The 450,494-nt window shown below is 44.5% G+C and overlaps 2 protein-coding genes across 7 annotated transcripts; one reads left to right on the forward strand and one right to left on the reverse strand.

The window, feature by feature from the left end:
• Window positions 1–1,193: 1,193 nt before the first annotated feature.
• On the reverse strand, window positions 1,194–65,617 carry FGF1 (fibroblast growth factor 1). 4 transcript variants are annotated; one of them, XM_030573312.1, is made up of 5 exons: window positions 65,397–65,617; window positions 61,505–61,718; window positions 14,772–14,973; window positions 5,810–5,913; window positions 1,194–2,381 (listed from the first exon to the last, which is right to left on the reverse strand). In XM_030573312.1, exons 3-5 carry the CDS (start codon window positions 14,938–14,940, stop codon window positions 2,187–2,189), a joined length of 468 nt encoding a protein of 155 aa, XP_030429172.1. In that variant the 5' UTR covers window positions 14,941–14,973; window positions 61,505–61,718; window positions 65,397–65,617; the 3' UTR covers window positions 1,194–2,186. The 4 variants fall into 4 exon arrangements, 3 of the variants coding, with proteins under 3 accessions (XP_030429172.1, XP_030429173.1, XP_030429171.1); XM_030573313.1 differs by lacking the exon at window positions 65,397–65,617 and adding an exon at window positions 64,956–64,977; XM_030573311.1 differs by lacking the exon at window positions 65,397–65,617 and adding an exon at window positions 61,950–62,033.
• A 37,068-nt stretch (window positions 65,618–102,685) lies between these two features.
• On the forward strand, window positions 102,686–427,182 carry ARHGAP26 (Rho GTPase activating protein 26). Of its 3 annotated transcripts, XM_030573098.1 has the most exons (24): window positions 102,686–102,839; window positions 187,189–187,284; window positions 188,974–189,035; window positions 190,457–190,528; window positions 194,823–194,924; window positions 198,946–199,056; window positions 201,787–201,891; window positions 206,280–206,409; window positions 208,074–208,174; window positions 211,469–211,563; window positions 225,499–225,577; window positions 273,026–273,062; window positions 284,375–284,440; window positions 285,747–285,821; window positions 296,155–296,242; window positions 300,910–300,968; window positions 303,676–303,781; window positions 338,466–338,625; window positions 352,879–353,020; window positions 364,618–364,771; window positions 406,809–406,919; window positions 412,535–412,626; window positions 420,226–420,351; window positions 426,988–427,182. In XM_030573098.1, the coding sequence occupies exons 1-23, from the start codon at window positions 102,686–102,688 to the stop codon at window positions 420,312–420,314; spliced, it is 2,286 nt and encodes a 761-aa protein (XP_030428958.1). In that variant the 3' UTR covers window positions 420,315–420,351; window positions 426,988–427,182. The 3 variants fall into 3 exon arrangements, with proteins under 3 accessions (XP_030428958.1, XP_030428956.1, XP_030428959.1); XM_030573096.1 differs by having other exon boundaries at window positions 420,226–427,182; XM_030573099.1 differs by lacking the exons at window positions 406,809–406,919; window positions 426,988–427,182 and having other exon boundaries at window positions 420,226–420,314.
• The last annotated feature ends 23,312 nt before the right edge of the window (window positions 427,183–450,494 follow it).

Here is a 450,494-nt window from a genome sequence, read left to right on the forward strand (position 1 = left end):
TTTTTTCTTCAACAGCAAACATATAATAATATTTTAACAAAACAAGCATATGAATTTTCAAATTTAGTTAAACATTCAAGATTTTTTAAAATCAGGTTTGTTTTTGTTAAAATGTTTTAACTAAAATAGTTAAATATTTAAAAACAAAAAGCAAAAATTAAATCAACTATGTGAAGTAGGTCGACATGAGAAACTTAAAATATTGGCTTCTGAAGCTAATTCAGTCGTCTTCACCTTCATTTTCCTGTTTGTTCATAATCTGGAAAAGAAAAACAAGCTTTCCTGCTTTTTCAGGTCCCAAACAATTTCTCAATTTGGAATGAATTAGTCCAAAGGAAGAAAATATTCTCGCTATACCAGCAGAAGAAGCTATTGCTGTTTAAAGTGAGATTATAACTTTAACAGTCTCTAAATCCAAGTGCTTAAGTGATTTGCTCCAGTTCACTGGTGTGACTTCCTTTAAACATCAACAAACATCTGTTTCTTGAATGGTTCTTATTCCCGAACTGGGTCTCTTCTGTGGCCTGCTGCCATTATAGGTTTTCCGTTCTAGTGAGAGAATGGTATGGTAGATCTCAAATCAATGAAGGTTACACTCAGACTTCTGGAATATGCTGCTCAAACAGTTTCACTTTTGTTTCTACTGCCTATCCCTCCCTTCTCCCATTTATCTCCAGGCTTCTTCTCCTTGTCCAGATCTATTCCGCCCCTAACAATCTTCTATTCATTGAACTTTTTGAAACTTTGTACTTTTAGAGAGCGGTAAGGAGTTGACTGTGTACACAAATTTGCAGAGGGACAATAGGGTTGAGATCTGTTATTTCTCACTTCTGTATATTTATTTTTATATTTTTGCTGTTAACAAGCATGTTATTTCTGGAGACACCAATCCACAGTTTGAGAATTGCAAAACTAAGCATCTTTGATGGTATCCTCTAGACTGAGCATTGAGTCCCATTGGGTACATAGAAAGATTAATCTAAATAATCTATACAGAAGCCCCTGGAATCCCATAAAATCGGGTCCCTAATCCATGAACTATTGAAACTCATTTACAATTTACTCATTTTATTCTATTTACTCATTTATGTTGTCTCATACTATAGAATTAAAATTTATAATCCCTATTCCATGATGAGATATTTGAGCTATAATGTATCTTAAAACTATCTTTAGATAGGTTTTTTCCTCAAAGTATTTTATCCAAAAATCTGATTTAAATAAACACATTCCATTTTTTTTAAATAATTGATTTTTATCCACCCTGGTATTGTAGTTCCATGACTGCTTCCCTTTCCCCCATGACCTTTCTCTCAGTTTTTCTTGTCAGAATCGTACCCCTCTTTATCCTATCTGCATCCTTCTTGAGATAACATTAACTGGCTTTGACTGCCTATAATTCATATTATTGAACTCTTTATAATGTATACAGAGTCACTTAATAAATAAATACAAATTATATATGAAGGATAGTAATAAGAAATATAGTAATATTAGTAGTGTATGACTGGCTTCGATGTCTAGTTTTCAAGAGTATGGGTCATGGTTAGTTGAGTTGTACATAATTGGGATAGGTGCAGAATTCTTGACTATGCTTTCAGTTGATAAATTGAATACTAATACAGTTAAATTTTTTGAAGTGTATATTAGATACTGTCTAGATTGCATTAAAATACCTATGTATTCTAGGGATGTTTTACTTTTATGGAAATATAAAACATGAACCTGTTCTCTCTAGGTGTGTATTTTCCCCTGGTAATAACTTCTTGATTTAGTGTTCTAGTAAGCCATGCGTTTAGGGCAGTAACATTCCTGTGTGCACCCTTTGAAACAAGAGTTTATACATATTCTCTGGAGACCTTTTGCATTTTTCAGTGCGCACATTTTGCCTCAAATGTGCCTCACACATGCTTTCTGTTGCACAGGTCTGACAATGGAGACTCGTCAACAAGGATGCATTGGAGAGACAACCTGCCCATTGCTCTACAAGTGTTTTCCTCGCCTCCACATTAAACTTGGTTAGTACAAAATTAAATAGCTCTATTTTGTTTTTAAAGCATTTAGATTTAAAATTTCTGGATCTCAAATTAAGCTCTTTGTCACGCTGCCCACTGAAAGAGAGAGAGAATGAATAGTAGTTGGTACTTAAGACTCGGGGTCATTTTATGGCACCCTGGATACTTTTGTTAATCAGCTGACACGGGCAGTGGAAGGAAAAGGATGGCCTTTTGGCCATAGTGAGTCCGCGGTCCCAGTTTGCAGCTTCCATTCTTCTTTAAGCCAATGAACCAGTTCTTATCTGCATGCTTCTTAGACGTGTACGTGTTGTAATGATTTTCTTCCATTCTTTCCAAGAACAAGCATTCCTCACCCGGTAACAGCTGAAAAAGAGTTCCAAGTATCCACTGTGAGAGCGAATGGTATAAGCATGCCCCTAAGTGCAGTGATCTAGACTCAGTTAGACTTGGGGAGTCATAGTTTGCCGTGAGGCTCTAGCCAACCCCACTCCCCCTTTAAGACCATTGGTTTTTGAATCTGACTCCATTCTATTAATACAATGTTCATTTGAAACAGGCACTTTCCTAAAATTGGTGGAAACGTGTGCTGAGTAAGTTTCCTTGGCTTAGCTAACTTCTCTACAGTAACTTGTTCATGGCACCTTGTCATAAACAGATAGCTAAGGGTTAATGTCTCTTTTAACTGTAAAGGGTTAACAAACAGGGACCCAAACACCTGACCAGAGGACCAATCAGGAAACAAGATACTTTCAAATCTCGGTGGAGGGAAGCCTTTGTTTGTGTTTTTTGGGTTTGGCTTTGTTCTCTCTGGACTCTGAGAGTGACCACATGTACCTACAGGCTCTCTAATCTTCTATTCCCATTTTGTGAGTAAAAAGGTAGAAAGGTGGTATAGTCTTTTTATTTCTTTTCCTTTATTTGCAATTGTGTAGTTTGCTGGAAGTATTTTAAATTGTATTTGCTGGGGGAGGCTTCTTTTTAGTTTCTATAAGCTGACAGACCCTGTAACTTTTTACCATCTAAATTGCAGAGATAGACCTTTTACTTTTTTCTTTCTTTTTATTAAAAGTTTTGCTTTTAAGACCTGTCTGATTTTTTCTCCTTGTCTGTACTTAACAGGGAAGGAGGGGGAAGGGTGGAATTCCTTTGTTTTAGATTCACGGAACTTGAATCTGGATTGCGTCTGGGGGAAGGTATCATTCCTCTTTGTGTGGTGATTCAAGGAGTTGAATCACGGTGATCTCTTAGTGTACCCAGGGCGGGAAAGAGCTGGGAGGAAGAAAGGAGGGGGAAGGGAAATGGTTTATTCCCCTTTGTTGTGAGACTCAAGGAAGTTGGGTCTTGGAGTCCCCCGGGAAGGTTTTGGGGGAGACCAGAGTCTATCAGGCGCTTTACTCTAAGTCCTGATTGGTGGCAGCATTACAGGATCTAAGCTGGTAATTAGCTTAGGGGAATTCATGCTAGTACCCATATTTTGGACGCTAAGGCCCAGATTTGGGAATTATACTATGACACACCTGCATTTCAATCCGCAACACTATCTTGTCTGCGATCAGTTCCTTTGTCAAAGAACCCCGCCGCCTCCTGAGCAGCTACACATCCTGGGCCCAATTCATCCATGGTCCAGTTCCATTGAAATCGGTCCAATTTGTCCACTCTTTCTGCAGCTGCCAAGTAGCTAGCTATGGCTGTGGAATTATATCAGTAAGCTGCGTTCATGAGCACTCACCAGCTCTGAGACACTGTGACAGAATGTAGGGGAGTCTTGATCTGCTCCTTTTCCCTCCTGGTCTGGTTCACCCCTCCTTAGGCAACCTGGTGACCCCAAGCTTCCCAGGGATCACTATATTGATGCCGAATGTAGTGCGGATACCTGATTGGCATACCCTACTGCAGCCCAGAACTCCTGAGTTCAAGCCATCCGCTGGCCTCAGCCCCCCAAGTAGCTGGGATTACAGGCGTGTGCCAATGAGCCTGCACTTTGATCACTTAGGGCACATCTACACTTAAGATGCCCTATGTTAGCAGACATGTTTTCAGTGTGGAGCAGGGTGCTGAGATCCTGGGGAGGGCAGCTGGGCTCCCAGCAGGGAGATCCATGCCTGGAGCCTGGTGTAGCCACCCCATTCCCGGAGGGGAGCTGAGGAGCCTGGTGTGGCTGCCCTATTCCTGGAGAGAAGCCCGGGGAGGGCAGCTGGGCTCCAAGCAGGGAGATTTGTGCCCGGAGTCCAATTAGCTGCCATGCTCCCAGTGGGGAGCTGGGATCCTGGGTGGCAGCCCAGATCAGAGTGGGAAGCTGTGACCCCAGGGGGCAGCAGGACTCCCTGTGGGGAGCCCAGGGGTCAGCCTGAGCCGGGAGCCTGGGTGGCAGCCCAGCTTCAAATGGAGACTGGCCAGCAGCCAGGCTGGGGAGCCAGGAGCCGTGAAATTGACAAGAATGACAGCCAATAGATATAAGTAACGCAGTGTCTACAGGGACACAGTCACCGTAACTGCACTGACACAAGCCCTACGCCTCTCCTGGAGGTAGAGTTATGTCTGTGTAGTAGGGCACTTACATCAGTGGGAGCAAGGCTGTAGTGTGTACACTGACATAATGAGTTTGACGTAAGCTGCCATATATCAACCTAACGCTGTAGTGTAGACCAGGCCTTAGAAGCTAATTAGTTCTCCAGGGAAAAACTGATTAGGATTAATGAACTCCATTGGCCATCAGCCCAGGAATGATCAGAGGCACAGGAAGGAAGTGCAAGGGGAGACAAGAGCAAGGGGAGAAGGGAGGAACATGGCTAGCTGTGGCCTAGTTACAGACAGTGCTCAGAGTCGGGAAACCTCTGTTCCTCTCAGGTCCTGTGGAGACAGCCTAAAGCTTGGCAAACACTGTAAATAGGTGGGAGCACAGGGGACCCTGGTGATATTGGTGAAGGGGACTTGAAATAAATCTTCACTGATAGCGCACCTGGAGGACTCTGTGCAGTTTCTGGGGTAAGAAGGTGAGGTGGAGCAGGGCCCCTGTGACAGATGCACATGCTTAACAGAGAAATCAGCAATTGTATGTTATACTAAAATTAGGGTGATCTCAGGTCAGTTGTTAACAGACATCACATGTGGCACTAAGTGTCCTTATTAGGAAAATGACTGGAAAGGCCGAGGTTGGAATGGCTTGGAGACACTGTTGCCTCCTCCCTCATACAGGTGGTCCCTGCAGATCACGGCTGAGGCAAATTGGCAAGCAGGTGGCTGGGACTTGTGCTGCTACCTGTGGTTTACTTAACCCGAGAACAGAAAACTTCACCTCAAATCAATACCTTTTTAGAAGCACTAAATTCACCTAGCAAGGATGTTGAGAAGTTTAAGCTACAACACAATATCTGCATCATAGAATGAAGAGTCTGATGTGATGTGTCCTGAAAAAAGGGAGTTTACAAAACAGGACTGTGGTCAGCCCTGGGGCAAGCAGCTGCAACTTCACTGCAGTCTATGGGCAAGAGAGAAGTTTTGGCCAAGAGTTCCTAATAGAGTCTCTTTCTGAAAACTGGCAGCTGAAAAGACACTATAATGATGCTGCTTCTGCTTCCAACTATGAACTATAATATGTTAAATATTTTGAGGCACTGTTACAAGCTTTTATTTATTTATTCCAAAAATAAATTTGGGTAAAAAGTGGTGATCCAGCTGCAAAAATAACAAACAGACTAAATGTTGCTTGTGGGTTACATTACTCAGAGCTACCAGATTTCTGCCAACCTCAAAATTCTCCATGTCTGGTACCACATCAACCTCATACTTACTGATCCATATAAAAGTCCATTGGTGTCCATAGCCAAAAACTGTCCAGACTCAGTGCTCTTTATATATACTTCACCCACGCTTTCCGCACTTAGCTGCAGCTGAACTGAAAGTAAAAATAAAACAACAAAAATAAATGCCAAAAAAAAAAATGTCACAGATATGGCAATGCTTCTAGGAAGGTTAGCCATGGGAGAGAATTGTACGCTGATCCAAAGTCCCTGTTCATGAGGGTGAGACTGTAAGGGAGACAATAGATTGCTGAAACAGTAATAACCCTTCCTTGGCCGATCCCCTCCCCATGTTTTAGGAACGAAGTGCCAGATTTTATTTTATTTACACCAGAGGAAGACATTTTTTTAAAAAAAGCACTGGATAGGGATTCAGGAGATCTGGGTTCTAGTTCTACCTAACAGACCTGCTCTCTGACTTTGGCGAGTCATATAGTGCTTTCTGCCCCTCAGCTCCCCACCAGTAAAATAGGTATAATGGTAATCTTTTCTCCCATCCTTTGTTCCTTGTCCATTAAGAGTGTTAGCTCTTTGGGGAAAGCACTGTCTCTTACCATGTGCATCTACAGCACGTAGCACAACAGAGCCTTGATCTTGGTTAGAGCTTATTGGGGCTAATGTAACACTAATAGTAATAATCCAATGACCTGGAGTTACTCTGGTTTCATGTACATATAACTGAGAGCAGAGTTCAGCCCCAAGTCTTTTTTTTATTTAAAAGTTTCTTATTCATGTTTTGAGTTCATGTTTATTAATGTCTAAGTGCAGTTATTCTCCCAGCCACAAATGGTATTAAATAAGTAGGAAAGGTCAGTCTCCATCCTAGAAAATATCTCCTTTTGGAGGCAGGTCAAGTGATCATATTTTTATATTACTATAATCTGGGTAGCTGCCCCACCATGATGTAAATAGAGAGAGAGAACAACTGGCTACTGAAGAAAGAGCTGGGTAGTATAATGCAGTGGGTCTCAAATTTTAGCAACCTGAGGAGCCCCATTTTGATTTAAAAATTTTCAGAGACCCTCAGCCCCCTGCTCAGTCCCCACCTCTACTCCACCCCTTCCTCTTCCTTGCCTCCTTCCACCTCCTCCCCTGAGCGCATCCCATCCCCACTCCTCCTGCATGCTGATGAACAGCTGTTCCGCAGTGTGCAGAGGCACTGGGAGGGTGGGGGAGGAGTTGATCAGCAGGGCTGGCAGCCCTGGACATGACTCGTGGAACCTCTGGAGTACCCACAGGGGTCCACATACCCCGGTTTGAGAAACCCTGGTACACTGTATTAAATCTCTGACCTGTCAAACTGCGAATAGGGCACCAGCTGGTGGTGAATTTTGTGACATGGAGAGTTGTCCACTAGGAGCTGGACTGAGACCCTGAATCACTCCAACACAGGCCACCAGGCTTTGACTTTCAGTCACTACCAACCTAGACTGGATTTGAACTGGTGACTTTGAGGGGGGGAAAGCTCTGTGTGTCCCTCTTGTATTGCCTGAGGTGTGCTGGGCCAGCAAGCAGGCCCTTGTGTCTATACCACACTTGATGTCCTCTTACATAAAATTGCATTTTTAAAAAAACTTCCAATTTGAGCTGCATGGACACTTTCCTGCTGCTTATCTTTCTTCTTCGTTTACTCTGATGGTTTAGGCCAGGGGTTCCCAACGCGGTGCCCGCGGGTGCCATGGCTCCCACAGGGGCATCTAAATGTGCCCGCGTCCTGGCTGGCAGATGCTCGACCGCCACCACGGTCCTTCATCTGGCGCCCACCAGATGAAAAGGTTGGGGACCACTGGTCTAGGCAAAAATTATTAAAAACCCAATGCTCATTTCTTTCAAAAATATATTTCCACCAGGGAGGGGATCCAATAGGTAATAATCTTTAGGGAGAATTTTTAAACTCTTTCCGTTCAGATAGAAGACTTCAATGCTACTGTGATGGGAAGCTAGGCAGAAATATTGTAGCCAGGTCTAGTGTGAATAATTGAAACATCACTTTAAAACAGGCAAATAACTATTGTGTTCATCATGTGAAGAGTCTTACAAAATCAGGATCATGAAGCATCATATTTCTAGGCCTCCAGTCAGTTTTCTTCTGCCCTGGAAAGACTCATTATCAAATAGTGTCCGTGACCTGGGGGAATCCAGTGCCACTGGGGGACAAGTTTGAAATTTTTAGCTGATTCCTTCCTTATTTTATTTTAGTCTCATTTTGGCAAGATAAAAAGTTATATCGTCTCTTGAAATGACAGAAGCCCTTGTCCCTGTGAAACCTTTGCTGCTATGGCTCAGATCCTTTAATCAGGCACTTACTGTTCAGTAAATAATGTTTGATTAGCAAATTGGATGGGAGCAGATTTGCTGTCATTTGTGACTCCTTTGTTTGTTCTGTTCAAATTGGGATCTTGGATTCAGCACATCCCTGAACTGGAACACCACCAGTCTGCTTATGTTCTGCTCAGTGCTGCATTCCCAGAACCGGGTAAAGGGAGTAAACTAGAAAGGAGAGAGGGAAACAAGAAGAGAGGCTGCTACATAATTAAAATAGTCATGCAAGAGTGAGAGAGAGCATCCACCCACAATGAAGAAGCAAAGTCCTCTCTGACTGGCTGTAAAATGTCTAGGCTGGTAGCAGGCAGCGATGTGGCTGAATGGGAAAAAAAAGAGAGAAGTAGTTTGGGAAGGAAAAGTGGGCAAGAGCCCATACACGAATTCCTCACAACCCTCCCTACTGGAACTAGGTAAAATAGAGAATAATTAAGAATCGGCCCCAAACCTATGTCCATTTTTGGAATTGAGTATGAACTTCACGTTTAAGAGTCCAAAATGTTCTGTGAAGTTTTCTTTCTTTGTCTGATTTCCAGAATCAAAATTGCCTGAATATTGCAAGAAAGATGCTACTGGTGGGATTACTAATTAGAACTGGATGCAGGGAGGGAGATGTGCCAGAAAGATTGTTCTCCGCAGATCTCCTAGCCAAGTTTGCACTCAGATAAGCATCCAAAGTTTTGGATAGTTGAGCAAACTGTCCCCAAATTCCAAATCTTTTATGATTTATGCATGAGCGAGCATTTGCAAATACAAACGCACACTCCATTAGCTCTATCGGCAGGAAAACCTTGATAAATTACAGATCTCTTCCCCTTTGCTTTTTTGTGACCAGAGGCTCGTTGTTTTCAGTGTGACATTGGTGATGACCTTATTGCTGCTTAGTAGAGTGAATTATTTTGCTGGTAGCATAACACTCAAGAGAAATAAGTCCATTCACTTCAGTGGGTTCTTGGCTGCTTCCTGTCAGTCAATGCTTTTTACCAGCCATATGAATAACATCCAAAGGCGAGAGCCTGGCCAGGTGAGGTCACCAACCTGCCTACGCATTGAGGGTGTGTTTTATTGGGCAAATTCTCATCCCACTTAAGTATGTATAAAATACAGAGGCATGGAATCTGCTTAGCACATAACTTTCAGTGCACAGAAATGTTCTCTGTACCCAGGGTTATTCCATTGGCATGTATCCCTTTAAGGAGTTTCCTCTATAAATATTTTTCATCAGGATGTCCAAGTTTAGTAGCTCACTGACACTCCGTTCCTTTCTGGCAAAGGTTTGCAAACCTACATCCTTCAACAAGCAGCACTGGCAACATGCAAAGGGGAGTAAGCAGCCAGGCATGAGTGAACCATGGTGGAGAACTCGCCACGTTAGCTGGCCATTTTCTTCTAGCGCAACCTGCTCTGATTCCTTGCTGGAGGAAGGGATCAAAGGAAAGGATACACAGTCTTGGTGCCTGGAGCTGGCAAAGGTCTGGAAAGGTACCAGATTTCCCAGAACTATTCCTGATTTTGGGGTGACTGAGTCTGGCACTCAAAAGTCACCGCTATATGGTGGCCTCTAGGTAATTAGTTGATTGCCACATGCTAGTTCGTAGTGGGTAAATATCCGTTTAGCAAAATCATCACTGCTGCTGGAATGTGTTGACGCTCTTGTTGGCAGTTTCAGCAGAGAGACTAAAGGCTGAATAAGCCTAGAGGATGAACTGCTTCTCACCTGGAAAAGTAGTTCCCCAGCTCAGGGCCGAGGCATGCTGGGGGAAGCCTGCACTGCTGCTGACCATGCCCTACCTGTTCTACAGCTTTTAACACTGCCATCTGAGCTAAAATGAGGATCGTAAAAATACGTAAAACAAAGTGGAAAGGCAACACTGGTCACTAGTAGCACCATCCACCTCCCCGGTCCTGTCTGAGTTAGTGTCCTGCTGAGGCCCCAGGCCTCCCAGCGTTTCTGATTGACAGGGTTCGCAAGCATAGAGTAATTCACTCAATTTATGAAAATTTGGTTGAAATTTGTTTGTCCAGATCCAGGTATTTCCCGCCCTCCCCAGCCCTGTGTGTCTAAGTTTAAAATGGGTTCAGTTGGGTGAACTGGCTTGGGTCTGCAGTCTTCACCTGAAGACACAAGTGTTCAGAAATGACTGGCTGAGTCCCAAAATAAACCAGCACTTAGGCTGTGATTGCTCGTAGGAGAGCATAAGCTTATGTTCCTACACATATGCCTATGAAGACTTGTGAGGTCAGTTTATTTGGCCACTGGGCCCAGAACCTCTTTGTGTCTTCGTTGGTTTAGATCAGACACTTACTATTAAAGGAATATATAGAAGTTTATAGGCTTAAAAATGTATATTCCTAGGCAAATGGCATGACTTGATGTTTGCTGTGAGACTCAAACCTTGCTGTGTGTGTGCGGGTGCACAGCGGCTGCAATGCCACCCAAATATAATTCCAGCTACAGTATCTCAGTGCCAAAATGACAGAGAAGTCTGTTTCAGTGCATGCAGCACTTTGACTTGTGCATATTGTGAGCATGAACCTGCCTTCCACAGAATGCCCCACGTTTGTTTTCCCACCTCCTCTTCTGAGCAGGGTTTGAGAAAGGTTTATTCTAGGTTAGAGACTTCCTGTCCCTTGCTATGTTTACTCAAAGTGAGGTCATCCTCCTTCAATCTGCTGTGAGGCTGTTTGTGTGCGTGCGTGTGTGTGTGCGTGTGTAAATGGCATTTATAATTAAAACTCTGCCAGAAACTAGCTTTCACTAAAAAAATAAAGCACAAAGTTTTTATTTCAAGTGCTTTTCTTAGAATTTGTAAAGCACAGCTGGCTTCTCCCAACACTACTCTTCAGCCAGATACAGCTGCAGTGTGTAGTCCAGCTATATTCCAGTAAATATTCAGTAGCAGAGTTTACACATGCAACAGAAAAGGTTCCTGCTTTGAAATCAGTGCATTGAGACAATGTGTTCTGATGAAGAAAAGCATAGCCTTACAATTCATAAACCCCGGACCACCTTAAGACAGAGGTTTGCTGTACTTATTCCTTTTCCCATCCCTTCCTCCATCTCCCATCCAGTTCCTGCGTGGCATTTATTTTAAAAAACCCTCCCAAGCATTTTGAAAGTGAAATAACCCAAATACCTTAGAACTTTCAAACAGATTCCTTGGAATTTAAGTCCATCTCTTTTCCCTGGCACAGCTATTTTCTGTAGTACATCGAAATGCTCTTTAACAGAACCAGTCATTCTGCAGAGCTCCAGATTAGTTCAGCAATGAGCTGTTAAGGACTATGGGCTGAGAAATCCCATGGAGTTTTGTGACCAAATCCTCAACCCACTCCCCCTTCCAATGTGGTTGCTTTGCAATCTCAGTTAATGCAAAGCAACCAGAAAGCTCCCTTAAGGTAGCAACTAGGGATTATTCTGTTGTAAGAAAACCTCAGGTGGCATAAAGCTGCATAAGCAGCTCTACACCATCTACTCACTCTTCCTGGCAGAGGTGGCATGTCAGGATTGCTTTGCACCCCAACAATCTCCAGATGGTGGTATGGTCCCAAAAGAATTGCTACTGCCAGCAGAACCCGGAGCAGACGTCAGGTCCCCAGTTTGAGGAAGCAGTAATGTAGCTGAAAGGAGAGAGGTGGTTCTTCTTGGGTCCTAGATCAAGCACAGCTTTGTCAGATCCATGGATCTGGCCTTGGGGTCTTGCTCATCCAAAATAGGCTGGGTTCCTTATAGATGTAAGGGAAAGTATCCCTATTGACTAATATGGTCAGCTACTGAAAAAGCCAAACATCCATCCCTTCTAGCCAAAGAAGTATAGAATTTGGTTTTTCATATAACACGTGGTATCCCATAGCACTTTACAAAGCAATAATGGTAGTACAATATATGATTTGAACATGGAAGAAGTGAAACATGAGAATTTAAAGCATGAACAATACTGCCTTACAGTTGTACGAAAGTTTTCATCCTGAGGAACTCCAAAATGCACTTAAAAAATGTTTAGCCCTCTGAAACGCAGCCACGCCAGGGGGGAAAGGTAGCAGCAGCCAGTGCTAGCAGTGTAGGGAGAGAATATTCCTAGCCAAGAGTGCTGGGAAGCTCCTACTCTTACTTACTAATCTTTGTATGAGATCATTAATTCCCTACACAGAGGCAGTAGCACTTTGGGTTTGTTTTGGGTTTTTTTAAAGGTCTCTTGTCCTAGACCAACACACTGTAAAGTGCATAGTTATCTGCCTCATTAGCAAAGTAGCATGGAGACTCAGGAGTTGAGCACTTGCAATGGGAAGAGGTTGGGAAAGAGAAATTTATTTGGCAAGATGGGTGGAAACTAGAGAAGTCACATGGCGTACATGTTGTATGTGATTCATAAAGAAAATAGTAATTTTATAGAGGCTTGGAAGTGTCCAAATATCCATGGCCAAGGCATATGTGAGCCCAGAACTGTTTGCCAATGTGAAGGGAATCAGATCAATGTCAAGAATGCATTAAAAGCCCCTGTTTAACCCTTGCTAGGTGTGACTGAACATGCAAAGCAGTTGTAATCTTTGCATGGATGGGTGTATTGTTAAAATAGTTCTGTGATTCTTTTCCCAGTAAAGAAATGATAGCACCAAAAAACTGCAAAATTTCTTTCTTTTTTTTTTAAAGAACTGTGGCTAAAAAATAAGTCTGCTTTAAATCATCAAAAAAGCATCCAGAAAAAAGTTTCTGTAATAATCATTTATTGCGCCTTCATGCTAAAGGATCTCACAACAATTTACAAACTTCAAGTCCTATTTAATCGGTAGCCAGTGATTCCTTCATCTACAACTGGAAAGAATCTGCCATTTGGGTGAAATGTACTAGCTGTATAACAGTGCACAGCAATGCTATGTAGTAGTTAAGAACTGGAAGCAAAGAATAGTTCTGAATCTAGTTGAAACAGCAGGGGAACTTGGATATGTAGATTGTAATTACCCAAATAAGGGTACTCCTGCTAATGTGTTACGGGATCTTTCAAAACCTGTAGGAAGGCCCACTCCGAGCAGCACCACATCCCCTAAAACCATGCTGTGATGTTGCTTCATTACAGACTGGAGCTGGCCTGATGAGAAACTGTATCCGAACAAACTGAAACTTTGGAGAACTTCAGCTTTGAACAGTGCCACTCAGGCCCATCTCTAGTAGTGACTTGGGGGAGAAGGAGGATTCTTGCTGAATCAACTCCAGGACGAGCTATTTGTGAGCCAACTAAAAGAGATTGTCATCCCACTGGGATGTTCTTCTAGGGCAGGTTCAAATATATGAAAATGCTCCTTATGTCTGAAGATGCATTTATACATTGGAATATGGAAATTGTAAGGCAAACAGTGACTTCTCTGTGAGATGTTTATCTCTGCTCTGGCTAGCTTGGCCCGGAACAGGCCCCCTTCTGACTCATCTGTTGGAGATGTCTGTGGACTGCAGTGATTCTGATTCCTGTCTTGACCCTAGTAACATGCTGGTTATGGGGAGGAGAGAGAATCCAGCCACAGATGGGGACCCTGATAACTAGAGCCCTGCGTGGATACAAAATTTGGATCCACATCCATCTGCAAACATGGTCTTTAGATATCCACCTCCACAGATATCCACAGAGTTGCAGGCCTCTACTGATAATTGGTTAAGTCTCTCTCTTAATATTTTGCTACATCAGTTGGTAGTCACAACAGTGCTGTGTGTCCTTTATGCCACAGGAGCACAAATAAGCACATAAAACACACAACCAACTCAGCATAGAATTAATCATCCTTGTTTTGAGAAAATGAGTGCAATCTGAGTACATTTTTAAAATGATAAATCATAGCGTAACTTTCTTGAGCTGAGTCTTTCCACTGTTAAACCTGCACATTCCTCAGGAATGTACTGCACTTTGCTACATAAGGGAAAAGAAAAGTTAACCAAGGGCAAGAGCAAATCCTGTGCAAAGCATTCCGATAGAATACATGACACATGCCTAGGAATCTGGGCCTTAACACTTACTCCAGAGCATGACTTAACCTGCAAAAAAGGCACAGCTGTAACATCATAACAACACTACTACCATGCTGAATCTTCTAGACTGAGATAAATGCAGATACCATGTTTGACTGCTTAGTTTGCAGTGTAATATGTGGACATCCTCCTAAACCCCTTTCTTCTAGTTGCCAATTAACTGTGTAAACTGGTAACTGAATTTCAGTCTCTCCTGCTGTGGCCAATCTTTCATTATTTCATTATTTCATTATTTCATTATTCTTTTAATGACTAATTTTATATTTACTATTTTCACAAATGTGAGGCCCTGTACATCTGGTATCTCTGTAGAGAGTGTGTGTGTGTGTGTGTGTGTGTGTGTGTGTGTGTGTGTGTGTGTGTGTGTGTGTGTGTGTGTGTGTGTGTGTGTGGTAGGCCTTGTTTCACATACTGAACCTCTGGATAGTTTATTGCCATGGCGGGAGAGAGAACCTAGCAAAGAGCATAAATCCTCTACCTATCCCTTCTTGGCTGGAAAAGCAGCTGATGTGTAATGCCAGCCTCCCAGAGAAAAAGGGGCAGTACGGTAAAGGCAGCACTAGTCACATAAGCCAAGTAAGAGCTGTGTCCTGAACACATTTCTGATTTGCTTACTGTGTTGGTCGCTTCGGTCCCTTGTCCCATCTACTTTGCCATCTGGAAGAATCCTCAAGAAGTAACCTCCGTTGCTGCAGTACAGGAGTTTGGGCTTCCTGTAGTTCCCCAGTGGAAGATTGAATTTTTCAGTCAGGGCGGTGAATGTTGTTATTTCTCCTTCGGCCATCTCTGCGCCTTTCCCAGTGGCACGGCTTCAAGACTGTAAGAAATTCAACAGGCTTATAGCAGCAATGGCAGCGAAGTGTGCAGCACATTTCTTGCACTCACACTTTTAAAGCAGCAGGGGAAGGATCCTAGACACACCTAGAGGAGTCACTGACAATTGTTTTACCACAGCGTCTGCAGGTGATTCGCACAATGGATGAGGCAGTGACATACTACAAAAGGTGCGGCTCCATTAAATGTTGATAGTTTGCTGCTGGCTGCAGCCAGGATCATAGGGACTCGTTTCTTTTTAAAGTTATAGTTCTTGTCTCTCGACATGTGTACTAAAAGTAAATGTTATAAAACTGTTTATAAAAACATGCAATGTCCAATTGAAACTCACAAGAGGCGGGAAGCTCAGAGTTAATGACTCTCACTCTGCCCCTAAGCTATTCTGACCAGGTTTTGCAACACATATTGTGTACTACATAGTATGTACTGCTTCAGACTGCCGCAATAACACAGCACACATAGGGTTAACAGAACGGGGTACCTCAAGAGATCACTAATGGGAGTTGAAGCATTTTCACTTCTTGAGCACCAGTTTGGAGATAGCTCAGGTAGGCAGGGCCAGAAGATATACCTGCTTGGTGATCCACAGTATGTAATATGAGGTGATTGGGTCAGTCTGGTGTTCACTGGACAAGTGACTCCATCACATTATCATAGCAGTAGGCACCCTTGGTATCAAGGCTCAGCAAAAATGTTGCAGACTGAGGGCCAAGTTCTCAGCTGGTGTAAATAGGTGCAGCTTTACCCCAGCTCAGGATCTGGCACTCAGTGGGTCTGGAGAGAAAGAACTACCCTCTAATCTGTAACAGTAGCTTTTCCCAGTGAGGATGAGGGGTCCTGGAAGGCCTATGCAGAGCACTTGCCCTGCCATTCCCAGTGCTGTACCTGTTCTGTGGATAGAGGACTTTGGTCATCAAGGCTGACAACTTGGCACCTTTTCATAAGCAGTTCTGACTAAAAACATCTGGGATGCATGTGTTCAAGGGTTATGCTCTGTAATGCATGTCCGAAGAAACACTCATAGAAAAGAGCTTAAAGACATACAAATGTGCGACATTCAAACATCAGTGTCTCACATTCTTTTTGTTCTAAAGGTACCTGGCACGATGCACTGACCTCCATTTTAGCCAAATTTAATGTTCAAAAACAAAGGCATTTGAACCACACAAGAATCAGATACCACAACGCTCTTTACAGTGGAGATGCTGACAAGACCCATAATTCTGCGAGCCAGGGCTTTAGATTAGCTGCATTTATAGTGAGGCACAGGCTCCTCTGGCTCTAGGGTGACCACATGTCCCAATTTTATAGGGACAGTCCTGATATTTGGGGCTTTTAAAAAATATGGGCTCCTATTACCTCCCACCCCCTGTCCTGATTTTTCACACTTGCTATCTGGTCACCCTATCTGGCTCTAATTTTCCCAGTATTAAATTCTTCCAGAGAACACAACAAACGCAGCAGCAGCTTGATTTGCAGACACAAATATGTTAGTCTTAGTGATGGGCCAACTTCAAAGGGTTCTCTGGATTGATTTAGGTAAGAACCCAATAGTTTAAATGTTATTCCAAGCTTATCCATACTTATCTGAACTTTTCTGGTCTAGAAAATGATTTTGAAATCTCAGACAGCCAATGTCTTATGTACCACGTTCTAGATATTAATTGCTTACAGACAAGTGGATTGATAGACACAAAGAAGACAGCATATAACGTAGAGCAAACATACATATAACGTAGAGGGTTTATTGTTATTGTTTTCTCATAACTATATTATAAACCTCATCTGTTTAGCTTTGATCCTGCTGCTAATGCATTACAGACGAGATAAAGCTATGCTGTATCTAATAGTGTACATGTCATTGTCTCATGACACTTATAGCCTGACCTGAGAGAAGCTAAGCACCTGGAACTCCCACTAAATTAAAAATAAATTGCAGGTGCAAATCTGAGTACTTGACCTCTGAATGCCTGACTGTAGGTTGCAAGTACTCAGATTTGCAGATAGAACTGAATTACATCACATTTACAAAAGGGAGACCGCTACCACAGAAAAAATAATTTTTTGACCCAATATTTGGTACCCAAAAAGTTGGAGTGGGGGAGGTGATTTTTGTAGAAAAACATGACAAATTGTCCAAAAAAGGACATTTCTTGTGGAAATTTCTGTTTGGATGAAAAAGCCTTGTTTAATCGAAAAAATGTCTTGAACAAAACATTTCAACCAGCTCTGCTAGACACACTAATTTCAGGCCTTTTTTCATTTTCTTTCTTTCTCAAATGTGGCCTTTTGTGGTCTTTGTTAGGTAAAAAAAGTTTCCCCAGGACAGGAAAACACTGGAATAAAAAAGAGGACAAGACTGATAAGTTCAGTGTTCTCCAAGGCTGAAATTCTTTCTGGCGATCATCAGTTCACAGCATTGTCTCTCCCTTCATGAAATTTTCCTCAGGTAGTAAATCACTAGCACTCAAAAAAACCTAAATGTAATACAGAGCCTCAGCAGCATATTATTTTAAATCTTTCCCTGTTCCTCCAGGATAGATTTGAACTTGTTTTATAAGGTACATTATCTGGAACAAAGCCTGGGGAACATTCCTTTGTCAGACAAATATTTCCAAAACCACATTGCAGGCTGTTTGGTTCTCCCTAGTTTTGAAACCACCCATAGGTCCAGTTCTGCCATATGTTACAGAGGTGCATACCCCGTTAAGCCTCATGGGGAGTTGTCTGGATAATACTGTGAAGTGTGCCCTTTTTGTCAAACTGTATTCTCCCAAAAGTGTGTTTTAACTTTGAACCCATCCGTATTGCCAAAACTACTCCTTTGTATATCTCCAAAGAAAGATGACTGATGTGTGTAACTGCCTCTTGTTGATTTAATTGTTTTTTTTAATGAATGAGAGCACCGGCATACTCGGAAATGGCATATTTGGACTTATAGTGATTTGGAAGCAGAGCTTCACAGGTGCCAGTTTCAGCAGAGATGATTCCTGGTTCATGTTTTTTGTAGCAGCTGTGCTGTATGAACACATGGTGGGATTCTCTGAAGTGCTATCATTCTTTCTGGAATTTGCCACCTTGAAGATGATATGTCAGTTACCCGCTGCAAAATCCTACCTCAGCGCCTCATCGTGGTGCAGCGGTGACGTTGGCTGTCTGACAACTGTGGTAGTGGGGCATATGCCCTGGTAGGTCTAACCATGCTACAAAGGTATTGGATTATCCAATCCAAGGAGGGGGATTGCTCTCTCAGAGGAAAGAGCGTTTTTCCTTCGCCTTAGAGGTTGAGGGCCAGCTAAGCTTGAGGAGGTACATATGCCTGCCCGCCTAGCCAGCGGGATGACTTAAAGTTAACGGCTAAAACAACACGAGTAAATGGGTCTTAGTGTGTCATTAAACCATTCTTTGGTGGTGGAGTGGAAATTGAGTGACAAGAGGTTGCTAAAAATATCAGGTGCTAGGACAATGTGGAAAAGGACAATCCTCGCTGTGTGTACTTACAATTGTAGGTCGCTGGCGAGGGAGGAAACGTTAAACCATCTGATGGAGGAGAAGAAAAGGACAGAAAAGACCACCTGGTCGGCCTCCAAGAAGATGGAAAGATGACATTGTTAAACGTTTCGGACCAACGTGGAGAAGAAAGGCAAGAATGCGAGAAGAATGGCGGATGTGTTGTGATCGGCACAGTATTAACGACAGCTGGAGACTGATCGATCCAGGTGATATCTATAACATGGGATAGCACTGGATGCTTGTCCAGCCCCATGCATTGGCTTCATTAAAGAAGCACTAAGACAGTTAAGCACAAGCCCAGCTTTTCTTGGTAGTGCTCTGAGGCTAACTGACTGGTATCTAAGAGCCTGAGAACATAAGAATGGCCATACTGGGTCAGACCAATGGTCCATCTAGCCCAGTATCCTGTCTTCCTGTAGAGATTCTCCCCTGTCTTCATCTCTCAGTTTCTGGCCATCAGAGGTTTAGGGTCACCCTGAGGATGGGGTTGCATCCCTGATCATCACATTGTATGAAAAAGTACATGCTCTGCTTTGTATTAAACCTGCTGTCTATTAATTTATTGGTTTTTGTAATCTGGGAAAGGATAAATAACACTTTTTTCCCATGCCATTCATGATTTTAAAGACACCTATCATTCCCCTCCCACACCCCATAGTCTCTTTTCTATGCTGAACAGCCCTAATTTCCATGTGTAGAAGCCATTCTATACCTTTGATCATCCTTGTTGCCATTCTCAGAACCTTTTCCAGTTCCACTATAACATTTAAGTCTTTATTAACACAATAGTCAGGCAGCTGAAATTAGAGGTTTCCCACACCGCTCCCAAACTCCTCTTTCGCCCTTTCTCTATTGATAAAACTAAAGTATACCAACTCTCTCTCAGGCTTTCTCTGAACAAAATCAATCATTCCAAATTATGTATAGGGCTTTAATGCTGTCTGTCATTTTTTTTTACTGGGAAGGAATCTAAGACCAGTAAAATCATTTCACTTATTAGAACTGAAGCTGGTCTTGAACCCGTGTTCCAGGGTAAAAGGAACTCAGGAGTCTGCAAAGTTTACAACAGATTTCTAGAATTAAGAAACGAACATCCCAAGGCCAGAAGTTCAAAACAGGATCCCAGAAAACTGTTGCAGTAGCCAAAATAAGTGAGTTATTGACTACTGTGTTCCCCTTATGTACTTGATTGTTTGGAGATCCAAGTGCATCTATGGATAGTTTTAACAGAGTGGCTGGCTTGGAATTGTTTCTTTAATTTCATGTTATTCCTTTAAGGATTTACTCTATTTTACTCTGTTCTTGCTTGCCAGCTGCCTTTGACTCCACAAGAAAAGTTGAATGAATACTATTTTCCACTCTCATTGTCTCTCTTTTCTAGCCACTAATGCTGTTCTCATACTTTTATGACCATGTAGTTGGTATTCTACACACAGTACCACTCATGGCCCTACTATTATACATTTGGCAAGAATATGTTAGGTTTTATGGGAATGAAAGAGTGAGAGTGGACTCAAACCAAAGACAACATAAAAGGCCTTATTTTGCTGGGTAAAGGCCTAACCTCTTAATGATTAAATAGCTTGGAGTGGAATAGAAAACTGTATCCAAGATGCTAAGCTCAGAGACATCTCTCTCCTGCAGTTACTTGGTGCCCCACAGGGAGGATAAAATGGTCCAAAAGGAAAAGATTCTATAAGGAGGAGGTGCACAATTGCTGACACATCTATGCCAGGAGTAATTCTGAATCTGAATATTTAGGCACTTCTAATTAATTTAGGCTGGTGTCTATATGCCAGATCTACTATTTGTAGTTATCCTCCTCTCTTCCCTCTCTAGATTTGATTTCCCTTCTAGTTTTTTGTGGACTCCATGTGCTACAATTAAGTGAAAGTAAGTAACTTACTTATGGATGTGGTGGATTCGCCTTCTCTTGAAGCCCATACATGAAGATTGGATGTCTATCTAAAAGAGATGCTCTAGCTCAATGAGAAGTTATATTCTTGAGGCAGAAATCAGTTGGTGACATTCCCATGGCCTGTGTTAAGCAGGAGGTCAGACAAGATTATCATCACAGTCCCTTCCAGCCTTAAAACTCCCGAGTCTGTGAATACATGTAAAGAAGTCAGTGGCTAGCTTGACTGGGTATCATGTAGAGTGGTTTAGAAGATGAGAGTGTAAAAACCTTCAGGGCTGAAAGTGAACTGCATAGCTCTATCTGGCTGGTCTTGGCCAGGTGTGACGTTCAAACACCATCATAAAGGCCAGTGAATTAACTTAACCATCAGGAGAGCAGAATCTTAACTACACCACCTCGCTTCCCCACTGAGATCTGAGAGGCTTGATTTATGAGACAGTTGGACATCTGGTTTCTTCTGCATTTCACTAATCTCTGGTCACAAGTACAATGTAAATCTGCAGAGCTGAGGATGGGATGGGATGTGGTTGCTCTACAACCTCATTGTGCACAAGAAGCCCAGTGCCCTCTGTTTTTTGGCATGTCACCAGCAAAGAAATGGGATTTTAGCATCTTTACAGCCCTTGTTTTGGGATTGCAAAGGACGACACTAATACTTTAAGAATTAGAAGTTACCTTGGGAGAATGGGGGGGATGCTTTTAAAGGAAGGTTGAACCTGTGGTTTGTGAATGTCAGCTGTAACCATGTCCTTTTAAAATTTTAGCACATGGAGCTAAATAGCATGCAAGCCCCTTTAGGTAATGTATACAGTTGGGGCTGGGATCCAAACACCCAAGAACTTTTCAAAAGTTTGGATTTCATTCAAAACTTTACCACCAGCCATTCCCTCTGCATTGGGCCAAGCCAGCAGTTTTGATGTGATCCCTTCAAAGTTGGAGCTGAATCTTACAGCTCAGGCCCATCTCTAGTAATATGTAACCTACTAATCCTTTGGATTAGTTACAAAATAGCAGACAGAATATGGGGTTTATGGAAAACAAGTGATGTCCTTTCTTTTCATTTCCCACCTTCGTATGCATTTCCTATTTCAAAATTAGTACAGAGTTCACTGGACAAAAAGTATTGCTTTCTTAGCTGTTTACAAAGATAGCATTGGAGATGTGACTAGAGGAATTGGCGGGGTCAGGGGATTGATAATGGAATAAAAGATCCTTTTACCTCTAGATTAGTGGGTCAAATCCAGACTAAACCAGTTGTGGCTTAAATTGGTCTAGTGGATAGAATGCTGGGCTGGATACAGGAGACCTGGGTTCTATTTCCTACTCTGCCGTTGGCCTGCTGTGTGGCAGTGGACAAGTCACTTTGCCACAATATATGTCTCAGTTTCCCCATCTGTAAAACCTCCTTTGTGAAGTACTGATGAAAAGTGCTATCCAAGAACTAGATATTAATTTCTACTCTGATGGCTGCTTGGTGGTCTATGTGAAGTACATTAGTGGCCTCTGTCTGGTTCAGACTGAACAAGTGCCCACAACAGTAAATCTCCACTGGTTAAGTGGACCAGGGCAGATTTGGTGGGGCAGCATGGGGAAGTTTGCACCACTACTGGTGCCTGTATCATTGTTAAACTTTGTCTTTTCGTTTCGCAACAACCTCTTTCTGTCTCTCTCTAACAGCTTCCTTCAACTGCCTTTTCTCCTCTGATTTCTCCTGACTCACCCAACCTAGCAAACCTTCCTCAACAGCCCCACTTTTCTAGATCTGCTTGAGAAGATTTGCATAGTAATTTCAAGCACAGCACAGTGAACCAGTTCCTTAGTCACAAATGACTGTGGCAACTGCAGCTCCCTAGGTTGGCTCTGTCTGCACTGAAGAGTCAACGAGAACTGGAGCCTTCTAGAATGATTGGCCTGTGGCTCCTACATTGAGTCTCTCTTCTGCAGGCCTCTGTTGACGCTAAAGGGTTACAATCTCAAAGTGAGCCTAGGTTTAAAATTTTCTTAAATAGAAACACTGGGTTACATGCACAAAACCATGTCCCATTGACCATGTCTTAAAGACAGATTTGTGTTTGAATCAAATGCACTAAACTAGTACTTGGCAATAGATACTTTCCTTTATAAAGGGAATAAAAAATGTTCTAGAGAGTCTAAAATAAACAGATCTACAATATGAGTTTGGAAACATCAGTGAAAAAAGTGTAATTGATAATCACTTGTCATTTACATTGAAGATTATCATTTAGAGCTAGAAAGATCTTAACTGGATAGGGGCCACATTCTGTTACAGCAGTGTAAATTTGGAATAAATGGTAACAGAAATTGACCATTGGTCTTCAGTACCTATAGAATGCTAGTAATGTATGAAAAGCAGAATTTTAACAAGTCTTTTAAGAAATGGGCATACCTGTCTCATCACAGGTTCAGTGATTACTTATCAACTCAGTAACCTGCTAAAATTTATTCTAGCTATGTGGTGTGTATGCAATATTGTATACTAATATTGGGGCCTATTCCTTTGTAAAGTTTACATGCAACTAACTTTTTGGTAAACAGACTTATTATAGAACTATGTTTAAAAAATCTATTAGCGCCACATGTTGCAGTGCTCACAGAAAATTTTGCATTAAAAAAATCAGAAGAGAAGAATCCAGTAACTCCCTTTTCATAAATAAATGTACCATCTTCACTGTGTCACTGCCTGTGAAATTGGAGTTTGCACCTGTATTTTAGATTTGCTTGAAGAGAAGGATTGATTATATTCATAATTTTGGTCCTGTTGGGAAACAAATGTTGGTACTATTGAGGGTTACTAGATGGTGATGTTACCAATAGTCTAACCTTCTGTTTAACTGAATGTATAGTCAGTCAGATCATGAGGGATGCTGTGTTGCCAGTTGTGAGACAGTTCTGTTTATAAGCTGCTGTGTACAATAGTAAAGTTTGTTCCCTGATGGTGCCAAACTGCTGATTACAGGATACATTCACACATGCAAACAAAACCATTGACTGGTCTCAGAAACATTACAACCCCCTCATAGAAATAATAAATTCTCTTTATCTGAAGGCAACCTGACTCCTGCTGCGGCAGAAGAGATGCTGCCTGATTTCCTGACCTGCTGAACTGCAGTATTAGAGTTAATACTCGACATGCTGCTCTGTGATCCAATATTCAGCTAAGAGAGTCTCTTTGTTTTCTGACCAGTCTCTTTATAAGTACTTGAAATTCCTGTTGACATTAATTGGACTTGTGTGCATAGGGCAAGGAGAATAGCCTCATAACTCTTCTGTTCATAGCAGCAGCCTGTTAATAAAAATTCCATTGTCCCCAGTGAAAAAGAGATAATCTAAAATCAGCCTTTGTTTTTTAGGCTACTTCTCTGTGGAGGGCTAACAACAACATTTATCAGGGCCTAGTCCAAAGCTCATTGAAGTCAATGGAAAGACTCTTACTGATTTCAGTGAACTTTGAATCAGACCCTGAGAGAATTGCTGCTACTCTTATTAAAACAGATAAGGTGCAGAATGTTTACAGTGATGTGCCAAAACCCCTGTGACATTACTACCTTGTCTAGCATGATCAAATCATATGTTTACCTAGTACTCCTACCCCAGCCCCACTTTTCACCCCAGGCAGAGGGATTAACCAGGAACTTCCTAGGATGTTTATCTATCACTCAAGAATGGAAAGCAGTTACAACAGGTAAAATATTTTAATAGTATTTAGGGCTCTGGCTCCAGTCCATTCATTGTCTGTCCTGATAGACTCCTGAAATGCTGTTTGCTTACTAATGTGGAATTGAATGTCACCTCTGCAATGGGAAATTGGTCATGGTGAGAAAAAAGATCCAAGGAGTCGGAATATGCTGGAAAAAATTCCCCCCACTAGTTAGAAATTTTCTGCATCACAAATTTTAGGAATCCTTTCTGTAGGTTGTTTCTCATCTAGGAAAAATAATGACAATGCTACATACAGGAAGGACTCGATTTTATCAAGGAGTTTCCAGGTTCATTAGTTGCTTTATACTACTCCAATATTATACGGCAGTCAACATCCATGCATCTGACGAAATGGGTATTCACCCACAAAAGCTCATGCTCCAAAACATCTGTTAGTCTATAAGGTGCACAGGATTCTTTGCTACCCCTAAATGTGTCTCTTGCGTTCTTGCATGGAATTTTCTTTAATCAGAGCATTAAACATTCTGGGCCATATCCCACCTTTTGGTGTACCTTTGCATTAAAAAGACAACCTCTGAGTGTCTTTTTAAGATTCAACATAACAAAACAATGCAAATTCATCTATCCCCACACTCTTGAGAATTCGTATTTTTTGCGAGATTGGAATTAAGAGTATGATCAGCCCTCTTGGTCACCAACAATGCCCAGCAACTTTTGAGTCAACAATAATTAAATGGGAGGGCAGTAAAGCCTTCCTATTTAGAAACCTACTGTAGAAACCAAAAAGCTGCTCTCCTTATTCTTTTAAAATCAGATTTCTAGGGCTGCTGCATAGGCAGTGAGGCAATTCTCTCCCCCCAGTGCTTATATTTTCTTTGAACAATTGCTTTTCCTCTCATGTTTGTATGGGAAATATAAACCTGAACACAGGCAGGTTATTTCTCAGCCTCTCCTTTGGTGTGTTTGCTGTAACCCACATTACTAACAAAATTACTCAGTGTCTAAGGTAGCAGGAAGATGAGACCTTTAGTAAACAAACTAAATCAGTGTTTATTTAATTTAGCTTTTGTTTAGTTTGTTGCTACCTTGGTTTTGCTTGTCCTTTGAAAACTTTTCAAAGCTGCCTGAAATGGTGACATCTGGTGGCAATTCTTATCATTGTCAGCTATTTCCTTCCTTGTCCGGAAGCATTAGTCAAGCTCTAATTATTCTTATTATTATTCACTAGATCCTTGCCCCAGAGAAAGTCCCTTACCGCTGCTCAAAGGGGATTGACCTATGGGAATTGCCTCATGGTGTGGAGGCGTTCCTGGGACATGAGGGGGAAAAGCCAAATCAGACTGCGTTCAAGGGTGCATCTACACACTGAGTGGTAGCCCACAGCAGCAAGTCTCCGGGCCCCTGTCGATGGACTCAGGCTCACACTACGGTGCTAAAAATAGCTGTGTAGATATTGTGGCTTGGGCTTGAAGTTGGGCTCTGGAGCCCATCCCCCTTCCTGGGCTGCAGAGCATGAACTGCAGCCCAAGCCACAGAGCATGCAGAGCTATTTTTAGCACCATGGTACATCACTCTATGTGTAGGTGGGTCAGCAGAATGGTTATCATAGAATATCAGGGTTGGAAGGGACCTCAGGAGGTCATCTAGTCCAACCCCCTGCTCAAAGCAGGACCTATCCCCAACTAGCCCCCTTAAGGATTGAACTCACAACCCTGGTTTAGCAGGCCAATGTTCAAACCACTGAGCTATCCCTCCACTGCTCCAGCTAGTGTTTACTCAAGTCATCTTAACTTGTGCCAGGGGCTGGTTCTGCCCCCAGCTTGCTCCAGGATTGGGTGAAGCAGGAAGGTGACTTTGAGCCTTCTTTGGGATAATTGAGGATTGAGCTCTTTATTATTACTTAAATATTTATTTTACTGTAGCATCCAGAGGTGCCAACCCCGATTGGGGCTCCATTTTGCTGGGTGCTGTGGATAAACAGAGATAGTCCCTGCTGCCAAAAACTTACGCCCACATTTTTTAGAGGTGGTTAGATGTTGCCCCATCCAGCACCGCAACACCTAAGGGTACATCTACCCTACCCGCCGGATCGGTGGGTAGCGATTGATCTATCAGGGATCAATTTATCATGTGTAGTGTAGACATAAATCAATCCCAGATTGCTCTCCCATCAACTGCTGAACTCCAGCTTGGTGAGAGGTGGAAGCAAAGTTGACGGGGAGCCACAGGACGCCGTGAGGATGTGAAGTAAGTAATTTTAATTTGATATAAGATACCTCGACTTCAGCTACGCTAGTCTCGTAGCTGAAGTTGCGTATCTTAGATTGATTTCTCTCCCCCCCCAGCCCCAGTGTAGACCAGGCCTAAGTCTCACTGAAAGTCAGTGAGTTAGTTGGGCCTGGTCTACATTTGAAACTTACATCTGTATAGCTATGTGTCTTAGGCTTTGTCTACCTTATGCACCTTTTAGCGACACTGCTCTGCTGCTACAGCCGTGCTGCATCTGACGAAGTGGGTATTCACCCACGAAAGCTCATGCTCCAAAACATCTGTTAGTCTATAAGGTGCCACAGGATTTTTTGCTGCTTTTACAGATCCAGACTAACACAGCTACCCCTCTAATGTAGCTGCTGTTCGTCATCAGGAGAGAGCTGTCCCACCGACAAAAAACTTCCACCCCCAACGAACGGCAGCAGCTTTGTTATCAGGAGAGTGCTCTGCTGACAAAGCACTGTTACACACTGGTGCTTTTTGTCAGTAAAACTTTTGTTGTTCGGGGGGGGGGGGGTTAACACCCCTGAATGACAAAAGTTTTGCCAAAGAAGTTTCAATATAGACAAAGCCTTAGAGATGTGGATTTTTTCACACCCTAAGAGATGTAGCTATACTGATCTAATTCCCAGTGTAGACAGCACTAGGTTGATGGAAGAATTCTTCCGTTGACCTAGCTATCGGCTCTTGAGGAAGTGGATTACAGTACCTATGCCAGCAGGAACACTGTAGTGTTTTAAGTGAAGTCATACTCTTGTTCCATTCAGCATTGGAATGCCTAGTGCCTAAATACCTTTTGAAAATCTGGTCCTTCCAGTCTGAAATTATGGTCAGACTATATATTAAGGTTTTATTTATTAAAGGATTAATAAATGATTAATAGATGTTGTGAGCATATTCTAGCCATGAGCAGCATGAGTTAGAGATCGTTACAAGTACATCAGCAGAAGGCATTACAGATTGTTTACAACCATGATTTATAGTAATCTATTGACCTGTTGCAATCTAACAATCTATAACAATTGATTAACCATTTAATAAAACATGCATCAATCATTTATTAAGCCTTTATATCTTAATAAAAAGTGTGACTGAAATTATGTTAATTTTTGCAAGTAATCTCTGAGGTTACTCCTTCCCCCCAAAACTCTGTAAATTGAACATCATAATTCTCATGCAACCTTATTAGATTTAGGTGAAACGGGAGGGACTGTAATTGTGACACTGAATTCATTTCTTGATTTCATGTAATTAGTAGCAAGTATCTTCTCCATGAAGAGCACCTAGTGACAGAGGCCCAGATGTGTCACACTAAAGACAGATAAAGAGCAAGGCCAATGGATGCTAACCCACAGTGGCCAAATACTGTTGGGGTTGAGCAGCCCAAAGTAGATTTCTTGGCAAGCCCCCACCTAGTGCATTTACAAATGCCCATAATCATGAAGGCCGAGTGGCTCAGCAGAGGAGGTGGGACCCTACCAGACATTAAATAGGAGAGTCAGCAGAGCAGGAAACCCAGAATAGTTGTGAGGGCTAAGGCAGCATCTTCCGTATGCACTTGCATTGTTGGAAAACATGTTCTTGTCTAGAGAGCTCCTAGTGCTACCTGGATTCTATAAGATGCTATCAGTGTACTGTGAAAATCTAAGACATCTGCCTATGCTGTTTCCCCAACACCACTTTTCCCTCTTTCCTGCACCCAGCACAGCAAAAGAACAACTGTGAATCTGGCCCTGAGTGTGCAAGTGTGGAATTGCAGGGGTTAAGGGTTAACCACCATTTCAGTGGAGAGGTCCATGGGAATGATGTTGTATGGAGAGCTCCAGCAATTTAAAAACTGCATTTCAAAGGCACGTGTGCTTGCTTGGCCCCCTCTCTCCTACCTCCCTACAACATACACACACTCACCCCTTCACTGTGATTATTGTCCTAAAAACAATTCCAGCTCCAGAACTTTACTCCACTGTGGAAGGATGAACATTGCCGGGGGGGCTTTTTCCATGTAGCTTGTTTGGGTTCAAACTAAAAAACCAGACACACAGACACACACACACATCCCCCAGTAACTCTAGCTGCCTAAGCAAATCCCACTGTTTCATGTGAGGGCTTTAACTGCTGACTCCCAACGCAAACCAGATATCTGGGGCCTATTGTGTGGAAAGAACACACTGGACACAGCAGAGCATAAGCTGTGCTTTGCCAGTCAAGAATGTAGTTGAAGATACATTGAACCTACAGCCTTAAAGGGGACACCTCTATGCCTTGGGGTATGGTTTCATCATCCCTCACAGTCCTTCCAAGGAGCACTTGGTGGCTGCCTCCCTGCCCCCCTTTCTCCAAGAAGAAAGAAGAAAAAGTTTTTTAAAAACAACAATTAACAGTGTTTATTGAACAAAAAATAGTCTGTCCTATTTGGCAAGATGCTGAATGCCCTGAGATGTGCCTAGCACTTTGCAGGGAATGTCCCTTTTGTAGTAACTAAAGACTGGCCTGAACAATTGGATGGTCAGAAGTGTTGAGATCCAGGGTTCTGGCTTTGAGTCTACCTATTAATTGAGGTGCCTGATTACCATATGGACTTCAGAGAGAATGGGGACTGTCAGTTGCCAGCTAGGGAGGCAGTGCCTTGGTTGCCCATGGACATTGTCTCCTGCAATCTTAAAGCAGTTGGCCTTGGTTAGTGCTATTGTCACTGTTATTGTAACAGAGGGCACGTCTACACTATGGGTTTATTCCGATTTTACATAAACCGGTTTTGTAAAACAGATTGTATAAAGTCTAGTGCACGCAGCCACACTAAGCACATTAATTCGGTGGTGTGCGTCCATGGTCCGAGGCTAGCGTCGATTTCTGGAGCATTGCACTGTGGGTAGCTATTCTGTAGCTGTCCCATAGTTCCCGCAGTCTCCCCCGCCCCTTGGAATTCTGGGTTGAGATTCCAGTGCCTGATGGGGCAAAAATCATTGTCGCGGGTGGTTCTGGGTAAATGTCGTCACTCATTCCTTCCTCCGGGAAAACAACGGCAGACAATCATTTCGCGCCCTTTTTCCCTGGATTGCCCTGGCAGATGCCATAGCACGGCAACCATGGAGCCAGTTCAGCTTTTTTTTTTTACTGTCACCGTATGTGTACTGGATGCCACTGACAGAGGCGTTACTGCAGCGCTACACAGCAGCATTCGTTTGCTTTTGCATGATAGCAGAGATGGTTATCAGTCATTCTGTACCGTCTGCTGCCACTGTAAATTGGTAGTAAGATGATGGTTATCTGTCGTTCTGTACTGTCTGATGCCATCATGGGTGCCCCTGGATGAGGTCGGCCGGGGGTGCAACGGCAAAACTGGGAATGACTCCCTGAGTCAATCCCTCCTTTATGGTTTCTAAAAATAGATCAGTCCTGCCTAGAATATGGGGCAAGTGTACTAGAGAACCAGTGTATCAGACAGCACAGCTGCTCCGTGTCAGATCCTGCAAAAATGATGAGCTGCATGTCATTCACATGGGGTACCCCTGCAACAACCCCACTCATTGCTTCCCTCCTCCCCCAACCTTCCTGGGCTACCATGGCAGTGCCCCCCCCATTTGTGTCATGAAGTTATAAAGAATGCAGGAATAAGAAACAGTGACTTGTTAGTGAGATAAAATAAGGGGGAGGCAGCCTTCTGCTGCTATGACAGTCCAGGCAGGACATTAAGCGGTGCGGGGGAGAGGATCCCAGCATCCCGCTGCTATGATAGTCCAGGCAGTACAGAATCTTTTCTTTACACAGGAAAGGGAGGGGGCTGATGGAGCTCAGCCCCCAGTTGCTATGATGAGGACAGTTACCAGCCGTTCTGTACCATCTACTGGGAATGACCAGGAATCATTCCTATTTTTACCCAGGTGCCCCTGGCCAGCCTCACCTGAGGCCAGCCAGGAGCACTCACGGGCTGATGGTGACGACAGATAGCAGTCATATTGTACTGTCTGCCACCGGGAAGGGGAGAGAAGCAGATACTGCTCGTCACTGCTGCAGCATCGCGTCTACTAGCAGCATTCAGTAGACATAGGGTGACATTGAAAAAAGTCAAGAAACGATTTCTTTCCCTTTTCTTTCACGTGGTAGGGGGAGACAGTAAATTGACGAGCTATACCCTGAACCACGCCGGACAATGTGTTTGAACCTACAGGCACTGGGAGCTCAGCCAAGAATGCAAATAGTTTTCGGAGACTGCTGTGGACTGTAGGATAGCTGGAGTCCTCAGTACTCCCTCCCTCCCTCCATGAGCGTCCATTTGATTCTTCGGCTTTCTGTTATGCTTGTCACGCAGCACTGTGTAGCCTGGAGATTTTTTTCAAACGCTTTGGCATTTCGTCTTCTGTAATGGAGCTCTGATAGAACAGATTTGTCTCCCCATACAGCGATCAGATCCAGTATCTCCCGTACGGTCCATGCTGGAGCTCTTTTTGGATTTGGGACTGCATCGCCACCCGTGCTGATCAGAGCTCCACGCTGGGCAAACAGGAAATGTAATTCAAAAGTTCACGGGGCTTTTCCTGTTTACCTGGCCACTGCATCCGAGTTCAGATTGCTGTCCAGAGTGGTCACAGTGGTGCACTGTGGGATACCGCCCGGAGGCCAATACCGTCGATTTGCGGCCACATTAACCCTAATCCAATATGGTAATACCGATTTTAGCACTACTCCTCTCGTTGGGGAGGAGTACAGAAACCGATTTAAAGAACCCTTTATATCGATATAAAGGGCCTCGTAGTGTGGACGGGTGCGCCGTTAAATCGGTTTAACACTGCTAAAATCGGTTTAAATGCGTAGTATAGACCAGGCCAGATAGAACTGAGTGCACGTTGTGGATTCCTTCTCTTTGCAAACCACTAGGAGGTTTACCCTTCCCTTTAGAAGAAAAGGAATACTATATCGTTCCATCACCGACTCATTATCCTGCGTCCCTAGCACTCGCTGTGCATCAGGTTCCACATTGTGAACTACATAAAACAGTAATCTCCACTGTCCTTTCCTTTGAAAGCAAGCTCCATGATCCCTCCCCATGCAGCCCCTAAGCAGAATGAAAGATATTTTCCTACCTGGTGGCAAGCGAGTCAGCAAAGCCAGTGGAGACCCTGACTGAGGAGCATAAAGGGTAATATCTCCTAGCAAAGGAAGTATCTTTCCCAGTTCTGTTTCTGGCACCAGCTGTCTCCTCTGAACAGTTAGACAGGAGGGATTCCTTGTTAGTGTCAGTGAGGCTATTTGGGAATCAAGGGGAAAGCACATCACGCATGAATGCCTTGCTAGCATGTCTGATGAGGTGATACCATACAAATGGCAGCCAGACCTCTCCATGGACAACTGAGAACAGCCCAATTGCTCTTTGTAGCAGTTGTGACTGGAAATTACTAAAGGCCAGTAGTTTGGGTTTACATTATCTTTAGGCTCCGGAAGAAAAATAACTTATGGTTTATTGAGCCGGGGGGAAATAGTGTTGGCTTGCTCTGCCTGTTTTCTGAGTAATCATGCATCCAGCTTTCTGCCTGAAACCCACATCAGTTGATGCTCTAGCCTCTTGGTTTAAAATGGAAAGTGTCATTACTCATTATGGACAACAGAAAACACCAAACTATAGGCAGGGACCTACCACAACAAAATGAATCTTCCCACTTCTGACATACCCCCAACCTACAGCCCTTGGGAACCCAAACAGCATTAAAAGGCTTGAGGTACTATCATCAGTCATCTTGAAATAGAGATTTTTACTCATGTTGTTTACAATAAGCCCTTTAAAGCTTAGAACTGAAATCTCTTTATTCCCTACCAGCATATGTTTTGGTATCATGGGGTTGCTCATGAGTGCTGGGCTATGTACAGTGAGTGGTTTGTTACTGCCCTTGAGCGGTGGGTCATATGTATCAGTTTGTTGTTGCGGAGTAGCTAAGTGGGCTCTGGACAGTGTTGGGTGTTGTAGAGTTGTTGCACACTTAGCTCTCTTGCACCCAGTTTCACCATCTGCAAACCAGAGATGATTCTGATCTATCTCACAGGGATTGGGAGGAAAACATAATGTTTAAAGAGTTTTAAAGCTAAAAAATAACCGCTCTATTATTCCAGGACCCACTCTTGCCTGACAAACACAGTAAGCCATGTTGCTTGGGTACACAGTGTGCATCCCTAATGCACGAGGCAGCTCGTTAAGGATACATAGTTCTGATGGTCTAGTGCAGGGGTGGCCAAGTGGCCAAGTGGACTGACCCGCATACGAGAATCTTCAGAAATTCAAGAGACGGGCATGCCTGCCAGGGCTCAGGGCATTAGCCCCACTCCTGCTGAAGTCCCAAGACACCCCCTTCCCTGCAGGGCTGAAGCTCCTAGCCCCACCACCCTGCTACAGGGCAGAAGCCCTGAGCCCCCCCTGCCCCAGTCGGGTAAATAGAGAATGGGCTGCGGAGGCTTTGCGAGCTGCACTTTAACTGTAAAAGTGCAGCATGAGACTCACAAGCTGCAGTATGGCCACCCCTGGTCTAGTGGATAAAGCATGCACCTGGTAATCTAAAGTCCTATGGTCCAATCCCAGAGCTGACACTGATTTAATGTGTGACCTTCTTAAAAGTCATTGTGCTGTGTGGAGTCATGGGATATTATTTCTGCAGACATGGGAAATGTGCCTCAATGTCAGCACTATGCGGTGCTGGAACTATGGTTATTGGCTCTAGAATGGCATTAATGAATTAATACAAGGAGAACTGTACAAGGACATAACCTTTATGAGGCAGCCTCTGACTTGATAGTACTGCCTGTCTCAAACTATCCTTTATGAGGCAGCCTCTGACTTGATAGTACTGCCTGCCTCAAACTATCCTCAGATGTAGAGCTCCATCTTTAACAGCAGGCAAGTAGATGATTTTTGTTGGTCCCTCATGGGGTCACTCTATTTGCAAAGCACTTTGGGATCCCAGAAGTGGTGGCTCTATAGAGATGCAAAGGCCGTTCTTCTTCCTGACTCCTTCACCTCTAGCAGGTCTCCAGGCAGGAAGGTTAAATGGGACGAAACATTCACAATACTCTCAAATGTCACCATTTTCCCCCTTCCACCCCCACTCCAATTACCTTGCAGGACACAGGGTAAATGTCAGACCACAAAAGCAATACAGCCCAGGTTTGTTTAGTGTGTCTCACTGCAGGTGTGGCTGCTCCCACGTATGTACTTGCAGATCACTTAGCCACTTCCTCCTGTTTGGTCTTTCCAGAAACAGGCAAATAGGAGCTCACAGCTCGTCTCAAGGTCAGGAGGAGGCTTTGAACAGTTGTATTTTAAGGTTCTGTTTATAGACACCTTTCTCCGGGGAGTTTCTCTCCCTTTTCCTCTGTCTTAGTCCCTGTGTATTTGGGGATGAAGATATAAATGCTCAGTTGTCTGTGGTTGAAACTGATACGTTCTGTCCAATACAGTGGAGGTAGAACCTAAATGAAAGAATCCAGTCCAAAGATTTTGCTATTGCTCCTTCGCAAAGGCCCTGATCTGGCATTCCTGGTGGACCCAAAACCCACACTGAAATTTCACCCAGCTACGAACCCCAAATCTCCAAGCAAATCTCAATCAAAATGGCCGAGTTTCACCTGGTTTCCCCATCAAAACTCCATAAAACCACACCTCACTCCTGATGGCAATGCTGAACCATTGGCCAGTCCCAGGTTTGCACAAAAGGTTCTGGAGCCTCAGCAGACCTGACACATTCCAAGTCTTGATTTCATAGTGAACACTGAACATGGGGAGTTTTCATGTGGTGTTGGGTGTAACTGTGAATACTTCCCACAACTGGAGTTCAGAAAAGCATCCAAACTTAGCGCAGGCTGCAAAATCTGGATCTGAGTTTGGATCCAGATTTTAAACAACTCCCCCACCCCATAGTTCAGGAGTGTTGGAATGTAAATTTTTGTTTCTAATCCAAGGTAATCCATATGTCCTAAATTTGTGGTTCACCATCACTAAATATATCATCACTCAACAATCAAGCTTCCCCAAGAGTAATATCAGGTGGAGTTGCTCCAGATAGGACTCCTTTGTTTCTAGGTTGGCTATAAGCTCAATATTGATTTACAACCCTGGAAATCCATAGGGTGTTAACTGTACTAGTGCTGAGAGGTTTGTATAAGGGATTGTGTACCTTGTCGTGTTAAATTCTAGGAAACATCAGCTGGCAGAATTCTGCCCCATATTCTCTTGCTCCCTATCTTATTTCTTTATTTAGTATCTAATAACTGCTGTTTTATTTTGTAGTTGCTTGAACCAACAGTCAGATAAAAACTCTGAAAAAAATAATAATTTCCTATTTGAGCTATGATTCGAGTGCTGAAGAAAATGCCATCCAGTGAGGGACTACAGTATAAGTACCTTCATAGGGCTAATATAGCAAGGTCAGAGTTCCAGAGGTAACTGCACCTCTGGCTCTGTTGTGGCCTCTTTGAGGGCACCCCGCTCAGGTCTGAAGCCTCTAGCTGTCCCCTATCTTAGAGCAGGAAGCTGCCTTCCTCACCCTCTAGACCGGAGATTTAGGCTGCAATTTGTCCTGCAATTCATTATCACCTTAGCAAGTCTGAGTTTCGTTTAACACCTGCTGTCCTGTTCACTCCCAGGGCCAAGGCAAGAATTAACTAGTCACCTGCCAGCCTTCAGAATAGATAATACTGTGCTTTATGAACAGTGCTGCCAGCATTGAGATCAAAAACCATTTGACTGTCTGTAAGGAGGCGCCCTGGCTCCCCGCCGTGCCTGAGAGGGACGAGCCAGAGCAGGTGCCTCAGTGGGCGGAGCCACTGCCGCCTGTCCCTGCCCCCCGGAAGTCAAGGGGTGGGACTGGAAGTATAAAAGCCCGGCTCAAGTGCTTAGTTGGTGGCTGGCTGCCGGAGAGGCCAGACGCTGGAGCCCGAGCTCCTGCCGGGCCCAGCCTACCCTGTGCTCACTACCCGGAGAAGCACTGGCCTGACCTGCCCCGCGCTCACTACCTGGAGGAACGCTGGCCGGACTTGCCTCATACCCGGTACCCGGAGGAACGTCGGCCTGACCTGCCTTGTGCCCGGTATCCCGAGGAGCAGCCTGAGCTTCCCTACGACCGGTATCCCGAGGAGCTGCCTGAGCCTCCCTACGACCGGTACCCGGTGGAGCCCATGGTCTGGGACCCCCCAGGTGACGCTGGCGAGAGACAGGTACCCAGAGAGGGGGAGGTCAGAAGTAGCCTGGGGATAGCCGACCCTGGTTTGGCTCCTGAAGAGCCTGAACCCATGTCTGTGTTTCAGCCAGGATCCCCACTGACAGCAGTGTGCCTTTGCCGCTGCTAGGGCCCTGGGCTGGAACGCAGTGGAGTGGGAGGGCCTGCGTTCCCCCTGCCACCCCCCCAAGGGTGGCAGACTCCCCCTCTCCCTGGCCTGAGGAGGCCTTCTGTGTAGCCTTCTGGGCTGATATACTTTGTTTGCTCAGCCTGCTGAAGGCCTGAGCCTGAACTGCTACTGCCCCGCCCTGCCCAAGGGCCTGGGCTGATATACTGTGTTTGCTCAGCCTGCTGAAGGCCTGAGCCTGAACTGCTACTGCCCCGCCCTGCCCAAGGGCCTGGGCTGATATACTGTGTTTGCTCAGCCTGCTGAAGGCCTGAGCTCGAACTGCTACTGCCCCGCCCTGCCCAAGGGCCTGGGCTGATATACTGTGTTTGCTCAGCCTGCTGAAGGCCTGAGCTCGAACTGCTACTGCCCCGCCCTGCCCAAGGGCCTGGGCTGATATACTTTGTTTACAGACCCTTTATTCCCTCAACGCCTGCTGAGGGGTTAGGCCTACCCAGACTGCTGTGTGTAAGGAGGTGCCCTGGCTCCCCGCCATGCCTGAGAGGGACAAGCCCCGACACCACCGGCTTTACACTGTCCCATAAAACCATGAGATTTTATAAAAAAGAAGATATTGTGTCTTTTCGGTCTGTCTTCTGCCAGAGGGGTGTGTGTGTACCCCCACTGTCCTGATTCAATAAGGTGACTTGTGGTTCTGGCTGCAGGAGCTCTCACCCCTCTATCTACTTGTCTTCTGCCCAGTGAATTAGTTCTGTGTCTCCCAACCCCTAAAACCTGGCAATCCTGCCCCCCAGTTCTCACAGCAGTTCTGCCCCTGCATCAGTTCTGCCTATCTCTTGCCCCCGCATCTGCCCAGTCCCCTTTCGCCCCCATCAGTTCTACCCCCCCCCCCAGACTTGTCCCCCCTACCCATCAGCTCTGTTCCTCCTGGTGTTCTTCACCCCTTCTCCCACTGCTGGGTGGGGGCGGGGAAGTTCTTGGACTGGGAGACCATGACTCCCTCCTGGATCAGGCTGGACACTTTATACAGTATTTCAGTCCTTTGCAAGGCTTCTCCAAAGCAGGTAAAACCAGTCTATGCACTTCCCTCCAGGGAGGAAGAAGGGGTTACTCTTCTCTCTACTTGTCCATTTGCCTGGGGATTTGCATTAGTTCCCTCCCCCTCCCCCAATGATTTTAATTCCTGCTTTTCACTGCCAGCCTCCTGAGCCCATATGTATAACACTTACAAGCTGATAAAAATGGTCTTTAAATAGTCCATGATCCTATTGTTTAATTCTCAAGTTAACAATCCTTGGTCATTCATGCTTATGTGTCATCCTCCCTCCCCCCACAGGCACTGAAAATACGTGTCCTGCTTCCAGAAAGAAATTAACCTCTTTGTATTCAGCAGGTAGCAAGTGAAGAGGGGAAATAGTCACTTATTTTTCATAAAAATAAATCAGAAGTTCCTAGTTCTTCACACCTGGTACTAACAGGCTCTTTAGGCCAGTGGAGAAAGGCATAAAAAGCATCAGTGGCTGGAAGCTAAAGCAAGTCACATTCAAATTAGAAATTAGGCACAATTTTTTAACAGTGAGGGTGAGTGACCATTGGAACAAACTACTAAGGGAAGTGGTGGCTTCTCTATCTCTTCATGTCTTCAGATCAAGACTGGATGCCTTTCTGGAAGAGATGCTTTAGCCAAACAAGTGCTCAAACGCAATGGGCTCAATGCAGGGGCAACTGGGTGAAATTTAATAGCCTGTGATACGCAGGAGTTTGGACTAAATGATTTAATGGTCTCTCCAAGCCTTAAACTCTATTAATCTGTTTTTGGCTCCATATAGAATTAAAATGTAAAGTTTTAAAAATCAAATGTCTTTTTTGTGGTTTGTGCTAACTGATCGTTTCCTTTTTGCATTTCTCTCAGCCAGGGCAATGAAAATAGACTGGTAAATTTCACTTTTGTTTATGGCCAGTTTAAGGTTCTGAAGCCCAAGGCTGTAAAATTTGGGTTGTAAATGCTGTAGCAGGGATTTAAAGCCACACAAACATAGTTTCCACTTGAATATATTACTATTCATGGAGACATTTCTATCAATCTCAGGTTTCACAAGATGGAAATGGAAATTATCCTTTCAAAGGGTGGCACTCACCCCTCTGTAGAAGACTAGCACAAGCCCTAAGCACTACTTAAGCCCTCAAAATACTGCCTAAGTGATATGTGGCCCTTGTGTTGGTCATTTAAACAGGCATGAAAGTCACCCAGTGTGTCTCTAGGTAAAAAATAATGATTGAAATGTAAATACTTTCTGCTGTGCTGATAAAATACAGTCAGTTATGCAGATTCCTGGCTGAATACTAACAGGGAAGGCCTCCAGCTCTGGGGTAGATATGCACTCAGATGTTGGTTTACATTCCTCATCCCAGTTTAGAGAGGGACATAAACTGAACACCAGATTGGGACCCATCAAACCTTGGTGAAAGTTTTGGATCTGACTCTGTTCCTTCTCTGCTCCAGGCATGAATGCGCCAAGGGGATCTGCAGCTCTAATGAGGTACATGCTGTGCCTAGCCTTCATGTGACAGCATTAGCAAAAAAGATCATATAAACCACAGCTGCACGCAAACAGACAGATTCATGCAGTTGCTCTTGCACTGACTCCAAGCAAAACAGTGCCCCATTTGAAACACTGGTGCTATTTTCATTTGTGTAGTCTCAATTTTCTGAGGATGATATTTTTCAAAAGGCTGAATGACCCTTTCTCAATCCTCTAACCAAAATAAAACAAAGCCCCACAAACAGCAAGTAGTAAATGAGCAGTATCCAGTGTTAAACACTTGATGAATTAGTCTTAATACTCAAATATTTTTATACAGAGCCCTACCCCAAAAATGTTTGGGTGCTTTATATTTCAGACCCACCTCTTCAATCCTGATTTAAAGACAGAGAGAGATTCATTTTTCTTAATGTAAATGGAAAGCTGATTCCATAACTATAAACACATAAAGCTCCAAAGTTATATTAAAGAAAAACCAGTACATACACCCTAGACAATGAGTGAGATCGGAAGAAACAGAGCAAGTGAGAAAGGTGCTCTAGTTAGTGCTGTTGCTTATAACCTTGTAGGTGAGAAAAAGCCCTGGGAGGCAATGGGGCCTAGTGACCATAGCAAAGAACTGGATGTCACAATTGTAGCCTTTGCTGTGTGACCTTAGGCATGTGATGCGAATTAACAATGCTGTGCCTTAGAATATGTTATAGAAAGGGGCATAAGAATGCCTGGCTTGACAGGGTTTTGAGAGACTTAGTTAAATGTTCATAACATAGGTTGTGTTCTTCAGGTAATGCACTTATATTTATTTCAATTGATTTTCCATTTAAAATACATTTATCATAGGCTCTCATTTATCTAGGCATAATATTAGAACCAAACATTCATACAAAAATACAAATGTCAAGCCATGTTATTAAACTAAATCCAGTGGCTTCACCTCACAATACAGTCACAATGAAAATAACTACAACAATGGAAGATCAGTCCCTAATCCCCACCCCACTTCCCAAGAGCAGGACAAAAGAGAGAAGTTTTGCAACATGGTCTGGAGGTCAGCCAGTTCAGGCCATTCATGTCCAACTCACACGGGGCAAGTTCTAAAATTCAAGGCCACTCATAGAGGTTGCCCTGCCAGTCTCCTCCCATTAAAGGCAGAGTACTCCAGCACCTCCACCAATCTCACCTGTGGCAGTATAGCAGAGGTAGGGGAGGGTGGTTCTCTTAAACAGGCAGCTCACAAGCCATTTAGGTCTTCATGTAAATGCAAAGTGTTTCTATTACCTACTGTTCTATTGGGAAACTAAACTGTTTGTTAGGAGACTTGCTCTTTCTCCGTGGAGCTCTAAGCAGTATTTATTTATTGCTATGAGCTTTCACTGGCAATCAAGTGAGAGATTTCAAAATAGCATTTGGCAACAGCCTTCACATCCTGGTAAACATAGCTTTTACCTTTAAAATGGTGGCAGTTTTTAGGGCATGAACATCATCTATTCACAGAGCCACGTAGGAATGGAAGAGCTTGATCCAAACCGCATACTGGCACCCCTAGTATTCCTAGCACTTCTGCTCAAGCTGACAGTTTACGGTTGCTTCTGAGAGTCAGTAGTAAAGGGGGGAACCGAAAGGGAAAAACAACAGTGAAAAAGAAATCTCCAGTGTTTTGAAAATCAGGATTTATCTCTTTCCTTCCCCAATTAGTTTTGGACATTAAACACTCCAAACTAAAAACCTAAACAAATATAACCGTACCTACCACTGGGGAAAGATCTGTAAATACACAATCCCACCAGACAGCTTGAAAGTGTAATACAAAATTTAAAAATAACCTAGAAGCAGAGAGGGTTGGCTGATAGAATAAAGTGTGTTTGAAGTAAGAAAAATGTAAGTTAGAATAGGAGAGAACTCCTGATGATGATATTCAGCGATTTTATTGGTGTGGCAATGGTAGCAATTGAATAAAGCCCCAGAAGAGGGCGCTCCTAGCTAAATTTGCAGGCACTGCAGGATAACCGTATCTGAGAAATAAGGCATTAATGGTATAACAATGCTAGTACATAGCTAACTTTTGATAAGGCTCCACCCAGCCCTCCATCCCGTAACAATGTTTAAGGTCCACGTGAAAGCAGGGAGGAAAAGCCACTTCAGTACCAGAGAATTTTCTTCTACTACTAAGATACAGTAGATGTGCTATCAAAAGTGAACATATATTTGTGTGAGCTTTGCTTGTAAAAAGTGCAAATGAGAATGATACACACCCACACTCCATCACTAGGGTTCACAAAGCTCATTGCAAATTGCCACTGAATTAATCATTAGCTACTAAATTCATATTTCTCCAGTATCTGCATCCTTTCTGTTGCTTAAGAGTGTTTTGCGGATGTCTAGCTCAATGCAAACACTTGTGCGCATGCACACTCACTATTCTAGCTACCTATCTGAGTAAAGAGTGTGTTCCAGGAAAATGTTTCCATTTTAGAATTGAATGAGTGCCACAAATTAAGTGTGTCTGTGGAAATTCAGAAATTCTCCAAAGTGACACTCATTGGTGTGTGTTAGGCATGGGCACACTGCTTTTGCTTAATGTTGAATTCTCTCCAGTATCGTGATTCTGAAAGCTGACACAAACTCTAACTGTACTGTGAAAAAAGGAGCAGGGAGGGGAAAGAGCCTAACGAAAAATAGTTAAAGTTGTGTGTAAATATAAGTGCATTACAGTCATAGGTAGGACAAGTTCTTTGCCCTGATGAGCTTACAGTCTGTTTGGGAGAGGAGACTGGTGATATAGAGAAGGAGGGATTTTGCTAACTTTTGTTTTTAATGGAATCCTCTTTTAAAAGACAAACATTGGCCAGTTTTGTCTCCAGCCTGTATGGTATGTGACCCATACTGAGATTGTTCATACCTATGACTAGAGTTAGTCTAATAATTCCTTGAGAATAATTACTTTGGGAAAGTTCACATTTGTTTTATTAGTTGTGAATAGTTTTTTTCCATTATTCAGCCACTTTTACTAATGAGCCCGTTCAAATCCAAGACCTCCTTGCAAACAAATAAGGTACCTATTCGATCCTGTTCTTGGTTTTTCCTTTGTGGGCCTTGAGCAAGTCACTTAATCTGTCTGTGCCTCAGTTTCTCCATCTGTATAATGGGGACAGTGATGCTTAATTCTCTTTAGTAAAGCTTATTGAGTTCTCTAGATGAAATGTGCCAGACAAGTGGTAAATCTAGGAGAAATTGCCTTTTGACTGCCAAATGACAGTCTGCAGTTCTTAATATGCTAGTTCATAGAATCATAGAAGATTAGGATTGGAAGAGACCTCAGGAGGTCATCTACTCCAACCCCTCGCTCAAAGCTAAATCATCCCAGCCACGCCTTTGTCAAGCCAGACCTTAAAAACCTCTAAGGATGGAGATTCCACCACCTCCCTAGGTAACCCATTCCAGTGCTTCACCACCCTCCTTGCAAAATAGTTTTTCCTAATATCCAACCTAGACCTCCCCCACTGCAACTTGAGACCTTTGCTACTTGTTCTGTCATCTGCCACCACTGAGAACAGCCTATCTCCATCCTCTTTGGAATCCCCTATCAGGTAGTTGAAGGCTGCTATCAAATCTCCCCCTCACTCTTCTCTTCTGCAGACTAAATAAGCCTAATTCCCTCATCCTCTCCTCATAAGTCATGTGCCCCAACCCCCTAATAATTTTCATTGCCCTCCACTGGACTCTCTCCAATTTGTCCACATCCTTTCTGTAGTGAGGGCCCCTAAACTGGATGCAATACTGGCCTCACCAGTGCCAAACAGAAGGGAATAATCACTTCTCTTGATCTACTGGCAATGCTCCCACTAATGCAGCCTAATATGCCATTAGCCTTCTTGGCAACAACGGCACACTGTTGACTATAATCCAGCTTCTTGTCCACTGTAATCCACTGTTCATTTATGACAGTTCATTCAGAATGCCCAGTTTTATATATGGATGAAATTCTCCCCTGTGCAGAGGGCCCACAAAAGGCCAATACACCATTTAAGTTCTAAGTAAATCCTCAAAAACAAGGTTTAAGTGAGACTGAAGTGGTGCGTAGACTTATGCTGTACATAGGGCTGAATTTCAGCGACGTATGAATAATGTAAAGTTCTTGCTTAAGACAGGGGTGATTATTTGTGCTGGTATATTGGGATGAGGGATAGGCTGGAATTGAAGGACTTCTATAAAGGGCACGCGTCAGGGTGCTAAACACAACCACAAATGACATTAAGTTACTCAGTTACGCATTTTTACCGAAAGCCCCAATATTTATCAGCAAAACGTCTACCCCAAGCTGTTTCAGGTAGTGGGGTATTTGCAATAAGAGGTGGCTTTCCCAGCCAGTGTTTGGGGGTGCAGATGTGCAGAATGCTAAACAAACCAGTTTGCATTGATCTCCAGAAATGGTCATCACCTTCAGGGGGCTTTCTGGATTGTAAATTGTATCCGACATAGGCAGAAAGCTGGATTCGATCTTTCCTTGAGATATAGACTGGTCTGTTTGGAATGATGTATTAGTTACATGTATGTAGGATGTATGTGGAATGAAGGTCTCCCCTTTCAAGTGTGGGCTATGAACCTATGGGTGAAGAGAATGGACTAATAAGTCAATACTCTCGCCTTCGTTTTCTGAGCCAAGAAAACAAATGGCAGAATGGGGCCAGCATATCATTCAAGGGCTGATTATATGCAAGTGACGGTGAGTTTAGTTGGAAGCCTGCCTTACAAACTGGTGCCTGTCAGGCTCCTGTTCTTTGTCTACCTACCTAATGACTGGGGCCTCAACAACTCTGCATGGGACATATGAGAAACTTAGCTGGTCTCAGCTTAACATTGTGAATCAGCTGGTATATAATATCTTCTAGCCACTAAATTCTAGAATCTGATAACACAGCAACTCAGACCGCTTCCTACTCAGGCATGCATAGGGGTTGCTCAAATGTCTGGTAAACATACAAGGAAATTCTTCTCAGAGCATGCCGGGGATCTGTGGGGCACACTACCCTTGAGCAGAGCAGAGGGTGTAAATTAGTTGAATGCTGTAGCTGTGCTTAAAAGGAGTGGATAGTTTCCTGACCTCTAGGAATTGCAGTTATACTCACTCCTTGCCCTGGTGGGGCGGGGGGGGTAGCCTTCCTCTGAAGCAGCAGGGAACAAAAACTCCTGAAGGAACAGCCTGTGGTTTGGCTCTTAAGATTTTGTGAATATGTCTTGTCAAGATTAAGGGCTAGGTGGTGCTGATACACCCTTTAAGTGAGGATGTGTAGCAGTGCCACCCATCATCAGTGTAGAGAAGGAAATGTGCTTCAGACAAGCCCCACTTATATACTGCTCCCGCCGTGCTCCATGGTGTAGGAGCCTGCTGGTGGCCTTTGCCAACAACAAGTTACTACCCCTCTTCCCACCCCATTCAGTTTAGATGGATAGCCAGCTGTGATGATTCAGTAGCAATGGCCCATGCATGGGGGTCAGAGCCAAGCCCACCTGCTCGGGGAATAGTGGCTTCACAATGTCTGCTTGCCCCTACTCGCCTGGCCCCCAGGTCTAAGGCATGCATGCAAGTAAGTAAGGGGGAATCAGACCTCCCCCTGCTTATAGGCTTGTGAGGCTGATTTGGGCAAGCCCAAGTCTGGTGGAAATGCTAACCAGTGGAGTGTGAATAATACCAAGTCATGTAGTACAGCTGGCCAGATGTAAGTTTGGTCCAAAAACCCTGAAATTTTGTATAGCATCCTTAATACACAACAAACTTGAGAGAAAGAGAGAGCACGTCAATTCTATGCTAAAGAGAAAGGGAAGGATTTATGGTAAAATTTTAAGAGATGAAATGAGTCAGCACTTGGTTGGAGGGAGACATTTCCAGATAGATGGATCAGCACAGGCAGATGAGTGACTCCCACATTCACCAAGTCAAAGGGCGGGGAAGAGAAGACAAAGTGAGGAATAAGTACATGGAGGAGTAGGTGGATGTATGAGGTCAGACAGGAAGGATGTGGAGAGGTCTTGCATAGTTTTGTAAACCATGATGTCAGTTTTGAGATGGCTCAGAGATCTCTAGAAAGGCAGCAATGGTTTCTAGCAGAGAGGGGTATGATAGTTTCACTTCTGTGGCAAGGAAGCAGTTTGGCCACAACATCCTGGTGCACCTACAGTTCAGAGAGTAGTGACTTAGAAGAGGGAGTTGTAATAGTCAAGCCAGGAAGCACTGAAGGTCTGAATAAGGGTTTCAGCAAAAGCAAGATCAGTGTGAGGGTGGATTCTGGCAACGTTAATCTGGAGGTGGAGAGTCAGATTTACTGACCAAGGACATGTGGGAAGAAAAGAGTTCAAGGTCAAGGATGACTCCCAAATTTCTAGCCTCAGAAGGAAAGTATAAGTCTGAATTAAGGAAAGGCAGGGCACAAACTAGACTTTTTATTTTTAAGCAAGAGAACTTCCAAAGTCATTCATGCTCCAGGTCACTAGGCTGTTGCAGACAAATTGCAAATCTTTGGATGGAAGGTTGAGGGAGAAACCAAGTTTAGGAAGATAGTCCAACAGGGCCAAATTCACCTCCAGTGTCACTCCGCTGCCCTCAAAGAAGTGGTGCCAATGCTGGGACCAAAGCCTGCTCATGGTTCTGACAAGACTGTGTTCAGCTAGTACTGTACCACATACCAGTCGTATTAGATTTTCAGCCAGTGCCAATTACCTTTTTTGCTTCTTTTCTAATCTTTGTCATGAGGATTAGCCATTAGACTCCAATTACTCATGTTTAGAATAAGAGCTTATGGCATGTCTGCTGACTGTACTGGCCAGCCATCTCATCACAAACTTCCTTATTCCAAGAGGGTGGAAATGGCAAGTTAAATAAAACAGCCACCTAACCGGCTCAGTGGCAAACAGGCAGGGCAGAGCTATAAACTGCCAATAAAAAATCCCAGCCTCCTCTTGCTCGTTACCCTACACAGCCGAGATAAACAGCTGAACCCAAGCTCTAAGATCTACTGGGTGTTTGTTCGACTGCCTGCCTCTCTTGTCTTGGATGCTTGCTGGATCAGGTCACACAGCAGCATATACCTGAAGCTACAAATTAAAGGTGGTCCTAAATGAAATCTCAGGATCCAAATACTCTCAGTCCTTGGAGAAGGTCAGATCCAAATTTCTGCAGACCAGATCTCTCTCTACTGCAGACTCCACTTTCTCCTTTTTTGGAGTTGATCATTTCTTTCCTTGATTTTGGCTATTCTTGTGTTAATTTCCTCAGCAATATTTTTTTAAGGTTTATGTCTCTTAAAGGGAGCTGTCTGTTTTCTGATGAGACTAATAGTACCCACCTTTATAACTCACTGCTCAAGGGCATGTTATATGTTCTCCTCTATACCTGATCCATAGAGGACATGAGTCTAATACAGTCCCCAGCTACAGAGCCTGACTCTAACTCTGTAAGCCTGACTCTACTTTTTAGCCTGTAGGTCCCTGATTCCCAAGATGACAGCTGTCAGACTTTCACCGGTTTCTCCCTCTCTCTGCCTCCACAATGTGCCTGACCAATTGTGCCAATCCCTCCTGACCCTTATGACAATCATCTTATGCACTGAAGCATGAGATTTCATTACCATGAGCTTAGCCTGGAAAACTCAACATAGTAATTCCCTTGTTTCTTGCTGACTAGCTCTTTTATGTTGTGATGGAGGAGAGAAAACTTGCTGCCGATATTCTGTTCTAAATTGTAGTTATAATGGAGGTCAAGAAGCATAAAGATTGGGATAAGCATCTTGTATGATGTTTAAATTGAAAGGAAGCAATAATGACAATTGCTAGGGTGAATAACTTCAGGTCACTATCTTAAACCCATCCACAGTATCTGACTAAGTTACTCCCAGCAGACACCTAGTTCCACAGATTTGCTGCATAAAGAAGGCTTTTCTTTTACTTCTTCTGCAGTTACCAACCACTAATTTCTTTGAACGGATGCCTCGCTCACACATACAATGAGCAGCCTTGAGTGTTGTGTTGGTCTTGCCATGCAGTGACCCCAGTCACAATTTCTGTTCTCCAGCCTTCATGCTATTCTCCGGTCTGTCTGCTCTTCTTCCCAGCTCTGTCCTATTTCTGCTGAAGGCTCTTTAGGAGGCCTGGAGCAGGCTTGGAATCATCTCACTTACTCTTTACAAAAACGGTTGTGTCAGGAGCCAAGAAAGGCAGAGCACAAATTGAGAGGGAGCGTGGATAACACCACTATACTCAGAGAAGCATCAAGTTTTGTTAAATCTAAATGGAGAAAGCAAACAGGAGGGCAAGGGGGTTTCAAATATTACTTTTTTTTTAAATTAGATAAGACTTAGAAAAGTGTGTTTTGCCACCCTGTTAAACCAAAAGGACACAGGCCAGACTCTCAAACTGGACTGCAAGCTTCTGTTAAGCTGGTACACGGTGATAAAATAATAATACTTAACACTGACTGCGTATAGCTATTTGCATCTTCAAAGGGCTTTATAAATATTAACTAACTATGCCGCACAACACTACTATGAGGTACTGTACCTAATAGTTATCTTCCTTGTTTAATAGACGGAGAAACTGAGGCATCACCAGATAATGCTGGTTACAGAGTTTCACAAGTTGTTTGTCTTAGCATGTGAGCAAGTTTTTTGTCTTGGAAGAAATACTGGTTGTGGTGGTCGTTTCTTGATTATACACGGTTCTGGGTATAGATTGCTGTGTGCATTGCAGGAGAATTTTCTCTCTGCCATGGTTTCTGATTAGTCAGTTTTTGAGGCAGAGTTATTCCCTGGGAACTAGGCATTGCTGCTGGGCTGAGATTCCTGAAATAAGGGATTGCCTGCATGCTGTTCGACATCAGGACTGGTGTATATGTATAAATAAAGCAAATTACACTTAGAATATTCCCCAATTCTCTTCCACTGGGAAGCTGACCTGCACAGCCCTGGCATCTGGCTACCACTGAGAGATGTGACACCTGCATTAGAACAGACATACTGGTGTTGGAACTAGGGTCAACAATCTTAACTAACACTATTGTGAAGTACTCTAACAGGTATCTTCCCCATTTAACAGATGGAGACATTGAGGCAAGGTTAGTGGTCTTGCCCAATGCCACACAGAAAGTCAGTGGCAGAGCTGTGATTGCAGAGGTGTGATTATAGTGCAGAGATTCCTGTCTCCTAGTTCTGTGCTGTTTTTTTTTAAAAAAACACACACATGCACCTCTATGCAGACAGATGTCTACCATGGGTGGATATTCAAGTTTGTATAAAATAAAAATAGCCACAGACTTTCAGCCCAAATTCTAATCTTTACTTAGATGCACTTTCAAAAATTTACTCTTACAAAAATGTCCCCATTAATTAATCACTGAACCCTGGTGCAACATACAGTATGGCTTATAGATCCATTGACTCCAGAGTCATCCCACTGTGCAGCAATGTGCAAGGTCCAGAGAAGTGGACTTCTCTGTCCGTTCTTTGGAAAATATATTCTCAGTTAGGGAAAGGCTAATATGAGTGTTTTTGGGAGCTGGGCTGAGGTGAAAGTCACAGCCAATAAGTAGTTTTCCTGGACTGGGGGTGGGGGGTGGGAAGGTGGTTGCTTTTTGCCTTGTGACATGGTTGGATAATGCCAAGTGTCTCTAGACATCCCTTCTCTAGACAACCAGCTAGCCAAAGGCCCCACCTATCACCATTCTGATAGGTGGATGGCTATGTGGCAGAGCTTGCAGACAGACTGTTTTAGTCTGAGGAATGTGGGGAAAGGAAAACCTTCTGTGTTCCCAGTTTAATTTGCTTATGCTTCTGTCATAAACAGATAGCTAAGGGTTAATGTCTCTTTCACCTGGAAAGGGGTAACAAACAACACCTGACCAGCAGACCAATCAGGAAACAAGACTTTTTCAAATCTGGGTGGAGGGAAGTTTTGGGTGTGAGTCCTTTGTTCTTGGTCTGTTCTCTTTCTTGGCTCTGAGAGTGACCACAGGAATCTCCAGGCTTTCTAATCTTCTGTTTCCAAGTTGTAAGTACAAGAATAGTAAGACAATAGGTTTATATTTTTTTTTTTGTATTTACATGTGTGTAGTTGCTGGAGTGTCTTCTTTTTGGATAAGGCTGTTTATTCATTTTTTTTCCTTTAAGCAATTGACCCTTTATATTGTCACCTTAATACAGAGACTATTTTTAATGTCTTTTTCTTTCTTTTTTATATAAAGCTTTCTTTTTAAGACCTGTTGGAGTTTTTCTTTAGTGGGGATTCCAGGGAATTGAGTCTGCAGCTCACCAGGGGATTGGTGGGAGGAAGAAGTCAGTGGGAAAAATCTCTTTGTGTTAGATTTACTAAGCCTGACTTTGCATACCCTCTGGGTGATGGGGGAGAGAGATTAGATCTCTCAGTACTGGTGTTTCAAGGACTTGAAGCAGGGAATACCCAGGGCGGGAGAATCTGTGAGGAGGTAAGGGGGAAGGGAAGTGGTGCCTTTGTAGTGAGACTCAAGGCATCTGAGTCTTGGGGTCCCCCAGGGAAGGTTTTGGGGAGACCACAGTGAGCTAGGCACTGTATAATTCCTGGCTGGTGGCAGCGATACCAGGTCCAAGCTGGTTACTAAGCTTGGAGGTTTACATGCTAACACCCATATTTTGGACGCTAAGGTCCAGATCTGGGAAGAAATGTTATGACAGCTTCCTTTCAAATAAACTTACAGCTACTTAGGGTTACTGCAAGGTTTGTACAGCTCTCAGATGACGTAAAGTATAATATAAATGCTACATGTTAATAGTGGTCTCTCAGGACTCTGAATTTCTCTCTGTCTCTCAAAGTTAAACACACACAGACCCCATCAGACATCTGTTCTGAGGCTTATCTCTGGTGACGGTGTGTCCTGAGAGACAAAGTTCTGATCCAGAGATGAACGTGGAAGGATAATCTTGCATCTGAGGCTTTTGCCTGGAGCCAGGAGATTGGGGCTCAGTTTCCAGCTCTGCCAGACTTCTTACATGACCTTGGACTAGTCATTTAAACTCTCTCTGCCTTTAGTTCCCCATTTCACCAATGGGATAAGAACACTTCCTTCTCAGCTCTACGGGAGGGGGCGGTCAGGGCTGTGTCATGTCCATGGGGCAATGTTTGGAATGTCACTTCCTGTGCTGTACATGTGCTGTGAAGACTTCAGATTCCAGGGCTGGCCAGTTACAGACACTCATTTCACACCATGTTTGCTTTACTAATATTTTCATTTCTGCTAACATCTGTGAATGAGTTCTAATGCTCATGAAAAAGGAGGATGGAAAGCAATGGCTGGTAGCCAGACTCAGTGCTGACAGGTGCTGTGTAAACTCACACGCAGAGCTCTGCCAATACACCTCAGTTCTGGCCTACAGCGCTTTGTTCTAGTGCAGTCTTGAACTGCTCCAGTAAAAGGCTGTTTTCTCTTCCCACCCATCTTGGAGGTTTAAAACCTGCAGCAAATGTAACTTTTCAGACTTGACACCCCTGATACAGTTTAGATAGCAATGGGCGCTCTAAATAGGACAGTAATCAGGAGAACGTGTTTGACTAAGGTAAGATCACAAAATATAGTGATTATTGTCATGAGGGATTTGCTTGTATCTCACTTAGAATACTTGATATAGACTAAAAGCAGATTACAAACACTCATTCAGAAAGGTTTGGTTACTCTTTGGCACCCAAGTCAATGAATAAAAATATATAATCAAATATAACACTTTATACTCCCACGATCATAAATGTGGACAGGGCCAGTTCCAGGCACCAGCTCAGCAGGCAGGTGCTTGGGGCGGCCGTGGGGAAGAGGTGGCACATCCAGCTTTTCGGCAGCTATTTGGCGGCGAGTCCTTCGGTCCCTCTCAGAGGGAAGGACCTGCCGCCGAAGAATGAAGCGGCAGTAGAGCTGAAGTGCTGCTGATGGCAATCACGGCTTTTCTTTTTTTTTTCCCATTGCTTGGGGCGGCAAAAACCCTGGAGCCGGCCCTGAATGTGCAGATTATCTTTGTTTTATGGATGGGAAAACTGAGACACCAAAAGGTTACATGATGTGTCCAGTGTCACACGGTGAGGAAGTGACAGACCTGGGAACACAACTGTGCTCTCTTCACTCCCAGCCTCCTGTTCTAATGACTGGATTATGATGCCGCAAGCTGATGAATGTTCTTCCCCCAAAATGAGAGTGTGGGCAATGTGTTTACTGTGGCGTACAAGACCCTTGTTCTGCTCGTGATCTGTGGTAGGAGAAATCATCAGAACTGGTGGTTAAATATTGCCTGTGCTAAAGCATGGAATATATTTGTATTTAAATTAATGCACCATGCTGAGTGGGAAATGAAGACTTGGGGAATTCCATTCCTCTGCCCTAAAAGCGGGCTCATTATAAGAGGGAAATACAGTCCTTTCTAAAGAAATTCTTTCAGTCATTTTAGAAGATGTCACTTTGCCTATCTCATGTAGGGATTGACACACTTTTGGCTGAATCCAGGTCTAACTGAACTCAGTGGGGGTTGGATTGGATTCTTCTTACATGCAGTGTGTGAAGTTACACTCCCTATTATGGAAATATGCTTTTGATATGGAGATGGCATAACAGGTATGCTTTATGCAAGATGGGTCTTGTAGGGTCTGATTGGAAAAGTTATAATTTACTGAATGTGATTATCCCATTTGTATGAATGTGTTAGTTCTGTATCTACAGTTAGGAATATTGACTATGTAACAAGAACAACTAGGTGTGTACTTGGGAAACACCCCCCCAGACAGCAGGCCAGCAGCCTTGATGGGCCATTAGGAAGAAACAATCAGACTTTGAAGATACTAATCTCTCTCCTTCCTGAGAGACATCCTGCAATGTAGCTGTGACACTACTAGGTCAGGTGGTCCTGTCACCTCGTACTAAACACCATCTAAGATGGAGGTCAAGACTGGGAACAAGATTCCCACCTTATGTAAATCTTATTTAAGGCTGGGGAGTAAGGCAAACAGGACTCTTCTCCATTGCCTTCCTGCCCAAGAAGAAAGACGGCTGAAAGTACCTGAAAAGACAAAGGAACTGAGTGGTGGGAAAAGCAAGGGCTGAGTCCAGACTAAGACAGGCGTCTAGTCTGTAAAGAGAAATAACTGGAACTCTAAGCTACAGAAACTCTGCAACTTGCCTAAAACAACATTTAGGGTGAGAAATTACTTCTTGAAACCAGTATTGTTAAGATCTTAACTGTAGTATGTGTGTTTTGTTTTATTTGCTTGGTAATCTGCTTTGTTCTGTTTGCTATCCCTTATAATCACTTAAAATTTGCCTTTTATAGTTAATAAACTTGTTGGGTTTTTTTTATTATTAAACCCAGTTTGTGCAATTTCTAACTGAGGGGGCAAAAAGTTGTGCATATCTTCCTCCACATTGAGGGAGGGGCAAATTTATCAGCTTAGGTTGTATAGATTTCTCTACAGCACAAGACAATACTATTTTGGGTGCACTTTCCAGAGAAGAATTGCACTTGAGTGCTGGGCAATTTCCTGGCTGAGTCTTCTCATAGAGAGCTGTTTGCAGACTCTGTGTAATTCTACAGCTGGTGCTTCCCTACCTGTGTGTGTGCTGCCGGAGGCCGGAGAGCCTAATTCAGCAAAACAGGGAGAGGGAGCCCAGGCTAGTGGAGCAGGCAGGCTCAGTGAAATCCCAGTACATCAGGTGGCATCCTAGAAGGGGGGTCCAACCTGTCATACACAGATCCAACCAAACTACTTTTATCCCTTTCTCAAGAAGCCTGTATTATTTGCACATGGAAAAATAGGCAGGAAGAGGCATGAAAAAGCATTTTTAAAGAGACATCATAATCTTCAACTACAAAAACAAATGTACGTAATAAATAAGCCTATCTTTAGAGAAATAATTAAACTCAAAAGTCAACTTTTTAGCTAGGAAGCAATAACTGATCTTTAGTTTAATATCTTAATAACTATAAGCTGTATGTTGGTCCAGTTTCCAGTCTCTTTCCCCTGCTGGCTGGGCATTCTATGCTTGCAGACTGACAGAGGGGTTTCACTGTATGCCCTTTACATCTGTATAGAATCTGATTGAAACAAACTATTCACACCTCTGCTTTTCCGTGATATTTTTAACTTGCATAGTAAAACTCATTGTAGGGCTGCACCCATCCTCCCCTTTGAGCTCTCTGTCCAAACTGGAAGGCATAGTATTACTCACTTTTGTCTGCCTTGTGTGTTCTTGATGCTCCCCCTGACTAATTTTTATTCTTCAGCATGTATATGCCTGCATTTGGCCAAACATGCTAGGATTCCCCAGCCCAACATACTTGAAGATGCTTAATACTTAATAATAATAGTAATATTATACATGAATTGACTGGTTCAAATAAAATAAGACTCATTGGACCAAAGGGAAACCAGCACCCAGCCCTCAAAACGCAAAGCGGTTGGGTTTTTTGCTATTTTTTTTTTTGGAGGTTTGAAACATTTCCAGTAAAATTTAGTAAAGACTATTTTTCTTTTTCTTGAGGCTTCTGTGCTTGTGGGTTTCATACACAATGGAATAAAGAGTCCACATGAGGCTCTTCTTGTTCGTGCTACTTCCAGCCTGACTGCAAGCAGTGGAAATCTGGTCACAAAGCCTATTCTATTGTTTTCTCAGAGGTTAAATGGAACTTTACCTACTGACACCTTGGTAGGATCTGACCCTCCAGCCATTTGGACAATTGGGCTGCACAATCAGGTGCTTACTTACCCCACACCAAACCATAGGAGTTCTGCCCCTCCCTGGTTTAGATTCATACATAGCTTATGTTGGGAAATTTTACTATCTGCAGTGGGTGTAATTTTATGATGCTTGCTTTCCCATGGGATAACATAAATGTACAAATGAGACTAAGCCCTTTGAGAGGGGTTGGTTTCCTTTGTGTTTGTACAGCACACACTGGACCACTGCTGCAAGACAAATAAGTTGTTTAGTAGAGGTGAGTGGCTAATCAAGGTAGAGCAGAGTTGTACTCAGTCCATTGGGGGGGGGGTGCCGTGGGGCAGTCTCTGAAGACAGGAGGTTGCCTTATCAGGGTGGGTGACCTCTTGTACAGGTTCCACTGTACCTCATTACTCTATCTGTACATGCCACATCCAGTGAAACATTTAAAATACACGAGGAGAACCAGCTTCTCAAGTCATATTTCTAGTGCTCTGCATAATCCCCCCGAGACTGTAAACCAGGCCCTAGTTGAAAATTGGCAGTGCAAAATTATTTATTAGGAGTCCGTTTTGGGGTAAAATAAATCACCTCAGATACATTCAAAATGCAGGCTCCTAGAGGAAGTCATGCTATCCCTGTGTCCTTGAAACACAGGCCTCCTAAACAAACCCAGGGTGTTGATCCGATTGCAATAGGGGGGTGAAAGGGCATCTTTCACAACACTCGAACCATTACACCAGAGCTTAAAGATGAATTGAAAGCTTCTCTTTAAAAAAGTGAATTAAGTTCCTTTTTCATTAACAGAATAGATGAGTGGGGTATAACTTGTATGCACAGTCCCTTTTAAAACCTAAACTCTTGAGACTCAGATCCTCCCCTATCCACCGGACCGGCCAAGCCACAACTTCATGGTGTCATGTTTGCCAATAATAGGAGTTGCTGTCACTAACACCTTGTGCAACTCCTCCCTCAGTTTTAGGTGTCAGTGATGACATCAACTGTTGCAGAAGAAACCCAGAACTCTGCATTTAGATCTTTCAGTTTGCCTTAACGAATGGCATGAGCATGGCTCTCCACCTAGTAAAGAGTTACAGGAAACCTTTCAGTGTGAGATGTATTTGCAGTGATATCCCTGAATTTCAATACAGCTGCTGTATGAAGTGTGAACGAATCAAGAGGAGGAAATGGTTTATATAGAACAAATTCATGGGAACATGTGTGTGTTATAGGAATTGATATTATGGTATTATTTCCATTTATCAGGAAACGAGACCATCACGGGAGAGCTGTTTTCTCCTGAGTCTGGCATCACTATAGCATACTATCCCTCTCGAGCGTTTGTGGGTGTTGGAAAGAGCTGGAGGAAAGCCTTCATACCAGATGTGCTAACTGCCCAGAGACACATCTAAAGGAGACAAACCTTAGGTCCTGACCACTTGTGGTAATAACAGGTCTTAGAGCACTTTTCATAAGGGTGGGGGTGTTAGGCTCAGTAGTACCTTGATGAAATTCCAAATTTAGGTAATTTGGGTAATTACATACTAACCCCTGAAGATTCAGCTGGCCAAGAATCTCAGTTGTTTTTGAACTGCTGTATGCTATTCAACCGCTGCATCCTCCCACCACATGGTGACTGCTTTGGGGTCTTTGATGTTATTTTAATATTTTTCTTCTAATCACCACACACAATTACAGAATTCCACAGGAACTCATACTAAAAAAAAAAAAAAAAAAAAGACGTGCCTCTTTCTGGAGGGGGTGGGGGTTGCAAAGCAAGGGAGGCTGCGAGGAAGGATGGAGATTAGAGAGAGGTCTGACCCAAATCAGCCAGTCTGAACACCCACAGATTTTGGGGAAGTAATTATTTGTATTAGGGTGGTACCTAGGGGCCCTATAGTGCTAGGTAGTGAACAAACACATAAGAAGAGAGAGTTTCTGCCACAAAGAGCTGACAATCTTCATTGAGAAGACTGCTAGCTCCTCCCCCCACCCCAAAAAAAAGAAAGATAGTTTCCATTCCAGATCCATTCGGTTGTTGACCCTTCTACCAAGGGACCAATTGTGGTACAGATGCTTATCCACTACGGACTTGACAGAGTCCACCACGTTTGGTAAATGATGAAAGAAAATAACTGTCAGGATAACAACTGCCCTGGAACACGTTCTCTAAAGGTGACCAGCTCCATGTCCCAATAGCACTCCCCTGAGCTATCCAGCAGCCCCAGTACCACCACGTGTTTCATCTACACCATTAACTCTGCTTAGTTCAGCATCCAGTGTGAGGGAGTCTATTGCAGCACAGCAGAACATGACACTTTAGAGGTAGCTCACGTAGCACACACTAATAACCCAGAAGCAGTCGGGTGTGGGTGGGAGGAATGCAGGCATCAGCCAGGGTAGCCCAGCTATGTGATTTCAGCACAAAGCTAGACACAGCATTTGGTTTAACAGGAGAACAGCACAGACTGTGCCATGTGCATTACTGGAAAGGCAATTTTACCCCAGGGCATTCAGTGCCAAACTCAAATAAAGCAGAGACAGCCTGAGTCTGAATGCTGGAGGTTCCAATTAAACACACACTGCTTCACACAGACAAGTAGTATTAGCAATGGTTGACCTAATCCTTTTAAAATGTTGCATTCAGAGGCAAGTTCTGTTTATCCTTCCCAGCTCTTCTCCATGGTCCTGTGACTAGTGCCCTAGTGCTGACTGATTTGCTCTCTCATTATTCTGGGGACACCAGCTTCCCATCATGGGAGTGAAATCATAAATACAAAATATCAAAGGGTAACAGTAGGGCAGCAGTGGGTTTGAATCTCTACAGTACAAGAGGTTGCAATTTCAAGGGCATTCAGATATCATGGTATGGGCACTGGATAAAGACTTGGATAGACCGTTAAAAACACTGCTAATGTTAAAAATACTGATAACATTAACGTAAGGACAGAAAGTGACATATAATGAGGACAGCTGCTCAGGGAGTCAGCTGCTCAGGTGGCCCCAGGGACAGCCACACTGGCCACTGCTGGAGCGGCTCTGCAGCTTGCTGCTTGGGCGGCCCTGCAGCCAGCTGCACTGACAGCAGCTGGAGTGGCCCTGGGGCCAGCCAGGCAGCTCGCCCCGGTGACCACCCAAGCAGTGGCCACTCCGGCAGCCCCCAGCAGTTGGTGCAGCTGGCCCCAGCCCCTACCCAGTAGTGGCCCCCTGGGGTGCACCCAGAGCAGCGGCCACCCCAAGTTTTAGTCATAGGTATTTATAGTATAAGTCATGGACAGGTCACGGGCCATATGTTCTGTCCATGACTTTTACTAAATATATCCATGACTAAGTCGTTGCCATACTGATATTAAATAAAGAAATGGAAGAAGATGGAGCCAGCTGTTTGCTGAACTCTTTCATTTGGGAGGAAGAGCAAGGGCTCAGGAGTGGGAGGCAGGCCAGAGTCCATTTACAGAGGATGGGAGGGAGAATCTATTCCATGGGCAGGGGTGAGGCTGGGAAAAGAAGTCTGTCCAGGAGACTCCAAAGTTATATGTTTGGCTGGAGAGTTTGGTGGATCCAAAGTCGATTTAGGTTTAGTCCACGCCACGTATTCAGGCTATATTCTGAATGGCCGAATCATTTTTATGTGGCTGGAGGAAGAGGAACTTGCCCAGTATTACAGGGAAAACAGTTAAGAATATTGTGCTGCTTTATTACCACCAAGGCTAGGTCTACACTGCGGGCAGAGTCGTCCTAAGATATGCAACTTCAGCTACGTGAATAGCATAGCTGAAGTCGGCTTATCTTAGGTCGATTTACCTGGCCCCCAAGTAGAGTCTTGCCCTTTGAAACCAATTAAAATGTATACCTTTGTTTCCACAGAGATTTCCATAGATTCTGTGTGCTTCTCATAGGCGACCCTTCCAAGGGTTATTAGGCTTCCAGGCTACCCAGGTTGCTCTGATGAAGCACTGATGAAGCACTATTGGCCAAATCATTTTTTTACTTTGTCTCATTGCGCTGCTGCAGCTTGGTCTGGCCTGGCCTTAGGAGTTTGGGAAGGACCAACAAGATCATTTATAGGGGGCCCTGTAGCCCAACTTGAATGGATTTTAGCAACAAAAGAACAGGGGAGGGGGGAATCTTTTTGCCACCATCAGCCCCTTTCTGCTGCAGGAAAAGTAGAGCCCAACTCCTTGGACTGGAGTGCATGCGGCATTCCTAACACCGGGGGGAAAAGTGTTTCAAGGAACATTTCTCCAGCAGCCAAGTCCCCACTTGCAGGTGGGTGTAGTGTGCTTTCTCGTGAAGCTTGTTATTTTCTTTGCCCTTTCCCCTATTTACTTAACTATTGAATCCAGAGCAGCCAGCAACATTCGTCAACAACCTCTGTGTGCCAAATAGCCACCCCATCTCATCACAAAACATACAGACACAGGGTCTTTGCCAGGGAAGTGCGGAGAGAAACTGTCAAACTCACTTACCATAAAGTAATGTCTCCGTTTTCCTTTCTTCCCTCCCCAGCTCTGTCACATTCTATCTGTCTCCATTTTATTTTCCTCACTTCACTCCACTATTTTCATTCTCTTGCTTCGCATCTCCCCTTCCCTTGATGAATAGTATCTCCTCCCTGCTCCGCCTGTCTCTGTCCCAGTTCCACTGTTCTCTTTTGTCCATCCGTGTGATCTCTTCTGTGTTATGCTGTGACTTTGCCCATGTTCTTCTCTTGTTCTCTCTTCACCTCATATTCCATGGAAAAGCCACCCCAGACTCTTACTCACATCCTCCTGCCTCCCTCCCAGAACCCAGGACCTGACATTAGAAAATCCTTCTCAGCGTTAATTATTAAACAGTAATTAATTAATGCTATTAATTGTAGCCAGCCCATGCACAGCTGCACAAGTGACCCTCTCTCAGCCCACACCCACTTTGTAGGAGTTGGCCATAGATCCGGCCCCTGCGCTATCTGGAGTACAGTAGTTGCTGCCTTGTACAATGCCCAAGGGCCCCAGCTGCTCAGAAACGAATGGATGGGGGCAGAGTTCAGGAGTGCCATTTAGGGGAGCTCCTGCCCCACTGTTAGCCCAAGTTTTGTACCACCTGGTGGGAGCCGCTGGCTCCTCTCTCCCTTCCCCTGACTGGCCTATTCTTTGCTCAGCAAACAAGAATGAAGAGGAGTATCTGGCAGAGCCAATAGCAGAGCTGGGAGCCTCTGCAACATTTTTCTTCCTTAAACAAACACAGTGAGGGAGTGGTGGCAGGAAGATCTGAAGATGCTTCCTGCAGATTGCATCATGATCTGCCCCTCACCTTCACAAGCTGACATGTTAAAAAGGCAGGAGCATCCCCGTTACACGGGGCGGCTCAGCTGGGGCTGGGGCGGAGTGCGGGGGTGGGGGGGGGAGGCTGCTGCCTGAGGCACATTCAGGGGATAATTATCCTCACAGCCAGCCCAGCTTTGGAAGTTTCAGGCTGCAAGAGGAGTGCTGCAGAATGGATGACCAGCTGTAATCTTTCCCTGCGGTGAAGAAACAGCATGAACGGCTGCCACCAAAAATATTGTTTAAATTACACTTAAAATGTTCCCAACTTTTTTCCAGCTCTCTAATTTTGTAGTGAATGGCAGTACCCCAGTGTGGCTAGTTATTCTACTATTTAGTCCCACTTGTCTGTGGAAGTCTTTCCTTTGTCTACTGTGGGCTTTGGGTCAGGTCGGGTGCATAGGCTGTGATGCAGAAACATGGATTCCTCTGTGAATGCCTGGATTTCACCAAATCTCCTGAGAGTGGGGTTGCACTTTTCTAGGACCTTTTTCCGAGATTTTTTGAGGAGCTACTGGCCTTGAACTGCTGCTCTTGAAGCAGCTGTCTGCTGTATCTCCTTCTCTTCCAGCTGGTAAACATTCTTATCTCCTGTTGTTCTAATTCTTTAACATTTCAGAGGGTGTGGCAGAGTCTCACAAACCTGAGTGCCATCTGTGAATTTCATTGAGGTGATATTTACTCTCACCAATCCTTACAGTAACACACTAGGAACCTCTTTCCAACGTAATCCTTTGTATTTATCATAACTATTTGTATAAACCCTTCCGTGAACATAAACCCAAGCCAATCTGAACAATTTGTAAGATTTAGCTGCCAACATTTGTTCATTATAGATCCATGCTACTAACATCCATCATTTAATTACACTCTGGATCAGGGATCGGCAACCTTTGGCACACGACTCGCCAGGGTAAGCACCCTAGCAGGCTGGGCAGGTTTGTTTACCTGCTGTGTCCGCAGGTTTGGCCAATTGCAGCTCCCACTGGCCACGGTTCACCCATCCAGGCCAATGGGGACTGCAGGAAGCAGTGGCTAGCACATCCCTCAGCCCGTGCCGCTTCCTGCAGCCCCCATTGGCCTGGAGCGGCGAACCGTGGCCAGTGGGACCCATGATTGGCTGAACCTGTAGATGCGGCAGGTAAACAAACTGGCCTGGCCCGCCAGGGTACCGCGTGCCAAAGGTTGCCGATCCCTGTTCTAGATAGTGATTTTAAAGATTTTAAAGGTATAGCCTGATATGTTGTTTAAAAAAGAAAAAAAAACCAACACATTTCTTTCAATTAATAGGGCTATTTTTGGGATAGTTATTAAGTGACTTTGAGCTAGTAATGCAGTAGAAATCTGGCAATCATCTAAATGTTCATCTTGATTTTTCCCAGCCTATTCTTACAAATCCCGTAATTCACCACCTCATGATGTTCTTCACTTCCGTAGGAAATGTATTAGCTTACGGTGCCAGTTCTTGAGTTGAAACAATCCCTCATCTACACAAACACGGATAGAAGTTGGAAGAATTCCACTTTTCAGATGTGGTTTTCTATTCTACAGTTACAATTAATCCTAAAATATACCTTTAATTGGTGTTTGTGTACATAGTTTTCTTTCTTTATAGAAGAATTAGATACAGTGCTCCTGTCAGCCAATTTCTAAGTTATCAGCAAAAAAAAAAAACTAGAAAAGCCTAAGTAGCCCTTGGAATCATGGTTAAAGTTGCCTTCCCCGCCCCCAAAAAGTCTGAAATGGTGCCCCTGACAGAGTCATTTATTACACCAGCCATAGGGGAAGCCCATGCTGCCCCTATGTAAAGGGGGTGAAAAGAGCCTGTCCCCTTGTGCCCATGAGAGCTCCAGGAAGCATTTTGCCCAGCTGGGGCAGGTGGCTCCAGCCCACTATAGACTCAGCTGTGGTTTTCAAAAGTGCTCATGTGAGTAAGAAGCAGAAGTTAGGGAGACCAGATAGCAATTGTGATAAAACGGGACAGGGTGTGGGGTATAAAAGATGCTTATATAAGAAAAAGTCCCAAAACACAAGACTGTCCCTTTAAAGATGGGACATCTGGTCACCCTAGCACAAGTGCCAGTGATTTTCAAGAGGACTTGTGGTCCTAACTCACAAAGGCACTTTTGAGAATCCCACTCTGTTGCTTCAGCCTGGCCGTTGTTACTGGAGACGATGACTTCCTGGTATGAGCATTAGTGCTGAAACAGGCTGACTCACAGGAACTACTTGTAGTCCTGATGGGATCAATTTCCCTCCTCCTGGGCTGGATAAATTGCCTTCTGTGCCATTTACTGCATGTGTGGCGTGCAGATGAGATCACGGTCCTGTCTATTCTGTGTGGCCTTTAAAGGTCCCAGGATGTTTGTTGTAAGCACTGGGGTGGTTTACTCATCTATACTTGGCCAGAATTCCCCCAGCCCCAGTGCTGTACAGTGTGCTGTCTGCTCCCTCCCTCCAGGGGTGGCTGCATGCTTCCCGGCTGTAGTCAGGCTTTGCGAGGGAATGTGCGCTATAAAAATGTGAAGCATGAGGAGGATTTTGCTAGGGGCCACAGTCTCTGCCACAGGGCCGGTGCAAGGATGTTTCGCGCTCTAGGCAAAACTTCCACTTTGCGCCCTCGCGCCCTCACCCTGAGGCACCCACCCCCCATGGCAGCTCCCCCCCTCCACCCTGAGGCGCCCCCCTTGCAGCAGCTCCCCATCCCCAACCTGAGGCACCACCACCCTGCTCCAGCTCACCCCTGCTCCGCCTCCACCCCGAGCACGCCTAAGCTGATTGGCGCCACAAGCCTGGAAGGCGTGAGAAGTGAAGCAGCCATGGCATGCTCAGGGAGGAGGCGGGGCAGGGATGAGCTGGGGCGGGGAGTTCCCTTGTGTGCCACTCCCCCGTTACTTGCTGCAGGCGACCCTCCCCGCGCTCCCCTGCCCCAGCTCCCTTCGCCTAAATGCCAGCGGCGATCGGGGTGGCCGAAGATCCGGCCACCACGGTCACTGCCAAAGAAAATACCACCTCCCAAATCGGTCTCCTAAATGGTTGACCGGCCCTGCTCTGCCATTGTATAAACTTAGCTGTAGCACTGGAGATTTGCAGATGTCATTATTCCTGAGAGCCTGCAGCACTTACAAGAATCACAACATCATCTACTGCAACCATTCTCCTCCATCTCTCCCCTTCACTCACATCACTATGCATCCTCAATCTGCAGCCTTATGTATGATTCTCACACGGGACGGGCGGTAGCTTACCTGCAGCACAGTGCTCCTGAGAGAGGGGTGGCTGGCAGCTCTGAGACTTGTGTTCGCGTTAGGCAGGAACTGCCGCTGCTGTCTCACTGGAAAGAAGGACTGTCAGCAATGCTGCAGGATTCACCTCCGCTTGACGCCTGTGCAGTTCCACTCTGCTGCTGCTGCAATTCTCCCTCTATGCTGAGGATTTTCCTGTTCCTTTGCTCCTGCAGCTCTGCGGAGAGGTGACAAGCCACAACATGCACATCAGGTTGTTTAAATCATTCCAAAGAGGGTACTATCAGGGAAGCTAGAAAGCTCTGTATGAACTAGAGGCAGCTGGATTATTCTAACTCTTCAGCTGCTTTCAACCTCAGGGCCTTGTGTCTGGCTAGGCGGACGGACACACACACACACACACACCCCACAAGATGACAGAGCTTAAAAATAAATGTGCGACAATCACCTGACAGACAAGAGGACCAGTAAAGAAGCGCAAGCGACCTGTTTGATCTGCATGCAGAGCTGCCAGTAGGCAGCCAGCACTGCAGCAGGACTTAAGTAAATCATATTAAAAAGGTTTTCTTCCGGGCAGATGATTAAATTGAATGGACTACTGGACACAGCCTAACAGGCTTCTGTTTATTTTGAGGCTTCCATTGCCAAGGAAACAGTAGATTGTGGTGAAGTGGGAGTATTTCTTTTATTTCTTCCCAGCTCTTTGCCTCATGCCTTTATGCATTTGGTTCTTTTATTGGCTGTTTAGCAAGGCAAGGTTCTAACGTTTATCAAATTCCAGATTCATTTATCTCCATGCACAAACAGAAACTTTGGAGTGTGTAATGATTCCTCCCTCTTGGGTCCAGAGGAAGGCTGGATGTTGTCGGGGTGGCCTGATTTGTGGTCACGGACCTGCCAACTCCACACTTCCAATCTCCTTCAGAGGACCCAGCACATGGCCCTTCAGCTCATAGCTCCAGCCCCTGGTTGGAGTACCCACCAAACGTCTAGAGTTTAGGTCTCCTGAGTAATTGCACAGTCTTTGTCCCACAGCCTCATGGCTGGGCAAGCAACAATAACCTGTGGCTCCAGCACTCTGGGCAGGGCACAGCAAGCAAACAGTCTATAGCCCTTAGCCTCCTGGCTGGGACAAACAACAACAGTCAGGTGCAGGCCTTCTGGCCTAGGTGAATATGCAGCCAGATCCAGGTGTGGGACAGCGACAGGGATAGGGAGACCCAGGCCCACCCTACTCCACCAGGTACCAGCCTAGGATGCTCACAGTGGCGAATTATCTCACCACGGGTCAATGGGGAAATGTAAGATTACTGCCTCACGTCCTGGCAACTCAACTGGACCAGCGTCTGCTTTCCCTGGGCTACTTCCTATCCGACTCTCCTGGCATCACGCCACCACCGCAAGGCTCTGGCTAACAGTCAGGTGGTGCTTCCTTTGGTATTTCCCCAGGTCCTTCCATCTCCTGGGCTCTGATCTGCTCTGAAGCCGGTCCTGGACCTCACAAAGGGCTCAGCTACCTAGTAGGGACATCTGCCTCCTTCCAAGGTCTGCTCACAACTGAGCTGCAGGGCTCTTCTCTTATACTTCCTGCTCTGTCCCTGCACTTCCTGCAAGGGGGTTGGCCCGAGTTAGCTGCACCCACCACGGGGAGCGAAATGGTTCCTCGCTCTCGGGTCCAGAGGGAGGCCACTCTGCCTCACTGGAATGTCAGGGACTGAAGCAATGTCTGATTGAGAAGCTGCATTGCAAATAGTAGGAACTCCCCAGTTGTGCAGTGTCTAATGTGGGGTTTTCTCTTTCTTTGTTTTCAAGCAGCACAGGTGACAGAGAATGGGAAGGGAGTCTATGCAAGAAGGTGCTGTTGTGATGGAGGCATTCCCGTGATACTACTGGTATAGGTTAGGGATAGGTTGGCCCCGAGAGAGTTGAAGCTTGGCGAAGTATCCAGAAGTTCTGAGGCTTCCCTGTATTTTCTAAAGCTCTTTAGCCTAACAAATTTGGCTGGACGTCCCAAGGAGATAAGCTTCCTCAGGCAAACAATAGCATGTCTGGCCCCAGTGGAAATTCTGTGAAAGGTGCTGTTCTCTATGGCCTCACCTCCCCTAGGAAAATGTGTGTGCTAACATGTTTAAATCCTACTATAGCCAAGGCAAACTGTAGTTTTAACAGGTTAGATGATCAAGGGGTTTTGACCAACTGACACATGTTAAAATTACACCTTGCCTTGTCTACACTAGGATTTCAGTGTGTGTTAGTTACCAACTGTTAGCCAGCACATGGTTAAAATATACCTTTATTTCTTGTGTGATCATGGCCTAAGTATTTGGAAATCCAGTCCTAGCTGGAAATACACTGATGCCTTTCTGTAGACTAACAAAAGTATTAACTAACCTGTTTTAATTAAATGCTGTTTAAAAACGTGTTATCACTGAATGTAGATGGTACAAACCTTCTTTCCCTGCCCTGGCATCTGTTCATCTCTCCAGCTCTCAGTGTCATCTTACAGATGTTATCAGTGGCAGAGCATAGGAAGTTACTCAGGTTAACACAAGAAACCGAGTCATTCGCTTAGGACTGTTGCCAAATCCTGGAGTCCTTTCTTAACTTTTACTCTGTTCTTACCATACCCCTTGACCACAATGGGAGATTTGACTGAGTGAGAACTTCTGGAGCTGCCCCTACAATAATAATGTAGTACAGCACTATTCATCCCAAATTGTTTTGCAGACATTAACTCTGTACACTGTATTCAGGCATAATTTCCTCTACTCTTGAAGTACAGCCACCTCTGGGGTGGAATGTAGCAGCCATTTAACAGCAAACAGCAACAGCATGCACCAGTGCAGGACAGGTGAATATTCACTAGCACAGAGTTCTGAGCACAGTGAGCAGCCTGTGTACTGTCAATCAATGGCAGGCAGTTAGTAAGGTCAGAAATAACTTGTCCTAAGCTATTAGAGAGCTCCTGTTCTATACTGCCTTCTTACTATCAATCTATATTGCAAGGTACATAAAGCATGCCTGTGTTTGCACACATGTATGTGTGCATGTGCATAAAGAATTTACATTTAGCATCACTCCCCTCAGCCTCCTCTATTCCAACACATTGCAAAACCCTCACTGCACTGCAGGACTATTTTACCCTTCCCAACCCTCTTCCTGGGACTAACTCCTGCCCTAGGCATCAGTAATAAACCCTCCTCCTGACATGCTCAGCCATATAGACGCTTCTCTGCACCCCATAAATATTGTACTTTTTTATTGGGCTCTTTGGAAATACGTAAACACTTAACTAAAGAGCCACTTTCTCCCTCCAGGAAGCCGTGGGTGTGATTGCCTGTTCTCTCTTTCTCACACAAACACATGGAGTGTGTGGTTCTGTGGTAGCTTTCTCTTCCCCCCACCCCCAAAACAAAACCAGGAAGAAGCAATAACAGAAACCATTTCACCTAACCTAGGTTTCCTGCAGGGTTGTTTAAAATGACACATCCAGCGTCCCCCCATGTAATAGGGCTTGGCTTCATATTCTCCTTGGGGCTGTAATGGTCAAATTGCTCAGGAAGTGTAATTCAGTCAGCTACAACCTGGAAACAAAAATAAAATGGAGAAATCCCCCTTCTCGAGCCCCCGCTCCCTTAGACATCCTAGTTTTCTGCTGCAGCAGAGCAAATGTGATTCAGGACTTGAAACACGAAGATCAAGAAAAACCCTGATTGTTACAGCCAGCCCAGCCTCTAAGCTTCAGTGAGAGTTCAGTTATCACAAAAACCACAATGCAGATCATCTGAGAGGGGGAAGCAAACATGAGAGCCTCTGAGAAGATTCCCCGCTGTTGTCCCAATGCAGGATGCCCTGTAGGGAATGCCGGAGGGGACTGAGGTCCTGTAACACTCACCTTGGTTCTCAGGCTCAGGCGTTTTCAGGCTGTTTTCTGCTCTGGTCAGCACACACTGCTGAAAAGTAGGAGCAACAGGGCTGGGGCTGTGGGAGGAAGGGAGTTCCTTCCAACAGCTAAGAAAGAGAGTTTCCCTAAAGGAGGCGATGCTGTTGACTTGCCTATGGGGCGGTTAGGTGTTGTGTTGGGACAGGGGGGCCCTTTTCCAGATCGGTCTTCTTCACTGAAGGCCAAGAAAATCCTGAAAGGAGAGAGACACAGAAAAGCTCACAAAAAAAGGGCTCCAAGTGAAAATAGTATCACCACGCTCACTAACAAACCCAGATTGCTGTCGGGTCCCAGTCAAAATCTAGCATCCATTACTGAGCAGGTTGAGGTGGGACCCTGAGGTAGTGAAGCCCCTGGAAGCTCAGGTCTCTATACTGGCACCCATGTAGGACAAACTGAGAAAATAAGGAAAATCATTTGCTTTACTTTTTTCCTCTCTCATGTGATCTTTTTTTTGGACTTGGCACAAAAGCTATTTTGGGGCTGGACATAAGCCCAGGTGAAAGGACATGGATTTCATCCAGTCTGCCTCCCTCATGTGCCTGGAGGGCTCCAGGGAGCTTTGAACAGCTGCCATGATGATGGGCTTAAAAGCTTCTTAGTTAGGTGTGGTGTTCTCACTGATACTTTCCCATTGTCTGGTGTAACATTCTTGCAGCAAAGCCATTTTTCTCCTCGAACAGCTGCGCTGTGGTCAGAGATGTGATGAGTGGAACTGCAATCTGTACATTGCGCTGAATTCACATGGGATTTGCTCTCCCTCCACATGCAGTTTCCCTATTTGCCAGTTCACTATAAACCAGTTTTGCTTTATATTCTCTATGTACTACGCATACTGCAGGGCCTCAGTATGAAGCAGGATTGCTTGAGTTCTTATAAATGATATGACAGGAATGCTATGCAGAAGCCAAAGGCAAATATCTAACAGGCCATTGGGACTAATGGTCAACAACTTGTCAAACACTGGCACCTGCAGTCTAACAAGCTGCACTGCCTCAGTCCATGAGCCTACCTGTTTCCTGCCTGAAATACCAGGGGTAGGAGGCAAAGCTCTTCAGTTACTCAAGAGAGCACGGAGCTGTCAGAGCCCTGTCAGATGTTGGCGGTTTTGAAAGACAGAGTGTGTGTGAAAGACTGCAGTGTTTGTGGAATTGCTTCTCTCTTGATCACGCAGGCCCATTAACAGCTGAACAAGAGGACGGTGAGTTAGGGAGCTGTAGGAAAGCAAATAATGTGAAGAGCGGGTCAGGCCCATGTTCAACATCCCACATTTGAGAAGATTTTAAGGGAATTCAGGCTTTCCTCTTTCTGTTCTGCACACCCCCGCTCTCCCTATCCATCACATTCCTGCTCCCTTTCTCGCTACACACACACATACACGTGCACACACGTGCACACACATACTCACTAGCAGGAATTCCAGAGGAGGAGAAGTCACAGCTTGTCACCTGTACCCCCCATACACACACTCTCTCCCCGACCCCATCCATCACTCATGCACACACATTCCCTGAGGGCAGTGACTGTGGGGAGGAGGGAGCAGAGAGTCCCTATAAGGGGCTCCAGGGACAGTGAGTGGGGTGTTTTTTGGAGGTGCCAAGCAACTGCAGTCCCCATTGACTTTAGTTGAAACTGTGAATCGTCAATGGGGACTGCAGTTGCTTGGCACCTCCAAAGAAACTTCGTCAACAGCTCTGAAAATCAGCCTATAGGTGTCTCATGCAGAGTGCCTGAAACTTGAGAGCCTCGCAGTGGACCCTTTTGAACATTTGGGCCTAAGTGATCCAGCAAGTAATGGACAAAAATGTAAAAGGAACCCAGATATCCCAGTATTGTCCTGCAACCACTGTCCCACTCTATCTCCAGTACAGAATTCAAGATGCAGCTAGCCAACGCCTTATGTAACAACAGGGAAATGCACTTGTCCAGTATAGCATTTAATCTACTTGACTGAACTGTCTGTTTAAAGCCTGCGGTGCTATATAGCAGCTGGGAATGGGGGTAAAATATCAGCACCTCTGTTCAGAAAGTAACCTTTTGCCTGGCTGGGCTTATTATTATTATTATTTATCATTATGATTATTGTATTTGTATTTCATTGTTGCCAACTGAGATCAGAACCCCACTGAACAGTGCACATGTGCAACACCTCTGACTTTTAACTGTAGCAGGGGAATCTATTAAACATTTTTCTAATGTGACCATAATTTCCTAAAACCTCAGTTTAAAACACTTTCAGATCATGTAACCAATAGTGATAATGCCCAATTTCTGAGACAAATTTTGGGCTGACAGATGGGTTATACCTTGTAGTCCAAAGACAGTGTGTAAAATGATAATTTTAAAGCACATATGGAAAAGTTTACCATGTGTTACTGGCTTGATATGAAACGGGCCTTATGATATCAGAGAACAGCTACAAGAATGGCTAAAGGATTAGAAAAAACATGCCTGATAGGGTACGTCTACACAGCAATTAAAGACGTGCAGCTGGCCTGGGTCAGCTACCTTGGGCTTATGGGGCTCAGGCTGTGGGGCTAGAAAATTGCTGTGTAGATATCTGGGCTCAGGCTGGAGTCCCAGCCTCTAGGACCCCACGAGGGGGAGGATACTAGAGCCCGGGCTCCAGACTGAGCCCAAAAGTCTACACAGCTGTTCTGCAGCCCCTCAGCCTAAGCCCTACAAGTCTGAGTCAGCTGGCATGGGCCACCCACAGCTGTGCCGCAGGTCTCTTATCCCTGTGTAGATATACACATATCAAGGAGCTCAATCTATTTAGCTTAACAAAAGGAAAGTTAAGGGGGTGACTTGATTCCAGTTGATAAGTACCTACACAGGGAACAAATATTTGATTATGACCTCTTCCTTCTAGTAGAGAAAGGCATAACATAATCCAATGGCTGGAAGCTGAAACTGGACAAATTCAGCCTGGAAATAAGGTGTAAAGTTTTAACCATGAGGGTAATTAACCATTGGGACAATTTACCAAGCGTCATGGTGGAGTCTCCATCTCTAGCCATTTTTAAATCCAGATTGGATGTTTTTCTCAAAGCTGTTTTCTAGGAATTAATTTGGGGATGTTCTATTGCTCTGTGCTGGGGGGAGAGATAGTTCAGTGGTTTGAGCATTGGCCTACTAAACCTGGGGTTGTGAGTTCAACCCTTGAGGGGGCTGCTTATGGATCTGGGGCAAAAATTGGTTCTGCTAGTGAAAGCAGGGGGCTAGATTCAATGACCTTTCAAAGTCCCTTCCAGATCTAGGAGATTGGTATATCTTCTATTATTATTATAGGTCAGACAACATGATCACACACATCCCTTCTGGCCTTGGAATCTATGGGCTTGTCTACATCAGAAAGTTGCAGCGCTGGTGAGGGAGTTACAGCGCTGCAACTTTGAGAGTGTCCACATCTGCAGGGCATCACCAGCGCTGCAACTCCCTGTTTGCAGCGCTGGCCGTACTCCCGTTTTGTCTCGGGTGTAGAGGATCCAGCGCTGGTGATCCAGCGCTGGTAATGCAATGTAGACACTCACCAGCGCTTTTCTTGACCTCCGTGGAATAAGCAGGTATCCCAGCATACCTGAGGATACCTCTCTGGTAATCAAGAAAACTCCTCTGCCCTGTGCTCACCTGACCCCTCCTTTAAATGCCCCGGGAAATTTCAAAAATCACATTCCTGTTTGCTCAGTCAGGCATGGAGAGCAATTAATCAATCAATCATTCAGCGACCATGCCTCCACGCAACAAACGAGCCCCAGCATGGACCAATGCAGAGCTGCAGGATCTAATTAGTGTGTGGGGAGATGAGGCTGTTCAAACACAGCTGCGCTCTAGAAGGAGAAACTACGATACCTATGGTCAGATATCGCAGTCCATGATGAGAAGGGGCTACGAACGGGACGCCTTGCAATGCAGAGTAAAAATTAAGGAGTTGAGGAGTGCATACTGCAAAGCCCGTGAGGGAAACCGACGCTCAGGAGCAGCCCCCACAACCTGCAGGTTTTACAAGGAGCTGGATGCCATTCTTGGGTGTGACCCCACCGTGAATCCTAGAAGCACGATGGAGAGTTCAGAGCAGGGAGACGTGGGGGATGGTGTAGAGGATGAATACAGTGATACTACTGGCGTTGAGGGGGACACCCCGGAGTCTCAGGACACAGGCAGCCAGGAGCTCTTCTCTAGCCCTGAGGAGACTAGCCAGTCCCAGCAGCTGGAAGCGGACGTTGATGAGGAAGCTGAGGATCGTGCTCGTGGTAAGTAGATTGCAATGCTTTGTGCTAGCAGGATTCTCGTTATGGCTGACTGCATGCATGCCTAAACGAGGAATAGCCTATTGATTTGATCTATGACATCTGTGTAATCTGCCTGAGTAATCTCTTGAAAAGTTGCAGCTAGATCTTGTGCAATGTGCTTTAACAAGTTTATAGGTAGAGCCACCGTGGTCCCTGTCCCGTTCATGCTAACTCGTCCGATCCACTGTGCAGCGAGGGGTGGGGGGACCATGGCCGCACACAGGCGAGCTGCATAGGGGCCAGGGCGGTATCCGCATTCCTGTAGAAGACCCTCCCGCTCTTCCTTGGTAACACGCAGCAGTGATATGTCTGGCATTATGAAAGCCTGTGGATAGTTTAGGGATAATTGAGGGCAGGTACCTAGAAGCACGGCTCCCCAGCGCAAGGCGCTCTGTTTCCTCTGCCCCAATCCACCAAACCCCCCCCCCCGCCCTTCCCAGCACGTAGGCATCCAGACGGAGTGCTTCTTCCCCCCCTTCCAAGCGGGAAACGTGTCCTGCGGGGTGCTTCTTCCTCGCCTATCCCCCCTTCCAAGCTGGAAACCTGCCCTGCTGTGTGCTCTGTCCGTCCACCACCCCCCCTTCCAAGCGGGAAACGTGTCCTGCGGGGTGCTTCTTCCTCGCCTATCCCCCCTTCCAAGCTGGAAACCTGCCCTGCTGTGTGCTCTGTCCGTCCACCACCCCCCCTTCCAAGCGGGAAACGTGTCCTGCGGGGTGCTCTGTCCGTCCACCACCCCCCCTTCCAAGCGGGAAACGTGTCCTGCGGGGTGCTCTGTCCGTCCACCACCCCCCCTTCCAAGCGGGAAACGTGTCCTGCGGGGTGCTTCTTCCTCGCCTATCCCCCCTTCCAAGCTGGAAACCTGCCCTGCTGTGTGCTCTGTCCGTCCACCACCCCCCCTTCCAAGCGGGAAACGTGTCCTGCGGGGTGCTCTGTCCGTCCACCACCCCCCCTTCCAAGCTGGAAACCTGCCCTGCTGTGTGCTCTGTCCGTCCACCACCCCCCCTTCCAAGCGGGAAACGTGTCCTGCGGGGTGCTCTGTCCGTCCACCACCCCCCCTTCCAAGCGGGAAACGTGTCCTGCGGGGTGCTCTGTCCGTCCACCACCCCCCCTTCCAAGCGGGAAACGTGTCCTGCGGGGTGCTTCTTCCTCGCCTATCCCCCCTTCCAAGCTGGAAACCTGCCCTGCTGTGTGCTCTGTCCGTCCACCACCCCCCCTTCCAAGCGGGAAACGTGTCCTGCGGGGTGCTCTGTCCGTCCACCACCCCCCCTTCCAAGCGGGAAACCTGCCCTGCGGGGTGCTTTTTACTCACCCGGCCCCCCTTCCAAGCAGGAACCAAGACATCCCACTAACATGGGAGAATTTTAAGCAAAAGTACTCACCCCACTGCTAGACATGTCAGCTTTCTTGAAGTCTACAGTGTTATGTGAGGTATGTGAGAGGGATGCTACCTACAGTTTACAGTGTCCTTCAAAAGTTGATAATAAACAATGATGCCCTGTGTTTTACATGTCTCTGTCTCTACTTTTTCTAGGCAACTCGAGTAATGCAGCTGTGTCACCAGCCTCACGTAGATTGCAGAATTTGAGGCGCAATCCTAGGAAATCAAAAGAGGAGCTGATCAAGACCGTTCTGAACCACTACAACAGGGAAAGTAGGAAGACTGAGGAGTGGAGAAAAAGTGAACAGGAATGGAGGCAGAGTTTACAGGAATGGAGGCTGACTGAAAGCAGGAGACAGGAATTGTCTGCCAAAAGAATAGCCAGGCAGATGATGAGACTCCTGTCTCGGCAAACCAAGTCTTTTGAGTCTCTTGTAGCCATGCAGACAAATATAAACCGTGATATCCCACAGCCTTCCCAAAGCACTGTTACTTGTCCCCCTGTGTATCCTCAAAATAGCTTTATGCAGCACCCAGTTCCTTATTATCATCAGCTGCCCCCAACACCTATTAGGTCACCTAGTAACCAAGATATGTTTAATTCTTACCCAGTGCACTCCACCCCAATCGTCCTGCAGCAAAGCAACGGTGACTTGCATCAGGCGGTTTCAATTGAGTAAAATAGGAAATATTAAAACATCTGAATGTACGGTGAACTACCCATACCCCCTTTCCTGTTTTTTACTGTATGACAAATAAAAGGATTTGGTTTGTATTTCTTTCCCTATGTTTTATTGGTGATAGAAATGGTTAATTATACACAGCAATGTAAAGCAAAGCACAACACATGCACCAATCATTACTGCTGGCTCTCAGCATCAAATTGCTCCCTTATAGCATCCCTAATCCTTGAAGCCCTTTCCTGGGCCTCCCTGTTAGCCCTGCTCTCTGGCTGAGCAAACTCATTCTCCAAACGTCTAACCTCGGAGGTCCATTCCTCACTGAACCTTTCACCCTTCCCTTCACAAATATTATGGAGGGTGCAGCACGCGCATATAACAGCGGTAATGCTGCTTTCCATCAAATCTAGCTTCCCGAAAAGACTGCGCCAGCGGGCTTTCAAACGGCCAAAAGCACGCTCCACAGTCATTCTACAGCGGCTCAACCTGTAGTTGAACCGTTCCTTGCTCCTGTCAAGCTTCCCCGTGTATGGTTTCATGAGCCATGGCATTAATGGGTAAGCGGGGTCTCCCAGAATCACAATGGGCATTTCCACTTCCCCTACTGTTATCTTGTGATCTGGGAAAAAGGTCCCGGCCCTAAGCCTCCTGAACAGGGCACTGTTCCTAAATATGCGTGCATCGTGCACCTTTCCAGGCCATCCAGAGTAAATGTCAGTGAAATGCCCACGGTGATCCACAAGCGCTTGCAGAACCACAGAGAAGTACCCCTTGCGATTAATGTACACCGATGCCAGGTGGGGTGGAGAGATAATAGGAATATGCGTCCCATCTACTGCCCCTCCACAGTTAGGGAAGCCCATTTCTGCAAAGCCATCTAAAATGTCCTGCACGTTCCCAAGAGTCACGGTTTTTCTTGTCAGTGTTCGATTAATGGCCCTGCAAACTTGCATCAGCACCATTCCAACGGTGGACTTTCCCACTCCGAACTGGTTCGCCACCGATCGGAAACAGTCTGGAGTTGCCAGCTTCCAGATTGCAATAGCCACCCGCTTCTCCACAGAAAGGGCATCTCTAAATCTCGTGTTCATGCGCCGCAGGTTGGGGGCGAGATCATCACAAAGTGCCATGAAAGTGGCTTTCCTCATACGAAAGTTCTGCAGCCACTGCTCGTCATCCCATGACTGCAGGACGATGTGATCCCACCACTCAGTGCTGGTTTCCCGAGCCCAAACGCGCCGCTCCACGGAGCAGAGCATGTCTGTTATTGCCACTAGCACTGTACTGTCTGCATATTGATGCGATTCAGTACCATTGTCCCACTCCTCAATGTCAGTCACACGCACATTTAGCAGCCTAAGGATTAGATCAACAGTAAGGCGAGATGTGCTGGCAATAGTCATTAGTACGGTATTCAGTACCTGAGGATCCATTCTTGAAAGATAATGCAGAAAAACCGCTTTAGAGTCACAATGCTGCCACAGTGCTCCGCATGTGTACCAAAGCAACGCTGGCCGTTGGAACAGGAACAGGAACAGGAAGCAGAAGGACAATCACACTTCCTTCCCCTTCCCACAAGCCCCAGCGCCGCTTTGGGACGAGGTGCCCTGTGGGATAGCCGCCCACAATGCATCACTCCCAACAGCGCTGCAGTGTGGCCACATCTAACAGCACTTGCAGCGCTGCTAGCAGTAGGTGTGGCCACTCTGCAGCGCTGGCCCTATACAGCTGTACTAATACAGCTATAACAACCAGCGCTGTAAAGTTTTAGATGTAGACATGGCCTATAAGATGATCACATTCAGGTCTAAAAGCTTCTATCTGGCTAGTCATAGCTTTTACCACAAGGGAGAGCTCTGTGCACAGCTGCTGCCTCCCAGACAAGTGGAAGCGCTTCCAGAAATAACTAGAATTCAATGACTTCCTTTAAAGGCACATCTGATGTTGATATTTTTCAGTTGAGTTCACACTGGTGAAAGAGCTCCATCTGCTTTTTCAGATTTGCTTTCATCACAGTGCTCAAGAGCCTATTTGCTGCAATAAGAATAGCTGGCACATCTGCAGTGCCCTACAGCTGAGGGCCTTGATGCACTTTGAAAACACTGATTAATGAAACTTCAATACTCCTCTGAAGCCTTAGTCAATGCAACCTCCTTTAGTATCCCTGGTAAGTGTCCTTTTTACAGAGGGGTAAACTGAGGCACAGATTGGTGACTTGAGCTGTCCATGGTCACACAATGATTCAGCTGCAAAGACACCGACCACTATCAGCCTGCAGGAGAAACTGAAAATCCTGTGTCCCCTCCGCTGACACCTGTCCCTATCCCCATGCCCTGGTTTCTTTTTGCTATCTGGGGAAAATGATTGGCATCAAAGAAATGTCATTTTGTATTCTTTTTTAATAATTAGACAAATAATATACTCTTACATCATGTGAATCCAGACAGCTGAGGTTCTTTCTCTTTCTCTTTCTCTCTCTTTTCCCCTATCACATTCAATGTCACTTTCTAGTTGCAGAGATAGCAGCAGTGTTCTTGCAGTATCCACAGCTGTGCTGCCACTCCAAGTCCTGACATTTGAAGACAGCCTGAGAAATTCCCCAGAAGCATGAGGGTAGGTAGGTGTGCACAGGACTCTTTCCTTCTAATTCTCTGCTCTGACCACTAGAGACCCTTCTAGAGGAATCCTCAGACACTTCTGGAAGGTACATAGAATCTTTGATCTTTCACTGTCAAATGCATGGGTCAAATTCTGCTCTCAGTTACACCAATATAAATCTGGAGTAATCCTCATTCACTTCTGGTTTAGAGCAGCTAAAGAGGAGCAGAGTTGGCCCTTCTCTGGGAAGGTATTGAGGATATGTGGGGAGAGTGACAGGAAACAATGATTTTTCTCATTAAGATGACCTAGTTCCTCATGATTTCTAAGCACAGGACTTATTCTACAAACCAGACCAGAGTAATTGTATTTGTCTTTTTTTCATTGTTCTGTGATTAGATTATACATTTTATAATCCATTACATGCTGGCATCTGAACAGGAACTACAGTGTCACTTGTATTAACAGTTAGCAGCTGTCTCTCTCCTTTGCCATATGCATACACTTTAAATCTGGGCCAGAGCATTCACCACAATCACACCAAGGTTACTGAATTATCAGGGAGCCAAATGTCCAGTGTTCCATTGTGACCATTTGCTCACCCAAATTTGTTGACAGGTAATCTTGGCTTGCTTCTACATTGCACAGTGTGAAAGGGCTCAGGAATTTTTAAAGCTTTGTGTTCTATGGAACTAATAGGTTACTGCTCTTTGAATCCTCTAGTGACCCATAGTAATCATCACCTACTGGGTGTTAGGAGATCAATATGAGATGATTCTGCAGTCCTGTTCATAGCAGACAGGTTCCTATAGTTGTCAACAACTGGCACCCTTATTGGCAATCACAGCTGACATGCAAAGTATTGTATGTATATGGTTAGGTTAGAGTTGAGGTGTACTGTGTGCAATGTCATAGACGTTTTTCTGTTTGTACTATATCTGTCCTGCAGGAGGATTTCAAATTGTTAGTCAAGCATCTTTCAGTGGCATAAGTAAAAGAATTGCATATTATAATATACTGCATCTTATTTATTAGAAAGGAGCTAGAATAGGTTAAGAAAGGTGGCGCTCTATGACCTAACAGGTTAGTGCACTTGCCCTCTGATTACGGGAGACTGCAGTTCAATTGCTGATTTAATTCATATATGACAATGTTTTTGTTGCTTTGCATTCTGTATCTGCTGGACATTTGTTAATATCATATAACAGCCATTCTATTGAGCATGATTGTTTATCCGTTGGAGGAAAAACAATTCCAGTTCCAGTTCTGGGTATCACCTTATAGGATTCCTGCTTAACTGAGTATCCTATCAGGAGCTGCCTCTCCTCTTTGTAAACTTACAGAGTGTTGTTGTCATATTAAGAACAGACTTTTGGCCTACAGAACACTGCCTTTGGAGAATGCATTTACACTTCATGTGATATGCCATATTGGCTAGTTTAGAAATTACTGTTTTTCTTCGCTACCTGGCCTCACCTCCTCACTAATTATGTTACAAAGTCATATGATGAGTTAGAGCATAGAAGTAGGCACTCAGCATTAGCAAATTATGAACTAGCACTAAGAAACTTCAAGGAGCAGCACAAATTGGTTTGTTCTCTCTTCAGTCGACAAAAGATAACCATTAACAATTCAAGGTATCAGTACAGGATGATGGGTTAACTAGTAGACTGATCTTCAATGCAAACTTATTTGTCTGAAAGTTTTTAATCAAAAAGATAATTTTTAAAGAAATTAATTTTGTTAGATAACAAGTAAAAACTCACTTCTTACACATTTAGACTGTTGACTATTTTTTTGGCGCAATCTTGGACAATGACAATGAACTGGTTTGGGTTTTTTTGTTTTTGTTTTTTTGTTTTAGCAGGTTTCACTTTCAGGCTCTCATGCACTAGCATGATGTCATGATATTTGGATGCAAATATTGCAGGTGAATGTTTAAATCTAGTGGTTTAGATGGAATTAAAGACATCATAGAAACATTTTTGCTTCTACTGAAATAATCCCCTGCGTGAAAACTGATTACTCATGTCCATATATGTCTCTGTGGTTTTGTGAATGACACCGTTTCAACTTTTGACTTTACTGCCACTCCTGTGTCTTTCAATACAATTCTCCAGAAACTCGGTCTCTCGTTCCTTTGTATCACCTGCTTGTTTCTCTGGAACTTACTTGTTCATTTTCTGGCATTGAAAGGAAGAGTCGCTTTCCTAGTCTGAGGACAGAGGATGAAGAGAGAGAGAGTTTTGTATCTAACCCTCAGCATCTAAGATTCAGTGCAGCCTGAAAGGACTACATCACACAATTGCATTTTCTGACCTGATCCCCAAGAGAAAAACAAAATTGCAGCATTCAGTGTCTGGTGGCTGTTCCAGTGGATACCTCACTGTCCAAAATCTCAAGGAATTCCTTATTTTGTCTTCACTCAACTGAGCTATTTGTGCAAATAGTGTCAGCCAGGCCTGTTCACACAATGCGAAGCTGGTTACAAGCCATTCTTTTGGAACAAAGGCATAAGGCATTTGAACAAAGAAAACTCTGTCTCTTCCCTTCCACTGGCATCCAGGCAGTTAACCCAGAAAATTGCAGCTTGCCTTTGTCTCAGGCATTTTTTAAAGTGCCCTTCTTGGCTTCTGCAAACCTCTCTTCCACAGCAGCAGAATTTCATTATCTCCCCTAGAATGCATCAATTTGTCCAGATTGGCTTTACCACACAGTTCAAGACACCGTGGGCGTTTTGTTTCATTGATGGTGACATCCTGATGATTGCCACAAGAAGAGTGCACCCAGACTGTGGGAGGCTGTGATGGCTATTCACAAGGAACCCAGGTTCTGTTCCCAATAAACTTATATTGGAACAGATTGGGGTCTGATTCTGAGAGGTGCAGAGCAACTGCAACTCCCATTTTGGTCATATAGGGAAGGTGCACAGTACTTAGGAGCAGATCCTGATACAGACAGAGACTGTAAACCCCAGCATGAGATGTTTCATCCTGATCTAAGCAGAGGTTCATGTTAAAGATGAGGGTGGGAGCATTTGAGGTCACAGAATTCCATGAACAAGGTCCACACACGGGATTCAAGGTTTAAGACTCTCACTGGAAAATACCAAGCACATGAGAAAATGTGATCAAATTGCAGGAAAAAAATGGAAAAAAGATGAGAGCTAGAACATTCAAAGATTCCCCTGTGTTACATGTACAAATCAAAGGCCATTGTGGTGCTAACTGTCAAAAGAGTAGCTGGCACCTCCTTCTCCAGCACCTTCTGACTAAGGATGTAAATAGTCCCACAAATGCCATGTATGCCATCAGAATTCAGTTCAAAGAGTTGGTACCTGGAAGAGAGCACAGAAGCTAATGGGTGGGACTTGCAGTGGTCATCCATTTATACATGCGAGTTGTATTTTTAACAGAATTTGTGATGTAATTCAACAATAACCCCCCCAACTATATCTGTGCTTATTTATTATTTGTGTTATCAGGATCTGGTCATGGAGCAGGATCCCATTGTGCTAGGTGTGGTACAAATACTGAACAAAAAGACAATCCTTACTCCAGAGTGCTCACCGTCTAACTCCTGAATCTTCATCTGGTCTTTATCCAAAGCACTGCGGGCACCAGAACTGTACTGTCCAGGTCTGACTTCAGTTGTAACTCTCTTGGCACAAGTATCACATCTTCTGTTATGTGTCAATAGCACCACAGTTGAGCATGGGCAGTATTGAGCATTGAGTAGGGGGCTGGATTAGATGACCTCCTGAGGTCCCTTCCAACCCTGGTATTCTATGGTTCATAATTCTGTGTTTTAACCATTGACACTTCCTATGTAAATAATGATAAATCACAGAACCACAAAACAGAAATGGAAAACACCTATTAAATCCAGATAACCTCCAGGATCAGACAGAATTAGCCATCACAGAGTTGTGATGCTGTTGTAATAAATTAAAATGATGGCATGCCTAAATTGGATCACTATATTTTCACAGGTAAGTAATCCTGATTTATTAATAAATGTTCTCTCTTCAGTGCTTCGCTCCCTGCTTCCTACAAATTAAATTACTGGAGGATTAAATCTCAAAATTTTGAAAATGTTCTTTGTTTTTATTCTTTCAAGTGATCTTTGTATTACATTTTTTACCACATGAGAAATGGAACCACAGAAAAACTCCAATACAACTGTTAGGAACACAGTGAGCAAAAAACAGATGAGGTACACAAAAATGAAAACAATGGAAAAGAATGTAAATTGTACTAACAAACAGCTTTGTAATAAACATAGCTCACGTCAATCCCATCCATTAGTAACAAATGTTTAGTTATATAATAAGTAACATTCTTATTGCAAGAGTCCCAAATTCAGATTATATCTTGCTGTCCAAGTGAACACAAACAGGCTGCCAAATCTGTTTGCATAAATGCCAGAGATCTCAAAAGTTTTGTCACTTGAACTGGAAAAAAAAATAATGGAGGTAAAAGAACACATTTTTTTTACCCTACTAATGGGGCATATGGACGGATGGCTGTTTAATGGTAATAAATGGTCAGTTTTCAGAATGGAGAGAAGTAAATAGAGGTGTCCTCCAGGGGTCTGTTCCGGGACCAGTCCTATTCAACATATTCATAAATGATCTGGAAAAAGGGGTAAACAGTGAGGTGGCAAAATTTGCAGATGATAGAAAATTACTAAAGATAGTTAAGACCCAGGCAGACTGCGAAGAGCTACAAAAGGCTTTCTCAAAATTGGGTGACTGGGCAACAAAATGGCAGATGAAATTTAATGTTGATAAATGCAAAGTAATGCACACTGGAAAGCATAATTCCAGCTATACATATAAAATGATGGGGTCTAAATTAGCTGTTACCACTCAAGAAAGATCTTGGAGTCATTGTGGATAGTTCTCTAAAAACATCCACTCAATGTGCAGCAGCAGTCAAAAGAGCGAACAGAATGCTGGGAATAATTAAGAAAGGGATAGATAATAAGATAGAAAATATCAGGGCTGCCCAGAGGATTCAGGGGACCTGGGGCAAAGTGGGGGAGCGGACATAAAAAAAGGTGCCACCTGCTGCTGCACTTGTATTCACCGGGTGGCACGCCAAGTCGGTGGTGGCAGTGGCGGTGGGTCCTTTACTCGCTCTGAGTCTTGGGCGGCGGTGGCGGGTCCTTCACTCGCTCCGCATCTTCAGCAGCACTGAAAGACCCGCCGCCAAAGTGCCGCTGAAGACCCAGAGCGAGTGAAAGGCCCACCACTGAAGTGCTGCTGAGGACCCGGACTGCCACCGGGTGAGTAGCCAGGGAAGGGATTCTCGGCCAGGGCTCGTGGGGTCCCTGTGGGGCCTGGGGCAAATTGTCCCACTTGCCCCCCCTCCTCCGGGCGGCCCTGGAAAATATCATGTTGCCTCTATATAAATCCATCGTATGCCCACATCTTGAATACTGTGTGCAGATGTGGTTGCCGCATCTCAAAGAAGATATATTGTAATTGGAAAAGGTTCAGAAAAGAGCAACAAAAATTATTAGGGGTATGGAACAACTTCCATATGAGGAGAGATTAATAAGTCTGGGACTTCAGCTTGGAAAAGAGATGGCTAAGGGGAGATATGATTGAGGTCTATAAAATCATGACTGCTGTAGAGAAAATAGATAAGGAAGTGTTGTTTACTACTTCTCATAACACAAGAACTAGGGGTCACCAAATGAAATTAATAGGCAGCAGGTTTAAAACAAATAAAAGGAAGTACCTGTGGAACTTCTTGTCAGAGGATATTGTGAATGCCAACACCATAACAGGGTTAAAAAGAGAACTAGATAAATTCATGGAGGATAGGTCCATCAATGGCTATTAGCCAGGATGGGCAGGAATGGTGTCCCTAGCCTCTTTTTTCCAGAAGCTGTGAATGAGCGACAGGGGATGGATCACTTGATGATTACCTATTCGGTTCATTCCCACAGAGCACCTGGCACTGGCCACTGTCGGAAGACAGGATACTGGGTCAGATCAGTGGTTCTCAAACTAGGGCTGCCGCTTGTTCAGGGAAAGCCCCGTTGGGCTGGGCTGGTTTGTTTACCTGCCATCTCTGCAGGTTTGGCCGCTCATGGCTCCCACCAGTCACGGTTCGCTGCTCCAGGCCAATGGGGACTGGAATAAGGGCGGCCAGCACATCCCTCGGTCCACACCACTTCCTGCAACCCCCATTGACCTGTAGTGGCAAACCGCGGCCAGTGGGAGCCGCGATCAGCTGAACCTGTGGACGCAGCAGATAAACAAACCGGCCCGGCGCACCAGGAGCTTTCCCTGAACAAGCAGTGGCCCTAGTTTGAGAACCACTGGGCTAGAAGGACATTTGGTCTGACCCAGTAGGGCCATGCTTATGTTCTTATGTTTTGTTCTTAAAACTCTTTTCAGAAGAGCAATCCTTTTAGAGGTGGAGATTTGACACTAAATTCTGCGTACCGTTGGAGGAGTTCTAAAGTAATTTGGATTAAAGAATGATACTATCTTTAAGGAAATTAGTCTTTCTGTCTCAGTCTCAGTGAAAATGTCCTTTGCTGTTGCTGTTCTTTTTATTTCTAGAGGCCACTGTGTGTTTCATTGATGGGGGAAAAGGAGCTTTTGGAAGCCACTGACATAATAAAAAAAAGGAGCATGTGGATTTTAATGAGTAAGACGGAGGTGACTGGGGAGCTGCTGGAAGCTAGTCACTTTCCGCAAACTCTTTGAAGATTTATGTGTGCTCAGTTAGGAACACAAACACACAGGCAGAAAACACCTCCTCTAGGTTCTGATCCAGCCATTCTGTCTGCAGAAGATCACAAATGTGGGCTGTGCCTCTGGGAAAATGGAGCTGTCAGCCAGGCAGAGCTCAGGAACCAGCTCCTGACCTCTTTAAAATTCCTCCCTTACTGACTTACAGTAGCCACTCCTGATGTGATGGAGACTGATGCTCAGTGAATCCCCTAACATCATTCCCTGACATGGAGGGAGGTGGTTGCAGGATACTTTGGGCTTGTCTACATCACAAAGTTGCAGCGCTGGTGAGGGGGTTACAGCGCTGCAACTTAGGAGGTGTACACATCTGCAGGGCATCACCAGCGCTGCAACTCCCTGTTTGCAGCGCTGGCCATACTCCCGTTTTGTCTCGGGTGTAGAGGATCCAGCGCTGGTGATCCAGCGCTGGTAATCAAGTGTAGACACTTACCAGCGCTTTTCTTGACCTCCGTGGAATAAGCAGGTATCCCAGCATACCTGAGGAAGCCTCTGGTAATCAAGCAGGTCTCCTTCCCCGGTTTGCTCTCGCGTTCCCCGAACCCCCGAGCAAGCAGGTCTCCTTCCCTGCGGTTTGCAGGGGGGTTCAGGGAACGCGAGAGCAAACCGCGGCGAAGATGGTCTCCTTCCCCGGTTTGCTCTCGCGTTCCCCGAACCCCCGTGCAAGCAGGTCTCCTTCCCTGCGGTTTGCAGGGGGGTTCGGGGAACGCGAGAGCAAACCGCGGCGAAGCTGGTCTCCTTCCCCGGTTTACTCTCACGTTCCCCGAACCCCCGAGCAAGCAGGTCTCCTTCCCTGCGGTTTGCAGGGGGGTTCGGGGAACGCGAGAGCAAACCGCGGCGAAGCTGGTCTCCTTCCCCGGTTTGCTCTCGCGTTCCCCGAACCCCCCCTTGAAGCCGCCCAACAGCGCTGCAGTGTGGCCACATCTAACACCACTTGCAGCGCTGGTTGCTGTAAGTGTGGCCACTCTGCAGCGCTGGCCCTATACAGCTGTACTAATACAGCTGTAACAACTAGCGCTGCAAAATTGTAGATGTAGACATACCCTTTGTGTTTTTTACCTGGGGGTCAGGTTCTTCAGCTGCACAAGTCATTTAATTGTTCGGATGGATGAAAATATTTCTACTATCTGCATCTTACTGCATGCTTGACATGTGTGTCCTTAGCAAATGTTGCCCTAAATGTCAGCATGATATAATGAGTTTGCTATTAAAAGGTTAATGTAAGATGGCAGATCTACTTACTGTACACAGTTCCTGTTGCCTGAATTTGCTGATGTATACTATAGCACACAAGGATATTTTATGGGATAACCTGGAAAGGACAAAATACAAGAAGAATCTTGATGAAAGGGATAGCTATGTGTTCTCGGTATCTCGATAGCTATACACCTCATACACAGCCAAATTTCCTTATTGTTCTTCAAAATGCACAATGAAGTTGCTTGTCAGGCGTGTATGCATGGTACATTTAATAGTTTTATTACTGAAAATCTTGGTTCTTTTGTTTTGTTTCCAATAGATCCATCCCAATAGAATAAAAGCGGGGAAATGAGCTGTTTAGGACCATGTATTACCTTTTGACACTAGCACAACATTCCTGTGGATGTCAAAGAGTTTTCCACACATGGACTTTGAGTACTGTGTGGCCTGTACTGATGTCGGTAACTGTCACAATGTCTGTGATTCTTACATAAGAGAAAAGAGTTTGAAATATTGGCTCTGATCATTAATGAGGAGATCCAGTATTCTGCCTCCAGCAGTAGCAATGCTCCCAAGGAAAGCAAAATACAAAATAAAACCAAGCACACGCATGGCGAAGGTACATAAGGGAATTCCTTTCTGTGTCTCACTAATCCATATCTTCCTCTGCTTTGCTGGGAGTTATCATTAGGATCCTATTTTCCCTGCTGCAAACACGGCAAACTTGCCATCATCCTTAAAATACTTTAAACTCCTTTGATACTGGAATTAGGCTTTTAAAAAATGGCATGGTCTATATTCCATAGGGCAGCTCTCTGGGAGTCAGGAGTCTGGATCCTATTCCAGCCTTTTCCACTGATTTGCTTATTGATTTTGTGCTAGTCCACTTCATTTTGTTTCACCCAAATGAAATCCAACTGTGACTCAATTTCCCCAGCTGTAAAATGGGGTCATAATGCTTACCACCTTTATATAGTGGTGTGAGATCTGCAAAAAGACTCCTACGAGTGCAAAGTTTTATTTTAACGCTTCTCCATTGAGATTTATTCCCCAGCTGGGTCAATAAGATCCTATAGTCAGTATTATCTTCTCCACCCTCTACTTCCCATTGATAGCTATTACACAGTGTTATCCTGGAACTTGTACTGAGTGCAAAGATTAATGTCCAGTTTCCATGAAGATTTCAGATCCTCTGAGCCACCTCTAACAGTGGCCCATATATCTATAGCAGGTACACATCTGACATATTTTGTCCTGTCAACAGGCTACACAGACTTTCCTGTTCTCCTGTTTGCATTGCATTGTTCTCACCAGCTTCCTGTCACAGGTGCACTCATTGAACACCTGTGTATTCCTTCTCTAAGGTGGATAGAGATCCTGCAAACACTAGCTCCATTTCTTTCTTTCTTTAAAAAAAAAATCATGTGTCAGTTTTTCCTTTTTTCACTGTCCTTTGGGTCAGCTACTGTGAGCACAGGCATCTCAGGCCTGGTCTACACTACGCGTTTAAACCGATTTTAGCAGTGTTAAACCGATTTAACGCTGCACCCGTCCACACAACGAGGCCCTTTATATTGATATAAAGGTCTCTTTAAACCGGTTTCTGTAGTCCTCCCCGACGAGAGGAGTAGCTCTGAAATCGGTATTACCATATCTAATTACAGTTAGTGTGGCCGCAAATCGACGGTATTGGCCTCTGGGGGGTATCTCACAGTGCACCATTGTGATTGCTGTGGACAGCAGTCCGAACTCGGATGCAGTGGCCAGGTAAACAGGAAAAGCCCCGCGAACTTTTGAATTTCATTTCCTATTTGCCCAGCGTGGAGCTCTGATCAACACGGGTGGCAATGCAGTCCCAAATCCAAAAAGACCTCCAGCATGGGCCATACGGGAGATACTGAATCTGATTGCTGTATGGGGAGACAAATCTGTTCTACCACAGCTCCGTTACAGAAGACGAAATGAGAAAGCATTTGAAAAAAATCTCCAGACTATGATAGACAGAGGCCACAGCACAGTGCTGTGTGACAAGCGTAGCGGAAAGCCAAAGAATCAAATGGATGCTCATGGAGGGAGGGAGGGGGTACTGAGAACTCCAGCTATCCCACAGTCCCTGCAGTCTCCGAAAAGCATTTGCATTCTTGGCTGAGCTACCAATGCCTGTAGGATCAAACACATTGTCCAGGGTGTTTCAGGGTATATGTTGTCAATTTACCCCCTCCCCCCCGTGAAAGAAAAGGGAAAAAAATAGTTGTTTGACTTTTTTATATGTCACCCTATGTCTACTGCATGCTGCTGGTAGACGCGGTGCTGTGGCAATGAATAGCAGCATCCTCTCCCCTCCTCTCCTCGGTGGCAGATGGTACTGTACAAAAAGACTGATAGCTGTTATCATCCTGTGAGTGCTCCTAGCTGGCCTCAAGTGAGGCCGGCTGGGGGCGTCTGGGTAAAAATAGGAATGACTCCCGGTCATTCCCGGTAGATGGTACAGAACGGCTGGTAACCGTCCTCATCATAGCAACTGGGGGCTGAGTTCCATCAGGCACCCCCCTTTCATGTCTAAAGAAAAGATTCTGTACTGCCTGGACTATCATAGCAGTGGGATGCTGGGCTCCTCTCCCCTGCACCGTTTAATGTCCTGCCTGGACTATCATAGCAGCTGGAGGCTGCCTCCCCCTCATTTTATCTCACTAAAACCTCAGTGTTCCTTATTCCTGCACTCTTCATTACTTCATGACACAAATGGGGGGGACACTGCCACGGTAGCCCAGGAAGGTTGGAGGAGGAGGGACGCAATGGGTGGGGTTGTTGCAGGGGTACCCCCTAGAATGGCATGCAGCTAATAATTTCTGCAGGATCTGACACGGAGTGGCTGTGCTCTCTGGTTCTTGCCCCATATTCTAGTACACTTGCCCCATATTCTAGGCAGGATTGACTCTATTTTTAGATAAACCGTAAAGGAGAGATTGACTAGGGGAGTGATTCCCATTTTTTTGTCTTTGCGCTCCCGGCCAACCTCAGCAAAGGCCGGCCAGGAGCACCCATGACAGCAGCAGACGGTACAGAACGACTGATAACCGTCATCTCATCGCCAATTTACAATGGCACAGCAGATGGTACAGAACGACTGGTAACGGTCTCTGCTACCTTGCACTGACAAATGAATGGTGCTGTGTAGCGCTGCAGTACCGCCTCTGTCAGCGGCATCCAGTACACATACGGTGACAGTGACAAAAGGCAAAACGGGCTCCATGGTTGCCATGCTATGGCGTCTGCCAGGGCAATCCAGGGAAAAAGGGCACGAAATGATTGTCTGCCATTGCTTTCATGGAGGAAGAAATGAGTGACGACATTTACCCAGAATCACCCGCACCATCATGCTTTGGGATCTCAACTCAGAATTCCAAGGGGCGGGGGAGACTGCGGGAACTATGGGATAGCTACGAGATAGCTACCCAGAGTGCAACGCTCCAGAAATCGACGCTAGCCTTGGTACATGGACGCACACTGCCGAATTATTGTGCTTTGTGTGGCCACGTGCACTCGACTTTATACAATCTGTTTTACAAAACCAGTTTATGTAAAATTGGAATAATCCTATAGTGTAGACATACCCTCAGTGGTTTCTGTTTAAAGGCTGCTCCTTCTTTGCCAGGTGTGAGGTTTGACCTCTTGCGCTGATTTGACTTCATACATTGTTCACCCTTGTAGGTGCAGTGTCTCATTGAAAAGCTACCCGTCCTGTTCACGTATGGCCTCTGCACCTGACTAGACACCCTGCAATTTTCCCACTCCCTCACCCTCTCAATGTCAAGCTTTCAGCTTGTCCTCTATTACCGCACAGCAAGAGGCCTGTTGTCAAATGGTTTTATTGGTACAAAGAAGTGAAGCTAAATGCTTCTAATCCTTTCAGGGTATGGAGACAGCTCAGAAGAGGCCATCCCTTTTAGCAGGACAAAACATCTTTTGTTTTAAACAATTGATCCCTTTTTTGTTTGTTAGTTTACTGGAGGAACATGGAAATGGCACCTTTCCTGCTGAACAGCTCATCAGCTTGGTTCTTAGCTTAAGAAGACAAAACTCAAATCCATTTCCTGGCCCATACAAAATGATGGGGTCTAAATTAGCTGTTACTACTCAAGAAAGAGATCTTGGAGTCATTGTGGACATAGGCGCTGACTCCGTGGGTGCGCCAGGGCTGGAGCACCCATGGAGAAAAATTAGGTGGGTGCTCTGCACCCACCATTAGCCAAGCTTCCCTCACCTCCCACCTCACCCCACCTCCTCCTCCCCTGAGCACACCGCGTCCCCGCTCCTCCACTTACCTCACAGCGCTTCCCGCCTGCCCACTGCCAAACAGCTGTTAGCATGCTCTAGGAGGGAGAGGGAAGAGCGGGAACGTGGCACGCTTAGGGGAGGAGGCGGGGAAGAGGCGGGGATTTGGGGAAGGAGTTGGAATGGGGCAGAGAGGGGGTAGAGCTGGGGCAGGGACTTTGAGGAAGGGGTTGGAATGGAGGCAGGGCAAGGTGGGAAGGGGCAGGGAAGGGGCTGGGACTCATAGAAGGAGTGTAGTGGGGCCAGGGCCAGAGGGGGGTCAAGAACCCAAGGGAAAGAGGGGAAGTCAGCAGAGGGGAAGTCAGCACCTATGTTTGTGAATAGTTTTCTGAAAACATCTGCTCAGTGTGCAGTGGCAGTCAAAAAAGCGAACAATGTTAGGAACCATTAGGAAAGGGATAGATAATAAGACCAAAAATATAATGCCACTATATAACTCATGGTATGCCTTTGAATACAGCATGTCGTTCTGATCACCCCATCTCAAAAAAAAATAATAATATAAAATTGGAAAAAGTACAAAGAAGGGCAACACAAATGATAAAGGTTATGGAACAGCTTCCATATGAGGAGAGATTAAGAATACTGGCACAGTGCATCTTGGAAAAGAAACGACTAAGGGGGGATATGACAGAGGTCTATAAAATCATGAATGGGGTGGAGAAAGTGAATTTACTCCTTCACATAACATGTGAAGCGAGGGTCACCCAATGAATTTCAAACCTGATGGGTTTCAAACAAACATAAGGAAGTTCTTCATCACAAAACATACATTCAACCTGTGGAACTCAGGGGATGTTGTGAAGGCCAAAAGTATAATGGGGTCCAAAAAAGAATTATATAAGTTCATCCAGGATAGTGGATGGCTATTAGCCAAGATGGTCAGGGACACACCCCTATGCTCTTGGAGTCTTTAAACCTCTGACTGCTAGAAGCTGGGACTGGACGACAGGTTGGAATAGTCAATAAATTGCCCTGTTCTGTTCACTTCCTCTGAGGCATCTGCCATTGACCACTGTTGGATGACAGGATACTGGACTAGATGGACCCTTTGTCTGACCCAGTATGGCCATTCTTATGTTCTCTCTTCCTGTAATTCACACTGGCTGTAATTCCTCTTGGTCTTTTTTGTTGTCCCTCCAGTGACCCCCACTTCCGAGATGTACCATGGCTCACTTCACAACCAGCTCAGCGGGCACCAAAATTGCTAGGCACAGAAAAATCCAGCCTCCATTTTAGGGAGTCTTGTTCACTTTTCATTTTTGTGTAATGCAGGAAGAAATTGAATAGGCATGTTGGATCTCTGGATTTATTGTGATGAGTGAAAGTGAAGTGGCTTAGCTCTCTGAGCTAAAAAAGGATGCACCAAAACTACTATTGGCCAAGGGAACCAAAGTCAGAGAATGGATTCATGTAGTTTTGGGTTTTCAAATTGTGATTTAGTGCTGAAATTTGGGGCCTATAGTCAAAGCCCAAATAACATGTGCAATTCTTAAGAGGGGAGAAGATAAATTAAGTTGCTGGCTCAAGCCACAGGATTTGGCTCCAGATCCAGTTTCTGAATCTCATCTCAAAGTTCCAAAGTGTTTGGAAATAGGGATATGTTTTTGCCCACTATACAGCATGAGTTTGTCAATCTCTCAGGGCAGAGTCAATGTGTTGTAATGGGGATTTCCACAGGATTTGTAGGCATTGCTAACTTTCTCTGCAGGATTTTTCAGAGAAAGACAATGTGTCTGATGCACTTATGAAAACCAGGAGGAATTCCCTGGAAGCCAATCAAGTTACACTGGTGTAAAACTGGTACAAGTGAGAAGAGAATCAGGCATGAGCTGAGGGATGGATGGAGAGCCATGACTGTTTAAGGAAAGGAAAATCTGGATCAGTGTTCCAAGGCCTATGACAATGAGCAGGGCAAGATGGAGCAGCAAGGTCCATGTTTCTGAGATGATGACTGAGCAGAGCTGGGAGGAACTGAATGTATTTGTGTGTTCTAGGCTCAGTGCTGACATCCATCTTATATGTGGCATCAGGGCTTTTGCATTGTGGACATCTTTGGAAATCTTCCAGGAAGTCCTCCTAGAGTTTAGGTTGGGAACTTCAGGTTCTAATGTCTGGAAACAAATTTTTAAAACAATTTCATGGTGGTTTGTAATTTTTTTCCAGTTGTTATGAGGATATTAGAGAACATTCCTCTCCTCTTAATTGTCTTGTTATAATGTAAAAAATAGAGCCGACCTCATTTTAATCTGGCTGAGGTTTTGAGTTTCTTCTAAAGCCAGCTCAGCATTAGCCTACAATGGACAGTTCTGGGATTGCTCTCCGGAGCCTGATCCAAATGCAAAGTATATATAGTTAAGCACAGAGATTGTCAGGCCTCATTTCTTAAATTTGAATGTCTCAAATTTTTGGTGACTAATTTGACACATCAAAATTAGAGTTGTGAGTGGCGAGCTGCTCTTAAAATCAGTCCCGAAGTGTCTTGAATTGTCTCCCCAAAATTAGTGGATGCTTGAAAATTTAGACATAGTTAACTTATCCAAGATTACAGAATAAGTCAGAATCAGAAGCAAGAACAGAAGCCGTTAGTTCTGAGTCACAATCACAACACCTTTCTTCTGACCACTAGCTACATGCCCTTGCTTACAAAGCATGGAACAGACATTATGTTCCTGAGTCTAAGGTTCTTACACGATAAACATCGAATAGCAAAACTGTGCTGTTACAAAAACATACACTATCTATCTATCAACTAGCTACTGCTCGGTATACCATTGATTATTAGAAGCTGATGCCTTTTAGAGGCTATAGGCCCAAGCATATTTCTTGCGTGTGCAGCCTCAAAAAGCTGAAATAGCCCTTCGGGAAGGAAAGGGCTGCCAAGGAACACAGGGCTGTGTGTCTTCTCCAAGCCATTAAGTTTTTGAAAGCTTTGCACAAGCAGCAGAGAGGCTGGCAATATCAGTTTGCAACCGTATTCATTGCCTAGCATAAGTCTGGTTTTCAAGGCCACAGTTTTAGATGTATCAGATGCCTGGCCACATTAGACAATGATTTCAGAAGCTTCTCTCTGTGGGTTTAATCCATCTTAAGGGTGTCCTTTCCAAGCAAGTTAATTGGGGCATAATACTGTGGTCTCCTGGCATGAGCCTATGTTACAACTTTCCAAGGGAAGTATGCAACAAAACCTTCTTGTCCCATCTTTGCTACAGCCTCAATCACATCGCATATAAGAAAGCTGTAGTCTATACCTGAATGTGTCAGACTGAGGTTATCTGTTACTATTACCCCATGTCCAAAATGAGTGTCAAACAAAACCATCTGTGAGAAGGTGATGAAGATATTTCTATCCCCGGCTCTTCAGCTCTCTACTCAGTCTCCCAGACTCCCACTCCTTTCTCTTTTGTTGTCTCTCGCCAACCCCTTTCTCCCATGTAATGATGTGTTGGTGTTCTTCCATCATTTTAAGACTGAAGTCCCCACAGAGCCACACTAGTCAGCTGACATTCAGTATTTCTGGAGGAGATCAATACAAGTTGTTTAGCTGGTCTTTGGATGACCTTTCTTGTCATCCCTGAGGAAAGTGAGAGCTGCAAGAGATGGACTTGCCCCTTTGGCATATGGCTAATGACAGCTATTGGCTTGAATGAAACTTTGCCTTATCTATAATTACCCATATTGTTTAGGCACTCCTTCCCTGGACATTTCTGAAGGTTTAGTAGTCTCTTATTTCACTCACTGGATCCTCTTCCACTTAGGCTTCCTCCTTCTCTAGAGAATTCCACCAAGGCTGTCCATAGTTTAATTTCACTTTCACATTCAACTGAGAACCCATTTCTCATCCATTCTTCATGCATTTGGCTGTTAATGGAGACAGGTTCCCCAGTGTCTAATACCCCTGAAAGGTCTCCACTTCCTCCTGTGTCAGACCTGCCCAGAGGCTGCTGAGCAGATAATGCTAAGGACAGGGTCTCCATCTTTCCATGTGAAACTGGAGTCACCTTTGCATCTCAACAGCACCTTTTCATACATGATTATTGATCACTCCTTATCCTTCAGGTCATACATGGATCAGAAGGAGATTCCCACTCCTATTGTTAGAGTATTGTGCAATTAGAAACAGTCCACGGATTTAACTCTTTCCTCTGAAGCAGCACTATAGGCCACTGCCAGAGGCAGGATACTGGACTAGCAGAATCATTGGTGTATACAGGTATGGCAGGCTCCTATGACTCCTTGTCCTATGTGACAAGAGGCCATAAGAGCCATATGCGGGGCTATTTGCATGTGGTGGCAAATGTTTCTACATTAAAGGGGTTAAGAAGTTGTATTTAAGAAAGCCCCATTGTTCTGGTTCTTTCTGTTCTAGAAGGTCAGTGTCTGCGATGCAGTAAGGGGCAAGAGAAGTTAAAGGAGGGAAAACTGGGGCGGGGTGGGAATCTTCAAGTTTCTTTCAGGGCCATGAGGGAGTCAGAGCTGTGAAGCTGATTAAGGGACAGACCAGCTCAGCTACTTCACATGTCATACTCCATTAACTGCAGAATGTGCATCTTATGTTGTCCTTCATGTTTCACACAAAACCTAAGCATGACACGCCTCTCCTCTTCTGTCATGCTTTTTTCTATTATTTTTATGAGTCAGCAAAAACCTCCCTTCTGAGGCTTGCGGTGCTGGTGCCATATTGTTTGTGGAGGCAGGTAAAAGGAGAATGGTCCTTTCCTTTTGTTGTTCCGAAATGGTTTATCTGAAGCTGGGTATTTATTAAATAATCCTCATTCAGCTCCACAGAAATCCTATGGAGATGGGAGGTTGGGAGAAGAACTGTCAAAAGCTTCTGGGCAGTAGCACAGCAAGAAGAGTGGCAAGTATTATAACACCAGCAGAAAAATCACTATCCCCCGTGGCATGTGTTACAACCACCACCATCATTAAGTAAGCTTTGAGCCAATGATGGGAAGCTATTATGGGGTGTACCAACCCTGCACTGGCCCAGAAAGGGTTAACCATGCAATTTGAGCCCAGGAGACTATGCCCCCGACCCTTGCTGGGCATGCACCAGTTGGAAGCAGTATATAAAAGGAGGCAACTCAGCTCAGTCTGAGTGGACTGAGGAGGAGAGTGGATGCATGCTTGCTTCCTGTGGAGGCTGAATGCGCTGAATCCATGGCAGGACCCCAGTTGACGAGGGAAATGGAGGGCTTCTAACTCCAGAAGAACTGCAAGATCTGGAAGCAAGGGCAGGAAGTGACCCACCACATTGAGAGGGAAGCCTGAACCTTAAACCAGGACTCCTGGATCCACAGGGCCCTGGGTTGGGCCTTGGTGGGCCTGGGTCTCCTACTCCTTTCTGTGCTGGCCGCTGGGCCTTGCTGCCCAGAGAACAAAGGCAGCCCCATAGACTCTGGCTGCTAGACTTCGCTGCCCAGAGGACAAGGGCAGCTCCATTGGCTGTGGTTGCTACACCTCATGGCCCGAAGGTGAGGAGCCACCATCACCAGAAGGAGATGATCCATCCTTTCCTTCCCCTGATAGCCTGATACCCTGCGACAGAAGCCTTCAGATTTAATACTTTCTTTGCCCAAAAGATGGAATTATATGTGCACAGACATAAACATGTAAGCCGTGAAGTCTCTGTGTGCATAGGCCCAGCTACATTGTATTGTTAAATGTACTTAAGCCTCTGGACATGCTAGATTTCTGAATGAATAACTTCTTACAGTAGCCTTTGCATTTCAGGGCAATTGTACATTGCTTGGGTGGTTATAGCCACCCAACCATTGTCTTCCTGCCTTGTAACACCACCTAAGCCACGTTATAAGCAACCAAATAATAAGGTACCGCTAGTTATGTTTTAGCTCTACATGTGTGTGTTTGTGTAACTTTTATTGTTTGAATGGTACTTTAACATGAATCAAACAGTGACTTGTGCTATTGAGTAATTAAACCTTTGGAATCTTGTGAATAAAGCATCACTTCTTAAATGACTTTTATGTCCAGTCTCTGGGCAAGTCTAGATTAACCATTAACAATGGGCAAATTAACCATTAAAAATGAAAATGAAAAAAATATTTTACCCTTCCACGGTACGTCAGTAGAAAGAGCACGTGGCCCTTTATTAATATTATCATCCCCATTTTACAGATGAAGAAACTGAAGCATACAGACTTTAAATTGTTTGCCCAAAGTCAAAAAAACAGGAGTAGAAGCCAGGTGGAATGCTGATGTCAGTGTGAAAGGTGAAGCACAGCACAGTGGAGGTCTCAGAGGAGGAGAAAGTCAGAGCTTTCCCATGGACTGGTGTGAATCCTGATACCGGGACCTGACTTCAGTTCGTTTTGTGGGGTTGGCGTGCTGTACTAGAGGAAGAAAATCTGGCAGACAGGGGACTGCAGTTGACAAAAGGTTCAGTTTATGGAGCAGAATTTGATGCTGATAATGTGTGCAGTGTTGTAACTGTGTTGGTCCCAGGATATTAGGAGACAAGGTGAGTGAGGTAATATCTCTTATTGGACTAACTTCTGTTGGTGAGAGAGAGAAGATTTTAAGCTACACAAAGCTCTTCCTCAGGTGTAGGCTTGATGATGATAATAAGTCTTAATAAAGTAGTAAGAGTTTATTAAAACGTGGTAGTTGGAGCCCCAAAATGGTATGTTTTAAACCAGCCACTTTCTAGAAATCTTGGCACCAAGAAGGGCAACTAAAGCAAGACAAACACAAAATGTTTGTTTCCTAAAGGCTGTATTAACCCCTTCAGTGCAGCATTAGGCATCAGCTACATGACACAAAACACATGTGCAGTGCTGACTCATGTACCTGGATCACAACCTCTTTTTTCAGAGTTCTGGGTGTGCCAATGAACAACAAGGGGGCTGTGGTTAGCCAGACAGGTGCTAAATGGATTATTTGTCATTCCCTTTTATTAGCATGTACCGCATGCTGTGGACATACTCCACTGCAGCAGAGGTGGGTTCTAATCTTGGTTTCAAAGCACATGGAAAATGAGTTTGCTGTGTCTCAGCCTAGTCCTCAATTATTTTCCAGCTAACCAGGGGGATTGTTTTACAGCATGAACAAACATAGATACCATAGGCCCAGCTGCAAACAGCTACGATTGAGTTAGTAAATCAATTCTATTAAAACTAAATAGCTGCAGATGTCTATTTTGAGTCAGGTGGATCTGGGCCAAGGATTAGAATTTCTGCACTGGCAGCACTCATAATGTGAAAAAAACAAAGTAAACCCAAAAAGCCCTCTCCTTCATCTGAACTCCAAGAAAGCAGAGAGGGGCCAGCAGAGCTGAGCTGTCACCCAAATACAGAAAGACAAGCTAAAGCTAAAGGTCATTAGCAGCGATCTATAGGGAGGCTTAGGTTAGCTGACAGTTATTGTTGCAGCTCCGGTGAAACCAGATAGGTGCTAACCTGAAAAAGGAACATTAAATTGACTTGTAAGGAACAACGAAGTGTTAACAGAAGGGTTTCCTGAGCACAGGGAACTACCTTAACTAATATAGGCAGAGGGTACACCAGAATGCATGTACCATATGAACTACTGTGCAAACTACTAAAAAGCTACGTGCAAAATGTTTGACAGCGAGAAAAAGGTGAATAGCTTTAACTCCCATTAAAGTCAGGGGGAAGTTAAGGGCACTCAGCACTTTGGAAGATCAGGCCTGACATGAGTAGAAGCACAATCCCTCCCCTCTCGAACATAATGCAGTGGGATTTTCCGTGTCATTAGAATGTCTTTTTCTGTTGAGGGACTGGTAGAAGAGGCAAAGAATGGGTGGATTTCTTCTGAACCTCTTTGGCTCAGCGTCTCCCTTACTTCCATCATCCTTCCCTCATTATTATTATTTGTATTACAGTAGCGCCTAGGAGCTGCAGTCATGAACTACGTCCCCACTGTGTTAGGTGCATGACAAACACAGAACAAAAAGGAGACCAACTTTCCCTCCAACTAATGGCTGGATGTGGCTCTCTCTGTGGTCCATTAATGCTGCTTTTGCATCAGCTGGGGGGAGCACTGGAGAGTGGGTGGGAATTAGTCCCAGACCTGGGATAATGTTGAGGGTTTTGTTTATAAATAGGGAATCAGAGCAGCCAAACCTGGTGCAAGGGGTGAAAACTCAAGAGGCCGTATACCTGTCATACAAGGTCTCTGAGCAACAGTAAGCAATCCTGTGCTGTGCTCCATAAACTCTGTTATTTGCTTTTGGAGACTGATTTCAGTTTATTTCATTTGACATCTGCCAGTAAGATGTAAGGAAACTGATATATTATTCCCAGGGTAGCTTGGCTCAGATCCCATGTCTTCACTCATATTCCTGCCATGTTCCCAATTTTTCCAGCCGAGTTTGAAAAAGGCACATGACAGTCAAGCAACTTGTCCAGGGTCACAGAGTAAGTACTTGGCTCATCCCAGGATTGTCCTTTTTCACAGTTCTTCACTGTAACTAAAGGGGAGAATCCCAAAGCACAGCTGTCATGTACTGTAAGTACTGTAAAGTGTTAGATTTGGGCCTAATGGAAAGGGGCAGAGAGCACATTTTAAAAGCAAAGCAGTAATCAGCTATGTGTAAAAAAGTAGTAACAGACAGTGGCCAATCAGTGAAAGAAAGAAAAGAGATGGATGCTGATGACAGCGACAGCAATAGCTGTAGTATTACACCTTGGGCAGGGAAACTACAGATTTGTCCAAGGCACAAACAGTAACTAGGGAAAGTGAGAAGCAACTTGATGTGCAACATATTTCTTCTGCCAGTGGTGACACTGTAGGCTCATTTACAGTATCCCCTGCCACTGCCTTCTTAAAAAAGAAAAAAGTGTCCCCCATCAAAATGAATAAAAGATCTGTGGTATGAGGTATCAGCGGAGTAACCGTGTTAGTCTGTATCCACAAAAACAACGAGGAGTCCAGTGGCACCTTAAAGGCTAATGGATTTATTTGGGCATAAGCTTTCATGGGTAAAACACCCACTTCTTCAGATGCATGGAGGTATGAGGTTCCCATGTTGAGACCCACAGACATATTTATGGCATTTTGATATACCTCTGTACAGTGCTACTGTGCCTGGTGTTGGTGGCACTAGCAGCATTCCTGGAGATAGTCTAGATCCTGAATCCCAAGAATAATTTGTATTCTAGAGACCTGATTCTCACAAGCTCTTCCACCTGGGTTGAACCCTACACCAGTGGAGCACACCATTTGCTTCAATAGTGTAGTTCTGAGCCGACGACTGCCTTCAAGGTGCTCTAAGCTGCCCCTGCCAATCAGCTTATAGGATCAGGGCCTTGACCTGTAAACTGAAATTGATGAAGTGGGTTAGGATGGGGTGATGGAAGAGGAAAAGAAAGAGAAATATGCTGAAAACTCTTCCCCTGATAGAGTAAAAGAGGAATAAGAGGGGAATTGTCCTGGGGGGAGGATGGGAAGCCACATACCCAGTTCCCTAAAAAAGTGACTCCAAGACAAAGCCCATTGCCAAGAGATGTCCCACTTGAATGTGAAAGTAAAAGCTCATCAACATCTAAGGAAAGAAACCTTTTTTACCCTGATGCAGAAGATGTCTCCAAGATTGTTTGCTGTAGCCACAAGGAAAGAGATCTGTGAGGTTTGATAGCATATGTCAAAAGCATACTGCCAGTATGACCTGGTTGCACTGGAGAAAAAAGTGGTGCCTTGAGAGGTGACTGTCCTGACAAATACAGTACATCCCAGCATAGGAGACAACTTCTGCTCCCGCAGGTGGGTGCTCGACTGCCCTCAGCCCCGCTTCGACTCCATCCCTGCCCTGCCCCCATTCCAACCCCTTCCCCAAAGTCCCTGCCCCAACTCCGCCCCCTACCTGCCCCAATTCCAACTCCTTCTCCAAATCCTGTCCCTGTCCCTGCCTCTTCCCCACCTCCTCCCCTAAACGGGCCACGTTCCCATTCCTCCCCCTCCCTCCCAGCACGCTGCCAAACAGCTGTTTGGTGGCATCAAGGCGGGAAGCGCTGTGAGGTAGGCAGAGGAGCGGGGACATGGCATGCTCAGGGGAGGAGGCAGAAGAGGAGGTGGGGCATGTGGGGGGAGCTTGGCTGCCGGTGGGTGGAGAGCACCTACTAATTTTTCCCCATAGGTGCTCCAGCCCCAGAACACCCCTGGAGTCAGCACCTATGCATCCCAGTGATTCCTTTGGAGTTCAGAATCCATAGTCAATGAACAGTTAATTGTGAGACAGACCGCAGACAGCAAAGTACCAGCACAATGATTATCAATGCAATAGCCATTCTCTTTGGCTCATAACAGGGGGTTCATACAGATTCATTGCTGTGGCTTAATATATCATTTGGAGCACATTTTGCAGTATACATAATGATTCATCTGTGCCCAGCTTCATAAAAAAAAATTCCTTGAGAGAGAGAGAGAGACAGTGAGTGCAATATTTGGTCACATAAAAAGCAGAATGTGAACAAATGAACACATCGCTCAGTGGGTGTCATTCCAAGAAATATCTGACTCAGCTCCAGGTTTCTGAAATCTAAATGCCCCTCAGAGCTTCTTGGAGTTTAAAAAGGGTTACAGGGCAGCCAACCCACTATCAAAGCTTCAAGACCAAATTACTGTGTGGTGTTAACTCCTAAAATCTGCCTTCACATCCCTCTCCACAACTGTCTTTTTATGATCATTGACCATGGAGACTACATTGTGAGATCAGAGAATGATAGCTGACTATACAACTGCCATGTTGCCTGCTCTGTCTGAATTTCAGGGTGCAAGACATTCTGAAAAGATATGAGAGCATTCAATATCTTCTGACAGTTGGTAATAATTGTATACATATCCATGTACACACACACACATGCACACATGTGTATACACATATCTGCCCCTTCACCCCCTCATGTCTGTTTGTGTCACTCAGTAATAGCCTGTAAATGCCTTGGAAAAGTGCGTGAGAATACTCACTTGGTCCTAATGAAGGACCTTGAATCCTGCATCCCTTGAAGTCAATGGGAATGCTTTTATTGGCTTCTGTGGGAGCAGGATCAGGACCCAAAACATATCAAATTAATGTGACTTGATGCTATGCTAGATGGAAAGATTGCTGGGACATCACAAACCCATGCAAGTATGCCTAGGAGTACAAGCAGTTGGCAGAGGTCTTGGGAGTGGATTTAGAAGCTTTGGTTTCTTTTTGCTACATGGCAATCTGCTACAGACAATTTGGATGCATGATCCCAACAAAGCTTGTTTGGAAAGCATCAATCGCTATTATTCCTCTCCAGTTCCCACACTCCTAACTCTGCCAACAGACACAGCACTCTGGGAACTCAAATATAATGCGTCTGTTCTGGTGCTCATATCAGAAGTATGCAGGAAAAAAGAAAAGTACAGAACCACTGAGGAAGCATTGTGATTTGAGTGCTAAAAGGAAAGAGTTCCAATCCTGTCACTGGTCACACAGGACGATGGGTTTGCATAGTCTTATTTCTGTCCCCACCATAAAATTAAGCAAAATTACATTTTGCATTGTTTCCTTTACTGTTTGTGGTTGTGTGACATCCTCTGATTTTTGCTTGAAAAGCAGGTTGCATAATGCAATTTGGTAGCGCAACAGGAAGGGAAAATAAATGCTTTCAAAGGCAATAATATTAGACTCTATTCTCTCCCCTGTTCCCCTTCATATTGTATATTTCAGATTTTACATCATTTAAAACCATCTCCCCAAATAGGACAAAACAGGTAAAAATATTAAGTTTATTTACAAAATGCCTCATCTGGCATTTGTTCCCCTAAATGACTCCCAATATCCATCTGATGATAAACACTGGGAAATATTCACTAAGTATACTTGTCCCCAAACTGCCAGTACAAAGCATTTGTACAGAATTCAGCTTTCAGCCCCAGTAACATTTACTGTGAGTGTCCAACTAGTTACAGATTCTCCTGTGTTAGTCATTTGACAAGCATTGGTCTCATCAACATATTAATATTAAACTAAAACAATTACACTGTAATTATACAAAACCAATAAAAAATGCGGGGGCATTTTGGCCCACTGTAGACAAAACCAAACATCAATGGTAGAAGATTTTAAAGTGAGAAATAATAATACTTAGCACTTTATAGTAGTGAAGGAAAGCTATGTAAACATTAGCTAATTAAACTTTACATTATGCCTGAGGTAGGCAAACAATTATTGTTACTCCCAGTTCACTTGAGAGCTGCGGTGTGGTTTACGGACACATGGGAAGGCAGTGGCACAGCCAGAATTAGAAATCCCTCCTTTTCCTGAGCCTGACTGAGCTCTGACAGCAAAAGATTTCAGGCTGACAAGAAAGGGAATTCCAGAACTCATTACTGATTGATGAGAGTGTTCATCTAGTGATTGTCAACAGGACTCACAGCTGATCACAGCCATTGTGATGGTGCACAGGGAGGAAGGCACTTCTCTAGGTAGCTCGGGTCCAAACCATTTGGGTTTATATATATTCACTTATGCACATGCTTATATTTTACGTTGTGGATTATGGACTAGCTAGAAAGTAAATCTCAGTGAAAATGAGAGATGTTTCATTCTGATGTTCGCAAAACTCTGTTTAAAGCTGTATGGTACTGGATTATTTAGTATTTAATATTCACTGTGTTGGTTTCACAGATTTCTTTGAGGAAGCTTTACTCAGGCACCATTCTACTCAGTTGCTCTGGTAGCATAAAAAGTATGTTAGTATCCCTTTAAATGCAGCAGGCTGAAATTGGGATGAATTCAGCCTGAACATGGCTCAGTCATTTGCTGAAAGAAGTAAAAGAGAGAACGCCACAGGGATGCCAACCCACCACCGTTGCTGTTTCCTTTTTTAATACTGATAATTAGCCCCCATGCATCTCATGCTAGTTGAAGCTAAAGGAATTAACAATAGTAATTGCTTTGTGGGTTGGAATTTGTGTCTGGCAGTCTTGAATAGAGAAGTAGGTGAATGGGCAGTGGCAATGCTTGTTCTGAATTCATAGGGTGTCCAGAAGTATACACAGCTACCCATATTGACATGGTTTATCAAATGCAATCATTCAATATTGTCCTATCCAAATTAAACATATTCATCTGAAAATGAAAGTACCTGAATTTATGCAGTATAGTTACACATCCCTGAGCCTACATGCCTAGCTAAGTGCAACACAGTTAGAGGGGATATACTGCACCTACACTTTCAGCCTGGAAAGACAGAGTAGGGCTGCTAGAATGTCATGGTACCTCCATGGAGTCTCTCTGCGCACCCACCCTTCATGGCAAATTGTCTTCAAAGATTAAAGTCTTATTTCTCATCTCCTGCTACTAAATCTGGGGAAATAATCACAAATGCAGATGTGTAATTGGAAAGCAGCAATGCTGAAAGAGACCTAGAGTTGTGAGTGGGGACAGAACATTAGCTATGAGTTTTTATCATGATATGGCAATGCAAAAGGCCAGCGTGGCTTGGATTTAGACATAAGGATCTGCCTGTATGGAGCCCTGGGGCTATGAAGTCTTCTAGGCTGATTTAGAAAAGAACAAAAGACATAAAACAAAACCAAGCCCTTTAACTAGAACCACAAACCTTTTGAGCCTTCTTTATAGAATAAAGAAGTAAAAAAATCACACAAGCTCATTTTTTTCCCTTTGTAGATGAATTTTAATGATTTAAGATTCACAATGCCTCTGGGAAGTACTATCATCTCCATTTGATTGATGGAATAACCAAAGCATAAAATGGTTACACGACTTGCTTCCAGCAACAGCTGACCCACTAAATTACACGTTTTTCTTGAAAATTACACTTACTAAAAAAGTACAACAGTTTACTGCACTCTTGGATCAGAGGCAATGCTAGCCTACTAGAGGCCCTAAGCAGGAATATTTTTTGCTTCCCCCCCTAGTTAAAATTACTGATTGCATTATTTCCACAAACCAAAAAAATATACCAACACTAACACTATATATACTAGTACACTTTTAAAAAGTCACCATTAAATAAGATGAACTCTATTTTGAGGGTAATACTAAATTTGGGCCCCTTTGAGCTGCTTGGAGCCCTGATTGAAGTCTGCTTATGTTTAGTACCACCACTGTCATTATTGTAAGGGATCATGTTTGTGAGAGTCATGTTTAAAAAAACATGAGTATTGTCATCATAGCTGCAGAATCATAACACAAAAATTGTATTTTGTATTACAGAGATAGGCCTGGTATAGTGGTCTGAGCAAATCATTCTCAACTCTGGCTTTCCCAGTACACTGAATCTTCGACACGAGTCACTATTAGGCTACACATTCTTTGGAGAAGGGCTTCTCTGTGTGCATTATACAGCCCCAAGCACATTGCCATCTTTAAATAAATACAAAGAAAAACAGGATTTAATAATTCACAGGCTGTGTATGTTTTAGTACTACTGGGGCTCCATTGTACTAGACATATTAATAGATATTTCATGCCCTGAACTGCTTACAATTAAAGCTAGTGAACATTTATTGTTCAAAACATTTTTTATGGAAAAATGATTTTTTTTATCAGAAGAGAAATTTCTGCTTTTGATGTGTTTTCAACAAATTTTTTCAGGTATTTAAAGAAAAAACATTTTTCTGTTTTCAGCTTAAAATAAACCAAACACACTTTTTGGGCTTGAAGTTTTATTGGCAAAACCTCAAAAACCTTTGAAGAAAAAAATAAACTTACAAAAAATTATTTTCACTGCACTATGTCACAGGAACAAATAGCAACCATCTCAACCAGCACGTCTTACAATATAGATAATCCAGACACACGAAGAGTGGGAAGGGAAATCGAGGCAGAGAGGAGTGAAATGCTTGGCCAAAGGTCACATGGTAGCCCATTAGCAGAGGGTGGGAACAGACCCCAGGTCTCCTGCCTTCTAGTGCCTCATGTAAGCCCATGCAGAGTTGGTGTGTAGAAAGTTTTTGTACAGCACTGACCAGGAAAGTCCTCTTCTCCTGACAGGGAAAGCTTAGAAGTGTCCCCCCACGCCCCATTCCTGCACTGTCCTTGTGGAGTCTCCTCTGGCCCCTCATGAGGTTGTAGCAACAGGTTTCAGAGGAATGTCCTTGAGTAACTCCTGTTCTTGTCCCACCACCTCCCCCATGCCTTCCGCGGCCTCGGCAGCTACAGTATTCCTTTACGAGGCGGTGGGGGTTCCCTCTCCTCCTTCATGAGACTCGACACAGGCCTAGCCACGCCCCCCTCGCCTGTTGTATCATCGCAGGGGCATCCCTCCTCCCTCTCCCCTCCCTGCCCCCAGCAGCTCTCGCGCCGATTGGCTCCGGCTGGCGCAAGAGGAGGCCTCGCGTTCGAACAAAAAAAAAAAAAAAGAAAAAAGATACCCGGACGTTCCAATGGGAAGCGCGTTCGGAAAAATGATACACAACGTTCCAACGGGGAAGGGAAGCGTCCCGATTGGTCCCGGATGCCATCAGGGCTAGCTGGGCTGACCAGCAGCTGCTGCCGAGTGAGGCCGTTGGGCTCCCTGCTTCTCACCCAGCTCGGGGAACTTTAGGTAGCAAGCACCATTGAATGGGCTGGGAGACAGCAGCGGAGGGACCCTTGGGTTTGCAGCGCGTGTGGACGTTCTCGCCATGAGCAATACCCAGGCAGCAGCAATTGCTGCTACTGCAGCACGAGCCCCCTCCTCTTTGCTGCTCCTGTTCCCACCTTTTGGCATCTGAGGCGTATCCCAGTGCAAACCCCGAGCCTCATTAACTCCTCTGACCTGCTTATTATTTTTAATTAATTGATTCCCCTCCCTCCCTCTAAGGTGCCTGGAAATCTGTGACCAATTGAGAGGGGAGGGGTGTTCCCCTGTGGATATAGTTTCGTTTTCTTTTCAAAGGGACTAAGAACATATACTTGTGGGTTTGTTTGTTTTTAACAATATATTTGGTTGCACTGGTGGGAATTCCTTCTCTGGTGAGTTTTTTTAAAAGGATTTGTTGGAGGGGTGTGTAAGGAAACCATGGGACTACCTGCTTTGGAATTTAGTGACTGCTGCTTGGACAGCCCCCAGTTCCGAGAGAGGCTGAAATCTCATGAAGCTGAGCTGGACAAGACCAACAAATTCATCAAGGAGCTGATCAAAGATGGGAAGTCGCTCGTTGCAGCACTCAAGAGTAAGTGACGGCGTGTCAGAACCCTGAAGGGCAGGGAAAGGAATAATGGTGGCTTAAGCCTGACAAGGAATCCCGGATCGCATGTATCTGACCCAGTGCCACCCGGAATACCTGGATGGAATAACGAGGCGGCACTGGCTGACAGATACAAGCATCTGGAAAGGGTATTGAATGTAGAAGCAGGAAGCTGTGGGGGAAAATAGGAGCGGAGTTAAGTATTAATCTTGTATGATCGCTTTCATGCTAATGTCTTATTGTTTTTCAACAGTTGTGTTATAGCTTAGTAACAAATATGTCTATTGGCAGTGTTTGGTTGGGGTGTGGTGCACAGGTGTTGGAGGAAGGTAAGGAACTCCGAATGAGAATGTCTTGGGGGTGTCTTCCAAAATGCAGTCCTGCAGGCGAGCTGCAAATGATCTGGCTTGCACCTTTTGAAATGTAAATAAAGAATGAGTTGGTCTTTAATGACTTTCCCCTTCTCCTTCTGAAAGTCCTAGCATATTTCTACTGGGAAAGGCCACTGTGAAAGCAGCTTCTCAAAAAGGGGACGGGTTATGGTTTTTGCTGGTGGGTTATTTGCCTAGTTATTTAAAAGGGAGCAGCACTCTACCTTTCCTTACAGCTTTACCTCTTAGCAGAGCTGTCTCTTCTATTTGAAATTCTGAACTCAGTTTTTTGTAATAGAGTGGGAGAAGGGATGTGAGGATAATTGTCTCCTCCCCAAAAGATGTTGCCAGTTGAATAATCAGGAAAGTAAACACACAATGATTAATGTCCTTTTTTTGGTTCTAAATTCCCTCCCTCAAGGAGAAAAAATCTGACCCTTGTGGTGATGGAATTGTATAGTCTACTCCTCACCCATAAAGTGCGCTTCAAAATTCCCCTGACTCTACATTTTTAGGCTAAATGCCACTTGGTCATGGTTCATAAATACTGGCAATATTTAACTCACCTCAGTGTGGATGTTGTACTGTATCTGCAACATTGCTCCTCATGACTTTTGTACTTGAAGTGTGACTTACATATATGACTGCAGTAAAAGACAGTTCACTAGATACAGAGCTTCTCTCAAAGCTGATCATCAGTGTTACTTTTGGTTGTCATTGTTTCTGAACTAAAATGGAAGAGCTGTATGCTACTGTGTGTCATTTTCCTGTTTTCTCCTAAAAAGTAGCTAATGGTGTTAAATCGAGCTGTTTTTAGTCCCAGGTCTGTTCTCCCATCAGTTCAGGAGGAATACATTTATGGGCAGTTCTTATTAACGGTAATGCAGACATTCTTAGCAAAGGATTCAGAGTTCCATAGGGCATGAAAACACACAGGGAAACCTGTAATATATCTGTTTGAAAGGCTGACTGATGAGTCTGTTGCCTGCCATAAGGAAAAGTGTTAGCATCTGCTTTTGAATTTTAAATCTACATGAATATTACTTTTTAAAAAATACATCTTGTTATATGGTGAAGTGTGGATTCAGTAATGAAATCCGTCTCTTGAAAGAGACTGGTAACAACACCTGCTGCCTTGCGTTATGCAGTCAGCTGTTCATGCACATGTTTTTGTACAATTACTGATTTATCTCAAACTTGACCTGTCCCAGGACTTAGTCCCATTCCTCCCTCTGCCCCAAAGCAATTTGTGGAAACTGAAGTGGTGATTTTTGTAACAGGGATACAACTTGTAAAATTAGGTTGTAGGTTAAGACTATATACCAGCATTTTTTTTTTAATTTTGTAAGTGGACAGAATCAATATGTGATCCGCAGTTTAACTTTCTCCAGCATTGAAAAACCAAGATGTCCCAGTTACAATATAAATATGGTTGGGATAATGTTTTACATATCCTAGCCCCCCACCCTGCTCTCATCATATATCAAGCTTAGATTTGTTTGTGTAGTAGGGACCTAATGGGTGTAATTGTGTTATTGAATCATGTTACAGCCCGGATTAATATAGGTGTAACATGGTTAGATTTTTATGTACACAGGTAGGAGTAAATCATATTAAATATGGTTTTGGAGGTGCTATATTCTTAATGTAATCTCCCTTATACAGGCTCCTTTTCACTGTAGAGAGGCCTTAAATTATGGATATTTCCTCTGACTAATATCTCTCGTGCTCTGTCTTAAGAACATATTTTCAAAGTATCTTGTAACCTAAATGTACTCCATTTTTTGTTTGTTTTTAAAATTTGATTTTTTATAAACAAAGGGGGATAGGCGGGAGGCGAGAGACTAAACCTTTCTCATCCATCCTCCATGGCTGTGGTTCCTGTAGAACAAATTAATTTGTGACAGCATCATGATGTTGCCATGTTCTCACATCTTGACACTGCAGCATGGTATTTTGTATGCCCCAAGAGTTATTTTGGAATTCTAAAACATGGATGGGGTCAGTCACCCACTAAAAATCAGGACAGGTGACATTCTTATCCAGGGCTCCTGCATACAGGTTTGTCATTGGAAGGTTCCTCATAAATGCTGAGTTGCAGCTGTTGGGTTTTATTTGTGCTCTTTCCCCCTCGGGTCAAATTCTGAGCCTACAGGTGTTTAGTTCCTTTACACTTGTAATCTCACCACAGAAGTTCTGTGTTGCAGGATTTCCCTTTAAAGATCTTTATACTTTGGGTGACGGGCTGTCAAAGAATAAGCATTCACAAATTTGTCCGTATGCAGACCTGAGACTTGATGTATTACAGCAGAATGTTTAATTTTATGGCATCATAAGAGAGCCTTTTCTTGCTGAGTATCAGCATGTTATTTGGGGGTAAACCATCTACAAGCTTTGTGTTCTTGAAGCCAATGTATCTCTTTCCACTGCAGTAGTGGTACATACATTTGAAATTTCTCTGGATTAATCGAAGTATAGTTCTAGTGAATTCCTTTTTAAGGAAAGACTGATCTAGGAATGCTTTCTCTTTTCTTGTCGGGATCAGGCTTTATGACAAATATTTTATACTACACTGAATTAATGAGACTTACATTTCTTTAGTGGCATCTGTATATGTGGGTTTCTTCAAGATGCTTCCTTTGCCCTTGTATGTTCCTAGCTATTAATTCTTGGAATCTGTCACTTTCCATATGTCCAGGACAGCTAGGATGATTCTGGTCCAGCAGCATCAAGGATGAGTTACAACGTTGCCTGGTGATAAAGTTGCAAAGTCTTCCTATGTAAATTGTGGTGGAAGAAAGTGAATTGGTCTCTTTGAAGGAAAGAACCGTTTATGACTTCCTTTTTTTCTAGCTTCATTTCAATAAACATCTTGGATGAAATCCTGGCCCTGAATAAGATGGTGGCAAAAACTTCAAGTGACTTCAGTGGAAAAGTCGAGGGAGTCTTTGCATTGACTTCGCTGGGCCTTGAATCAAGCCCATATAACTTATGGCTGTTAATAGCATCACACTAGCAGGCATATTGTGTGAGAGCGAATGGGTTAGAATGGACTGCTTTGAATTTCTCTTGGCTTGTTACTGCAACAAGCTATTTTACGACAGGGTAGACAAGGGACTTCTCTGCGCAATCCTGTTCTGAACTTGCCTGAGTAATGATCAGCTTGACCTGTTACTGAAGTGAAAACTTTAGGAGTAATAGAACTATCCTATTGTCTTTCTGACTAAAAATCAAATGTGCTGTGTAATAACTGAAATGAACTCTATCGGGTGGGGGGCAGAAGGGCGAAAGGGTGTCACATACTGTATTTTCAGAGGGACGGATTGGATACTTCAATAAGTGTCTTTCTGTCTCTAATTGCTATGATGCAGTCAGTGCTTACGGTACTGTGGTCTGTGGAATTTCTTTTTCTTTGTGCTTGGTGTTCTAGGAAGGTAGATCTGCATTCTGGTCTCTCTTACTCCTGTGCAAATCTGAAGTCATTTGCTTCTCCTATATGTACCTGAGTAGGTGAGATCAGAATTTGGCCTGTAGAGAAATTCATTCTTTGCCCCAAGGTGCTTATAATCTAAATTACAATAGGGACCATGTTCTTCAGCCATAATACGTAGAGGGTATGAACATTGTTGTGGTTCAGTTCTTAAAATAGCTTAATAAACATTCAGTGAAAAGTTTTGGAAGAAATTATTTGTTCGGAGGAATTGAAAGTTAAGTAATCTCATGTGAAAAGAGGGATATAAGGGATGAAAGAGCCGGTTAACACGCATACGGTCTTCCTCTTCTGAAAGCAGCTCATTCTGTGTGGGTATGACTACAGTGCAAAGAAAAACCCACAGCACCAAGTCTGAGAGCCTAGATCAGCAGCACTGTGAGGTTCCAGCTTGGGCTGGAATCGGGGTTCTGATAGCCGGCAAGGGAGGAGGGTCTTGGACACCAGGCTCCAACCTGGGAATGTCTGCACTGCTATTTTTTTAGCCCCGCAGCCAGAGCCCTGTGAACCTGAGTCAAGTGACCTAGGCTCTGAGACTCTCTGCCATGGGTTTTTCTTTGCTGTGTAGATGTACCTTGTGCTTTCTGGAACGAACATACGAGTATAAAGCAGCGTAATCATGTAAAACATGTAGCTCATGTGAACACACATCATATCTGTCTCTGACCATTTTAATTCTCTATTTTCAGGAAATGGAGGTTCCAGCATTGGGATGGGTCCGTTATAAGGTGACCAGATGTCCCGATTTTATAGGGACAGTCCTGATTTTTGGGTGGCCTTCTTATATAGGCTCCTATTAATCCCCCAACCCCTGTCCTGATTTTTCAAATTTGCTGTCTGGTCACCCTAGTCTGTTAATTTATAAGAAATAAACTCAGCTATTATAACTTATTAATTTCAATAGTTTTATTTACAGTTTTCTAGCAAATCTGCAAAAAAAAGTGTTGGTTTGTCAATGTTGCTGATCTGGAGATTGCTAATGGTAAGTAATTTCCTAGATTCTATTTAGAACCCTTTTGTATTGGCTTTTTAATAATAATGTCAAACTCTACTGCCTGCATCAATAAGACTGCAGTGTTTTACACTTACTGTGACACTTAAAGGCAATTTTGTGCCATGTGTACAGAACCTGGAAGAATGGGGTCCTGGTCCATGATTAGAGCTTGTAGGCACTATGGAAAAACCAGTAATTGTGATATGACTTTCTATTCCCAATAGTCTAGGAGAGTTCAAGTCTGAGCACTTACCCCTAAATTGTATTTTTGTCTTTTTAAAAAGTATATATCATTCAGAAAATGGCCCTGATTCTGTGACCCTTTCTCACGAATAATTGCATTAAAGGTAGAATTAAGACTTCTTGCATGAGGAAGTGTCACAGTCAGACCTGTTAGTTGGAGAATGCATGTGGATCCTGTTTGTCTTGAGAATGCTATGCAAATTACAATCCCTTTATGTTAGGTGAATATTTTCGTATTGAGACATCAGTTTAGCTGAGGCAATGACTGTTTTTCTCTCTACGGACCCATTGGGTTGGGAACGTTTAAAAGGAAAAGTCAAGAACAGAAGAAGGTGGTGGTGTTCCTGAGGGAAACATCATTTCCTAGTGACAGAATATTGAGATGTATGAATTTCCCAAAGCACCTTCTATAAAACGCTTTCACTGAAATGCTTCCAAATACAGATCAACGGTTCTGTGGTGCACTTGATTAGTGCACTAAACCTTTTGTCTCTTGAGGCAGGGTGATTCTGAATTGGGTCACAATTAAAAATGCATTTCACACAACCATGGTGCAGGACTAGACTAATCGGAGCTATTGCAGCAGGCTCGCTCACAAAATGTTTTAAAGGGTAGCAGCTCCAGAATGTGTGTTTTCTTTCTTGCTTGAATTCTTCTCTGCTTGTCCCAAACATTGGCTGTCAAAATAGCTCAAAGTAAGTTAGATCCTGCTCTGTTACACTGGTGTAAATCTTCAGTGGAGTTACACTGGTGTGACAGATGACAGAATTTGGCCCTTTAACTTCTTCCTCTTTGTTCTTCAATGTGGAAAGTCCAATGACTTCAGGAAGAACTGGTGCCCAGCACCTTGCAAGGTTGGTCCCACTGAGACCACTCAGTTGTTTTGTCCACAACTCTTCACTAAATCATTGTGGAGGGATCCTGAGGTGTCTGGCAAGAACCATTGGGTTGGCCTGGGGTAGAATTTGCCATAGCCTGTATCTGCCATTGTCTGTAATGAACTTGCCATAGTCTATGACAGTCAGACACTAACATCAATACAGTCAACAAACTCACTCTTTAATTGAAAAGAAAAGTGAAGTAGGAGGATGATTAGGATCTAGCTGTTTTTTTATATCTTAAGGTTGTACATTTCCTTTTGGCTTGTTAAGCACTTGGTTGTAAGGCCTGCAGAAACGTCTCTGCATAACATCAATCATGATGTCTCCCCAAGCCTGCGTGGTAGCACATAATAGTCTAGTCTCCTGTGAGTCTCATTTCTGTTGTTGGGTTTAGTACAGTATGCTGGTGGTGATGGTGGCCAGTAATATACAGGAGGTCAGACTAGATGATCGAGTGGTTCCTTCTGGCCTTAAAACTCTCTGACTCTATGGTGGTTTGGTTTTCTTTTCATTACCTGCTGCTGCAATGAGCATGTGGTGAGCTGTGAAGCAAATTTGGAAGAGAATGGCAACCAAGCCGATCCATTTGGGAAAAATCTACTAACTTGGAAAAGGAGTGGATGTGGGGTTTAAGTACAAGATCTTTTAGTGCAAGTGATGTAGTAATACTAACTATTTAAATTTCTGCTTGACAATATAGTCTTCACAGTCTTTCTTTTGGCTGTTTCATACCTTCTTCGCTTCATTTTAGACACAGGATGTGCGTGAAAGGTTGGCTCTTTTGATGGTGATAAATGACCAGGGTTGGGTATCCATGCAGTGTTTTGTTGTAGTCTCCTAATTTCCCCCTCCTCTCACACCCTCCAGGCAATTACTTCTCACCTGCAGTCCAATGAGGTTAGAAGTGTGGGAGATTTTTTGCCAGCATTGCTTGAACAGTTGTGACTGATCGGCCTGTATGACTGGAAGGGTTAAGCCCCAAGTACAAAGCAGTATATTCCTTGAAAATTTATGTGACTTGTATATAGGCCACAAGGTAGCCCTTGGAAAGAACTATTTTCTACTCCAGGTTTGCTCAGCAAGTCTCATTGTACATTCAGCTGGTTAAAATCAGCAGTGTCAAGCACTGTATCTGTCTGTCTAATCAGGGAAGATGATTTCAATGGGTATAATTAAGTTTTCTCACTTGCCATAAATCCGGATTTCAGAGTGGTAGCCATGTGCGTCCCTCGTTCTTTTTGCATAAATCCAGATTGTTTGTTTTTGTTTTTAAACAAAAATCTCTCTTATGGATTCTGTGATCAGCTTTCCTGGGGTTGCACTATTTTCACCATGTTGTTTAAAAGCACAGAAGGAGTTTTAGTGTTGAATGCATGTGGCTTAAAAATAAAAACTGTAGCTTTTGCTGAAGACTGACCTCATTAAAAGTCCTGCAGTGCTTGGGGCCCATTTCTATAGTGAGGATTTTCTTATATTTTGGCTTTCTTTTTTTAAGTAAGGGAGGATCTGACTCTGTTTCCACTGTCTCCATTTATTTCTTCCTGATACTTTCAGTGGCCTGGTTTTCATCAAAATATGTCCCTCTCTGCGACACTATGCATAAATTATTCAGAAAGTCTTGCAAATGCTAATATTTAAATTGACATTAATGATGAACTGCAAAGAGTAGAAACTGGGGCTCTTATGGAGGTGATGCAGGTTAGCTGACAAAGCTGTGTGGTGGTTGCAGGCATTGGGAATAGCTGATCTCCAACCCCCTTCTTCTCCCCCTTTGTGCCTTCTCTAACTGAGTCTGAAACATGGTGGCTGGGTTAGGAGGCTCAGGTCCTTGTCAGCATCACTTCCCTTGAGCCTGGTATTCCCTTAAATGTTGGTGTTACAATCTTCCATGGGGGGGGGGGGGGCATAGAAAGTGTCTCATTTTGGCTCTAAGACAGTGGCTAATTTATTTTTTATTTTGGTGGAGGGGAAATTGCTGAATTTGTCAGGTTAGATCTAGTTCTCCAGGAAAAAGTGCAGAAACTTTGAGCAGATGTAGCTGAGAAACACGACACTAGAAACAAGGAGATGTGGGTTTTAGTCCTAGCTCTGCCAGAGGCTTCTTGAGAGACCTGGGGCAGGTCAGATCATGTCTGTCTGCCTGCCTTGGTTTTCCTCTGTAAATATGGGGCTACAACCCAAAGGGGCTGAGGCTTGATTCACAAAGGTTTATAAAGCACTTTTTAAGACAGAAGGTGCTACAGTAGTAAGTGCACAATGTTTGAGCCCATATCTCCTGCCGTTACAACACTAAGGTGAGGCAGGAGGATTTGGGGGTGGAATGGGTGTTGGGGAATTACTCAGAACAGTTATTTTTAATTTAATGTATTACACATGGTGGCTGAAGTAGGTAAAAAGCCAGAATCTTAACAGGTACTTGATCTCGGACCATGTGGTTTGTGGCCTGCCACCTGTTCTGTGTGGATTGCACAGCCTCTGCAGCTGGTCAAAGGTGCTGGATACTGCAGTGAGAGGGCCCATATAAGTACCATATAAATACCTGGGTGTATTTTAAAGGTGACGCCTAGCTACTTCCTGGCAGAGCAAATCCATAAAGGAACTGCTCTTCCTTGACCTAACATGGAAAGAAAACAAAACAGAAAACCTCATGGGTGGAGTTGCTAAAGCCTATCTCTCACAGCAAGAGGCAGAGGTCAGTAGTCAATAACAGACGCTAATAACAACGCAATAGTTTTGTTCGGATAGTGTTTCTTCTATGAAGTGTAGTGGTAACCATCTTGGTCCCAGGATGTTCGAGAGACAAGAGGAATCTCTCTCAAGTCCTTCTAAACAGTTGAGTCTTAAAAATCCAGTTACATGGAGAGGTACCGAACAGCCACCGGGAGCCCTCTGATCTTTTGGCTCCCAGCACCATGGAAAATATAAAGAAGTCTCATCTTCTTTACTCCACATATTTCAGGTCAAAAGGGGAAGAATGACTCAGTGTGTGCACAAGTCTGCTCTAGAGCTGCACTTTTATTTAGTTTAGTGAAATTGCAGCAGATTCCCTTGGGTTAGCTAGGGATCTCTACCCAGTAACACCACTACACTTCCACTCCCGCAAGCAGGATAAATTTTTGGACAGCTCAAGCTTCCTGCACGTTTATCTAAGGGGTAGGTGCTATGGCAGCATCCAAGAGACTCTTCTCATACTTTCGTTTTTTGCTCCTTTCTGAATTAGCTGTGTGTTTTCTTCTGGCTCACTTTCTTGTCCACCTGTAGTCTACCAAATTAGGCAAAAACCTGCATAAGTTTGGGGTTAGTCTTGCTGTGGTAGAGCTTACAGCCCAATCTGGGTGTCCTTTTTCCTAGTGCTGAGTGCTATCTCTAGGCCACCATGCTAGCCTGCTCCCTTGATCACTAGCACGTTAAATGTCAGCAGGTAAGTGCTGCTGCAGGGTATATAGTCTGTGTGTGTCCAGAGACTGGTGAGTGAGGCAAGGGCTGTTTTGCAAGCAGCATTCTTATTTGCAGTTAGGCTGTTAGCAGGTGAACTGCTGTGAAATTTTAGTCTTCACCTCTGCGATTGGGCTTGAGTTCCAGGCCTAGCGTCATTTCATCTGGGGGGGGTGTTTTGAGCAGAGTTCTTTGGAGACCGAGGCCTTCTCTACCCTGCTACTTTACAGCATAGGTGTCCCCGTTAGGTTCCCTCCTTCTGACCCTTTGACCTCACTCCTGTCCCTGTTCTTTTATTAGTTGTCCCCCGCACTCAGTGGGTTCTGTGGCCCTGTGGCTCCTTCCCTTAGGCTGGGGGAGGATCCTTTAGCAGTGGGCGGGTGAAGCCCAGACACCCAATAGGTACTTTACAGCACTGCAACTTTCTCGCTCAGGGGTGTGAAAAAATACCCCCCTCCCAAGCAAGTTTCAGTGCTGTATAATGGCAGTGTAGACGGTGTACCAGCGCTGGGAGCCCTATTCCCAGTGCTGATAGCTACTCCTCTCCTGGGGGTGGTGTTTTTTTGTTTTTTTTTTTACAGTGCTGGTGCTGCAACTACACAGCTGGCAGTACTTAAAGTTGCTAGTGAAGACATGCCCTGAGGTCCATGCCCTAAAAGCATCAAGCATAAATCTACATAGTTGGGAACAGCTCTGAACCTGTTGCTGTGGCATAGAGTTAGCCTTGGAATTTTAACTCCTCCTGCCCTGTAGGGTGAATTCTAGTGAATAAAACTGAGTTCTGCCTTCCTGGAAGAAAAGTGAGTTTAATGTTTTCCCTGCTTGAAAAGAGAAAATGAATCTGCTTTCCTCCAGGAGAGGCTGGAAAGCAATGTTAGAACAGCAGGAGGCTTGTTAATTACCAGGTTTAGTGCAGTGCCAAGTGGATAGTAAATTGCTTCACCCTACTTACCTCTGTTTTGCCCATTGTGGGAGCTGTCCCATTTATTTTAACTTTTATCATCATCATCATCATCATCATCATCATCATCATCATCATCATCATCATCATCCCCTCTCTTAGTAGATCTAAACTGGGTTATTCCTCCCTTCCCATTTTCTACTGCTGAAAGAATAGTGGGGTGCTAGAGTGGCTAGTCAGCCGCTGTTGGAGTTTTAGCCTGGGATTTTTCAAAGGTGCCTAAGGGAATAGGTGCCTAAGACCCACTTCTCAGCATACGCGCAATATGCCTCAGGTGGCACGTGACCAGGATTCATCACCAACTTTGGTCGGCTGGTTGGATCATTAGCTTCACCGGCTTGGGCCGGGTACTGACGGGCAGTGTGATTGTGAATGCTGATCCCTGCCCCACGAAGACCCACTGAAACCTAATGGCTGTTGGGCACCTAACCCTGACACTCCTTGAAAATCCCAGACTTAAGCACCATGGGTCGCATTTTCAAAAGTTAGGTCACTGTGGTGCTTTTGGAAACTTAACCTCATGTTGCCTAATCCTGTTCGGAGTGACTCTGAAATGCCAGTGCTGCTTGGAGCCTTGGCCATGCCAGAGCTCCTCCTATTGTTCCCCCAGTGGAGCTGACCCAGTCTCAGTAAGCGCAATGTGGAATTTTAGTGGCACAACTCCTGGTGTAGCCAAGGCCTCGTTCTCTCCTGTAACTAGCAAGCATGGATTCCAAGAGTCAGACAGGCTGTGGTTTGCTCACTGCATGGAAGAAGGTGAGGATGTGTGGTATGGATTTTAACTAGGTTGCAACTTGCATTAGTTAAATTACTTCCAAGGTTCCCACTAGAGAACAGCCCAGTGCAGTCACTCGTACCCACTGATCATTTGCCAGTTTTAGGGGAAGCCAGTCATCGCACTAGGAGGGTGTCTGGGTGCCTCCACTCACCTGCTAACATCCCTTCCCCTTTTTGGGATTGAGGCAAGAGGGGACCTTGACTGCCAGCCAGCACTGCCATCAAGTGCATTTCTCCCTAGAGTGTCAGACACAATGCCCTCATCTCGTAAGGGGTTGCCCACTGTGTTATCTTCTTGGAACTGGAGCCTAACTCTCCAAGTTCTTGCACTGAGCACCTGCCAAAAGTTGCGACAACTAAACAGTCTCATGTAGGTGCAGATGTGTCCTCTGGGAGCGGGGAGAGTTCCAGCCCTCTGGTTGCCTCAAACCCAGCCCCTAGGTTTGCTGTGAGGAAGGTGAAAAAAACCAACCAACCATGGCTGATCTGATGGTATGGGTTGACTGCTGGAAACTAGCAAACAGGAAGTGGTTCTGAGCGCATGGCTCCAAATCTCATGCCAAATCCTGAGAGACTGCAAGCCTACCCTGGAAGTCCTGTTGGACTGAAAATCTTGCAAGACCTGTCCTGTCCTTTTGCTTTCTCCCATCATGGGAGCCACCAGAGCACACCCCTGGCTGGGCTCAGGACCCTCAACTCAGGACTGTGTGAAGACAAGCACTTGGATCTCTTTGACTCCGCAATGGCTCCTGACTGTGGGGAAACATTATCTTCTAGTCCCTATTTGTTTGGGTTGAAACCAATACAGGATATGATGCTGTTTACACTGAATCTTAGCTGTCACCCCCTCATCCAAAGGGAAATGCAAGGGGTTTCCAAAGAGATAAAAAAGTGCCAGCCAGTATGGTTATTTGGCTGGTCCTGCTGAAGTTGTTTTTGCTGGGAAACCAGGTCACAATAATGTTGCTCGTCTTGTCCATACTTTCTTCTCCTTCACTAGGAATTTGTAGGAAACCATACCTTGAGTCCATGCTGGTGCTGAACCAGAGTACAGATCCTTTGTTTCCATTTGTCTTGCTCTTGTTATGGGTCTGGGAGCAGGCATGTACCCTCTAGATAAGATCTGTGATATTGGCATGCCTCTTCCTCCCTCTCGTCTACAACTTCTGGGGCAATAGTGCTCATCACTCTCCAAGCAGGCTTCACTAGAGGTCTGTCTAAAGAAATCCAGTTGCCTTCCAATCTTTAAACAGAGTGCATGCTTTTAATTAGTCTTCTGGCAGGGCACTCTGCTTGAATGCTTGTAAACTTTGGGCTAGCGTGGAACAGACACTCTTTAGCTGAAATCCCCACAGGTATGTGGAGTTGGCTCTTGACCCTGTTGCATGCAAACATGTGCAATTAATTGAAATCAGGACAGCAGCTGTTCTTGCACCATCTGTCCCAATATGAGGTGCGATATTTCTTTCTAGTGGCCTAGAATTGTGGGGACTGAGATTCTCTCACAGGAGAATGAGCCCCTGTTTTGACCACTACTTTGCCTTGTATGTGTCTCCTTTTCTCTTTCAGGCTTTTCAGGAAGTAGGTGTCTTGGGTGTTCATGGATTATCTTCATTCTGCCTGCCCTGTTTGTAACATTCTTGTGGTCCCTTGCCCTGGATCAGCAGGATCTCTGGAGAGTTGGCACTTTGTAGGAAGAGAAGTGTGATTGTGCATATGAAGGGCGTCTGTTCTTATATTTCACTTGACAGAGAAGAAAACTATGCCAAGAATGGGCCATAATGAGATGAGAGAAGAGAGCAGCTAGCCTGACGTGCTCAAATGTGCTGTGCAGGACTCCCTCTGTTGGGGATGACGAACTTGGGACCCGGAAACCTGTGCAGAATCTCTTCTGTAAACTGCATGCAGGATGTTAGGCTCCTGAAGTTCCTGGCCCTGGTGATTAGAAACCATCTGATTGGGTTCTTGAGAGCAGTGACTATTTTAAATGATCTTTGAGGCAGGCATCTTATGATTTTCTCCCTCTTGCCTCCTCCTTATTTTTGGTCTGCTCCTCATCTCCAGGCCAGTTCTGTACAGCTACAGGAGTTAACCAGCTTTCTTCCCCTGCCTAATCTTGGGCTGTTCATTCTCTCTCCTCTCCCCCCACCCCTGCACTCTACTGCTCCAGTTGCAGTTCATTTGTTTTTGTATGCCACCCAAATAGCAGGTGATCCTTCTAGTGTGAGTGACCTCCCAAGGCGATAAGTGGGCAGACATATCTGAACAGAAGGCTGCTTATCTGCTGCTTCAAGCAGACATGACTCTACACCTGAAACAAATCCACTTTCACAACTGTGCTTAGAAGAGGTGAAACCTGTCGTTTTGCGACTCTTTGCTAATGCTTACTTATTGTGTTACATTCTTTTCTCTCCGACTCCGCCCCCCTCAGATCAAATATCACAAGATTGAGGTTCATTTTTAAATTGCTCCTCTCCCACCACCACAGCTATGCTTTTATCCAATCAAAGATGTCCATGACTTTAAAAATAAAATAAATCACCTGCAGGGTTGCAGCATTAATCACAGCTAGTGCATGAGAATCAAAGTGCAACTGGTTCGAAATTACAGTGAAATTTGCTGGTCTCTTTCCATTGTTCAAGTTGAGTAATTTTTTCTGAAGATTTAATAATCAGTTATTAGTCAAGTATTAAGAAAATGTCTCAATGTATAACTTTCAACCGGATGAGTCTCTAGGAATACAGTTTCCTACTATATAGTATTTGTGTAAAATGAAATGTGATGGTCTTTTTTTTCTTTTTGTTGTCCCTTGCCACCTCAATTTATTTTCGTATTCTCCTGCCTCCACGAAATCAGATATAGTGTTGCCTTACTGATAACCCTATAACAGCCCATGATTATTTGACTGACAAAATTAATTATTTTGATAGTTTGTAGTATTTCCCTTCCTTCCCCTTAATTGGTGGTATTATACCTTTTCTAAAGTATTCTGTTGTAAGTGGTTTGGTTAGGAGCAGGGCTACGTTTAAGACATTGCAGCGCTACCTCTGTAGTGCTTCACTGAAGATGCTGTTAGGTCAACACGAAAGCTTCTCCCATTGGGGTAGAGGAGGTAGCTATATCAATGGGAGAAGCTTACCTGTCTATGCCAGGGCTAGGTTGGTATAACTGCATCGGTCAGGGGGGTGGATTTTTCACACCTCTGAACAACATAGTTATACCGATGTAAGTTTATAGCGTAGACTTGGCCTAAGTCAGGAAGGGAAGTGAGAACAGGTGGTTAGTGTTTTGACACTGACCAAGGCTTTCCCTCCAGTTTGTTGGGGTCCTGTGGGGAATGATAACACTGTTGTTGTTTTTCTTGCCCAGGAATGACACTTATCTTATCTTACCTGAAGAAGAGCTCTGTATGGCTTGAAAACTTCTCTCTTACCAGCAAAAGTTGGTCCAATAAAAGATACGACCTCACCTGCCTTGTTTCTCTCACTTATCTATCAGGAATTCTTTCTATCTAAAACCCCCTTCAATTAACCTAGCTTAAAGCAGGGTTCTCTTCCTGAATCTGAGGTAACTGAGATCCATCCAAGAGGAGTCCTTGATTAAGTGACTTTGCTGCTGAATGTCTTTTCAAGGCTAGTTTTCTAGAGTTACACATAATCTCTGATTGTGCTGAGTAGCCCACTGTCCACACACCACTACCAGCAACCAACCCCCCAAACGAAACAGGTTTTCGATCTGGGCATCTCACCATCACCTAAGCCCCCTTTGACCTAAGAAACACTTTTGTTTCCCTAGAGCTAGGAGCATCCTAGTCTATTGAGAGGCTCTAACATGGCACTCCTGAAGTGCAGGACAGTATTATTAATAGCATGCCTGTCAGCTAAGGATTTACAAACACTGAAGGGGGACCATCCATGTGAAAATCACACTTCAGAGTAAAACTTGTTTGCCACATGTTGAAGGTGTTGCCTAAGAGTCCTGTAACTGGAAGTGGTGATAGAGAGAAAAATATCCAAGCCCCTCCCTCTCACTTACATTCTTCTACATTTGACTGCATTTGCAGAGAGCCAGTTTTGCTGTATAACCCACTAATTACTCAACAGTTTGTGAGTTACTCATACCACAATATTTAAAACCACAAATGTTGGCTTGGGGCGTGGGCGGGAAGACTTAAAAGATTTTTTAAAAACTGACTAACTTTCAAATTGTCTCTTCCTTCTAACCTCTCCACGAGAGAGGTAAGCGCTATAACCTCTTCACAGAAGAAGAAACAGAAGCACAGGTTAAGGATCTGACTTTCAAATCACTGCCTCTGTTTTTTCAGGAGCAAACATTGGTGGTTAGATGTCTATACTCCTGACTAGAAGATGTGCTACTGCCACTTGATGTGAGATAAGGGAAGAGAGAGTGTGGTGTGCTTTCCAAAGGGTGAAGAATCCTGTGTTCCATGCTGGGTTACCATGGCCACGTGAATTTGATTCTGTACTTGCTGCACCAGGAAAGAATGTCTGGATGCATCAGTTGAACACAGAGTTTGTAGGCTGTTAGCAGTGATAGGATAATAATGTTACGAAGATGACTCTTGATGCTTTCAATGCAGAACAGATCTTATGTCTTCAGAGTACACTGAACTAGATAATAATGATCTCAGGATGGAATAGCTGGGAAAACTGGTCTGCTGTTGAGGCCTAAACTAATGAGCATATGTGTATGTCCATGTTATTTGTTTAGTGTATATGTGTGTAATGTGGCCCTGGTATCTTACTCAGTTTTTGATAATCTTTATTCCTTCTAACCCTTGAAAGTCTGAAGGAACTGAGTTGAGCACCCTAAGACAGGGTGTGAAAGGGTGTTTACCTACACGGGGGATGAGATGGTTCATGTGGGCCTGAGAGGCCAATTGGTACATTTGGTTGCAGTTGAAGGGTGGGCCAAGCCCAATTAAAGATGAGTCCAATCTGTGGGTGGTACTGGGTGGTCCCTGTAAAGAGGGGAAACCCAGATTAGAAGTGGATTGCAGGGAAAGATCTCTGTCGTCCTTCTCTGGATTGTAGAATGCAGATGAGCTTCAGGAGGGAGTTTGCACCCTGACCCTGATGGAAGATGGCAGAGGTGGGCCCCAGAAAAAGCCAACCTACAGGCAGAAGGCCTGCAGGTAGACTGGAGTTAAGGACCCGAGAAGGGGCAAGATTCCAGGGAAGTAAGCCTTGAGGATCAGCATTCTGTAGAAGGATGGAGAGCTGGGGAGGACTGTGAGTCATCTTGTTACTTCTCCCCCACCCCTGCCTCCTGTATGAGGGACATTTGCTTGCGCTTACCTGGGTGTCAGCTCCCTGACACCACCAGGCTGTTAGCCATCCAAGTACTATCCTCTCGGCTATCCCAGCCTGTACTTTGTACTTTGCCATGCAGGTTAACAATAAGTGCATCTGAGTCCTGGAGTCCCTTTGAAGCATTCCCCTTTAGCGTCCAGCCTCTTCTCTGCTGAAGATTCACAGCAATACAGGTTCTGTGGTCCCCAAGAGAATGGTGTAAATGCCAGCTTATGTAATATAACTCAGGATCAGTTTCTGGCTTAATACCACAGCACTGAGATTGATTTATAGTGAAAATAACAGTAAGTTTATTCTCTAAGATTCAAGAGATCATGGAAGCAGAAGGTTTTTTTATATATTATATGAAATAAAACAAAATTATAACACACTTCCTAGAGACTAAACTTAAGAGGCTAATCTCCTACCTAAAGAAGTTTCTTACAATTGGATTTCAGTTACCCACTCTGGCAGGAAATTCTTTGGGCTATCTACACTGATGTACTGGATTTCCTCCCCAGACCATTTTGTAGACTCCAACCAACTAACCCTCAAACCCTTAAGTACTCTGGGAGGTAGGTGAGTCTTCTCATTTTAGAGAAGTGGAAACTGAAACAGAATGCTGAACAGACTTTCTCAAGCCCATGCAGTGAATCAGTGGCAGAGCCACAATTAGAATTTGGGACCTCCTGACTCCCCACTTGCTGGTCGCTCCTTCATACCACAATATTGACATATTCCAAATGGAGCTGAAGGTGATTGTGATTTTCTACATTCTGTTGGCTGGTCCTGGATTTTTTTGTGTCACTTTTCTTTTGCCTTTGATTTAGAACAAGGATATTGTTTCAAAAACTGATGGCTAGCTTAGCATCCTGCTGCTTCTGAAAGAAAAGGAGATGGGGAAAGTAGAAAGAGACCTTCTCTCTCCATTTCAGCATCTGCAGTGCAAATGCCATAATTTCAAAACCCGCCAAAGTCTTTCTAACAGTTCTTTTAAAAGAAACCCTTGGGGATTACACCATTTCAGTCTCTGAGGGTATAGCTACATTTGGAATTTCAAAGCGCTGCCCCGGCAGCACTGCGAAGTGTGAGTGTAGTCAGAGCGGCAACGCTGGGAGAGAGCTCTCCCAGTGCTGCATGTAAACCACATCCCTTACGGGTGTAGCGTGCAGCGCTGGGAGCCGCGCTCCCAGCGCTGCTGCCCTGATTACACTGACGCTTTACAGCGCTGTATCTTGCAGCGCTCAGGGGGGTGTTTTTTCAAACCCCAGTTGCAGCACTGTAAAGTGTGAGTGTAGCCAAGGCCTGAAGATCTTTAATTGACAGTGAAAATGAGGCAGTAGTGGGATATTGCAAATCTTTCCTGCACTGTTGGCTAACCACAGTAACAGTTCACATTGTTTCTGTCTTTCTTTGTTTCTGAGTTGCCTCCAGTCTCTGTTAGTGAGCTTCCTCTTTGCACTCTACTGATCTGGTGGGGAAATGATGCTGCAATTTTCCTGTCTCAAATCTGATGACCATCAGTGCCAGGAATGGCCATCCTGCAGCAAAAAAACTTCAGGACCAGACTTCAAAGAGAAACTGCTGAGCTTCAGTTCATCTGCAAATTTGACACCATCAGCTCAGGATTGAACAAAGACTGTGAATGGCTTGCCAACTACAGAACCAGTTTCTCCTCTCTTGGTTTTCACACCTCAACTACTAGAACAGGGCCTCATCCTCCCTGATTGAACTGACCTCGTTATCTCTAGCTTGCTTGCTAGCATATATATACCTGCCCCTGGATATTTCCACCACATGCATCTGAAGAAGTGGGTATTCACCCACGAAAGCTCATGCTCCAAAACATCTGTTAGTCTATAAGGTGCCACAGGATTCTTTGCTGCTTTTAGGATGTTTTTGTTTTTCTTCTTCCTTTTTGGAAGACTCTAGGGCAGATTCAGTGCAGAGATTATTCCACAGCGAGGGGGATGTATATGATAATAGCTAACAGAGATTCCATAGCTAGACAATCCTGCCACTGACCCAACAGCAGCAACCATGGAGTGGATTTCTTCCTTCACATGACTCTGTTGCTTACACCATTGCTTATTTTATTCTCTTCTTTTGGAAGTGCAAGCTTTCTTACGCAAGCATAGAATACAAAGGTTGCAGCACATGCTGAGAGTCTTTGTGGAACAAGCACCTTCTATTGTCTTTGTGGAGTACCCACAGAGGTGGAGCTGCAGTTGGGCATGTCTTTGAAGATCAAGGTGACCATGGAAATAACTTGTATTAACGGGGATGAGACGCTCTGCCTGGATAAATACCCACATGCACCGTGTTTCTACTATTCCTGTTGGAGATGCTCTCTTGATCTACTCTAGTATAATCATTTAGGCAGGAGCCTGAGGGAGTTAGATGCTCAGCTTCCAGAAGTGATTCCTTTCCTACATAATTTTCTTTCTATCATTCCATGTGGACTGTTTTCCCCCCTTCTCTGGTTTGCTCAGGTAGCCATCCAGGAAGTAAGACTAGATATAAACTCCCCAAAAGCTTCCCCACTCCCTCTCTGGCAGCCATGGAACCTCTCTACATGCCACGTCCAATGCTGGGAAGTCTTTGCTATTGCAGGTCTGGATCTGTGATTACTGAAATGCCAGACATGCTATTAATGAAGCAAAAAACTTAGCTTGGATTTAAACTGGGATGAATTTTTTTAGTTAAGTGCAAAATTCTGTAATGTGATATTTCTAACCTGCATTTCAATTCCTGTGTTCACTCAAACATTTCACTGTACAGAGAGTGCCAGATCTAGCCTTGTGCCTCTCATTAAAGCCAGTAGGAAACGACTTACTTCTTGTTTGTAGAAGGATCTATGAAGCACTGGAAGTTCATTTTAGTCATTGCACCTTAAATTATTCTAGGGGGAGCCCATTAACAGAACTTGATAGTTATTTCATCTGTAGGAAGCTCTCCACCCACCTCTACTGTGGTCCTTGTGTTCCATTCATCTCCTCCATCCTTCCACAATCCCTCTCTAATCTGTGGCAGAGTGTGCTCCGGATAAGTGCAGATGGGTTTGACCCTGTATGGGAGCCACATGAATTGGGAAGAAAGATCCTTTTGATGTTGGGGATAGTGGTGTGGCTTGCATATTTTAATGGTACTTGGCCTATTCTTCACTCTTTCCTTGGAGGAGTCAGAGAGACGCTAAATATTTGTAATGAACTGGCGTCTGTGTACACTGCTGCCCTCTACTGAATGAAATTTGAGTTGCCCACTTATGACATAGGCTCCAGATTGCTCACAGGTTCTTCCTAAGCTCAAGTGATGTACTTCTGGAGAAGTAGGATCCGAATAGTATCCCTTCTGTTGTGATGAAGTTCTTGTTGACCAGGGGTGTACAGCATAGTAGCAAAAAACTTACTTATTTTACTCTTGCATCTAGTGACAAGTATCTGTCTCTCCTTCCCTTCCTTTCTCTGATTTTAAGGGCACAAATAAATAACCAAGTAGCTTAGTAAAGCATCCTCCAACCCAAGCTCATGTGCAGGTGCGTTATGGGATTCTTTCATGTCCCTCTGAAAAAATCCAGTTGTGATCATTGCAGGACCCAGGATAACGCTGGATGGACCGATGATCTATGTTCCTGTGCCAGGTTCCGTGGCGCTGAGCAGTTTGGGTGGTGGTGCCTCATCACAGACCGCAATCAAAATGTTGGCAGGGAAATCCTATTTCTGCAGCTGTTCTAGAGTCTGCTGAGTGACAGACATGATAAACCTGGATATTCTGGCTCCTCTTCCTGTGATACTCTTTGTCTCTCATTCCAAATGGCTCTTCCTTGCTCCCTATATACTGAAGTTTGTATCTTTCTCTCAGTGCCCTGATGGGACCCTTGACATGGCTCTTCTGTTTCTTTTAGTATGCTGTGGATGGAGGGAGTGTTCATTGTTCAGAGGGGTGGGGAAGTTAATTAAGAGCTGCATTCACTTCTTTCCCCTTCAGTTGAAACCAATAACTTTCAGACATCATTAAATCCTGGGCTTTGAGTGGCTCTCTTCTGGGAGGGGTGATTGTGGAGGGAAGCATACAGCCTAATCAATGGAGTGAGCTTAGCTGTGCTGCAGCAGCAACTCCTTTGTTTAACATGTTTTGATTGGGCTCTATTTACACAGCAGTGTTATGAATGGGCATCTTGCGCAGCACTTCCTTGGAAGGCCTGTGTTGCCAGAGAATCGAGCTGATTGGGGGTGGGGAAAGATGTTCTTTGGAACTCATGCTTGCTGGATCTGGCATGAGTTCAGTTTACCTCTCTCCTATTGGCTTGATAGGGAGCCCAAGCCACTGAGAACTAGTCAAGGTTTGGGGCAGGCCGATTAAAGTTCTTGTCCAATATCCTAAACCTTTGAGTGTCCAGCATCCCCTCTCTTCCTGCCTTCCTGAGACCCCAGTAAGGCATTTTAATATGACTGCATGATTCCTTTTTGCTAATGCTGACGTGTGCCTAGCAGTAGAAGAATGGAGGGTCTAGTATGTTAATGAGAACTCTGATGATCAGGGCCCTAAAAAATGTAATATGCCAGGTTTTGCAGGAGAGAAGGAGGATGAGTAGCCAGGATCACTTCCAGCAGGGATTGTAGCATTTTGTTTGGGCAGAAACATATGCTGTCCCAAAGTTGTTACTAGCTCTGCACACGTACATGAATAATATACAGTTTTGGGGGGTGGGAGGATGGGTATGTGTGTCCGAGAGGTATGAGCAACATGATTCCAACCATGAAAGGTTTCCTCAAGGGTGGATGGATGCATGTATATCCATGCAAGCAAGTACATACTATTTATTAAAAAAACAGTTTTGTTTATGTATTTTGTATATACAGTGGTCACAGGTGAAAACTGCTTACACTGTAGCACTTGGATCCAAGTGCTATTCCTCATAACTTTAAAAAATATATATAAAATTCCTGCTTAGACTGGCAATAGCCTACAAAAAGGCAGATTATCTCTATCTGCTCTGTATGTATCTGCAAGTCACTGTACAGAAGTAACCCTTCAATGTTGCATTGCTCAAGTGTTCTGAGCACTTTGTGTCCATTAATACTTGCCCCTCTCCCCTCCGGAAAGAGACGTGCAGTAAATATTATTTTGGAAATGGAGAATTTGAGATGAAGCAGAAGCCATTTGCCCAGGATTCAGGAGGAGGACACGCTTCTTTTGGATTTTTTTCATTGCTACCTTTTTTTTTGGCCTGTTAATTTTAAAGTATAAGCAGAACAAGTTTCATGTGCAGCATGACAAATAGATTTAGCATGACCTACTGTGGGTGGGAAGGAGGAGGGAATGAGGGGGAACTTGTACTGAAATCTGCACAGCTTGTTCACTTCAGCTCTTCCTTTTTATGTTATGAATCATCCCTCTCTTTATACTGCATGCATGTGAGCTAGCTGTCGCAGTGAGAGCTGCTACCAGCAGAACTGAATCTGGTTGCCTGCTTTCTTGGCTTGTATGCCTTCATTGAACTAGTAAGACAGCGATTGCTGCACTTGTTTTCTGGACTGTTGCATGAAAACGGAGCAGCATGGTCCTGAAGGGTCACTTTTGTGCAGCCAACCCTATGATGAGCAAACACAGCTTTGCCTGGGGCTCAGAAGAACAGAGTTCAATATTCTTCTGTGCCTCAGAATTCCTGCATGACCTGGGGCTAGTGACTTACCCTGCCCTCTACTTTCCCATCTGCAAAATGGGGATAATAGCACTTTCCTGTCTCACAGGGATGTTGTGAAGATAAATACATTAAAGATCGGGAGGTATTGCCACTATGGTAGTACCTAAAATAGGTAAGTTCTTATGTTGTGATATTGTAGCAGGAGAAGGTGCTGTGGTGGGCAGAGAGTGTGGACTGTGGTTTTTATACCAAGCAACAAAACACACACACACACACACACACACACACACACACACACACACACACACACACACACACACACACACACACACACACACACACACACACACACACAAATTCGATCTTAATGCTAAGCTAATTTCTCATTCCAGTTTATGCAGAGTACACAAGCCTCCAAACCATATGGTTTCTGTGCTAAACGGTGGGTGAAACTGTGCTGCATATGGGACCAGGGAATGTGAATGTGAAATATAAGCGATCAGAAAAAGGCCGCAGATGCCGTTTCCTTTGCCTTTAATTGTGATTGAGACACATGGCATTTGTCACAAGTTAATGGCTGTCACGGTTTAGCCAACTAATGCACTAACTCTTTGGTGTGGTCTAGTGGCTTATTTTAATGTTTTTACATTTAAAAAAACAACAACAACAACAACCCCCTCCCCTCAAATCTTTATTTAGGCCTAAAGAAGGAGCATTCCTCTTCCTTCTGTAACCTGTCAAGGCTTTTGAAGAGCCTGTAATGGTCTGGGAGCTGTTTGTGTCCTGAAGCAGCTGCTTATCATACCTCTTGCTGACTTCTGCCCTCTGTTAATTTTAGTACTCTCCACAGAATACCTCTAGCTGAAGGGGGAAATGAACTTTGTGCACCAGCTTCAATGCACACGTGTGGGGAGCAGATAAAGGAACATCCCTCTGGGTTCTTGAATGTGTGACTTTAGCCTGGCCGCTGACAGTGTGCATGTTTTTCAGCTTTCCTCTGCATAAATGTTTCCAGCTTGACAAATTTCTTTCTAAAGCCAGAACGCTTTTGTCTTTGTTGCTGGGACAGCATGAGTGTAAAGAACTGAAGGAAAAAAGTGGACTGTTTTGTCTTTAGCTAGGTGACAAGTAGATTTGTAAAATCTAGAAAATAAAACAAGGGATTTTTAAATTTAATTATATGTGATTTAAAAATAAGTAACAGTAATATTTGAAAATGCACAGTGCTCAGACTGGCCAGCTATGTCATAGATGCTGTCCCTGTGCCAAAGAATTTACAATCTCACTCTTTTGGAGACGCGAAAAAAATTAGAACAACCCATGGAGCAAGAAAGGACAAGAGGAGTTACAGTAACAAGCTCTTCGTTACTCAGTTACAGTGTGTATGGAAGCATTTCAGGACAGTCATTCTGGTGGTGTTTGGTAGCCTGTGGGGTGTCATTATTCTTTTACAGTGGTTTTCAAACTTTTTTTCTGGGGACCCAGTTGAAGAAAATTGTTGATGCCCTCAACCCAATGGAGCTGGGGATTAGGAGCTTGGGGTTTGGGAGGAGCTCAGGGCTGGGTCAGAGAGTTGGGGTGCAGCGGTGATGGCTGTGGAGTGGGGACAGGAATGAGGGGTTCAGGGTGTGGGAGGGGGCTTTGGGCTGGGTCAGAGTTGGGGTGCAGGAGGGGGTCAGGGCTATGGGCTGGGGGTGCAGGCTCTGAGGTGGGTTGGGCATGATGGGTTTGGGGTGCAGGAGAGGCTCTGGTTTGGAGGAGACCTCAGGGCTGGGGCAGGGGATTGGGTTGCAGGAGGGGGTCAGGGCTCTGGGCTGGGGTTGTGGGCTCTGGGCTGGGGATGAGGGGTTTGGGTGCAAGAAGGGGTCCAGGTTTTGGGGGGCTTATGACTGTGGCAGGGGATCGAGGTGTGGGGTTGGGACATGGACTTACCTCCAGTGGCTCTTGGTCAGCGGCACAGCCTGCTGCGCCCTGAAAGCGGCCAGCGGCAGGTCTGGCTCCTAGGTGGAGACGCGCTACTCTCGCTCGCAGGCCCCCTCCTCCCCCCCTTCCTGTTGGCCAGGCTGGTGCTTGGGCCGCGCGTGGAGCCCTGTGGCCCCCTGCCTAGAAGCTGGACCTGCAGCTGGCTGCTTCCAGGGCACAGCGTGATGTCGAATCAGGTAGGCACTTTTAACGTCCCAGTCGGTGATGCTGACCAGAGCGACCCAGTTCCTGACATGCTGCAACCCAGTGCTAAATTGTGACCTGAAGTTTGAAAAACACTGTTTTAGTATATTTCAGTTGTTGCAATCAGCATGTTCATTTCCTTGTGCGGCCTCTTTTATGGCTTCCAGTAAATTATGCTCCCTTATCTTGAAGGAAGTGCAAGAGGAACCTCGGAACATACTTCCTTGACGATCATCAGCCCCTTCTCTAGCTGGTCAAATGAATTCAGGCGTGTCTTTTTAAACCATATCTGTCCTTTGCTGTTTCTAGCAGAAACCCTATCTTCCATGAATGATGCCATCATCAAATATTGGTTGCCTAGCAACAGTTGTTTAAAAAAACTAAGCATTGCAAAACAAGAACATTGCATGGTTTGACCCTCGCTTCCTGCCGCTTCATGGTAATGAGATCTCTGGGCCCATGTGCGGGTGAGAGGGAAGGAGTTAGGAAGACAATCTACAGCTTTATATACGTCCTATAGTACAAAAAACCCCCCAGAGGAACAGGTTTCTCCTTGTGTTTCTGTCACTTGGCAGGAACAGATAGGTTTCCCAGTGGAATAAGTCAGTGTTGCATTCATCCCAGCTGAGAGAACCAGTTTGCTTTAATCTACTGCAATCCTGGCTTATCAGTAGAAAATGTCACTGGTTTTCTACTAGTCTTAATAAGAAGTGCTTGGTCTCCTGCTTGAGTGATGACTGTCTGGGGAGAGCATTTTCTGGTACTGAATGACCAGCTGGGGCAGTTCAGGAACCCAGGTCATGAACTATGAGAAAAGGCTTGACCTAGGGTATGTCTATCTAGGGCAAATAAATATCCACGGCTGACCTGTGTTGGCTGGCCTTGGCTGCGGGGCTCTAAAATAGTGGTGTGGATGTTTTGGGTTCAGGTTGGAGCGCAGGCCCTGGGACCCCAGAGCTCCAGTTTGAGCCCAAATATGTACATGGCTGTTTTACAGCCCGGAAGCCTGAGCCCCATGAGCCTGAGTCAGCTGACACAGGTTGGCTGTGAGTATTTAATTGCGGTATAGACATATTCTTTGAGTTTTTATTATTGATAGACTGTGCGCAGGTAAACGAGTGAATGGTGTTTGTCTTTCCCCAGAAAGGCCAGTACAGTAAACGCATTCAGTCGCAATAACTTCATGCTTTTGACTATTCGCTTAAGTGAGGAGATGACGTGTTTCATCTATGAGTCATCATTCAGAGAAGCCATAAGCCTAAAGTGTATAGAAATAATCTTTGTGTGGATGGTTATTAACCAGCTGCCAAAGAAGACAATGGGACTGTAATTTCTGTGCAGCTTATTTCTTAGCTGTGGGAATTGGTACCATTTGTAGCAGAGACTCTTCTAGGGTCTCTTTGTGGGTGGAGACTCTAAACGACAGAATAATAGACAGTTTCTTCAACTTGTGCAATTGTGATATTTTGAGAGAGCACCAGGGATTCCAGCTGCATTTGGCATGGTCTTTTCTTTTGTTGGATTGCTGGTGATCTTCAGAAGGTCTCTGGGTGTTCTTATGGCTATAATAGTGCAGGGGGATTCTGCTGTTTTTCCTATGATTCTCCACTTCCTCTACTACCGTGAAGGAACTGGTCACCCAGGCCATGTCTCCTGTTTCCTCAAACTATCTATTCCGTGAGAGGAAGAGGAGCTGGGCTGTTACAGAATTTATTTTTGAGGATATTGGAGGTGATACTATTTTTTTTTTTATTTTTTATTTATTTATTTATTTATTTTTTTTTACTCCAAACTTCACTGGGTTACAGGGCTGCTTTCTTATCCTGCTCTGTGGTACATGGATATTTGCTGAATATGCTGCTGCTGTGGAATAGAGTCCAGCTGGAACACTGTAAATATTATCTGCATCAGGAAACCTATAGCTTCCCTGCTGTGGATAGGGAATTTCTGCCCTTTCTGTAACCTCTTCTTGCTGCTTCCTTCCACTTTCCCCAAAGTATCTTCCTGTGCTCCAGAAGGATCCTGGTCTCTGGATCAAATGTGGGCCTTAGCAAAACCTTTAGATCTACTGCCTAGACTTTGTCTGCCAAGTTTTTCCTGGCGAAGACTATGCTGGAGGGGAAGGTTTTCCTAAGGTGCATATAAGGGAGGTATATATTCTGATTCTCCTGATAAGTGAAAAGGCCTGGGTTCAATAGACTTTTACACAGTACACCTCGGGGTGGGGGAAGTCACTTTAGAAAACAAAACAATTCGTTCAAACTCCCACCTAAAATCTTATTCATACCTGAGGTTCCAGGAACTTTGTTTAAAAACCTTGGTCCCGTTAATGGGGGCACCTTTGCCCTCTCAGCAAACACGGCAGTGAGTACCTCACCTGAAACAACTATTTACTTGGGATAAAACATCTGACACTAAATTTCATAAGAGACACTTCACCCCACCCCCCAAAAAGGTGCCATCTGGCAGACTTCAAGTTGGTATTTGATGGCTGGCATGTTGGGGGCCCTGTGAAACTCTTGCTCCAAGCCTTATTTAAAAAAAACCCTAAATCTCTTTCAGAAATTTGGTTCATCCCTCCCTCAGTCAGGTTGCACCATGAGTCATTTGCTGTGGTCCCCTCTGTCAACCAGAGTTCGTTGGGCCAGTCTGCCCTTGGCTTTGAGCTGCTCCAGCCCGTACCTGACAGCACCAGTCAGTGCACGGCCCAAACAGTTGGGTCCAGTAGGATGCTAGAGTAAATACCCAATGGAACCCAAGATTTTGGGCGGACTCACTCCTACAAGGAACCCTGAACAAGATAAAGCCACTGTTAGAGTCCGTGCTTTCAACTTCGTTCACCTACCTAATCTGAGTCCACTGCCTACAAGATTAGAGTGCTTGACTCTCTCTGTGGTGTATCTTTCATGTATCTGTATATTTGTGTATGCTTTTATAGATACCTAATTACATAACAATTGAGCAATATTTCTAAGAACAGAACATAAAGAAACTCCAAATAGTACATCCATGAACATTTTCTGAAATTACACTGTAGCACGTGATAAATATGCAAATTAAATCTGGCAACAGGTGGGAGCGCGCCCTTAATTTTCCCATTTCACTGTAGAGGGAGCCAGAGAGATTTTGTTCTCAGGAAGCTTTGGCAGATACTTATATTTTATGTAGAGTGGACTTTGTACCCAACTAGAATTTAAAATGAGCTCAGATCAATTTCAAAGTAAATCTCTGCCCATTGTCTTTGCTTTGTTTCAGTGGATTCAGTTGTCTTTGGAAAATGCCTACAACAATGACCTTGTGGTGTTTTTGTTTGAATATTTGTTTTTTTTTCTTTTTTTCTTTTTTTTTTTATCAGTTCTATAGCAGGTCAGACACAACTCCTCAATCAGGAAGGAACTTTATCTCTTAGCTAAAACTAGGATTCTTGGAGAAAAGGTTGGAGAGGCTCTTCCTTAGGGATCAATTGTTATAATCACATTCTAGTATGGTGATTTGATCCCTAGGGGAAACTTGACATTTAAGTGAGGCAGGCTGTCAGTTTCCGCTCTTTGTTGGCACCCATATGTAGAGCCCTGTGTAAAAAATGTGTATCCGCATTCAGTCTGATCTGCAAACATTGTCTGCAGAGATCTGCATCCACCGATGGGGATATCTGCAGATTTGCAGGGCTCTAAATAGCTCCCCAGGTCACTGCGCACTGGTGATCAGTGGTAACGGACTAGGGTGGTGGTGGTGGTGGGGTCTTGCCGCACTGGAAGCTGTGGGGAGCCTGGGTCCCTCCACACACTCTGGTGAGTCTGTGCTACAGCTCCAGAACCCTGCGTGGATACAAAATTTGTATCCGCATCCGAGCTGCTATCCGCAAAAACGATCCCCATGTATAAAGTGGATACCTGTGGGTTTGCAGGGTTCTACCCATATGTTATGGTTCAGATACACTGTTTGCCCTTCACAGATCAGTCTCATTGTTCTGTGAATAAACTGCTCACTTCGTTCTCTTGTATCCAGATCCCTGGCCTACAGAGATGGTGTGACAGCATCCAATTCGGTATAAGCTACAGAGTTTACTCAGGACTTGTTGGCTGCTTTCAATACTTACGGAGTTTTGACATTTGGGAGGCACAAATTGTGTGCAAGTGAAAATGTGCTGTGCCTAGCAGCTGGTGAGCGAGCAGACTTGAGAGTAAACTATGCTTGAAAGGAGAAAAAGCTACAGAGTAGTGTAATAGGAGACACAGGTCATTTCTGAAGAAGCTTTTGGTGAAGGAGATCCCACCTTGAAGGATTTAATTAACCTACAACAGTCAAATTGTACTTGCTTTCTTAATGATCATATTGCATGAAATGACATGGCTGTTGTGGAGCCCACTGGTTTGCTTCAGGGAGGAGAGATTCACTGGCTTGGGGCACCTGTGTGCCAGTGTATGTGCCATTTCCAAGTTGCTAACTAGATACCTTGATCGTTCTAGAGCACTTGGTGGGGTAGGGAACATATGCAATTGCAATTTAGTGTGCATCAATACCATGGTCTCACATGCACTAACTTCTGATAATGGGAGTGTGGCTTTTGATTTCTGAAATCTTACTTTTGCACTGCAGGATTCTTGAGGCATCAGGAATACCTCATCCTAAGTATAAGCATAAAAGGAGTCTGTTAAAGACACTTGCATGGCAAATGCAAGTGTGTTTATAAAAGAAATGAAGCTAATGTATTTTTCAAAACAGAGGTGGGCAAACTTTTTGGCCTGAGGGCCACACTGGGGTTATGAAACTGTATGGCGGGCCAGGTAGGGAAGGCTGTGCCTCCCCAAACAGCCTGGCCTCTGCCCCTGACTGCATCCCTGAGAACCTCCAATCGATCTGACCGCCCCCTCCTGGGACCCCACCCCCATGCAACTCCCCTTTCCCTGTCCCCTGACTGCCAGACCCTATCCACACCCCTGCCCCCTGACAGGCCCCCTCAGAACTCCCACGCCTATCCAACCCCCCCTTTCCTGACTCAGCCCTCAGCACCTCCTGCCCCTTATCTTACTCCCTTGCCCTTACCATGCTGCTCAGAGCACCAAGACTGGCACCTGCGCCACCCAGCCAGAGCCAGCTACGCCGCCGTGCAGTCTAGAGCACTAGGTCAGGCCAGCGGCTCTCTCAGCCATGCTGCCTGGCAGGAGCTCGCAGCCCCGCTGCCCAGAGTGCTGGCAGCACAGTGAGCTGAAGCTGTGGGGGAGAGCGGTTAGCAGGGGAGGGGCCGGGGCTAGCATCCCTGGCTGGAAGCTCAGGGGCCGGGCAGGATGGTCCTGTAGGCCAGATGTGGCCTGCGGGCTATAGTTTGGCCGCCTCTGTTCTAGCACATCACTGATGATGTAGTTTCTTCAGCAGCTGGAAACACACGTGTCCAAGAATTAACAGCTTACTTAATACTTCTTTAGTGTCTTCTAGTTACCAGTGCTTAACAAACACTACTTAAAACCATTTTCACTTCTGTGAAGGAGAGGTGAGTTACAGATTAGTAAACTGAGACCCTGAGAAATCATGTAGTGTGCCTAAGATCACTTCTCAGCTATGCCATGTGGGCATTGTGTTAAAAGAACTTTGAGTTCTGATTCCCAGTCATCTATTAATTATGACCATGCTCCCTATCTGGCTTTTAAAAGTTCTCTTGGCTTCTTCCTTTTAAAGGTGTCCTGAGAATGGTGTGACACTGCATCCCATGTTCTTCACAGTGATATGATGATGATATGATTATGGCATAATTATGATATATTTTATGCAATATAAGTCATCTGGGGTGTCATTGGAAAAGTTATGATTTGCTGAATATGATTATCCTATTTGTATGCATGTATCATTTTTGTATCTGAAGTTATTAATATTGACTATGTATCTATATTTCAAATGTAGTTACACCTGGGTAACATCCACTGGACAAGATGCTTTCAGTCTAGATAGCAGGTGGGGAAGAGCCTATTAATGGCCCATTGCACTTAGGAGAAAACAGTAGGCCTTAGGAGAAGCTTATCTCCCACCTGGTGAGCCTTCCTGAGAACAAACATCCTGTAAGCAGTGGCTGCAGTGTTATGACTCTACAAGGACACGTGATCAGATCTCACATCTCTGGACTCCATCTTGGGATGTCAGAATTTTTCCACAGACTGGTCTAGGAACCAAGCTTTGGAACAAAGGATTCTCTCCATATGCAAAAGCTATGTAAGGCTGGGAGTAATGTCATCTGGTGTTCAACACTCCCCACACAAGAAGACTCCTGGAAACACTTCAGGAACAAAGACTGAATTGGGGGAAGTGCTGGACCCAGGCTAAGGGGATTTCTGACCTCTAAATGAAACACCTGGGGATTCCAAGCTGTAAAGTAAATGCAGCTTGCCCCTTAAGAATCTGCAGCCTGCTTGTATCATCTCTTAGGGGAAGAATCTCCTAATTCATATCCAATCTATTTAGTATATTAAGCTTAGTTAGGGTTTTTTTGTTTATTTGCTGGGTAATCTGCTTTGATCTGTTTGCTATCACTTAGTCACTTAAAATCTATCTTTTGTAGTTAATAAACTTGTTTTTGCTTTATCTAAACCAGAGAGTTAGAGTGACGTGTATGGGAGTCATAGCTCTAGGGGCAAAGGATGTTACATATTCCTCTCCACATCAAGGGAGGGGACAAACTTTATGAGCTTATGCTGTATAGTCTCTGTGCAGAGCAAGATGGTATAATTTTGAGTTTATACTCCAGAGGGTGCACGTGCCTGGGGAGCTAGGAGTTGCCTTGGCTGTTGCCTTCCTATGCAGGGACTGGTCAGAGAGTCTGCATGGAACTGCAGTTGGGTAGGGACCTGTATGAATGCTGGTGAAAGTGCTGGCTAGAGGGCTTTGCAGCTTGTCACAGGAGTACAGTGTGAGAGAGAGCTCAGGCTGGTGGATCAGGGGGCTTAGTGGTCTTCCAGTTCTAGGTGGCGCTCTGGGGTGAACCCATCCATCACAAGGGGTTTTTAAAACATGGACTTGTCTTCTCTTGCGGCTCCATTACATATAAAGACGGCCTGATGTTTTTTTCTCGATTTTGTGTTTTATTTTAGATATGTCAGTGTTGTTGGGGCTGTTCTTTCCTGGTTCTGCAGGGAGCACCCCGCTAGAGTGTTGTAGGATGGGGATTGTAAGCTCTGGCCACTTAATTGCAGGAGCTGGTTGTTGAATTTGTAATATTCTTTCTCCAGAGTGTTCATCAGTCATTGAGGTTACGCACGTATTAACAAAACCGAAGCTTTATAGTCTGACTAAATCTTCCTTCTCCTCGCCACTGCTCAGCTTTTGATTCGACAGGGTGTGGTGCTGGTGGTGGGGGAGAAACCTTTCAAGCCACCTTTATGTATTCTAAAGGAGGGGTAGGGATTGAGTTGTCTTTCCCATGCCGGTTGTTTTGGTATGTTACATTTGGTGCTTGGCTAGGAAGGGTTAATGTGAGGCAGTAATGCAAGTCTGGTGGGGAAAAGACCACAACAGGTGAATGTTTGCGGGGGGCGGGTGGGGGTCGATGGAGGGGCGGTAAGGGAGAGGCTACTTTGGCTGCTGCTATAGAGTGTGCCAACTGAGGCTTGTGAGAAAGCTCTCTTCCAAGTGGAAAAAAAGTAAGCTAGTAGACACAGCTGTAGCACCTGCCTGCCCAGACTAAGCATGTAGTGAGCAGGAGGACCCTATAGCATATAGGAGAACAGCAAATGTGTATTGCCCTTCAGCAGAGTCAAAAGAACATTTCCCAAGAACAAATAGTTCTACAGTTGCTGATCTGAAAACACAAAACCGAAAAGGGGTTGGATGAGGGGAATTCTGCTCCCGGACAAATCTCCACCAAACAAAGTGCATCTGGAGCATCTGTAATAACTGCACTTCCTCCTCCCAAAGTGCAATGTCTAAGGTGGCATTGACTAAATTTAAAGGCACTGTTCTAAAGACTTGTTTGACTGGTTTAGGTTCTTTTGGTGGCGTAGAGTTCCTTCAGTAGAAGGAAGTAAGAGAATGGCTTATTGTCTGTTATTATTGGAGTACATCCCAATGACTTCTAGTGCAACTCCTTCTACCCAGCTGAACTAGCCATAAAATAATACTTGAAAGAGCCAGTCTGTATTACAAAGTCCTCTTTGATAAACTGTTATGCCCAAGCAAGGGGCAAATGACTCAATCAACAGGTCAAGCACTATTGTAACTTCATAATACACCCCATGATCATGTTTTATAGGAGGCTCTTTTATACAGTGTTTGGCTTGGTAAAATACTGATGGGTTGAGGGTAGGAAATTAAATAACACCTCTTATTCCATCCCATCCCTCCTTTCCACTCAACCACCCCCTTTTCTCCCGATCTTTTTCTTTCTTTCATAATTGGAATGGAAGAAAAATATGAAAAGAATAATGTTCTTCTCCTTTAAAATGTGCCCATTGGTATCTGAAGTAGTGGAATCATTTATTAAAGTTTACGAAAGTACTTCATGTAGCCTGGATATGGGATCACTATTTCAGGATGTTACTCTTGTTAGTTTCTCTGCTCTCAGTTTTATGTCACCCTATTTTTCACTACAGCAAAGTGTCAAAGTGCTTTGGAGTTTTATTTAAGGTGGTCTAGAGGCACCATTTTAATGAGAAGAAAAAGAGAAATGCTCCATCTTATCTGTAGAAGTTTAGTACAATCTGTGAAAAGTCCAACACTGTCCCAGAGGTGAAATATTACTGGCAAACAGTTCTAGGTGAGCCCCCAAAGGGGAATGACTCTGCTGATGTGTTTTATCACTTCTAAACCTGGCTGGGTGGGAGGAACCTTCAGCATTAAAGGCAGAATTTTATTGGCAATCTAAAACTTACCAGTAATCTGAAATTTTTTTTTTCTTCCTTCCAGCTAGATTTACTGTAAAGACTAACTAATGACCACAGGATTTTTTGTCTGTTGGGCACCTAGATAAATCATCCCCTTTATGTAAATTCCCCTCTGTAGGGGATGTTAATTATCTCTGCTCAAAAATTGCATGCTGCTTTTTTGTGGCATTAAATGAGTTGGGAAGGTTTTAGAATCTTTGCTGCCAAATGGGGTTGGTGTTGCTATCTGTTAGTGCTTGAGTCTCATGCTTTAAGAGATTGGGGGTGGAAGTGGGTTCCAAATCCAGTCCAGTTCAGGAAGGGGGGGACTGAATGCTGCTGTGTAACAGCAGTGGGTGGGGCTGTTTCAGGATCTGGGCTTGCAGATGGCTCATTTGAAAATGCTGGCATTTGGACATCCTGAGAGGGCTGGCTGGGCATTGAGAATACTTCCACACTAATCCCTTTATGGGGAATACTGAATACTGAATACTGGACCTAATTTTCAGGGAGCCATGGTATGTTGGAAAATGTAAAATCTCTGCTTTTCAGTGCTTGGATCTGGCATCACAGATAGGAGATTGAGATGTGAATTCAGCCTTTTTCTGAGGGATGTGGGTAGGTAATGCTGGGGATTTAGGAACGGGACAATACGAACACATGACTGCTCTGATAGCAGTCACCAGAAACATTTGATTGCTGCTGGCATCTCTGTTAATCAGTCCCGAATTGTCAGTTTGGGAGGGCAGCCTGAGCAGTTTACACTGTGATTTCCAGCTTCTGAGATTTGACAGAGACACTTTGTTTGTTTAATCAAAGTAAACGGTTGAGGTCTCTCCTCAGAGTGGGGGATTTCTTCTAATTTGTGGGTGAGAGAGTGAAATCTGATTCTCTTCTGAACTACACTTGACCCTTGTGTGTCTTTGTCTACCTCATAAAAGTGCTGTAAAAACAATAATAAACCAGAAATACTTGGTGAAGGTAGAAAGTTCCCTGATATGATTAGGAAACATCAAAGGACTGTTGGGTTATTGAAGGTGGCTGGTATTTCACACTACCTCAGCAGATAAGGATAACAAAAAACAGTCCTTGTCTTTCAATAGACATATCCTCTTGTAGCATGGTCCTGTAGGATACAGATCACACAGAGCAGCACTTCACTAGACATGATCCCTGTCTTGAAGAGCAGGTTATCCAACTTCAATTACATTCCTCCTCACTTCACAAGGAGATCGCTCTGTTGCCATGGAACAGTTGGTAGTTAGTGTGATCTTCCACTGCTCAGCCCTCCAGTTAGATGACCTCCCAGGGCAATTTGTCATTTCAAGTGTCTTGATTGGAGTCACTAAGGCCATGTCTACATCTAAAATTTCTGCTTGCTCGGGGTTCCGGGAACGAGAGAGCAAACCGGGAAAGGAGACCAGCTTCGCTGCGGTTTGCTCTCGCGTTCCCGGAGCCACCCTGCAAACCGCAGGGAAGGAGACCTGCTTGCTCGGGGTTCCGGGAACGAGAGAGCAAACCGGGAAAGGAGACCAGCTTCGCCGCGGTTTGCTCTCGCGTTCCCGGAGCCACCCAGCAAACCGCAGGGAAGGAGACCTGCTTGCTCGGGGTTCCGGGAACGAGAGAGCAAACCGGGAAAGGAGACCAGCTTCGCCGCGGTTTGCTCTCGCGTTCCCGGAGCCACCCAGCAAACCGCAGGGAAGGAGACCTGCTTGCTCGGGGTTCCAGGAACGAGAGAGCAAACCGGGAAAGGAGACCAGCTTCGCCGCGGTTTGCTCTCGCGTTCCCGGAGCCACCCAGCAAACCGCAGGGAAGGAGACCTGCTTGCTCGGGGTTCCGGGAACGAGAGAGCAAACCGGGAAAGGAGACCAGCTTCGCCGCGGTTTGCTCTCGCGTTCCCGGAGCCACCCTGCAAACCGCAGGGAAGGAGACCTGCTTGCTCGGGGTTCCGGGAACGAGAGAGCAAACCGGGAAAGGAGACCCGCTTCGCCGCGGTTTGCTCTCGCGTTCCCGGAGCCACCCAGCAAACCGCAGGGAAGGAGACCTGCTTGCTCGGGGTTCCGGGAATGAGAGAGCAAACCGGGAAAGGAGACCAGCTTTGCCGCGGTTTGCTCTCGCGTTCCCGGAGCCACCCTGCAAACCGCAGGAAAGGAGACCTGCTTGCTCGGGGTTCCGGGAACGAGAGAGCAAACCGGGAAAGGAGACCAGCTTGATTACCAGAGGCTTCCTCCTTCCACGGAGGTCAAGAAAAGCGCTGGTAAGTGTCTACATTGGATTACCAGCGCTGGATCACCAGCGCTGGATCCTCTACACCCGAGACAAAACGGGAGTACGGCCAGCGCTGCAAACAGGGAGTTGCAGCGCTGGTGATGCCCTGCAGATGTGTACACCTTCAAAGTTGCAGCGCTGTAACTCCCTCACCAGCGCTGCAACTTTCTGATGTAGACAAGCCCTAAACCTCCTAAATCCCACGGTTAAAGCCTGGTTATTGGTGTACTGAGCACACAGTTAATTTCAGGTTTAGTCTCCAGTCTGACTTTAGCATGTGGCATTTTCCATTGTATTAAACCTATAGTATGGGATATTGTGGAGGTGGGCTCTGAGCTCTTGGAATATTTTAGTTGGCTAAAAGACTTTATAACCCTTTAGTTTAATATCATCTATGTAAAAATGACCCAAAACTGATTGCTCTGTGATGCTATTGTGTATGTGCACGTGTGTGTGCAAACACACGCTTGCTTGCTTTCTAATATAATCCACAGCATATGGGAACTCTGGATATAGATCAGTCATATTTGCTAAAAATTGAAAACCTCTGTTCTCCCTCACTTTACCTCTATCCCAGCTCCTTCATTTAGGCTGAATGTCCTGCCCTTGGGACTGGGAACTGCGCTCTCTACTAGCCATGTGCATTATGGAACTGCATGCTTGTATCGATGATGACATTGCTTCTGTTGTACTAAAATATGCTGGAGTACAGCTGTAGAGATGTTGTCCTTCTTCCCCACTCCATTGCCCAGGCTTTCATGATAACAAAGTGTGTATTTCTGGCTTGTATTGTAAAGAAAAGCTCAAGAGGCCCAGAGCTTGTCTACATATACAGCACTGCAGCTTCTCCCGTTGGCATAGTTGATCCACCTTCCTGAGAGGTGGTAGATATGTCGATGGGAGAAGCTGTCCTGTCAACATAGTACTGTCTGTACCTGGAGTTAGGTCGATTATAGCTGTGTCACTCAGGGATGTGGATTTTCCAACCTGCTGAGCAATGTAATTATACCAACATATGTCTATAGCAGCAGTGCCCAGACTTGTTCCGCTGCTTGTGCAGGGAAAGCCCCTGGCGGGCTGGGATGGTTTGTGTAACTGCCGCATCTGCAGTTTTGGCCGATGGCGGATCCCTGTGGCCGCGGTTCGCTGCCCCAGGCCTATGGAAGCCGCTGGAAGCAGCGGCCAGTATGTCCTTCGGCCCGTGCTGCTTCCAGCAGCTCCCATTGGCCTGGGGCAGCGAACCGCGGCCACTGGGAGCTGCGATCGGCCAAACCTGCAGATGCGGCAGTTACACAAACCGTCCCAGCCCGCCAGGGGCTTTCCCTGCACAGGCGGCAGAACAAGTTTGGGAACCACTGGTCTATAGCATAGACCAAGCCTCGCTGGCTGTGTCTACACAGCAACTAGACACTTGTGGCTGGCCTGTGGTAGCAGACTTGGGCTTGGGTTACAGGACTGTTTCATTGCTTTGTATACTTCTGGGCTTGGGCTGTAGCCTGAGGCAGGGACCCTGTAGGCTGGGGGTTCCAGAGCTCAGGCTACAGCATAAGCCCAGAAGTCTACGCAGCAATGAAACAGCCTGAGACCCATGAGCCCGAGTCAGCTGCTACAGGCCAGCTGCAAGTTTTTCTTTCTGTGTACACATACCCAGTGTCTGGCTCACTCTTGCCTTAGTTGCATTTCATATCTGTTTTGGTGGTAGTCATTAGCAAATGGAGTAATGTCTTTCCTCATCTGCTATATTTGGGACAGGGGAAGCATCCTAGAAACACTTTCTGACATCCTAGATGACACGTAATGTACACGTGTGTCTGAACGTGTGTCGATGGGTGGCTTGCCGGGATAACAGAATCCTGAAGATGGAGATGGGCTGGAGGTGAAGTTCGGATAGAGGTTTTCAAGTCTTACAGTTATGACTGATCTGAGCTGTGTGCAAAGGTCCCTGATGCTGTGAATATTGGAGAGCTCCAGAGAGAACTGGGCTGTGTGTAGGGAATGGGGAGATGATAGGGAAATGCATGACAGTGTGAGTTGGCTATTTTGGCTCTGTAGTTGCAGATTCTGGGGGTTGCTGTGTGACTGTGGTTCCATGCATTTCTTGTTGACATTACCTGGATGAGGCAGGGTCAAGCATCAGGGTAGGCGTCAATGGAAATCCGCTCTCTGAATGTAATCCTGACTGTTCCAAAGACTTTTAGCAACATGTGTTGTTTTTGTATGATGCCTGATCACGTTGTCTGTGTCTTTATTCACAGTGCTGCCACTTTGACATCAAACCCGAGAAAGCAATGCTATGGCAGAGCAATGGCTACTGTAAACACTGTTGTTTCACTTATTACCTTGGTCACATAAATACTTTTTAGCTTGCTGCCTCCTGCACCCACAGATACCCAGGTGGTATTCTAAATTGATAGCGGATACATTCCTTTAGTTTATGTACTGTCTTAGGGTATCACAGATGTGGGATGCAAAGGAGCCATGGGTTCTGTTATGAGGGTATAGAGCACTGCACCTTAGGGCTCCCCAGAAGTCTGTTTCATTTAATGTGAAATCCCTGTGCATCAAAACCTATATACATATATGTAATATTTCTAAGAAAGGAAGTAGCCTTCCTGCTAGGCCAGCTATTAACTAACAAACTAATCCAAATGCAGTTATTGTCTGAGTAATCCATGTCTTCGCTTGGCGTCTGCACATGGTGTCTGGTTTGAAGGCTTCAGCTTTAGAAAAACAATTTAAAAAAACAAACCCTATAAGAAACAAAAATGTGACTTGCATGATACTGGAACTGATAAATGTTCTAGAGTAATAATTACCTTTGGCTCCTTGACCTGTACATTGTTTACTAACATGTTATCTGATATTCAGAAGCAGATTTTTTTTTGAATTAACGTCCTTTACATTGATAAACTGACTCAACGAGCGTGTTGTTTAATGAAATGTGATTCTAGTCTGCAGTCAGAGAAGTATTAAGATAATTTTATCTGGATCACTTCTTGTCTTTCTCTTTCAGGACCTTAAAAAAAATCTTCATAGAGCAATTGCATTTTCCAGAGCAGAATATAATTGAGCAAAATCTTTTCACTTACTCTTTTCTACAACCGAACATTTGTGAATAAACAAAGAGAAACCGAAGAACATCTCTGGGTCAACTTCCATGAGTTCTTTTTCTTATTCTCAAACCTTGGAGTCCTCTACTCACAGAACAGAGGTAGCAATGCACAGGGCCGGCTCTAGCCATTTCGCCGCCCCAAGCACAGCGGCACCCCGTGGGGGGCGCTCTGCCGCTCGCCTGTCCCGCGGTTCCGGTAGACCTCCCGCAGGCGTCCGTGCGGAGGGTCCGCTGGTCCCGCGGCTCCGGTGGACATCCCGCAGGCGTGCCGGCGGAAGCTCCACCGGAGCCGTGGGACCAGCGGACCCTCCACAGGCACGCCTGTGGGAGGTCCACCGGAGCCGCCTGCCACCCTCCTGGCAACTGGCAGCGAGTGCCCCCCCCGTGGCATGCTGCCTCAAGCACGCGCCTGACACGCTGGGGCGTGGAGCCGGTCCTGGCAATGCATGCTGCTTCAGTGGGCCTCAACTCTGCCCAGTCAGACTGACCTCTATGTGTGTCAAGATAGCTCAGCTCCCAGGCTGCCACTGTCTTGTACCACTCCGGTGCTATCACCAGGAGTACCACTTTTCAATGGTTTTCTGTAACATGCTTGTTTGTCCGATAGGAGTGAGATTGTGAAAGCAGCAACACAAGTTAGTGACTAAACAGCCAGCAGGTGTTCACTCTCCATTTATTCCTAGCTCAGTCTAGTTTGGAACTAGTATGTGAGAACAGTAACCTTTGTTTCTTCATTCCCTATGTCAACTAGTCCCCCAACTACTTGAGGTTTTACCTTTCACTTATCTGTGTTGCTGTTACAATTCCTTAGTGTCCGTTTTTCTGTATGCTGAATGTATTCCTTCTCCAAGATTTACTAGTGCTGGTAAATCCTCTCAGAATTAAATGAACACCTGCATTGATTCCCAATGCCTGTAGTTTTACTATCTCTGACAAATCCTTTGTATGACTGTACCGTTCATCTCCACAGTGCACAGCCTGCAGTGCGCCGGAGTTTGGCTGCTAGCATACTTCCTACCAGACATCAGCAGTTACTTATTGACAAGATTATAGGTTATAAGGAGCCTTGGGGGAGTTCAGCTTTAAAATGATACCAGGATGTGAACAGAAATAAACACAGGGGGAAATGCCAGATATGGCAGTTGGATGGGGAAGCGAATCAACCTTTTTCTTTTTGCTGGGCAAGTCTTTGCTGTATAAAAAAACATCCTTCATGTTAAGGACCATTATAAGCCAAGCAATCAGAGATGCCCTCCTGAAAGATTGCCCAGATTACAAAATGGCCTATGTCAGGAGACGCAGTTACGACTCAGTTAAATCATTTGGCCCAGACATTTTACCCCCACTCTTTCTGTGTTTCCATTTCTCCATCTGTAAAATAAAAATAATTTTCCATGCCCACAGGGCGGGTTACAACACTTAACAGAAGAGTTCAAAGCACTTCATATATATTATGAGGTGCTGTAGCAGTGCAATAACTTCCCGAATAGTAGAAAAGCTATACAATAATACCTTTCCCTTGCTTTTGGCATCATAAGCCACTGAATAGATTGCCTTTTGGGTTAAGAGACAGTATGATGTAAGTTAAAATCCTCAATGGAGGGGACTACATCCTGGCCTTGCAGAAGACTCTGATTAAGTTGATGTCTTCCATCTCTAATTGCTATTTATCATCATGAAACAAACACTGCCCTGTCATAGCTTCCCACAAACTACTCTCCCTCCTGATAGGAACGGGGATTATTTCCTTCAGAAAGCTTGACAGGGATGCACGTTTTTACAGATGCAGACAGCTGTATATGCTAAATGTTTTCAAGAAATCTGAGGCTCATCCAGTGCGTGGTTTGTGGTTTTCATGTGTGTGATTTTTATATTCTTCTCCTCCTCCTTCTCCTTGGGTCATAAATATAGTCAGAACATTGTAATCTATCCAAATGCAGATCTCTACGCATCTGCTCTGAATTCTTGAATCATTCTGTTTTCTCCCCACTCCATGTGCCTAAATGAAGATGTTGTACAGCTCATCACACACTTCAGTTCCTCTCCATAAATAACCCCTTTTTATACACCAAATGGGTAAGTCCACAGCAGCATCTAGTTCTGGAAGAGTCACTTGTGCTCTTGGAGGTTGTATTGTGAAATTGATTAGCAATGGTATTGTGTGTCCTCTGCTGCCGTTCCCACGATGCTGGGAAGCCCTCATCATTTCAGCAGTCGGACACTGGGGTGCTAGGGCTGTATAAATGCCAGTAGGTTATCGACTTGTAGACAGACTTATGCGAGGGTTTAGCCTCTTGATGGAATGTTCCACTGTATGACACCACCTGGGCTGTTTCCCATCTTCTCTTAGAAACAATGCAGTCCTAAACAAATGGTCAGTATGGCAAACTCCAGGGTGTCTGCGTCCCTGCAGGGTGAGGATTTACTTGTGATGTTGGTGCCAGATCAGTTTCATCTGGCATGGCAGACCTCACATCTGTCTCATTCATGACATAGTGCCCTTGTTCAGTGGATTTATCTGCTACCATCGGTGTGGCTTTTAGACTCGTAAGGCCAGATTCTCGGCTGTTAAATCCGTGTAGTGCCATTGACTTCAATGGAAATATGTAGATTTGCATCAGCTAAGAACCTAACCCTTTTAAGCAATGTGTTTGGACTGTTGGGAGTGTAAATGCATGCCTTCCTTGGAAGCTTGCGAGGAATAGAAACATGGAAGCAAGGGAATTCAAGCATGTGGGGCAAATCCATCCTGATGCACAAGAGCCATGCAAGCTCCTCCATGATGATTAGACCCACATATTGGCTACATGGATATCAGTCAGCAGCTGATATATGGGGAACCCTGCACCCTATGGACACTCAGGACAGGGTTTCTGTTCTAGTTCTATGTAAACTGGTGTCAGGGTGGGGTCATGGGATCTGTGATTTAAACACCTCTTGTGGCCCCAACATCTGGCACAAGTGGCGTGGAAGATGAAGCACCATTTGTGGTGAGCTGTGTTGGCTTCAAGCCATACACTACCTCTCCCCTTCATAAAACCAGGTTTCTGGAGCTCTGCATGCGGGGGAAGTAGATTACACCCAGGGATGTGAGAAGATTCCTCTCAGAGTCTAAATTAGAGCAGTGCCACTTCCACTTTGGGAACAGATGTAGGTGGTCAGTTTTTGCAAGTTCTGGTATCCCTTAAGGTTCTATATCAAGTTTCCATCAAGATGTTAGTCAGTTATGCGCTTAGACATGTACCCCAAAATTCAGAGAAACTTGGAAGTGTTTACACTCTCTTCTAGTGCAATCCTTGATTTTTAAAGATGACAGGAAGTTTTCAGGGAAAGGGAGAACACACAGAGAAGGGGTAGAAAACAGAAGTTTGGTGGGTTCAGATTTGATTTAGACTGGATGGAGACTACCATATGCTTGTCCCACTCAAGTGAGCAGACCCATCTGAAATTCTAATAGCCTCTTTGGAAAGATGTGGATTTGAGACATTGCAACAATGGAGATGACGATGACTGTGCAGTTAAAGCTTTTGTTGTTGCAGCTTGATAGTAGACTATTGGACATCACCCTATGTCAGGTGGACCAATCTTATCCTTTTTTGTAGTGGGGGAAACAGGCAGAGGCAGTCTGTCATAGCCGGGATTAGCACTCAGGAATTGCTACCTCCCAGTTCTGAGCTCCTGCTACTAGAATGACCTTTTCTATGACCTGCCTCTGAATAAACAGGCCAACTATGAAGGCCTGATTGCATGCCTGGAAAAGGAAGATGAAGTGTTAGTTTGCAGTGCCTGAAATTATTTGCAAATTAGGTATTTTCCTTTCCTGAACTGTAGGAGCCAGCATAGGGCTGTGGGAAATACTCAAATCAAACTGGAAACCCACTTGAACTGAGCTGTGGGTTCAAGGTCAGCCTGCCTCTGTCAAACTGTGGCAAGAGGAGTGAGGTTGTTAGTATGGCAAGAGCTGGTAAACCTTCTTTTTCCCCTTCCAAATCTGCCCTTTCACCACCATCCCCCCCCCAGGAATTCCAGTTGGGTTATATTCTGCTTTATCTAAAATCCCTCTGCAGTTATAATTGGATACCTTTTTGTTTTGTCCTCCTGTGTGCTCTTCAGAGGTTGCTGCATTCCACCCTAGGGGGTGTGTGTGTGTGAGTGAGAGAGACACTGATTATGTTAAAATGAAGGTTAAAATATTATAGCTGAATAATTGTTGAAAGCCTGGTTCATTTAGTTACATGTAAAAAAGCTTTCAAAATGCCCCAAACAAATCTTTTGTTATTTCCAAAAATCCTTTCAAATGTGTATGTTTTGGGCCAGCTCCATCTAAAACTTTGCCATTCACTCTTTTCTCCCTGGTGCTTCTGAGAAGGGAACTGATAGAGACATGTTTACAGGGGCCAGCATTCTGAAGTGGGCTCAGTCGCTATGTGATAAGATCTGTGCTGTGTAAACTGCTTTTATGGTTTTTGTTTTTTCTTTTAATAAAAAATGCATATGCAAGTACTAATAAAAGCTGAACAGGAAGGCCAGAGGGCTTTAATGTGAACTGCACTGATTAGATGGAGCAGCCAAAGTCCCACTGGCTTGACGGATGTCAAAGCAGGGTTTCAACCTGGGCCAGCACATCCACAGACCATTCAGCCACTTTCATAAGACCATAAGAACGGCCATACTGGGTCAGACCAAAGATTCAGCTAGCCCAGTATCCTGTCTACCGATAGTGGCCAATGCCAGGTGCCCCAGAGGGAGTGAACCTAACAGGCAATGATCAAGTGATCTCTCTCCTGCCATCCATCTCCACCCTCTGACAAACAGAGACTAGGCAGTTTGAAATGGCAATTCTCTATTTCTCCCATACTGTGGCTCAATATTCAGCCATTCAGGTGGGATCACCAGATGCATCCTAGAGCAGGGGTTCTCAGGACAAATTTTTTTGGTGGCCTCAGAGTGCATCTACCAACTCCTGCTGGTGGCCGCTCTCCTATTTTTCCCTAAAATACTTGATTAGCTTTAGGAAAAACAAACAAATATGCTCACATACACGTCCAAATCATTGTAATTTATTTATTGCTAGCTAGTAAGTCTGTTGTGAAAAGTGATATTAACAACCATACAAGTATCACTTTTCACATCAGACTTACTCAGCCCTGGCAAGCCTGGGGACAAATTAAACCCTGGATAGGGGTTGGGGGAGGCAGCAGAGGGTTATAGGTGACAGGGTGGGTGGCCAGGGGAAGCAGTTGGGGGCTTACAGCTGGAGCTTGAAGCCATGTGGTCAGATCCTGAAGCCCTGGGGATGTGGCCCAGGGATAGAGCCCGAAGCTCTGCAGCAGGAGCCCAGGGCCTGCTGCCATGCAGCCAGAGCCGAGGGCTGGAAATCAAAGCCCTGTGGCCAGAGCCCGCTGCCCCGCCACACCAAGGCTGAAGCCCAAAGCCTGAGCCCCACCACTTCTGGGAAGATGGGGAACTCACCAGCTGCCTGGTCCTCCAGTGTTGTGCCCCAGGTGTCTGCAGGGGGGCCAGGGCCCAACCGCTGCTGGCAGCCCCAGCAACCAAGGTGGTGCATCCAGAAGTAACAGGGAGAGGTTGCTACTTTGCTACTTTACCCCACTACAGCCCAGGAGGCTGGTGGCTACATGCAGCCATGGTGGTTGCATTTGAGAAACGCTGTTCTAGAATCCTCTCTGTTGGTTCCTATGCTGCTTCAAAGGAGGTACAGTGGTTTTGAGGCACTATTGGTGTTTGTAGGAGAACTGGTTAGAACTGACCGAGTAAATCTCTTTCAAGGAAGACTAGTGACAGGAATGGGAGAGAGCTAGAGCATAAATGCCCTGCAGGAGTTCCACAGCCTCGCACCATTTCTCGGCAGAGGTTTAATAGCGGAGTTTTGTCGTGAGAGTTTGTTATTACATCATCAGTGTTACTGGTGCTTTCGCTCCACAACTTGTAAAGTCTCAAATAAAATGAAACTTCTGATTAAAAACAAAAATTGTGTGGTGGTTTGAGAGAAGAGCAATGAAAATCATTAGGCACATGGAAAAAGTCTTTTATGAATAGTAAAGAGAAGGTACATCTGGAGCTTCTGATCTTCCCTGTCTCAAAGCACAAGAACAGGGATGTGCTGCGGACATTAAAAGGTAGAAAATTCAGAACCAATGAAAGGAAATGCTTTTTTCGCCACATGTGTAATTGCCAGAAGATGATATTGAAGCCAAAAACTTGGCAAGATTTAAAAAAGGATTGGACACGTACCTTGATCATACAGCTATTCTGTTATAATACTTAATGTTAACATACATTGGAAGAACTGTTAAACCTCATCCTTCCAGGTTTAGGAAAGCCTCTAAATATGAGGGATTAGGAGGGGATTTAATATATTGGAGGTGTGGGGGGAGGTAGGAGATTATTTTATATACCTTATGTGAATTTACTTGCACCTTTCTGTGAAGCATCTGTGCTGGCCTGTAGATCTGATCCAGTCTGGCAGTTCCTACATTCCTAAATTGCACTTGTCATAGAATATCAGGGTTGGAAGGGACCTCAGGAGATCTAGTCCACCCCCCTGCTCAGAGCAGGACCAATCCCCAAACAGATTTTTGCCTCATATCCCTAAATGGCTCCCTTGGGGATTGAGCTCACAAGCCTGGGTTTAGCAGGCCAATGCTCAGACCACTGAGCTATCTCCCCCCTGAACAAAGGTCAAATGAACAAAGGTCATTTTGTGGTGTACATTAGTCTTGTTTGTTTGTTTTTTGTTCAATAATTTGCAGCAGGTCTCCATCATTAGTGTGAATTAGCAGGTGTCTACTGGGATGATGGTATCCACATTTACAGATGGGGAACCTGAATCATGGAGAAGTTAAGTAACATGCCAAGGGTTGCATGACTAGTCAGTGGCAGGCCCAAAGAATTGAAGTCTAGTTTGCCTGACTCTTAGTTCTCTGATCTAACCTCTAGATATGCTGTGTTCCATTACTAACTGGTCTGGAAGGCTTATAGTATGGTAGTTAGCCCTGGCAAGGGGTCAGGCTGTCTTACCCTTACTTGTTTGAGTAATTGTTATGCAGAACACTCCATTGGTGACTTAGAGTGGGTGTACTTGCACAGCAGTGTGTAGAGCACAGACACTGCATATCCAGCAGGTATAAATAGCCATGTAGACAGTAAGGTACTGCTTGGGTTAGTAGAGTAGAGATAGGCCAGAACCTTAGGATATGTACTCTACATGACTTTCTTCATGCCCAAGTAGTGCCTCTCATCTCTTCACTGACGTTTTTTTAGAAGTGTCGTGTCCTGCTGCCTCGCCATTGCCATCCTCTGCCAGAGCCTTTCACTGTGGTGTATACCCTATGTGCCGCCCTAAGTATACCCAAGGCCTTTAAACTGATACTGTACAGTGCCCAAAAAGTAACTCTCTTCTGAACTTGTATCGGGGTCTTTTCATATGGATTTTGGGTAAAACTTGGTGGCCTGTGTTATACAAGAGTTCAGATTGGATGATCTTTAATAGTCCCTTTTGGCCTTAAAAATCTATGAATCTGTCAAATACTGCTAAAGAAGTTGAAAGGTTATATCCTGGCATCAGACTTTTGTCTTATTCCCCAGGGATGGCATTCAGGTTTCCTATTAATCACAGCTCGATTTACCTCCAGCTTCCATCTGAGAACGCTGCATATGCCCCTCTTCCAAACAAAGAGAATAGTCTTCTGCAGAGAGCAGGACCCTTTTGTTACAAATTTTAATTGTTTATAGACTGAGAAAAGATGAAAGAAATTAAGACTGATTAAGCTTCCACCTTCCTTCCTTCCTTCCTTCCTTTGGAAGTCTATGGGGAAAGGCAGCTGAATCTAGAAGAAACCATCCCCATAACTAAAAAAAAAAAAAAAGAAAAAGAAAAGCACAAAACTTGAAAATTAGTTGCTTTTTTGTTCTCTCTCTCACCCCCACCTAATAATATGAAGACTGAATCTCTTTGATACAGACCCATCACTAACTTAAAGTTCCTCTTTGTTTCCTTTTGTAGCCAGCTCATAATTCACTTTTGCTTGTAGAGGGAAAGTTTTAAAACTGTGGGTAATTTAAGTTGTAGGCCAAGTAAGTTGAACTGTCCTACTTTGGTCTTTTTATGTCTGACAAGAATTGTGTCCCTTGTGAATAGAGACTTACAAGAGAGAACTATCTGAGCCAAAAGGAGAAAATGCTGCTTGCTTGCATTAAAATTAGGTTATTTACTGAGCACTTAATAAAATATAGACCAAATTATCAGAGCTGCGCACACAAAAATGCTTGCTCAATAGCAAATACTGTGACAGACCCAGACCAGTGGGGTACAGGAGTCTGGTAGAGGGCAAATATACTGGTCACTGGATGAGCAGTTTTCTGTTCCCTGAGTGACCAGAGCAGGGGCTGCACTAGAGTAATCAGGAACCTGCTAGAACCAATTAAGGCAGACAGACTGATTAGATCACCTGCAGCCAATCAAGGCAGGCTAATCAGGGCATCTGAGTTTAAAAAGGAGCTCACTCCAGTCAGGTGGGGAGGAGCCAGAAGAGAGGAAGTGCGTGTGAGGAGTTGAGAGCTAGAGGCGTGAGGAGTTGAGAGTGAGAGCCTGTGCTGCTGGAGGACTAAGGAGTACAAGCGTTATCAGACACCAGGAGGAAGGTCCTGTGGTGAGGATAAAGAAAGTGTTTGGAGGAGGCCATGGGGAAGTAGCCCAGGGAGTTGTAGCTGTCGTGCAGCTGTTACAAGAGGCACTATAGACAGCTGCAATCCACAGGGCCCTGGGCTGGAACCCGGAGTAGAGGGCGGGCCCGGGTTCCCCACAAACCTCCCAACTCCTGATCAGACACAGGAGGAGTTGATCCAAACTGTGGGGAAGATCACTGAGGTGAGCAAATCTGCCAATAAGGGCAGGACCCACCAAGGTAGAGGAGGAACTTTGTCACAGTACGTAACTTGTATATGCAGTGAACATAGTTGTATGCATAGCTTAATATTTCTTTCTGTGCAACTGACAGTTGGCTGTTTGCATGCACTGTTACCATGATTTCGTGTGGTGCATGCACATATGTGCACCATTGCAACTACAATCTGAAAATCTGGCCTGTATGCCACTTACATGATTGAAACAAAATAAAACCATAAATTAACCGAAAGTTAATTTCAATAACGCATAAAATGGGCCAGGAGTGACTTTTTTGAGTTTGCTGTGGCATTTACAGCTCTGCATGGAGGAATGAAGACATTAATTCATTTCTGGGTCTGTAAGCTACATGCAGGTGTAACTAAGATGACCAGATGTCCCGATTTTGGGTCTTTTTCTTTTATAGGCTCCTATTACCCCTCCCCCCCCCATCCCTGTCCCAATTTTTCATGCTTGCTGGCTGGTCATCTTAGGTGTAACTGATTGTGCAATGTCACTTGCAAGAAAGGAGTTGCTAACTTTAATTAGCTCTTAATTGCAAATGGCACCTGCTTTGGTTCCCAACAGGTGATTCCTGAATCCAGAGAGAAGGCTTCCTTCCTTCCTCACAGACAGCATCCTTCAGCAGCTAAACTGCTCCTGCTTGTTCTCAGCACTCAGCTTACTGGGGTCTTGTCAGAAAGTGAAGAGAGGGCAAGAGGCAGAATGAAGAGGAATCTTCTGTTCTCCCTCTTCCTGCCCGTTCTGATGGAATTGCTGCCGACTCTTCCTAAGGTCGGAGGAGACAGACTGTAGGAAATAAACATAACGTGTGTGTGGGATGGGGTGAGGAGGGTGGTCTGTTTCAGTTCACATTTCATTCTTATAAACCTCTGTTCTGTGCCTGTCTCCTGTGAAAGCAGCCCTGAGCTTCAGAATGACTCTCAGCTCAATGAAAAATATCTCTCTGGCTTCTGCTTCTCTCATAGGTTTTGAGCATACTGTATTTTAAATGTGGAGTCTGCCGCTGAGCTGCAGCCTCCTCTCTACCCACTGCTGCATGGGAGATTATCTTCTCTGCGAGCATAGGCTCATCAGATAACAAAAAGATATTTATATTCTCTTTATGGAAGCTTTTCACAAGCAATAAAGAATCGGACAATTTTTGAGTTCATTTGTGGCTCTACAGTGCATTTGATCCAAACTACTCACAGGGATTTACAAAAAGTACCAAGGCCTTGCAACAAACTCCTGAAATAAATAACTGGCACTATCAACACTTTGCAGATGGTTAAATGGAAGGTGGTGCACAGAGGAGTCATGGGCCCAAGGAGTCAGAATTGAGAATACAACCCAGAAACCTTGGTTCCCTGCTCTTGCTGCACAAGGAGATCACTCTCCAGGACTTAGCAAGTTTGTTGTTTTTGGGAAGTATAGAATTTTGTCTCTTTAAAATGTCAGGGAAATGAGTCATGTCTTGTGGGTTACTCAATTCTGATCTGCTATTTGAACCCAGTCAATAGTTCTATTCATCCTACAATGGATTTTCTGTCCCTCTGGCAAACATTTTGTCACATTTAATCATCTTTGTGTGTGAAATAAGGCATTTGATGATTCATTGTCCAAAACACAGTACAACATGCTCTGGCTAGAGCAAAAGATTGACTAGGAACCAAGGTAAAGCCTGGTTCTTATTCCAGTTGAGCACTAACTCATCATGCTGTCTTGGGCAGGTCACTTCATTTTTCTTATCAGAGGAGTAGCTGTGTTAGTCTGGATCTGTAAAAACAGCAAAGAATTCTGTGGCACCTTATAGACTAACAGACGTTTTGGAGCATGAGCTTTCGTGGGCAAATGCCCAAGCATTCGACAAAGTGGGTATTCACCCATGAAAGCTCATGCTCCAAAACGTCTGTTAGTCTATAAGGTGCCACAGGACTCTTTGCTGCTTTCATTTTTCTTGTGCTTCAGTCCAGTTAGGAAGCTTTCATTTTCACCACAATTCCTAATTTTTACCCAATATGTCTGAGCTCAGCTTTCGTTAGGAAATAAATTGCAGAATAAAAATTGTATTCTGGGGAAGTGAGGGGGATAAATGAGGGTACATTACCGGTGGGCCAGTCATTGCATCCTAGCAGAGTCTGCTTTGTTTACATGAAATTAAGACGTGTTTTCAGGACACCATACTTAAACAAGAATGTTAAAAAAAGAATGGTTGGATTTTTTTAAATATTAGACAGTGCATCCTTGCTCAAATGCAGGTATTGGACAACGGTTCAGAAAGACTACCTGGGCAGTGATTGCCTCTCCTATTTTCTCTGTGACAGGATGGAGGGTTCTTGGTGAATCTTCTCGGCTTTATGCACCATCCTCGCTTCAGATGAACTGAACTCTTGGGGAAAGAACTCTCATTGTGTTAAATGCTATTCTGCTTTGTGAACACTGATTTCCTTTGTGCTGCTGGAGCTCTTAGGTGAAAATAGAGGGAAATGAACTCCTAACACCAGACAGTGCTTTCAGTGGACTAGCTGGCCTCATTCAGATCTAGGAGCAAGATCTCTTGGTAAAACTGCCAGAATCACACCCACAAACCACTTTAGCCACATAGAAACTTCATAACCAAAACCAATAGGACTGTGGTCTTGATAATGGTCAGATTAAATATAGTCTAATTCTGTAATTTATGGATGTGTGTAATATATGCAGATAGGAATTGGTTACATAGAGATGCCATAGCTGACAGTGAGATGCCACATATGTGATGTCACAGATGGAACTTGGGACATCCTGTTCCAGGGAAACACAGGCCCCTGCCACCTAAACTGAGGGTGGGGGAGAGAGAATCCATTACCTGTAGCATATAAACTCCACCAGAAGCTGACATTCTCTCCTGTGGAGGGGAAGTGATGCACCCAGGCTAGTAAAGTTGTACTGGTACCAGGGACACCAGACTTTCCAAGCTCTTGTTGGCAAAAGTCTCATTTGCTGTAAGCAGATGTCTTCTCTCAGCACAGGGGTATGTGTGACCCACTTATCTTTCTGGTGAGTGCCAGATTTATTTGCAACTTGCCAGCTGGTGGTGCTCTGTATGTGCCCAGCTTGGGTCATGCAATGACTCTCAGGAAGTTTTGTGGCTTTTTTTTTTTTTAACGCATGTTACTACTGCCCTCCCAGGAGATGGTATGGAATCTTAAATCTGCTCATGCATTTGTGATTGTCCCCTTGCACTGTCTGTCCCAGGGTAAGAAAGTGAGCTCACTGTGAGTCTAGGGCATTCCAAACCTTAGAGGACTGGGCCTCAGTACTATAGGTTCAACTTCTATATAGTAGCTCTAGAACCAATACTAACAGGAAAATGGAGAGGATGTGGACTCCTGAGCTTGAGACAGACAGGAGTATATGGCTCCTTATCCAGGGCAGTTTGGGAGCTCTATAGAGTTAATGCTAAGAGTCTCTGTTCATTTCGTGTCTGTTTCTGTAGAAGTTTGTTTAATCTAAATGCAAATTTGTATTGTGTTTTCCTCCTAATTAGCATCAGACTCTTTTTTTTTCTACTTCCTTTGCCCAAGGGCTCATTCTGCAGCTTGTGATGTTCGTGATGTTGTCAGTATGTCTCTATAGGTGGCATCTGGTTGTAGAGGCTCCACTCTATGTAGCAGACAGCGATGCTTGGGTCTCTGTAGGAGCCACTACAAGAGGTGTAAGACCTTGCATCCCTTTTTGACTCTTCACTTAACCTTGTCTGCCTCCCCTCATCTCTTTCCCAGCCCCCTGACCCATTTTGTATTTTGAAGTCTATTAATGTAGGCACCCAAAAGTGTTTCTTCTCGTAAAGCTTGTTGGCCCTATAGAATAAATACCAATATTGGTAGGCCCTGTGTGAACAGAGCCCGAACAATAGCCCTTTTCTCATGGCATTTTCTTGTCCTGGCCTCACTGACCTGCTCCAGTGGCAAGAAGTTGAAAATAAACATTACTGCCACTCCCGCCCCCTTTCCAGTCCCCCTGCCCCAGCTCTGCACTGTAGCCTTGCTGTCATGGTTTGACATTCAGAAGGAAAAATGACATTGACCAATAGCGAGATTTTGATTTACATTTTACTTATACTCTCTCCCTCTGTCTCTGCAGTCTTTATTTGCAACTCCCCGCTATCCAAAACAGGCCAGGTCCTCTTAAAATCATAGAAGATTAGGGTTGGAAGAGACCTCAGGCGGTCATATAGTCCAACCCCCTGCTCAAAGCAGGACCAACCCCAACTAAATTATCTCAGCCAGGGGTTTGTCAAGCCTGACCTTAAAAACCTCTAAGGATGGAGATTCCACCACCTCCCTAGGTAACCCATCCCAGTGGTTCACCACTCTCCTAGTGAAATAGTTTTTCCTAATATCCAACCTAGGCCTCCCCCACTGCACCTTTTGTCCATGATCTTGCAGAATCCCTTAAATGCAGAAAATGCATTTGCGCAGTTGGGGTCAGACTAAGTATATTTGTCTCTATATTAAGAAGGCCTTTTGTCTCGGCAAGAAAGGAATAGATGTATTTCCATCATGCATTTGTAGCTTAGGCCTTCATACTAGCAAAGTATACTAGCTTAACTAGATTGATATATTAATGGTGCAAATCTGTTGTGTAGAGGCACTTAAAGTGGCTTAACTCGTGCTTACTTTGATTTAACTTGGGGTAATAAATTGAAACTAGATTTTTAGAAACCCTTCTAATTTGCACATCACATAACGTCTCACCTGCACAGATTGGTAGGTTCTTCCATTTTGTATGTAAAAGCAGATGCTGTAGTCACAGTGTGTGGTCCTTTGTTGCTCTCTCATTGCTTTTATAAAGTCTATATTACAGAACACATATCATAAGGTGTCCTTCCTAAACAAGACTAAAGTAGATTTGCCAAAATGAACAAAGGACCTGTAGTGCTGTAGCATCTCTGCTATAGTTTTTGTCTGTTTCACTTATTTGCTAATGCACAAAATTCAATCTTCAGTGTGAATAAATGTGATTCTACTGTAAAAGGGAGGTCAATATGTTGAAGAGGTTTCTATAGTAACATTTTGCATCTCTGCCAATTACCTCACATGGCTATTCTGTTTATATTTCCCAGTGAAATATAGCCTTTTAAACTTTACTGTTAAAATGCAATTTCAGACCTTGATCACATCAGATTTTAGGCCTGCATGCATATTTGTGACGCTTTTTTAATTTTTTTAAAAAAGATTTTGCAGCCGATATAAATACATGTATCCAAACCTTTAAAAAATATATTTATACAATCATGTTCTGGCAAAGAACCACCTAGTTCTTACTTCAAATTGTATATTTAATTGACACAGGAGAGACTTTTAAGCAGGCTCATAAAAGGTAGAGTTGGAAAAGACCTGTCAGATTAACCAGTGCAGAATTGGTTTTTCGGCAGTGTGTAACTTCCTTTATATTTACTAATCTCTATCTTAAAATAAAATGTTGGCACAATAAAATACCCATTCTGACTACAAAACCTACCCTCTACAATTCTGTGCTCTTCATGTATGAGGGTCACATCAAATCCTTGATCGAATAGCTCACTGTTTGACCTTTTGAACTCAAACCATTGAACTTGACTTACTGTTCAGCTGAGCTAAAGGTTGTACTAAACCTACATGTCTTTTCAGAATATGCACTGGTGCCTTGTCTAATCTCCCCCAGGCTATAGACAGGCAAACTAAGGCATTACCTGTTCCATGTCTGGGAACTCCTTCTCTTTGCCTTTAAGAGCCTGCTTGTCTCCTCCCATGCCTGCACTACATCTAGGATCTGTCTCTTTGCTTCTTTGCTCTACCAAAGACACAAACCTGGAAGCCCAGTTTCTCTTCTTGTCTCATCTCACCTTGCTTGACTCAGGCCTTGGCTACACTGGCGCTTTACAGCGCTGCAACTTTCTCTCTCAAGGGTGTGAAAAAAACACCCCCGAGCGCTGTAAAGCGCCAGTGTAAACAGTGCCCCAGCGCTGGGAGCGCGGCTCCCAGCGCTGCAAGCAAATCCCCATGGGGAGGTGGAGTACCTGCAGCGCTGGGAGAGCTCTCTCCCAGCGCTGGCGCTGCGACCACACTCACACTTCAACGCCCTGCCGCGGGAGCGCTCCCCCGGCAGCACTTTGGAGTTTTGAGTGTAGCTAAGTCCTCAGAGCAGCTGTGCCTCCCCAGGCACATACCTGCCCAGACAGTTTGCTGAGTAACCTTTCCTCATTCAAGTCCCTCCTCAAGACTGGCTATGTTTTAAACAAACAAACAAAAAACCCCAACAAAAACAATCTGAGTATCCTTGTCCAAAACCCCCTCCCTTCCCCAGTGAAATAAGAAATGATGTGAAGTTACTTTCTCTTCTGGGTTCCCCAGGATGTCCTGTCTTAAGAGGCAGACACAGAAAAAGTTTTAAGCTCTTTGGGGAAGAAAGCTACTTTATTTGTCTTTGACTGCACCATCTACCATGATAAACAGTATTAATGAAGTGCCATGGAGTTCCTTTGAACCTAATACTGGTACATTTATATACATTAATATTAATATTTGGTACATTTTAATGCTAAACCTCCATCTTTACATATGTATATTCCCTATGCAGCCTTTTAAAAACAATTCTGCATGTGCATCTGTGCTGCAGTGAGAGAAATTCCCATCGGAGGTTGTTGGAGACATTTTCTGGGTTTTTTTGGTATTTTTATCAAGATGATGAATGGAAGGCAGCTCTTGGCAACAGAAAATCCTGATGCACTCAGAAGGCCTGGATGAGGAGTTATTAAATACACAATTAGCAACAAATTGTTTGTTTTTATCAAAATATCTTGGGGTTAATCTCTGATCTACGCTCACTCTGACCTGGGTGAGCATGGGTTCATTGAAACAACTAATAACCTCTTAGTTTAGCAGTGCTGGGGAATCCAAAGAAAGGGCTTTGATATATTTTTATATCTCCAAAGCAGATTCTGTGTTTAATGACTGACCCAATTCTTAACATTGATTTTACTGGGGGTGGGTCCAGCCCTGAGAGACCCTTGCCTGTATTATTGCCAGTTAGTGTAGATTCATCTGTGTTTATAAACACTGATTTAGGCACTGGACTATGGATACCAGATTCCCATATGAATTGTTTCATTAGGTCAAAGTTACCCTGACTTCACTCCTGCAAAGCAGAATACTTACGCTCCAGCAGTGAATCTGCTTCGTTTAGCTAAATTCTTCCTTTGGCTTGTCAAACCCACTAAGTCATTCCCAGCTGTGGATTCCTCAGAACTTCTTGTCTTCTCTAGCCTGACTTTCTGTCTTGGATCATAAGCTTCTCTGTGTTGGGACAGCCTTATTCTTTTGAGCACTGCGGAGCTCTGAACACGCTGTCAATGCGTAACTAGTCATTAAATGATAGCTTTGCATGGGGAAGGTCCAGTGCATTGACACACCCCAAACTCCTTTTTTTCCCCCATGCTTTTTCGCCATGAATTGAAATGCCCTTGATGTGAGGTATTAAGGTTATTTGCTGAGTATTCAGTGGCAGTGTATTGGTGATTTTAAAAGCCATAGCACTACTGTAACTTCAAGCTGTTCAATCATCTGATAATAACCGTGTAATCTGACTAGCAGCTACAGGCCATAATCTTCCCTCACTGGTTGAAATTTAAAGGAATTGCTTCCCCTTCCCCTTCCCCTTAGAGAACTAGAATCCTAAAGCTCCAGGCTGGGCTTGGCATTCAGCGAGCGACTTAGGGGAGAGAGAGTGTGTTAAGGTCAGAAGAGTGAGTTACAGAGGTGGGGAAAAAGGCAGGGCTGGGACCTTGGAAGAGACAGAGTGGGGGCAGAACCTCAAGGGTCTGGTTACCAACAGTTAGAAATGTGGCAACCCTGTTACTCAGGCTCAACCACATGGTAGGAAAGAACTGAATAAGTGGCAAAACTCAAAGGAGTGAATGGGGTGCTGTTTACAAATGATGTGCACAGCCATTTGTGACACCCTTCTTAGCTTCGTGGGCTTATCATCTGCCAGCCAGAACTACCCCAATGAGCATTAGCTCAATTGAATGGGCAGCAAGAGGCAGGGGGAGCAGCTCCTTCCTTATACACCTCTACCTCGATATAACACTTCTTCAGGAGCCAAAAGATCTTGCCGCGTTATAGGTGAAACCGCGTTATATCGAACTTGCTTTGATCCCCCTGAGTGCGCAGCTCTGACCCCCCTCCTCCCCCCCAGAGTGCTGCTTTACCACGTTATGTCCGAATTCATGTTATATCAGGTCGCGTTATACCGAGAGAGCGGCAGGGCCGGCTCCAGGGGTTTTGCCACCCCAAGCAGTGCCCCCCCTCCCCCCCCAAAAGCCGTGATCGCGATCTGTGGCAATTCAGCGGGAGGTCCTTCGCTCAATTGCCACTGAATACCTGAATGTACCTCCCCGCTCCACAGTGACCGCCCCAAGCACCTGCTTGCTAAGCTGGTGCCTGGAGCTGGCCCTGGGTAGCTGTGTATGTGTAGTTTAAGGAGGGGTGACAGAAGGGCTTTGCTGAAGCTCAGCATGGAAAATCTGGAACCCCGTAGGGGGCCCAGCTGGGCACAGGCCTGTAGAGGAGAGCGAAGAAAGCTTCTCTTAAAGCACTACTAACCCTGGCAGTTGGGAGTCCAGCTGGAGGAACGGAAGGGAGTGGGGGAAAATCTCCTTCCCAGGAGAGATTATCCCTGGGCCATAAAATGAGATGGAGCAGGATCCAGGAGATAGCAGCTGCTTAGAAAATCTCTGCTAAGACCAGACAAGGTGGTGGGAGGGGGGCTGCATAGAGGGGGAAGGGAGTGTGTGGCAGAGATCAGGTCTAGAAAAGAAGCAGCTGCCAGTTGTCTGTTGATGGATGCTTCTGATGGGCATTTGGATAGCCAGCTTCCACAGGAGAAATTCTCTCAGCCCCTTTTTAAAAAGGCATGTGTTTGGTCACAGAGCTGAGTTAAGCCCAAATGGGACCAAGTTGTACCCAAGCTGTGGGCTCTCCAGTATGTTTTGAGGACACTAGGGTAGATTTCTTCCTACTCCTGAGTCCTCAAGTTTGTACTCAAGTAAGGCAGCTCAGCTCTCCCCAGCAGGGAGTTGGCCCCTGTTGGTCTGCTCACTGCTCTTTTTGGTCCCCCCTCAGATTGTGTGAGAATCCCTCTTTACCAGCGCTTGCCATAAACAACACTTTAGCCTCCGCAGGTTGGGACCTTTTGAGGGTTGCTCATGAGTGCCTCCATTTGGTGGCGAAGATTTCTTTCTGAAAGCGGCCTTGGCTTTGTAATTGTAAAGGAAAGAATTACATGGACTTAACTAGAGAGAAGGGGCTGGGTGAGTAATGCAGATTCTGACCCTCATCTTGACCATAGCCTGTTAAAGCTTGGCTCTATGCTCTATAGCTCAGATGTGCTGCAGTGCCTGATGACGTACCCCTCTGCTCCTTCCCCCTATGAGTCCTGGGAATTAAGTAATGAGGGTTAAAGAAGAGAACGGCAAGAATTACAGTCTCCCTTTCGAGTTGCCAGGTCAAAGAGAACAAAGGGAAGACGTCATGAGAATTTCCAAGTTGCATCTTTGAGCTCAGCAGAGGAAACTGCTGGAAAGTTACAGTGATTATGCAGGGAAGAGGAAAAACTCCTAAGCAGCTATTTTCCATTGCTCCCTCCAGCACCTCTGATCTACTTCTTTGATGCTCAGGATCCTTTCTAGGCCAACCACCTCAGCTATTCACTCTACAGAACTGGCACAAAATTAAGGCCGTTTGCTCAGGCTTGCTTTTCAGACTTTGCATCAGTGGTAAGAGGAAGATGAAGTACGAGTATGCAAGCAAACACCTGAATACCCTTTGGCAATACAATGGCAGCATTGTGATCAACAAACCATCTGTCTTGCTCCTGTCTATAGCTTTCCCCACAAAACCCCATCAGAAGGATTCTGAGGGTATGTCTACATCTACAATTTTGCAGCGCTGGTTGTTACAGCTGTATTAGTACAGCTGTATAGGGCCAGCGCTGCAGAGTGGCCACACTTACAGCAACCAGCGCTGCAAGTGGTGTTAGATGTGGCCACACTGCAGCGCTGTTGGGCGGCTTCAAGAGGGGTTCGGGGAACGCGAGAGCAAACCGCGGAGAAGCAGGTCTCCTTCCCCGGGTTGCTCCAGTGTTCCCCGAACCCCCGTGCAAGCAGGTCTCCTTCCCCGCGGTTTGCTCTCGCATTCCCCGAACCCCCCTGCAAACCGCGGGGAAGGAGACCTGCTTGCACGGGAGTTCGGGGAACGCGAGAGCACACCGCGGGGAAGGAGACCTGCTTGCACGGGGGTTCGGGGAACGTGAGAGCACACCGCGGGGAAGGAGATCTGCTTGCACGGGGGTTCGGGGAACGCGAGAGCAAACCGCGGGGAAGGAGACCTGCTTCCCCGCGGTTTGCTCTCGCGTTCCCCGAACCCCCCTGCAAACCGCGGGGAAGGAGACCCGCTTGGGGGGGGATTCGAAGAACACCGGAGCAAACCGCGGGGAAGGAGACCTGCTTGATTACCAGAGAGGTATCCTCAGGTATGCTGGGATACCTGCTTATTCCACGGAGGTCAAGAAAAGCACTGGTAAGTGTCTACACTTGATTACAAGCGCTGGATCACCAGCGCTGGATCCTCTACACCCGAGACAAAACGGGAGTACGGCCAGCGCTGCAAACAGGGAGTTGCAGCGCTGGTGATGCCCTGCAGATGTGTACACCTCCTAAGTTGCAGCGCTGTAACCCCCTCACCAGCGCTGCAACTTTGTGATGTAGACAAGCCCTGGTACCCTCTTGTAGGACAGTACCATGCACAATAAGACATTAGTGTTTTTATCTAGGAGGGACAGTTCCTCCCACTGCCCCATAGCAAAATGTCACTTGCCTGCTTGCGCGCGCGCTCTCTCTCTCTCTCTCTCTCTCAAATAAATTATCCTTACATTTTAAACTGTTTAAGGCTGTCTTTTTTTGTTCTGTTTGTACAATGTCTCAGACCATTGAATCCTGGTCTGTGTCTGGAGTTCCTACCTCCATATAAATAATATGTTTCAACAGAATAACAGATATGTCCATCCCTTTACCCCCCTTATCAAAGACCTCTGCTTATAGCTTTCCAAATGCAAGCTCTGGAACTCCCCATCCAGTTTCAGATGGGTACAGTATTGTTCACTTTCTGTTTTAAGTGTTATGCTCTTGAGCAGTATTTTGCTTAATTTTAAAAGTGTCTGTCTGTAATTCAGTGGTGAATAGTGTGGCTTGTTTAATTTATAAACAGTGCTCAGGGATCCGTCAGGCCAAGAGGTGCCCTGTAAACCTAAAAATTCTAGAAAGAAGCTATGGTTGGTACCACTTCGAACTTCACTTTTAAGACCAGTGAGTTTAAAATACCCTTCCTCCCAGGGAAAATCCCCTTCTATTCAGATTCTTGCTCAATGAACTGTGCTGTTACGTTAAAACACTTCAGTGACTGCTACTGAAGTCTGAACGGAACAAGAAATATTTCATGCATCAAATCTGATTCCTTTAACTTTAGGTTTGGTTCACACCCATCAGCTTGGGCAGGTGAGGTTGGATGGTACTTATGTAGTGCCTGCTGTTGGTGGTCTCAAAATATTTTGCGAACACAAATGATTTTAGCTTTAGAAACTCCCTTCTCCCATCCCTGCACCCCCCCCAGTGAGGTAGGTAAAAAAAGATCCCTTTCTTGCAATGGGGAAACTGAGGCAAAGTGAAATTAAGCAATTTGTCCATAATCTTACTATGCAGTGGCAGAACTGGGAATAGAACTGAGATCTCTTGTCTTCTAGTTTCAGCATATTTCCATCACAAGACCATAATTCCTAGATGACAACTGCTTACAGTGGAGAATTATGCAGCAGAGTGTTCTCTAGGCCAGCTCTGAGCCTTGGCGTCTCTGGCACAGAGCTACCAATAAAGTCTCTCCTTCCTTGTTTTGGAGCTGGTGGAGATTCAGCTGGCAGGGGTAATGCAGGGGAAATAAAACACCAGTGTAGCAAAATGTTGAAAGCCTGAGTTCATTTTAGCCAATGCCTTTGTTGTAGCGAAGTTGCTAGGGGCCCAGCAGATCTGTCTGTGGAGAGATGAACACACACAGGGTTGAGGGGAGGCAGCAGGACCTATAAGCACCCTCAGCATCTTAGAACCACTGTATCTGCTACTTCCTCTCACTACTGGGCCTGTTCTACTTACCTGTCTGGGGGGGTGTGTGTGTGCTACCTTTCCTTCTTTCTGTTTTGGGTCTCAGATGGCCACTGAATCAGGTAGCTCTTAGGTTACAGAATGGGATTTCCAATTCCTTTCTCTCCTGTGGAACCATTTGCAGCCTTTGCTGGGGGAGAGCTGTACATAATCCACATTTGGTACAGATTATTTGTATTTGGCATGAAGGGGCTGGTTCCAGTATCGTGACTTGTGTTTAAAAATCTAATGGAAAACACTTGTAAAACATTCCAAAACCAGCATGCTAAACGTGAACAATGTCCTTCCCCTTTTTTTCATCCCCTACTTCCTCAGTGTTCTTCAGGGCACAGAGATGTATTTCTATTGAGGATTCCTCAGGTGCTTTTTTTTGCCCTCCAGTTCAGGGCCAAGGAGAAGAGCTCCCTTTCAGGTGTGGTTAATGCTCTCTCTGGCCCTTACAGAGGCTTACTGTGCAGCAGGGCTTGGTAACATGACTATTACAGCGGGGCCCTATCTAGAGCAGCAAGACCGTACCCTGTGATATCACGATCCCCTGAAATAGTAGATGAGCCCTCCACAGGCAAAATTCTTCGTCTGCTCTCCAGCCTTCTGGGAAAATTGTAGTGGAGAGCACGTTGGGGAGCCAAACAGGAGAGACCATTCGATATGGGCCATGATGTGTGCTAAGCAGGGGATCTGCACCATCCCCTTCTGAGAAGTGAACCCCCATGGTCCAACTGCTCACCCCCCTGGACCAGTTCTGATCCCTCAGACGTCTCCCTGGCTTAAACACACCCTGTCCCAGAACTCCAGCCCTGTGGGCACTCAGGCTTACAGTTCACCTCTTCAGGGGCAGCGATAAACATAATTCATCCCAGACACTGCACAGGATTCTGAAATGCCATTGCAATTCACTTAGAGCACGAGAGGGGAAGGGAAGGGGGAGTGGGGATGGATGTTTGAATGTGTGTGCAGCTAGAAAGGTTGTTCTGATGGGATTTGGGGCAGAGGAGTGCCTAATCCCAAGGGAGATAATCCTGAGTGTGTGTGGACAGCAATAAAATGGAGGGGGGGAGAGAGAGGACTGTAATAACTTAAATAATTGGAGGTTTCATTGATTGTGAAAAGGATCCTATGCCGGTACAGTGCATGGTGATGTTATCCAGGCCATTGTGCAGGCTTCAGCCAGCACTGGCTTGTGCTTCAGAGATAGCTGTAAAGAGTTCAGCTTCCCTGCGTTGCCACAGAAAGCCAGCCAGTCTCTGTGGATGTGTTCTGTGTATCCAGTTTCCATTAGCAGTTCCCTGTCCACCATTACGCCTTGTTAATGGCTTAATCCATTGTCCCCCTCAACCCACCCCCATATCAACTCCTTGTCAGAACATGGACCAGTGTAATGACTCAGGAAGCAGGGTTACAGTTGTCTTGCTCTGTGTTTATACAGCACCTAGCACAATGGGGTCCTGGTCTGTGACTGGGGCACCGAAGCATTATGATAATACAAACAATAACTAATAATCTGGAGGAGGACAGGCCATGACTAAGACATGCACCTAGGACTTGGAGACCTGTGTTCAGTCCCCTACTCTGTGGCGGACTTCCTGCGTGTGACCTTGGGCAAGTCACTTAACCTCTTTGTTTCTTGGTTCCCCATCTGTAAAATGGCAATAATAGCACTTCCCTATCTCACAGCGGGGTTGAGAATACATACAGTAAAGATTGTGAGGTCTTCAAATACTGCAGTGAAGGGGCCATATAAGTATCACTGGTAGATAACTTGGACCTAGAATGACTTCATGACATTCTTCTGACACTGTGGTCCAGTTGAGGCTGTGTGATGTCCTCAGAAGAAGCAGTGATTTCTTCTTTTGCAAAGGGAAAAGCCAGTCACCCCATTACACCTTGCTGTCTACATTGGATAGATTTGTCCTTTAATACTAAAGAAGCAGCAGTAACAACCCCAGTGTTCCAGATGTTGCAGTGTTGTGTTGAGTCAGGACTGTAATGTTTTGCTTTATACGGGTTATGGTGGCTACAGGCCTATTACTGGGGGGTCACTGGTAGAACAGAGGTCTTGGGCTGATGAAAATTGGGCCCAGTTTTATTTGCAAGTGTATGATTTTCTGTTGATTGATTCTCATCTCTTTGCCAAGAGATAACTATTAAGACATTCCAAGAAGTACATTGCAGCCTTTCCTATTAGATTTCCCAGCTGCTCTGTTTGTATGTTTTTTGGGTCTTGTATTGAGTCTCTAGGAATGAAAAGGGGAACAGCTGAGTGGGGATTTTAGTGAGGGCTCTGGTAGTGTGTACGAGCTGTTTGCAAGTCTCTAAAGGGTTTTACACAGTCAGATAATCAGCCTTGACAAAGCCAGGAAGGCTTAGACTTGTTAGTTTACAGCAGGCAATAATAAATACTTTGGAGGGTCAAACACTCCATTGTGCATTGGATTCCTCTACTTCCAGCCCCCTTCTCAGAGTCCAGAAACTTTCCTCGCTCCCTGTTTAGCTCCTTCTTTAAGATATACAAATGTAATCCTTTAAAATAAACAAGCTGACATTATGTAACTATATAGGGATCCCTTTCCTTTTTTAAAATGTACCTGTTTATTCCTCCATGGATTTCATTGGTGAAGCATGGCCTGTGGAGGTCAGAGCAGCAGACCAGGAGCTGGGCATTCCAGGTTCCTTTCCCAAATCTCTCATTGGTTCATATGATTGTGTCCCAGCTCACTTAGTTTCTGTATGTCTGTTTTTTCTCCATCTGTAAAATGGGATACTACTGGCCTACCTCACAGGGGTGTTGCAGGGCTTAGTTAATGGGTGTAAAGTGCACTGAAGTGTGTTATGGCTATAAATCTTTTTAATCAGATTAGCCTAGGAAGGTTTCCTTGAAAGCTCTGTCAATACTGTTCCTGTTCAGTGGCTGCCTCTGCATTTGTATAGTTTCTTCCCAATGCCTCAGAGGCAGGAATTATGGTAAATTGGGTAAACCAGTGCTTTTGGAGTTTGATTTGTCCAAGTATTCATCTATCTTAAGCATTTCTATGGCGTCTCTCACCATAGAGTATAGAATGAGTTTGTGGCAGAGAGGATAATAGAACCCAGGACTCCTTGCTCAGTGCTCTAATCACTCACCCATGCTTCTCTTCCCCACCTCCTCCCCTGAGTGCACCACATTCCTGCTTCTCCCTCCCGGAGCTTGCTACAGCTGTTTGGTGGCAGCAAGCGCTGGAAGGTAGGCGGAGGATTGAGGACATGGTGCGCTCAGAGGAGGAGGCGGAGGTGAGGTGGGGCGGGAAGCTTGGCTGCCGGTGGGTGAAGAGCACCCCCTAATTTTTCCCCGTGGGTGCTCCAGCCCAGAGCATCCACGGAGTCGGCAGCTATGCTTCCTCCCATAGGTGATGCCAGCCATATCCCTGCCCTGGCACCTTACCAGCGTTTCCAGCAGCCCTCCCTGCCACTACTGAACATGAGCTGAATGCTGAGGTCAGGTGCACTTCTGCTGGCTAACAAACAGTGCAGTCTCTAGAGGATAGAGATGCTTGCAGATGTCCCTTATGAGCAATGAGAATCTCAGCAGGCTGAGGGATTTGTCTACCCCTGCCCTATAACAAAGGAGGGGTGGGGCACTGGAAAGGAGATCCTCCTTGCTCTGCATTTACTGCATGCCTCTCTTCTGAAAGTCACTGCAAAGATATGGCCTGGGTTCTAATGGAGGGCAGTTGTGGCCCTGCCTGGCTAATGGGTGCCTCTGAAGTGCTCAGCTCAGTGGAAGCTTTCAGAGCTGCTCTGCCCTCTGCCCTGTTGTTCAAGGTCTCCTCGCTGCTACTGGCTTCCGCATCCTTCTTCCATTCTATGTATAAGAGAGGGAAGGCTTAAGGGCTGAGAGGCGTTCAGTTCCCGTTTTCCTCTTGGGTATTACATATAGGTTATTGAGCAACTGCAACTCTTTGTGACAGGAAATATAGAAATACTGTGTGTACGTGTTAGATGCTTTTTTCGTTTAAGTTCCAGGAAGCATTCAAATATACCTACAGGCCTGTAACTGGCCAGTTTGGCATCATTAGCATGCCTTAGTTTCTTTTTAGCAGAAATAATAACAGACTCTTGCAGCGAGTCCTTCCTTCTCCACCACCTCCTCCCACATGTTGGATTTCAAGTGATAATTTTTATTTTTCCTTTTAATCTACACATAGAAGCTGCTTTGCCTGATGCTGTGCCCCTGATTCTGTGATTACAGCCGGGTGCTGAGGCGAAGCTGCTCTTTGGAAGATTTAAAATCTGCCCATGGCGGCTGAGCCTGGGTTTTTTGTAACTAATACAATTTTAAATAACAAGCCGGCTGAAAAGGAAACTTTAGGAGGCTTTTGAGTTCCTAGCTCCTTTAAACTGTCAGCCATAATTTTCTTCTGGCTGACCTGATTTTTGAGAACAACAGTGGCATCTGGTGAAGAGCCAGGCATGTCTCTGCATTGCCAGAGGAGTTGGTTTTTGTCTCCCTATCAACCTGGCCAGAAAAATCTGGGGCATTCTGAATCAGGTGGCTTTAACCAATGTATTTAATCTTGTGCCCAGCATGACTGGACCTGGGCAGGGGGAATTCTGACCCCCCCCCAGTGAAGAATGCCTTGCAGGCTTTAGTGGTGCTGGAAAGCCTCTGGTTCTGCAGCCAAAACCCATTCTCCTGACTTCTCCAATGCCAGGCCAAGAGCTTCACTGCCTGCTGTTTGCAGGGCTTCCACAGAGACTTTCTGATTCCAAGCGCTGTTTGTTTTTACAGTGTATAGTTGCTTATGGCATTGGCTTGGAGCAATCACTCAAAGTGAGTTAGTCTTGGCCCAAGCGATGTATTTCTGGTAATCTGCTAGGGCCCCAGGCTTCACCCCTGGCTTACCATGGAATTTGGGAAGGGTGCTGAGCCCATACAGTTGCCTGTGGAGATGATGCATCCCAAACAGCTCACGTTTCTGAGGCAATTAAAACTTTAAAAACCTTCATTTTGCATTTAATGACACCGTTTTTGAAACTTCCGTTGTTTGTTTCCCAGTTGCATAGCAATGATCCTCCTCCTCCTCACCCCCTACCCACCTCTGTATATAACACAGTCACTTTGCTCTCCCAGCCAGGAACCCTCATCTAAAGCGGCTTTTATTTAATTTTTTAAAGGTTCCACTGGAATCCGTAATCTCAAGAAAATCATCCTCCTTGCCCCTTCCCATCTCAGTTGCTGGGTTACACTTGGCTCATGATTGCATGGGCAGAGAGGACAGGGGAGAAAGAGAAGAAAATTCCAACTTTCCTGAAGGCTTTGTTTTGCTGGTGATGGCCTTGCCATTGGGACAGTCCATTGTTGCTTGGGAGCTGATGTGTTGTGGTGTGGTATGGAGGCACCGCCTAGTTATATGAGTTGATGACCGATTTGGATTTGTTTTCATGCATAGACAATATACATGAACAGATTCTAAGGGGAAAGAATAGTTAGTATCTTTAATCATGCAAAGTAATCATGCTCCATGCTTTTTTAGCTCCTTCGAAAGGGCTCTGCTGATGCAAGTTTTGGGACAGGTCTACACCTAAAATGCTGCAACAGTACCGCTTCAGTGAAGATGGGTGAGCTTCTCCTCTTGATAGTTAATCCACCTCCCTAAGATGCGGTAGCTATGTTGATGGGAGTAGCCCTCCTGTCAACATAGCTCTGTCTAACGAGGGGTTAGGTCGGTATAACTGCATTGCCCAGAGGTGTGGGGGTTTCACAGGTTTTTGGAGCAGCCTTAAGAAGCACAGTGACTAAAATGCCAGCAGGTGCTGGAGCCTTGCCTGTGTTAGGGGTCCCATTGCTGCTACCACCCATCAGGATGAGCAAAGATTAGAAATGTTAGAGAAAATCTAATGTAAACTTAAGACAGGTAATTTGTGGCAGAGCTGGGAGTAGAAGGCAGGCACCTGCTGTGAATCCTGTCTAAACCATGATCGTTCTGCTTGATGGAAGAAAGACAATGACTTGTGTTTACTAGGAACCTCTTAAAATTAACCCTTTCAAATACTTTATAGGCAATTGAGCAGAATAAGAGGCTGCATCTGCAAACAGAGTTCAAGCTCTTGGTTGGACAGCTTGGGCTTTCAACTCTGCCCCTCCTGTGGTTACTTCCATGTTGTGATGGGTTCCCCCAAGGGTATCACCTGGAACTGGGGTACCACCAAGCCTTCTGACCCATCAGCCTGGGCTCCCTCTCATACTGAACTGCTGTGACAAGCTACAAAGCCCTCCAGCCTGCACTTTCACCAGCATTCACACAGGTAGGGACACACCCAGATGCAGTTACAAGCAGGGTCTCTGGCCAGCCCCTGCATGGGAAAGCTACTTCCAGCTCCTCAGGCACATATCCCCTCTGGAGTATAAACCCAAAATTATACCATCTTGTGCTGCACAGGGAACTGTACAGCGTAAATTCATAAAATCTGCCTCCTCCCTCAATGTGGGGAGGAATATGCAGCAGCTTATTGCCCCAGAGTTATGATTCCCGCATACTAGTTTAGATTAAGCAAAAATAAGTTTGTATTAACTTCAAAAGATAGATTTTAAGTGATTATAAGTGATGGCAAGCAGATCAAAGCAGATTACTCAGCAAATAAAAAATGCTAACTAAGATTAATATACTAAATAAATGGGATATGAATAGCAGATTTTCACCCTAAAAGATGATACAAGCAGGCTGCAGGTTCTTAAGGGGCAAGCTGCACTTGCTTTATAGCTTGGAATCCCCAGGTGTTTCATTTCACAGGCTAAAAATCCCTTTAGCCTGGGTCCAGCACTTCTCCTAGTTCAGTCTTTGTTCCTCAGGTGTTTCCAGGAGTCTTCTTATTTTTCAACCAATAGTGATTGCTTATTCCAAACTTAAAAACTAGATTCAAGTATTAAAGTGGGGAAACCCATTTTAGTTCTGCTTTAAATACAAAATGGTGTTTGGATTTGGCACTCCGAGATCCTTACTAGAGCCAGTGCAGAGAAGGCTTGTGCCCTCCAGAGTGCTGCCAGTGTGCCTCAATTCCTGATCCTCAGCAACACGTGTCGTTCTATCCTGGAAGTTTCTTTCTACAGGTTCAACTTACACGGTGTCTTTCTGATCTGACTGGCTGGGGCAGGAAGGAACCACCAAAGCTTGTAAGCTAAGGCAGGTTTTCAAACCCTGTTTCCAGCATGGTGGGAAAAATTTGTCTCTTTCCAAATGTCTCCATACTGCCTGGCATTATTAAAGGGTTCCTAATTAGATTGGAAAGGGGAGAAAAAGCAGCATGGGATGCTTGGTTTATACAGCACCACTTCTTTCCTTGCAGTGAAGCATTGGGGCTGTGCATGCGTTCAGCCTTTCGTGAGAACAGCACTTCTGCTAGTGTCACTTCGCCCTTTTTATGAAGTTTCAACAGGCAAAGTATCTGTGGGACATTTCACTTCCGTGATACTAAATGATTATAATTAGTATTAGCATTACTGCTGTAGCATATACTGATCTTCTCTTCTGTGACCATGGGGCCACACTGAGGTTACTCAATTAGGGCAAACCCCAAAGAATGGGACGGACAATCCCCAAAGCTGGTGGATGTTCCAATACTTAGATTTACCAAGCCAGCACAAAATAGCTTCTACAATATCTTACAACACACAGTTCCCAAAACACAGTTCCCTTCTAGCAACCCAGCCATGGGCTTCCACTCAAACACCCAAATCAAATATGATGAAGATTACTGAAAATCTTATCATATAAGAAAGTTCTGCCAATTCCAAAGGATCGGACATTACCTCCCAAGGTAATGAATATTTCATCTTACCCAAATACATGCATACAGCCAATTCTTATTAACTAAACTAAAATGTATTAAAGAAAAGACAAGATCAGTATACATACAGACATGAGTACAGTTCTGAGATCAGTTTCATAGTAGAGATGGTGAGCACTGGAGTTGCAAAGAGTTCTTAGATTCAGTTCAATGTTTATATACAGGCTGATCCAGATGGGACTGGAGATTCCTGTTTTTCAACTCAAGCTTCCCGTGTATAAAGCATCAGGTGGATCTGAGATGAAAAGGATGAGGACTCAAGAGATCTTTATACAATTCCAGGACTTCTCTTGACAACACAGAGTCCTTAGGCGAACAATAGGCTTTGAAATAGACCTATTTCCTAAGCATCACCGATAATTAGCTGCATAGATTAACATAAGGCAATTGCCTGTTTTCCACCATTCGCAGGTGATTTGCTATACATTTCAAAGAGAGATCAATACAGTGATATCACTATATTTACAATTCATTTAAATGTTAAGATCTCCTTTTGATCTCTGAATTACCAGAATACAGTAGAGACAGGAACTATAAGATTACATTGTCTGCCTCTAACAATATATATGTAAACACACAACATCACAAACATTATGTACCAATATGTCCCTAAAGGTTGAATTTGGGTCATTTATCCTGCATTTACCCTTTCTGGCCACATGTCACACCTTCTCATGCCTAATTTTCATGCTGTATGGCTGTTAAAGCCTTGTGCCCTGTGGTATAAACCAGCTGTCTAACTCTCTTGGAAGAAGGACAAGCAGAAAAGCATTTAGCTGGTAGGGGATAATCTCTTATTGCTCATTCATTAGAATGCAGAGTTTTTAGTTTGCAACTTGGCTTAAAAAGTTCATGCTGTAAATCTGCTCAGACTGCCAGCTTTTCATTAGATCCCCCCCACATATGCTCCAGCTGTCAATGATTCTCTAGGAAAGAGCTTATTTGAACCACACCCCTATGGTCCACGGCCATGGCAGTGCCTGCAGATGCTCCCAATATTTGAAGGAGAGAGGGTGATCGATGGTGGGTTATAACTAGGAGCAAAGGGATGAAATTAGGAAAGAACTGAAAGCCAATAATCAGGAAAACCTTTGCAGTGAAATGTTAGGCTATGAGATAATCTCCCAAGAGAAGAGTGGAAGTTCCATTGATTGAGTCATCTGAAACTGGATTAGACAAAAAGGAGTACTTGTGGCACGTTAGAGAGTAACACATTTATTTGAGCATAAGCTTTCCTGGGCTACAGCCCACTTCATCAGATGCATAGAATGGAACATATAGTAAGGAGATAGATAGATAGATAGATAAAATACACACATACAGAGAACATGAAAAGGTGGGAGTTGCCCTACCAACCCTAAGAAGCTAATGAATTAAGATGAGCAATTATTAGCAGGGAAAAAAAAAACTTTTGTAGTGATAATCAAGATGGCCAATTTCAGACAGTTTAACAAGAAGGTGTGAGGATACTTAACATGGGGAAATAGATTCACTGTGTGTAATGACTCAGCCATTCCCTGTCTCTATTCAAGCCTAAATTGATGGTGTCTATAAAGCAGTGGGATAGTGCAGGATTCTTCCATACATATCTCAGGGATGGGCAGAATGACTTAATTAGGTCTTTCGTTTCCCATCTCTAAATTGCGTTCTAAAGAGGGATACCTGACTGATATGGACTCTTGCTGTGGTTCTTTCTAGAATGTGGCCAGGCCAGAGAGAGCAATGGTGTCCCTGGTTAAAAAGTGGGGCTTTTCATTTATTTTATCAAAGCCATCTCTGGAGGTATGGTGCACAAATGGAGGAGGGTTATGAATGCCTTCCTTATGGATGATCTCTTCATGGCCCTTTGGGTAATTCCAGATTGCTTTGTTGTTGGTGGCAGTGGGGCAGGGGTGGAGGGAGCGTTGGCTTTAACAAGCTTTGAAAAGGGCCCTAGTTCTTAGCTGTAGAGAAATATTTGGGTGTGTGCTGTTTACAGTGCTGATGCAACCTGTATCCTGGCATGGTGGACATGGCAGCCTGGTTTAATACTTTAAAATAATCTGCGTATGTAATCTAGGGACTGGCATGCCCTGTAGATTATTGCGTGGCTAGATTTTACAGTTTCCCTTTCAGGTTGTCAACCAGCATATCTGCTTGGACCTAGACACAGACATTATGGGTCCCTTTAGCACTGTGAGTTAATGATTACCTTGACGACATATTTTGTAATTCGCTTGTAAAGTTGCATGCAAGAAGACTTCTCTAATATAAGCTGTGTTCCTGTACGTGGCCTTCAGGAACAGGAACGTGGTTGAGGTTTGTCTTGTTGGGACAACAAGTAGCTGTCTATAAACCTCCTGTAAGCTTATTGAATGGAGACAATATAATTTATGTCTTGGTTCCTGGTCTTGCGCTCCTTATTGTGGAGGGAAAAGGAGAACTTTTAAAATGCAAGCACGGTAATGGACCACTCCCTGAGGAGTAGATAGGATTAATACCTTCCTAATCACTGGTAAACAGACCCCTGAGGCTCCCCCGCTCTCTCTTCCCCAAGGTCCTGCCCCATCACTCACTTCTCTCCTCTCCTCCCCCCCTTGCTTGCTGCATCTATTTAAGGAGCCTAACTGCAGGTAGGAGGTGGCCCCAGCTGAGCAGGGGCTGGTACAGGTTAATGATCCAGCACCTCTGCCCGCACCACTGTAACTAGATTTTTGGTTTGGGTGCCATTTAGGGTTACCAGGTCCTCTCTTGCAGTGGACTTTCTGGTCAAAAACCAGGCATCTGGCAACCTTACTGGCACCTAGACATGGAAGCCAAAAAACGGACTGTCTGGGTAAAAACCAGCTGGGTGGCAACCTTAGAAGTGGATGAGTACAACCCCGTGATGAGTTTATTTAGGGGCACAAACAATAACTAAACTGGTTGGAATGTTGATTATAAGCAAAGGGAAGTCTGTTCTCCCACTGTTTCATGTGAGGGTTTCTAATTAGCTTCTGTTCGCAATGTGTGGAGCCTTGCGACTTGCCCACTCCTCCTGCTGATAGCCAAGTGAGATTCTGGGCGAATATGGTAGGGGTGGGCTTCTGCGAATATGTGACTCTCTCTAAATTAATTTGTTTCATTGTATTCATGCCCCTGTTGTGTTCATGTTCTTGAACGTTCAAGCCAGTGAATTTCCTGGAAGGAATGTTCATGAAAACAGTGATTTAGCTATCAGCTTTGCATTCATGGACTGCAGATTTCAGATTTGTATTCAAACGTTTGTGTTGGAAACCTAACTGGAGGTGTTCAGTTCCCACAAAGGGAGGGGGGAGTGTGTTTTTTTTATTTACATGGGAAATGCTGTACCTGAATAACATTAATGCGTGGGTTAAAGAAAGACATTTTAAGAGAAGTGCGTTAGCATTTGCTCTGTTTCTACAGGTTTGTACCCTGCTCAGAACAGCATTTTAATGCTTTTTGTGCTACCATCAGAACCACATGCTGCAACCACATGACCTGCGTATGTTTTACCACGGCTCGCAAATGTTCTACCTGTTCTGTGAAACAAATTGGCTGTATGTGTGTGACTTCTTTACCCCTTGTGAGAAAAGAGAATAGATCAACGCCAGAACTGTCACTGGGTACTTTCTGAACATTGTGACTCAAAGGGCCTGATACATCCTGGGTATCAGCTCTGCACCCTCTTCCAGGTAGTTCAGACAAGAGAAACCATTATATATATTAAAAAAAAAAAAAATAAAGTAAACCTGTCTTGTTCCCTTCTTTACCCCAGCCCTTCCTAGATGCGCATGCTATATAGAGTAAAAAGAGGAGACAAATATTGAGATGACAGGGAAACAAAATGGAGAGGATTTTTTTTTTTTAAAGTTACTTCCCAGATTTTCTGTGTGCTTCCCTTCTGGAGCAGAATGAAGGGAGAAAGAATCAGGTTCAGCTGAAGTCATTAGAACTCAAATGAAATTTTACAAGGCTTTGAGAGTCTACTGCTGCGCTAAGTTTTCAGTGTGCTTAGTTGCAGCTGTAGCACCTCACTTGATCTGTTTTTCTCTCTGTTATTGCCTGAAGAATGCTGGGGTGCGAGGAATCTTTTATGTCCAGTTGCTGGCTTTGTGTTTTATCTCTGTAGTGTTTCTGTAAAATGACAGCTTTACAGTCCTGGCTGCTTACGGAATTAAAGGACTGTAAAAGGTCAGAGGCAGTGACTCTCCGCATAGAACAACACTGTGATGAGTTTCGGTATTTCCATTCAGCAGAACTGGGGCAAAAGAAGACCTGACCAGAAAGACCCAACAAAAACTGCTACGTTAGAACTCTCAGGGCACCCATGTAACCACTTCATCAGTAAGAAGATATTTCTATTCTATGCATCCGATGAAGTGGGCTGTAGCCTACGAAAGCTTATGCTCAAATAAATTTGTTAGTTTCTAAGGTGCCACAAGTACTCCTGTTCTTTTTGCTGATACAGACTAACATGGCTGCTACTCTGAAACATGTATCCACTGTTCATGATGAAAGCACCATATAACTCTCTGGGGCCAGGATCGATTTTTTTTCTGTTTGTACTGTGCCTAACATGATGGGGTTCTGGTACGTGACAGGGGCTCCTATTAATAAATAAATAGTAAGAGCAGAAAGCTTAACATATATTAGGAGCAGCTTAGTATAATACCATTGTCTAGAACCAGTTCCGCTCACCTCTCCCAATGTAAATAATTTGCATCCCAAGAGAGCAAGAAATGTGCAGATAGTTTTGAGCCTACAAGAGAGCAGGATCTAGATCTCATTGCAATCTGAGTTAAGAATGTCTGAAGAGGCGACATCGCTGAGGCATCCAAAGGCAGTGGTGTGCCTGCCAGCTCATGACTTGCTGATGAAATCCTTCCCCCAGATCTGGCTCCGAGCTCCTTTCTGACAGATTCGTGCTTGTTCTTTCCCCTCATGTGTTGTAAAACACCTTGAGGTTGGGAGAAGTTGCTGTTGTAACAATAAATCCATTGGCTCTGCAAATGGTCTCTTTGGTCCTTAGCTTTATTTTAGTGTTTTAATAGTCTCAGTTTAGAGCGGTCTCTAGAGGGAATCTCAGATATTTTTTCCTACTCTCTGGCACAGAGAAATTCACTGAAAATGAGCAGGGATTAGACAATTTCATCAGATGGCATGTCAGTTTAACCCTTCAGGTGCCACTCCTTGGTTTCAGTCAAGATGGGAGCTTTTCACACAACCCTATGGCCATATAGGGGCTACTCTCACCATACCCATAGGGTCAGATTCATTTCTGGTGTAATGCCATGCCTTAAGGCAATCAAGGCTCTGATATGCCACTGTAAATCCAGATGAAACCTTACATATAATACACATGGGTATTTCTAATGTTGTGCCATGGGACTCCTGTACTGTAGGTAAACACCGTTCTCCCAAAGCTTATTCTAACAGTATGCAGGCAAAATGTCTTTATTATAATTACATAGCTCCATAGCTGTGCATGGCACATTGGAGAAGAGACAGATTCTCTGCCCTGAAGATCTCACAATTAAGATTAGAACAGCAGATGACCATGGAAGGGGTGTAAAAATAGGTGAGACAGAGGTGAAGACAAGAAGATTGCATGGCCTCTTAAGAAGGTAGTGCTGGTGCCCTGATGGCTAGGTTTCTTTAGATATTGTTCAGTGACTTGATGTGAGTAGAACTATAGTTCATAAGCAACCCTGAAATGGGTTTTGAGCAGGGACTGAGGAGGAGGCATGGTTGATGGAGTCAGGAAGGGAGTTTCAGGCTAGGGAGCACCATGAAAGAAGAAAGATGAGCTTGGGATAGAGTATGAAAGAGGACATCCAGATGAGCAGGTTGTGATGTGTGTGTGTGTGTGTGTGTGTGTTTGTGCGCATGCACATACAGGGTGGGGCGGGCATCAAAGAGTCAAAGGTAGAGTGATGTGACACGAGATCGGAATCTGTGGGTTTGTACTGGCAGCCCTCACTCTTCCCAACACTGGGAATTAATGCGGCACGTGCCTAGCTGTACTACCATGATAGTCTCGAGCATTGTTACCTGTTGCTTGCTGAAATCTGAAGCCCTCTTTCTGTTTATGGGGTCTTTCTGAGTCTCTTGCTCCTGGATATTATGCAGGAGTGATGCACTGCCCAGCTCCGCTAGGGAAATGCTTTGGGGCTGTTGCTGATAGAAGGGGAAATTGCTCCCCAAACAATGAGCAAGGAAGGAGACACCACAGAACTATGACCTAAACTCCACCGATGGGAATGCACCTTCTGGTACATTGGTAGCAAAAACTGGCTAAGAAGCTGTCCCAAGGGAGCTTTCAGATGGGGAGGGCCCTTTCTCTGTTGGACTCAGTCACAGTAACAATGTGGCAAATGCCAGATTGGAATGTCACCTCCCAACCCCGTTCCTCATCTGAAATCTGCTTTGGCAATACTTCTTGATTCCACGAGCTCCCGGGCTGAGGTGCCTCTTGATCGGCATGAGAGGCAGAGCACTGGCCTAGGCTGGCACCTGTCAACATCTACTGGTTCAGTTTTTCATTTAAAGGAGCAGTGTAACTCCTTTTTAGAGCTGGGCATAATCTGGATGTTCTCTCTGGTCACATTTGTGATCTGGAAGTTGAATCTTCGCTCATGTTTGAATGGGACAGTCCCCTTCAAAACTCTGACGAGCAGTCTATATTATAATCTCGTTTATATAAAACTGTTCTCTGTCTGTAGCCAGCCTTTGTGCATAAATTCTGCTGAGCATAGACTTCTCCCCACCCCCCTTTAATGGCAGTGAACCTGAAGAATAAGGTAGAAAGTAATGGGGAAAGAACTGCTTTATAGCATTACCCTCTTAAGACCTATACAGTCTAATGCCAACTTGCCCAGGGGTCTCTGACTGTATGATTCTTTTAAATGGTTAGGTTACGTTAATGTCAGCACCTCCTATCTAGCTTCTCTCCTGGCTTCCTGGCTTCTTTCATATGTTTTGGCAGAACTTTTTGTTTGTAAACCTCCTTCCAGGAAGGTTAACATTCTCCAAAAGGAAAGTGCTACTGTAGTTTTTACCATAAATTTTCAGCCTGTAACCGTATATTGTAATAATGAGCCAATACATCATTTTTAAAAGGGCATTTTATTTGGATTACTAGTTGCCATAGTTACATGGTCAGACCTGCCATGTGTAGTACTTGAGCCTGCTTATTGTCAAGTTAACTTTCCTGGAATGATTATCGTAGCACCACTGTGAAATTACAGTGCAAAAGAACAGGATGTGTTTGGGTGCATCTTAGGTGAAGACTTTACAGTTTGGGAGGATAGTACTGAGAGGGGATGTGATGGAATTATGTAAAGCAATGGATGGTATGGAGAAGGGAAATTAGGAGCTCTTCCTGACCCTCTCTTAGAATACCAAAATGAGACCAGCATGATGAAATGAAAAAGCAACATATGTAAGAGGTAATTAAGAGGGGTGACTTTTTTTATTACACAATTAATAATTTGATCAGTGGAACTCCTTGCCACAAGATATCACTGAGGACAAAATCTTAACATGATATTAAAGAGGGTTAGATGAAAAATAACTCCCACAATTATACTAATTAGGATTACACAAGCTAATCACCAACTGCCAAGACTGATTAGGAAGAAACTTTCCCTGTGGTGTTTCCTCCCCCCCCCCTTCATTTTTTCCTAGTTCCGTTATTGTAACAATGCACGGTGAAGTACAGAGGGAGCAGAAATGGTGGTGGGAGAAGAAGCACGTCTGACTATTCATTCTCTTTTGTTTTTTGTTTTTTCACACTTCTACCAGTGTATGAGACACTGACCAAAACTAAGCAAATGGATTTTGTGGCAGACAATACTGGCAGTTTTACCTCATTCTTGATTTGATTTGTCTTTTTGAAATTTCATTAGACAGGCAGTTGGAAATATAAATGCTTGGGCCACTGAAATATTATTTAAGTGCTATATAACAATGTGGCTGTATTTGAATCTTAGCTTGTTTTGGAAGCATCGTTATTCTGTTATGCATCAGAATTTTGGGGCTGCAGTATTTTATCGATATCTCTTCTATCAAACCCATGTAAAAAGAACCACACAGATTCCTCCCTTGTGAATCCACTGGTGTTCTGTCTTTGTAAAATCTATTTGAGCAGTTGTTAAATATATTCCTTTCATGTTTTATCTGTTATGTCACAGGACACCACCTAGTGGTGGCTGAGAATTTGGGTTAGTATGCGGTTCATAGATAGATCTAGTGCAAAAGCTTTTCCTGCTCTGCTTGTAATGTTTGCCTAATTTCAGGTTTAGTTAAAAATTAAGATCTATCCAGGTTCTCTAAGGCTTGCAAACATTGTGTGAGAGTCAAACTTATGTGGAATTGTCATAAACAGATAGCTAAGGGTTAACGTCTCTTTCACCTGGAAAGAAGTATCTGAAGCACCTGACCAGAGGACCAATCAGGAAACAGGATTTTTTCAACTCTGGGTGGAGGGAAGTTTGTGTGCGAGTCCTTTGTTCTTGGTCTTCGGTCTAACTCTCTCTCGGCTATGAGGGGATTTCTATTTCCTGCTTTCTAATCTTCTGTTTCCAAGTTGTGAGTACAAAAAATCAGATAGAGATTTATATGTTTTTTTTTTTTTTTGTATTTACATGTCTATAGTTGCTGGAGTGCTTTGAATTGTATTCTTTTTTGAATAAGGCCGTTTATTCATATTTCTTTTAAGCAATTGACCCTGTATGTGTCACCTTAATACAGAGAGACCATTTTTATGTATTTTTCTTTCTTTTTATATAAAGCTTTCTTTTTAAGACCCGTTGAAGTTTTTCTTTAGTGGGGAACTCCAGGGAATTGAGTCTGTACTCACCAGGGAATTGGTGGGAGGAAGAAGTCAGGGAGAAATCTGTGTGTGTTAGATTTACTAGCCTGACTTTGCATTCCCTCTGGGTGAGGGGGAAAGAGAGATTAACTCTCGGTACTTCTGTTTTCCAAGGCTGGGAACGGGGAGGGTGGAATCCCTCTGTTTAGATTCACGGAGTTTGCTTCTGTGTATCTCTCCAGGAACACCTGGAGGGGGGAAGGGAAAAGGTTTATTTCCCTTTGTTGTGAGACTCAAGGGATTTGGGTCTTGGGGTCCCCAGGAAAGGTTTTTGTGGGGACCAGAGTGCCCCAAAACACTCTAATTTTTTGGGTGGTGGCAGCTTTACCAGCTCCAAGCTAACCCCCATATTTTGGACGCTAAGGTCCAAATCTGGGACTAGGTTATGATAGGAATTATGTGGCCATGCATGATTTTACCCTCGTCTCTCCCCATACAAGGCAAACCACAGCAGTTTCATCTGAGTGTCCCTGGGATTTTGGGTTTGTTCATGTGCAAAACTCAAAATAAAATTGTATGGGTAGGGCCTTACCAAATTCACGGGCATGGAAAATGCGTTGTGGACCGTGAAACCTGGTGTTTTGTGTGCTTTTACCCTACGCTACATATTTCACAGGGAAGATCAGTTTCTTCAATGCAGGGTCCTGCCCAAAAGAGAGTTACAGGGAGATTGCAAGGTTATTTGTGGGGGGGGGGGAGAAGGGTTGTGGTATTGCCACCCTTACTTCTGCGCTGCCTTCAGAGCTGGGCGGCTGGAGAGCGGCGGCTATTGGCTGGGTGCCCAGCTCTGAAGGCAGCATCCTGCCAGCAGCAGCACAGAAATAACAGTGGCAATACTGTACCATGCCATCCTTACTTCTGTGCTGTTGTCTTCAGAGCTCGGTGGCTAAAGAGTGCTGACTGAGGGCTCAGCTCTGCAGGCAGCAGTGCAGAAGTATGGGTGTCAATACCATACTAGGCCATGTTTACTTTTGCACTGCTGCTGGCATCGGCTCTGCCTTCAGGGTTGGGCTCCCAGCCAGCAGCCACCTCTCTCCAGCTGCCCAGCTCTGAAGGCAGTGCCGCCCCCAGCAGCAGCACAGAAGTAAGGTTAGCAGTACTGCAACTCCCCCTCCCTTACAATGACCTTGTGACCTCCCCAACTCCTTTTTCAGTCAGGACCCTTACGATTACAATACTGTGAAATTTCAGATTTAAATAGCTGAAATCCTGAAATTAACTATTTAAAAAATCCCATGACCATGAAATTGACCAACATGGACCGTGAATTTGGTAGGGCCCTATGCATGAGAGGTGGCTGGGCAAGGGTGGGCAGGGTGTGTGTGTATTTGTGCAGGCTGACAATGATTCAGATACGCCTCTGAGAATTCAAGCTGTCAATTTACATGCAGAGCTAGCTAATAGTTACCAAGATGTGGTGAAGAGCAACCTGGCTCAGTGACACACATTATTTCACACTTTCCTTCTGTGACACTGAGAGACCAAACTCAACTTGGCCTCCAAAAGTTTTGGGGTTTGTCTCCATTTCCTTGGCCAATTTATATAGTAAGTGCTAAGGGAGCCTTGTGTATCTGCCAGAACAGATGAAGCCTTCATGCCTTTTGAGATTTAAAAAATAAAATGAAAAATTGATTTCTCTGTAACTGTCTTTCAGCCACCTATTCTATTACTTTTCATTTCAGGGCCACTACCCTAGCTCAACAATGCATGTTGTTGTTGTTAAGGACACCATAAATTATTACAAGGGAAAGCATTTTAAAATATCGAATCTTTCCTTTCACTGTTTGCTGATTACGTTCTCTATTAACCTTCAACTCTGTGGGTAGAGGCTAGTAAGTTTCACTTTCTGGCTCTTACTTTCACAATGCTGCAATGCTTGGGTTGTAAACAATGCAAGGGAACCTGGACTTTGAGCAAATTGCTTACCTTACATTTAAAAAAAATGATGCTGACAAACACTTCTGTTAATCTTAACTTTCTAAAAAAGTTTAGGTTTAAGAAACCTGTGTTTTGGGAGCCTAAACGTGTCTGCCAATGTTGTTTTAAGTATTGACACCGAAAGGGGAATGGAAAACTCATTTGTCTTTATTTGCATATGATGATTCTTAAATTATTTTTTGTAACAGATGAAATGTGCAAAGTGGTCCCTTCCCTATCCCTCCCTTTCCAGCCCCATCTGCACAGCCCCGTTGGTACATTCAGGTGGTCTCTAATTTAGCTGCCTGGTTTATTCCTTGTGATTTGATCGTGTGGCTTAGCAAGTAGTTGTGAGCAATTTTAATTTATCTCTGTGTGCTGGCAATTATCTCTCTGCTTCCTCTGTCTATTTATAATGCACTGTGGGAGACTGTTGAAGTGTAGCAAAAGACAGGTGTGGTCTTTGAAGGCTGTTACATTGCTCTGAAGCACTTCTGCTTAGCTTATACCACAAAGAATGTTTTAAATGAGCAGCTGAGTGCAGATCTTAAGCCAGCCTCACTATAGTGGTCCACACGTCTGCACCTAAAATAATTCATATAGCTAGTTGGGCCTTCAGAAATTGTTTGATTACGAACGGCAAGCATGTGCAGCTGCTATGTAACGCGTGAATGTATCGACCCCATCAGAATTCAGAAGCACTGTCAGGGATGATCCTGAGCTTTTGAGTCACAGAAATGCCTGAACTCTAATGTTGGCTGTGCTGCAGACCTTGGGCAAGTCCTTTTTAAATGTTGTGCCCCACTTCCCCAGCTATCTAATCTATATTGAGGTTTTCTATAGTGCTGAAGCATTTCCCTGGTAAATTACTTTCCTATAGCAATGTTCCAAGTGTCTTAGGGTATGGAGTTGAGCCAGACCTAGGGTGACCATATATCCCATTTTGGCCGGGACAGTCCCTTTTTTTAAGTCCTGTTCCGGCTATCCTGACTTTTTTTGGCAAAAGTAGGCATTTGTCCTATTTGCTCTTGTCAGCTGGATCATTTGGCAAGAGCAAACGGGACAAATGCTCCCTTTTGTCAAAAAAGTGGGGTGCTGTGTAAAGGAACAGTGTGGAGTGGGGGCGGGGTGGGGGCGGCATGGTTTGAATGACCAGCGACAGTCTTGAGCGGGGGGATGGCAGGGCTTGGGCGAGCGACTGGGGCCAGGGAGGTGAGGGAACTGGGGAGGGCAAGCAGGCCCAAGCGGGGAGAGGGAGAGGGATGGGCAGGCAGGCAGGTGAGTGACTGGAGGGAGGGGCTCAGGCCAGCCCTGGGCAGTATCCCTTTGGGAAATACGATCACCCTAGCTGGACCCTGAGACTGTCCCTCATTTACCAAAATGATCCTCAGATGCCTTTAGTGGGAAGGGGATGATGATGATATCCATGCTAATTCTTAAATGTTTTCCTCCATCCGAGCAGCATAACTTCAGCATTGCCTAGGTTTAGTTTTGAATCAGCTGTTTTTCATCCAGGTGCTGGTTTCCTGTAGACCACATGACATTGTTGTGATATTATTAGGTGCGACGGTTAAAAAAGAGAGAACACAGTGCCTCCAGTGTATGGCTGGCCATGGAGTCTGTGTGTTCTCACCACACACATTTCCATGGAGATGAAATGAAGGTGCACATTGTGCTGTACCCTCTGAAATCTAAGGCTTTGTTTTGAGGGATGGGGAAGAGAAACTTTCAGCCTTCCTGGGTACAATCAGCATATCAATGCATGATATAGCAATGCAAATGCTTTGGAAGGTAGGATTACAATTTAAAATGAATTGGAGAAATGGTCTGAAATAAATAGGGTGCAATTCAATAAGGACAAATGCAAAGTACTCTACTTAGGAAGGAACAATCAGTTGCACACATACAAAATGGGAAATGACTGCCTAGGAAGGAGTACTGCGGAAAGGGATCTGGGGGTCATAGTGGATCACAAGCTAAATAGGAGGCAACAGTGTAACTCTGTTGCAAAAAAAGCAAACCTCGTTCTGGGATGTATTAGCAGGAATATTGTAAGCAAGACGGGAAGTAATTCTTCCGCTCTACTCCTCATTGATTAGGTCTCAACTGGAGTTATTGTGTCCAGTTCTGGGTGCCACATTTCAGAAAAAGATGTGGACAAATTGGGGGGAGTCCAGAGAAGAGCAACAAAAATGTTTAAAGGTCTAGAAAACATGACCTGTGAGGGAAGATTGAAAAAAATGAGTTTGTCTAGTCTGGAGAAGAGAAGACTGAGAGAAGACCATAACAGTTTTCAAGTATATAAAAGGTTGTTGCATGGAGGAGGGAGAAAAATTGTTGTTGTTCACCTCTGAGGCTAGGACAAGAAGCAATGGGATTAAATTGCAGCAAGGGCGGTGTAGGGTTGGACATTAGGAAGAACTTCCTAACTGTCAGGTTGGTTAAGCACTTGAATAAATTGCCTAGGGAGGTGGTGAAATCTTCATCGTTGGAGCTTTTTAAGAGTATGTTGGACAAACACCTGTCAGAGGTGGTTTAGAATAGATAATACTTAGTCCTGTCTTGAGTGCAGGGGACTGGATTAGATGACCTCTTGAGGTCCCTTCCAGTTCTATGCTTCAGTGATTCTAGGTGGTACAGTTTGACCATCACCACGATAGATCTTGTATTGCTACAGCAGAACTAGGGAAAGAACCCAGTTGTCTTGACTCCCAGTTTCTTGTACAAAACACTTCACTTATTTATTTAGGTAGATAGGTCGCCATACCAACGGATGCTGCTGAAATGTGAATCTGATTGACCTTGGTTTATTCTCAGTCATGTTTTACTCTGCTAGTTTGAAATGGACTGAAACGTGTGAGCTGGACTCCCTGTGTGCTTGGCTCATTGCCAGCTCTTTTAGCAGCTTCTCTCCCCTCCTCCTCTCCATGGCAGAATGTGGCATTTGGATCCTGCCCAGAAAGCCACGGGAGTGAATGATGTTGTAGTAAATCTGTTTTGACGGGGGATCTGCAGCACATAATATAGTCAGGATGTCATTAAGCCTATGGTGTGCTTGAAGGGACGAGTACGGAAAAATATGTTGCAAACAAAACCACCAGTCCCGGAGGTCAGCACCGAGCTTGGAAACAGGAAATGGCTCCTTGTGTAATTAACATCAGTTTCTTTCTTTATTATTAGCTACACAAACAGAAGGTTGGCATAGCTCCTGAGTGATCAAGTTAAACTCTGAACCATCACAAGCCCACCAGCCCTGGCGCAGTGGGTGGTGGGGAAGTGAACAAGAGTTTTGTTCCCTTTCTTGTATATTAGATGCTGAAACAGAAGTTTTGTGTTTGGTTTTTTTTTTTGCAAATCGGTCAAAATGCTTTGTGGGCTGGGGGTTTATGTGACCATCCCCACCCCCGATAAACCAATATAGCTGGCTTCAGCGTAATCAGAATTCACCATTCCAAGTATTGAGGTTTTTAATAATGATTTTCAGGAAAAATAACACGTGCACGCACCTGCATACCCCACCTCTGACCCGTTTGCTACATTGGCCTTTCATATTAGCAGCATTGCAGATGACTTAGGTAGGGACTTGTGGGTTGATGACCAGGCTCACCTGGCAGTATGTTAATTGGAGAGGCCTCATTCCAGCACACTATGCTTCCCAAGTCCTGAAGAAAGATTTGAGGTCACACAGCCCATGGTATGTAATGCTGCAGCTGCATCCTTGTGCTCCCTGAATGCTCTGCCCCTCTGCTCTTTTGAGGGCTTTGTATTGTCCAGCAGCAAAACTCTGAGAGTAAAAGAACAAACCACCTTCTCTGCCTTTCCCCAAAGTCCCCTTTTAAAATACCCCCCACCTCCAACAAAACAACTCAAAGAAGATAAAAGGCTGCCTTGTAAAATGCAAACTACTGTGCCGGCACACACCCCCCCCCCCCCCGAAGCCTCCTGCAGTGACCGTGGAATTCCAGGGGGCAGGCTGGATTCCTCCATTGACAAAGTAAATTAGGGGGATTGTGGAGGGGAGAGAAAAGTAATGGGATGCCAGGACTTTTTGCTGAGACAATGCTTAGGGGGCTGGGAAACCAGTTTGACCAGTAAGTGGAGCCTGGGAATGGCGTGACAGCAGCACATAAAGGGATGAAAGGTGTGTGTAGATAATGGAAGCTGTATGTGATGAGGTTAAAAGGCTGCTTTGGCCTTGACACTAAGTATCCTTCAGTGGATAAACCTATTTGAAATCAGGAGGAGGTAGGCACTGATTTCTGAGGTGCATTCTTCTGGTCTTGAGGGGATGCGATCAAGTAACTTAGGTTCAAAAGCATACAGCAAAACTACAACGGCTCATAAGTGGCAGTGCAAAAAACAAAGCAACTACATAAAGAATGAGGCAGTAAAGAGCTGGGTGATTTTTAGTAGCAAGTAAAGAGACTTTTATGCAAAAGACACTTGTCTTGGGAGTATCCTTTTAAAAAATGTAAACGTTTTCTTCCCATGTCCCTTCCTGGCAGCTGAGCCGTGTGCTGGTGGGTAATTGTCCTGATGACCAGAACAGCTTCCAAAAATCCTTTTGCGCTTTGCCCCTCCCCCTCAAAAGAAGCCCAAATAGTTCCTTCTGAGATCTCTGTGAGTCACAAATATGCATTTCCTGAAGTGGAACTGAACAGTGACATTCTGTTGCCTTCTGAAGGTAAAAAGACCGTCACAAAGCAGTGATTGTCCTTCCTTCCATTCATGTCATAACTGGCAGGTTTTGCTGGCTCACTGACCTTTCTTTCTGATGCTGGATCCTTTCCCGAGCCTGGATTACGTGTTCACTTTCCTAGGATGATCATCTTGCTTATTGTGCGTGACAGAATTCTTTTTCCTCTTCAGGTGGCCTGAGCTTGCACACGCTGCAAGGTGTAACTTCACTCTCATTGAAACGTTTGCGGGATAAGGGCCTGGGTGTTCAAGCAGTGGCTTTCCCCTGGTGATGCTAAGAGTGGGGATGGTCCGTTCAGATAACATAAAGACTGACTAACACCTCACCCAAAAACTGAAGATAATTCTCTCTTGAAGTTTGGGGAGAGTCTTCTTTGCTTATTCCTTCCTATTTATACTCACTGGCTGGAAAGGACTGATCACCTCTTTTGCTGCTGTATTGTCTGCCTTAAATGTTTCAGAGGAGAGAGTTTTTTAAAAGCGGTGTTGAGAAAAGTCTTTTTGTTGAGAGAAAGAGAAACTTCACTGAATTCTGTGGAATGGGGTGGAGCTACTGGGGAATAGGAGTGAGGAAATAAAGGGAATTGGCTTATAGTTAGATCCGGTGACTGGTGAAATTTCCAAAGCCTCTACGTGACTCAGGAGAACAGTTCATACCCAAAGCCAGTTGGCATTGTGCTCCTAACACACTTAAGGGCTTTGGAAAATACCACCTTGCATGTGGCAGTCTATGTGGTGACTTAATGAGGTTTGGATCGGGAACAGAAGCTGTGAATTGTAAAGTAATAAACAGGTGTATTAACTTCTTAGGCAGCTCTTTTCAGCCAAAAGAACCACAAGTCATGTGGAGGCGTAGCAAGCTATCTAGTGGAATTGCATCACCCACCACTGAAATGCTGTTGTCGCCTGGGGTGAATTTGGCAGCTGATTAACAGTGCGTGGCAACACTGTGCAACAGTTAATGGCAGAATGTAATTCATTTATCCATTTAGACTTCAGCTGGGCTACCATTCATATTCTTCTGCAGAGTTCTGTGGGATCCTTGAGGATAACAGGTCAGGATATTTGAACTCACGTCTCCTATACTACAGTGCAGGGACATTGGCTTAGCACTGATTCAGAAGGAAGAATGCCATACAACATGTGGGGTGAAATGCTGGTCCCATTGAAGACAATGACAAAACTCCCGCGGACATCAGTGGGGCCAGGATTTCATCCCTGGAGTCTCTCTTGGATGGCAGGGTGTGTGCACCTCAATCAAGTACTTTCGAGGCAAGTAGGTTGAGCCTGGGGAAGATCTGACAGGATCCAGGGCTGAGGTGACATGGCTGACTATTGCATACTTTTTAATACCTCTGATTTTTCATTTTTTCCCCTTCTCTCTTTTCCCCTACTTCTCAACAGATTTGTCTTCAGCAAAGCGGAAGTTTGCAGATTCCCTAAATGAGTTTAAATTCCGATGTATAGGAGATGCAGAAACAGATGATGAAATATGCATAGGTAAGTGGGAAGGCTACATTTGTTAAGGGGATCTCCCTTGATATTTCTGGACCGAGCTAGTCAGAGCACAAGGTGCAGAGACATGTAATAGAAATACATGTGAAGTATTGATGAACCCAGAAGCTCCACTAAACTCCTTCCCAACCTGCAGAAACAATATCTTCCTTTTAATCCAGCCCTTTTGTGAAGCCCAGGGAAACTGGAGTCTTGCAGTTGGCCCTGAAGTTGGCTCTGTCAAGCCAAGGGAAAGAGAGTTCCAGAGTCCAGGGCTTCTCATTGGCAATACCCTGCGACTAGCCCCTTTCTGTCTTAAAGCAGTGCATCTGTGAATCTGGTGGGACAAAGGCATGGCTAAATATAGCAAGTTCCCGATGTAAAAGAGAAGGCTGCAACCTTCTTGCTAAGAAGTGGTGAAAAAAGTACTCCTGGCCACTCCTATCTGGACAAACAGAAGGAGATGAGGATCCAGTCGGACTCCCCAGGTTGTGATCCTGGTGGTAAAACCTGGCCTTTTACTTTAGTGCAAAGGATCAGCTCCTCCTCTAGTTGTTGTTTTTCCCCCAGCCAGCCAACATTAGCTCTCTCCTATCAAGGTTGATCCCTCGGGCTTTTTACACACAAACAGAAGCCTATATAACTAAATTGGGTTTAAGCCTCACCTTTAGAGTGTCCTATTTCAATTGAACATGAGTTGATGATTTGTTTTCTTTTTTGCCAAACCGCAGTCTCACTTAGGCAGTGAGAGGGCTTGTCAGATAAGACAACCAAATGTCCTGGTCATACCTCACATCCTGGGTGAGATGCCCTAGAACCCGTGTGAGACAGACACAGCAGAGGATAAAGAATTGCCCATTGGGTAGTTCACTTTTAAGACCAACACAGCATCTCTTTGTGTGTGGGGCTTGGAGTATAGTTTTGTGACTGCACGTCTTAGCAATCGGGTTTTTTTTTTAATAGTTAACTGTCAATAATCAAGATGAAAAAGAGCTATTGAGTCATCCAGTCCATCTCCCAAGGGTCTGGGGCTGCAGGACTGCGCAATAAACTTGCCAGACAATGGCTCTACATGTCTGGCAGCCTAATTAAGGGCCTGTGGGTTGTTTTTGGGAAGATATACTAGGGAAAAGCCAGTCTGGTATGTATTGTTCCTCCCAACCGTGGTTCTGCACAGGTACACCGGCTTTGCTATCAGTGCTACTTGAAAAGTCCATGGTTCAGAATTTCCTCTTTCTGTCTCTACTGCACTAAAATGTAAGGACAGAAACAAATCTGAATTGATTGGTTTTCCAGGTGACATAAAATACATAAATTTGCAACAAAGTGCAGTGAATTCGAACCTGGAGCAGACTTCTGCATGCAAGGCTGAAAAGTACTACTTCATATCCCCACTAACAATGTAGCTGTGCCACAAGGGAGTTCCATGCATTTGTTCAGAAGAGACCAGCATGCTGCTACTCGTGGATATATTCCAACAAAATTCAAAAACCAGTTCTTTGCTCTTATTAGCAGATCTCAATGAGCAGCCAACTTGCTAATAAAGTAAGGATGCAACCTCGTTATCTAGCCCAACTGCCCAGTATTTCATGTTAAGAATAACTAACTGCTGGAAATCTGTAGTCCAAACTTCTTTAATGTTAGAGACTTTACAGCCCATTTTATATACTGAACCTGCTGGTGTGTCTCTTTCAGCAAAATCCCTGCAAGAATTCGCCACTGTTCTCCGGAATCTCGAAGATGAGCGAATGCGCATGGTATGGACTTTGACGCTTGTGACTTCTGAGTTAAACCTTCTTCTGTTTGATCCTTGGATAAAGGGGAGGGTTGGCGAGGAGTTCAGGGTCACTATGGTGTTGGGAGAGGCCTATCGTCTGCTCATATAGGCTGGAAGGTAAAAAGGGGCTTTAGGTACCTCGGCCTGAGGTCTGTGGTGAATAGAAACTGGTGAGTGCATTGAACTGATTTTGAGATGTGGGCTTGTGGCATGAAATGGGGTGACCCAGAGTCCCTTCACCAGGTCTGGGCAACTTTCAAATGGGTATTAGGTTCTATTTCGGATGCAGTGTGACTCCTCCTGACCTATGTACCAGAGGGAGAAGGGGCTGGCTGCATGACTTCTATGGGGTGGGGTGCAAAACAGTTCTGTAAGTCTCTCTTGTCTGTTTTGGCCACGAGCCACTGTATAGCTAACTAGCCAGGATTACTGGGTTTTATGCTTGAAAGAATGGGAATATTTATTCTTAGGGACTGAGTCTTGGCAGCATGCCAGGCGGCAGCAAGTCACAATGAGTTGTGACTCAATCTAACAGGCCCCACATTGACAGAACACAGGCCAAATTATTCTTTTCAGGCTCTTGGTACATTTTTGCTTTCACTCTGAGTGCAGTGTCTCTGCTGCTGTCAAGTGCAGAAGCTGCTTTAGGCTAAAATACAATGTGCTTCCCTCCTCCCAGCAGTGCGATAACCTGTGGGTTTTCTATTTTTGGGAAGGAAATTGGGTCCTCTCTTGTATCTGCTGGCTGGCTTTATGCTGTAAAGAACGTTAACTACTTTCATTTTCACATTTGGTGTGTTTAAACTGAGTAACACTGGTGCTTGCAAGATGTGCCCTGGTATGCACTGCCACAATGGGGAGCATCCAGGTCGCTCCTGGATTTCTAGACAACGGGAGATGTAGATTGGCTGGAAGTGTGGGCGGGCAGCTTTCTCTAAAAGAATTTGAAGTCACAAGTGTTGCTCAGTGGATGAATTAGGGTTTTGGAGTTTGTGGACTCCGGCTTTGCTACTGACCATATACTTGACTATGAAATGACTTTGCTCCATATGACGGACAAATTACCTCCCCCTCTATGTGCCTCAGTTTATTCATTTGTGAAGCAGGGTGATGACCCTGTTTCTCACAGGGGAATTAATGTTTGCAAAGTGTTTTGAGATCCTCTGATCAAAGACACAGTGGTTCTTCATTTTTTTGTTTTGTTTTTTTAGATGTTGGACGGGTTTAAACCACTTTGCATTGAAATGTGAATTCTGCCTTGTATAAACACATAGGAAGGGAAGGTCACTGCCCTGAAGATCTTAACCCTAAATTGGACAGATACAAAGCGGTTAATAACCAAGCGTGTGTGAGTAGACAATGCTGTAGAAATGATGATAACCTGTGCCTTTATCTCATCAGATTGAGAATGCTGGTGAGGTCCTGATCACTCCACTGGAGAAATTCCGCAAGGAGCAAATTGGTGCTGCTAAGGTAGGTCAGTTGTGCTTTCATGCGCTGTGAATTGACTGGAATATCTGCACATGCTCAGACCTAGAAAGGCCTGAAAAGGATAAAAATATAGTGAAAACTTTCCCTAGTCCCCCCCCCACGCCCCCCCGAAATGAAACTTGATTGAAATGTGCATAATGACGAGCAGCTCAGTTTGAGAGAGCCAGGGAAGTTGTACGTGCAGACCGGTACCATCTACTGGACACAAGGTCGTCACCCATGGGAGGGAAGCACTTCCAAAAGTTTCACACCTTCTATTTAAATTCTTATCTGAACATCTCTGCTGTGGCAGTGGGGCCATTCAAACTTCTGGCCCTAATTATGGTCCTTTGGTATGTCTGACCCTGTCTGAAAGCAGGTGGGATAGGACGAGGATCAAGTGCACACAAAGTTAAGCAAACTTTTTAATTCAAACCTCAAGCAAAGTTTGCATTACTTAGATGAAGTTCTCAACTGATTTTTTTTTCTTCCAGATTGATTCTCCACATCCCATATGTATAATTGGAATGCTTTCAGTTTTGTCCAGGTCTGTTCTCCCATCCCTACTGTGGAACCAGAATATATTCAGTTTTAATTTAGAAGAGCTTTGCTGAATAGAGCAAATCTCAAACAGATGACAACTGAACCAGTCTCTCTCATGGCTGCTACTGAAGCACGAGCCATGGTTTTTGCCTCTTTTCTGTCTTTTCACTGAAATTTAAAATTGCAGCTTCGTCTTTTGTCTGCTGCTCTCCTGTTACTATAACAACCTGTTTCTGCCTGCAGGAAACATAAGCTAATTCATTACCTGTATTCAGTAGCATTTAGGGGCCCCAGCTAGATTAGAGTTCTGTTGTAAAAGTCAAAGTGGCTTGGTCTAGTGTGGCAATTCCTATACTGCGTTAGGGAGAAATCTGTAGCTGAAAAAAGATCCTTCAGAAATGGGCTGTTAGTAGGTACCAGATACTATGGAGAAGGTTGTGCTCTCCCTCAGAGCAGTGCCTTAGCAGAGTGTCAGCTGTGGGTGCAAGGAAAGCAAAATACCTGTGCAGTTCCAGACCTTGTTAATCTCCATAGACCTTTGAAGAATCTGGTTCATTGTGTTGTGATGGGCTGGCAGTTTATGTGCATTGCAGTTTTATGTTGGAGGTAGCAAGTGGAGTATTTATCCCAAAGAGGGAAAGATGAAGGGCTGGAATATTCCACCAAAGTGTGTGTGTTGGCATTTAACCAGAATTGTAAACCCTCCATAACTTCAGAAGTTTCCTCTGGGATCCTCTCAGTACCTAGGGAGGTGGCCAGGACCTTGGGAAACACTCACAGTGCTGAGGGAGGAGATTCTGCTGCCTCCTGTATGGTAGGTGTGAATTCTGGTGCTGATGGCAAGAACAACTGGGATTGCTGGACTTGGTTCCTGACGGTATTTGCATTTAGTCCTTTTTTAGAACTGCGATTGGAGTAGCCCCATGGCACTGCACAGATTTAAAAATATTACATTACCAGACTACTTAGAAAGGGCTCTAGAATTTGATGCCAATTTTTCTTAATCAGTTTCAGATTAGTGTGAGGCTTTTTTCCTTCTCCAGAGGGGAATTGATCCATGTGTGTGAGATGATGATGTCAGCTGGCGGGTATGGCAACAAAATGGCTTTGGCTGGTAGATGTCAATAATATCCATGAGGAGGCACCTGCCTTGGTAGCACTGGTTATTTTACTGTGCTCATAGGAGAGAGCTTTGATTACAGTGCATTCTCTGCTACTGTTCTCACTGGAATTCCCGACCCACGTAGTGAATACATTGTTTGTGTGAAATAACCTGCTGTATTTCCAGGTGCATTTGTGTCACTTCTAACGTTTGAGTTTCGCAGACTTTTTTCAGAATTGCAGATCCCACTAAAACCAGAAGAGAAAAATCCCTTTGCGCCCACTTACATCAGAGATGAATTTGGCTCCTGCTATTGACTGACTTTGTACTTCACTTCTTGGGGACAGTAAAGGAATTTGCAGTTTGTGACTTTCTGCACTGGCTTTGGCATATTTGTGGTTTGGTGTCTAGGTAACCTTTCCCATCAGATGCTGGTGTGGAGGGAGGTGGAGAGTGAATTCTGCCATCCAGATGCCCTCAGAAGGGCTGTGAAGAATGTGTGTTTCTGAGGCTGTTTGAAAGTCCCACATCACCATGGGGAAGGCAGTGGAGGATGTAAATGAACCCTAGAGAATGTTCAGAAGCTCAAATTAAGAGACTTTGAAAGCTTTAATTTCTGAGGTGAGCAGGCCCAAGGTGGTGAAAGGATATTTGGACAGAAATAACAGCTATGCTAGTATCATAGTAAGCTTGCAAAGATGCCCAGAATCAAACCAAAGTGCTGCTTAGCAGAATCCAACAATAAAGGAAACTGAGTGTTATGCAGCCTTGTTTTCTTGGCTGTTTATATTGTCCTATGAGACGCTGTCTTCTGTGCACTCAGCTGCTCTCAGGAATCTGCATCCATGCCCCAGCCTCTCTGTCAAGAGGCCCTTTCTAGTAGCGCAGCTGTTGAAGAATAACTTTGGCAAAAAGCATGTTTTTGCTTTCATCTTCTATTGCCATTTCTTTTGTGGCTTGAGCTTGCCAGACACTGTCCTGTCCTTGGCTGCCCTCCTGGACAAAGCATCTTGGCAGGTCTCAAGTGAGCAAACGAGATCATGAAATCTTGATGACATTTCCCCCTTCAAAATGGTGCTCTTTTGCTCACCCCGGGGTTCACATGTGGATGCAGGCGGCCTATCATTTGGGTCAGCTTCTCTGAAGTGGAGGAATGGGGTTCATGTGCAATGGTGAACGCTTTTGGACTGATCATGTGGCCTGGCTACTGCCCAGGGTTCTGTCACCAAGCATGGCTGGCACACCCCCAGAGGGGTCACTGCTGTTATAAACCAAGTGATTTGCTTGAGTTAAGTGCCTTGTCTATGCAGCTAATTAAAAGCCGGAGCACTTGGGTTTGTGGAGCTTCCCTCCTCCCACTTTTGTCCAGTTTGGCACCAACTGCAGCTTGCCTTCTGTGGGCAAGGACCTCAACTTGCAGTCAGTCTAATGTGGTCTTCAAAAGTCATTTTTTTAAAACTTAGAATACATCAGTCTTCTCAGCTTAGTGCTCTCAGGCTCTCGTGAGCCAGGGTCTAGTGGAGGGGATAAGTATGCTAAGGAAAGCCCTCTGAATGCACCTCTTTGATGCAAAGGCTGCAGTTTCATTCCCAAATATATTATGGAGATGGAGGGAGGAAAGTGGGAGGAGGTGGGTAAAGATTATGTTGAAGTGGCCATTTGAAGCTTCCAGTTCAGAGAATCTAACAGGTAGATCATCATACTGAGGGACACATGCTGGGTTAAGGTGTCACTCTGGTGGGCACAGTGTTGGGCGCAAGGAGTGTGCTAGCTTTCTTGGCAGTTGTGTAACGAATGACCTGCACTCGGTGCTGGAAATGTCTCTGGGTCAACTCTGGGAACTGGTTATTTGATGAGCTTTGGGGTTTGCAAATGGGTAGAAAGTCTCACTTCCTAGGTCACAGATTTAAATCTGACTCTGTTTAGTAGTGGCTGAAATCCATTATATGATGGCTGCTCAGCGGCCAGTTTTGAAACAAAGTAGGGGCCTTCAGTCTATTTCATTGTGGCTTTAGGAAGTGGTTCCATGGCCACAATTAACTTGCACCCTTGTTGACATGACTGAATGCATCAGGTCCTGGGGAAAACTGGCCCAAGGGGAAAAAGTCACCTAGTCAGGAAGCTACTGTCAGGTTCTGTGTATATGTTGTTTTCTTTCTGTATTGTAGCATGGTGAACGCCACTGTTCTTAGTTCTTTAGAAGCACTCCATTATTTCCCCCCCCCCTTAGTTTTCATAGACATTTGTTAATTAAAATTCCTTTGATCTTCCAGTGTTACACTGGAACTATGTTACCTGTTGGAAATTGTTCATTCACATTCAGCTGACCACAGCAAGGCTGCTGGTGTGCTCAGACGACTGCCTATTGTGCTGATCGGTGTTGTCTAATGTTGTTTCCTTGCACTCCCCTACCTGTCATCTCTTGTCTGGCACTTAGAGTGTAAGCTGTTTAGGGCAGGGACAATCTTTGTTCCGTGTTTGAACAGTGCCGAGCCCAATAGGGTCTTGGTCCATGACTTGGACCCCTAGCTGCTGTGGTAACACCAGTAATATCACTGTCTTGGTGTTGGGGCTCCTAAGGAGTCAGTGTCATGTGACTGCTCTTGATGGTTTAATGTGACAGTTGTTTAGTGATGTTTTTTTTTTTTGTAGGATGCCAAGAAGAAGTACGACAAGGAGACGGAGAAGTATTGCGGTGTCTTGGAAAAGCACTTAAACTTGTCTTCTAAGAAGAAAGAATCACAACTTCAAGAGGTGAGAGCAAGCTCTGGTTTTCAACTTCTGGCATTCTCCTGAGTCAGACCCCGTCATGATCTCTATCTACAACTACGAGAACCCACTGCGTGGCTGTAAAATGGATATGTTCATGCTGATAGAGAATGACAGGGGTTTTCTCTCTGTTTTGGTAAAGTGAATCCAGGATGCCACCAAAAAGACAATGACTAGGCAGAGAGAGAGACCGCCTGTGGTTAAAAGCACGGGATATCAGGAGACTAGAGTCTTACTGCTGGGCCTGCTACAGACATCCTGTATCAACTTGGCTAAGTTGCTTCCCTGTTTTGTGTCTCAATTTCCTAGCCCATAAAATGTGCCCATTAATACCTAATAAGCAGGAAAGGTTGTGAGCTTAATTTATTAACGCTTCAAAACTGCATAAAACCCTCTAATTCAGATGGAAGCGATCTAATTATTAACAATTTACTTTGCCATACCCTAAGTAAGGATGCATCTACACTGCAAAACCAACCAAACAACGACATCCAACCCCCACCCTCCCTCAGTGGGGAGCCTCAGAGTCCAGGTCTACAGACTCGGGCTTGCAGGACTCGTGCTATGGCTGTAAAAATAGCTCAGTGAATGTTCTGGCTTGGGCTGGGACTGAGCCTTTCTCTTCCCCCTTTTTCCCCCCCTTCCTCCCACCCTCCCTTCAAGGTAGACATACCCGAAGTCACTCCTGTGAACTTCAGTGATCCCTGAGCTGGCCTAGGGTCTGTTTTTTGATCTGCCCAGGACATTATCCATTGATTGACCTTTGAGAATGACTTCTGGGAAAGAGATCTTGGCTGAAGCTTGTACGTTTTTTGTGGCAGGGACTGTCTTTTTATTCTGTGTTTGTGTAACATCTAGCACAATGAGGTCCTAGTCCATGACTGGAGCTGCTAGGCAATATGATAATACAACTAATAAATAATAATTACTTGCCTTTCTAAAATCAACCGAAACCACTCCCCCCCCCATAAATCCCCATAATTATCCACATTTGTCTCCTGATTCACATAACTGTATAAGCCAGTTGTATGCCCTTATTAATCTGTCCCTGCTGGATAGCACAGATAGTCCGTTGGTTATTTATTACTTATAATACAGCAGTGCCCTCAGGCCTCAGTAGTGGTTGTGGCTTGTTGATTAGGGTCCCATTGTATTAGGCTGCTAAATATGATGATCTTGTTGCTCCTTGATCACCGTTTTACTTTAAGCATTCAAAGTACTACATATTCAGTGCTGTGCAGTACTGGAGTGGGAGGATTCTATTTTAGAAAGGGGAGGGAACACAGTGGCAAAGAACACATTATGCCATTTAAAATAAGTGTTCCTTGAGCATTAAGGTACCTTTCTCCAAGGAAAAGCCTAATAATGTCAGCAGCTACTGTATTGGTATTGTTCCAGTGTAACTGCAGTATCAGGGTAGCAGCACTGAATACCAGTGCCATCTGGTGGAGATTTTTTTATGTTAAACTTTGGTTTGGGGGCCTATTGCCAAGCAGAGAATACTTAGTTAGCATAGACCCAGGCTTTCAGACTTGTTTACATAAAAGTAAGACACCTCATTCCATGATTAGGCACCCAAATATAAGGCCTGATTTTCACAGGTATACAGCACCCACAGCTCCCATTGATTCCAAGAAAGTTCATAGAGAAGGAGTTATGTAAGCTGAGCCTCTCTGAAAGTCATGGCCTTAAATTGGAATGGGGCATCTAACTCTAGGCCTCCAAGTTTGAAAATATTGGCTTTGGTTCTTCATGGCATATAAAAGTGGTACAACTTATGTTCACGGCTTGTAAATTGGGATTCCAGAGAGGGGAAGTCAGCCAGAGGAATGACAGATGCATGCTGGAAAGTATGCAAGTGACGGTAACTTTAGAAGAGGGTGTACTGTACCTTATTGGCACTATATAGCTGCATTGTAGGACCCTGCCCTATTAAGAGACAGTAGTTCATGTGTGGGAAACCCTTCACTTTGTACCAACTTCCTCTTACTGCCGATACATCTGAGTGCGTGAAATATCTACATGTACAATGGTTATAGTAAAGGGAAGGGGGAAAGAACCTGTGCGAATTCTCTGTTGCTCTACTGTTCTGGCTGTTGAATAATTTAAACAGCACAGGAAGTCTGATTTGCCATTTAATTGCTGGCAAGTCCAATATACTGCACCATCAGGGATGGTCTAGACAGTATTTGGTCCTGCCATGAGGGCAGGGGACTGGACTCGATGACCTCTCGAGGTCCCTTCCAGTCCTAGAGTCTATGAGTCTGTTTTCTGATTTTCAGAGCTCTCTTTGCTAAATACCTCGGTATCTGCATTATAGACACACGTGACAAATGTTACAGGTCGGTCATGGTGGAAAAAACCCATTTCACGGTTTTTTTTCACAGATTAATAGGGATAAGTTCATATTAAAAAGGAAGTGATTACCAAAAATGATCTTCAAAAGTAAAAGCAGCCACCTGTTAGGCTCTGTATTGGGCACAGTGTATGGTATGTCCCCCTAGAGTAGATTGCTCTTATCAAATTACCCTGGTGCTGACTTCTCAGCCGTCTTGCTGTGGCCAAGCTCTGTGCAAGGTACTATTAGTCTGGAAAGTTATACCTGTATAATTATGTTGGGTAAAGCTGTGGGTATTTTTAATTGATGTCATTAATCTGATACAACCCCTAGTGTGGACTGAACTAGACCAGTGTAAACAAGGCGATAGAAAACAGCCTTGCACTGAGTGGGGATGGACTAGGTATCTAACAGGCCTTGCTTGCCATTCACTTCTAGAATTCTCCGAAAGCCTGTTTTGTAATTGCGGTAGGGGACACAGCAGAGGCAAAGGAAACAATTGAGTAAATAAAGGGGCTGCAATGTATTTATTTACAAAGTATAAGGATTATTACACTAAAGCAAGAGATAATTAGAATAAGGTCTGGAATCAGGATTCCTAGTTCTGCTACTGGTTTTCTGAGGACCTCGGGCAAGTTATTTAGAGTCTGAATCCCTCCTCACTCCCAGTTTCTAGCACCTACATTTGATTTCAGTGGGAACTGTGGTGCTTAGAAACACATCTGAAAAACAGCCCATAGCCTCTCTGACCTCCAGGTCCTCATCTGTAAATGGGTGCAGTAGTCTTTAACTACTTTGCAATGTAGTGGTTGTGAGATTTTAAGTGCTATGCAATCCTTAAATGAGTTATGACAGAGAAGGGGTACATTTGATTACAAAGTTACTGAGTCATTTTATTTTTATTTGTGTGTCACCATGGTTTGGGAACTGACCATATCCAGCTTTGATCATTGGGAAGAACTGAATCCATAGACACAAAGGAAAAAGAGGTCAACAGGTTTCTAGGAGCAGAGGTCTGAAGGCCACCATAATTCCTCCCCATATTAAAAAAAGGGATGGTGTCTCACATAAGAGTGATGTTGTTCCACCCAGGCACGTACGTGTGTGTCTGGATGCACCATCACGGTGGCTAAGGACTGTCGCTAGCCATGTTCTCCTGGGCTTTGGAGTCAAACCAAACCATCCTCAAAGAACAATGCTCTTTCCTTGTGCTGGTTCGTCAAAGCTAGAGCTCAGTGGCCTTCATGGTGAGGTGCAGGATGTATACTAGGCTATCTGAGTATTTATTTGACTATGGAATATTACTGGAGGGACTCTTATTATCATGGGTTTGCTGGTTGGGGCAGAGAAGCTGGGGAAGCTGCTTTGTACTTCATAGTCTTCATGTATTTATTGCTTTTACTGTATGTTGTCCACCCGGCAGTCATGGACATAAGAACACAAATATAATTAAATACATAATTTTCAGATGAAGAAAGCGTCTTCATGCGAACTAGGTTTGTATGTAATCTCGCTGCCATCTGCTTAGCCATGCTTTGGTATCTGGTACTAAATGTATGTTCTGTATGGACGTGTTCTTACTAGGCCCAGATATCTTGTGATCCTGAAGCTAAATGTTCAGTCAGTAGTTATACTGTATCTCCTCTCTAATTCCCATGGTGCTCACAGGCAGACAGCCAGGTGGACCTGGTTCGACAGCATTTTTATGAAGTCTCCCTTGAGTATGTCTTCAAGGTGCAAGAAGTCCAGGAGAGGAAGATGTTTGAATTTGTGGAACCTGTAAGTAAACATTCAAAATTTCTTAGCCTACTGAATGTTGCTGGCCACTAAATTACTTTACAGTATAGAAGGTCTGTCTGAGGCACTGATAATATGAAACAGTTTCTCTTCTGTTTTGATGCAAGGCCTGATATATCTGCTATTCCAGAGCCATCTGACAAACAGCAACTTCAATAACCCAAGTATGAAGCGTGTGTTCTAGTGAGTGGAACATAAACCAACCACTTCAGGTGGCTGGAACATTAACGCTTAATAACTTATCGAGAGAGAGAGAGAAGAGAAGAATGCAGGGGTGGGGATGGCCCTCTTGGAAATTCCAGGTGAAAATTGTCAACAGGTTCCAGCTGTCAGCTAAGTTTAAGAACAGAACATTAGGTAGCCTGAGCTACTGGTTGTCTGTAGAAACCAGTGGAGACCAGCTGGATTTGCAAGCTAATGGAATAACTCTGCAGAGTCCACACATTTTAATCAGCAAGGTCTCTTCCTTAAGGGGTAGAACTGAGGACAGGTAAGTGAAATAAGTTCTAAGCAGGAAGAAAAAGGGGGTAACTCCCCCAGCTGACTTCAACCCAGACCCTGAACTCTGGTTGTAGAGACAAACCTTTCCATTGTACTTGCAGGAAGGCTTGGGTACCCATTGTGCAAGGGCATAGGCTAGTGGAGATAGAGTTGTTAGCTTCATGTTCACTGGGCACAAAACTCTGATGGGTTCTACAAGAATTTCCACCAGGGTGAAGTCTTACGGACGAGAGGCTCGTTATTAGACAGTGGTCAACTAGCGAATGAAACTTCTGAACCAGGTTTTATCTGTTAAGGGGAAAATAAAAGTCAATAATAACAGTAGCATCTGAGATTAACGGAGTCTTAGAGAGAGAAGAAGAGAAAAATAGGATTAAAGAAATGATACAGGAATAAAAATTAAGCAGAAGAGTCTTACCTTCTGCATGTGCTCAGGTGTTATGCCTGGTGAAGCACCTCTGAGGGATTTGATAAAACCCTGTTTCAGTCCTTTTAAGAGAAGAATAAACCAAATTGAAAAGAGTACGACCTTTGCACCAGCTGCTTATTGCCTGGTTTACCCTGACAAGGCATGGCTTCACTTATCAATAAAGTGATGGGTGAACTATTCAAGGATATGCAGGATTTTTACTAGACAAGCAGAAGACCTAGTTATCAGGAAAGCTCAGCTTGATATTCCACAGGAGTTGTCTAGACAGACTCCTGCTTTGTTCAGTACAATATGGATGTTAGTGAAGCACAGAGGAGTCTTTTGTGAGCACTGGATTTTTGGACATTGGACTTGAAACAGCAGGGTAAATTGAGCATAAAAAAGAAGGGTAGTTTAGTTAGATACTCACCTCTGTGGTCAAAAAGTTCATCGTTTGGGGATCCCAGTGGAACTGGTTCTGGGCAAAACCCAAGATGCTAGTACTTTGGTTCATATATTATCAGCTATCAGTGAATTCCGGAAATCTCATGGAAAGAAGGAATGATGGCCTGCTGGATGCTGAACTGGGTCAGTCCCCAGTTCAGCAATGACTTTCGGCACTTTTTTGTGCCTCTGTTTTCCATCAGTAAAATGGGGCAATACTTATAAACCTCTTCTGGATGTTGAGATAAAATCCACTAATGGTTGTGAGGCACTTGTATGCTGCAGTGACGAAGGCCCTACGTCCCTATAAAACCCTATTTCAGTCCTAGGTAGAAAAGGAAAAAGGTTTTTTTTACATAATACTGAATCACTCACACACCCCCAGTCTGGGATTCAGCCAGAAGTGCAGAGGTTCACAGGAAAGAACAATAAATCACAGCACGTTTTTGAGAACTTCCTCTTTGGTTCAGAGGTTGCTATGTAGGTTGAGGTTGATTTGTAAGCCGAATTGGTTCAACCAGTCCTCATGTTAATCCATTTCCTGAAAGGGAAAATGAGCTGTTTTGAGGCAGAGTTGGGAAATGAAGCCAAATCCCTTATGGATGTAGGACACACAAGTTAATACTATGGAAGTTATTGATTGTAAAGGGGCAATATTAATTAACATTGTTGTATTCAGTGAATGTAGCCTGTGTAAGAGATTCTGAGGAATAGGGAGGAATCTCTCTCTCTCTCTCTCTGATTTTCAGGAATCAGTTTCATAGTATCTTCCCTTTGTTTGTTATAATGGTGTGACAGAGGGAGAGCTGGAGAATGGAGAAATGTGTGCACTGGCTTTCAGGGGGTCATTGCATGCAGTTACTATATTTTGGACTTCAACTGGTGTTAGGGTGGTTTAGACTGCATCTTGCTGTCGTCTTGAATGTTTCTTCACACAGGGTCTTGTACCCCCTGATGGCTTTTGTGCACCTTCCAGCCAGCATCTCCTGTCCCTATCCACTGTTGAAGAGAGAAAATGGAGGTTACACCCCTAGAATTTCCCTCAGTCTCATCTGGGTCTTCACTCTCTTCTTCCCTCATCTCCATTGCTTATTTTTCCCAACCATACAAGAACTCCTAAATGATTCAATTCTGTACGTGCACCTATCTAAGTGTAGAGGGAGATTTTTTTTTCTCCCCAAAGGCACCAAATAGGAAATAAATGTCCAACTTCCACTGACTGTTAACTAATTTACCAGTTCCCATTTATACCTTTAAAAATCTGCCCCTCTAAAACGTTGATCCATTCAATGACATCTTCGGCATCAGTCGATTTGAAAAAGGTGGTAGTCTCTATTGATGAATATGGTTCTTTGCAGCTGCTGGCGTTCCTGCAAGGGCTCTTCACATTCTACCATCATGGCTATGAACTCGCAAAGGACTTCAGCGACTTCAAGACAGAGCTGACAATCAGTATACAGAATGTAAGTGTATGCAAAGGAGACAGTCTGTATGTGACTGTGTGTGACTGTCTTGCACAGAGAATTAACATTTTCCCTATATATAATTAGCTTTCCTGTATACTGCTCAACAGTAGGCTTTTTATAGCATAATTGAAAGCAAATGCTTTCTGTGTGTGTGTGTGTGTGTGTGTGTGTGTGTGTATGACACTACAGTAAATGCATGACCCAAATAACAATTTATTCCCCTGGGCATGGCAAGTGAAGAGAGCCAGACATCCTCAGGAGGACTTTGCAAGCAGACAGCAGTCTTTAAGTGCACCACACGTTTAGGAAGTGTTTCAAAGACTTGTTTGTCTTAAGAATTGCAAACACCCCCCTTCCCGTCCCCCACCCCCTGCTTTTTTTTTTGTCAGTGGCAGACATTGGGATTTCTGTAGCTGAGAGAACTTGCACAGCTCCCTCCCCATAACATCCAACAGGTGGACATATGCCTGTGTTTGGGAGATCAGATGTGCGTTGCTTGCTTGCCTTTTTTATTAGGAATGCTGTTTTTCTCCAGAGGATGCAAATTTGCTGAATTCTCGGAAACAAAGCCATCAGAAAACTCACAAAAAACATCACACACCTCAGTGCTTGTTCTCCCCTCCCACTCGCCCCAAAATTAAAAATACAGCCCTGTGAAACCACTTGATGAGGAACAGCAGTTTGTTTTTGTGTCTTACCTATCGTTGTGCGGTGCTTCCATTTTCAGCAGACACTGCAGTAACTGGGGCCCCTGGTGTTCTGCCACTTACCAGCCTAGGCCTCTGAATGCTAATTTACAAAAATGAATAGAATTCATTCGTATACCTGTCAAACTGAGGTGTGGTGGGTGATCCTTCTAGCACAGCCACAGTGCACAGTATGGTGTGCAAGAGATCAGATTTGATTTCCAGCCTCCTAGTCAGGGTTGGGCACGGGGAGTAGAGGAGACAACAGAGTCCTTCATTAAAACAAAAACCCAGAATTGTGTCAAACTCCTGCCTCCCTGTCTGCCCAAAGTGCCATAGTAACACTGTTGTATTTTAGACCAATTCTGTATAATACTATAGCATGTGTATATATTACACGCACGCAGACACAGTGGTAAAAACCTTAAGATTGCAAAGTTGGGAAATGCCAGAATTCAGATCACCTGTGTCAGTCCTCATTCTCCCCCTATGTCATGTCTGCTCCTCTGGTTCCCGGTTTCCCTCCTGTCCCTGGCTCCTTATCCAATCTACTTGCCCCATATCCCTATGTCTTACTCTTGTTCCTCCTGTGTTCAGTTCAGGCAGCTTCCTCCTCCATGTTGCCTGGGCTGAGCAGAGCATGGACAGGCTACCTGCTCTCTGTTCCAGTGCCCAGACCTGGGCCTGGCACAGTCTACAGAGGCCACAGCTGAAATTACAGGGAAAAACCTGCTCAGCCCCAGTCTAGAGCTTGCACACAGAGGATGGGATCTTTAGGGAATTAAGCTGAAGCTCTGGCAAGTCTCTACTGAGGGTACGTCTACACTACGGGATTATTCCGATTTTACAGAAACTGATTTTGTAAAACAGATTGTATAAAGTAGAGTGCACGCGGCCACATTAAGCACACTAATTGGGCGGTGTCCGTCCATGTACCGAGGCTAGCGTCGATTTCTGGAACGTTGCACTGTGGGTAGCTATCCTGTAGCTATCCCATAGTTCCCACAGTCTCCCCCGCCCAATGGAATTCTAGGTTGAGATCCCAATGCAAAAACAGTGTTGCGGGTGATTTGGGTAAATGTCATCACTCAATCCTTCCTCTGTGAAAGCAACAGCAGGCAATCATTTCGCGCCCTTTTCCCCTGGATTGCCCTGGCAGATGTCATAGCATGGCAACCATGGAGCCTGTTTTGCCTTGTCACTGTCACGTATGTGTACTGGGTGCTGCTGACAGACACAGTACTGCAGTGCTACACAACAGCATTCATTTGCCTTTGCAAGGTAGCAGAGATGGTTACCATCCCTATTGCACCGTCTGCCATTGTAAATTGGCGATGAGATGATGGTTATCAGTCATTTTGCACCATTTGCAATTGGAAATTGGCCATGACGGTTATCAATCATTTTGTACCGTATGCTACTGTCATGGGTGCTCCTGGCTGGCCTCGCTGAGGTTGGCCGGGGGCACATGGACAAAAATGGGAATGACTTCCCAGGTCATTCCCTTCTTTGTTTTTTGTCTAAAAAACAAAGTCATAGTCAGTCCTGCCTAGACTATGGGGCAAGTATACTAGAGAACCAGAGAGCACAGCCGCTCCGGGTCAGAGCCCCAGAGATCCCGCAGAAATGATGAGCTGCATGCCATTCTAGGGGTTGCCCCTGCAACAACCCCACCCATTGCTTCCCTCCTCCCCCAACCCTCCTGGGCTACTATGGCAGTGTCCCCCCATTTGTGTGATGAAGTAATAAAGAATGCAGGAATAAGAAACACTGACTTTTTAGTGAGATAAAATGAGGGGGAGGCAGCCTCCAGCTGCTATGATAGTCCAGGCAGGACAGAATCTTTTCTTTAGACATGAAAGGGCGGGGGGTGGGGGGGGGCTGATGGAGCTCAGCCCCCAGTTGCTATGATGAGGACGGTTACCAACCATTTTGTACCATCTGCCGGGAATGACTGGGAATCATTCCCATTTTTACCCAGGCGCCCCCAGCCAACCTCACCGAGGCCAGCCAGCAGCACTCACAGGCTGATAATGAAGACGGATATCAGTCATTTTGCACCATCTGCCACTGGGAAGGGGATGCTGGTGTTCAGCGCTGCAGCACCCCGTCTACCAGCAGCATGCAGTAGACATAGGGTGACATTGAAAAAAGGCGAGAGAGGATTTTTTCCCCTTTTTCTTTCAGGTGTGGGGGGGGGAAGGGTGTAAATTGACGACATATACCCTGAAACACCCGGGAAAATGTTTTTGACCCTTCAGGGAGCTCAGCCAAGAATGCAAATGCTTTTCGGAAACTGAGGGGACTGTGGGATAGCTGGAGTCCTCAGTCTCCTCTCCCTCCCTCCCATGAGCATCCATTTGCTTCTTTGTCTTTCCGTTACACTTGTCACGCAGCACTGTGCTGAGTCCCTGCTGTGGACTCTGTATCCTAGCCTAGAGATTTTTTCAAATGCTTTGGCATTTCGTCTTCTGTAACGGAGCTCTGATAGAACAGATTTGTCTCCCCATACAGCGGTCAGATCCAGTATCTCTCGTACGGTCCATGCTGGAGCTCTTTTTGGATTTGGGACTGCATCGCCACCCATGCTGATCAGAGCTCCACGCTGGGCAAACAGGAAATGAAATTCAAAAGTTTGCGGGGCTTTTCCTGTCTACCTGGCCAGGGCATCCGAGTTCAGATTGCTTTCCAGAGTGGTCACAGTGGCGCACTGTGGGATAGCACCCGGAGGCCAATACCGTCGAATTGCGGCCACACTAACCCTAATCTGACATGGCAATACCGAATTCAGCGCTACTCCCCTGGTCGGGGAGGAGTACAGAAATCGGTTTAAAGAGCCCTTTATATTGATATTAAGGGCCTTGTTGTGTGGACGGGTGCAGGGTTAATTCGGTTTAACGCTGCTAAATTCAGTTTAAACGCGTAGTGTAGACCAGGCCTGACGTGTAAACTGTTTGTGTTTGTGTGTGTGTGTGTGTTTGTTTTTTTAAAGGCTTATAACTTAGCCAAATCTGAGTGATTTTCCTCAGGAATGGCAAAAGGCACATCGCTGACACAAAAGCGACTCCCCCTCCCAAATTATCGGTCCTTACTCCAAAGGAGAGGGATGCTATAACATTTTAAAAGAAAATGTCAGGTTTTAGCATGGGTAAAATGTACTTTTCCTCTTGCCTTGTTCTCAGAAATGGCCAAATAATTTTTGCTGAAATTTTCCGACAACATTCAGCCTGAGGCAGACACGTGGCATGGAAAATTTGTCAAACTTTAACTGTTGGGCTGAAAGTTACAAGTAACTGAAAACAGGGTATTATAATGGGAATTGTTGAGTAGCCGGCAGCGCTGCCAGCCCCAATCATAACTATTAGCATTAAAAACTGTGAGATGAGGGAACAGAGACCCCAAGTAAGCCAAGCATATGCTTATATCCACTCATATTTGACAAAGTATTTAAATAGAAACTTAAGTCCCGATGAAGTCAATGGGACATAAACATGAGCTTTGGTATTTTGCTGAATAGAGATGGATTTCTGAACCAGGATTGGAGTAGTTGTGAGGGCTCCCACCTAGATTACAGGAGGGCAAAGAAATATACCAGATAAAGTTAGCCACGGTTCCCTGGAGGTCTTTATGTAGCACTGGGCATATTGAAAGCTCTGGGGAAATGTGGATAATGGAAAATATATTTTTCCAAAATTATAGACTAGAAATCGTTTTGAAGGAACCCGGTCGGAGGTTGAGTCCTTGATGAGGAAGATGAAGGAGAATCCCGAGGAGCACAGGAACATCAGCCCTTTCACAATGGAGGGCTATCTCTATGTCCAGGAGAAACGTAAGTGCCGTTGCCTTGAAGTTACTGAGCTGCTCTCTGCTGCCACTCAGAGGAGACTAAAGTGCAGAGTGGGAGCACTGTCTCTGCAAAATATCATGGTCCATGTGAAATGACAAGAGGTGCAGGGGGATTGAAGGAAGAAATAAATCCTGTCAGTTCTTGAGTTGGATTTGAATGACAGGCCTAGGGTAGCCATTTGTACAGCTTTCTGCAGGAGCATCCCCAGTGTCAGCAGGGTGGGCCCACATTCTGCAGTTCTGGGAAATTATTTCCAGCTCCTTCAGCTTTCCCCCACAGTGACTCTGCATTGTGGTGCTGCAGGTATATCCCACAGTGTTCCATGGTTCACGCCTCACGGTTCTCCTTTGACCTGCCTTTGGTTTTTTTACACCCAATGAGGTAGTCCGTTCCTGCTGAGCTGTTAGCTCCTTGGCATACTCTTTTCACAGTCCCTGAAAAATGAATTGTGCACAGTACCAACCAGAATAAGTGGGGGCTATCGCTACAGCACTTTGCTCTGTCTATGTAGCTTTGAAATTCCCCGAGTCTGGCATGTAATTCGAAGCCTGTCTCAGCAAATTGTCTTACCACCCTGGGTGGATAGAAGTAGAGGTCTCGGCGCTAGAGAAGATACTGCATTGAGCAACCCTACCTGGTAGGGGGAGGGACTAGAATCTAGCTACTAGGAGCCTGATCCAAGGGTTAGGAAAGACTCTGAAATGATCTACTGATTCAATTCTACCTTTAATTTCTATGAAGAGGAGGGATGGTCCAGTGGTTAATCTCTAGCACGAGACTAAGGAGACTGGTTCAGTTCTCTGGTCCACTCCCTGTGTGGCCTTGGGCAAGTCATTTGCCCACTCTGTGGCTCAGTTTCCCACGTAAAATAGGGATAACAGCAGTGCCCTACCTCACGGAGGTGTGCGAGAATAAATACATTACAGATTGTGAAGTGCTCTGATGCTATGGTGATGCGGGCAGATAAGTACATAGATAGAACTCCCTGGTTTCCTAATTGGTGATAGCTCAAGCAAAAGTGGGAAAACAGTTAGTAGGGTATCTTCCTTAAGAGTGTGAAACTTGTCTGCAAAAAGGTCTGGAGTCTGTACAGTGGGGTAAAAGAAGAACGAGAACCTCACTAAATGCCCACCTTCACCTGGTAAGGAGAGTGAGTAAATGCTACATTCTGGAAATAATCTGAAATGACATGGAGGCCGATGATCATGAGGAGATCCAGCATAGCAAACTGAGGAGTAATTTGCTCAAGTGAAACTGCTGAAGCCTCTCTGCTTGGTACATTCCAAAACTGGATGGAGCCAAGCTTGGCGAATATACAGGAGTGACTAAAGGTGGACAAAATAAATGCTTACAGGTCTGTTCTATAGTTTTTCTGTAGCTAATTCTCTGATTATATCACAGCATATGAAACTAAAGCTAATTTAGCAAATTACCAGGTCTGTCCATAGGAATCAGCTTGGTCCAATGGATAAAAGTGATAATAGGGATTATCATGCTTTCACTCACTTTTGTAGAGTGCTTTTGAGAACTATAGATGCAAGAGTCTGTATTGTTCGTTTTAGGATGTTTAATTGTGGCTTTGGTAACAACTGCTTTGTAGACCATAGTTAATTGTTAGAAATCTCAAAACTTAAATTCCATTGTAGGTCACTTTGGAACCTCCTGGGTGAAGCATTACTGCACGTATCAGAGGGAATCTAAACGAATCACTATGGTACCATTTGACCAGAAATCTGGAGGAAAAGGGGTGAGTGGAAATACGCCAAGTGCACTCATGCTAGGGTCACCCGAATGGTCATTTTGTGGGGAAGAGCTGGCGTGAGTCTTGCTCTTGGCCCAACAAAGGTTGGATTGGGAATGCCTTGTGTCTGTCAACAACAAGCCCTTGAAACTGCCAACACCTTGACACTGATGGATTTCATTGGTGGGTTCTATCCAGTCTTCTAATTCTCTTCTCTCCTCACTAATCTTCGCTAGAAACTCTTTTTTAACAGAATGACACAGTGAAGTGCTGGCACCTATGTTTTCTCATCTTTTGAGAATGACACCACTACTTTTCCCTGGGAGAGGACTTTTTGTTGGAAAGGCCACTTTTGTCTTTCAATCAGAAGCTTTCCCCATCCAGTGAGTACTCTAAGGAGTTGTTAACATCCACTCTCTCTGACACATCCAGAGCACTAGCTAATTAGTCACTGAGAGGGTGGCTCAAAATATTGATGTGCAGATATTGCAAAGAGAACCTCAGGGTGCTGATTTAAAGAGATGTAGATCACATCTCTGTGGGTACTAACAAACTATGTAAAACCATCATGGTGGGGAAATAACATTGGCAGAGTAAACAATGTAATTCAGTAAAGGAGTAGCAACTCAGTAAGAGCTTGTCTACTTATGAAGCTAGTCAAGAATAAATCCATATGTGCAGACCCTAAAGGCTTGTCTACTTGGGGACACCCAGAAAAGTTAATCCAAATTAATTAAAGAAGAGAATTAAAAGTGGATTAGTTAAACTGCATTAAACCCCTATGTGGACACGCTTAGAAATAAAGTGGCCTAAATTTGTTGTAGTGTAAGAACACAAGAATGTAACAATGGCCATACTTGGTCAGACCAATAGTCCATCTAGCTCAGTATCCTGTCTTCTGACAGTGGCCAGTGCCAGATACATTCTTCACTGTATGAATTTATATTTCTTTAACCAAGCAAAGCACCTACAGAGATCAGTCTCCTTTTTAAGGGTGACCTGACCACAATACTTTAGCTCCCCTACACTTCAGTAAGGGCACAAATCTCCCGAGGCTAATGTATTGGCTGACTGGTATCCATAGCTCTTTATATACACTCCATCCCAGGTAGAATGGACTCTCTTCCATTGCTACCCAGTCTTTAGCATGACTCCTTACTAGGGGATGCTCATTTCACTTAGCTCTTGTCCACACCAGATTATTTTTTTCCTGCTTTAACTGTACCAATATAAAGCACTTTTATACCAGTGTAACTGCATTGCACTAGAGCTTGTACCATAACTGTATCCGTGAAAAACCACACCCCTAACTGACACAGTTATACCAGTATGACTCTGCTGTAACCAATACTGTAATTTTTTAGAGGCCTTGCAAGTCTTCCCATACACTAAGGCATGCCAGGAATCTTTCTGAAGCTGACAACAGCAGCAGGCGGGAGATATGTGACCTCTCTTGATCAGCAGAGGGATCTGTTTGTTGTAGGCTGTGGAGGCTCTGTCTGTCATCGGATTGTTTTCAGCCTCTGGGGGAACCACCTCAGGCTATGGCTGGAGCCAAATACTAATCAGTTTAAAATTTGCTTTCTCTCCAGATGGCATTCTTTGAATACCACTTCCCTGGCATCAGTGGGCAAATCCAGCTAACTTCAGGGAAATTAGTTTAGGATTGGGGCACAAGCTAACTCTGTTGATCCTCTTGGCAGAATCCTTGCAGTTAATGTGGAAAGTTCGTTAGAACAGGCTATTGGTGTCAATGTTATTCTAGTATGCTAATACATTTTCTGGAATGGTTGATGTTAGTGTTGTGATTGTCCAGCACGACTGGTCAGCGAAGCACCAAAAAAATACAGAAAAACACAGAAAGTTTGCAAACTCAAAACTTTTTTTTTCTTTTTTTTTTAAATGAAACCATTGGTGTGTTTTAAAAATTCACCAAGGCATCAAAAGCACACATCAGACAGAATCACTCAACAACTGAGAGCAAAGAATCCTGTCTAAATTCACGTTGCATTAAAGAAACCTGTGCTATGTATGTTGTTGTGACTACTCATACATGTCATGGCAGTGTTACTGTAAAAATGATCTTTATCATGCCCCCACTGCATTTCCTCTTCTGTGCTGATAAATGTGTGCTCATTTTGCATGCATTTTATTCAGTTTTTTTATATAGTTTTAATGTATTATAGCTAGGGCTCTGCGTCTGTCACGGAGGTTGCAGAAGTCACGGGTTCTGGGACTTTCCATGACTTCTTCAGCAGCTGGTGCGGTTGGCCCCGGGGACTGCCTGAGCAAAGGTCCTGGGGTGGCCCCCAGCAGATGGTGCAGCTGGCCTTCCTATCCCCCCAGCAGCACCCTGCCCTTCTACCCCCCCACCCCAGATTTAGTTAGAGGTATTTATAAGTCATGGACAGGTCACGGGCTGTGAATTTTTGTTTATTGCCCGTGCCCTTTCCATGACTTACTAAAAATACCCATGACTAAATCTTAGCCTTAATTCTAGTGTGTTTGTGGCCACCTTACAACACAGGGTCTAATGTCCGTGGACTGCAGGGTACATGGTTATCATTACTCAATAGAACTGAAATGATCATGCTCTATCAGCAGAGATACCTACCATTCAAGCTAAAGGGAAATCTCCTTTAACTAGACGCTGCAGCAGTTCTGATTCCATCCAGCAGAGAGCAGTGGTATACATGTGCTTGTGTGTACACGCACATGCACACCCATTACACTTTGTATAACATCTAATAAAATTAATCTGGAAGATGGATGTTAGAAAAGGAGAATGGTACACTGGCTTCGGCATTTCTTTGCTATTTAATATGCTTTTTGTAGGGTGCTTACCTGTCTCACTCAAAGATGGAAAATGCCATTGAAATGCAGCCACCTGTAGGGTGAAGGATGACATCCATCTTGACAGTACACTGTAAGGGAAAGGAAAGGTGACTTTGCTCAATAAGAGTGGGTCAGGCTCCTCTGTTTCACAAGAGCTGTAGGGTATGTGGGACAGATAAGACCCCTCTTTTTAACAATCTTATAAAAATGTTTTCTGATGGGAACCCACATAGAAAACTGTGGAATTAAATCTAACTACTCCGCAAGGATGGAGAGACAAATCAACTTGGCAAAGATTCAAATACTGTATTTCCAGGGACTGTGGATCTTTCAAACCTTATGCTTAGACCCACAAGCCATCGCCTCTGGGGTTAATACATATTAATCATAATTCTAGGAGGCTGAGCGTGTGTAATATACACAGATCTGTTCTCAACCTAATCTAGAAGTCCTGTATCCTTGTAGGGAGAAGATGAAGCAGTTACACTCAAATCCTGCATACGCCGAAAAACTGACTCAATAGAGAAGAGGTTTTGTTTCGATGTGGAAGCAGTGGATCGGTGAGTGGGACAGTCTTCTTTTCTCACACCAATGGAAGGTGCACAGCCTTAGAGCACACAGACTTTGGTTTACATACTGAAGCCCGGCCAAGGACTCCAGAATATATGGCTGGACCAGCAGCAACATGTGCATTACACACAGACCTCCTTGGGCTCGTTGGAAAATTCTTGTTATGCCTGAGGGCATTCTGTGCCAAAAACTTAAAAATTCGTGCACAATATTTTAAAATTCTGCAAATTGTATTTGTCAAAATAACACTATGTAATCATGCCAATTTCAATTATGTTGGTAATTTATTTCAAAATGCCTGTCAGCAAGTATGTCTGTAACAACACAGACACACACAAAAATTCCCCCAGTAATAGAGAGTTAAAGAACGCCCTATGACAACACAGTTCCTGTTTCTTTTTCTCCCTCCCCCCCCCCCCTCCCAACAACCCGGTTCTTTTTTTTCTCTGCCGCCCCCCTCCCCCAGTGGGGAGGAGGGAAGGAGAGGCACCCTCAACTCCTCCTCCACTAGAGCCAACCTGCAGGCCCCGCAGCCAATACATCCGAACCCTCTCTTCCCCAGAGCGAGGCCTCCCTAGTCCAGATACCTGCACTCCCTCCCCCCCCCGGAGCCCAGCCATGCCCCCACCCCCATTGCCCAGACACATATCCTGCTCCCTCCCCAAAGCCCAGGGATCCAGAGAGAGAAACAGTTTGATGCTCAGTCCCAGGTTTGCATGGAGTTTCGTGCGTGCAGTCCTCTCCTTCGCTCAGGACATGCTGGGAACGGCAGCTGCCAGGAACCTTCTAGCCCCCTCCGCTCCCCTGTGCCGCCAAGTGTCTTCTATGTGCAAGCTGGGTTCTGCTGAGTCCAGTGGCAGCTAGCAGCACTGCAGCCCATTTCTGTGGGGGGAAGGAAATTCTGTGCGCACAACGTTAATTTCTGCAAACTTCTGCATTGCGCAGTGGAGTAGAATTCCCGCTAGAGTATCTTGTGCAATTTTAGCAGTTCGTTTCTCTTAGTCACATGCTCCATGGAAGCTGTTAGTTGCCTCAAGTCCCTCCTCCCTAGCTTTTTTGCAGTAGGGGCTCATTGCAAGATGAAGCACTAATTCAATATAAGGTGCTGTGTTTACTCAAATCTCTCATTTTAATGAATGTCCACTTTTTCAGAGTCTGATGTTAAGAAGCCTTCACAATGGAAAAGAAATTCAGTCTCTGTGTTAGAAAAGTCCATTTACTTGGCACAGACACTGCTCATCCTTCCAGTGTCCTGTGTTTGTCTATAACATGACTTCAGCTTTTGTGCTGGAGAATGACTGCTGCAGATTCACTGTGGGTGGCTGACTGTAGAAATCCCACGCTCACATCCAGTGATGGCTCTTTAAAGTTGCATCTTCTGATTTCTGAAGGAGATGCATGGTGTCAAGAATCAGGGGGTAACTGTGTTAGTCTGTATCCACAAAAACAAAAAGGAATCTGGTGGCACCTTAAAGACTAACAGATTTATTTAGGCATAAGCTTTCGTGGACAAAAAAACCTCACTTCTTCAGATGCATGGAGTGAAAGTTACAGATGCAGGCATTATATAATGACATGTGAAGAGAGGGGAGTAGAGATACTTTCACTCCATGCATCAGAGGAAGTGGGTTTTTTACCCACGAAAGCTTATGCCCAAATAAATCTGTTAGTCTTTATGGTGCCACTGGACTCCTTATTGTTTTTGAAGGAGATGGTTTCTGTAGCCTGATATGATTTATCAGTTGGAAGCTGAAAACTCCTCTTTTTTATGTAAATGAATGTCATAAACAGATAGTTAAGGGTTAATGTCTCTTTTAACTGTAAAGGGTTAACAAACAGGGAACCTGAGACACCTGACCAGAGGACCAATCAGGAAACAAGATACTTTCAAATCTTGGTGGAGGGAAGCCTTTGTTTGTGTTTTTTGTTTTGTTCTCTCTGGTCCTGAAAGGGACTAGACGTGCAACCAGGTTTCTTGCCAATCTCCATGCTACAGTCTCTTATATATTCAGAATAGTGAGTATTAAGTAGAAAAGGCGGTTATAGTCTTATGATTGTTTTCTGTATTTGCAAATGTGTATTTTGCTGGAAGTATTTTAAATTGTATTTTTGCTGGGGGGAGGCTTCTCTCTAGTGTCTATAAGCTGAAAGACCCTGTAACTTTTACCATCTAAATTACAGAGACAACTTTTACTTTCTTTCTTTTTTTATTAAAAGTTTTGCTTTTTTAAGATCTGTTTGATTTTTTCCCCTTGTTGAGGCTCAAGGAAATTGAGTCGGTACTTACCAGGGAATTGGTGGGAGATAGGGAGAGAGAAGGGAGGGGGGAAAAGGTGGAATCCCTTTGTTCTAGATTGACAGAGCTTGAATCTGTCTATCTCTCCAGGATAACCCAGGAAGGGAAAACCTGGGAGGAAGAGGGAAGGGGGAGAAAAAACCTGATTTCTCTGTGTTGTGATTCAAGGAGTTTGAATCACGGTGATCTCCTAGTGTACCCAGGGCGGGAAAGTTCTGGGAGAAAGAAAGGAGGGGGAAGGGAAATGGTTTATTCCCCTTTGTTGTGAGACTCAAGGAATTTGGGTCTTGGGGTCCCCAGGGAAGGTTTTTAGGGGGACCAGAGTGCCCCAAAACACTATATTTTTGGGTGGTGGCAGCTTATCTGATCTAAGCTGGTAATTAAGCTTAGAGGAATTCATGCTGGTACCCCATCGTTTGGACTCTAAGGTTCAGATTGGGGAATTATACTATGACAATGAAGCATGAAAATTCTTGTCTCATAAGCATTATCTAGTAGGGAACAACAAAACCGGATGAGAAGTGATTGGCCTGAGCGACTACTTTTTTTTCTAGGCTGAGTCAATACAGGACTTTTCTCAATCACATCATGTTACTATGTTTGTGCTTGCTGGAGAGGGGAGTCAGACGATCCAAAGAAAGGGATTTTATTGTAGCTTCAGAATCTGCCTTCCTAAAACTTAGGCTGGCAATAGCTTGGTAAGGGTGATGAACTAATTTACTCCGATCATAACTTGCTTGTGTGATGAGCAACAAAATTAAGCTTATAATTCTGAAATGAGTTTAGGCTTTGGAGAAAATTGAGTTGGCGTGATAGCATGGCTGTATGTGCTGAGCTGCCCTGCAAAAGCCCTCTGTGGATGGAAAGGACCCAGGCCAGCAGAGTGCAGGGGAATGTGTATTAGCTGCCTTGTTTTGGCATCTTCATTTGCCAGCTGATTGCTCAGATAGCAATGGAGTAGCATCATTGCCTCCTAGCATCTGTGCCATAAACGTTTCTTGTGCATACTGCCACAACAGATTGCAGTTGTAATGAGCAACCGTTCAAAACAATGCGGTGAACACAAAGTGATATAAAGTGGTGTGATGTTTGACTCTCAATAAATTTAAATTATTAATGTGCTCTCACTTATCATCATTTCTGATGTTCACAGAAGTGAGCTTCTCCTGTACTTAGCCAAACAGCTGGCCTCATTATGTGGAATCTCTCTTGCCCAGTCGGAGTGAGGTTCTCTGGTTTTCCCACCCACATGCATTCAGATTGCATCCAGACGTGTTTATGTATTGGTTGTAGCCAAGAAGTCAGGATTCCAGAATTCTGTTCCTGCTTTGTATGGGCTTGGGCAAATCACTTCACTTATACTTATCTCACTTTACCTGATTGTGCATTGGGGATAATAGAAAGTCTGTCTACTTCCCAGACTTTCTCTGAGGTTTGTTTAGTCAGTGTTTACCAAATGTTTTGAGCCTCTTGGTTAGAAAGTGCTACTTGGGCAAAGTATTCTTTATTACTAGTTTATTTTGTTATGACTTGATGGCTTATGTGTATCTTGCATGAGGGAAGAAAGGGGGAATGGACAAGGAAACATGGCAGTGGATAGGGCACTGCCTTGGGGACTTGGGAGAGCTGGCTGGCTTCAAATCCTGATTCAGCGAGCCCCAGGCTTTCTTGTGTGACCGTGATCAAGTCACTTTATCTCTTGGTGCTGCTTTTGCCGCCAGTAGAATGCGGGGTTGGGGGAGAGGGGAAAGTGGGAGGGAGGGAGAGATGCTTCTCAACCTCCATGGGCTGCAATGAGGATAAAATCCATTAATGATTGAGAGTTGCTCAGATATTAGTGATAACAGCCACAGAAGTGTTTAGACAGAGGGAAATTCATATTCAACCTAAATATTTATATCTCACCATTGAAGTAAAATCTCAGTGCTTCTAAAAATTCTGTTGGTATTAAAATATTACGAGAAAGGTAATGGTATGGCCACAGTTATAGTGATAGGCTAAAATCCCTAATAGGGAGCGCAGAACTGAGCTGCATCTCAGGTCTAACATTCTAGTACACAGTCTCTAGGTGGCAGTCTTGTATTTTCTTCCCATGTTATGTTATAGGGTCATTGTGAAAATAGCAGTGCTGCAAGCATTGCATTTTGGGAAATTGATATAATTTGCAATATATTGTGGAAACACCCATGTTGCAGTGGTGCATGGTATTTTGGAAAATAACCCCTATGAAGATTCCTGTCAATTTTCTGTCCCTTCTCTTTCCAGCAATAAAGGTGGATCCGTACTTTACAAATGAATGTCTGAGCATGATTTGTGGCTGAAAGCTCCTAAATGAGTACTGTTTGCTTTTTCCTGTTTTTTTGGCAAGGAACAAGATTCCTTGCCAAAAGTTCCCAAAGAAGACATAGTGCATACTTGGGGGAGCAAAACAAAAGTCTCAAATATCTCTGTATTGCAAATAATTTTGATTTTTGTCTGTGGGAAGCAAGGGAGGCATATTTTAACATTCTGAACAAAATGTATCTTGAACATTCATAATGCAGTGAGGTCCCCAAATGGCATAATCCTGTTTTTGCTGATCGGCTACAGTGTGCCGTGGGGTAGCACAGCTTGGGTTTGCTAATGCGTATTTGTAAATCAGTTTTATAAACCAGGCTCTAAGCAAGGATAGCATGTATGTCTTAAACGAGTATGAGAAGGAGCATTGCCTTTGGCTGATGCTGGCTTGATAATTGCCCAGGTGTTTGGTGTAATGTGGGTCAGAGCTTTGAGCCAGATGCTGAGCACTTTTAACTCCAATTGACGGGTATTGCAGGTATTCAAGGTTTGGCCCTGTAATTAGCTGAATATTACATTTATCAAGGCAGTAAACATTGCTGAAGTATAGCACCATTCTGCTAGAAAGCCCATTTATTGGTGGCTTGGGAACAGCTGGTGCCTCAGCACTCCTGAAGCACGCAGGCATTCATTATAGCCACATGCTTTCTCATGGGCTGTTTCTTTATGTGCTGTCTAATGGCTGAAACAGCATTAAGTGAGTTGTATTTCTACTGACTGGGTGGCTGTGAGTGTAGTGAGCCTATTTTGGGCATCTGAATTATTCATGCAGGGCTTCTTGGCCTACTTAGGTCATTGATAGTAGCTTCTGAGTGGGGACACTGCTCTTTTTCCCATCTCTAATCCTCCCCGGGGCTTGTCATCTGACTTGCTGTCCCTTTGCCTTTCTGGCTGGTGAGTTTCAGTGAATCTCCTCATGTCACATGCAATACAGTTTGTACTTGTTCCTTTGCTGGTATCACATTTCTAATGACCTTTAAACGAAAGAAATTACTGGGGTTTTCACATTATGGCTAATGCCGAGTAAAGGTAACCTGCTCCCTTCCTTGCCCCTGATGGGCTTTGGGAGATGTACAGCGTACCTCGCCCTGCTGCACAGGAAGAACTACTCCTGAGGGCATCCTGTGCCAAAATATTAAAATTTCTGTGCACAATATTTTAAAATTCTGCAAGTTTTATTTGTCAATAAGTAAATGCAGAGGCTTCAGCATGGTAGTGGGGAGCACAGGCCACTGGCTACATGAAGGTGGGAGATCACCCTGCAGCCCTCCTAGCCCACCCCTGGGACACGGACTCAGCGGTGAGGCTGCACCCGACCCTGACACAGCCCTGCCTCTCTGCGCCAGGTGCACCTGGTGTGGGGCAGGCAGGCTCAACAAGGCAGGATCCAAGTGTGAAGGAGCTCAGTGTGGAGGGATCCAGGTGTGGGGTGAGAGGCTTCTGTGTGGCATAGTCTGGGTGCAGGCAGCTCAGTGGGGGGGTCTAGTGTGGGGGGATCTGGATGCACGGAGGCTCGTTGCGGGGGTTCCAATGGGACTCTGCAGGGACTTCCAGGTTAAGATAGCTGGGGCTCAGAGGAGGGGTCTGGGTGTGGGGGTCTCAGCATGGGAGCCTGGGTGCTGGGGGAGTGGGGGTTGGTGGGGTGGGGGTCTGGGTGCAGCTATTTGGGGGTCGGTGTGGGAGTCTGGATGTAGGGGCTCAGGGCAGTGCGGGAGGATGGGGCTCATCAGGGTGGGGGTTTGAGTGTAGGGAACTCAGTAGGGGTGGTCTGGGTGCAGTGGTGGGGGTCCTGAGGCTATGGGTCTGGGGCTCCAGATGCAAGGGTTGAGGTTCAGCGGGGTGGGGTTTGGATATAGAGTGCTAGAGGGGTTCTAGGTGTATGGGGTGAAGCTTGGTGGTGGTGTCTGGGTATGAGAGGTCCAGATGCACAGGCATTGGGGGATGGAGGAGCTTCTCCCAATACAGTGACATCCCCACCCCCGACAGCTGAGGAGCAATAGGGACAGGAAGCAGGGGAGGATGCTGAACTTCCTGCAGCTGGGAGAGGTTTCTGGGAGTGGATCTGATGCAGCCCCAGCCACTTCTTACAGGGGAAGAGGATGTCCCGTCCTCTCCTGCCTCCAGCCCAGCCTGGACTAGCAGCTGATACTGGCTCTGGGTAAGAGCTGCTGGCTGGGTTGTCCCCAGCCCTGTGGTGATTTACCTCTCTGCCGGCTACTCCGGGTGCCTGAAACTATGTACCTGTGCTGCTAGGGAGTGGTGCGTGACTGCTCGTGCAGCTTCCCTGTCAGAAAGTCATTTTTCTGCAGGGAAGCAAAGAAATATGCAGGAGACATGAATTCTGCACATGCAGTGGCACAGAATTCCACCAGGAGTAAAAGAACATATTGACTGCGTTTAGTAACTACCCTTAAGATTCCTGTTATGTGCTGCGATCATGGGGGAATGTTTCTAGCAAGGCAGTAGATGAGGCCTTTGCTTATGTTGTCAGTGGAGTGACCCTTCAAGGGCTCAGGCACTAAATCCCTCCTCATTTGCAGCTTTTTCTCCCGCTCCCCTCGCATACTTCATTTTGAGGACTTGGCCTGTGTCTGGGCTCTGCTGTTTGACCTAAGGATGGCTCCTGAGACTGACATAGCAGTGTGAGGTATGTCATTCTGCAAACACAAGGTCACTTTGTCACTGCTTAAATCAGAACTTCAAACTCCTTCACCGTGCATTCAGCTCTTAGCTCAGCCTTGCAGATTGTATTTGTAAGCTGTTTTATGTCTCTTATAAAGCAACTTAAATTGTCTTGGCGTGATAAGATGCTACATGAGTCAAAGTTGTTATCTTTTTCTCTTGCTTTCAGTCTTTATTCTTCTGGAAGAAGAAAAGCAACTTTTTTTCCCTCCAGAGACCTTGTGGATTAAACCTTTTTGACTTTTTTGGTATTAACGTTGATTTTCCCTGGATATTTAATCTTTTAAACCTTGCTCATTTAAAACAAAATTTGCTATAAAAATTTGTATCAACTTCAAGGTATGTGTGTGTATGCCTAACATAGTGAAATGAATATACCTGTCCTGGGATACCTTATTGTGAAAGGGAATGCTCACCACCGATGCAGCCTAGTGATCGGGCAGGGTTGTACCAGATTGTCTTCCAAGCTTCTCCATTTCTTACTGTTTCTGTGCCCTGCGTGGTCTGTCCTTCCTGTGACTCTGCCTTCCGGCCTGGTAATTATTCAAGTCTGTTCATTTCAGGACAAGCATAAGGAGTCCTGGAGGCCTCAGGGCACCTCTGTTTGGTTGAGAACCTGTGGCCTGGACCCTTTTATCTTCAGGGTCTTTTCCCTCCCAGATAGGTTCCCCATGTCAGGGCTAAGCCTCTGTAGTTGTCCCTCTTTAGAGCATGATGGGGAGCTCAAGTCCACCCTCTCCACTGGACTCCAGTCCAGAGCCCTATGATAGATAGGCAGCTAAATCCTGCACCCTGAGGTGTTGTTCAGCTGCATCCCTGGATCACTTCCCACCAGCTAAAGATAGTCTCTGTTCTTCAGAGAATCACTGGCCCCTTCTTTGTGGTCTTGGTCAGCTCTCAGGCATCAGGAGAGTCTGTGGTGCTCCTCTGGAGCTCAGAGTGTGGGTCAGCTCATCTTCACTTCCTGCTACTGAGCTACGCTGCTTCCCTTTTCATGTTCCTCCTCGCCCCTGTGCAGGACTTTCAGGCAGGCTGGGGTGGGGCCACCTGGTTGCAGAGCAGCTTGTTAGCCCCTTTCTCTCCAGTGTGGGGTTTGTATTCCCCATCACTCTTATGCTTTAAAATTTCTTTAATCAAGTATTAATAAATTTATATTAATATATTTGTATTCATATATATTTAATTATATTTAGTGAGATCTGCTGTGAGGGAATCTGGACAAGGCTCCTCTCAGTGTCTGAGGCTGAGCACTGAAACTTAACAGCCATTCTTGGAAACTGCTGGCTGTAATGTTCATTTTACATGGTGCTTCACTGACTGAGCCGCCAGCTGGCGTGGACTCCATAGCTGTATGTACTTAGACTGTTGTTTCAATTGCGAGCCCTTCTCGGAAGAGACTGTGTCTTCAGACTTGTTTGTAAAATGCCCAGCATGCTGCTGGCACTGTACAAATAACAACAAGTGAAGTAATGTGCTGGGATCTTTTAAAATGCACCACAACCAGGAAGGCAGTTCTGTATACCACAATATATGTTTCAGCAAATGAATTATGTGGGGAAAAATGCAAATGCATTTGAAATATAAATGGCATTTTCATTGTTTCACAGCCTCTCTCCTCTCCCATATTGTTAAAATGTCTGACTTTGAAGTAAACGCTGAGGGTTTGTTATCTGCTTAGAGGCAGAGCAAACATCTTTTATCACTTCTTATCCCATGCCTGAGAGAATGTGGGGCATGAAAAACCTGTATTGTCCTCATGAGACCTTATTAGGGGTTCCTGAATAACTATAGTTCTAGCTATAGCCGTCCTGATTAACTGTTCCAGAATAAGAGTGCCTTGCTCTGAAGTGGATCCCAAGTTAATTTGGAGCCAGGCATTCTTACTCTGGAACAAGAGTATCTACACACAGTTATTCAGGAATAGCTATTCTGCTGTGAATTCATAGCCCACCATATCCAAATTAACTCTCAAGCGTAACTAGTCCTTAGTTGCTTGGGAGTCAAGCGTTTTATGAACGAACAATTTCAATTCCTTTTTTTTTTTTTTTTTAGTTTCCTTGGGTAAGACTGAAATTAACACATTTTGTTTTTCTCTGTCTCTCACTCACACATCTAGCTGAGAATGCAGCCCTTTTTTGTAGTGATCCTTAACTAGGATGTTAGCATCCCCAGTAGACATTTGCCCTTAACTTAAACTCTTGTTTAGAAAGAGCACATGATGTGATCTCTGCCCAACAAGGGAGAGGTTGGTACCAACCTGTCACAGTTCCTAAAGATGTTTCTAGGAAAAGGTTCATTGTCCGCACTCAGCAAATACAGTTGATGATTATCCACCCACTAGATACTGATTCCACTGTTTCCGTTAAATCCTCTTGTCTACCAGACACAGAGCTTTGTTCCTTGCCTTGACGGTACTGGTGTAGGGTTTAAAACCATGTTTCTTTTCCAAATGGAATGAAGATTAAGTGGTTTCCTCTCCATTTGAAAATAGGTAAACTTCCAAAGCACTAAGCCTGTGAGTACTGACTGATTCACCAAAGGGATTAGCAAAGATAACATACATTCTTTCTGGATTACTTAGCCCTAAACTTGTTGCAAGCCTGAACAACCCTTGTCCTCTCCTGGGTAAACAGAGAACTGCTTTGTGTCTGTAATAGTCCTTGGTGAATTGTCTATTGGCAATTGTGATATTCGGGTGAGTGGATTGCAGGGTTTGAGCTTGGTCCTCTGCTCCTTGTTTATAGGTGCCACAAAAGCTGCAGAAAAAGGATTGGAAGCATCAATCCATCTAAAATGGAATCTCTTATTAATGTTTTACTGGCTAGCAGAGGCTCTGCTCTCGTCAGGTGTCAAATAGACATCATTACAATCATGCAGCTTTCATTCACCTGTTGAATCATCTCTGAGCAGGGCATGTTGGAAACTCAGGTTCTCGCAGCCCTTGCCTGTTACTGGAGATTTAATAGGAAAAGGAGGCATGTTGTGTGCTGAACACTCTCTGACAGCAAGTAGCCTGAATAAAGCCTGTGAAGTCAGTGTGCTTGTTCTTTTTTTTGCCGTACCAGCTGTATTTCGCTGCAGAAAGCAGTGATTCTTCATACTAAATTTTGCTGCAGTTCTGGGGCTGGAGCACTCGCCATGTATACAAACATGAATGTCAGAAGTCCTCCGGTTAAATGATTTTAGTGAGTGACGACACCCAAATATTCCTACAAGGAAAGTTCCGACACACTTTTCCAAATGCATTCAATCTCCTCACTGAGTCTCTTACCATTGTGTGGTTGTATTTTCCCTGCTATCAGGGAAGCTATACATTTCAGTCATGAAAAGTGAGCTGTAATAATAAAGGGACTGAAAATAACTTGTCAGGGGGAAAAAAACCAACCCCTATACGCTATCTCAAACATCAAATTCAGAATGAAACGTGTTCCCCATAACCTGGCTTTATGAAAGCAGCACAGTAGTTACACTCCATCTTTACTTGTTTTGAATCCCAATGAGGCAGCATGTGACTTGGCTTCACTGATGTTCTTTTGGAAACCTCAATGCACTATAGTGGGATATTGATACAAACTTACAAAGTTGACAGTGACTGGGGCCATCTCAGATTTGTTCATAGTTGCTGATTGCAGAAGGATAAACTGGGATTTGTAGGATCAAATTAAAAACCAAATCATTAAATTGTATCCTGTTTAAATAAACCTTCGTGACACACTCCCACAAATCCCTTTGCCCTTCCCTGGTCTTGGCAGCACACTTCATATGTTGCTTCCTCTAATGCAGAATTTCATCCAAGTTCTTGGGCATGCTATATGCTGTCAATCGCATTGAGGATCCTCATGGTTTTTGTGCACAGTGTAAACAAACCATGTTGCAACCCTACAAAGGGAGCAGGTAGTCTTAAAAATAAATGAATTAGTTATTACAAAGGCAGTGCGGTCCAGTGGATAGAGCACTGGACCAAGTATCTGCAGACCTGATTCTGTTCCCAGCCTACCCCCTGTGCAGTGACCCGTTAAGCTAGGCAGAGGCAAACCAAGACAAAAGGGATAATTTAAAATTTTTAGAACGTTATAAGGAAAAGCTTCAAAATTGTACCATGAGCACAAATCATATAGAATATTACCAAACTTACTACTTGTAACAATAGATTATAGCTTACCAACTCATTAACCTTTTGTGAGCTTGTACATGCTGGGAAGTTAGTACCAAATGCATTGTTGTTAACCACAACAAAAGAGATTACTTAACAATATACTGTATCATTTCAGAGAATAATTATTTTTCTCTCTCCTTGGCTGTAAATCTTTGCTTCTGTGTGTCTCTTTGGCTTGAAGTGCTCCCTTAGATTCGATGTTCTTGTGCCTGTACCTCATTTTCACCGAGTTGACCCACAAGCAGGGTTTCTTCACCTAGTGGGCCCTCCCTGGTCCATCGGGCACCTTTGAACAGTATTCCGTCAGTAGCTATTTAAACAGTCATTCTCTCGGTTCATGTATTTTAGGCTTCTTGTTTACCGTTTTCAGGTTCTGTTTCATCTAACACAGCTTTTTGATCAATTCTCTTTTTCACCAAATATATTTCCTTTCAGTTTTTTCCCTTGATACTCTTTCTCTGGTAGATTTGTAGATTTTTACTTCCCTCTGTTTCCCTTCCCTAATAGTGCCTGCTCACATACCCAGGTCGTCTTTTTATTTTATTTTATTTTTTATTTTATTTTATTTTATTTTCTGCTTCCCCTGACCTGAAACCTTTCCTATTTTTCTTATTTCCTCCTCCTTACGTCCCAGTCCTCTACTTTTATTCTTCCATTCTCCTGTTCTTCTGGTAGATTCTGACCCCACTACCTCTCTCAGGCTGCCCTGTCCTGGGTCATCTCTCTCTCCAGGACAGCATTCTGTGCTGTTGTATCACAGCAGCAGCAGGGGCTAGCTAGTACCAGAGTGAGGGTTACTGCATATGCATTGGGCAGACCAGTTCACCTGTCTGTGTTTCCCAGTCTCTAAAATGAGGTCAATGAGCCCCTTGTTTGTAAAGCAATTTCAGATCTGCAGGAAAAAAAAGTGTTACAGAAAAGCTAGCTGTTATTTATAGTGCTTATGTCCCATGATGTAAATTCTGTATAACTTTTGTGAAAGTGGCTTAGAACTGGATCCCAGCTATGGGAGGCATAAGGCTTTGTACACTGACATGCTGTGTTAAGCACTATATCTGAGGTGTTTTCCTTCTTAGGGTTCTTAACGATATTTGCACCATTCAAGCTGCTTATTCTATTGCTTTGAGTGGTGTTTTATCAGTCTCAGCACAGAGCTGTCATCATTCACTACAGCCTTGGGGTATGGTTGTGTCCAGATTAAATGGGGGAAAGAGCTACTGGTAAAGTGGATATGAATAGGGAAAGAAGAGTAAGGAATGAGAAGAGAAAACAAGGCGTGAGGAAAACGGCATTTTGCACTACAGTGAATAGAAAATATGTATATTCCCAATTATAAAGGCAATAAGAGGTCTGAATTTTCTGCTTTTCATGTTGTTCAAAGATTGTATGAACCCAAGTGACAAAAGCTTAACTTGGATTGTACTTAATCCAATACTTGAGTTGCATTTGCAAACAGTGGCAACTGGGGTACAGAATGGAAAAGTTTCTGGATAAATGAGGAATGCCTAGGTAGGCCCTTGTTGATAGTTGTTTACATGAGCTACTGGCAGATCCTGTCTGGTTGCGATGCCAGCAATCTCATCAGGGTTGATATTAAGCAGTGTATAAAATCTTCTTTCACCTCCGCCTCCTCCAGTGTGGGGAGGAGTAACAGTTCTTAAGTGATCAGCATTTCCCTTTGTTCTTTGAGTGTGGTAAAGGGATAAATCTCCATTGAAACCTACTGGTCGACTGTACTGAATAAAATGGGATTTCCATGCTGGAGAGCAGGCAGCAATCCATGAATTTAAGTAATCAACTCATCACAGCCACTGATGTGTGTGTGTGTGTGTGTATATATAATACAAAACAATTTTTTTTAACTTAAGGTATCATCAGTGTGGGTGGATAATAAACTTGGACTATCAGTAGCAATTTGCAGCCATGGCAGCTTGTGGAGGTGTTCATACCTCAGGATTCAGGATGCACGTTTCAGTGAAGCTTCATTCCGGTGAAGCTACTGTTATGTTGTCTGGTGTTTATGCCCAGGTTATTGTGAGCTCTTAATGTCCTTGGATTCATTATTGTAACCTGCTTGCTCCTTGTTTTTTGGATACCGTTGATAAACTCCACAGCCCGTGCTCAGCCCATGTTCTGCTATCAGTTACACCAGTGCAGTACCACTGAAGTCAATAGAGTTGTACCAGGCTACGAGAGAGAAGAATTTGTTGTCAAATGTCCTATTCCAGTATTATACTGATTCTCTGGTAAAACATTGGCAGATGCCTTGAGGCTTAATTCATTTATTTCAAAGACCTTCTGTGCTCCAGACCTGGAATCTTCTTGAACTTTATTCCAAATTTATCTTCTCTTTCTGTCTGGTCCACCTATGAGATTGTTTGTTTGTTTTTTTAAATTCCTTTTTTTTTCTTTTTCTTTTTTTTTTTTACTGCAGTGTGTGTTTCTTCTCCACAGGCCTGGTGTGATCACCATGCAAGCACTTTCTGAAGAGGACCGAAAGCTTTGGATGGAGGCTATGGATGGCCGGGAACCGGTAAGAAGAGACAGTAATGAGTACCTGTTGAGAAGACTCAAAAGGCTCTTTTCATGGCCCGATTGTTTGCTGTGAAGCAGTGTGTCACTCTGAACTTGCCAACCTCCATGAGCACTGTATCCGTGGGGCAGCTCTCTGGTTCTGGCATGAGAATCCTTTAATACTCTGGTTAAATATTTGAGGTAATACTCTATCTCCTCTGCTTCAATGGCTGGAGGGCTCTGTCTACCTTTGCTCCTGTGGAACATAGGCTACACTAGCACAAACATGCTCCTGTGCTGCTGTGTTGTGTTAACAGGAAACCACATCAAAACAATCTAAGGAAGAATATATACAGTGTGTGATTTGCAGAGTTTTCTGTGGCCTCCTGGTCTCAGGGGGCTTTACAGTCTTCTAGTAAGAGTCATAGTGCTACACCCCCTCCTTCAGCAGCCCACATCTTGTGATTTTGTTTACTCCTGCTTTGCCAAAGGAGTACAGCAAATGGGTTTCACAAGTGGTGGAGAAGATGGAGGTTTCCCTTGTATGCCGCTTCTGCTGGTGAATGTGGAGGACTTTTAATATTGAGAATGCATGAGTTTTCTGTTGTAATTTTATTCTAGTGCTCTGTGTTACAGCACAGTAATAAACAGTCAAGGTTAGTTCCTATGTAGTATAAATACCAATTGGTTCTGAGGCCTGAAGCAGAAAATTATTATCTAAGGATTAAAGCAGTGGTTGAGATGAAGCTCGAATTGCATGACTGCAGGTGCTGTTTAAACTCTTGGGCAATATTTTAAGGTTGTGACCCTCACATTTTAGAATGTGCACCATTTAAAAGATGCTATGTTCAAAGCTGATAAAAGGAAGTGTATAATTAGACTGTGGGTCTCCATTGCCACAGGAAGTCACTGAGGCTTAGAGTTTAGCAAGGTTCAGAAAGGAACTGGACGTTTATGTGAATAACAAGAATATCTGGAATTGTTGTCATTAATAGCTATACATTTTGGGAGAGTTTTTGACCTTGTGCTTCAGGGTTTAAGTCAGTCTCTGTCTATTAGAGATCAGGAAGAGACCATATCTGCCCACTGTGAGTCTCTCGTAGCTTCCTTTGAAGCATCTGGTGCTGGCTGCTGTGAAAGACAGGATATTGATTTAGATGGACCTTGGGTCTGATTCATTAGGGCAATGTCTGTATTGGTTGCTTATCTGTTGCTGGAGAAGTGGTGAGTAAGCAAAGGTGAAACATGCCTGTATGCAGTGCACTGGACACCTGTTGTGACAATTTAGGGGGTGGTTGCATAGCAGAGGCTGTTTTTGGTCAGGCCATCTATTTTTGGACTGGTTGCAATGGTTCAAAAAGCCAAAAGGCTTAAGTGTATGTGCCCTGGTTACTATTCAAATATGGCATTTCCTCACTGATTCCTGTAAACTCTTCAAGTCTTGGAGAAACTATGATGTTTGATCAGTTAAACAAATGAAATACTGATTCTTCCCCCCACCACCCCCAGCCCCAGCAATGGAACTCTGACACTAAAATGTAGTTCTGGGCAGTGCTTAATTGTAGCTACAAACTCCTTATTTCCAGGAACAGTCTTCTGAGGAAGGCTTCATGCATAGAGGGAAAGTTGGCAGGCACCAGAAAGAAATGGGGTTAGTGCAGCTGGATGTATGTTATAATGCCAAAAGCCTAGCATATCCCATCACCTTGCTTTTTTCCCTGACTTTTTGGGACACCCCTACATGATAGCCAGTCCTTTCATTCGCTTCTTATCTAGCTGGAAGCAATCATATTAAGAAAGTATTCCTATATAATTCAAATCAAGTTCTCTGGCTCCCATATATGAGCTGTCTTTTCTCTTTTAAATTACGACCCATCTGGTTTCTGCAGTGGCTGCTACAGAAGTGAGATGATAATATTGCTTCCTCCTCCTAACTGCAATAATAAAAATAGCAAAATCAATTAAAAGAGCGATCAAGACATGTACAGGAAAACACATGACATGATCACAAACTGTCCTTCTCTTGTCCTTGTAATCTTCTACTCTCCCAACCCCAGCTTCACTGTACCTTTTTGTTGTGACATGTCAAATATAAGCCTCATGATCCTTCAATATGCAGATCCATTCACCCAGGTTTAGTCCAGTTGGCTGCATCAGGTTTTGCACAGGTGGTAGAGTCAGTCTGTTAGGATTTCAGGATTGGTGCCACAGATTGTAAGCACTTCTGGTCGGTGACTGTGACTCTTACTTGTTTGTAAAGTGCCACAATGGCAAAAGGTGCTATAAAATAATAAATAATACCAAGCAGCCCCGATTTCCTGTTGGTGGCCCTAGTTTTATGTGAACTAGTTCAAAAACAGTCCAGTCCTTCATACTGACCACTGCACATTTATTTTCTTCCTTGTAATGCCCATCTGTTTAGGTGGCTAGCTAGTTTACTACAGTGGTTTTCAAACTACACCTCTACCCCAATATAATCCTGTCCTCAAGAGCCAAAAAATCTTACTGAATTATAGTGGAAACCACGTTATATCGAACTTGCTTTGATCGGCCAAAGCATGCAGCCCCACACCCCCAGAGCACTGCTTTACCGTGTTATATCCAAATTGTGTTACATCGATTCGCGTTATGTCGGGGTAGAGATGTATTTTTTTCTGGGGACCATGTTAAAGAAAATTTTTTGATTCCCGTGACCCAATGGAGCTGGGGATGAGGGATTTGGGGTGCAGGAAGGGGTTTTGGGTTGGGGGGGTCAGGGCTTGGGCAGGGGGTTGGGGTGCGGGAGGGGGTCTGGGCTGGGGATGAGGGGTTTGCGGTGCAGGAAGGGGCTCCGCAGAGGTTATGGGAGGCTCAGAGTTGGGGGTTGAGGTTTGAGAGGGGGTCTGGGCTGGGGGTGCAGTCTCTGGGCTAGGGCCAGGAATGAGGGGTTTGGGGTGCAGGAGAGGGGTCTGGGTTGAGGGAGGTGTCAGGACTGGGGCAGGGGATTGGGGCCTGGGGTTGGGGTGCAGAATTACCTCCGGTGGCTCCCAGTCAGAGGCTTCCCGCCTGTCCCAGCACCACGGGACCACGCTGCATCCTGGAAGTGGCCAACAACAGGTCCGCAGGTCTGACTCCTAGGAGGAGGTGCGCAAGCAGCTTCACGCAATTCCCCCACCCCAGCTCCCACTGGCTGGAAACCGGCCAATGGGAGTGTAGAGCCAATGCTTGGGGTGGGGGCAGCCCGCAGAACCCCTGTGGCCCCCTGGCTAGAAACTGGACCCACTGCTGCCCGCTTCCGGGGCTCAGTATGGTGTCAGAAAAGGTAGGCACTAGCCTGCCTTAGCGGGGCAGCACCGCTCACGGGACTTTTAACGTCCCAGTCGGCAGTGCTGATCAGCGCAAGGTGACACAGCACCGTACATGCTGCGACCCATGGTTTGAAAAACACTGGCTTAGTACATTTACCTCTACAGGTTATCATTTTGGAGATGCAATGACTGATGTATGTTTATAGCACTTTGAACTGGCCATCCATGTACACCACTGGCACCCTCACCTACTGAAGTACCATACAGAATTGCACTCATAAGGCATTAGTGGAGAAAGCACAGTTGATGGATAAGGCATATTCCTTGTCCTTGAACCACCTCGTCCCTGTCTCTAAAGTTACAGGAAATCGGGTTGTAAATTTGTTGCATGTGGTTTTGTCTTATGACACCAGGATGTCAGTTGTTAGGCGTATTTCACAGAGTCTGCTTTGCACAATAAGTAAGTTTAACCCCTAAACTCCCAGAACTATACATTGTGATTTTTTTTTCTTACTTTATTTTACTGGCCTAGAAAAGAAGCTGACCTCACTTGCAGTCTCTTTTCTTGCTTGAAAGGTTCAACATAGGAAAAAATGGATAGTGTTGGATATAACTCCATGAACAAATTTAGAAGCCCAGTGTGTAATGATATTAAAGTGGAAACAGTTGCTTTTTTTTTTAATTGCACTTACTTTAAAACTAAAAACCAATGCAGTGCTACTATTTAACCAGGAATAAATATGGAATCTGAGTTATTAGCTAAGGTATTTTAACAAATTGAAAAGATTTACCATACCTTCAGTGCTAAGAGCAACAGTCAGATAGAGATGACTTTTAGCTTTCAATTAGCTTTCACTGGTGTAATTATTTGTATTAAAAATCACAAGTTTCCTTTGATTTATATCACTCATGGAGGCTAGAAACAAGGGAAGTCTTAGTCTCAACACAGCGTTTAAACTGGCTTTTCATTATTTTTTTTCACCATTAAAATGTACTGGTCTTCTCCTCCCCCAAAGTCAAATATTGAAATGTACATATTGGGGGAGGGGACTTTATAGGAGAGTGAGTGAAGGATAACATTTGTATGTACTCAGAAAGGTGACTGTAGTACGTTGTGGGATTAAAAAGGGCACAAATTAGGCTGTTTGCTTTGTGGCAGAGAACAGAACAAGATAAGCATTTTAGTAAGATTGGGACTTTTCTTGCCAAGTCTGCACTGAGCATGCCAGCCAGAGGAGAGATCATAGAGTCAGTGTTACCTTGTTCCTATTTTCCAAAACACTAGTGATCAGAGCCCTAAAGATCATCTTCACATAAACACCTCCTGAAATGTGCCACAACTTTCCTGAAGCATTTGGAACTTGAGGTGTTAAAAGCTATTTGTCAAGAAAAATTAGTATAGTTGTAGCTGTGCGGTCGCAGGATATTAGAGAGACCAGGTGGATGAGTTAATGTCTGACTTCTGGTGGTGAAAGAGGCAAGCTTTTGAGCCATGCAGAGCTCTTCTTCAGATCTGAGGAAGGTATCCCAGGTGTCACAGCAAAATACCAGGTGGAACATATTGTATAGCATTGTGCTAGGATGCTCAGAGGACCTTTCCCAGAGCTGAAGAAGAGCTCTGCGTGACTTGAAAGCTTGCCTCTCTCACCACCAGAAGTTGGTCCAGTAAAAGATATTACATCACTCAACTTGTCTCTTAAAACAAACCAGCAAAGAAAAGCAGCTTAGTCCCTAAGTCACATCCTGGCTGAGCCGTATTAACTCATTGCACGGTCTTGACCAGTTTATAGCTACAAAATTGTGTTTTTAAAAGGGGAATGTAACATCCTGGAATTCTAGGGGACAAAATATGGTACAGGAGGATCTGAGCAGCTCTGTCTTAGTAGGTAAATGGTAATTGCCCTTCAAAAAAAAAAAAAGGTGTTGGGGGGGAGATACTTTTTATATTGATCATTTCGGGTAGGAGTCACTTCTTGGAACTGGTTGTCATTGCTGTAAATGGAACTGGTTGTCATTGCTGTAAACTGAAACAGGCGATGTCCTTGGTTATGCTGAGGCAATCAGTGCCAGTCCTTGCTTTGTTCTTCCTAGTATAGCATGCTGAAATGAAGTTACAAAAACAGGTCTTTTCTTGGTCCATTTTTTCCCTTTTGTTTTTCTTTCCGCTTAATTCCTTAATATAGTTTGCCAGCTTGGGTGGGCAAGGACAGTGTCTTCATTCTGAGAAGCCCCTAGCACACTTCTAGGCACTCTTTATTAATTAACAAATAATCCATTACGCAATGAATGAAAACTACCCATGAGCTAACGTCAAAAGGTTCACTGGTCCCATTCTGACAACCTTCCAAAAGTTCACTAGGATAACTCGCGGAAAGAATTAATAATAGATGTTAGGGCCAGATTTTCCAAAGGGCAACCTCCCCATTGTATTATCTGCTGTGTTCTGAGCACTTCTGATTACTAAAGGGGCACAGAGCTCTTGTGGAAAATCTGGCCCCATTTGTTAGTGCTAAGAACTTTAGAAAGCTCAGTTGTGGTTAGGGTTGAACTAACAGTGGCTCTCAGTCTATTCCATCCATTCATATCTAACCCATACTGAACTTTTCTTTTGAGCTCCCGGGATTATTAGATTCCCATTTTGGGTTAAATTTTTTTTTTCAAGTTGCTCCAGTGCACCTGACCCTAATAACTACAGCCTGAGATTATGGTGAATCCACTGGCAATAGCCAAATGGCATAAAGAGTTTCAACAGTTCTCAGCATGCCACTCCAATGCATGGATAAATTGCTTTATCTGGGCATGCATGCGAGCCCACATATATATATACAGGGATATGCCTGTGCTGCAATCCAAGGTGTGATTGCGGATCACGTAGACATGCCCTGCTACCTTTAATCTAGCCAGTGTGGCTGAAAGCAGCAGGGAAGGTGTGGTGGCAAAGGCTTCAGCATCAGCTGAACAGCACACCTAGAACTCTGGCTATTTACTCAGGTTCCTTGCCCATTGCAACATCTGTGTTGCTGCATCTTCGCTGCTATTTTTAGCTGCACTAGTTAGATTAAAGCCAGCACAGGTGTGCCTACCTGAGCTGTGGTCACACCTCCAACTGCAGTATAGACCTACCCAGAGCCTCAGTTCTGTAACTGCTGAGCTGCACAGAAAACTTGGAATCTTGTTAGTGAGTGTGTTAGTAAGTGTGTTAGTGAGCCGGTGCCAGATCCTGCAAGGTGCTGACAGCCTTCAAATTTTGTGAAGTCAGTGGAAGCTGAGAGCACTAGGCATCTTAAGGGGACCACATAAGGCTTGATTTTTTTCAGAGATGCTGAGCCACTGCAGCACTACAGAAGCAGACTCATATTTAGCATGTAGCATAATTTTCCCCTGAGCTGCCCTGAAATCTGTTTGACAGAACCCACTACACGTGTATATAAGATCCATTCTGACCTTTCCAAAGTGACTCTGCCTGTGCTATCTGCTCCTCCTTTGGAACCGTTGAAGCCATGCCACTGGTGTCCTCTCCTGACAGCCCTGCTAAACAGCATCTCACTCTGCTAATACAGCTGTTGTTCTGGCCCAAAGAGAAAGCTCTGCTTTTATTGTTCATATCACACACACGCTTATTTACCTGCATGTGTGGTTAGGCTATAGGTGCAGGAGATGGTTAACAATCCTAGGAATGTACGTGGCCTGCCTAGCACCGAACACGGTTCCTTTTGACCTTACTCTTTTCAGAACCAGAAGAGCAAAAGATTCTACAAACCTGTCAGTTTTACATACAGCATGCAACAGGATGCTCTGCTGCTAAGACTACAGCAGCTGGATGTCACCTTGCTCTCTGCTCTCGCAGTGTTTGGAAGGAAAGGCCAGTAGAGGAGGCAGGGGCTGAAACGCTGTGGGAGAGGTTCTCTACCAGAAAAACACAAAATGGAGAGGAAGAAAAGATTTGGGTGTGGTGAATTGCCATGTAGGCTGTTGTCCACTAGATGGCAAGCTGAGACCAACAGGCTCATTGCACTTGGGCCTGGAGGTAAAGGAGAGCTGGGATCTCCAGCAAAGCGACTGGCCTAGTGCCATTCCCTCGTTGTCACTGGCTTATAACTCAGCTGTATAAAAGGTGGGGTGGAAAAAGTGCCCTGCGCCAAAAACCTGGTAATCTAGTGGCCATGCAGGATACCCTAGGGTTAATCGCTGGGATCTCCCTCCCCAAGCCAGAGGTGGCGTGGCATGCTGTGGGAGGCAGTGTGCCCAGCTGTGAGAGGGAAGGGGGAGAGGGAGAGGGGGAGAAAGGGAGAGAGAGACAGTGCCTCACTTCACCCTCCACCAGTCCCAGCCCCTCCAGCTGCTTGCATGTGACACTGTGCTTTTATTTTTTTGGAGTGGACTTATGAGGCGGAGACGTTGAGCAGCAAGGAGTGGTTTTCCCCTCCCTCAGCCCCTTCAGCACGACAGCAGCAGCTGAAGGAGAATCCTGACTTTCTCTCAGAGCACTGTGCCGCACTAGTGTCCTGACTTCCTGAGGGGCAGCAGAGAACCAGAAGCATGCCATGGTGCCAAGTACAGAGTAACTGAGTACACAGCCCTGTCCCTTTTCCTTTTCCCTTCCTCCCCACCCACTTAGTTTTGTTCCTTCTTCCCAACTGGGCTAGTTTCACTGCCCCCCCTCCCCAAAGCCATACCCCTAAACTCTTCATACCTCTTCTGATCTTCCCCCTTCTCTGTTCCAGCTAATCTCATTGCCTCCAAACAGCAACAGTTCAAGTCCAGCTTCTGCAGCACAGATGCCAAAAGTCCCCCTTTCGTCCCTACAAAAAAAAACAACCCTCAAACCTCATCATACGCCTCCTGAGGAAAACATTGTTTTGCGCTCTTCCCTCCTGCTTTCAGGTTAAAGAAGCTGCTGGCATTTTTCAAGCCAGGTAGCATTTTTGAAATAAACCGAATGGAGACGAAAATCCTTTAAACCACAACCCCCGTCCCATTTTCATTATTGATCTATTTTCCCCTCTTCCTCCCTCTTTGTTTCCTTTTCCTCACCCCATTCCCTCTTGCATGTGAACTTGCTCTAGTCTGGGGCAGGGGAAGGGGAAGGGACGTTCAGAGTGCAAAGTTTCCCAGTATTAATAAGCTGCGTTTCAGCCCCATTCCATGGAGCTGTCCATTCGGCTTCTATTCAGAGGCAGCTTAGAGAGCTCAGTGACTGTGGATTCAGTTGTTGAGATTGCATGTTACCATGGTGATCTGCTGTGACCATATTAATAAATCTCAACTGCTCTCTCTGGATTTGTGAAAGAAACAATACAAATACACCCACGTTTCTGCAGTGCCTTTGAAACGAAATCAAGTTTGTACTGTAGAAGGCACAGACATCACTCTTTGGCATGACCTCTTGGTGCAGGATGTTGGGGGTATATGGTGTAGATGTAGCATACTGGAGATGACTCTCTGGTGCTGTATTAGATTAGACTAGGCAGTGCTTTATAAATCCTAGGTCCTTGCCATGTAAGTCTAATGTGTCACATATGACCAGAACCTTACTTCTAGTCCACAAAATGGAGCAGGATGTGTGGAGACTTCAAGTGAATGTAGGGCACTAGAAACAGGATGCTGGCCTGTGAGACAGCTGATGGGAACACAGTGGCTCCCAGGAATGATTTTTATTATTTTTTTTATTTAGAGCTGTGACATTCTGATGTGTATCTGCCTCTGAGACTATGCCTTATAAAAATGCATCATCCTTCCTTGCTAACTTCCCCATTCCCCTTTTGCAATGGTCTGCCAGTTGTAAATATTATCCTACATTTTAAAAAGTGTACCCATTGGAAGGACTGCCAAATCCCACTTTGTGGAAGAAAAGCAGTGTCTGCCTGTTTTAAGGTTTATGGTTTTATTTTTTTAATGTAAATTTTGTTTAGTACTTTTGAATTGTGCCAAATGGACAGCCCTGGAAACTGATTTTCTGTCTCAGATCGCAGAACAAGTACATTAAGAGTACGTCTACACTACACAATTAGGTTGATTTTATAGAAGTCAATTTTTAGAAATAGATTTTATACGGTCGATTGCGTATGTCCCCACTAAATGCATTAAGTTGGTGGAGTGCGTCCTCACTATTGTGGCTAGCATTGACTCACAGAGTGGTGCACTATGGGAAGCTATCCCATAGTTCCTGCAGTCTCCACTGCCCATTGGAATTCTGGGTTAAGCTCCCAGTGCCCGATGAGGCAAAAACATTGTCATGGGTGGTTTTGGGTACATGTCATCAGTCTCTCCTCCCTCTCTCCATGAAAGCAATATCAGAAAATCATTTTGGGCCTTTTTTCCTTGGTTACCCGTGCAGACGCCATAGCATGGCAAGCATGAAGCCTTCTCAGCTCACCGCTGCTGTTGCGAGCATTGTAAACACCGCATGCATTATACTTCAGTATGTGGAGAACCTGGCTAAGAGACGGCAGCACAAGGACGATTGTGTGGAGGACATGGACACAGGCTTTCCTGAAAGCACAGGATGTAGCAATTGGGACATCATGGCAGCAGTGGGGCTAGTTGTTACAGTAGAATGCTGATTCTGGGCCCAGCAAACAAGCAAAGACTGGTGGGACCGCATAGTGTTGCAGGTATGGGATGATTCCCAGTGGTTGCGAAACTTTCGCGTGCGTAAGGCCACTTTCCTGGAACTCTGAGTTGCTTTGCCCCACCCTGAAGCACAGGAACACCAAGATGAGAGCTGCCCTGACAGTTGAGAAGCGAGTGGCGATAGCCCTGTGGAAGCTTGCAATGGCTGATTGCTACCAGTCAGTCGAGAATCAGTTTGGAATGGGCATATCTGCTGTGGGGACTCATGAGAGTCAAGTAGCCAATGCAATCACTGATGATCTGCTATCAAGAGTAGTGACTCTGGGAAATGTGCAGGTCATAGAGGATGGCTTTGCAACAATGGATTTCCCTAACTGTGGTGGGACGATAGATGGAATGCATATCCCTGTCTTGGCACCAGACCACCTTGCCAACCAGTATATAAACCGCAAGGGGTACTTCTCAATGGTACTGCAAGCATCGGTGAAACGTCCCTTGTGATCCGCCAGTATCAATGTGGGATGGCCGGGAAAGGTGCATGATGCTCGCATCTTTAGGAACTCCGGGCTGTTTGAGCAGCTGCCAAAAGGGACTTACTTCCCAGAGCAGAAAATTACTGTTGGGAATGTTGAAATGCCAATAGTTATCCTTGGAGATCAGCCTACCCCTTGCTCCCTTACCTCATGAAGCCATACACATGCAGCCTGGACAGTAGTAAGGAGCAGTTCAACTATAGGCCAAGCAAGAGCAGAATGGTGGTAGAATGTGCCTTTGGATGTTTAAAAGCTCGCTGGCACTGTTTGCTGACTAGGTCATACCTCAGAACAACCAATATTCCCATTGTTATTACTGCTTCCTGTATGCTCCATAATGTCTGTGAGAGTAAGTGGAGGGAGACATTTATGGCCGGGTGGGAGGTTGAGACAAATTGCCTGGTTGCCAATTTTGAACAACCAGACACCAGGGAGATTAGTTTTCAAAGCCTCTCTGATTTGCAGCACGCCTACCTGTGCTCTTCTAGTTTCATGACTGGCCAGGCTATGGTGTGACAGTTGTATGTGTTTCTCCTTGATGCACCTGCCCCCTTTGTTGATTTTAATTCCCTATAAGCCAACTACCCTCCCCCCTTCGATCACAGCTGGCAAAGGAAATAGTTACATATTGTTTTGAAATCATGCATTCTTTCTTTATTAAAAAAAAAAGGGGAGATAACTGATAAGGTATCCTGGATGGGGTAGGTGATGTGGGGGAGGAGGGAAGGTCAAGGCCAAATTGCTTATTGTAGCCACACTACAAATCAAAACTGTTTGAATGACAGCCTTCTGTTGCTTGGGCATCCTCTGGAGTGGAGTGGCTGGGTGCCAGAAGCCTCCCACTTCTGCGTTCTTGGACGTCAAGGTGAGGAGGATATGGAACTTGGGCAGGTGGTTGTACAGTGGATGCAGCAGCAGTCTGTGCTCTTGTTGGCTTTCCTGCAGCTCCACCAGATGCCTGAGCATGTCCGTTTGCTCCCCCATCCTGCCTCTTAATCCTTTCCTGGACTCTGCCACTGAATGCCTCCATGCATTCAGCTGTGCCCTATCAGTGTGAGAGGACTGCATGAGCTCGGAAAACATGTCATCGTGAGTGTGGTTTTTTTCAGCTTCTAATACGCAATAACCTCAGGGGCAGAGATGATAGGGGGAGCATAGACACATTTGCACCTGAGGGAGATAAAAAGGGAGAGTAAAATTTAAGATGATACATTTCTGAGAACAAAAGGGAGACTCTTTCACAGTGAATAAAGCAATTCACAGCAGACATGTGCTTTAGGTACTAGGTTGCATTTTGCCTTTTATATTGAGCGCCTGTCGGTATGGCCCACACACAGCTGAGCAACAGAATTCGGTTTCCAGGCAGCCATGGTAAGCCAAAGAGTACACGGGTTTGACTTCTAACGCTTTCATAACATGTGGAAATGTTTTCAAACTGTAGCACCCTCCTTTCCCACAACAAGCAATGCTGTTGGGTTTTCCATTTAAAAGGAGGGGCTGCAGTTTTTGGGTGGATGTGCAGCACACCCCTCCCTCCACCCCTCCACGTGGCTATTTGGAATGATCCCTTCACCCCTCCCCCCTGCCCCATGGCTGTTCTCAGGGATGATCCCTTTTAGCCAAGCGCAAACAGCCCAGCATGAACGGGGTCCTTTTTACTGTTGCCTTACAAAAATTCCCATTTCAGCCAGGTGACCATGAATGATATCACTCTCCTGAGGCTAACGCAGAAAGATATAGACCGAATGTTGCTTCAGTGCAACCAAAACCCAGGACCATTCGCTGCCATGCTTTGTGCTACAATGATTCCAGATTACTTGCTATTGGCTTGGCATGGTAAAATGTCCTACCATGGAGGACGAAATAAGGCAGCCTTCCCCAGAAACCTTCTGCAAAGACTTTCAGAGTACCTCCAGGAGAGCTTCATGGAGATATTTCTGGAGGATTCCTACTCCATCCCCAGACATGTTAACAGACTTTTCCAGTAGCTGTACTGGCCACGAAGCATCCCAAGTCTTCAGGGAAAATCGGACATTAAACACTAATGCTTTTAAACCCTGTACTGTAGTTACAAATGTGCACTCACCAGAGGTGCCTTCTCCGCCTTCAGGGTCAGGGATCCCGCCTTGGGAGGATATTGGCTCCAGGGTGAGGAAAAGGTCCTGGCTGCCAGGGAGAACGGATTCACTGCTTGCCTGCTGCGTGTTCTCCTCCTCCTCCTCCTCTTCCTCATCCACAAAATCCTCCTCCATGTTGCATGAGACTCCCACTTTGCAGGTGTCCATGGACAGTGGTACAGCAGTGGTAGGGTCCCCTCCTAGAATGGCATGCAGCTGATCATAGAAGCGGCATGTATGGGACTGACCCACAATGACCGTTTGCCTCCTTTGTCTTTTGGTAGGCTTGCCTGAGCTCCTTGACTTTCACGCGGCACTGCCGTGTGTCCCTGTTGTAGCCTCTGTCCATCATACCCTGTGCGATTTTGGCATATATATTAGCATTTCTTCTTTTTGATTGGAGTTCTGCCTGCACAGATTCTTTTCCCCATACAGTAATCAGATTCAGTGTCTCCCGTTCGCTCCATGCTGGAGCTCGTTTGCGATTCTGGGGGGACTGCATGGTCTCCTCTGCTGCTGAGCTTGCCACGCTGTCCAAACAGGAAATGAAATTCAAAAGTTCTTCTTCGAGTGATTGCTCATATCCATTCCAGTTAGGTGTACGCGCCGCGCGTGCACATTCGTCGGAAAACTTTTACCCTAGCAACTCAGTGGGCCGGCAGGTCGCCCCCTAGAGTGGCGCCACCATGGCGCTCCATATATACTCCTGCCGGCCCACCCGCTCCTCAGTTCCTTCTTACCGCCCGTGTCGGTCGTTGGAACAGTGGAGCGCGGCTTAGCTGACCTCCACTTCCCTAGCTACTCGTTTTCTCGTATATAATTATGCAGTTATAACACTTTTATATATATATTTGTATGGTTAGTTTAGTTAGCGGGGTTCAGGAAGTAGCCCCTTCCATGAGCCCAGTGCCGGAGCCATGCATGGCTCACCGGGTTTTAAAAAGGGGCCCGGCTTGCCAGAAGCCGCGGCCGAAGAGAGATCTACATGACTCCTGTTGAAGTGCCTCAGGGAATCACACTTGACAGATAAGTGCCCCATTTGCAAGGCTTTTAAGCCGAGAACAAAAAGGTGCGGGACTTTCACTTGCCCCTCCACCTTGGGCGCGGAGCGATGTTCAAGCGGCGGGCAGAAGCGCCTCCTCGGCACCGGACCCCGCCGGTACCACCAAGGCCTTTCGGCACCGACCGTCGCCGGCACCGATGTCGACTCGGCACCGCTCCCTTCTTCCGAGGTCGAGAGAGTCTACGATTCCTGCTGGTGCCTGGCGGCTCCCCGGCACGCGCCGTGGTTGAGCCCCCTGCTCCCGCTACTTCCGTGCCACCTGCATCGCAGCCAGAGAGCTCGCCTCAGTTGCGTTATCCGGCACCGTCACCTGCAGAGGCACCGATGACTTCGGCTCCGTCGATTCCAGTCCCCCAGGACCAGGGAATCCGCTGCCTGGCAGCTCCCCGGCTCGCGCCGTGGTAGAGCTTGCTGCTCCTGCTGCTTCTGTGCCAGCTGCACCACAGCTAGACAGCTCGTCTAAGATGGCTCGCCCGGCACCGACGACGTCGGCACCGTCGATCCCGGTCCCACGAGGGCCGTAGAATCCGGTGCCTGACGGCTCCCCGGCACGCGCCGTGGTTGAGCGTATTGCTCCTGCTGCTTCCGTGCCAGCGGCACCGCAGCCAGAGAGCTCGTCTACTCGGATCGCCCGGCGCTGACACCTGCTACGACACCGATGACGTCGGCACCGTCGATCCCGGTCCCACACGGGCCGTAGAATCCGGTGCCTGACGGCTCCCCGGCACGCGCCGTGGTTGAGCGTATTGCTCCTGCTGCTTCCGTGCCAGCGGCACCGCAGCCAGAGGGCTCGTCTACGTCGGATCGCCCGGCACCGACACCTGCTGCGGCACCGATGGCGTCGGCACCGTCGATCCCGGTCCCACACGGGCCGTAGAATCCGGTGCCTGACGGCTCCCCGGCACGCGCCGTGTTGAGCGTATTGCTCCTGCTGCTTCCGTGCCAACGGCACCGCAGCCAGAGAGCTCGTCTACGTCGGATCGCCCGGCACCGACACCTGCTGCGGCACCGATGACGTCGGCACCGTCGATCCCGGTCCCGCAAGGGCCGTAGTATCCGGTGCCTGACGGCTCCCCGGCACGCGCCGTGGTCGAGCTAATGCTCCGGCTGCTTCCGTGCCAACGGCACCGCGGTCAGAGAGCTAGTCTAAGTCGGATCGCCCGGCACCGACACCTGCTGCGGCACCGATGACGTCGGCACCGTCGATCCCGGTCCCGCAAGGAGATGTTACCAACGGCGAGGGCTCTCAGTGCCATGACAGAGTCAGTGCTGCCTGACCCGGGCACCGCCAGTACGGGTAATACAGTCTCTTCAAGGGACTGTCCCCTGTCAGTACAGCAGAGCGGCACCGTCCATGATCACGGTCCCGCAGACACTCCAAGTCCTGTCAGCACGCCGGACACCACTGGCAGTCCCGGTACTGTTTTCCTCGGTACTGGTCACACTCGCTGCACCGGTCGGTATCCCGTTCGCCGACCCGCTATCGGCACCGTTCCGACATCTGGCACCGGGGCAGGTACCTTGACTCCTGTAGCTCTTCTCCGAGCCTCGAGATCTCGGTCGACCTCCCGACACCGTTCTGGTTGCGGGTCTGGATCTCGTTCCAGGTACCGATACGCCTCCCGATGCCGGTCCCCCGGTGCCGAGTTGGGCAAGGTCCGAGTGAGTCAGAGACTCGGCCCGTGCCTTCTTTTAGTACCTCCATGGCCATCCGGACACGCATCCGTGTCATCCCATATGCGCAGATTTTATGCTCAGGACCACGATCCTGATATCATGGCCAGCGGGCGCCAGCCCCGAAGCAGAAAGAGCCTTGGCGAATGCAAGGTGTACTCTGCAGGGGCCCTGCGCCTCTGGGTAGCAAAGCAACAAGCCTTGCTTAGCTGCGATAATTATAGCACCTGGGTGGAGGAGTTTCTCCCTCGAACCTCCCACCTAGAGTTCGCTGCCGTCTTGGAGGACGGGGGAAAGAATTTACCCTTTGTTGGTAAAGGCATCTTCGCGGCAGAGACAGCCCCAGACTGCGAAGCCTGCTGGACAATAGGGTCCTAATGCGTCTCAGCGTGTATACGCTTGCGACCAAACGCAGGCCTTTATGGCCCCAGCCGCCATACTCTGTGCCTAGCCAGAGGCAGAACTCTGGAAAACGGCAAGGCCAAGGTGGTCGCAGACAAACGTCAGGCCCCCTAAAAAGCCAGAGTCGAGGTCCCTCGCAATTACCACTGGGACCAAAGACGGACCTTCCAAGGTTCGTCGGAGGGCGGTGTACCAGTCGCAGGACGGGGTCCTGATCCCGCTTTCTCCTGGCATGGCCCCAGTTACTTTTAGATCGCTGGGTCCTGCGCACGATGGAGCATAGGTACCACCTTTAAATTGCTCCAGCCCTGTCCCCCCTTCAGCGGACGAAAGGGGCTAGGGGTTTTACTCCCGTTATGCCCTAGTTCCCCACTCGAACACAGGTCTCAGACCTCCCTGGTCCTGCATGGACTCAACCGGTTTGGGATAAGGTTAAAGTTCTGCATGGTATCCCTGGGAACCATTATTCCATCCTTGCCTCCTGGGGGCTACTATGCCGCCCTGGATAGGAAGGACGCGTACTTTCGCAATGCCATCTTCCCTCCGCACGGGAGATGCCTCCGCTTTATAGCCAGCGGTGAATACTCCCGGTTTACGGCCATAGTCGCCGCCTACCGTAGCTATGTCGGATATGCGTTTTTCCGTATTGGGACGATTCGCTTATCCGAGGAGACTCTGACGCACAACCCACTCAGCCGTGGGCATCGTCACGGTCTTATTCACAGATCAAGGCCTGATGATTACTATAGAGCAATCCACTCTGGTTCCCACGCAGAGGTTGGGCTTCCTAGGGGCTATCTTGGTCTCCTACCTAGCCGGAGCCTGCTTATCGCAACTGCGGTTTTAGGCGATGGCATCAATCATCTGAGGTCTGAAGGCTTTCCCAACGACCTCAGCTCGTTCTTGTCTCAGTCTCCTGGGTCCATGGTTGCCCGCAAGTTTGTAACCAAGCACGCCAAGCTCCGCCTCCGTCCTCTCCAAGTCCGGCCCACCTCGGCGTACCGCTTGGACAGGGAGCCAATGGTCATGGTAGTCACCGTTCCCTCGAACGCCTTAGGCTCCCTAGAGTGGTGGCTAACCCCCTCCTTGGTGTGGACAGGATGCGGTTTCATCCGCCCCAGCCCTCACTGCCCCTGACGGCGGACGCATCATCTCTCTGCTCGAGTGCTCATGGTCACCTCCGAGCTTAAGGCCTTCGGTCTTCTAGGGAGCTGGCATTCCTCATTAATGCCCCAAAAATCAGAGTAGTCCGCCTGGCATGCCAGGGGTTCCAGCGGCAGCTGCGAGGCCGTTGTATCTCGGTGTTTACAGCCAACACAATGGCCAGGTGCTTCATAAGCATTCAGGGGGGACATAGTCCTCCCCCCTTTTTTGTCAGGAGGCCATCCATTTCCGGGTCTTTTGCATGGCCCGCTCGATGGAGCTGGCGACGTCCTTTCTCCCAGGCGTTCGGAACGTCTTATCTCTTTGACTCAGCAGGTCTTTCCTGTCTTACGAGTCATCACTCTGCCCCATGTGAGGCGTCCCGCTTTCCGGAGGTGGAAATGGTTCCTCACACAGACCTGTTCGCTCACCGCGAGTGCAGGAAATGCCAGGTGTTCTGCTCCTTCCAAGGTCTCTCCTCGGAATCGATCTTGGACGCATTCCTGATACCGTGGAACGGCCAACTGCATTATGCCTTCCCGCTGTTCCCACTGGTTCGTTACGTCCTGCTCAAATTCCGCAGGGGCGGAGCGTGCGTCATCATGATCACTCCAGAGTGGTCCAGGCAGCACTGACATACCACGTTGCTCGGCCTGTCAGCCCAGACCTCATCACTCAGGGCAATGACAGGCTTCGTCACTCGGACCTGCAGCCTCTTCGCCTCACGGTGGCTCCTGCGTACCTGAGTTGGGGTGACAGGCAGCCTTCCACCTGGTCAACGTACCGAGCCAGGTGGAAGCGTTTCCTTTACAGCTGCAGTACGCTCGATCTTGCTCCTGCTGAGGTCTCGATCCCCTCTATTTGGCCTGCCTCTGGCCTTCAGCGGCAGGATCTGGCGGTATCAGCGCTGAGGATACTCTCAGCAGCCGTCCCTACCTTCCAGCAGGCTAAGATGGACGTTCAGTGTCCCACGCTCTATGGGTTCGAGGTCCCTCAAGGGCTTGGAGCGCTTGCACCCTCGGGTGCGCCGCCCAGCCCCGCCCTGGGGCCTCAACCTAGTCTTGGCCAGACGGGTCTCTGAGATCAGAGCTCTTACGAAGGTTCCACAAAGACAAGGTGCAGTTGTGACCGCACCCGGCTTTCCTCCCTAAGGTGTTTTGGCCTTTCATGTTACCCACAGCTCAACGCAATGGGCATAACCGTTGCACTCCTTGGGCATCTGTGGAGTGCTCGCATTATGTTGTGCTGACAGAATCATTTCCTAAGGTGCCCCAGCTCTGCCCCGGTAGCGGGCCAAAGGGAGGGCTTGCTTGTTTTCCTCTCAGAGGATCTCATCTTGGGTGATGGCGGACATCCCCACTTGTTCTGATTTGGCTCATATTTCCCCAAGCCACATCACCGTGCATTCTACCAGGGCTCAGGCTTCATCTGCCGCCTTGCTGGCTCGTGTTTCTACCCACGAGACCTGTCACGAAGCTCCATTGGTCCTCGGTCCTTACCTTTGCTTCGCAGTATGCCCTGGTTCAGCAGTCAAGAGAGGCTGTAGCCTCTGGCTCGGCAGTTTTATTCTGCCACATTTCACTCCGACCCCACCGCCTTTGTAAGGCTTGGGATTCACCTAACTGGAATGGATATGAGCAATCACTCGAAGAAGAAAAGACGGTTACTCACCTTTGTAACTGTTGTTCTTCGAGATGTGTTGCTCATATCCATTCCGCACCCGCCCTCCTTCCCCACTGTCGGAGTAGCCGGCAAGAAGGAACTGAGGAGCGGGTGGGCCGGCAGGAGTATATATGGAGCGCCATGGTGGCGCCACTCTAGGGGGCGACCTGCCGGCCCACTGAGTTGCTAGGGTAAAAGTTTTCCGACGAATGTGCACGCGCGGCGCGTACACCTAACTGGAATGGATATGAGCAACACATCTCGAAGAACAACAGTTACAAAGGTGAGTAACCGTCTTTTCCCAGGTCTTTTCCTGTGTACCTGGCTAGTGCACTGGAGTTGAAAATGCTGTCCAGAGCGGTCACATTGGAGCACTCTGGAATAGCTCCTGGAGGCCAATAACGTTGATTTGCGTCCGCACTACCCCAAATTTGACCCAGCAAGGGGTCAAATTTTACTCCTCCCATCCCTGGGGAGGAGTACAGAGGACGATTTAGGTCAATGGAATGGGTTTGCTTGTGTAGATGCATTCATTATAAAATTGACCTAATACGGCTAAATTCGACCTAACCCTGTAGTGTAGACTAGGGCTAAGACAGTGGATGTATGAACTTCCTCAGCCTTACCTGCATGCATCTGGCTCCAAGGTCTTTTCCATGCTAAGATTTATGGAACTCCTGGTTCCCAGCAGATGTAGCCCCATTGATTGTAGTTGCCCAGTGGTACTGATGATATAGTTTTGTTATGAGTACTCGTATAAGAAGACTTAGGTGTGTTAACTTCAGCTAACCCTTCTCTGAGCATCACTATAAAAGACCATTTCATAGTACAACTACACCTTTTCATCCAGGGATCTCAAAAATGTTTTGCCAAACATTAATTATACCTTGTGACACGCCATGTGACTAGATTTCTCTCACCCATCCCCTTTTAACAGATAAGCAAATCACTTAAAATCTTTTAGCCTCAATTTTCCTAAGTTTCTATACAGTGAACCTGCAGCAGACTGGGGAATACATGTGAAGAGTCCTGACTTCTAATCCCTGATTCTGACTTCTAGACCACAGTCCTGTCTGACAGGTGTTCAGTGGTGGTGGAACCGGCCTTTGTATTTCTGCTTTAGAAAAGTAATTTAGTGTTACATCATTTCTGTGTTTGATAGCAAAACAAAGTAGCAAAACTCAACCTTGCATTCCCATCCAATACATAGCCCGCTACCCTCCTCTGCTAAATTTTGCTGCTGGGAATTCTTTTCTGAAATTGTTTTTCATTTTCCTCTTCTAATTGCACAAAATGGTGAAAGAGTAATTTCCCAGTGGAAATTAATGTCTTTGAACTCAATCCAGTGCTTTAAACCTCTACATTCCTATCATTTTGGCTCATTCAGAAAAATAAATTAACTTGAAGAGCTTCAGTCATAACTCCCCAACACACCATGGTGTGGATGGTTGGATACAAACTAAAAATTTCCAATCTCCTCACATTACACCATAGCTAAGTGGAAGTTGTGAATTGGTTTGGTCACTAATTCACCTTATCTTTGCTTTCTGAGAGGTCACTCATCTATTCTATTCTGTTCAGGTTCTTATGCTGTGCTCATCACCATAGTATCTGAGTGCCTTCCAGTAGTGCATTAAAATTCCCTTTGGCTGAGACTAGAGTCAATGATATCTACTGAGGATACAATATTATAGTAACAGCAAATGACCAGGTAGAGGATTTACTTGCTTAGGATTTTGATAATATCAGCAATATTTTACTCCTAGGACAGTGTAAATTTGATCCCAAACTGATCAAAAGTAATTAATTACTAGAGCTGGTCAATATTCTTCATTCAACTTTTATTTTTTCCAATGTTTAGTCAAAACAGAAATTTCCATATTCAATGAAGTTTTTTTGGCTTTGGGCCAAAATGGTTTGGTTTCCATTTTTGTTTTGTTTTTGACAAAAACTTTGAAATGTTGGAGATCAAGACACAAACTTTTTAGTTTTTTCACTGAAATTTTGGGTTTGGTCATTGCTGTCAGGTGGCTGGTTGAGGTCCTCTACTTGGGCCTTGGCTTCATTGGCAACTCATCACATCGTGAAAATTGGTCCCCTTATTTGCTGCCTTGTTTGAGAAGTCAGAGACTGCATTAGTTCATGGAGTCTGAACGGCCATGTTACCCCAAGAGATGGTCTCTCTCCAGGTCAAGAATGAAGTACAGTGAGATGCCTGGGCTGAACCTGATATGTGGATTAATAGAGGATAATCAGTTGCCAAAGCTGTCAATCTAGTACCTTTAGGTACAATTAAATTTGCTCCATATATAGCTAAAAATACTGGGCAAGACTGAAATGCTGCTTTGTGTCTGCAAATGTTGAGACCACCACCATCAGGATTAAAAGCAAAAATATCTTTTAATTGGGCGAAAATTAAGTAAAAGATGTTTTGGTTGTTACTGATAGGTCATTCTTGAGTTACCCTGGGCTCAGAACAGAGCTCTCTTGTTAATGGCCTCATTCTTTTTTAGTATCTACAGCTCTGAACAGTGAAGCAGACATCTTTTGTAGTGGGTTGCTGTGCTTCACGCAACCCTGCAAAGCTCTCTGCTGATCTAAATTTGCCCATGATGTGGTGTGGAGGAAGAATTTACAGGCATTTTCCCCATCTACTTGACAGTACCATTGCTCTTCTGTAACTCCCTACTGGCTTTCCTTTATACCTGAATGCATAGAATAGCTTTTCTGTGAATCAGAAATTCAATTACCGTCTCAATGCAAGTGAGTCTCAGCTCTAGCGCTCTGCTCCAGACCTGTTTTCTTCTGCCCAAACTCAAATCTTGACTTCTATCTGTGAAATCTACTTGTGGATGTCTAACCACCAGCTCAAGCTCAGCATAGCCAAAACAGAGCTCTCTGTCCCTAAGGCCTGTAACCTGGGCTTCATCTTCAGCTTGGACTTCTCTCTAGGTCCTCACATCTAGGCTAGGTCTAAAGCTTGCTAATTCTTTTTGTATCACATCTCTAAGATATTAGAGAGACAAGATGGGTGAGGTGGTATCTTTTATTGGGCCAACGTCTGTTGGTGAGAGAGTCAAGCTTGCCAGCCTGAGAGGATCAGAAATGCCTTTTGACCACAACACCAAGTGCAAGCAGCATCTCAGTTCGGCAGAGATGGGTCAAGTTTCAACAATTCTACTTTGATAGACCAAAAAGATGGAGACCTTGCTCCCAGGTATCCAATTTCCACTTTGCTTGTTGCCTCGACACTTCAGCCTGTTACTGTAGCTCTTTGTTAATATTTTTCTCTGTGTCTTTTGTGTCCTCAAGAGGCCAACCCAAACTTCTAACCCGAATCAAGAATCTCACCATGTTGCACACTGACTATTCTGTGTATCCCCATGTTCTTACCTCTGTTCCCTTCGTCCTTCCTCTCCCCTCATTCTCCTGTCCTTCCTTTAAACCCACTTGTAGTATCTTCACATTTTGATTGCAAGCTCTTAAGGGTCGTATGTAGTCTGTACATCACTTATCACAGTAAGGCCAGTCCTTGACTGGAGCCTCTAGGTGTTGGAAGAATAATAATAAGTCTCTTACAAGTGCTGCTTCAGTTTTTGATAGTTTAATAAATTATATAATTCATTATCTCCAAATTGCTTGTGCTCCATGCACCAAGTTTTTTTTCCCTTGTTTAACAAGACACCCAGGTCCCAGATGAGATCTACTTAAAATCTGAGAGAAACATCTTTTAGAGCCCAGATGTAATTTTTAAAAAAAAATAATTTTAATTCTTCTTTTTGCCAGGAGGTTTGCAGTTTCTGGATGCTCTTGTGTCTGGCCCTTCTGTATCCATAGCTTCTCTGGAATTCTAGGTTGGGATGGTGTCTCTTATCCCTTTTTCATCTGCTGAAAGCTGAGATTTCAGCTTTTCTTTTACATATTTGGCTTTGCCTTTGAACTTGGATTAGTGGAGTGTGCAGCAAAGATCCAGGGCCTGTGTACTCTACAAGGGCTACAGTGGCACAGCTTTGGTGCTGCCACTAATGCCTCTGTCATATAGACACTTGCTTCGGTAACCGAAAGGGTTTTCTGTGATTACAATTAATCTGCTTCCCCAAGAGGTGATATCTAGGTTGGCAGAATTTTTCATACCCCTGAGTGACGTAGCTAGGTCAACCAAAGTTTTAGGTATAGGCCAGTCCTCAGTCACTGTAGTGTGTGGCAGCCCACTTGCTTGGTGGCATGGTTTAGCTGGAACATATTACATCTCTGCTCTGTGATCTGCACTGGCTTTCCATCTGCTTCTGGGTTCATTTCAAGGTTATAGATCTGTTGAGAAATGGTTACCTGAGAGACTGTCTGCTTGTGCCCCATTACAACAGCTGAGGTCCCTCCAAGGCACATTTGCAGACGGAGTCTCTATGTCTTTGTTCTTGAGGATTGAAGGCAGTGCATTTTCAGCATTCACCCAGAGCTCAAGTTGCCCTCTTCTGCCGCGCTCTGCAAAGCCACACAGAGTGATCGCCTCCCCACTTAACTATCTAGCAACCTTCCTCCTTGTTCCTAGTACAGGGTCACAAGCCCCAATACTAACAGCCCCGTGCAGCTCTGGGCAGCCGTGATACTGGGTCCAGCTCTGGCCTGTCCTCCTTGGGCGAGTCCTCCCTGGCACAGTGCTCCTCCTGGCTCCTTGCTGACCTTCAGAACATAGTACAAGTCACATCTTTTGGGTAGAATATTTATATGGCTGGCTGTGAGAGGGAAAGAGCACTATTTCTATTGCCTATTATGAGCAACGGAATGCACTGTGGTTTTATTTCTGCCCTGGACCCAGATACCAACAAGATACGCCCTATAAATATTTCAAGAAAATAACTGTCTCACCTGGCACCAATCTATTCAAATACATTTCCCCTAGGGGAACCGCCTACCTGGCTCACTATATTTTAAATGTGCCTATGTCAAAACCTTTAATGATTTTGTGTGGGCTATCATCTGTTGAAAGCCAGTATCTGCCTCTATTTTCCAGTAGTGCTGAGGCAGTGTAGAGTTGTTGTAAGTTGAGTGATGGAAGCTAGCAAAATCTTTATTACTTAAAGATAAGAAAATGACCTTTTAAAAATGTATTTTACTAGGAAACTTTTGTCTGCAGCTACTGGTTTTTGCTGTTCCTGCTTTATATTATATTTTTCCAGATGGACTAACTGAGGTCCAGACAGGATAAGTGTCTTAACTCCAGGTCATAGAGAGATTCTGTTGCTCACCTTTGATTAGGACCCAGGCACCCACTCCTCTGCTGGATCTATCCCCAAGCTTCTCCAGCTATGAGGTTAGTCTTTCTGGGAAGACACAAATTAGCCAAGAGAAAAATAAGGGTGGGAGAGGATGCATTTTCTTTTCTCCTTATTTCCTGGATTGTTTACACTTAGGACAAATAGCAAAACTGTTTAACTGCAACTTTAGCACCCTCGTGGCCAAGATGGAGTCTACTCTGCAGGCAGCTACGCGCGCGCGTGCCAAGGCCCCACAGGCCCAGTGCTAGCACAGTCTGGAAGGGCAGACACTGAGCAGTGTGTCTGCTCAGGACTCCTGAACTCTGTGTGCAAAGTTCCAATCCAGTGATGAGTCTTGGGTGCTCTTGTTTGTCTTCAGCTCCAGTGAACGTATCCCCAACAACCCCCTCCGGTGCGCTCTTCTGCTGCCTTCTTGAAAGCCACACAGAGCGACTGCCTCCCCACCTAACTAGCTACAACCTCCCTCCTTGTTCCCAGTGCAGAGTCACGAGCCCCAGTACTCACAGACCCACGCAGCTCTGGGCAGCTGTGATACTGGGTCCAGCTCTGGCCTGTCCTCCTCGGGCAATTCCTCCCTGGCACAGTGCTCCTCCCGGCTTCTGTCCTGGGGTGTTTCTGGTCGGCCGCCCTGTCCTTCCCAGGCTTCAGGCTGGTTCTCTGCTGCTGCTCTTTGCGAGGGCCTGCGGGTTCCCCCCCACCCCAGCTCCAGAGAGCCCCCTTGAGTTTCCCTTCTTTTTTCCTCACTCTCCTTCTTCCCCCTAGGAAAAAGATTTAAAGGGGCCTTGCTCTCTAAACCCCAAAGGGGTTACGTATCTATTCACGGACTATATCCAATCAACTGCATAGGAGGCAACTCAGTGGAAGGGTTTTAGCTAAAATATCTATTGTTAATTTAGAGTAGGAGAAGGAAATTAAGGGAGGGCTTCATTGTGTACCCAGCCCATGAAAATAACCACCTCCTTTGTTTCATTTTTTCACTCTTATCAAACAATTTCTCTTTACACAGCCACTTACCTGCCTGATCAGATCCACCATGACCTAAACGTCTCCTTCACGTCTTTCCTCTTAGGCATAGTCTACGTCAAAATTTAGGATGACAGAGGAGTGTGAAAAATTCACATCCCATGAGAGATCTAATTATGCTAACTTAAGGCTGGGTATAGATAGTGCTAGGTTGACTGATTTGCCCCCTTCCATGCTCCAGACAGTCCAGGGTTTACCATTCCTGGCCATGCCATGCCTTAACTTATATATGTGAGCTGTTTTGGGGGGGAATGTTACATTCTAATTTTCAAGTGTCATACTTATGCTGCCGTAGAAATAATTAATAATAGTTTTTTCCCCAATATAGATTAACCCTACTGCCCACTCCCACCCCACCCCCCCAAAAAAAATCTGTCATGGAGAAGAAACTCTGGGTTCATGTCAGGGGGGAATATTCTGTTGCAGATTAGGAGAGGAGCATTCTGTCAATCTGAGGAGATTGACCTGCTCTAAAAACAATGTAGGAGGATAATGTTGAGAGAGTTGAGACCTTGGATGTAGGTTTTTGGTGATCTCCACTGCTCTCTATGCTGGTTAGGGAGTCGCCATGGGTAACTGAGATGGTCTTTTGTAGGCAACAAGCCTTATTACCTTGCACATAATGAGCTGTCCCATTTGGACTTTTGAGGAGCCAACAAACATCCCTTTACTTTCTTAGTGGGAGACTTTCAAAGGCAAAAATGGATGATAGCTGCCCAATTCCTGTTGACTTGGAATGGGAGTTGGGTGCCTAATTGTTGATGATTATTTGTATTACTAAGCACCTATCCAGTCATGGACCAGCACCCTATAGTGCTAACACAGAACAAAAAGAGCCCCAGACAGCTCATGATCAAAGTACCTATCTCATAGAACTGGAAGGGACCGAAAGGTCATTGAGTCCAGTCTCCTGCCTTCACTAGCAGGATCAAGTACTGTCCTTGACAGATTCCCCCCTTGACAGATCTCTAAATGGCCCCCTCAGGCATTGAGCTCACAACCTTGGGTTTAGCAGGCCAATGCTCAAACCACTGAGCTATCCCTCCCCCATGTTCCTAACTACCTTTAACGATTGAGGGTAATTATCACACTTCAACATGTTCTACAGCAGAATGAATGTGAGACATGTTTGCATTGACATTTTTAAATGAAGATGATCTAACATAATTTAAAATTAAGCTAGTTGTTGCTTAGTTTAGTATCCTTGCTCTGGCTGTCTGAAGACAGTGAAAGATAGAGTGGGCGGGTGGGTGAGGGTTTTGGCTGGGCTCGAGGAGAAGTAATGTTTCTCATTGTTTATACATACTAGAAAACCTAGGGAAAGTTGTAAATGAGTAGAGCTTTCGCGTTTTAATTAATCACTTGAATTTTCTACATGTATCTGCATATTCCATTGCTGCTCCATTGAAATTTACTTAAAATGCTGCTCTGTGAATCTTTCACTTTATTAGACGCTTCAAAGATCTGTTTTTCTAAACCAGTTGACCTTTAGCTAAATTATTATGGAGGGAGGCTACTGTATGTCTAACATGGTTTGTACATTGTTGCTTTCCCATGCTTTCAGCTGCCTGCTGCTGGATTTCTCTTTGACATTCAGGCAGGGTAGGTTGACAGCTTGACCCGAGTACATAATGAGTTATATAAGTGAGCCGAGCTAAGCAGTCCAGATGGCTGGCAGGTAGCCCAGCCAACTTCAGCTTTGAATGCACTTGGGAATGCCTGCACTTGTAATAAAACGCAGGCTAATTTTTAATGATAACCATCATTTAGTTTAGCTCTGACACACAGTAGAGCCAGACCTAAACTGAGGATTGAAGCCCCCAGATGTTTCACTTTGGTTATCAAATGCAAACATCACTGTAAAAACGAGAGGTTAAAATCTGTATTTGAAGGAGGGAGAAGAGAGAAGGGAAGATGCATGGACTTTGGCATGCTGGTTCTCTGTTGTACAGTAGGCAGGAGGGAAGGAAGGAAGGAAATAGGGAGTTGCCAGGGATACTAGACCTAATGGCTCAAATGAATGGCCCTCTAGATGTTAACAGCAGGATTATGAAACCTATCAAATCTTGCCCCTTAGAATCAAGGTGCATTCCCTCCTCAAGGGGGTTTGGAATGATGGGGGCTGAAAAGGTTAAAGTTCTCTCTCCTTTAGTTATCCTCCTGGCTCTGATGCCTTGGAAGATTATTTCTAGCCACAACAGAGCAAAATCTGGCTTGTGATGTGAAAACTGGGCCTGCGGACAAGATTGCAGCAGAGCTGAGAAGAGGGAATCTGCCAGGTGTCAAGGCGAGTCGCTATTTTCCACATGTGCCTTTTTCTCTCCGTGCTCTGTTGGCATTCTGCTGGTGGGTGGTGTTCTAAGCTGGCCACCCTACTGTGACAGCTTGCCAAGCTTGACTGTGTGCCTGGTGCAGACAACTCTTTGACTCTGGAACATGGGAGACCAGCACTGAGAGAGGCAGTTTTTGGTTTTGATGATGCTATAGGCAGAGTGGTAACTATTCTCCTTTTGTTGTCTCTTCTGGACATTTAGACTTCTCCATGCAGTCTCAACTCCTCAGATAGCAGCACCATTACAAGGCTTGCAGTTGGACACGTGGTCATTTAGCGTAATTGCAGTTTTGCTTTCTTTGCCTGTTCTGCCTGTCTGTAGTATATACAGTAGTAGCCTTCTCTAGTGGGCATGGCACATCAGTGGGATAAGTCAGGATCTCGGCTCCATGGCAGCTGGAGCAGCCGTTCTGGTGCAGAAGACAATTCAGGGTTATTAAAGTCCTGGAACTTTTCCACAGGAATTTGCTTTTGAGACTAGAGTCCAACAAATGTGTCCATCGCTGCTAATAATAATAATAGCCATTACACAATGTAAAAATCAGACCCGTAAATGTGCCATTGCTTTTGGATGTTTGGTGCTGACAGAGGTGAAAGCAAATGATGTCCAGGAATGGTTAGTGAGCCATACACACTTAGAATCTGCGAGATGATACTGAGGATGTACTAGTCTACAGTCACCAATGTTCTAACCAATTAGAAGCAGCAGTTGTTGTTTGGGGTGCAGCTCTGTGCTGTGCTAGGTACTCTGGAATGGACTGGTGAGGAATATATGCAGTGTGTCCATTGAGGCTGCTTGTTTAGGCTGTCCTCAAAATGAATTGTGCCCAGGATTGATGGGTCTTCTTTTTGGCAGCTATTGTAGGCACATGATCAAAGATTGCGCCTGCAAAAGCTAAGGCCTGGTTTTAAAGTAGGGCCCTGGAAATTCCAAACTTTTCTTTCTAGCGGGCCTTTAAGTTGGCTGATATGGTTTGAAGTATCTTTAAGGTTTTTGTTGCAAAGAGTGGTCCTGCTTTGGGATGGTTGAGTGAAGGCAGAGTGGTGCTCAAATGTGCCGATTAGGCACAGTCCTGTATCAAGGATGTTGTGGAATCACAGAACATTTCCTGGAGTTCCTAGCCATCTAGGGCAGGGGTCAGCAACCTTTCAGCAGTGGTGTGCCGAGTCGTCATTTATGCACTCTGATTTAAGGTTTCGCGTACCAGTAATATATTTTAACCTTTTTAAAAGGTCTCTTTCTATAAGTCTATAACATATAACTAAACTATTGTTGTAGGTAAAGTAAAGAAGGTTTTAAAAATGTTTAAGAAGCTTCATTTAAAATTAAATTAAAATGCAGAGCGTGCCTCCCCCGGGACCGGTGGCCAGAAGCCGGGCAGTGTGAGCGTCACTGAAAATCAGCTCGGCATGCATGCCATAGGTTTCCTACCCCTAATCTAGAGGCTGCACATCTGCAGTTGAAGTCCTCTGTGGGGAATCGCTCTCCTAACCTCTTTTCCTATGTAGCCAGTCAGCTCTGCTGGCCCGTGGATGGGGAAGCAGAGCCATGGCCCTGTCCCTCCTGCTCCCTTTGAGACATTATGATTCTCCCAGAGGAATATGGGGAGCAACCCCTTGTTCTAGAGTTCAGGGCCCAAAATTCTGACTGGCCCTTCACATGGGCTATGCAAGTGGGTGTGGGGAAGGTTGAGGAGAATCTCCTTTCTTTCAGCTGTGTCCACCTACAGGCCACGTCATTGTTTATAAAATTCCCCGCCCACCCTTCAAGGTTGAGAAATGATAAACAAAAGTGGGAAATGTAGAGGTGACTAAAATCTTCCGTTATAGCCAGAGAGCCAGATGAATGTGAAAACTGAATGGTAAATGCCTTGCCTGTAAACCCACGGACAGCTCTCCACTTGGTCTGTCTCAGGAAGCTATGAAAGCACGTAAATCTATTATAAGGACATGTCTACACTATAAACACTACAGCAGTATAGTTGCAGCTGTGCCACAGTAGTGTGGACACTTGATACAGTGACAAAAGGGTTTTTTTCTGTTGCTATAATAAACCCATCCCCTTGAGAAGTAGTAGCTGCGTCAATGGAAGAATTCTTCTGTCAACCTAGTGGTGTCTAGAATTTTGTTCTCTTTAGAATCCTTTTCATATTAACAGTTTTTACAGGCTGGTCTAATATGCTTTTGACAGTTCCAACCTTCTTCCCTGGAGGCCACTAGGGGAAGTTTTTATACATTTGCAGGGGGCGGTACCTTAGCTTAATTGGGCAAGGCAGGATTGGTCTGTTCCTAGAAGTGCCTGGGGTATTGCAAAGTGTCCTCTGAAAGGCTTCCCTTTCCACATTGTAGTTGGAGAGCAAACTATGTCAGTGGAAAACACTCATGGATAATATCCTCTCAGGCTCTGTTTTTGAAGACCTTGTGGGAACTGCTGATCTTTGTTCTGTTTCTGGGTAAATTCCACTACTCTAACCGCCTGCCCTGTAGACAGAATTGGTCAGACTGGTTTCTTTAGGCTTCAGACATCTCATTCTTCCAAGCTTCTCCCACTTGAATCTGCGCCATCAAGGTTTAGCAACCTGTCATTGTCTCTGGCATAGAGGAGGCATGACACAGACTTTAGAGCAGATGGTGGATTTACACCCACTGAGGCATCCAGCGATGCAGTGATTTCATATATAAATTGTACTTAGATTCCCCAAACTGTCACATTCAGATATGAATTTCAGAAGTTCACACCTAATGTAACTTTTCAGTCTTCGTTCCGTAAAGGGCTCAAACACATTCAGGTAAAACTTCAACTTACTCCCTCTGGTCCACCCCTAGCAATCTGCCTACAAATAGCTGACGTGTTAGCTAGACTATCTGTTTTGGGGAAGGTCATGCTTTCTATTTATACACCTCTACCCCGATATAACACGGCTCAGTATAACATGAATTCAGATAGAACGTGGTAAAGCAGTGCTTCAAGGTGGGGGTTGCGCACTCCAATGGATCAAAGCAAGTTCGATATAACGCGGTAAGATTTTTTGGCTCCCGAGGACAGCATTATATCGAGGTAGAGGTGTATATTTATTTTCGCCTGTTCGTCTCCTGAGTTGGAAGTTGAGGAATTCGTTGATAGTTGTTTTGAGGATTTCTGAACGTGACTCACAAGGAAATTGCTCAATGTTGCAGCATTTCCTTCTATTGCTCACTGCATTAAAAACACTAGGCTCCTTGAAAGATGAGAGAATCTGGCAGGGCCTGCCCCCTTGACAGCGTGCTGAAGTCTAAACAGAAAGTCTGGGTAGAAGAATAGGTCTTGACTGCAAGAAAAAATCCTTTATTACAGGGTATTGACTTGATGATTGAATTGGTCTTTTCCTTAGATTGTTGTGTGCCAAGTCCTGGATCTCTTCTAACTTCTGTAGCTGTGTCAAGTGTGCCCACAAAGATGATTTCCCACACACCTTATCTTGAAGTAAAAATGCCTGAGATGCACATATAGGTGTTTACATAAATTACTGTTGTTTTCCATCTCTTGAACATAGTATTCTATTTTCTAGATCTCTCCTCCATTTCAGCACAATCAAGAGTGCCAAAACTTGACCCATTCAAACTTTATCTGATATGTTCTAGGATATGCAGGCAGGCGTCTGACCTTCAAGCCCTAAAGCAACAATGGTGCATATAAAATAGATGTGTAATGTTATACCAAACACATTTAGAGAACTCAGAGTGGAGAGTGCTAGACTTCATAACCCACCAGCGTGAACTATAAAATAAGGAAATAAGCAGTTAAGTCACTGAATGCTTTCTCTTACAAGTTCCTCTTCTCAGCCTCCATTTACTTCTCTTTTTAGCACATGCAGCCCACAAGTTGCCACCTTCATCCTGCACAAATTCCAAGCACTGTTGAATTCCAACCATATTTATTTGGTTGCATGTTCATGTGTTTAGGGTTGAAGTGGTTTTCATAAATTAGATTGTAAGTAGTTCTGTGCTCTGTTCTCAATCAGCATGCGAATGGGGTATGTATCCGATTGCAAATGATGGCTGCAAGATCTGTTTTTCTGCAATGCTTGGAAAGTGCACATGATTTATTTATTTCTAAGTTTGGTATTAACGTTTATGTAGAAATTACAGACCTGAAATGTGCTGGTGTATTTTACATGTATGTGAGAGAAAACGTAGGTGAGGTAATATCATTTATTCGAACAACTTCTGTTGGTGAGAGAGACAAGTTTTCCAGCCACACAGAGCTCCTTTTCAGGTATGGGAAAGGTACAGCTAACGTCACAGCAAAATGTAAGGTGGAACACATTGTTTAGTATAAGTAGCTAGCACATATTGTAAGGGACCATTCAAAGTAATACATATATGGTCAGTGTAGGCTGCCACTGATTGGTCAAACTGAGGGGAGAGGTACAGATCCAGGGAGTGATGGAAGGGAAGTAGTGGAAACTTGCTTTTTTTTTAGCGTGCATATCCTACCAATAAACAGTCTACCTACCTTAACTCAACAATGAAGTATGAGTGTGTGAATTTCCCAGTTTATTAATGTGTGCATATTTAAAGTGTTTCTTCTACAAAAGTTAGCAAAATATTTTACCAAACACATACTATGGAAAATTCAGTTGTTCTTGCAAGAGTCATTGTGTTAAATATTGAATTAATGATTGAATTTAGTCCCCAAATTAAAATGTGAAATAGAGGGATTTTAAGTTTACCTTATGTGCAGTTAACTTTGGAATTGTTATGGTTACATCAGTAATATACAAAAAAAATTTAAAAGATTTATTTGTAAATGAGGCCCAGAAGTTTCACATCTTGGTCCCAAAGTTGTTGTTTAGGCATCTAAATAAAAGTTCTTCTTCGAGTGATTGCTCATATCCATTCCAGTTAGGTGTACGCGCCGCGCGTGCACATTCGTCGGAAAACTTTTACCCTAGCAACTCAGTGGGCCGGCAGGTCGCCCCCTAGAGTGGCGCCACCATGGCGCTCCATATATACTCCTGCCGGCCCACCCGCTCCTCAGTTCCTTCTTACCGCCCGTGTCGGTCGTTGGAACAGTGGAGCGCGGCTTAGCTGACCTCCACTTCCCTAGCTACTCGTTTTCTCGTATATAATTATGCAGTTATAACACTTTTATATATATATTTGTATGGTTAGTTTAGTTAGCGGGGTTCAGGAAGTAGCCCCTTCCATGAGCCCAGTGCCGGAGCCATGCATGGCTCACCGGGTTTTAAAAAGGGGCCCGGCTTGCCAGAAGCCGCGGCCGAAGAGAGATCTACATGACTCCTGTTTGAAGTGCCTCAGGGAATCACACTTGACAGATAAGTGCCCCATTTGCAAGGCTTTTAAGCCGAGAACAAAAAGGTGCGGGACTTTCACTTGCCCCTCCACCTTGGGCGCGGAGCGATGTTCAAGCGGCGGGCAGAAGCGCCTCCTCGGCACCGGACCCCGCCGGTACCACCAAGGCCTTTCGGCACCGACCGTCGCCGGCACCGATGTCGACTCGGCACCGCTCCCTTCTTCCGAGGTCGAGAGAGTCTACGATTCCTGCTGGTGCCTGGCGGCTCCCCGGCACGCGCCGTGGTTGAGCCCCCTGCTCCCGCTACTTCCGTGCCACCTGCATCGCAGCCAGAGAGCTCGCCTCAGTTGCGTTATCCGGCACCGTCACCTGCAGAGGCACCGATGACTTCGGCTCCGTCGATTCCAGTCCCCCAGGACCAGGGAATCCGCTGCCTGGCAGCTCCCCGGCTCGCGCCGTGGTAGAGCTTACTGCTCCTGCTGCTTCTGTGCCAGCTGCACCACAGCTAGACAGCTCGTCTAAGATGGCTCGCCCGGCACCGACGACGTCGGCACCGTCGATCCCGGTCCCACGAGGGCCGTAGAATCCGGTGCCTGACGGCTCCCCGGCACGCGCCGTGGTTGAGCGTATTGCTCCTGCTGCTTCCGTGCCAGCGGCACCGCAGCCAGAGAGCTCGTCTAGTCGGATCGCCCGGCGCTGACACCTGCTACGGCACCGATGACGTCGTCACCGTCGATCCCGGTCCCACAAGGGCCGTAGAATCCGGTGCCTGACGGCTCCCCGGCACGCGCCGTGGTTGAGCGTATTGCTCCTGCTGCTTCCGTGCCAGCGGCACCGCAGCCAGAGGGCTCGTCTACGTCGGATCGCCCGGCACCGACACCTGCTGCGGCACCGATGGCGTCGGCACCGTCGATCCCGGTCCCACACGGGCCGTAGAATCCGGTGCCTGACGGCTCCCCGGCACGCGCCGTGGTTGAGCGTATTGCTCCTGCTGCTTCCGTGCCAGCGGCACCGCAGCCAGAGGGCTCGTCTACGTCGGATCGCCCGGCACCGACACCTGCTGCGGCACCGATGGCGTCGGCACCGTCGATCCCGGTCCCACACGGGCCGTAGAATCCGGTGCCTGACGGCTCCCCGGCACGCGCCGTGGTTGAGCGTATTGCTCCTGCTGCTTCCGTGCCAACGGCACCGCAGCCAGAGAGCTCGTCTACGTCGGATCGCCCGGCACCGACACCTGCTGCGGCACCGATGACGTCGGCACCGTCGATCCCGGTCCCGCAAGGGCCGTAGTATCCGGTGCCTGACGGCTCCCCGGCACGCGCCGTGGTCGAGCTAATGCTCCGGCTGCTTCCGTGCCAACGGCACCGCGGTCAGAGAGCTAGTCTAAGTCGGATCGCCCGGCACCGACACCTGCTGCGGCACCGATGACGTCGGCACCGTCGATCCCGGTCCCGCAAGGGCCGTAGAATCCGGTGCCTGACGGCTCCCAGGCACGCGCCGTGGTTGAGCTCCTGTTCCGGCTGCTTCTATCGGCACCGTCGATTCCAGTCCCACAAGGGCTATCGAATCCGGTGCCCGACGGCTCCCCGGCACGCGCCGTGGTTGAGCGTATTACTCCCGCTGCTTCAGTGCTGACGGCACCGCAGCCAGACAGCTTATCTAACTCGGTTCGCCCGGCACCGGCACCTACCGAAGCTCTGATGACCTCGGTACCGTGGATCCCGGCCCCACGAGGGCCGTCGAATCCGGTGCCTGACAGCTCCCCAGTATGCACTGTGGTTGAGCCTGCTGTTCCCTGCACGCCGGAGATGTTACCAACGGCGAGGGCTCTCAGTGCCATGACAGAGTCAGTGCTGCCTGACCCGGGCACCGCCGGTACGGGTAATACAGTCTCTTCAAGGGACTGTCCCCTGTCAGTACAGCAGAGCGGCACCGTCCATGATCACGGTCCCGCAGACACTCCAAGTCCTGTCGGCACGCCGGACACCACTGGCAGTCCCGGTACTGTTTTCCTCGGTACTGGTCACACTCGCTGCACCGGTCGGTATCCCGTTCGCCGACCCGCTATCGGCACCGTTCCGACATCTGGCACCGGGGCAGGTACCTTGACTCCTGTAGCTCTTCTCCGAGCCTCGAGATCTCGGTCGACCTCCCGACACCGTTCTGGTTGCGGGTCTGGATCTCGTTCCAGGTACCGATACGCCTCCCGATGCCGGTCCCCGGTGCCGAGTTGGGCAAGGTCCGAGTGAGTCAGAGACTCGGCCCGTGCCTTCTTTTAGTACCTCCATGGCCATCCGGACACGCATCCGTGTCATCCCATATGCGCAGATTTTATGCTCAGGACCACGATCCTGATATCATGGCCAGCGGGCGCCAGCCCCGAAGCAGAAAGAGCCTTGGCGAATGCAAGGTGTACTCTGCAGGGGCCCTGCGCCTCTGGGTAGCAAAGCAACAAGCCTTGCTTAGCTGCGATAATTATAGCACCTGGGTGGAGGAGTTTCTCCCTCGAACCTCCCACCTAGAGTTCGCTGCCGTCTTGGAGGACGGGGGAAAGAATTTACCCTTTGTTGGTAAAGGCATCTTCGCGGCAGAGACAGCCCCAGACTGCGAAGCCTGCTGGACAATAGGGTCCTAATGCGTCTCAGCGTGTATACGCTTGCGACCAAACGCAGGCCTTTATGGCCCCAGCCGCCATACTCTGTGCCTAGCCAGAGGCAGAACTCTGGAAAACGGCAAGGCCAAGGTGGTCGCAGACAAACGTCAGGCCCCCTAAAAAGCCAAAGTCGAGGTCCCTCGCAATTACCACTGGGACCAAAGACGGACCTTCCAAGGTTCGCCGGAGGGCGGTGTACCAGTCGCAGGACGGGATCCTGATCCCGCTTTCTCCTGGCATGGCCCCAGTTACTTTTAGATCGCTGGGTCCTGCGCACGATGGAGCATAGGTACCATCTTTAAATTGCTCCAGCCCTGTCCCCCTTCAGCGGACGAAAGGGGCTAGGGGTTTTACTCCCGTTATGCCCTAGTTCCCCACTCGAACACAGGTCTCAGACCTCCCTGGTCCTGCATGGACTCAACCGGTTTGGGATAAGGTTGAAGTTCTGCATGGTATCCCTGGGAACCATTATTCCATCCTTGCCTCCTGGGGGCTACTATGCCGCCCTGGATAGGAAGGACGCGTACTTTCGCAATGCCATTTTCCCTCCGCACGGGAGATGCCTCCGCTTTATAGCCAGCGGTGAATACTCCCGGTTTACGGCCATAGTCGCCGCCTACCGTAGCTATGTCGGATATGCGTTTTTCCGTATTGGGACGATTCGCTTATCCGAGGAGACTCTGACACACAACCCACTCAGCCGTGGGCATCGTCACGGTCTTATTCACAGATCAAGGCCTGATGATTACTATAGAGCAATCCACTCTGGTTCCCACGCAGAGGTTGGGCTTCCTAGGGGCTATCTTGGTCTCCTACCTAGCCGGAGCCTGCTTATCGCAACTGCGGTTTTAGGCGATGGCATCAATCATCTGAGGTCTGAAGGCTTTCCCAACGACCTCAGCTCGTTCTTGTCTCAGTCTCCTGGGTCCATGGTTGCCCGCAAGTTTGTAACCAAACACGCCAAGCTCCGCCTCCGTCCTCTCCAAGTCCGGCCCACCTCGGCGTACCGCTTGGACAGGGAGCCAATGGTCATGGTAGTCACCGTTCTCTCGAACGCCTTAGGCTCCCTAGAGTGGTGGCTAACCCCCTCCTTGGTGTGGACAGGATGCGGTTTCATCCGCCCCAGCCCTCACTGCCCCTGACGGCGGACGCATCATCTCTCTGCTCGAGTGCTCATGGTCACCTCCGAGCTTAAGGCCTTCGGTCTTCTAGGGAGCTGGCATTCCTCATTAATGCCCCAAAAATCAGAGTAGTCCGCCTGGCATGCCAGGGGTTCCAGCGGCAGCTGCGAGGCCGTTGTATCTCGGTGTTTACAGCCAACACAATGGCCAGGTGCTTCATAAGCATTCAGGGGGGACATAGTCCTCCCCCCTTTTTTGTCAGGAGGCCATCCATTTCCGGGTCTTTTGCATGGCCCGCTCGATGGAGCTGGCGACGTCCTTTCTCCCATGCGTTCGGAACGTCTTATCTCTTTGACTCAGCAGGTCTTTCCTGTCTTACGAGTCATCACTCTGCCCCATGTGAGGCGTCCCGCTTTCCGGAAGTGGAAATGGTTCCTCACACAGACCTGTTCGCTCACCGCGAGTGCAGGAAATGCCAGGTGTTCTGCTCCTTCCAAGGTCTCTCCTCGGAATCGATCTTGGACGCATTCCTGATACCGTGGAACGGCCAACTGCATTATGCCTTCCCGCTGTTCCCACTGGTTCGTTACGTCCTGCTCAAATTCCGCAGGGGCGGAGCGTGCGTCATCATGATCACTCCAGAGTGGTCCAGGCAGCACTGACATACCACGTTGCTCGGCCTGTCAGCCCAGACCTCATCACTCAGGGCAATGACAGGCTTCGTCACTCGGACCTGCAGCCTCTTCGCCTCACGGTGGCTCCTGCGTACCTGAGTTGGGGTGACAGGCAGCCTTCCACCTGGTCAACGTACCGAGCCAGGTGGAAGCGTTTCCTTTACAGCTGCAGTACGCTCGATCTTGCTCCTGCCGAGGTCTCGATCCCCTCTATTTGGCCTGCCTCTGGCCTTCAGCGGCAGGATCTGGCGGTATCATCGCTGAGGATACTCTCAGCAGCCGTCCCTACCTTCCAGCAGGCTAAGATGGACGTTCAGTGTCCCACGCTCTATGGGTTCGAGGTCCCTCAAGGGCTTGGAGCGCTTGCACCCTCGGGTGCGCCGCCCAGCCCCGCCCTGGGGCCTCAACCTAGTCTTGGCCAGACGGGTCTCTGAGATCAGAGCTCTTACGAAGGTTCCACAAAGACAAGGTGCAGTTGTGACCGCACCCGGCTTTCCTCCCTAAGGTGTTTTGGCCTTTCATGTTACCCACAGCTCAACGCAATGGGCATAACCGTTGCACTCCTTGGACATCTGTGGAGTGCTCGCATTATGTTGTGCTGACAGAATCATTTCCTAAGGTGCCCCAGCTCTGCCCCGGTAGCGGGCCAAAGGGAGGGCTTGCTTGTTTTCCTCTCAGAGGATCTCATCTTGGGTGATGGCGGACATCCCCACTTGTTCTGATTTGGCTCATATTTCCCCAAGCCACATCACCGTGCATTCTACCAGGGCTCAGGCTTCATCTGCCGCCTTGCTGGCTCGTGTTTCTACCCACGAGACCTGTCGCGAAGCTCCATTGGTCCTCGGTCCTTACCTTTGCTTCGCAGTATGCCCTGGTTCAGCAGTCAAGAGAGGCTGTAGCCTCTGGCTCGGCAGTTTTATTCTGCCACATTTCACTCCGACCCCACCGCCTTTGTAAGGCTTGGGATTCACCTAACTGGAATGGATATGAGCAATCACTCGAAGAAGAAAAGACGGTTACTCACCTTTGTAACTGTTGTTCTTCGAGATGTGTTGCTCATATCCATTCCGCACCCGCCCTCCTTCCCCACTGTCGGAGTAGCCGGCAAGAAGGAACTGAGGAGCGGGTGGGCCGGCAGGAGTATATATGGAGCGCCATGGTGGCGCCACTCTAGGGGGCGACCTGCCGGCCCACTGAGTTGCTAGGGTAAAAGTTTTCCGACGAATGTGCACGCGCGGCGCGTACACCTAACTGGAATGGATATGAGCAACACATCTCGAAGAACAACAGTTACAAAGGTGAGTAACCGTCTTTTACCACATTTTCAGAGGAGCTTAGCCACTGCAGAGTCCATTAAATTGAATGTGAGGATGGTTTGCTCAGCACTTCTGACAGCTTGGGACTCTGATACTAAAATATGGATTTGGGGCCCTAGGTTTAAGGCACCAAAGTTTGAAAATTTTGGCCTAAATATATAATCTTGATAAAGAGGTTTGTTTCCAGAAATCAAGGTAAGAAATATAGCTACAGTACTACAATTAGCTGGATTTTGAATTTCCCTATTAACAATGTACAGTGGTTTTCCACTCTTTTATTTAGTACCAGTTTTGACATTCCTAGTGAAGACTCTCTTGGATCTAGAAATACAGTCAGATGGGAATAATTAGGGAGGATATTATGGCATTGTGACTGCAGTGCTGTATGTTAGTGATTTGCCTGTAGGTTATTCATTAACCTCTGGTTCAAGAGTTATAGCTTCACCAAATAAACCTGTTCCACAAGATGAGATATGGAGCACAGATTCTTAGCCCAAAAGCACATATTTTCTTTGCCAAACTTTGTAGCTTGTGGAAGTGGACAGTAGCGGAAAGTGAGGAGTATAAACAAAGATGGCTAGTAGTTTCTTATTCCTATCTGTGTTTTGATTTGCTTTTATTTTATTTTTCGTGATGTGATTACCTTGAAGAACTATCAGAAAATTAGTTAGGGTATTTTAACAATAGAGAAGGTAACTCAAAAGTATTTTGCAATATGCTTGAATAGTTATACGTATAGTTATTCTGTCCTGTTAACATGCCAATCTATTTATTTCCAGCTAGTATACAGAAGAGAGAGAATCTCAAAAAATTCACTAGGACAGCAGTTGGGTCAATTTCAATATCCATTTCAACACCAGTACATCTAATACATAGCTAGCCAGGTCTAAATCTTTTTGAATTTGGGAATGATATTTGAAATTGGCCCTTGATGTTGGACAGACCCGAGTGTTACCAACTTGAAGGACTTTATCGCAAATCTTATGTTTCGCAGTGTTTTCCCTTAAAGCCCTACTTTGTGAATTCTGTGATTAAAAAAGAAAAGCAAGTTTCTGTCTCTCTTTTTTTGCCAAGAAAAGCTTCAAAATGTGACTCAAGTATAATCTAAAACAAGGATAGGCAAACTTTTTGGTCCAAGGGCCACATTGGGGTTGCAAAACTGTATGGAGGGCTGGGTAGGGAAGGCGGTCCCTCCCCAAACAGCCTGGCCCCTCCCTCATCTGGCCTCTCCCACTTCCAGCTCCCTGACTGCCCCCCTCAGAACTCCTGACCCATCCAACCCCCCCCGTTACTTGTCCCCTGACCACCCCCTCCCCGGATTCCCTGCCCCTAACCGCCCCAGAACCCAACCCCCATCTAACCCCCTCAATTCCCTGTCCCCTGACTGCTCTGACCTCTATACACATCCCTGCCACTTGACAGGCCCTCCGGGACCCCACACCTATCCAAACCCCCTGTTCCCCGTCCCCTGTCCACACCCTTGCCCTCTGACAGGCCCCCCCCGGACTCCCAGGCTTATCCAACCCCCCAGTCCCCTGACTGTCCGCCAGAACCTCTGCCCCATCCAACCTCTCCCTGTCCCCTGACTTCCCCCTAGGATCCTCCAACCCTCCAGCTCCAGCCCCCTTACCATGCTGCTCAGAGCAGCATGTCTGACAGCCATGCCGCCTGGCCAGAGCCAGACACAATGCCGCACTGCTCAACAGGAGCATGCAACTCTGCCACCCAGAGCGCTGCCCGCACAGCAGCGTCGCTGCGGGAGAGGGGGGACAGCAGGGGAAGGGCCAGGGGCTAGCCTCCCCAGCCGGGAGCTCAAGGGGTCCATAGGCCGTAGTTTGCCCACCTCTGATCTAAAAGATTTGTCACCGTTACTGGCCTAGCTGAACCACTGTCCCCTCTGAATGCACCCCGACAGGTTTCTGGCCTCATGCCTTTCACTTTTTGTGGGGTGGAATCATGTGATTCTTCCTCCAATAGACCAGACCCTGAACACTGGATAGATACACTTTGTGTATTGACTATGCTTTTTCTGGGGTTTGGTACCTGTAGTTCTTCCCTTTGGGAATCTGTGACCAATAGTGTGACTAGACATGTCTACTTCTTAAATCAAAGTATTGTTGAATCTTAACAGTAGGAATAAAGCATAACATAAGAGGAAAAAGAATTTTTAAAACCATAAAAGGTCTGCATGCGTTCCTATCTTACCTAGAACCACTCCATCTTTTCGTAGAGACCCCAAGCCAGCCTCACTTCCCTTGTTGCCCCAACCGATGCACTGTCTATGAGGCTTTTTTTCCATAACTCTCTTCAGCACCTGCCCCTTCCCTATATAGAGAGAGAGACTTCTTCTGATCAAAGTTCTCCATTCTCTCAATTCATGAGCATGGACCCCCTTGGCAATCGCCGCTGATGAGCACAGCAGGAAGTCAGAGGTAGACCACAGAGTGAATGGTTTTATATCGTTCCTCGTGTGTGGGTATATAGGTGAGCCATTGCTCTGCTTTCTTTTGCTTTTCCAGCAGCCTGCTGTTAAGCTGAACAAACCTCTTGTGATAGACCCAGGCCACTTGGGAACAGCAGAGTAGTAGAAGCGAGGAGGGATAACTCAGGGGGTTTGAGCATTGACCTGTTAAACCCAGGCTTGTGAGTTCAATCTTGAAGGGGCCACTTAGGGATCTGGGGCAAAATCAGTTCTTGGTCCTGCTAGTGAAGGCAGGGTGCTGGACTCAATGACCTTTCAGGGTTCCTTCCAGTTCTATGAGATAGGTATTTCTCCATTTATTAATTTTATTATTAATTATTCATATGAATTTATTAATTAGGAGGGAGATATACTGGCCACTGGATAAGCAGTTTTCTGTTCCCTGAGTGACCAGAGCAGGGGCTGCTCCAGGCTAATGGGAACATCTGACTCCAGTTAAGCTGCTAAGAGTCAGGTGAGGCTGTTAAGCATCTGATTCTAAGCCCCCTCTGATGCTATAAAAAGGCTCACTCCAGTCAGGCCAGAGGAAGCCAGGGAGCCAGAGGGGAGGAAGTGTGTGCATAAGCAGTTGGGAGCAGAGGACGTGCTACTGGAGGACTGAGGAGTAAAAGCTTTAACAGACATCAGGAGGAAGGTCCTGTAGTGAGGACAAAGAAGGCGTTGGGAGGAGACCATGGGGAAGTAGCCCAGGGAATTGTTGGTGTCGTGTAGCTGTTCCAGAAGGCACTCTAGACAACTGCAGTCCACAGGGCTCTGGGCTGGAACCCGGGGTAGAGGGCGGGCCCAGTTTTCCTGCAAAACCTCCCAACTCCTGATTGAACACAGGAAGATCTCCAAGGCTAGCAAAATCCGCCAATAAGCGCAGGACCCACCAAAGTAGAGGAGGAATTTTATCACACTCTTCATACCATGAACATCCAATAACCTCATCACAGTATGGTATACCTAAATTATTACAGAGCAACCCCACTTCTGCCAAAGGCTCAGACACTGGACAGCAAATAAAAAGAACCCCGAAATTATTATTTTTAAAAAGTGTCATGATTTTTAAGCCAGTCTCGTGATTCTTATGCGTTTCAGTCCTGACTCATGAATTTTGGATGCTTGGGGCTAACAATAATTAAATCCTGCAAACACAAACAGGCACAATAGTTGACCGCCAAGAGATCTGACCATTCAATCTCCAGGTGCACTGATTTAGTCAAACACTTTAATACATGCGGAAGTGCCTTGCTGAGCTAAGACTTCAAATAGCTGCAAGTCCAGTCTATGGCAGTTGTTGCTCACAAGCATCACAGACTGTTGCAACCTTTTAAACTTTAAACTGTCAGATAACCAGTCTCCTAATTGGCAGCTTTAGGCCGAACGGAAGGATGAAACTGGAGGGTGTTTAAAATGGTATTAATCACGTGCTAATAGGCTCAGGAGAAATTAGTATAGCAAGAAAAGCAGTTGTTAAGAGGGTACTAGAAGGTGTACGTTTAAAATAGGACATTTAATTTAATATCCGTGCTGGTGAAATGGAAGGTATTTGTTACACTTGCTTAGACTCCCTTACATTACTACCAAGTGGTCATAGGCCTAACAAAATCTACGCAAGTCTAACTTTCACCACTTATCCAAACATCTCTTAGTTTTGCCCTGGCTGCAATGTAGGTTTGGTCTTCTGGAGAGCTGCCACATATATCTTTTGCGCTTCTGCCCCTGGTTTGCACTTGGCTAGCTTAGGAGCACTGGAGGCAAAACAATCTACATTACCATCTGTGCTGTATTGAACATAACATTTTGGTACTCGAACATTAAAGGCCAAGTTGACATCTGGCTTTAAAAAAAAAAAAAGATATGGTATCTTGCATTAACACAAACCCAAAACATATCTGGTTTGTACTACCACCTAAGTCAACTGGAGTCTTCACGCAAGTATGGTAGATCCATCCAGTAACCAACTTTCACTTACACAGGTAGATTTAATGCCCTGGGCCTGTGTGCAACTGTCCACAGCTTGTTCAAAGACATTCATATAATCATGTCTTTAAAACCTGATCTGGGCAAGAGCAATGGATGCTATGCCAAGACCCCAGAGGGGACCTTTTCTTGTTCATGCCAGCAAAGTTTTGGATGCACTACACTGACGTTTCTGACAGAAGGACAGATGCTAGTCCTTAAAGCACTATAGAACCCGAGGTTTGGACCTTTTAAATAATTCATTAACAGAACTCTCTCCAAACTTAGAAAACTGGCTCTTGTCCTGTAAGCACCTCTCTTCAAAAATATTGGGTCCTTCCAGCAGATGTGCCTGTTGTGCTTGGGAGAAGGCTAAACATTTCACTTAATACTTCGGATGGTGCTGGATTTTTCATATTGAATGTGAACCGAAATGGAATCATGTCTATTCCAAACCCTTTCCCTGGGGAAAAGGACTCTTTTGCTATGGTGAGGTTCAGGGATTTTTAGGAAGAGAAACCTGGGGTTTTGCAACAGTGAAGTGGCCCAAAACTTCTGATTCCAAAATGCTGGAGGAATCTAATCAAACCACAAGGAGTTGCCCTTTAAGCACAATGGCTTTTTGCAGAATTATTTCAAAATGGCAATCAGCAGAAAGCAGGATTGTTAGAGAATTGGGCTAAAGGATTAACACACAGAGAGGAATTTCTTTTCGCAATGAGCAAGATGAAGGATTGGTCGCATGTCATTTTATAGCTGCGTGACAAACTGAAATACAAATGCTCTTTTTTACTCTCTGCAGACACTTTGCTGTTAGTACCGTCAATGTACTATATGGGTATGTGAACCTTGCAGCCGAGATAGACTCATGCTAGTTCAGCTCGAGCCGGTGTGCTAAATATAGCAGTGAGGATGTTGTGGCACCAGCAGAGGCTGAGGCTTAGCCACCCAAGCTCGAACTCACCCTACACCTTGGGTCCGAGTTAGCCTGAGCCCCTGCCAGTGCTGCACTGTTCACTTAGCTACCCAGAGCACAAGAGCTCAAGCCGAGCTCGCTTGAGTCTGGGAGGCACACTCCCAGCTGGAGTGTAGACATACCCAGTGTGTCTCTGAAATCTGCTTCCCTTCTTTTCCCTTTCTTTGCAGAACTAGTTTCAGTCCCAATCACTCTTGTCTTGTAAGACCAAACTTGAAAAAAAAAAAATGATATGCAGGCAAACAAATCTCTCCTCTGTAGCTTGAATTATGTGGGATCCAGTGAGATGTGTGTTTGGACAGCCACGGATATGTGTGAAAACTAGAACTGTTGATGAGGCAGTCAGTTTGATGAAAGGGAATTTATCTCTAGCTTAAAAAAGGCGCCTAAAGAACAGTGTCACATGACATATCTGGGTGGATGTTGTGCACTAACATTGAGTATATTTCTACTCTGAATGGGATTCAAAGGCAAGGTGTAGACCGCTGCTTGACCCCCCCAGTGAATAAGGGGTTAACCTCCAGCTCTGCTTTGTCTTCCCCCTACAGATGCTTGAGAGAGTGGATTCTTTGGGGATGGAGGGAGGGGTGCTTTGGGGAAAGTCAGACACTTCACAATTAGTCTTAGTTTTTCCATTCACTTTCCTGCTTGTCTTCACATATTTTACTTTGTTTGCTGTGCACGTTCTCCCTTGGGGGCAATACATCTGCTTACTGCAGCTGTTTTTTCTGTCAAGTGACCCCCCTAGCGTACATGTTTAGAACAGTTTTTCTCTCACCAAAGGAATTTCTAGTTTTCAAGTATCATGTACTGTAGTTAGTTTGTGGTGCCGCAGAGGGAGAGATTGAGAAGTATATTTGTATGGAAATGTATAGGCAGAATTGCTTGGATCCTAGCACAAAAGTGACAGTGTCCGCAGTCTGGTCCCTCAATTTTATGGTGGTCCATTAATTTATATATCAGTAGAAGTGCAACTGTGATTTCTCAGTAAGGCCCTTATAATGGTGGCAAGGGTTACCAGCAGAAGAATTCTAGGAATGATAACTTGATATTCTTTTGACGTTCCCTAAAGACTCATCAATTTAAGTGGCTTAACTATGTCTAAATAAAAATATTGCAAAAGCACAGTATGACATGAAGACAAATGATTTTTTTTCAGATGGTTATCTGTATTTAATTGCAGCCATTGGTTCAGTACTTAAAGTTTGTGTAGATCAGTTTGCCTTGTCCTGATTCTCTCTCTACTAAGGGTACGTCCAGACTACCCGCCATATCGGCAGGTAGCAATCGATCCCCGAACGCGCTCCCCTTCGACTCCGGAACTCCACCAGTGCGAGTGGCAGTAGCGGAGTCGAGGGGGGAGCCGCGGCCGTCGATCCCGTGCCGTGAGGACAGGAGGTAACTCGGAATAAGATACATTGACTAAAGGGAATACAGTAGCTGAAGTTGTGTATCTTACATCGACTCTCCCCCTGCCCCCAGTGTAGACCAGACCTAAAACTCATCACAGATGTCAGCTGGTGCCCAAGTCAACAAGGAAGCAAGAGCATGTGCCTCTCTATAAGAATGAAAGGGTGCCTTTTTCCTTTGACCTTCTAGCGGGAGAGGGGAGAGAAGACAAGGCAATGATTTAATAGAAATTGGTTTCCTCTGAAAGACTTGTATCCTCCATAGTTATCAGTTTTACTGTTTTGCATACCTACATGCTCACCCACTTGTACGGCCCTTGGCAGGCTGGGCTGCCTTCCTCGCTTTGTTAATTATGTTATGAAGCTCATTCTCCTTGGCTCATTTATTTGAATCAAACCTAGATTAATGACCCATCTCCTGAACAGCTGATTGCATGTGCCCCTAGGAGCCTCTTGCTCATTGATCAGGCATTTGCTGTGTTGAAGGTGTGTTTATTCTAAAGGGGAGCCTCCCAAGAGCTAGAAACCACATGGGAGAGCAATACTTCGTGCAGGTTAGTTTTCTTGTCAGTTGACTTTGACTCCAGCCTCCTTTCTTTTGTTCTTTAAAGGTGTGAACCTTTATTGCTTGTAAAGTTGAAATAATTGCACATGGTGATTTACAGACAAAAGACAAAGGTTGCAGTCCTAGTCCCACTTGAAGTCAGTGCCTGTTTTGCCATTGACTTCAGTGGGGTGATGATTTGACCCGCTGTCACTACTTTCAAGGGATTTGCAGTCCAAGTTAAGACATACTTGTCAAGAAATGGTAGGAAACTGAGCGAAAAGAAAGGGAGAGGAGCTACCAAACAATAAGATTGTATTCTTGCTTTGGTTAATAACACACATTCCTCGTTTCAAATTCTACTGTTACTTTGAAGGAGCGACTAAAGTTTAGTTTACAGGCCTTGTGATTTCTTCAGAGCTCTGGTTCCAGGAGCCTGACTGCAGTGGAGGAACCACATCAGAGCACTGATAGCAAGTAGGCAGCTTCCTGGCCCAAAGACAGCTGTACTGCGTGTGACACCTACCCGCTTAGATGATATATCTGTCGGCAGCAGGGGAGGCCAGGGTAGTTTTTTAAAGGAAATTTTTCATCATGAGATTGGGTTCCCTCTGCATTCTCCCCACCTCCCTCAGATACACAGCCTAGTGCAGGCTATCATGTTGCTGTCAGTATTCTGTCAAGTGGGGTGGAAGGTCCCTGAAAACTTTCCTTCCTTAGCTGTTAAGAACTGGAATGACAGCCTGCTCAGGGATGTGATTGAACCAATTTCTAATGCTTCTTGTCTCCCTTGCGAAGGAGCTTCACGGCTTAGTTCCCACCCAGAAGAAAGCACTACCCACAGCTTGCAGCATTAACTCTAGGACTGAACACACATTTTTTGGTTCTGGTGGTCTCTGCCACACTCAGGGTTGACCATCTGCCTTGTGTGAATGATGAGAAGTGGTGTACTATTGCAGTGGCTCCCAAACTTTTTAGTAAGGCAACCCATCAATTGCTCGCTTTTTTTCTTTTTTGCAACCCATCCGCAGTCCAGAATCACAGGCCAGCGTCCTTCTCCACCACCTTTTGCTTCTTGCCCTGCGGAGGGGGCAGTAGCCATCCATAGCAGCACTCTGTGTCCCAGCACCACAGCCCTCATCCCAGCCTGGTGCAGAGAGGTGGTCTCGGGGTGGTAGTAGAGCAGAGGAGAGGTTAGAGAGTTAGCCTACCCTGCACTCACCCTGTCATGGTGGCACCTGTCCTGGCACTTCACTTGTTGCAACCTGGCATGCAGAGCCGCAGTGCTGCTCAGGTTTGGTCCTGAGTGGGCGCCAGTGCCCCCTGTGCCAGATCACAACACCACTCACTAAATTTGGCCCAGTTGCCCCTCTATCATGGTATGTTAGCTGACTGGGGTGTAGGCTTCCTCCTAACAGACAACAGAGGCAACCAACAGAACTTCAAACATGTTAGACTGCCTCTTGACAGGGATTTTAGCTGCATTAAGGTAACAGGATTTGAAAACGCCCCTTTTGTGCCCATCAGGATGCATCTTTGGTGATGTGAAAGTGACCAGGACTTAATGGTGCCATGTCATGAAAGACGGAATTGTTGAGGAAGGGAAGGTCTTGTGGTTAAAATACTGGACTGGGATCGAGACCTATATGTGTGGCTCTGACAGAGACCTTGTGTGATCTTGGATAGGTTGCCTAATTTCACTATGCCTTGGTTTCCCCCTGTAAACTGGAGATGATAATTCTAGCTTTCTCCTATTTGTGGTCTTATCTATTTGGGTTGTAAACTCTTGTGGGCAGGGACTGTCTCCGACCTTACCTTCGTACAGCATCCAGCACCAAGGAGCTATGATCTTTGCTGGGGCTTCCAGGCATTTCTGTATTGTAAATGATGCAGCATAATTGTTCTAGTAACTATACATGGAATCTTTATGTAACTAAAAGGTTAAAGACTTCCCTTCTGTTTTCCAGGTCTACAACTCGAACAAAGACAATCAAAGTGAAGGCAGTAAGTATATATACATAATTTTTTTTTTAAGAGCAAGATCTTGTTGCTTGGGAAAACTGATGCATAGTGAGAAAGAGGTGCTGCAAATAGGAATTGCCCTGCACGCCATCGCAGCATGCAATCATTGCTGATGTGGCCATGTCTGTTGCTTATATTTGACTGTAATCATGGAACAGCTTGAATGAGACAAAAGGGACTGGGAGGTGAAATTGTAATTCTTGTCTCATCTGCACTGGAGCATGATGCTCAGATTTCCCCATCCATTAAATTGAGATGATGATGATGATCTGCATCAGTTTGTAAAATACTCTGAGGAATTAAGAGTTAGATATATGAGAGTGATTATTATAAAAAGCAAGTATGATTTTGTTTAATATTATTGATATTTATAAATAATAATAAAAAAGCCCACCAATCCTTCCTTTTCTCCAACTCCACCAATGGGACGGCCTAATAGACCAGCCGCCTTTTTACCAAAAGACTGAGTCTGTGTAGTGTAAAAGTTTTATGGAGCAAGCCAGTGCCAACAGATACACTGGGAAGACCCTGTCTAATCAGATCTCTGAAAAAGAGCCTAAAAGATGGATCTTAAAGACTTGTTATGTTCCTTAGCCCAGACAATCAGTGTGTCCTGGACTCAGAAGAGTACTCCCATTGCTCCTAGGAGGAGCTGTTCCACCTTGTCCCACCTCTCACGTCCGATGTCTCAAAACACTTAATTGGACCATTTTCAATAGGTTTGGGCTAGCATAGATATCCTCCAAATTTCAGCTACTCAAAGCTCTTAAATGCACCTAAAGTTACTGGGCACACTGAAGCCAACCCTTTATTTTTAAACAAGTAAATATTTCAATTGTAAGCTCTCTGCAACAGGAACCTGTCTTCACACTTGCCTGGAAGCACCTTTCACTGTGATACTACATAGACACTAAGGGTATGTCTGCACTACCCGCCAGATTGGCAGGCAGTGATCGATCCAGCGGGGGTCGATTTATCACATCTAGTCTAGACGTGATAAATCGATTCCTGAGTGCTGTCCTGTCGACTCCTGTATTCCACTGCCACGAGAGGCGCAGGTGGTGTCAAAAGGGGGGCGGCAGCAGTCAACTCACCGCGGTGAAGACACCATAGTAAGTCGATCTAAGTATGTCAACTCTGTTTCCCTCCCCCCACAGTGTAGACCAGACCTAAGTGAGAGAATGTTTGTAAATGCTTGCTTTCTTGCAGCTGCTCACAGCTCTTGCTCCTCCACTCCCCCACCTCCCTCTTCCTGACATGGATTAAACCCTGGTTATTGGCTTCATGTGGTTTCTATCACTTTTGGTGTGTTTATTATGCTTCCGTGCAAAGCAAAATGACGAACAGCCAGCGCTGACATAGTGCTTTATGTTCACAGAGGGCTGTGCAAAGGAGTAATACTTTGTCTTTATATGACACCTTGCCTCAGAGGAGCTCAAAGTGCTCATATTTCCATTTTACGGCGGGGCAAAATAAGGCACAGATCAGTTGTCAGGGAGAAGAGAACAAAAATCAGTCAGAACCTTAACCTGGACCTGTGACCTCCCGTAAATTGTCAGGTTGCAAAATGATCGCAATTTTAAAACACACTGCACCTTAGAGTTCAGGTCACATGTCCTTGGGAAGCTTTCTGTGGTCACTTGCATTTTCTAATTCTCCATCATTCCTTTTGTTTAAGGCACACTAAGTTTGCAAAGCCTACACTGGCTCTGCAATGCCTAGGTTAGGCTCTCCATACACAATGCCCCAATAAATCTGGGGGGGCCTCTTGAAGGGCAGTCTGAACCCTTTACATGCATTTGGGCCACTTATCGCAGGCAAGTTTATTTACCCAGTCTGTTTCCTTAGCTTCCACTGGTGTCTAAGTCTTTGAACAGATCACTGGCAACTTTATTAAGGGCGCGAGCTAAGGGAGGTCTGCAGCGTAGAGGGCAGGAGGATGAGAGTCCTGTTGCCATTTTTAGTCAGCCGGTAGCTAAGATGAAAGCCCCATGAGATCATAGGCCTTTGTTGATGTGGGATCCCGGCTGGTGTGAAGCTTATAAATAGAATGTTTTCCTCTGCTGAATCTGAGAAGGGTTATACACACTAATGGGGAATTTCAGACTTGCTTCTGGACATCAAGCTCCTTCATCTGATAGGTCTGACATTCAGCTGACTGAGCAGCCTGGGGTAGCATGGCTTCCCTTTCTGTCCTTGCCACCCACTGGTGCTGACAAATAGAAAATGATTTCAGCCCCACTCCCCTGCTCCTCTCCTCACAATTTCCCCCCCCCCATCTCTCCAAGGCAAGATTTACATCCCTGTCAGTTTTGGTTTTTTATAGAGGTGATGAGTGATACAAAATGGTGCAATGACAGGTAATTCGATACCTAGGTGGGATATGCAGTGCTGCTAACTTTGTCTTAGCCTTGCTTCTGAGTGGTACAATTAGTGCAGCTTGCATTGTCTGAGCCAATCTCTAAATTCACTGAGTTGGAGCTGCAATATTATTAGTTGAGAGGAGGCATGTTAACAGCTGGTTCCTTAGGTACACAGTGACAAAGCAAGGTTTTGCGGATTCCTTCGGGGACTATGTAGGTTACAGCTTGAGGCTCTGTGTCTGACCCTGCTGAAAGGAAGAGAGATTAAAACTTGGTCTGGTAGTGCTGTTTGTACTTGAGATGTCTCCCAGAGTGCATTAGTGCAGTAAGAGTATGAGTAAATATGGTACTCTGTATTTGGTTGGCAGTATGGCTAAGGCCTAGCCAGAACTCCATTCTGGCTCTGGTAAGGACTGGTGGCATTGTAGGGACAGTGTACTTTTACTCTCAAGGTGAAGAAGGTGGCTTAGCTGATTCTTTGTTTCTTCTTGGCTTCTGTTCTTGGCCATGGACTTTGTGTAGCTTTGGGAAAGTCACTAGTTACAGCAGTAGTAAGTGCATGTAGGGTATGTCTACACCACAGTTAAACACCCGTGGCTGGCCTGTGTTAGCGGACTTAGGCTAATGGGCTGTTTAATTGCAGTGTAGACTTTGTGGAACCAGCTGGAGCCTGGGCTCTGGGACCCTGCAAGGGGAGAGGGTCCCAGAGCTCAGGCTCCAGCCCCAGCCTGAATGTCTATACCACAGTTAAACAGCATCTTAGCCTGAGCCCCAAGAGCCAGAGTCAGCTGATGTAGACCACCCCCGGGTTTTCAATTGCAGTGTAGACGTACCCGTAGGCCAGGTCCACACTACAGTGTTAAATCGATTTAAACAGCGTTAAATCGATTTAACGCTGTAACCGTCCACACTACAAGGCACTTAAAATTGATTTTAAGGGGTCTTAAAATCGATTTCTGTACTCCAGCTAAACGAAAGGAGTAACCCTAAAATCGATATTACTAAATCGATTTAGGGTTAGTGTGGACGGATATCGAAGTTATTGGTCCTATTCTTTTACTGAGCTACCCAGAGTGCACCGCTCCGGAAATCGATGGTACCCTGGGACCATGGACGCACACCATCGAAGTAATGTGCCCTAGTGTGGACGCGTAAAATCGATTTTATAAAACCTGTTTTATAAAATCGATTTTACTAATATCGATTTAAAGCTGTAGTGTGGACGTAGGCTAAGTGACCCTTCTCATCAAAGTATCTGGATGCTTTTCAAAGTCTAAGCTGAGGCATTCGAGAGGAGATCAAACACCTTGTTTCTCTGTTGCTTGCAGCTTCACTAGTCAACTGAAATCTAGGATTTAATCAGTTGAGAAGGCCTGGGCAAAGGTGCCTGTCTTTCAGTATCTTCTCCTTTGCCATGCCACATCTGCAAAATGAGGAGAATGCTCCTTGCCTACTTCAGACTGCATTTAGTGTTTGTAAAGTACACCAAGATTGTCAGGTGAAAAGTGTATACGTAAAAGTAAAATATTATTAAGTTGATCTGTGCTATTCTTCTTCACGTGCTTGCTCATGTTGATTCCATTCTAGGTGTGTGCGTACCCACGTGCACAGTTGTCGGAAACTTTTGCCTTAGCGATATCAGTAGGGTTGACTGTGGCGCCCCCTTGAGTGCCACGCTCGTGCATAGGTATATTAGGCGCCGCTGACCCTACACCTTCTCAGTTCCTTCTTACTGCCTGTGACGGTCGAAACGCCTTGTCCTGCAGATTGCAAGAGAATTGGTGGTTCTTTACAGCCTTCTTTGTTTCACAAGCCGCCAAACTCTGAACTCTGAGCCCACCTCTGAGGATACTGCTTGTGAGTCACCTAGAATGGAATTGACATGAGCAAGCAATCGAGTAAGAAAAATTGGTTACCTACCTTTCGTAACTGCTGTTCTTTAAGATGTGTTGCTCATGTCCATTCCATTACCCACCCTCCCACCCCTCTGTCGGAGTTGCCAGCAGGAAGGAACTGAGAGAGTGCAGGGGCAGCGGCACCTAATATACCGACACATGAGCACAGCACTCAAGGAGGTGCCACAGTTGACTCTACAGATACCGCTAAGGCAAAAGTCTCCGACAACTGTGTGCATGAGTATGTGCGCACCTAGAATGGAATGGACGTGAGTAACACATCTCGAAGAACAACAGTTACAAAAGGTAGGTAACCAATTTTTTTTCCATATGGTAACACTAAAGCAGCTGCTCATGTGTTCAAACATACAACTGTGGTCTAGTGCCCTTTAAAAAGTGTGTGTGACTTGAACTGTACCTTTGACCAGCTCTGCTCAAATTGATTCCATAGACAGGGAGGACCAGAGACTGGGCCATTGGCAAGGTTATTTGCCATGTGATCCTAGGTATGGAACCTCCCTACAAATTCGTTAACATTGATTCAGTGATTGATTGCTCCTGTGGAGTCTGTGTCTAAGTCCTGACTCACAGAGCCAACAAGACTATGTTATTGCCCTACTTTCAGTGGTCTGAGACCAGTACATCCTGGAAGTCTGCTTCTTGGCTGCTCTCTTAGTTTACGGAGCCATCGGATTTTATAAGTGGCCAGAGGGCCAGCATCCATGAAGCAATTTTATCCTGCGCTGCTTAGGGAGTAAAGGGAGTGACTTGCGAGAGAGGTGATGGGGTGGACGGATGAGTTTCAGTGAACTTCTAACACTAAGTGTATTTTAATGTCTTGGTTAGCAAAAGCCAGAAAACCTGTCCTGTTCTGCTCTGCACTAGTCTCTGAAAACAAATACTCTAGGCCATTTGGCCTTGATACATCAAAGAAGATGAATGAATACATCCTCCTTCTCCAACTCCACTTGCTCCCCTTTCACTTCAGGATCTGGTTCAATATCGTTTTATAAACTCTTCAAAGACTTTATGCTCTCTACAAGCCACCTCGCTCCCTTCACTTATCCCACACTACCTGATCTCTGTCCTTCATCCAGCTTCTGTGAGAATGTGTTCAATGCAAGAGCCTTCTGCTCTGCAGCTCCTCTTCCCTGTCATCTTGGCATCTCATCAATTCTTCAGCTTTTAAATCACAAATGGAAACCTCATTTTTCCTGGTCTCCGTTGCTTGATTTCTCTTCCCTCCATTCGTTTGTTTTGTTCTGCTGTAAAACACAAAGCTGTATAAGGTAGACTGCAAGGGAGTCTGTTTGATCTTGTGTCTCTGGTGTGGTGTGACATTTGTAAGTCTGGATTCAGCGAAATCAACCTGAGGCTGATTTTCACCCTTTCCTTATGCTCAGGGAGTTGCTGTGTCAGCACTGAATGATGGAATTAAGGGATTAAATAGAAATAATGTACATGGCGGTAGGGTAGTTCAAGATGTTGCATAAGACAGGATAAGTTGCTTGTATTTAGTTAGCAAAAAAGCTGGAATAATGGTGATGCTTGTCAAATGTTGATTAAAGTATCTCTATACCAGATTATAGCATGAATACTATCTTGGATTGATACTCTGATCAGTTTTACATTGAAATACTTCTGCAATAGTGTGTGTGTGTGTGCTCGACTCACATCCATCCACTGAAGTGGGGCATAGGGAAAAACTGAGTCAAGCTGCATCCCCTGAAATTTGGTTCCATGTACTGTACCTCTCAACCTGCCACTGCCCAGTTGCAAGATAAGAGGTTCAAAATGAACGAATAATTAGAGCAGAAGCTCGGTTGCTGTTGGTAAATGACAGTTACCTTCATCTTTGCAATTCTACACTTCTAATGGAAATAAACAACAATATGAGCGAGAGAGTATAGGATGGGGATGAGGAGCATCCTTTATTTTAGAAAATTGAGGCATGCTGACCACCATGTATATCCAAGGTAGATGGGAGGGATCACATTCTCTGCTGCCATTAGCCCCCAACTCCTGTCTACAGCTCACTGTGCTAGCTCAAAATGCAACTGACTGATGACTGGTCTACACTACATGGGGGGATCTATCTAAGTTATGCAACTTCAGCTACATGAATAATGTAGCTGAAGTTGACATACTTAGATCTACTTACTGCGGTGTCTTCACTGTGGTGTGTCGACGGGAGGACCAACCCCCACTGGATCGATCGCTGCCCGTCGATCCGGCTGGTAGTTTAGACAAGCCCTAAGTCACATGCACGCATTCTACCACCACTCCCAAGCCATCAGATGTTAGCAAGCAGAATCTAAATGGAAGAATTGACTGCTGACCTGGGGGAAATCTAGCTAAAGCCTCGTGCTGCAGATCGCAGAGCTGCCTAGGGAGAATGGTGTGGGTGTTAAGGATCACGGCATTGTTCCAGATGCAGCTATGATCTGTCATCTCTGAGCTAAGTCAGTGAGTAAACAAGAGAGATAAAAAGAAGCTTCTGTGAGGGAGAGTGGAAATCAAGCTTTTTATGGTGCTCATTAAAAGTCAAGTTAAAGGATAAATAAGGCTGCCTGGATATTTATTTAATTAGATATTTCTGGAGAGCATAAGGCTACGAAGATTGCAAATAAATCCTTGACCTTTCCTGATCCAGAGCTCAACAAGGAGTCTAAAGAGCTGACTCAACGGCTTGGGGAGGCTTATGCTCTGTCATTTTCATCTGGAAGGATTGCTCCTGCTTCCTCACTCTGTCTTGGCAAACACTGTTGAAAGGTCTTGCTATGATCCCTTTAGCGGTAACTCAGTCAGTGCTGAGTGGTGTAGTGGACTTACGATGACTCTCCAGCAGTGGAAACAAATTGTGGGGTGGGGCAGGGGCGAGAGAGAATGCCCGATTGTAACCTGCACATGGAAGGAACTTAACTAAAGCTGCAGGAGAGCAGGGAAAGGTAGCACCTGGAGGGGACAAAGAGAATCCAGGGTAGGCCATACTGACGGCAAAAAACATTCCGAGCTAAATTTTGACCACTAATTTTGGGAGGCCCTTCTGAAAATCAGGCCCCTTTTGCAGTGTTCAGCAACTGAAATCCAAGGCACACCAAATCTCTAGTCGGGTACCCTGGTTTTGTTGGAACTGTTTAACATCAGCAATTTTTTTTTTTTTTTAATAAAGACTGTCAAAGTAGTAGTGGGCCTGCTATATCCAGTTTATTCTATATTGAGTACCCAAGGTTTGTGGAGTAGTGTGGCAGAAGAGGTCTGAAGTGGACTTAATAGCTTTGATCTGTTTTGATTTGGTCTATTGAATACCTAAACTAAAACACAGTACTCCAGAAAGTCTGTTGTCTGTTTCTGGGGAATAGTTGGGCTGTTAAAGGACGCATGAAGCAGTTAGCAAGACCTATAAAACTTCATAGCCATTATGCATGTCCTGTAACGTGAGCATTCTTTAACTTGTGTGTGTGTGTTGGCTCAGCATTTCAGCAGGTTTTCCCAGAAAAATAAATGTAGAGAAGTTGTATTGTCTTTGTTTCTCTTGCCATTCATCATGTAAGTAATGGTATCAGCACAGAACTTTAAAAACAAATGAGCAGATGACTTGGGGTGATGGGTAAAATTGACTAATGAGGGGCTTGCACCTTGCAATCTACGGACAACCAACAAACTGTCCCATGGTTGTGAATCAGCTGTGTGTTTGATGTGCTTTTTGAATTACAAAATGTCGGGGATGGGGTAAAGGCAAAATATTGCACTGCTCATGTTGTGAAGCTGCCATGATTCCTGGACTCTGAAACTTTTCTATTGGACCCTAGAAATAGTACTGTTTTGTGTCTTTGATGTTTTTTGTGTAGGAGGAAATAAAATCAGCTGTTTTATAAATAATACTTTTCTCTGCTCTAGCTTCCTGCATCCAAAGACCATAAATTGCTTTAAAATATTAATGAATTCAGTTTCACAACACTTCTGTGAGGCACTATTGGGAAGTATTCTATTGCCCATTTCACAGATGGGAAAACTGAGGCACAGGGCGATTAAATGACTTGCCCAAAATCTGTGTAGAGTTGGGAATAAATCCCATTTCTCTTGACTTCTCATTGCTGTAAACACTAGATCATGCTTCCTATGTAATGGAACTTTTAGTTGGTACTTAAAGTTCTTCATGCTCTTGAATGCACTTTGAGTGTGCTTTCTGCATATTTCTCAAATCTTTGCAAATAAAAGAAGTAATTTTCCTTGACAAATAGTTGACTGCAGGCAGTGTGCCCCACGTACTGATTGAGAGCTTACTAAGGGATAAATATTCCCTCAGGATCCCCTCAGGTATTTGGGTACAAGTATTAGTAACTTGTTTAAATTAAATTTGAAATACTGCAACAGGAGGAGTTAATTGAGTGTTATATTCCATTACTATGAAATTTTTAGATCTTATTCTCAGGCTCAAGGGTTGGATCCCTTCAGGACATCCTAATTTGCACAGAATAAATATTTCATTAACGCTAATAGAAGAAAGGGCTCTGCTTCCACTGTGCAAATCTGCAAAGTAAGGAAGAAAATATGTTGTATTGTGTGCGGTCCACAAGGGGAAAAAACTTTTTACTTGGGCATTTTACAGTCTGCGACTCAAAAGCATTTCTCTGAATAGTATAATGCCCTTAGGATGCAAGGTGGCTCCTCAGGGGAATGGGTTAGTTTTTGTCTAAGGTTGGAGTCCTGCCTGGGTCAGTCATGACTACAGTTGGCTGTGTCCTCTCCTAGACAGTGAAGGAGAACCAACCAGTCACACTGCAAGATCTCTCCTGCTGATTTATGTCACAGGTTCTCAAACTTTTTTTTTATAGCGTGGGCCATATCTCAGTAGATTGTCTTGTGGAAACATCTCTGCCTCTGTGATTGCTTGAACCTTTCGTCTCCCTAGGTCAACTCACAATGCGTGCTTACCATATTAGGGGAAGTATTATGTAGTGTCTTTAAGGTGATAAGTGTTTTGTCCTCTTTGAGCAACATCTACTTTTATTCTAAATGTAATCTTTCAGCACCATGCGACTTTTTGGATTACTACCAACGGCACAGTGGGCCATGAGTTTGGAAAACATTGCTTTAAAGAGTTTCAAACCCTTCAGCAATTCATACACATACCCCCTGTTCCCTTCTTCCATTGCTAAAGGACTCCATCCCTCCAGTCTCTCTTCACTGGGTAACACTCACTGCTATGTACCTTTGCCTCCCGTTTTACATCCTCCTTCCATTCTCCCTTCATCCCCACTCCTATTTTTCTACTCCAACCTCTTCCAGTTGTTTTCTTCCAGTCTCCCCTTGGTCACTTTTCTTCCTTCTCCAGTTGCTTATTTAGCGCATTTTGTGGGGCATCCATCAAAATGCACCAACCTATCATACAATTAAAAAAAACAAGAAACAAAAACAAGCAGCAAATGTGTCATAAACAGATGGTTAAGGGTTAATGTCTCTTTTACCTGTAAAGGGTTAACTAGCTCAGTAAACCTGGAACACCTGACCAGAGGACCAATCAGGAGACAAGATACTTTCAAACTCGGTGGAGGGAAGCCTTTGTTTGTGCTTTTTGGGTTTTTCTTTGTTCTCCCTGGGTTCTGAGAGGGACCAGGCATGTATACAGACTCTCCAATTTTTTTAAACAGCCTCTTCTGTTCAATTTAGTAAGTACCAGTTAGAAAGGCAGTTCAGTCTTTTGATTGTTTTCTTTATTTGCAAATGTGTATTTTGCTGGAGGGATTGTATCTCTGTTTGCTGCAACTTGTATTTGTGCTGGAGGGAGGATTCTCTCTAGTGTCTAAGCTGAAAGACCCTGTAACATTTTCCATCTTGATTTTACAGAGACAATTTTTACTTTTTTCCTTTCTTTTATTAAAAGCTTTTCTTTTTAAGAACCTGATGGATTTTTTTTTCATTTCTTGTGTAAGACCCAAGGGGAGGGGGTCTGCACTCACCAGGGAATTGGTGGGAGAAAGGAGAGAAGGGGGGAGGAAAAGCCTGATTTCTCTCTGTGTTAGGATCACTGTCTGTCTCTCTCAGGGAGAGTCTGAGAGGGGGAGAGAGAAGGGGGGGAAGGTGAATTTCCTCTCTGTTTTAAGATTCAAGGAGTTGAATCACAGGGATCTCCCAGTGTTACCCAGGGAGGGGAGAATCTGGGAGGAAGAAAGGAGGGGGAATGGTTTATTTCCCTTTTGTTGTGAGACCCAAGGGGTTTTGGGTCTTGGGGTCCCCAGGGAAGGGTTTGGGGGCCAGAAAGTGCCCCAAAACACTATATTTTTGGGTGGTGGCAGCTTTATCATTTCTAAGCTAGTAACTAAGCTTAGAGGGGTTCATACAGGTACCCCATCTTTTGGACGCTAATGTTCAGAGTGGGGAATCATACCTTGACAACGTGAAATTCAGTCCCCCGACATATCTAGGCAGACAGAAGTCTGACACAGGAGGAAACCCTCAAGGTAAAGTCACCCCTCCAGCAACAGCGATCATGTTTCAGCTGGTTGGAGGTTAGGAAGGAAATCACTGATGTAGGAGATGAAGTAGGGGACTTGTGGAATGTTTAGAAACTGGTCATCTGAAATGATGTGGCTTGTGGCAAACGAGAGACTGACAGACCTCCCAGCCAGAAGTGCCATACAGGAGAAGGCATCCTGGTCCTGAGTGAATGCAGTGAACACTCACAAACCTGCATCTCTGCAGGGACCTGGAACTAGAATTAGAGGGTATGCTGCAGGTCAAGATTGAAGTGCACTGGCAAAGCTGTGGGTAGGTCCAGGATTGGAACAGCCATGGGGATTTGAAATGAGATGTATGATCAGTGTCATGTACTTCCCTGCATTGTTCCTGAAGAAAGCTAGTGCGTTAGTCTCTCTCTTTTGTGGACACCAAATTTATCCCCCCAAATTATTTTTTAAAAAGCAATACAGTATCTGTTTTGGTCTCAGAGATGATTCTGCTGGATGAATGGAGTGCTTATGGTGAAATCATCCTCACTGCTAGGTGTTTAATCAATTTTTTTCTTTCCTTTCAGCTGCCCAGTTGGATAATATTGGATTTAGCATTATCAGGAAATGCATAAATGCTGTCGAAACAAGAGGTATAGTAGTTCACCAGATGGTTTTGTTTCTAGGGAAGGTCTTGCATCAGTTTTTAGCACGGTCAGTGCTTACCTTCTCTTTCTGTGCACAGAAATGATTTATTAACCCTCAGAGACTCATGTTTGATATACCTCATTATAGGCTGGCACAGATGCCCTAGCTGGCCATGTCCTTTAGCTTGAATAACTGGAGAACACAGGTGTTAAGCAAATATCAAGAACAGAAGGCTAAACAAAGAAATGTTGGGCTAGATTTTAAAAATTAGGAGCGGAATTTAATTTGAAATCTAATTTTGGGTATAATTTAACGTTCATAAACAAATATGAATTTTATTCTTAATACCCCTGTAAGGTAGAGAAATGTCACCCCCATTTTCAGGTGGGGTAGGCACAGGTAAGAGAAAGTGACTTGCTCACGGTCGCACAGGAAATCTGTGACTGATCCATATTTGAACCCAGGTCTCCCAAGTCCCAGCCCATTGCTCTCCATCCTACCTGTGAGAGAATTCAGAACATTGGGTGTTGTTGGGAACTGAGTATTTGCCAAACTGCAGTGCTGCGGAGGCTCCAATCCTAAAGACATAGAGTATGCGGTGGTTACTAAAGAGCTGCAGACTGATGAAGTTTTGCAACACCCTAAATGAAGATAAATAGTTTGCATAATTGAGATTTTCCTGCTGTCCATGGTACAAACTCTGTTCAGATAACATGCTGGCTGTGATTAAAACCCTGGTTCAAAAAGGGGGCGGCACAAACAAAGCCAACACATTTATTTAGACCTGCAGAGATCAAAATGTCCTCAACTCTCATTCCCTTCAGTAAATCTGGAGGGATTTTTAGCTCCAGTTAGTCAGGTCCTTTATTATTTGTTTCTGTACTACCATAAGCCTCACTCTGGATCAGAATCACATTGTGCTACACACTCTACTGGCATATACAAAGACACAGTCCCTGACCAGCATTTCTTAGCATCAGACTCCTCAACCCAGCCACAAACATGTTGCCGATCAAATGATATTTGTTTCTGGTGCTTCTATGCTTTCCTGTTGTCCACTAGCGTGGCGAACAGGCACCACCATCCTCTGATTCCTGAGCTGATCAGGAGACAACACTTTGTAATAAATACATAAAAACCTAGATGTCAAAACCAAATCTCAACCGTTTCTGTAACAGCCAGGCTGAGAGTGTTGCATGCAGCTGGTGAAAGCTTTAATTACTGCAGCTATTAGCAAAGCCAAGGAAATGAAAGAAATGTTAATAGTTCTTGTAACATTCCCCTAATTAAGTAACCTCTTTATTTTTCCAGGGATCAATGAGCAAGGGCTCTACCGAATTGTTGGAGTAAACTCCAGAGTTCAAAAGCTATTGAGTATCTTAATGGGTAAGTGCCTCAAATCTGCATTAGAGGGAAGCAGCTTATTACCAGCCCTGGTGACTGAGGCTTTTGTCCAGAACCTGGGGTGGGAATTCCACTTTGGGAAATGAATTCTCATTAGCATGTTCTGTGAGAGATCAGGAGAGTGCAGGGATCGGAACACTAGGAATTGTGTAGGGCATTCACTTTAAAGGGGCTTTTATTTCACCTGGTCTGTTGCTTGTGCCTCACTGGTATGCTTTGCAAATCTTAGCAGTCTTCCCAAATGCAGACTATAACCTTCAGAAAAATAGCTGAACGGTATGTTGTTTTTATTCCTATACCTGCCACATGCTCCCTCTCAAGTTTTGTGTCGATTTCATGTTGCTTATGGTTCTAGTTGCTCTCCCTTTAGACCTAATTTTCCTGTCCAGCTATGTTTACTGCTAGCAGCATTATTTTATCCCTGCCTGCCCACCCACCCTTTTCTTGCTATTAACTTTCCCCATAGGAGGTCATAAAAGAACCCTGTTGTCAGTCAGATTTCAACACAGCCATTCTAACAGTTGGTCAGAGTGTGAAGGGAATAGTGTAGATTAACTGGATGGGGATAGCAAGTGTGTGTGTTGGGCTTAGCTGCTCTGGAATTGTGGGGGGCAGTGACTGTTCCATGATTTCATCTGGTTTTTCAATAGACCCCTCTGGAAGAGCTTCTGTATCTGTAGATGAATGTGCTAAAGGGAAAGGCAAAAGGGGCTGACGTTTTTAGGGCTCTGTGTCTGTCTGACCAGCGAGGCTCAACCCAGTGTTTGAGAATGTCCACTTGAGACAGAGTCCTAGTCAGGTCTTCAGACGTCTCTCTCACCTCAGAAAGGTTTTGCCTGTGTGAAGTTCAAGGCTACTGTTCCTCTCTATGTGTATGCTGAACAGCCTGATGATGTGACACCATCTCCTGCCCAGTTTCTACTTTGTTCTAAGCTCCTCTGCATTGCAGTCTGCCTTTTGCTTTCACAATTCCATTGCTCTCACTGTGAAGAATGGAGAGCTACAAATCCTGAGTGTTTTGAACACTGAAGACAAGCACAACTGAATAGTGAGATACAGTACTTCAGAGGTCAGTGCAGCAGACCCAGCTGGGCCCCAAAATCTCACTTAATGTAGCGAGGTGGGGGGCATTGTCTCTCCACTCTGTGCTCCGCCACAAACCTCAGGGGTTGCAAGTCCCTCAATCCCATTCACATCCTATCAGTCAGCAGTCATGGCTGACCCGCATTTACTGCTGCTGTCCCTGCCAGCGTGTGGGAGTGACTCTTTGGAATCAAGGTAGGGACATTCCTCACTTCACTACCCACTGAAAGTCTGCTGTCTCAGGCCATCACCTGTGCCACATACCTCTGTTGCTGGTCCTGTTCATGTGGCAGTAGCTATGTACAACAGGAGCCAAAAAGTTTAAGGTTGATATATCTATGCAAAAGTGCAGCAGAACTTAGAACACATACAGCTGCTCACACAAGAGAGCAGTTCAGTGCTTTTTTTTCATCTGGAATCTGAAATGAAGCCATGACAGGAGGATGTTTCCACATGGGTTTCTGAAGAAGTAACCTGCTGTAAGCTGAAGCGTGTGGTTTTCAGCCCTGTTTCAATCAGATTTACATTTTCATGTATTGCTTTAGCTCTAATGACTCCATAGGGAAAAATAGCCACCCAGAGCGCCAAGGACTCTAGACATGCATGAAAAGAACACTTAAGAAAAGTTGTAAACAGCCAGTTAATGTGGTAGCATTCCAACCCCATCTCATGGTGTTTAGTGCCTGGTAGGCCCAATATGCATTAGTAGATGTCTCTAACTAGTAGATGTCTGTAACTGAATATTTAGTTATTTGTTCAGTGACTTACTGTCACATCCATCACTCATTGGAAAATCTGCTGTCTGTGGGACTACTGTGCGTTCTACCCTTTGGACTGCTGCTCTGTTCACCTTATATCCTCTCTTGGTTTCTCTCCCCCTTCTCAATCTTTGATCCTCCTCTGTTTTTTCCCCTCTGCATTTTCTCCTTGCAGCAATTCCAGTTTCCAACTCTGTGTACTTCATTCCCACCTCTATCTCCAGGCTAGCCACTAAAGTGATCAGTGATTAATTCGTTTAATGTTAACACTGAAATTTCGTAATTGTGCTTTAAAGTTGATAGTCCAGTGAGGCTAACAGGGGACCGAGGCAATCACACCTGCAAGTCATTGTTCCAGGCTCTCTGTGGACTAAGGCAGACACCACTGCATCTGTCACACTCTGTTCATATTTGGAAACCTATCTCTGCAGCCTTAAGGGCTATTGTTTTAGAGAAAGTTTATCATAGATTATGGAGAATCTGAATATGTCCTATGGGCCATGTAACTACATCATCTGGGCTGGATCTATCTCATGGGTCATACGTTTGCCAGCCTGGCTTAAAAAAGCATCAGGTACTGGCCACTGGCAAACATAAACTGCTACTTTGAGTACACCTACCGCACAATCTGATCAGATATGTGAGGACCTCTGGTTTTTTGTTTTGTTTTGGTTTTTAACCAGAATGTATAGTATTAAGAACTATCAAAGCATTTGGAATTATTGTCTGCACAGAGTGGGCTAAATCATGGCCTCGGTTCTGCTCTCTCAAATATATCTGTTCCAGTATAAGGTTCCCTGGCTGTAACAGATGGCTGGATTTGGTCCGTTGTGGGTTCTTTAGTGCTGAGAGGAATCAAAGGTTTTGGCCACCATCCAAAAGCATCTGAGGAAGTATTCACCCACGAGAGCTCATGCTCCAAAACGTCTGTTAGTCTATAAGGTGCCACAGGATTCTTTGCTGCTTTTACAGATCCAGACTAACACGGCTACCCCTCTGATACTTGACATCATCTCCTTAGTAGCTGAAGACACTCTGTCTTTGGCCTCATGCCACACAATGTGGTGATATAGTCAGTATTTGTGTCTTGCCTGCCATGTCTTCATTAGCTGCTGATGTCTGAAGCATAGTAATGAGCCCTAAGCTCGCTGGTGAGCTAGATGATTAGGGGTGTTACCCAAGTAGGTGTTACAAGGTCATTTATTTTAATCCCCGTGAGAGATCTTCAATATTGTTGTTGTCTGGCTGGAAAAGGGCATGTCCTGAACTCCTCCTATTAACAACAGAATCCAAGGGGAGTATCTTTGCTGAGTACCAGCCTCCAGGCAGACACAAGCTTTCTGTAAAGGGACTGCCGAACTGAGCTCTGCTTTTTCTCTCCCTCCTCATTCTCCATCTCCTTCCCCCTGCCTTTTTTAGGACTTAATACATTTAAAGTAAAAGCAACATCCTGCTCAAATGTTGACTGTTCAGATCAAAACCTCATGAGCTAAGGAGCCAGATTTTGCTTACAACTTCAGGTTTCCCTTATATTTAGAAATGAATGTGGTCAGCATTAGTGATTCACTTACAGATTAAATGGCAAGTGGATCAGGTTTCAGAGAGCAGTGATTGGTGTAAGTGGCACACTACTATGGAGGCCTTCAGAGTGACCCTTTTCTACAGAAGGTGCAATGTTGCTCTGTGCTCAGAGCTTGGAGATATTTGCAGATAGCACTTTGCATCTGCAGCAGCTGCATTAGACTCAAATACAGTACCTGCCACACTCTTGCTGTGGGACTTGTGTACCAAAGGCAAATGATTTGTTCCTCAGCTTCCCTGCTGGTGAAATGGCAAATACCTTCCTATCAGGGTTCTTTTGAGGCGTAATTCATCAACATGTGTAAAGTGTTTATATTACTTTAGCCCCTGCCATTAAATATCTCCAAAGTGTTACTTATTTATCAAGCACAGCTCTTTTTGAAGTATTATAGTAAGACATGCCCACAAACGCAGTAGAGTAATAGAACCAGCATGCAAATCTGTTCTTTAGAGGCGCCTTATTAAGACACATGGTGGAGTATAACATATTGAGTGATCCTGCTGATCCTTGCCAGTGTAGTCAGTGGTAAGTGAGATTTCCTATAGCCATTGGCCTTTATGATGAAATATGCTTATGGCTGTTTTTGAAACCATCTTAATGTCACCCAAGTGGTGATTAGAATTAGTACATGATTGTATTTATCATAGAGAAAGTGGTGAGCAATTGAAATAACAGCCGCGGTGACTGGTACTGTTCCCCTCCCCCTTACATCTCCCAGAAATTTACAAAAGACATTCTGCAACACTGGCTGCAGTACTTCTGGGAAAGATGTCATTGGATAGGCTAATCAGCATTTCAGACACCATCTGGAAGAATCAGCCTCTGGGGAGCAGCTGTGCCATTGTATGCAAACATCTAGCTGTATTTCCATCTGAGTGCTTGTTTTTTCCAGGGTTTAATCATTGTCATTTAACTTAACATCAAGCTGAAGGTTTGCGACCCCAGCTAACTTGATTCTCAGTGCCATGGGAGTTGTTTAGTTGAGTGGGCAGGCTCAGGATTGGAGATGATGCCTACAGTCCTCTCAGTCACCAATGCTATTGTCTACAAAAAAAACTCCAGAAACAAAACCCACATCCTGACTTCTGCTGATCATGGAATTTGTTGTTTGGGGCTGCCTTATTTTTCTTCCGATGACCACCACATGATTCTTTAAATCAAAATATCAGTCTCTGTCCATTTGTTAAGCTTATTCATAACAGCTCGGACACAGTGGAAGCTCCATGTTGTGGGATGTTTATGATTAGGCAGGACAAAACCCTAGTAAATGTGCACAGGAAAGGATCTTGCTCTGGCTGGTATGGTGGTGGGGGTGGACAAGTTGACCTCTTCCATGTCTGTTGTGATGAGGGGTTCATAGAAGAAGAAATGTTCATGCTTCTACTTCCCATTATTGTTCACATTCATCTTTGCTGTGTTTGTCTGAACTTACATCTTGCTGAGTCTTCTCTAAGTTGCTGAGTTGCTGATCTAAAAAACCTTTAACTTCTGCACATTGTGACCATATCAAGTTATTTTTAACCAATAAAAATTGTCTCCTTTTAAAAAGCAAGTCAGATGGCAAATCACACTGAAACTGATTAGGAAGGATTGTGTTAGTTTGTGTGATGTCTGTGTGACACACACTTGATTTTTGTCATTAATACAGAATCAATGTTTATCTTTTTCACTACCCCTTTTGATGTTTTTTTTTCTTTAAAATAAACCCATTGCCATTAAGGAACTCTTATTCTATACAAACTTTTAATTGCTTTCAAAATTGCACAGTTTTTACCTATAGTTTTAAAATTCAGGAACATAATATAAATGAGTGCAAAAAAAGTAACCATTGAGTTGAATCCAAGGAACGATAGAGGGTAATCAGCTGCACCCAGCAGCGTGCTATTTGGCTTTAGTAGTCATTATATGCTTCGGAATTCTATGTTTCCTGCAGACTGGCAGTCAAGCACTTTTTCAATTGCATCAAAAGGACCCGCTCCAGTTTTCACTGAGATCTATGGGAAGACTCCCATTGTCAGATCAGGCTCACTTTCTATTCTCCTGCATATCTGGGTTGTTTGCAGTCAGTGTCCCGAACTTGTAATCAAGGCCTAAGGTTTTATTTATCACTCTTCAATTAATATAGGAAAATAATATAGTCAAATTCACCTACCAATAGTTAAGAAATTGAGAATTAAATTAGACAGTAAATGAACTCAGAAATGGAATGTAAGCAAGCACAAAAGGAATGGGAAGTATGTACTTGTGCCTGCAACTTATTATGGCTTTCCCCTTCTCAAACAGTGGAGGAGCCAAGATCTTCACTCATTGTGCAGATTCCATATCTGAGTGTTTACCTGGGTTACCACTAGGGTTGCCAATTAATGCACATGTGATGGTGGTTTTTAGTGGCATTTGGTTTTAATTGTCAGTGACAGTTGTCATCATGATCTCTGGAACATGGACAGTTGTCTGCTAGGAACTGGACTGAAATGCCCTCTCACTTCATATAGGTCACCGAACAGCCAGCTGATGGTAACTGATTCGAGCAGTCGTTTAGCCCTGTAGCACTGCAGGATGTAAAAAATGATTCCTGCCTTTTTCAATGGTTATTTTACTGTAATGGCATTAGGATGTTTCACCAGAGCTTCCGCAGAAACTGATAAAATACTGCCTTAAATATTGTCTGACTGCAAACAGTGACTTCGAAACAGCCCTCGCTTCCTGATCTAGTTGGAGGTTTACAGAGATCAGAGAAGAGGCAGCATGACTCCAGGTTTCTGAGAGCACAACTTCCTCTGCAGTTGTTTCAGATCTTGGGTTTTGGAAGAAAACATCTTGCTGGCCAAAGCCTCATATTCACACTGTGCAGAACAGCTGCATGTGTTTTTGTTTGTTTGTTTGTTTGTTTCTTAAAGGGAATTTTAAAAAGAAATACACAAAGGGAGGGGAGGCCCACGGAGGAGATGAGGAGAAGGAGAGGAGTAAGTAGTGTTTAAAAATAGAAACAGAATGAATGAACAGCCTTCTTCACTCCAGATAGGTGCGCCATATTGAGCTCAAAACCCATTTTGGCCCCCATATGCTGTTGTGGTGTCAAGCCATAAAAGCCCCATAGCCAACCAGAGAATTCCCTTGGCAGAGACATTGTGAAGGCAGCAAAATGAATGCCCTATAAAGGCCAGTGTAGGGAGGTTGCCAGGGTCTGCAGATGGTGGGGGGTTAGGATGGTGCTGTGTACTATAGAGGTTCTCAGCAGATTGGGTTGAGTGCCTAAGTTACTTTGGGGGCCAATTCAGCTCCAGAAGCAGTCCAGGATTAGAAGGGTGCAAAATGACTTTAAGCCACTTACCTCCCCAGCCGCTCAACTCCTTCCACTCAATTGCAAAGTTTATATTGTGCCTCTACAAGGTGCAGGACAGAATCGCTCCCTGTGTTTCTACACTGCCGAGGAGCCAAGAGGGTCTCTACTGATTGCCTCTTATTTGAGCCCTCACGATGCCAAGTGTAGCAGCCTGTCTGGGCCACGCTTCCTCACAGAGCCTGGGAAAGCCTCTCCTGAAATTATCCAGCAGAGGGTGCAGAAGAGCCATTTACAGCTGTTCATTTACCTGTCCCCTGTGTGTGTGTGTGTGTGCGTGCGTGCCAAGCTGCTTCCACACTCTTCCTGGGCCCTGCTGGGGTGGGGGAGCCAAACCTGGCAGTCTCCATGAGTGGGCTGAGCAGGTTGTTAGGCCAGTGGAAACAGAGGCAGTCTCAGTGCTGAGGACCCAGAAGGAAAATAGCATTGCCAAATGTTCCCTGTGTGTTCAGGGCCTGATCTGGTGAGGTCTTAAGCCATGGAATAAGGAGCTGAGAGCACTCATCGGGATCTTGCATGATTGGGCTCTACAACCTCAGTTTCACTGCTGATTAAATTTTTGCTCTCTTTCATTGTGGGAATGCTTAACTGGCCAAACTGTATCAGAACCCTGAAGCAGGCTCTGTTAGTGCTATATGCAGCCAGCCCTAGGAGCTGCCAGTGGGGAAGGAGCATTCTTTTGGCAGGGAGGTAATAGTGGACAGTTGGTCTTTGTGGGCTGGAGGAAGGCAGCCATCCACAGCCTCAGTGGGTTCCCTCTGTGTGTGTCCAGGCAAGTCAGAGGAAGATGTTTTTGTATGTCTCTTTGGCCAGAGGAAAGGGCTGGAGAGTAGCCACTCACCACGGCGTAGCTGGAGAAGCCTTGGGAAAATGAGCACCTTGACATAAAAGGTGAGCAGCTGGTTCACTCTGATCTGGCCACAGTTTGCGCAGCGGTTTTCTTTCCCTCTCCGACTGGAGCAATGGACCATCTCTCCTCCTGTGCTTTCATGGTGGCATGTGAAGGAATGTGTGGATTTGGGACTCTCAAAGTTAAAAACAGCCCAGGAGCAAGCCTGGTGGTTAGTACTTTGCACTGCCAAGCAGGAGATGTTGGCTGCCACTCCTAGCTTAGGCGTCTCACTTTCTGGGCTGCTAAACGTTGAGCCCAGTGACTGCCTGGACGAGCTCCTGAGTCAGAACCAACCCTTCTTGGGCAAAGATGGTGGCTGCAACATCTGGAATTAGAAGGTGAAGGGCAGAGTTAAAGCTGCACAGGGAGAGGCATGCTTGCACGTGTGGAGGCAAGGGTCAGCGTGGGAAAGGAAATTGCTGATATGAGTATGAACACACAGCACTTAGAGGCTGCCAGAAGTGTTTAATTTGTTCCCAGGTAGGCTCTGAGGATCAGAAGAGTCAAACTCCCAGCATACCAGAGAGATCTAGAGGGAGGTGCAGAAATGGGCAGCCCTTTTTGAAAACAAAGATTGCTCGGGAGTCTCTGGACAGGCTGGCCTGGAAATGAAGTACATTAAAATGAATGTGCTTAAGCTCCGAGAAACTTGCCTCATATTGCTATAAAAAGCCTTCTAGCCTGACTGTTGTTTGAATTTTTTTCTTCTTCTCTATAATGTTACATAACATTTGTTTGGTTGGAGGCCTGGCGTAGGAGAAGCCTAAATAGCTGGTTTACTAGATGTGGTTCATGCAATGGCTTGCACATATAAAACTTGCCAATTTCTGCTCACTTAGAGCCAGGCTCTGTCTTCTGTTGTCTTGCTGTTTGAGCCGGCTTGCCCCTAGAACGAAGAGAGCTGAAGTAATATTTGACATCTCTCCAGGGCTTGCTCATGTTGTAGAAGTTCAGCAGTTTTTGTAAATCTCTGCATGTGACTCCAGGGATGGGGAGGGATGAATCAGACATTTAAAAAATCTTCAAGGATGCCAAGGAACAGTCTGCTGAGAAGAGGATGTAGGAAACTAATAGAATGACATCAAGAGGCCAGAAGTGAAAAAACAAACCAAAATATGATTTTTCTAAGCCAATAACCCGCCCACCCTGTGCCACCTTCCCAGACTCATTGCTCTACAACATTTTAAAATAGGATTTGGTATTTCTCCCCTCACCCTGATACAAATAAAGTAAACAATAATACCCTACTTTCTCCATCACCGACATACCTATAGAGAAAACTGACCACGTACAAGCTTCCTTGATGTAGAACTCTGCCAGCAGCGCCCCTGAGGATGTTTGCAGATGTTCCTGCTTTTGCAAGCCAATGGGAACTTTATGGCCTGAGTTCTCCCTCCGCCTTCTAGCAGCAAATGTCAGGCTGGCAAAAGCACTCATCTGGCAACAAGTTTCTGGAGTGGCGAGCTAGGGTCTACCAGGTCAAGTGACGCAGTGGATCATTTGCTGACACGCTGCTGTGCCAATGTCCTGCTATGTAGTGCTGTGTGCAACAACTTTGTTTCCTCCTTTTACTCCAGCTGCAGAACAAAGGAGGTCAAGCGCACGTGTAATTTCCTCAGTAGCCAACAGGGCTAGGGCTAGTGGTGGTTCTGCCCTGGGCAAGCAGGCAAATGTCTGCCTTTCCCAGCCAGCAGTGTCGCCTGCACACAGTTACTGAATGTCCTATTGCCCCTGGTATTTTGTTGCCCTAGGCCAGGGGTTGGCAACCTTTCAGAAGTGCTGTGCCAAGTCTTCATTTATCACTCTGTTTTAAGGTTTCGTGTGCCAGTAATACATTTTAACGTTTTTAGAAGATCTGTTTCTGTAAGTCTATAATATATAACTAAATTATTGTATGTATGTAAAGTAAATAAGGTTTAAAAAATGTTTAAGAAACTTCATTTGAAATTAAATTATAATGCAGAGCCCCCCAGACTGGTGGCCAGGACCTGGACAGTGCGAGTGCCACTGAAAATCAGCTCACATGCTGCAGGTTGCCTACCCCTGCCCTAGGCATTTGCCTGCTTTAATTGTATGATACAGCTGGCCCTGGTTACTAGTGGTGACTGTCCGTTCCCCAGCACTAATTTATACTGCTGTGTGCCCAAATCACTTGCCAGTCATTTAGGCATGCCTTGCTGCCATTGTCCATATATTCTTTTGATGTATTTATTTATACTGCAATTGTGTCCCAAAGTCTAAATTAAACGGCATGTGTCTGTTCTGTCTGCCTCTGTCTGATATTTGTTCTGCTTCCATCACTGCAGTACCTAAGCACAGCAGTGTCTTGAAACCTTTTTTTATCATTGTGCTTGAAACGAAAGAATTGGTCCCATCACCCATGAGTGATGAGCTCCTCTTCTTTTTGCTTTTGAACACGTGCAAGTGAGTCCTAGTGTCCAACCTGTGGTCGCCGTCTTCATCCATATCCATGTAAGTAGGAAGAGCTCTCAAGGCTCAAAGTATTTGCTGGTGTTGGTTATTTGGAGAGACCCATTGAGAAACTGGGCAGTGGGATTTTTCCTTCAGAGCTAACCTCACAGTAGTAACTTTGGAGTGACTACGTTGTTTTAATGTGTTCTCTTTGAGCCACTCATTCTTTTCTTGCCTTTCTTCCCTAGATCCCAAAACAGCCTCTGAAACAGAAACAGACATCTGTGCTGAGTGGGAGATAAAGACTATCACCAGTGCACTGAAAACTTACTTGAGGTAGGGGAGAAATGCCTCCTGTGTTATGTCTCCATAAGTGTGTTCTGTAATGACCTGGGGATAGCCTCACCCACTACCCAAGTTTCTTGACAAGAGAACGAGTTTAAAATAACTAAGGACAAGACTGCTTTTAAAGAATCCACCTTGGCTTTTCCACTGAACCCCATGCGTGCTTAGTCAGGACTTCTGGAGTTTACTGAATACTGTACAAATGCTAATGTGTAGGGTCTATTTTGGTCAATTTCACGGTCATAGGATTTAAAAAATAATAAATTTCATGATTTCAATCTGAAATTTTACCGCGTTGGAACTGTAGGGGTCCTGACCCAAAAAGGATTTGGGGAGAGGGTCACAAGGTTATTGTAGGTGGGATTGTGGTACTGCTACCCTTACTTTTATGCTGCTGCTGCTGATGGCAAGCACTGCCTTCAGAGCTGGGCAGCTGGAGAATGGTGGCTGCAGGCTGGGAGCCCAGCTCCGAAGGCAGAGCCGCTGCCAGCAGCACTGCAGAAGTAAGCATGGCCTCGTATGGTATCACCATCTTTTACTTCTGAGCTGCTGCCTGTCGAGCTGGGCCCTCAGCCAGCAGGCACCACTCTCCAGCCGCGCAGCTCTGAAGGCAGGAGCACAGAAGTAAGAGTGACGTGGTATGGTATTGCCACCCTTACTTCTGCACTGCTGCTGGCAGGGTGCTGCCTTTAGAGCTGGGCGCCTCACCAACAGCCACCACTCTGCGGCCACCCAGCTCTAAAGGTAGTGCAGAAATAAGGGTGGCAATACCACGACCTCCCCCCGCAAATAACCTTGTGACCCCCCGCAACTCTCTTTTGGGTCAGGACCCCCAATCTGATAAACACTGGTCTCCCCTGTGAAATCTGTATAGTATAGGGCAAAAGTACACAAAAGACCAGATTTCACAGTCCATGACATGTTTTTCATGGCCCTACTCATGTGGTACAGCCATAACTTATAAAAGCTTATTCCTACGTATCTCACTGTTAAGTTTGTCTCTTGGTTCAGGCTTTTCCCTGTAAGCGAAGACACAATGCGTTCCAGTATGCTGTTGTCTAGCAAATCTGTTGTCCTGATGGCTTAGTGGCAGAAAGTTCAGTGTTTGTTTTTCCAAAAGGACCATGAAAATTCATAAGGTTTTCTTTGATTCCTAGGACTGTACATGTGGGTACAGTCCAACCACATGAGAACGAATGCCATTGTTACAATTGGGTTATTTTCTATAATTGTATAAGTATGACATGCAACATCATTTACTAAAGAACTTGTTCAGAGAAAACTGATACTGTGGAGAGGAATGTTAGAGCCAACATCACACTATTTCCTTTGGTGCCTCCTTGAAATTAATTTCTTCCTGTTAGTTATTTAGTGCTAAAGATATGCAAGAATTTGTCAGTAATTAATAAACTAGAGACTTCTAATTATGGGCCCCTTCTCATCCTTCATCTTCATTTTTTTAATTGCATTGCATTATGCATTGGCAGGTAATATTAGAGATGGGATGAGCAGTTCACAGACTGCAGTGGTGGTTCCTAATCTAAAAAGAGGGATACCCATTAGTTTGCAAGTAGCAATAGGTATTCGGTTATGCAGAACATGCTTCTACCTGCCATGTCGGTATTTTTAAAGCATAAGAAAATGAAACAAAATCCAACGTGGATGACAAATTAGTTAGGTTGGTCCATCTCAGCCTGGAAGATCACAAAGTCAGCACATGACTTTGCATGAATGGCAATCTTTGCTCCAGAGAGTTTCTGAGGAGAGTTGGCAATTTTTCAAAGGGACACTGTTAAAGGCCCAAAAGCAAGCTATTCTGCTGGGTAGGAAAGATAAAAAATGTGGCAAAAGACCACCTTGGCTTAACCATGAGATCTTGCATGATCTAAAAAAATAAAAAGGAGTCATATAAAAAATGGAAACTAAGACAAATTACAAAGGATGAATATAGGCAAACTGCACAGGAATGCAGGGGCAAGATTAGAAAGGCAAAGGCACAAAATGAGCTCAAACTAGCTATGAGAATAAAGGGAAACAAGAAGACTTTTTATCAATACATTAGAAGCAAGAGGAGGACCAAAGACAGGGTAGGCCCACTGCTCAGTGAGGAGGAAGAAACAGTAACAGGAAACTTGGAAATGACAGAGATGCTTAATGACTTCTTTGTTTCGGTCTTCACTGAGAAGTCTGAAGGAATGCCTAACATAGTGAATGCTAATGGGAAGGGGGTAGGTTTAGAAGAGAAAATAAAAAAGAACAAGTTAAAAATCTCTTAGAAAAGTTAGATGCCTGCAAGTCACCAGGGCCTGATGAAATGCATCCTAGAATACTCAGGGAGCTAACAGAGGAGGTATCTGAGCCTCTAGCTATTATCTTTGGAAAATCATGGGAGACAGGAGAGATTCCAGAAGACTGGAAAAGGGCAAACATAGTGCCCATCTACAAAAAGGGAAATAAATACAACCCAGGAAACTACAGACCCGTTAGTTTAACTTCCGTGCCAGGGAAGATAATGGAGCAAGTAATTAAGGAAATCATCTGCAAACACTTGGAAGGTGGTAAGGTGATAGGGAATAGCCAGCATGGATTTGTAAAGAACAAATCATGTCAAACTAATCTGATAGCATTCTTTGATAGGATAAGAAGTCTTGTGGATAAAGGAGAAGCGGTGGATGTGGTATACTTTGACTTTAGTAAGGCATTTGATACTGTCTTGCATGATATTCTTATTGATAAACTGGGCAAATACAACTTAGATGAGGCTACTATAAGGTGGGTGCATAACTAGCTGGATAAGCGTACTCAGAGAGTAGTTATTAATTGTTCCCAATCCTGCTGGAAAGGTATAACAAGTGGGGTTCCACAGGAGTCAGTTTTGGGACCGGCTCTGTTCAATATCTTCATCAACGACTTAGATATTGGCATAGAAAGTGTGCTTATTAAGTTTGCAGATGATACCAAACTGGGAGGGATTGCAACTGCTTTGGAGGATAGGGTCAAAATTCGAAATGATCTGGACAAATTGGAGAAATGGTCTGAGGTAAACAGGATGAAGTTTAATAAAGACAAATGCAAAGTGCTCCACTTAGGAAGGAACAATCAGTTTCACACATACAGAATGGGAAGAGACTGTCTAGGAAGGAGTATGGCAGAAAGGGATCTAGGGGTTATAGTGGAGCACAAGCTACATGAGTCAACAGTGTGAAGCTATTGCAAAAAAAGCAAAAATAAAATAGTAAGCAACTTGATGTTAAAATGTGTCACAGAAAACAGCACTAAAATTCTAATGATCATCATTTCCATAATGAATTTTCCACATCCACTCATTTTTGTGCCTTGGAAATCTTAACATGTATTTTGAAGGAATGCATTAACAGGTGTGTTGTGAGCAAGACACAAGAAGTCATTCTTCCGCTCTACTCTGCGCTGGTCAGGCCTCAGCTGGAGTATTGTGTCCAGTTCTGGGCACCGCATTTCGAGAAAGGTGTGGAGAAATTGGAGAAGGTCCAGAGAAGAGCAGCAAGAATGATTAAAGGTCTAGAGAATATGAAGGAAGGTTGAAAGAATTGGGTTTGTTTAGTTTGGAAAAGAGAAGACTGAGATGGGACATGATAGCAGTTTTCAGGTATCTAAAAGGGTGTCATCAGGAGGAGGGAGAAAACTTGTTCAACTTAGCCTCTAAGGATAGAACAAGAAGCAATGGGCTGAAACTGCAGCAAGGGAGGTTTACATTGGACATTAGGAAAAAGTTCCTAACTGTCAGGGTGGTTAAACATTGGAATAAACTACCTAGGGAGGCTGTGGAATCTCCATCTCTGGAGGTATTTAAAAATAGATTAGATAAATATCTATCAGGGTTGGTCTAGACAGTATTTGGTCCTGCCATTAGGGCAGGGGACTGGACTCGATGACCTCTTGAGGTCCCTTCCAGTCCTAAAGTCTATGAATCTATGAACGGTTAGCACAGGAATAAGATGAGAGTATGAGACACAGGACTGGAATAGTAGGTCATTTCACAGGTCAGGACAGAAGTGTATAGGCAAATCTGAGAGGAGCCTATGACTTAAATATTAGAGAAGCTGCAGGACAGGATTGCGATCCATTTTAGGATCTGCACAGAGAATTAACACAGCACTACCATGTGCCATTCATAGCTTTAGCCAGTGCTCTTGGTCTCTCGTTTTCATCAGCACCAAAGTTTACACAGGCTTTCCTTCAAAATACATGTTAAGATTTCCAAGGCACAAAAATGAGTAGATGTGGAAAATTCATTATGGAAATGATGATCATTAGAATTTTAGTGCTGTTTTCTGTGACACATTTTAACATCAAGTCGCTTACTATTTTGTTTATATATAATACAAGGTTTTGAGAATTTATAGGGAAGTTTGGCCTGTTATTTCTTTTATATATCTTGGTAATTCTGCAGTGGTAGTTGATTCAATTGAAGAGAGGAAAGGAAGACTAAAATAAAGCCCCCTCTGTATCTTATGTTTTTTCTGATGAGAGGAAACTACTTAGGAAAGTTGGTATTGCTTAGCTGTGTCCTTTATGATTTAAGAATGGGTTTATGGGAACAACAGACTCCAAGCTGCTTTTCAGTGATTCAGTGATTATTTTATTGCTCAATTGTGTACATTTTGCTATTCCTATTCCAGAATGCTCCCTGGACCGCTCATGATGTACCAGTTTCAAAGAAGCTTCATCAAAGCAGCAAGTAAGTTTTTATGCATGTGTGCTTGTGACAACCTTCTAAAGAGAAAAATTCCTTTGCAAACAACCGAATGTAACCCCAATGCCAGTACTCTCCTACTGAACTCCTGATGCAAAACAGACTTTGGTAAATGCTGTAAAACAAAATTGGAATTGAGATGCAAGGTGCATGTTCTTGGGTGTACTGTTTTTTAAAGAGTCTAGGTGCTGGTGGGTGGTATATTGGTATAATTAAAGCAGTACAATTCTAGTGTGGAGGCAGCTATATCAGTATAAAAGTGCTTATCCTGGTATAGCTGATTTCTGCATAGCACCTTTGTATCAGTACAACTGTGCTCCCACTAGGGGTTGTATCACAATAACTACTTCAGTTAAAAAAAATCACACAGTATGAAATCTATGTGTAGATCAGATTTACAGGTGACAGTAGCACTTATTAGGCCATGCTTCTCCAGTAATCTAATTCAATCTGTTCTATCTTCAGTAGTCTCTTTCTAGCATCCTTTCTTCCACTGCTTTTCAATAGTCCTACTGTTTTAACACAGGTTCATAGTTCTGATCAGCTGTTATGTAGCAGTTTGGTTCTAATTGCAGTGGAGATACAGCTCCATGAAATGAATCCCCCACTCATTTAAGCAGAGATAGTGACAAGTGGATGTTAGTCATTGAAGTTTCATTATAGAGCACAGATGCATACCAAATTCCTATCACAGTTATAGGAAGGGTTGGTACTACTGAGATTGCCTGTCACTTCCCATTTTTAGACCCTGTTTTCAGTTGCCTATAATTTTGTCATACTTAACAGTTTGAGCATAAATTTGCCATGAAGTGTGTACCCTCGGGCTGATTTTTTTTTGGAAAATTTCAGCTAAAATGTGTGCTGCATTTCTGAGAACGAGGCAAGGAAAAAAGGTGGTGTTTTTGCCCAATCTAAAAAGTCCTGGTTACCTTTTCTTTCAAAAGCTCTAGTGCCACCATACTTTTTAGGAGGACTTGAAATTTAATAAGAGATGTCAGTGGGTGGCTTTTGTGTCAGGGATGTGACTTTTTGCTGTCCCCATGAAAATCTGCCCACATTTGGCCAAGTTGTAAGCCTTTCAAAAATTGTAGTTTATACATGCTTGGTGGAGACTTCTTAGATTTTAGCCTCTAAATTCCCCAAAGAGTCATCTTCTCTAAGCATGCTCCACCCCCTCACCTCACAGGAGTGTAGCGAAAATAAATTCGCTAATATTTGAAAAACACTCAGAAATGAAGTGATGAGTCTATAAAGAGAAAAGTGTGTGAAGAAATGAGCAATTCTATCTTCGGTACAGAGTGGGAATAGTGCTGATTATACAAGTCCTGGGGCCACACATTGAACAATGAGGAGAAATAAAAAATATTGAATAGCTGCTTATTAAGTGAGCACTGTCCATTCTGTGCGCTATATGAGGCAGGGGCTCTGTTTGGTGTGTAATTATGGATTTAAGTTGCAGACATTGGTAGATATGAAGCTGTTCAGTGCTATTCTGAGGTATTGAATGGTGTTTGGGACCAGGAATCAGAACTCCAGTTCCCTTATTTCAACTCTCTCACTGACTTTGGGCAAATCACTCAAATTCTCCATGTTTCAGCTTTATTTCTGTGAGGTTGGATGTTGCGTTCTAAACTCACGGGCCCATAGTGAGGTTAAGTTAATTGTTTGTAAAGAGTTTAGCATCCTTGAATCTCAAAACAAAAACCAGGTACGTAGCTGCTAATATTGCTAGTCTTTCATGTGGTACATTAAGGTGCTGAACTGACTCCATTTGAACCTGCCCTTTCTAGAAGGGAAAGGGAGGATGAAATATCCAAGGGAGGGCTTTTAACAGGATGGCTTCCGATGACTTTATCACCAAAGGCCTCATGCTATAAATGAAATGCAAATATTAAGATATTTCCACTTTTGTGAATGACAACTGGTCATCCTTATTTCAAAACCTTTCTAGTTATCAGGCTAAAGTTACCCTTATGGAGATTGAATATTTATTATACAAGCACATTGAGGTGCTTTCTCTGTTGAAACTAGCCAAATGGTAGCCACTTGAATTACAATCAGCCTGTTCTCCGGTCACAAGTGCCTTGGCTTTGTTTGGCATTTTGTCAACCTCCATCCTCAGTCATTTAGTTCACCTGCTTTGGTTTGTGTGTCCCTTTTTTTAAAGAAACTTGTTTTCATCATGGGAGACTACCTGGGTAAAAAGAAATAGAGATAGACGTTCCCCGTCATCCCCAGAATAGCCTGTAGCCTGGTGATTACAATGTGGAAGGTCCAGGTTCAAGTCCTTCCTTTCCAGTTTCACACTCTCCTGTGGGAACTGTTCCACTTAGTATAAACAATTTAAGTATTCCCTGCAGGATGGTCTTAAACTGGAGTCACCTGCATCTCAGTTGAGTGCCCAGTCTGTCAGGTGCAACAAATATTTAATTATTTCGCAGAATGGAACAGATCCGACAGGAGGGATTGAGAGACAGAGACTGACTCTGTAGATTGGCTATTGGCCATTCTGATCTCTGAAATCTTGAAGATATTCACGGGATTGGTGAACCATTTACCACCTAGCTGTATTCAAGACACCTACATCTCTGATTGAATCTCTGTCCTGATCTGGGTGGTTTTTTTTTAGGTTTTTTTTTTAAATAAAAATAAGCAGGTAGCAGATCGAATAATATCTTGTTTCCCAATGCAGAGCTGGAGAATCAGGAATCCAGAATCTCAGAGATCCACAACCTTGTTCATCGGCTCCCAGAAAAAAACAGACAGATGCTGCAGATGCTCATGAACCACTTGGCAAAGTAAGTGTATGGCTTTGATATACTTTCTTTTTTCCACCATCTCTAAAAGTTAATAGTCCTAGAAAAATTTCTTGTGTGTTTAGGGTCTTGAGTCAGATCTGACTGCATTACGGTAACTGAAAACCTATGTGTGAAAGAATCATTAATGCAAAGAAGGATATGGAGAAGATGCAGTAGGAAAGAAATCCTAGCTTTCTGACTGCTGTATATGATCACTCAGCATTTGTGGTGCTTCAGTCTACATTACCCACTTCATTGCTGTGTTGTTGTTTTAGATAGAATGCACGTGTTGTGCTAATGGAAATGTACCATTGCTTCCAATGGCAGGTTAATAGATGATGGTTGTACAAGGGTTGCAATGGAGAGGCCATAGTAATGAAGGTTAAAAGCGAATCAAAATCATAAGGAGATCAGAGTTATCACAGTGATAGGGTAGACTACATTGCCACATCAAATATATTGTCCCTAGGCCGCCTGATTCATCATACTGCCAGTGCTTAAGTCACCTTGAAACGTTTTGGGGTAGAGGGTTTGGTAAAGTTTTGATTTCAGTCATAGGGGTGGCCTATAATCTGCCCTCATAATTGCCATAGAGCTCATTGGTTAGTGTTTAAAGAAGTGAAAACACCACCCAGAGTGACTGAGCAGTTCACATGCCAGCTTCACGAATAGGAGATCGTACCTGGCCATTCCTTCACTATGTATACAGGAAAGATTATCAAGGAGTCGAGGAAACATTGGAATGAGTTAAGCGGGCTGTCAATAAAAATTTGGGAAAGCATAAAGCTCTCTGTTTAAAAAAAAAAAAAAAAAAAGCCACCAGATGCTTTCTTGCGACCTTTGTGCCTGTGCTATGGAACCAGAGCACAGCTATTTAAAAAGCAGAAAAGCTGGTTTAGATCGTAGTTTCAAAACCTCAGATGCTTACAGGCTCAAGCCAAAGGAGAGGGAGTTCCAGCTACTCCACCAGCCAAATATGCACAAGGCGTCTCATGACTGCTTCAGTGCTTTGCATTATTTTTTTAGTGGTGGTTGTTTTATTTAAAGGAGAACTCGCTTTTAATCACTGTGGTATTCGGAGGGGGGAGGGAAGGAGCAGGAGAGCACAATGGGCTTTGTGCTGTTTTAGCAGCGCTTTGTTAAGAGAGAGAAGGGATTTAAAAACAAACAAACAAATTATATGAGTGTGGCAGAATTTGTTATTTTTAAGGGTAAAATGCCCTTAGCAGTTTTTCCCATTACGTAGCTGCTCCTAGGGAAAGGCAGGAAGTCACTATAACTAAAGGCTGTTTTGCTGCTTTTTTGTTTGTTTTTTGGAATTGGAATAGTGAGCTAAAAGGGCCTGCAAAGACATTCACTGAATTCCTAGGAGCAGTGCCTGCATGTGCTTGCTAATATTAATAGCTAGCTGTATAGTTTTGCTTATAAATAAGAAGGTATCCATTGTGGTTGGGGTCACCCTGTCAGTAATTCCTGAGACACAGTCAGGTCATAGGCTCTCATCAAATAGCCAGCACTCATTACAGTCCTTCTGTCATCCTCACATATGAAAGTATTTCTTCTCCCGCATTGCTATGTGTGGCGCCTTTGTCTAGTGAAGCATATGTTGCTGTACTAAAAGACATTTTCCCTCTGGCCTGGAGGCACCATCTCTAGGGATAGAGGAGGATAGTTCAGTCCCTTTGGTCTGTTCAATCTGTGACCTCACTGCTGAGGCTGTTGACTAGGGGGACAAGTAGTGCCAGTGGGAACCTTTAGTGAGATAAATGGGTGTGCAATTGATTTTAAGCTTTATCCTTCACTTAGTATCTGCTGAGGATAGCTGAGGCAGATGTGTGTGTGTGTGTGTGCGCGCACCATGGGAAGGGAAGGGGAAGTGTGCATGGTGAGGACTGGAATTTTTTATGGAAAGGGAAATATGGCAGTGTTCTAGGGCTTAGAAGATACAGAGCAGACAGGATTCTTTCAGTGGGTAGAAGAAATCATCCCCTGGATTGTTAATGCAAGTGAATAATTTTCGCTTTGCTAATGCATACACTGCATGATTTGCACACGCAGAGGGCCAATGCCTCTCCCAATTTCTCAGGAAAGATTTAATAGTAGTGTGTGGCAGAGAGGCCTCATGTTACTGAGACTTTTGCTACTTTCACAAAACACACTAAATAGTATCTTTTGCTAGATCATTATAGAGGTCTCTAAATACATGTAAACTGCATTGGTCAAATAAATGAACAGGGTTCCTCTTGAGCTGTATTATCTCTGATGCATATTGTTTGCTTTCTCACTAATTTGCAGTAGAACTCTTAATGTGGACTAGCAGAGTTCTACTATTAATAAAATGGCTAATACAGTTTGACATGGCAATTATTAATTAAAAAATTAAAGATCAGTCTCTCATAAGCATCTCTAAACTCTCTTAGTACGTGTGAAGTACAGCATTACTTAGGAAATGCGAAAACACTTATTTAAGCTAGAGAGGGGTGCTCATACAGCTGGACTCTTAAATGTTGGAGGCTGGAGCTTTGGGTGAGGCAAGTGGTACTTGAGCGTAGAACATGCACAGGCACAGAAACAGACTCTCCAAACCCTGGGCGAAGGTGGGTTTTGCTATTGGGCTATATGACCACTTAAAAGAAAGTAGAAAAGGAAAGATGCAGGAGATGGAAGGGTGGGTGCTGGGGAATGCTCAGAAGAGAGCAAATCATAGACAGGAAACAGGGAGAATGAGAAGGCTTGAAATGAAAAAATTAGGTAGATTTCAGCTGCTAGGTTATCACATTTTACTTTATTCATGTTGCTGCATATATTTTTGTCCCTTTTTCCAGGCAGTTTTATATTCTAATAATTTAAAATATGATGCATGTGCAGTCAGGACTATTTCAACAGCAACCAAACACTGTTTTCTCCTCCCTCTTGTCTTTCAGACCTGGTTTTCTTGGAACATACTATTAGTGTAATCTTTGGTCCATTAATAGTTTAAACCTGTATTTCTCTTTTACAGGTGCACACTCACTGTTTCTGTGATGAATCCAGCTTTGATTTACTGTTACTATAGGAGGATAGTGATGTTTGTCATGATTTACTCAGGAGTATCTCAGTAGAAGGCAGGGAAAACCCATGCTGACTTGAACTGTCCCAAAGTTTGCAGCTGTTCTGGCCTATGTCGGCAGGAATTTACCAACTAGCATTTCAGCAGAGGCAGCTCTAGAAGTTACAGTGACACAGATGACCTGTCAAAGTGCCTGGGGTTTCTGTTTCAAAGCTGGTGTGAAAGCTGAGCAAAGAAGCTTAACTGAAGTCCAAAGCATTTTAATAAGTAAAAGGTTAAAAAATGAGAAAGCTCTTGTGAACACCTTGCTACTGTTTGAGTTACAGAATTCTCTATTGTTTAATCCATCTGTTACATCTCAAACTCTTTCCTCAGAGGGAAAGTACTCTGGATTCCAGGGTTTATGGAGGAATTATGCTAGGCTAAGAGCAGGTGCAGAAAATGAAATAAAAACAGTGTTCAATTAAGAGTATTGCATATTTCAGGAGGATTCTGCCAATCCTTGCACTCTCTTTAGACTTTGGTGGATACTTTTTAACTAATTTTTCCTAATAAAAGTGGTGTAGTACTTTTGTGCTGGCATTTCACATTTTTTTTCTTCACGGCGATTTGGCTGGAAGTTCATTTTTCTTTCGGTTGTATGGAAATGTCTGTTACAAAGTAGGTCACTGCAGTGTTAGAATTGTGCCAGGGCTGAGCCCTGTTAGTCCAGGAAGCAGCCCGGGAATCTCTCATGAGTGACGTGTGTGTTTTCAAGGTAGGGATGGGGATGGGGTGGAGTCCGGATAAATAAAATTGATCTCTTCCCCCCCCCCCAATAGGTTTTTCATTTTGGTGTCTGACACAAGGTTGTAATTTTGATACTGTTACAGTTATCCACTTGGAAGGGCCAAATACTGTTATGCATAGAAACATAAACAAGCACTTACATTACACATTTTTTGAAATCTGTGAACGTTTTAAAACTTTTTTTTTTTTGGCAAAACAGCAGAATGAGATTAAAAACATTTTGTATAAAATCAGCTGGAGTTAAGAAGTCTCCTTGTAGAAAGAAAACTTCTGGGATTTGTCTTCTTTGTGGAGGGAAGAGAGGCAGTGGTTAATTTGCTATCCTCCACTCTAGCAACTCACTTTTTCTTGTAGATTTTTAAGCCTTTTTGTTGCTTAAATCCCTCTTGGGCCCTAACACCTATCCTTACGGTTGGTCTGAGGTTTTTGCCCTAATTTAAACACTTGGATATTGGTATAAATGCATAAACACTAGAGAGTTACACTGATTTAATCAAATGGGTTTTTTTTCTACCAATTTAGTTAAACCAGTGCAAAGCAAAGTGTAGTCAAGCCCTTTGTTGCCAGGTGTCCAAGAAACTGTGCTAATTACACTACGTCTCAATCTTTGGAACCAGATTTCACTCTTTCCTCTCTGCAGGTGTTTAAATAAGTACCGTATATACTCAATCATAAGCTGGTTAATTTGTAAGCTGACTCCCCCACCGCCCCGATGGATATTGGATGGGTTTTTATGACTCATTCATAAGTTGACCCTTTAATTCAAGGGTCAGCAAACTTTGACTCCTGGGCCATCAGGATAAGCTGCTAGTGGGCTGAGGTGGTTTGTTTACCTCGAGCATCCACAGGCACAGAGGTAAACCTAAATAAACAAAGTGTTCCAGTGCACCAGCTGCTTACCCTGATGGGCTGGGACAGCAACTGGTGGGGAAACTTTTTTGGGGGGAGAAGCTAGGGGTCAGGGGAGTAACCCCTGTGACCACCCCTCACATGACCCCACCCCTAGCCCAGGACCCCCACGCTCTCCCCATCCCATCCTTTCCCACCTTATCTGGGGAGGGCCAGGTGAGAATGTCTCTGACCTGGCCGCAGCCTGCTCTGGGGGGCCGGGTTGGGCAGCGCAGCCATAGCCTGCTCCGGGGCATGGGGGGAAGGGCAGCACGGCCATAGCCTGCTCCGGGGGGGGGGGGGAGGGCTGGGCTGAGGGGGAGACCAGCGTGGCCAGAAGTGGAGAGACTCTGGCCCTGCCTCTTCCCTTTTGGCTCTACTGCCTATCCTTGCTCCCTCTGTTATGGGGAGGGGCTCTGTCCCACCTCTCCCTCTCTATACCCCTTCATAAGTTGACTCCCTTCTCTGGTGCTTCCCTTTTTTACTAAAAAAATTCGGCTTATGAACGAGTATATGTGGTAAATGCTTTGGAGAAGCAGAACAGGAAGATTTTGATCCATTTACATTTCAGGAGTTAGAATTTTTAGTCTCATTGCTTTATTTTTATGTTTGAGAATGTTTTGTTGTAGCTGAGAGAACCATGCTCATTAATAGATACTTTGTAGTTCTATAGCACCTTTCATCCAAGGCTCCTGCCGCAATTTTGATCATGTTTCCCCTTGTGACTCATATCACCCATTGATGTTTGTCTTTCTGTCTGCAAACATCTCCTGTCAGTCCGAGGCAACAGACTTGCCATTTTCTCTGGGCTGTGCATCTATTTCCTTTTCTTGTGAAAGATCAAAACAATGAAATGTATCGTGTCCAAAGTGTGTGTACGTGCATTTAGTAGGATTCATTCTCTTTAATCATTCACAGCTGCAGTCTGGCCAATAGAGACTTACCCCCTCTGCTTTTTGCTACCGTAGTGTATTTTTGGTTCTTGTGTTCTAACCAACACAGTAGTGATCACTACCTGTAGCACAGATTGTTCTCAGCTTCTCAGCCTTGGTTTCCGTTGGTTCTGCAAGGCAGCAGCTCTCTGATGTCAGCCAAGAGTGGAGGTTACCCAGCGATTTTTCTACATTACAGCTCTCTAACCTGTACTTGTGGGGCTGTGCTAGAATGAAAGAAGATAGGAGGATGGACTATGAACTGGAAGTGGAATAAAACTAATTCCAAACACTTTTATCAAGGTTTTAAATCATTTTCTTACTAAAGGGCCATTGGCAAGAAAGTCCTCCAGGGCCATGTGCAGAACCAATGGAAACCAAGGCTGAGAAGCTGAGAACAAATATAGCATTTGCTGTATTGTTTGTGTTGCATAGTCATATCTTTGGCCTGGGTAGCATATATATTTTTTTGCACTTAGGGGAAATGGACAACGCTGCAGGCCTGCTTTTGGGCAGACCTAAATATCATGATAGAGGCCATATTCCCCCTTGGTACTGAGTATGGCACTTACCTCTATACTTTCAGCAAGTGACTAGACCAGAGTGGGCAGAATTTTTGGCCTAAGGGCCACATCGGGTTTCAGAAATTATATGGACGGCCAATTAGGGGAGGCTGTGCCTTCCCAAACAGCCAGGCATGGCATAGCCCCCTGCCCCCTATCCGACCTCCCCTGCTTCTCACCCCCTAATGCCCCCCCCGGGACTCCTGCCCCATCCACCCCTCCCTGTCCCCTGATTGCCCACCGACCCTAACTGCCCCCTGCCGCCCCATCCAACCCCTCCTCTCATTTCTGACTCCCTCACCCCCCCGGGACCCCTGCCCCATCCAACCACCCCTTCTCTCTGTCCCCTTACTGCCCTCGGAACTGCTTCCCCTGACTGCCCCCTGCCACGCCATCCAACCCCCACCTCCTTCCTGACTGCCCCCCGGGACCCCTGCTCCCCCCCCGACCCCTATTCACTCCCCCACCCCAACCACCACCCTGAACTCCCCTGCCCTTTATCCAGCCACCCCTTCCCACTCCCTACTCCTTACCATGCTGCCTGGGGCACCAGTAGCTGGCGGCGCTAGAGCTGTGCCGCCCAGAGCACCAGGACAGGCAGCTGTGCTGCCCGGCTGGAGTCAGCCACACCACCGCACAGCATAGAGCACCGGGTCAGGCCGTGGCTCTGCAGCTGTGCTGCCCAAGGAGCATGCTGCCCTGCTACCCAGAACATTGCAACAGTGGCACAGTGAGCTGAGGCTGTGTGGGAGGGGGAACAGCAGGGGGGGCTGGGGACTAGCCTTCCGGGCCAGGAGCTCAGGGGCTGGGCAGGAAAGTCCCGCGGGCTGTGGTTTGCCCATTTCTGGACTAGATCAGTAAATCCTCTCATTGAAGCACCTGTTCAACAAGATGAGCTGTTGCAGAGGTTTTACCATGGAGGCTTTTTTCCCTCAAGGTGCAGCAAGCAATCAGGCTTTTTTCTTCTTGGCCTGGCAGGCTCTGATTTCATCCTCATGGCTGCTGTTTATGCTGCTGATTGGTAACTGTTCATTTGTTGGGTTTATACACTATTTCCGGAAAGCCATTCTTGTCTGGGACAGTCTGGAAATTTCCATTTGTCTCTGGGGCCTTTCGGATGCTTCTCTCATATATTCTCTTCCCAATCTGGTGTACAAAAGAAAATAGCAAACCAAACTCTCTGGACCTTGCATGGAAAAATTAAACAGAGTTCCTCCTTCTATTTCTATTCTTTCTTTCCCACTTCAGTGGGATATTTTAATTTTGCCAGATACTCATATCCTAATCCTTTGGACTGAGACACATTACAGCCCTGGACAGAGATCTGGACCTGCTCAAGTTTGTGATTAACTCCTAGGAGAGATCTCGGGTTATGATCTCCTCGATGCTTACTCCTACTGTGGAATAAGAAGAGAGTCACACCATTAGAAGTACACCTCTACCTCGATATAACACTGTCCTCGGGAGCCAAAAAATCTTACTGCATTATAGGTGAAACCACGTTATATTGAACTTGATTTGATCTGCCAGAGTGTGCAGCCCCGTCCCCCCAGAGCACTGCTTGGAACCGCGTTATATCTGAGTTTGTGTTATATCGGGTGGCCTTATAACAGGGTAGAGGTGTAATCATAGTTCAAACATAGGTTAATATAGCTCATTAGATTGCTTCAGTGTTGTTTGGTTCTGTGCCTATCCTGGCTGATATGAAAGGTAGTCAGCAGGCATATCAGGAACTTCTTTTCACCCTGTCTCCTAATATAAAAACAAGAGATAATGCAGTGAAATTGAAAGGTGACGAATTTAAAACTGATGAGAAATAAATTTTCTCACAATGCATGGTTGGACGGTAGACCTCATTGCCACGGTATAACATTGAAGGGCAAGTAGTTAGCAAGATTAAAAAAGGGCTTGGAATTTTACACCTATAACAATATTCAGCATTCTTATAGTAAATACTTAAAAAAAAGGTTTTGAAGGCATTTAAAAGCTTATACTTCAGAGTTTAAGCAAATCTTAACCACCAGAATTTAGGAAGAGTGTCGCTTTGAGGGCAGTTTATCCCACATCTGCCTACTGCAGGGTTTTTCGCACCTTCCTCTGAAGCATCTAGTGCTGGCCACTGCTGGAGATAAAATACTAGATTGGATGGACCATGAGACTGATCCAGTCTCACAATTCCTGTAGTGCTATGTTGCTTCAGACTCAGCTGAATGCATAGGCTCTTTAAAACAGGTGCCTATTGATTGTTGACAGAAGATCTCAGATTTCTTGGAACACACTGGGGTTCCCACACTGAGCAAGCTTTAATGTTCAGTATTTTTGTGTGAGAAGTTTCATGTAAAAGTTCACAACAATTAAATTTGGGTCAGATTTGCATGATGATCACTGAGCACAGGCAGGCACATCTGCCCTTGGAATGAGATGATAATCTCTTGGTGAAAGCTGCCACACCAACCTTTCTGCCTGCCAGGGCTTTTCCTTTGGGTAGCACTGTACCAGAGTAGTTATGTGTTCATGTCAACTTTTAGTTTGTTCTCCTTCCCCGAGCTCATAATATAACATAATATTCTATAGGGCTTACTAAGTGGAGGTCTTTCAGATAGATTCTTAAATGCTTTAGTCTGTGGGGGTGGGCATTCATGAGTCAATGCACATTTTGCAAGATTTCTATTTGATGTCAATAATCGAAATTTCCCTAATCCACTGTTCTTTACCTGTTGCTATTTTCAACCCCATAGATGGCTGTACTGCAAAAGTACCACACCTGTATGTAATTTGCATTGGAAGGCACAATATAGATATCAATTATTATTTGCTCATTTAGAGCAGTTGCCTCTGTTAATAATCACTGGTCTTAGATGTTATTTCTCCACTCCCTTGCTAGATGAAGGATTTAGTTTAGATTCGACTGTGGCTTTCTTCATGACCGTAACTTGATAAATCAGGATGTTTTAGTACGAGTATCCTTCCATAGAAGCACCAGCATTATTTTCTGTTTAAAGTAGTTTTTGATTGGCACTTTGTTGTCTGTTTTGAGGTCTCATTGAAGCAAATGCATTAGTGCGTGTGAATGTAAATCAAGAGTTCTGAGTGCAAGTCCCAGCTCTGCCACTGACTCGATGTGCCATTGGGCAAGTTGCTTTATCTCTGTGTCTCCGTTTCCCTATCTGTTAAATGGGGATAACATTTACCTCAGAGGGATATTGTGAGGATTCTTAAGTTAGTGTCTGCATAAGGTGTTTAAAAAAACTCTGAGATAAATGGGCAAAATACATGCTAATTGTTACTTCTGCTTCTCTCCTCCCTCTTGGACTTTCCCTGCTGCCCCCCTTTGACCCCCCCCCCCCCAGTTGGGAAGGCTAGGGAAAACAGACATTAGTTACAGAAAAATACTAACTTTATTTTGGATTCTTCTGCAATCTTCTTAAGCCCAAACTCTTTTTAATCTTTATGTGGTTCAGAGTGCTGCAGGGTGACTACACTCTCCTGTTAGGCAGAGAAACCCTACCACCCTCTCTGCTGTCCTGTATGCTGTATCCCCTTTGCTGGATCCATCTGGCTCCAGCTCCTACCCAAACTTGTCCAGCTGGTTTTCAAGACCAGAGTTATTAAATCTGGCACCTTCCACCATCATTAAAACTAATTAAAAATGTAATTAAGTAAAAAATATTGCACACTGGAGCAAAGTATTCCAATTTCACACCAGCTCTGAAATTCCTGGCAAAAGAATGGAGACTTACTATGTAGGGAACGGAGTATTTTTGTATACTGAGTACTCTGTCCGCCAAATCAAGAATATTTTTAAAAGCAAATTCTCCCACAGTTTTCTCCACAGTGAGGCCTTAACCTATATAGCCCTAAAAATACCACAGGCTGAAGTACTACTTGCTAATTCACCACACTGGATGTAAAAAGTTGCTTCCAACAGAGTTCCATAGGCAGGAAGAGAGATGTAGAAAGGAAAAGTTTTATAAAAATAAAACTTACAAAAGTTACACGTCAAGCTCAAAAGCATGTCTCTTTCGCCAACAGAAAAATAAAAAATATTACCTCACTCCATCTAGTCTCTTACCTATTTAAAGGCCTTTTTTAGTTAGAAGATGGATTCTCTCTCTGTCACACATGCACACACACACAGAGTGTGTGCACATGCACATTAAAAGCTCTAAAAGTGACTAGTAATTTTGGGTGCCACACTTTTTCGGTGCCAACTGAAGACCCCTGAAAGAGGCCTGGTTTTCCAGAACCCTAAGCACCCACGCTTTGCAAATGAAGTCTCCTTAAGGTATCACCCTGTGCACTCAAAATCACTATTTACTTTTGAAAGCCCTTGCCTGCATTTGTATTTTATATATGCACATGTGCACCCATACACATAAGGTGTATACTTTCTATATGCAGTTTTGTAACTAAACCAGACCACATCAATTGTTTAGTTCTGCAATTGTTTTTGGCCAGCTCCGATGTGTTCCATTGCTAATTGCTCTCTGGATTCATTCTGGTATATTATCTCCTTGAATCAAGAGAATGAAGCCACTAATCATTTTATTTACTCAGAGAGATAAAGGGTTGTTTTTCCCTTCCTAGGTTTAAAGCCTAAACTATTTCAAACTGACCCCTTGGGGTACTTGCTAATTGGAGACAAGCCCGTTAAGAGTAGTAATAATGCTTTTGATTTTAAAGTTTTGAGTTTATTAGCACTCACAAGAAGTTGCTTGCTTGCTTGCTTACTCTTGAATGGCAAACCTAAAACAGCAGAACCAGTTCTCTGTGACTTGAGTTGTAATAAAGAATGAAGGCAATTGGAAGATGGAGGCCAAGCAGAGAAATCTAGAAGTGTGAAAGCATTGTGTGTGCTAGATAGAATGGATAGGAAAGTAATTGCTTAACTGAAGCTTGCTGTGTATTGTCATGCAGCTTGTCATTCGCAGATTCATATGAGAGGCATGAAATCCTTCAAACATGCTTCTCCTCTTCCATCAGGTTTTGGTTTGTGAGGGTTTTGTTTTGTTTCAAATTAGAAGTAGCAGAGGTTGAGAAGATCATTGTGAATATTAGTTTGGAATCTTAGAGCCACCATGTTGTGTGGCTAATTTAATTATTGTATTCAACTGAAACCACCTGCAGCTGCTGTAAAAAGACACAGAACGTCAAGGCCCATATTTATTCCCCTTGCAGTGCCTCTTGTGGGGAACCATTTCAGTTGCCAGGCTTGTTTAAACTCTCACATATTTTAAACATTAATAGAATTTGCACGTTTTGGTTTCCAACATTTCAGCTCCTTTTGCTTTCTTGGTTTTTCTTTTAGCCCCTCTATGGGATGTTTTACTTCTCAGCTATTTCATTGAGGTTCTAGTTTCTTGTACAGCGCAACTTTCACAGAAATTCAGAGTAATGTTGCTGGCAGTTGTTACATATGGAATACATTCCTGGACCCTATGCAAAAAACTAAGGACCGCACCTTCCCAGAATGCTGTGGTAAACCTTGAGTCTAAAATCAGATTTTGAAGTTGAACAGTCTACTGCTTGGGAGCCAAATGTTGGGATCCTGGCTCATCCCTTACTCAGGCAAACTCTACCTGAAGACGATGCAACTTTGCTTAGGTAAAATGGGGTTCAAGCTGAATTAGGACCTCAGGGTTTGGTGTTTTAGTTAGCAAACAAGGCTCAGAGGAGAAGATTGATAGTGCTGGCAAAACCTAGAAACTCAGAGAGTGGTGATATTTCAAAACCAGGTCAAATTTCAGGGGGGAAGGATAGCTCAATGGTTTGAGTATAGGCCTGCTAAGCCCAGGGTTGTGAGTTCAATCCTTGAGGGGGCCACTTAAGGATCTGGGGCAAAAGTTGGTCCTGCTAGTGAAGGCAGGGGGCTGGGCTCAATGACCTTTCAAGGTTCCTTCCAGTTCTAGGAGATTGGTATATCCTATTTTAAAAAAAAAAAAAGGTCAAACTAGTTGTCACTGAAAGTCATGGCATCTGGTTTTGGTTACTTATGTGAAAATGTTTGGAAGGTATCGATCCAGTTCCTATAGGAAAGTGTCCCCATCAAGTGCATCTATCCCCTGATTGATACTACAGATATTGGCATCCCTGTCTGACTTAGAAGGGCCAAGAATTAAAAAGGGCAATGACTAAATTACCCTCTTGCCCACAAAGAGATGTTTCGTGCAGGTCAGAGTCTGGGATGCATTGGTCCATAAACCTGTGCTGCTGATGTTCTGCAGGTGAGCAATAAAAGAGTTTGGACTGTCAATCCAGCACCTTCAGAATCGCTCCAATTTTTTTAAAATTTTTTAACAAATATTTAATAATACTTGCAAGTGCTAGCTAATAGAGATGGCATACATGGTAATATCTGGAGGCTGTTGGGTAGTCTAATAACTGAACCGGCTTGAATCAGACAATGTTAAAATTCTGCCAGATAATGTGTTTATTTCCCTGTTGCTCTTTGCATTTTAAGACAGATTCTATGTTTTACCTTTAAGATGTTTTCTTCTCTGTGAGTACAAATTACCTAATTTTTTTGTTTTTTTTCACTTCAATAATGCTATATTGAAAGGGATTTGGGAACTTCTGTAACTGGTTTTAGGATTATAACTAAGAGGTAGAACGTAGCTTCTTTCTCATTCCTAAAACTATTCATTTTCATGAAAATAATAATGCCCTGTTTGTGCACTCCTTTTGTATCGTGGCACCTTAAAGGCTTCTATAGATCATGTCAGTACCCACCCTGGATCTCAGTATATCAGTCCAGAATAAGCCTAAAATTCAGAAATTGAAGACCTGATAGTCCATACTCTGGAAGTCAAGAGGGGGCTGCTAGGCAGTCTGTTCTATCACCTTATAGACCCTATTACTAGGAAACTTTTCCTCATAGTCATCCTATGCTTTCCTTTGGTCAGCCCTATCCAATTACTCCTATTCATATCTTCTTCTGTTCCCTCCTTAACATTTGCATCCTTTAGATCCTTGACAGCTTTTATATCTCCCCTCTCTTCAAGCCTTTTTCTAAAATGCACATTTGTTAATTTCAGTTGTTCCAGGACCACACTAGTCAAGGTCTTTGAAACCTGCTGTGGGCTTATCATAGTGGTGTTCAAATGAGTGTGTGTCCAGTAGAGATTAAAGATTTTTGTCAATGCTTTGAGATGCAAATTCCTTATCATGAGAATATGGCTCTTCATCTCTCCATGTTTTTACTTGAGTTGTGTCAAATTGGAATAATTGTTGGTCCGGTCTTGTACTTAGAATCCTATTGTTCGTTTGTCATTTTGCGCAACACTATAGCTATGCCTGGTGCTTTCCAGGCAAATGAAATACACCTATGTCGAACGTTTCTTTGTCTTTGTTATAGCGTTTCCAGTCACTTGGAGAAAATGGAAAACTTGTGAGAATCAATTCAAGGATGCTGTACTCTAAGTCTACTTTGATTTTCTTTCAAAACACTAGAAATATTTAAACTCAAAGGTCCTTTGCTCTAACTGCATGCAGCTGCTAAATGAGATTATTGTACACATTTATTCTCAGGAAACTTTTGATATGAATTTTGATTTGGTAGAGAGTGGATTGAATCTCAAAACAGTCAAGATTAGGCTCCACAGAGGTGATGCTTGGAGACCTCTGACCATGAGTAGGTGGTCACAGGTTCCTCTGAACTGTAAAGTTAAACAAAGTTTTTCTCTAATACATGGGTGGGGACATCAATTATGAGCTTAGAAATCTCGCCCCAACCTCCCTACACATACTTTTTCATTTGGATCATAGAAGAGAAGAGCAGTCATGATAAGCCAAATACTCTATATCTTATTTAGGAATAACATGCAGTCACCTTGCATGAGAGAACCGTCTAAGAGGAGTCAACCCAGCCCTCTCCTACTGGTGACTTGCAATAGTACATTGGAGTCTTGCTTTTATGCTTGTTAGGTCTTCCCTCACCACACTTAGGAAGGAAAATCAGCAGGTACAATGAGGAAAACAAGAAGACATGAATGCTGAGGAGGAATTGCCTTATTTTGCCTAGTATATGTTTGCTCAAGGAGGTAAGAAGTAGGATGAAAAGACTCCTTCCTCACCTCTGACAGTGCTGAAAAACCTGTTGTGGGAGCCTCATATTCTGGAGTTCTTATTTTAAGCATAATTAATTCTTAAGGATATGTCCCCATCTCTTCTCTTCCACATTCTACATTGCTGGCAAAAGCTGTGTCTGCATAGACTGTCTGCTGGTAAGGGCCAGCTGCATGGGTTAAAGCTGCCCGGTTTTTGAAAGCTTGCTACATTTTAAATTCATGAATTAGGAAGTTTAATTGTGAGGCTTTGGGTAGAATGGAGTCATTTTCTGAGTGGATTTTAAGACCACCACCTGTCCCACACCTAAGTAGACTCAGGATGCGTGTTAACTTGAATTTTATTTTGTCTTCCAAGTCAATGGCAAACCTGCCCGCAGACCATTTCAAAGCATGGCTAACTGGTGTTAAAGTGTTTGAAGTTTAGTCCAGAGCATAGGAGAAGCAGAGCCATGAAGACCCTCCTCATTTGAAAACCATTCTGTGCAAATGGCTTTTTTTTTTTTGGCTTGGTGTCTAGCTTATGGCAGCCATAAAACTTTGATAACTCCATGCGGTTTGCTGACAAAACTATATATGCAAGGAATGTGAATAAGCAGCATCAATGCTGATACATTAGCAGTTCTTTCCCTTTCCCCCAGCCACATCCTGTCTTCCATCGGGTGTCTTTTTAAAAACTCAGCTGATAAAATTGTCATCAAAGCCTGACACCAAACAAACTTCATGAATTATTTATAGCCTAACAAATGGCAGTGGATTCAATGCTCCAAGAAGAATCTGGCACAGGGAATCCCTGTGTGATTGTCATTTGCACAGAATCCCTGGCCTAGATTGTGTGAAATAAAGAAGAAACCAAGCTTATTTCTTTCCTTTATTTTGCTGGGGGAGAAGAAGAGGGGTTAAATATGAAATTCTGATGAAGGGAGGGGGATTCCCCTAGTTGATAAAAATGTATTTTAATGATTGGTTTCCTGTAATATGTAAACCAGCAACGTTTTGCTCGAATTTTACAGATAAACTTTTAACCTCCTACAGCATTGCTGTATTCAAAGACTTGTTTTGGGTTTTTTTGCAGAAACAACACACATCTGCAGCCTAGAATAGCTTCTCTCCCCCCTCTGCCCCCCCGTGACAACTGACCTTTCAGTCTCCATACTACTTCTACTCATAGCGGAACTTGTATTTTCTGAAAGAATCCCAGAATTGTCCGCTACAGAGGAATACATTGTAAAGACCTCCGCAGGTTTTGATTGACATTTGTTTTTGTTACAGCACCTTAGTCCCTGAAGCAATTGACTGGGAGAGGTCTTTATTCTGTGGAGCCTAAATGTGCCTTGGGTATGTGTGTGTGGAGGAGGATAGACTAGCTACACTCATGGCCTCTGCGTAGCTGACTCTACTCCTCAAACACTGCCTCCATTGCTGCATTATCTCTAGCAGGCACGGCAGAAAAATCCCCCTTTTGTTTAATGTATTGTCTGAAGACTCTGCTCAGAGTTTTTTGTTTTGTTTTGTTTTAAAAGATGATCATCTTCCTAATGGGAAAAAATGTAAAATTCTAAATTAAATGTACCCCAAAAGGTGTCTGTCCTTCCCACTTCCATTTCTTTGATTGTTTCTTATTTTGTTTCTTGGCCTCCTTTCTGTACAGTTGATTTTCATCTGCTGCCTCCTCTTGGTTTCTGTTTTCCTTGAAAATAAATCTCCTTCTCCCATCATTATTTTCTGAAGGGCAGAACATTAATCTTGTCCCATTTCCCTCTTGTGGTCTCTGTCCTTCCCATATTCTGATGTCTGTGCCCGTTTATCTCCTGGATTTTGTCTCTTCCCCTTTTCCCATCTTTCTGCCTCCTCCTCCTTTCCACACTTTCATTTCCTTCTCTCTCCCCTGCTCACTTTCTCATTTCCATCACTGTTCATGCTTCTCTCTTTCACCCCAGCCCTATGGTTCGCACAGAGAAAGACAGGTCTGGATTGACTTGGTCATTCCATCAAGTAAGGGGAAAAGATCTTGTGACTTAACAGGTACCATCCAGACTGAGTAGCTGTGTCACTCCTCCCCTCTAACCCAGAGTGCCTTTTACAGTGCTTTGCTGCTGTAGTCTCCAGCCTGGACAGCTCTCAAACAGCCTCCAGTATGCAAGTCACTCTCAGCTATGTCCGTGAATGTGTTGCAGCCAGCCAGCTAGCCACTCCTTGGCTCTTACTTGATTGTACTGCAGGGTGATGCCAACATGCTCCAGTCTTAGATTTTCACCCAGGAATGTATGTCCTGTTTTGCCCAGACATCTCCTGGACTGTACAAGTTTATATAAAGTCTGTTATTTCTTTAACATACACACAACTTGCCACTCTAAATGGAAGTGTTTGGGAAACTCCATTTGAACATCCTGGATTAGATAAAACAAATAACAAGTTTATTAACTACAAGCAGAGAGATTTTAAGTGAGTACAAGTAATGAGGCATTAAAATCAGAAATGGTTACAAGAAAATAAAGTTAAAATGCTGATGGTACCTAATTTTAAAAGCTATGTTAGATTCAAGCTAGGTTGCTTACCATGTGCTTTCAGCAGTCTTACTGACCAAATCCTCTAGGTCAGGACCCCTTCAGTCCAGTGCTGCTTCCTTTGTCCTTCAGGTACTGTGAATGCCAATGGGAGGAGGAGGGGTTGAGGTGTTTGCCCTCATTTTTATAGTGTCATTCCCCCTCTTGAACAACATTTCCAGCAGAGATTCAGGAAACAGAGTCTATATGGAAGGATGTTCCCTGCTGCTTTTTCCTCAACTGTTTGAGTGTTCTTTGCTTCTTTTCCTGCTTGATTACTCTATTTACCACTTAAATGCAAATTAAGCAGATCACACTTTTTTTTTTAAGGCAAATCTGTTTGCCAACCTCACTTTGGAATATGTGTTAATAAAACTGTACAGTGGAATTGTATAACTTCACATACAATATTGCTGCACATGTTTTATCAGGACAATAATGACCAGCAAATTATGAGTTTTCAAATGATCTCTGTACAAAGTATTGCACTGTGAGATGTAAACTAGTGTGCAGGGTGTGAACACAGGTGCATTCTGTCACAGGCTTAGAGGAGGTTTTGGAACACATGTGTTGTATTAGACAGGCATAAGTCACCAGGACCAGATGGCATTCACCTAAAGGTTCTGAAGAAACTCCAAATATGAAATTGAAGAACATTATCTGTGGTATGGAATCTATAATTTAAATCAGCCTCTGTACTAGATGACTGGTTGGTAGCTAATGTAACACTGATTAAAAAAAAAATGCAACAGAGGTTATCTTGGTAACTGCAGGCTGGGAATCCTAACTTCAGTACCAGGCAAATTGGTAGAAACTATAGTAAAGAACAGAATTATCAGACATGTAGATGAACATGATTTGTTGGGGAAGAGTCAACATGGCTTTTGTAAAAGGAAATCATGCCTCCCCCATCTCTTAGAACATGTGGACTGGGGATGATCCAGTTGATATAATGTACTCTGATGTTCAGAAAACCTTTGACAAGGTCCTAGACCAAAGGCTCTTAAGCAATGGAGCAAGTTATTGGATAAGAGGGAAGGGCCTCTCATCGATCAGTAACTGCTTAAAAGATAGGAAACAAAGGGTAGGAATAAATGGTCAGTTTTCACAATGGAGAGAAGTAAATAGCGGAGTTCCCCAAAGATCTGTACTGGGACCTGTTCAGTGTAGTCATAAACGATCTGGGAAAGGGGATAAACAATGAGGTGGCAAAATTACTCAAGATAGTTAAGTGAGATCTCACAAAACTGCGTGACTAGGCAACAAAATGGCAGATTAAATTTAGTGTTGATAAATGCAAAGTAATGGACTTTGGAAAATGTAACCCCAACTGTACAAACAAAATGATGGGATCTAAATTAGCTGCTACCACTCAGATATCTGGGATTTGTTGTGAATAGTTTTCTGAAAAATCGGCTCAACGTGCAACAGTAGTCAAAAAAGCTAACGGTGTTAGGAGTCTTAGGAAATAATATAGAAAATATCATAATCGCACTGTACAAAGCCATGGTTCACCCACACCTTGAATACTGTGTGCAGTTCTGATTGCCCCATCTGAAAAAAATATATATTTGAACTAGAAATGGTGCACAGAAAGCCAACAAAAATGATTAGAAGCATAGAACAGCTTCCATATGAGGCGAGATTAAAAAGAATGGGAATGTTCATCTTAGAGAAAAGATGACTAAGGGGGCATAAAATCATGACTAGTGTGGAGAAAGTGAGCATTATTTACCCCTTCACATAACACAAGAACCAGGGGTCACCCAATGAAACTGACAGGCAGCATGTTTAAAACAAACAAAAGGCTGTACTCCTTCACACAACCTACACTCAGCCTGTGGAACTAGTTGCCAGAGGAAGTGAGGCCAAAAGTATAACTGGGTTCAGAAAGGAATTAGATACGTTCACGGAGGATAGATCCATCGATGGCTTTTAGCCAGCATGCTCTGGGTGTCCCTAAACCTCTGACTGCCAGAAGCTGGACGACAGGGGATGGATCACTTAATAATTTCCCTGTTCTGTTCATTCCCTCTGAAGCGTCTGGCACTGCTACTGTCAGAAGACAGGATAGTGGACTAGAGGGACCATTGGTCTAACCCAGTGTGGCTGTTCTTATGTAATGATAGCAGTCTTCACTACTTTCTCCACCATCCATAGCTCCAGGGAGCAGTTAGAGCCCCACTTTGTGGGGTCCATTCCCCCTTCCACACACTTCTTTTTAGTGAAGTGAAAGTAGCAGGCTCTCTCAAGTTACATGGAGTATGGATATCTGGGAATATCTTACTGAATCAATTCCATTCCATGGCAGGGGCCTTGATCATTGATACACCTCAATGTAGCCTGTTCTTTCTCTGAGGGCTATTGGTCTAACTGTAGTTGCTGGGCTTGGTACAGAGGTGGCTGGGTTGTGCTTAGTGGCTGTGATATACAGGAGGTCAGTCTAGATAATCTGATGGTCCCTTCTGGCCCTAAACACTTTGACTTCTATGAGCAGAGTAGTGTCTTTCCTAGTTCAGTTGCTGAGCTGTTCTAAGCTAGGCCCTGAGCTGAGAACAAATGCTCCACTTTGACAAGTAGGTCTTTTGACATTCTTTGGTTTGACTGAGAAGCGATAAAGACCATTGCGGATTTTCTCTGTCCATGCTATTTCAGAATTAGGAGCAGTTCTCCTTCAGGATTATTAGTTGCAGGGTGGGCCAATCCTCCTCATAATGAGCAGAGTTCTTTCTGCAGCCCTTCTCATTCAAATAGCTCATGAGATGCTGAGTGGAGATATCAGACAGATTTCTCCTTAGCCATTGAAAAAAACACCTCCCACCCCAACAACAGTTGACCAGGCTTGCACTCTTCATAACTCTGCATCCCCATTATATACAATGGAATGATTTTCTCATCTAATATCATCTCTCTATGGCTGTAACACTGAAAACCTTAAGCTAAATTAAAGCTTCAGATGCTGCTCACCTCTCAAGTGTTTATTGATACCTTGATACCATGTAGCTGGAGTTGTGAAGTGTAGGTCAACTTACCACAGTAGTGTAGACATAGCCTAATGCAGGCTAGGTCCTACCAATTCTGACACTGTGCTGCACCCCAGAAGTGGCCAGCAGCAGATCCGTCTCCTAGGCAGAGGGGAGAGGGCACGGGTCTCCACATGCTGCCACTGCCCCAAGCACTGGCTCCACACTCCAGAGCTGGGGGTAGGGGGTTGGAGTGCCTGGGGGCAAGAGCTGCACAGAGCTGCTTGTGTGCCTCCGCCTAGGAGCCGGACCTGCTGCTGGCCGCTTCCAGGGCACAGCATGGTCCATGGTGCCAGGACAGGAAGGAAGCCTGCCTTAGCACCCCTACTGCACCACTGACTGGGAGCCACCCAAGGTAAACCTGTGCCCCAATCCCCTACCCCAGCCCAGAGCCCCCCCAGACTTGGAGCCCCCTCCTGCACCCCAAACCACTAAGCCACAGCCCCACTCCAGAGCCTGCAACCCCAACCAGAGCCCTGACCCGCTCCCGCTCCCCAACCCCCTGCCTTGGCCCAGAGCCCCCTCCCACACCCTGAACGCCTCATTCCCAGCCCCACTGTGCAGCCCAAACCCCAACCCTCTGCCCCTCCCACACCCCTCCTCTCCAGCTCTGTTGGGTCGTGCGCATCAATAGTATGCTTCAACTGGGTCACCAGAAATAAAGTTTGAAAACCACTGGTTGAAGGCCACCAAAATGTTTCTTGTTACTAAGGTCCTTTGGTCATTCACTTGTATTAACATACAAGATAATGTGAGAGAATAATTTTTTTCTCATTGCTTCTGAGCTGGCTTTCAGTTGTGAGTTATTATTAATGTCTGACATGAGACAGACTGTGGTTGGGGAGTCCTAGAAGCTTCAGACTGTGTTTAGTCCTGGCTGGAAGATCAGAATGTACTTTTTGAAAGCTCATTTATTGCAAATAATCCCTATCTCTTATGTTTTCTGTCCTTCAGCTAGGTGTCAGCATGTTATTCACCAACTCTGTAGATGTTTTTAACACATACTTGCTCTTCAAATTTTTGCATTTCACAGTTGCGTGTGTAGGTTTTTCTTATTTGAGTGGTGCAATTAAAACACTGATAATTCCATTTTCAATATTCTGTGTACTGTATACAGAAGGTGACTGTTCTGGTGAGAGAGGATTGGGGAGAGCAGGGGTCATAGAATATAATAGCTTTTCATTTTTGTTGTGGCTTGCCATATGCTCCTTGCAAAGAGGGGGAAAACTGCTGCTATGACAACCGGTGTTAGTAGTGTAGTTGACTCTGTGGTTCCTGTAGTATACAGCAGTCTGGAGTGCTGGCAATAATAACTGTAAACATAAGAAGCCATGGGTGGATTCTGTCATTACTATTAGTATTTTTTAAAAAGAGAAAAGATCTTGATCAATGAAGTAACCTGAAGCTGGAAGTAAATAAATGCTGCACTCATGCATCTTCAGCCAAAAGTAATAAAAAGCTAAACAAGAACAATAAGGGATAATATGTTTTATTTTGTTGCAAGATTTTTTCATGCCAACTTTCTTCTCACTGCCTTTCCTGAGCATCTATTAATTTGGTGTTTTACGTTTCAATACTAAAGCAGTGTTTGTAACAGTGAGTGTAATAGTCTTGGGGAGGAAATTCTTCCTGCCAAAATAATAAACACTGTAATAAAAATACTCACTTTATTCTGTGCAGTAATAGTGGGATTACTTATTCCAAACACAACAATAATGCTGTTTTCAGATGTAGTGTTCTGGACTATGACCAGAGTAGTTTTTGTATTTATTTTGTATCACTGCTGGTGAACTTCTCCAGATTTATTGCCCATTTGGTATATACCCTTTGGGAAAACTGGGAATATGAGGTGTCTGCTTAGTGTACAGAAGTGGCCTTCTCTTGGGACAAGAACGTAATGGTAACTCTCAAGGCTCAGTGACTCAGTTATGTACCCACAGTATGATTTATATGCAATTGATATGAAAAGAAGTCAGTTGGGGTGTGTGTGTGGGGAATGAAAATCACCCTCCCTTACTATTTCTTCATGCTGTCTGTTAAACCTGATTAATCTGAGATCTACTGATTGACACTGACGTTCTATCGATGCTAGAGAAATATGGATGTGTTTTTCTGTACTGGTCCAGCTCCAGTATGAAAGCTGTCGTGTAGACGGGATAGACACATTTTTCTTCATGCCTCTGAAAGCAACTGCCACAAGAAAGCAATGGCACATGGAATATTATTATACAGCACCCTCCATAAATCCTAGCATCTCAAAATTCTTTGCAAAGTAATGAGTTAGGTGCTGAGAAACTGAGCAGCTATTATGCCCTCACCGATAGTTTCCACAGAGCTTTGGACAAGGGAAGTTATATTGCATTAAACTGACGGTTCCCCCCTGGACTATCTCCTCAAGTACTAATATAAATCAAATCTCATAATACTCCTATGAGAGAGAAAAGCAGTACTTTGACCTCGGGACCATTACATATCAATACTAGTCTCACAGTGCAGTGCCACAAGGTAAGTGCCAACCTGCAGGTGCAGCCTTAAAGTGAAGATTCTTTTACCCATCTCTGTTGGCTTCCCAGATGGAAATAAAACTATTAGTTGGAATTTTAAATCAGATTCTTGCCTTACCTCTCACTCCCAGCTACTCTGTGCCACCTCCTGCATAGATCACATTGCTGGAACACATGCTGCTTGCTCTGTCCATCCTGGGCTAGTGGAGTGACCCTCTAGGAGTTATCTTTCCAGTTAGTGTAACTTGAGGCAGCCCTGCTCTAAATTATGGTAGGTCCTAAACTACTGTCCATTAGGGTGACCAGAGAGCAAATGTGAAAAATCGGGATGGGGTGGGGGGAGTAATAGGAGCGTATATAAGAAAAAGACCCCAAAATCGGGTCTGTGTCTATAAAATTGGGACATCTGGTCACCCTAGTGCCCATTTCCACCTTGGGCCCTGTACCAAGTTTAGCTTGTCCAGACCTGGGGATCTGGCTCTTAGCTTTTAGAGATAACGACTGACTTGTTTGCTGTCTCTTTGTAAACCTGGATCAGAAGAGAATTGCAGTCCCATATGTGTTTAATTTGAAAATCATACGTTTTTAGTCCAGCATTTACACGTAGTCTGGATGGTATTCACATTGTAATCAAGCTTTCAGTTACTGCATTTTTGAGTTTGTCCATGCATCTCCTTAATGTCATATACAACACTTGTTCCTTGGTAGTGAACCAACATGTCTAGCTGTGGTCGAGTTTGCCTAGGAGGAAAATGGAAATCTTGCTGGAGCAAGTGAAATCTAGCAGAAGTGCACAGTGCAAAATCCATCTCCTCCTCCGTCTCCTTCTCCTTCTCCTTCTCTTCACTGAACAGAGAGATTTGAGGGTGGAGTCAGAAGGAAATGAGGCTTCTTTATGAAATTTTAACTCTCAAGATGCAGTGTCTGGTTGGTTGGTCAGCAAGATGTTCTAGCACCTCTTATTGCGTTCATATGACGGATTTGTTAACCACCTGGCTCTCATAGTCACCTAACCGTTGTAGACAATGGTTAGTTGGCCTAATTCACTAGAGTGTGGTGCTGATGCTGGCATGGGGCCCCAGATATGATGGAAAGTCAGCATGGGTGTTGCAATGGACAGTGACTCTTCCTACCTCCCTTCTGATGTCAGAGGGAAGGGTCTGCAGCTGGTCAGCACAGCCAAAAAAAAAAAAAAAAAAAAGTGGGTGTTACAAGGTAGAGAGAAATAGCAAGGCAGCTGAGGTATGTGCTGAGTTAGCATTTCCTGGATCAGCCTCTGCTGAGGGTCTCCTGTGCTGCCAAATGGAACTAGCAAGTCCAGGAGGGGAGAATGACACCCACTCCGCTGTTTCCTCACTGGTTATTCCTCATTGGAGTGGCCTAGGGTTGGCTGGCACCAAAAGGTACAGTGTACTTGTGAATATGGCCCAGAGCATCAGCTTGGATCTGAGGCAGGCAAACTGCACTTTGAAATTCAGTGGGAGTGGAGTGCCTTACTCCCTTACATACCATTCAAAAATCACAGCCCTCATTGATTTCAACCCTCCACTACCTCTTATCTCCTCTAACTGCAAGAGAATGTTTGCTCCTATTTTTGCTCTGGGAGTTCTGGGCATCCTATCCTCCCATGGTGCTCCCCGTTACCCCCCCCCCAAATCTTGTGCTTTCCCTTAATTTACTATTTAAACCCTAAAGAAGTGATGCATAAGCACATTTAGAGGGCCACCCTTGTCGTCCTTCTTTGGTGCTTCTCCCACTCTCTGGCCTTTCCACCTAACAATGTGAGATCTTCCCTGCTCAACCAGTATTGGATAGAAGGTTACACCACAAGTACATTTCAGTTCAGTGAGACTTTGACGATACAACACATTTTAGAAGTGTTGCCAAAGTGCGTGTAATCAAAAAGAGGCACAAAAGCATCTGGCCTACCTGTAATCTGTGTTGAGTTGGGGCAATCTGCCCAGGATGGGGCTTCACATGGTGTTTGATCTGGTAGGTTTCTATCATCGGTGTCCTTTACTCTATTATATTCCTTCCCACCCCCACCCACCCAGATTAGAAACAGCTTTCCCTCTATTTCCTTGTTTTTCTTGATAGTTGAAGGAAATATCGGTCTCTTACTCCCTCATATTTTGGACACTGGAGGCTTTGTGTGCGTCTGTGTCTGTCTGTCCATGTGACTTGATTTCACATCTGCTGCTCTCAGGGTTGGGACTGTGCTTTGTTCCTTCAGATTTCTAGCTCTAGTTTAACACTGATTCTGCTGTCTAGACTGTGAGATGAGCAAAGGTTCCTAGCAGTGGGGAACTGAGGTGAGTCCAGGCTATTCGTCTCTTCATCGGTTAGAAACGCTGTTATCTCAGGCACAGCTCACTCCCACTAGCCACCCAAAAGGCCCAGGAAATATCCAGAGCCTAAGAAAATAGGATAAAATAGATTAAGACTGAACAATTTTAAAATATTGTGTTTAATCATTTATGCTGTTTGCTTTTTGTTCTTCTCTCAGCTTGGACAGTGAAACTTAACTAGTCATGTTCGCTATTTATTTATAGTCAGTTTCCACTTTATGCTCATTGTGTATGAGAGATCTGGGGCCCTTTCAGAGGGGTGTCTTTTTGTGTAAATGTGCCTTTTGATCACTTAGTCCAAGTGCACAGCTGATAGATTTCGATCCCTGGGAGCACAGAGGCTGTGTTCTATGCCTGTAAATTCTGTTAACTCAGGGCCTAACTGTTGGACTCTTTCAAATGCATATGCACTTGGTTGTGCTCGCTCAGATAAGGAGGGCACTTCCTGAAAGTTTTCTGTTTCTGGCACCCTCAGTTTCTGATGATGCAGGAGGGAAAATTTAATTAAAAAAAACAACAAAAAACTCCTTTCTGTGTCTTGGGGGGGGGGGAAAGGTCACAAAAACATTTCCCTTTCGGTCATTTAAGCTCCTCCTTTGCCTCCTCTGCCAAGTTAGGTTCCAACAAAACCTAAACTACTTCTCGACAGCATCCCTTTACCACTCATTCTTGCCTGCATGATAAGCTCCTGTTCCTAGGAAACGTGCATGGCTGGTGCACAGATATTACATGAAGCCTGTAGACATCATTGCTTGTACCCCTTACTTACAATTTTTAAAAAATGCCTATCATAATAGTTCAAAACATGCTACAGATTGCCCTATGTTGCTGAAGTGTATGTGGCCATTACTGTCGGTGCTCAAGTATTATTTTTTAATAAGGAGTAAGGGAGGGGGGATTTTTTTAGTCATGGTGACATAATGGACTCTGCTTTACAGTTTCCCTCTAGCAGCCCTGCCATAATGCCTTTTCTCTCTTCTCACCACTAATCCATCTTCTTCCTGGTTCTGCATTGTCCTGCACCTGTGCGTGGCACGTTTGTTTGCTCCAGGTTTTGTACACAGATCAAAGGGAGAATGCACCCACAAGTGCTCCTTCTATGACCATTTTCCTCTCTGGTTTCTCCTCAGACTGTAAAAATTTGTTGCCTTTACTGGATGCGGAATATTCTGTGCCTATTTGGCTTTCAAGATAAGCAATCACTGTAATCCCTCTGGGTGTCTGCGAGGTGACACATCTTATTGCTCTTACAAAGCTCAAGATTCTTATTCCCCCCAGGCTCACAGACTTTTGTATTCTGTACAAGGAAGGAGCAAATAAAACGCCAGTCAGTCACTTTTCCCCTCTTCAGTCTCCCCACCCACACACTCCTCATTGACCATAGTCCAATTAAACTCAATAATGTACGGGGATGACTTGAATACACCCCGGAACAGTTCCGAGAACTCATTAGATTTCATTCAGAAAATACCACCAATTTGATATCCGGCAGCAGCCCTCTCTCAATCCATGCGTTTGTCAGAGCCAAATTAAATTGATGGAACTAGGGAGCACATCAGTGTTGCAGGGACAGAACACTGACTGCATATTCCCATTGAGATGAAAATAACAATAAAAGAAAATCCTCAGCCCTTTGTCTGAGACCTGGACCATACTCCCTGTCATACTAAGAAGAGCTTACTCATGAAGGGGACTTGTAAGGAATGAAAGTCTTACTTTGGTTGCATTGTTCCTGCACCTGCTATTACATGTTCTTCACCTATTAAGTTACAGTAACTCCTCACTTAAAGTCGTCCCGGTTAATGTTGTTACATTGCTGGTCAATTAGGGAACATGCTCATTTAAAGTTGTGCAATGCTCCTTTCTAATGTCTAATGTAACCAGAGTGAACCGGCAGCCCCCCTACCAGCTACCCGCTCCCCTAAGTTCCCTGTGCTGCAGCCCCCAGCAGGCTATCAATCGGCAGTTCATCTGTCCCTTCCCCCACTGCCATGTGCTACTCCTGCCCTCTGCCTTGGAGCTGCTCCCAGAGACTCTTGCTTGCTGTGCAGGGTGTTCCCTTCCCCCCTGCTCCTGCACTCCGCTTACCCGTTCTCCATATACACCAGGGAGGGGACATGGAAAGAGACAGAGAGAGCTGGGGCAGCAGCTGCTGTCTCAACTTCCTGATCCACTTAAAAAGACAATGTACTTAAGAGTGGGTCAGCTTACCTAAAGGGGCAGTGTGCATCTCTCTCTCTCCCACACACAAGATGTATGTCTGTCACTGTCTGCTATCCTGTCTCCCCGCTCTCCTGTTCATGCTGCCTTGATGAGAGGCTACATTAACAACAATGTGTTAACCTTTGAGGGCTCAGCCGAGTGCTAGTTCATCATTTAGCAGCAAGGCGTTTCCTGGGAAATATCCCTCCCTCTTCCATCCTCTAACTTCACTACCTCAACCAAGCTTCACAATCATCATAGCTGTGAACAGCATTAATTTGTTTGTTTAAAACGTATACTGTGTGTATATCTATGTAATATATAGTTTTTTGTCTGGTGAAAAAAATTTCCCTGGAACCTAACCCCCCCCCATTTACATTAATTATGAGGAAATTGGATTCACTTAACATTGTTTTGCTTAGTCACATTTTTCGCAAACATTACTACAACGTTACTCGAGGAGTTACTGTATTTTCTTGTGATAAAACCCAAACTGCTGGTGAATCCACACATGCTTCTTCCCCCAAACATGTCATCTGCATGCTGCATGCTTTTTGTCTTTTAATCTTTAAGGTTAATTCGTGCAACCTGTAAACTGCCACAAACACAGCAGCCTGAGCTAGACACCACCTCTGTCTAGGATTACCTCACTTTACTCCTCCTTCTCTGTCACAATCTCGTACTGACTTTTGATACTGAAAAAAGTGTTAGCTACATTGTAGACACCAAGGACATTTTGACCACGAGCAGTACTATGCTTGCTGATAGCACATCGTTGCTGCTAGTAGGTCTGCAACCATTGCACCTAAGCCATTCATAAAGAGTTCTGGACTTTCAGCAGGATTGCCCCAAGTGCCAAAGCAGAAACAGTTTAGACTTCACCAAATATATAAAAGGGAATAAATGCTTCCTTAGAGCTGTTGCTCTCAATCAGGGAAAATACCTGAGGTGATAGCTACAGATGATAGTTGTTTCCCCCGCCGTGCCCCACCCCCCCCAACAGTGGAAAATACTGGTGGGCCCTCCTTTGCACAGCGCTGCAGTATGATAGTCCTTTGAACCATAATTTCCTTTCCTTTGAAATACATCAATTGCCAGCAACTTGGTGAGAATAGGGGAAGTTATCTAGCTTACCAGTGACCTGAGTGACTCAGAAAAATGCATTAAGTTAAGATAACATAATGTACCAGTACAACCAGGTCTGTCAACAATAAATAATACCCTTGTTGCCAGCTCATGACCCTGAATACTTTGGCTAGTACATTTTTCAATGCATTCTACTGTACGCATGACATTAAAATTTAGTGCACTCCACCAGCTGCTCCGGCCTCAGGACATCTGGTCACATGTCAGATCTTAGCAATATTCCTGCAGAGATCAACAAACAGCATAGAATTGGTGTCTCTCTCTGAGTTTTCATCATTCTTTGCTTAACAAAGGTTTCTTTGTAGGTAGAGAAACAAACATGTTTTTGAATTGAATGTCCTTGAAAATAAATGTGTTGAATTTATTGCTTGGGAAGTGGAAGTTTATAAAACTAGAATTAGTTTTTGTGAACTAAAAAATGGAGCAGAAACAACTTGTGAGGTTTGCCAGATCTCAAACTCCACTGCATTTCCCCATCTTTATTTAATACTGATTTCAAGTCAGCATAGCAGATAAATATTTACTGCTCCCGTGTGCTTACTCTGCAGAGAAGCCTGACAAGTCATTACCCTATGTTAAATTACGTCTGGTCATACCATGTGGTATACAGTATCCAGGCAACCCATTCATAATCTAATTTAACACAAAACATGGATTTATTTCCCACCCCTATCCCTCTTCTTCTCTGAAAGTGAATATAGAGCTTATGCAAGGAATTGGGTTGACAGCCCTGGAGAACTAAATCTTCTGTCCAACTGCAGGACATGTGGAGCACAGATATCAACAATTCCACATAATATCCCAACATAATACCACCCTGTCCTGGGAGAACTATCTCTAGATGTGTGGGGGAATTCATTTGTTCTGCCCATTCAGGTTTTTTCCCCCCTTTGTGCTCAGAAAATTTACCCATTAGTTTTCAATTTGGTAGGCCCAGACCACCAGCTCATTTCACAGAACCCACTGAACTTTCATCACATGGCTGAATTTTGGTCACTACTGATGTGGGTTGGAGCAGAATTACTGACCTAGAGGATTAAGGCTCCATTGTCTATTGTCCCTTCACTAAACCATCCAATCTTCACTTCCCCTACTGGTCCTGTAAGATGTACATTAGCAAGTTAACATTCTTTTAAAATTGGAAGCGCAAAAGTCCAGTTGCCAGAAGTCAGTTGGTATCCCAGCATGCATTGAGACACGAATTAATAGGCTGTTTAGAGCATTTCTACACCATCTACCAATTTTTTTCCTCATTATTCATATTTAAAATAACTTACACAAGCATTAGGGATAAAGCATGAATGTGAAAGCACTGAAAGCCTATCCATGTAAATGAATATAAGTATATTTGAATATAAGTACATTTGCTTTCAAAATTTACTGGCCCAGAAAGGAACAAGAGGTTAAAAGAAAAATACAACAAATGCCAGCAGAGACATTAAGGGGTCTGTATGCTCAGGGACAGAGCTAACAATGCTTAAATAAAAGCATTTGTAACCAAGATCAATATTAAATGTACCTTGGGATGAGAATGTACCTGCTTTGGAGGTTATGGTATTATTTTCTAGTACAGAACATGGTGAAGAGGTATAATTTATAGTAAATGAGCATATAAATAAAATATATGGAACTCAAGGATGTAAAAGATGAATCACACATTTGTAGCATAGCTTCCGTAACCTAGAGTTGTAAAGAATTCTCATTTTGTGGAAGAGTACTCATTTTATGGATCAGGACGTCATGTGGTATCCTAATTTATCCAAGAAAGGAACAAAAGCTGCTCAGTTACAAAATTGTAATTCAGACTTTGAGCTTTCAAAGAATCTAATAATGAATAGATTCCTGCAGGCTGTGGTATTGGGATTTTGGTCAATACCACTGCATTTCCACATTTGCAAATGTAGTCAAGTCACTTCAAATAACAGACATTGCAAAGCAAGCCAGTTCTACAGTTAATACTGGAGGATCATATACTTGTGAAGCCATTAATAATTCAGTCTGTAATAATTAACATAACCATGTAAAGTCATCTAGCAGTAATAATGCAATGAGAGAGCAATTTATTACACTGATGTATTACATGATAATGGTAATGAGAAATGAGCAGAGCTTATTTTGTAAGACTGAGTAATATGGCATTTATAAATGCACCAAGTTTTGCTAAACTAAGGGATCATTAAAAATGCTATGAAACATTTCAAGTGCTTTCAAAACTGTTCAGCCTCAAAATAGTTGAGTAATAGCTACTGGACTTGGGTCCAAAATCCAAACAGGAGTACTGTGAACACAGATGTCTGTACATTTATAAACACAACATTACTGGAGCTTAGAAAATTCAGAGAACATAAGAATGACCACACTGGGTCAGACCAATGGTCCATCTGCAATAGTCCAGTATCCTGTCTTCCAACAGTGACCAATTCCAGATATTTCAAAAGCAATGAACAGAACAAGGTAATCTTCAAGTGTTCCATCCTGTGTCATCCCATCCCAGCATCTGGCAGTCAGAGGCCTAGGGACACTGAGAGTATGGGGTTGCCTCCCTGACCATTGTGGCAAAAGCTATTGATGGACCTATCCTCCATGAACTTGCAATTTTTTAAAAATTCAGTTATGGTTAGGGTTAGCATTCATGAAACTCTTGATCTGGGACTGGGTAAAAATAGAATGTGACTTCATTCCTTTTAAAAATCTTGGAAATATTTTGACATCACAATGATTGTGTGTATTCAAGCATGTGTTTTGAAACTGCTTAACATAGTGTATGAGATGCAGCATGCAGTCAGAGGTTTTGCTGAACGGAGGAACAAGGTGTTTGTATGCACAGTTCAAACCTCCCCTTCCCCATTTGTTTGAGCAAGAAAGAATAGCAATGAGGCAAGCTAGTGATATGGACTATGCTCCATGTGTGTGAGGAGATAGCAAAAGAGGGGAGAAAATACCATTCAGTATATGAGAGGGAAGACAGTGGTGTTAAAGGCATCGACAGGAGAGGGAAGATAGAGGAATAAATCGTACTCCATTTGTGGTAGAGGAGATGGCGATAGGGAGAGAGAATAGTATCCACGACAACCCCGTGTGAGATAATGAGGTCTGTAGGAAGCTCATGTCTCTGTCAGTGATGCATTTGGTGTCAAGGGGGCAAGTGGCAGGAGTCCTGTAGTAAAGAGCTGAGTGTGAATTCTGATTGCTTTAGCCATCCATATTGCCCAGTGAGGCATGTGAAAAATTTCTGAGCAGAACTTAATCTTTGTCTCCTTTCTGCATCTCATTCCATAAATGCTGCCTTATTCTCCTTGCTGTACACCGTATTGACTTCTAAAGGGCACAGAGAATGTTGGCTGATTCTCCTTCTAGGTTTACACACTTGTGAATACCTGTGCCTGTATTGCAAAGTACATGATTCTGTCCTACTCATGCCTTGTGGCTGAAATGGGAATAAGAGATAAAGCGAGTATACTGGGATTTCATGGCACTTCCTTGGTTCCAATGTGCCTTTTAAATATAGGAAATAATTTATTTTGGGTGGCGGTTGGAAGGAGATCTCCCTAAAACTGGAAAAGAGGAAAGGGAATAGGGGGAGAGAGAGTGCGCAAATGATCTGCTTATCAAATTGAGCATTGCTGTGTTCAAACTATAAGCATCTTTTATCTCTTATTTCTATGCTTTTGAGTTCTGAGGTAGTGTTGTCTTCCTTTTTTGTGGGTAGAGACTTTTTGTTTTGATTTTGTTCACATTACAACCTGAAACAGATCCACTTTATTTATGAACCATTGTTCTCTTGGGTAGGTCAATCTCCTTTAGTTGGCTTTGGTTAATAAACCCTTGTGGTGGATAGAGTGCCTCCTAGTGGCTGAATCAGTAGCATGTGTTTGTCCTTTTCGACAGTCGGTGCTAGTTGGTAAGGGACACCATATATTACATTGCAGTTTATTATCTCAGTAACCTGAGCTTTTCCAGGATTCAGTCCAAAAGCCTTGGTAATTCACAGCACTATAGTATTTATACTTACAGAGGCAGTTTCTCAGACATACAGAACTGCAATTAAAATATTCATTGCTTCCTGATACTGAGGGAAGTCAAGGGTAACGTTTTCAAAGCCACCTAAATGACTTTTTAATAGGATTTTGCTCCTAAGTCACTTAGATGCCTTTGAAAATGTTACCCTAACTCAAGTGTAGAGCGTTGTCAGAGGCCTCTTGTCTGCCTGGGTGTCCTGGAAAGGTAGAAAATGAACACTGGTTGTCTACTTGAAGAATAGAGTTGGTCACACTCTAATTCACAGCTCTTGTTGTGCAATCTAGAGTTGCTTAGTGCTAGCCATCTTGTCTTGTGGCTTCTTCCTGAGATGAGAGAGCAGGAGAAAAGAGGAAGGATAGTTACATAAAAGCTTAGTTTAAAACTCAGCGATACCCCTGACTGAAGTCTTCAAATTAGGAAGCTCTCAAGAGGGTGATAGAACAGGCCATAAAAAATCATTAAGAAGTGGGGTAATAGGGTAGTAGAATTTTCACATACAAAACCTAATCTGAGGAATTCAAACACGTGATTCAACAGCGTCAGAATTTGTGGGAAATATCAGGTAGAATCATTTTGATCTAGCCTTAACAAAGAGTGTAGGTAAAAGCAATCATAGCCCTGGAGAAAAATGTGTCCGATAACGACAAATGCCAGCTGTGTGTATAAAGCACCTAGCTGACTGTCTACCTATAATTAGAGATTCTAAGGTAATTAATAGCCTTTTTGTATTCCTTCTGGCACTTTCTGAATCATCACTGTGCAACTTTAGCTAATAATCTTCTTTTGTTAGATATAAATATGTTTTTACATTCTTATGCTGACAACACCAGCAGTCAGACAATTGGTTGCTTTATGGACTGGTTGCCTGCTATGTGAATTTGAGCTCCCAATGAATGTTCTGGGAATTACAGTAATCATTGTGATGCTATTATCCATACTTTTCCAGAACGCACATTCCTGGTTACAGTTGTTGTTACTCAGGCTCACGTGGGCATGTGTACGAGTGTACTTCCATGTTGTCTGCATGTACAGAACTGCTTTAAGAGCACAGCTTATGCAATTAAATACACAATTTAATAGAGACAGTAACCATGTAGCGTGGTTATGGCTGTAGGAACAATGGACCAAAGTTTTCAAAAATGGCTGGTGATTTGGGGTGCTTCAGTTTGGGGTGTGAAACTGGAGACACCTTAAGAGGGCTTGATTTTTTTCCGCTAAAATGATGAACACTCAGTAAAAATCAGACCCCTCTATGCTGTCACAAATTGGGCTCTTAAAAAGGGAGGGCTCTAGAATCAGTAGCCATTTCAGGTAATCTTGACCCATGAACTGTTTTTAGGTTGCATTGCCGTAGCCGAGTGGCTTTCTATTTTTTTTAATGTGGCATTTTGTTTATTTATGTGTGCGTACTGTATAAATAACTGGGATCTATATATTCTGTCTAGGTATAGATTTAGGTAATTGGACTAATGGTGCTTCATAAATAATACATCCTAATCACTATAAAAGGAACGGTCTTTTATTCTCTAGTCAGATAAATTTCTAATTAACATGTTACTGGTAAAGTGGTAGCAGGGATGTTGGAACAATTTTTATAGTGGGGGGTGCTGAGAGCCATTGAACCACGCTGGAAACCTTGTATATGACGGGAACCACTGCAAGGCAGGGGGTGCTGCAGCACCCCTAGTTCCAGCACCTCTGAGTGGTAGTGCTGCTCTCCATGGAGCTGCCGAGCCCATTGTGTTACCGGACGGACCCCTGGAGTTTGGTGGAAACGCTGCCCACAGCATGCGGGGCTGGCAGCAAGGACAGTTGTGAGACACCCAGATATGTGGAGTCCTAGTAGGTGTACAAGGAGGAAGGAGCAAGTTGTACAGGAGAAAGCAGTGGTGCTCTGAAAGCTGACATGAGAGGAGAGCTCAAACCAGCATGAGAGGGAGGGAAACAAAGTTTGGGTACCAGTAAATTACCTGAGATGTCTCCATAAGCAACAGTCATTAACAAATATTGGTCTTAATTTGAATCTCAGAGAAATATCCCCATTTAAGCAGGTTCTCCAATTTGGTGGAGAATACTGTGTGTATGCATTTGTTGTGTATCTATATGTACATTCTCCCCCGTCTCTCTGGTGACACCAGCAAAATCTTTACTTTTCAGATTGTTTTGATTGGATTGGAATAGCATTGATCTTGGGTGGAGGCAAAAGCTTCAATGGGGCAGAAGGACTTGAAATGTGGACATTGAAGGTTGCTCATTTAGTTGAGAATAGCACATGTCAAAAGGTCCAACTACTTGTTTTTAGGAGGTTTTGAAACATTTCTGATTCAAACTGTTTTTCTGGGAGTAGGCTGTGGGTTGGAACATTCAGCCATTTAGGATTTAGTATCCAGAAAAGGGTTAAACTATTTGGGTTTTCCTGGCATCAGTCAGTTTACAGAGGCTGAAGTTACACTAGTAATGCTCCATGTAAGTCAGTACTTTTCGATATGGCTGAGCCTGGAAGAAGATCATCTGGAGTTTCAGGAATGTAAACAATTGTAAAATTTGTGCCAAAGATGAAATAGGGATTATTCTGATGTTTCTCTTATCTACTCTTTCCCCTTCCTTACAGTGTTGCTAATAATCACAAACAGAATCTAATGACTGTTGCTAATCTGGGTGTGGTATTTGGACCAACGCTGCTTCGACCACAAGAAGAAACTGTTGCAGCGATTATGGACATCAAGTTTCAGAATATTGTGGTTGAGATTTTAATAGAAAACCATGAAAAGGTAATGTTTTCCCCTTACTTCTGAATTTAAATAAGTTTATAATAAAGAATTTGTCTCCATGACAACCCCAACACAAATTCTTCAATAAACCACCTTCTCTAGATGATCAGTACACAGCATTGCAAGAGACAAGATCACTTCTCTCAGCAAAAGGAAAATTGCAATTATCCAAAACTAATCCAGCTCATAGCTGCCCTTGGTACTTCGTATCCAAGAGGAGTGTGTTTGTACAGCACCTAGCACAATGGGACTCTAGTTCATGACTAGGGCTCCTATTAGCTACACTAATACAAATAATAAATAGTAATATTGGGATTCTGTTCCCTTTTTAGATGCAGAAGCATATTATTTCAAACTGAAATTTCTCATGAGGGAATCGTACTTTCAGTTAAATACTAGGGTGAAATCCTGGCCACACTGAAGTCAGTGGTAAAACTACCTTGGTTGTCAATGGATATGTCTACACAGCAAAGAAAAAACCCACAGCTGGCCTGTGCCAGCCAGCTTGGGCTCACAGGGCTCAAACTGCGGAGCTGGTTCATTGCTGTGTAGACTTCTGGGCTTCGGCTGGAGCCCAAGCTCTGGGCCTCTCCCACCCCACAAGGTCCTGGAGCGTGGTCTCTAGCGCGAGCCCGGAAGTCTACACAGCCAATGAAACAGTTCCACCATCCCAAGTCAGCTGGCACAGGGCAGCTGTGGATTTTTTTTTATTTTTATTATTTATTTATTTATTTATTTGCTGTGCAGACATACCAAATGGGGCTATGATTTTTTGGAGGTAGAAATAACAGCAGGGAGGAAACACAGGAAATGGAATAGTATCTCCAAATTGAGTTTTAGTTGGGCTGAAATCACATAAACAACAATTCTAGTAACTTTTTTCTGGTTATCTTGGCTTGAGCCCATTTCATGGTCCTTTTTTAAAAGTCCCCTTGTGTTATCTTTTAAGTTGGGCAAAGAATTTTGCTAGTTTTGAGAAGTCAAGTGATTAGGACTTTAGTCTGGGAATTGAGAGCTCCTGTTTTCAATTCCCTGCTCTGCTCAGACTTCCTGTGTGACCGTAGGCAAGTCACTTTGCCGCTCTACGGCTCTCGGTTCTCTATCTGTAAAATGGGAATAAGAGTTCTTCCCTGCTTCACAGGGATGTTCTGTGGATAAATACATCAAAAGACTGTGAAATGGCTATCACATAAAGGAGGCTTAAAACAGCCAAAAGCAATTCTAAAACAAGTAAATTTTCAAACGCATTTAACCAAGTGGTTCTCTCTCTGGGTTTTTTTTTGTTTGGTTGGTTTTGGTTTGGGAAGTGCTGCCTAGTCTGCTGGAATGAAGAAAAGAGACCACACTTTCCTGTGCTCTGCCCCAAGCTTTGGTCTGTGGCATATGCCATTTTAGCATGCTTTGACCTTGGCCAGATTGCTTGTAATGTACTTTGAAAGCAAAGCATAGAGCTCTTAGTAGGATTATATGGGTAATTAAAGGAAATCCCTGGAAATGGGGCATCTTTAGACTAAATGGCTAAACTAGTGGGCTAGTCGGAATATCATCGTTTCGTTAACTATCAGTTAATTGTCTGAAAAAGAAAGTTCCTACATTCTAATAAGCCAGAATGCATGATATTGGTGTCCCATCATGTGAGATGCTCAATACCTCCAACTCTCATTGAATAAATTCCTTGTTCCCAATTCAGTGTTCTGGGCACAAAATCTGTGTCTTTCAGATAAGCATCTGTATTGCTTAGTGAGAGGGCCATCACCAATAGCGGGCTCAGAATGTGGATTTACCATTGAGTATTCAACCTGTTTAGTTTAAATTAAACAGATTGCTCTATCACCATGGCTGTTTCTAGGCAGACGCTGCTACAGACCCACGCTAATTTAGTATGACGAGACTGTTTAGAAAGACATCACAGTTTATTCTTTCTCCAAAGCTCTAGCAGAAATGCACGCACGCATCTGACACACCAGCCGTTCACAACATATTACTAAGACAGAGGACCTTCACCTATCTCTCTAAACAGATGCAGGAAGCCAAGGGTGATTGTTAGTGATGTTCCATTAAGTGTGGAAACAATGTGGTTAGAAGGGAATGGGGAAAGCAATGCAACTCTGATTATTCTCAGAGAAATTGCTGTTACGTGGCATGTAAACACCTTTGCATTTATTCAACTCAGGGGAGCTATTTTATTTTCCTTTCCTTTCCTTTTTACTTGGAACTGAATAGAAATAATTGCTTAATTATGAAATCGCCTGACCTGAAGAGCGAGCAGTGTGAACAGCAGGTAAATAACCCTACAGGCCTCTGTATCGCTCAGTAGCATCCGCCACTGGCTCACAGTGCATGGTTCAGCAGTACCTAGCAGAACAAACCCAGCGAATCTTATTATATTTCACACAGTCACCTCTAATTTTTTTTAATATTGCTAATAAGTCAAAAACTGTGTCATATTTTGAGCTATTCCCTGCCCCCTTGCAGGGAAGAGCTTTGACATCTGCGTCACAAGCAGTGGGGGTGATGTTATGAAGCCTTTTTTTCCTGCCCTTTCTTGGTCATGATTTATTAAACCCTCCCATGAATCCCTTAATGAAATTGACTGGTTCTGTCTGAATAAAGTCTCTCACTATGCGAGCTGAATGCTCCATCGGCTGGCACTCTTTATGGAATCGACCACAGATTTCAGATGACTAATTGCATCCTTCTAGACTAGAATTCTAATCTCTGGTTGCCTGTTAAGCTTCCTTTTGTCTCCTAGTGTTCAGGGATGGTGAAATTAGCTTTTTTCCCATCACCTGTTTAAAAACAATTTGTGGCAGCAACACGCCTGTCTGAGACACGAGTCAGTTGTGTCCATCCAGCAGCAACTAATTCTGCTGATGTTTGCCGTCTGTCATGTGGCAAAAAGGATGGTGTTGCTCATAGATCAGCCTGGTCCAATTCACAGTGAGAGGACAGCATTTACAAACTATCCTCCCTATTTGTGGAGCACCCGTCACCATAGTATCTAACGGCTAATGGGCTTTCCTGTCCATTCTTTTGCCTTTCCCCCAACAAAAAGAAAAATCCCTCCTTATCTCAGTCAGAATTCTTGTATTTCCCCTCAGTGGTCCCGCAAAGGCACCCATTCTCAGGCATCCAGCTCCCCAGCCATTGCCTTTCTTGGGTGGAAACCTGCATCTCTCTTCCTTCTGACAATCTCAGCAACTGAAAAGCTCAGCCTTGCTATCTCTTGCTGCTGCCCTTTTACTCTGTTGGGGAGGAAGGAGGACTAAGAAGGCATTTTCTTACTGTTGCTGTGTCACCACCTCCGCTCCCTCTCCTGCACAGTTTTAGGATATGATGGTAACTGGTAACCACATTGAAAGCTATATGAAGGGGTCAGTTCCTCAAGTGGGTGAGAAAGAGGAAAGGGAAGGCAATATCTAAGAATAGTCCTAACTGTCTCTTTGCACAAAACGTTGGCAGATCATGAAGCCGAGCCCAGAAGGCTGATGATTTATTTGCTTTGCTTTTTAAAGCCAGGTTTAATAGGATGGATAACTCCACCGGGCCCTGACTGTTCAGTAACAATTTGAAGCCTCATGTTGCACATCTTTCAGCCGTCAAACTATTTCCATTTGTAGGCTTTAGAATCATAATGTGCAGTGCTGGGAGTTTTTTTGTGGCGGGGGAAGGGTTGTCTGGCAAGTATGCATTTCATTAGTACTATTGATCTTTCACAATGTAATTAGTGACAACTGATCTCTAAAGCTGTCAATGGAATGGCTTGTTTGGGAGAATTTCGAAGTGCTAAGCCTCGAACTGACACTCTTTGGAAAATGAATCGCATTTGTGCCACTAATGCAAGAATGTTGCATTCTACATGAATACGGGTTATTGTCACCATTTAGCATGGATTCACTGTGAATTATCCTCATGGGGAGGAAGATAGTAGTACTGAGGGAGAAACTTTTTAAAATTTAGTATCCTTGTCATGTTGTTTGCTTCTTCAAAGTAGTCACCTTACAGAATATTTCTTAATATTAATTGATGAGAGCGGATAAAAGCCTTCCCAGTGGAGATATGTAGGTGACTAGCACTATACAAGTACATTGCATGTTTACTGCAGTTGCTTTACATTGGGGACTCACATGTGGAGTGATTTAAATGCCTCAGTTTAAATCAGAGGTGCCAAACCTACAGACTGTGGGCCTTATACAGCTCACCAGAGCATTTCATAAGGCCTGCAGCCTGCTTCAACACAGTATACTCATGGCCAATCCATTAGCATTTTGTCGTCACACTTACATCATTTTAGTTTACACAAGTGTGTAAATAGACAATACTGTACACAGAAACAACCTCCTTCAATACATACAAAACAAGCTGAACTTACAATATAAATCAATACAGGTGACTTTAAACCTTATTAAAATATGTAGCATCTGTTTGGCCCACACAAGGTTGTGCTGACGTTTATGCGGCCCTCCTGTGTAATAAGGTTGGGCACCACTGATTTAAATCATCAATTTTAGTCCACTTTTCCTTTTGTACTTCTGTTATTTTCTAAAGAAAGGTGCATTTTCATTGGCTGATGTAACAATTAAAACATATTGATTTACAGTGGTTCTCAATCTGTGGCCTGCTGGCTGCTTGTAGCCCAATCAGTGCATAGCTACAGCCCATGTGACATCCTCAGGGCCATACAGGTAGTATATGTATTGTGTGAATATGGCCCACATAACACATAGAGAGCTGCATATGCATATGCAGTCCACATGATAAATAGATTGAGAACCACTGAACTAGAGTCTTTACAGGAACAAAGTGAGCAAGGTAATATCTTTTATTGGACCAACTTCTGTTGATGAGAGAGACAGCGGGTCCAATAAAAGATATTGCCTCACCCACCTTGTCTCTGCAATATCCTGGGAGTGACATGACTGTAACTATATTGCATAGATTTGGTACATCTTTTTTTGCTACCAAGGCGGACATTCTGTAATATTTACATTTATTTAAGGCAGGATATATCTTAATATTTTCAGATTCTTATTAATTATACATTATATGTTAGGAAATGGTAAATGCTATATTGCTTATTTACTAGATGATTAACTTTTTGCTCATGATTAGTGTCAAACTGCATTAGGATAGTAACTGGGATTTAATAAAACCCACAGAAGTGCATATTATATTTTAAAAAATTTCAAATATACGTAAGTCTCTTGAAAATGAGACAGTCTCTTAAGTTACTTAGGCTGTCCTTCAAACTTTTAAAGCTAGTAGATCTCATCCTCCCTCCCCCTCTCATTTTTATTCATAGTCTGGAAGAGAGAGACAAGTTTTCCTGCTTTTTTCAGCTCCAAACTGATTTCTCGGCTTTGACTGAATTAGTCCAAATGAAGAAAATATTCTTTCTGTGCCTGCAGAAGAGGCTACTGTTGTCAGAAAGCTGGTTTAGCACTTCAACAAACTCTGGTTTCAGGTGCTTAGCAGTTGAGTAGTTTGACTTTCTTTAAAACATCAGCAGCAAACGTGCACTCTTTGAATGGTTCACCTCCAGCCTTGCCATTTGTTATTATTGGCATGATTGATGAGTGATTATTAGATGCCTGTGTCATAGCAGCAGCATATTCTTTGGCAGTTAGGCATCAACGTTACCGCTTTGGGTTGAGTATATAAACATGAAAATGAGGTGGAGCTTCTTTAGTGCCTGCAGTTTAACTTCACTGTTGGATATTTTTCCAACAAATATGTTCCCAAATTTCAGCATCATCATCAATACAGCAGCAATCTTTCTGCAGTTTGTCCAAGGCTATGGAAATAAGTTCCAGTATATTCAGCACATCTTCTATATTTCTCTTTAATCCGATGTTGACTTCTTTGACTGTGATAATTCCATTTGGTTTATCACAATTTTCTTCACCAATTGTTATCAGAATAGGCCATTTCTTAATAAATAGGTCAAAAGAATCAGTCTCTGAATACCATCTTGCATCTAAGGGGACAATTAATTTGGATCCTCCTGTTATCTTTGGTGAAGATGAAGCACAGTGGTTGTTAACGGAAGTATTTTGCAATTTCAGCAACGTTTTCCTTTATTTCTGGAGTTGTACTTAAATCTTTGTCTGAAAGACGCATCAAATGAGCACTGCACACATATGTGATGTTTCAGGTTCTCTTCGTTATCTTCTTTTAGATATCTTCTGATCTTTGCTACATTTGCAGCACTGTGACAAAGCTACATGCTTGAATTTTTGTTCACAGTTTGTTATATCTTTTACTGCTCCTTCTTTTAAGTATCCTGCGATATGGGCATCTCCTGATGTATCAGTTGTTTCTGTCAGATAGACAACCCCATTTTCTGTTGTCACAGAAACACACATTCCTGGATCATTTTGTACATTGGTCCACCCATCAAGACTCAGATTAACAAATTTCACACCAATATTTGTTGCAAACAGTTCAGTTTTCTTCTCAGACACTGTATCTAGCAACCTTCAAGGAGTGTTTACTCTGCTGCTTGGAGTGTAGTCTGGTTGTAATGATTGAACTACGTAATGAACTATTTATTCTGAACAAGATGAAAAAGAGAATTTGTTGCATAAATGATGAACCGAGCAATCTTGTAATCTGTGGAGTCTTGCTGGCATTTGTTGGTCCTGATTACAAACTCATCCATGTTTTTACTGGATAATGAAACATCATGTATGCTGCTAGCCCATGTTTTGGATATTTTTTTTTAATATAGGTAATTTACTGTCTGACGTATGTCTAGTTGCGGCACAGCTGGTGGTACCAGTAGATGATTGAAGTTGTAGATGTTGCAGATGATGGATGTTCATAACCCCTTATATCTAAGATAGACCCTGAATAAAATGGTGTATAAAATAAAAGTCGCACTCAGTCACTATTATGCAGTGCACAGCTTTAAAAAAATGACAGACTCTTGCTGTGGGGGTAGTCACCAGATCTTCATCCCTTGCAGTGGGACCTCTCTCAATGGCCCTTGGCCCCATCACTACATTCCCTCTCTGAGCTGGATCAAAGATGTTTGATCTCATAGACTCATAGACTCTAGGACTGGAAGGGACCTCGAGAGGTCATCGAGTCCAGTCCCCTGCCCTCATGGCAGGACCAAATACTGTCTAGACCATCCCTGATAGACATTTATCTAACCTACTCTTAAATATCTCCAGAGATGGAGATTCCACAACTTCCCTAGGCAATCTATTCCAGTGTTTAACTACCCTGACAGTTAGGAACTTTTTCCTAATGTCCAACCTAAATCTCCCTTGCTGCAGTTTAAGTCCATTGCTTCTTGTTCTACCACTGGAGGCCAAGGTGAACAAGTTTTCTCCCTCCTCCTGATGACACCCTTTTAGATACCTGAAAACTGCTATCAGGTCCCCTCTCAGTCTTCTCTTTTCCAAACTAAACAAACCCAATTCCTTCAGCCTTCCTTCATAGGTCATGTTCTCAAGACCTTTAATCATTCTTGTTGCTCTTCTCTGGACCTTCTCCAATTTCTCCACATCTTTCTTGAAATGTGGTGCCCAGAACTGGACACAATACTCCAATCTGTAACATTCTGCCTGCTGCTGTAGCTTCACAGTTGTTCATACTAGATTAAAGCTAGCTTGGGTATGTCTACACATGCTGATACAATCAAACCTACAGTTGCAGTGTAGATATACTCAAAGAGACACAGTGGCAGAGCTATGATTATAATTTGCAAATCCTGGCAGCTAGTCCCTTGCTTTAGCTGTTAAACTGCTTCTCTGTATGTTAATTGGAGCCTTTATGTGTGAGTAATAAAACACAGGTTTACTGTGTGGAGAATGGATTTTGAGTGAGTGCTACGTTTAAACACTTTTACGTAAGGATTATTCTCAGCTTTGGGAAGTGGAGTCCCCTGTTTGAGTCCAGCAGCAGGAGTGTCTCCACAGTTTCTGTTAAAGACCTGTAGCAATTTCAAAAATGTCAAAGTCAAACATGGAGTAAATTATTTATTTACCTTGTAGTCCTTCATTTCTTCATGGCCTGAAAAGGAGACCGGACACAGACATCAGCACGTTCTTAAATTAAGCTATTTATTGACTCCTCTCTTGTCCATTGTAAGCAACTACTTCTACCTTCAATGCTACATGATTCTCAAAGGGGACATAGATACTGGATTTCAATATCCATGCTACTGTGCCAGATGGTTTCCCCCTCTGTTATCCATTTTATCTCAATAGGCTCAATACCCTTAGAATTTGAAAGAGCAGCCTTAGCTTTTCCAGTCTTCAGAATAGAGGTCTTCAGAGGTAGCTGGCTGTGTCCTCTTGGAGTTTCCCAGGCTTCAGTAGAGCAACCACTGTTGCCTGTTGCCAGCTTGCTGGTGCCGCAAGACATTCCTGTTCCCGTCTCCACAGATTCCTGAGAAACTCTGGATGAATGCCATCGACCTCTGCAGCTTTCTGGCTTTTGGTTTCGCAGCATTGATCTCCTCAACAGAATATGGGGAAGAGAGTGGGGATTCCTCTGGGCATTGTTGAAGGTTTCTGCAGAGTTCCTGCTGCATCTCCTGGCATGTAATCTTGGCAGTGGTCATCTGGTGTTAGAAAGAAGATAAGAAGTAACAGCATTTGCTGTCACTTTTGCTGAGCATTGTGTTACTGGCTGGGATCCCCCAAGTTGCCGCAAAAGAGCCCATGCCTTATGGCTCAAATGCATGAAATCAAGGCTTTAAATGGTCTGTTTCCACTTTTCTACTCACACCGAATTCAAGGACTCAAGCAGCACAGTGGCTTTATCTGGCTTGCCGCTCTTTTCATATTCCCTCAGGAGAGACTTGTATTCTTTTGTCCAGCATGAGGTGAAAGTCTTGTGGTGATCCACACAGGATGCATTTCTTAGTGGTCGATGTTAGGATGTTTGTAAGACGACTGAAGGTATCGGGTTTGAGCCATGGGACCTGAGATTCTGTTTCTGAAGTGTAGGCAGGTTAATCAACCTTGTGGAAATTCCAACGTGGCTTTGACACAGACTGCAGAAGAGGCACTTCCTGGCCATTTGGAGGTTGATTGGGCAATGTTGACTATGACAGAAGTGGCTCAGGATGGTTCTTGTTGTGGCCAGTGGGACACCTGCACTATTATGGGTCACAAAACACAGGTCAGGGCTGTGATCCGTTGTCCACTTCCCAGACCAAAAAGATCCAGATTGCTTCAGATCATAGAGCAGGTGGAGGTTTCAAGGGAGGCCCATTCTGTGGTCTGCTCCCCGGCTGTGTCATTTGAGCGGTATCTCCAGTCTTTGTGATGTCTGTTAAAGTCACCTATGTAGACGGCCGGATGAGGAAGGGAAGATAAGATGGGATCAGGCCACATGATGTTAGGTGGCTTGTATTGTTTACTATAATGATGTCCCTAATTCTAACCATGTTGATCTCTCTTCCTCTGGTCGATGATTCTTCCAAAATTTCCACATCCTCTAATCCATTTCTCATGTATGCTGCTAGCCCATGTTTTGGATAGTTGACAGCAGCTATTTTAGTATAGCCATAGATTTTATGTCTGGCAGCTTTATCTTCTTTCAAGTGTGTTTCTTGGAGGGCCAGAATGTCAATGTGATGGTCTTTGAGGGTCCTCGAGAGGTAATGTGCTTTTTCCCTGGACACCCCTTCTACATTAAATTGGTATATTCGGAGGACTGGCCCAACCATTCTGTTTTGATCCTGGAAAGGGCAGTTTGAGGAAGTATAATCATTGCTATGTTCACCGGCAGGTTGGTAAAATGACATCCAGTGGCCAATTGATGACATTGATATGTTGGTGGATTTGTAAAAACACCAGCACTTAACAGAAGCACCACATGAAGGTTGTCGTCTTGCTCCCACTGTGCTGAGTAAATTAAGCACACAGAACCACATAATCGAGCTGTGATCATTAACAGCAGCTCAACATGCTATTATCCTGCTGTTATCCAGGGCTGCAAATTGTCTATAAAATGACTGTCTTGATCTGTTAAAATATGGGCTTTTGCAGGGCCAGCAACACTTTTAATTTTTGGAGTTGGTACACCACGGAAAATACAAGGAGTGGAGGAGAGAATGGTGTTATAAAAACTTTTAGTTTAATAAAAGAAGCTTATAAAAAGCAGAAAGACAATTGGGGAGGGTATTTTCTGAACCTTGTACGACAGAAATGACCTCAGTGAATGGAGTGTAGACTACAAAAACAGATACATGTCTCTCTGTAAATAAGTATTTAGCAATCTGCAAAGGGTAGATTAGATGGAAAGGAAACAATGATAAAGTTGATATAGCATCTGAAAACGTATAGCCTCTTTTGCGCAAAGTGGTCTCCAGTTCTGCAAAATTGCATCACTGAATTTATGAGCACAAGGCTTAGTGATTATGTGATATCACCCATTGTGCGAACATTAGGATCAATTAAAATTTTTAACTTCAAGGCAAAATTATGGAAGATTATCATGGATGAGATGCTACACTTATAGGTTTAATTAAATTGGTTTATAATGGGTTCCAGCAAAATTAAAACCATGCGGTCTCGGTTGAGCCGTATTTAGTTAGAAGTTACATACATATTTGCTTGAAAGCATGTGACTGGTTTTTCTGTTTTATTTTTTGTTGGAAGTTAATTTTCAACTCTCTGTGAGAAACAATAACACACAATCCAATTAGTAAATAATGGGTTTTTTTTTAATTATTTGTTTGGGGTTTTTATTAGTGCAACTGCCATGCAGAGTGTTTATCAATGGGAGATCTAAATACAAGAGCAAAAGAAAGGAAGTTAAACATTTATTCTGATTAAGGAATTCTTGTATGGGCAAGGCTAGTCATCAGCCCTACCATTTCAGTAGATAAAAATCCCTAATGGAGCAGAGTTGGGGACTAGCATCTTGTAACACATCTCTTGTCTCCTGGGGCAGGTGACCTAGAATACAAGAAAGTGGAGCTTTGGTGGCTCCTACTTCAAGTGTCAGTCTTCCTTTTTGGTACAACAAGTTATAACTGTGGTGGTGTTGTAATTTTTTCTCATTGAATTGAATGGGAGGCTTTAAGAAACCTAGACTGAAAAGCAAATATGTCTGAATCTTAGGTGCAAGACTGGCTATGGGCACCAACAAAGCAAGCACATGCTTGGGGCAGCACAATTCCAGGAGGGGGCATTCTGGCCATTCGTGTGTGTGTGTGTATGTGTGTGTGTGGCTTGGGCAGTTGTGCTCTTGGAGCTTGGGGCAGCCAATTTTTTGCTTGGGGCGGCAAAACACCTAGAGCCGGCCCTGCTTAGGTGGTCCATCCCCTGTACTGGATGAGTTAGTCACAAGGAGAAAGGGATGTGTATCAGATACCCGGGACAGCCATTTGTTGTTGGTCACTCCTAGGGAGCAAGAGTAGCATGTGAAATGGACCAAGCTACTTATGAGAGCAATTGTGGCTTGGCACTCCTTCAGCTGATACATAAAGCAAAACTGTGTGAATGAATGTGTGAGTTAGATATGTAGATCTTGAAAAGGAGCATTTAGGTAGGAATACACGTTCTGTCTTGCAGCATGTCCAGCAACTTACGCTCAAAGGCAGCTTTTTGTTTATCAGGGTCTTCATCGCTGGCCCTGAATATGAAAAGAATGTTTGCAAAGTGAGTAATCACCACTTCCCATTCCATTACACAGTATGTAGCCTAGTACAGTGGTTTTCAAACTTTTTTCCTGGGGACCAAGTTGAAGAAAATTGTTGATGCCCAACGGAGCTGGGGATGAGGGGGTTGGGGTGTGGGAGGGGCTCAGGGCTGGGGCAGGGGTTGGGGTGCGGGAAGGGGTCTGGCTCTGGGCTAGGGATGAGGGGCTTGGAGTTCAGGAGGGGCTCTGGGTTTGGAGGGGCTCAGGGCTGGGAGAGGGAGTTGGGATGTAGGAGGGGGTAAGGGCTCTGGAGTGGGGGTACAGGCTCTGGGGTGGGGCCAGGAATGAAGGGTTTGGGGTACAGAAAGGGGTTACAGGTTTTGGGGGGCTTAGGGCTGGGGCAGGGGATTGGGGCACAGACTTACCGCTGGCGGCTCCCAGTCAGCGGCACAGCCGGGGTACACTGCGGACCAGGCTGTGCCCTGGAAGCAGCCAGCAGCAGGTCCGGCTCCTAGGCGGAGGTGCGCAACTCTTACCTGGAGGCACACACCCCCAATTCCCATTGGCCGACAACCAGCCAGTGGGATTGCATAGCTGGTGCTTGGTGCAGGGGAAGCGCATGGAGCCCCATGGCCCCCTTGTCTAGAAGCTGGACCCGCTGCTGGCCGCTTGCGGGGCACATCACAGTGTCTGAAAAGGTAGGCACTAGCCTGCCTTAGCTGGGCAGCGCTGTCAGTGGGTCTTTTAATGTCCAAGTAGGCAGTGCTGACCAGAGCGACCCAGTGCCTGACATGCTGCTACCCATAGTTTGAAAAACACTGGCCTAGTACGGTGGTTCTCAAACTTTAGCAACCCAGGGCCCCCATTTTGATTTAAAATTTTTCACGGATACCCCCCCTCAGCCCCAGGTCCTGCTCACACTCCACCCCTTCCCCCCAAAGCCACACCTCTTCCCACCCCTGCCTCTCCTCTTGCCCACCCCCGCCCCTGAGCGAACTCGATCCCCACTTCTCCCCCTCCCTCCCAGTGCCTTCTGCACCCCACTAAACAACTGTTCCCCGTCATGCAGGAGGCACTGGGAGGGAGGGGGAGGAGTTGATCAGCAGGGCCCGCAGACCCATGGAAGTACTCTCATGGACCCCAGTTTGACAAACGCTGGCCTAGTATATAGAAACTCTGCTTGAGCAGTATTTACAGATACGAAGTCTAGTTGATGGGCTGTCAGTTGTGTGATGTAGAAGGCTTGATTATTCACACAGGTACGCTGCTGTTGGTTGGTTTCCCCTGGAAAAAGTTGCAGTAGAAAATGGAGATCAGCTTTTTTAAAGAGCCAAATATGTGACATCTTCAGAGTGAAGTGTATAAAACTTCAGCAGGTTGAGTTAAGTTATCAGGCCACCTGAATTTTAATGGACATAAAGTGCAACATTCATCCTGGCAATCGTGTAGCCCAAGTATTAGTATTGGTCAAGACTTAGATTGACTAAGACAGATCTTCAGCAGGGCCTACTTACTGTTGGGTTCACAGTTAATTAGAATAATTTAAATACCACTTCTTAAAGGACCCTAAGTGAAATGTTTACCACTGATGCGCTTTTTGATATGAGATGTGACATTAAAACAGCTGATTACGGCTTCTGTGTTTTTGCATTTATTTTTAAAAATTAGTGTGGAGGGTTTTTTTGTCCCAAAACAATAAAGCAATGAATTTCTGGCAGCTATTTATACTAGTTGGCAGCCAGAATTTTTTAGCTTTTATACAGGGGATTGGATACATCTGAAAGCACTATTATAGTTGTGTCCCGGCTGAGTGTCTTGCATTCATGGAGGAGTGGGAGTGAGGTGTTTTTGAAATAACATTTTCCACAGTCCTAGTGTTGAGCAGCATTACTTCCCAGTGCAACTACTACCTTTGAAGAATTGGGGCCCAAAAGGGCTAGAGCAGAAAATGGCACCAAAGTGTTTGTTTAATGCATTCTTACTAGGCGAGTCCTTGAAAGAGTAGCCTTGAGGAATCCCCAGTGCTGTTTAGACCCTGGGTTAAAGAAAAGAAACAAATAGCTCCCACAATGCTGCTGTTTCAGTTAATCCCATTTAAAAATTCCTTTCCCTTTAGGAAAAAATTGATAACTTAGTTTTCAGACAGCTGTGCATGGGAGTTACAAAGAAATTCACAAGCTGGTTGGCTTCACTAGACCCTGTGAACTGCCCGCCTATGGGGAGCAGCTGCACAGCATACAGATTTAAATATCTAGATATCTATTTATTTTTACTTTCTGTATGTCAACTTTTACAGCCAACTGCTAAGCCTAAGCCAGCCTTCTAAGTGGGAAGGGTTTGAGGCTATAAGATTTACTCATGTTTTACTAATCAGCAAGAAAAGCTTTGGTGAGGAATAGAGGAAAGTGGAGTGCAATGAGGGCGGGGGTGGAATTCAACATGACACTGTCTGTGCCCTGAAAAGGTGACTTGTCAAACAGTTGACTTTCAAAGGCTGTTTCTTTAATTATTGTGACTCTGTGCTAATAGCTGAGTTCCTCTCCATCCCCTGTTTCATAGGAAACTTGACTTTTCTTAAAAAAAAAAAAAAAAAAAAGAGAGAGAGAGAAAAACAAGCCCACCAAACCCCCATCCTTTTATTTATAGATTTTTAACACTGTACCGGAGACGCTACCACCAAACTCGCAGCTGCTGCTACTATCTCATAAGAAGAATACTGATTCAAAGCCTCCTTCCTGCAGTGAAAGACCATTAACACTCTTCCACACGGCACAGGCCAATGAAAACCGTAAGTATGTCAATCCTAGAGGCAGTGAGTTGTGTTACAATGCTGTACAGTTATCTACTCAGAAGGTTTCTTATCATGACTGATAGGGCTCAGTTCTCACACGACAGGATACGATGCTCGCTCATTAACTTCAGCAGGAATGATACTTATCCTATAGTATGACGGCGGCCCCAGGCTTCTAAAACATCATATTAATAGAGAGAGATAAAGCTTATGTAGCCTCCGAGCTCTTACCCCAACGGCTTGAAATTAGGCTGCATAAAAATAGTGTAGAAAGTTGATATCCCTTCCCCATCTCATTTAGTTTTACACTCTCTCGTTCTCATGTTTTCTATAACCTTCCATACTATCCTCTATTGGCTGCTTGGTATATATTAGTTAACTCGGAGAAGAATAACTGCAGCAAGGATCACCACCCAGTTCAGCCTTCAGAGAGATGCTTTTGGACATCAATAGATGTTTTTCCTTTTAAAGAAACAGAAATTTCAACCATCGGGTTTTACATCCCTCCTAGGAATATGTCCCACCTCAGTTTAAAAATCTCCTATACCATCAGTCCATTACTATTACTACTATTTAGTATTTAACTCTTTCATCTAAGGCTCTGAAAGTCCCTGTCCACATGCCAAATGTCCTTCATGTAACTTAGCCTAAGGTCTGCTTCACTGGCACAAATGATCTAATAGGGACAGTTCTGTGATCCCTGGGCAGCAGAACTCAAGATGTTCCAGGTACACCAATCTCCTTGCCTGACATGCCCCCATGAAGAGAAAGAGTAGCATAATTATGTTGGCTTTACACTACATGAGTTTCCTCCTGTGCCAAGGGAATCCTCAAATGCCATATTTGGGTAGCTTTGTGGCTGCTTCACCTTAGTAGTGGTCAAGGATCTGGCCCATAATCCTTAAAGGAATACAGCTGCTAGAAGAATGTTTGTTTTATTTGGAATGAAGCTGTGTGTTTCTGGTTTCTAATGCGTGAGCAGCCATGTTGCTTTGCATTAGCATCCCTAGTTCTAAAGACCCAATGAACAAAATGAAGATGGGTTGAGACCCCTTTTCCCTATTTTTTTTAAGTGTCTGTTAAAAATGTTAGGCTGATAGTCCTCTGTTCACAGAACAGGTTCAGCTCACTCAAAATGTCAGTTTTTTGACTTGGAAGGATCACCAAGTGGTTGGTTCTGCTTCCATGACTCATTCAGACCATGGCAACTCAACTCTCACCTCCATCAGCACAGCTAATGCTGGTAACATCTGTGGATTGTTTTTTAATGTGGTCAACCATCTGTTGGAAAATGGGCTGAGAGCACTGAACAACCTTCCATTTTCTAGTGACCACACTTCAAACAGATGTTGGAAAAAGTGGAGATGGTTCAGAGAAGAGCATCAAGAGTGATTTGAATACTGAGATACTTAAGGAACTCGGTCTATTTAGCTCATCAAAAAGAAGAGGAGATAAGGTGATCATGGTCTATAAGTAATATCTTTAATTGGAGAGGGCTCTTTAATCTAGAGATAAAGGCATAAGAAGAGGTAATGGCTGGAAATTGAAGAGCTAAGCAATTTAAAAATGGAAATGAAATGCAAATTTTTGACATTGAAGTCAGTTTAACCACTGGAAAAACTTAAAAGATGCACTGCATGCATTCGATGAAGTGGGCTGTAGCCCACGAGAGCTTATGCTCAAACAAATTTGTTAGTCTCTAAAGTGCCACAAGTACTCCTGTTCTTTGTAAAGGATGTAGTGAATTTTCTGTAGCACAAAACATTTAAAATCAAAACCAGATGTCTGTCTAAAATATATGCTCTAATTCAGCCACAAACTCTTACGCTTAATTCAGAAGTTACAGGGTGAAGCTCTTTGGCCTATGTTATGCAGATTAGATTATTATAATGGTATCTTCTGGCTTTAAAAATCTATGAATCTGTGAACCTTTGCTTGCTATTGACTTGGGCTGCATTTGAACCAGAAGTAGAGTATGTGGATTTAAAATAAGAGAAACCTGTTTTGGTATCACATTTCATTCTTTACCATTTCCCCCCACTTTATAGATAATGTTCGAGCATCTTGTTCTTTTATTTTGATATAATAAGGCCCTTCTCTCATCATTTGAATGCTGTTTATGGATATCCTGTTATCATAGTACCCTGAGACCAGTTCTCATCCGACAGTCATTGCACTGACTTCTACAAAAGCAGAAAATTACTGGAAGCATGACCAGAAGAAGCTGGAGATTTAGGAAAGACTCAATTGAGCCTTTGTTTGCAATTCTTTATCATAGATTGCAAAGAATTCTAGCTAAAGCAGTGTGAAATCAGGCTTTGTGATGTATTATTTGCTCTTGAACAGAAAAGGCATGAAATGAGACTGGCTGAAGAGTTTAATCTGAAGTGGTTTAAAAAAAAAAAAAAAGAGGGAGACGATTGCAGAAAACACAAGATTCAAACCTCCCTTACGTGTGGGCTGCATTTCAGTGTTTTTTCATTGCCAGAAGGTATTTTATGTGGGAACTTGAAAAGAGAACTTGTGTATGTGATTTATTAATGGAAGCTTTATTATCTGGGGGAGCTGGAACAAAATCTTAGCTGTCTGTTATGGGCGTTCAAGGAGTGCTGCAGACAGAAGGAAAGCCTGCTCAACACAAGTGCATGTTATCATAACCTCTGGGCATGCTATGACTAAGCTACTGTACAGTTCGTTATCCAGCAATCCAGAACTAGAACTTTTTCAGATATAACTCTCCAAGTGCCCTCTGAATCAGACAGGCACTTTGTAAAGTGACTTTTCTGCCTTCTGTATAACAGAAAGGAATTTGTTCTACGCTATTTATTGTTTCATTTTTCTAGATATCTGGCCAATTAAACTGTCACAATGAAGAAACCTTAACTTATACTGTTTAAGTGTTCAAAATAGAGTTTTGGCCTTTTAAAATGGGGGAAAGAATTTAAAAACACCAAAAAACTCTTATCTCCCAACTTCCTCAGATGAAACATCCTCAGCTCCCCTGGCTGGGAATGATTTCAATTGAATACATAGTGGTAGTCCCCTTTGAAATTATCCAGGCAGTTGACACAGTTTTGATAGGTTCAAGAGCCTTATTTTCACAGGTTAGCCTCGGGCAGAGAGTGCATGAAAATAACAAGCTGCTTGATTAAGATGATCTGCTAACTCAGAAATCTAGACTCCTCACTGCCTGCCATCGTATCAGTTCAATTAGGTCCAGGTACAGAATATAATGAAATACAGGCCTTTCCAGATTTACTCCGGGGGGATTTTACATTTAAAAAAATTAAAATACCCTAGATAAAATAATGCTACAATCTGGTGTGACTTTGGCCAGCCTGTTTTTAAATCTTTAAATATGACTAATTTTCCTCTTAATTTATCCTCAGTTCAGTGTTCTCCTAATGTCACCGGAATGGAGCAGTCACACGAATTTCTCACTTCTGTCCTCTCTCCCGTGCATGACCCCTTTCATTACAAAGAGTTCCCTCCCTCCTGCCCTCAGCCAGCCTGACTGAATTTCAGAAACCTCTTGCAATCACATCGTTACATTACCTCTCATAGGGTGTATCTATGCTTTTGAGCTGGGGGTGTGATTCCCTGTTCGAGGAGACATATTCATGTGAGCTGTCATCAAGCTAAAATGCTAAAAATAGTGCAGTCACGGCAGCACAAGTGGCAGGGGGCTACCCCCCTGAGATCGTTTCCCTCGGAGACGTTAGGTAAGTACTCATGGCAGTTACCCACTCTCGCTGCTGCAGCTATGTTCTGTTTTTTTAGTGGGTTCACTCAATGAGAGCTAGCACAAGTATGTCTACTCGAGCTGGAATCACACTCTCAGTTCAACATTTAAACATACCCTTAATGGAAACTAATGGCGCTGAAAACAAAGCCACGGTATAAGCTCCCACTGTACTCATCGCCGTGCACTCTCTTGTCTCATCCATCCTCATTTCCTTCCTGCTATGCTGATATCTATACCAAAGTGATGCTTTAAGTTGTCTATAACTACTGACCAGTCTACTCCTCCATACCCAGACACATCTTTCGTACAATACACATAAGGACATTTACCTATTTCATTAATGACAATAGAATTAGTCTCTATTTAGTGTAGGTGAGAACAGAAAATTGGCTCCTACTTTCCAGAACGGCAAAGAACAGAGGGGATGACAGGTGGATTGAACTACCGGAGGTTTCTCATAATGATAGCCAATGACCCTATGCTCAAACCGCATTGCCAGTGGCTTCTGCAAAAAAGATTGGATGTCAGGATCCCTGTGGCATTTGTCCTTTCCTAGTTGTATTAAATTGGTTAGTTACACCGGCCTGGGAACACAGTGTGGTTTAGTGGAAAGGGCACTGGATTGGGAGTCAGGAAGCCTGGGGTCTATTCCCAGTTCTGTCACAACTGGTTCTGTGACGTTGGGCAAGTCACATCACTTTGCTGTAATTCTTCTGTGATATCCAGGAGATCAGGTGAGATGATCTGATGGTCTCTTCTGGCCTTGACATCTATGAATCTCTCTGTGCCTTTGTTAACCCTTGTCATGGTATAATTCCCCACTCTGAACCTTAGCGTCCAAAAGATGGGGTACCAGCATGAATTCCTCTAAGCTCAATTACCAGCTTAATAGTTGTAGCGCTGCCACCAACCAGGAATTCCAGTGCCTGGTACACTCCGGTCCCCCCCCAAACCTTGCCCAGGGACCCCCAAGACCCAGTCCCTCTGGATCTTAACACAAGGAAAGTAAACCCTTTCCCACACCGTTGCCTCTCCCAGGCTTCCCCTCCCTGGGTTACCTTGGAAGATCACTGTGATTCAAACTCCTTGAATCTTAAAACAGAGAGGAAAATTCACCTTCCCCCCTCCTTCTCTTTCCCCCTCCCAGACTCTCCCTGAGAGAGAAAGTGATCCTAACACAGAGAGAAATGTAACCTTTCTCTCCCCCTTTCCTGCTTTCTCCCCACCAATTCCGTGGTGGATCCAGACCCAGTCCCCTGGGGTCTCACCAGAATGAAAAAAACAATCAGGTTCTTAAACAAGAAAAGCTTTTAATTAAAGAAAGAAAAAACAGTAAAAATTATCTTTGTAAATTTGAGATGGAATATATTACTGGGTCTTTCAGCTGTAGACATTGGGAATACCCTCCCAGCCTAAGTATACAAGTATAAATTAAAATCCTTTCAGCAAAATACAAATTTGAGCTCCTTCCATCCAAATACACATTTGCACATAAAGAAAACAAACATAAGCCTAACTCGCCTTATCTACCTAGTACTTACTATTCTGAGTACATAAGAGCCTGTATCAGAGAGATTGGAGAGAAACCTGGTTGCACGTCTGGTCACTCTCAGAACCCAGAGAGAACAACCACCAAAAACTAACAGCACACACAAGAACTTCCCTCCCTCAGGATTTGAAAGTATCCTGTCCCCTGACTGGTCCTCTGGTCAGGTGACAGCCAGGCTCACTGATCTTGTTAACCCTTTACAGGCAAAAGAGATATGAAGTACTCCTCTTCTATTAACCCTTAACTATCTGTTCATGACAACCCTTTTCACCCTTTCTCTGTCCTGTTTATGTAGACTGTGGACACTTAAATGTAGGGGCTGTTTTTCCTTTGTGTTTGCACTGTGATTAGCACAGGAATCCAAATCACAGGTGAGGCCTCTAGGCACTACATTAATATAGCCCAATAATAACTAATCATACAGCAAAATTGTAAAAAGTGGTTGTATTCCAGAAGTTGCTTTTCTGAAAGGCATAGCATGCAACCATCGCATGGCTAGTTTTCTAATAACTGTACCATTTTTATGATGCTGTATTTACAAGAATGAAACCAGACCCCGTTTTAAACCTACACAATAATCTTTAAAAAGAAAACACGAAGAGGTGCTGTTTGTCCTCCAGGCAAGGGTTCCTCAGCCGTCTATAATGTTTGCTGTCAGCGTGTATAGTGCACCTCTCAGAGGCATAAACATTAAACATTTAAACACATACAGAAATAAATCCAAATTGACCGTGTCACCAGTAAACTGAAAAACTTTCCACCCCACAAAAGATTAAGATTCTGCCCATTCAAGGAATGCTTGAGGAAACATGTGCCGTGCAGTGTACTCTGCAAGTCAACAGATGGTCAGACCAAAGGAGTGTGGAGGAGATCAGGAGAGAATTCAGGAACTGAAGATTCTCTGGTGAACACTCTCTGCCCAGACATACAAAGTTTAGGAATTGTTACCTGGAACATTTCAGGTGATCATAACGCCAGGGTGCAAAGAGAGACAGTCTCTATGGTAGGCAGGATCCAACCCATGGAGGGCTTTTATTGATCAAAATCAAACCTTGACATGAAGCCAATGCAATCTGTGAAGTGCATGTGTAATATGCTTCACTTTTCATTAAGCAGGCAGGTATTTTGCTCTAGCTGAAGCTTCCTGGTAGTTTTCAAGGGTAGTCCCATGTAGAGTAAAATGTATTCCAGTATGAAGCTAATCCAGGCATGGCTAACTGTAGTGACAGCCACATCTAAAAGAAAATGTCAGTCACCTTGCCTAGTGAATTCTTGTGCATTACTGCTTTTAAGACATAGAGTACTAGCTGGTGATTTAATAGCCTCTGTTTGCCAGAAGCTGGGAAGGGGAGAGAGGGGATGGATCACTTGCTGATTATCTGTTCTGTTCATTCCCTCTGGGGCACTTGGCGTTAGCCACTGTCAGAAGACAGGATACTGGGCTAGATGGAAGACGGGATACTGGTCTGACCCAGTATGGCCATTCTTATGTTCTTGATATCAGTCTGAGCTTGTGAACCAAAGTTTCAGTTGAACGAGTAAGCCCGTGAACTGTAAGGACATCAGTCACCAGCTCCATCTCCAGTTGCTTCTTCACCATCACCGTATTCCTATCCAGATGCAGTTTTAGCTCACTATCATCCCAAACCCAAACTTGTCCAGACACTGAGGATATATAGTTACTGCACTAAGTGGATCTGATGAAGAATATTAGAACATTGTAGAGACGTTTTAGGAACAACCACAAAAGGCCCTTAAGGATTGGCGCACTCCGCCCTGGTGCTACTTCTCCCTCTAATTTATCACACTGCCCCCATCTTCTCTACAATGCTTGGGTAATATTTCATTCGTCTTTAAATTCCTGTAAAGTATCCATCTATGCTAGAAAAATAGTATTTGTATTCTAATAACAGCAAGCAATGATGCAGCTGCTGCTAGTGTATACAGGGTGGATTTTATCACTCTGAAATCTGCCTATCGTGACATTGGCATTATACCCACCAGTGCAGCTGCACCATTGCTTGCCTGCTATCTGTTAAGTCTCAGATCCTTAGGAGTCTTGCATTAATGTCATAAGGGCTGCATTCTGTTATGCTCTGTTATGCCAGTGTAAATCCAGAATAGCTCCACCGAAGCCAGCAGGGTAAAATTACTTCTGAAAAACAAAGGCAATATGATTCAACAATTGGAGACAAAAGGAAATGCAGAAGTGAAAACATGGCAATGATGATACTTGAGATATTCTGGTGAAAGGTGCGTCATGTGCACACAGTGCTTTGCCAAAGTATTATCCCCATTTTTTGGATGGGTAAATGTGGACATGGAGAGGTTAAATAACTTGCTGAAGGTCCACATCACAAAATCAGAGCTCAGCATTGTTTGCAGTCTTGGTTACAGGTCAGAATTGAAGTGTGTTCGTAGAACATTACGGTTGGAAGGGACCTCAGGAGGTCATCTAATCCAACCCCGTGCTCAAAGCAGGACCAACCCCAACTAAATCATCCCAGCCAGGGCTTAGTCAAGCTGGGCCTTAAAAACCTCTAAGGATGGAGATTCCACCACCTCCCTAGGTAACTCATTCCAGTGCTTCACCACCCTCCTTGTGAAATAGTTTTTCCTAATATCCAACCTAGACTTCCCCCCACTGCAACGTCAAACCATTGCTCCTTGTTCTGTCATCTGCCACCACTGAGAACAGCTGAGCTCCATCCTCTTTGGAACCCCCCTGTCATGGTATAAATCCCCACTCTGAACCTTAGAGTCCAAAAGATGGGGTACCAGCATGAATTTCTCTAAGCTTAATTACCAGCTTAGAACCTGTAGCGCTGCCACCAACCAGTGCCTGGTACACTCTGGTCCCCCCAAGAGCTTGCCCGGGGACCCCCAAGACCCAGAGCCTCTGGATCTTAACACAAGGAAAGTAAACCCTTTCCCCCACCGTTGCCTCTCCCAGGCTTCCCCTCCCTGGGTTACCCTGGAAGATCACTGTGATTCAAACTCCTTGAATCTTAAACAGAGAGGAAAATGCACTTTCCCCCCTCCTTCTCTCCCTCCCTCCCAGCATCTCCTTGAGAGAGACAGTAATCCTAACACAGAGAGAAATTAGCCTCTCTCTCCCCCTTCCCTCCTTTCTCCCCACCAATTCCCTGGTGAATCCAGACCCCGTCCTCTGGGGTTTCACACCAGAATAAAAAACCAATCAGGTTCTTAAACAGGAAACTTTTAATTAAAGAGAGAAAAACAGTAAAAATTATCTTTGTAAATTAAAAATGGAATAGGTACAGGGTCTTTCAGCTACAGACACTGGGAACACCCTCCCAGCCTAAGTATTCAAATACAAATTAAAATCCTTTCAGCAAAATACAAATTTGAACTCCTTCCATCCAAATATACATTTGCAAATAAAGAAAACAAACATAAGCCTAACTCGCTTTATCTACCTAGTACTCACTATTCTGAACTTATAAGAGTCTGTATCGGAGAGATTGGAGAGAAACCTGGTTGCACGTCTGGTCCCTCTGAGCCCCCAGAGTGAACAGCAACCAAATTCTAACAGCGCACACACAAACTTCTCTCCCTCAAGATTTGAAAGTTTCCTGTCCCCTGATTGGTCCTCTGGTCAGGTGACAGCCAGGCTCACTTGTTAACCCTTTACAGGCAAAAGAGACATGAAGTACTTCTGTTCTATTAACCCTTAACTATCTGTTTATGACACCCCCTTTAGGTAGTTGAAGGCTGCTATCAAATCCCTCCTTACTCTTCTCTTCTGCAGACTAAATAACCCCAGTTCCCTCAGCCTCTCCTCATAAATCACGTGCCCCTTATATATCAGAGGAGTAGCCGTGTTAGTCTGAATCTGTAATCTGGATCTGAGGTTAGTTCATTATCTCTAGCTTGCTTGCATATATATACCTGCCTCTGGAAATTTCCACTACATGCATCTGACGAAGTGGGTATTCACCTACGAAAGCTCATGTTCCAAAACGTCTGTTAGTCTATAAGGTGTCACAGGATTCTTTGGTGCCCCTCATAAATCATGTGCCCCTAATCATTTTCATTGCACTCCACTGGACTCTCTTCAATTTGTCCACATCCCTTCTGTAGTGAGCTGTGTAGAAGATGCCTAACCACATGGTTTGCCCAGCAGGGCTTCTAGTCTCTTTCATGAGTATTAAATTCACTTGCAAAATATTGTTAAACTCAAATTAATCTGAATTTTCTAAAAGTACTTTCTCACACCCAAAGAGAGAGAGAGAGAGAGGAACCCTCAATTCAAACAAATGTAAACCTTGGAGAAATTTAGACCTTGATCTGGGTCCATCTCTTGTGTGCCCGGTTTGCTTGCAAGGCTACACATCTGGCTCTCTCCATACCCAAGCTGGCCTACTCTAGAACACCTTTGGCAATTTTGTGCTTTGAAACGGTGTTCAGATTATTACAACTGCCCCGACTCAGATTTTTGTGTCTCTGGTGGTCCTAATAGTAATTGACCCAAACATGTCACCGCATCCAATTCCATTTATCTTAAATAAAATATACATTTATTTGCACAGGAGGCTAGATTTGCAAAATAACAGGAAATAAACCCATGTGGTTGGACACAGTGACAAAGGTCCCAATCCAGTGTTACAAAGTATAAAAATATTACCTGCAGTATAGATGAACAAAGTGTATGGGTGTCTGAGCTGACAGATTGAGAGAAGCTGTTAATATTCTTGAGTCATAGTTCTAGCATGTGTGTCCAAGGTTTTCTTTTTGCCCTTGTCCATGAACCCTCTGTTAATATAGTCTTCATCCCTTTGAAGTGGTGATGAAGAGGTTACTGAATGCCACGCTCTATTATGGTTGTGGCAACATTGTTTCTAAGTTATTTCACAGTACTGCAGCGGATTTCTTCCTGTTATGTATCCAAGATTAATTTTTAATATTACAGAGGTGTTCCACTCATATTGTTTATGTTGGATTTCTGTTCTGTTCCTTGTTCCGCTGTGTACAAAAATATAGATGCACATTACAAGTTTTTCCTCAGAATCCAGCAGAGAGAGCTGATCGGAAGAGACTGTGAATAAGTGATTCACGTAAATCCGACGAAGTGGGTATTCACCCATGAAAGCTTATTGTCCAATACGTCTATAAGGTGCCACAGGACTCTGTCACTTTTTACAGATCCAGACTAACACGGCTACCCCTCTGATATAAATTCTCATTAGCTTTGTTGATAGCCTTTAGTACAATGCAAATTGAAAAACCCTGCTTTGGAAGATTAACTGTTAAAGAAGTGTTCTCTATGATTTTTAGTCCAGCTGAGAGACACCACCTCTTTTCATGATTGCATTGTCTTCCATGACAGTGAAGCAGCCCAAGCTCTGGGACCCTAGAGCCGGTCTCTAGCCCAAGCCTGAATGTTTATACTGCAATTAAACAACCCCTTAGCATGAGCCCGAGTCAGCTGGCATGGGCCCAACCATGGGTTTTTCATTGCAGGGTAGATATATGTCCTTAGAAACATTTAGGTGCTTCAAAAAGGGATGCTAGTGAGTCAGTGGCACTATTCCCTCTGAATCAGGACAGAATCAGTGCCTCTGTGGTGTAGGATGGTGAGGTGAAAAGTATAGTGTAGTGCTAGAGATGCTCTTTCAGATGAGATGTAAAACAGAGGTGCTGGACCATAGCACTAATTACAGGAATAGATGTTAATACAGCCGGATGGAAAATGGAAAAAAATGTCTTAACGTTTTCTTTGTTTATGTCAACATCTCATTATTGACTATGGAGCTACTTGGGAAATAGCTCTAATTGTTAACCTAGTACCATCTTAGGTGGTAGCATTTTGCCTAACTAAATTTCAGTTGGGTAATCTGTTCTTTACTTTCTATTCTATACCATTGCTTTGCAATGTTTTCACCCTAGACATGGCTGAATTTCAATGATGGGTAAATTGATCGCTGTGTATAATTTTGAATGTTTATTTAAAATGTGCGTAGGGCTTTGGAATTTTTGAGTGTAAGATGATATTAGTGGCCTGAGATAACCAGTGAATGTTTTGCTTACCAAAAATGTCCTTAAGTAAAAAGTATTTGCATAATCAGAATAAGAGGAACTCATGTTTCATATACTTTCAGCTTTAAAGAACAGGATAGGTGAAAAAACTTGTATATACTGTGTGTATTTCCTTGGGATCAACATAAAGATATAAGCTATTAATAGTAACTGTTGTACCTTGCAAAAGTCTGTTCTTTACTTTCTAACAACTTAATAGGTTTTACTTAATGATAGTAATGTATATTTGTTGTTTTTTAGAGGAGACAAGAAACAGTATAATCAACTCCAGCCTGGAATCTGTCATCTCTTCAAATGTCAACAGCTTCCTCCACTCCAACAGCACTCTCCGACCCAGCCTGAACTCAAGTGACCCTGACCTAGAAGTAATTAAACCTAGTCGGCCAAACTCGCTGTAAGTACAGTGATAATTAATATGTCATAGGGTCTCTATCCAATCAACCTACATATCTTCAATCAAGGCACATCTTAGTGTGAGTCAAAGCAATCTGTTGAATATAATTTAACGTTCTGTTTTTTTAATGAGAGCATTGTTACATGCATTGCATTTTTAACTTGGTCTAAATTTTAGAATTAGTTATTTATTTTATATCTGTTGGCTATTTGTGCTCTAATTATTTTGAATGTCTGGGGTGTTTTGATCATTTTCAAGTAGATCGTTGCATTATTGCTTGCACTGTTGTGAAGTATCGAGTGTTAAACTCTGGGAAGCATAGAGGAAAGTAAATAAGTAAATAAAACAATGGAACACAGCATTAATGGAATTGTTTTCTTCCTACTTCATTAAAATCTAAGACTGCTGTAAGTACAGTTGGTCGCCAGCCAAATGTGTGCCCTTGCTTCTGATATTAGTTCCCTCATCAGGAAAGTTTAAGGCAAAAAATAGCAGCTTTTATGACGACTCCCAGGGGATGGCTGAGTTATTGTGATGTCTCCTGAACCAGTCACAGCTGAGTTGTGGCATAGGCTGTTGAGAGGAATTTCCTTCCTTTTCAGGCTTTGCTGTGTCTGTCGATATTTTCCCACAGACCCTCCCCTTCCCACAGATCTGAAGGTCTGAAAAGATCCCAACCAGACTCTGTGGAACTCTTACAAACCCAAGCCAAGTTTAGTGAGTCTCCCAGTTTTTCTGCATTTCTCAATGTACTTCTATATTGCCACTTAATAAATCATGTCAACAGACCTCTCTTTAGAATGACTAAGAAGAATGCTGCACTAGCTAGGGTGCTGTGACAAGAATGGCATTGGCGTCATGCTGTGACCTAATGTCTAAGGAAGAGTTCCTCTTCCCTCACCCGGTCCACTCCTTCCTCACTGTACTCTTCAAAGGGTGCAGATTTTCACTCTGCTGTAAAAGCTTTCTGGTCCCTTGATCGTGAATCATAGAAACATAGGACTGGAAGGGACCTTGATAGGTCATCTAGTCCAGATTAAGCTTTCTACTTTAGCTGTTGTATCTGCTCTTGTGATTAATAAAATCAGAGTTAGTACATTGGGGAAGTGAATGAGTTTGTCAGCAGTGAAGACCTATTATCTGTAGAGTTTTGAAAAAGAAGGCTGTTGTCTGAACTGAGAGTAGTTTTTTGAGCTGAGTGGGAATGTCTCTATATTTGTTATATCATATTGTGTAAAGATTTAGGCCAACGTTTGTAGAATTTGGTATGGGCAAAAAATAGGTCCATACTGCAATTTGTATAATTCCCTGTGTAAATGAAGTGCACACATAATCATGAACATGTTTTTGAAACTCCAATTTCTGGTTTCTGTCAATAGGTTTTACTTCATTGTTTATTCTTGTTGTCATTAGAACATGGATATCATGACTAAGGGATCGGACTAATGAAATAAGGTTTTGACTATCTGGTATTTACACCTTGGATAGGACTTTGTAAACCAATTTGGTCTGCAGGAGCTTGAAGGGTCCCAGTATCACTGATTGTCTGTTCTTGAAGTCTCTACCCTACACAATATGTGATCTGCAGGGATGAAAGGGTATAAGCTAGTGATTGGTTACTTTCACTAAGCAAAGTTTTTCTCCAATACTTTATCCATGAGATTTATAGACTATACACAAAAGACTATAGACAAAACCCTATCTTGGGTTGTAATTGCTAGTAAGTGGGGAATTTTGTTTCCCAGGAATTTTTCTTCCAAGAGATTCTTTGGTTTCCACCTGCTGAATGATGATTTTTGAATACTTTTTGGAACCTCAGGAACCAATGGCATCTGGTGGAAGAGTTCCTTGGAAGGGGGATGGTACTCCAAAAATAAAACCCCTCTAAGTCTCCCAAGGAGATATAGTGTAATGAAGTGGCAACTGGACGTGACAGACTGCAACAACAGCACCAGGATGAAAGCCTGTGCTATTACTGGCTCCCAGAGGAGGGATGTGTTCTGCACGCATAGGACGGGTATGACCCAAATCCCACTTAGGCAAAGCGCAACCTTGATAACCCCACCTTCCTGGAAGTCCAAAACAGCCCTCAGAGGTACATTCCATGTCACCATATGACAAATATCAACACTGAACAGAACTGGGTGCAGGACAGCTCTTGTCAAAGAACTCACTCATTATAGGATCATAATCACCAGCATCACCGAGGCATTTCTGCCACAGAGCGATGAAGGAGCAACCGTCCTGCACTCCAATGGTCCACACCAAACTCAAGGTGTGACACTTATTATTAGACAACTTCTAGCACAGACTTCAACCACCTAGAAACCCATTTCTCCGTGCTTTTACTATGCTTGGCTCCAACATCATCATGAACGTCTGTCTGTCACTGTGGCCTAAGCACCTATGGAAGACCTGCAGAAAAGGATACATTCTATCACCAACTAGCAGCAAAAATCCAATCAACTCCACCACAACACTCTGCTACTGCTCTGCAATTTCAGTCCCGTGAATTGGCTGCGGTTGAACTGGGTATGAAATCGCAATAGGTCCTTTTGGTTCAGGTTCCCCAAATGACACTGCCACCTGGCTTTTGACATGGTGTGTCACCAAGCTTTTGTCTGTTATGGGGTCCAGGTTTAGATTCCTTAACAATCGTTGCTGGACCTGGATTTCAAATAATGGATGTCGTATGAAAGAAATTGACCATATCCTTATCAGAAATCGCTCCATAATGAAATCTTAATGGGTCTTCGGCAGTGCAGACACACCAGCAAACTCAGACCATAGACTAGATGTCACTTAGTTCTCACTGCATCTTCCAACATCTTCAACGCTTTGCAAGCCAGATATCCACCAAAAGTACAATATCTAGCATCTATCCAAGGATCCCGTTGAAGCTGTGACATACACACAGGTTGTTGAGGATCACTTAGAGATCTCCTGGAGTGGCATATATAATGCTATATCGCATGCTGCCACTGAAACAATCTGCTTCAAACCATCACACAAGAAACCTTGGCTTTCTGAATAGGACTTTTATATATTTGTGAAAAAGGCAGAAGCGCACAAGTATGGAGATGTCCAAGAATGTAAACAGCTGAAAGGCATTTTCCGGGTCACGGAAAAACATGATTGAGATTTACACCAACTCCCTGGCCGACAAAGCCGAAGATGGCCTAAAATGCAACAATCTGTGGCCTGCCTACTGAGCCATCATACACCTGGCTGGCAATCATGAACAGCTTTTTAACATCCCCACCATGAAACCAAATGACTCTCCCTGTTCATCAATGAATGATGTCCTGGACAGATGGAAAACACATTATGAAGAAGTGCTGAACCATACACTTGCCAACAACTGTCCTATGTGACCTTGAGGAAGTACAAAATCTCATCCAAAGATTATGGAATAGATGTGCTGCTGGACCTGATGATATTCCACCTATGCTGCACAAAGTTTCCTTGGAACCAGTGAGCATCAGCCTGCATCAGCTGTTCTTAAAAGTATGGGCATCAGGCAAAGTACTAGCAGAATGGAAAGGTGGCATCACAGTGTCCCTGTGCAAGGGCAAAGGATCTCACACTGAGTGTGGCAGCTGCTAGTCAACCCCACTGTTATCTGTCTCTGGAAAGTTTTTTGCTCACATTCTGGTTGGAAGGATGCAGCTTCTCCTTAAGACATAATTGTCACAGCAGTCAGATTTTGCTGTTGGGTGATGGACAACAGACTCTGTCCTTACCCTTCAGCTTCTGCTGAGCAGCACCAAGAATTTAGCCACCCATTTCATGTGGCATATATCGACATCAGAGTGTCTTTTGATTCAGTCCTTTGTCTCTCACTGAAAGGAGTTGGCATTCCAGATGTTCTGCTACATCTGGTGCACAATCTTCACACCAGTACCAGTGCGTGCATCAGTTCATGATTTTTGATGTGTTTCTACACATCTGGTGTGAAGCGGTGATGCATTCTTGCCTCAGCAGTATTCCGTCAAGCTATTGATTAGCTATTAGGATGTGACGCTCCAAATGTCACACTTAGGTTGGTCAAGAAGTGTTCACCAACCAAGATTATGCCAAGAATATGCTGCTTGCTTGTGGAGAAGTCAGAGAATTTCAGCCCTGCCTTTCAAGATATCCAAGATACCACTCGCACTATGGGGTTGAACACCTCATGACAGAAGACCAAGGTCTATCTCCTCAGAGCTGGACCACGAGAACTCCAGTGCTGGGGTGGGGCAACGTGGTCAAATACTGTGACATTTCACACAAAGAGAGTGGAGAGTATGGACGAATTCATCTACTTAGGCTGCAAGCAGAGTTCACACAGTCACAGCAAACTTTAGCTAATAGGTCTCGCTGCCTCTTGCATGAAGTCCAAGTCTTGCTTATAGATGCAGAAACGTCGTTCACTAACAAAGTTTGGGATCTATCAAATCTGGATACTACTTTAATTGCTGTAAGGATCAGAAACCTGGGCTCTCTTACAGGCAGACTTGGAGCAGCTAGAGGCATTCAATTTATGCTGTCAGCACCAAATCCAGAGTATAATGTGGTTTGACTTTGTGCAAAACAGCATAAACTCCCAGAGATCTGGCCTTCCTTCAGTTGCTCATTATATTCAAAAGTGGTATTGCATGCTGTTTGGCCATGTCACCAGGATAGACAAAAGCACCCCAGCGTGTCCTGCTCCCAAACTGTCCCTGGACGCATGAAGAGGTGCATGCCCTAACCCTACCTGCTGCTGCCCAGGGGCCCACCCCAGAGATTCATGGACTTGCAGGATTGAGTGAGATCTGGAAACTCCACTACATAATACCTAGTTCAATTCAGTCAGCTGTAGTCAATCTAGTTGGTGCAACAGTTCTCCGTAGGCTATGTTGATGGTTGATACTAATGCTTACTTCACCGTATGTGCCTGGGGTTTTGTGTGAACATAGTTGACATGGTTCAGTCTACTCTGCACAAACCAATTCTGTTCTCCCAGTTCTTGGTTGTATTCCTGTTTGTTGAAGTATATTAGTTTTGTCTTTAAATATTTGCCTTGAACCTCATTTGCCATCTCATGTAAAAATCATGTTGCTAATTTCTGTTGACAGCACTCTAGTAATTGAATTACCAACCCATTCTCTGCTGTATGCTGATATTTTTACCAGCCAATACTGGCTAATGGTGTTTAATCTTTGCTTTCAGTTGTAGGGAGCAGCTTACTCTTTTGGATGTGTTGGAGGGAACACCATGTACAGAAAGACTCGTTTGCTTGCTTAGCATAGAGAAGGAACATGGATTTTTAAACGTCTCCGTTTTTTTTTTCTGTATACATGATGTTGGTGCTGTATAAAGCAAGCTTGATCATTACTGTTATTTTATTCTGTTTGGGACATGCTTGCTGTTCAATGAAGTATTGTTTATTTTGAGCACGTCCTTTTATAACACAGGGCTTGGCTACGCTCGAAACTTCAAAGCGCTGCCCCGGGAGAGCTGCCGCGGCAGCACTTTGAAGTGTGAGTGTGGTCGCAGTGCCAGCGCTGGAGAGAGCCCTCCCAGCATTGCACGTACTCCACATCCTCTACGGGTGTAGCTTGCAGCACTGGGAGCCGTGCTCCCAGCGCCGTGGCACTGATTACGCTGGTGCTTTACAGCGCTGTATCTGGCAGCGCTCAGGGGGGTGTTTTTTTCACACCCCTGAGCACGAAAGTTGCAGCGCCGTAAAGCGCCAGTGTAGCCAAGGCCACAGTGTTTCAACAAGACTGCCATCCAAGCTGCTTGCATATCTTACTTGTCTCACTGAAGTGTACGTATAGTAGAAAATGTGTTTAGGCTGCTTTAAGGAAAAGATGGTGCTTATCTTGTTTTTACTTTATTATTTTTACTACTGACACATCTAGAGACCCCAGCTGAGATCAGCCCAGTTGTGCTGTACATGTGGTTCACACATGGTAAGGAACAGTCCCTGTTGAGAATGAAATCCCGGACTCCTGCTTTCCAGACTGGTGTCCCAGCCACTGGGCAATGCTACCTCTCCTGATAGAATAGCCACTAAGAAGCCCATACAGCTATTGTGAGATAAACTTGACAGCTTATAATGAGAAGAAACCTTTTAATTTGTGAGCTATTTTTGGCAAGTCTGGAGTGTTTGCCTTTTGCGGATAGCATTCTGTTGATGCATGTCAGAAATCCAGTGTTGATTGTTAATGATGAGAATTATGAGAACAAGAAGGTGTGCTGTTGGTTGCCACTGGGGAATAAATTGAGTAATACTAGCAGAATTCATCCCTCTAGCTACAGAATGATATTGTTTACGAGTTGCACTTTGTTAGTAACAGAATGACTGTCAATGTCAGACATTCAGAACAATGCCAGTATTGCATCATTTGAGATTATTACTGTGTGGTATAGCCAAGTTTGCTCTATAAAACAGTGTTTTGCTTTTTCAACACACTGAATAATTTGGATTTTTGCAGTAAATCCTTGAACAGCTACAGAAACTAAAGTCAATCCACCGTATTTGCTTTAGTAGTGCAAGAGTCACCACATTCCTTAGAATTTACCTAATCCAGAATTGCTGTGTATGTCACAGTGAAAACTTCAAGGAGCCTTCTACTCTACATGCCTTCATGAATCCAGCTAAATTCTGTTTATGCTTATGAGCCCCATCTCTCAGTTCTAACTCATTGATAATTACTTCTTCTCTGCTCCCATCTCTCTTTTTCCACTCCCTGTCATCCCTGTTTTAGGGCTGCCATATTTCAGAGATGGTTAAAGCTACCCTGCCCCTTGGCCAACAGTTCATCAAGTATCTGTCAGAGTGGTGACATGTAACAGTGACGTCAACTGAATCACAAAATGTGCAGTCAAGGACTCTTAACATTCCAAGTGTGGGGAGGAAGGAAGTGACTCTCTCTTCTTTAAAACAAACACACACACACACAAAAACCCCACAGGAATTACTTCGGAGCAAGAAACTCCTTGCACAACAGGTGCAGTCAGAGGATCTAGGAATATATAGTCCCTTCACTTAGAAAAAGTTAATCTTGCTCACAAAGGAGTAGTACTGGCAGTGGCTGAGGTTAATAATTTGATCATTTGATTCAATTTATAGGTTTAAAGAGAGATACTCAAGTAGTTTAGGGCTAAAATTTGGCCTACTTTGATTTTCTAATGCCTAAATATCTCATTTAAAATTCAAAGTCACCAGTCATTTATTAGGAAATTAAAGAAAGAGAGAGATAATAGCCATTGTTAATGAATGGTCCTTCACTGTTTTTGTTCTGTTGATGTGGCACTATCCAGTAGAAGGAATACAAGTTGACCAACCAATCCCTGTTTCTAGAGCTAGTGGGCTAGAGTTAATTGTTTTCATGCCTTAGCTGTGCATTTCCATACTTTCAAATGTTTGGTGGTCTTATACTTCGAATGAATTTGTCCTGGAATTGTGTTGATGTTACTGAAGGAAGCAGACAAAACAAGCTATCCAATGTCGTTTATTTTGTGCCGGACGAGGAACACAAATGAGGATTAGAACTGGATCAGAACAAAAGAGGGCAAAACTGGTACAGGAAAAATTGTAGATCCTAAGTGATTTTAGAAAGAGCAAAAAGTTAAAAAGAAGGAAAAAGTGAAGTCTGCTTCCTCTGGGGCTGCCAGCCCTCTGCTTAGGCTGGGATTGGCTATAACTGCAGCTAAGAAATAGGTGTGAACACACAGCACCTTAGGGCATGGCTACACTTGCAGATGTAGAGCGCTGTGAGTTAAACTCGCCTTGGTAGAGCGCAGTAGGGAAAGCACTGAGGTCTGTCCACACTGACAGCTTCAAGCACACTGACAGCTTCAAGCACATTTGCGGCACTTGCAGTGGCATTGGGAGCGCTGCATTATGGGCAGCTATCCCAGCATGCAAGTGACTGCAACGTGCTTTTCAAATGGGGGTGGGGTGCGGTGGAGTGTGACAGGGAATGTGTTATGTGTACGGGTGGGGAGAGTGTGTTTTTTTTGGGGTGCTGAGAGTGTGTCAGCAGGCTGTCTTGTACGTTCACCCCCCACAAAAAGGTAAATGTTTGCTTTTTCTCAGAGCTGATAAGCAACCAGCTTCTCCAAAACAGAGCTTTGAAAGGGCTTTTCTGCATTCTTGCAGCCGATTTCACAACAATGACAAGAGTGGCTGCTTGAGTTAAGGGGACTATGGGACATTTCTGGAGGCTGATCACAGCGCAGTAACGCAATGCCTCATTCACACTGGCACCGCAGCGCTTCAGCAGGGGCACCACAAACATTATTCCACTTGCCGAGCTGGAGTACCAGCAGCGCTGTAGCTGCGGAGTCAGAGCACTCTACGTGCCTTTGCCAGTGTGGACGGGCAGTGAGCTAGGGTGCCCGAAGCTGCTTTATTGCACTCTAACTCGCAGCCTTAGAACCAGCAGACCAAATCATAACCTTGTTCCAAAAATAGAACCCTCTCTGACACACACTGCCTTCTCCCCACAGACGCAAAATGACAAAATACAACAGCTCTCTCTTCTGTTCTCCCCCTTTAACACATAGGTTTTAAGTCATTTTTTGTTGACATACCTGTGGTCTTCACCAAAGGTTTTAATTACCTGCCAAAACCAAGCAGCCCTTTACGTTTCAGTGGCCAGTTTGCAGCCTTAGAACAAAGGTTTGTGTTTGATTTTAAAAATCAGGCCTTGTTTGTACTTCAAACTTGTATCTATTTTAGTTGCTATCTTGTCTGCTCGTAAAGTCTAATTTAGCTTTATTTTGATGAAAGCTATAAGGTTTCATGGAGAAATATCAGGAAAGTCTGAAGGTCCTTCTTCTGTTCTTCTATCAGTAAGATGCTGGCACTTGTACCAAGCTGTGTGGGGTGACCCTGGACTTTATTTCTGTTGTCCTACAGAGAAATTAGCTTTTTAATTCTTGGCATCCTCTCAGGAGCCCTGGAGACCCACCCTGTTCCCTCCTCTTTGAGCTCCACCATCATTCCCATGCTCTAATCTTCTGGTTGAACAATACCATAATTGCCATCCATCTTCCCTTTATCCCATTCAGGGATTGTGCTTTCAACTACAACAGTTTAGAGAGGTGACAGGCTGTTTAATGAGAAGGGACTCCCCTGTCCCTCACAATCACTAGCTAACTATTGGCCCCACAGAGAGCTGTAGCTAATGAGCACGATAAGACAGCCTCAGCCCATTACAAGCAGTGACAGCTCTGCATGCCTGTTCCAGTTCAGACAGATTACAGCTTACATGGGCCAGTGTCTCACATTTATTTGGGCTGCAGTCTAGCATTACTATAATAGAAGCTAAAGAACTAATAAACCTGATGGTCATTAAACAGCTGTTGGTTTTATATTCTTCATAGGAGCTTTGATTTCTCCATTGTTGCCATTTTCCTTTTCCATATATAATTCCAGCCCTTGCTCTCAATTTTCTGCCTGCACTTTTGCATCTTGTGCTAAATGTGCTGGCAAGTTTGATCTGGGAATGGCTTGCAGTTAAGCTTTAAAAAACTTCAAATCAAATGTTTGCTGGTTAAAAGCCCTGCACGTTATGTTGCCTGGTGACACTGCTGAGTGTTGTAGGAGCTCTCAATTACTGGCTTTCCTTTGTAACACTGCCACATAAACATCACACAGTTTGGCCAGTGTAACAGCTGCTGAATTTGGAAATACACTGCAGCCAGCAGAAATACTCCAACAGCCAAATTCTGGCCATTATAGGAATAGCCCCAATGCAAAGTTTTTTTACTTTCTGCAAAAATAGTGTTAATGTGTGTCCCTATCTCATTCATTCCTCAATCTTCAGGCAAATCACTCCTCAAAACACAAGAGTAATCTGCACGGATGAGTGACGTTTATTGGACCCACTGCTGTTCTTGGGGTGCACCTATGGGCCATGCCCCCTAAGACTGTTCCACAGTGCCCATCAATGGCTTTGATCATGGAGTGGTGGCTCCACAAGTATGAAGGGGAGCCAGATTCTGGAAAAATTCCATCCATTCTCCCTTTTGGCATACAGCTTTCTGCTGTGCAGTATGCACAGCTGTTTCAAAATCAGTAACTGAATACATATGCAGACTTAGAAAAATGCAGATAATTGAGGTTTCTGACAAAAATCTTAAAAATAAGTTCCTCGTGTCTGTACTTGCAAAGACCTGAATTCAGACTCTCCCAACCCACCTGCAAGAACTAAAGCATATCCATTCATCATCTCTCTCTGCCCTGCTTTTGAACTGTCATGTCATTAACTCTTGCAGGGGGAAATATGAAACCTTGAACACAGGCTTTGCAAAGTAAAGTACTCAAATGAGGCATACAACCGCAGTCGTCCTCACTTGTTGTAATCTAAGATTTCATGCCACATTTTTCATGAAAGCTGTTGTGTTAACCCTGATGTGCCTCCAGAATTCTAACTTGGATAATTATATTCTCCCTCACTAATTGCCCCTGCAGTTTTCAATTGGATATGGTTGTTTTCCATTCCCTTCCCTAACCTACTATGCACCATTAAAGGATGGTGTCTGAACAGCTGCGTCCCATTCCAAAGGTGTCAGCTACCTTTCAGTCTTGGGTAAAATGACATCTTGCCACATAGGACTGATCTGAGGCATAGTAAGTTAATGTGTGTAAAGCACTTTGAGATCCTATGATGAAAACAGCTCTATGAACAAATTCTTACTGAGCCAAATATACTGAGGTTCTTATTGTGATGAAACTTCTGTGGAATTCGATGGGAGTTTTGCTGAAGTAAAAAACAGATTATTGATTCCAGAATTTACTTGATTATCTTTTATTTTGTTATGGTAGGTAAAAGGGGGATTGATACTTTAAGGATTGCTTTGAAATGTATTTGTAATTTAAAAAAAACCCTCTATACAAACATTCTGTAAATAATTTGGGATCTTAGCCTTTTTGTGACTTATTTACAAGAGCTTTTCTGGCTCAACTCTAATAGCTATATTTTAGTCCAGCTCCACAATGATTTGAGAGCCCAGGCATAGATCTGATGCCCTGTATTTTCTCATACTTCCAGCAGACACACACTGCTTTCCCCAGCTTTCTGCATTGTGCTAAGGGATTGGAGGTGGCATTAGAAAATTACAGTCGCAACCGCTCTTATGGAGTGCTTTTTATTTGTATCATTGTTATAACTAGTTTCCTTTTAATAAAAAGAAACAGGTTATTTTCAGTTTTTCCTTTCTCTGACCATACAAACTTGCCAATCAGGAAGCTAGGAGAATCCAATTTTTATTACGCAAATGTATTTATTTAGTAGGGTTGGGGTGCTTTTTATGAAAAAAAGTACTCCAAGCAGTAGCTGTACCTCATGAGTCAGCAGGTTTCTGTCTTATGCCAGCAGACTCTCAACAGGGGCTGCAGACAAACTAACGCCAAATGCCTGATGCTACAGAAGCCCCAAGAAGAGAGGGATTTTTCTAAAAGTGCAGGTTTTCTTCATCCTCGCCATGTTAAGGTGACCTTTTAAAAACACAAAAAAGTACCTACTACAGACACACTACAACTGACAAATGGAAGTTACCAAACTAAATTGCTTGCTAGCTCTGCTTGAATGTTAAAACCATAAATATTTGTTTGCATACAGGAAATATTTTTTTGTTTTAAACAGTTGATACAGTGTTTCTGTAATGCACACATTTTAAAAACAAAAACTCTACATGATGAATCCTTATGATGAAGGTATGCAACATAGGTAAACTCCGTGCAGTCTGTTTTCCAGCTACTTCATAGGAAAGGCTAAAATAGAACACTCTGAGATCTTTATTTCTTTTTCTTGTTCCCAAGTTCTTATTCTCATCCTTTCAATCTGTTCAGTCTATGAATGGTATTAGTATATATTTATTGTAGTGCTCAAAAGCCCTGGCTGAGCACAGAGCCCGCTATGCAAGGTGCTGTACAAATATATATTAAGAGTTGGTGCCTGCCCTGAAGTAATTAAAATGGAATTGAAGACAAGTCTCAAGTATGTAATGGAAACAATAGGAGTGAAGTTGAAAGGGAATATGAGGGCAAACAGTAGTGAGATTATGCAGTTACAGTGCCTCTAGCTGGGCCTTGGAACAGTATTTTTGTATGAATGGGTAACTATCTGCAATCCCTGCTGTCTCTCTGCTTAACCTTTATCAGTGGACATCTTCTCGTGGGCTTTACAGTAAAAGTGGATCAAGATCTAGTCTACATGAGTGCATCTGCAGAGCTGAACAATTAATACCAGTGTCTAAAATAAACTATAACCAAGAAATACTGGATGTGACAGACTGGCTGAAGTTTCAGTTTCTCTTCTCCCACTTTTAATTTCTTTGTAAGCAGGACTGTTTTCTTGGGGACTTGTATACTTTTTATCTGGGGAACTGGCTCAGCTAGAAACTGCGTATTTTGCATAGAGTTTTACTTGCTGAAATCCCCAGCTTTGGATTCTTAAGAATATTGAAGTGCAAATAGTGCCCACTGAGCTTCCACATTTTCCCTTTGAAAGGGTTGGCATGTGAAATTCTAGTGTTTTGGATAAACAGCACACAGTTCTAGCTTCTCGGCCTGTCCATACCAGGGAAAGTTCTGATCCCTCTAGTTCTACAGCTCAGTGTATGCCAGCACAGATGCTGGATTTCTCCAACTCACTTGCTCAGATAAGCAGCATGATGAGAATCAGCAGCCAGGATTTTCCCACTCTTTGAGCCCCCCCATCCCACTCCCTCCGCTTCTCCAGTTTAATTCCTGCTTCGCTCAAAGCATGTGCAGGGCGTGTAACTCTGACGCCGACTGCCATTTTGTACTGTGACCAGAGAGGGCTAAAGCACAAAAAAAAGCGCTTTTTAAAAAATCCTTAGCTGTGTCTTTGCAGTAGTGCTTTCCTGCTCCCATTGAGAGAGACCTGCACTACCTCAGCAGAGAAAGGTGGCAGCTAACAAAATTTCTGGGACCTATCCTGGTCATTTGGAAGGTTCTAAATAAAATTACTTATCATAGAGTTCTAATCCTCGCCGTCTTCGACTGACATATACAGGCTTGCTAGGCACATCTGCTGATGCTCTGTCAAGGTACAAGACCCTCTTCCCTTATGTCAAGATAACATTTAGCAGAGCATCCTGATTCAGGCATCTTAAATGTTGTGGCTGTCTTCATGAGAGGGCTCTCACAAGGGCACTGACCATCTCTGATAGGGTGGGGCAGACCTTGCTGTTAGAGAGGCAGGATCCCAGCTGTGGATTTTGAAGGCCTAACTCCTCTCTGTGTGTGTACGGGCTGCAGTAGATTGTAGGGGGAGGGAAAAGGTATCCTTTCCATTGGTATCACTATTCCCAGTTTTTTCTGCTTTCCAATGCCCGTGGGGAACTGTAACCAGCTCCCCCTCAAGACTGTATAACTTGCCACTCAGATTTCCAGTTCTGAACCCTGAAGGTATCCCTAGCCAGGACAATGAGAGCACTCTCTCTGCTTTCCTGTAGTCCTCCATGTTTGGCCTTACACAGTGACAGTACGGTGCTGTGGATCTGTCTTAGGCCTTGGCTACACTGGTGCTTTACAGCGCTGCAACTTTCTCGCTCAGGAGTGTGAAAAAACACACCCCTGAGCGCAGCAAGTTACGGCGCTGGAAAGCGTCAGCGTAAACAGTGCCCCAGCGCTGGGAGCCGCTAATCCCCACGGGGAGGTGGAGTACCTGCAGCGCTGGGAGAGCTCTCTCCCAGCGCTGGCGCCGCGACCATAATCACGCTTCAAAGCACTGCTGCGGGAGTGCTCCCGTGGCAGTGCTTTGGAGTTTTGAGTGTAGCCAAGCCCTCAGTTTTTGCCATATCCTGTCCTCTACCTCCCTCCCTCCCCTTTCATCTAACCAGGACACCTCTCTTCTGAATTTCTGTCCTGATCCCAAACTAGGAAGGGGAAAGCGTGGCACACCTTGGATTTCGGAGCCGTTCTCAGGGTGCATTTCAACAGATGAGGAAGCTGCAGGGGTTTACTGAATCCATGTTGATCCAACCTTTGCGTTCTGATATGAGCACCAGCATTGTGAACTCCCTGACAGCAGCACCACTGAACTGCAGCTTTCCAAGGGGTGATGGCGCAATGTCATCTTTGTGCTAACTTTAGACCAGCTTCTTGTGGGCTACCCTTTTTTGAAGGTGGTGGTGTTCAGGTAATTCCACACTAAACTCGGTAGTCAGCGTTGGAGAAGGACTCCACTCTAAACAGTTGAACTGTCCTGGTGTTTCTCCTCAGAGCATATCAACAATGGGCACATACTTTCCCTTGCTCTCCTGCTATCATGTTGGCATGCAAAGAGCTCAGTTGGAAGAATCAGAACACATGGTCTCTAAGGCTTTCCAGCCATTCAGGATATTTTTTTTAATCTGTGGGATAACCCAGCATGAATCCCCCCTGCCGTTTTGGGACAGCCCCCAGAAGTTATAACAGCTGCTCGTCACTGCTAGTTTAGCTGTAAGCTGTTTGTGGACAGAGACTATCATTTGTACCATGTTAGGCATGTTCAGCAACATGAACTGTTACAACAGACAGATGTCACTTAGGGAGGTGGAGATTTAAACTGTACTGCGCTGTAATTGTGGACGCAGAGCTCCGCAGTCTGCGCTTTGTCAGGTGCTTTGCTGACCACTTTGAGGGTGCTGTGAACATGACCTAGTGCTGTCCATTCAGAGCATCTAGAGTTAGAATTTTCATCATCTCTAGATGTAAGAGCTGGAAAAGACCTATTACCAGTAGGTCATCCAGTTAGTTAGGATTGCTCCCTACAGTATATTTTCCCGTCTAGTTTTAGATCATTGTTCTGCTATTCCTGTAAAAAATCTGCCCAAAGTTGGCCCAGTTGTAAGCCTCTGAAAAATCATGGTTCTCACATGCTCAATTAGGGACTTCTTAGATTTTAGCAACTAAATGACCTGAATATTCTATCTCCTCTGGATATGCTAGAATGTGGGGCTGAGCAGTACTTTCCTTGTCATTGCAGTTCTGGGCTGTTGCGGGCCGTACTGGGTCCCTGAACTAAGAGCAGAGAGACTCTCCTGTGCTCTCAATGACCCCTTTGTTATGAAGGAGAAAGCTCCAGATTCACATGTAGAGGGGACAAGAACGCGACCTGCAGGGAAGCAGGGGGAGTATTGGGGGAAAAAGAGCCTGCTATGGGGTCTAGGAATTGGAATGGGGAGACTGGGATCCAGTAAGCAGGGGGAAGTGATTCAAACTCGATGAGGATCCAGGAGGTAAGGGACCAAAACCGGCTGGGCAAGGAGACTGGGAACAATGAGCTGGGTGATTTAGGGATGGAACTGGGAATGGCTGGGCTCCGAGTCTGAGGTGGAGACTGGGACATGGACAGGGAGTAAAGAGGGCTAGACTAGGACTTGCTGTGCAAGGAGAGTGGGACTTGGATGAGAAAGAAGCCTGAGAAATGGACACTGGGGCTGGCTAGATAAGGAGAAAGGGACAAGGAGCCAGGGTAGGGCTGGGACAGACTGGAGAGGATATAGCAGAAGGGGTCATGTCTGGGGGCAGAAGAGCCTGTGCCCACTAGTTCGCACTCTTCTCCAGAGCCTGGAATGGAGCACAAGATTCCTGAGTCTCACCATTCCCCTTCTGTCCACAAATATCTATGAAATTCACTGACAAAATGTTTCATCTCCCTCTAATGAAGGTCCACATAGATGACGACAACCTACTATTGTGATTATTTTGGTATCACATTTGGCAGAGGTCTTTCAGGTGGATCTCGGTTTCCAAGCCTGCTGATGAACCATTGGAGTGTCAGGATGATGCCATATGATGGAATTTCTGCTTTTTAAAAATCTTAGGGAACTGCACACAAAAAGCTGCATTAAAAGAATATTATAAAACTTGCAAAACCAAGCACCTAAAAGTTAGGAAATGCCAAAATTTATGGTTGCCCGTGCCGGTGGTTATCAACCTTTCCAGACTTCTGTACTCCTTTTGGGAGTCTGATTTGTCTTGCGTACCCACAAGTTTCACCTCACTTAAAAAACTACCTGCTTACAAAATCAGACATAAAAAATGCAAGTGTCGCAGCACAGTATGACTGAACAATTGCTTATTTTCTCATTTGTACCATATAAGTATAAAAGAAATCAATTGGAATATAAATATTGTACTTACATTTCAGTGTATAGTATATAGAGCAGTATAAACAAGTCATTGTATGAAATTTTAGTTTGTATTGACTTACTAGTGCTTTCTGTGTAGCCTGTTGTAAAACTATGCAAATATCTAAATGAGTTGATGTACACCTAGAAGACCTCTTTGTACCCTCAGGGGTACACATACCCCAGGTTGAGAACCACTGGCCTATGCAACCATAATTTAGCCCACTTGTGCATATGCATTATGATACAGTCTTTAGTGAACATGATCATGTATTATGTTTTTCCCCAGGATCCCTACTGCATTCACTGCCTCCTATACACCTGCTCTGGAATGAATCAGGCTTGTTTAGCGAAGGAGACTATTGTCTGTAGTATCCCTACTTTATTTGTTGCAAAGTTAGAAATTGTGCAGTGAATGAGGCAGGGATTATGGGAAGAGGAAGGATGGTCTCATGGTTAAGGCAGTTGAATGCTGCCATGGAAAATTGGTTTCTTTCGCTGCCTCTGCCACAGAGTTCCTATGTGATGCTAGGCAAGTTGCTTAAACCAAACTTTTCATAGGTGCTCGTGAATTGTGTATTCCTCATTCTCTGGCTGCCTGACCCGGAACCCTGATTTCTAAATTGAAGAAATGCTGAGCACTTATAGCTGCAACTGAAACCAGTTGGAGCTGTGCTTTGAATATATAAAGTCCTATATGATGCTAAGTACCCAAAATGAGTGGTCATTTTTTACCTTAATTTATCTGTACTTCAGTTTTACCCATCTGCAAATTGGAGATATCGTGCCCACCCATCCCAATCTTGCAGGGATGTTGTGAAAATAAATAAATTAATATTTGGGGAAACATTCAGATCCTATAGCGATGAGTGTCATGGAAAAATCCATGAGGAAATGAATGATTGTCTTCAGAACAGGGTTTGACTATCATGCAGTAAATAAGGCATGCAGGTGGAGTCACACATGGAACAATGAGGAAAAATCAAAATGTTGAATAACTGCTCAAGGCAGATCTTCTATCAGCGGTCGATTTATCATATCTAGTGTAGACACAATAAAATCGATCCCCAATCACACTCCCCGTTGACTCTGGAACTCCAGTTCGCGACAGGAAGAAGCAGAGTTGACGGGGGAGTGGCGGCAGTCAACTTGCCGCTGTCCTCACAGCCAGGTAAGTCAACCTAAGATACGCCGACTTCAGCTACGCTATTCGTGTAGCTGAAGTTGCATATCTTAGGTCAACCCTCCTGCTAGTGTAGACCTGGGCTCAGTAAGTGAGCGCAGTCCATTCTGTGGACTGAGTGAGCCCTGGGTGCTTTTGAAAAAATAGTATGTGATCATGTAATTAAAGACTGTATCATAATCCATATGCAAATTGAATTAAGGGTGCACAGGCAACCTGAATTCTGATATTTCCTAACTTTTGAGTGTCTGACTTTGTAATCTTAATATTCTTTTAACATGTGTGTGTAAGTAAAATATAATTATAGTTTAGCACCTTTCCACATCACTCAAATGTTTACCACCTGCTTCTACAGTTGGCCACTCTGTTCAAACTAGCCCCAGTACTCACTGCAACTTAAAACCTCTTACCCAGCTAAAGAAGTACCTCTGAATGCTAGAAGAAAAATCACTGTCACTGAAGCATGAAATATGCACCATCGCTCCCACAAACTTAAATAAGAACTTGCCTTTTATTTTCACTTTACAAAGAACCCACATAATAGTGATTTTTTGAAACATTTTTTTACGGGCACCCCTAGGGGCTGAAGTTCCCTGTGTGCTAGTCTTGTGCATCCTGTCTATGTCCATGACCTTCAAACAGAAGAGATCAATTCTGCTCCTTAGATGGTAGCTTAGTATTTCTCCATCAGTAAAGGACAAGGAAGGCAGCTGTAGGGTATTTTTTGTGTGATGTGCCCACCTGTCCGCTATGAAGCGGACCAAGATCCATACAGCTTACACTGTGCAAAACATGGAACAGCCAGCATACGCTAATTACTCTGTCAATCAGTGTAAGGTGGATCAATGCCAGTGGCATAGAAGGAGACAGGCTTCAAACCTGATAGCCAAGCCCCTGAGCCATCCAGTCCCCCTAAAAAGTGCTCTATTTATTATTTAAGGCAGAGTGTAGGCTAAGAAAACCCAGAGGCAGCCTTAACTCCTGTACTTAATGGATCTATGTTACTTTGCCCAAGTAATTCAATAATAATTAGAAGTTGTCCTAGCAACCTCACAGTCAGAGCTCACACAGAAAATGACTGCACTCACTCATTCCTATTAACATCCTCACCCAGGAAAAAACCAATCCAATAAAATGAGCGCGACTTGCCATTTTAGTATAGAGAGGTTGTTTTAATAACCCTTTCTTGCCAGTCTCTCACTGACAGTGGTGTTGGGAAAATCCCCGCCATTGGATACGAGTGCAAAAATCACATTAACTGAGTTTCACAATGAATTGAAGAGTAAGTGGAGATGAGTGAGTACATGTGGAAGCCATTCCAGGTTGGCCTTTCATTATACTAAAGCTTTATCTTCTCTGTTCTGCCCTAAAATAAATGTAGAATAAAACAGATTGGGCTGCCTCCAATCCTGGCTGATGATGCTGGCTACGGCATTAAAACAGTTTCCCAAATTGTCTCCGTTGTAGGGAGATGTCCTAAGAAGACCTTCATATTGCCGTAATATAAGGCCACAGCTTTGTACCATAATAGTTGCAACCCTAGTAAAGGTACAAAGGAGGTTGTCATCTGAGCTCTGTGCTCTGTTTACTTCTTCCCAGTGCTGTCTTGGATACATGCGCCATTCCTGCCATGGCATCATGCATGGCATTAGTTACCCACTGAGCAGTCACTTTTGCTATTTGTGGCACACACTATAATTCAGACCCCTCTTAGATTTCCTGTAAGATATTTAGTAGCTCAGAGTCCCATAAGTAGCAAGTAGGCTACAGCCTTCTATAGGACTCCCCCCTCGCCCTCAGATTCACCCTTGAGGGTTATGTGACCGCTCCTTACTCCCAGATTCACCTCCTTCTCTGCCCTTGGGATTCTGACACATGGGGAAAAATGTAAAAATTGTTCTTCGTCATAACGTGTCTTAATTCGTTGTAATGTCCAAGTATGGTCATTTTTTCGCCTCAGAGGAAGTAGGGAGAAAGGAGGAGCAGATCAAGGGTTAAATAATAGTCATGAGATAGTTTAATTGCGCTAATCCGAAGAAGGGGATACCCTCATGTTCTGTTGGTTGACGTGGCCAGAATAATTCTCCACAAAAGCGTCCCCATTAACAAATCACACAGGCTTTTCTGCTCTGCCCTTCTCCACAATCAAAGATCCCATCACTACAATATTCTCAGAATAGGCTCTGTCAACTGATTGTTCCCTATGGCCGGGACACAGTGGCTGGGAAATAGAAACCATTAGCAATTTAAGAGGATTGAGGAGGAAGGGGAACTGGATTTTAAAATACTGTTACTTTTGTTCTCCCATAACCAACATCACAATGTATTCTGGGAGATGAAGACATACATTGTCTTCCTGCTTTTCATCCTTATTTCTTCTGTGGGGTTAGCAGAATATTTTCTGGCTATCAGTGGAAGGAAGCCAAACCTGCTATATTTCATGAGTATTAATTTGAAAGGAGGAATTATGCCTGGAAGTGAATGTCCTGCAGACGAAATTTCTGCTGTTGCAAGAGATGCATTTTTTGAAGACTGTCTTTCTCCCTTGCAATTCAGTTTCTTCAATGGTGTTATCCTGGTGTGAAGTCATGTACAGGCCTGTGTTGTGAAATTACAGCCTAACTACAAACAAGTGACAGCACCATCACAAATTTACCAAGCAGGTTGATAAGATATTTTTTGGAAGAACATTTAAAAAAAAAAAAAAAGTAACACTTTGCAAATGTAATGCACATAATTATAAGGGAAGAAAAAAAAATAAAAAAGCCCCAACAGGAAATCCAAATAGATTTTTGAATACTGCTAGTTTCACAAAGTTCCTTCCAAAATGCAAGTCACTTTTTCCACTCTGAAAAGTGACTATGTAAAAATGACCCTACCCTATTCAACAGATCTACTTCCTGTGCTTGTTTAGAGTCTGCTCTTCTGTAGCTATAATTGTTAGAGCCAGCATTACCAGGAGAGAAATGAACTCTTTTCTGTGTTCCACATCAACAGAATTGTTGAGGGGCCACATTCTGCCTTTTGTTAGAGATGTCCTCCGACTGTAGGAAATGAAGTTAGAGGGGAATGTAAGTTATAGCCGAATTTGGCCTGCAAAACCATTAGTATTGGTGCTAGAAAACTAGGTGAGGTCCCCCCCCAAACAAACAAACAAAAAAACCAACAACCCTGAAATGTTTGTACACAAATGCAAGGAGTCTTGGCAATAAAATGGAGGAACTGGAACTAGTGGTACAGGAGGTCAAACCAGATATTATAGGAATTAGAAAACATTGTGGGATAGCAGGCGTGACTGGAGTATGGGTGTTGGAGGGTATGCTTGGAGAGAGAGGAATAAAGGTAAAGGTTTAGGGGGGTAGCATCATATATCAATAAAGCAGTAAACAGTAAAAAAACAAAAAGTGATTGTATGGACAAAACAGAATGAGGGTCACAATTGCTTTGGGGAAAGATTGTAAAAAGAGATTTGATTAGGATAGTGTTAAGGCTCTGCTATAGATCCCCAGGGTTGGACTTGGATATGGATAGTAGTTGCTTTAATATTGTTAGAGAAAGAAATGCTGTTGAAAATTGTGTCATAGTGGGAGACTTCAACTTACCGGATAGAGATTGGAGAATAAATGTTATTACTCAGTTTTCTTCATCAAATTATCAGTGAACCAACATGAAATAATGCCATTTTAGATTTGGTTTTAGTAAGTAGTGGGGATATCATAGAAGAGCTGGTAGAAGGAAAAAAGTTTGGCTGATGTGATCACAAGTTAATTCATTTTAATTTAAATGAAAAGATAAATAAAAACCAGGCAGTGAACTAGGGATTTACCAGCTCTTCATCCCTAGCACTGCAAGCCCAAGTCAATTGACCTGGGCTCTGAGACACGGCACCGCAAGTTTCTTTGCAGAGTAGACATACCTGTTAAAATTTTAACCGTGATCTTGATTTCGGCTTTACTCAACCGCTGATGCAGCATACAGTTAAGAAATAGAAGGGATAGCACAAACTGAATGGTAAAGTCATATAAGAAGGTGACCGAAATAATGTCAAAACTTCTTTCTGCTGTTAATGGAAAACACCCTCTTCCATTTGTGGTTTGGGGTCTGAAAGATAGTAGCACAATGCAAACAGGAAGATGATAGCACTGTCATGGGAAAATAAAAGTTAATGTCCTGTTGATGTTTTCATCTTACAAACCAGGATACATGGTCTTCCACAAAAATATACTGTGGGAATAAAATGTAAACCTAGTTGTATGCTAGCAATTCTGTAAAATGGAAGAACAAGTCACCTGTCTCTCTCTGCCTTTTAGCCCAGAAAACAGCCTGTCATGAACTTTATCATATGGGACTGTCTACATACTGGTTTATTGTGACAATGTAGCACATCATTGTGCTATTATATTTCTGTCAGCCCTAGCTAGGTGCTGATTTTAATGCGGTTTGAAAACTTCTGCAGCCCTATCAAAGCAGAGCCTATTGGTACCCACACAATATCAATCCCCTTCAAGCAGAAGCACATCTGCATTATCTGTGTAATATTTTAATAATACTTTGCAGTTGTGCAGCACTTTTATCCAAGAGTCTCAAAGATTTGGACGCATTAGTTAAGTTTCACAAAATCCTTGCGGTATTATATCCATTCTACAGATGGGCAAACTGAGGCAGGGAGGCTTCAGTGATTTGCCAAATTAGCTGCAGAGCTTGGAAGAGAATCCAGTAATCCTTACTCTAAACCCCTTGCCCTAATCAGTGGACTTCAGTCCCTGCTATTCGTTATTTACACTGGAAAAGCAAACACTTCCTTTGCACGCATAATTCTGCAGGAGGGGCTGAAATGAAGACTGCTTGTTGGTATTTAATTTTGCACAAGGAAAGTATACTGCTGCAGCTAAAGTTATTACTTCCATCAGTAATTTTAGATGGATAACCTCACTTTAGAACTATGATGAATATAAATGTTGTCGGGGGAGAGGGGTTCTCATTAGTGTTGCATTTTTCATTATGTACCTTCAGACCTTTAAAATATGAGTGACTGAGGTTAATATTTAACTATTGTAGTTACAAGGTAATACCATGTTTCTGACTTCTCAAAAAGAGAAACCCTTCACAACGGACCACTTCTGCATTGTGCAGGAAATGGGAAAGCAAAGTCATCCAGTGAGTGTTAGAAATTAGAAGATATAGAGCCCGACTACTGAGGCAGTGATATACCAGTAGGGTCATAAAGTCTGCGGAACCTTAGAACTGAATTATAGTTCTGTGAATAGCTGAGTATTGGTTCTGGTTCTTTCACAATATACAGCTGCTAAAGAGTTATAGAGCAAGTACTGTATGTTGCTAACTCAGAGCAGGAACTATTATTGATGCGAAGATACGATCTTGACTTTGAGAACAGTAGTCCACATGAGCCAGTTCTAAGTAGGGGCCTGACCATTTTATTTTACCTAAGGGCTGTTCTACACTAGGGGAGGGGATCGATCTAAGATACGCAACTTCAGCTACGTGAATACCATAGCTGAAGTCGAAGTATCTTAATCAAGTTACCTACCGTCCTCATGGCGCGGGATCAACGTCCGCGGCTCCCCGTCGACTCCGCTACCGCCATTCACATTGGTGGAGTTCCAGAGTCGACAGGAGTGCGTTCGGGGATCGATATATAGCATCTAGATGAGACGCAATATATCGATCTCCGAGAAATCGATTGCTACCCTCCGATACGTCCCGGTAGTGAAGACATAGCCTTAGATTGTTAAATGTCCAGGACAGAACTTGCTTCTTTATATGTTTGTACAGAACGTGGTAGTGTGTGGCCCCAAGTTTCATGGGGATCCTCAGAGCTACCACAGTATAAATAGTTAAGAACAATATCTAATCCTGATTCAGCTTCCCATCTCTCCCTCCCCCACTTGAGTCATTCTCTGTTTACACAATGATCTTTATGTTAATCCCAAAGTAGCTTTATATTCAGGATGCATGGTTCAGACTGACCTGATCTGGTGCTTAAATTGTTGCTGTCCCCCAAATAGTGACTCTGAAAATAGCAACATAAGATTCCATATTTATATTTCTGACCTACAGATCAAAATTGCTCAGTTTAGAAAAGTAAATTGATTTTCTATGTGCTAGTGTCACAGATTTAACATGGGATCTCAGAATCAAGCTGTGTACTCATGCATCATCACCAGTAATACAGCTAGAATTCAATTAACCTTCTGTCAGTGCAAGAGAAGAAATAAGTTCCAGATTGTTCTCATATAATTATAAGGCTGTACAGCAGGGACGGGGAAACCTTTTTTCTATCAGGTGCTCACAGCTCCAGCCTGGCGGAGGAGGGGATGAGTGCAGAGGCTCGGGGCTTCCCCTAGGCTCTGGCATGGGGCCAGAAATGAGGGCTGCAGGAGGTGGCTCAGGGCTGGGGTGGGGGTTTGGGGTGCAGGGGAGGAGTGAGGGCTCTGGCTGGGGATACCGGCTCTGAGGTGGGGCTGGGGATGAGACATATGGGGTGCAAGAGGGGCTTTGGGCTGGAGCAAAGAAGTTTGGAGTGCGGGAGCAGGCTCAGGACTGTTGCAGCAGGCTGGGGTGAAGAGGGAGGTTCGGGGTGCAGCACTTTCCTCAGGCAGCTCCCAGTTGGCGGGGTAATGCAGGCTCCCTGCCTGCCCTGACTTTGCACTGCTCCCAGATGCGGCCACCATGTCTGGCCAATGAGAGCTGCATACCCGGCACTGGGGGCAGGGGCAGCGCATGGAGCTTCCCTGATCGCTCCTGCTCCTAGCGGCCACAGGGACCTGCCAGTTGCTTCCAGGAGCTGCACGGAGCTGACCAGACTTTTAACAGCCTGACAACCCCAGCTTCACCCCACAGTGGGGTGAGCTAGTGGTCGCAGCTCCAGCCCTGTGGAGGGGAGTAGGGCACCGAGGTGCGGGGCTTCCGGCCTATGGCATGGAGACTTGCTGCGGGCCAGCTCACTGTTTCATTTGATCTGGCCCACAGACCATAGGTTCCCTGCTTCTGCAGTATAGGGTTAACAGAATTTAAAAAGTGCTAGCAAAAAAACCAAATAATTTTAGAACCAAATTCTACTCTCCAATATGTGCAAATATCATTTGTACACTCATGTTGGAAGTCCGAATTTATCTCTAGTCACTGAAGTGAGCAGATGTCTCTGAACTGAAATACAGATTGTTGAATAAGTGGGGAGGGGCATGATAAGCCATTACTGGACTTTAACTGGCCACAGGCAAATCAGATGGAAGAACATTGTGGGTCAATTATCAACTTCTCTCATTTGATGAAGGATGTCTCTGAAGGAGATAGGGAACTGCCAGCGGGATCTGTAGAGGGGTGAACATTTTAGATTGAGCCAGAATGAGGCCAAGTAAGTGTCTTTGTGTCCCTCTTTATTTCCCTGCATTCAGCAGCATATGTTGAAAGAATTGCTAAGCCAAACCCACAGAAAATAGAGTAATTTTTAAAGAATCCCATCCCTATTTACCAAGCAACATAACTAAGTACAAAACTGACTTGCTGGTGACTTTGTGCTGAATTCTCCTTCTAAGTATGCCAGTCCAATCCCATTTTAGATGGATGAGTTGGGCTGATTTAACCCTGAGGAGAAATTAGGTTTTTAAAATAAATAAATAAAATCTGTGCATCAGGTCAAAACAATGGGGACCCTTTTTAAGGAGAACACAGCTTTTTTATAGCAAGATCATGTGGGGGGAGGGTTGGTTTTTTTTTTTAATATTGTATATAAACTACAAATCTGTACAGTTAAAAAGAAATGAAAGACACTCTTATAAAGGATAACTAATTTGTTTAGCTGTAAAAAATATTTAGTGGTGGAATCATGGATTAGTCAGTGAATAATAACGGCCGTCTGCGTGTATATTTTAAAATGGGGAATGGAGAATTTATAAGTGTTTAATGGTTTCATTGTCATTTATAAGGATATAAAATCAATAAAGAAATAATGTCAGAGAAAATCCCATTTGTTTATGCACCTGTGCTTTCACGCTTTAGTTTGCTTTTCATTTGCACTGTTAATATGTAAACACTCATCTGCCTTCCTTCTTACAGAAGTACATATTCTCTCTAGATACCTGTGCTCTTCTGCACGTCTTGGGAGATGAATTCTATGAGAAATTTACCCAGGATCTACGAAACTTAATATTCTCTTTGCTCATCGGTAACTGTTTTCATGGATATTTTTGTAACTTAATATTTTTGTTATTTTAAAGTTAAAATGGAGATCTGTTAGTCCATGCCACTGCCAATTCAGGAATGTTCCTTGCAGTATATTCTCCAGAACTTTGTCTAGTCCAGTTTCATATATCAAGTTTCTTGAATATCAAGAAAAATCTGCGAACATTGGTTTCCCAAGGATAGCAGTACTTGATATTCAGCCTAAATTTTCATTTGAAAGGAGACAATAATATCTCTTATTACAGATCATGAAGCCTGGGTATTCTGTAGCTCAGGGTACAGGTATCTCCTGATACCATGCATTTGGGGAAGGAAAAGTCTACAACTCGATGCATTCATTCTAGCTATGTGGATTTTGTGTTAAGTTATGAACATGCATTGTTCCTTCTTACCATTTGAATCACCTTTCTTTATGAAAAGCAAAACTCCCCACTCCCACATACAAATCAAAAGGAGAAGACATTCCTTTTGATCTGTATGTGGGAGTGGGGAGTTTTGCTTTTGATAAAGAGAGGCAGTAGATTCTAAATGTAGGAGTGGATGAACCACAGTGGAAAGGGAAATGTCAGTTTTCATAGAACAAAAAAATGTATTGGCTGTAGAGAACCAATCCTATGTATATTTCAGATCCATTGCTTATAAACAGAGAGCTGAGTGTCAGTGCAGGATTACCTAGAAGAGTAGACAAGGGAAGACCTCATTTGATTGCTTCCTGCGATGCTGTATATGGGTTTCCCAGACAGCAAGACAAAGAATAAAGGCCAGTACACGGAGCCTTTAGACCGTATATGTAAATAAGTACATAGGGGCTGCTTCTTTAGTATGTGTCTAATTCTATTGTGACAGACTCATCTATTTCTGTGTAAAACTTTGTGATTTAGCTGCATTTCATGATTTAGAGCAGAGGTAAAGCAAGGTGGATCTTGGCTTTGGATTCAGAGGGAATAATGATGCTGCATATTTTACAAACAGACCCAGAAATGCCTGAGTTTTCTTACTTAAGGAAAAAGGCTGGATGTGTCCAGTCTCTTGTTTAGATCATTCTAAGTGACACAAGTATTAGAAGTATTCGGTTTTTTTCCAGAAAAGACTATTTTTTATAAGTGTATGTCTCTGTGTGTGTTTCTGTTTATTTTTTTTAAAACCCATTTTAACTCTGGAATCTCAGGTTGTGCCCACAGGTGGCAAATCCCATAAACTCTAATGATCCAAGGGGCTGGCAAACATCTTTAAATCCATTTCCTGAAAAACAGAAGCAGCACACTTAGTAGGTTTTGTAGACATGTAGTTATGAGGCTCAGACAGTGGCAGCAACAGGTTTTTTTTCAATATGTATTTTATATAATCCTATCCTATGCCCTGTTTAAATAATCCTGGAGGTGTTTCGGTTGCTTTTTTATGCTACTGTAAGGTATTTTAAGACGTGAAAAAGAGAGATGCTTTTAGGCCACAAAACCAAGGGTCTTGTTTTGAGAGGGCATTGGGAAATTACAAACCTTCATTTGAGGAGAGAGATATTTAAGGCTCTTTGGTCAAAAGGAAATACCCAGTATCTGGAAAGGATGCCAGTTTTATGCGACAGTGTGTGCAGTGGGTTGCTGCTTGAGTCCACAGAATGAAAAGTCTGGCACATGGGTGGTATATCTGTTTTTCTGCTGTGTGGACTTTTCCCATCCCCTTGATTTTGGCACAAAAACATATTAAAGCTTTAGCATTCTTTCATTTTTAAGGTTCACACTTGATTTAAAATACCCCACACACACTTCTTCTCCCACAGATTAAATTTCAACACTAAGCCAGGTGTTGATAAAGAACGTCCCTCTTTTTGCCAGGCAGAGAGAGAGAGAGAGGTTCTGCAGCTAATTCCATGTGAACTACAAGTCATATGCCAGAAGATTCTCAGAACATCTACCTAGTGAGACCAAGGCTGACATGTCAAGAGTCCCTTTTTGTTAATATAACAGAAGTTCCTTTTCCTTTCACAGTGGGAATAAATGGAGCGTTGACTGTGAACACCTCCCTTCAAACACTACTGCCCATATTAGGCCTGCAGGCCCCCAGCCAATCTGATGCACAGATAATGCCTTCACATTGTTGACAGTTCTCAGTATTTTTGCAATTACTTCCAAGTCTACTTCTGCTGCCTATGACTTTTCACATTTTTGCCTCTCACTAGACATTTCAGTACTATCTACTCAACACAGTACCATACTATTTGTAAGGTCTACTCCAGAAACTTTTCAGGGTGCTCCATGCAAACTAAATTAAACACCATAGAACTTGGCCCTAGCGATGATTAAAAGGAATACCTTAAACTTGACTATACACTTAAAAAGGCGGCTTCCGTGAAAGCCTACGGAAGAAAATATATATACCTCACATGCATTCCTTTCTTAATTCATGTAATTAGGGTGGAGATGACTGCATACCAGAGCCTGCTTCAGAGAGACTGACTGAGGCACAAATTGTCAAAAGACTGGCTAATGGAAATTTTACTTTCAAATAAAATCATGTTGAAAATACACTAAGGGCATTTTGGGGAAACTGATGTAGGACTAGAAAGCAGGGATGCTATAACACAGCCTTCTCTAGGGCAATGTATGGACAACGTATGCTTTTGTCATCCATATGAACGTTTATTTGAATTGGTAAGTGCATGGGTCTTAAACTTACTTTCTCTGCTGGCCAACATTTTCTGTTTTATTTTCCTTTTCCTTTCCTCTATCTCTCTCCTTCTGGCTTTGATTGTACAGGAGCCTCAGATCCCGTCCAGTGCTTGTCTTTATACCACCTGGCAACCATAAAATCTTCACCCCCAGCCCAGCTATATGAATGCATCTCAGTCTTCACCTGCAGCACTTCTGCTTATTCCAGATCTGAGCTTCTCATAAGCAGAGTCTTCCTAAAGTGGCCTTAGTCAGAGTTTGAACGTGAATCTCTAGAAGCAAAAGACTAGTACATTAAACAAATCTACTACCTAAGCATCGCCATCACAAAGAAAGTATTAAAAAATGAGTAGCTCTGTGTGCACGTGTTCATTGGTTCCTCCTTTGCTGTTCAAAACTAATATCTAGCCTAGCCTTCTCCTGGCTTAAGTTCTTTCTTGAGAAGTGTGTGCCTATTTTCTGAAGGAGGTGTCAGTTTCCATCTGTATCACATAGGCACAGAAAATGCTGTAACATGTAAAACCTTCATATTTGCTCACCATTGGCAACTGCCAGTCATGAATGAGCTAAAGAGCTGGCAGATGATTGGGACCATGAACTGGATTCATATTGAGACCACTTTCAAGAAGAGTTCTGTCGCTTTTTCTATTCAGCCCTCTAAAAACCTTCCTCCTCCTCCTCCCATTTTCATGTGCCAGCAGCCTTGTTGTTCAGCTGGATCTGATTTCTCAGTAAAACACTGACAATTTCCCCTAAAGGGGCAGGAGGGAAAATAGAACTGTTCAGTCACAAAGACATCCAGTCTCACTCTGAAAGAAGATCCTTGTGCTTAATTAAGTTCATAAATTAGCTGGTGCTGTAACACCATCACTTTAACATAAAATGCAGGTAATATAATCTCATTGGTTCTTTTTGTCATTGTAATGGATCCTGACCACCAATTAATTTGCCCTTGTATGCTTTCAATTCAGCTGCATTACGGTTGTGAACAAGCTGATGTGCAGACACAGTTGACAAGGGGGTGCTAAGATATGAAATTATCAGTAGCATAAGAACTACTGCCAATTGCTTGATTTTTCTTTTTAATGCTTTGCTCCCTTCCCTGTTGCCTGCTCTTGTATTCGGAGTTCCTTATGCAGCTAATGGCTCTGCAGCTGTACCCACATCAAACACTTGGTGGTGGTGGCAGCAGTGGTGAGTAATGCAAATGCCAGCTATTTTTTATGTGAACTACATGCTTACTGGGAGTCTCACGTGTTCCTGAGAATTGTGCGGACTAGGCCCAGAGAAGGATCTTTATTTTATTTATTTATTTATTTATTTATTTGTAGTTTTCCCATTACTCAAGACCTCCCCCCTACTCCCCCACCCCACCTTTTAGTTTAAAGATGGATGGAAAGGACCTGGTTTTGTGTGTGTGTGTGTGTATTTTCTTATATAAGAAATGAGTGTTCTGAAGGGAGATGGCTGACTGCATATTGAAATGGAAAAAAATTAAAACAAACAAAAAAAAATAAAGTACTTTTCTCTCTTAGCTGCGATTTCTGCCTCTCCCCCACTTTTTAAAAAATAGTTTCAATAGAATGTTTTCCATCCACTTTACATGTTATGATTTGACAGGCTTTTAGTAGAGCAATTCATAACACTTTTAAAGGTTCAATAACCATGAATTTGTTCGGTATACTCTGCAGTAGCATCAGTTTTTTGGTATCAGTATGGATCCTCTCTCTCTCCATCTTTCCCCCAATAAGCATTGGTTGCTAAGGATTTGTGCAGAATGGTTCATGAGAATTCAGAGACAGACGTAGATTCAGAAAATGACAAAAGCCAAGACTGAGCTTAAACTCCTTAAATGAAATGCACAAAGGCATTGGGAATGTTTCAGCCAATATTAATTTGCCCTCTGATACCCACTTCATGAAATAGCCAAGCCAAACAACATTCTGCTGTCACATTGCTCATACTGAGTACATAGGCGTCAGAGATGAAATCTGTAGCAGCCTATCTTGTATTTAGTGTGTTTTGCAACTGGATAAAATATATGTGTATGTATCTATGGCCTTAATTTTGCATTTGATGTGATATGAATCATTTTTCAGGTCTGTTTTCATAGAACTGTGCCTATTTCACATCTTATACGATTATTGCGCAATACCATAGAGCTAACACAACGTGACTGTGGATTGACTGAGAGACTCTAAAGAGGACAGGATTATTTGCAAGTAGAAGTGAAAAAGATAAATACAGTGTTTAGTAGTGTCAAAAATGTAAAGTCATGTTTTTTGTTTGTTTTTTTTTTAAGTCTTAACTGTGGTTAACTAATTGCAGGCGAAAGGAAAGTGAAAATACTACATTTTAATCTTGATACACAGGACAAAGAAATTAGGATGAAATTCCCTCCAGTTCAGTGATATATAGGCTATATTAGGGGCGTAAGCTCTTAACATAGGGCTTGAGTGAGCCTGAGACCATACATGGGCCCCCTGCAGCAATACGAATTCTACCCATAGAGCATTCTTGAAGTATCATAACATGGTAAGAGAGGCTAGATGGTCTGGGGCTTAATTCAAAGACCATTGAAGTTGATGGAAAGGCTCCAGTTAATTTCTGTGGATCAGATTGTTAATGGACTAAGACTTGGAGCCAGAATCTCTGAGTTCTACTCCCAGGTTTGACAACTGCTTGCTGTGTACCTTAATATCTTTGTCTGATTTTCCCCTTCAGTGAAATGGGGCATTCTGATAATTGATTATCACTGATTGGAAAAATATCCCTCTCCCCCCCCCCCCCAAAAATATAGACTGTCCAAAAAAAATCCAAAACACCTCTCTACCAAGGAATACTTTCAATCCAAAATCAAAATAACAGAAAGATTCCGGTGTGCAGCCAGAAAGCTTTTGGTTTTCAAGCTGTTGATGAAAAATCAAAATATACTGTGGAAGGCAGACATATATTGTGAAAAAAAATTAGTTTTGTTGAAAACTCGAATTTTCACTGGAAAATAGTTTTGTTAGAATTGTTACGACCAGCCCTATGTTTCTGTCCCCTGTGTGCACAGGTGTTAATTCGTTGCATGGTGCATGAACTCTTTGCACATGACAAAAAGGAAGCTGGTTGGAGAAGTTCTTAGCCTCCCGCACAGTTGAAATCTAAAATAAATACTTATAGTTTTGTGTTAGGATTTACATCTATGCGAGGAAAATTACTAGGCAAGCAATGAATTTTCTTCTAGAGCATGTTTGTTAAAGGAAAAGCCATTCTGTCTATCTCCAGACAGTACTTTAAAAAATGTAAAAACAACTTTGCTTTCTTCAGGGTGTGGATCTCTTATTGGTAATGGCAGCTTGTGGGATTTAGTTGCTGCTGCCTGACCCATATTGATAGCCCTTCTTTTGCTCATGTTATCTTGGAGGTTAACATTAGATTCTGTGAGGCATATCAGAGGGTGCGTGTGGGGTTAGGGGAGTGTGTCATGTGACATCATTAGTCCAGAGTGACTGAATAGTATGAGAGGCCAGCATGTCTTTGACTTACTGGGCAGTAAATTATTCCTTCCTTCCAAGGCTGTGATCCCCTTCTTTACAGGTGTATTTTTGCCCCCATTGATCATTTGTGCCAAGAAAGGGGAGGCCGGTCCTCTGAAAATTTAGACCTTTCGGGCTGATTCTCCGCTCCTCCAGAGCTCTGTCGGATTAAATGGAAATAAAAGGGCAAGTGGGAGCTGTTTGTGGCTCCCTCAGCCTGAGCTGTGAGACCCCAGTGCAAGTGAGAGCTGCAGAGGAGCAGTTCTGTCTTACACTACTGGCATGATGTCCTTGAGAGACCATATGCAAATAGAGGATCTCATGGAGCTCTCTCCTCCCAGTCGCTATCCTGAGGGTGAAGATGGCTAACACTGGAGAAAGTTTTGCTGCCTCTACCAGTTTTACCCTAGCAGAGTGTCTCTCTACAAAGGAGGAATTCTCCACTGGCCATCTCCAACCATGGTAAGACCATTTCCCACCACTTGTGTGTTGCAAAGGGACCTCAGTGGGCAGAGCATCCAGCCCAGTATGTGCAGAACAATGTGTTTCTCTGAAAAGTTTGGTCACATGAACACGACCATGCTGATGAGTTGAGAGCTTAACTTTAAGAAGGATTTTAGTTTCCTTCATAACCGATGAGGTGATAGTAGAGATTTTGCAAGGACTCCTAGTTGCTGATTGGTTGATTTAACTTTTAAAGTTGCTCTGGAAAACTGAATGAAATAAAATGATAGTGAATTGAGTGTCAAAGCAAATGTGCCATCTAAAAGGAAAGGTGCCCAGAGGGATATACCGGTTTTCCCTACCAGTGAGCAAACTTTTTAATAACTAATGCTTCTTAAACCTTGGAGAGTTACCTTGTGCATTAGAAGAAACCGCTAATGAAAGAAGATGCCAATAAGATGCTGGCCCCTAATTTATGAATCCTTCCCTCTTAAAGTGCAATATGGTTTTCTCCTGGCAAATGCAACCATTCCATTAATAATTAACACCTTTAATGGGGTTTGAAAGTGTTTTGTTCAACACAAAATCTACTAGTTCAATTTTTTTAATCTCACTGAAAGCCTTTTGCGCAGACATGGAGCAGGGACACTAGTTATTCCTGCAGCAGAAAATACAGCTTCAAAGAAAATGGGTAGAATAAGTCAAGATATTTAGGATCTAGGCTAGGTGGTGTGAAGGAAGCAGACACAACTATTAGTCCTGAAATCAGGGGTCTGTTTCTCCTTTCTTCCATCTGAATATCTCCATTGACTTAAGTATAGCATGGTCCAGTTCTACTCTAGTTTAACTGACTGAATAATCAGTCCATCTGGTGGGGGTGAGGTGAGGTTAGAGTGTCCGTAAGGAGTGGTCTGATTTGGGAAGTAAGAGTCTCCTCTGCACTTCTTTTGAGTGTGTGTATGCATATTGCACAGGTATGAAAAAAGGATGGAGGTTTGATGAGTCTGGACCCTGTTTAGTCTTAGTACCATCCTGTAACAGCAATGATTGGTTGGTGAGGTACAGTGTTGTTTAGTGGTGTAGATGATAGATACCTTGTGTCACCACTGCTACTAGATGTAATTGTGAGACAAGAGAACACTTCCTCCCACCTGGTCCTACCCACCATGGAAGAGATCCACACTGAAAAACTATTCCATAAATGCTTATTCATTTGAAGACACACCCTCTAATTAGTCACTTTTCCATCCTGCCTCTCAGCATTTTCACTAATCTACACAGGAAAATGCAAGCAAGCTAGTGATGGCAGCACATTCATTCCAGACTTCCAAGATGACCTGTAAATATTATGAAATGTGATTTTTCTATAGAATGGACCAATAAAAAAATCAAATTTTCTTTCTTTGGTTTAATCAGAGGATGACTCCCATAGTTACAGATATGCAATTGGGAGTAGGATTCGGCCCAGTTTCTCTATCATTCGAGTATACTTGTGCTGCTATGCATTTAGTGCTGATGAAACTCCTCAGCATTCCTAAAGCCTGATTAGCAAAGCAGAGAAACATTTGCAACTTGTATCATATGGGAGTGTGAGAAAATAGGCGAAGCAAAAAATTAAAGGGCAAAATACTGTGAAAGGCATCTCAAAGACTGTGAAGACACAGGGCTGAGCTAGCCATGTTGTAAAAGGGAGGGGAAGATGGACTACACTTATGGAGATATACATATATGTGTAGTAAGGCCTACTGTTGAAGACGCCGTTTTGGTAGGACTTGTTTGGCAGCTGATAACAGAATCCTTGGGCTACTGCAGGGGTCGGCAACCTTTCGGAAGTGGTGTGCCGAGTCTTCATTTATTCACTCTGATTTAAAGTTTCATGTGCCAGTAATACATTTTAATGTTTTTTAGAAGGTCTCTCTCTACAAGTCTATATATTATATAACTAAACTAGTGTTATATTGTAAAATAAACAAGGTTTTCGTAATGTTTAAGAAGCTTCATTTAAAATAAAATTAAAATGTTCATCTTACGCCACTGGCCCGCTCAGCCCGCTGCCGGTCTGGGGTTCTGTTCACCTAGGCTGGCAGTGGACTAAGTGGGGCCTGCGGGTGGCACAGGGCTCAGGGCAGGGGCCTGGGGGAGTTGTTGGGGGTTCAGAGCTCAGGTCAGAGGGCGGGTGTGTGTGTGGGAGGAGGGGTCAGGGCTCAGGGCAGAGGGCTGGGTGACTGCCCCCTCCAAAGCCCCCAACCCCCTCCTGCTCCTCGTCCTGACTACCCCCTCCTGGGACCCCATCCCCTATCTAAGCCTCCCTGCCCCTTGTCTCCTGACTGCCCCCCTAGGACTCTACCCTCTACCTGTCCCCTGACTGCCCCAACCCTTATCCACACCCCCGCACCCAGACAGAACCCCCTGGACTCCCATGCCTATCTAACTGCTCCCCACCCCCTGACAGGACCCCCAGAACTCTGGATCCATACAATGCCTCCCTGCCTGCCCCAACCCCTCTCCACACCCCTACCTCCTGACAGCCCCCCCAGCTCCTTGTCTCCTGACCACCTCCTCCAGAGACCCCACACACACTAACTGTCCCCCAGGACCCTCCTTGCTCCCTATCCCCTGACTGCCCTGACCCTTATCTACCTCCCACTCCCTAACAGACTCTGGGACTCCCATGCCCCATCCAATCCCCTGTGCTCCCTGACTGCCCCCTCTAGAGACCCCCGCCCCTAACCACCTCTCAGGATCCCACCTCCCCCATCCAACCCATCCTACTCCCTGTCCCCTGACTGCCCCCACCCCTTATCCAACCCCCCCCCGCCCCAGACCCCTTACCGTGAGGCTCCCCGCTCATCCGGAGCCATGCTAATGTGCACGCAGCCCTGCTCCGCCCCGCCCCTCAGAGCGCTGTGCGCGGCAGCAGGGCTCCGGATGAGCGGGGAGCTCTTTCCCTCCCCATGAAACCAAACACTGCCCCGCGGGAGTGCACAGCCCCGGCCCCCAGAGCACTGCGCTCGGGGGGAAGGCAGGGGAGGGGCCGGTGGCTTGCTGCACTTGGCCCGGTGCTGCAGCCCAGGAGCGCGGACCCAGCGGCTTACCGTGTCGGCAGGATTTTTAATGGCACACTGGAGTCCAGGCAGGCCCCAGTGTGCCATTAAAAATTGGCTTGCGTACCATCTTTGACACTCGTGCCATAGGTTTCCGATCCCTGGGCTACTGGTTTGTCTACTCTTGACATGTATGGATGCTTTCTTTTTCTGTTGAATAACTCTGCTGCTAGATAATACGTGGGGTAAAACCCCCTAGCGAAGGATTTAGCTTTACCTCTGTTACATTTTAAGGTACCATATGAAGTAAATTTTTTAAAAGCCATTTTTTTGTTCTAACTGAGAAACTCGTGTATCCTGCCTAAATGACTGATACATATAAATGAAAACCAGTAGATCGGGGTAACCAAAGTGCAGCCCACTGAGCAGTGGCAACCTCAGGGATTTTGCAATGCCATTTTTAACATGGAGGTGCAGCCTTAGTAGGCATTGAAATGCAAACAACCTTCCATCCTAATGGATGTGGCGTGTACCTTGATCAAGATGCAGTATTGCATGCTGGAGTCATGGTCTCTATAGGCTAGAGCTCTGTATCGTATCTTAGGGCAGCTGGATTGAGATCCATTTTATTTATTCAGAATAGCTTTGTCCTTTGGAAATTTGCTAATGTGGCTCTTGGTTGACAAAGTTTGAATACCCTTGCATTAGCTAGTTGTGCAACAGCTACCCTCTGGCTGTTGCATTGAGAGAGCCTGAAGCTTAGCAGCTTTATTTTGTAGGAATGGAATGGTTATAACATGGATTTTTTTAGATATATATATAGTCCAGTATTGATAGAGAACACAGCATGGGGCTACTGAGTATATTATAGAACTGATTCATTGATGGGTGATTTCCATTTATTGAAAGGCTGTTCCCAATCACATGTAAGCTATTTTTATGCTGGAAACAATTATTTGAATTTTGAGTTCCCTAGAAAATCATTTGAAAAGCTTCTTCCAGCAGAACTGATGAGGTCCTGTGAGCCAAATGAATAAAATGGTGAAATCTGTCTTCAATCCATGCTAGGGATAATTATTTAGACCCGTAAATGGCTGCAAGGTTTGGGCTGTGTCACGTAAATGTTAGAGAGGCTGGTAGGTAGACTGGCAGGGTATGGGGAGGAAGAGAGAGACAGGATAAGGATGAGGGGTGGGGATTAGAGCCTTTAGATGCAGCAACTGGAAGTGAGATCAAAATATGGAAATAAAACTAGGGCTTTTTACTTGTGTAGGCTGCAATTAAACATGAGGATGGGAATGCTCACTGAAAGTCAATGGGTGCCAAAATCCTTCTTGCTCCTTCGAAAATACCATTACCAATGCATATACTGTTGTTTTGCCGTGGATTTCCACAGTTGCAGTTCACTGTTGCTTTTCGCATTCTTCAAAGTTTTCTCAAGTAGAAGGCATGTAATGAACAAGAAGGAAAGCTCTAAAGCAGTGGAATATTTTGGGCTGCCAAAGGACGGAATTCCCTCTCCTGCAGCTATTTGTGAAAAGTTAATATCCTGGTTTAGAGATTCTAATTTCAGCCACTGTTAGTCAGATTTTTGTTTCCGGTTTTTGATATTTTTGGTTCCTAGTTATTCTTTTTTCTGTTTTATTTCCCATTATGCATCAAACCGGAAGTGCTGCCTGCAACCTACACAAGGGTAAAAAAATAAAAACTTCATGTGGAATGTTACTTTTGCACATACAATTAAAATATACAGTTGAATTCAGACAACAATTGGTATTTTCAAAAGCCCTACTGCCCCCTCTGAGATTTCTGAGAGAGAGAGGAAATCAGTCCAAAAATAACTGCTTTCCAAGATACAAAGAGATCCCAGAATAGTGTGTGTTTATTCAACCACCCTTGCTTGCCAAAGAGACACAGGGAAAGCACAGGCTCTGTGGCTGCATAACTGGAACAGTTGGACAATATTCAAGCAGTATGTTAAAGTAGGTTTTAAAAGGAAAAAATAAATAAAAGCATATTGATAGAGAAGAGGCCATTAACTTGTGTGTTGATCACATAGCTGGTGGGCATGAACATAAGGATGGCACATTCTGCAATCCTAAAACACAATCTCTGTTTCATGAAGAGGTTTCCTATAAAGATTCTTACAAAATTACCTGCAAGACTGAGCAGAGAATAGTTTGATCAACTTGAACCAATCAATGCCAATACAACTCCACTTGAAGAGAGTTGTGTAACTCAATTGAAGTGGGATCATTTTTCCATTTAATATAATGCATATATTCATTACTTATTATTTTCATTAATCGGTTTGATAGGCACTGACAGTGTCTTCTGTGCCATCCAAGACCCACAGTAAAGCCAGTCTCTGGCCCAAATGGCTTACTGTAACAGCTTTCTAGACAAAGGTTAGTTTGAAAGATGTGCTCCTTATTATAAGTTTTTTTTTTTTAAATAAAATAACCAAATAGAAATAACTCTCTTCTGAGAACCTTATTGATTATATTTTATATTGTCATTAGTGCAATGGACTAAATGGCTAATGTGGAAATACATACTGGTGACGCAGCTGTCTTTAAGATTAATGAGAATTACATCGTTTCAAAATGAGTTTAATCTCAGAAACAGTGTATTGGTCCAATACACCATACAGAGGGAAATGCTTTTAATTACACATTCCTAAATACCCCAAGTCCTGCAGTGAACTCTCTTCACTGGGTATTGTAACTACTGAAGACTCACTGGTAGATAAAATGTTTTTCATAGAATATAAGATTTCCTGTAAATTATTCTGAAACTGCAGAATGTCTGGTAGCAAGACAGCCAGGTGAAGTGGTTAGAGGCTGGAAGTCAAGTGTTCTGGTCCCACATTTGCTACTGACTCACCAGAATGAGCCAATTCACTTCTCTAAGCTTCAGTTTACCAATCAGTAGTATGACATCCTCCTTATACAGTGCTTTGAGAGCCTCTCCTGGAAGGTGCTATGTAAATGTAGAGTAATAGTAGAAAGTCTAAAAGCATATGTACCCTGTCCACTATTGTAAAGATGAAATAATGATGTAATTTCCATGGTATTTACCATGTAATGATGTGACGCTATAAGAGACTTTTAATGTTCCGTAACTCCTTAGCATTGCATAGGGTTAGCATGAGGGACAGAACTGATGAACTTCAGCTTCCAAAAGACAAGCTCCTCTTCGTTACACCAAAGGAGGTGGAAGAGCTCAAGTCTCTCATACAGTTGAAAGAAGAACTCATGTATATTTGAATGGATCTCGCATATTCTTTCTATTCAAGGGCAGAAGCATGCCCATACACACATTGAATAAGTCATACTTGCCTGCTACTGTGCTCTACAACTTGACCAGAAGGTATAATGTCATCACAAGATAGCTAGCATCCTATGCCTGCCAGAGAGGGAACAAAAAAGGGTTAATTTTTATGATCTGGGCTAATTGTCTCTTTTGCAGTGCCATCCTTTGTTTAAACGTAGAATATATTCAATATATAATAAATTCAAGAAGAGGTTTTGCTAAAATAGATAAATAAACAAAGGTCTGGAGACAATTTGTCATTTTTATAAAGGAATGACCAATTTTTAGCAAAATATCAAATAAAAACAAATAATTTAAAAAAAAACCTGATATCTATCAGAGAACTATGTTAGGAATTTCTGATAGAAGTCTGTATAAAATCATTCAAGTTTTTTTTCATATAGTATTCCTAAGGAACTTCTAATGTGCTACTGTACTTACTTATTTCTCTCTAAATATGACTTTCTTAAGTAATAAAGGTAAGGAGATTGTTTGCTCCTATTGACTTCAGTGGGACTATTCCTATGAATAAGGCAAGGAAGGGTTTACTCCTGAATGGACATGGACATCAAGTAGTTTAGCTAAAATTTTGACCTCTTTTAAAAGGTGGTAGACAATGTCCTCTTGGTGCCAACTGTAATGATGATTTTTGCCACTTTCTCACCAGAAGGTGGACTGAATCCACCAACTCTTTTAATGCACTTTTCTCTCACCAATGGTAATAACTCCAGCAAGGGACAGATGAGATTTGCATGGAATTGGACACAAGCAAGATGGAGCCATGTTCATTTCAAGTACAAATAAAAGGGGATGCAGGAAACCCTGATTTGTGTCACGTTCTGTCATCATTTAGACTAGCGGGGACTTGAGTGTTGGAGAGACTGTTTTAGAGTGTTGAGGGTTTTAGAATGTAGAGTTAAGAGTGTGAGGAAACCGTAAGAACCTCAGAACATTGACAGAAGATACTGGCTTGTCCATAAACTCAGGTGGGAGGAATGAGGGCTGTACAAGTAGAGGAGGAGCATGATCTGCAGGGAGTAAAATTTTATTTTCAAGCTATTAAAAGAGTAATTCAAGCAAAGGAGAGAAAAGGTGCCAAAAATTACTCAACAGTATCCTTTAACCTATCACCGAAACTGCTGATTTGTTTGTGATAGGAGGTTGGCATTTGAAACATAACCTGAAACTGAATCAGAATATTGTCCATCCTGTTGACTTCTGTCTCTCACTCTAACAAAATATTCCAGAGTTTGGGCCAGTCCTAGTCCTATGATAAGAAACAGAAACCATGAGCTGGAGTCTAGCATAAGGTCATTGTTTTCAGAAGATGTTTCCTTATCTTTATTCTTTTAAAAAAAAACCTTTTTTTTATTGTGATGTTTAAAAAACACAGATGTTGTCCCTAACACGATTCATGTAATAGTGTTAGGAAACCTTGGTTAGAAGGAGCCAGAAGACAGGTTTCATGTGTCCATGCTGTTTCCTAGAATGTGGTATACACATGGCCTGGCATTTGAGAAGGACCTGACTATACTCTTTTCTGTTGTCCAAACCACCTTTCTTAACTGCTCAAAAGGGATTGATTTTCAGCTCCTTTGGGCCATTCTCAAAAGAACAGAACAACATACTAACTCCATCCAGTGGCCCTTGGTATAGCAACCCAAAATAGTGGGAAACTGGCTTAGTAACAACCTCTGAGAATCTCGTAACATAAGAGACAGATCCATTTTGCCATTTTCTCAAACACAAATTTAATCTCTTAAGACTCATCAGCCACGTTATTTTAGCACTGAATCCTCTGCTCCACTTCCCTTTAAGTACTGTGTTTGTCTGCAATACTGGTGGCTGCCCATAGGTCGGTGGCTGCCCATAGGTCAATGGCTGTATGATCTCTAGCTTGCAGTCCCCATTGCATATCAAGGACAAATGGAACTTGATTGCTCACTGGAGACTGAAGCATAAAACCAGTCTTTACAAAGTAACCCACCTTGGTATTTTTATATACTGCTTGTAGAGGGCTGGTAGCATGCTTAGTGTTGTACAAAACATGGATTACAATCTAAATTAGACGGACAATATGGTTCAGACACCAAATGCACCGAAAGGCTAGAAGATTATCAAGACTTCAAGCGGTGCACATTCTTTTAGTGCAGTTGTTGCAATTGTACTTAGATCCCCTGAAAGGCACTGAAACAGCTAAGGAAGTTTTACTCCACTTCTCTATAAGAGGAATTTCACTCTCTCAGAATTTGCTGTAAGGTGGTTCCACGTTATTCTGTGTTACGACACTTATACTTCAAGGAAAAGTACTGAATCAGTGTCTAATAAATTCCAGAGCTAGCTGAGTTGATTACTCTTATACAGAGGAGGAAAAAGAGTGAATTTTAAAACAAGCCAATTAAAAAGGCAATGGAAAGGTTACAGTAGAGGGGGAGAACAATCAAAGCAAGCACTGCAAAAATAATGAGCAGACTCTATTACATGCATATCAACCATTTACATCACTTGCAAACCAGTTGCATCATGATAGATTGGTTGGTTCATGCTGGAGTCCCAACAGAGAATCCTGAGGCTTGCTGATCATTTATAAGTTTGACAGCTATAGACTAGCTGTGTTTAGCTGCCGACTATGAGTAATAGGTCCTCTACCTGCACTGGCAGAAATCCCATTTGATAGGGCATTGATGTTTTCCTCAATAGCCTTTTGCTGATTTCACAAAATAAGTTATACTTAAAACTTTGGTTTTCGTTCATTCTCAGAACAGAGAAAGAGTCCATGTCAGCAAGCTGAGTTAGTCACAGAGAGCATGTGGAATATGTGTTCTGTTGTGGGCTTGTCAATATTGGAGTGAAGGGTCTTTCTTTTTTTATAGTAGGTACCCAAGTTACATGATTTGGGGCATATTTATTGGAGGTTTTTCCTTATTAATTGTCTTCAGACAGATACTAGAATGAAAGAACTTCCCTGCCATTCTTCAGATAATGAACTCTAGGCTTCCAGTGTGTAAGGCCCATTTAGTTAAAAATATAAACAGAAAATTGTTTTCGGGCACTGTGGATTGCAGCCAGGGAATAGCCTTTCATACTTGCACACCACGGCCACCAAAATAAAAAGAGGAATGAAGGCTGGTTACAGACATCATTAATATCCAGAAATATGATCAACAGCCTGGCAACAATGGGGGAAATAAAACAAAGCAGATAAGTAACTGGGGAAAGAAAGCAGCTGTGTGCAGTGAGACGACCTCTGTAACCTGGAATGTAGTCGTTCCATACAACAAAGCAGGAAGCTTGCCAGCAAAAGAATAATAGAGCAGGGATTAATTGCAAGGTCCAGCCCTTTTTGTCTAAAGAAATGCAGATCTGGCCTTGAAACTATTTCCCAAGGTCTCAGTGTTCCATTTTGTAGCTTTGTTTCATGCTGTGAATATTCCCCAGGTGCCTACTCTTGTTGGATGTTGTTGGAATGTCTTTCTCTGTTTTGTTTGTTTGTGATGGTTGTGTGTTGATAAGTTATCTGATTCTGTCTTGCAGCCCTCAGAATCCAAGCCCAACATCACCCCTTTCACCGTCCTGGCCCATGTTCTCTGCGCCATCAAGTCCTATGCCCACCTCCTCTACGTCCAGCGACTCATCCCCCATAAGGTCTGTTGCAGTTTGTTCTGGTTTTCTGTTGCTGCTGCTGCTGCTGCTATTATATTTTTATTTACTTTTTTTTTTTTCCTGTGAGTCTTGTTCAAGTTCTCCCAGTGCAGTCCAGCTTTGGTCTCTAGCTTGTTTTAGTTACCAGCCTTCATTGGTTTTCAGCTGCCTTCATGTAACAAGAGAGGAAACTTCCAAACATCGCATGATCCAAGAGGAATGGTTTGAGATGACCTAACAACAGTTAATTATCTACCAAGTAGATAATTTCCTTTTATCCCAGCAGTGGTGCAGACCACTGGGAGAATTTCTCAGTGATCAGAGCAGGCAACTAGGAATCATGACCCCTAAAGTCTGATTCCCGCTGCTACAGTTGTCTTGTTTTGTGACCTTTGCCAAGTCTCTTAACTTGCCTGAACCTCATTTTACCAATTCTACAACAGGTAAGAAATGCACTAACCTCACAGGACTGTTGCACGGCGTAACTAAGAATTGTTAAATACTATGGGCCTTGATTCCCCCCCCCCCCAGCCCAATCTCCCCTTTTCACACCTGCAATTTGTGGGTGCCAATTACTGAATGAAACTATGTAATATAGACATCTGTCTTATTGTGTCTGCATCTCAGGTAGTTAGATGTCACATGAAATAAATTGATCCTGGAAGTGGGGGACACCCCCTAAAGGAAGGTTTAAAAATCTTACCCTTTGAGGTGGAAGGATATGGTATTATATAATGCTCTACCTAGGTTATTTCTAAAGGGCCTAGCATCATGGTGCCTCTAAGTACAGAAAACTGCTGCATGGTCTCAACTGATAAAATACCCATTTTCCTAGAACATTCTTATTTTGTGACATGCCATCTTGTGTAGCCCTAAGAACTTGAAGTATTCTAACTAGCTGCTGTGATTGGTTTATCTTCCACTGAAGAAACATGCAATGTATAGCAGGAATGTGCCTCTCTTCAACATAAACCTTTGAACTGAATATGTATCGTATTATGGGAGCTGGGGGAATGCAAAGACTATTTACCTTGTAAAAGAAATGAAATTGGGTGCAACATCATTGATATATTTGTGTCCTCTTATGATTGGTATGGAGCTAGAAGCAGTCAGTCTGCCTTATAGATATGTCACCTGTACCACACCCCCTTTTTCCTGTCTACTCTCTCTGTACTAGTTTATTAAAGGTGATTTGGTTAACCAGGCTTCCCAGCTGCTTTGCTGTGCTGGATTGTAGGGTAGCACTTATGCCTTAATATCTAACACTCATTAGTAGGCAGCGCCCAGCCCATCTCTGGCAACTGCACTGCTACAGTATTTAACCCAGAGTTGGCAATAACCATCCTCTGATGATTTTCAGTATGACCTCCAGAAAGCTACCCTGTGAACAGGCCCCTTCTCTTCAAGTGGTTTATAAAAAATGCAATAAAAAGCCATATTAATTCCTTTAAGAACATCCTAAGCGGGAATTATCTTTGCTTTTTCCCCGTCCTTTAATTAGTATTCATTAGTGCATAAATGTTGCAGAGCAGCAGGAAGAGAGATGTCTCTTCCATCTCAGGGACAGAGGCAGAACCTGAGTGCTGCTCCTTATATGAAAAAATTGAAAACTACCTTCACCCACAACTTAGAAATGCCACATTTAACTCCTGTCTATTCAGCAGGTTATTTGTTTTGATGGGAGCCTGCAAAGGCCTAATAGTGGTGTAATATCATCTAAGTAGCCCCTCTTCTGAGAGGACGACTCCCTCGTTCTATAAATTGTACAAGGGCACATTGGGAAAACTCCACTGAGTGCTTTCCTGGCCCTATGCCATGCTTCGAGGCAGAAATTAACAATGAGTGATCAGAAAGATCCAAGCTTTTTATCTCCTTGAAGGGCGCAGCAGCAGAAATGGCACAATCCTGATAGTAGCAACTTGCACTGAGGTGCTGTGAGGACAAAAAAAAGTGGTTGGAGGCCTAAAGGGGTTTATTTCACAAGAATAGCAACAGCTTAAATAATTCAGGGCTGTTGCCAAGAAAATGCCTTTGTTTTAATTCTATGACCTCCACAAAGTTTTGCATGCTGAGTGAGTCCTACATGGCTCCTGAATGGTAGAGATGTAACCCCGTTAGTTTGTTTAACAGTGCCACTCCCCACCCTTGACATCCAATTGGACTGGATAGGAGAACTTGGAAAAGTATCATCTTTGCAGCTGTGCCAAAGTGTGTCATTGAAATTACAAAGCCCCATGAAGCTTTCCCGGTCTGAGGTTTCGTTGTGAATTTGACCAGGTTTACTGAAGAGGCTTGTAAAGCTTCTGGGTGAGTCCATGCCCAATTTGAGCAAATTTGGGCCAACTGATTATTTGAAGTCAGAAGCTGGAGAAAATAGGTTCAACTAAGTTTTGTTTTGAAAAAACTCAAAATCTCAGAATGTTGTGGTGGGAGAGATGATTATGAACTCTCATGAGACAAATAAACTCTACTTCTTACTGCTCTTTATTTGTTGTTTGGGGAAGGAGCCAGGGGTTCTTTGGGTTGTAGTGAGCTTGTTTTGGTTTCCTATTTATATTGAATGAAAATGGTACTAACAGAAAAGGGTCTTTTTTTGATGAACGAGCTCCTGCAAAGGAAAGTGACCTAACTTTTTTTAAATACATTTAACAAGTCCTGGAATTCTACAGTATCTTAGAACCCAAATTTGCTCTCTTCGTCAACCATAGTATGATAGGGTACAGTTATCCCTGGCAACGGACATGGTAAATCCTGAAAAGATGGATTTCTTCTCAAAAGACCATGCACAGAGACAGATAGGATCTGTCATTAGAAATCAACCTTCAGAGAAGATGAGGAACATCAAGCTGTCCTGAATGAAACCTCACACAACGTGGAACTGGGGAAATAGAACTTTTCTCTCAGGGAGAAAGGTGCTCAGGACTTTCCTCCATAATGAGAAAAAGATCTAGAGGAGTCCAGGCTGTGCTAGATCTCAAGATGGAAGATGGAGAGTCTAGCTCCCGCTATCACTGCAATCTCTCCAGGAAACAAGCTTCTTGGTGGCACTATCAGGCTATTTGCATATTCCAGTCAGCCCCTGTTACTGGTTTTCTTTAGTTCACCTATGGAAATTGCCACTATCTCCAGGAAACATTACCCTTAAGTCTGTTCTGTGTTCCCAGAATGTTCTTAAAGGCATTGATCATAATAATAGTCAGGAGTGGTACAATGACTCATATTTATTAGATGATACACATGTCAGGGCTTCATCATAAGGCATCTTGTGGGAAGTGACCTAGAAGACTGCATCAGATTGGCTTACACAGTACACTCTTGTGGACCATGGCACTATGCACCCTGCCTCAGTTTCCCCCCGAGGGAGCTGGAACTATTTTCAACATGTGATGAAACATAATGAAAAGGCAAGTGACGATTATATTTGGAGTGGTTCGGTCTTTCAGTGGCAAAAGCCCAAGAATATGAAGCACCCTCCCTCCACAATCCAGACCCCCAGATCCTGACCACAGAGCGTAGCCTTTCAGGTTGTACTATGTGTACCAAGAACATTGTCAAGGTCAGGGACAGAGCATCAACTTTCCAAAGGGAAGAGCAGTCAGGTTGGGTCTTTGTGGCTTCCATGATCAACTGAGGTAGGAATACACCCTGATCTATTCAGGCAGTGTAAATAAATCCCCTCGGGATTGTGGGTCAGGGTGGGGGGTGCAAGAAGTTCACGTCTAAATGCCAAAGCGATCGAGGCATTTAAAGTAACGCTCATAAAAAAAGCACTGAACTCAGTTTAACAAGGCATTATTGTTGTTTGAATCTACTAATACCAGTTCAGAGTTTTCATACTGCTTTGGAAGCACTTGACTGGCTTGAGAGCCAAAATCTTGACACCTTCTTGACAAGTCTATGCTGCCTCTGGTATCTGTATGAGCAGAGGCACAGCCTAAATATCTTGGACTGTGAGTCTCAGTAAGGAACTGGACAGGTAACAAACATTCCATTTCCAAGGCTGATGTATATAGCCAAACCCACTTTACAAGTGTTCTGCCTTCCAGGACTCCCAATTCAGGCAGGAGGCTTCCATTTTTCTGGTGGGTTTTCCATCTGAGGCAGAGTCAGCATACAGCTTCCTGCATGATTGTCTCACTGAAATGGGAGAGATTTCCAAAACTGCAAAATATGCTACATAAACTATACTCTATTCTTCTGCTTAAAATACAACAATAAATACAACAATAAAGACTGATCGGTCTTGTTTGATCTTAAGACAGAAAAGGAAGGGTGAGCTAACTCTTCCTCACCTGACTAGAAATCTGTGAGATCTCAGTTTATGTTGTGGTCTTCTGATAGAAGCAAGAGCCAGAGACTCCTGCATTCTGTTCCCCACTTTACCAGTGAATTGCTGGTTGGCTTTTGGATGCGAATGCTTTCTGCCTCAGTTTACCCTGGAGGTCCGACTGGTGAAAAGCTTATTTGTTTCCATAGCAATTTATGGATGTGACTCCTGAGAGAGAATTCTTATGCTAAGAGGAAAATTAACACCTTTGAGATGCCATCCTGGTGAAGATTTTTACCTACCTCCTGGATGGCAAAGAAGATGAAATATTGTTAGAGAAAATCAGACCAGTTGTCGGGAAATAAACTTAGGTCACATCAGGCATAGAGATGGAAATAATCTTGAGAAAGCTATCATGGATGGAATGGTGGGAGGTCATCATAGTAGGAACAACCAGTGAGGAGATCAATAGATGGTATGAGGCAGGTCATGGGAAGGTCATCTGCTGAGGTGCAAAGTTAGCCATGAATTAAGAATGCTTCTGAAAATTCTATTATGAGGTCACCAGTATTCAGACCTGAATAAATGGACTTTACATTACATTACAGTTTACCCCACTGCAAAGTGGAGATAATACAGAGGAAGGTTTTGAAATTTAATGTTTGTAAAGGGTTTTGAGACCCTCAGGTGATGGGTTCTGAAAAAGGGCAACAAATTATTAATAGAAGTTACTTATTGTTCTGTTTTGGAAGTGCTCGTCTGTGGGTGCAGAGTCGTTCCCAGGAACTAGAACACTGCAGATACAGCTAGAAATGAACTCTAAAATATTTTTTGGGTAAATGTTAAAAACAAACCACCCTGACTGATTTACAGTGTCAATGAGTGACTACTAATGCTGCCTGCCTGTCTGCCCCAAGTAGGAACTAGGTTTTTAGTTAGACATTTCTCTTCAGTGACTCACAAAATATTCCCAGCTTACTCTGGCCTTATTTAATTCTCCCCTTTAATGGACAGGAAACTCTTCCAGTGACCTCTGATTTAGTGCTGCTCAGTGTGTTGGGCAACTCTGTACATGCCCTGTTCCTCAGTGCTTCAATTTTGCTCACACTGAAATTTCCAATGTGGTGAAATGAGACTCTGGAGGAAGTGATATCTCTGAGAGAGCTTGACTTTATCTGAAGTATTTTGAATTTTTTCTCCCCTGACCTAGGTAATCTTTTCACCTTGAGCCCTTCCTTTTGACATCTTCCTCAAAAATTCCCCCAAGAGGGTGGGGATGGAAATTGTGTTATATTTTTAATAGAGATTTTCTTTTTTGTGTCAAATACATTATCTTTCTCTATTTTCACAGCTCACCATTCCGGAAAGCCAGAGCCTTGTATGCTTGCAAAGCAGAACATGACTCAGAGCTCTCCTTCACAGCAGGCATCATATTCGATAATGGTGAGTCTTCAGTTCCCAAGCATGGACAGTGTAATGTAATACAAAATGCTTCACAGAAGGAGAAGAGAGAGAGAGACTGTTGAAAGCTACAAAGAAGGAGAAAGGTTTTACAGAGATGATGATAAGGAGAGGAAGAGATCTGATTTTCAGAGGTGCTGAAAACCCACAGCTCCTGTTGGCTGGAGTGCTCAGCATCACTGAAAATCAGGTCCACTGGAGCTGATTTTGTATGTGTGGGAGTTAAGGTTGCTTCACACCTCATAGGAAGTGCTCAGGACTCATCAGGACTGAGCCTTTTGAGGGAAAAAGAATTGTTGGGGAAGTACAGGTGGGAAGGAGAAGCCTCAAGAAGGACAACTCTGGAAGTTTATAATCTGCCATCATACAGGTTTCATTATAACAAACTACCACCATTGCCTTTGGTTAGCACCAGATAGTCAACTCATGCATTGAAAATGGAGGGAAATTACAGGATGTGACCATGCTTCATCTTTCAGAGGCATCATCACCTTGTATACATACATGCATGAGAATTAAGTGGAGGAGTTGCAGCGAGCCCCAGGGCTATGTTTAGGAACACAGAATGTGTGCTCTAATCTTTAATAAGTAAAAATTTAATGTAGTGTTTAGCATGGGAGCACCATCCACCCCACTGCAGTGATACACAGGGGTGAAAACAAAGCTAAAGGATCCTCTCTCAATCTGAAAACCAATACTGCTTTTGAGTTGCTTTCTTCTTCTAACCCAGTGCATTCTTGCTAGTTGCTGATAGGCACATCTCTACCCCCGACAGAACGTGACCTGATAGGACACGAATTCGGATATAATGCAGTAAAGCAGCGGGGAGCCTTGGGCCCTTTAAATCCTCATCCAAGCCCCACTGCCAGAGCTCTGGCGGTGATTTAAAGGGCCCGGGGCTCCCCGCAGCGCCTGGAGCCCTGGGCCCTTTAAATCACCGCCAAGGAAACTGGTCCAGTCTGGCACGGTGTACCAGCTCTTGCCGGTACGCTGTACCAGACCAAACCCAATATAATGCGGTCTCACCTACAAGGCGGTGTGATTCTTTTGGCTCCCGAGGACCATGCTGTAGCCGGGGGACAGGAGGTGGCTAGGTTATGTCAGTGGCCAGCAGCAGCCTGGAGGTGTTAGCTGCCTTTCAACATTGTGTGGGCAGGAAGGGACAAGATGCTTCCAGCCAGGGGAGGCTGGGAGAAGAAGAGATGAGCTCTGCAAAGACACAGGCCAGGTCATCCCTTCCCACCCCACTCCCCTGCTGCTGGAAGCAGCTCCTGCCCCTTCCCTCCTGCACAGTGCCGAAAGGCTGCTGCTGTTCACATTCTGGTGTGAACCCTGGCAGAAATCTGGGGAGGAGAGGCATGTGATGCATGCCTCCCCCCACGTGTTGCCTCGGGAATGTGGGGCGCCAGGTACCAGGACATGGGTCTGTTCATGGAGCCTAGCCAGGCATGGAGGGTGGAGAGTGACCGGCAAAGAGGGTCGGGTCGGTTGGTCACCCCTCGTGTGTGAGAGAGGTATACGGGAGTGTGTGTGTCTCACCTCTCCCCGTGTGTGTGTGTGGAGGGGGTGGGGGGTTGGGGGGTGTGTGCCATTCCTCCCAGTGTGAACCCTAAAGCCTTAAAGATATGAAGGTAAATGAAGACTCCAACTATGCAGTATTTCTTTTTAATGGGCTCAGTCAAATTGATGTTAATGTGAACGCTTAATGTTGTAGTTATGTTACTGAAAAATGCAACTTTAAACTAAACAATGTTAAGCAAATCCAATTTCCCCATAAGAATTAATGTAAATAGGGTGGGTTAGGTTTCAGGGAAATGTTTTTCACCAGACAAAAAACTATATATTATATAGATATACACACAATATACATTTTAAACAAACAACTTAATACTGTTTGCAGCTATGATGACTGTGAAGCTTGGTTGAGGTGGTGACGTTAGGGAGTGGAAGAGGGAGGGATATTTCCCAGGAGATGCCTTGCTGCTAAATGATGAACTAGCACTTGGCTGAGCCTCCAAGCGTGAACACGTTGTTTAATGTAGCCTCTCACACAAGGCAGTACAAACACGAGGGAGGGGAGACAGCATAGCAGACAGAGATAGACACAGCCGACAGAGACAGACGCACATCTTGTTTGTGGGAGAGAGGGAGAAATGCACTCTGCCCCTTTAAGTAAGCTGACCCACTCTTACGTGCATTGTCTTTATAAGTGGATCAGGAAGTTGAGACAGCAGCTGCTACCCCAAGCTCTCTCTGACTCTCTCTCCATCTGTGTTCCCTCCCTGCTCTATATGGAGAAGAAGTAAGCGGGGTGCAGGAGCAGGGGGGAGGAGGACACCCTGACATTAGCCCCCCCTCCCTCCCCTGAAAGCAAGCAGGAGTTTCTGGGAACAGCTCCAAGGCAGAGGTAGAGTGACCAGACAGCAAGTGTGAAAAATCAGGAAATGGGGTGGGGAGTAATAGCCTGTATAAGAAAAATACCCCAAAATCGGGACTGTCCCTATGAAGTTGGGACATCTGGTCACCCTAGGCAGAGGGCATGAGGAGCACATGGCAGTGGGGGGAGGGATAGCTGAACTGCCAGCAATTGATAGCCTGCTGGGTCGCTGCAGCACAGGGAACTTAGGGAAACAGGCAGCTGATAGGGGGGCTGCTGGTCCGCTCTGATTCCAAGCCCCCACCAGCTAGCTGCAACAAGCTGCTCTTCCTGCAAGCAGTGGACAAAGCAGGCAGCTGCCAGACGACGTTAGAGGGGAGCATTGCACAATTTTAAATGAGCATGTTCCCTAACTGATCAGGAACATAACAACTTTAACCGGAACGACTTTAAGTGAGGAGTTACTGTACTGCATAGTTCTGATTGATTGCTATTGAACTCACTTGAATACGAGTAATTTTACCAGGTGGCCCGTGTTCAGCATAGGGAAATATGGTCACTCTAGTCGTACTTTGTCTGTGCATGAGTGCACTGTCCCGTGTCTGATGCCGTTTTTGCTCCCCTTTCCACATTTTGGATCTCATAAATAAACCTCCATTATAAGGAAATTCAAGGTATTCAAAGCCCAGATGCAGAAGCAGCAAAAGCTAGTGTCAACTTTCCTGATTCCTGGGCAGCTTTCTAGGTGAATGTGACAGAGACAGATTAGCTTTTGAATATTGTACCAGAGCTGCACTATGACACTGCTGTAATGGTTCCTGCCCCAAATGAAAAGGGGGAAATGAGTGTCTTACTCTGAACTGTAATATTCATATCCTTTTTCTCCTACACATTCCTGGGACTTGGGGTAGGTAGACTGAAATCAGTTCGTTTATGGGAGTTGTTCCTAAAAAGCATAGATTGTCTGTTTCCTCCATCAAGAAAAAGGAGCAAAAATATTATGCATAATGGAATTCTTCAATGTTGTCTTGGATATAGTTGCATTATATGGAAAGGATTTTCTACCACTTCCCAGACTGGCTTGGACTTTATTTTCATGTATGTTGTCACTTTGGAAGCAGCTGCCACATTCTCTTTTTGTCCCCTTCTTGTTAATTAGCACAGTCCCCTCTTTGAGCTTGTGACAGAGGCCAGCAAATAAACAGGTACAAGTTTGATTTAAATATCGGGCGCTTGCTAGATAAAAATTGATGGATTGTTCAAGAAAAACACAGATAATTCCCTAATCACTTAGTGTTTTCCTAATAACTCTAACAGATAAAACACTGGTCACTGGGAAGGAAATTAAATAGACACTGTCTGGTTATTGATGTCCTAGTTTTAGTTATTGTGATAATGAGGTTTTTGGGAAGCCTAATATTAATAGCAATGTTTTCAAATACTCTTTTGAAGGTAGACAGTTTTTTTCTTTGGATTTAACTAGTCTTCTGCAGCACTTGCAGTGCAAGTTTCCCTACATTTCTCAGAACACTGCAGAATCTTTATTGTATTTATCCTCACATGCAGCTGTGAGGTAAGGAACTGTTATTAGCCTTTCTGTGCCTCAGTTATTCCCAAGGTCACACAGGAGGTCTGGTGGAGCATTGACTTGAACCTGGGTTTCATGGTTGTTAGACTAGGGCCCTAACCACTGGACCATCCTGTCTATGGCATATGTGTCAAGATGTACATGGAAAGAATTTTAATAATTCTTACATTTTAATAATCTAAAGCATGGGTTCCCACCCTGAGGCTTGTAAATAGGTATCAGGGGGTTTGCAACCACTGTGTAAATGGGAGGGAGTCCCCAGCTAGACAGAAGGAAAGTCCTGGAGGGAGAGGCGGGGGAGTCTTGTTAGGGAAGAGGTTAAGAACTATTATGTGTCAAGTAGTGACACAGATTAGGAAATGTGGTCAATAGTTTTCATTAAATCTAACGTTCAGATTTGATTTTCTAAAGTTAGGTGCCTGTGTCTAGCCACTTATTTAGGTGCCTAAATAGAGACGTAGGGCCTGTTTTCCATGGCTGCTGAACATTCACAGATCATGTGGTCTACAACAGGAGTTGTGGATACTCAGCATTTATGTAAATTGGCCCTTAGGTGAGTCATTTTAAACGCACATTTAAAAATGTTGGCCATATTTTTAGCGACTGTCCCTTTAAATTAACCTAAAAAACATCTTAATTGCTGCTGCCAGGTGCTGTGATTTGTAAGCTGTAAATATGGAAAAGTTGTGTTCTTTTTGTATTCTCATTTTATACACTAGTGGGGAGAAAATGCTGTTAAGATGCTCTCTAGCATCTACCGTATGTTTGATGCGTTATCATACAGCATCGTGAAAGAAATTAATGGCTCTCTCAGGGATGTTAGTCATTTTTAAAGGAAGAGAAGAGTAGTACCTGGAACCCATGTGATTTTCAATAAAAGCTTTATCCAGAGCCCATTTACTGAGACCTAGAATTTGAAGATTGTGCAAACCCTCGCTGTGGGGAAAGACCGCACACAGGCACACACAGTGGCTGGACCTATTCTGCTCAGTACAACCATTTGCAAGCACAAGCAGTGAGAAGCCCTTATTCACATACAATGTATGCTCCCTCAATCACAATTTCAAAAGTTTCTAAGGAGGGATGGGTGTTTCCTAGGTGCCTGCCAGAGATAGACACATTGCTGAAAAGGGATGCCCTTTGTGACACATGATCAATATAGGAAACCTTGTGCTATGGATAGTAAATCGATATCTAATCAGCTTTAATGGGCATGGTCAATTTTATTCAATCTAAAAATTAGCCTGCAATGGATCCCCTGATGAAGCTGAGCCCTTCTGGGACTCTGGTCAAGTGCATTTCCTTTCCCAAACTAATCACTGTAGCCTCTGACAATATAAAAAAAACAAAATAACACAAAATTGCAAGAAGTCCACCCACCTCTTTAAGTGACAGCATTATATGTCTTAAAGACAAGTAGATGTCTTCACTGTAGGAGAAGGATTCAGTGGCCCATTCAAACCCCAGTTAAACAGTGATGCTGAGTTACCTGGTTTCTTTTCCCTTCTCCTCCTGCATCCCAATAAGTACGTCTCCCTACAAGGTGTCCCCCTAAGTAGTGCAAAATGTAGACCACACGCGGCATTAGTGGGCATGTAGCAGTCTTTATTGGCATCAGGAAGGTCTTTTGGTAATTGGAAAGGTGTCTGGGCTTTCTTTGAAGATTTCGTAAGGGTTTCATGGGTGAACTGAGATTTCAAGCAGGCAGGATAGCTGTGAGTATGTTGTTCAGGGAGAGATTATGAAGGTTATCTGCTACTAGAACAGAACTGAGGGGGAAGTTTTAGAACAGAGTTTGGGTAGGTGGGAGTAAGCAGGAGTTTTTCTTTCTTTTGTGGGGCCCATTTTTTCTTTGGAATTCTCCCCAGAAACCATGTTCAGATAAATCTGAAAGGTTGATTGGCTGTCGTCATCTGATAATTTACCATGTCAGAGCATGGAATATTTTTGTGCTTGTATCAGCTTAACCCTTGTTTATAAAATAAGCATTTTCCCAATAATTTGTTCCAGATCCTAGTGTTATGTGACTGTGAAGATAAAATACTCCAGCATCCTACAGGAACTGCACAGAATGTCTCATTTTATAGAAGTGATACTGCAGTGTTTTGATTCCTTTCTAGAAAATGCTAGTATTTTTGTTTATGGAAGCTGGTGAGGCCCAGACCAGGAAGTGCAGAATCATATGACAGTGTGGCTAACCACATTTTTTGAATTTCAAATAAGTCTTAGCTCAAGGGTTGAGGGTATTTTGAATGCATTGTCATATCAAAACATTCTCTCCCACCACCTCCCCCCCTGCAAAAACTCTCAGCCCCGATCATTACTGGGAAACTTGTTCTTTATCTGGGTGCTTGGCTTTTTGTCCCTGAGTCTGTATTCAGTGCAGAACTTGGAGGAGGGAGTGTTTTTCTAAACCAAGCCCAGGAAGTCATGTTAATGCACACAGCAGAGTGTGAAAGAGCTTTAATTTCTCAACTTCTTTAGAAAACTAGTTTATATAATTAAAACAATATTTAAAACAAGACAGCAAGGCCCAGTTCTTTGCTGAGAGTGGCTTTTATATTATCAGCATACAAACAGCAATAGCTCCTTCATAATTCTTCCTTCTTTCTCCTGGCCAGGGCCTGTGACCGGGCTTATATAATCCTCTCGTCATCCCAATGGTTTCCCCAAACAGAGAGAGAATTTCTTCATGCCATGTTAAAAAAAAACACATGCACAAAAAGCAAGCCAAAGCAAGGCTAGGAAGAGTGGACACAGGAAGAGTTCTAGACGCCACGATCTGAGTGGACAGAAGGAGAAGGAGTTTTTAATACCACAGCACAGGATGGGAGAGAGAAGAGGAGGAAGTTTTAGACCACAGGATCTAGAGGGACAAAGTAGGGGAAATGGTTTTAGACCTTGGGGTCTGGGGGTCGGGGGGAAAGCAGGTGTGTGTACCCTGAGGTCTGCAGGGAGGGAGGGGAGAGGAGAAGCCATTTTAGACAACAGGATCCAGCGAGAAGGGAAATGGGAGAAATTATAAACCTAAGGATCTAGAGAGGGAAAAAGTGGAAAGAAGCAATTTCAGACCTGAAGTTCTGGTGCTCGGCAATTTGAATTTGGGACTCTGTAGGGATGGGGAAATGAGAAGCAATCTCAGTATCTGAAGAGCAGGGGAAATGGAGAGGGGTTTTTAGATCAATCAGCTGCAGGGGGAGAGCGGAGGCTGCTAAGCAGATGATTTAGACCCCAGGCTCTGGAGACAGAGGAAAATGAATAAGGGACTTTGGAAATAGGATACAAATGAACCCCTGGGATAATGAAGTGGGTGGCCCCAGGTTCCTGACAGTTGCCTCAGAAATTTGCATTTCTCCTGTTAGTAGAGAGGGGAAATGATTTCAATACTGATCTCTAATGCAAGTGCAGGAAATAGCTTCTTGTCACCATTGTCCCAGAGAGCTTCAAACCACAGCAAGGAGAAGGGAGGCTTCTTTCTCTTTGCTACTGTACAGGAGAATTCAAAACTTGCCATAACTGAGTGAGATTGGTTGTGGGTGAAAATGTTCTTATTTCCTTTCCACTAGAAAATGTCCCTTGTAAGCTTGATGTTAATATCCTTCTGTTCTCTCCTCAGTTCATCCATCTCAGGAGCCTGGCTGGTTGGAAGGAACCCTGAACGGGAAGACAGGACTAATCCCTGAAAACTACGTGGAGTTCCTATAACTTTGGGCACAGAAGCAACACTGCTAAGCTTTACATGGTATCCATGAAAACTGCTGATTAGAGTGTTGTAGATCATTTGCTCTTTACTACTGTGAAATGCAGGGTGAAGGACTTTCCAATTCCTATAGAAATTAATGTTTATACAAATGATAATGTATATGTCTCCTTCGTGATCTATTGTGGTATGTGCAAATATACTGCAGAAGGGGCGGTCAGAGGCTCCGTGGAGGTCATTCAACTTCTAGTAAACGTGTGTGATTCCTACAGCCACTGCACCACGTTCTCAACTTTGTTCCTTTTGTTGAGCCATTGTATCAGCGAAGTGCAGGAGCTTAATCCTAATTTCAGGGCCCTATTCTGCAAACCCTTGATTTGAACTGGTAGACCCACTGACATCAGCCTTGACTTCAGTGGAACTGCTTATGTGAGTACTGTTAGCACAAATCCAGGGTATGTAGATTGGACCTTAAGTCACCATTTCACATAGTGGGGAGGAGATTATGTTGGAGAGAGGAGGCTGTTGCCATTTCTTGCTCACAAATTCTCCCCTCCTTGTTGAATCAGCGAAAATCAATCTTTTATTGGCTAACAGCAAAGCAATCTCTCTCTCATATAGCTGTGAGGAGGGGAGAGGTTAAGGTACTGTTTACATACGTCAAACCACTAAACATTTCTGCAGCAGCAGTTTACACAGCCCTGAGCCATCTTTGACGGGATTCAGTCCAGTCTCAACAAACGCAACACACCATACCCTGGTGCTGATGATAGCCCTACTTAATTAGGATTATATTTTTTTTTAAATGCCACTGTTTTCTGATGGTGAAAGCAAAAACAAAAGAAGTTGAATGATCTCTGTGGGGTGAGTGCAAGATCAGCTGTGAATTTTCAGTGCTCTGAGCATCAGCACAATGGAAGAGAGAATATTTTGGACCAAACCTTTCATAACTTTTTTTTTTAGATTTAGATTTATGCTGAGTAAACATCTGTGATCTGTGCAGCTGGCATTTCCTTCTTGGAAGGCAAGATGCAGCTCATGATAAATACCACTTGTTTTGTGTGACTTGCTGATTCGTATCATCACTTACCAATGCACATTGTAGAGAGAGGAATGCATGCTTGCTGAATGCCCGGGCCACTCTTACGTCAATTTTCGTTACATTTGCCACTCATTGCAGTTGCTTTTATAGATGGCGTCTTTGCTTGCAGCCTAGCATATAGTCCAGTGATGCCAAGTCCGTGCAGTACTGATTATACAAAGTAAATCTTTTTTAGCTATATAAGCATTTATTGTTCATGTAGCCAATTGAAATTCTAAGGAAAACAAACAATTAGTCCTTCCAGTGTTTTTTATTTCCTCCCTCTGTGCTGCCCTTAGAAAGTCTTGAAGCCTCCTCTGTTGAGTACCCAGTTTGGGACAGAGTCACTCCAGTATTGTGGTGTTCTCAAGAAAGTTTTTTGCATAGTCCTTAGCACAGCTCAGATTATATTTGAAAAGAAAAGAAAAGTCAAACTTTCTTGATATTTTGGCAAGTGCTACAACATTTTATAATAGAAAATCATAAGAAAAGCTGGCGTCTTGGCAGGAAGAATTATTTTTCTATTATCATGCAGAGATGGGATTTAGGGAATGGATTTATTTTCAGTTTTAATTATTTTTTAAGAACATGAGTGCTTGAATTGCTGTATGTTTTACTTTTTATTATTGGAAAAAATCATATGTAAATAGAATAATTCAAAATATTATGAGGGAAAATTCAGTTTGATATTTGTAGCGGAGCTGTAATGAGCTAGATGTTCCATGGATATTTGAAACCAGTTTACAGGGAAGAACACACAGGCACACAACCTAACCTTTAAACATGTTGACCTTTTCTTTCATTTTGTCACGTACTATGCCAGCCATCTGGATTGAGTTTTTGCTCGCTTTTTAATTTCATTTACATTAATTAAACTTCCTAGACTTTGGGGTTGGAAGGAGACAATCTAATATATATATTATACATAAAAGATACAATACATAATATATATATTTATTATGCCATCACGCGCATATGTGTGTGGGAGAGATCTAATGCACACACATGCCTTTGTGGGTTTTCTCAGAAAACTGGAACCAAGCTAAGGGCTTTCTTTACTTACGTCTATATGTTACAGAGACGAGAGAAAGTAAATCTTAGCTTTGTGGCCGTTTGCTTGTCTTTCCTTCATCAAAAAAATAATTAAAAAGTTAGAAATTGTTGAAGAAAGATAATGGAATGTTAAGGATGAAAAACAAGTGATTGGCAGACCTGTGCAGAGGGGGAATGGACAGATTTCCAGCATATCCAAATTAAAAAAAAATAAAAAATAGCTAAGTACAGAAGTTTCTTAGCTAAAGCTCGCTCTAACTATTCACTGATTGACTTTTAGAAGCCACTGGTACCTCACTGTTCTGGGTTACTTTAATGTTATACTTGTGAGCTGCACAGTGTGACTGTCTGTGAACAGATTGGTAGATAAGATCATACCCTCTTTGGACAGGACTGGTTAGATTGTCAGGAAAAGTAACTGACTATAACTAACTCTGTCCTATAGTATTTTCTGGTTTGAAAATTAATCAAATTAAGAGGATAAAATGGGGGGGGGCGGGGTTAGGATTCATAATGCGATAGAGGAGGGGTTGTTTCACCAATATGTTGTGGATTTAAATCCACCCTCACATGTTAGCAGCTAAAAAAATTTACCAGCTGATTTCTGTTTGATCTCCTGTATGAAATTACTTGGTTGGTCTTCATCCGTATCCCAGGGGACAGGTGTCTGCATTGCAATATTCATCACTACAATGAACCCACATTGGCCTTTGTGTTGACACCAACATAGAAAAACCAAAGATTTTGAATGGGCAAAGGAGAGTGAAATAACTTTTCAGCTCAGAGGTGAAGGACACCTCCCACTGCAAGCAGGATGGTATAATGTACACTACTATTATGCTGCTATGCTGAACCTGTTCTTTGGGTAGACAGAAGGTTTCATCTTCCATGACTGTCAGTCAGGCAAGTTTGTTCAGTTTTGTCCCCTCAATGCAGATGATGTCTGGGTTCTATGGCCCCTCCCTCACCTGAAGAGATTGGGCTTCTGTTTCTTTGGTCTCTGTCCAACGCTCCCAGTCATTAGGTAGGCTGACATATTTCACCAACATTAAATTCAGCTGAAAAAATGTGGAAGATTTAAAACACAAAAAGAAACCCATTTGCTTCTCAAGATAACCTGTCTGAAAGTAATTTGTTTCCACAATGAGTTACTTTAAAAAAAAAAAAAGCTGGTTCTGTACTTAGCTCTTGTAATCAGTTCTTTTTAATGACCCTGCTCAGAGGCCTCATCGAAGCAAATGGGAGTCATGCAGTTTGAACCTTTGGCAACTGTTTTAAAAAATATACTCCTCCTTGCTCAAATGGATTCAACGGCCACCAAACAGACCCATTGGCTTTTTACTGCTTGATACGGGTTGTATCAAAGTGATCATTGATTTCTGTGGTATTTAGATTATACAGGTGAAGGGGTTTGCCTTTGTTTTAGCTTTTCAAGGAAAACTGCATTGCAATATAAAACATAATGTAATTGATATAGGTAACATTTTCAAAACCTTTTAAGTAACATACTAGCCTAAAGCTATGTCTACACTTGCCAATTTTAGCACAAAAAGTCCGGGTTTTGCGCAAAAACCACGGCAGCGTGATCACTGGAAATCCACATTTTGCACTGGAATGGCTGAGTTTCAGCGCAAAAATAAAACCACTCCAACAAGAGTCTTTTTGCTTTTTGAGCCGATGCTTTTGCACTGATGTGCCAGTGAAGACTCTTGATTGTTTTTACTGGTCTAATTGCCCTCCGGAGCTGTCCCACAATGCAGAGTGGGAGCGCCCACTCTTTGAAACGGAGCAGTCCTGCCTGCAGGTATACACCTTTAGCTCCGTTCTGTCAGCCTGTCACTACCTGAGACACAAAACAAATCATTACTATGGAATGTTCCAGCTGCCTCCCACAATGCGAACAGAGGCAGGCAGACAAAATGTGCTGTGCAGAGTCAGGGAGGGAGGCAAGGGCTGAGGTCGGGGCCTCCCCCTGCCTCAGGATTGGTTGCTTCTGGCGGCTATCTCACACACACACATTCACCCACCACAATAATGATTTGCTTTGTGTCCCAGGGCAGTGCATAGCGGGATAGCTACCACAGTGCGCTCTTCTCATCTGCCATGCAAGTGCTGCATATGTAAACCCACACTGACGCTTGTGAAAAACAATGTGAACACAAACCGGCGCTTTTCTTTTAGTGCTTTTCTATCACCGACACAACTGTCAGCGAAAAAACTCTGCAAGTGTAGACATAGCCTCAGTTCTATTTTCACTTGGGCACCTAGTGCCTTTCAGTTAGACGATGGCCAGGTCCACACCAGAGTGTTTTGCCTGCATATTGATGTCCGTTAGAGGTGTAAATTTTGCAACATAGCTATGCCGGCAAATGCCTCAATGTTGATGCAGTCATACCAGTATAAAATCGCTTTTGCTGGTATAGCTTATTTCACTTGCAGAACTGGTATAAACTATACCAATAAAAACACTGATAAGCTGCATGTGTATTGGGAGTGTTTTGTCAGTGTAGCTTTACCAGCAAACCTCTTTAGTGTAAACTAGGCCTTAGGCCCCTAAGTGCCCAAGTTACTTTTGAAAATGGGTCCCAGGCTCCTAATAATGTTACCCTATCCCTCACTGCAAACAAAAGTACATTGCTGATGTTTTTACAAAATGTCTTAATGTTAATTACCGCATCAAGTTAGAAGTTGCCTTTGTTAAATGTAAAGATCAAAACAAAATTATGAAAATGTTGTGAATTTCTCCCCCTTTTGGGACAACTGGATTGTTTTTGTCAAATTTCAAATTTTTAAATTAAAAAAGGGAAAAGGGGGAATGATAGTTAATCCTCACTACTTGTCATTTATGACAAAGACATTAAAGGTGTTATTCAAAAGCATCAGAAAGCAGCGACTTTCAAAGTTGCTGCTATATATATTCTATCCTTTATTAATTTTTAAATGTGTGTTAACATTTTGGCAAAAAATACATATTACCATAATATCTGTTGAAACAAGACATCAGTAACAAGTGCTAGAGTGAAATCGTGTCCCCTTTGATGTCAGTGGCAGCCAGGATTTCAGCTTTAGTATCTAATATAGCACAAATAAAGTATTTAATAGAGTTCTGGGGATGAAGATCTTAAAATCACCTCGGTTTAAATTAAACAGGTAAGGCTAGAGGCCTGGTCTTTTGATCCGTAAAAGTCAGGTGGGGTCTTTTCATTGATTTCAATGGACTAGGCCTTAAGAGAGTTAATCTCGAACTCCTGTAAGGCCCAGATTCGTTAAGGCCCCAAGCTGTGTAAAGCTCAATTAAAGTTATTGGTCCTATTTTTGGAGTAAGGAACTACTCAATCTGAGTAAGGGTCTCAGAACCTGTCCCTAATCAGTAGGTATCAGAGATTCCTATTCAACTCTTCTTAGTCAGACATAACATTCCCTCCTCAATGGGAGCTTTCCTGAACCACTATAGCCACCTGAACCACTATAACTAATCACAGCAGTTTTCCTTCAATAGCTTACTGTAGTTGAGCCATTAAAGGAGGGAGGGAGATATCAAGAGAAAATAAAATCTCAGTGTAAAAATGCCATTTTGAAAAGCTTTATTAATATTTATACCAACTATTTACAATATACAGCTACATTCTTTAACACCTTAACAAGGATGTCCCATAATGCTGTAGTTATCAGTGTTTAACAGATATTATGCAAAGCTGTTTAAAAGCATTTAATGAGATATGGAGAGTGTTAAAAGCAATGTGGGTGCATGTTTAATACATGAATGAAGGTTATTTTCAAGCTCACTGTAAATGCTGTATAAAGTAATAAATATTAATAAAGTCTTTATAAATGGCACCTCCATGGAAAATATCCAATAAAAATTGCTGATTTAAATGTCAGATTCAGTGTTTTAGTTTTGTAGGATTCAGTAATTGTAAAATGGTATGTTGTTTGGGTGTAACTATTTATTTTAATCTTTACAACCTGGCACAGAAGTTCTGAAAGATTCACTCAGTGTGTGGCTCTAATGCAATCCCTGTTAGCAAGTTCATTATGTTCCATTCTTTGATAGGTTTGGGTGACAAGCCATGTAGAGTGGCAATATGATTTTGAATTAAATATCTGTTCTACTTGCTGCTGCTAAGCTCCTTTCTATGGGAAAGGATGGACTACAAGCTTGCACTTGAAGCAACCTTTTCATTTTTGCCAGAAAAGAAGCTATTATGTAAAATATGCTGTCTTTTCAAAGGTTGCCAGCTCCATTCTGTGCTACACAGCTACACTAATCAGTACCACTCTGTCACCTCTCGCCCCTCTGTGATGGTCAGACTTTAAATTCAAAAGACATCAGTGGTGACAGTCACAGAAGAGCATGCTCATCTCTGTGTTAAGCTGACCACAAACATTGCAGTTGTTCTGTGATAACTAATCATATCAAACGTGCTTCTGCAGTGGTCCTTAATTTACTATTTTCTCAGCATGCTCTCCATCCACACAAACCTAATAGCACAGGTATGGTAAGATTGCCTTTTCTCCAATCTTTTTTTGCCCTTTCTTTCTAGGTCACAGGTAGCCTGCAAGCCAAAACTGTCCCGTTGAGTTCTGCAGTGCAGCCAATAGCAACCTCAGGTTGAATAGGGAGATTACAGGTGACAGCTCAGAGCTCTATCTCGAGCCAACAGCAGGCTAAGTGGCAGCTACTGTACATGTATCAGAGGCCACGTCCAGACTACCCGCCGTATCAGCGGGCTAAAATCGATTGCTCGGGGATCGATATATCGCGTCTAATCTAGATGCGATATATCAATCCCCGAGCGCGCTTATATCGATTCTGGAACTCCATCAACCCCAACGGAGTTCCGGAATTGACACGGAGAGCCGCGAACATCGATCCCGCGTGGTGTGGACGGGTGAGTAATCCGATCTTAGATATTCGACTTCAGCTATGTTATTCACGTAGCTGAAGTTGCATATCTAAGATCGATTTCCCCCCCCCCAGTGTGGACCAGCCCAGAGACTGTGCCTGCTTCACAGTCATTGTGTTAGATTGTCACTTTTGAAAACCTTAGTTTTTATGTGATATGGGTCTGTCAGTTGTTACACTCTGGCAGTTTTCTTCCCAGAACTTCACTTCCCATATGAAAAAGTCTTGTAGAATTTAGTAAGGATGAAACCGAAAAGGTTTCATAGAAATTACTTTTACAGCCTATACTGTTTAATAGAGAATGAGATCCTGTCATTAGACTTCTGTTGGTCGGCTTAAAGGTTATCATTCTCCATTAATTCTCTGTTAAAATCTATAGGACTTTGTCACAAGGGATCAATTAAAAATGAAGACTTTATAATTGTTTTATTCAAGCAAGAAGGAAATGCTGAGAAATAAAAAGAATGACACAGAAGGTTAAAAGAAATAAAATGCAGCTAATTGGAGTGTGTAAAGAAGTCCAGTTTACATCTCCAATATTTGTATTATTAATGCCATACTTTATTGTGTTCTAAGGCAGGGGTTCTCACAACAAATTTTTTGGTGGCCTCGGAGTACGGCCACCAACTTTTGCTGGTGGCCACTCTGGCAATTTTTCCTAAAATTCTTTAGGAGAAACAAATAAGTATGTACATCAAAATCCTTGTAACTTATTTATTGCTAGCTAGTAGTCTGCTACTGTGAAAAGTGATTTTTTTGTACATTTGTTAATATCACTTTTCACAGCCTCTCAGCTAGCTAACAAGCCTCTGCTGTGAAAAGGGATAGTAACACTTTTCACCACAGACTTACTCAGCCCCTGCAAGCCTGGGGACAAATTAAGCCCTGGATGGGGAGGTGGATAGGCAGCAGGGACCAGGGGCGATGAGGGGTGGGAGAGGCGGGGGGAGCCAGAGCCTGAGGGATGAGGCCCCAGGAAGGAGCTTGAAGCCCTGAGGCTGTAACCTAAAGCCCTGCAGACAGGAGATGGGGCCTTCTGGCCAGGGGACATGGCTGGAGCCTGCCACCCCACCATCCCAGGGCTGAAGCCCGAGCCCCACCACTCCTGGGAAGGTGGGGAACTCACAGGCTGTCTGCTCCTCCAGGGTTGTGCCCCAGGTGTCTGCAGAGGAAGGCAGGGCCCAACCTCTGCTGGCAGCCCCAGCAACCAACACCAAAGTGGCACATCCAGAATCAACAGGGAGGGGCATCTGCTTTGCCCTCTCAGTCACTGCCCAGGAGGCTGTGGCCGCCAGAAAAGCCCCTGGTAGCCTCATGCAGCCACAGTGGCACATTTGAGAAACGCTGCTCTAAGGAATTACCGTACTTTACCATCTATCTACTATCCTCTCTTCCCCAGCTCATCCCTGTGTTGCAGCAATTCAGCAACTCCACTCAAGCATTGCCTCTTATTGTATTGTAGGACAGCAACTAATTCTCTGTTCATATGAAGATCTCTAGCAAAACTTCCCATTAGGATACCAGTGCCATGTGGCAGCTGTTAAAATTCCTTTGCTTGGAAATCTGAAAACTGATTATGCTTCTCTTGCCATGGGAAAATGCAGAGGGTTTGTGATGAACGTCACTTGCTCCCAACCTGGATTTAGAGCTTTTGACTCCAAAGCAGACCCTGAGCCCCTAGCAACTTTCATTTGGGTCTGTGAGGCATGGACAGCCAATGAGATGCTGACATTTTATTCTTTGGAAGTTTTTAAGAACTGTTTGCAGCTAATGGCCAGTTGTTCCAAACCTGAGTGTCTAACATTAGTCACCTAAACTTATATTTGGGTTTGAAAGTGGAAGTTGTGGGGGCTCAGTCTCTGAAAAATCAGACCACCTGGGGAGATGCACCCAAGTCTGCAAACTTTAGCCCAAGTGCCTTATTTCCCTTTACTATGGCACTTCTCCATGACATGCTAGGTGAGGCTGTATGGAGAATGCTGCATGAACAGTACTGGGGCTGAATGATTTATTGTCCCATGCTAGAAATGATCTCATGACTTCTGCATGGGAATTTGTCAGGTCATTTCTAATGAGTCACAATGTTTGGCAACATGCTCTCGCCATGTCACATATTTGGTTTGTCCAACTTTACAAGATTATCTCCCCTCCCCCCCTTTTTTTTCAAAAATCACTTGCCAAATATTTTAAAAATACAAAATGATGTAAATACGTGTAGTGGAGGCGTGCAGATGTGCACACACAACACAGCACATACAGAGTAATTTGTTTACACATAGAGAGAAGCACATAGCCAAACACCTGAATCTTTAATCCCCTTGAGACAGGAATTATAAATTGTTGGACATCTGAATTGAAATCTTACCATTTCTGAAGGGAAAAGTCACAATGGGAGGAGGGGGGAGGGGTGATCAGTGTTAGAAATAGTTGGACAGCTGGTGCTATTAAAGTTCTTCACACAAATGGCCTTGAAAGCATGAGTTATGTTATTTCAATCACCTATTAGGACCCACAGCCACTACTAGGTATGGTGTACTGTTATTATCGTACCTGTTCCTAGCCATATTTACACAAGTCTGATAAAGGGAATGTGTGTCCTATTGGGAGGGACTTTGTAAAATCAGAGTAACGCACTTGTGCCAGCACCACAGTCTGATTTGATTTGCATGGTTAATTACTCATCCAAAACCAAAACAAACCCCATCCCCCAGCCACCACCAAGCAACCTAAGGCTGTGACCTTTCCAGACCAGCTGAATCCCTCAAATCCTTGACTGATCAGGTCCTGAAGGATGCAGCGTTAAACAATGAGAACAGCAATGCCTGAGCCATCTGTTGTTTCCCCTAGACAAACATGGAGGCTCAGATTATGCTGATTTGCGTAATCCTTGTATTATCACTGTGTTAATTGGACGGTGCTGTGGAGTCACTTTGGAATGTGATCTCTCTGTAAATCACAAGGGGTTCACCTTGCAGTGTGGGAGGGGGAGTCCTTCAGGCAGGAGTAGAACTGTGGCTCACTTGTCACTGTAGAATATAACTTGCAAGGTCTGGTCAGCACATTGGGTTTGGATTGCAGATGTGTCCTGTTTAGTTTTATTGATTTTTGACCTATGCAAATAGAGTGGGGGTTGGTTCCCGCCCCTCATTTCTTTCAAAGAGAGGGAGAGCTAGCACCGCCAAGAACTATACAGTACATAGGAATAGTCTGGAGATGATGTATCCCCTGCTGTGGAGGCACTCAGATTCTGCAGAGCAGGGCAAGGCATTAGAGAGATTTAGCCAACCAGAGGGAGAGAGCTCTAAGGATAATGTAATAACTAAAATTAACCATTCTGAAGTCTGACTGGCTGGCCTGCCTCTTTTTAAATGCTGCTTGATAATTGAAAATAAAGGAGAAATAAGGAAAATGAGGCACATTTAGAAGAACCTCAGTGTACCAGGTGGCAAAAGGAGGATAATTAATGATAACTGTTTTTTCTGCTGTTTGAAGATGTCGGGATGCTGTGTGTACAGGGTGCAGTAATGGAGTCCAGAGCCAGTGTCCTCATGGGAAATCTCACTCTTTTTTTTAAATTTCTGAGGGCAATTTCCCCTCACTGTAGAGCTGAATCTCACCCAGTTCAATGGAGTATCAATTTAAACCTACTGCTTGCTACGACAGTGGGGAAAGTCACATTCACATTTGCAAAAAGCAAATCCATTCCTAAAGGGCCAAGTTAAGATTAGAAAGTTCATGGCACTTGAATTACTTTGCTGAACCAAAAAACACAGAACAATTATAGCATGTAGGTTTGTGCCAATTAGAATCTTATTTCATCATTTAAGGAAAAGAAACCCCCTTTTTTAAAAAAGAAAATCCTTTTTATTTTACTCCATGGACGGTGAACTGATTTTTTGAAAGCCAAGAGGGAGAAAGCAGCTTGTAATTTAGCACAACTGTTTGATTGCTCAGAAAATAGCACCTAGCGATTACCTATTATAAATCCTCCCTTCAGCTAATGAAGATTGTGCTCACTTCTAAACCACAGACAAAAGTGACTTGAAAATAACACCTGTGCTCTAAAACTCACTGACGCACTATAGAAAAAGAAATCCCATCCTGTGACTCTGCTGCTGAGCTCTAATTATATTTCCCTTCCTAGGAAAAGGCAGAGGATGGACGTTTGTTCTCTGCTTAAGGTCTACTGGGTTTCCATAAAATAGCTTTCCTGTGACTGGCATTCGAGATAGGAGCAGCCACACTGATCTCCACATCCCCTCCAATTAAATTGTCTCTTAGATCCAGAGGAAAGGTAAGATGTTCAGGGTAGAATGCAGATGAGTGGAATCAGCTGGTGTGTGGACTAGCTCAAACCTGTTTCAAAGAGTAAAAGCCAGTGCAGTAATAGATTTTTATATGAAGGAGACGCAAAGCAGATACACAATTTCAGTGGATCTGCTCATATGCTTAAAGTTAAGCATGTGCTTATAGGCTTTGCTGGATCAGGCTCGAGTGCTCAGCCTATGGTAGGATCAAGTCCCCAGTGGAGTACTAGGTTCTATCCACCTCAGTTATGTCCATTTACCTCAAGTCTCACAAGCATTTCAGAGGATCAGAATTCGATTGCATTTTCTGTTACTAGTTTTGTCTCATTGGTGATACTTTGTGGGTGACCATTTCTTCTCAGGTTTAGCCAGTGTTGGGTACCTGAATCTCAGTGTGTTTCTCTTTGTAGCATTCAGGCATTTGCACATGACCTATTTTTGGCTTGCTTCACACAAAGCAGAAACAACTTTATTTTAGCAAAGGTTTGCTCTCCATTAGAGATGGACCTGATCCAAAATTGTAAGTCTATACTCCCTAGACTTTAGGAAGTTCTTAACATGAGCCTAGCCTAAACTCCAAGGCCAAATGCCTAGCTGAGTTTCAAGATGTTTAAAATGCAGATCTGAATTTTATTTGTATAGTGGGATCTTGGGACGTGACTGGGGCACCCTTGGCATGATGATATTACAAAGAAATAATACCATGTAGCTTGGACACAACTCTACTGTCCAGGCCTTTGCACTGAAATTGCTGCTTTGTTCCTCACATTCCCTCCTTCTGTATATCACATTAGCTGAGAATGTTGCTCTAGACTCTGTTGTTCAAAACTAAATATCTGCAAAATTGAAAAGGGGATCAGATATTCTGACGCGCTCTCTCCAGCAACCATCCGAGAGGTGAGCTAAGAAAAAAGATACAGTAACAGACACCAAACAAGGTTCTACACTTTGGGGTATATCTACACCGAGGTAAGACAATCCTGGCTGGCCTGTGCCGGCTGACTTGGTATCACAGGATACAGGGCAATTGCAGTGTAAATGCTTGGGCTGCAGCCCTAGCCCTGGAGCCCTTCCACCTCACAGGGTCCTAGAGCCCAGGCCACAGCCCGAACCTGAATGCCTACTCTGCAATTAAGCCCTTTAGCCAGAGCCCATGAGCGTAAATCAGCTGACACAGGCCAGCTGCAAAGTTTTTAACTCCAGTGTAGACATACCCTTAGAAACGAAACTGAAAAATATATTAGATCAGAGCCAAAAATGTCCATTTCTTTGTCACAGGCTATAGGCCACATGAGTTTTAAATGCACAGACTTTCTTTGCCCATTTGCTCTGCTCTATTTTAATGCTAATTTTCTTTTATGATTAAATTCCACTGGCATTCTGCACATGTTGACAGCAGGCCAAAGACTCAAAGCGGGGCGGTGGTGGGGAAAATTATTCTATTGTACAACCAAACACTATGCTCCTAATATTGTTTTATAATACCTGTATAACTTGTCAGATTCAAAAATTCATGAAGAACACTCACATGGAAAAAAAACATGCAATTAATGACTGCAAACCACTTAGTTTGTATTGCCAGAGATCAGTTGTTTCACTTGGGTTTGGCCTTCTTGGTAGAAGCTGGACAGGTTGAGTGAAAACACCACAAGCTCAAGAAAAAGTTTGTAGAACGGAAGTGTATTAATGTTATAAAATCGTCATTCTCTGTTAGTGTTTGATATTGTCCAATAGTAAAATACTTCTTGTTGTGGTATCACATTTGATGGTTTGGGTTTTAAACCAGTTGGTGCTACTGTTAAATCAGGAGGCGGGGCTAATAGAAGTTGTGACTATATATGTCATCATCTGGCGTTCCTCTAGGTTCCCACTTGTGTTTAAAGATTGCAGTGATGTTTCCTGCAAAGGCTGGGTGAGGAGGGCATTTAAGTGGCACCCAGGACTTGAAATTCTTCCCCTCTTCATGTCTCTCTCCACACATGAACTTCATAAATCTTCATTGATTCTCTTGGCTGGCTGTGTCATAGAATCATAGAATATCAGGGTTGGAAGGGACCTCAGGAGGTCATCTGGTCCAACCCCCTGCTCAAAGCAGGACCAATCCTCAGCTGTCCTGTGCAGGCTCATGAGAAATATTAAAATACAGTTTGAAATAAAGATTTGTATTAACCAAAGGATGAGTTTAGCTTTACACATATCTCTATATATTTTTTGAAAGTTGGAATTTAATTTAAATCTGATATAGTCTTATGTGAATGAAGATAAGTTCCAAATGGGATCAGACAACACAGTGTTTGCGCTTCCTGTCATATTTTAAAAATTAAAGCTAACTGGCAAAATTTTAAAAAAGGCTTCTCAAATCTGTATCACGAACAACCTCAAATAGCGTGACTATGGATCTGGGTTTCACGGCATGGATGATCATCATTTTCTAATGTGTTTGATGATATTTTTATCCAGACTAAGAACAGTTCTTGGGCAAGCATGCAATCCCTTAGTTTACTCTTGTTCACATATCCAGCATACCTGATGCAGGATGTGTCCTGGATGTGAGCCATTGTTATAATATAGCACCAGCAAATATAAGGCTGTGTACTCCTTCCTTCCAGCTAATTTATCCAAGAGCTACAAGCCTTGGACTGGAGTATTTGAAACATACTTGAAGTTTTATATTTACTGGGCTAGTGCAGCCACAATAACGTGGTACAAGGATGGAGTTCCAAGCTTGATTTATAATGAAAAGCGTTTATCTCCTTTTACTTTGCCTCTGGTAACCCATCCTTTCACACTTTCATTCTAGTGCTGTGGATACTGGTCTTCTGAAGGGCACTCCTTGAACTAGTAAATAAATCTGTTTGCGGATTCTAGCATTTTTGTAGAGCTAGGTCATGCAGTTGACTGCACAACACAGTAAATATACATAGCTATAAATAGGCGTGGAAGGAAAAGTAATGTGCTTCATATGTTTGTCTTGTATTTGCTAGTCTGTTAAATTTTGTAAATATCATTTTACATGTGCCTTTTTTAAAGCTTATTAATTTTGTTATTCATAATGTATAATAAATATTTTGGGCCCGGGAATCAATATGCTGCTTCTTGATTGTGTCGTTTTAAAACAAAAGAAAAAAATCCCACAAATGTGGCTTCCCTGTTTTCTTCAGTTAGTTGAAACCCCAGTCCTGATGACAGCACCAGCAGGAGGTTTAGCCAGCCATGGCAAAATGAACAAGTTAAAGCACATGAAAATTGGATCTCTGTTTCTATGCACTCTCTATACTCACAATGTGATCAGATTGGGAATTTTGTGACTTTCAAAACCAGCATTATGTGTAAACATGGTTTTAGAAGAGACCTGATCCCTCAGCCATAGCACTGGTAAAATAAGTAGTTTTGTCTGTATAAAGATTATGGCATAAGGCCCAAATAAAACAGTAGGAAGGCCCTACCCAATAACACAGGCATTGAGAGGAACCCTGGTTTCATGCAGATCTCTTCCATTTCATTTAGACCACTGGCATCCTACCATGACTCTCTGAAGAAGCACTGCATCATGGAACACATTGCAAACTGCTGCAAAGAAACAAACTAGGTTGCAAAAATGGAGAACAGGCCATTGTCACCCCAGCTAAACTGTGTGCAAAAACATTTGCTAAGCAGCAATCATTTACCTTAGTTGGCCACCAGTACAAATCCAGATGTAACCTACTCGGCTGTGTGTGTGAGACGTAGTGCCAATCTTGAGCACCCGAAAACCATGTCAGGCCTCTAAAAAAGTCATGAGAGGCTTAAAAATCATGCAATTCTAAAAGATAAAAAGGTTGAGGGGGGGTTTCTTTGCTTTCTGTGTTCTGAGCATTTTGGGTTGACATTTTTAAGCTTTCCTCTACAATCATGACAGCTAGAAACCCCCCTTTTCATTTTATTAACATAAGTCAGGAACTGGGGCTTTAGGAAAAACAACAAATATGACCCTTGGGATGAATTTGTGAGAATTTGCAACACTGGCCTGTGTCTCAGTATTTATTTTTTCTTGTATGGCCACCTCCTTGACATTGGAACCTCTTGGAGCTAACTCAGACTAAAGGGAAGCGTTCTATGTTGGGCTATGAAGTTCCATATGCATTGTGAGAGCCCGATCAGTCTGTGTGCACATTTCATATAATATTTACAAGCTGTATGGTTATAAAGTTCATTCATGTATCAAGTAGAATTATGGATGGCAAAGAATGGAAAAGATTTAGTTTTGTACTGGATTACCCAATGTGTGTGTGTGTGTACACACATACCCTCTCCCTTGCCTTCTATGATGATGGTGACAGAGTATCAGTATGTTGTGAATCATCCATCATTGACAGAATGTGAATTATTCTCAGGAGTGTTGGGGAAAAGACATATTAGGAAATCTAATCAATGTCTAGCTATTCAATGTTATTTCCTCTGTTCTATTCCCAGGGGGTTTATCTAGTCGAGTTCTAAAGAACTAGGCCTTCCTTCCACTGGAATAGTTCCATAATTTAAATGATCTCCCTGTTAGCAAGAGTTTTCTAGATACCAGACTCAGTTTTCCTTTACTTAATATGATCATGTTACTCCTTTGATTACCTTAAACATTTCCTCAGGCGTCTCCTCTTTTTTCCTTCCACTTTTTAAATGCTTGGGGGTGGTAACATTCCAGTTCCCTCTTGTAAACGCTAGGCAACATTCACTCCTGCTTAGCTATGCATGTACAGATAAATTTCAAGTTCCATAAATAAGCTCAGCAAAAGTGCATTGGTAATGCTGAGGTCTATTAAACAAGACATACAGTAACAATTGATTTAACAATAATGTTTGAGCTTTACAAGTGGATTAGTGGGCTCTTACCATCACTTGTGCTGGGTCATTTGTGACTGGTGAGCTCTGAATGTGGTTTTAACCTTGCACCTTAAAGTATTTACAGATGTTCATAGTTTTTTATTCAGAGCAATGGAATGTTGTTGGTCTCAAGTGATGTCACAATTTTGGCACTGTAGCCTTTTTTTTTTTTTTTTTTAGTAGAATAGCCTTCTTGAAGTCTGAAAGCCAAGTCTCTCCTCTCCTGGTCTCTTTGCTGCTAACTGTTGCTAGATGAAAACTGTGAAGAATTAGTGAATATTAAAAGTAGCCCTGATCATTAATCTGACAAATAGTACTTGATCATCTGTAGAACTGGGTTAATAAAGAGAAAAAAATATTACCAAATAATTACTCTTGATGGAAAAATATTTGTGAGATAAAATACTTGGGTGCTAATAGTTCTGAATACTTTGACAACGCCCTCCTCTTGTGTTATTGACCGGGGGGGGGGCCTCAACATTTTTCTTTCTGAACCTCCTATCCCCCAACATGCTATAAAAATTCCACAGCCCACTTGTGCCACAACAACTGTTTTTCTGCATATCCAGTAGATTACAAGCCAGGGCTGGTGTTTGTAGGTAGCAAGCAAAACAATTGCTTGGGCCCCACAAAACGAAGTTGCTTGGTCTTCGGCTTCAGCCCCGCATGGCAGGGCTCAGGCTTCAGCTTTCTGCCCTGGGCTCGAGAGAGAGTCAAACGCTGGCCCTGCTCTCTGGTTTAGTTTGAAGGAACCCCTGACACCTGCTCATGGCCCCACCAGAAGGCCCCAGCCTCCTGGTTGAGATCCGCTGTTATAGACTACAGGGGCTTTCAGCAAAAAGAACCTCCATTAAACTGAAACTTTAGCAATTCACCATTTAGTGCAATTGTGTTCCTCAGCACAGAGACCTAATAACGAAGAGGGTGTGTAAGCTGGGAAATCGCAGTCTGTTCTGAAACATAGTTCAAGCTACTGCATGACTATCATGTTTTCCTTGTTTTCATAATTTATTCAAAGTGATGATATTTTAGGGACAAAACAGTCAGTGTTGAAGCAGAGAAAACTTTGAATAATGTCGCAGTCACTTGAGAGTGCCTTCTGCAATAGGCTAGTGCCATGCCTGAATTCTCCCTGCTTATGTAGACAAGTTAAGCTGTTCCATTCTGGGCCCTACACATGGTTTCTAGCTTATTAGTTTTGTAATTCAGTGACGGACTTACAAAAAGTGTAGTTCAACCAACCCTTATTCTAGGGCAAGTGAGATGTAGCATCAGATCACTGCTGTTAGCTAGTAGGAAACTGTTTCAGTTCTGGAAGCTGAGGCTCAGTTTTGTTGCAGCCTCTTGAAAGCTGGGTGTAGCTGCTGAAACTGGGCAATTCCTAGAAATCCACAAGGGATGTGGATTTGGGCTTCCTTTTATCCTACTTTTTAAAGGGCTCCCTTAGCCTCTTCTAACCCAGGCATTAATCCTGGGTAAGAAGAGGCTAAGGGAGCCCTTTAAAAAGTAGGATAGAAGGAAGTTTTGGCTGAGTAAAGAGAGCAAGATGGGGCCCAAAGATGTCTCAGTCAAGCTGAGCATTTAGCAAGAGCTTTGTTAAAGTGAGAGCTACCCCTTGCCGAACACAAAGCTATAACATATGGTTGCTGCTACTTTACCCACTTACATGGTATGAACTATACTAGGTTGATAACCTAATGGTACTTTCATTTGGAACACAGGGCAGGACAATTGTTATAGAGCAATCAGTGTCACTCATCTTCAGTAAACAAGGCTTACCATACTGCATCCACAGTGCTTTACAAAGGTGGATACAATGCCCAATTTACAAATGGAGAAACTGAGCCAGAAAGTTTTACTCTACATCTCACAACAAGAAAGTGGCAGCATAGAAAAGTCAAGGGCTAGTTCTGTAACTGCCACATTCGGTATCCCAGTCTAAAGTTTAGATTTGCAGAATCCTCATTCAGTTGCTCCCTAACCTGCTAGATCCTATGGTTCCATAGGTAAAGTCTCCGTGGTGCCTAAATTTCTGCTGGTGACACTGCTGAGCCCTGACAGGATTCTCAAAGTAGGTGCTCCCCTGCCTATCTCATGTTTGGACCCTGAGCCAACAGGACTTCTCAAAGAACGCCTCAGCGCAGTCTATCAGTGTGGGCCCTGCACAAACCCTTATACTTAGTAGTCCAGTGGCTTGAGCACTGAGAGAGCACGGAGACCTGGATTCACAACATAGGTGTAGTTTTACTTCTAGAGTTAGAAGGAGAAGGGGGCTTAATACTACTTCTGATAGGCAGAGGTCGAAGGTGCAGCTTTATGGATTGATGGACTCCTGCATCTCCAGGGATATCCCTGCACCACAAAGGGAACCTGCCTGGATCCTGTCCCCTCACACTGGGAAGGGACTGACACACCTCAACCAGGGTTCCCCCACATTCCATGGGGAGCCCTATCCTGCCCCATTGAGAGATCAACAGACCTCCTGGCACTGCTGCAGGGAGCTGCCCACACCCTAACCCTAGGAAGAGACTGACAGACCCACCCCCCAGCACACACATCCCACATCTCCCCACTGCCCCACAAAGGGACTGACAGCTCACCTCGCATGCTGAGAGCTGACCTGGGCTCCCATAGGAACCCCCCCCTCCAGTTGGGACCCACTGTGCCACAACAGGGAAGCCCCCAGAACCTGCACCCCAGTAAGGAACCCTTCCCCTATTTCTCCATAGGGAACTCCCATGACAGGCCACCTCCTGCCCCCATGGAACACCCTGCCCTGGGAAGGGCAAGTGGTACAGAATGGAGGGGTGTAGTGCTGGGAAAGCTCACTCCCTCACCCCTGCCACTCTTCCTCCATCTCCCTGTTGGGGGAGAATCTCTCCCCCTCATCTCAGGGGTGATATCCCCCAATAATCCCTGCCCCACTTATCTGATGTCCCTCTCACCAGTCTCTGCCCCATTGCAGGAAGTGATTACCCCCATCATGGCCCTTGAGGATGCTGCCCCCTACCCCACCAGTCTCTGCCCACCCATCTGGGGTGATGCCCCAATGTTCCCACAAACTTAGGGACACCTGATATCTGGAGTAATGCCTCCCCCAATCCCTGCCACCACAATATCTGGGGATGATGACCTCATAGTTAGAGTTGCCCCCACCCCACCCGCCAGTCCCTGATGCTGCATCTCGCTCTGCCAGCAATGAACAAGCACTGCCCCTCCTGAGCCTCTGAGGGGGCAGCAGCCTCCTCAGGAGCATCCCTCTCTGCCCCCCCCAGAAACCAAGGGGAAGCTGGTCAAAGTGCTGCCAGGGTGGGATGTCTTGACCCTGAAAGACTCACTGCCAGACACTGTTCCCAGGGTCTGGTTACTGACCAGACCGGCCGGTTGAAAAGGGAATCTGCCAGCATTCAGTCAGCTCCAGGGCCTGACCCCTCACCCCACCCTGCTGCGCTCTGAGTTCCCCATCCAAGCCGCTTGCTCCTGGGACCGATGCCCCCCCCCACACACATCCTGCTGTGCTCTGATTTCACCGCCCCTTGCTCTTGGGCCCATCCCCATCCCCTTGGGCAGGGGCCTAACCCCTACCATGTCCCAATGGAGCAGGCACTGAGTCAGTGCCTCCCAACCCAGCTCTGCAGGCAGCAGGTGAGTCCCGGAGGATTGAGGATCCAAGCAACCCCAGGGGGCGGGGGGGGGGGCAAGACAGGGTGGGCCTCGGAGGCAAGAATGGGGAAGGGATGTTCAGGGTTCAGGAATTACTGCCCACGGCAGATTGAGAGCTATTGGAGCTTTGGGACAGTGACCATTTGGACACCCTCATGGGGGCCCTGCCTTCCAGCCCACCCCACCCTGCCATGGCTCCACCCCCTTGGGTAGACCTAGGCTATACTAAGAGCTACCCTGGGAGCCCGGGCCACTGTGCGAGACCCTGGAGCCTCCATCTGCCCTGGGTGGCACATCCAATGCAGGGACATGTACTTGGGGAGGGGTCTCAGGTACTCCCCAGCTTCCCTGCCCCCTCCCCAAAGGCAAGTGGCAGGTCTGGGGCTCCCCACAGCTGACTGGGCAGCGTTTACAACAGCCTAGGGCAGTGGGTCCCCAAACTGGCCCCTGACATAGTTTTCTTTTTGGGGGGGAGGGGTTGCATGGCATTCCCTCGTGCTCTCTCTCTTTCTCACACACACACACACACACACACAGACCCCTCGCTCTCTGAATTTTTCTCTTTCAGTCAGGAGCGTCTCTAGCTTCCCCCTCCCCCCAGCCCCCCAGCATGGCAGTCAGCAGGGCTGGCTCCAGGGTTTCTCCCGCCCCCAAGCTTCATTCTTTGACAGCAATTTGGCAGCAGGTCCTTCGCTCCGAGAGGGAGTGAAGGCCCCGCTGCTGAATTGCCGCAGAAGGGCTGGATGTGACACACACACACACACCCCTACCCCCTGCTTCCCCATGGCCGCCCCCAAGCACCTGCTTGCTGGGCTGGTGCCTGGAGCCGGCCCTCGCAGTCAGGCAGCCTTCGGCGGCTTGCCTGCGGCAGGTCCGCTGGGCCCATGGCTTCAGTGTGCCCACCGCCGAATTGCCACCAAATCCACAGGACCGGTGGCCTTCCCACAGGCAAGCCACTGAAAGCTGGCTGACTGCCCCCACCCCCTGCAGCCCACAGCTTGCTGCCCCAGGAATACACTTTGTGCACTGTATCAGAGGGTAGCCGTGTTAGTCTGGATCTGTAAAAGCAGCAAAGAATCTTGTGGCACCTTATAGACTAACAGACATTTTGGAGCATGAGCTTTCGTGGGTGAATACCCACTTCCTCAGATGCAACTTTGTGCACTGATGTCTGGAGCCGCCATTGCCTTCAGCTCCCCCCCTTGTGTTATGCAGAACATGAGTCCCAGAGTCCCCAGCACATTCGTTTACATAGTTCTTGCTTCACTATGCTGCTGCAAGCCATAGCCTTGCAGTTATTCACCTTTTTATTTATTTCACACTAGCAACTCAAACGCTGTAGTGAACGAACTATTTCATAGCCTCTCACACACTGGCCCCTGCTCATCTTGGCTACCTTGTGCTGATTCAATCACACCATGACAGGGTTTAATAATTGAATAGCCTTTTTTTGTGCCTGTTTAACATAATCTTTGCATTAAGGTAACATGTCTCTATTAAGTTAATTAATTAGCAGCGTATGAATGCCCAGTTCTCTTGCCTAAGGCTCAGGGCCTCCGCCAACAGGACAGACGGTTTGCCATATTAAAAGCAAGTAATTTGTTTTCTCTGTATGTGATGTTTCTCTGTATGTGATGAAGACAGAATCCCCAACCCTAAACCCTTTTTAACTGTGTGCCAGTGGTGTCCTGATCCAGCTCACATTGGTAAGACCACAAAGAGTTAAATGGCCAGACAATTTCATGCAGTTTGGGGCTCAGGGACCCTGGTCACCACTGCTGTATAAACAAACACTGCCCTGTAGAACTGGGCTGGTTACTAGTCAAAACCTCAGCCTGTAACAAAACACACCCCTTTTCACCGCACTGCTCCAGGGTCTGGAACACTCCTGCTATTGTGTTCTCGCTCAGCTCTGCTGTAATAGAATGGTAACACCCCCCACCCCAACCGCAAGGCCATGGGTTACGGCATATTTTAAAGCGGGGCAGAGACTGGTGGTGGTGGTGGGGAAATGGAGTTGCTAACATGGTGCATGAGAGAGTTTGCAACCCTCCCTAGGGGAGTGAGGCACCCAGCACTAGCACCACACAGCCTGAGATGTTGCAACACTAAGCACCAGTTGCATTCTCAGACAAGGTGTCTCCCCACCTACCCCCATTGCACCAGCAGGGCCCAGTCCGATAGGCGTTCTCAGAGTCCAGCAACTGGATCAGACCCTGAACAAAAAACAAGGATAAGAGAGCATCCCAACAGGCTACTAGTTAGCGCATGCACCTGGAGCGTGGGCAGGCCAGCTGCAATGCCTGGCTCACCTCCCAGAGAAGTGAAGCATGAGCAACGGTTGTTAGCTATGGGGTAGCTGCATGAGTTAAGGAGCTTTGCACACACCTCCGGTGGGAAGCTTTGTGGCTAGGCAGCAGCTAAGCAGCGGTTTTGAGCAGGTCACAGGGGCCCAACTGTTAGCCATGGGCAGCCAGCAGCTGCTCTAGCCATAGCAGGGGAGGCAGCTGCCTAGGACAGCTCATTTCAGGACTACCCCTTGGTTCCTGCCATGGATAGCAGTGGTAGCAGGGGCGCAGGCTAGCAGGAACAGGAAGGGCCAGGCTGCTGGGGAAGTGCAGTGAAACTCAGTGGGAGCTGGGCCTCGTTCTTAGGTACCTTTGCAAACCCACTTATATGAGGAGAGGGAAGGATGGGGTTCTGTGGTTCACTACTGCAGCTCTGCCCAACTCTGGGCCTCTCTGGAAGGGGCAAGAGAGACACACAGGGAAAGATGATGAACTTTCTTTATGTTTAACAGCACTTAATGAACAGGACATTTTTGTTGAACTGGCAGTACATTGGGGGGTCATCTCACTGGTTGTAACCAAGACAGGCCGCTGTGGTCAAAGTTGCTCAACCAGGGCAATCTAGCGCGTGCGCATGCACGCACACGCACACACACACACACACATGCACACATGCACACTCTCTCTCTCTCTCTCTCTCTCTCTCAGGGACCAACCATACTTGTAGGCTGACTGGGAGCATCCCAGGCTGGGAGCTACAGCAGCAAAGTATTGTAAGGAACCCAGGATTGCAGGGGAAGTGGTGATGCAGCCCCTTACTGGGCTGGATTGCAACCCCAGAATGCCTTGAGAGAGAGACCTAAAGAAAAGCTCTGTGTAGCTTGAAAGCTTGTTTTTTCCACCACCAGAAGTGGGTCCAATAAATTCACATTCCTTGTCTCACTCATATCCCGGGACAAACAGGGCTACAACATCAAGTAACTTTAAAATGTTTTTGAAAGGGGTGTTGAATCTCTTACAAAAACATCCCTTCATTTAAATGTGAGAACTCTTGATATACATTTTTGGAGACCTCTTCCAAAGATGCTGCCGTAAAACCTGGCGAGACCACAATGTGACCTTGCTGATATTTTAAAGACATCACAAGAAAAACCTCTCTCAGGCTTTCTTGCAACAATTTAAAGAAACAAAACCCACACAAGTCCAATTTAAATATAATCCCTTTGAAATTGACCTTTAAAATAAGTTGGCTATTCTCATATATCTGATTTCCTAGAAGGCTACAGTTAAGTTGTATTGGTCTGCGAGGCCTGGGGTAGGCTTGCAGAGCCCCCTGTTGATGTCAGATAAAGAGATATTGCTTAACTACCAATGACAGAGTCTGGACAAAAATTAGTGAGAGATCTTGTAGGTCTGCATGCACGCACCTAAGACCCCGAGGCCTTAACTCCTTGGTCACAGCTGAAAACGGGCTCATTCTCTAAACATCTAGGCTGGCAATAGCCATTGAGCTTTAATAACGGACAGCCACACTGAACCATAAGGTTTTAAAACAAAGCACCCGCACCAGGAGCTCAGCTTCCCAGTGCCTTAAAATGATTCTGCTTTTGCTTTGCCAGATTACCAAATTTAGCATCCCCCTTGCTGTCTGTGGATTTTGACAGTTTTAATAGCCCAACCGTAGCCTGCAGCTATTCTGATACCTGTCTATTGAAGCATGCTGTGGTGATGTAATGTAACCATCTTCCTTTCTGCCAGAGAGGCCGTCCTCTAACAGCCATTGGGTGGACAGAGATTCCACAAATGTGACCTATTGCTGAAAAGTGACCATGCCCACCACAGCCCTTGGGAACCATGGACGTGGCCGGAACCATTCGAGCCCTGTGGTGTGCAAGTCCTGTAGTGTGCATGTGTTCAGGAGGAAACACTGTGTGAAAGCCCATTGCAGCGTGTGCCCTCCGCAGGGTTTATTGCAGGGGTCGGCAGCCGATGGCACGCGAGCCAATTTTTAATGGCACGCGGCTGCCTGGCCGGGACTCCGCATGTCATTACAAATCCTGCCGACGCCGCAAGCCGCCGGCCCCTCCCTCCGCCTTCCCCCAGAGCCCTGCCGCCGCCCGCGCAGAGCTCGGCTGGGGGGGGGGGGGGCTGCGCGCTCCCGCGGGGCAGCGTTTGGCTCCGTGGGGAGAGAAAGACGCTCCCCGCTCACCCGGAGCCCTGCTGCCGCGCACAGCGCTCTGAGGGGCGGGGCGGGGCAGGGCTGCGCTGGGCAGAGGGGCTCCGGATGAGCGAGGAGCGTCACGGTAAGGGGGCTGGCTCCGGGGCTGGGGGGGGGCAGTCTAGGAGCAGGGAGCGGGGGGGGTTGGATGGGGGTGGTATACCGGGAGCTGGTTAGGGGTGAGGGTCTCGGGGGTAGGGGGGGGTTGGATGGGGGGTGGTATACCGGGAGCTGGTTAGGGGTGAGGGTCTTGGGGGTGGGGGGGTTGGATGGGGGGTGGTATACCGGGAGCTGGTTAGGGGGTGAGGGTCTTGGGGGTGGGGGGGTTGGATGGGGGTGGTATACTGGGAGCTGGTTAGGGGGTGAGGGTCTCGGGGGTAGGGGGGGGTTGGATGGGGGTGGTATACTGGGAGCTGGTTAGGGGTGAGGGTCTCTGGAGGGGGTGGGGGGGTTGGATGGGGGTGGTATACCGGGAGCTGGTTAGGGGTGAGGGTCTCTGGAGGGGGGGGGGGGTTGGATGGGGGGTGGTATACTGGGAGCTGGTTAGGGGTGAGGGTCTCGGGGGTAGGGGGGGTTGGATGGGGGTGGTATACTGGGAGCTGGTTAGGGGTGAGGGTCTCGGGGGTAGGGGGGGTTGGATGGGGGTTGGTATACTGGGAGCTGGTTAGGGGTGAGGGTCTCGGGGGTAGGGGGGGTTGGATGGGGGGTGGTATACCGGGAGCTGGTTAGGGGGTGAGGGTCTTGGGGGTGGGGGGTTGGATGGGGGTGGTATACTGGGGGCTGGTTAGGGGTGAGGGTCTCTGGAGGAAGTGGGGGAGTTGGATGGGGGTTGGTATACTGGGAGCTGGTTAGGGGGTGAGGGTCTCGGGGGTTGGGGGGGTTGGATGGGGGTGGTATACCGGGAGCTGGTTAGGGGGTGAGGGTCTTGGGGGTGGGGGGGTTGGATGGGGGTGGTATACTGGGGGCTGGTTAGGGGTGAGGGTCTCTGGAGGAAGTGGGGGGGTTGGATGGGGGGTGGTATACTGGGAGCTGGTTAGGGGTGAGGGTCTCGGGGTAGGGGGGGTTGGATGGGGGTTGGTATACTGGGGGCTGGTTAGGGGTGAGGGTCTCTGGAGGGGGTGGGGGGGTTGGATGGGGGTGGTATACCGGGAGCTGGTTAGGGGGTGAGGGTCTCGGGGGTAGGGGGGGTTGGATGGGGGTGGTATACTGGGGGCTGGTTAGGGGTGAGGGTCTCTGGAGGGGGTAGGGGGGTTGGATGGGGGTGGTATACTGGGAGCTGGTTAGGGGTGAGGGTCTCGGGGTAGGGGGGGGTTGGATGGGGGGGTGGTATACCGGGAGCTGGTTAGGGGTGAGGGTCTCGGGGGTAGGGGGGGGGTTGGATGGGGGGTGGTATACCGGGAGCTGGTTAGGGGTGAGGGTCTCGGGGGTAGGGGGGTTGGATGGGGGGTGGTATACCGGGAGCTGGTTAGGGGTGAGGGTCTCAGGGGTAGGGGGGGTTGGATGGGGGTGGTATATTGGGAGCTGGTTAGGGGTGAGGGTCTCTGGAGGGGGTTGGGGGGTTGGATGGGGGGTGGTATACCGGGAGCTGGTTAGGGGTGAGGGTCTCGGGGGTAGGGGGGGGGTTGGATGGGGGGTGGTATACCGGGAGCTGGTTAGGGGTGAGGGTCTCGGGGGTAGGGGGGGTTGGATGGGGGGTGGTATACTGGGAGCTGGTTAGGGGTGAGGGTCTCGGGGGTAGGGGGGGGTTGGATGGGGGTTGGTATACTGGGGGCTGGTTAGGGGTGAGGGTCTCAGGGGTAGGGGGGGTTGGATGGGGGTGGTATATTGGGAGCTGGTTAGGGGTGAGGGTCTCGGGGGTTGGGGGGGTGGTATACCGGGAGCTGGTTAGGGGTGAGGGTCTCGGGGGTAGGGGGAGTTGGATGGGGGATGGTATACTGGGAGCTGGTTAGGGGTGAGGGTCTCGGGGGTAGGGGGGGTTGGATGGGGGTGGTATATTGGGAGCTGGTTAGGGGTGAGGGTCTCGGGGGTTGGGGGGGGTGGTATACCGGGAGCTGGTTAGGGGTGAGGGTCTCGGGGGTAGGGGGGGTTGGATGGGGGGTGGTATATTGGGAGCTGGTTAGGGGTGAGGGTCTCGGGGGTAGGGGGGGTTGGATGGGGGGTGGTATACTGGGAGCTGGTTAGGGGTGAGGGTCTCGGGGGTAGGGGGGGTTGGATGGGGGTGGTATACTGGGAGCTGGTTAGGGGTGAGGGTCTCTGGAGGGGGTGGGGGGGTTGGATGGGGGGTGGTATACCGGGAGCTGGTTAGGGGTGAGGGTCTCGGGGGTAGGGGGGGGGTTGGATGGGGGGTGGTATACCGGGAGCTGGTTAGGGGTGAGGGTCTCGGGGGTAGGGGGGGTTGGAGGGGGGGTGGTATACTGGGAGCTGGTTAGGGGTGAGGGTCTCGGGGGTAGGGGGGGGTTGGATGGGGGTTGGTATACTGGGGGCTGGTTAGGGGTGAGGGTCTCAGGGGTAGGGGGGGTTGGATGGGGGTGGTATACTGGGGGCTGGTTAGGGGTGAGGGTCTCTGGAGGGGGTGGGGTGGTTGGATGGGGGTTGGTATACCGGGAGCTGGTTAGGGGTGAGGGTCTCAGGGGTAGGGGGGTTGGATGGGGGGTGGTATACTGGGAGCTGGTTAGGGGTGAGGGTCTCTGGAGGGGTAGGGGGGGTTGGATGGGGGTTGGTATACCGGGAGCTGGTTAGGGGTGAGGGTCTCGGGGGTAGGGGGGGTTGGATGGGGGGTGGTATACCGGGAGCTGGTTAGGGGTGAGGGTCTCGGGGGTAGGGGGGGCTGGATGGGGGGGTGGTATACCGGGAGCTGGTTAGGGGGTGAGGGTCTCGGGGGTAGGGGGGGTTGGATGGGGGTGGTATACTGGGAGCTGGTTAGGGGTGAGGGTCTCTGGAGGGGGTGGGGGGGTTGGATGGGGGTGGTATACCGGGAGCTGGTTAGGGGTGAGGGTCTCGGGGGTAGGGGGGGGTTGGATGGGGGTGGTATACTGGGAGCTGGTTAGGGGTGAGGGTCTCTGGAGGGGGTGGGGGGGTTGGATGGGGGTGGTATACCGGGAGCTGGTTAGGGGTGAGGGTCTCTGGAGGAAGTGGGGGGGTTGGATGGGGGGGGTGGTATACTGGGAGCTGGTTAGGGGTGAGGGTCTCGGGGGTAGGGGGGGTTGGATGGGGGTTGGTATACTGGGAGCTGGTTAGGGGGTGAGGGTCTCGGGGGTAGGGGGGGTTGGATGGGGGGTGGTATACCGGGAGCTGGTTAGGGGTGAGGGTCTCGGGGGTAGGGGGGGGTTGGATGGGGGGTGGTATACCGGGAGCTGGTTAGGGGGTGAGGGTCTTGGGGGTGGGGGGGTTGGATGGGGGTGGTATACTGGGGGCTGGTTAGGGGTGAGGGTCTCTGGAGGAAGTGGGGGGGTTGGATGGGGGGTGGTATACTGGGAGCTGGTTAGGGGTGAGGGTCTCGGGGGTAGGGGGGGTTGGATGGGGGTTGGTATACTGGGAGCTGGTTAGGGGTGAGGGTCTCAGGGGTAGGGGGGGTTGGATGGGGGGTGGTATACTGGGAGCTGGTTAGGGGTGAGGGTCTCTGGAGGAAGTGGGGGGGTTGGATGGGGGGTGGTATACTGGGAGCTGGTTAGGGGTGAGGGTCTCGGGGGTAGGGGGGGTTGGATGGGGGGTGGTATACTGGGAGCTGGTTAGGGGTGAGGGTCTCTGGAGGAAGTGGGGGGGTTGGATGGGGGGTGGTATACTGGGAGCTGGTTAGGGGTGAGGGTCTCGGGGGTAGGGGGGGTTGGATGGGGGGTGGTATACTGGGAGCTGGTTAGGGGGTGAGGGTCTCTGGAGGGGGTGGGGGGGTTGGATGGGGCATGTGAGTCCTGGGGTCTGTTTGAGGGGGTGGCTAGGGGGTCAGGGCAGTCAGCGGACAGGGAGCAAAGAGGGTCCTGGGGGAGCAGTTAGGGTGGGAGGGGTCTCTGGAGGGGGTGGTCAGGGGACAAGGAGCAGGGGGGGGTTGGATGAGTCAGGAGTTCGGGGGGGGCCTGCCAGGAGGCAGGGCTGTGGAGAGGGGTTGGGGCAGGCAGGTAGCGGGTGGGGGGGTTGTATGGGTCCAGAGTTCTGGGGATCCTGTCAGGGGGTGGGGAGCAGTTAGATAGGCATGGGAGTCCAGGGGTGGGTCTGTCTGGGTGTGGGGGTGTGGATAAGGGTTGGGGCAGTCAGGGGACAGGTAGGGTCCTGGAGGGGGGCAGTTAGGAGATAAGGTGCAGGGAGGCTTAGATAGGGAGTGGGGTCCCAGGAGGGGGTAGTCGGGACAAGGAGCAGGAGGGGTTGGGGGTTCTGGGGGGTGCAGTCATCCAGCCCTCTGCCCTGAGCCCTGATCCCCCCTACACACACCCCCAAGCCCCTGCCCTGAGCCCTGTACCACCCAGCCCTCTGTTGACTCCTTGACCCCCCCATGACCCCAGCCCTGACTGGCACCCCCACACATACCCAGCCCCCCTACCCTGACACCTGCACCCCCCTCACGTGCCCCCAGCCCTCTGCCCTGACTCTTGCACCCCCCACATCCCAGCCTCCCCCACATCCCATGCACCCTGCACATCCCTACCCCCACCCTGAGCACCAAACGGGAGCCCCTGCACCCTCACTCACATTCTCACCTGCACCCCTCACACCCCATGGGAGCTCCCCAGGTAAGTGCCCCCACATCCAAACCTCCTGCCCCAACCCTGAGCCCCCCTCCTTCATTTTAGCTCCTGGCCAGACCCTTCACCCCCAGCCCTGTGCTCCGTCCACTCCAGCTCTCAGCTCAGTGCAGAGAGAGGAAGAGAATGGGCCAGAACCAGGGAGAAGGTAGGTACCCACTGTATGTGGGCAGGGCCAGGACCCCAGACCGGCACTGGGCTGAGCGGGTCCGGAATCCCGGCTGGCAGGAGCCGGAGGATGGAATCCCTGCGCGGCAGTGAGCTGAGCTGCCACCAGCCCCACACAGCCCGCTGCCGATCTCGGATTCTGGCTGCCAGACCCTTCCCAGCTGGGGTCCCGGCTGCAGGCCCCACTCAGCCCACTGCCGGCCTAGATGAACAGAACCCCAGACCAGCAGCGAGCTGAGTGGGCTGGTGGCATAAGATCAACATTTTAATTTAATTTTAAATGAAGCTTCTAAACATTTTGAAAACCTTGTTTATTTTACAATACGACACTAGTTTAGTTATATAATATATAGACTTGTAGAGCGAGACCTTTCAAAAAAACATTAAAATGTATGACCGGCATGCAAAACCTTAAGTTAGAGTGAATAAATGAAGACTCGGCATACCACTTCTGAAAGGTTGCCGACCCCTGGTTTATTGTAAAGCCATCTGTTCATCTGTTTACTGAACGTTCAAACTAAGTCAAAGTTAGTATAAGAGGCTGGGGGTGTTTGCGTGAAACCTCCCACCCTGTCAGCAGGTGTCTGCCCTGTTCGGAAAGGGTTAAGTGCAGCAGGTAACTTGTTACCCCATCCAGACAAAGGAGATAGGAGTGGCTTTCTAGACCAAAAGAGGCTTTAGGGTATGGGCAGAGCACCCCTAAGGTAGGACCCCTTGGAATCTGGTATGCCTGGGGAGATGAGTCGAGATGAGTTTTAGCTAATAAAAGTAATCACCCCCAGAAAGACCTGAGTTTTTGACTCTATGCAGTATGGGGAATTTGTTTTGCAGCAGATTGAGAAAGGAACCTGCTCATGCTTGGTTAGATACTATTTGTGTCACAGCTCCACTTCTAGCCAGCTCAGTAATGGTGC

This window comes from Gopherus evgoodei, chromosome 8, assembly GCF_007399415.2.
Source record: "Gopherus evgoodei ecotype Sinaloan lineage chromosome 8, rGopEvg1_v1.p, whole genome shotgun sequence".
NCBI classification, from domain to species: domain Eukaryota; kingdom Metazoa; phylum Chordata; order Testudines; family Testudinidae; genus Gopherus; species Gopherus evgoodei.

What these genes read in the sequence shown, in the direction of transcription:
- FGF1 (XM_030573312.1), bottom strand. Translation starts at nt 14,940, where the DNA reads ATGGCCGAAGGAGAAATAACAACATTCACCGCCCTGACTGAAAAATTC. An exon ending in GGACCGAAGCGACCAACACA is followed by an intron (nt 5,914 to 14,771) that starts GTAAGCAAATCA and finishes TTTTACTTTCAG; the next exon opens with TTCAGCTGCAGCTAAGTGCG. An exon ending in ATGGACTTTTATATGGATCA is followed by an intron (nt 2,382 to 5,809) that starts GTAAGTATGAGG and finishes ACTCTTTTTCAG; the next exon opens with CTGTTACCGGGTGAGGAATG.
- ARHGAP26 (XM_030573096.1), top strand. Translation starts at nt 102,686, where the DNA reads ATGGGACTACCTGCTTTGGAATTTAGTGACTGCTGCTTGGACAGCCCC. An exon ending in TCTCTATGTCCAGGAGAAAC is followed by an intron (nt 206,410 to 208,073) that starts GTAAGTGCCGTT and finishes ATTCCATTGTAG; the next exon opens with GTCACTTTGGAACCTCCTGG. An exon ending in CTCATGAACCACTTGGCAAA is followed by an intron (nt 303,782 to 338,465) that starts GTAAGTGTATGG and finishes CCTTCCTTACAG; the next exon opens with TGTTGCTAATAATCACAAAC.